Source organism: Oryctolagus cuniculus, chromosome 6 (genome assembly GCF_964237555.1).
Source record: "Oryctolagus cuniculus chromosome 6, mOryCun1.1, whole genome shotgun sequence".
Classification (NCBI taxonomy): domain Eukaryota; kingdom Metazoa; phylum Chordata; class Mammalia; order Lagomorpha; family Leporidae; genus Oryctolagus; species Oryctolagus cuniculus.
In genome coordinates this window covers 4,742,969-5,319,684 of record NC_091437.1, presented here as the reverse complement: position 1 = coordinate 5,319,684, position 576,716 = coordinate 4,742,969, and the positions used below count along the sequence as shown (strand labels likewise).

At 51.5% G+C, this 576,716-nt stretch overlaps 1 protein-coding gene and 1 long non-coding RNA gene across 7 annotated transcripts; one reads left to right on the top strand and one right to left on the bottom strand.

Annotated features, from left to right (window-relative positions):
• Positions 1-108,487: 108,487 nt before the first annotated feature.
• On the top strand, positions 108,488-281,789 carry LOC103346548 (uncharacterized). 2 transcript variants are annotated; one of them, XR_011389638.1, is made up of 6 exons: positions 108,489-110,510; positions 137,213-137,343; positions 259,211-275,917; positions 276,305-276,416; positions 277,348-277,781; positions 278,128-281,789. It is a non-coding gene; the product is annotated as an uncharacterized lncRNA (long non-coding RNA). The 2 variants fall into 2 exon arrangements; XR_011389637.1 differs by having other exon boundaries at positions 108,488-110,510; positions 259,211-276,416.
• KCNN2 (potassium calcium-activated channel subfamily N member 2) lies at positions 258,897-576,429 on the bottom strand. Of its 5 annotated transcripts, XM_051834540.2 has the most exons (15): positions 575,927-576,429; positions 550,766-550,834; positions 492,152-492,271; positions 491,069-491,181; positions 485,751-485,836; positions 434,948-435,050; positions 360,763-360,966; positions 358,867-360,098; positions 358,339-358,434; positions 329,649-330,067; positions 279,403-279,544; positions 272,233-272,343; positions 266,846-266,973; positions 260,936-261,005; positions 258,897-259,494 (listed from the first exon to the last, which is right to left on the bottom strand). In XM_051834540.2, exons 7-15 carry the CDS (start codon positions 360,782-360,784, stop codon positions 259,207-259,209), a joined length of 2,508 nt encoding a protein of 835 aa, XP_051690500.2. In that variant the 5' UTR covers positions 360,785-360,966; positions 434,948-435,050; positions 485,751-485,836; positions 491,069-491,181; positions 492,152-492,271; positions 550,766-550,834; positions 575,927-576,429; the 3' UTR covers positions 258,897-259,206. The 5 variants fall into 5 exon arrangements, with proteins under 5 accessions (XP_051690500.2, XP_051690499.2, XP_051690502.2 ...); XM_051834539.2 differs by lacking the exon at positions 434,948-435,050; XM_051834542.2 differs by lacking the exons at positions 360,763-360,966; positions 434,948-435,050; positions 485,751-485,836; ... (2 more) ...; positions 550,766-550,834; positions 575,927-576,429 and adding an exon at positions 360,221-360,343.
• Positions 576,430-576,716: the final 287 nt, after the last annotated feature.

The following is a 576,716-nucleotide window of genomic DNA, read 5'->3' as shown; positions in this document are numbered from 1 at the left end:
AGGTTCCTCCTGGCGCTGAAGCAGCCGCACCAGTCCTCCTGGGGCTGGGCTGCCGTGGTCACGACTAGGCTGTCGCCAACATTGGACGCCCCCCCCCATTTCCTGTTTCACTGTTAATGTCGGAATCACATTGTGGGGGTCACAGAATCACCAACACTGTCACCCAGAAGACATTTGCGCACCTCGAAGGAGAGCCCAGGAGTCCCTACAGTGCATTTTAGAATAGCTTGGGCCTCCTTTACTTTGTAGGTTTGGCTTCTAAGCTTTTTTTCTGAACACTATTAGAACATTTTAGAAAAAGAATAAAACAAAATAAGTTCAAAATGTACTTAATACTACCAGTATTAAGAATTTTAAAGAATTTTTAATCAGTGCATAAAATTATACATATAAAAACCATAGGCCCTTCCCATCCTTTATTTTTGAAAAATCTACTTTATGCTGCCTATTTTATTTCACTTTTTCAAAAAAAACCTAATGTGTAGGAAATCACTAATTACACTAATGCACTGTGTATTTGAGAAGAATCCGTGCCTAAGGGAACCACAGTGCCTCCGTAGGCAGTAGAGCCTCCAGTAACCGAGCGTTGCTGTAGAGCAGACTCGGCCGCTGACTCCGATGCACTCGCTTGGCCTCCACACGGTGAGTTCCCAGCGCGTGACAGCTGTACACAGCCTGGCACGCGGCGAGTCTTCTCGTGACGATGCTGCACGTAGGCAGCACAAAATGCCCACATTTGCTTCTTCAGGTGAAAGTCCTGGCTTCGCAGTCGGTGAAAGTCAGCCTTCTTCACTCGCTCTAAGCCAAAGGCTGGGAAGTGATGAACATTCAGAATTCATAAGCGGGGCACCCACCCCGTGCAGGTCAGTGCTGTTCTACCAGGTACTGGAACATCTGCAGGAAGGGTTAACTTGTAAACTCCAAGGCGAGCGACAGTGTACCTCCAAACTTTAACTTACGTAAGTCTGACCTATTGAACCAGAGTCATGGGGAAAGATATTATGAGACAGTTTTGTTTCTGAAAAGATGGTGTTTGACAATTCCTTAGAGAAGACATTTAAAAGAACTACAACCACATTATAACAGTTAGTAGAGGCCAGCGCCACGGCTCAATAGGCTAATCTTCCGCCTAGCCGCGCCGGCGCACAGGGTTCTAGTCCCGGTTGGGGTGCCGGATTCTGTCCCTGTTGCCCCTCTTCCAGGCCAGCCCTCTGCTGTGGCCCGGGAGTGCAGTGGAGGATGGCCCAAGTGCTTGGGCCCTGTACCCCATGGGAGACCAGGAGAAGCACCTGTTCTAACAGGTTCTAACAGGGCCTACCCTTGGACAACACCTGATGCTGAGACACAGAGGTGGAGGTGCCACTGGGCCCACCAAGAGCAAACGCACCGTGTATTTCAGTGCAAAGAACTGTTTGGTTTATGCTTTGTTTTCCCATGAGAAAACATGGATGTTTATATTCTTTAATAAAGCTAATCCTCACCAGCACGTAGCGATACTGTCAGCATCAGGGCCACGCACATGAACAAGAAGCACACTTAGAGTCATTCTGACTTCACACAGAATACCGTGTGTTGGATAAGAACATCTCAACAGCGTTACAATCCCACTTTTACAGTAGGAGGAGTCTAGTTTACAGTAGGAGGAGTCTAAAGCCGTGTGTGCGGTGCACAGCAGAGGTGTTTTGTGAGCAGTGCCTTCCAGCTGGGGAAAAGCTCAAGATGAAGGATCTGTGCGGGCGGCGTAAGGGCTCCTAGAGGGACAGGCTGTCAGAGGCCCTGAAGTAGCCACGGCTTCTCCTGCAGTCTGGGCGCCAGAGAATTCCAGAGATGAGCACAGCCTTGCTCAGCCCAGCCGCAGTTTCCCGGATGGCGGCTGCGGGACTGGGGCCCTCGCCCACCGAAAGGCCGGAACTCAAAGTCTCTCTTACCCACCTGCCCTGCAGTGTCGCTGCTGAATGTCTGCCCTGCCAGTAACCGTTCAGCCTGTGTGTCAGCCTGTCCGCTCTGCTGAGTCACACACGCGTGCTCGTGCACCCTCGCCTACACTTCGCAAACACATGGTCAACTTTTTTTTTTTTTTTTTTTTGACAGGCAGAGTGGACAGAGAGAAAGAGAGACAGAGAGAAAGGTCTTCCTTTACCGTTGGTTCACCCTCCAATGGCCACTGCGGCCGGCGCACTGTGCTGATCCGAAGCCAGGAGCCAGGTGCTTCTCCTGGTCTCCCATGGGGTGCAGGGCCCAAGCACCTGGGCCATCCTCCACTGCACTCCCGGGCCACAGCAGAGGGCTGGCCTGGAAGAGGGGCAACAGGGACAGAATCCGGCGCCCCGACCGGGACTAGACCCGGTGTGCCGGCGCCGCAAGGCGGAGGATTAGCCTAGTGAGCCGCAGCACCGGCCCTGAAAGACATCTTGATTGCGGCCAGCTTTTGGCAAGTAGAACAAAGGTGCTGTGGCCATCAGTGTGGAGGTTTTTGTGTGGAGCTAAGGTTTCCATGCATGTGGGTCGTTAACAGGGAGAGTTATTGCTGGATTGTACCCGTATGATAAGGGTATGTTTTTTGTGAGAAACTGACAAGCTGTCTTCCAACGTGGCTGTGTCGTTTGCCCTCTTTCCTGCAGTGAATGAGAGATCTTGCGGCTCCTCATCTCCCCAGGGTTTGTGTTGTAAGCATTGGACTTCATTCCCATCGGTGTGGAGTGGTCCCTCAGTCTTTAATTTGCAGCTCCCTAACGTGTAGCTGATGAGCGTCTTTCCGTGGGCTTCCTTGCCATCCGTGTCGTGGCTTGGTGAGGAGTGTGTTCGGGTGTTTCGCTCAGACTTTGTTCTTTGTTTACTGGTGAGTTCCTTGTCTGTTTTGCATTAACAGTCCTTTCTCACATGCAGCTCCTGCAAACATTTTCTCTCAGTCAGTGGCTGGTTTTCTCATTTTCACATTGGTGTTCTTAGAGTAGAAGTTTTGTATTTTAAGGAATTCCAATTTTTTAATCAATTATTTATTTTATCATTTTTTTAGAGGTTGAGTCTTTGATGTTATATCTAAAATTCTTCACAAAACTAAGGGTCATCTAGGTTTTTCTTGTGTATTCTGCATTTATAATTTTGCCTTTTACATCTAGCTCTGTGGTTCACTTTGGGTTCCTCTTGTGGAGAGTGTCCAGAGTCCTTTGTCTTTTTGCACTTAAATGTCCAGCTGTTCAAACTCCATTTGTGGAAAACATGATTTTCCTCCACTCTCACTGCCTTTTCTCCTTTGTCAGAGATCGGTTGACTTACATGTCTGTTTCTAGGCTCTCTATTCTGTTCCGTGGATCTATTGAACTCTTCTCTTGCCAATACCACACCATCGTGATTACTGTGGATTTGTAGTAATTCTTGAAGTTTGATATCGTCATTCCTCCAATTTTGTTCTTGAATATTTTGGGTCTTTTGATTCTCTGTAAACTTTAGAATCAGTTTGTTGGGATTCAGAAATAAAGTAGCTGAGATTTTGATTTGAATTGCATTCAGTCTGTAGATTATATTGGGGGAAACTGACAAACTGTCAACATTGAGTTCTCCTATATGAGCATAGAATATCTCTGCATTTATATAATTGATGTCTTTTAAACAGTTTTGTAGTTTTCCCCCTATAGATCTTACACATATTGAGTTTGATCTATACTGAAGTATTTCATTTTGGTGGGTGCTAATGTAAATGATACTGTGATTTTAATTTCAAAATCCACTTGTCTGTTGCTGCTGTATAGGAAAGCAATTGATTTTTGTATATTGGCTTGCATCCTACAAACTTCCTATAGTTTTTTAGTAGTTCAAGGGTTTTTTTTTTTTTTTTTGGTCATTTATTTTGGATTTTCTATATAAGATGATCATGTCATCTGTGAATAAAGTTATTTCTTCCTTTGCAATATGAATAATTTTTATTGTTGCATTAGCTGAGGATATTGAAAAGTAGTGGTGAGAAGAATAGCCTTGCTATTTTCAGTGGTAAAATTTTAGGTTTCTCACCTTTAAGTAAGATTTTCACTGCAAGATTCCGGGGAGGGTAGATGTGTTTATGAAATTCAGGAATTTTCCCTCCATTCCTGATTTGTTAAGAGTTTTTAAGAAGACTTATTTATTTACTTGAAAGGCAGGAACATATAGAGAAGGAGGGATGGAGGGAGGAGGGAAGGGAGCAGTAGAGAGATAGATCTTCCATCCATTAATTCACTCCCCAAATGGCCACAACAACTGGGAAATGGGCTGATCTGAAGTCAGGAGCATCTTCCTGGTCTCCCATGGGAGTACAGGGGACCAAACACTTGGGTCATGTTCTGCTGTTTTCCAGGTACATTAGCAGAGACCTGGATTAGAAGTGGAGCAGCCGGTTCTTGAACTGCTGCCCATATGGGATGCCAGCACTGTAGACAGAGGCTTAACTTTCTGTGCCACAGTGCCGGCCCAAAGTTTTTTTTTTTTTTTTTTTTTTTAAATCATGGATGATTGTTGGATTTTTTCAAATGCTCACTGCATCTTCCAATATTATCTTATGATTTTTCTTCTTTAGCCCGTCGATATGATGGCTTAGGTTAACTGACTTTGTTAATGTTGAGCTAGTCTTGCATACGTGGGATAAATCGTGGTTGGCTGTTGCCTTAGTCCAGCTGTGTGACACGGTATCACAGATCGGGTGGCTTGGGACAGCGGCAGTTTGTCTCTGGCAGCTCTGGAACTTAGAGGTCTGCAGGAAGGGGACCAGCGCCGTGGATTCCAGTGAGGTCTTCTGCCTTGCAGACTGCTAACTCCTTGACCCTCCCAAGGCAGAGATGGGGGGCGTGGATGGAGCCAGCGCTCCTATGACTCCTGTAAGGACACTGATCCTGGTCACGAGGCTCTACCCCATGGCCCTGCCCAGTCCTTCTTACCTTCCAGAGTTCCCCCTCCTCATACCATCACACTGGTGGGATAGCGTTTCAACACATACATTTTAGGGACAGAAACATTCAGCCCATAACAGTCATGGTGTATAATGCCTTTTACATATTGAAACTTGTGAAATTGGCTGGTATTTTATTAGAGGTTTTTGCACATCTGTTTTCAAGGTCTACTCACATATGTCTCTAGTTTTCTTTTTAAAGAATTATTTATTTGAAAGGCAAAGTTATAGAGAGAGAAAGAGAGAGACAGAGAGAGAGAGAGAAGTCTTCCATCTGCTGCTTCACTCCTCAGATGGCCACAACAGCTGAGGCTCAGCCAACCCAAAGCCAGGAGCCAGGAGCTGCTTCCAGGTCTCCCACGTGGGTAGCAGGGGATCAAGCACTTGGGTTATCCTCCGCTTCTTTCGCAGGAGCAGGGAGCTGGATCAGAAGTAGGGCAGCCAGGACTCAAACCCGTATCCATATGGGATGGCGGTGTCGCAGGCAGCAGCTTTACCCACTAAGCCACTCACCAGCCCCGGTAGTTGTCTTAGAAGGTCTTTCTCTAATTTTGGTGTCAAGGTAATGCTAGACTTATAAGAATGAGAAAGTGTTCCTTCTGCCTCTCGCTTCTAGAAGAGATTACGGTGAATGTTTCTTCATGTATTTGGTAGAATGTACCAGTGAACTCATATGGGTTTGGTACTTTCTGTTTTAAGATTATTATTTATTAATTAAATATTTTTAAAAATTTATTTGAAAGGCAGAGAGAGAGAGAGAGAGATCCTCTATCTGCTGGATCACTCCCAAATAGCCGCAGTGGCCAGAGCTAGGCCTAGGCCTGTCTGAAGCCAAGAGCCAGAAGCTTCTTCTAGGTCTCCCACATGGGTATGGAGGCCCAAGGACCTGGGTCATCTTCTGCTTTCTCAGGTGCATCCGCAGGGAGCTGGATCAAAAGTGGAGCAGCCGAGATTCGAACCAGCATCCATACGGGATGTCAGCACTGCAGGACCCCAGTTAACCCACCGCGCCACAACACTGCCCTGATTAAATTTCTTTAATAGGTCTATTCAATAATATCTTTCAAGGAATAGGTCCATTTCATCAAGGTTACCAAGTTTATGAGTATCTATAGGCATAGAATTGTTCAAAAATATTCCTTTATTATCATTTTAATGTCCATGATATTTAAAATGATGTCATTTTAAAAATTTCTGATAATAGTCATTATATTTTTTCTCTTATTAGATACTAGTTGATGTTATGTAGATCTTTTCAAAGAATCAGGTTTTGATTTTGTTCATTTTTAAAAAGCAATTTCTGGTTTTTAACAATTAATTTCTGCCTTAATTTTATTTTTTCCTCTGCTTACTTTGAATTTGATTTACTCTCTGTTTCCCTAGGTAGGCACTCAGTAGTGTTGATTTCGTATCTTTTCCTCTGATAGAGCCCTTCAGTGCTGTAGATTCCCTTATGCACCACTTCTGCATCCTACAGATTGTGATCAGTTGTAGCTTCATTTTCATATGATTCAAAATATTTTAAAATTTTTGTTGATATTTCTAATTTGACCTGTGTGTTATTTAGAAATTTGCTGTTTACTATCCAAGTGTTGGGGCCGATATGGTGGTGCGGCAGGTTAAGCTGCTGCCTGCAATGCTGGCATCTGACTTGGGGGCCAGTTCGAGTCTCGGGTGCCCCACTTTCTATCCAGCTCCCTAGTAATGGTTTGGGAAAGCAGCAGAAGATGGCCCAGGGGCTTGGGCTCTGCCACCCACATGGGAGACCTGGAAGAAACCCCTGGCTTCTGCCTGGCCCAGCCCCAGCCGTTGTAGCTTTTGGGGACCAGTGGATGGAATATCTCTGCTTCTGTCCCTGTATCTTTGCCTTTCAAATCAATAAATATATCTTTATGTTTTTTATTTTTTTTATTTTTTGACAGGCAGAGTGGACAGTGAGAGAGAGAGAGAAATACAGAGAGAAAGGTCTTCCTTTGCCGTTGGTTCACCCTCCACTGGCCGCCGCGGCCGGCGTGCTGAGGCCGGCGCACCGCGCTGATCCAAAGGCAGGAGCCAGGTGCTTCTCCTGGTCTCCCATGGGGTGCAGGGCCCAAGCACTTGGGCCATCCTCCACTGCACTCCCATGCCACAGCAGAGAGCTGGCCTGGAAGAGGGGCAACCGGGACAGAATCCGGCGCCCCGACCGGGACTAGAACCCGGTGTGTGGGCGCTACAAGGCGGAGGATTAGCCTAGTGAGCCGCGGTGCCAGCCCCAAATCAATAAATATATCTTAAAAGAAATCTAAGCATTTGGGGTTTCCCCAGTTATCTTTTGATTAGTTATTTAATTTCATTGTAGTCTGAGGGCATGCATTTTATGGTTTCTATTATTTTAAATTTGTTAAGGTCTGTCTTCATGAACGTTCCGTGGGGGTTTGAGAAGGATGTGTAATCTGCTGTTTTCAGGTGTGGTATCTTATATTATATATCTTCTATTCGATTAGCTGATACTTATTCAATTCAGTTTTGTCTTCACTGGTTTTTGTGCCTGCTAGATATGTCCACTTCTCATAGGGGAGTGTTTAGTCTCCAACTATTACGATGGTTTCATGTGTTTCTGTTCCCCTACAAAGTACGCCTTCCGGCTGCCAGACGGTTGCAGCAGCTCTGCTCTCTCCCCAGCACCTGCCTCCAGGCTGGTCCAGCCCTGGCTTCCCACGGGGTCTGCCCGAGCGATGTTAAGACGCTGGAATCCTTCTGACAGCGCCCTGCAGGCCCAGATGAAGCAGGAGCGTCCTGTTAGGGGTCCACGCCCGAGTCCTCCTGTCTGCGCACAGACATCTGGGGTGCCCAGACCCTGACCTCTGCACTAACTCCAGCCTTTCTTTAAGCCACTCCCCTTTTCCCTGACACCAACACTTAACCCATCCAATGGGTTTCCCCCTAAAACGCAAGCCCTGTGAGGCAGGGCCCATGCTGCTCCCCGAGCCTCCCGCATCAGTCAGCCCCTGGACCCTCACTGCTCACATGTGGGAGGCCTCTGTGCACCTCACACATCCTGTGGGCTGCTCCTACCTCAAGGTTTTACAGGGAACCAGAGAGACGAAGGCGCTGCCCCCATGGACTTTGTGTATGTCCTGCGGCAGTGCGAGCCGCAGTGTGTCCGTGTCAAGGTCGGCTTGGGGTGGGTTCTAGGAGGCCGGGGCTGGGGTGCTGGGGCGAATGGGGTGGGGAGGGATGTGGAGGAGCCGTCCGGGGCTGCCCAGTCCATCAGGAGGCTGTGTCAGCCCCGTGAGGGCCTGGGGGCTGGCTCTGAGTGAGGGGGACACGCGCAGGCGACACGTGGCCTGTGGCCCTCCCTGAAAGGGCTGAGAGTGGAGGTCGGGGGTGGTGGCAGTGAAAGAGGTGCTCAGTCGCGCTGGGGACCACGCAGAGGCGGGCTGGCCTCGTGGCCAGGAGGAGCACGTTACGGGGGCACAGGTGGGGAGCCGCAGGGCTTGGTCTGCGCAGTCGCTGTTCACTTGCCTGGAGCAAGGCTGTGGGAGTGCAGGTTTGGGGGAGACATCGGTATGACGTCATCCTCAGAACATCACTGCTAGACCTGCAGAGTTGCTGCAGTGGTTTTTCAACCGAGCATCTCCCTGTATTTGAAAATATTCTCAAATGTTAAATTTGTTAAAAATGCATTTGTGAGTGTGAGAGTATGTGTGTGAATATGTGTGTGTGTGACTGACTTGTGTGGCTGTGTCAGTGTGTGTGACTGTGCGCATGTGTGACAGTGTGCGTGTGTGATTGTACAGGCAGTTGGGGGGGTGAATCAGTCGTCCAGTGCCTGCGAAGTCATGCCTACTCTGAGCACCTATGTCCTGGTGATAGCAGGATGTGGCCCTCTAAAATATATATGAAACGTGGCCCCTTAAAGTTCCCCAAAAGTCCCATCTGGAGTGCCTTATGATATTGGAACTTGGGGTGTGCCATATGATATCACTATATGCTTATTAATAAATCCCCAATATTAATAAGCCCGAGTGGGTTCTTGCCTTATACTCAGAGAAGAATTCTGAATACTGGCATAAATGAATGAGGCAGCATGGTACATTTTAAGCTTCGATTTAGTGCGAAAGATGCATAGGAGAGTGAGGGCTTTCTCTGTAGGAGAGAAGTAGATCTGGGTTCATACCAAGTACCAGGGACCAGCGATGTAGAGGAGCATCCTGGCCAGGAAGCATAGGGCAGGTTGGCCCGGAGGCCACGCACCCTGAAGGCACAGGGCTACAGCCAGCCCCCTCCTGGCAAGAGGCCAGGGCCAGGAAAAAAAGATGCCTCAAGTTTTAATCCACTTTCAAAGGAGAATGGTTAATTAACCTGATTGACTGGTGGGCACTCAGGTGTGGCCAGGTAGGGCATGAGGTCAAACGGGCGTGGTGAAGGCATGGTCATCCAGCTCACAAACCTAATCAATTTTAACCTGTTTGCCTGTCTACTTCACTGGGACAGCACCCTTCTCTTCCCACCTAATTTTTTTTAAAAGATTTATTTATTTATTTATTTATTTATTTGAAAGGCAGAGTTACACACAGAGAGAAGGGGAGGCACAGAGAGAGAGAGCAAGAGAGGTTTTCCATCCACTGGTTCACTCCCAATTGGCCACAACATCCGGAGCTATACTGATCCGAAACCAGGAGCCAGGAGCTTCTTCCGGGTCTCCCACATGGGTGTAGAGGCCAAAGACCTGGGCCATCTTCTACTGCTTTCCCAGGCCATAGCAGAGAGCTGGATCAGAAGTGGAGCAGCTGGGACTCTAACCAGTGCCCATAGGGATGTGGGCACTGGAGGCAGTGGCTTTACCCCCTACCTCACAGCGCCAGCCCCTCATATTTTTTTAAGATTACCTTTTTTATTTATTTGAAAGGCAGAGTGACAGGAGAGAGAGATCGTCCATCCACTGGTTCACTCCCCAAATAGCCACAACTGATAGGCCAGGCCAGGCCAAGCCAGGAGCCAGGAGCTCCACTGGGGTTTCCCACACAGGACTGGAACTGTTAGTGGAGATGAGTAGTGGGGTTCTTGTCTTTGTGCGAGAAAGAATGCAGGTGTGAGACAGAGAACAGAGGTTTATTGGGGCAGGGCATCCATCAGAATGGAAGGGACAGCTCATCTGGCTTGTGAACAGCCTACTGCCTTGTACCAAGGGATTTGATATGGGTTAGGTCAGAGGTCACACTTTGGAGTTGATGGCCCCACTGTCCTGCCAGACATTAAAATGTTTGGATTTTCTTGTCAGCATTTAAAACTGAGAAGGTTTTTGTAATATCCTGTGTTTCAGACTTTCCTTGACAATTTGGAAGAGCTGACAATATTCGGCCTGTATGCACAGAGCAGTGGCCAGCAGGAGTGAAGCTGTGGGAGACCCAGCAGGCAGCGGGCCCTGGCGTGGCTCTGCAGGGTGAGCTCGGTAGGAGTGAAGCCGTGGGAGACCCGGCAGGCAGCGGGCCCTGGCGTGGCTCTGCAGGGTGAGCTCAGCAGGAGTGAAGCCGTGGGAGACCCGGCAGGCAGCGGGCCCTGGTGTGGCTCTGCAGGGTGAGCTCGGTAGGAGTGAAGCCGTGGGAGACCCGGCAGGCAGCGGGCCCTGGCGTGGCTCTGCAGGGTGAGCTCAGCAGGAGTGAAGCCGTGGGAGACCCGGCAGGCAGCGGGCCCTGGTGTGGCTCTGCAGGGTGAGCTCGGTAGGAGTGAAGCCGTGGGAGACCCGGCAGGCAGCGGGCCCTGGCGTGGCTCTGCAGGCTCAGCTCCAGAGCCTTGTACGGATGCATCCTGGGTGTCCCCCGTGGGTTGGGGTTGACAGGCCCCAGGATAGACACCATGCAGTGTCCCAAGTGTTACTTTGACTTGGAGTCTGGGGCTGGGTGTTGGGAAATTCTAGAATCAAACATGTGAGTGGCTGACTTTAGAAATGAAAGTGAGGTTTTGGAGTTGAGAGGGTAACGTGCGGCTGGCTGGAGTAGACCACAGGCAGGATGTTGTAGACCACGGGCAGAATGTCGTAGACCACGGGTAGAATGTTGTAGACCACGGGCAGAATGTCATAGACCACGGGTAGAATGTTGTAGACCACGGGTAGAATGTCGTAGACCACTGGTAGAATGCTGTAGACCACAGGCAGGATGTTGTAGACCACGGGTAGAATGTTGTAGACCATGGGCAGAATGTCGTAGACCACTGGTAGAATGCTGTAGACCACAGGCAGGATGTTGTAGACCACGGGTAGAATGTTGTAGACCATGGGCAGAATGTCGTAGACCACTGGTAGAATGCTGTAGACCACAGGCAGAATGTTGTAGACCACGGGTAGAATATTGTAGACCACAGGTAGAATGTTGTTATGGGGGCCGGCGTCTGTGAGGCGACACAGAAACAATGTTTTGAGGAAGCAGCTGCCAGGCTGAACTCGCGAGAAAAGAAAACCTGAGAACTTGACAGGTTCCGCTATGAGCAATGCAGGGAAGACCCCGAGCTTCCTGCTCAGCCTGGGAACATCCTAGAGAGCCCTGCCTGCGCCTGTGCACAGGCTGTGTCCGGGGTGCCGGCTGACTTCCTGCAGCACATGCTGTGTAGCGATTCCAGGGGAGAGAGAGTGGATGAAGTGGCTCGTTGGCTGCTCTGATTCATGTCCGGGTTCATAGCAGGTGCTACAGGGAACCGCAGGGTGGGCATTTGAATAACTGGCCCAGCTTGTCACTTCTCTTTTTCTTTTATTTATGTGTCTTTTAAAAACATTTTTGTTTTAATTATGTATATATATTATTTTTAAGGATTTATTTTATTTGAAAGTCAGATTTACACAGAGAGAAGGAGAGGCAGAGAGAGAGAGAAAGAGAGAGAGAGAGAGAGAGGTCTCCCATCTACTGGTTCACTCCCCTGCTGGCCACAATGGCTGGAGCCGAGCCAATCTGAAGCCAGGAGCCAGGAGCTTCTTCCAGGTCTCCCACACAGATTCAGGGGCCCAAGGAGTTGGGCCATCTTCTGCTTTCCCAGGCCACAGCAGAGAGCTGGATAGGAAGTGGAGCAGCTGGGACATGAACTGGTGCCCATATGGGTTGCCAGCGCTGCAGGCTGCTGCCCCATCAGCTACACCACAGCGCCGGCCCCAGCCAGTTAATATTAATATCTCACTCAGTGACCTTTCTTTTGGTGGTGAAAGCATCTAAAATCTATCCTCTTAGCAAACTTCCTGTATATGATACAGTTCTATGGACTGTAGCACCCACGCTGTCCGTTCAGTCTCTGGTCTGATGTACCCTACGTAATTGCAGCTTGGCGTCCTGTCACCTGGTTCTCCCCTGAGAACTCCCAGTGTCCTCAGGGGGACAGTCCTCGGCCTCCACGTGTCCTCACTCCGTCTGGTGCTCTGTCACATTCGCTGCAGGGCAGCATTAAGTGCAGGGCTCGCGTGAGTGTTTCTTTCTAAGACCACTTCTTTTCAACATGTGAGTTTCTGCCAGCTTCGATGAACTTAAGCATATCATGGTGTGGAACGCCTCCTATCGCTTGACTTTACCACCTTGTTCTCGTTTGTTTTCCACAACCAGAGGGGCTCACTGCGTGAGCAGGCCTTTTTAGCACCTGTCAAGGAAACCTCATTAGCATCTCAAGTGCAGAGTGAGACCTGAGTGTCTCGTGTACAGAGAAGGGGGTGTGAGCAGAGGAAGCAGTGGCCGACAGCTCTTTTCACGTCCAAATACAGTGAGATGCCAACTCCCTCTGCTGACTGGGAGTGGCCACACACACGTGGACCTGTCACGTCTGGAGTAGCCCCACTCTGTCTCCAGGAGGTGTCGGGAAGCTGCTGTTCTGGGTGGCGTTGGCCCTCCGTGCTGCACGGAATCAGGCACCTCTTTAAGAACCAGTGGATTCCGTTTGTGGGACATGACAGATGTTTATGTCGTTGTAGCCCAGGGCTCTGGAGGATCGGGGGGCATGGTGCTGGTGTTGCCGGAGGGGTCTGCGGCTGCAGGCGCTCACGTCTGCATCTCCTCCCCAGAGACCCGGCGGGTTCCGCTCTGCACTGGATCCTAGCGACGGCAGAGCTGTGAGCGTTGCCGCCTCTCCTCTCTGCCGGATCCCAGCTCCTCCTCTGCCGGATCCCAGCTCCTCCTCTCTGCCAGATCCCAGCTCCTCCTCTCTGCCGGGTCCCAGCTCCTCCTCTCTGCCGGATCCCAGCTCCTCCTCTCTGCCGGATCCCAGCTCCTCCTCTCTGCCGGGTCCCAGCTCCTCCTCTCTGCCGGGTCCCAGCTCCTCCTCTCTGCCGGATCCCAGCTTCTTCTCTCTGCCGGGTTCCTCGGGCGTTGAGTCTTCTGTGTTGCGACTTCTCTTCTTTCCTGGGTTCTTTGTCTCGTGACCCTGAAGGACGAGGCATGTAGACAAGGAAGGAGCGAGCAAAGTGTAGGAGGTTTGTTCAAAGAAGCAGAGAAAGCTCCTGGCAGCCGTGGTGGGGGTCTGCCCTGCGTGGTTTGGTGTCTTGGTGGCTCTGGTGAAACCCTGCTGTGGCCTAGGAAAGCAGTGGAGGATGGCCCAAGTGCTTGGGCCCCCGCACCTGTGGGAGACCCAGAAGAAGCTCCTGGCTTCAGATTGGTCCAGCTCTGTCCGTTGTGGCCATTTGGGGAGTGAACCAGCAGATGGAAGACTTCTTTCTCTCTCTCTGCTTCTCTATAACTCTGCCTTTCAAATAAATAAGTCTTAAAAAACATAATAAAGGGAGCCTGATGGCTGACGGTATCACAGGACGAGCGGGCGTGGGAGGGCTCATCCCTCGGTGAGAAAGGAAGCTGGGGCATAGAGGTGGCCAGGCTTGTCCATTCACAATAGCTCTCCCGCACACCAACCATCCAACTCTGTGACAGTGCTGCCAGTCCCTTCCAAGCGCAGTGTCCCCAGGGACTCCCACTAGGCCTCACCTCCTCCAGGCCTCCCCACCTCTTTACATCGCCACACTGGGGACCAAGATGCCAACTCACGAACCCTCAGCCAACAAAACAGCGTTAGAAACCACACCCAGACCACGGCGTTGTCCAAGGGCGGCAGTGACTGGAGGGCACTGCAGAGAAGGCCAGGCCTCTGACTGTCACAACAGCTCGGTCCTTGTCAGCCGCGCTGGATCAAAGCAGCAGGGACAAAGGGAAGAGAAGTTTAGTCCATGGATAGATGCCACGTGGCAGGAGAGCATGCCGGGAGCCACAGCCCTGCTCAGTGCGATGGCTGGGGCTTTGAGGAGTGCAGCAGGGCGGCTGGGCTGCTGCCAGGTGCTGATGCTGGGTGTGATAACGGGCGTGCTGGACGCCAGCGCAGCTCCCTGGGAACGTGCCTGTTGGCTTGGCTCTGCCTGAGCACGTGGAAGGACAACTGTACAATACAGCTACAGCTGTTATTTGCCTGGGATCTCAAAGAGGCACCGTGGTGTGCTGGGAGATTCCAGTTCTTCCTTGGTCAGGATGAAGGCCACTCAGCCTGGAGCCCACGCCCATCACGCCGTTTGTTCCTCCTTGCCCTCCGCATCCTGTTACAGCAAATCCAAACCTGGGGTCGTGCTGGCCAGGCAGGGCCAGATTACTCTGCAGCTGTTCTCTTAAAGCCAGTTTCTGGAAGGTACAGCAAGTGTCGTCTGTTGGAGCAGACCCAGTAGTTTGCTTTTGTTCATCAGAATCTGGAAAGGAAGAGAAAGAACCCTGCGTGGCTGCATGACCTTCACTGTGTCTCCCTGTCGGTGTGGTTTCCATGGGCAGTGCCTCACTGCGTCCTCTTCCTGGGACCAGGAGACAGCAGGTGCACCTGAGGAACAGGTGCACCGAGCCATTCCCTGAAGCCGCAGTGAGCCAACAGCCCACACTGTGCCCCACCTCTGCAAGGTCCCACGGCATCCCAGTGCTCCCACACCGAGGGCCCACAGCCCGCACCGCACACACCACGCAACTCTGCCCAGCACCCGTGTCTGTGTTCTTCCTGCAATGCAAAGTGCATTCGTTCCGGCCCCAGTAGTCCCAGCACCTTAACTCTTCCCAGCATCACTCACAAGGCCAAGTCCAAGGGCAGGTATTTAGCACATGGGTGGGAATTCAGTTCCCACATCTACGGGCCACCATGCAGAGTCGGGGTTTGAGGCTCGACTTTGGCTCCTTGCGCCAGCTTCCTGGGAGGCAGCAGTGACGGCTCACGTAATTGGAGACCTGGATTGTGCTCCTAGCTCCCGGCTTTGGCCCTGCACAGCCTCGGCCATCGCGGGTATTTGCGGGAGTGCAGCAGCTGGTGAGCTCTGGGTATTTCTTTCCCGTCTGCACACGGTCGCCTCCCCCTCCCCCGGCCCCGACCTGTGGTGGAAGAGGCGCCTCAGGTACTGCTGAGACACCCTCGAGGCCTCCCGTTGTCCCCACTGCAAAGCTGCGGCTGTTCTCATCCGTGCTGAGCTCTAGCGAGTGGTCACTCGGCTGCCCCCTTTGTCTTCAGTGGCTCCCTGGTCAGGTTGCAGGTTTTCAAATCCTTCCACGTGTTTCCTTTTGCTTCAGGTGCCACTGCAAATCTCACTGAACGTGGCCACAGCCTGGTGCTTTGCTGTGCAGCGAGTTCTCCCGCCAGGTGAACCCGGCTGTCGCTCCTGCACGTGGCCTCCCCCAGCCTGCTCCTGCAGCCCCTCCCAGCCTCCGCCTGCGGTCCAGCTCTGACGCTGCTTGCTGCTTCTCCCTTTCTAGTTCAGTTACAGCGACAGCCCCACCCCTTGGTGCCAGCTTTCTGTGTGAGTCCTTTCTGTGTCGTTTTAATAAAGTCCCTCGTGCTCAGTCAGTACCCGGACGCCTGCAGGGTGGGCTCTTTGTCTTCTGTCATCAGCTTAGTTATTCTGAGAATCTTCTGTGTCGTCGTGTGGGACACACATCGTTTATTTTATAGTCGGGCAGCATTGTCCTATATGCTTATACAGCAGTTTGCTTGTCCGTGCACTGGTTGGGTGTTAGGGTGTTGCAGGTTTTGGCTGTTATAAAACCGCTGCTCTGTGTTGATGTGCAAGCCTCCTGGTGGGCGTGTGCTTGCTTCATTTCTCTAGGGTCGTACCTAGTGTGGAATGAGGGGGTCGTAGGATAGCTGTGTGGTTAGCTCTTTTTTTTTTTTTTTTTTTTTTTTTTTTTTTGACAGGCAGAGTGGACAGTGAGAGAGAGAGACAGAGAGAAAGGTCTTCCTTTGCCGTTGGTTCACCCTCCAATGGCTGCCGCGGCCGGCGCACTGTGCTGATCCGATGGCAGGAGCCAGGTGCTTATCCTGGTCTCCCATGGGGTGCAGGGCCCAAATACTTGGGCCATCCTCCACTGCACTCCCTGGACACAGCAGAGAGCTGGCCTGGAAGAGGGGCAACCCGGACAGAATCCGGCGCCCCGACTGGGACTAGAACCCGGTGTGCCGGCGCCGCAGGGAGGAGGATTAGCCTAGTGAGCCACGGCACCGGCCCTGGGGTTAGCGCTTGAAGACACTGCCAAACTGCTTTTGACCATGTTTGCATCATCTACACTCACTGGCAGTGTGTGAGTCTGTATGTTCCACGTGGCATAGGCGTGTCTCACCACCACTTTGTAGTCAGTCTTTCTAACTGTAGAAACTCTCACAATGCTAGTCTTTATATAGTGCTGCCAAAGTATGTTTCCAGTTCATATTTTTAAATGATGTTAAGCATGTTTCATGTGGCTGTCACCTGTATGTCTTATCTGATGGTATGTCTGTTCAAATTCTTTACCTGTTTTTTTAATTGGGTTATATGTGTACTTATTGTTGAGTTCTGTGAGATTTGTAGGTGTTCCAAACACAAGGATTTTATCAGATATGTGACTTTTCCAGTATTTTCTCCCAGTCTCTGGCCTTTTTGTTGTCTTTATGGTGTCATTCAGAGAACCGAAGTTCAGAATTTGATCAGCCCAATTTATTGTTTTGGCTGTGATCCTGAGCCAGGATCACAAAGGTTTCCCCCTGCGTTTTCTTCTGTGAGTTTGATTGTTTTTCTGGTTTCCATTTAGGCTGTGGCCTACTTAGAGTTCCTTTTGGTGTACGGTGGAAATATGGAGCGGAGTCCCGTATTCTGTGTGTGGACTTCCCGTCGCCCGAGCAGCATTTGGTGAAGAGGCTGTCCCTCTCCCCGCTGAATTACCTGGTGCCTGTGAACTTTGTCTTAGTTTCTTTGAAGCTGAGCATTGCATTTCAGTAGCTGCCGATCGTATTTTATTTCGTGTTTCTGTGCCTTTAAATTTTGTATGATTTGCATTACTTTTCATGATATGCTGCATACCTCACATATTAATTGAAAACAAAGTCAGATTTTTTTTCCTGTTTAGGACTGAGACTGACATTAGAACACCCACCAGGCCTGTCTGCTAGTGTCAGGATGCCTTCCAGTCACCAGGAGCTGCAGGCGTGGGGCAGCGCCACTGTGGGGCGGCTGACAAAGGTACTGCGTTCATGGTGTTGATCACGGGGTATCGTGGAGAATACAGGTTGCGTGCATGAATTTATACTTGAGCTTAACCTCCACCGGAAGATGCAAGCATGCCTTCTGCAAAAAACCGTGACCTGAAACTCCATCGCTGACGTAAGCTCGTTGGAACAGCTGGAGAGCAGCCGGGGACTCTGCTCGCAGGGTGAGAGCCTCATCAGCTCCGCTTTTAGTCACTGTGGGAGGTTAGGTCACTTCCTGTTGTTTCTATTTTATTTTCTGCTGAGTGAGGCCTGAAGAAATGGCCAGGCCTCTGAGACTTTGCCACATGGCTTTTCCGTTTGCTTTCACGGGCAGTGGTGCACCTGGTCGTCCTGGGTTGGAATTCTGGCTCCGTGTCTCCCACCGTGGAGACCTTCCCCCATTCCTTTACCCCAGCGTGGCTGCTCTGACACCTACCTCCTAGGCTGCCCCAGGAAGGGACCGGTGTGTGCAGGGCGCCTGCCTGGGTGAGGGTGATGCGACGCTGCATGTCGAGGGGCTGCAGTCTAACCAGACCGGGACCGAGGGCGGCTCTGAGCCAGGTGACCTTCTCTAGAGGAGTGATGGGCAATCTGGAGTTTTTCTAGAGGGTGGTAGAAGGGAGAGGACCTTGGCCAGCGGGAAGATGTTGAGGAAGATTCTGGCCCCGTAGCATCAGGTGAACGTGAACTCTGTGCTACTCTGGTCTCACGTACTCCGTGGTTCAAGGTATTATGATGAACATACCATTGGCCAGCAAGCATGGAGGCCTAGTTTCTAGAAGGTGCCGTGAACTGGAGCCCAGTTGAACATCTCTAAACCTTTTTGAAAAGATGTAAACAAACATTTCAATGTACGTCTGGCACTTCAGCAAGGTGATGGCTTCTTATTCAGCGATTTTTTAAAAATGGCAAGTTATGCTAACATATACATGATATAAAATTTGCCACTGTCACCACTTTTTCTTAAAGATTCATGTATTTATTTGAAAGTCAGCGTTACAGAGTGAGATGGAAAGGAGAGAGAGAGAGAGAGAGAGAGAGAGAGAGAGAGAGAAGGAGAAGAGAAAGAATCTTCCATCCACTGGTTCACTCCCCAAATGGCTGCTACAGCCAGGGCTGGGCCAGGCTGAAGCCAGGAGCCTGGAGCTTCATCAGGGTCTCCCACGTGGGTTCAGGGGCCCGAGCACTTGGGCCGTCTTCTGCTGCTTTTCTAGGCACATTAGCAGGGAGCTGAATTGGAAGTGGAGCAGCCAGGACATGACCCGGTGCCCATATGAGAGGCTGGTGTTGCAGACAGTGGCTCTACCTGCTGCACCACAGCGCCGGCCCCAGCTGTCACCATTTTCAAGTGTGCAATTCAGTAGTCCACCACTGTGCAGCCGTCTCCGGAACTGCTCATCTTGTCAGAAGGGGGACCCTGCACTCATTCAGGAGTAGCTCATGCCCACTTGACCAACTCCTGGGGCCAGCACTCCGCTTTCTGGTCCTGTGATCTCCCTGCCAGTTCCTTAAACCTCACAGTGCCTGTGAGTAGACTCAGCGCCGGGGTGTTTGTTCTGAGTTTTGGACGCATTTGTTCTGCGGCCGTGTGGAATCATCCCATGGAACTTCTGGGTGTCCCCGAGGATCACAAGGTGGGGTGAGCATGTGCGTGCTCAAGCCGGAGGCAGGGCCTATGTCCTGCTTTTGGTTGAATGAGCTCGGTAGTGGAGCTGTTGGGAATGCGGGAATCCACCTGTTCCGTGTTTGGTCAGCCGAGGACTTTGCTGTTCAGGCGCCCACTCGAAGGCCTGGTGGTGACCGTGGCCAACACTCACGCCCTCACAGGAGGGCCTCCTTCGCTCCGGTGGGCACCACTGTGTGAGTCCTTCTCATCGCACAGCTGGGCGGTGTCACTTTTGGGGGACAGTGAGTGGCCACTGGGGCCCTCTAGGAGTCATCCAGGTCTTAGATTCTTCTGTCATATAATTTCAGGGTAACTTTATAAACATTCCAAGTTTTATAACTTCAGGGCCCAGTGAAGCTAGATTGCAGTGTCCCTTAGAGGGCCTGGTGCGTAGTGAGTGCTCTGTGGGAGGTTACTCTGAGGACCTGTGTGGCAACAGGCAGCTCTTTGAAATGACTCAGGTTTGCTGAATCAAAGCCTTTCACACAGTAGTCCAGACAGCCAGTGGAAGGGGATGATCATAGTGAGAAAGAATTGGTACTCGTCACTGGTTGGTTATTACAGTTACATTGTTGGATGCATTATCACCTTTAAATATATCATTGGCACAGAAATCCACGTAGATTTTAAATATTTAAACTTCATGGTCATTTAAATTTGTATGTAAATGTGAAATGAAGCGTTGGTGTTGGTACTAGTGGGACGGAGCCCAAATCCCAAACTCAGAAATAAGTAGAAGATTTGGCCTTGTTACCCCCAGAACATTGTAGTGTTCTGGGAGCGCCAGCACCCACAGTTTTCCTGCCTTCCTGACACTGCCCGTGGTGTGGGCGTGGGACCAACAGCCTCCTTCTCTGCTCCCACGACGTCTGTCCTGGGTGGGCCCTTGAGGAGACGGCGGGCGTTTCTTTCCAGCCTCAGGGTGAGGACCGAGTTCTCTGCCCCGCTGCTCGCCAGAATCCCGCGTGGCAGCTGAGTGGGCTCCTCTCCTCACCGTAGGACTGGCGCTGCTGCAGGTGTGCCAGGCCACGCTTGGGAGCATGTCCTATGCCACGGTCAGCATCTTTGGCTCTGCCTCTGCTTTCGGCCCCTTCAAGGTGAGCCTGGGCCCCCGTGTTCTCTTGTGGCCCCTTCAAGGTGAGCCTGGGCCCCTGTGTTCTCTTGTGGGCACTCCTGCGTCTTTGGACACCTCTCAAAGAGGGTGACGCTCACTGAAGCACACCCCATGCCCTTGGTCGCCCTTGGAGTGGTGCACGCGCAGCTGTCAGCTCCTCACACAGCTGGCTCCTTCTGCCTTGCCTTTCTTCAAAACAATCAATGACAGTCTTTGGTACAATAAAAAGGGGGACAAGAAGCAGGGGGATTTTAATCATGTAGGATTATCCTCAGAGCAAAACTGCACCCACAAACGCAAAGGAAAAGACTTAACAAGTCGGGTCACGTCGTGTTTCAGAATTTACCTGTCTGACCTGTTGTGATCAGTCGCTCTGCCTGTAGCCTCTGAGCGAATGGTGAGAGGCTTTGTGGGGGACAGGGGAGGAAAGACGTCCAGAACCTGCTTCCTAAAACAAAGAAGGAGTCTGCGTCTGACTTGGCAGCTAAGACACCCTTGAGGTTTGCATCCCCCATCGAGTGCCTGGGTCCGAGTCCTGGCTCCTGGCTTCAGCCTCGCCCAGCCCGGGCTGTTGGAGCAGTTAGGGGGCAAACCAGCAGATGGAAGATCTCTGTCTCTCTGCCTCTCAAGCGAAGTGCAAATAAAAAAAGACAGGGCTTCATTTTCCAGGACCCAGATCCTGGTCTCTAAAAGGCATGGTGGTGACAGCACCTTCCTCGTGGATTGGTTGAGGTTAACGTGGGGTGGTGACCACATGAGCTCCGTGGCTGTCACTTTGTTTTTCAAACAATTCTACTCTGTTTGACTCCAGCAGTTGTAGGCTTCGTCCCGTTCTCCCTCTCGCATGTGTGTTCTGTCTGCTCAGAGGCTGCCCAGCGACCTGGAGTCTGGAGCGTGTGGGTGACAGCGAGGGTGGTGTGGTTGTCAGGGCACCATCTCGGAAGGCACCTTTACGGTGACGACAGCCCCGGCCCAGCAGGTGAGGGGCAGGCAGGTGTTCAGCCTCCTTCTGCCCCCCTGTGGACATGTGGGGAAGCTCCAGGGACTGCGCCCACTTCAGTGGCACAGCGAGTGAGGCCTGGAAAGTCCAGTAGGGTGCTCAGTGCTGGCCGGAGGCAGGGGTGGAGCCGGCGGCCTGCCAGGCCCATGCAGCTCTGCACAGGGGAGAGGGAGTCTGCTCCTGAGACCCTGACCTGCAGCTGGGTCTGTCGGCCCCACGTCCTAGTTGCCAGCAGGGTGCCCGTGCTGGGAGCCTGTGTGCTCATCATGCCGTTGGGAGGAGGGACACCACTGCGGGCAGCGTCCCCAGAGGGTGCAGGGGGCACCTCCCCCAGTGCATCAGCCCACCCTGCGCCAGCCGTCACCAATGGACACACGTGCCTGCATGTGTGTGTGAGAGACAGAGCGAGTGAGCGGTCTCCTGCCTCGGACGCAGCGGTAAAAACAGACAGTTGAGCTTCCCTTGGTGATGGTGGCGGGGTTCAAGGTTCCGGCTACAGTGGCAGAGTGGCTGACCTTTGACCCACCAGTTGAGAGCCTGCCAGTGGTGACCAGAGCAGCTGTGATCACTGGGTGCCCTGGCTTTTGCAGCCACGGTGTCACACAGTCCTGTGAGGTGGGTGCTCTTACAGCTCTACTTGATGCATGCAGAGACCGGGCCCAGCCGAGCCTCGTCCCTGCCAGTATCGCATTACCCATTGCCATGAAGCCAGGAGCCCACTGTGGGCCTGTTGCTTGGGCACTGCCCCCGCGGCTGCTCAGGACTGGGGCAGCCTCCCTGGGGAGGCGCCCAGAGGTGGGAGTGGGTGTGTGAGGTGGAGGGTGAGTCCATGGGGCTTTGCTTTTACAAAAACTTCTGGTATTTTCTCTCCGTTTGATGTTTCTGCTGTTTCGATCACACGATAGCTCTTTAGGAGGCTGGAGGGGAAAGCCAGTGGTCTGGGCCTCAGGCACGCGGTCAGGGATGGGATGGAACTGTGGATCGGGGCTTCCTCAACTCTGATGTGCTGGAGGCTCACCTGGGAGGGGCCTGGTAAACGGGCAGGTCCTCATTCTCTTCCTCCAGGTTCTGGTGCAGCCTGGAGTCTGCAAGGTTCGGTCCTCCCGGGGAGTCTGATGCCTGAGGCCCTAACCAGAGCATCCATCACCTGTGGGCGGTGTCCTCTGACTGCAGGCTGGACACAGTGGCCTCCGGAGGGCCGAGCTGGCAGTCCCGGTCTCCAGGTGGACTGCTGAGTCGTGCCGAGCGTGGGGTCCTGCGTCTCTTCTCTGAGCCATCGGCTGGAGTCGTTTAGGCTCATTTCTCTCTTCCTTGCCCAGTGATAGATTTCCCATTCACTCTCAGCCAAACTCATGACACAAATCCCAGTCCTTGTAACGGCCCCGGGATTGCCCGGTGCAGTGTGATGAGAGCCAGCAGGTGCACCAATACTGCGCCTCCAGCTGTCTGCAGTCTGAATGAACTCGGACAGTTTCCCGTGGGCTACAGGGCGCCAGGCCTTCAGAGCCCGTGTGGCATCACACAAGGGATGCCAAAAATAGTCTCTGGCCTGAGGTGACATTTCTGGTCTCTGCTTTTGTAGTTTGCTTTACCACTAAAGCCTTCCTCCTGGGTGGGACGAACATGCTAGCAGCCAGTGGCCGACCTGGTTATTTATTCTCTTCAGCAAGAGGTGACCCTGGCTTAACAGTGCAGTCCTTTGGCAAGGAGCTGCCCAGGGCCCAAGAGAAGCCCCCCTCCGGTAGCTGCTGTGGCTGAGTTAGCTCTGTGTGCTGCATTGTACTCAAAGATCGGCCCTGCTTGGCCAAGGGCTGGGTGCTTTATCAAGCCCTCGGGAGCGGGGGAGCCTCCCACAGGGACCCCGCAACAGTGCCGCTGTCACCAGGACAGGAGCTGCCGCTCTGGCGTCCCCAGTGGGACGAGGTGTAGTTACATGCAGGTAACCAGGGCTTGCTGGGCAGGAGGAAGAACATAAAGTGATTGCTTTTAGACTTTTGTCCAGTGTGATTGCTCCACAGAGCAGTTTTCCCATCTCCAGGGGCTGGCAGAGAGCTGGAGCAGGAGCGCCGTGGAGGTGCACGCAGCGACTTCCGGGCGGGAATCACCTTTCAGGACAAAAAGAAAGTGATTCAGACAGTGGAGTGGAAACACCTTGGCAGGACGCGGCAGTTGCTAAACAGGAGTGAGTGTGTGGTTACCGCCCTTCCAGAACCCCTCGCCCTGCCTCTCCGGGCGAACTTCTCTCTGCCCACTGCAGAGGAAACCAAGGCATATCTGGAAGCGCATCACATGTTCTCTTCTGTGTTGGCCTCAGCTTGGTTCACGTTGTCTGTCGTTGGCCTGGGTGGGGAGCATTTCTGAAGACGACGGGACAGCAAGTAGTGGTAGAAGGCACTTCAGAGCGGGAGCCAGGGCACCCGGCTGGGGCTTGGCACTGCCTCCGGGCCACCGCTGTGGGCCTGAGCATCTCACCCAAGAGATGTGGCAGGTTTGGATTTAAAGGGATTCTGGATCCTCCCCCATTCTTTCTTTTATTTTTGAGGATTGATTTATGTACTTGTAAGGCAGAGTGACAGAGTGACAGTGTGACAGAGAGAGAGAGGGAGGAAGGGAGGGAGGGAGGGAGGGAGGGAGAAAGAGAGAGAGAGAGAGAGAGAGAGAGAGAGAAATCTTCCATTCGCTGATTCATTCCCCAAATGGCACTAACATCCAGGGCTGGGCCAGGCCAAAGGCAGGAACTCTGATCTCCCACGCGGGTGGCCAGCCCCACTTGAGCCATCATCTGCTGTCTTCCCAGGTGCAGTAGCAGGAACCTGGACTGGAAGCAGGGTAGTCTGGACTCAAACCCGCACCCTGATGTGAGATGCAGGTATCCCAAGCGACAGCTTTCTGCAAGCCATAGCACCCACCCCGTTATTCTTAAGAGCCTTTGCGCCGGCGCCGCGGCTCACTAGGCTAATCCTCCGCCTAGCGGCGCCGGCACACCGGGTTCTAGTCCCGCTCGGGGCGCCGGATTCTGTCCCGGTTGCCCCTCTTCCAGGCCAGCTCTCTGCTGTGGCCAGGGAGTGCAGTGGAGGATGGCCCAGGTGCTTGGGCCCTGCACCCCATGGGAGACCAGGAAAAGCACCTGGCTCCTGGCTCCTGCCATCGGATCAGTGCGGTGCGCCGGCCGCGGTGGCCATTGGAGGGTGAACCAACAGCAAAGGAAGACCTGTCTCTCTGTCTCTCTCTCTCACTGTCCACTCTGCCTGTCAAAAAAAAAAAAAAAAAAAAAAAGCCTTTGCATGGGTTGTAGAGCGTCTGCCCGTCTTCCTAATTTTTCCGACTTCTCTCTCCCTCTCCCTCTCTCCTTTTCCCTCCCTCTCTCTCTCCCTCTCCCTCCCTCCCTCCCTCCCTCCTTCCCTCTTTCTCCTCTCCCTTGTTTTCCTCCTTTCCCACAGACATCCATCGTTACCTTTGCTTTCACCACGTCTTCAGGTCCCTTGTTTTGGGGCAGAGGTGAAGGCTCAGCAGGGCTCAGCAGTGTTCCGAAGGCTGCAGGGTTGGTGGCTTTGTGAGGGCCGGTGGCTGTGTGCCTCGGCGTGTTCAGTCTCTCTCACAGACACTTGAAGCTCACCACGACTGGAGAGTGAGACTGGGCTTTGATTCCGGCGCACAGGCAGGGGCCCGGGAAGGGCGGGCGGGGAGAACCACGCTGCCCGCCTGTATTTCATCTCACCTCCAACTGCGGCAGGGTGACTGCCAGCAGGTGGCCTTACCAGCCTCCAGGGGCCTGAATTGCCTGTGGAATGATGATCAGTTAACTATCAATAGGAATACTCATCTCATAAGGTACGCTCTGTCTGAGGGCAAGGAGCCTGAGTCCTTGAGCCTCCTCTGGGCTCTGCGTTCTGAGATGTGATTTTGAAACTGAAAGATAGCCTTGGAGAGGGGTGTCAGAACCATGGAACCCCGAGCCCTGTAAGACTGAGGGTCAGCAGGACAGCTGGCTGCAGCCAGGGTTCCGCAGCTCTCAAAGAAACAAAGGCGCTGCAGCCGTGAGCCTAGGGGCACTCTCTCCTCCCCTCCTGCTCTGTGTGTCTGCGTGGTGTTCACACAGTCGTCTGCAGAAAGAGTTCACAGATAATGCATATTATGAAAAAATTGTATTCGTTTCAAATGTTTTGCACCAAAATGATCTTTTAATTCCATGGGTAATTAGAAGTGAATTAAACTAAATTAAAACAACAGCATTTTCCTGGTTCCTGCTTGAGCCTGCTGCTTCAGGGCCCGGCTCACCTCTCATCCCCGTCTCTGTCTCCTCCACAGCACGGGACCACGAGACGCCTCCCCATTTCGATTCCAAGACACCCCCTGCCCCCACTGGGGGTTTTCCTGCCATGCTCACTGTATCAAATTTAACAAGATGATTCTAAGTGGGGCCACTCGGGAGTTGGAACTAAACTGGAATGTTAGGGAGATTGATCGGTTTCTGTTTTGCACTTTATGCTCCGAGAAGGTAGCGTTGCCGGCTGTTCGTTGCCATGTATTTAATTCCAGTGGGCGCAGATGCGAGGGCAGCACCAGTGCTGAGCGTGGAGGGAGCCCAGAGGTCATGGATCCCTTTCCAGTTGAGAGGACGCCCCCACCTTTATGTGTCTCTCTCTCCGTGCCTCTTCCGTGGTCCCCAGGACCTGGGAAGGTGGCGGACCGTGCCACCTCATCGGCCTAGCAGCCTTGCCAAGGGGCCGCTTTGCTTCCATGGGAAGGTGACAGATGGACTGTTCTCGGGCGCTCAGAGCCCAGAGGCGCACGAGTGAGTTGCACCTGCACCTGCCAGGCCCAGTGCCCACACTGACCACTGTCGAGGTCGGCTGTCCCTCTAGTCTCATGTGTTAAGAACTGGAGATTCAGAAAGGGCCTTCAAAGCTGAAGGACAGAGCTGGCTTCCTTTGGGGACAAGACACCGAGGCTGGGGAGCTCACCTTGCTCCTTCTGGGAGAAACGGATGCTGAGAAGCTGGGCTGAGCCGGGGCCTGCAGCTGTAGGGGGTGACGCCGGGGCTGCCCTGGGCCTGCGACTCCTGCCCTCCGCTGCCCTGGACGTCTCACTTGGGGAACTCGGCCTGTGAGGCCCAGGCGGAGGCCTGCAGCCTCTCTGTCCTCTCAGACGCCGAGGGAGGGAGTGCTGGCGAGGTCAGGTCCCTCGTAAGTGCTCTGCTTCCATTCTGGGTTCCAGTCCCGGCACAGTGGCCACTCCCTGGCCAGGTGCGGAGCTGATGTGACCTCGGAAGCTGTGGACACCAGTGCCCACAGGAGGAGGCGCAGCCTGTGCAAGCAGATGGTCAGGAGATGTTTTTGCAAAGCTGGGTGGGAACCCAGTTCTGCCGGAGTCCAGTTTTGTCTGTGGATAACGCTTTGTTTGCTGGTGCCCCTCAAACTTCAGCCTAGGGACCCGGGCGGAGGTTGGCCCTTGGGTTCCTGGGCCTTCTGCACAGAGGCTGACTCAGGGACGGGGTCTGAGAATTCTCTTAAGCCCCCAGACAGTGCTGGTGAGGACACTACAGACCACAGCTCGGGGGCGGGTGCTGCATTGATGTGTAGTAGTCTCCATTGTCTGCAGCTTGGGGTTTTGTGGTTGCAATTACACAGACAACCATGGTCCAAAGACTCTTCGTGGAAAATTCTAGAAGTAATCAGCAAGTTTTACATAAGTTGTCTATAACTTATACAGCATTGTATCATTGTTCTGTTTATTGTTAAGCTCCTACTGTGCCTAAATAATGAATTCATCTTTATTGAGGGTATTGGTCAACTTTGGGTTCCTTTAGTGAAACACATGACACAGAACGAGTTTATTTAGCTCACGGTGTTGGGGACCCACCGACACCAGGACTGCATTGTTTCATTTTGGTGAGGGCCCGCCCCCTCAGCTGCATCACTCACAGTGGACTGCAATGGTGGGAGGGCAAGAGATGGTGCTCTCCCCCAGGGAGCAGCGGGTGGAGAGAGCCAGGGTACTCCTCTCGCAAGAATTCCGGGCTGTCACAGCAGCCCTGTGGAGAACAGGGCCTCCTAGTGTGCCCCTCCAGTCACAGAGTCCACAGCACCTCCCGGAACCGCCACGCCGGGACCCCGCTGTGAGCACACAGACCCCGGGGAAGCCCTGAGCCATATCCAGTCCATAGCAGGTGCAGGAACAGACGCAGCATTCACAGAACCTGGGGCCCTCTGCGGGCTCAGGCGTCCACTCGGGATCTTGGGATGCGTCCCCCAGGTCGAGGGGTGGGGAGGCTTCTGAGTCTGTAGTTCAAGAGCTTCCACCTGACCCCAACAAGCCTGGACAGTCAGACACGGCCGTGGCTTCTCAGGTCTCAGGTTCTGAGCAAAACAGCGTTCACGAACCGTGCCTTGAGGATTTCCGCCAGGGCGTCCGCCTGTTGCCCGCTTGTGTGCCGGGGTAACAGCAGAGGCAGGTCCCCAGCTCCGCCCTCAGGCGGGGTTGGTTACACGCGGGTGGCACCAAGTCTTCTGTGATGGCGCAGTCGCACCAGTGACGGGTGCATGGGGAAGGCGGCAGTTGTGTGACCTTGCCCCAGTAAGAGCCCATCTTACAAACCTCTCCTGATTTAAAATTAGGCCTCTGCAGGGCCAGGCGTGAGGAGCCACGGCCTTCTGTCTCTGTGCTCTGTGCTGCTTTGTCATGACTGTGTTTAGTGTCACCATATGCTCCCCTCCCTGGGAGACGGGCCTTCTGCCACATGTATAGCGCTCCGAGGCTATTAATTACCCTGTACGGAATGGTGTCTTCCGTGGGAATTCTCCGTGGATTCAAGGTGGCCACCAGAACTGAGTGCTGCTGGTTTGCCAGTGGGCTGCCACTTCTTCTGAGGTTTGTGTGTGGCGGGGCTGCAAGTGCCCGGCTCTGCCTCTCCGGGATCTGCAGTGTTTGGGGAAGACACTGTCACTGCTGACACGGCTGGAGGCTCTGCGTGGGGACGCACGTTTTTGTAGCCGATTCTAGTGGACTTGTAGGAGACGAGCCCTCTCTGTCTCTGCCTCTGAGCAGGACGGCAGCAGGTGGGCTTGCTCGATCATTTGTTCAGTCATTCATTAGTTCCCACACGAATCCAGCTCGTGTCTGATGAGAAGCCGCAGCGCTGGGCACCCCGCGAGGAGCTCTGGTTGAGGTTGCGTAGGGAAGGAAATGCGGCCGTCCTGTGCCAGCTCCTGCTGCTGCTCCTCTGTTGCCTGTCAGTCAGTCCTACGGGGAGCAGCGACCTTTCTCCAGCCAACTCATGCTGGCTAAGCCAGCACTCGCTGTACCCCACTCCCAGCTCACGCGAGCAGAGGGAACTGAAGAAAGATGTGGCTTTAGGGCGCAAACACAGCATAACCTATGATGCAGCAGACGTAGACTCAGAACGTGGGACAGAACGGGGACGGGCAACACGCTAACGCCAGCCAAATACCAGGTGCCTGCTGTTCCCGTGAGAATTTACACGAGAGCAGAGGTTGAGCCCCCGGTGATCCGACCTGCATTTTCGGGGGTCCTTGGTGTCTAGGTCGTAAACTGCAGGAGAACAAGAAGCAGCTGAGGCTGGTGGGGTGGTGGTGGCTCAGGGCAGGCTGCAGAGGGCAATGGGCAGAGCCCGTTGCGTTCCAGAAGCTGGTGTGCACGTGGCTGCTGAGTGGGCAGGTGGAGGAGAGGAACAGGGGAGCGCCTTGCCCGGCTTCTGGCTGACAGCAGACAGGGGCTGCCACCTGCAGAACCAGGTATGGGCAGGGTGGCGCTGTGCTGGGAGAGGAAGCTCCGAGTCTGTGGGCCGGGGGAGGAGGAAGTTGGGGGACCACTGCTGTGGGAAGTGTTGTCTGTGGGCGTCTCCTAACAAGCAGGAGGAAGTACACCGTTACTGAAAGGTGCACCGTCTTCTCCTGGCTGAAGAAGTAGTGGCTGCAGACGCCGTTTGCAGCGTCCTCCGGAGTTGGTGATGTGGGGGCAGGCGCGTCCTCCCGAGCATCGCCCGTCCTCATGGCTGCCACTGCCCCTAGGTGGCGCTGTTTCCCCTTGCACACTGCCTTAAGCCCACAGGACTCACACATCACAGCTCTCGGAGGTGAGTCGGCAGATTGTGCACAAACCTTCATGCAAGTGGGAGTGGGGATGGGGGGTGGGGTGGGGAGCCAAAAAGAGATTGTGTTGTGCAGACTGCAACTTAGTTGAGCATTGTCCAAGTCCTGACTCTGGCTTGCTGCCTGCTATCTATGACCCGTCGACACTTGTCCTTGTCCAGGTGCCCCCTGACAAAGGACAGTGGGACCTGGGAGCCGCTGAACTCGAAGTCACGGAGAAGCCAGAAGGAGTGGAGGAGTCGGGCATCCAGGGGGGGCACCCAGGGGGGTCAGGCTTAGAATGGTCCGTGGGGAACACAAAGGCAGTGCAGCAAACTCAATACACCGAGTGCTAGACCTCAGGGAATTCTGAAAGGGGAGTAGAAGACATGAGGAATGTCAGCTACAAATAAGGCAGTGGAGGTGGAAAGAAGAGAGAGATACTGGGATTCCAGGAGAATCCGGCTCACGGAACGTGGCTGTGCAACATGACTGTGCCATCTTGTTTCACGTCTGTGGGTAGAGAAGACAGGAGATGGGTGAAGGTGACTGTCTCCTGGCCGGATGCTTGCTCACGGAGAGGTTGCTGGCCCAGGGGGCTCAGAGGAGGGGCGGGGGCTGCGCAGCTCGGCCAGCAGCACATCTCGCCATCAGTGTCCGGGAAGCAGCCCTGCAGGAGCCAGGCTGTAAGTCAGTGAGTATCTGTGGTGCAGGCTGGAGCCAAGGCCGCACCTCCCCCACCCATTCGCTGCAGGAGGATGCCCCTGGAGAAACTGGGCTTCCTCTCACATCCTGGCATCAGCAGAGGGGCTGTCCCCTTAGTGCAGGCCAGGGGAGAGGAGCTGAGCACTGCGGGTGGAGACCGCTCTTTGATTGTAGAAGAGACGGGCGGAGACTTTGAGCCCCTCTGTGAGTGGGCCCCAGTGTGCCCGAGGTGCAGCTCCTGCAGTGGCCTCAAGGCCGACAGCTTCCCCGGGGCCTCCGTTGCTGCATGGCCAGGCTGAGGCCCATCCTGTCTTAGTCTAGAGGAGGGTCCATCACCCGTCTTCCCCACGTCTGTACAGCATTCAGGCTCCGAGCCCTCTCAGGACTGTCATGCCTGTTGGCTTTGGTTTTTTCAATTGGCACCTGAGCGAGGCACCTCCTTTGTGATGTCTTTCAGAATCGGCAGCCTCCCCACACCCTCGTCTTATTTATTTCTTGCAGGGACTCTGTGGGACAGAACTGTGCTCTCCAGGTTATGTGGATGGAGGCACTTCTGTGGTGCCGACTGGCTAGACCCGTACCTAACCCACTCTGGTCCTCCTAGACACACAGCCGATTTCCCAGCCTGCATTGCAGCATTGTTCCCTGTGTCCCACAGACAGCACAGGTGAGCACGGGAGAGAGGACTGTAGGGAGACCTTTGCAACAAGGCTGCTGGGAGAGGTGGGATGAGCAGCACGGGGAGCTTCGAAGCGCGGTCCCCACAGACCAGGAGCCCGTCAGGGACACGAGGCAGCCTGGCCAAGAGACAGCCTCCAGGACCAGGGATGCTCCCCACAGACCAGGAGCCCGTCAGGGACACGAGGCAGCTGGCCAAGAGACAGCCTCCAGACCAGGGATACTCCTGGGAGTCCTCTGGGATTGCTCGGAAGGCACCAGGGGTCTCGTGGTATGAGAGGTGTGGGGTCAGAGCAATGCAAGGTTCCAGAGAGGGGTGTCCTTGCTAGGGGTCGAGGGAGCAGACACAGACCTGGGCCAGGGCACCCGGAGCCTTCGAGCTGCAGCCTAGCCCCCTCCTGCCGCCCCCCTCACCACACAGTGGAGGGTTAGCAGCACCAAGAGTCTGGCCCACCACAGCACTGACTGCAACCTTTCAGACCACACGAGCGGTTCCAGTCCCAGAATCCTCTGAACGCAACCCACCCTGCATCTAAGTGAGACGGCACCAGAGGGGCTCAGGCAAGAGCGAGGGAGCCCTCGGTGTGGGGGTGGCAGGGAGGTCATGTGCAGGGAGACGGTGGAGCTGGGACACGTGGTCTGTGTGTGTGTGTGCACACTCACGTGTGGGGAGGGGTGGAGCTGGGACACGTGGTCTGTGTGTGCACACTCACGTGCAGGGAGAGGGTGGAGCTGGGACACGTGGTCTGTGTGCACACTCACCCAAGTGCAGGGAGAGGGTGGAGCTGGGACATGTGGTCTGTGTGTGCACACTCACCCACGTGCAGGGAGAGGGTGGAGCTGGGACACGTGGTCTGGTGTGCACACTCACCCACGTGCAGGGAGAGGGTAGAGCTGGGACACGTGGTCTGTGTGTGCACACTCATGTGTGGGGAGGGGGTGGAGCTGGGACACGTGGTCTGTGTGTACACACACACATGCAGGGAGAGGGTGGAGCTGGGACACGTGGTCTGTGTGCACACTCACCCATGTGCAGGGAGAGGGTGGAGCTGGGACACATGGTCTGTGTGCACACTCATCCCTGTGCAGGGAGAGGGTGGAGCTGGGACACGTGGTCTGGTGTGCACACTCACACATGTGCAGGGAGAGGGTGGAGATGGGACATGTGGTCTTTGTGTGTATGTGCACACTCACATGTGGGGAGGGGGTGGAGCTGGGGCACGTGGTCTGTGCATGCACACTCACACATGTGCAGGGAGAGGGTGGAGCTGGGACACGTGGTCTGGTGTGCACACACCCACGTGCAGGGAGAGGGTGGAGCTGGGACACGTGGTCTGTGTGTGTGTGCACACTCACGTGTGGGGAGGGGGTGGAGCTGGGACACGTGGTCTGTGTGCACACTCACCCACGTGCAGGGAGAGGGTGGAGCTGGGGCACGTGGTCTGTGTGCACACTCACCCATGTGCAGGGAGAGGGTGGAGCTGGGACACGTGGTCTGGTGTGCACACTCACCCACGTGCAGGGAGAGGGTGGAGCTGGGACACATGGTCTGTGTGCACACTCACACATGTGCAGGGAGAGGGTGGAGCTGGGACACATGGTCTGTGTGCACACTCACCCATGTGCAGGGAGAGGGTGGAGCTGGGGCACGTGGTCTGTGTGCACACTCACCCATGTGCAGGGAGAGGGTGGAGCTGGGACACATGGTCTGTGTGTGCACACTCACCCATGTGCAGGGAGAGGGTGGAGCTGGGGCACGTGGTCTGTGTGCACACTCACCCATGTGCAGGGAGAGGGTGGAGCTGGGGCACGTGGTCTGTGTGCACACTCACCCACGTGCAGGGAGAGGGTGGAGCTGGGACACGTGGTCTGTGTGCACACTCACCCACGTGCAGGGAGAGGGTGGAGCTGGGACACGTGGTCTGGTGTGCACACTCACACATGTGCAGGGAGAGGGTGGAGCTGGGACACGTGGTCTGTGTGCACACTCACATGTGGGGAGGGGGTGGAGCTGGGACACGTGGTCTGTGTGCACACTCACATGTGGGGAGGGGGTGGAGCTGGGACACGTGGTTTGGGTGTGCACACTCACCCACGTGCAGGGAGAGGGTGGATCTGGGACATGTGGTCTGTATGCACACTCACCCACGTGCAGGGAGAGGGTGGAGCTGGGACACGTGGTCTGTGTGCACACACACCCATGTGCAGGGAGAGGGTGGATCTGGGACACGTGGTCTGGGTGTGCACACTCACCCACGTGCAGGGAGAGGGTCTTGGTGTGCACACAGTCTGGAGTTGTCCGCAGCACAGATGGATCAGGGTCCTGAGTGGGTTTCCTTGTGCTTGCTTTATGCAGCACAGACCAGAGGTGACTGTGGATTCTAGGTGTGCTGCGATCCTCTCTGGTGTTAGCTCAGGGCTCGCCAGCGGGAGCAGGAGCTCGCTTGTTCACAGGGGGATCCGTGTCTTTTCCTTCTGGGCCCCACAGTGTAGGGACAGGTGGGTCCCAGTGGGGTCTGCACATGGCTGACCGGCTTGCAGTCCAGTGACATGGCCTCTGTTGCCAGCCTTTTCTCATCAGGAACTTAAATCCTCGGGTCACACCCTGCTCTTGCCGCACAAGCGCAGGGCAGAGCAAACCTGTCCTGTGTCTCTCACAGCTGTCCGAGTCCTTGCAGCTGTCCCGGGGGTCCAAGCGGCTTCTGCCCAGGGCCAGTCAGCTGCTCCTCAGGCAGTGCCTGTTGATGTGTTCAGAGCCAGCCACAGGGTGGGCGTCCCCTCGGGTGTATCCAGGCACCTGTCGGCTGTTACTTCTGGACTCTTGCCCTGACCTCTGTCCACGGAGGTGGCTGCCCTGGGGCAGTCACTGACCTCCCTGCGTCCCACCTCAGTGGGGTGAGGGGGCAGGGGGATGCAGGGAGTGTCAGACCCAGAGGAGTGGTGCCTGGAGCCAGAGCCCTCAGTGCCTGTCACACACTGCAGAACTGCCTGACTACACCCCACAGACAGGTGGCTCCAGTAACCACGCCAACTGATGTCAGTTCTCAATCTTTGCATACAGTTACATGTGGGGGGTGGGGCCTGCACATGGGGTGGTGGAGTCTGCACATGTGGAGTGGGACCTGCATGTGCAGGGTGGGGCCTGCATGTTGGGGGTGTGGCCTGCATGTGGGGGGTGGGGCCTGCACATGGGGGGCCTGCACATGGGGGTGGGGCCTGCACATGGGGGGGCATGGAGTCTGCACATGGGGAGTGGGACCTGCATGTGCAAGGTGGGGCCTGCATGTTGGGGGTGTGGCCTGCATGTGGGGGGTGGGGCCTGCATGTGGGGGACAGGGTCTGTATGTGGAAGTTGGGGCCTCCGTATAGAAGATGGGGCCTATACATGGTGGGGCCTGCACATGGTGGGTGGGGCCTGCACATGGGGGATGGGTACTACACATGGGGGGTGGGGCCTGCGTGTGGGGGGTGGGGTCTGAACACGGGGGGTGGGGCCTGCACAATGTGGGTGAGGCCTGCACATAGGGGGTGGGGCCTGCATGTTGTGGACAAGGTCTGTTTGTGGAGGTTGGGGGCCTCTATATAGAAGATGGGGCCTGCACACAGTGGGTGGCGTCTGCACATGGCGGGTAGGGTCTGCACATGGGGATTTGTTCTGCACATGGGGGTGGGGTCTGCACATGGACCGGGGGGCAGCTGTCTACATTGAGAACAGGTGAGGTCTGTGAGGAGCAAGTGGGGCTCCTGTGGGGCTGAGTCACCCTTCTGCCCCATGACCTGGGAACTTTTGAGTTCCAAGTGCCCTGTTGCCAGGGTGGTGCCCACACCAGGACAAACGGGAGTGGAGGCCCCTCCTGCTCCATGCAGGAGCGGCGCCGCCCTGCTCATGCGGGTGGGTGACGAGCAGGGGCAGAGGGCCGGCCTCCAGGGACCAGCACCTGTGTCTTGTCCCTTTCTGGTGCCTGCAGCAGCTCCCTGTGCCGGTTGCAGGTCGGGGAGGAGGGGGCTGTGCCAGCTTCCTGGTCCCCTGGACTCCGGAAAGCGGAGCCCTCCCTGGCCAGCATCTCGACCCGCTGCGCCCACTGACGCAATGGCTCGGGCACGGGCCCAGCTCTGCCTGGCCCTCCGCCTGGACACTTGAGCCAGCATGCAGGAGCCAGGAGGCCTCTTCCAGTCAGCCCAGGGCTTCCTCTCCGTGTGCAGAGCAAACTGGGGGAGCTGGTGCCGCGCTGCCCGCCCCGCTCTGCCTGAGCGCCTGGGTTCTGTGTGGGGATAGAGGTGGCCCTGAGTGGCCCCGACACTGGTGGTTCCCCCGGCCCAGGGCCGCAGAGGGGCTCTTGCGGAGCTGCAGCTTCGCCCCGGGTGTGTCCGCAGAGGACGGTCAGGACCTGGTCCTGAAGGCTTTCCAGAGCCCGCCCTCCTCCCAGCCCGGCTCGGCGCGCACAGGGCCGAGCATATGTTCCGCCCTGATCGGCGTTTGCTCACTTTCCTGCATCCATTATCTCACCTCATTAGGACTTGGAAGGGGAAGCGGAGCTGAGGGTGGTGGCAGCGGGCCTTTTCCTGAGCCCTGCAGAGAATTGTCCCGCACGGTAAATGAAACAGTTGCAGGGGCCGGCCAGGAGCCTGCGGTGGGCGGGCATCTCCGGGCCCAGGCCCAGCAGTGCCCGGCCAGCATCAAGGGGTCCGGCTGCAGCCAAGTCACGTGGCCCAGGCCAGGCGCATCCCAGGCCAGGCAGCTCTGCGATTGATGATCTTGCCTGAGCTTGAGGCCTGCAAGGCCCTGTGGGTCCCCATGCACCTGCTGTTCCCAGAAAAGCCGGCGAAGTCTCCTCTTCCTTCTCTAAGAGAGACAAGGCTCAGCTTGACCCTTTAGAGGGCGCGGGCAGAGAACTGTTGTTCTTACACAAAGAAAACCCCAAGGTCAGGGCTGATGGAGAAGTGGACAATGCGGCGTGATGATGGGGGATGGCGTCCAGCTCACCTGGGGCTTGTATAGAAACCAACCAGATCGCTGAGACACAGACACAGAAATGGCCCAGGCCTCACGGGAGCCCTGGCAGCCCTGCCCCGATCCATCCTCAAGTGTGTGTGTGTGTGTGTGTGTGTGTGTGTGGTCTCCGCCCCTGCCCCTCTGACACCTGTCCCTCCCTGCTTCCTGAAGCTGGCCCTGCCCTTCCTCAGCAGATCTTCTGGCTTCCCGGCTCTGTGTCCCCATCTGAAGGGTCGATGGCTGCCCAGGTGGGCTTGGTTGTGTTGTTGAGGTTTTGTGGCAGTCAGCTGGGGCATCAGCCGCTTGTATGGGGACCCAGTGCCGTGCCCAAGTACAGCAAGCTCTGGCGTGGGTGACTGCCCTTGAGCCTTTGTGCTGAAGGGTGTGGGCTTGCTCTGGGCCTGCCGCAGGCACAGCCGATGACGCCAAAATCTGGGCTTTGGAGCAAACCAGGAGCCCTGACAGGCACATTCACGGGGCGGGCCTTGAGCCAAGACCAGGCTCCCTGCAGAGGGCGTGGGGCTGTTAGGGGTCGGGCGGCTGTCCTTGTCCCACCCGGAATGGAAGCTGCATTTGCTGGTCTGCCTGACACCCCCGAGGAGAGCAGAGGGAAGACTCCGGGCCGTAGGTGTGCGCGGCAGATGCGTGGGGAACCTGTGGCCGGAGGCGAGGTCTGGCCTGCTGTGGCGCTGCGGCAGGACCCGGGCTCAGCGTGGGAGAATTTTGTTTTGTGAACTGATTTCCACTCCACGCGAGTTGTTGGGGCCTCCTTTTACCCTAAAGTCTCTGAAAAATGTGTCTCCGGTGTCTGTTTCATTAGCTGTCAATCAAGCAGTTCACGGTGCCATTTGCTTTAAGGTGACTTGGACGGAAGCCATCAGGCCCCAGAACACACGGTGGGGAGTGGGACGGGATTTGATCGTAGAATCAGGTGTGGGCATGACAGAAAGGACACGTTGCCAGCCTCTGCCCCAGACTTCATCCGCTCGTTACCAGCTCAGACCTGGGCTCACCCAGCTGCTCTCTGAAGGGCGTGTTAGCCCTGGTGTCGCCGCTCAGCGGCAGGCCTGCTGGGCCTTTGACGACTCAGAAGGGGGAGTACGCTGGGAAGAGGGGGGTGGAGGAGGGAGAGGGCGGCCCCTGCACCATCTGTGAGCTGCAGCCCCTCACGGATGAGTGCACAGGGTGCGTGGGAGGCAGGGAGGCCGTGGGAAGCGGTGCCTCACGTTTGCCAAGGCTGCTGCTCCCGGCTGCAGGATCACCCGGCCTCTTCTTGGAAAGGGTTCTGGGAGAGGGAACGGGGCAGAGCAGGGCCCCAGCTTAGGGACCGGACAGGGCAGTAGGCAGCCAGTGCCTGTGCCTGCCAGGCTCCAGGGGCTGAGGCAGAGCTGGGCTTGGGGCTGCACGGAACTTGCTGGTGAGGGAGCCGGGGGACCCACTTGCCAGGCCTGGCTGTCTCTGGGCTGGTCGCAGTAACTCTGACCCCCTCGGCTGGCCCTGCGTACTTGGTGATCGGATGGGGAGCTGGGGCCGCAGCTGAGTCCGGGGACAGCGGCTTCAGGAGATGCATCTGCCAGGACTTGGAGGGGACAGAAGCTGGGCTCCGGGGATGACACCGCCCCTTCAGTGTCGTTTGCGGCTGTGCGGGGACAGGTGCAGGGCAGAGGGAGCCCCCTCCTCGCCACGGCCGTCACTCCTGCAGTGCTGATTGGGTGTGCTTCCAGACCCCTCCCCTCTCTGCTGCCTCTGGCACGGTCCTCACACATTTGCAGGGCAGATGCCCGCCTGGCATCACAAGATGGCTTCCCACGGGCTGTGTGACCTTGGCCTCGCTACCCCTTAGGCTTTCATGGCTTGACCCAAAGTGTCTGCACCTGGGGAGGTGGTTGCTCGCAGCTGGGGAGGGCGCAGGGGTCTCTGGGGAACAGACAGGCTGCACGTTCGGGGCTGGCCATCAGTGAGGGTCGTGAAGAGGATGGGGCTCACCCCGGGGACTTCACCTGTGAATCTGTAAGGGACACCGGTCAGTGTTGCTGGAAGAGAACTGGCCCACCTGCCTGAGCCGAATCCAGCAGGCCTTGTCCCTGAGACCCACGTTAGGGCAGACAGGTGAGCACGTGCTGGCCAGCTCCCCAGCAGCTGGCCACCATCAGCATCCTGGTGCTGACCCGGGCTCCGATGTGTCTGCTGGACCTAAACTCACAGGCTGCTACCTTGCTTCCGGCTGGGGTGCCTGGCTCTTCTTTCTGCTGTGTTTCAGGCACGGTGTTCAGGGATTTGCAAGTGGTGGGTGGGTCCGATCTTTCTCTTGGGGCGTCGGAGGGGGATGCGCTGTGACTGAGCACAGACACTCAATCAGGTCTCAACGTTTGTGCAAAGTGAAGGGAACCCGAAATCTTCTCCAGAGATTGACATCAGCGAGGATGATAAGTACGCCACAGAATTCCAGCAGTCGGTCTTTCTACGCTGACACATGTTTGGGAAAACAGCAGCATCCTAGAGGTGGGTCAGGCACCTTGCATTTCCGGAGCCTTGTTCTAAAATAGGCTAAGGCGCCAATTAGAAGGCAGGCTGTGGTGTCAGAGTGGCAGCTTCTCGGCCTCACCCCGGTTTCATTTTGGAAGGGCTGCAGAGATGTTCTGGTTTCTCTCTGTAACAGGTCACTCATGGCCGTCCCTTCGAAGGGGGGCCTGCAGGCTTTCCCCAGACCAAAGGTCAAGGCTTTGATGGAAGCGTTGGGTGACTACCGCCACCTGTAGCCTTTCCCATGTGGAATTTGGCAAGAGGGGGAAGGGTGGGTAAAGCCACTTCCGTAAAGCACACCTGTGTGGGAGGCGCACGTGTGTGCGTGTATATTCTCGGGGAGCTGTGGAGCAGTGCACTTCCCGACTGCACGCGGCCCGGTGCCGGCTCCTCTCAGCGAGGCTGTGTGAAGTATGGAGTTGGCTGTCTCCTTCACGTGGGGCCCCTGACGCCTGGGCAGGGTGAGCATCACAGCTGCTCTCTGTTCTGGCCACGTGGTTCTTAGCTTTCTCAGTACCAAGGCTCCCTGAATTGCTTCTCTCCATAACCGTGTTCTGGAAGCTTCCATTTGCCAAACTGGTTTGTATGAAGTTGCGTTTGCCGTGCCTTCAGATTCCTTGTTACCTCACTGGCTTGGCGTTTTAGTCTAAAATAACAACAAGAAGAAAACAAGTTAGCTTGTGTGTCTTTATCATACTTGGGCATGTGGTTTCCGCTGGGCCTTCTGAAGCCATGGAAGAGACTTGATGGGCTTGCCTGGTTTCCGTGGCAGCGCTCAGACTGCCAGCAGCTGTCGTCCTAGGTGGGCTCTTCTCCGCGACGGCCGCTGTGGGATTCCCAGGGCCGCGTCGGCCATGCGTGGACACTTGAGTCTTGGAGCTCTGAGTTGTCGCTGGCTGCACTCTCACCTACTCAACCCTGTGGCCTTCCAAGTCCTCTCTGTTTTTCCTAAACCTGGGCTGCAGGGACAGTGACCTCAGCCAGGTGGTGGCTCAGGCATTGCCCACCCCCATGCCCTCACAGAAACATCATTTGAACCACTGCCCATGCTCAGAACACCATCGCGAGAGCTCAGCAGCCAGGGGAGAGAGTACAGCAGCCAGGGGGACGCACAGCAAGAAAGAGACGTTGAGCAGGGCGGGAAGGCCAGTTTCATCCCCGTCATCCTTGCCCTGCACCGTCCACCGTGGAAGGACGGTAATGTGAGCACCTGATTAGCCACAGACCCCAGCACCTGGCCTGCCCCAGTCAACCCTGCACTCAGCCACCCTGGCAGACCCAGGCTTCAGCCACCCCCGGCACCAAACAAGTCTTAGTAAATGTAAGAAGGTTGAAATCACATGAAGTATCTCTTCCAATTGCAGTGGCATGGAGCTAGAAGTCAATGGCAGGGCTGGTGCCGCAGCTCACTAGGCTAATCCTCTGCCTTGCGGCGCCGGCACACCAGGTTCTAGTCCCGGTCAGGGTGCCGGATTCTGTCCCGGTTGCCCCTCTTCCAGGCCAGCTCTCTGCTGTGGCCCGGGAGTGCAGTGGAGGATGGCCCAAGTACTTGGGCCCTGCACCCCATGGGAGACCAGGAGAAGTACCTGGCTCCTGCCATCGGATCAGCGCGGTGCGCCGGCCGCAGCGCACTGGCTGCAGCGGCCATTGGAGGGTGAACCAACGGCAAAGGAAGACCTTTCTCTCTGTCTCTCTCTCTCACTGTCCACTCTGCCTGTCAAAAACAACAACAACAACAACAACAACAACAAAAAAACAAAAAAACAAAAACAAAAAAGGAGTCAATGGCAGGAAGAAAATTGGACAACTCACACACATGTGGAAATTAAACAAAATACTTCTGAGTGGTCAGTGGATTGAAGAAGAATTCAAAAAAGATCTTGAGACAAATGCAAATGGAAGCACAGCACACCGAAACTTACGTGGTGGAGCAAAAGCAGTCCTAGAGGCGAAGTTCACAGCCGTAAACTCGTGCCCCAAGGAAAATGGAAGATATCAAATAAGCAACTTAATTTTTATGTCAAGGAGTTATAATAAGACCAACAAGCTCAGCTCAAAGTTAGAAGAACAGGGGAAACAATAAACAGCAGAGCTGAAGTAAATGAACTGGAGATTACAAAAACAATGGAAAAGGTTAACAACACTAAGAGTCATGAAATGGACAGAACTGCAGTTAGATAAAAACAGAAGATTAGAATTAAGAAAAGTATAAATGAAAGAGGAGACATTACAATGGACATGGTAGAAATAGGATCATAAGAGACAGCTATAAATAATTGTACACCAGCAAATTGAATAACCTCAAAGACATTAAGTCCTGAAAACATGCTGGTTACCAATGCTGAATTACGAAGAGGTGAAAAGCTGCACAGACTGATAACAAGTGAGGGTAGTGACTCATAATAATAATAATAAAAATGTTTCCAACAAGGAAAAGCCCAGAACCAGATGGATTCACTGATAAATTCCACTCAACACTGAAAGAATTAAGCCAATCCTTCTCAACCTTTTCTAAAAACATGAGGAGGACAGGACACTTCCAAACTCCTTTACAAGGTCTGCATCACACTGACACCAAAGCTAGATCAGGATATTACAAGAAAACAAAACTATCAGCAAATATCCCTGATGAATATAGTTACAAAAAAGCCCCAAGAAAATACTAGCAGGCTGGATTCAACAGCACATTAGTTGGATCATGTGTCATGGTCGAGTGGTTGCTTTACTAGGATGCAAAGATAGTTCAGCATTGCAAATCAGTCAGTGGGCTACACACAGTAAAGAAGGAAAGAGAAAACAACCTGATCATCTACATAAAGGCAGAAAAAAGCATTCGACCAAATGCAACCCTCCTATGTGAAACAAACAAACAAAATGGTAGGTAAACAAAGCCCTACAAGGAGCAAAGGCCATCCTTGTACCTGGTAAGCCCACAGCTAACACTGCACTAAATGATGAAAACATAAAAACTTTCCCTGTAGGGTCAGGTACTATCCACGATGGTACTGAGAACCAGCCGGAGCAATTAGGCATTGTGGGGAGCAACTGGGAGCAACTCGGACTAGACTAAGTTACTGGAATTGAGACTTATTCTATGCATCTGCTCTCCCACAATATGGCGCTGGGAGAGAAGAAAACAGCTTCTACACAGCTGCCTCCAGTTCAGCCAATAAACTGTAGGACTTGCTCCTGATTGGAGGAGAGCAGCGTACTCGGTGTGTGGGCAGCCGAGTTGGGATTGGCAGAGGAGGACTATAAAGGAGGAGAGAGACGGCATGCACCAGGGAACATCTAAGGGGAACATCTAAGGGGAACACCTGTGCAGCCCCCGAGAGAGCCGGCCGGTGGTGTGCCGCTCCCCTGCGGAAGTGGGGAAAGTGGCCAGGGGGAACCGCCCTTCCACGGAGGTGGAAGGGACAGTAGCCAACCCGGGAAGAACCAGCAGCAAACCCAGGGAGGGCCGAGCAGACCAAAGAACAGCGCAGGGTCCTGTGTCGTTCCTCCACGAAGAGGGGGAGCGACATAATGGTGCCGTGACTCGGATAGGAAACCTATGCAGGGCTTAGTGTCGTTCCTCCATGAAGAGGGGGAGCGACATAATGGTGCCGTGACTCGGATATGAAGCCTAGGCAGGGTTTAGTGTCGTTCCTCCACGAAGAGGGGGAGCGACAGGCATGAAAAGTAGCTGAAAGCATCTCAGCCAGAAAGCGGGGATCAAAATTGTCTGTCTGATCTTATGTGTAGAACATCCTAAAAATCCACCAAGAAAACCTGTTAGAACTAATCAATGAATTTAGTAAAGTTGTGGGATACAAAATCAACATACAAACTCCAGTTGCGATTCTATACATTAAAATAAGCTCTCTGAAAAATAAATTAAGAAAATTCCCATTTACCCAGCAACAACAAAAACAAATATTTAGGAATAAATATAACAAATGAGGTGAAAGATTTATATACTGAAAACTCTAACATATTGATGAAAGAAATGGAGAAATATACGAGTAAACAGAAAGACATCCTATGTTCATGGATTGGAGGAATTAGGAATGTTAAAGTGTCCATACTGCCCTATGCCATCTTTATCAAGAGTTCCATCGGCTGCCAGCACCTTGGCTCACTTGGTTAATCGTCCACCTGAGATGCTGGCATCCCATATGGGCACTGGGTTCTAGTCCCAGTTGCTCCTCTTCCAGTCCAGCTCTCTGGTGTGGCCCAGAAAGGCAGTGGAGGATGACCCAATGCTTGGGCTCCTGCACCTGCATGAGGGACCAGGAGGAAGCACCTGGCTCCTGGTTTCAGATCAGCATAGCTCTGGCCGTAGTGGCCATTTGAGGAGTGAACCAACAGAAGGAAGACCTTTCTGTCTGTCTCTCTCTCACTGTCTAACTCTATCTGTCCAATAAAAAAAAAAAAAGAGTCCCATGGCAGCTTTCACAGATATAATGAAAACAATCCTAAAACTTACGTGTAACCACAGAGATCCTGAATAACCAAGGAAATCCTGAACAAGAAGAGCAGAGCTGGAGGTACCACACTGCTGGATTTCCAACTACATGACGTAGGTATAGTAGTCAAGGCCACGTGGTTCAGGCATAAAAGCAGGCAAGACCAGTGGGGCAGAAGAATGAAATTAGACCCTTTGGTCTCAGAGTTTACAAAAATCAGCTCCAATAGATTAAAGACTTGAAGGGCAGATCTGAAAGTATAGAAGCCCTAGAAGAAAACAAAAGGAAAACACTCCTTGACGTTGCTTGGCTGCGAGTTATTGACTGTGATCTCAAAAGCACAAGCAGCAAAAGCAAAAACCGACAGATTGGTTTTACATTAAAGTAAAAAGCTCGTGTTCGGCAAAGGACACAGAAAGGTGAACAGGGCCGGTGCTGTGGCGGAGCAGGTAAAGCCACCACTTCCAGTGCTGGCATTCCATATGGACGCCAGTTCAAGTCCCAGCTGCTCCACTTCTGATCCAACTCTCTGCTGTAGCCTGGGAAAGCAGTAGAAGATGGCCCAAGTCCTTGGGCCCCTGCACCCACGTGGGAGACCCAGAAAAAGCTCCTGGCTCCTGGCTTCAGACTGGCGCAGCTCCGGCTGTTGTGGCCATTTGGAGGGTGAACCAGCAGATGGAAGACCTCTCTCTGCCTCTGCCTCTCTGTAACTCGGCCTTCCAAATGAATAAATCTTTAAAAAATTATGACTGTCTTTGTTTAAAAAAAGGAACAGTCTAGGGAATGGGAGGAAGTATTTGCAAATGATGCATCTGATGAGGGATTAATATCCAAAATGTATTAAAAAAACCTCAAGCTCTTAATAGCAAGAACATCCAATCATCTGATTAGAAAGTGAGCAGAGGACCTGAATAGACTTCTGGCAAAAGCTTACATACAAAGGGTTAACCAGTGTCTGAAAAAATGTTCAGTGTGTCACTCATCATCCAAGAAATCAACACTGAAACTGCCAAGAGAGAACACTCCCGTTTGTTAGAATGGCTGTCATTAAAAAGATGGTGGGGCTGGTGCCACGGCTCACTAGGCTAATCCTCCACCCGCGCTGCCGGCACCCCGGGTTCTAGTCCTGGTTGCCTCTCTTCCAGTCCAGGTCTCTGCTGTGGCCCGGGAAGGCAGTGGAGGATGGCCCAAGTGCTTGGGCCCTGCACCCGCATGGGAGACCCGGAGGAAGCACCTGGCTCCTGGCTTCGGATTGGCGCAGTGCGCTGGCCACAATGTTGGCCACTTGGTGGGTGAACCAATGGAAAAAGGAAGACCTTTCTCTCTGTCTCTCTCTCTCACTGTCTAACTCTGCCTGTCAAAAAAATAAAAATAAAAATAAAAATAAATAAAAAGATGGTGGATAACCTGTTCTGGTGAGTATGTGCCTGCCTATTCCCCCACGCACACTGAGTGGGAGCGTGAATTAGTACAGCCGCTATGGAGCGCCGTGGAGGCTTGTCAGGAAATTAACAAAGAGCTAGCACAGGGTGCAGCAGTCCACTTCTAGATGTGTATCTGAAAGAAATGGATCAGTGTATTCAAGAGATATCTGCACGACCTTGTTCAGTATCCTCAATAGCTGGAAGTGAAATCAAATTAATTATCCCTGCTTGTATGCACGGACAAAGAGAATGTGATGTGTGTGCGTGTGTGTATAATGCCACACGTATATCCCATTTATAACAAACTACTCTTCAACCTAAAACAGATGACATCCCTGCCATTTCTGAGTGCACAGAGGAACCCTGGGGACGTAATGCTGAGCGAGGTCAGCCAGGCACAGAGGGACAGCTGCCACCCGACTCACTCCTCCCTGGTCTCTTAGAGCCTGGGTCATGGAAACGGAGGTGTAACGGTGCCTGCGAGGGCCTGGTGGCCAGGGGAATCAAGGACGTGGCACAAACAGGGATACATCTCGGCGGTGACGAGTAAGTTCCGGCTGTCCAGCGTGCTGCGTGGCGACTGTCGTCAATAAGAGTGTGTCGCACACTGGAAATTTACTCAGCTTAAGTATTCTCACTCCCACTCACAAATGTGGCAGCCGTGCGAGGTGATGGATATGTTAATTAGCTTCATAGTGGTAATTATTCACAGTGTGTCTGTATATTAGAAATGTCATGTTGTACACTTTAAATATAAACAATTTTTGTCAATTTTACCTCAAAAAGCTTATACGGCTCCGTGGCTCAATAGGCTAATCCTCTGCCTGCGGCGCCGGCACACCAGGTTCTAGTCCCGGTTGGGGCACCAGATTCTGTCCCGGTTGCCCCTCTTCCAGGCCAGCTCTGTGCTGTGGCCCGGGAGTGCAGTGGAGGATGACCCAGGTGCTTGGGCCCTGCACCCCATGGGAGACCAGGAGAAGCACCTGGCTCCTGCCTTCAGATCAGTGCGGTGCGCCGGCCGCGGCGGCCACTGGGGGGTGAACCAACGGTAAAGGAAGACCTTTCTCTCTGTCTCTCTCTCTCACTGTCCACTCTGCCTGTCAAAAAAAAAAAAAAAAAAAAGCTTATGGGAGACAGAGAAACCATACAGGATGGTTGGCCCGGTGCCAGGGATGCTGTTACTGGGTCGTGGGGTTTTCGTGGGATCTTGGGTTTTCAATGTTTCTTGAGGTTCTTTGTGTGGACACGCTGAGGCCTTCAGAGGTCGTTTTCTTTGTAGTTATTTTTGTCAGCTTTGAGATCCCGGGGATCTTAGCCTTAAAGTTGTTGTTTGGGAAGTTTTGCACTGAGAATTGCAAACAAAGGACAGTTTCTCTCATGCGAGTTGATGGCCTGATGTTTCTTGTGCTGTCTTCACGGGTGTTGGCCCCATTGGTGTTCATGAAAAAGTTCGGGAGCCCAGGCTGGTGCAGCCAAATGGGTACCACTTCCTGTTTCAGTGTCGGCAGAGACACGGCTGCAGTAGCTTCTCACTCGTGCTACGCACATGCTTCTACCTTAACTCCAGCATTCCAGGAAAAGCCGCTTGTGTTAAAGGTGACATTGCTTTCTCTCTTGGAACATGCACTTCATGCACTTGGCAAGGAATTCATTAGCCAGACAGGTGTTTATGTCACTGTCAAATTGCAGTGCCACATTTTTTTCTTGTTTCTGCTTATGGGAATGACACAGGCTATTAGATGTTAATAAGCAGAACTAACCTTTGGTGACCTTTTCTAGGTTTAGGAGATCAGAGAGGAACAGCAGCCAGGCTCTCAAGGGTAGCACACCCGAGATGAGGATGATGGTTGAAAACTCTTCATCCAGAGTAAAACAGTCAACGCCAGAGGCAATGGGAGGCCTCAAGAAGTGTGCATGGAGGGGTGGGAAGGGCAAAAGGTAAGAGGGCTGCATTGGCAAGAAAACCAGAGGAACTGACGCACAGACGAAGGTGACGCGTGGAGGCCGAAACCAGGGAGTCCGAGGGAGGCACGTAGGTGCCGCCCATCAGCAGGACCTGGTTAGGTGCCCATCAGCAGAACCTCGTTATGTTGGTGAAACAAAACAGAACCAGAAACTCAAAGATGTCTCTAAGGTTGAGACAAACCAGAAATGCCAGCTGCTATGGGGCAGATAAGAGAATATGGCTAGGGGAGAAATATCCCTAACGTTAAATGGCAGTGTGACACTGGCGGGGAGTGAGAGCTGGAAGGAAGCTTCTGGGTCATTCCTACTGCTTGTCCCGGAGATGAAGAGGTGCAGCAGCACCGGGTTCATCGAGGGGCCCAGCGAGTGACACTGCCGGCTCCAAGCTCTCGGTTTCACACGGAGGTGCCTGGGCCGTACCCCAGAGCCATGAAGGAAAGAGCAGGGATCGTCAGCGTCTAGGGCACGGTCAGTGTCTGGGGCACCCATGGAGCAGGCCAAGCTGGACGTCAGGGTTGCGCCCGCCAGATGCAGACCAACAGCGTGAGGGTGAAGCAGGGCTCAGGAATCGCTCCTTTTACAAGCAGATGTGTGAGGATGGAAGATGCATGCAAAGGACGCTGGGAAAGACCGTTATCCAAAAACCCCAGCAGGAGCACCGTGCAGCAGTGGGCTCTGAGGTGTGGTGGGGGTCCTTGGGGAGCTGAGGGTGGAGGTGGAGCTCAGGGTTTGGGGCACAGGTTCTGGGGCTGATGATGAGGGTGCTATACCCTAGAGGGTGTCACCTTCCCAGTGTGTGCTGGGGTGGCCGGTGTGCTATAGTGTCGGCTCAGATGAGCCAGCTGTGGCATTGAGCTAGGGGGCATTGGGGACTGAACCCTCAAGGAGCACCAGAGGAGTCCCAGGGTGTGGGTTATTCGGTGAGCTTGCTGATCTGAGCGTTTGAGGGTCTCTCGGGAACGAGGGGGAGGGGCGGTTGTCAATCCGAGACAGCAGCTGCCAGGGTTTGTGCCCTGTCCTGAGAGCTGAGGCTGGGAGCAGGCTCCAGGTCTGCAGAGCAGCTCTCTGCCAGCTGCTGCGGGTGGGCGTCTCTTGTCAGAAGGGTGCTGCTGGAACTGGCTGCCAGGTGCCCAGCCCTGCTGGAGGCAGAGACCCTGGGGACCCCTGGGACTGGTGGGAGGCGGCTGGCTCGGGAGACGACTTGAGAGGCAGTGCGCCTGGTGTTTAAGGCACACAGACGAGACTGACACACCTGCTTGTTCTGTGATCTTGGACGAGTGTTCGTTTTGTGCTCTCATCTTCTTCATCCGTGAAATGGGTGTGATGGAAATGAGAGGAGGACATTACAAGACAGGGAAGCTTGACATTTGGAAGGTGAGGGTGTTAAAAATGGCATGGGGCCGGCGTTGCGGCTCACTAGGCTTATCCTCCGCCTTGTGGCGCCGGCACACCAGGTTCTAGTCCCGGTTGGGGTGCCGGATTCTGTCCCGGTTGCTCCTCTTCCAAGCCAGCTCTCTGCTGTGGCCCGGGAGTGCAGTGGAGGATGACCCAAGTACTTGGGCCCTGCACCCCATGGGAGACCAGGAGAAGTACCTGGCTCCTGCCATTGGATCAGTGCGGTGCGCCGGCCACAGTGCGCTGGCCGCGGCGGCCATTGGAGGGAGAACCAACAGCAAAGGAAGACCTTTCTCTCTGTCTCTCTCTCTCTCACTGTCCACTCTGCCTGGCAAAAAAACAAACAAAAAAAACAAACAAACAAACAAAAAAAAAACAAAACAGCATGGAAAGGGGGGTGCAGGGAGGAACTTGCTGGGGTTTGTGCAGCGAGGAAGCGGCAGCTGGAGCCCTGGGACTCACAGGCTGTTGCTGTGGATTCGTCTGAGAGGAGGAGCGTGGTGGGGGCAATAGGCGCGGAGTCACCACACAGACTCCGGGTTAAAGTGGGCCAGAGGCCAGCAGCTTGCAGACTTGTTTATTTCAGTGGGTGCAGCAGCTTATATAGCCAAGGCAGCCAATCTGGTCAAGGGCGGTCTATACCCTAACCAATCACAGCCTGTTGCCAGGCAGGCTCCATTGCCAGGGGGGTTCCGAAGCCATTCCTGAGTAACTGACCCTCGCTTGCCAGCGGCCATCTTGACATGGCCTTTTCATTCCACCACAACCAGGCCATGGTGTTTTGAGAGGACACGGTGGTTGTAGCTCTCCCTGGGTTCTCGCATTGCTAGGTGTGCCACGCTACCCAAGTGCATCTCTTTAAGGAGGTGCCGACACAATGACAAAACACTACAAGCAGGGACTTGCAGGAAGTGGCTCTCATATGCCCCTGGGAGCTCCCAGTCTCTGCCACAGACAGGAAGTCAGGGCAGAAGACCCTCGGCATTCGTCTTGACTCTGAGGACAGACAAGGACGGGGGTAGGTGTCGGAATCTAGGGGAGTGGGGCTCTCAGCAAAAGCACCAGCCCACACCTGGGCCCTGTCTACACCAGGAGGCTTCCTGGGTATGAGCTGTTGTGTGGACAGCTCTGCCGCCTCACCTCGCTCTGGCTGCTTCCTTCCCATAAAGAGCTGCCCCTTAGCCAGCCCAAGCAGGGCAGCCCGGGGCCAGCAGCCTGTGCACAGAGCAGGTGCCAGCCCCTGGGCTGCCTGTTGTCTGTGTCCAGGGACACCCTGGATGTGGTGCCTCGTTACCTCGTTACCTGGGCAGTGAGCTCCGTGCATGGGTTTTCCATCAACAGCTCCTCCTATGCATGGATTTCAGGTTTTTTTTTTCTTTCCACGAGAGAGACTTCTCTTTGATCCTATTTCAGTGAATATGTTGAAGCCATTCGTGGAGTTCCAAGCCAGGGGACGGAGGAACAGAGAGCCCAGGCGGTGCAAGCGCCTTGCATCCTCACGCTCCAGTTAGAAGCAGACTGTGCCAGCCAGCGTGGAAGCCAGGCCCTGCTTCTCATCCCCAGGAGGGGGCTTCCACCGGGCAAATGGAGCCACGGTTCCACCTGTTACGGATCCTTCAAGACGGAAACCATAGTGACAGCAAGTGTATGTTCCCATTGCTTCCGTAACTTTATTTTCATTTTATTTGAAAGGCAGAGAGAGAGAGAGAGAGATCTTTCATCTTTTGGTTTACTCCCCAAATGCCTGCAACCCCCAGGGCTGGTCTAGGCTGCAGCCAGGAGCCCAGAACTCCACCCAGGACTCCCATGTGGGTAGCAAGGACCCAAGTACATGAGCAGGAAGCTGGATGGGAATGGAGGCAGAACTCCATCCCAGGAGCTCAGATAAGGGACACAGGCATCCCACGCAGGGACTGAGCCCCCCGTGCCAAAGGCCCACCAGCAGCGTCCCGTGTTCACCCGTGTTTGTGTGTGTGTTGGCAGGCGCCAGCCCTGGACTACTTGAAGAGCAGAGCTGTGGGGCGTGGTGCCGCACTCGGTGACAGGCAGACGGGTTTCCGCCCTGGCCGCTGCCGCGGGCTGTGAGTCGGGGAGTGATTGTTCTCCTAGGGGGAGTCTGTCTGGCTGCCTCGGTCCACACCACATGCCCCCTCCGGCTGCCAGGTGTGTGCTCAGAGGAGTGGCAGCCATCGTCTGGTGACGGAGCTTGCTGTTGTCACTGTCACCGTCACCGGTCACCGAGGCAGTTGCTTCTCAAGCGGTCCTGAGGTTTTCCTTGGGAGAGGGATGGGGGTCTCTGTGTGGCCGTGTGGAGTAACCACAGAACACTCTACCAGAGGGAGCAGAGACCAAAGTAACGCTGAAAACAGGAGTGGGCTGCACGCACCCGGGCACGGAGCCGGTCCCTCGTGTGTCCCGTCTGCAGCCGCTGTGCCCCTAGCTCCTGGCCAGTGGCAGCCCCTTTGGGGTTGAGGCAGGGTCTGCCCGGCTGTGTGAGCTGTGGATGGCCACCGCCCTGTGCAATTCCTCTCTGCCGCCAGGTAGTCGGGGGGTTGCAGAAGGAACAGATTCCCCCGTGACGTCGGTGACGAGCGACTGGTTGACATCCAGAGAGGAGACGGCTTCCAAGCACACTTTCACGAGTTGTGAAGCAACACGAAGCTGGTGCTGATCTGTGGGTGCACGCGGGGTGCTGTCACGTCCAGGGCAGCTTTGCTGTCTGCTGCAGCACCGGGGTCTTCAGGAGGGAACACTCAGCGCCTTCAGGCTTTGTTGAGACATGCAGTACATGACCATGACGGATGGCCACCCTCCTGTGCCACAGGACAGATGGGACAGCTTCTGTCTACCTGTAACCTGGAACCCGCTGGCTAACCATCCACCCCCCTCCCCTACCCCTTCTTGGTCTCCGGGAACCCCTGTTCTACCCTTGACTCGAGTGAGAACTATGTCTTCACACTCCATGGGCGAGCAACACCACACGGTGCTCCTGCCTCTGACTTTACATAAGGAGCCCCGGCTTTTAAACACGGCCTCTGTCGCCTGGTGGCACCCGCCTTCCTCGGGTGAAAGTGCACACAGCACATCAGACATGATAAACGAGGTGTGAGTGGTGGCAGGTCCGTGTTCTGTGCCCCTCGGCCTGACTTTGGAGGGTGTTGCTTCTGCTTACCGTGGGGCCCTGTGTGTGTGCCAGGGGGGCAGCCTCAGACACCCTGTGTCTTTGAATCTCTCACTTGCGTCATCTCTCTTGTGTTTCATATAATCTCGTGTTGTCTGGTTCATCAGGGTGCCTACGAGTGGTAAGTGCACCAAATTATGTACATAAAATACATTATGTATCCTCAGAACCTAGTACTGTTAAGCAGTGCTTGGCTGTTCTAGCTAAGAATTTCACAAGTTGTGAAAATAACGCGTATTTACCATAGACTAGCAAAACAATAGGAATAAACAACTAGCACAAAATCCGTGACTGGATCACGTAGAAATAACCATCGTTACCAGTGTGTATTCTTTGGTCTTCACTCTGTTTATCTCTCTGGATATCACCAGCCTGCTGCTTACATTCTAAAAATAAAGCTGAGATCATGTTATACATATTCTATTTTAGCTTCTCTTCCTATAGAGAGAACCTCTATCTCTGTTCATGTGTATAGAAGTGTTATAGACTGTGTATTTTATTGTTAAATGTCCTGTTCTGGATAGGAAGGTTGGTTCTGGTGTTTCCACTCTAGACTGCTATAAATCAAATAGCCTTTTAGGTAACACCTGTGCACACCCATCGTTTACTTCGGGCAAAATCCCGAGTGAGGAATTTTGAAGGAAAGGGTATGTAAAGTCTTACAGCTTGCTGATCCTGGCTTTCCAGATGGGTTGCACCAATTATGCTTTTATAGGGAAACACACATGCTCACACACATGCACATGGACGCACACACAGACTTGCACACATGTGTGCACACACATGTGCTGTCGTGATGGCAGTGGTGGGGAGGGAGGCCCTTCCAGGCAGCAGGGGCTGTGAGCAGTGTGGTGAGGGGGCGGGAAGGTCCTCAGAGCGAGACCCCAGGGGCTTGGGTGCTGGAATTGGCTTTTTAAGACTTTGCCTCGGCAAGCTGTTGAGAGCCACTGAGGTGGAACAGGACAGCGATGGGACAGCCCTGGAGGTTTCAGGTCATCGTTCTTCACACATGGACAAAGTGCTTTGGCAGACCAGGCAGGAGCCTGGACTTCGGTGGTGGTGGAGAGTAGGACAGGAAATCCATGATGGGATGTGAGGGGTGCAGGGCAGGGAACAGGCTGTGTGACATCCCGGGTCCCTGCGGGATTTGGGGACTGTGAGTGCTTCCAACGTTGCGTGGGTGCGGGGGACGCTGGGCTGTGGAGGGGACCAGCAAGGGTCGTGAGAGGGACGGGCAGACGGTGCGGCGATCTGTGTTGTGGACACGAGGTCTTTAAGGAGCTGGGAGGCCCAGCAGGCCCCGGGAGACGCCGCACCTCCGCAGAGGCCAGGCCGGGCCGGTAGGATGGTTTAGTGGAATCGTGGGGCTCCGCTGTGCCAGAGGTGGCGGGGTTGCTGAGGTCTGCGGAGGCGTGGGTGTCAGTGTCTGGGTGCGTGGTGGATCTCATCCGTGAGAGCGATTGCCAGAGGGGCTTCGGAAAGCTCACGGGCAGCAGAATCAACAGACAGGTCTATGTTAGTGCAAAAACGGTCGACACACACGCATTTGTTTGGAGATAGCACTTTCGGGAGCCATTGGAAGATCCCTCCGGTTAGAAAGAGCAGCGCCTGTGTTCACACAGGGTGGAGAGGCTCCCTGGTCCCCCAGTCGTGCTGGAAAGCCCACGACCCCAGGGACCCCAGGGAAGGGCACAGAAGGCCTCAGTCACCACTCTGGTTCTGTCCGGCAAATCTTTTTGTTTTCCAGAATACCAGAGATTTTTGGCTTGTGCATTTTATTTTTTAAGTTTGTTTATTTGAAAGGCAAAGAAGCAGAGATTTTCCATTCACTGCTTCACTCCCCAAATGCCCACAACAGCCAAGGTTTGGCAAGACCGAAGTCAGGAGCCAGCAATTCCACTCAGGTTTCTCACGTGGCTGGCAGGCGTCCAAGCAGGGAAGCTGGATCACACGTGGAGGTGGGACTCCAGCCCAGGTGCTCTGCGAAGGGACGTAGATGTCCCAAGTGGCAGCTCAACCATGATCCCACAATGCCTGCCCTCTGCCTTGTGAATCTTAAAAGCAAAACCTAAAAGAACCGGGTTACATCCCTGCAGCCTAGCAAAGCTCACACAGGAATTTAGAAAATCCAGCACCTGCCGGGGAAAATGTACTAGCTAGAATCAAATCAATCAAACTAGTGCCTAAAATCCAATAGAATCCTGAGTGATACAAAGGAGCAGGAAAAGATCCCCCAGAATGAGGGAAACTAATCCGCTGAAATGGACTCAAAAGTGACACCTGTGTTAGAAGTAATAGACAAAGACATTAAGACTGTTACTGATGAAAACCTGGGAGACAGGAAAAGGCTCTGCCTGTACTTCTAAAGATGAAAGCTGCACTGTGGAATAAAACATGCTTGGCTGGAGCTTTGTTGGATGAGACACTGCAGAAGAAAAGATCAAAACTTGAAAACAGAAATAAAGCTACCTAGAAGGGAGTACGGAGGAGAATGAACAGCCCACGAGCACATTATGGAGTAAGGACTACTTAAGCTGATGCACGCATATTTGGAAGTGAAGTGTAAGGATGCAAATAGAGGAAAAGAACAGGATGGAAATAGATTTCCACGCTAACAGTAACCCGTCAACAGAGGGCTGGAGTGTCAGTGTTCCTATCAGACAAAATAGATTTTCCAAGCAAAGAGCATGACCAGGGTGAGAGAGGGTCATTACTTAAAGACCCAGATGTTGTGTGTTACTTAAATGAGAATACACAGGGGTAGGGTCAGGTCGAGGCTTGGAGATCAGTGTGTCGGTTCCTCAGGGGGAGGTAATTATCCTGGCTTGTCCGGCTTACGTCACAGGAAGGGCAGAGGGATGTGTGTCTCAGGTGGCCACTCCAGCCGTTCCGACAACACCAGTTACTTCCACACTCCTGTTCTGCCGTAGCCGGGATGTCAGGCCGGGCCCTGGGACCCCCAGGTGGCTGCTGCCACTCTAGCAGTCACATCCACAGTGTAGCAGAAGGCGGGCCCGGCGCTGTGGCTGCTCCGCTTCCACTCCAGCTCCCTGCTCATGCCCCTGGGAAGCAGTAGAAGACAGCTCACGTCCCTGGGCCCTGCACCCATGAGGGAGACCTGGAAGGCACTCCTAGTTCCGGCTTCAGCCTGGCCCAGCCCTGGCTGTTGCAGTCATTTGGGGAGTGAGCCAGTGGATGGAACATCCTTTTTTCTGTCACTCCCACTTTCTATAACTGCCCTTCAAATGAAGTAAATACATTTTTTAAAAATAATCTTCCCCAAGCAGGGAGTTTGCAGGAGTGGCTGTCGGACAGGCGGTCAGCAGAGCCGGCTACACACCGTCTTCCTGTGACCGCCGTGGTGGCTCTCAGTCACTCAGCACGCGGCAAACCCTGGCTGTACGAAGGGTGCAGGACAGATGCGGCGAGGACGAGGGTCCTGCTCCCTGGTAGCTGGAGGCTCAGGGAATTGTCTTCCCAGCTGTCCCCGCTTTGCCCTGGAGCTGTGCGAAGGCTAGAGCCGAATGCACTCTCCTCTGCGGTTCTTGCATGATATGACTTGAGTGAGCACGGGAGAAACCAGCGAGAGCGAGCGAGCGAGCGAGCGGGCGAGCGCGGGGCCCTGCGACAGCCTGCTTCCCTGGGAGGACAGCCTTGCCTCCCTCAGGTCCCTGACTTCAAAGCTTTCCTGCAGCAGGCGCAGCGCAAATAATAAATTAAAAGGGACGAGATCAAGCAGGGCTGGATCCGGTGTTGAGAGGGAGAGAAGTGGGGGGCGTTTGTAAACCTACACTTCAGTTCCTTCCTCCCTCGGTTAGGGAACCCAGCGCTGCTTTGCTGCGAATGCGTTCTCTGAATGGAATGTGTCCAGGCTGTGAAAGTGTGTGGGTGCACCTGCTAGGGTGACGCACAGGGCCCCTGCTGGGGGTGGGGCACGGCACTGCCACTGGAGGCAGGCTAGGGCCCCCTCTTGCAGTGAGCCTGCGGTCCTCACCACCGTGAGCCCTGGGGCGTTCGCCCAGTTAGGGTCCCGGTGACTCCCCAGGCAGGCAAGACAGATCAGTCCTCAGCTTTCCAATGATTTTACTGCTAGGACGAATGCTAGGAAAGGAAACCTCGGGTGGATTTTAGGAAGACAAGGGTGGCCTTACCACAAGATTACCTTTAATTTTGAAGAAGTTTCAAACCTGCCGAAGATGTGAGGCTGGCTCCAGGGGCACTTTAGTAAGATGCGCTTAACACACAGGAGACACCATAGCTTCTGGGCTCAGACTGTCTGGGTTCGTATCTTGGCTTTGTTATTGAGTGGCGTTATGATCTTGATCAAGTTCACTCAACTCCCCAAGCCTCTGGAGCTGGCCTCACAGAGTTGTGGAGGCAAAGCAGTGAGGCCCAGGTGTCGTGGTCAGCACAGGTGTTCCTGGCTGCAAGAGCAGGGCAGAGATGGGCGTGATGGGGGAGGGGGCGGGCGGTGGAGCTGGAGAAGGCGTTCTGGGGGTCTGCTCCCTCAGCTCCCGTTCTGCTCCCACCCCAGCCTGGCCCTTCCAGGGCTTCTGGGGCACCTGGGACTCCCTACATAGAGGACAACCTGCAGAAGTGTCCTGGAAGCCTGACCCGGAAGTAAACACTGGGCAATCACTGATGATGTGACCCAGACAACAGAATCCAGGGGAGGGGGCGTGGGCCACTCCAGAGCATCCCAGTGGAGCCTCCTGTGTTAGGCATTCGAAGATTTTGTTTATTTCCATTTTCTCTTCTCAAAATCAGGTGGCTCGGGGACAGTATGCATTCCTGAATCTGGTTTCAACTCGGTGTAAACACGGGTTTTCTCAGATGATACCGGGAGATGGAGTCCATGTGGGGGCATTCTGCACACGAAGCATTACTGTGAGATGTTTATAAAGGGTTATAACCTACGGAGATGTCAGTATTCATGTTCTACTCCAGAGACTGAATTTCAATGTTTTTTTATTTTTTAAAGCTTTTATTTAATGAATGAAAATTTCATAGGTACAGCTTTAGGAATATAGTGGTTCTGCCCCCCATACCTGCCCTCCTGCCCCCACTTTCCATCCCAACTCCTACTCCCTCTCCCATCCCATTTTTCATTAAGATTCATTTTTAATTATCTTTATATACAGAAGATCAACTCTATACTAAGTAAAGATTTCAACAGTTTGCACACACACACACACACACACACACACACACTGTTTGAGAACAAGTTTTGCAGTTAATTCCCCAATCCACTGTTGGTGGGAATGTAAACTGGTACAGCTACTGTGGAAGACAGCATGGCGATACCTCAGAAATCTGCATACAGACCTGTCATGTGACCCAGCCACCCCACTCCTGGGAATTTACCCAAGGGAAATGAAATTAGTAAACAAGAGCTAGGTGCACCTCCTGTCCACCCATCTTCTTGATGCTTATTTGCATAATTGTGCTTAGCTTCCGGGATGCCTGGTTTCTGCAGGCCAGGTGGGGTATTCTGTTCACTGCCCCCACGGTAGATTCATGTGTTTATCACAACCACGCCTACAGGACGCCATGTGTGACTGTCTTCCTGAGGACTGGTCCTCACAGGCCCTGGAGTGGCTGTAGCTTCAGCTTGGAGCAGCCAAGGTGGGCACTCTCAGAGGGCGGGGGTAGTCGGGATGCTGTTCCTGCAGCTGGAACCACATGCCGTGATCTGAGTGCCTCCTAGGCCGTAGGAATTTATTTCTGATTGTTCCAGAGGCTCAGGCGCCAGGAGCCAGTGGGCTCTGTGTGTGGGGAAGGCTCTGTCCTCGCTTCCAGTGGGGCTTGGTTGCTGGGTCCTCTTGTGGCAGAGACGGGAGGGCCAGAAGGGGCGAGGGTTCTCCCTCAGCAGCTTACAGGGGCACTGCTCTCAGCCGTGGGGGCAGAGAACTCCTGACTTGATCCCTTCCGGAAGGCCCCCCCATGCACGGCACAGTGAGGGTTGGGCTCCAGTGCACAGGTTCTGGGGGGACGCACGCACTCTGATCTGACCGTGGTGTTGTCCGGAGTCTTCCGTGCCACACTCCACACGTGGCCTTCCTGCCTTTTTTCTCCTGTTATTGTCGCCAGCTGAGCTGGAAGTAAAACTCACATGTGAATTTCTGTGACTCTGAACATGGCTTCGGAGGGAGAGACTGGATCCTCCGCAGGGCGCGGCTCACAGCCAGGGACCCCACTTACGAGGGCTGCGTGGCTGCTTCGTCGGCACCTTGGGAAGAATTCCAGCGTCACGCAGCGGTTAGTAAGAGGATGCCGGTGAGTCTTCACGGGAAGCTGCTGGTGAGGATTCGCCCCGCTCCGGGGCGCCTTGCAGCCTAGCGGCCTTCCCCAGTGGGCTCAAATAGGTGGGAAGCCAAGTCCATGCCCCCTCCCCCCAGGGAATGGCCTTTCTGCCCCCTGCGCTGTGGCCTGTGTCAATCTGTCACTGCTTAGCTCTTACGGAATTCTACTGGTTCAGCTGCTATCTGTCACCTCTCTTTTCTTTCCTGTCATTTTGCAAATGTGAATTTTTTTTTGCTTTCTTGTGACAACAAATTCAGTGTGATTTCTGCAATGTTATGAAACACCTGGATTAAATACCAGTGTCTCCTGGGCACGGCCCCTAGAACAGGAAGTGGCTCGGCACTGGTCTTTTCCTTGAGGGAATGTCCACGTGAGGCGCTGCCCAAACCCAGGACGGGGCTCCACGTGCCCGGTGTGCACATCGGCTTTGCTCCTGCTGAAGCACTGGCCTTGGGGTCTGTCGGGGGAGGGGCTGTGTCAGACAGGAAATTGCAAAGCCCACGAGTGCCTGACTATCTGCCTGCCACGAACGCGTGCGTGTGGGGTTCATTTCCTGGGCAGAGCGGGGAGGAAGTGATGGATGCTTCTCCAGTCTGCCATCCGTCATCGGCCGAATGTGCTGCCTCCTCCCCGAGGAGGCCTCCTCTCTCCTTCCTTTCTTCAGCTATCTGGGCTGCACCAGTCTCTGTCTGACACGAGCGTTCATTCAGGGCTGCATTTACCCACGCATTCACTTGGTCAGGAAAAGGCATGGAGGGCGTCCTCGGTGCTAGCCCCTTTATCGTGCTCCGGACATCGGAATGCAAATGTAATTCACCGCAGCCTGCAGGATTCCAGTCCTGGAAAGGCCGTGGATGGTCGGGCGGGCCAGGTGCTGGCCCAGGGCTGTGTGCTCCACTCTGCTGCTGTGGCAGGGCAGCGACAGCGGGTTGACCGCGAGGCAGACCCTGATTCTGCGCACGTGCAGTGCGTGAGCGCCTTAAATCCACACGGCGGCCCTGTGAGGCAGATACAGTTTGATCTGCTCTGACAGTTGAGAAAATTAGGCCCACAGGATTTCAGAAGCATGCCCAGGGCCACGGAGCTGGTGCCTTGTGCTTTGTGTTGAAGGGAGGTATGGGTCGGGTGTTCTGGCTGGGTCTCTCCCACCATTGGTGGTCTGGGTGCAGGCTGCCCTTTAAGGGAGTGGAGTGGGTGTTTGCCCTGGGGTGTGGTCGGGGCAGAGCTGCAGCCTGGGCTGGGAGTTGCTCCTGCCTCTCCATGGGCCTTGACTCTTAAGTGCTCCTGCGTGCTTGGTCTCCCGCATTCCCGTGTGTGTGTGTGTCAGGGCGGCAGCCGGAGCCTCTGGGCCAGGGCCCGTGCTGGGGGGAGGGGATGATGACATTGACGATCCTGTCTCCAGCTAAGGTGTACAGAGTGCTTCTCTCACAGGGCTCCATGCTTTGAGTGTGTGAGTGCCAGTTCCAACAGCTCAGTGAGATGTGTGTGGTTCGCATTGCATGCATCAGGATTCTGAAGAATGTGCCTGCACGCGTTGTGCAAGCAACTGCCGAAGTGGCCCCAGGAGGTTAAGGCAGAGGCTGTGGCCATGGTGGAGCAGAGCTGCGGAGTGGAGGGGAGCGCAGGGCCGCAGTGCAGGTGTGGCAGGTGCATCAGCAGCCCCAGCTGCCGTGGTGGCCAGGAACAAGCATGAAGGTGGGCAGCGGTGGCACAGGCGGGGTCCTTACTGTGGTGGTGAAGGTGGAGCTGGTGCAGAGCCACCAGAGCCACTGTGCCACGACAGAGGATGTTGGGGTACCTGCTGGGGCCGCTGGAGAGGACAGGAAACCTCATGCTGGGAGCGTAGGTCCTAGGAGAAAGCAGGAGGGAGCTATGCACACAGAGCCACACACGCATCAGTGTTCCTGCAGCTCAACAGATGTTTAGGAGGCACCTGCAGCGTGGCAGGTGCTGTGGTTCAGCCACGGAACAGAGCAGACAAAACCCCTGCCTTCAAAGAGCTACATCAGGGAACTCAAGTCAAATACAAGCCATGGCATGGGTGCCCAGGGGTGAACGCTGGGATCAGACAGGACAGGGAATGGGAAATGTGCGTGTAGGGCTGGAGACTAACTAGAGATGCATTTTAACTGAGAACGAGACATTTAGTGGAAATCCATCAGCAGGATCACGCTGGCCACGGCCTTGAAAACAGGCTCAGGGGAGGGAGCAGGAGGACGCAGGAGTGTCCACAGTCCAGGGAGAGGTGGGGGGCTTGGACCAGGCTGCTGGCAAGGAAGTGGTGGGCAGGACTGTCTCTCATCTGAAGGAAGATGGGGTGGGTGCAGGCGTGAGGGGAGGAACGAAGTCCCAGATGATTCCTGAGTCTGGGGCCTGAGCACCTCAGAGAATGGAACCGCCCTCCTCTGGGGAAGAGCAGGTGCCTGGAGCTGCTCAGACTCGATGTCAACTTGCAAAGCACGTTAGACGTGCGGGTGTTGGTGCTCATCTCGAGACTGGGGAGTACTCTCGGAATGGAAATGGACCATAAAAAGTACAAGAAAACTGTATTGAAGATTCCTAGAGGCAGCAGACAGTCCAAGTGGACTCTGTTGCTGACGTGGCTCACAGGCTCTGGGTGGGCAGGTGCATGGGGGGCAAGGCCCCTGGAACAGGAAGTGGCCCGGCAGGCACGTGTCCCTGCAGAGCAGGGGTCTGGGGCCCAGCCCTCGGGGGAAGTGTCCACGTGAAACACTCGGTAGGGGTCCTTCTTCCCCTGTCAGTCAGCTTTCACTGGAGGCAGCGAGTCACAAGAGAAGAGGGTTGCTTAGATCATCATTCCAGAAGCTCAAGTCCAAGGTGGAGTGGTCCCATTGGTTTGGCACCTGGTGGGAGGGTGACTGATGGCAGCGGTGGAGGGTGTGTGGAGGAGGGATCACATGGGATCTTAGAAGGAGGGAGGGATGGGGCGGGGTTGGGGGGGAGAGAGAGACAGACAGAAACAGAGGGGGGCGTGGAGGGAGGGAGGGAGGGAGAGAGGCTGGGTCTACACAGCTTTGAAGCAGCTGTCTGGGGAGAGGTCCCAACTGGGGGTTGCCCGCAGTGACCTCCCACAAGCTCCAGCTCCTACACATTCCATCTTCCAGAGCCTGTGACCCAGCCTGACACAGGGGACTGTGGGGGACACTTTGTGTCCAAACCAGTGTCGAAGCCACGGCACCTTCTGAAGCCTGCAGCCATCGAATGGACATTGGCAGCCACCCTGACGTCTGGGGCTCGCAAGTCCCGATTCAGGCATCTCCTCTTACTCACTGGCACAGCTGGAGAGATCTCAAGGTCAGGACTTCGGATAAATCAGGAGATGAGGTACACGGTGTCTCGAGGCCAACAATGAGCCTGACTAAGGGTGCGAAGAGACAGAGAAGGAAGCCTGGGAGGGGCTCTAGGAACCAGGCTTCTCTCTAGTGTTGATCGACTCTACCATGCGCTCAAAGCCTCCGGGTTCCTCTTTACTCCATAGCAGACTTGGACCAATTCTGTGGGTTTCTGAGGTAGTTAATGGTGATTTATTACTGATCTCGCTGTCCCAGAGAAAGTCCCTTTCTGTATGATTGAAGATTTCCAAAATGTCTGCAAGTTGAAAGTATTTCCTAGAGCTGATACGGAGCCCGGAATGTAAATCACACAACAAGCCAAGCTTTGCTTCTGGGAGGTCATCACACCTGCGTGCCTGCGTACTTTACTAGAGCCACACCTCAGGGGGTGCCGTTTTATTAGATTGTGTTATCTAGCAAGAGCCTAAAAGCTGCACCTGGAGGAGGCAATGCTGGGGACAAGGGGTTGGTCTAAATGGCAAGCCACCTGTTTATGGTGGGGTGTTGTGTCTAGGCGAGTTTCTCAGAATGAGGGCTCGGGCAGCAGGAAGTGACTGGGCACCGAAGACTGACATTTGCTGGATCTGGGGGTGCCAGCCGATGGGGGGGGGGGTGAGTGGAAGATGAGCCTCACGTGCCTTAATCAGCCCGGATCACACGCAGGGCTTGCAGAGGAGCACACCGTTCCTGGGGCAGTCGGGTTGGATCCCAGCTCCGTGACAACCCAGCGGGAGAAGAGCTGCTTGACAGGTGATGCTGTGCCCATGAGCCCGAGCGAAGTCGGGACACAGGCGCGCCTGGTCACCTTGGATGAGGGCTCCAGGTGTCCTTGTCATTTCTAAAAGCCACAGCAGAGCATTTGTCACCACTAAGATACCAAAGGGGAATCTTCCTGGCAAGCCCTGTGGGGGACTGTCTCCTCTGACCTCCCCTCCTGGGCGTGTGTGTGGCTCCCCAGTCCTCCAGCAGGGGAGAGGCACATAGGCAGGCAGAGTTCAGGATGTCCCGGGGTGTTCATCTCCTGAGCCAAGAGCCACAGAGAGGAAGGGGGCTGCTGGGGGCCAGAGGACGGACAAGTCCATCCCAGTGTGAGCTGCACCTTCTCACTGTAGAGCAAGCCGCAGGTGGGGCAGGGGTGAGTCTGCGATGGAACGAATTCGCATTCTAGGAAAACGACGTTTTCGGTGGCTAGGAGGGCAGAAGGTCTGTAGCAGGGGACCTCGAGAACCTTCAGTTTGGCCGAAATCGCCACTGTGGAGATGCGGCAGGTACGCTGGCTGGAATCTGGATCTGTTCCACTAGTTTATTTACGAGCAATGTCCTGAAGCTGCGGTGTGGCCATCACACTGGGCACATTGCAACTGATGGGCAGCACGTGAGGTCAGTGGCTACTGCACTGGGCAGTACCGGCCGGAACAATCTGTCATTGCCGGACATTCCGTTGGTCAGAGCTGATCTGGCCGTGAGCTTTGTGCCCCCACCAGGGACGCGCAGTGTGGAGATTTGGGGGCGTAATTAGGCAGGCAGAGGCCCCTCCTGGCTCGGATGCAACCTGAGTTGTGTGGGTTTTCTGGTTTGCTCCCCCCGCCCCCAGAAAACGTATGGCAGGGTCACTTTGGTTTCTCTTTTTGAGGTGTGGTTCTGTATGGATATTGTAGGATTTTACAAACACCATGAACAGAGATTTTTCAAACTTTGCTTGTTGTGCTTTGGATTGTAAAATAAGTTCCGTGGGTTTTACAGGCGTTAAAAGCAAGAGGATGAAAACGTCACTTCCTGTAGTTGGAATAAATATCATTGTGTAAAATTTTGTTTCATGTGTATGTGGGTGTAGTGGTTCACCGTGCAAATTATGCATTTCACCCTCCGTTATCTTTAAAATGTGGTCCAAAGCCAGGTGTGAACTTGCAAAACTGTTTTCAGCCCCGAAGCACAGAGCACGCAGCAAGTGCGGGCACAGGCACCCTCGTAGGAAGGCTGGATTGAATGCTGCCTGGGGCCTTTGCTTCCCTAAGAGGCGATGTTAAGGCAGTCGCCGAGGGATGGAGGAGGGGCGCGGTGGGGTGGGAGCCTCTGGGTTCCCTCCTTTCGTACCTGATGGCGAAGGCATCTGCAAAGAAGGCACTGTGCAGGTATGAGATGGGCGCGCGGCCTGCCTTACTCGCCAATCCTTGTTTCCCGCGCTGTTGAAGCGGTTTCAGCGCTGGAGTCCCCTGGCCCGTTTCCTTGGCTCCTGCGGAGTCAGGTGGTTTGAGTGCATGATCAGTGTTGATCACTCTCTTCTGTGGCTCAGGCTGCGCGCCTCCCGTAGCCCAGGTGAGACCTGGGTTTTCTGATACCCAAGGCCTTGCTTTCCCTGCTGGCTCTAGAGGGTGCACAGTGTGTTTCCCAGGGCTGCGCACGGGAGCAGCATTCTGCCTTCTGTTCTCCAAGTGCTGGGCCTCCTGCTGATGTCAGGCTGGCTGCTTTGCTGGGTGAGAAGGAACCGGCTAAACTGAACCTTGCACGTGCTTTGCTCTGCCTTGCTGGCTCCAGCCCCATCCTGGTGGGAGGTAAGCATACGTGCAGCACGGGTACCAGGACTCTGCCTGGCTGGGCGCCAGGCCCATAGCTGCACGTCTCCTGCACTAGAGAACTAACAAGAGGTTTTAACACTCATCACTCCCTGAAAATCCTGCTCACCGGGAGACTTGAGGGTCATGGGATGTCTGTTTATTGCAATCTGAGCTCTGGAGGGCAGGGAGCTTCCTTGTGTGCTTATGGCCACCTGGTGACGCTGGGATGCACTTGGGACCTATTAGGTGTCCAGGGTGTGCGCCCACAGTGGCAGCACCTGCCTTGACAGTATCACAGAGCCTCGTGGAGAACCCGACCCACTGGGCTGGAAACGGCAGGTGAGGCCAGGCTGTGAGCCAATCTGCCCCTGCTGATTCTGGTTCACAGTGATGTCTGAGAGCCACGGGTTCAGGGAGGCCTTAAGTCAGGAGAGCCCAGGGTGCTGCGGGAGATTGCTATGTGCTCTTTCCGCATGGGTTTTCTTATTTTGCTTTTCACGGGTTCATCGCGTGGGTTAGAAAAGAAGAGAATGAAATTTTAGGAGCCAGTGAGCTCGTCTCTGGAAACCTCGCCTGTCAGCCTTTGGAGATGTAATGAATGAGATCCAGTCTCTGGTCACTCCTGTGCGGAAGTCAGTCCCCAAGGTGAGCCTTGTACCTGACCATACCTGCTGAGGCTGAGCTGTGGAATCACTGGAACCGATGTTGGAATAAATATCCAGATACAAACTTCTCATTTGAACCGGTAATTCCAGTGTCGAAAATCTACCGGAAGGCAGTCGTCAGAGATGCCATTAGTGGTTTTTACAGGCTCTGCTTTAATTTCCTGCCATGGAAATCTGTAAATGCCCAACTTTAGAGAAATAAGTAAAGGAAATTATGATACCAGCATTTTTTGGATTATGACACAGCCAATAGTATGTTCTTGAAGAATTTTAGTGACAGGGAATGTGTTAGACCTGAAGCTAAACAAAAAACGCAGTTTGCAAGATGAGAGACTTCAGGAAGTTTGTGTGAATAGAATGTGGCGGTGGAGAGGTGGGAGGGAACACACGGACTCTTCCTGGGATGGGTCGTAGGCTGTCGGTTTCCTCAGCATTCCCTTGACTTTGATGGCTTACAGTGAATGACTCTTAGAACTGGGATGCCACGTTGGCCTTGGTTACCCAGTACTAACAAGTTAAAAGGGAACTTCCTGATGGTTGTCCTACTTTGCTAGTGTCACAACCATGTTCAGATTTCCTGCCAGTTTCAGTCTACCCCTCTGTTGGAATGGGGGGCTGATTTTATTCTTTTTTATTATTTATTTGACAGAGTTAGACAGTGAGAGAGAGAGAGACAGAGAGAAAGGTTTCCTTTCCATTGGTTCACCCCCCAAATGGCTGCCACGGCCGACTGATCTGAAGCCAGGAGCCAGATGCTTCCTCCTGGTTTCCCATGCGGGTGCAGGGCCCAAGCACTTGGGCCAACCTCCACTGCACTCCCGGGCCACAGCAGAGAGCTGGACTGGAAGAGGAGCAACCAGGACTAGAACCCGGGGTGCCGGCGCCATAGGCGGAGGATTAGCCTAGTGAGCTGCGGTGCTGGCCCCTTTTTTCTTTTTCTTTTCTTTTTTTATTTATTTGCGGGGCTGATTTTATAAAGACCCACACAAGGAGACTTTGTGTCCGTTCCTAATGTGGTCTTTCTCAAACGGAGGGTTTAGGATGGTGAATTTCTTGCTGTAGTTAGAAGAGCTTAGGGTCAGTTCAGAGGGGTGGCAGGTGTCTTGGGGAAACAGGGCTCGAGCCCTGAGGCCAACTTTTTCAAGAGAGGAAGAATGGCGCCCAGGGCAGGAAGACAGCGAGTGGATGTGTGGGCGACCCACCGAGGTCTGCGGGGCTCCTGGGCCGATGCGCCAGCCCCTCAGTGACCCTTGGGCAGTCTGGCAAGGCACTGCCTCTGCTTAGCGAAGTATCTCTTGTTCCCAGGAGTCCTCTTGTTTGCAGTGAAATCTAACTCAGCGAAAGAGAGCTGGCATTCACACCCCTGGTGCTGGGGGGTAGAAGCTGACCTCAACCATTCTAGGCAGCTGGGATCTGAGTGCACCAGGTGGAAGGCATGGCAGTGTTGGCCTGGTGCCTCGCAAGTGAGCACGGCTCTGGTGTCCATGGGCCTGAGTGGTGCAGTTTGCCTGCAGTTTTAGGGTGAAAACAGTTTTACAGCTTCGATCTTCGTAGAATTTCCCATGGTGTGGGGAGTGGAGTAATTGTTTCTCCTGGGCTGGTGGGTGGCGATGATGTCGCAGATGGATTTGAGATGTCCGTGTCGGGCAGGCTCAGTTCGTCGGGTGTTCGGGTGTCTGTACGCTGCTCTGTGCCCAGCACTCCTCCTCCTCTCTGTGACGCAGTTGGGAACGAATGCTCTGTGTGTGCTGGGGCCAGGCCCCTCTCTCAGTTCCGCCTTTTCCATGTTTGATTTTGTGAAGGCAGCTTGTGGTCATTTTATGTAGGATCCTAACAGTCAGACTGGGAGTTTGACAACTTTGAGTCTTCACAACCAAGAATAAGGCGCCTTCCTGTTTCTTCAAGAGTCTGCGTGTTTTTCTTGACTGTTTCAAAGTTGTCTACCTAGAACCAGGGCGTTCCCTGCCAATTTCACATCCGTCAATGTCATTCTGTCGATACTGCCACCTTTTCTCTCAAATTGTGTGGTTACTGTTTTTCTATGAGACACCCATTGATGCAATGTGTTCGTGTAACAATAAGACATGGCGCAGAGATCTCCTGTTTGTTAGTTTGCACCTGTTTGTCCTGCTGCCTGTGGGTGTGAAGTCCGATTCTGAGAGCCTGAGCAACTTGCTCTATTCCAAATTTTAGGTCTTTTTTGTTCCCAATCTCTCCGCTAATTGTAATTGGTGAGGAATACATTGAAGATGGGTGGTGGTAGTGTATACCCTTGAAAAGGTAACTGACACTCAGGAGATGTTTCTAATAGTGATTATGGTGACGGTAAACACCGCTGAACATGTGTGTGGTGCTAACCTTGTGCCAGGAAGTCCTCTGAGTGCTTCGTTCAAGCCACCATCAGGATGTCTGCATCTGGGGCCAGCCCTGTGGCTTAGTGGGTAAAGCCACTGCCTGCAGTGCCAGCATCTGTACAGGTACCGGTTCGAGTCCTGACTGCTCCACTTCCAATCCAGATCCCTGCTAATGTGCCTGAGAAAGCAGAGGAAGATGGCCCAGGTACTTGGGCCCCTGCAGCCACGTGGGAGTCCTGCAAGAGGCTCCTTGCTCCAGGTTTCAGATAGGCTCAGCTCTGGCCGTTGTGGCCATCTGAGAGTGAATCAGTAGATGGAAGACCTCTCTCTCTGTTTTCTCTTTGCCTCTGCTTTTGTAACTCTGCCTTTCAAATAAATAGCTAAATCTTTAGAAAGAATGTTTGCATTTGGCGTGAGATAGGTTTTCATCATGCCAGGGAGTTGTGTTCTTCATCCTTTGCATTTGATGTTCAAAGTCGAATACCACTTCAGCTTCTGTATAGGTGAGTGCATGCAAAGTTTTTCTTTTGACCTTGGGTTGAGTGGTTGAGTGAGGTCCATGATTTAATGTCTTGACGTTTAGTCCTCCTGGTGTGGTGAGTGATACATCATCCTTTTCGTTGGGTGCTAGGTCCTGTTTGCTTAGCTTTTTACACAACATGTTTGGGTTACTGTTCACGAGTGAGATAAAGCTACAGCTTCTCTTCTTGCTATGCTTGTCAGAGGTGCACATCACCATCGTGCAGGCGTTTGAGTAAATCGGCAGTGTGTTCCGCCTCTGTGCTGGCAAACGTTGCACAGTTGGGTTTGCTCCTTGAAGGTGGCGTGGCAGTCGCCTGCCGCAGCATCTGCATGTGAGCACTGGAGAGGAGACTCCAAGAATTTCTGCCTAATGCTTTGTACCTCCCGCTCTCTGCCATGCTTCTCACTTCGATTCCTTGGTGGTTTGTTTATTCTGTTGCCTTCCCCAATCTCAAACCCATTTTTATCCTCAGATTTAATCCCACATTCTTTTTTTCTTTAAGATTTATGTGTTAGTTATTTGAAAGGCAGAATGAGAGGGGGTGGGCTCATCCGATGGTTTACTCTCCAAATGGCTGCAACAGCTGGGGCTGTGCCATGCCAAAGCCAGGAGCCTGGAGATTGTTCAGGGTGTCCCATGTGGGTGCAGGAGCCAAGCACGTGGGCCGTCCTCTGCTGCTTTCCCAAGCGCATTATCAGGGAGCTGGGCTGGAAGTGGGGTAGCTGGGTCTCAAACCAGTGCCCATATGGGATGCCGGCGTCAGAGCGGCAGCTTATGCTGCTACAGCACAACGCCAGCCTCTTAATCTCCAGGGTCTACCTATTGTAAAACATCGCCATACTGCTTTTTGTTTATGTTGTTATAGCAGTTTTCTTTTTTTTCTGAAATAGTGACTATTCCAAAAACCCCCATGTTGTTCACGTCAAAGACACGGGATCTAGAGAACAGGCTTGCTGTCCAGATGAGGGGGAGGGAGGACAGGTGTGAGATCCTGAGGGAGCTGAGGCCCTGCGGCTGGCCTAGTGAGGGAGATTGACTTGGCCTTCAAGAGCCGGCTCGGTTCGCAGAAGCAGAGTTTGTGGGCGTCAGGGGTGAGTCTGTCCCACTGGGCCATCGGGCTGGACGGCTGGGAAAGGGCACGGAGCAGTCTTGAGGCCACATGCATTTCACGGTGAGCTCACAGACTATCTCTGCCGCCCCTCCTTGTTTCAGATGTAGACATGACCTTGCCTGCTGAATGTCTACCTTGGGTGGAGGATGTGTGCAGACACATGGGGCAGAGGCCGTGCTGGCTCTGTGGCCTGTGAGCACCAGGGACCCTGCCCCAGGGCTGAGCGTGTGTCCCACGGTGTTGTGTGCAGTTGGCTTTGCTAATTGAAGCCATGTAACGTCTCGGCTCTCGGTAGACGTGGAGGGAGGGACGGCGTCTTGCTCATCCCCTAGCATCTGTTGACTGGTTCCTGTGCAGGATTACATTGAGCAGGCTGACATGCAGTAGAAGGATGGCCAAGGGTGGGTTAGCACCCAGGGCACACAGCCCAGTGAGCGGAAGGGCCTAGGGGAGGCAGGTTGGCTGCAGGGCGGTGACGCTCTCGGGCCGTGTGGTGAAGTGCAGGGATGCGGGGAGCAGGGGGAGCTGCAAATGAATCAGGCGGGACAGAACTGAACACCTTCCAGGCAAACCTGTCCATCCATTTCCCCAGGGTCCTTCCCATCATGTAGCTTTCCAAGTAGGAGCAAGAGGGAATTCCAAGATGGCTCTTCCTCCCTGGCCTTCGTCTCCAGTTTGTCCTCAAATCCTATTGCCTTGTTAACTCCGTCTAGTATCTCCCTACCTGTCCCTCTACCCATAGCCCCTGCATTGTTCCAGGCTTTGATTCCGTGTGTAATTACTGCAGCAGCTGGGAGTCCGCTGCACCCTAAGCCTTGACCTCTCCTCCCCTTGGATCCACGTGATGTGTTAGGATCCTTCCAAGCCCTTAGCAGAGCTGGTGGGGTTCTTCATGGCTTTCTCTCCCTCCTCCTCCCAAGTCTGGCTGTCATTACACCAACCCTATGCCCAAACCTGTCAGCGTACACCCAGGGCCAGCCGCGGTGAACTGGCATGGTCTCTGAGCAGTTACTCTAGGACTCTAGGGAACAACACACGGTTGTTGCTGCCAGTTGCCCCTCTGCTTGGGATACCCACTTCCCTCCAGACGCTAAGATCAGACTCTTCCCTCACTCCTTCCTGGCTAGCCCAAACACTGCCTCTGCCATGAAATGGCTCAGACCATCCCCTGTGGGGCAGCACGTCCCTTCTGTTGTTGACTCATTGACAGCCCCCCGTCATCTGTTCCTTGTGAATCGGACCGACTCCCCAGACTCCAAGGGCAGAGATCCGTTCTCAGCCTCAAGTACTTGGCTTGCCCTTGTGTTGAGTGCTCTGAAATGCTGACTGAAGAGGTGGCTTCCTCTCTGTCCCTCTCTCTCTTCTCCAACTCTGCCTTTCAAGTGAATATATATATATATATGATTAAAAATATATATATATTTGATTAAAAAAGAATGAGACTTAGAATTTTGGCCGGAATGATCTGTGGAGATGAAAGTTTACACAAGAAACTGCGGCATTGAGTGTAATGTATCTCCTTAGGTCTGGATCCTATGCAGGAGCCCTGTAAACCCATCCACTGGTCCAAAGCCAGGGCTGAGACACTCACAAGACACAGGGGTGCTGGGAATCCTTTCGCTTTCTTGTCCCTGCAACTCTTCTCTCTGCCAGTCCTCTCAACACTGAATCTGAATTTGTGACAGCACTTGCCAAAGCACAATCCCACCTCTAAGCCCTGGAATATAGAAATCGACCCTAATCTGACATCCTGTAATCTTTTAAAAAAATATTTGAGAGGAAGAGTTACAGAGAAAGAGAGGGAGAAACAAAGGGAAAGGTCTTGGTTCACTTCCCAGATGGCTGCAGCAGCCGGAGCTGTGCTGATCCGAAGCCAGGAGCCAGGAGCTTCTTCAGGGTCTCCCACGTGGGTGCAGGGGCCCAAGGACTTGGGACGTCTTCTGTTGCTTTCCCAGGCCACAGCAGAGAGCTGGATTGGAAGTACAGCAGCAGGACTGAAACCAGTGCCCACAGGGGATGCTGGCGCTGTAGGTAGAGGCTTCACCTGCTATGCCGCAGTGCTGGCCCTGCCTTGTAATCTTCTCGGCTCATGACTGGTTCTTCAGTTTCTTACGTCCCTAGTCGGTCCTCGATTTCGTCCATCTCGGGAGGGGCCCTTTCCATCCCAAACCCAAACCCACCTGCCCAGTCTGTCCAGCTTTCCGGTGGAAATGGACATGGACAATATGTGTGAATGATTGTTTTCAGATTCTCACTCCATTGTAGTTGGCTACAGACAGACACAAAACACAACAGGGATAATGATCTTAAGGCTTTGAGGGAATAATTATTTTGGGGTATCTCAAAGATCATTTTTCTGTAGTAGGGTGGACAGTGACCTATTGTAGGCAGCTGGTGTGCTTCTAGAAGGTTCTGAGATACTGGTGATGGCCAACAGAACACTGATAGCTGTTTGTAGTCCTGGGAACCCTCTGGGGAGTGTTATGTGGACTGGGCTTGGAAGCAGCCGGGATTGGCTGCTTGGAGATGAGTCCTGGGAGGTGCCAGGGTTTGCCTGGTGTTTAATGGGGCATGAGTCATGCTGTTGGCCACAGTCAGCCGTGGCTCAACAGGGAAAACCAGGGGCCCCTGTGGTCAGCAAGGGGATGGCTCTACTTTGCTCAGCATCTGTCATGCGAGAGGGCAGGAGGGAGGCTAAATGACCCCAGAAAGCTCTGTGTGGAGAGGGAAAGAAATGGCTCCTGAGTTGGTTTTGCTGGATATGCCTGTGATGCGAGACCAAAGGACAGTCGCTTAGGGGAAGTTGTATGCTGACATTATCGAGGGTCTGTCACTGAATGGTACCATATGATTAATTGCGTTCCTCCACAGTTACCCAGTAGAGGGTGTTCTCTCCATTTTATACGCAGGTAAACAGGCTCAGGGAGCGTCAGAGAATCCTCTAAGATTCACAGTCAGCAGGTGGCAGAGCCCAGGGTGCCTGAAGCAGCCCAGCTTCTGAGCCTGGGCCTTCGGTTGTTCCAGCCGGAATGCATGTGTGAGGGCAGCCCCCGGGCCACCTGCTCGAGAGGTGAGGTGAACGGAAGCAAGGCCTGTGCTGCGCTTTGGCAGCAGGAGGACATGCAGCAGCACAGGGACAGGCACAGGTGATGGCGGTCTAGGCTGGGCTGCTCCATGAGTGAAAACCGGATGGCTGACGGCAGTTAACTGACTATTTCGGATGCTGGCAGAGAAGATTGAGAGTGTTCACAACACACAGAAGAAGTGTCTGAAGTGGCACACGGGCTAGTGAGATGGGAAGTCACACTCCTGTGCAATGACTGGGCATCAGTTCAAAACACGTGGATCTGCACGGTTCTTACCAAGGTGGTGGTGCAGAAAGTGGAAGCAGATGGGGTGGATGGGAGACTGGAATGGGTTTGTGCACTGCAGGGAAACCCTGGACCCATCCTCTTCCCCGGATCCCATGGCAGGGGGCCCACAGGAGGCCTGGGTACGGGTTGTGGCAAGGTTGGGGGAGGGATGAGAAAGCTGAGCCGTGGGGAGGGCGTGGCGCAGTCGGGAAAGGACGGGTTGCTGAGCCGAGGGGTGAGGACTGGGAGAGGGCTGTGCTGAGCCCAGGGAGGCAGTGCCCTGAGCACAGGAGACTGAATGGGACCCGCGGGACTAGAACCCAGGACAGAGCCCCCAGGAAAAGGGCGGAAACTGAGCAAAGTCCAATCCAGAGGGATTTCTAGCTGTTGCAGAGTGACCGTGCTTCTTTGGCTTCTGAAGTCGCCTCGTGCAGCGCGTGAGGTGGATCGTGGTCCCGCACTTCTCCCTGTGCCAGAAAATCCCGACATCACTCGCCGCCAGTCTCTGACTGCTTCTGATGCCGAGATCCAAGGTTTTACAACGCGAGATTGGCACTGGATACGCAGGGACTTATCTAGGTCAGGTTTCAGGATTAATGGATTCTACCCTCAGGAAATCAGCAGCTGCTTTTCACTTATAATCAGATTTTTTTTTTATTACTCTTAATGACCTTTTAACCTATTTTTGCGTAAAGTCAGTCTTCTCCTCTGGGAATGCCGATTCCTTAATAGACTTCGGCGTTACAGCTCTTTATGGAAAATAGTATTTCAGTGGGGGATGTAGGGACAGTATCCAACAACACTGCCTGTGTTTGGAAAAATGTGAGATTTGGCCCATTTTTAAATAATGAGAACTCTAAATAGGAAACATAACTTTTCAAAAACCTGCTGATCAAAAAATGTAGAAAGCTTGCTCAGATATTAAAAAAAAAAAAAAGATTTAGCCCAGACAACAGCCATTACTAATGCAGCTGCCCTCTGCTACCCTCTCCCCGCCTCCAAACTCCACAATGTATTTTTTTTATCTTTTATTTAATGAATATAAATTTCCAAAGTACGACTCATGGGTTACAATGGCTTCCCCCCCCATACCGTCCCTCCCACCCACAAACCTCCCCTTTCCCACTCCCTCTCCCCTTCCATTCACATCAAGATTCATTTTCGATTATCTTAATATACAGAAGATCAGCTTAGTATACCTTAAGTAAGGATTTCAACAGTTTGCTCCCACACAGAAACATAAAGTGAAAAATAATAGATGATTTTTTTTAAATGATGATGAAATCAGATCAGACCTCTTGTCATGTTTAATCCCAGTGAGAGTCAAGTTGGGAATTGATAATTTCTTTTTTTTTTTTTTTACAGAAGATCAGTTTAGTGTACATTAAGTAAAGATTTCAGTCGTTTGCACCCCCATAGAAACACAAAGTGAAATATACTGTTTGAGTACTCATTATAGCATTAAGCCTCAGTGTACAGCACATTAAGGACAGAGATCCTACATGAGGAGTAAGTGCACAGTGACTCCTGTTGTTGACTTTACAAATTGACACTCCTGTTTATGGCATCAGTAATCTCCCTATGCACCAGTCATGAGTTTCCAAGGCTATGGAAGCCCCTTGAGTTCTCCGACTCTTATCTTGTTTAGACACGATCATAGTCAAAGTGGAGGTTCTCTCCTCCCTTCAGAGAAAGGCACCTCCCTCTTTGAAGACCTGTTCTTTCCACTGGGATCTCACTCACAGAGATCTTTTTGCCAGAGTGTCTTGGCTTTCCATGCCTGAAATACTCTCATGGGCTTTTCAGCCAGATCCGAGTGCCTTTAGGGCTGATTCTGAGGCCAGAGTGCTATTTAGGACATCCGCCATTCTATGAGTCTGCTGAGTATCTCACTTCCCATGTTGGATCACTCTCCCCTTTATTTATTCTATCAATTAGTATTAGCAGGTACTAGACTTGTTTATGTGCTCCCTTTGACTCTTAGTCCTTTCGTTATGATCAATTGTGAACTGAAATTGATCACTTGGAATAGTGAGATGGCATTGGTACATGCCACCTTGATGGGATTGAATTAGAATCCCCTGGTATGTTTCCAACTCTACCAATTGGGGCAAGTCAGCCCGAGCATGCCCCAAATTATACATCTCTTCCCTCTCTTATTCCCACTCTTATGTTTAACAGGGATCACATTTCAGTTAATTTTCAACACTTAAGAATAACTGTGTGATAATTACAGAATTAAACCAGTCATATTAAGTAGAACAGACAAAAAAAATACTAAGAGGGATAATGTATTAAGTTGTCCATTAGCAGTCAGGGCTATGCTGATCAAGTCACCATTTCTCATAGTGTCCATTTCACTTCAGGAGGTTTCCTTTTTGGTGTTCAGTCAGTTGTCACCGATCAGGGAGATCATATGGTATTTGTCCCTTTGGGACTGGCTTACTTCACTCAGCATGATGTGTTCCAGATTCCTCCATTTTGTTGCAAATGACTGGATTTCGTTGTTTCTTACTGCGGTATAGTATTCTAAAGAATACATATCCCATAATTTCTTTATCCAGTCTACCATTGATGGGCATTTAGGTTGGTTCCAGGTCTTGGCTATTGTGAATTGTGCTGTAATAAACATTAGGGTGCAGACCGCTTTTTTGTTTATCAATTTAAACTCCTTTGGGTAAATTTCAAGGATTGGGATGGCTGGGTCGAATGGTAGGGTTATATTCAGGTTTCTGAGGAATCTCCAGACTGATTTCCATAGTGGCTTGACCAGTTTGCATTCCCACCAACAGTGGGTTAGTGTCCCTTTTTCCCCACATCCTCGCCAGCATCTGTTGTTGGTAGATTTCTGTATGTGAGCCATTCTAACCGGGGTGAGGTGAAACCTCATTGTGCTTTTGATTTGCATTTCCCTGATTGCTAGTGACCTTGAACATTTTTTCATGTGCCTGTTGGCCATTTGGATTTCCTCTTTTGAAAAATGTCTATTGAAGTCCTTGGCCCATCTCTTAAGTGGGTTGTTGGTTTTGTTTTTGTGGAGTTTCTTGATCTCTTTGTAGATTCTGGTTATTAACCCTTGATCTGTTGCATAGTGTGCAAATATTTTTTCCCATTCTGTCGGTTGTCTCTTCACTCTCCTGACTGTTTCTTTTGCAGTACAGAAACTTCTCAATTTGATGCAATCCCAATAGTTGATTTTGGCTTTGACTGTCTGTGCCTCCCGGGTCTTTTCCAGAAATTCTTTGCCTGTGCCAATATCTTGAAGGGTTTCTCCAATGTTCTCTAGTAACTTGATGGTGTCAGGTTGTAGATTTAGGTCTTTAATCCACGTTGAGTGGATTTTTGTGTAAGGTGTAAGGTAGGGGTCTTGCTTCATGCTTCTGCACGTGGAAATCCAGTTTTCCCAGCACCATTTATTGAATAGACTGTCCTTGCTCCAGGAATTAGTTTTAGATCCTTGATCAAATATAAGTTGGCTGTAGATGTTTGGGTTGATTTCTGGTGTTTCAATTCTGTTCCATTGGTCTATCCATCTGTTTCTGTACCAGTACCATGCTGTTTTGATTACAACTTCCCTGTAGTATGTCCTGAAGTCTGGTATTGTGATGCCTCCGGCTTTGTTTTTGTTGTACAAGATTGCTTTAGCTATTCGAGGTCTCTTGTGCCTCCATATGAATTTCAGCATCATTTTTTCTAGATCTGCAAAGAATGTCTTTGGTATCTTGATTGGGATTGCATTGAATCTATAAATTGCTTTTGGGAGAATGGACATTTTGATGATGTTGATTCTTCCAATCCATGAGCATGGAAGATTTTTCCATTTTTTGGTATCCTCTTCTATTTCTTTCTTTAAGGTTTTGTAATTTTCATCATAGAGATCTTTAACGTCCTTGGTTAAGTTTATTCCAAGGTATTTGATTGTTTTTGTAGCTATTGTGAATGGGATTGATCTTAGCAGTTCTTTCTCAGTCATGGCATTGCTTGTGTATACAAAGGCTGTTGATTTTTGTGCATTGATTTTATATCCTGCCACTTTGCCAAACTCCTCTATGAGTTCCAATAGTCTCTTAGTAGAGTTCTTTGGATCCTCTAAGTACAGAATCATATCGTCTGCAAAGAGGGATAGTTTGACTTCTTCCTTCTTGATTTGTATTCCTTTGATTTCTTTTTCTTGTCTGATGGCTCTGGCTAAAACTTCCAGAACTATGTTAAATAGCAGTGGTGAGAGTGGGCATCCCTGCCTGGTGCCAGATTTCAGTGGAAATGCTTCCAACTTTTCCCCATTCAATAGGATGCTGGCTGTGGGTTTTTTATAAATTGCTTTGATTATATTGAGGAATGTTCCTTCTATACCCAATTTGCTTAGAGTTTTCATCATGAAAGGGTGTTGAATTTTATCAAATGCTTTCTCTGCATCAATTGAGATAATCATATGGTTTTTCTTCTGCAGCCTGTTAATGTGGTGAATCACACTGATTGATTTGCGAATGTTGAACCATCCCTGCATACCAGGGATGAATCCCACTTGGTCTGGGTGGATGATTTTCCTGATGTGTTGTTGTATTCTATTGGCCAGAATTTTATTGAGGATTTTTGCGTCTATGTTCATCAGGGATATTGGTCTGTAATTTTCTTTCAGTGCTGCATCTTTCTCTGGCTTAGGGATTAAGGTGATGCTGGCTTCATAGAAAGAATTTGGGAGGATTCCCTCTTCTTCGATTGTTCTGAATAGTTTGAGAAGAAATGGGATTAGTTCTTCTTTAAATGTCTGGTAGAATTCAGCAGTGAATCCATCTGGTCCTGGGCTTTTCTTTGTTGGGAGGGCCTTTATTACTGTTTCAATTTCTGTTTCAGTTATGGGTCTATTTAGGTTTTCTATGTCTTCATGGTTCAATTTTGGTAGATTGCATGTGTCCATGAATCTATCCATTTCTGATAGGTTTCCCTGTTTGCTGGCATACAGGTCCTTGTAGTAATTTCTGATGATTCTTTTTATTTCTGTGGTGTCTGTTGTTACGTTTCCTTTTTCATCTCTGATTTTATTGATTTGGGTCTTTTCTCTTCTTTTTTTAGTTAGTTGGGCCAATGGGGTGTCAATTTTGTTTATTTTTTCAAAAAACCAGCTTCTCGCTTGGCTGATTTTTTGTAATGGTTTTTTGGATTCAATCCTGTTAATTTCTTCTCTGGTTTTAATTATTTCTCTTCTCCTACTAGATTTGGGTTTGGTTTGCTGCAGTTTTTCTAGGTCCTTGAGGTGCGCTGAAAGCTCATTTATTTGGTACCTTTCCAATTTCTTGATATAGGCACCTATTGCTATAAATTTGCCTCTCAATACTGCTTTTGATGTATCCCATAAGTTTTGATATGTTGTGTTGTTGTCTTCATTTACTTCCAGAAAGTTTTTGATTTCTCTTTTGATTTCTTGAATGACCCAGTGTTCATTCAGGAGCATGTTGTTCAGTCTCCATGTGTTTGCATACTTTCTGGGGTTTCCTGAGTTGCTAATTTCCAGCTTCATCCCGCTGTGGTCTGAGAAGCTGCATGGTATGATTCTAATTCTTTTAAATTTGCTGAGACTTGCTTTATGGCCTAGTATGTGATCAATCCTAGAGAAGGTTCCATGCGCTGCTGAGAAGAATGTGAAGTCTGTAGATGTAGGGTTGAAAGTTCTGTAGATATCTGTTAGATCCATTTGGGCAATAGTGTCAATTAAATCTGCTGTTTCCTTGTTGATCTTCTGTCCGGATGATCTGTCTATTTCTGAGAGTGGAGTGTTGACGTCCCCCAGTACTATTGTATTGGAATCTAAATCTCCCTTTAAGTCCCTTAACATATCTTTTAAATAGACCGGTGCCCTGTAATTAGGTGCATATACATTTATAATAGTTACATCTTCCTGTTGAATTGAACCCTTAATCATTATATAGTGTCCCTCTTTGTCTCTCTTAACAGTTTTTGTATTAAAGTTTATTTTGTCTGATATTAATATGGCTACACCTGCTTTTTTTTTTGGTTTCTGTTGGCATGGAATATCTTTTTCCAACCTTTCACTTTCAGTCTGCATGCCTCTTTGTTAGAGAGATGTGTTTCTTGTAGGCAACAAATAGTTGGGTTGTGTTCTGTGAGCCAGTCAGCCAAACGGTGTCTTTTAACTGAAGAATTCAGACCATTAATGTTCAATGTGACTATTGATATGTAGTAACTTTGCCCTGCCATTTTCCTGGAAATATTTTCTAGTATATGCTTTGAGCTTCCCATGCTCTTTTACTGGTAGGTGTTCTTCCTTTCCCTTCTTTCATATTGATGGCCGTGTTTCTGTGTTTCTGAGTGTAGCACATCTTTAAGTATCTTTTGCAGGGCCGGACGAGTGGCCACAAAGTCTTTCAATTTCTGTTTGCTATGAAAGGTCTTTATTTCACCTTCATTCACAAATGAGAGCTTGGCAGGATATAATATTCTGGGCTGGCAATTTTTCTCTCTTAGCACCTGTGCTATGTCTCGCCATTCCCTCCTAGCCTGTAGTGTTTCTGATGAGAAGTCAGCTGTGAGTCTGATTGGAGATCCTCTGAGAGTAATCTGACATTTCTCTCTTGCACATTTTAGGATCTTTTCTTTATGTTTCACTGTGGTAAGTTTAATTACCACGTGTCGTGGTGAGGATCTCTTTTGGTCATGTTTATTGGGGGTTCTATGAGCTTCCTGTACTAGGATATCTCTGTCCTTCTCCAAACCTGGAAAGTTCTCTGCTAGTATCTCACTAAAAAGGCCTTCCAATCCTTTCTCTCTCTCCATGCCTTCAGGAACTCCTAGAACTCGAATGTTGGTTTTTTTAATAGTATCCTGTATATTCCCAACAATATTTTTTAGATTTCTAATTTCCTCTTCTTTTCTTTGGTTTGACTGTATGTTTTCCTGTGCTCTATCTTCTAAGTCCGATATTCTCTCTTCTGCTTCACCCATTCTGTTTTTAAGGCTCTCTAATGTGTTTGTCATTTGATCTATTGAGCTCTTCATTTCATTTTGATTTCTCTTCACTATAACACTTTCCTGCTCTACTAGTTTCTGAGTTTCATTTTGACTCTTCCTTAAAATTTCATTTTCACGAGAGAGATTTTCAATCTTGTCCATTAAGGATTTCTGTAGTTCAAGGATTTGCTTTTGAAAACTTCTAAATGTTCTTATCATAAATTTTTTGAAATCCGTATCTTGCATTTCTTCTATCTCATCATCTTCATACTCTTGACTTGGGGTGCTTTGCTTATTTGGAGGCATCATAGTGTCATCCTTTATCTTGCTCCCTCTATTTCTTTGTTTGTTACTCGGCATAGTTAATTCTTCTTGCGTCACTGTGCGTTTTTTTTTCTTTTTTTTTTTTTTTATACTGTGTCCGTGTTAAGTGGACTGCCTGCTGTTGGAGGAGCCTTGGAGGCTTGAGATGGGTGCGGCCTGAGAGCTCTGCCTGGTTCTTCCTGGTTAAGGGTGTGCAAAGGTGACACCCTCAGGTTATGCGTGGTAAATCTCTCTCTTTTTATTTATTTATTTATTTTATTTATTCAGGGGGTAAGTAACACCGCAGGGCATGGCTGTGCAGAATTGATGGTATTTAGCTTCCAGTCTTTGGCTCCTCTGGACTCCTACTGGGTTGCCTAGGCTACTGAATTGTAGTGACTCAGTTCCTTAGCTCTCCCCCATTGATATGTAAATCCAGAGAGGAGGCCTGCTGTTTGTCTCTTGGGAATTCTTCAAGCCTTGCAGCCTTGTAACCTTTGCAAGGTTAGGGGGAAGAGAAACCCCGAAGCTTTTTTTTTCCTTCTTTCCGGTAGTGAGTTTGCTGCACTTTCCGGCCCCCCTCTAGATTCTGACCCCCGTTTCCCCACCAATGTCTCGGGTTATTGAGCTCACCTCCCCTTCCAGCACCGATGTGTGGACTCGGTGCCCTGAGCGTCCCAAGTCTCCCCGCTGTTGTCTGTGTGGCATGCACTCCCCTTCGAGCACTGGCGCGCAGACCCTGGGGCTTCCGCGGCTCGGTCCTGCGACTTGGCTTCCACGCGGTGGGCGACCTTGTTCTCCCAGTAGGTCCTCCGATTCACGGCTGCTCCATCCAGAAGGGTTTCCCCCTGCCGCTGCCCGCAGTCCGGCCCTCTCTCGCTGCGTCCGTCCGTCTGTTCCTCCACAATGTATTTTTAACAGGTAGGCATCGCTCTCCTTTGCAGCTGTAAATAACGTTGGCCAGCATGGCGTGTGCCACCTCCGTAGTGCATGGGGCTACATCCTCCTTCCTAAACTCACTCATTGCCCACGCTGTCCCCTCCCCAGGGCGGTGATGGCCTGTGTCAGACCATTCATCACCGCCTGTGACTGTTGCAGCTAGGCTGCCGGCCGGTGGATGCTCTGCCCCTGGCCTCGCTGCTCTGTCGGCACCTGTGCTATGCCTGCTTCCAGCTCCTTCCTTCCCAAGGTTTCCCCTTCTCTGGTGTGGACCTGGCTGCAGGAGCAAAGCCAGTGCCAGGTGGCAGTCTTGGCCGTTTGACCAGGGCAGGAAGGGATCTTTGACGGAGGGTCTGGGCAGGTGAGGTGAAGGTCGGGCAAGCCATGAGGTGGGCGTTGTAAATCTGTGTCTTTGGAAAAGCTGCAGTCCCTGGAGACCACCAGCTGGGGGCGTTCCCCCAGAGGGCTTGGGGCAGCTTAGGGGCCCTCAAGTCCCTGTGCAGATGCATTCCGGGGGGTTCATTCTTTTAAACTTTATTTAAGTTATGCAAGTTTCGTGTGTTTCCTATATACAGAGTTAGGAACATAGTGACACTCCCCCCCCCCAACCCTCCCTCCTGCCCACACTCCAACCCTTCTTCCTCCTCCATCTCCCATTTCCACTCTTAATTTTTTCAAAAGTCTACTTTCAGCTTCCTACACTAAGTAAGAGTTCAACAAATAAAATGAAGAAACATTGTTCCTCAGTGGAAGAGACAAGGGCTGCAAACAGTCATCCAATCTCAATGTTCATTTCATTCCAATAAATTACATTTTAGGTACTCAGTTACCTGGCATCAGGGAACACCTATGGTGTCTGTCTTTTTGGGACTGGCTTATTTCACTAACTAGAATCGTTTCCAGTTGCATTGACTTTTGTTGCAAAAAACAGGATTTCTTTTTTTTTTTTTTTTTTTTTTTACAGCTGAGTAATGTTCCGTGGTGTATATACCATAACTTCTTTATCCAGTCAACAGCTGATGGACATCTGGGTTGAATTGTTCTGCAGTGAACATGGGGGTACAGATAACTCTTTAACATGCTGATTGCTTTTGGCTTGGGTGTATTTTGGGGGTTTATTGATTTTGCTGAGTTCTCGGGTTATGAATTGTGTTTATGCAAAAGGATGAGTGAACACTTAGCAACCTGAGAGAAAGGGAGTGGGGCCATTCGCCGGCCATGGGAAAGCAAGCGAGCAGCTGGGGCTGAGTGGACAGGAAGTGAGCTCAGAGGGGGGGGCAAGCTGCTGCGTGGTCTCGGGTGCACAAAGGGAGAAGCCCACTGAGCCACAGCAGAGAATGGGCGTTGGGTCAGCAGGTGCATCTGCCTCCTTGTACAATCTCATCACACTCAGGGGACCCTGCCTGTCGCCCCACATCCATCCATCGAGCTGGAGCAAGCCTGCAAGACAATTAACGTCCCCAAAGAGAGTGCCAAGGACCGGAGCACAGTTTCAGTCTATCAAGAGCCCAAAATAAAAACTGAAGAGAACGTGTCAAAGAGGTAATGGGAGGTACTTATCTACAACTTAGGGTACATTAAATATTTATTTTATTTTATTTTTTTGACAGGCAGAGTGGACAGTGAGAGAGAGACAGAGAGAAAGGTCTTCCTTTGCCATTGGTTCACCCTCCAATGGCCACCGCGGCTGGTGTGTTGCAGCCCTTGCACCGTGCTGATCCGAAGGCAGGAGCCAGGTGCTTCTCCTGGTCTCCCATGGGGTGCAGGGCCCAAGCACTTGGGCCATCCTCCACTGCACTCCCTGGCCACAGCAGAGAGCAGGCCTGGAAGAGGGGCAACCGGGACAGAATCCAGTGCCCCGACCGGGACTAGAACCTGGTGTGCCGGCGCCGCAAGGCGGAGGATTAGCCTAGTGAGCCGCGGCGCCGGCTAACTTAGGGTACATTTAAAAAAGGTAAATTCTAGCACCACAACCCCATGTAAGAACACAGCCGTGTGTGTTCTAGCAAAGTGATAGGCATGCTGAGGTGTGCGTGTCTGGCACAGAGATGAAGCTGCTGCTCGGGTGCCTGCATCTCCCATCGGGGGCCGGGTTCAAGTTCCAGCTTCGTTCCCAATCCCAGCTTCCTGCCAGGGCACACTCTCTGGTGTGGCTCAAGTCCCTGTCATCCACAAGAGATCCAAATTGAGATCCTTACTTTGGCCTGGTCCAGCCTTAGTTGTGGCAAGTATCTGGGGGTGTAAACCTGTAGATCGAATACCAACCTCCTTCCCTCCCTCCCTCCTTCCCTCCCTCCCTCCCTCCTTCCCTCCCTCCTTCCCTCCATCCCTCCTTCCCTCCCTCCTTCCCTTCTTCTCTCCCTCCCTCCCTCCTTCTCTCCCTCCCTCCCTCCCTCCTTCTCTCCCTCCCTCCCTCCCTCCTTCTCTCCCTCCCTCCCTCCCTCCTTCTCTCCTTCCCTCCCTCCCTCCTTCTCTCCTTCCCTCCCTCCCTCCTTCTCTCCCTCCCTCCCTATCTGCCTTCCAAATAAAAATAAATAACAAGTACCTTTAAAAAGAAAAATATGCTTAATGAAACAGGCATGAATTATAAGAAAATAGCAAAGAAGAATCCAAGAAGATAATACTGTGGTTCTGTCTGAACATTTGTTCATTATTAGAAAAACTGCATGAGCCTCACATGGAATCAGACAGCAGTAAATGGACATGTGAGCTAACAGTTCATTCCTTCTCAATAAGATAATGGGATATGTAGGAACATACGTATAGGGAAGTAAGTTTAAATATTTGTCTACAATGGGGGTGTTTGGACTCTGGACCGTGAGAGTGAAAGGGGGAGAATCCGGAGTGGAGCTCTCCAACAGAAGACCGAAGAGGAGAACTAAGAAAACATCCTCAGTAGAAGAAAGAGGGGGGCTAGCGCCGCTCAGAAGTGAGGCTTGTCTCGACAAATGTGGGAGGATTAAACTGCCCAGTTCCACATAGAGATTCTGACATTGGGTTAAAGAAAGCAAGTGCTGTGCATCGGGAAGCGCTAACACGAAGTGAAGCTGAAGAGAGATCCTGGTACGTGCCTTTCAGCAGACAGGGGATGCAGACAGATACCGAGCAGCAGTGGAGATGAAGGTGAGCAGCGTTAGAGACGTACGAGACAGAAACCCCTTAAGAAAACATGGTGATGGATGCTTATACACCTAGTTACAAGGATTTGTGTTGGAGAAGGTACACTGTTCATAAGCTAAGAAATGGACAGATTGACGCATGTGGTGGGTGATGAGGAACGCGGTAGACACAGTGATGGAGAACACGGTGGTATCATGAATTTGGTCTCATGATGAGTGCACATACTATTACTACAGAACAGGACCTTCTCAGATACACCTATGCTGTATTTGCATGAAACTTTAAGGGGCTGGCACTGTGGCACAGTGGGTTAATGCCCTGGTCTGAAGCGCTGGCATCCCATATGGGTGCCGGTTCAAGACCTAGCTGCTCCACTTCCCATCCAGCTCTCTGCTATGGCCTGGGAAAGCAGTGAAAGATGGCCCAAGTCCTTGGGCCCCTGCGCCCACATGGGAGACCCGGAAGAAGCTCCTGGCTCCTGGCTCTTGGCTCCTGGCTTTGGATCAGCGCGGTTCCAGCCATTGCGGTCAGTTGGGGAGTGAACCAGTGGAAGGAAGACCTCTCTGCCTCTCTGCCTCTTTCTGCCTCTCTCTGACTTTAAGTAAAAATAAATAAATCTTAAAAAACAGGGGCCGGCACTGTGGCTCACTTGGTTAATCCTCTGCCTGCGGTGCCGGCATCCCATATGGGTGCCAGGTCCTAGTCCTGGTTGCTCCCCTTCCAGTCCAGCTCTCTGCTGTGGCCCAGGAGGGCAGTGGAGGATGGCCCAAGTGCTTGGGCTCCTGCACCTGCATGGGAGACCAGTAGGAAGCTCCTGGCTTTGGATCAGCACAGCGCCAGCCATAGCGGCCATTTGGGGAGTGAACCAACAGAAGGAAGACCTTTCTCTCTCTCTGTCTCTGTCTCTGTCTCACTGTCTATAACTCTGCCTGTCAAATAAAAAAAAAAAACTTTGTTTATAAAACCCTTCAGGTGAGCCATTATCAATGAAATCATATGAAAAAGTTCTGATGGAAATACATAATTTTAAATAAATTTATTAGACAACTAGAAAAAATTTAGAAAACATTGATTCTATTTAAAAGACGATAATATATAGATATATAAAGATAATGTATAAATCAACAGTTTATCAGTTAAATATTTTTTTTCTTTAAAAAACAGAAAAGTTTTGGATAAACATCATCAGAAACCCATCAAAGAGTCAAAACCTTTCAAGAACCTAAGAGAGCAGGCTGGGCCAGTGCTGTGGTGCAGTGGGTCAGGCTGCCACCTGCAGCACCAGCATCCAGTGTGGATGTTGGTTCACGTCGTGGCTGCTCCACCTTGAACTTGGCTTCCTGCGAAGGTGCCTGGGAAAAGCAGCAGCAGATGACTGCAGTGCTTGGGTCCCTGCCACCCATGTGGGAACCTGGAAGAAGCTCCTGGTGTCCTGTTCCATTGTGGCCAGGGAACCAGTGGATGGAAGATAACTTTCTCTCTGCCCTTCCTCGCCCTCCCCCTCTCCCCTCCCCCTCTACCCCCTTCCCTTCTCTCCCTCTCTTCCTCTCTAACTCTGCTTTTCAAATAAAGCTTTTTTAAAAAAGAGCATATTTACAAGTTTTAGAAAAATTTAAATACAAGAGCAAGAATAACAACATTTTACTAATAAACTAGAGAATTTGGAAGAAATGGGTGATTTTCTAAACACTGAAACTCTTGCAAAAAGCAAAATTAATTCAGCGACAGGAATCAAGATGAAAATGGCTGTATCCAGTGGTCTATATGATGTGATCTATGATATAGGGATATGTCATCTTTCACTGTTTTATGCGTCAGAAATGTAAGGCGAGACTAAAAGTGATGGACATCACGAATGTTTGGAAAAGGTATTTGAAATGTGCTGTTTGTGTGTGGCCTTGCTAGAAACTCCTGAGGAGAAGTGAAACAGTTCTGTTTATTTTTAGTTCTTTAAACTTTCTTCTTTTTTTTGAAGATTTATTTACTTATTTGAAAGGCTGAGTTACAGAGAGGCAGAGAGAGAGAGGTCTTCCATCCGCTGATTCACTCCCAAGTGACCACAACTACCAGAGCGGGGCTGATCCAAAGGCGGGAGCTTTTCCCAGATCTCCAACGTGGGTTCAAAACAAAGATGCTCATCCCATTAGCTCAGCATCGCTAGCGGGGCAGGAGTTGTCCAAGACCTCACAGCAGCAGCCGGTGGGCAGCAGTGGCAGATGTCAGCGGGCAGCCGTTGGGATCTGCATGAAGAGGGAAACAGGGAGCTGGTGCTGGGGAGAAAGAAAATGTCCGTGTGAAACTCAGAAGTGCGGAGCTTCGCCTGAGTCAGCGACGGGCAGGGACCCAGGAGTGTGAAGTGTGTGGGCGTGAGTAGCAGCCCATTGAGCAAAAAGCATCCCCAGGCAGAGAGGACTGGTGGGGCCTGGGAGGGGACGTGGTGAAGGGAAACGGAAGCAAGATGGTGGTGTAGACAGAGGAGAGTGAGAACATCAAAGGCCACACAGGACCCGCCCACCCTTTCCACTCTACCTTTAAACGTAATTTCTACAACTTGGAGATGAGTCCTTCCAGTGCTGCTAGAAGAGGATGCTCTGTGGTTGGAGGTCTGACCCCCAAACGTGGGCTCTGTCCACAGAAATGCAGCAACAGTTTCCATCAAAGCTATTTTTTTAGGCTTAGAGGAACGGGAAAAATGGAAGCAATGCAGACATTGAGCTGATGTGGAGTCGCCCTGCCCCAAAGCCGAGGGTGAGCAGAAGGCAAAGTGTGCAGGCACTGCAGGCTGAGGTGTGTCTCCTGGGACCACGCCCGGGATGCCGGAGCACGCCTGGGATGCAGCGCTCGGAAACTGGAAACCCAGCCAATGAAACAAACTTCACAAGAAGTGAAGCAGTTGAATGAGCTCAGGGAAGAAGAGGAAGAAAAGCTGAAGTCCTATTGGAATTGTAGACTGACTTAAAGCCAACCAAAGAAGGACAGAGTAAAAATGTAGGAAGAGATACGGGGGAGAACATAGGAAAACCACACAGAGAATGAAAATGATCTAAAGGAGAAGTGAAAAATGGCAGAAACAGCCACTGGCCCGGAAGACAGCAGGCAAAGACGAGCATTTATGCATTTATGCGATCGTATTTCCAAGGACAAAGATGCAAAGTGGAACAGAACTAATGCAAGAATTTGTAATGATAGAAAACATCTTTTCTATGTACGAGGGGACTTCAAAAAGTTGATGAAAAGCGGAATTCAAAGATGTTTACTTTCCTGAAAACACAGTTGAAGTCCACGTGGGTTTTCATAAGAGGCGTTTTCTGTGAACTTCCTGGAGGCTCCTGTTGGAAGCCTTGACTCTGTGTTGGGAAGCTTAATGGATGCCTTTGGAAACTGATCCTTAACGGTCTCCTCAGTGCCATATCCTCGCCAAGCTCCCAGACACACACAGTCCCTTGGGCCTTCAAGGAGAAAGTCGAAACAACCTGGAAGGAAAGATAACTAGATGGGCATGAGCCTTCTCAAAAAGTCGACCAATTAAGCCAACAATGGAGCAGTGGCTTAAATTCAAGAACAGAGTGGGCCCAAAATTTCCCATCCAACCAACCTGTCTTTCAACAGCCAAAGGTCCAGAGAAAGGATTTTGTGTATGGATATCATCAGGAAATTTTGTATCTGAGACCTTTTTGGAGAATTTACTAGAAACTGTACTCCAGTGAGCAGAAGGAGTGTTGATCCGTGTTGAGTAACTTACAGATCTGAGGCTAAAACAGGAGAGGAGAGAGGGCCTTAAGGGAATGCTGCGTGATGTGTGCTAGTGTTCTGTGTGCTGACAGCAAAAGTGGTGTGTGCAGAAAGGTGGAAGTACGATAAGTTCATTAATGGACAGGCCGTAGGCGGAGTTTAAAGGGTACCGTGGGAAACATGAGTGGTCAGATTTCACAACAGGAGTAGTGGTGTTGAAAACAATGGAACTGACAGAACAAAAACAGAAACCTTCTTAAACAGCAAAAACAAAACTGAAGCACAGTGTAAATCAAATATTACAAGGGGAAAAAAATCACCAGAATTCTGTAACATGATGGAGGTCAAGTGTAGAGTTCTTGCCGATAAACATTAATGAGCTTAATCCAGCTGTTTTAAGATTCCCTCGTTGGCCCAACCAAACAAGAATAATCCAGACAGGCTGAAATGAAAACATGAAGAAAGTGCTGAGCAGGCTGATACCATGCACACGACAGTTCAGTCCCAGGAACAGAGAGTGAAGGCTGCTTTCTCATGTTAAAAACCACCACTCAAAAGTGTAACAATCATAAATATCTATGTACCAAAGTAACATAGAAGGTGTCTTTATAAAGAAAAACACTAGAAATGCAAGGAGACCCGGAGAACACATGCTGATAGTAGATGAGTACAGGGCAAGTTGGCCAGAAAAAAAGCTATAGAAGAACTCAATCTCAAGACCAGCAAGGTTATATTATGAAGTTTAATAATGAATGTTGTGTCCTCATCTAGATGACAAATGTGGAAGCCTACAAAATCATTTTAGGTAAAAAGAATCATCAGTAAAATTATTAGAAGTAACACTTGGATTATAATGGAATAAAACTAGAAATCATTATTTAAAAATCCTAAATCCTTATACCTGGATACTATATAATTATTTCATTACCTTTTATTATCAACTCTTGATTGAAGGGAGAAATAGAATATGAAATTAGGTGGTTTCTGAAATGTGCTAGCAAAGTAATACCTATGACAATTTGTAGAATACTTTAAAGCAGTGATGAGAGTGAAATTTATAGCCCAAACACTGAGCTGTAAAAATGAGAGAATAAGACTTATGAAATCCTCAGCATAAAAAGGTAGAAAAAGCCTCAATGTAAATTTGAAGAAAGCAACAAAGAAATTAAAATGATGCAGTCAGAAATTAATCACCATAATAATAGCTAATGATTAAATGTATTAAATGTATTTAATCAATAAGCATCCTTTGAAAGCCTTAACAAAATAGGTAAGGCTGTAGATAACATGATTAAGAAACAACAGGAGAAATCACAAATGGATGACATTGATGACAAGGGGGAAGGACTGTTGAGTCGGATAAAATTTAAAATACCATGCGAGTGTTTCAGAGATTGTGAGAAAATTAACTTGAAACTGGATGAAGTGGATTATTTTCTGGTGATACATAATTTTCCAAGTTGGCCTAATTCAAAAAGAAATGGAGAAAGTTACCAAATAGAAAGTTAGAAACGTGCCAGAACCAGGTGGGGACTCACAGGGGAATCTGAGCCAGCTTCGAAGCCCAGATGGTCCCGTGCTTTATGAGTCTCTGGTGAGCTTTGGCGGTGAAGGAAGTTAGCTCATGGTTTGAGACTGCAAGTGCAATGCTGACTTACCGGCTGTATCGGGACAGTACCACTACGAGTACTGATGCCAAAGCTCTAAAGAAAAGTTAGTGCCGAGAATGTGGCTGTACTGTGAGAAAACAGTGCACAGTGTCTGGGTGAGATTTGTTGTAGGAATGTGAGGTGGTCTCAACATTTTGAACTACAGTACAGCCAAATAACATGTCTACAGAAAAATGATGAGATTGTCCCCACAACAACTGAAAAGCTTTCAACAAAGTTCAACTCCTTCCTAATAGAACACACTCAAGCACCCAGGAATTGATGCTAAAGGGTAAAGGTATAATATCAGGGAAGTTGTTTTTATTACCCTTATAAATTTCCTCAAACCAAATCAAAATAATAAAAAGAGAACGGAGGTCCCCGTGCTTGCCTTCTCCTTTATCAAGACCTGAACTTACCATCTTCATCGAGTATTCTTAGCTGTCTATGTGGTGTCTCTCTCCTTTTTCCTTCCAGTGTACTCTGGTTTTCTCAGGGAGTGGGGCAGTGAAATAGCCTTCTCGTAACCCAGTTCTGCCCTCTAAGATGGAGTGGGAGTTTCTGGGCATGGCTTCTGGGAAAACGTCACCAAGCACAGGGGAGGAAGCCTTAGGCTAAAGATGTGGGTGCAGAGATGTGGAATGAGCTTGGGTCCCCAGTGAAGGCACTGAGCCATTATGTCAGCCCCCGAGGCTAACTTCTGGACATTCTGTGTAATAAAAATAATAGCCTTATCCAGGCCATGGTTGGTTGGGTTTTAATTTTCAGAGAAATCGGAAAATTAAAGCAGTGGAGAACCGTAGCTCCAGACACAAAGACGCAGGGTTAAATTCCAGAGTGCATCTCGGTGACGTTTTCAGAGTTGACGTTATCTTAAGCTCCACGGCTGTGCCCTGGGAAAACAAGAGTGATGCAGTGAGCCTGGGTGATGCTGTATCCTCTGTTGTACCGGCTCAACACTATGTGCTCAGAAGTTTCTGTGCGAGAATCGGAGGGGAACGGACATGCAGCTCAGCAGTGTGGTTGACAAGGCCCTTCTGCCATGTGCAGAGATGTGTGTGAGATGTTTGTGCTTCTGGAGATAAAACCCACTCACAACTTGGTACTCCACGTGTGGTGGGTAGCCTCAATGGGGTTAGGCCCTCCGTCAGTTCAGTTACGCTGCCTTGAATGGAGGAGTTAGTACATGAGTGAGGCCTGTCGAAAGGGCAGGCTTGGGTCGCTGGATGTGATAGGTAGGGAGGCACAGTTGACAGAATAAATGGCCTCCGCCAGTGGGCAGAAGTTACAAAGTGACATGTAGGGACAGTGAAAGCTTCCAGTTCTGTTGAAATGCAGTTTCACGTTGTGAATGCTCAGCTGCTTTGTCACCTGTTGGAGCAGACGGCAGAAAATGATGGAACGTGGGATGCAATGGAGGAAGCCTAGGGAGACTCGGCAGGGTAAGTGTAGGAGAGCTGGACACAGGTGGAGCAGCTGGAGTGAGAGACGTGCAAGAGCTGTTTCTAAGGACTACAGGCTTTGGTGTCTCCCAGATCTGGAAATGAGTCGGACACTATGCAAGGTTTTTTTTTTTTTTAACTTTTATTTAATAATACAAATTTCCAAAGTACAGCTTATGGATTACAGTGGCTGCCCCCCATAACTTCCCTCCCACCCGCAACCCTCCCATCTCCCACTCCCTCTCCCTCTCCCATCCCATTCACATCAAGATTCATTTTTCAGTTATCTTTATATACAGAATATCAGTTTAGCATATATTAAGATTTCAACAGTTTGCACCCACACAGAAACACAAAGTGTAAAGTACTGTTTGAGTACTAGTTATAGCATTAATTCACATTGTACAACACAGTAAGGACAGAGATCCTACATGAGGAATAAGTGCACAGTGAATCCTGTTGTTGACTTAACAAATTGAATCTCGTTTATGGCATCAGTAAACACCCTAGGCTCTTGTCATGAGTTGCCAAGGCTATGGAAACCTTTTGAGTTTGCCAACTCTGATCTTATTTAGACAAGGTCATAGTCAAAGTGGAAGTTCTCCCTTCATAGAAGGGTACCTGCTTCTTCGATGGCCTGTTCTTTACACTGAGATCTCACTCGCAGAGATCTTTCATTTAGGTCTTTTTTGGTTTTCCTTTCCTTTTTTTTTTCCTTTGGTTTGTTTGTTTTTGCCAGAGTGTCTTGGCTTTCCATGCCTAAAATACTCTCCTGGGCTCTTCAGCCAGATCTGAATGCCTTAAGGGCTGATTCTGAGGCCAGAGTGCTGTTTAGGGCATCTGTCATTCTATGAGTCTCCTGTGTATCCTGATTCCCATGTTGGATTGTTCTCTTCCTTTTTCATTCTATCAGTTAGTATTAGCAGACACTAGTCTTGTTTATGTGATCCCTTTGACTCTTAGTCCTATCATTATGATCAATTGTGAACTGAAATTGATCACTTGGACTAGTGAGATGGCATTGGTACACACCACCTCGATGGGATTGAATTGGAATCCCCTGGCACATTTCTAACTCCACCATTTGGAGCAAGTCCGATTGAGCATGTCCCAAATTGTACATCTCCTCCCTCTCTTATTCCCACTCTTATATTTAACAGGGATCACATTTAACTTAAATTTCAACACCTAAGAATAATTGTGTGTTAATTACAGAGTTCAACCAGTAGTGTTAAGTAGAACAAAAAAATCCTAAAAGGGATAAATTATTAAGTTGTTCATCAACAGTCAGGACAAGGGCTGATCAAGTCACTGTTTCTCATAGTGTCCATTTTACTTCAACAGGTTTCCCCTTTGGTGCTCTGTTAGTTGTTGCCGATCAGGGAGAACATATGATATTTGTCCCTTTGGGACTGGCTTAATTCACTCAGCATGATGTTTCCAAATTCCTCCATCTTGAAGCAAATGACCGGGTTTCATTGTTTTTGACTGCTGTATAGTATTCTATAGAGTACATGTCCCATAATTTCTTTATCCAGTCTACTGTTGATGGGCATTTGGGTTGGTTCCAGGTCTTAGCTATTGTGAATTGAACTGCAATAAACATTAATGTGAAGACAGCTTTTTTGTTTGCCAATTTAATTTCCTTTGGGTAAATTCCAAGGAGTGGGATGGCTGGGTTGTATAGTAGGGTTATATTCAGGTTTCTGAGGAATCTCCAGACTGATTTCCATAGTGGCTTGACCAGTTTGCATTCCCACCAACAGTGGGTTAGTGTCCCTTTTCCCCCACATCCTTGCCAGCATCTGTTGTTGGTAGATTTCTGTATGTGAGCCATTCTAACCGGGGTGAGGTGAAACTTCATTGTGGTTTTGATTTGCATTTCCCTGATTGCTAGTGATCCTGAATATTTTTTCATGTGTCTGTTGGCCATTTGGATTTCCTCTTTTGAGAAATGTCTATTGAGGTCCCTGGTCCATCTCTTAAGTGGGTTGTTTGTTTTGATGTTGTGGAGTTTCTTGATCTCTTTGTAGATTCTGGTTATTAACCCTTTATCTGTTGCATAGTTTGCAAATATTTTTCCCATTCTGTTGGTTGCCTCTTCACTTTCCTGTTTCTTTTGCTGTATAGAAACTTCTCAATTTGATGCAATCCCAAATGTTAATTTTGGCGTTGACTGCCTGTGCTTCTGGGGTCTTTTCCAAGAAGTCTTTGCCAGTGCCAATATTTTGCAGGGTTTCTCCAATGTTCTCTAATAATTTGATGGTGTCGGGTCTTAGATTTAGATCTTTAATCCATGTTGAGTGTATTTTTGTGTAAGGTGTAAGGTAGGGGTCTTGCTTCATGCTTCTGCACATGGAAATCCAGTTTTCCCAGCACCATTTATTGAATAGACTGTCCTTACTCCAGGGATTGGTTTTAGATCCTTGATCAAATATAAGTTGGCTGTAGATGTTTGGACTGATTTCTGGTGTTTCAATTCTGTTCCATTGGTCTATCCATCTGTTTCTGTACCAGTACCATGCTGTTTGGATTACAACTGCCCTGCAGTATGTCCTGAAATCTGGTATTGTGATGTCTTTGGCTTTGTTTTTGTTGTACAAGATTTCTTTAGCTATTTGAGGTCTCCTGTGTCTCCATATGAATTTCAGCATCATTTTTTCCAGATCTGAGAAGAATGTCTTTGGTATCTTGATTGGGATTGCATTGAATCTATAAATTGCTTTTAGGAGAATGGACATTTTGATGATATTGATTCTTCCAATCCATGAGCATGGAAGATTTTCCATTTTTGGGTATCCTCTTCTATTTTTTTCTTTAAGATTTTATAATTCTCATTGTAGAGATCTTTAACGTCTTTGGTTAAGTTTATTCCAAGGTATTTGGTTGTTTTTGTGGCTTTGTGAATGGGATTGATCTTAGAAGTTTTTTCTCAGCTGTGGCATTGCCTGTGTATACAAAGGCTGTTGATTTTTGTGCATTGATTTTATATCCTGCTACTTTTCCAAACTCTTCTATGAGTTCCAATAGTCTTAGTAGAGTTCTTTGGATCCCCTAAATAAAGAACCATATCATCTGCAAAGAGGGATAGTTTGAGTTCTTCCTTCCCAATTTGTATCCCTTTAATTTTTTTTTTCATGCCTAATAGCTCTGGCTAAAGCTAAAGGTGATGCTGGCTTCATAGAAAGAATTTGGGAGGATTCCCTCTTTTTCGATTGTTCTGAATAGTTTGAGAAGAATTGGAGTTAGTTCCTCTTTAAATGTCTGGTAGAATTCAGCAGTGAATCCATCTGGTCCTGGGCTTTTCTTTGTTGGGAGGGCCTTTATTACTGTTTCAATTTCTGTCTCAGTTATGGGTCTGTTTGGGTTTTCTATGTCTTCATGGTTCAATTTAGGTAGGTTGCATGTGTCCAGGAATCTATCCATTTCTGATAGGTTTCCCTGTTTGCTGGCATACAAGTCCTTGTAGTAATTTCTGATGATTCTTTTTATTTCTGTGGTGTCTGTTGTTACATTGCCTTTTTCAGCTCTGATTTTATTGATTTGGGTCTTTACTGTTTTTAGTTAGTTGGGCACATGGGGTGTCAATTTTATTTATTTTTTCAAAAAACCAGCTCCTCGTTTGGCTGATTTTTTGTAATTTTTTTTGCATTCAATCCTGTTGATTTCTTCTCTGATTTTAATTATTTCTCTTTTCCTACTAGATTTGGGTCTGGTTTGCTGCAGTTTTTCTAGATCCTTGAGATGCGTTGAAAGCTCATTTATTTGGTGTATTTCCAATTTCTTGATGTAGGCACCTATTGATATAAACTTTCCTCTTAACACTGCTTTTGCCGTATCCCATAAGTTTTGGTATGTTGTGTTGTTATCCTCATTTACTTCCAGAAAGTTTTTGATTTCTCTTTTGATTTCTTCTATGAACCAGTGTTCATTCAGGAGCATGTTGTTCAATCTCCATGTGTTTGTGTATGCTCTAGGGATTCCTGAGTTGCTAATTTCCAACTTCATTCCTTTATGGTCTGAGAAGATGCATGGTTTGTTTCTAATTCTTTTGAATTTGCTGAAACTTGCTTTATGGCCTAGTATGTGGTCGATCCCAGAGAAGGTTCCATGCACTGCTGAGAAGAATGTAAATTCTTTATGTGTAGGATGAAAAGTTCTGTAGATATTTGTTAGATCCATTTGGGCTATAGTGTCGATTAAATCTGCTGTTTCCTTGTTGCTCTTATGTCCGGTTGATCTATTTCTGAGAGTGGAGTATTGAAGTCCCCCAGTATTATTGTATTGAAGTCTAAATCTCCCTTTAAGTCACTTAGCATATCTTTTTTTTAAAATATTTTTTTTTTGGACAGGCAGAGTGGACAGTGAGAGAGAGAGACAGAGAGAAAGGTCTTCCTTTGCTGTTGGTTCACCCTCCAATGGCCACCGCGGCCAGCGCGCTGTGGCCGGCGCACCGCACTGATCTGATGGCAGGAGCCAGGAGCCAGGTGCTTTTCCTGGTCTCCCATGGGGTGCAGAGCCCAAGCACCTGGGCCATCCTCCACTGCACTCCCTGGCCACAGCAAAGAGCTGGCCTGGAAGAGGGGCAGCCGGGACAGAATCCGGCGCCCTGACCGGGACTAGAACCCGGTGTGCTGGCACCGCAAGGCAGAGGATTAGCCTAGTGAGCCGCGGCGCCGGCCAGCATATCTTTTAAATGAACCGGTGCCCTGTAATTAGGTGCATATAATAGTTACATTTTCCTGTTGAACTGATCCATTAATCATTATATAGTGCCCCTCTTTGTCTCTCTTAACAGTTTTTATGTTAAAGTTTATTTTGTCTGATATTAAGATGGCTACGCCAGCTTTTCTTTGGTTTCTGTTGGCATGGAATATCTTTTTCCAACCTTTCACTTTCAGTCTGCATGCATCTTTGTTGGAAAGATGTGTATCTTATAAGCAGCAAATAGATGGGTTTTGTTCCTTAATCCATTCAGCCAGTATGTGTCTTTTAACTGGTGAGTTGAGGCCATTAACATTCAATGTTGCCCTCCCATTTTCTCCTAAGATATTTTGTAATATATGCTTTGAGCTTCCTGTGATGTTTTATTGGGAGGTTTTCTTCCTTTACCTTCTTTCATATTGATGGCCATGTCTCTGTGTTTCTGTGTGTAACACATCTTTAAGCATCTTTTGCAGGGCTGGATGAATGGTGGCAAATTCTTTCAATTTCTGTTTGCTATGAAAGGTCTTTATTTCACTTTCATTCACAAATGAGAGCTTTTCAGGGTATAATATTATGGGATGGCAGTTTTTCTCTCTTAGTACCTGGGCTATGTCTCGCCATTCCCTCCTAGCCTGTAGGGTTTCTGATGAGAAGTCTGCTGTGACTCTAATTGGAGATCCTCTGAGAGTAATCTGATGTTTCTCTCTTGCACATTTTAGGATCTTTATGTTTCACTGTGGTGAGTTTGATTACAACATGTCATGGTAAGGATCTCTTTTGGTCATGTTTATTAGGGGTTCTATGAGCTTCCTATACTAGGATGTCTCTGTCCTTCTCCAAACCCGGAAAGTTCTCTGCTAGTTTCTCACTAAAAAGGCCTTCTAATCCCTTCTCTCTCTCCATCACTTCAGGAACTCCTAGAACCTAAATGTTGGGTTTTTTAATAGTATCCTGTAGATTCCCGACAATATTTTTTAGATTTCTAATTTCCTCTTCTTTTCTTTGGTTTGACTGTATACTTTCCTGTGCTCTGTCTTCTAAGTCCAATATTCTCTCTTCTGTTTCACTGCTTCTGTTTTTAAGGCTCTCTAAGGTGTTTGTCATTTGATCTATTGAATTCTTCATTTCATTTTGATTTCTCTTCACTATCACAATTTCATGTTCTACTAGTTTCTTCATTTTGATTCCTCCTTAATATTTCATTTTCAAGAGAGATTTTCTACCCTGTTCTGTAAGGATTTCTGTAGTTCAAGAATTTGTTTTTGAGAACTTCTAAATGGTCTTATAAATTTTTTGAGATCCGCTTCTTGCATTTCTTCTATCTCATCATCTTCATAATCTTGAATTGGGGTGTCTTGTTCATTTGGGGCATCATAATCTTCCTTGTTCTTGTTTCATCGGTTTCTGCATTTGTTGCTTGGCATTGTGGAGATATTCTTTGTTTTTTTTTTTTTTTTTTTTTTTTTTTCCTCGCTGTGGTGGTTTTTCTTGTTATACTATGACTCTAGATTAAGTGGATGTCTGCTTCTGATGGATCCTTAGAGGTTTGTGATGGGTGTGGCCAGGGAGCTCTGTTCAGTTCTTCAGTGTTAAAGGTGTGCCAATGTTGACACACCCAGGTTAGCCATATTAAATCTTCTCTCCCTTGTGCTCTCTTTCTCTCTTTATCTTTTTTTTTTTTATTCAGAAGACATGTAATTCCACACAGCTGGGTTGAATTGAAGGTAGTCAATTTCTGAGCTCTGGCCCCTGTGGGTATAATATTCATCTGCTCTGTCCCAAGGACCACACAAAGGATCTGTTCAGTCCTCAGTGTAGGCTCAAATTCCCCTGCAGTCTCCCACTGGGTTGCCAAGATCAGTGAGTTTGTGTACTCTCCCAGGAGTACTCATGTCACGGCTCACTAGGCTAATCCTCCGCCTGTGGTGCCAGCACCCCGGGTTGGGGCACTGGTTCTGTCCCGGTTGCTCCTCTTCAGTCCAGCTCTCTGCAATGGCCCAGGAGTGCAGTGGGGGATGGCCCAATTTCTTGGGCCATGCACCCACATGGGAGACCTGGAGGAAGCACCTGGCTCCTGGCTTTGGATTGGCGCAGCACGCCTGCCATAGCGGCCACTTGGAGGGTAAACCAACAGAAAAAGGAAGACATTTCTGTCTGTCTCTCTCTCTCTCACTGTCTAACTCTGCCTGTCAAAAATAAATAAAATAAAATAAAAAAAAGAGTACTCATGTTTTGGGTACTCTGTGAGTTCTCTCACACAACCTCAGTCTTTTTTTTTTTTCTTTCACAGTCTCAATTCATTAGCTCCACACATGCACTAGGTCCAACCTACTGTTATTTCTCCCCATCTGAGTCAGGTTTTTCTGCTTGGCTGATGGTGGGCGCAGCTTTTACGTGTGTCCAAAGTGGCACCTGGTCTTTATCTTGCTTGCCTTCCTAAGGTGATTGGAGAGAGAGAATCATGTCTGTACTGGTCCTATTTATTTATTTGTTTGTTTGTTTATCTCTCCTCGAGTTAGGCTGATGAACTTTCCCTCACGGGGCTTCAAGCCTTGTTTCCTCTATGCTCTTCCTGTCAGTTTCCCGCCAGTGTCTCAGGCTACTGCGGTTTCGCCTCACCTCCCTTTCCAGCGCCGGTGCTTAGACTCGGTGGCTGGGGTCCCAAGCTGTGGGCGCCTGTGCCCTCCCTGTAGGTCCACCATGTCCCACTAGTTCTGGAAGAGTTTCCTCTGCAGTTTTTTCCCTAAGTCTTCCCTGAAATTACAGTATCTCCACTTTTATTCAACTATCTTTTCCCGGACTATCAGTGTGCTCCCTCCTTATTCTGCCATCTTGGAGTCCACCCTATACCGGGGTTTTAATCACTAGTGAATGGCATCATTAATAGAAATTGGTAATTCAGCCTCTCTTTGCCTTTCAAATAAAAGTAAAAATGACCATTAAAAAAAAACCTGGAAATGGAATTCTGTCTGGAAAAGACAGGATGGAAGTGAGGTGAATTATGGAGTGTTTACATTTTCAGTGTTTGTGACGATGCCCAGCCTCAACTTGGAAACACCTGGTCTGTGGCTCGGTGAGGTCAGAGCTGCAGGTGCAGACTAAGGGTCACTCGTGTGGCAGCAGTGGTTAGAGTGGTGTGGATGGTTGCAAGGTGAAGAGGTTGAGGGGTAGCCACGGGAGGTCTAAGGACCACGTGGAGGACAGCACTGTTACAAAGGAGTGAGAGATGCTGGTGGCCAGCACAGGTGTGGGAGGAACCCCATCTGGTCCCCTGGTACAACTTCCCCCAGGGTGGCGTGTGCCAGGACCACTGAGCAGATTGTTACATCACATCACCCGTATTACAAACTAAGTAGTGCAGAGATGAACTTCAAACTTGCTGAAAGATCAGTTCAGTCCTATGTGTGGATGTGGTTAGTATTGATTAAAACCAGCATACTCTTCCCAGTTGATTAGGATAAAGGGAGATTATACAAGTTATACACCAAGACATCTCTTTGGAATAACATACATGTTGTTGTCATATAAATGTTGCAGAATTATAGGTAAAACTTCAGAGTTCACATTACAGTTACACATGTAAGTATTTGACCTTTGCTTCTGTGATGGGCTGTTGGCCAACTGCATTTTGTGCTTGATTCCTGCTCGGGTATGCAGTACTGAAAACCTTACTCCCATATGAAAAATGCAAGAATGGCTTTGCTGTTAGGCACAGGGGATTGACCCAGGCTCAAGGAGGAAGAGATGAACTTGGAGTTGGTCAGTGCTGTGGACCCAGGCACATTCTCACACGTCTTAGGATCATTGACACATCCGACACCCTGAACAGAACTTTGAAACTTCCAGTGAAATAAATCTCTCTGTTTCAAACCCCAAGCCCAGTTTCTGTCCAGCAGTATGGATGATGATGATAAAATGTGGGAGCTGCCTTCCTTGTGACATTTTCTGTGTTTGCTGCTCGGCTGGGGGGTCCTCTTGAGTCTGCTATTCCCAGGGAGCAGGTTCTTTATGAGCAGGGTGGGAAGGGGGGCTCGACAGTGAGGCAGACCTCACTGAAAGGAATGGATTCCGAAGTCAGGCCCAGTGTGCTGGGTTGTTGATCACGTGTGACACTGGAAAACACATACAGCATCACTAAGCCATAGTATCTTCATTTATAAAATGGCGATGGCAAGGGTAAATAAAATAGGATTTAAAGCTGCTTTCTCATAGAGACGGATAAGCATTGCCGAAATGGATTCTGAGGTATGACTTCTGTGTGGCTCAGTGTGCTTGGTAAGCCACTGAGGTCTCAGTACCACATACACCGTCTTAGAGCTCCATCGGTAATTTGGTCATAATCGCAGAGCTTCAGAGCAAAGAAACATACTTTGTGTCTCTGCATGTCGTTCTGTGGCCAAGGGGACAAAAAAGGACGTCTAGAGAAACAGATGTTGGATTTTGTTTTTTGTTCGAAGTGTGAAGAACTGGCAGTTTTTCTTTAGTATTTTTACTACAGTTTTTAAAAAACGTTTATTTATTTTGAAAGAGTTACAGGGAAGACGTATGGGATGATGGTGCAAACCTGTGCTGCACCACTGGCCCCCAGGATTGTTGATTTTTAAAGGTAGAGGGGCAGGTAAGGAGGGAGGGAGAGATCGTCCATCTGCTAGTTCACGTCCCAAATGGCAGCCACGGCTGGATCTGGGCCAGGCTGAAGTCATCAGTCAGGAATCCATTCTGGTCTCCCACGAGGGTGTAGGGGCCCAAGGACTTGGGCATCCCTCCACTGCTTTCCCAGGTGCATTAGCAGGGAGCTGGGTTGGAAGTGGAACAGTGGGATGCAGCTGATGTGAGCAGCAGCTTAACCGCCACACCATAACGCCTGCTCCATCATTGACATTATTTTCTGAATTTCGTATTTGTTTCATTTCAAGCATTCTGTAGGTTAGTGTTTTTAACTTCCTAGGCTTTGTTTGTTTGTTTTAAGGTACCTTCCTGTGGGCTGGTGCTGTGATATAGTAGAGTAAGCCATGCCTGCAATGCTGGCATCCCATGTTGGTGCCAGTTTGAGTCCTGGCTGCTCCATTTCTGATCCAACTCCCTGCTAATGTACCTGAGAAAGCATCAGAAGATGGCCCAGCTCTTTGGGACCTTGCAGCTACATAGGAGACCTGAATGGAACTCCTGGCTCCTAGCTGCAGCCATTTGGGAAGTGAGCCAGCAGATGGAATATCTTCATTCCTCTCTCCTTGTCACACTGCCTTTTAAATAAGTAAATAAATAAATCATCAAGGAAAGATAAACTGAGATGGGTGACAGGGAAGTTATGGGGGGGAAAGCCATTGTAATCCATAAACTGTACTTTGTAAATTTATATTTATTAAATAAAAGTTAAAAAAAGATAAACTGAGAAGGCATTCTTTTTCAGGAAAAAAATAAAAATATTAAACTCTTCTTTGTGTATTTAAATTATGTATTTGGCCAGTGGGGTAATATATGTTTGTAATTCCTGTAAGTGTGTATTTCTGTCAATGTCTCTTATGCTTTTAATTAATCTTATTGAAGTATATTAGATGTATAGCAAACTGATTGATATAAGCAATGTGCTGAAGTAGACACCTGTAACCGCCTGTGGTGTGTACGGCTGGGAAAACAGTTATGATACAAGGTATTTGTGGTAACACCTGCCGCTGCCTTGTGCCCATCTGCAGTTCACCTCTCCTCCCTGGGCTGGGACAGCCACTGTCCTCTGTCCAGCGACTGTAGATTAGTTCCCATGATGAAGGAGATTGTGTAAATGACATCATATGCCTGGTGTTCTTTCTTGCTTAGCCTTCTTCAGTGAGATACGTTGAATTTGAGATTCAGCCATTGTTTTGCTTTTACCTGGAAAATTTTCCTGTTTATTGCTGAGAATTAATTGTTTGGATATGTAACAATGATTTCTTTCATTGAGCAATTAAAGGATTTCCCTTATTTAAAAAGATAATACAAGCAAAGCTGTTTCTGCAATTTGATTGGAACTATTTTAACTTTGTTTTACATCTTTGAGAAACTCAAAGTGAACTTAATGCAATATGAAAATATTCATCTTCTGATGATACTTTAAATTATTACACTCACTTTCAAGAGTAATTCTGGGTCTTACTTATGTGATCCTTTAAAAAAATTGTTAGTCTAGTATTCTGTTTTTCTTTTTAGAGATTTGAGAGCTATGACCTTATTCTGAAATCTTTGTTTTAAAACAGTACTGAAATTTAATGTCTCAATTCTTTCATGTCAAGAATGGAATACTAGCCATTAAAACTATGAAACTGTCTTCCATTTTATGGTAGGTTTAGACAACCTCTCTTCATTATGAAGTAACTCCTTTATTCTTACGATTTTTACTTTAAGACTTATTGTTTTCAAATTATTTCAAGGTAATTTAAAATATTTTTAATAAAGAGTTTATTTATTTGAAAGGCAGAGTTACAGAGGTAGGGAGAGAGAGAAGGAGGGAGGGGGAGAGAGAAAGAAGGAGTGAACAAGAATAAGCTGCCATCTGCTGATTTGCTCTCCAAATGGCTGCAAAGGCTAGGCTGGGGCAGGCTGAAGCCAGATGCTTGGAACTCCATCTAGAACTACCCTATGGGTGCAGAGGCCCAAGGTCTTGGGCCATCCTTCACTGCCTTCCAAAGCACATTAGCAGGGAGCTGGATTGGAAGCAGAGCAGCTGGGACTTGAGCCAGTACTCAACTGGGATGCCAGCATCATTAGCGGCAGGTTAATCCACTATGCCACGGTGCCAGTCCCCAGGAATTAGTTACTATTACTCATTATTAACCTAACCATAGAGTAATAACTATTTTTGTTAAATGTGGTTTATAACATGGCATTATAATATTTCTTCGTTACTTATTTATTTGAGAGCCAGAGAAATCAACTTGGAGACAGAGAAGTCTCTTTACTAGTTTATTCCCCAAAAGCTTGCAGTGGCCTAGGGCTGGGCCAGACTGAAGCTAGGAGCTCAGAGCTCAATCTGTGTCTCCCATGTGGAGACTTGATCCATCACCTGCTGCCTCCTGGGGTATAAATCAGAGGAAGCTAGAGTTGGGAGCAGAGCCAGGGCTTGAACTCAGGTGCCCCAATATGGAATGTGGGTACCCCAACTTGGTTAAACACCAGGCGAAATGTTCACCCCTAAGGTATTTTTTAAAAATTCTCATTTAATTTAACATATGTATGAGTGTGTATGTTTAAAGAAGTAAATATTAGTGTAATAGAATATTCGATTACTTGAAGGACTCTTTCTTGACCTGCATGCATTAAATGCAGCTCGCCTGTTCACAGAACTACTGGCTTTCAGACTTTAAATGTCTGTTGATGGTGTCTGTCACTTATTCTACTTAAAATGCTGATGATTTTTTCTATTGTAATTTTTCCATATTTCAATACATTTTGGTATAATATATACATTAATATATATATTAATGTGTTGACATATTCACTAATATCAAGAAACTCTACTGAATGGTATTGCTATGATACTTTGAAATGAGGGCTAATGGCTAGAACACTGTGAGATAACTGTTGAAGTCTGCCAACAGCAAGTGCTCAGCACGCCTGCTTTCTCACCTCTGACTGCTGACTGCTTCTCTTCCTCCTCCTCCCACCCCCCATCGCATCTACTCTGGGAAACAAATAGAAAAGTCCTCACATACTTGAAGCCAGAGCCGAGTTACTGTATTTGCCTTTTGTGTAATCTCGTTCTGATTTATTTTTGAGAAAGCAGAGCTGTTAGTATTATTGCCTAGGCACAACACAGATACCTCGTTCCCTCTCTTCAGTTGCCTCTGCTCTTTCTCCCCCAGTGTCACACTGTCACTTTGTCTGCACTGAGAACTGGGAAGTGTGTCCTCCGTATGTATCCTGACAATACCTGCCGCACTGGGAGATGCGCTTTTCACTGCTTTCACTGTCACTTCCAGTGTGGCACTTAGCCTTACAGTCACTTCTAGATTTACCAGCTTTGTTTTCATGCTACCTCTATCTTGTTTATAGTTAAACGTGAATTCTCTTGAAGTTCTATATTCCATATTGTCTTTTCAGATGAAAATCTGTATACAATTTTCAGTAGTGTATGTTTTCAGATTAACACTTGATTCTGTCTGTTGCGTGCTGTGTTGTTTTTCATGTTGCAGTGTGGGTCCTTTCTGAGAACGGATGGGCCTGTGGGCCAAGGTAAGGTGGTTGGTTTCATGCCGCCCCTTTTTCCTGCAGGACAGAGAGATGCGCACAGCCCCACGCCAGGTCCTGCTCATCTTCCTGATTCTGCTTGATGGAGAGGAGAAGGAATATTCTCTTGCTGCTCCCTGGCTGTTTGGTCCTTCCAGGAAACTCTTAAGAGACCTCAGCCTGCTGATTCCTCCTTATCATGTCAGCACATGCACACCTCCCAGAGAACAGTGAGCTCACACTTCGCTGGCTTTCTGTCCTTTCTTAGGACAAAGCTCTCGTTCCACATCTGTCTCACTTGCTTGCCCCACATTGGAGTGTGTCCCATTCCCAGAGGAAGCACGTGGGTGCAGTAAGAGAGTCAGCAGGGAGATGGCAGGCATGACACCTCCTTGGTCGCATTCAAAATCCCACTCTGCACAGGGATGTGTGACTCCGGTTTCAGCCAGAGGAGTCCTGTGCGCCTGCAGTGCTGTCGAGTGGAAGCGGTCCTTATTTTGGCTTTTCTAATTCAGGGACTTTTCTCCCTTTTCCTACTCACCAAGCTGCTGTTTGATATTACCCATGCTGTTCTACTCTGCCTTTTTCAGATGTGTAAGAATATTTTAGTAAGTAGAAGAAGGAAGGAGAAACAGGTTCCTATTGCTGTCTGTATCTTCAATCAAGAAGTCTGACAGTGTTTGGGAGTTACCGGTTCACCTGGTTTTGACCACCGTGGCTCAGGTCCGTGCTCTTGTCCAGAGTCCAGGGAATCCCTCAGAAGCATACAAAGGTAGTAGGTATCTAATTCAGGGCTTTGTTCCATAAAGCACCGTGACACATGGCACCTCAAACAAACATCTGAATCTGTGCATTAAGCAGTAGTTTAAAGTAGCAAAATTTGGAGACAAATGGGATCATTAGATGGAGAATTTTGTTTTCTTGTCTGGAGAAATGGATGTAAAAATTGTCTTCAGGTATCAGCAGTGAACTTGAATTGCATACAATATATGAGAATATGTCAAGTAAAAAGCTTTGACTAATGTAGTCCTAAGAAAGAAATGCTGATTTCTATTGTTAAACCACAGAAGTATGGGCCAGCACTATGGCAGATTGGGTAAAGCTGCCGCCTGTGGTGCCGACATCCCATATGAGCACTGGCTCAAGTCCTTGCTGCCCTACTTATGATCCAGCTCCTGCTAATGCACCTAGGAAAGCAGTGGAAGATGGCCAAAGTGCTTGGGCCCCTGCACCCACTTAGGAAGCCAGAAAGAAGCTCCTGGATTCAGACCAGCCCTGCCTTAGCCATTTGGGTAGTGAATCAGTGATGGAATATCTTGCTCACTCTCTGCCTTTCAAATAAATAAATAAATCTTTACAAAACAAACCCCATAAAAATATACTCTATAGGTCACAAAGAACAGAGACTGGACACTTGGAAAGCTGTGCATTACTAGATGCTATGTGATACCTTTCTAGAAGGTGTGATATCTTAGGCGACTCTTACTATCTTCTGTCCACCCTGAGAGTTTTCTATGTCCATGTGATGTGTGTGCTGCTTCTCTCATCTTCACTGGTCTGGAGTAAGAACCTACAGTAGTTGGTAGAAAAGAAGGCATAAAGATGAGAGAACACAGGAAGTGTTGACTTACTACTGCAGTGGTAACACTGAGACTGTTTCAGGATCAAGAGTGTCTTGGCTGGTATTGTGGTCATATATGCAAGTGATAGCTTAATTTGGGTAGTGGTTCTCAGTTGTTGTAGATCTCGGGATATTGACTAGATTTTGTTAGGTTCTCAGAAAAGAACAATGGCAGTGATTTGCATTAGTCTGAGGGCACTTCACAGAGTTCATGGGGGCGGGGGGGTGGAAAGGACATAAAAGGTAAGTTTATTCCAGCACAAATAACTTTGAGATCTTTGTATATTTTTTCCATGATGAGTATTTTCATTAATTTTTGAGGAACTCTTATATGATTATTTTCAACATTTTTCTGGGCCCAGATAAACTTACTTTTAATTCCTTTTTCCCCATGACCTTTTTGAAGTATGCTTGTAAACACTGAATGCTGGTGCTGTAGCAAGATTGGAGAGTTTGTCTGCTTATTTCCCTTTGTTTCACACATGTGAACAGTGGCCCTGGGCAGGTGAAGTGACTTCCCTGAGATATAATGTGATCTGAATCTGACTTTTTCTGGATTATGACCCATCTATTTTTTACCCTATATTCTCAACTGGCAAAGCCCCATCAGAGAAGGTAACCAAAAAACACCTTAACTACTAAAAGGTGTTTATTATGTGAATAAGTAGATAAGCAGATAGAAACAGGAAATACCACAACTTCCGTGGAGGTTTTAGGAGACAAAACCAGCAAGAGGCAAGAAGGGGGACTTGACTCTGATCGAGGTTTCTGGAGTTTTCTCCTTTTCTGTTGACACTACCTGTATCTATCTATGGGGTGCAGTGTGACATATGTATTTGCAAAGGGTAATGATCAAATCAGGGCAAGTAGCATTTCCATCTCCTCAGACATGAGTCATTGCTGTGTGTTGGAAAACTATAGATGGTTCTTTTCAAGTTATTTTGAAATATAATGTAGATGGCCGTAGACGCCATGCATTCACTGGGGCTACAGACACCGTGACAAATGCCTGCTGTCTAATGCACTTTGATGCCCCTTCCCTAACTTCTTTGCCTGCCCCTCACTCACCCACGACTTCCAGGCTGGCAGACATAATTTTAAGTGACATGAGCAGAAATGCTCATGAGTTAATACACTTCCTTGTGTCTCCTGTGAGGCCGGTCCAGTGGCGATGAATTCCCTCAGTTTTTGCTTATCTGAGAAAGTCTGTTTCTGTTTGATTTCTGAAGAATAGCCTTTCTCAATATAGTTGTCTTGGTTTACCTTTAGGATTTTGAATATATTAACTCACTGCTTTCTGCCCTGTCAAGTTTCTGCTGACAAATCTTTTGTTAATGTGTGACTTGATGATTTCCACTTGCAACTTTTAGATTTCCCTCTTCTTTGACTTCTGATGGCTTGACTGTCATGTGTCTTGGAGAAGGGATTTTTGGTTTGGTCTCCTTGGGATCTTTTTGAGTTTTTGGGTCTGCATTTCTGTATTTATTTTTAGGCTTAGGAACTTTAATGTTTTGTCAGATGGGTTTTCAACATTGTTGTCCTTCTTTTCTGAAATCCCCATAATGCAGACACTCATACATTTACTTAGCTCTGTCCCTGTGGCTTCTAGGCTTTCTTCTTTTTCATTCCTTTTAAAAAAAGATGTCTTTATTGATGTATTGATTTAATTGAAATGTGGAGTAACAGGAAGGGAGAGAGAGAGATAAATAGAAAATTATCTTCCCTTTGCTGGTTCACTCCTCAGGTGCCTGCAACAGGTTGGACTAGGCCAGGTCAAAGCTGGGAGCCAGGAACTCCATCCACGTCTACCATGTGAATGATAGGAAACCAAGCACCTGGGGCCCTTATCTGCTGTCCCCCAGGTATATTGGCAGAAATCTGAATTGGAAGTGGAGGCAGGACTCAGTCCCAGGATGTGAGTTGCTGGTGTTCCAAGCAGTGGCTTAACTTGTTGTGCCTCAGTGCTAACCCCACCTCCCCCTGTATTTTCTGGCCTAACTGTATTATTTTGAAAGATGTGCACTGAAGTTTATAAATTCTTTCTTTTGCTTGGTCTAGTCTGTTGTTGAAGCTCTCGGTTGTATTTTTTATTTCATTGATTATAGTTTATAGTTCTAAGATTTCTATTTGGTTATTTTTAAAAATTTATCTTTGAATCGTTTTCTGCATTTCATTGTGTTGCCTATCTGTATTCTCTTGCCTCTCAGTTTGTTTCCTTAGGGCCATTATTTTGATTTCTTTTTTAGGCATTTCATAAATGTCCTTCACATTGGGACCTATTTCTGGAGAATTAATGTGTTCCTTGAGAGTTATCGTGCTTCCTTGATTTTACATGTTTCTTATGTCTCAAGCTGATGTCTGTGCATCTGGTGTGGCAGTTGCCCCTTCCGTTTTTGTGGAGTAACTTTTACAGGAAAATCGTTTTTAATTTATACTGGATGGAGGATGTAGGTTGGATAGATGCTTTTGGGTTGCTTTTAAGTGCATGTGGACGTGCAGCCTCCATGTGATTTCTTTAGCTGTAGGCAGTGGCGGCAGTGTCTGTAAGGCCTCCAGAGTGTACATTGCATCTTGTCACGGAGATATTGCTGTGAGTTTACAGTGGGGGTGAGTTTCAAAAACCATGTGTACTCGCCTCTGTGAAGTTGAGTACTATGGTCCTGGGGCTGGTGGTGTGGAAAGCCACTCTTCCTGAGCCACAGGATGTGGACAGGATAGTTGTGAGTGTGAGTGATGCTGGAGTGATGATGGATGGTGGGAACAGTGGTCCTGGTGCCACAGGACACACAAGAAACAGCACCAGGTCCAGCAGCGAAAGCACAAGTAGTGTCAGGGCTGAGTGTCAGATCTGGAACTGCAGGTCATGGTGGGGCCTGTCCTCTGCCCATGAGACACACACTGGCCCTGGGTCTTCTGGTGGTGTCACTTGAGGTGCTGGAACTATGTGCTGACCCACAGGTCTACGAGGATTCCAACAGTGGCTCCTCTTGGATTCTGGCAGTTGTGGAGGCTTCGTGTGTGTTGTTTGGCACAAAGCAATTGTGCAATCCCCCAGGCTGTTCCCCAAGCTGGATTTAAGCTGGTGAGGACTGTGGAATTATCCTACAGTAAAACTGCTTGTCCATAGCCACGGTGGCCAGGGAGGTGGGTAGCTTGTTCCCATGCAGTTCTCTGGGCTGGGAAGCTGGGACTGCAGTTGCAGCAAGCTCTGTGATGTCTATGCTGAGTCCCCACATCATTCAGGGTTCCTGCCACTCCCTTGCTGAGTCCCAGGGTTCTCTGCCTCAGTCTTGTCAAAATGCAGCCCTTCCTCTGTTGCCCAGTTCTTCCCTGTGGCAGAGGTAAGTAAGAACCTTGCTGTTGGCCCTGTCAGGATCTTTCTCATTTCTCATGAGGTGTCCTGAGAATTTGTTAAGGCATAATTCAGCCTTAAGCCTCCTGTCCTGCCTTTATTTGTCAAAAGAGCAACTGTCTGGCATGGCCAGCACTGATTTCGGTTCTAAACAAGCTGGTAATTTCAGCTCTCGATTTCATCTGCCAACTCCTATTTTGGCCTGTTGTGTGCATTTTTTTTGACAGGCAGAGTGGACAGTGAGAGAGACAGAGAGAAAGGTGTTCCTTTGCCGTTGGTTCACCCTCCAATGGTCGCTGTGGCCGGTGCACTGCGCTAATCCGATGGCAGGAGCCAGGTACTTTGCCTGGTCTCCCATGGGGTGCAGAGCCCAAGCACTTGGGCCATCCTCCACTGCACTCCCGGGCCACAGCAGAGAGCTGGCCTGGAAGAGGGGCAACTGGGATAGAATCCGGCGCCCCGACCTGAACTAAAACCCGGTGTGCCAGCACCGCAAGGCAGAGGATTAGCCTAGTGAGCCGCGGCGCCGGCTGTGTGCATTTCTGTGATACCATTTAAACATTTTGGGAGATGGCAAGGAACAAATCAATGTACTAATCTAAAACTCTTGTTTGCTTATTTGGATTTCTTAAAAGTTATTGTTTTCATTTTGTTCCCTATTACTGTCATGAGTGGATTGAAATAATCCCTTGATTTTGTCAGTGTCTTGGCCAAAGCCTGAGAACCTGATAGAAATGTCTTACTCATTTCTTAATTTGAAAAAAAGCAGCCATTGGAGAGGGTGCAGAGTGGGTTTTGCCTTAGTTCATATGATGAAGAGAAAGGGAAATATTTGTTCTAACCATTTCTGGATGAAAAAGAACAAGAAAGTGACTTGTGGCCCATTAAAGTGTTTGGATTCATCACTTGTGTCCTTTGGAGGAGCAGAGGTTTGGGAAGAATCCCCCATAAAGACGACCCCACTCTTAGCTTTCTCTCCCACAAAGGGCTCTGGCCCCTCAGCTTTGGGCACCTAGGCCAAATGCCAGGTTTTTTTTTGGGAAGGGTCAAGCTTGTAAGTTGATACTGAGGTGAAATTGAGGCCGGGCATGGCAGTGCTCTTGTCTGTGGCTTTCCATGTCTGGTGGGAATTGAGAAGAGGGAGGTGTGAGGTTAGACTGAGAGGCCCTGCGGTCCAGTGTAGTTTCTGTGTGAGCTCTGACAGGTAAGTGAACCTCTCTGTACGGGGTCTTCCCTGACAGTGAGTGCACAGAGATGTTCTGTCTGCTTTGTGAGGAAATGTGAGGTATTTGTTAAAGTGTGCCCACTGAGTGTTATTAAGTCTCAGCCTTGGTGCCTTTCCTGTGTCGAGGTCGTGGATGCCTCATCGTGAGAGCCTGTCTCTTTCCTATGCTCTTCATTTCAGCTCCTTTGTTTTTTAATTTTTAGCTGCAGGATTTATAGTACTGGCTAATAAAATCCAGTGCGGCTCCTCCAAGCTTCCTACTGATGAGTTCTCCAAGTGCCCCAGCATTTGGAGGGAAAAGAACCCTGCAGAGCAAATCCTGGACTGAGCGTCAAAAACTGCAGGTGTCCCTCTGTCCCCAGGGGGAGCTGGCTCTGGGACGCCGGGGCTGCCCCAGACACGGGGCTGCTTAGTCCCCCTGACCACCCTGCCTTCTCGGTCCTGCCCGGTCACAAACGCAGCGTCAATCAATGCATCATGTGTAGTTGTGCTGTGCAATTTAGGGGACAGGGACAAAACACAAGGTCCCTACAGGATGCGGTGTCCACACCCCCCGCCCCAGCCTTTCTGGCTGCGGGAGGCTGCATCTCTTGTTCTCGAGGCTGGAGGGCGTGCAAAGCTGACTGCATTTCCAGTGATGGGAAGTGAGGTGTGAGCCCTTAGCCGAAAAACCGGCTGCGGATTCTAGAAGATTCCACCAAGTTCTGTGACGTGTTCTGCGCTCCTCAGCTCCCTTGACGCACGCGGGACCGGCAGAGTGCGGGGCTGGTGGCCAGGCCACGGGGTCAGCCGTGGGGGAGATGTGTCCTTCCTCGCAGAGGCGTTACCCGGAGCGGGGCTGAGCCCACACACGAGGCACGGAGGCAGCGGGGCTGGCGGCCAGGCCACGGGGTCAGCCGTGGGGGAGATGTCTCCTTCCTCGCAGAGGCGTTCCCGGGAGCGGGCTGAGCCCACACACGAGGCACGGAGGCAGCGGGCTGGCGGCCAGGCCACGGGGTCAGCCGTGGGGGAGATGTCTCCTTCCTCGCAGAGGGGTTCCCGGGAGCGAACTGAGCCCACACACGAGGCACGGAGGCAGCGGGCTGGCGACCAGGCCACGGGGTCAGCCGTGGGGGAGATGTCTCCTTCCTCGCAGAGGGGTTACCCGGAGCGGGGCTGAGCCCACACACGAGGCACGGAGGCAGCGGGCTGGCGGCCAGGCCACGGGGTCAGCCGTGGGGGAGATGTCTCCTTCCTCGCAGAGGGGTTCCCGGGAGCGAACTGAGCCCACACACGAGGCACGGAGGCAGCGGGCTGGCGACCAGGCCACGGGGTCAGCCGTGGGGGAGATGTCTCCTTCCTCGCAGAGGGGTTCCCGGGAGCGAACTGAGCCCACACACGAGGCACGGAGGCAGCGGGCTGGCGGCCAGGCCACGGGGTCAGCCGTGGGGGAGATGTCTCCTTCCTCGCAGAGGGGTTCCCGGGAGCGAACTGAGCCCACACACGAGGCACGGAGGCAGCGGGCTGGCGACCAGGCCACGGGGTCAGCCGTGGGGGAGATGTCTCCTTCCTCGCAGAGGGGTTCCCGGGAGCGAACTGAGCCCACACACGAGGCACGGAGGCAGCGGGCTGGCGGCCAGGCCACGGGGTCAGCCGTGGGGGAGATGTCTCCTTCCTCGCAGAGGGGTTCCCGGGAGCGGGCTGAGCCCACACACGAGGCACGGAGGCAGCGGGCTGGCGGCCAGGCCACGGGGTCAGCCGTGGGGGAGATGTCTCCTTCCTCGCAGAGGCGTTACGGGGAGCGAACTGAGCCCACACACGAGGCACGGAGGCAGCGGGCTGGCGGCGGGCTCCCGCAGCGGGAACGCCGGAAGCGACCTTTGGCTGCGGGGGAGGCCCGGATGTGCTTCTCCATGTTTCAGAGCTCTGGCTTTTCCTGTCGAACTTGACCTCTGAAAGCTGACCGAGGTGAGGGCTCCCCCAGCCCCCAGGAAGCAGTGAGAGCAGTGGGCGAGGTTTGTGTTGCCCTGTGGTCTCTGCTTGTGAGCCTCAGGAAGCCCCGGGACTCCACACGGGGCCCAGCGGCCTTGTGGAAATGCATGCCCAGACCGCCATGCTTCACGTCAGGGGCAGCTGCAGATAGCTCAGCAGCATCCATGCTTCACGACAGAGACAGCTGCGGTTCACGTCAGGGACAGCCGCGGTTTAGGTCAGTGGTATATGGTTTACGTCAGGGGCAGCTATGGTTTACGTCAGGGGCATCCATGCTTCACGACAGAGACACCAGCTGTGGTTTACGCCAAGGGCAGGCGGGGTTTACGTCAGGGACAGCTGTGGTTTCTGTCGGTGGCATCCGTGGTTTACGGCAGGGGAAGCCGCGGTGTATGTCAGGGGCAGCTGTGGTTTCCGTCGGTGGCATCCGTGGTTTACGGCAGGGGAAGCCGCGGGACGCGCCCGTGGCCTGGGGACGTACCGCAGCGGAGGCGGTGTGAGGGGCTCGGTAGGCTGGGACCCGGGTGTGTCCGGGGAAGCGGAGGCCTGGGTGGGGGCGTCACTCGAGACGGGAGGCAGGCCAGGCGACTTGTGGCTCCCAGGAAGGCGGCCTGACGTGGGGCCTGGCCTGGCCTCGCCCACCCGCCCTGTCCGGCAGCGCCGCGCCCCTCACCGGGGTCCCCCCGTGCCCGCAGTCTCCACGTCCACGTCTGCCCGGGTTTCCCGCTCGTTCTTAGGGTCTTCCGCCTGGCCACAGTCAGTTCTGGGGGTCGTCTGAAGGGGAACGTACGTTCCATTACCTGCGGTACCGGCTGTGTGAGTCACGCGTGTTCTCCCCAAAAAGAAAAGTGGGGCGTGCAGAGACAGGTATCCGCCGGCGGCAGTGCGCAGTGCAGTCCTGTCCTGGACATCGCGCTGTGCTGTGGGCGTGCGCAGTTATTTTGTGCGTTATCTGAAAGGCAGGGTTGGGAGGGGGAGAGCCTGCGCTTCCATCCTCTGATCGCTCCCCAAGTGGTCTCGACTGGGTCGGGCCGGGAGCTCCATCCCGGTGTCCCACAAGGGAGGCGAGAACCCCGGAACCTCCCACGTCCACACTGCTTCCGCGGCACACTGCAGGGAGCCGAGAGCGGGGCTGGACTGGACCGGATGCGGGGGGCATTCCAGGACACGTCGTGCTCGGGGTGCAAAGCCCGCCCTCCTGTGCGTGTCTATACGTCTGGTTAAAAAGTCTTAATGAAGAAAAAGAAAACAAAGGAAAGAAAAATTTTTGCAGCTTTTGGTTTCCAGGTTAGGTGGTGACTGATTTCATAGACATTGATTTGGTTGTTATTTGAATTCCTGCAAATTGCCAGTGTATTTTCTCTTCAGGAAATCTGAGCTCGCTCCCTCCCTCCCTCCCTCCCTCGCTCGCAGGAAGGTGGAATAGGAATCCAAGTTGAGACTCAAATTCACATGGTGGTACAGGATACGGGCATCCCCAGTGGTGGCTTAACTGCCTTGCCAAATGCTAGCCCTGAATTCATTGGGTTTTTCTGGTTAAACAACATTTGTGTGTACCACATTTTCTTTTTTTTTGACAGGCAGAGTGGACAGTGAGAGAGAGACAGAGAGAGAAAGGTCTTCCTTTGCCGTTGGTTCACCCTCCAATGGCCGCCGCTGCAGCCGGCGCACCGCGCTGATCCGATGGCAGGAGCCAGGATCCAGGTGCTTTTCCTGGTCTCCCAAGGGGTGCAGGGCCCAAGCACCTGGGCCATCCTCCACTGCACTCCCTGGCCATAGCAGAGAGCTGGCCTGGAAGAGGGGCAACCGGGACAGAATCCGGCGCCCCGACCGGGACTAGAACCCGGTGTGCCGGCGCCGCAAGGTGGAGGATTAGCCTATTGAGCCACGGCGCCGGCTACCACATTTTCTTTATACATGTACCTGTTGCATTCCATCCTAAAAAACTTGAGAAACTGCATGTCATGAAAGCATGATGCATGGACTCAAATTTTTTTTACCAAAATGTAAACCCGAAGATAATAAAACTTCTAGAAGAAATCTAGGAGAAAATCCTTGTGACTTCAAGTTAGACAAGTTTCTCAGATATAACATAAAAAGCATGACACATAAAAGAAAAAGTGGACAAACTGATCTTCCAAATAAAAATCTGTTTCATTAATGATGCTTTTAAGAGAAGGAAAAGAAAAGAACTTAAGAAAACATTCCCAATCACATTTTTGAGAACATTCAAACACAACTGTGCAAGAACAAACAACCAGTCAAGGGTGTATAGTAAACTAAGCAACCTTTGTCATTAGGAATGCAACTTAAAACCGTAATGAGATATTACTGCACTTCAGAATGCCTAAACTGAGAGGAATGATCAAGTTTTGGAGAGGATGTGGAGCCACTAGAACACACAGACACAACTGGTGAAAACATACAATGGTGCAACCTCTTTGGAAACAAGTTAGCACTTTAAGAGTTAAATATGAGCGTATCTCACAAATTTCATGGAAAATAGAATTTAAGACTAGAGGATAAAGAAAAAAAAAGTGTGCATGCGTGAGCACTTCCATCTGCTGGTTCACTTCCCAAATGGCTGCAACAGCTAGGGCTGGTCCAGGCCAAATCCAGGAGCCTGGTGCAAGGGCCCCAGACACTTGGGTCATCCTTTGCTGCTTTCCCGGGTGCATTAGCAGGGAGCTGGTTCAGAAGTGGAACAGCTGAGTCTTGAACTGGTGCCCATATGGTATGCCAGCGTCACAGGCAGAGCCCTAACCTGCTGCACCACAATGCTGTCCCCTGTAAATCTGTTTTCTCATCAACTTCAGGTCCCTTGGCCTTCCTGGTCGCCCAGCTCCATCCACTCAGGGAGCCTACTCTGCTGTGCCTGTCTTTACTCTTTGAGGTCTGAAACTTTGTCCAGACAGAAGGCCAATGCAGTCAAAGGACTTACCACAGTGGCTTCCTTGTCCAAGGGGTAGTAGTAGCACTTCTAAATTGAATCAAACCACATATCCTATGTGAGAATAATCTGCAAAGGAAACAGGCTTTTACGATGAAAGGTAAAAGTGTCAGAACCTCCTGAAAACTTGGGAGAATTGTTTTATCACCTGGGGTTGAGAGGGTCTTTCTAACATGACTCAGAATGCGGAAGGGTGAGCAAATCCAGTACTCCCATTGCGTTAAAACCCCACAAATTTCCTCAGGGGGAAAACAAAATCAGTCAGATATGAGGTGTGAGAAATTGGTAGGTGGAGGAAAGGAGTTGGCATTAGACTTTCAAAAATTAAGCATTTGTTTTCATTATATTAGAGATGATTGATTGATCAGTCACCCATCTGCTGGTTCAATTCCCAACTGCCTGTGACAGGCTGTGGTGCGCCAAGCTGACCCCATCCATCCCCCACAGGGGTGGCAGGGACCCACCTGCTGCCTCCCGGGTGTGATTGGCTGGAAGCTTGGTGGGAGGTAGAGGAGCTGGGACTAGAACCCAGGATGCAGGTGTCCCAAGTGGTGTCAACCTCTGAGCCAAATGCCCACCTCAAGATTTTTTTTACATCTTTAGATTTTGAATCCTGTGACTTCATTACCAATTCAAAATTAAGTATAACAAGCCTTGGATTGCTGGAATTATGCGCTGATAGGAAGCGGAGCCCCCGGTATGTCTCCTCTCTTAGTTGGGTTCTCTGTTACTCATAGAAGCAGTTTTCCCAGCCACAGGTCATTTCCTCTCCCTCATTATCACTTGGATGCAGGCTAATTTCAGGTTCATCGAGTTCTGTTTTCTACTTCCTCCCCAGAAATTGATGATGTTGACATCATCACCCATGTGTGGTGTACAGACCGAAGGTGATGGCGGTGGTCTACAGATCAGTGAACCAGAGAAACTTTAGGTCCTGCAGTCAGAAGCAAAGCAGTGGGAAGAGGGAGGCCAAAGCCAGCACCGCCTGTGACTTACTGGGAAGGAGGAGTGTCGACACCCTGGCTTCTTCCTGTCTTGAACCCCAAGGGAACGTGCCAGTGCTTATAGGTGTTGCTGACAGGAGTGGGCAGTGAGGTGGGACAGCAGCCGGGACAGTGTAGCCCATGGGCGTTCCAGGATGGCTGTCTGAGGACAGAGTGGGAAAGGGTGGAAGACTTGGGGTTTGAATGCACAAAGGACAGAGATGCGATGGTGGACTTGACAGCCTGGAAGCATCAGATGGTTTTGCAGAGTCTTAGGATCGCTGTCAAGGGTGGGGGCGGAACTGGAAGGCGTTGATGAGAGAATGAACAGGGAGTGGGGAGGGAAGCGGTGCCTCGCCCCCTGCAGGAGGGAGCAGACATGAAAGGAGGAGCAGTGCTGCAAGCGCTCCCACTGCTGCCTGCTCCTGGAACCTCGGGGGTGCTGGGGTCCAGGACAAGACCCTGTCCCAGAAAGTCCTGAGCTGCTGCACGTGGAGTCTCAGCAAGACAGTTTCTTACTCTGTCGCTTCCCTAGTGACTGACTGGGGACTTTTCCAGGGTTGTCAGTAAAAGCAGCCATTTTTCTCTGCCAGGAGACACCATGTCCACTGGGATGGACATAGTCACACATGAGGCTTGGTCACAGTTTGGTCCCAAACTAAAAACCCTTTGCTTGGAAGAAGAAAACATTTCAGGGCCAAATGGTAGAGTCGTTTGCACTGTCTTCCAGTGTCTTCCTTCAGCATTCTTTTTTTTTTTTTTTAATTTGACAGGTAGAGTTAGTGAGAGAAAGAGAAAGGTCTTCCTTCTGTTGGTTCACTCCCCAAATGGTTGCCACAGCTGGCGTGCTGCGCCAATCTGAAGCCAGGAGCCAGGTGCTTCCTCCTGGTCTCCCATGTGGGAGCAGGGCCCAAGCACGTTGGCCATCCTCCACTGCCTTCCCCGGGCCACAGCAGAGAGCTGCACTGGAAGAGGAGTACCTGGGACTAGAACCTTGCACCCATATGGGATGCCGGCGCCGCAGGCAGAGGCAGTGAACCATGGCGCCAGCCCCTCAGCATTCTTTTTCTCTTGTGGTTCTAATAGGGGTAAGATTCTGGTCAAATCTGTGCTGAGTCAGTTTCTGTGTCAGTTACTGAGGTTTTGCTTGAGAGCTTTTTGAGTATCGATCTTCCGCCTCTGAGAGGATGTGGAGCCAGTTTCTGACCCGAGAGCTGGACCATGGCGTGTGGGTAAGTTCTGGATACCAGCAGAGGGCCAGCAGGCAGGTGGCCCTGAGTCTGGAGAAGCCAGGCACCTTTGCTTGGATGAGTGCCAGCTTACATTATAGTTGTAAATTTCCATATAATGTAACGTGATTGACAGAGAAGTTTTTCTTTGGACTAAGTGTCTCCTTAGGATTTGCTGATTAGTTTCCCACGAAGTGATGTAGGCAGGGCCGTGCCCGTCTTTAGTTTGGTAGCTGCAGGGTGGCTGTGGCTCAGGGATTCCCGGGCGATCTCCCTGTTTCTGACGCAAACCCGAGGGGCTTGTAGCTTCTTTCTTCTACATTTGCCTCTGCTGATAATCATTTGGTTGACATTTGTTCTTTTGTTAACACTGCCTAGATAATTTCTACTGCATTTAGGTTTTCAAGATTCTAAGTGGTAAATTTTACCCTTCATTGTTAAATTTCTGTCAAATGCAGTCCTTTAATTTTTTTATATCACTTGTAAACAAGTGTCCCTACCTGAATTGAGTGATTGATCCCAGACTGAAATGACAACTAAAAATGTATGTGAAAAATAATTTTTGAAGTTAAATTTTCTTTTTGTTAAGAAAATTTTTAAGTTAAGAAATGTACTGTATCTCAGTTTTAAATCATTCTTCTATTGTTTATCTACCACTAAAGAGCTTCTTTTTTCTTGGTTAAAATTTCAAAATGGAACAGCTGCTATTCAGCGCAGTATCTTGTAACATTTGGCTCTCAAACATGTTATTAAGACATATTTCAAAGCCAGCTTCTCTTGTTTTCTCTTGACTTTTAAGTTTCTTAATTGCAGTATGGGTTTTGTCTCAGTGATTCTCAATAGTATGGTCATTAAATAAGAGATGCTTTTTCTTTGGAAACAGTAAAATTTTAAGAATGTATTGGAAATTCCAAATGTCCATGACATGGAAGGAATAGTATACCACACATCTCCATTTCCTGCTGGTCATTTCATCATTATCAGGATTTGGCCCCATTTGCAATTCTTACCCCTCCTTTGCTTTTCTTTGATACTATGTTTTTTGAAATTATTTGTTTTGTTTGAATGGCAGGGAGAATGGGGCAGAGCAAGCTCCCATCTGCTGGTTCACTCCCGAAATGCCTACAGCTTCTGGGCCTGGGCCTGGCTGAAGCTTTGAGCCAGGAACTCAGTCCAGGTGGCAGCATCTGACTGCCTGAGTCATCACCCTACGCTGTGTTTCAGCTGCTGCACCAAGTGCTTTGTCCTGAACGGATGTGCTTGGAGGATTCCCCATTTCACCCCTGCATGCATGTTCCCCATCTCAGAGACAACATGGGCTGCAGCGTGACACAGGCTTCAGTTTGCATATCATCTGTCTTGGTCTCATATGATACCCCTTCCACAGGCAGTTCTCTCCCATTCACTGGGTGGAGTCAGGACTAGGTTCCCATGCTCTCCCACTCTCTTGTTCTTGTCTCTCTGGGTTGGGAGCAGACCTCTTCCTCCCTGTTTTCTACCTTCTGCAGGTAACCTGTCGCAGAAATAGTCAGCTCTTGGCCACGTTGTCGTATTTAATGGGCCCCATTCCTCTCTCATCAAACAGGAGGAGCCTCAGGCTTGGTTAGCATTCACTTGATGAGCAGGGCAGTGTGCTTCGTGCTGCACCTGTCGTGAGGTGTGCAGGGTCTGTATTCTTGCTTTCAAGCGTTCTGAGGCTGATGGTTGTTCCCATGGTGACTCTGCGTTCCTCACTGTGACACTCCCTCCCTGCTTTTAACCATGCCTGTATCTTTCAGTGAATGCCATGTGGGATTGTAGAGTACTGATTTCCTGATCCTGACTTTCTTTTCCCATCCATTAGCTTGAATGCTTCCATAAAGACAGCTTTTCTGTTGTTTAATTAGACTACATGCACAGAAAATGTGCAGGATCTTTTATTTTTCCATGGACATTTTGAAGAACCTTTGCACCATTACCCTGAAATTCAGTCCTTCCGGGGGTGGTGGAGAAGTGAATTCCTCGCCTCGCTTGCCCACAGTCACTCCTGTGTGAGTTTGCTGCTCGGGTGGTCCCTGCAGAGCTCAAAGCTCTGCACTGTAGGGCCGAGACTCTGGCCCTTCTCCTGTGTCTGGGACCCGGCCAGGGAGGACTTCATCAGAGCCTTGCCCTGGGGTTCCTGGGACTCAAACACTGAGACCATCCTTCTCTGAAATTCTCTGTCAGCTCACCTCGTGAAACTGGGCCACTTTGCAGGTTGCTCACTGTGGACATCCAGTTTTTCCTGGGTTTCTCACAGCCATGCCACGTGACGTGTTGTCTGACGTGTCTCGCTCCTTCATGGCGCATCGCAGCTTAAACCCAGAGTCCTTTGTGCTTGTTGTCCTTCCTGATGCCGGGTAGTATGGGGGAGAAGACGGCTGGATCTGCTGGGCATCCCAGGTGAAGTGGCCAGCGTGTCTCTGATGTTGAGACAGGAGTTCATTAAAACTGAATGCAATGCACAGGGGCACTGTTTGAAGGCCCCAGGAGTGGCTTCCAGTGCTGAAGGGCAAGCGCAGAATGGTCAGCTGCTGCAGGGATCTCAGCTGGACATGAATGTCGTTGGTTCTCTCCGTGTATCTCGTTCTTGAACAGTGCTAGGTGGTAGTGGTCACAGCAGGAGCAGCTCAGGGACTCTGTCTGTTTAGCACCCAGGCCCTGACTGGCCTGACCTGAGACATGCGCTCATCACTAGAGCATTCACTGTCTCCTGGAGATTGGCTGTTCTGGCTGGCCTGCAGTGTGTCAGGGTCCTCCTGCAGATACGGTAGAAGGCCATCAATGGTCCCACTGTGCATAATTGCAGTGGGAGTGGCCAGTTACCCATGTAAATGTGGGCTGCTATTACCCTAAGAAGGGAAGATGTGTGCAGCACAGGTGTCTGCTGTGGACTTGTGGCTCCAGTACCCCAGAGAGTATTTGCATATAACAGGTGCTAAATGCAATTTTGTGGTCACATCCATGGTATCATTGACTACTTCTTGCTTGCCTGTCATGCATTTGGTTTATATGAAGAATCTGTTTTAACCAAAAATAATTCACGGTCACACTGACATTTACTTGCTGTGAGTTCTCCAGTCCTGGAAGCATTTTACTTATAATTGCTGTGCTTTTATTTTTCCTAAAACACAGAAAAAACCCATGAAGTCTGTTTCAGCCTTCATGCATTGTCAAAGGTAGTAGTTGAGTCTTCAGAATGATACAAACTGATGTCTTCTGTGCTCCAAGTGGTGGCTCTGGGGACCTGCACAGCTCTGGCTGCCTCGGCGTGTGTGCAGGTGCACACACCTTGCCTGCTGTATGAAATCACATGCCGCACGGGGCCCTGGGCCACTTCTCTGTGCCTCAGTGTAAGAGACAACCTCCACGAAGACTGAGCCAGCGCGGCTCCTTTCTGCTTTTCCCATAAAGTGGTTTGTAAACTTCAGACCCGTGGATGCTGCTTTTCTTCCCCGGAGCTGTGAGAAACAAGGTCTCCACCACTGTTGCTGTTTGGCCTTGTGTGGAGCTCGTGGTGGTTAGAACCCACTTGCTAACATGCTTCTGGCTTGGCCTACGTTTGGGTAGGAAGAAATCATGACCCTCAGTTCGTTGTTCTGTGTGAGTTCATAGAAATTAGGCATGGAACCCTCTAGAAGAAACAAGTTTGCCTCGGAGGCAGAAATGCATGCTGTTTCTGTTTTATTGCCCGGGCTCAGGTTTTAGCTGGATGTGAACTTCTTTTCTGATTATGAAAATATACCCCAAAATTTCATTTACAGTCCAGGGCCTGTTTACCTTGCATAATTGTTCTTCGGTTTTAAATTTCTACTTGGAATTCTTATCACTACCCTACCAGATTAAGTGAGCACTTGGACAGATTTTATTCCATTGTCTTAACTGTGTGAGCTGTATATTGTCCAAGGGAATTTCGCATCTGAAGGATGCAGAGGTGTTGAATGAATTGTCCCCTTCGCTCCTGTCGTGGAGAATGTTCATCAAGTCGGTAGCACAGTCTGCAGCAGCATCACGTTGTTTGGATGGCATCAGACACAGGATAAGTTGGACGCCAGTGTGCAGTTCATTTAGCTTGTGCCCGAGCCATCTGCTTATCTGCACTGCTCAGCCAGCCAGCCGGCTTCTTCCTTCTCAAGTCTGCAAAGATGATTAACCTGGATGGCGCTTCCTGGCAGCCTCAATTCACTTCCTGAATCTTCCCCACCATCCAGAATTCCCTGGTGGAACCTGGTAGGCCTTTTGGAAAGGCAAAGAGGCTCCTTGGCTTGGGAAAGAGTTGACATAAATGGCAGCTACTGAAGTGCCACTGGGAAGACTGAGCTCAGAGTCTGGGTTTTAAGTCCTAAGTCGCATATCAGCCGCTGACAGTAGGAGCGAGTAACTGAGGAGGAGACGTTTTGGTCTTAACCATCCCATCTCTTTATTCTGTAGCAGCAGAGCGTGGTTCGGTGAAGTTTAACGTGCCAACAAATTCTTAGTCATCAAGATTGCTTGGAGAGGCCATCTGGCACTGGAGGTCGGATTCTGCTGGAAGGTGGAGCTGTGCTCAGCGCCATGCCCAGGACACCACTGTAGTAAGATCTATTACATGTGGCCAGCCAGGGCAGCAGAGGGGTGTTGAGTCATCTTCAGTGAACCTCGTGTGGCCTCCAGTTTGCAGCATGCATTGGTTTTAGAGGTGTACGCTTGATCTTTGGCTGTGTACCTGCCGGGAGCTGTCGGGTTGATGGAGTGGGAAGCAGGGACCCGTGTGCTAACTGTTGATGGTGAGTGGGAGAGAAGAGCCCCTTTCTTTCTGCCCACAGCAGCCTTCAGGAGAGGAGATTTGCTCTCTGAGGCCGGGTGGAGCATTCTTGTACAGTGTACACCAGTGTATTCCTGGGGCTCTGGCTGATAACGCATGGCGTTTGCACGTTAACCTGGGGCATGATTCAGCCGCATTTTCAACATCAGACATTTTATTCCTTTATTGGCAATGGTAGAGAAAACATTTCTGTGATAAAAGGTCCCAGTATAAATAAGAAAGAAGGAAGAAGCAAAGGAAAATAAAATTGGAGTGGGGAGGTCTAGGGTGACCATGTGTGGCAACACAGGGCAGTGTGGGGAGGAAGCCCAGTGCTCAGCTTGGGGAGGTGTCCGTGTGTCTGCCTTTGACCCTGTGTCAGGACGTTTTGGGCACCACTGCCCCAAGCTGGCCCTTCTTATGAAGTCCACCGTGCTTGTTGTAGGCACCTCCTCAATGTTACTCCCTTAAGGTTCTCCATTTACACGGTGTCTTTGCAAACCTCACAGAAAATGTCTACTACGCAGGTGGCACATAGATTTCAGAATGCTTTAGCACCAAGATAAACTTGTCCTTTTAAAAAAGATTGATGTATTTGGAAGGCAGAGCTAGAGGGGAGGGAGAGAGACCTTTCATCTCCTGGCTCTCGCCTCACAGGGCCACAGTGGCTGGGACTTGGCTACTCTGAAGCCAGGAGCCTGGAGTTCCATCTCTGTGGGGAGCAACTGAGACTAGACTAAGTTACTGGAATTAAGACTTATTCTATGCATCTGCTCTCCCACAACATGGCGCTGGGGAGGAGCAAACAACTACGCAGCTGCCTCATCAGTTTGATAAGCTGCAGGAGCTGATCCTGCTCCTGATTGGAGGAGAGCAGCGTACTCGGCGTGTGGGTAGCAGAGTTGGGATTGGTGGAAGAAGACTATAAAGGAGGAGAGAGACAACATGCACCAGGAACATCTGAGGGAACATCTGAAGGAACACCTGAGCAGCCCCTGAGAGAGCCGGCCAGTGGTGTGCCGCTCCTCTGCGGAAGCGGGGAAAGTGGCAGGGGGTGCCGCCCCTCCACGGAGGTGGAGGGGTCAGCAGCAAACCTGAGAAGGGCCGAGCAGAGAAAAGAACAGCGCAGGGTCCTGTGTCGTTCCTCCGTGAATGGGGGGGCGACATAATGGTGCCATGACTCGGATAGGAAACCTAGAGGGAAGAAGCGGGAAAATACCGGAGAGAGAGACTAGCAAAGAGCCTAGGGAAAAGCCGGATGGAAAAAGTGCCGGAAGAAGTTAGGATTGAAAGCGAAAGTGAAAGCTAGAAAAAACAAACTCGGATATGGACTACGGGGAGAAGCTAGGAGAAATTTAAGATTGAAAGTGAAAGCTAGAAGAAACTTAGACTAGGATACAGACTATGGGGAGAAGCCAGGAGAAATGAGAAATATTGCAGGAAGAAAAGCTAAGAAAAGTACCAGGTAGAGAAAAATATAAGTTAGGGAAAATGAAGCCGTGGGGGTAGGCCGAAGCGGAGACATAAGCTAGGTTGGGATTTGTCAAGTCAGCCTGGGGAGCAAAAGACAGGAAGCCAAACCGAAAAGTGGAGACGTAAGCTAGGTTGGGATCCGTCAGATTAGCCCGGGGAGCAAAAGACGGGAAGCCAAACCGAAAAGCGGAGACGTAAGCTAGGTTTGAATTTGTCAGGTTAGCCCGGGAAACTTAGACTGAAAACTAAACCAGTAGCGGAAATGTGAGCTAGGCTATGATTAGCAGAAGCCGCTGAGTGCAGAGAGCACGCGGGGCGCGAGTAGATAGGAAGCACGGGGCTGGCGCGGAGGCTGTGGTGTGGGCGCGGAGACCGCGGAACGTGCGCGAAGCCGGGAAGCTGCGCAGATGAGAGAAGCACGGGCTGAAGCTGTGCAGAGCCGGGAAGCCGCTGCGGTGCGGGTGCTGAGAAGCCGCCTCGGGGCGAGTGCCAGGAAGCCGCGGAGATAAGAGAAACAGAAATATAGAAGTAAAATGAGAGAAATAGGAATGCTGGCAGATAGAAGTAAAATAAGAGAAATAGGAATGCCCGGAGATAGAGAAATAGAGAAAAATAAGGTCTCCCCACAACACGGCAATGAGAGGGCTCGGATTCGGTCTGCCTGATTAGTAAGGTGATAAGCACCTGCAGGCAGCTCCAGCAGAGTATGCGCCGCAGGTCACTGAAGACAGGCACGAATCAACATCAATAAGTCTCCCCACAATACGGCAATGAGAAGGCTCGGATTCGGTTTGCCTGATTGGTAGGCTTGTAAGCACCTGTGGGCAGGCAGAGCAGAGTGTGCCCTGCAGGGCACCGAACACAGGCACGCATCAGCGCCTAAAAACCTCCTCACAACATGGCGAAGAGAGGACCCGGGTTCGGTTTGCCTGATTGGTAGGGCTTGTAAGCACCTGTGGGCAACTCGAGCATCCAGAGTGTGTGCTGCGGGGCACCGAAGACAGGCGCGTATCAACGCCAAAAAATAAAAAGAAAGGGGGAACTGTGGGGAGCAAATGAGACTAGACTAAGTTACTGGAATTAAGACTTATTCTATGCATCTGCTCTCCCACAATATGGCGCTGAGAGAGAGAGCAAACAACTTCTACACAGCTGCCTCATCAGTCTGATAAGCTGCAGGAGCTGCTCCTGATTGGAGGAGAGCAGTGTGCTCGGCGTGTGGGTAGCAGAGTTGGGATTGGTGGAAGAGGACTATAAAGGAGGAGAGAGACAACATGCACCAGGAACATCTGAGGGAACATCTGAAGGAACACCTGAGCAGCCCCCGAGAGAACTGGCCGGCGGTGTGCCACTCCTCCGCAGAAGCGGGGAAAGTGGCAGGGGGTGCCGCCCCTCCACGGAGGTGGAGGGGTCGGCAGCAAACCCGGGAAGGGCCAAGCAGACAAAAGAACAGCGCAGGGTCCTGTGTCATTCCTCCGGGAATGGGGGAGCGACACATCTCATTCTTCCATGTGGGTACAGGGTCCCATGTACCCAGGCCATCTTGTGCTGCCTTCAAGCGCAGTAGCAGGAAGCTGGTGGGAAGTGGAATAGCTGGAACTTGAGCTTGCGCCCATATTGGGTGCTGCACCACAGTGCCGGCTCCTAGACTTCTTGAATTCTGTTCTCCGTGAGCGTGAAGCCCCCTCAGGTAAAGTACTGACCTCCCCTACCCATCTTTTGTCTAGGCTGTCTTCTAAAGCAGCCACTTGCTGACTGCTTCGTCCAGGACAAAGGTTTCTTGATTCGTTTGTCTCTTGATACCAGTAGTGCCAGCATGATGGAAGGGTGCCTCGGGGGTCGGACATCACCATGTCCGTGACCCCAGATAGTCAGCCTCAAACTCTGTGCTGGTTGAGGCTCTGGACCTGTTCTCCTGCTGTTTGAGGTGTGGTCCCTAGCAGCAGCAGTACCTGGGCACTGATTAGAAAGGGCAAGTCTCAGGCTCTGGCCCCTCCAGCTGAACTAGAATCTGCTTTTTGTGAGATCCTACAGTGTTGCTGTTTGTATTAAACTTTGAGAGGCAATGATCCATTCCATTCCAAGTTCCCATGGAAAACAAGCGCTTTAGTATATCAGGTATGGGGTGGAACTATTTAGAAAAAAGGACCCTGGTATATCTAAGGGCGTGAAATCCTCAAAGCTCTCAGAATTGAGAATCACCCAGGAGGCCTCTTAAAGCATCGTTGCTGCGTTGCACTGAGCGTTTCTGGTTGAATGGGTGTGGGTGGGTTGAGTGTCAGAATGCTGCTGAGAATCTGCCTTCTAACAAGCTCCCAGGTAGTGCCAGTCCTGCTGTCTGAAAGCGTGGAGGGCACTCGGAGAACGGTTGTCACGTGGGGATGCACACAACAGGAGCGGTCCAGGTGTGTCCAGGCCCCTCTGTGCCGGAGTCAGGTAGCGCCTTACACACCTGTCAGGAATATGTCACTGACAAGTCTCACACCAGGCTTTAAGGGCAGCCTGTACCACAGCATAACGTCGGTTTCTGCACCTTCATTTTCTGTTAAGGTGAAGAATGGGCTGGATGCTCTCTGTTATCATCGATGGTTCTAAACACCCAGACTTTGCCTTTTTAGTGATTTCTGTTTGGTGTGTGTGTGTGTGTGTGTGTTTTGGGGAGCAGTTTCTGCCAGTTTGGGGAACTGTTTCTGCCAGTTCACTCCCTGAGTGCTACAGTGGCCAAGGCTGGGCCAGGCAGAAGCTGGGAGCCAGAACTCAATCTAGGTCTCCCCGTGGGTGGCAGGAACCCAGCTCCCTGGGCCATCGCTACTGTCAGGTCTGCATTAGCAGGAGCCAGAGCTGGGGCTGAAGCCAGCTACTCCATTGTGGGATTTGGTGTTTCAAGAGGGTCTCATCCCTTGGGCCAAACACCCACCCCCTGGAAACGTCTGGAGACCTGCCTCAGCAGAGGGGCTCCAGCTGGGGACTCTGACCCAGGGGCGGGCAGGAGCAGGTGCTGGGAGGCAAGTTAGCTGGGAAATATTTGGGGCAACCAGGGAGTGACTTTCTTCTCTCCAGGATGGCTATACCAAGCCCTACCCTGTTCCCGATGGTCGGTTCCCTCTGAGATCCTTGGTTTCTTATAAGGCGGGAGGGTGGCAGTCTAACTTCTCAGCCACATGGAGCGTCTTGGAATCAAGTATACAGAGGGCCCGGTGTGTTTGAAGCATTTCCCTACAGTGTCATTCCTTGGGATTTCCGTGCACACAACACAACAAACAAGTGACAGTCCTGATTTCACAGGCGAGGTATTACTGTCAGGGGACAAATACACTCGCAAGCTAGGCCTCGCTGTCGCTGTGTTGGGCAGTGTGCAAAGCTGCGTCTGTGTCCTCGTGACACTGTCGTGTGAGTGGCGGGGTCGGCGGCAGACGCGAGGGTAGCAGCTGGTCTTTGGTGTCAGGGCTCATGCATGTTTGAGCACCCTCACCTCGTCAGCCTGAAATGACACCGGGCTCAAGTTAAGCAGATACCCCGAAGAGAAAGGAGAGCCGAAGGGTCAGGTTGAACCTGGCAGAGCAGGCAGTGTTACGATGGTGAAGACAGAGTTGGGAGTGAGGACTCCTCATGTCTGGGGAGCGATGAGAAACGGGGACCAGGAGTGCCCTGCGGGCTGAGGCTGTCTCCCAGCTGCTGGGGCTCCTTTCCCTGCGGTTTCTGTTACCCAGAGCCCAGGATGTGTGCTTGGAAACCCCTCCCTTTCCTGGGTCCTCTCCAGGCTGTTTCAGGCGGGAAAGAATTCCTCTGGCTGGTTTTGAAGGAAATACTGTATCAGTTGCCCTCTGGAGCATGAGATGGTTCTCCAGGTTTCCCTGATTTATTTTGCATTTTAAAACATAAATTTAAAAAGCTGTGAGGTCCTGATCTGTCTGCGAGGTGAGAGTTGGGGGCTGGCTGTTGCCACTTTGTCTAGCGGGAGGGTCCCCAGGGTGCCATGGAGCTGATGGTTCTGTGGGCTTCACCCTATTAAACCCAGCTGCCACCCCTCCTACTTGTTACTAATATTTCTCAGTTTATAAGGACTACTCTCACTTCAAGGCATTTTTTTTTTTTTTAGAGAGAGATCTTTTTTTTTTTTTTCAAAGACTTATTTATTTATTTTAAAGACAGAGTTACAGAGAGAGGTAGAGACACTCCCCAGATGGCTGCAATGGCTGGAGCTGCACCTATCGGAAGCTAGGAGCCAGGAGCTTCTTCTGGGTCTCCCACGCGGGTGCAGGGGCCTAGGGACTTGGGCCATCTTCCACTGCTTTCCCAGGCTATAGCAGAGAGCTGGATTGGAAGAGGAGCAGCTGGACTAGAACCAGCACCCATATGGGATGCCGGCGCTTTAGGTCAGGGCTTTAACCTGCTGTGCAACAGCATCAGCCCTGAGAGAGAGATCTGTCTGCTAGTTCACTCCCTAAATGGCTGCAACGGCCAGGACTGGGACTTGAACCTGCATCCATATATGATGCTGGTGCCCCAGGCAGCGGCTTTACCTCTGTGCCACAGTGCCTACTCCATTTCATGGCATCCTAGAAAAGCTTTATGATCCTGCTAATACGCAACTAAGTGAACTACAGTGAAACCTGCCTTATCCAATACCTGACAGGTTTTTATGCAGGTATCCAAATTTTTACCAAGTAAGCAATATTGCAAATGCATTAAGGTTTTCTACAAGCAATACAAGTACATTTTTGAAAACTTGGAACATACATAATATATAATTAATATATTGGATAATGTTAAAAAGGGAGAAAATAATCAACTTGATCCCACAGCTTGGAGGGTGCCCCTGTTACTGTCTGGCGTTGGTCTCTTTGAGAGTCTGTCTGTCGTGGCTTGCGTAGCCCAGTGTCACGTCTGTTTGACAAAGTGAAGCTGTGAGGCGAGAGCTGCCCCAGCAGCTACGTACGCCATACCTGTCACAGGTGGGGATTTACTCTCTGCAGTCTGTTATCAGGTAGGTAACCCACTGATTGCGATACACATTTTTGTTTTAAAAACATAATCTGTTCAATTTAAAGCATTTGAAATACGTTTAAACATTTGTCGCTCTGTTTGATTTTCCTCATGCATTTATTGAGCTGTAACATGGCGAAGGTGGAAATACATTTAAATGTCAGTCTCTGGTTTTCATCAAGCGTTTATTGCACTGTTACACAGTGAGGGTGGAGTTGAAGGGTGGCAGCCTGCCCCTGTGGCTGACATGGAGAAGCCCTGGGCTTTGTTTCAGGCAAAGACAGGAGGAGGCAAAGACAGGGGCCAGAGCAGGGCCTGCAACCAACAGACAGCTTCTAAGAGACCCACTTTGAGTTGTTAAAAGTAGCATCCTCTCCCCAACACCGCCCAGAGCTCGAGTACCAAGTCCATACCCTCAGGATGGGAGAGTGTGGTGGGGGCGGGTTAGAAATAGCCATATCCAGGCTATGTGAGGGCAGTATCTATGTGATCCATTTGGAGTTCTCTGTGAGAAAGACCGTCTCGTCTTCCTCCTTCCTTACCCAGTCATGTTGATGTCACTGTAGGCGCATGCATATTTATGCATCTGTTGGCTTATAATCCTCGGCCACAGTGTTAATTGTTTAAGTCAGATTGCTCAGCACTCCTGTGCCTCCTTGATTGCCCCCATCCTCTTGTTTGCCAAGTGCTTCTGGCTCCAGGCTCATCTTACATTTTCTCTGCCCTAGACTGAGACGCAGCCATTGCTTCTAGGAGCCTTGGTTCTGCGATTTCCAGGTCTTATCTAGAAACCAGGATCTTGCCACCAGCACTCTTCTGTCAGATGTTAACATAATGCCCAAGCTTAGTTCCCCACGTTGCTCCAGACAGGCTTTGAGCCAGCTCTTTGTACAGCTCTGTGCTTATTTCATGCTGTGAACGCCCAGAAGTGGAATTGGTAGGTTAAAGGGAATGCAGAACCCATGACTTTTTTTTTAAAAAAAGATTTATTTATTTGAAAGAGTTACACAGAGAGAGAAGGGGGGTGGAGAGAAAGGGAGGGAGGTCTTCCATCTGCTGGTTCACTCCCCGATTGGCCACAATGGCTAGAGCTGTGCAGATCTGAAGCCCAGAGCCAGGAGCTTCTTCCAGGTCTCCCACGTGGGTGCAGGGGCCTAAGGACCTGGGCAATCTTCTACTGCTTTCCCAGGCCATAGCAGAGAGCGGGATCAAAAGTGGAGCAGCCAGGACTTGAACTGATGCCCATATGGGATGCCAGCACTGCAGGCAGTGCCTTTACCAGCTATACCACAGCACTGGCCCTCCTAAGACTTTTAATGCCTCCACTCCCTGGCTTCCAGGAGCACGATGGCCATGTACTGGAATTTCAGTGGCACAACAATTGGTAGTGTTGGATTTGAGGGCCAGCAGCCTTCACTTCCCTGTGAGATAATTACCTGCAGCACTGGCCGGAACTGCACTTCCCTCTCACCTGGGTGATGACGTGGGCTTGTGATGTCTCCCCTTCTCCACCTCTGCCGTCTTTACCCTTAAGAGAGAAGTCAGAGGTGCTAAGCTGAGCACACAGATGCATGGAGTGTGCTCTGGTGTTAGAGCTGCCCGAGGGTGCTGGCTGTGCACTTCTCACCATGGAGGTGGTGGTGTCTGCGTCCCGTCCACGCCTGTGCTGTCCTCTTCCACCTTTGCTCCTCACTCAGCACATCTTCTGTGGGTCTGATATGCCACCCTGCTTCCTGCTTCACAGCTTTTACATGGATGCTCCTCCTGCCTGCAACATTTGCACCCCAAACAGTGAATTTCTAGAAATTCTCCAGGCTTCAGTTTGAGAATCAACTACTTGATCCCTCGGTCAGTTTTACCCAGAGAGCCTCTTGGAGTCTCCTGCACATAATTTTCTTTTTTTTTTTTAAATAGTTTTATCATTGTATTCAAATATTTACTGAGGATATCTTTTTTAAAAGATTTATTTATTTGAAAGGCAGAGTTAGAGAGGCAGAGAGAGAGAGAATGAGAGGTCTTCCATCTGCTGATTCACTCCCCAAATGGCTGCAATGGCTGGAACTGTGCTGATCCAAAGCCAGGAGCCAGGTGCTTCTTCCTGGTCTCCCATGTGGGTACAAGGGCCCACGAACTTGGGCCATCTTCTGCTTTCTCAGGCAGTACTGGAGAGCTGGATTGGAACAGGAGCATCTGGGACTCGGACAAGTTCCTATGTGGGATGCTGGCTCTGCAGGCAGAGGCTTAGCCCACTGTGCTACAGCACTGCCCACTCTGCACATAACTTTCAAAGGACTTTTCTCAAGTTTTGATTCTATGTATATAGTTGTTTAATATCTGTCTCTCTAGCGGATTTATTTTAAAGAAATGTTTATTTATTTGAAAGGTAGAAGTGTGGAGACAGAAATCTGTGATCTGCTGGTTCACTCCCTAAATGGCCACAATGACTGGGGCTGGACCAGGCTGAAGCCAGGAGTCTGAAACTCCATCCTGGTCTTCCAGTTGGATGATGGGTCCAAGTACTTGGGCCATCTGCTGCCATCCCATGTACATTAACAGCGAGCTGTATCAGAAGTGGAGCAGCCGACGGCCGGTCGGGCTTCTTCCCCCTCAGCTACGTGGAAGTGCTGGTGCCGCTGCCTCAGTGACGGCCGCAGGGCCCACACTAAGGTGCTCTCAAACACTATGGACTCCAGGGCAGACCCCGCCCCGGGGGTGAGCCCCCTCCCAGCCCGGTGCTGGCCATGGGCCTGCTGCCCTGGGAGGGGGAGGCGGGGGCTCTGGGGGCTCCTCCATTCCCCCCACCCCGGCAGGCTCCCAGACGCCGGCACCCAGGCCCACCCCCACCCCCGCTGAGCACCTGCTCAGCTTTTTAATCTCCCCTGCCCGGCCTGGCACACCAGGGTCCACCTCTGGCCCAGCTGCCCCCACCCCGGGACCACGCCCCACGGTGCCGCAGGCTCACGAGTGACTCCCCGACCAAGGCAGGCAGCTCTCTCCCAAGCCCGCCCGGACCAGCAGGGCCCAGCCCTGCACCCACTCCCCTCGCCCAGGACCTGGCTGAGGGGCCCTGGGACCTCCGCCCTGCCCAGGGCAGCAGGCTGGCGGACGGGGTTGTACTCCTGGCTCTTTTTAAAAAGTATTAAATGTCTCTTTCTAAAAAAAAAAAAAGAAAAAAAAAAAAAGAAGTGGAGCAGCCGGGACTTGAACTGGCACTCATATGGAATGCCAGCCTCATAGGCAGTGGCTTAACCCCAACCCCTCCAGCAGATTTTAAACCCTTGGGAACAGGGATGCTGTGCAGTTTGCTGAACTTCTAGGTCCCAGCACTTGATAAGAGCTCTTATTTGCTGAATGAATGTGTAAGTGGCAACTTGAATTAACTCCAGGAAAAAAAAGTACATTAAATTAGGCAGCATAAAACCCAAATTCTGTTTAGAATGTCAAGAGTGGATGCACTTGGGACATGAAATGGATAGATGCACTTGCCAACTGGAGTATGATTTGGAAGGAAACCAGTTTGCAAATAAGGGTTAAGCACGTCTGACACATCTGTGCTGCGCCTGCAGGTGAGGACCTGGAAGGCACTCATTTACAGCAGGCTGTCCGGAGTGGGCCTCTGTTCCTAGCGGTTTCCTGTGGCAGACTGTGTCTTCCTAGGTGGCTGCACAGTGTCTCTGTCCCACCCAGTCTTCACACAAGGGGGCTTGAACCGCCTCCTGTCAGGAGAGGGGTCTGTTCCTTCCCCCCTTGAATCTGGACAGGTTGTGACTCTGGCACACTAGATGTGACATCACTCCTGAGGACAGGCCACAAGAGGTGACACACTCTCCACTTGTTTGCCTTGGGACTCTCCCCTTTGGAAGCTGGGTACACTGTTGTGATAAGAGGGGGCTTCCCAGAACAGGTACGCAGAGACGCCACAGGAGGGAGGACCTGCTGGCCCTGAGTGCAGCGTGCCCCTGCCAGTGAGCCACCTCCAGCCTTTGTGTCCTGCCTGTGGAGACCAGATGTGGAACCACAGCACGCTGCAGCCTGTTCCTCTCAGAATCCTCGATGCACGGAGTCTGTGGGCAGAATAAATGGCAGATCCGGGCTGCCGAGTTTTGGGGTCATTAGTCATGCAGCAACAGGCGCTGAAGGCAGCCTTGACATTTGTGATTGCCCGTGTCTGATCACCTTTCTGCGTCTGGGACAGCACACCTGTCACTTTGAGGTACATTTTGTTCATCGCTAATGAGGTGGGCACCGTTTTGTGTGAATGTGAACGGTTGTATCTCTTTGCTTCATCTTTACCCTTTTCCAGTTATTTTACAGGTGGTTTTTCTTCTTGGCTTCCTGAGCGGTTTTTGTGTCTCTAGGGTTGTAAACTGGATGCACTTGTGTTTCCTCTCCAAAGTAAGAGCTTGGATGCTTTTTTGGTGGGCTGTCTGAGCCGTCGCCTCTCTCACCCCAAGGCGGTGACATTGCCCTCTGCTTGTGTGTCTGAGCTTCGTGATCCCTCAGCTAAGGGAATGTCCCCAGTAGCTTCTGATGTTTCTTAAAACTTTTTCGAGTTTTGATTTAATGTGTTTTTAAAGTTATATTTTATGAAATTTGTATTTATTGTTAACAGTAAGCATCTTAACAGAATACCAAGATTGAATCTAATCTTAAGATGTATAGTGTAGTGAGGAAGATTCAGCCATGGGCAGATAGAAGCTCCAGACCATAGGAATGTATTTTCCTAACTACTGCTTTTTAATGGTAAGGAAAGGATAAGGGCCGGATGATTCTACCAGAAGATGGGGAAGTTACCATTAAAAAGCAGTAGTTAGGAAAATACATTCTATCGAAAACCCAGATGAGACATAGCTCATCTGTTGCTTGTAAATGGTAAGAGAAGGGAAAACATAGATGAAAGGTGAAAAAATGAATTTGGAAAACAAGACAGGCCAGATGTTATATATAAATATAAACTATTTATCTATAAACTACCCACAGTTAACAATTCAAGAAAGCCATTGGCAGATAGGAAAATGGAGCTGCGTGTGGTACTGAGCTGTCCTGGAGGTCTGGATTGTCAGAAGTGCAGCCGTGAGTGGGGCTGGGCACTTAGCCCGTGAAGCATGAATGACGGGGAGCCTCGTCGTTGAGGGTTGCTGGGAGGACACAGGTAGCACAGTTCTGATTTCAGTGTTTGGGAGCGCAGGTATGCTCTGCAGCAGTGCTGCGGGTAAGCGTGAGCAGAGAATCCGCTCTAACACCCTGTGAGTCTGTGTCTTTAAATCCTGTTCCAGTGAGTCTTGTCAAGAATCAGTCTCTGGGCCTTGACTAACTTTCAGTGTTGCAGGAAGGCAGTTATAGTTGAGAAGAACAGGTGACATGACCCCTGCCCTCAGATACATGACAGGGGTCCTAGGTGGTTAGGATCTGGCCGTGATGGTGAAAGATGACCCTTTCACCTGCTGTCAGTTTGTTCTGCCTGCAAGTTCTCGGGGATTGGCTGTGCCGACCAGCCTGGCATCGCTGAGGCCCCTCCAGCCGCTGCAGCGAATGCTGTGCTGACAGCAGAAATCATCCCGAGTGAGGCGAAGTCAGGTCGCCGTCACGTTTTTTGTGTGTCTAGAAAGGATACTTAATTGGCAGTGAACTTTATATAACTTTAAAATCCCTTTACACATAATATGACATTCATTGATTTAGGTTATTTTTTAAGAACAAATTAGGCTAGTTTGTTACAGGTTAAGAACTTTGAACCTGTCATGTTCTGAGGAAGGGTGGCCAAAAAATTCTCAGTGCTTCCCTTTGAAGGCGGGGCTCATCTGTCAGGTGTACTTCCATTTAAGAATGTTTTCTCAGGCTTGCCCTTGCTCTCGGTAGTTGTGAGGAGCTGTTTCCTTCTGTCTCGCTTTGCATTTCCCAGGTGGGGAGTCATCTGAGTCCTGCTCCTCTGCTTATTGGCTATTTGTGTATTTTCTTCAGAAATCAGTGGCCCACTTAAAAGCTGTAGGTTATTTGTCCTTTTGCTGTTGAGTTAGGAGTATTCTTTATGTGACCTACATACAAGTCCTTTATCACATAGATGATCTGCAAATATTGTCTCCTGTTCTTTTCGTTTTCTTGATAGTATCTTTTGAAGGACAAACCTTTTTGTTTTTCATTTTGAGGAAGCCAGATTTCTGTTTTTTTTTTTTTTTTTTTTTTTGACAGCCAGAGTGGACAGTGAGAGAGAGAGAGACAGACAGACAGAGAGAAAGGTCTTCCTTTTCCGTTGGTCCACCCCCCAATGGCCACTGCGGCTGGCACACTGCACTAATCCGAAGCCAGGAGCCAGGTGCTTCTCCTGATCTCCATGCAGGTAGAGGGCCCAAGCACTTGGGCCATCCTCCACTGCACTTGTGGGCTACAGCGGAGAGCTGGACTGGAAGAGGAGCGACCGGGACAGAATCCAGTGCCCTGACTGGGACTAGAATCCGGTGTGCCGGCGCTGCTAGGTGGAGGATTAGCCTATTGAGCTGCAGCGCCGGCCTATCTTTTGTTCTTATTACTTGCATTTTTGGTTTCATATCTAAGAAGCCTTTGGCTAACTCAAGATCAAGGAGATTTAGTCCTGTATTTGCTGGTAACTTGGTCAGCGCCGCGGCTGAATATGCTAATCCGAGACCAGAATCTGTCCCAGTTGCTCCTCTTCCAGTCCAACTCTCTGCTGTGGCCTGGGAGTGCAGTGGAGGATGGCCCAAGTGCTTGGGCCCTGCACCCCCATGGGAGACCAGGAGAAGCACCTGGCTCCTGGCTTCAGAATAGTGCAGTGCGCTGACCGCAGCAGCCATTGGAGGGTGAACCAACGGTAAAGGAAGACCTTCCTCTCTGTCTCTCTCTCTCTCTCTGTCCACTCTGGCTGTCAGAAAAAAAAAAAAAAAGGAGCTAACCCTGATTCACCTAAATCTTTGAGGAGACGCCGTTACCGCCAGAAATAGCCTGAAAGGCAAGCTGTCTTCCCTTGCCTCAGTTGATAAAAACCTCTCCAAGCCACGGAATAGAGGCTTCATAAGTAAACCAGACCCCAGAATCCGATGAAATGAGCCAGATGGTGTTGGGAGGAAATGAAGACCCAGAGCTTGCAGCTCACTCCTCAGGTTGCCACCATGTCGCTGTGTACAGGGATTCCATGCAGCAGTTTGCTGTTACGCCCTGCACACATACCCAGAATGCCTTTCCTGAAGTGCAGATGAGCAAGACCGCAGCAAAGGCAAGATGCAGTGGGTGCTCAGGAGCCAGAGGGTTGCTTGAAATGCTAGGTAACTCAGCCCTGGTATTGCAGTGTTAATGCATTTTTAAAAGGAGGCTTGATTTATTTGAAAGGCAGAGAGACAGAGAGGGAGAAATAGATTTTTCATCTCCTTGTTCGCTCCCCAGATGGCCAAATCAGGAGTCGGTAGCTCCATCCAGGTCTCCCGTGTGGTGTGGGGGTTCCAGTCCTTGGGCCATCATCCACTGCTGGGAAAGCAGGGAGCTGGATCAGAAGTGGAGCATCTAGGACACAAATTGGCACTCTAATCTGGAATGCTGGTATTCCAGATGGCAACTTAAACTGCAGCACCAAAGCACCCACCCTTATTAATTGCGTTTTTATACACGGGCAATGAACAATCCAGCAGTTGAAGCGAAATGGACACTATGAGAAACAGTGACTTGATCAGCTCTTGTCCTGACGGTTGATGTACAATGTAATACTTTATCCATTTTAGTATTTTTTTTGTTCTCGTACCATTGGTTGAACTCTGTAATTAACACACAATTATTCTTAGGGGTTTAAATTTTAACTGAAAAGTGATCCCTGTTAGGAATTTGGAAAACATTATGCTGAGTGAAATAAGCCAATCCCAAAGGGACAAATACCATATGTTCTCCCTGATCGGTGACAACTAACTGAGCACCAAAAAGGAAACCTGTTAAAAGTGAAATGAACACTATCAGAAACGGTGACTTGATCAGCCCTCGCCCTATTGATGAACAACTTAATATGTTATCCCTCTTAGTATTTTTTTTTGTTTGTTTGTTCTTCTTAATACTTTTGGTTGAATACTGTAATCAACACACAATTATTCTTAAGTGCTGAAACTTAACTGAAAAGTGATCGCTGTTAAATATAAGAGTGGGAATAAGAGAGGGAAGAGATGTGCAATTTGGGACATGCTCAAGCTGACTTACCTCAAACGGTAGAGTTAGAAACATACCAGGGGATTCCAATTCAATCCCATCAAGGTGGCATGTACCAATGCCATCTCACTAGTCCCAGTGATCAATTTCTGTTCATAATTGATCATAATGATAGGACTAAGAACCAAAGGGATCACATAAACAAGAATAGTGTCTGCAAATACTAGCTGATAGAATAAAAAAGGGAGAGAACGATCCAACATGGGAAGTGAGATACACAGCAGACCCATAGAATGGCAGATGTCCTAAACAGCACTCTGGCCTCAGAATCAACCCTTAAGGCACGTGGATCCGGCTGAAAAGCCCATGAGACTATTTCAGGCATGGAAAGCCAAGACACTCTGTGTGTGGGGGGGGAATCTAAATGAAAGATCTCCGTGAGTGAGATCCCAGTGGAAAGAACGGGTCATCAAAGAAGGAGGTACCTTTCTCTGAAGGGAGGAGAAAACTTCCACTTTGACCATGGCCTTGTCTAAATATGATCAGAGTCGGTGAACTCAGGGGGCTTCCATAGCCTTGGCAGCTCATGACAAGAGCCTAGGGTGATTACTGATACCATAAACAAGAGTGTCAATTTGTTAAGTCAACAACAGGAGTCACTGTGCACTTACTCCTCATGTAGGATCTCTGTCCTTAGTGTGCTGTACATTGAGATTTAATGCTATAACTAGTACTCAAACAGTATTTTACACTTTGTGTTTCTGTGTGGGCGCAAACTGTTGAAATCTTTACTTAATGTATGCTAAACTGATCTTCTGTATATAAAGAGAATTGAAAATGAATCTTGATGTGAATGGAAGGGGAGAGGGAGTGGGAAAGGGGAGGGTTGCGGGTGGGAGGGACGTTATGGGGGGGAAGCCATTGTAATCCATAAGCTGTACTTTGGAAATTTATATTCATTAAATAAAAGTTAAAAAAATGTAAAAAAAATAATTCCACTGACAAAGGCATCAATAAATACACAGAAGGAAATTTAACCAAAGAAATGTAAAACTTACACTTTGAAAATCACGAAATACCACTGAAAGGTGTCAAAGTCTTCGTAAGAGGAAAGATATTTTGTGTTGACGCGTTGAGAGACTTGATGCTGTTACAGTTGCAGTCCTCTGCAGAGGGCTAATTATGGCTTGAGTGTAGTCCTTTTAACAGTCCTACTTGGGTTTTATTCGGAAGCTTACAAGCTAGACCTAAAATTCAAAGGACCTAGAATAGCCAAAATTTTAAAATGACAGACATGGAAGACTTGCTTGCCGATTTAAAAACCTCTCACATTGCTATAGCAATCAAGTCAGTGTGGCACTGACAGGCATGCAGACGGTGAGCTAGAATCGAGAGTCTAGAAGCAGATCATCACATTTATTACAGTCATTCAATTTCTGCCAAGGGTGCCAAGACAATTCACTGGGGGAAAATGGTCTTTTCCCAAGTGGAGCTGGGCAGTTGGTGTTGTCCTCCACCATCTGTGAAGGCTTCATGAAAGGAAAAAGTGATGGCAACGGAGACAGAAACCTGTTTCCTTCATATCCACTGCAAGAGAAACTTTCCTAAACACCAGTAGTTGGATACCAAATGATTTGGCATCAGAGTTTGGGTGCCACCTACTCCTAAGGGCACAGGCTGCAGATGTCACTAATTTCTCAATGCTCTTTTTGCACGGATAAGGAGCGTCTCTGCACTACTCAGCCATCCCACAAGGCTGAGTACCATTCCTTTCAGTAGTGTAAGTGCAGTTCTGGGGTTGTTACGCTAACCGGGAAACCTGGGAAGTGACCATGGTGTGGAAGGAGGGCTCTGAGAGCTCTCACGCTGCCAGAGGGACGTGGCCACGCTTGCTGGAGTGTGTGGTTGTGACGAGGACAGCTGTGTGTCCTTTGTAGCCATAATTCTTACCGTCTTATGTGTCACTACAGTCTATAAAGTGGGTTATAAGTAGCACACCCGGTGGCTTATGAGTAATGTGGTTGCATTCTTCCTTAGACAGCTTACGAAGGTGGGAGAAATTTGTTGAATTCTCATTTGTGAGATGCTTTTCCTTTAGACTGCGTTGGGCATTGGCCAAGCAGAGATGAATATCTTTAGGAAAGTACCTTCTTTTTCTGGGTGCCTTGAAGTCCATCCTGCCCAGGCTTGAGGACTGTTGAGATGGGGAGGATTCTGACCTAATGTCTGGGTTGCAGCTGCATTGTAATGTGCGTCTCCTGAAAACAGCATTTCAAAGAGAACAAGAGTAGTAGCATTGAGACTTGCAGGCTTTGGTCTGTGCAGAAGCAGGACGAGCAGGCCTCTCGAGGCTCTGCACCCAAACGTGGCTCCCACTAGCAGGCCGCATGTTCCAGCTTGTTACGGCAGACCCACAGCGTGCTACCTGGGCTGGACCTCCAGGCTGACTTAGCTCCTGGGGGATTTTGTGTCCTTTGGTAACATTATCTCTGTGCCCTACAAGAACCCTGCTCACACAGCCCTCTCTTCTTCCTGTGTTGCCTCAAATGGTGTGACCTTGAACCCTGCCTTCCCAGGGCGGATACTGCATGAGTCAGAGGAAAACTATCTGATCAGGTATCCCCTTGTCTGCCCCTCGTCCCGCTGCAGGGGGAGTGTTCAGCCAGCAGCAGGTTCCAGCCACAGAGAACGCACCTGCCGGCAGCTCCGAAATGGCTGTTTCTTTGAGAGTGAAGAGACGCTCGTGTCAACGCTCCCTGCAGGATTCATTGAAGAAAGAGGTAGGGAAGCTCCTGGATGCTTCTTTTGGATTTTGCTGCATTACCCCAGCTGCTTTCAGATGACAGACTTTGAAGCTAGAGAGTAAAAGAAGAGCTGTCAGGTTCTGTAACATACGCACAGAGACACACACGTGCACACATACGAACATGCACACACTGACAAGTGACATGCATGCCCACGCACACACACTGAAACACTGACACAGGCATACACACGTGCACACACTGACAAGTGACATGCCTGCCCACGCTCACACACTGAAACACACTGACACAGCATGTGCACATGCGCACACTCACTCCCGTTGTTGACTTCTGGCTGGGGAATCCTGCTGGTTGCCTAGGAATTGGCAGAAGAGATTTCCTTTGGGCTTTTCTTGATGAATTTCCTGGGCTCTTGCACTTATGAATGATGTGTTACCTGACACTGTGGCGTTGAAATTCAAATTCTTGGGGAGTAAAGGAGGGAGAGCAAGATTCACTGTGGAAGGGATGACAGTTGTAAATACAGTCCACAAACCAGCATTGGTGTGACCTGGCTACTTTACTGTTGTCAGTAAGTAACCATTTGTTTGTCACAATTGTTCCCAGCAGAATCCCTTTATCATCGTGAGATCTGGCCTGTACGGTAGTGTCAGAAACCAGAACAGTCCATGCAGAGCTGATGAACCGCCCGATCTGTGTCTGCCTGTCTACCCAGGTTTCTTCCTTGGGGAGAAGTCCAGGGGAGGTGATGAGTCCTGGAGCCGCAGAGTTGCCGAGTTAGGGAGAGGCTCTGACGTGCGACCCCAGGGCTGTGAGACCTTCTCTGAAAGGGAAGCCATTACAGAGGCTCCAGCAAAGGCTGGGTGTCATGGGGGCAGGAGCTGCTGCGGAGGCGTGGAGAAGGACATCTGAAGTCTTACGGTGTGGGATTAGTAAGTAGTGTTAGGGCATGTGCAAGGCAAGGGCAGCCGGCTGCCCTGGGGAGGAAGGCGTGCCCATCTCCAGGAGCTGGGGATGGAGGGTCAGATGCTGGGAGGGACTAGGTTCTAAGTGAGCTTGAAAGACAGAGTTGTCTCTTGGGGGATGGTGGTGTTCGGGAAGGTTAAGAGCAGAAAGTCGGCTGCATCAGCCCAGTGGAGACGAGCTTCGGCTTTTACACGTGGAGTGAGCTCTGTTGGTGTTGCTCAGTAACTTGGCTGACAGGTAAGCTGCTTGCAGCTTCTACAGCTGACGGACTCAGGACAGCCCCGCGTCTCTGTGATCCCTCCCCTACATCCTCTCTCTGCCCACTGTGGATCTCTTCCACGTGGAGTTTCTGGGTCACGGGCAGGCCCCGCTTGCACAGGAGGGCCGGGCATGCTGACGGTAGTGGGCTACCTCCAGGCTGCCTAGGGCACGTTCTGCCCGGAACTGGGACCAGAAGACTCCCTTTCAAAAGTAAAGAGTCCGGAATCCCCAGTATGAGAGCTGATGACTCAGGCCGGCAGCTTCGCTGACCTGGTCGACTTGCAGTTGGAGGGAGATTTTCCAAGCCCCAGAAGTTGTGCTGGATCCCAGTCCCACCTCAGGAGCGGAATGAGGGTCTGCAGTGTTCGTGTTTGAGATTTCCCTCCGTGCGTGGGGGGTGGGTAGGCTTTGGAGTGGAGCCTCCTCCTGACCCTTCCAGACGCACCCACTCTTCGTCCTGTGTCTATTCTCTGCTGTCACCGGGACTCAGGCAGGAAATGTGCATTTGGTTGCTTTAGCACTGACGTTTCAGCTGGGCGTGAAGGACCGCTTGTGTGCTGTGAAGGTTACTGGTCAGTTGAGCCCCTTCTCCGGGTGCCTGCCATAGTGCAAGCCTGGGATAGTCAGGCTGACACTTCTCTGTGCTGGCCCCAATGACCCATTCTTTAAAAATGTGCTGTATTTGGTGATTTTTCCTGTGCTACCAAGCAATGGCTCTTAACTTTGAATGCAGGTCTTGAGTTTCTGACCACGGGAAGATTCACGTGGCCTAGCTCATAGGGGTTCATCTGACTCAGGATTCATTTAGGAGGAATTTACTCAATTAGCAATCCTGGCAATTAATTGCTTATTTCTAGGAGTCTGAGAAAGCAAATGGAATCTCACCAGCAGTCTGAGTTCTTAGGAGGACAGAGAAATTATGTACAGTTAACTTTATGGCACCATTATTGCTGTGCTACATAATCTGCCTAGTGTGAGTGGTTGGAGAACCATGTGGAATACTGTACAGTAACAGCCGTGCTAGTTCTGTGGACATAAAGATCACTACTGCAAATGCAGCCGCCTCCTATTGCACTCCAGACAGTGGTAAGTGCACTGAGGGGGATGGCTCTGCTGATGCGAGTGCTCCTGAGTAGTTCTGTCTGGATTAAGGTGGCTCGGTGAGAAGCATCCCAGCGCATCGCGTATTTGCTCAGAGCGACGTGGTCGCCAGGCTGAACCCAAGTATTCTGTGTGGTTCAGTCTGTGAAGATGTCACTCAGACAGTGACGGAACGAAACTGGCCATGACGAGCATGTCTGCCTTGATGGCCTTGCCTAGCAAAGCTGTGAAGAGAGAGGTTCTGAGCTGGTGTCGGGAGGCATGGACTGCACAGTGGTCTGTGTGTGTGACCGGGGTGGGCCTTCGTGTGGATGGTCTTTCAAGTCCCACCTGGGTCGCCTGCGGAGTTCAGTCGTTGAGTGAGCTGGAATGTGTGTGCAGAAGGAAGCCAAGGTGTGTGTTCTCAGGACACGGTGTGGCTGGAGGGTGAGGCAGGTGTGTGTGGGAGCCAGGCGAGCTCCCGTGGGAGCAAGAGTGCCACACTGGATCATGAGGCAGGTGTGCACACGGATGGTTGGTGGGGCTCAGTGACACGCAGGGGCCAGCTGTGAAGAGCTGGGGGAGGTGTGAGGGAACAGCCAGCGAGGAGACCCTGCAGCCCGGCCAGAGTGGGCTCTTCGGGAACTGCAGGAGGGAGGGAGGGGGCATGTTGCAGGAGGACTCGGAAGGCAGAGGGCTGTGCCCAGGAGGGCAGAGTTTATAGTGAGGGCCGTGAACAGCCCCTGGAGGCTTCGAACCCGGGGGCTTTAGCAGTGATAGAGTGCCCTGCCTGCCCTGTGGGACGGTGGTCTGCAGACATCCCTCTTCTGGAGATGAGGCTCAGCCCCACGTGCACAGCCCTGGGACTCCCTGGGGTTCTCGCAGCTGTTGGCAGCTGTGCAGGTAGGAGCGGAGGCTCACTGCAGACGCTCTCACCCCAGCCCTCTGCCCACGTCTCCTAAAGGAAAGCCACTTAGACACCTGCACACGTGGCGATCACCGCACAAGCCCAAGGAAAACGACAGATAAAGGAAGACAGATTTGTTGCAGGTTCCTTCTGGTCTGGTACAGGGTTCTCCTGTTAACATGTAGACCATTACTTATTTTTATGTGTGTGATATTGCAGCTGTATGATTTTTTAGGGCTTAAAGCACTTTACCAACAATTGCATCATTTCTGAAATGCAAATATTTTATGATCTTTTTAGATAACTGCCCATTTTTGAAATAGAAAATACTCTGAAATGATGGGTAAAGAAGACCTCAGAGTTTTATGATAAAATAAAAGGTGTTTACTACTTTCCTGCTCATTTAAATACATTAGGTTATAAAAGGACTAACAAACAGAAAAATTATTATAAAAATGAATAACGGAATAGAGAAGAAGATTGGGGGTGGGCATTTGGCGTAGGGGTTGAGATGTATATTGGGATGGCCGTGTCCCTCACTGGGATGGCTGGGTTTGAGTCCCAACTCTTCTCTCAACTTCAGCTTCTGTTACTGTCACCATGGGAGGCAGCAGGTGCCCAGTGCTACGTGGGAGACCTGAATTGAGTTCCCAGCTCTTGGGTTCTGCCTGGCCCATCCCCAGCTGTTGTGGGCTTTTGGGGAGTGAACTAGTGGATGAGAGATCTCTTTCTCTCTAGCTGTCTCTCTAACTTCCAAGTAAATAAATGAATTTTTAAATAAAGAGGACAATCCACCTTGTAGAAAAAGAAAAAAGCAAATACAGCCCCAACCCCAAATTCGGATTGATCCACCCGGCAGAGTGAGAAGCGGACTCAGGGCAAGGTTGCTGGAGCAGCATCCTGTTGCTGCCTGGAGCAGGGCCAAGGCGTCCAGCATGCCCGGCAGTGGCTGGGTTTAGGGCAGCAGGCGTGGCAGCGACCAGAAAGCCCGTCAGAGAGGACAGTGGCCGCAGCTTGGGGCCAGGGGGTTTTGGCCATGCCAAAAATGGCCATTGTGGATCGTCAGGTCACCTGGTGGTTTAGGAAAAAGCTGAAGAGAGCTTCTGACATGGAGGGTTCTTGTCTTTCTAAAGCCACATGGGCAAATAGAACGCTGCTTGTTCACTGGATTCCGTCTGCGGGCCGCCAGCCGAGAGCCCAGACATCTGGGGTGACCAAAGTGTGTCCCAGTGCCCCCAGGCCACCTGTGAGGAAAGACCAGTTGCTTACATTTCTAATCCACTCCAGGTGGACATTTTGGTATGTGCAATAAAAATGACAGAGCAGAAAAATAACATGAATAGGAAGACGTAAAATCTAAATCTAAAATCTGTCTCGTGAGGTTCACGAGACAGGAAATTGCTCTGCAGGATCTAGGAGCTCACAGGCTCTCCACAGCCACTGTGGTGTTCCTGCCGCTGCACAGCCGTCTCGAATGGCCCAGTGCAGGCACCAGCTGAAGGTCCTGGCTCGGGTACAAGACCTGCCCCCTGCCTCCTTCTCCCACCACACTGCGGCTCCTCTGAGACGCAGAGTCCATTTCCCATACTGTTTATCCCCATGCACCTCCGCTGAGGACTCCTCACCACCCAAACATGCGTGAGAGTGGCATCCCCCAGTGTCTCCCCAGTGGCTTCCATGGTGGCAGGGTCTGGTTTCATCTTCTGCCGCTCTCGCTGGCATTCTCAGCCTCTAGTGCAGGGCTGGGGCACAGGGCTCTCAGCATTGCTTGCTCGTTTGGTGAAGATGACAGTGTGCACCAAGAGTTAGTTGAACACAGAGGTCACCAATAATTCTGACCAAAGATTTTGGGCAAAATGGCACTCAAAGGGTTTTTGGAGAGAATCAGGGGAAGCTATTATGGTCTGTCAGAGCACAGAAGCCCTGGGCATGGAAAGGATGAGTGTTTGGGGCTGCCACAGTGGAGTGAGGATGGAGATGAGAGGGATGCGTGGGAGGCTCTCCAACGCCGTTGGATGCCCAGCTAAGGGCATCCAAAAAGCCGCTTTCCATCCGTCAGGTGATCGCAGGTCATTAAACTCTGGCCGTAGTACAACAGACTGCTCTTGGCTGCAGACACATGGTGGCGATGGCAGTGTGGAGGTGACAGTGACGGGGTCTGTGTGTGAGGCTCCAGCCACAGACAGGAGCACAAGAGTGGCCATGGGGAGCAGGGGGCTGGGGGGAGGGGGTCTTGGGAAGGCAGTGGCTCTGGGTGAGGCTCCTGTCTTGGAGATCTGCTGTGAGGAGAGGCCGCATGCTCTGAGCTTCCGTTTGCTGTGTCGCTTCGCCTCGCTGACCGCGGCCATCTTTGTGTCACCAGAGCTTACAAGTAAGCTGCTGGCCCACGACTTTGAGAGGCAGTGAAGTGCTGACACGGGTGGAGTTAACCTTTCCCCGGTGACTGGAAATGTTGAGTCACAGGGATGCTGCACCCTCCAAAGGAGACTTCTGTGTCGAAGATTGTTTCTTCCAGACAACGGCAGGCAGTGGCGAGTCAGACCACTGCCTAGGGAGCGATTCGGCGGTTTTACGTTGCCCGTGAGCAGCCAACTGCCAGCATCAGAGTCCATGTGCCTCCCAGGTTTGGGGGAGCTGTCATTGCCCCCAGCCCCAACTCTGATTTGCGTTTGCTGAGTCACTCTGTGCGGCCAGGAGAGTTGAAGGTGACTCATCACCAGCCAGCAGTTCTCCTGAGCCGGGTGAGGAGACACAGAGCCCCACGGATGGGGCGGAGTGGCGGAAGCCAGAGCCGCGTGGGACCGGGAGCACCGAAGGCCATGTTCCTGATGTCCAGCGTGGGGTTGATCGCACCCACCTCCAGCCCGCCTGTGCGAGCTCGTGTGTCGGCCACCTTCGTCTGTGCGTGTCCTTTGTTAAAAGCGGAGTCGTGCTGCGTTCAGAGGTTGGTGGGGTGCACTGCACAAAGTTCTTCGCCATCCTCATCGTCAGAACGCTGTGTTGAGGAAGTCCTGCAGCCTGGTCTGCGGCATGGTGCTTTCAGTAAGGACCTGGTGTTGGCCACCTCCCACGTTTGACGTCTGTCATGTGAGTGGGAGGGACTGGGCAGACTCGGGCATCTGCAGCTCCAGAGGAGATCGCCATGGCACAGTTAGGCAGACACAGACGAGCTATTTGAGGCGTGGCTGCGGGACGTGGACTGGGCCTCCCCTACACACGCTTGCTTTCAGCCCGACTAGCAGCTCTTCCTGTGGAGCAGACCCGAGGGTGGCTCCCTGCACAGCTTGCAGAAGTAGCTGAAGGTGTAGCCGTGAAGGACGGGGCCTGGAATGGGTTAGCCCCTCACTGTTTGGTGTTGCCACCTGGGTGTCTGCCTGGGGAAGGGAACTCACAATCTTGAGTCTTCGCTTCTCGCTTCAGTTCACCCTTGAGTTCTTCAGCTTTCTTCTCAGCCAAAGGAAGCCTTGGCTTGGACTGGATTCTGCTTCCCTATTTGGGAAGCATCTCTGGCCCTGGGGGACAGTGGGCTTTCCTCTGTGACCACAGAGAGGAGAACCGGTGCTCAGCTGTGCACACTCATCACATCTTCTGGGGAAGTCAGTGGAGGGGCATGGCTGTGCCCCCCCCCCCATTCTCCCCTGGGCTTTGCTCAGAAACACCAGCTCCAGCGAGCAGTGGTGAGTCTGTGTCAGTGGGTGTAGGGGATTCTGGGAGCAGAGGCTCTGTGTCATCACGTGTGGTAGGAGGAGAGCCCTGTGAACATCAGGGACTTGTCAGGCATCCCCCAACTGCTCACTGCACTGAAGAGAATTTAGTCACCTGACTACTTACGCAGTGTTTCGTACTCAGATTTGCAGGAGCAGCATCACGGGGAATCCAGAACAAAGCAGACCTTTTGGTCTTGGCACAGTCTACCCAAGCTACAGCATGAAGTGCCTCTGTCAGGAAAGGCTGGAGGTCAAGGTCTCCACCCACAGTCACTCTCTTTCGTGAGAAGGGTTCCCTTGCTCGATGGTCGCGGGGGCTGCCATGTCCATGGGCACTTGCCACGTCACGTGGCTGTGCTCGCTTCTCCACTGGAACCCCTTGAGAACAGGAGCTGCTTCTTACTCATCATTAAGTACTTGGGCCATCACTAGGAGTAAGGGTCAGCATTTGCATTCTCGAGGTATTGGTGGGGTAGGTCGATGGGATGGATTGATCTTGGAGGTCACAGGAGGACCGCCAGCCCTCCTGTGCTGCTCCTAGCTCTGTGGCCTCTCTGTGGAGGCTGTCACTCAAGCTCTGTCCGGGAGTGGAGTCACTCATCCTGGCTGACTCCTCCTGAGTGAGCTGAGCCACATGGCAGTGCCCTGTGTGTTGTGAGAAATCTTGCGTGTCTCTTCCAGCCCCTCAGAGCACACATTGCCATCCCGAGTGAAGGGCGCACACATGCACGCTGGGGAAGAAATGGGTCCGTGGATGCTTCGTGGCTGCTCTACCCTGCTGATGATGGAACCCAGAATTTTCTGTCACAGATGAGTCTCCTCTGGTTGGGTGCTGCTGGCGTCTCAGGCTCAGGTGCCTGGCAGTTGTGGGTGATCGCACAGATCCTCACGCTTTGTCTTATCTGCGTGGTTATTTTATTTTCGTTAGTTTGCCCCAATAGGATGCATATTCCACGCGAGGGGAGGTTGTCGCACACGGTGCCTCCCGACAGTGTTCCTGTGGGAACATGGCAGAGAGAAAGGAAGCCAGAACAAGGCAGGGCTTCTTCCAGCTCAGATGTTTGTTTCTACTCCTCCCCTCCCTGTTGTCCAGATCGTCCCCTCGGTAACCTGTGTCCTGGGATTCCCAGAGCATTCCTTGGGCCTGCAGAGGTGTTTCTCCACCTGCAGGTACCCATACTCATATTACCTTCAGTTGCCTATGGCCTGAAAACATTAAATGGAAAATTCCAGAAATAAACAATTCATAAGTTTTAAAAAATGCTTATCAGAGTATGTAATTAAAATTATTCTGTTTTGTTATTCTTAATCTCTAGTATGCCTCATTTATAAATGACCCCTTACATGGATTTGTATGCATAGAAAAGAAATATGAGGAACCCTCAAGAAGTTCAAGGAGAAAGTACATTGTCTTTTAATTGCATTTTCCATTAACTTTTGCAGACCCTTTGTAGTGCATAAGGTCAGAGACATTGACAGTCCCGAGGCATCCACTTCAAGTGTTAGGGTGTACCCCCCTGGATAAGAGGGGACTATCGGAATCTGTTTAGCCCCTTTTAATATGACAGGGTATGGTTGAATTACTGCCTTTCCTCTAAATTAAAAAATGGGGAGGAGACCAGAACTTGTGGACAAAGAGACTTCTGGTCATTCCAGGTCTGTAGGCAGCAGGTAGGAGACTGGAGGCCTGAGAGACGGTACTGGGCTGTGTTGCCCATGGTGCAGAGAGCACGCTGTTGGTGCCATGCCTGTCAGGACAGCTCTGTGCAGGGCCCTCTCTGGCACTTGGCATCACCAGCTGCCTCTGCAGAAATAGTGCCTTTCAGAAGTGGTGACCATGAAGCACAGCTTCTCCTGTGTTTTCCATCACTGCTGGGAGGGGGAGTTTGGTCCATCAGCAGAGTAAGACCGGGGCGGGAGTGGGCCCTGGGGATGGGCAGAGGCTCCCGTTTCACCTGCACCATCAGCATTGACTTGGTTTTTTTTTTTTTTTTTGGTTGCCTTTTTTTTTTTTTTTTATTTAATGAGCATAAATTTCCAAAGTACAGCTTATGGACCACAATAGCCTCCTCCCCCCCGTATCTTCCCTCCCACCCACAACGCTCCCCTCTCCCACTCCCTCTCCCCTTCCCCTTCACATCACGATTAATTTTCAATTATCTTTATATACAGAAGATCAATTTAGTGTATGTTAAGTAAAGATTTCCACATTTTGCTCCCACACAGAAACACAAAGTGTAAAATACTATTTGAGTACTAGTTATAGCATTGATTAAACACCTAAGAGTAATTGTGTATTAATTACAGAGTTCAACCAATAGTTTTAAGTAGAATATAAAATGCATCTTTTGTATTGTTGTGGCTTACCCCTGACCTCCCTCCCTCCCGCGGCCCTCCCCTCACCCACTTCCTCTCCCATCCCGCCCTTCATCACGTTTCATTTTCAATTACCTTCATATACTGAAGATCAACTTAGTATATACTAAGCAGGGATTTCAACAGGTTGCACTCACACAACCGAACCAGGTATAGGGTATTGTTCGACTAGTAGTGTTGTTTTTGAGTTTCATAGATAAACATATTAAGGACAGAGATCCTGCGTGGGGAGCATGAACCCAGTGACTCCCGTTGTTGATTTAACAATTGGCACTCTTATTTATGACGTCAGCAATCACCTGAGACTCTTGCTATGAGCTGTCTAGGCTATGGAAGCCCCTTGAGTTCACCAACTCTGAATTTGTTTAGTCCAGGCCATATCACAGTGGAGGTTCCTTCCTCCCTTCAGAGAAAGGCACCTCTCTCCTTGATGGCCTGATCCTTCTGCTGGGGTGTTGTTCACCAGGATCCTTCATTTAGATTGTTTTTTGCCACCGTGTCATGGCTTTCCATGCCTGTGAGACTCTTATGGACCTTTTAGTCAGATCCGAATGTCCCAAGGGTTGATTCTGAGGCAGGAGTGCTGTTTTGGGCATTTGCCATTCTATGAGTCTGCTGTGTGTCCTGCTTCCCCCGCAGGATCATTCTCTCCCTTTTGATTCTATCCTTCATTATTTGCTTACACTGGTCTTATTTGTGTAATCTCTTCGACACTTACCCTATCTTTTTGATCAGTTGTGTATTTATATTTGTCACTTTACCAAGTGTGCTGGCATTGGTACCTGCCTCCTTGGTAAGATTGAGTTGAAATCCCCTGGCACATTTCCAGTTCCACCATTGGAGGTAGGTCTGAGTGAGTATGTGCCGTCCTATATATCTCCTCCCTCTCTTATTCCCACTCCCATGTTCCACAGAGATCAATTTTCTGTTAATTTTTAAACGCTTAAGAATGGTTGTGCATTGATTGCAGAGTTCAACCAGTGGTCTTGTGTAGAGCAAACCGAGCAACAACAACAACAACAAAAATACTAAAGGAACAAAATTGTCGCTCCCCCTCTTCGTGGAGGAACGACACAGGACCCTGCGCTGTTCTTTTGTCTGCTCGGCCCTCCCCGGGTTTGCTGCTGGTTTTTCCCGGGTTGGCTACTGTCCCTTCCACCTCCGTGGAAGGGCGGTTCCCCCTGGCCACTTTCCCCACTTCCGCAGGGGAGTGGTACACCGCCGGCCGGCTCTCTGGGGGCTGCACAGGTGTTCCCCTTAGATGTTCCCCTTAGATGTTCCTGGTGCATGCCGTCTCTCTCCTCCTTTATAGTCCTCCTCTGCCAATCCCAACTCGGCTGCCCACACGCTGAGTACGCTGCTCTCCTCCAATCAGGAGCAAGTCCTACAGTTTATTGGCTGAACTGGAGGCAGCTGTGTAGAAGCTGTTTTCTTCTCTCCCAGCGCCATATTGTGGGAGAGCAGATGCATAGAATAAGTCTTAATTCCAGTAACCTAGTCTAGTCCGAGTTGCTCCCCACAGATCCCCCTTTCTTTTTATTTTTTGGCGTTGATACGTGCCTGTCTTCGGTGTCCCACGGCACACACTCTGCTCTACTTGCTAGAGTTGCCACAGGTTCTTACAAGTCCTATCAATCAGGCAAACCGAATCCGGGTCCTCTCTTCGCCATGTTGTGAGGAGGTTTTTAGGCGCTGATGCGTGCCTGTGCTCGGTGCCCCGCAGCGCATGCTCTGCTCTGCCTGCAGGTGCTTACAAGTCCTATCAGGCAAACCGAACCCAAGCCTTCTCAGCGCCATATTGTGGGGAGGCTTATTGGTGTTGATTCGTGCCTATCTTCGGTGACCTGCAGCGCATACTCTGGTCGAGCCGCCTGCTGGTGCTTATCACCCTAGTCAGGCAGACCGAATCCAAGCTCTCTCATTGCCATGTTGTGGGGTGACTTATTGGTGTTGATAACGTGCCTGTCTTCGGTGACCTGCGGTGCATAAGCTGCTAGCCGCCCGCAGGTGCTCATCGCCTCACTAATCAGGCAGACCGAATCCAAGCCTTCTCATTGCAGTATTGTGGGGAGGCCTTTCTATTTCTCTATTTCTCTATCTCCGGGCATTCCTATTTCTCCCATTTTAATTCTGTCTGCCAACATTCCTATTTCTCTCATTTTACTTCTAAACTTCTGTTTCTCTTATCCCCGCGGCTTCCCGGCGCCCGCCCCGAGGCTGCTTCTCGGCGGCTTCCCGGCTGAGCCGCTTCAGCCCGCTTCTCTTATCTGCGCGGCTTCGCGGCTCTGCGCGGCTTGGCTTCGCGCGCACACTCCGCGGTCTCGCACTAGCCCAGCGTTCCCTATCTACTTGTGCCCCGCACGCTCTCTCTGCGCGCGGCGGCTTCTGCGAGTCACACAGCCCCAGCTCACGTCTCCGCCACTAGTATTCAATCTAAGTTCCCCGGGCTAATCTGGCGAATTCAACCCAGCTCACGTTTCCGCCCCACGATCTGGCTTCCCGTCCTTTGCTCCCCGGGCTAATCAGACGGATCCCAACCTGGCTTACGTTTCCGCTTCTGGTTTCAACTCTTCGCCCCCCATTCCCGGGCTAACTTGAGAATCCCAAAGTGGCTTTCGTCTCCGCCTCGGCCTGCCCCCCGCGGCTTCAACTTCCCTAACGTTTTTCTCTACCCGGTATGTTTCCCCAAGCTTTCTTCCAACAATATTCCTCCCTCATTTCTCCTGGCTTCTCCCCACAGTCCGTATCCAAGTCTGTTTGTTCTAGCTTTCACTTTCGCTTTCGACCTTAGAGATTTCTCCCAGCTTCCCCCTGTAGTCCGTATCTGAGTCTATGCCTAGGCTTTCAATAGCTTCTTCCGGCACCTTTTTCTTCCGGCCTTCCCCTAGGCTGTTTGCTAGTCTCTCTCTCTGGTATTTTCCACTTCTTCCCATTTCTTCCCTCCTAAGTTTCCTATCCGGCATTTTCCTGCTTCTTCCCGTTTCTTCCCTCCTAAGTTTCCTATCCGTCCTGGGTTTCCTATCCGAGTCACGGCACCATTATGTCGCTCCCCCTCTTCGTGGAGGAACGACACTAAACCCTGCCTAAGCTTCATATCCGAGTCACGGCACCATTATGTCGCTCCCCCTCTTCGTGGAGGAACGACACTAAGCCCTGCCTAGGCTTCATATCCGAGTCACGGCACCATTATGTCGCTCCCCCTCTTCGTGGAGGAACGACACTAAGCCCTGCCTAGGCTTCATATCCGAGTCACGGCACCATTATGTCGCTCCCCCTCTTTGTGGAGGAACGACACAGGACCCTGCACTGTTCTTTTGTCTGCTCGGCCCTCCCCGGGTTTGCTGCTGGTTTTTCCCGGGTTGGCTACTGTCCCTTCCACCTCCGTGGAAGGGCGGTTCCCCCTGGCCACTTTCCCCACTTCCGCAGGGGAGTGGCACACCGCCGGCCGGCTCTCTGGGGGCTGCACAGGTGTTCCCCTTAGATGTTCCCCTTAGATGTTCCTGGTGCATGCCGTCTCTCTCCTCCTTTATAGTCCTCCTCTGCCAATCCCAACTCGGCTGCCCACACGCCGAGTACGCTGCTCTCCTCCAATCAGGAGCAAGTCCTACAGTTTATTGGCTGAACTGGAGGCAGCTGTGTAGAAGCTGTTTTCTTCTCTCCCAGCGCCATATTGTGGGAGAGCAGATGCATAGAATAAGTCTTAATTCCAGTAACCTAGTCTAGTCCGAGTTGCTCCCCACACAAAATAGTAAGTTTTTCCTCAACAGTCTAGACAAGGGCTGCTCATGTCATTGTCTCTCATAGTGTCCATTTCACTTCAATGGGTATCATTTTAGGTGCTCGTTTAGTTGCCATCGATCAGGGAGAACATGTGATATTTATCCCTTTGGACTGGCTTATTTCACTCAGCATGATGTTTTCCAGCTTCCTCCATTTTGTTGTAAATGCCCGGATTTCATTGTTTTTTTACTGCTGTATAGTGTTCCATAGAGTACATATCCCATAGTTTCTTTATCCAGTCATCCGTTGATGGACATTTAGGTTGATTCCATGTCTTAGCTATTGTGAATTGAGCTGCAACAAATATTGAGGTGCAAATGGCTTTTTTCACCCCTTTAATTCCATTTGGGTATATTCCAAGGAGTGGGATGGCTGGGTCCTGTGGTAGTGCTATATTCAGGTTTCTGAGACTGTCTTCCATAGTGGCTTTACCAGTTTGCATTCCCACCAACAGTGGATTAGTGTCCCCTTTTCTCCACATCCTCGCCAGCATCTGTTGTTGGTTGATTTCTGTATGTAAGCCAATCTAAGCGGAGTGAGGTGAAACCTCATTGTGGTTTTGATCTGCATTTCCCTGATGGCTAGGGATCCTGAGCATTTTTTCATGTGCCTGTTGGCCATTTGGATTTCCTCTTTTGAAAAATGCCTGTTAAGGTCCTTGGCCCATTTTTTATTGGGTTGTTTGTTTTGATTCTGTGGTGTTTTTTGATCATTGTGTAGATTCTAGTTGTTAATCCTTTATCTGTTGTGTGGTTTGTAAATAACGTCTCCCATTCTGTTGGTTGCCTCTTCACTTTCCTGACTGTTTCCTTTGCTGTTAAGAAACTCTTCAATTTTAGGTAATCCCATTTGTTTATTTTATCTTTGATTACCCGTGCCTGTGGGGTCTTCTCCAGGAATTCTTCGCCTATTCCGATATCTTGAAGGGTTTCCCCTATGCTCTCAATTAGTTTCATGGTGTAGTGGCGCATCTCTAGTTCTTTGATCCATGTTGAGTGGATTTTTGTATAAGGTGTAAGGTAGGGGTCTTGCTTCATACTGCAGCATGTGGACATCCAGTTTTCCCAGCACCATTTGTTGAAGAGGCTGTCCTTGTTCCAGGGGTTGGTTTTAGGTCCTTTGTCGAATATGAGTTGGTTATAGATGTTTGGATTGATCTCCGGTGTTTCTATTCTGTTCCATTGGTCTATCCATCTGTTTTTGTACCAGTACCAGGCTGTTTTGATTATAACTGCCCTGTAGTATGCCTTGAAGTCTGGAATTGTGATGCCTCCGGCCTTGTTTTTATTGTAAAGGATTGCTTTAGCTCTTCTGGGTCTCCTATTTCTCCATATGAATTTCAGCATCGTTTTTTCTAGGTCTTTGAAGAATGACTTTGGTATTTTGACTGGTATTGCATTGAACTTGTAAATTGCTTTTGGGAGAATGGACATTTTGATGATATTGATTCTTCCAATCCATGAGCATGGCAGGTTTTTCCATTTTTTTTATGTCGTCTTCTATTTCTTTCTTTAGTGTTTTGTAATTTTCATCATAGAGGTCTTTGACCTCTTTGGTTAAATTTATTCCAAGGTACTTTATTGTTTTTGTGGCTATCGTGAATGGGATTGATCTTAGTAGTTCTTCCTCGGCCCTGGCATTGTCTGTGTATACAAAGGCTGTTGATTTCTGAGCATTGACTTCGTATCCTGCTACTTTACCAAACTCTTCTATGAGTTCCAGTAGTCTCTTATAGGAGTTTATCGGGTCCCCTATATATAGTATCATGTCATCTGCAAACAGGGATAGTTTAACTTCCTCCTTTCCCATTTGTATCCCTTTAATTTCTTTTTCTTGCCTGATGGCTCTGGCTAACACTTCTAGGACTATATTGAATAGCAATGGTGAGAGTGGGCATCCCTGTCTGGTGCCAGTTTTCAATGGAAATGCCTCCAACTTTTCCCCATTCAATATGATGCTGGCCTTTGGTTTATCATAGACTGCCTTAATTGTGTTGAGGAATGTTCCTTCTAACCCCAATTTGCTTAGGGTTTTCATCATGAAAGGGTGTTGTATTTTGTCAAATGCTTTCTCTGCATCTATTGAGATAACCATATGATTTTTGTTTCTCAATTTATTAATGTGATGTATTACGTTGATTGACTTTCGAATATTGAACCATCCCTGCATACCAGGGATAAATCCCACTTGGTCCGGGTGAATGATCTTTCTGATGTGTAGTTGGATTCGGTTTGCCAGAATTTTATTGAGTATTTTTGCATCTATGTTCATCAGGGAGATAGGTCTGTAGTTTTCTTTCTCTGCTGTGTCTTTTCCTGGCTTAGGAATTAAGGTGATATTGGCTTCGTAGAAGGAATTTGGAAGGATTCCCTCTCTTTCAATCGTTTGGAATAATTTGAGAAGAACTGGGGTTAGTTGTTCTCTAAATGTCTGGTAAAATTCGGCAGTGAAGCCATCCGGTCCTGGGCTCTTCTTTTTCGGTAGTGCGTTTATTACTGATTCAATTTCTTCCATGGTCATGGGTCTGTTTAGATTTTCTATATCTTCATGGCTCAGTTTAGGAAGGTTGTATGTGTCCAACAATCTATCCATTTCTTCCAGGTTCCCCAATTTGTTAGCATACATCTCTTTGTAGTAGTTTCTGATGATTCTTTTTATTTCTATTGTGTCTGTTGTTACATTTCCAGTACTATCTTTGATTTTACAGATTTGGGTCTTCTCTCTCCTTTTTTTGGTTAGTTGGGCCAATGGTGTGTCGATTTTGTTTATTTTTTCAAAGAACCAGCTCCTGGTTTTGTTGATCTTTTGTATTGGTTTTTTTTTTTTTTTGGTTTCAATTCTGTTTATTTCTTCTCTGATCTTTAGTATTTCTTTCCTCCTTTTGGATTTGGGCTTGATTTGCTGCTGTTTTTCTAGATCCTTGAGGTGCATGGAGAATTCATTTGTTTGGTTCCTTTCCAGCTTCTTGATGTAGGCATTAATTGCTATAAACTTTCCTCTTAGCACTGCTTTTGCTGTGTCCCACAGGTTTTGATAGGTTGTGTTATCATTTTCATTTGTTTCTAGAAATCTTTTGATTTCTCTTTTAATTTCTTCGATGACCCACTGTTCATTTAGGATCATGTTGTCCATTCTCCATATATTTGCATATGGTGTAGAGATTCTTGGGTTGTTGATTTCAAGTTTCACTGCTCTATGGTCTGAGAAGCTGCATGGTATAGTTTCAATTTTTTTGAATTTCTTGAGGCTCCCTTTATGGCCTAGTATATGGTCAATCCTAGAGAATGTTCCATGTACTGGGGAGAAATACGTGAACTCTGTGTCTGTGGGGTGGAAGGTTCTGAAGATATCTATTAGGTCTATTTGGTCTATGGCGTCAATTAGCTCAGTTGTTTCCTTGTTGAATTTCTGTCTGGTTGATCTGTCCATTGGTGAGAGTGGGGTGTTGAAGTCCCCTGTTACTATTGTATTTGAGTCTATATCTCCCTTTAAATCCTTTAGTAATTCTTTCAGGTAGCCAGGCGCCCTGTAATTAGGTGCATATACATTTATAATAGTAATGTCTTCCTGTTGGATAGATCCTTTAATCATTGTATAGTGCCCTTCTCTGTCTCTTTTAATAGTTTTTATGTTAAAGTCTATTTTGTCTGCTATTAGGATGGCCACACCAGCTCTTTTTTGATTTCCATTAGCTTGGAGTATCTTTCTCCATCCTTTCACTTTCAGTCTGCGTGCATCTTTGCTGATGAGGTGTGTCTCCTGAAGGCAGCATATAGTTGGATTCTCTTTCTTTATCCAATCAGCTAGTCTATGTCTCTTTGTTGTGGAATTAAGACCATTCACATTCAATGTGATTATTGTTAAGTACTGTCTTTTCCCCTTCATGTTTCCTGAAACGAGCTGCTTATGTATTTTGAACTTTGTTTGTGGGTTACTCTACATTTGCTTTTTTTTGCAGTGAAGTTCTTGTTTTTGTATTTCTGTGTGCAGCACGTCTTTGAGCAAGTGTTGTAGGGTTGGACGTGTGGATACAAACTCTTTCAGTTTCTGTTTGTCGTGGAAGATCTTTATTTCCCCTTCATTCATAAATGATAGCTTTGCAGGATATAGTATTCTAGGTTGGCATTGTTTGTCTTTTAAAACTTGAAATATATCATGCCATTGTCTCCTTGCCTGTAGTGTTTGCGATGAGAAGTCTGGGGTGAGTCTGATTGACTTACCCCTTAATGTGATTTGTCGCTTTTCTCTGGCACATTTTAGGATTTGTTCTTTGTGTGTCACTGAACTGAGTGTTGCCACAATGTGTCGTGGTGAATTTCTCTTCTGGTCTACTCTGTTCGGAGTCCTGGCTATCTGTTGTATTTGTGTGTTGTTATCCAGCTGCCTTTGTTTAAAGTTTTCTGATATTATTTCGTTGAAGACACCTTCTAATCCATTCTCTCTTTCAACCCCCTCAGGGACTCCTATTATCCGAACATTACACCGTTTGATTGAATCTTGTAGGTCTCCGACTGTATTTTTTAATTTTTTAATTTCTTCTTCCTGCGATTGACTGTATTATTTCTGGAAGTTTGTCTTCGAATTCTGATATTCGGTCTTCTATTTCATCTGTTCGATTTCCGAGGGATTCCACAGTGTTTTTTATATGGTCAATTGAGTTTTTCAGTTCTAGTATCTCATTCTGGCTTCTCTTTAAGATCTCTAATCCTTGGGCTTGTTTTTCATTCAGCTCTTGACACTGTTTCTCATTATTTCTAAGTATTCTGATTATTAATTTTCTGAATTCTTTTTCTGGCATGTTTTCAACTTCTTCTTCTTCTGCCTCTGTTATGGTTGGTTTAGCCTGCTCCATTGGCAAGTTTATATGTTCTATATTTTTGTGGGTTTTTGTTTTGTTTTTTGGCATACCTTCTGGGTGATTTTTCAGGTTGATTTCCCTCTACTGTAGGCTGTTGTGAGTCTCTACCAATATCCAGTGTAAGCAGGCTGCTCTACACAGCCCGCACGTAAACAGACAGGATGGCTGCTCTCTGCCCACTGCAGCTCTGGATCCTGCGCTTTTTCCCCACCAGCAGGCGCTATTCAGTTGTGTTTTTTTTTTTTTTCTTGTAACTTGAGTAGACGGGTCTCAGGGCTTTGAGCTGCCCTCCCTGGAGCAAGAAGTGTCCCGTCGCTCTGCTCCACCTTTGGGTTCTGCCTCCGAAGGTTAGTATGGAGGCAAAGACAGTTCTCCTTTAAGCCCGAATGTAAACAGACAAAATGGCTGCTTCCCGCCCGCTGGAGCTCCGGGGAGGCGCCAAGAGATACTGGCTTACTCAATCTCTCAATTAGTATCCCTGAATCGTGCACTCTCTCCGCAGGCGCCACTCACTCTGTTCCATTTTCTATTTCCTCCCCCACTCAGTCGTGCGTGTCTCAGTGTCCGTCCCAGGGTGTGTTGGGGGAGGGGCGGCGGCAGCTGTGCCTCGGTGCTGGGCGAGCGCCCCGTCTCACCTCGGCTTCCAGCGCTGGTGCGTACACACTCCTGCTGACACTCCTGCTGGTGTCCTGAGTCTCGGGCGTCCGCGTCCTCCTCGCGTGTCCACCCTATCTCCCCAGTTTCAGGAAGGGCTTAAAAACTACAAATTCTCATCCCTCTTTGAACCTTCCCTTAGTGGACCTTCGCTGTGCTCCCTCCCTCTCTATTCTGCCATCTTCGTAGGAGAGCCATCAGCATTGCCTTGTGCAAACTGCTGTTCTCCCAGTTGCTGGTCTCCTGACCACAGCGATCACACAGAGGGTCTCCCACTCTCAGTGGTGGCCTGGGTGGAGGAATGTTTGCAGGGAGTTTGTAGTTGTTGAGAGGAAGCCACTTCTGAGGTGGAGGCGGGAAGGCGGCTGCCTGAATTCCTGGTGCTTTCTCACTGCACCAAGCTTAAAAGGCAAAAGGAAGTCAGTGCAAGGAAGCTCTAGGAGCTGTGGGTCTGTGGCTACAGGCCTGTCACACAGAAGTCCTCCTGGGATTAAGTGACTCCTGTTATTTACCTTTGCAGTGATTTCGCATTGGTGAGAGAGGGCTGCTCCTGCAGCCTCCTGGGCACACTGGCAGCAAGCTGCGTTGGAAGCACAGGGTCACCCACACTTGAACTAGGCTCTTCAATGTGGGATGTGGGCGTCCCAAGCAGTAGCTTAGCCTGCTGCACCGCAGTGTCCATCCCTGGCGCCGTGGAACGTTTGCAAACGAAGCACTGTGGATGTGGAGGAAGCCCTTGGTACCCTTCTCCCTATCCATCTTTTCCTTGGTAGCCAGACTGTGGCGTTCTTCTTTCAGTGATGAGGGGAGGGCAGTAAACTTGTTCATCCAATTACCCACAGAGAAATAAGGAAATTGTGAGTGACATAGTATCTACACAATACATACAGTGATCAGATCCGTCTCAGTGGGATTTTACAAAGTGTATTTATGTGTGGAATTGTCACCGCGATCAGACTTTGAGAGTCTGGAAACTTCCCTTGGGCACCCAGACAGTCATTACCCCTCCAGAACAGATGCTGGGTCTCTCTTCTGTCCCCACTGGTTGGTTAGTAACGCCTGTTTTTGAACCTTACTCACACGTGTTTGTGAAACTGATACACGTTGGTCCTTACTAATTGATTCATCCTTTTCCCAGTTGTATGGCAATGTTGGAGATGTTACAGCTCCCATAGCTGTTCTCCACCTGGTGGATACTTGCATGTTTGGGCTGGAGGATGCAGTAGCCAGTGTCCCATGTTCCTGGAGCCTGCAGACCCAACCAAAAATCCATCGACAATACTGGGGAAACTTGTGTCTGTGCTAAACATGACAGATTTTTTTTCTTGCCATTGTTCCATAAGCAATATAGTACAGTCACTATTTACATAGAATTCACACTGCTAGCTGTTGTGAGATGATTTGAGATATGTTGTAGGATGTTGGTTTATGCAAATACATCACCAGTTTATGAGGGACTTGTACATCTCCATATTTTGCTATCTGTGAGATGTCCTGGTACCCATCTCCAGGGATATCGAGATAAAACCGTAGTGCTGCCGGGTTACCAGGGTGACTCACATGAGGTACCTGGGGTGCAAAATTGAAGGCAGCATTCACTGTCAGTGTGGTGCCCGCACATGCAGAACATTGAGAGTGGGTGCCTTCTTAATGAGCCCTGTGTGACTCTTCCAGCACCCTCATTGTGTGCACTGGCCAGGAGCAGCTGCCCGTGTCTGTGTATTTCTGCTAGTAGTACCCTGCTGTGGAAAGGGTAGATGCAGGCTCCGGGGATCGGTGACTTTGAAAGATCCTGCCAAACAGCTCTCTAGTGGCTAAGCCACTGTGCCTTCAGCAGTGCGTGGCAGTTCCTGGGCCTGCCTCTGCCACAGTGGTCAGGGATTTTTGTTATTTATTGATCATTTGGGCGTTACTTTTTGAAGTGCCTGTTTAAATATTTTCTCATAGTGTCATTTGGGCTCTCTGAAATATTTTTCCTTGTTAGCTTGTAGGAATTGTTTCTGCTTCTGTCCCTCTGAGGCTTGACTTTGCATTTCTTGGGGCCTTATTTAGATGAGTAGAAATTATGTATTTGTAGTGAGTCCAATTTATCAGGGTTTCACTTATTTTTAGTATCTTTTTCCTGTTTGAAATCTATGCCTAAGTCAAGGTCATGAAGATACTGTGCTGTTACTTTCTAAAAGCCCTGTTCTTTGATCTGTAATGTTTATATTTAGACTCCCTGTGAACTTGACTTTTGTGTATGACGAGAGGAAGGGGTCAAAGATAATTTTTTTTCGTTTGTTATCCAGTTGATTCCGTGTAATCTATTGCAGACATGCCCTTTTCCTCATTGTGGTTCGGTCACAACTTCATTATAAATCAGTTCTAGCAACTCTGTTCTGTTCATTGGATCTATTTGTATGTGTACCAGTTGGAGGAAATTTCACCTTTTCATGTCTGATTCCTATGCTTTTATTGCCTTTTCTCTTGCCTGATTGCATTGGCCGGGCCCTGCAGTACAACGTTGAATAAAAGTGGTCCGAGTGGGCTCTGTGTTACCTCTGTCACAGGGAAACAGCGCGCAGCACTTCACGGGGTTTCAGTCTCGCTGGTTCCAGTCCTGAGTACCTGCGACCGTTCTGCGGAACGTACCTCTTTGATTTTTGTGTTCTTAACCTTTTATTGATGCCAAGCATCTTTTAGTTTACTATGCAAAAGCAACATGGGTGTTAATTTTCCTCGTCCTGTAGATGATGTGTTGTCATTCAAACCAGCACAGTTCAGTTCCTGTTCCCGTTAAAATCTGGGTTTGTACCTTGCGGCGCCGGCACACCGGGTTCTAGTCCCGGTTGGGGCGCCGGATTCTGTCCCGGTTGCCCCTCTTCCAGGCCAGCTCTCTGCTATGGCCAGGGAGTGCAGTGGAGGATGGCCCAGGTGCTTGGGCCCTGCACCCCATGGGAGACCAGGAAAAGCACCTGGCTCCTGGCTCCTGCCAGGATCAGCGCGGTGCGCCGGCTGCAGCGGCGGCCATTGGAGGGTGAACCAACGGCAAAAGGAAGACCTTTCTCTCTCTGTCTCTCTCTCTCACTGTCCACTCTGCCTGTCAAAAAAAAAAAAAAAAAAAAAATCTGGGTTTGTGTGTGTGCGTGTTTCTCACTTTATTTTTAAATTCTTATTTTCAGCTGATACAAATTGAACATATTAATGGGGTAACATTAACATGATATTTCTATACATGTGTATGCTACTTAGTGTATTTTTAGGGTAAACATATCTATCTCTTAAAATTTCTTTATGGTAAAAACATTCAAAATCCTATGTATTTTTTGAGCAGTGTCATCTTTCATAATATTTTTTGAAAAATTATGTAAGACACACATGCACACACACATGTACACATGCATGCGTGCGCGCGCGCGCACACATACACACACACACACACACACACTGGCCATGGCTGGGCCAGAATGAAGCCAGAAACTCCATCCAGGTCTCCTGGGTGGCAGGAACTCGGTACTTGAGCCAGCGTCTGATACTTTCTGGGCATGATAGCAGAGCTGGGTTGGAAGGGAAGCACCCAGGACCTGAGCAAGCATGCCAGTGTGGTATATGGGCATTGCAGGCGGCAGCTTAACCCATTATGCCACAGTGACTGCACCTCATGATTTTTTTCTTTAATTTTTTTTTTTATTTGACAGATAGAGTTAGTGAGAGAGAAACAGAGAGAAAGGTCTTCCTTCCATTGGTTCACTCCCCAAATGGCTGCTACAGCCGGTGCGCTGCACCTATCCAAAGCCAGGAGCCAGGTGCTTCCTCCTGGTCTCCCACGCAGGTGCAGGCGCCCAAGCACTTGGGCCATCCTCCACTACCCTCCCGGGCCGCAGCAGAGAGCTGGACTGGAAGAGGTGCCCATATGGGATGCCGGCGCCACAGGCGGAGGATTAGCCAAGTGAGCCACGGTGCCGGCCTAAAAAGATTTTTAAGATATTTCCAATAATACAGGAATGCTTAAAGAATTCAATGAGTACAAAGAAATAAGAATTTTTAATATGTTTACATGGTACTTGTTGTACACATGCACATACACAGAGAATTAATTCATCTGTAGTCACCCTACTGTAGAACAGAACACCTACACTTGTTACTCTCATGGGCTTACTACTTTGTACCTGGTAGTCAGTCACCCTGTCCCTACTCCTCCATCCCCCCATCTCCCCAGCCTGTGGCAACTGCCATTATACTCTATGATACTTTATGGATTTTTAAAATTGAGAGAGGGGCTGGTGCTGTGGCGTAGCAGGTAAAGCTGCCACCTTCAGTGCTGGCATCCCATATGAGCGCCAGTTCGAGTCCCGGCTGCTCCACTTCCAATCCAGCTCTCTGCTGTAGCCTGGGGAAGCATTAGAAGGTGACCCAAGTCCATTGGGTCCTTGCACCTGCATGGGAGACCCAGAGGAGGCTCCTGGCTCCTGGCTTCAAATTGGCAAAGCTCCAGTCTTTGTGGCCAGTTGGGGAGTGAACCAGCAGATGGAAGACCTTTCTCTCTGTCTCTGCCTCTCTCTCTCTCTCTCTGCCTCTCCTCTCTCTGTGTAACTTTGAATGTCAAATAAATAAATAAATATTCTTTAAAAATTATTAAGATAATTCCTTTAAGGGGTATAAAGCTATTTACATTTTCTGATTCTTTTGGCAATTTTTGAATCATTCTTCTAGGACTGTCTAAATTTTGTATACCTTGATACCTTTATTGGCATGAAATTGTTGGTAGTACTTACATGGTTTCCTTCTAATATCTGCGGTATATGCAGCGTGTGTAGTTACATCTTTTATTACTGATCAGTATTTGTATTTTCTCTATTCATTTCTTTCCATCAGTCTTTTTTTTTTTAAGATTTATTTACTTATTTGAGAGGCAGAGTTACAGACAGAGCTTGAGACAGAGAGAAAGGTCTTCCATCTGCTGGTTCACTCCCCACATGGCCACAATGGCTGGGGCTGGGCCAATCTGAGGCCAGGAGCCAGGAGCCTCTTCTGGGTCTCCCATGTGGGTGCAGGGACCCAAGACTTGGGTCATCTTCTGCTTTCTGTGGCCATTAGCCACAGTAAAGAGAGCTGGATCATAAGAAGAGCAGCCAGGTCATGAACCAGTGCCCATGTGGGATGCTGGTGCCACAGGCAGAGGCTTAACCTATTATGCCACAGCGCCAACCCTCCTTCAGTTTTCAACTTAATAGTCTTTTTCAAAAAAATAAATCCGGTCGGCGCTGTGGCTCACTAGGCTAATCCTCCGCCATGCGGCGCTGGCACACCGGGTTCTAGTCCTGGTCAGGGCGCCGGATTCTGTCCCGGTTGCCCCTCTTCCAGTCCAGCTCTCTGCTGTGGCCCGGGAAGGCAGTGGAGGATGGCCCAAGTGTTTGGGCCCTGCACCCCATGGGAGACCAGGAGAAGCACCTGGCTCCGGCCTTCAGATCAGCGCGGTGCGCCGGCCGCAGCGCACCAGCCGTGGCGGCCATTGGAGGGTGAACCAACGGCAAAGGAAGACCTTTCTCTCTGTCTCTCTCTCTCACTGTCCACTCTGCCTGTCAAATAAATAAATAAATAAATAAATAAATAAATCCTTTTGACTCATTGGATTTTTTTTCCTATTTGTTTTCTGCTTCACTGTCATGTTATTTTCTTTTTTGTTTTTCTTCAGTGTGTTTCTTCTATTTGCTCTTTCTAAAGTTCCTTAAGATGGAAACTTTGATCATCAATTGCTCTTTCTTTATCATAGACCTTTAAGTTACAAATTTCATTACAAGTACCACTTTAGTTGCCAATTTTGACATCTTAAAAATACAATTTAGTTCAAACTATCTTATAAAGTTTTTCTTGGGGTATCCCCTTTAGCTCCTTAGTTTTTTATAAGTATTTTTGTTTAATTTGCAGATCTTTGGGGGCGTTTTCTAGGTCTCTCAGAGTTACTGGTTTGTACCTTGATACTGTTGTGAATGGATGACACCCTCACTGTGGCTATGATCCTTCCAGTTTACTGAGACTTGTTGTGTGGCCCTGGTGTCTGAGGAATGTCCCATGTGCACTTGGAAAGAAGGTGTTCTGAAGCAGTCATCTACAAATGCTATTTAGGTCAGTTTGGTGAATGGTGTTCACATTTTTGCAAAAAGCAGAGTCTTAAATTAAGCAGCTTTGATTGTTAATGTGTTTCCTTCATCAGTTGTTTTATTCATGTGTTGGGGTGTTTTCTTATTAGGTACATGCCTGTTCAATGTTAGTTCTCCTGGGTGAATTGTGCTGTTACTACTGTGACATCTTAGTATAGCCGTGTTGTCTTTCTTATGCTTAGTGTTTAAATGGCTTATCTCTTAGATCTGTTTTTTATTAATTGTGTATTCTTCTGTGTGTTTATTTAATCAACATGTAGTAGGTTTGGGGCTTGCTTTTTTTGATACAAGACAGAAACCTATGCTTTTTAATTAAAGCTTTAGTCCATAGTCTGCCATGTTGGTGGTAAATTTCTATTTGCTCCATTGCTCTTTTTTTTTTTCTCTACTTCTTTCCTGCCTTCTATCCTTTGGTGGAATATTTCTAGCATTCCATTTCATCTTGTTTATTGATTTTTAGCTTTGGTTTTTCTATGTTCTTTCAGTGGTCGTTCCACAGTTGCACTGTGAGATTGAAATACAAAGTGAGTCACAAATGTGAGCCAGGTGTGATCTGAATATTTTAGCTGCCACATTTTTGAAAAAAGAATTGGAATTAATCCTGTTCAATTGAATTCAGTATGTTCAAAATATTATTTAAATTGTAATGAATATGAGAATTTTATTTATATATATAACATATATTTTATATAGCAAGCAGGCATAGAATTTTGTTCAATTAGTTTAGACTTCATATTTTTAGAAGTTCTTTATACATCTAAAGAGACTAGTGTTAAATGCTATGGGAAAAGCGTGTTAAAATATTGAATGATTTTTAGAATTTTATGTTTTCCTTTTGGATTGATTCTTACAATTCAGAAGTCTCTTTCCCAGCACAAGTAAAACTTCTTGCCTTAAACTCTGCCTTGTCTGGTGTTTGTACACTTTCCCTGGCCATTTCCTGCTGCTATTTTCCTTACTCCTTACAGCATTTTTCATTCTTTTACATTTAACCTTTTTTTTTTGATTCTTGCATTTTGAATATCTCTTATAAGCAAAAATCTGTCCATTTTTATCTTGGAATTTGGAGTATTTGATTTGCCTAGATTTAAAGTAGTCATACATATTTGGGTTTAGTTAACACAGTATTTTTAATGTTTGTCCTATCAGTCTTTTTTGTTTTACTGTTAAATATTTTAGTGTCACTTACTGCTTTTGATGTTTCCATTATTATTCAAATTTAAATCTCATTTAAATTCTTTTGTATTTGATTGTCAAAATGAACATCTTGTAGAAACTTGAAGGAATTTTTCTAAAGAAAAATCTCAGTGAAACTTGAAGTTTTTGAAAATGTATTTCTGGGATTTGGATTGAATTTGCATCAAATCTAGGTAATTCTGGAAGCATTTTTTTTAAAGGTAGATAAATTTGAAAGGCAGACCATCAGAGAGGAGGAGGGAGGAGAGGGAGGTGTCTGTCCTTCATCTGCTGGCTCACTCCCCAAGTTCCTGCAGCAGCCAGGACTGGGCCAGGCTGAGGGCAGGAGCCTGGAGCTCCATCCAGGTCTCCCACGTGAGGGGCAGGGGCCCAGGCATCTGCTGTACTCAGGAGCATTAGGAGGAAGCTGAATCAGAAGCAGAGACTCCAGCTAGCACTCTGATACAGACGCAGGCACCGCAGCACCTGGCCCAGCGTTGGTATTTTAAGTATTTATCCTACAGCCCCTGGAGGTTTTGTTCTGTGTGATTCTATCGTGTGTTGCAGCGTTCTCCACAGTGGTCTCACGTACCCTTCGTTCCCATCCCCATGGTTTCTGGGTGTGCTTTGCCTTCTGTGCTTTACCCCATCTTTAGGTAGCACACCCTGATAGCATCTCAAGTCTGTGTTTGTGGGTCTGTGTGTGGAAGAGTGGCTGTGTGTGTGGGTCTGTGTGTGGAATAGTGGCTGTGTTTGTGGGTCTGTGTGTGGAATAGTGGCTGTGTTTGTGGGTCTGTGTGTGGAATAGTGGCTGTGTTTGTGGGTCTGTGTGTGGAATAAAGCCTCTGGAGGCCGTAAGCCCCACCTGTGTTGTCCTAAGTGTGCTTTTACCATAGGCTCTTGCCCACTCAGACCGTTAGCCTCAGAAGGCTCCATGTTGCAGGTCGTAGTGACAATCTACTTTTGGCTGTGGACCCAGCAACAAAGAAGCCGTAGCCCTTCCCAGTGAGATTCTGCAAGGAACTCCTTTGGCTTTCTAAGGGGGAAATCTGTCCTTTGTTCTTCTAGATGCACTGACCTTTCAGTCCACTCAGGGAGGCTTGGGTTCCACCGATGAGCAATAGCTGAGGTTCCCCAAGACCGGCTGTGTTGGGGGAGACGAAGCTTGTGCAGCCCTGGAAGCTGTGTAAGTGGTCTAAAGCATCATGTGGTTGGTTTCATTAAAGAGACAGAATAAAAGTTTTTAATTGTGCTTCATCATCTAATATATACTCTGTATTAGTGTTGTTGACTTTTTAAAAGAGACTTATTTATTTATTTGAAAGGCAGAGTTACAGAGAGGCAGAGGCAGAGAAAGAGAGAGAGAGGTCTTCAATCTGCTGGTTCGCTCTCCAGAGAGCCGAAATGGCTGAAACTGGGCTAATCCAAAGCCAGGAGCCAAGAACTTCTTCTAAGTCTCCCATGTGAGTGCAGTGACCCAAGGACTTGGGCCATCTCCTGCTTGCCCAGGCCACAGCAGGGAGCTGGATTGGAAGTAGAGCAGCCAGGACTTGAACCAGCATCCATATGAGATGCCGGCACTGAAGGCAGTAGTTTTTCCTCCTACGCCACAGCCCATGTTGTTGATTTTCCAGGAGGTTTTCTGTTGGAGCTGAGTGGGTAATTCTCTTGGACAAACATACCAGGAGTGGATGGTTTATATGCTAGCAAGAGGCCTGACTTATTTCTGACTTGCTTTAGGTGTGGTGAAGAACTGGCCTTTGTGAAGGGACCCACTGTGCAGTCCTTATTCTAAGACGCACACGTCAGCATTTTGGATGGTTTTCACATAGCGATTGTGTTGTCTTGACACAGCAGGTTGAGTTTGTATCTTCAGTATAAGAATTCATACTTTTTGGAATATAAAACGGACTAAAACTTTGCAGTAGGGACGAGACTCCCACTCTAATCTCATCTGTTTATTCAGGACAGTGTCAAGAGTGACAGATGAACCAGTGGAAAAGGCTTCATGGGTTGTGTCCAGCAGTGTATCGTCTCCTACTTGAATGTGAAGGAACACTTAGGAGCACTTCTGATACCTCTCGAAACAGAAGAGCTGCTTGCCCACCTTTGAAGTGTTCAGAGATGGGGGATGGTAGAACCAGATGCCTATGTTTTGCAAGGCAGAAGGGCCTGGAACTGCAACTCTGCGTCTTCCAGCTTCTCCACTGCTCTCTGGCATTCACTGGGGAAAGCACTGTCTTAGCAGCTTTCAGCTTTTTGATTTTTATTGTTGTTGTAGTCTTTTGTTGTGTCTCCCATCTGAACTATCGCAAATCCCATTGTGCTCCCAAAAGAGTGCTTGCTAAAACTTGGTCTTTTATGTGGCCTGGGTCATCACTTGAGCACAGTGGAGTCGTGGCAGATCGCCTGTGAAGTGGTGTCCAGGAAGAGGCCCGACAAGGTGCGTCTCAGGGAGATGAGCAGAGGCATTCGCTCTGGGACGTGGGAGAAGGTGGAGAACAGAGAGAGTGACGTGCAGGTGAGTCATCCAAGTGTGAGGTGTGCTTCAGAAATGATCAGGGTCCTTGAGGAAAGCAAGTGTCTACCGGGGCTTTGTTTAGAAGTTAGACTGATTTCTTGATTTTTGAGCTGGGTGAATCTGAGTATGTAAGTATCCCATATGGCTAGAAGAAATTAGGTTAATTGTCACTTAGGTACTTTTTGTTTGATTGTGTTTTGATAGAAGAGGACTTAATTCTTAGGGTAGAAATTGCGTACGTAAATTGGAAGTTTTACTTTGAATCTTCCTTTCTTCTACATTTTGATTCCTTGTTACACTTCATCTGATTGATCTTCAATTAACAGGGACTTCTAACACGGTTGCTTTAATGTCTGCTTGATGAGCACCCCCACCCCAGCCGCAGCACTCAACGTTAGTCTGCAGCCAAGCAGTATGGAGACTAGGAGACTTTCTATGTGTGTGGTGACACATGGGCTTTGTGTGTTCTGTTTTATTCAGTGGGCACATCTAGAGCTTGGTTTTCCAAAGCTGCTGGGCTAATTAATGAAACTAATAAGATGGAAATACACCATGGACACTTCTGTCCAGGAGTAATGTTATGATGTATTTGATGAGAGAGGACGCAAGGGAGAAACGGGTTTTCATCAGTTGGTGCAGGACTTTCCTCTCCCTCTCTGTTCAGTGACTAGAAGCCAGTGGAACATTTGAGGGCTTTTGACTTTCTGATCCTGTTCTTCGAGGAACCTGACTATGTCCCTCATCCTTCCCCTGGGTCTGAATATGGGTTTGGCACAGATGTGTTCACTCGGCTCATCAGGCTAACGTGAGAACTTCAAGGCACAGTGGGTGCAGGGTGGAATGAGTTTCCATCAGGACCAGAGGCAGAGGAAGCACTAGGGGCATGCTCCCACGGGCACTGGGCTTCCAGCCTGCCCTCAATTGGCTCTTCTCTGGGCTGTATTCTCTCTACCAAGGAATCAACGAACCAAACTACTGAGAGTTGACTGATGAGATATTAATGTCAAAAATACCTAGCTCTTTAGAACATTTGAAATTGTTGTTTAATACTTACAAATCCATTCCCACCAATAATAAAAAGATTGACTCCTTTTTTGTAGCCACTAAAACTTAATTCTGCAATCCTGGTTTTGATAAACTGTTGGAAACTGAAGTCTAAATCACTAGGGTGTTGTGCAGTCCAGTGACGATTTCTGTGTATTTTTGGTGCCGAGATATTCTTGGAGCACATTGAGGACACACACTGCTGAACTGGATGTGAGTCGTTGGCCATAAATCACCACACACAATAGACTCTAGAAGAACCAGATGTTCAGTGCGCTTTTTATTTTGGGCATTCTAAAAATGAATTTCTGGGCAAAATGATTACTAAGAGCAGTATGAAAAAGTGAATATCATGCCTTCATCATTAATTTATTTTTCAATTTTGTCAGTTAAACTCATTGAAATGTAAAATATTCCTCATAAATCATTTTTGCATTTTGGTTTTTAAGATTGATACGTATTTATTCTGATACTTAGTATTTCTGGCCAGCTCTTTCATGGTTTTGTATTCTGTTGCCTATGCTGATGGCTAATAGATTTCTACATTGTAACCCAATTACATGGGGAATTGATCACGACTTTTCATCTAAAAGTAATGTGCAAATGCAAACCACTGTCATTTTCCTCTGTCCTTCCTTCAGAGGAGGGGGTACCTCCTACAAAGCATGAGGGGCCTGGTCAGTGTGTGACCTGGGGAACCTTCAGGTTCAATTAGAAGTGTGTTCATGAGTCCCAGGTCCAGAGCTTTCGAGGCTCTGTAGCATGGACGTCTTAGACTGTCCGTGTAGGAATGTGTCACTGACAGGAAGAGTTCCAAGGAGTCCTGAGCTGTGTGTTGGTGTCATTCTGTCCCACTGCATTGTCAGCGTGATTGTGAATATCATGAAGTTTGCCCCGTCACTGGGCTGTTTTATATGACTTGGCTTAAGGGGTTTTGCAAATGCTTCTTAAAAAGAGCTTATTCCTGGGGTCACCTACATGGGTAGGCATGTTTTAACTCCATGTGAAGGAAAATCACTGGCAAAGCAGCGTCTTTAACTTGAAAACTGGAAAAGATCCTTCCAGGATATTACAGGGATCCCTGAGGAGCTGTATTAGATACCTGAATTTCTGAAATTAGAAGGAAGTGCTGTGGCAGGGAACCAGACTCAGATTAGAAGGTCTGAAAGAATTGATTCTTGAGTAGATCCAAAGGGAGGTAGATCTGGGACAAGAGGGCCTTAACCCAGCCCAGTGAGCCCTTGGAAGGCACAGGGCAATTTGAGAAGAGGGGAGACAGGAGGGGAGAGAGGAGTATGACTGTCAGAGTGAAGGCAGACAGTGTTGTGAACCCTCTACAGGGGCCACATGCCAAAGAGCTGTGGAGCCCCAGGAGGTGACAGCAGCTCCTGGCCCACAGCTGGCAAGCGTGGCAAACCTCAGACTCCTAAACCTGCAAGGATCTGAGTGCTGCCAACAACCTCAGTGAACTTGGAAGAGGACCCCAAGTCTCGGATGGAATTAACAGCTTTGGCCAACATCTCGGTGTTTGCTTGGTGAGCCCTTGCGAGAAAATCCAGCTAAGCTGTGGTTGCCCTTCCGACCTCCAGCCTCTGTGAGATGATAAACTGGGGTTGTTTCAGACCTCTTGTGTAGCTCTTCCACAGCCACAGACAGCTGATGCAGTACCTGACCCCAAACGTCTCCTCCCATGCCCCCGTGTATCAGGATGGGGTAGAGGGCCAGGCGTTTCTGACACTGCAGTGGGGGATAAATGTTAACAAGACAGGGTCTTCTCTGGGCAGGAGCACACAGTGCTTCTAGAGGGGATTGTTGTGCAGCTTAGAACAGGCAAGGGTGAGAGAAGAACAAGGGTAATGTAGGGGAAGGGGGGAATCTTGCTTCAGCAACTGGACCTCTGTCTATACTGCATGTAGCTGAGTGTGTGAAAAGCTGTTGAGCTCCTGCAGGCTCACTCACCAAACTCGATGTTCCTAGGAAAAGAAGTGGGTTAGCTCTGGGACCATACATGGTATTCGGTGTTTAGACCCTCAAGAAACACATGTTACCACAGTACTGATTTTGCCTTGCTAAGTCATTGCTGAATCAGGAATCCAGAGGTGGTCCACAAAGCCACAGAAATGCATTAAGAAGACCAGAAATATAAAACAAGCCAAAAAAATAGGATCTTATGGTAGGATCCTGTATATCCTGAGAAATTCTTCTCTAATTGAGACTTACTGGGGCTGGCATGGTAACGTAGTGAGTTAAGCCCATATGGGTGCTGGTTTGAGTCCCAGCTGCTCCACTTTCAATCCAGCTCCCTGCTAATGTACCTGGGGAAGCAGCAGAAGATGCACCAAGTGCTTGGGCCCCTGCACCCATGTGAGACATCTGGAAGAAACTCCTGGGTCCTGGCTTCAGCCTGGCCTAGCCCTGGCTGTTGCAACCATTTGGGAAGTAGACAAGTGGTTGAAGATCTCTTTTTCTATCCCCCACCACTCCCTGTAACTCTTTAAAATAAATAAATATTTTTTAAAAAAATTGGGACTTATTATTTGCAGAACTTTTGTAGCCAGCCTTGAAGTTGACCGAGTCATCTCACGTTCTCATCTTACTTTGGCAAGAGGGCGTTGATCTCACAAGGTCTTGGTTTACACCAGAGAGGAGATGCAGCTTCGGTGTTGGTAACCACAGCTCTGAGCTGTCCTTACTCTTGAGGGATCTCCTGTATCATCTCTAGGGTCTATCTGGGGCTCCTGATTCTGTGGCTTACAGACGCTAACAGCAGTCCCATGTGGTTTGTCATGCATCAGAGGCCACCGAAAAAAACCAAGCCTGTCTCTGCCATTTCTTAATAACTGTGCATTTTGAGCTGCCTGGCCTGAAATTGCATTTAATTACTGGCCTTATTTCAGCAGTTGCCAGTTGCCATGAGCTCGACATTGTTTTAAGCGCATTAAGTTCTGTCATATTGCACCACGACTCTGCGAGGGAGATCCTGTCGTGACACCCTCTGGATAGATCAAAACCCAGCTATGGGAGACGAGGACATTGGCTAAAAGGGACACAGCCAGAAAGAAGCGGGGCCAGGATTCTGAATGGGGTCTGACTCCATTGCCCTAGATCTCATCAACCAGACTCTCCTGATCTGCATTCTGGTAAAAGTTAGGTTTTCTCATCCTATGTCGTTTGTGAGCCCCTTTTATTAAAGAAATGAGAAATTCTTTTTAAACTCCCAAGGTGCATTTAGATGATTTTTAGAATACTCTTACTAAAGCCCATAAACATGAAACTAAGAAATTCTGACTTATAATATTTTTATAGCTATAAAATTGGATACAAATAAATTTCAAAATAACTGTAAAACCAATAAAATTCAAATGAGTAATATTAGTTTGACACCAGGGAGCATTGTTTAAGATGAAGCTGTCCATGAGAGGCACGAGAAACTATTTTTCCCCCATCTTATCTTTTAAGTGGTGGTCTTTGTGGTCAGTTACACCGCTTGTCATCTTGAATATGATGCATTTTTGTGATTTATTTGAAAGGCAGAATAGCAGAGAGAATGAGAGCTTTCAACCACTGGCTTACTCTTTACATGCCCTCCATAGTCAGGGCTGGGTTAGATTGAAGCCATCCGAGTCTCCCATGTAGATGGCAGGGCCCCCACACTTGAGCCATAATGTGCTCCCTCCCAGGAAGCAGAGAGTAGCCTGGACTTGAGCCTGGCACTCTGTTAAGGGATGCAGGTACCACAGTGCCCAGTTCTCGTGTATTATTGTTATTTTTCTTCTAAGTTACTGAACTTAGCTGTAGTCATTGCTAATGGCTTTGAATTGGCAGTCATTGCAGAGGACATTCCAAGCACACCCTGGCTGAATGGCTCCCATGCTGTCTTAGCCTCTGTGTTTTCTGATAACGAGCTCTGAGAAGCTACACAGACGAGGGCACTCAGGTGCTGTTTCTCCTTGGTGGTGTGCCGGCTACACTGCCTCCTAGAGCTGAGTTTCTTTAGTTCTGCATGCCCTTGCCTGTCTGGTACGGCTCCACCTCCTGGTGTCCACCTTCAGATCTGCCTGATCCCCGCTAGTTGACTCGCTGTAAGGTCACTGGTCTTCCCTGGAGCCACCTTGAGGGAGGTTGAGTGCAAATGTGGAAGCGGGAGCTGAGTATTCCTGTTCTGTTGCTTGAGTTCCATGAATTGTTCTGGGTCGTGGCTTCCAGGCGGGACACTGTGGGCCAGTGTCTGTGCTCCCCGGGGCGAGTCTGGGAAGGGCTCGAGAATCCCCCCTGAGCGGTGATAACACAGAACTGTGCTCTGGAGTACTGACTACACCCTCAGTGCAAAGGAAATTAACACCCACAGACACATCACATACACACACACACACACGCACACACATAGAACACACATAGGCATATATACACACACAACACACAGGTAGACATACATATACACAGAGACATGCACATATGTATACATACTCATATATAGACACACGCAAACATACAGACATACATGCATGCACAACACACATATCCACATACACACATCCACTATACACATGCATACATATATGCACATATATGCGCACACACATACATAGAACACATACAAACATGTGCGCGCGTATACACATGCACATATACATATGCTCGTACACACATATGCATACACACAGGACCAACTTTACCTTGGGGGCAGAGTCTGCAGGCTCCTTGTCCGTGTTGAAGACTGGACTGGTCCCTGTCCCGCGGGATCTTTTTCCCACCTCTGAACTGTTCCGTAAGCTCCCGGTGGACTCCTGTCGCGATGGAGCTGCTGGTGGGGTCCAGCGTGCCTGCCTAATTCCCGCCCAGCATGCCTGCCTAATTCCCGCCAGCGCCCTCCCTCCAAGGCTGGATTCAGCTTCTTCCTTCTCCGACACTGCCAAGCAGTGCACCGGCTCTTCACTTTGTGCCTGAGCTCCTCGATGGTTCTCGTGGCCAAGTGGACATCCCCCAGCCCTGTCCCTTCATCGCTTTGCTGCCCAGGCCAGAGCTGAACACGTGGGCCAACCAAGCCCCAGACGCTGTAGCACACAGGTGTCGCCTGCACATGGTCTTTGCCTCTGGGGTGCTAAGTCCTGCCTGAGCTCTGCCCCTTCTCAGTAGGGCTCACCTGTCTCACATGGGAGAGGGAGATGAGGAGGAGGGGGTGGGGTCTTTGTTAAGCTTCCTGTTCCCCAAAGCAGGGATGTGAGGGGACAGAAGCCTGCGGAGGCCAGGAAGCAGGGTAGGTGCAGAGGGGCTGGGGGCCTACTGGGAAGGTGCATCACCGCAAGCTCTGAGACTTGCTCAGCACTTGCCCTGGGCTGCTTGCCAAAAACCCCTCAGCCCGGCAGTGCCCGCGTTGCGTGATTTGGGAGTGAGGTTCGCCCTCAGCCCGGCAGTGCCCGCGTTGCGTGATTTGGGGAGTGAGGTTCGCCCTCAGCCCGGCAGTGCCCGCGTTGCGTGATTTGGGAGTGAGGTTTGCCCTCAGCCCGGCAGTGCCCGCGTTGCGTGATTTGGGAGTGAGGTTCGCTTCTCCTGCAGGAGTGCTTCTGTGAGAGTGGGCCTTGTGGATCTGGAGTGCATTCTTTCTGTGCGGGAAGCGGGTGACGGGGAGGCTGCGGGGAGACAGCCTGCTTGTGAGGAGTCCTCCCTTATCTCAAACCACATGTGGTCTCAGAGTTTTATTTTACTCATCTGCACACACCTCCCTACCCCCGGGCCAGCCACCAGTGTAGACCTTGGCCCCATGCCTTCTGGGCCCCAGGCTCCAACCTCCCTGTCTTCAAGCCCAGGCCCTCTGTGGACAGCAGCAGCCCTGCTCTGGTCGGCATTGAGCGTTGCCCCATGTCCTCGACCACAGTTGTCGGAGACCCAGGCAGCAGAGACCAGGGCTCAGAGGGGCAGCTTGCGGGAGCCTGGGGCATGTGGTGGAGCTCGGGTTCCCAGAGCAGCTGCAGGGTGGACCCGTGTGAGGTCCCTCTGCGGTGTGATCCTGAGTCCTGGGGGACCACGGAAGGGATGTCTGTGAGGGGCCCACGGTCCCAGCGCTGGTTTTCAGAAACGCACTCGTCCCAGTGATGAGGCCGGAAATGGCTGCACCCCGTCTTGCGGGAGAGGAAACAGACCCTTGATACAACATTAAGGCTTAAAAACTCCCTGAGAGGAGCATTTTGCATTTTGGGAGAGAGAGAAAGAAAGAATGGCCACTTGAAACTTCACTGCAGCTGCTTTACGCTCGGGAGAATGCTCTTCTGGAAGAGTAGAGGTGTGTGCTCATGGATGCAGTCCCAGGCGTGTTGTGCAGGCTTTGCAGGAAGCCAGACCCAGCCTCAGCCGGCGTGGAGAGCGGCTGGCTCGATGGTGTGCGTGTGCGAGCAGTGGGCACGCCAGCACTTCCGTGATCAGTGGGAAGGGCGTTGTCTGTGCAGGGCTGCGTTTCACCATCTGCTCCTGGCGGTGGCTGTGGGGAGCCTTTGCGGGCTCAGTGGACGTTTGCATGGGCTGTGGACTGCTCACGTGAATTTCCTGGCTTCCGCTTCTCCACACGTGAGAGCATTTGGCCTGTACATGAAGCGTTGTGAACAGACACTGCGTGTGTGTTGCCCACCCTGTGTCCCACTGACCCACATCCCAGCTGGCATCCCAGCACCCCCGCACCCTCTGGACTGGAGCCAGGAGGCCCAAGGGCAGCTTGTTTCTTGATTCCAAGTTTTGATTGGCAGACAACCCGAGTGCATCCTGGCAGAGCCTGCCCGTCCAGGTTCGTTCCCGTGCAGTGGAGGGACCATGTCAGGGCGTGTCTGGCCGGAGCTCCTGTCTCACAGGTTTTGCTACAGTTCCCAGCATGCTCTTGGATGTGGAATGTAGGTCAATACCTACCACGTCCATGAGCTGGGGGTCTCCTTAGGAATACCTGGTGGTGTTGCCCTTTTCTTGAAGATGAAGGGTTTGAGACCCATGGACGGAGCACAACATGCCCAAGGTCCCCGTGATAGCGAGGGTTAGAGCTGGAGCCTTGGGCTGGGTAGGAGAGGGGTTTTTCCCAGTTTGCCCTGTGTATTAAATCTTAAGCTCTTTTCATTCTGCTTTTCACTTGGGCTCTGAAATTGATTTGGAAAGTAAGTTTCTTTGTTACCAATCTGAAGAATAAGGCAAGGCTGGACTTCAAGGCTGTCCTGTTAAAGTGTTCGGCTGCCTTACTACTCATCTATGAAACATAAGAGCTCTCTCCCTGCTAATGATTTGGCCTGGGAAGAGCTGGAGCCAGTAGAATAGCGCCACTAACGTCATGGTGTGTGGTCATGCCTCGAAAGGCACTTTCCACAAAGTAGTTTTGAAGGGGCTTCCTTTTAGAGACCGCATTGTGAACAGAGCAGGAGCAGTGCCGTGTTCCTTTTATCCGAAGTCGTTCATGCTTATGGAGAAGGTAATTGCGTTAGCTTCGGAATGCATTGATGTCTTCCTCTGGAACTAGGACTGTCTGCTCCGCAGGTTTCTTCGGTCCGAGGTGCAGTCCCGCCTAACCCCGGCACACACAGCTGAAGGCATGCAGACGGCAGGGCACGCCCGTCTTCTGGTGTTGACCTCCCACTCCTCCGCTTCTCTGTGGATTGACTCGTCAGCCTTTTCGTGGGGGCTGAGTGGGTGCCTGTTGCGGTTCCACATCTTGATAGAATGGCTTCTGTGCCACAACTTTTGGGTGGATCAGGGAACAAAGACAAGTGAGGTTCCTGCCCTAAGGGCTTCATCTAATAAGGGAGCAAGCAGGCTGATAGACAGGATGGTTTTAGATGTTGGAAGATGGAAGGCATAAGCAAGGAGGCTCTGAGCGGGTGACATTGACCCTGAGTCCTGAAGACATAGAAGGAAGTGGCAGCACACGTCTGGGCCAGGGACCCTCGCCAGAGGAGGTGGCCAGTGGAGACCCCGGAGTGGGAAGTGCTTTTTAAGTTGCTGTCGCTGTAAGAGCCGCTGGGCACAGGGGACCGTGGAGGAGACGAGGCCGTGAAAGCCAGATGATGACAGTGTGCGTGAAGATTGCAGGCCGCAGTGAGGGTTGAAGACTTACGCTGCGCTGGCCAGAGGCTGTCAGGAAGCTCAGGGCAGTGGGCATTTTGGCACGATCGTGGATGGAGGCATCAATCCCTCATTGTCATCGGAGTGTTGGCCTAGCACCCTCTGCCCCCTCAGATTCCACCCTGATATGTGAGTCTGGCTTTGCTGATGCATGGTTTGTCTCATGAACAAGGTGAGCTCAGTGTCCATCCAAAGCACGTTCAGTAGAAACCAATAGGTGGCCCATGAGTTGAGCTGAGCCAGAGCAGTCGGAGAATGTCAGGTTCTGGCCCAGGAGCCCTGTGCGTATCGCCTCACTGGGCAAAAGGGTCTTTGTGGTAGGATGAAGTGAAGGCTCTTGAAAAGGAAGATTTTGCTGTGTTGCTTGGGTGAGGCCTGAATGCCTTCCCCAGAGTTGTTCTACACAAGAGGCACAGGGAGACATAATATGCCTGGAGAACAGGTGACGAAAGATGGGATGGAGAGAGATGACGGGGAGAATGCAGCTGCCAGAGGCTGGGAGAGGCAAGGGGAGATTTTCCCCTGGAGCCGGCAAGAGGGCTCAACCCTCAAAGCTCCATGCCTTTGGCCCTGCGGCCCTCACTGCACACTCTGGGCCTCGGGATGGTGAGAGAATCGGTTGCTGCTGTATTCAGCCATCTGCTTTGGGGCAGCTTATAACAGCAGCCACAGGGCACCATCTAGCCAGCCAGTCAGTCCAGGAGTGGCCACGGCAGGCCCAAGTATCAGTGATGCTTCGATACAGCACCCATGGCACCTGCACACGACTGGAGTCAGGGACCCTGGAGGCTGAGGGACATCAGTGCCAGTAGAGGGATATTTGTCCCTGCAGTCTGTGGACTCTTGAACCCCAATAGGATTCTGTGTCCCACTTCCCTGTGCCACACCAGGAACCCTTTCCTTGGTTTCAGGAGACATCTGATCTCTGCGTTAAAGAATGGCACTCTGCTGCTCGCAGAGGGTGGAGAGAGAACTGTAATAGAATGACTGACAGGTTGTGCTGTTTTATAAAACACGGCGGGAACTGAAGTCAGCTTGGAGCAAGGGTGTGGTACTGAACAGGGAGGGTTGGGTAGTTTTAGGGTGTGTTTTACAGACTGTGCATTAACAGAAGGTATTGAAGACAGAATGGGGGAAAAGCAGAGAGAAAGGTTCAAATTTGAATCTTTGGTATCACCGTTGGCTGAGGCCGAAAGGAACAGGAGAGAAACAAACGTGGGGAAGTCGGTTCTGTTGGTCATAGTGAGCTTGGGGGTCCTACGAGAGACACTCTTGCTCCCTTTCCTTTGAGCCGAGTGGGGCTGGCTGGCTCTGCATTCCTGGGCTGGCCCTCGTTCCCGAGTCTCTGCATACACACATTGCTTTCAGGAATTCAGGTGCACCACACCTCCATCGCGCAAAAAGCCACTGCTCTTAGAGAGATGATCAGTTCCTATGTCAGGCTGGGATCTGACCTGAAAGGATCACTTAGGTACAGGGAGACAAAATGAAGCCCTTAAGATGAGCAGTGAAAGAAACGTGACAGTCAGTCCTCAGGGGTTTGGGGAAGAGGCATTGTCTGGGTTGTGATGGCAGGAACGCCTCCCTGGAGAGAGGAGAGCTCGCTGTGATGAGACAGGCTTGGAAAGTGGCCGGTCCCTCAGAACCAGGTTAGCATGGTTATGGCCACGTCTAAGAGGGTTTTGGCTGTATCACCTGAATTAGAAACAAATCCCCCAAGTTCATGTTCAGAAAATTAATTTTGCCCTAAATGTTTCCAACTATAATAAACTTCTTTTGAGTGTCAAGTGTATGAAGAGATAATTAACCTATTTTTCCTGAGGCATCTTAAGATTTGGGTTTGAGTTACTTGCCTCGTTCAGGTTGAGGCGACCTGGAGAGTGTTGGAGCCACAAGGTACGATGGGAGTTTTGACAGTGCAGGAGGAGGTGTGTGGCTGAGACGCTCCTGCTGACTTGCGCCCCAGTGAGAGCGTGTCCTGGACAAGCGTATGCACAGGACATGCTGAGCAGTGGTCAGAATGTTAGCACTCAGCCTGTGTGCTTGCCACGGAACACAGTGTGGGATGAGTGCTTTCACAGTTGTATCCCGTGTGGATCCCATGAAGAAGCAAAGTAAAATGGATCAAATCAGGCTTTGAAGACCCCAGCCCAGGCAGGCACCAGAACCCTACAGGGAAGTTGGGGAAGTGAGGCAAGTGTTGCCTGCACAGTAAGTGCCTCCTGGGGTTGGCCCTCGGGGGGCTGAACCACTCCAAGTGCCCACGAGGGAGGGGTCTGTTCACATGTCAGGCATTTTCCCATTGGCCAGTATTGCAGGGCGGGCAGTGGTCATTGCTGTAAGACTGCCTGTACAAGGCTTGCATTCTCTCCTGCTCCGGGACAATGCTCAGACTCTGCATAGGCGACCTGCAGTGCTGTCTCAACTGTCCTACTTATATCCCCCTCCTGGGGGGAGCTTTGCAGTGGAGGATGCTGGGAGTTTTCTCTCCTGGCATGGAGTGGGGCAGCTGGGGTAGCTGTCCTGCTTTTTCTGGCTGTCAAACCCTAGGAGGATTTGCGATGGCCAGAGCGGGCTGCTGGTGTAGAACGGGACAAGAGAGCGCGAACAGTGCTCGTCCCAGTTCTGACAACATCAGCCTGTCGACGGCCAGACCTCAGTGGTGCACGCTTTTGCAGGCCACCCTCCTGATGCCGATGCTCCCGGGGTCATCGGTGCTAACAGCTCTGGGCAGAGACTCCTCAGCACCTTCCAGGAGAAGCCCAGCGGTGAAAGCTGGCTGCTTGCCACAGGCATCCTGTAGGTGAACAGGGTGTTGAACTGGTATCTTGTGTTTATTGCCAATTTTTTTCTGGAAGGAAAAAAATATAAGCAAGGGATTCCTAAATCTTGACCTAAATTTCGTGTTTCCACATAGTAGAGAAAAGCAGAGCAATCTAGCCTTCTCAGCGTCCAGTGCAGACCAGATTACTAGAGGAAGGAGCTCGGCTGAAGGCACCAGCTCCTGGGGATCTGTCGGAGTCAGAACAGTGGCCCAGCCTTCCTACCTGCATTCTTGGGGTCCTTTCGCTGTCTCTGCAGTGGGATGCGTAGAAAGTCAGATTGAGACTGAACAGATGGAAGAACATAACACAGGGCTGATTCCTGATGCAGCAGGCGTTCATTGAAATACATATCAGTACCACCCAGGAAACACGGGAACTTGGAGCAGCAGAGATACCCAGGAAAACGTAAGCTGGTGGGCAGCTCACCATGGCCCGAGACCCAAGACACAGCTGCCCAGCACCGCAGTCTGCAAAGTACAGCGGCAGACAGAATCTAGCCCTTCCCTGCTCCTGCGCATTCCCTGAGCTGAGAGTGGCTTTGTCCTACTAAGTGGCTGAAAAAATAGGAATAAGGTTACTATTTTATGCCACATTAAAAGAGGAAATTCAGACAGGTTTTCTGGAGCACACACACTCTGATTTTGCCTGTGTCTGGCTCGTCACACACTCCTGTGACAGACCCGGCTAGTTGTGATGGGCACCGTCTGACCCCCAGATCAAAGTGCGCACTGCCCAGGCCTGACGGAGGATCAGTCTACTCTGAGAGGACAGCAGCTGGAGGGCACAGCCTGAAGCCCAAATGTGGGAACATACAGAACTCAAATTTAAAATCACTGCAGTAAATGCACTTGAGATGTAAGAAAATCTATTAGTAGTATGAAAGTGATCAATGATTTATATTTTAAAACATTCAGACATGCTCATTATGGAATGCTCATTTGGAGTGAAGAGCGTAGTGTAGGGGATAATTTCTGGGGTGGACGGAGCTAAAGAATGAATCGTTAAATGATACTCGCCGTTGTTTGCTTAGCCGAGATAAATATCTGATTCTTGCCATTTATTTGCTGGTTTTCAAGATAATGAACTGGTCTCCTAAGATCACCAGTTTTACTTAATATCCTTTTCAACTCATGGCTCTGCACATATTTGGGGGATTTTAATTCATCACAATGACTGTCTTTGTTGAAACTCCGATTGTGCTACGTTTGACCAGGAGGAACTTCTTGCCTCTGTGAGAGCCCTTGCTTCCTGGGACGGCTACATGCTCCAGGGTCAGCCGGGCTGCTGCCTGCCCTAGGCTGGTGCCAGTCATTCTCCAGGAGGCCCTGGTTTCTCGCTGTGGGAACCAGGATGTCAAGACTGAAACAGGCACATTAGGGTTGCTCAGTGCTGCTCGGGCAAGTCGTGCCTCCTGGTTCATTACACAGCAGTCACAGGTGAACTGAAATGTTCACGGGAAAATGGGATTAAAAAGTAACGCGCGTTTCCTGTGCGCTTCTTGGCCATCCCCTGCTGTGTGTGCAAAAAGCTTGCAAAGTGATGGTGGTGCTCCGGATTCAAATTCAAGAGCACAGGATTTTTGCTGGGCACGTGTCTCTGTTCCACATGAGAAATCCCGGAGTGCTCGGTTGTTTGACCCAGATTTGCCGCAGCCATGCAGAGCAGTCTCAGTGCTAACACGAATACTGTGCTGGTCAGTGCAGTCACTGAGAGCATGCACACACTCGCCCTGTTTTCCTACTCTTTGCGGTAGTACTCAGTCTGCACTCTCAAAGAATATGGCTATTGCAGACTGTCAGATAGTTCAGGTTCTGTGATTTTTAGAGCAATCCTGGGTTCAGAACAAGAGTGAAAGGAAGGTGCAGAGATTTTCTGTGTGTTTACTCTCCTGCTTAGATAGCACCTCTCATGGTCAGTGTTCCCCCACAGGAGAGGTACATCTGTTACAACTGGAAAACCTACACCACACATCGTTATCATCCAGAGTTTACAGTAGGGGCCACTATTGGTGTTAGATCTCCTAGTGGTGTGGACAAGTGGAGAGTGACATGTCTATCATTATAGTGCCACACACACAGAATTTTCACAGCCCTAAAAATCCCCTGTGGGCTGGCGTCGAGGCTCAATAGGCTAATCCTCTGCCTAGCGGCGCCGGCACACCGGGTTCTAGTCCCGGTTGGGGCGCCAGATTCTGTCCCGGTTGCCCCTCTTCCAGCTCTCTGTTGTGTCCTGGAAGTGCAGTGGAGGATGGCCCAAGAGCTTGGGCCTCGCACCCCATGGGAGACCAGGAGAAGCACCTGGCTCATGCCTTTGGATCAGCGCGGTGAGCCGGCCTCAGCGCACCGGCCGTGGCAGCCATTGGAGGGTGAACCAACGGCAAAGGAAGACCTTTCTCTCTGTCTCTCTCTCTCTTTCACTGTCTACTCTGCCTGTAAAAAAAAAAAAAATCCCCTGTGATCTGCCTGTCGTCACTTTCTCCACCCCCTAGTAACCACTGATCATTTTACCATCCCAGTAGTTTTGCCTTTTCCATAATGTCACATGGTTGGAACCATGGATTGCTCAGCCTTCTAAGATTGGCTCCTTTCACTCAGCAATATGCATGTACATTGGTTCCATGTTTCTTTGTGTCTTAGTACTGTATTTGAGTGTTGGATGATACCTCACTGTCTGGGGGTGACACAGTCTGTGTATCAGGTTACCTGACGAAAAACAGGTACCTGATGGCTCCCAAATTTTGGCAGTCACAAACAAAGCTGCTATGACATCTGTGTGCATTTTTCTTTGTAGATGAAAGTTTCAACTCTTTTGAGTCAATGCTAAGAACTATGACTGCTAGATTATGTAGTACCCATGTGCATTGCCTTATAAAAACTCACCAAACGGTATCTAAGGTGACTGTCCATTCTACATCCACACCAGCAGTGAATGAGAACTGCTGTTGCTTTGCCAGCATTTGGTGTTGCGGTGCCACAGATGCTGGTTATTGTAATAGGTGTGTATTGATGTTGCATTGTTGTTTTAATTTGCACTTCCATAGTGATGATGTATTATACGGAACATCTTTTTGTGTGCTAACTTGCTGCCTAATATCTTCTCTGTTGAAGACTAGGTTAAGGACTTAAGTCCATTTTCAAACCATGTTTATTTTCTTGTTGAGTTTTAAGAGCCCTTGTTATATTCTGGATAATCGTTCTTCTCCCAGTCTGTGACTAGTCTTCTCATGTCCTTGACATTGTCTTTCACAGACCAGAACTCTTGAATTATCCATTTCTTTCATGCCTGTGGGACCTAGCCTCACCTGTCCACTCAGGAGCTGGACGTGGAAAGTGCAGTGAAAGCGAGGCTTTGTTACTGGTCTTGCCAGGTCTGCTGTCTGATGAGCAGGCACCCCCGGAGGGTTAGAGCAAGCGGGTTATATCCGAGCACGCGGGTCCCTCCCCGGTTCCTCACTGGGTGGGTTCTGTGGGCTGTGCAGGCTTCCTCATGCTGCCTGTCTTCTCTGTACTTCAGTTTCCACTGGTGAGTGGGGTCTCCCTAACATCCTGTTTGCCTGGGGAGTTCTGCCGCGTCTGCAGGTCAGTGACAGCAATTTCCCCTCTGTGTTGAAGATGGACGCCAGACGTTTCCTTACAGTGATCACACCGAAAGGGCTTTGTCATACCCTCGCTCATCTGGGTTTCCTCCTGTGTTATCTTATGGAGTGTTACAGCTTTGTTTTACATTTAGGTCTATAATCCCACTGGAGTTAGTTTTTCTGAAGGGTATAAAGTCTGTGTCCATATTCTTTTTTTCGTTTTTTAGTTTCTCATGTACAACCAGTTCTGGCAGCATTTGTTGAAGAGACTGCTCCGTTGTAGTGCCTTTGCTCTTTTGACCCTCTCTGTGCTTGCCTTTCGGGGAGCTCTGTTTTTTTCTGTTGATCTTTTTGATTATCCTTTCACCAGGACCATAGTACCTTGATCACTGTGGCTTTACAGGAAGTTTTGACACAGGAAGTTTTGACATTGGGTATTATCACTGCTCCAGCTTTCCTGTTCTCCAGTGTTATCTTGGTTCTTTGGGGTCTTTTGCCGCTCTGTGTAAACCTTAGAATTAGTTTGTTGATATCTGTAAAATAGTTTGCCAGGATTTTGATTGGGATTGCTTTGAATTTATAGATCAAGCTGGGAAGAAGCAACATCTTGGCACATTTGGTTGTTCAGATCCATGGGCACAACTGTGTCTGTTTCTTCAGAGTTTTGGGGTTTTCCTCATGTTGACCTGGTACATACTTTATTAGATTTTTAAGTTTACTTTTATCTTCCATTTAGAATTAGAAACATATGTCATGCTCTGCAGCAGCCTTGCTATTAGTATGGCCGTCTGAACCTCTTTCTTGGAAGTTAACTTCATGAGAGTAATATTGCCTAGGTTCATAATGTTGATAAAAGATTGCTATCTCATTATCTGATAATCAAAATTCCTTTTTTTCTTTATAAATCCCTTTTTCTTTTGTCCACTTATCAAAAGGATTTGAACTTGGTTTTTGTTCTTGAAATTTGAATAGTTTTTCCAGAGTAAACTGTTGTCATTGAGTGTACAGTTTCCACTGCATGTTATACTCTTGAATACAGCATGTGTGTGGTGGTGGCAGGGGTGAACACACGTGTGTGTGGTATTGTCAGTATCCTGTTCTTTTGCTTTGGTTTTGTTCTTCTCTAGAGATGACTTTTGTTCAGATGTTGGATGTTCTGTAGTTATTTTGATACTTTGAATTTTATTTCAGATTTTTTTATATTTTTAGTTGAGACTTAATTTTTTTTACCTTTGACCTGTTTCAAACTTACACTTTTTTAAAACTTTTATGTAGTAAATATAAATTTCCAAAGTACAGTTTATGGATTACAATGGCTTCCCCCCCATAACTTCCCTCCCACCCGCACCCCTCCCATCTCCCGCTCCCTCTCCCATTCCATTCACATCAAGATTCATTTTCAGTTATCTTTATATACAGAAGATCGATTTAATATCTATTAAGTAAAGATTTCATCAGTTTGCACCCACACAGATCATTAAGTGTAAAATACTGTTTCAGTACTAGTTATAGCATTAATTCACATTGGACAACACATTAAGGACAGATCCCACATGAGGATTAAGTACACAGTGACTCCTGTTGTTGACTTAACAAATTGACACTCTTGTTTATGGCATCAGTAATCACCCTAGGCTCTTGTCATGAGTTGCCAAGGCTATGGAAGCCTCTTGAGTTCGCCGACTCTGATATTTAGACAAGGTCGTAGTCAAAGTGGAAGTTCTCTCCTCCCTTCAGAGAAAGGTACCTCCTTCTTTGATGACCCGTTCTTTCCACTGGGATCTCACTCGCGGAGATCTTTCATTTTGGACATTTTTTTTTTTTTCCAGAGTGTCTTGGCTTTCCATGCCTAAAATACTCTCCTGGGCTCTTCAGCCAGATCTGAATGCTTTAAGGGCTGATTTTGAGGCCAGAGTGCTGTTTAGGACATCTGCCATTCTATGAGTCTGCTGTGTATCCCGCTTCCCATGTTGGATCGTTCTCTCCCTTTTTTATTCTATCAGTTAGTATTAGCAGACACTAGTCTTGTTTGTGTGATCCCTTTGACTCTTAGACCTATCAGTATGATCAATTGTGAACTGAAATTGATCACTTGGACTAGTGAGATGGCATTGGTACATGCCACCTTGATGGGATTGTATTGGAATCCCCTGGCATATTTCTAACTCCACCATTTGGGGCATGTCCCAAATTGTACATGTCCGATTGAGCATGTCCAAAATTGTACATCTTCTCCCTCTCTTATTCCCACTCTTACATTTAACAGAGATCACTTTTCAGTTAAATTTAAACACCTAAGAATAATTGTGTGTTAATTACAGAGTTCAACCAATAGTGTTAAGTAGAACAAAAATATTAAAAGGGATAAAGTATTAAGTTGTTCATCAACAGTCAGGACAAGGGCTGATCAAGTCACTGTTTCTCATAGTGTCCATTTCACTTCAACAGGTTTCCTTTTTTGTGCTTGGATAGTTGTCACCGATCAGGGAGAACATATGATATTTGTCCCTTTGGGACTGGCTTAATTCATTCAGCATGATGTTTTCCAGATTCCTCCCTTTTGTTGCAAATGACCGGATTTCATTGTTTTTGACTGCTGTATAGTATTCTATAGAGTACATGTCCCATAATTTCTTTATCCAGTCTACTGTTGATGGGCATTTAGGTGGATTCCAGGTCTTAGCTATTGTGAATTGAGCTGCAATAAACATTAATGTGCAGACAGCTTGTTTGTTTGCCAATTTAATTTCTTTTGGATAAATTCCAAGGAGTGGGATGGCTGGGTCGAACGGTAGGGTTATATTCAGGTTTCTGAGGAATCTCCGGACTGACTTCCATAGTGGCTTTACCAGTTTGCATTCCCACCAACAGTGGGTTAGTGTCCCTTTTTCCCCACATCCTCGTCAGCGTCTGTTGTTGGTAGATTTCTGAATGTCTAACTTACCCATTTTTAAGCTTACCTTTTTCTCTTGTAGTTTATGCTTCCTTTCTAGAATGAACTTGGCTGTTATTTAATATTTTTCCTATGTTTGATCATGTCTTACTGCTTAACTAACTCAGTTGTATGCTGTTTCCCATCTTGTACCATTTCCTTAGTGTGTTTTGACTAATTTCTAAATAGTGTGCTGCAATTCTGTTTTTGCAAATACGACTTTTAAGCATGCTTCGGTTGCAAAGCTGCTTTCTGCTCGTTACTCTGTAACCTACTCTGAACTTACCGAGCTTCTCTCCCTGTGTCTGCTCTCCATTTGTTTCCCCGACACGGGGACTCGCCTGGAAATTCTGTGGGCGGTTTGCCCTTAGCCATGTGCATTACAGGATCTCTGGGGGAGACCTCATTCCTTATGTTGTAGAAGTTGCTCCCTACATTCATGGTTTCAGCTTTATTTGAATGTGCTTTTTCACTGCAGAATACAGAAAGAGCAAAGTAAAACACTAAAGAAATAGATATTTTGTTTTCTCCTTATTGAATTTATATAAGTTGGTATATAAAACTGAGACCTTACTCCTTGAAAAGACTAATTATAAAGTAAACTTGACACAGGACTTTTTCTTTTTAATGAAACATTCCCAAAATTGGGAACAGTGACTAATTTGATGGGCATCAGTATATATTTAATTTGAAAGCCTAAGCAAAAGAGATTATTTTCTAAGTCTAACATGAAATATACAAAGCAGCCCTAAAGTAGAAAACTCCATCGCCCAGGGTGCAGAAATGAATTCCCGCAGCAGGCCGCGAGCTTCCGTCTGTATAACCTGTTGCATGTCGGCCTTTGGCTGGTGCCTGAGGCCGAAATCTTGGCACCTGGCCCAGTCCCTGCTTTATGCAGAACTTTCCCTAAATAATTGGGGGTGGTTTGCTGGGTTAAATGCATTCATTCTGATTTAGGCAGATTGCCTGCTTTCCCTCTGGGAAGCAGGGATCTTGGAATGTGCAGGAGAGAGCGCATCTCTGTGACCCGCCCAGTGACGCTCTGGCTGCTGAGCCTCTGGCTTCACTGGACTGCAGCGTTGCATTTTGCAGGGCTGCATTGGTACTGCATTTGTCACTGCAGAGGAAGGTGCGCGTGAAACTCCCGTGAGCATCCTCGCGGGAAGACGAGCACATTGGGGGAGCCTCGGGCGTTTTTCCCGTATCTGTAATTTTTGTGTCAGTTTAAAAAAATTAAATAGTCAAATTCCTAACTCCTGAAAAAGTGCCAGTTTCAGATCATTTCAGGGATCCACTGATCTAAATCTTTAACACCTCAGGCTTATAAATTCTCTTACTGAAATCCTCTGTTGTCTCATTCTGTTTTCTTGATTGATCTCTCAGCAGCAGGTATAAACTGATCACCCTCTGTAGTATTTTACAGTTTGTGTGTGTGTATTTCAAATCTATTGTTAGGCATAGAAGATTCCTGATAGTTGGAGTGCAGTATCTTTTAATATTTTTAACTCAGTCTCACTGCTCAGACTTTCTGCAGAAAATGTGGTCTGAAGTCAGATTTCCTAGACTTGTATTTTCACTCCTAAAACTTGCAAATCACTTAAAGTTTTTGAGCCCAAGATTCTTCATGTGCAGAGGACTAGAACAGTATAATACGTGAGTGGAGTTGCGTCACACAGAGTACTATGTGAATTTGATTGAGGATTAGATGGCGTAATGAGCTAGTGGAACAGGAGCACAATGACTGGTCTGTAGAGTCCACGTGAGCACACGGTTCTCGGGGATAGGTTTTAATCCAGTCTTTGAAGTAATTGTGACCTGTGAAGTGTTATTCAAAAACCAATCAATTCAACTGCTCGTTGACTGGCTCGTGTACTCACTCACTTGCTCATTCATTGAATCGACAGTGCTGCTATTCTTGAGAGCCATGATGATCTATAGAGAAGACGAGAAATGCGATTGTACTCTGAGCTGTATCTTCTGGTGCTAGAGCACAGCTCAACAAACGTAATTTTTCTAACACCAAGGATGTGCCTCTGCCCTTACCGAGCAGGACTGCCACCCTGTCTGAGGTCCCCACAGGACTGCCACCCTGTCTGAGGTCCCCAGTTCTCTCTTCCCCTCTCCACATCTCCTGTGTTAACCGCCTTGGGATTTGGGGCTCAGAGTGTGGCTTTCTTATTTACAATTAAATTCTATTCCTAAGCAGCAGACTAATCTAGAATGCTATCACTTTTTCAGCTAAGTTCTCCCTTGTAAATTGATTGTTTCTTCCCATCTAGTCATTGTACTCATGACTGGACCACTTGTAGAGTGTGTACGTGTGTTGTGTAAGTAAAATCTCCCTCAGATCCATGAGACGGAGATTGTATTTACTAGGCCTGGAGAGAATCTCTTAGTCATTCTTTGTTTTGCTTGTTTGTGTATCTGAAAGTCTTTATTATGCTGTCACGACTGGCGTGAAATCCGAGGATCAAAGCCATTATCCTTCAGAACTAGACAAATTCTTGCTTTAAAATGTAGCTTATAGCAATTCCATTATCTTCTTTAAAAACTTTTTGAACACACCTTCTCATTACTCTGAAAGCATTTAGGGTTTTCCCAGTAACTACTGGAACCACCAATCCATCACTGTCAGTCCTTTTAAGAATGTTTTAGGGCCGGCGCCGTGGCTCAATAGGCTAATCCTCCACCTTGCGGCGCCGGCACACCGGGTTCTAGTCCCGGTCGGGGCGCCGGATTCTGTCCCAGTTGCCCCTCTTCCAGGCCAGCTCTCTGCTATGGCCAGGGAGTGCAGTGGAGGATGGCCCAAGTGCTTGGGCCCTGCACCCCATGGGAGACCAGGAAAAGCACCTGGATCCTGGCTCCTGCCATCGGATCAGCACGGTGCGCCGGCTGCAGCGGCAGCCATTGGAGGGTGAACCAACGGCAAAGGAAGACCTTTCTCTCTGTCTCTCTCTCTCACTGTCCACTCTGCCTGTCAAAAATTAAAAAAAAAAAAAAAAAAAAAGAATGTTTTATAGAGGCTGGTGTCGTGACACGGTGGGATAAGCTGCCACTGGTGATGCTGGCATCCTGTATGGGCACCGCTTCAAATCCCAGCTGCTCCACTTCCTATCCAGCACACTGCTAATGGCCTGGGAAAGCAGTGAAGATGGCCCAAGTGATTGGGCCCCTGCCACCCACGTGGGAGACTGGGAAAAAGCTCTTGACTTCTGGCCCTGGCCTGGCCAGTTGGGTAGTGACTCAGCAGATGGAAGATATCTCTCTCTCTCCAACTCTGCCTTTCAAATAAATAATAAATATTGAAAATCTTTTATAAATGGAATTATATAGTTTGGAACTTTTAAAGATTGGCTTTTTCCACTAATTCAGCATGATTCTCTTGAGATAAATCTAAGTTATTTTACATATCAATAATTAATTCCTACTTATTTTAAAAGATTTATTTATTTATTTGAAAGTTAGAACACCAGAGAGATAGCGCTATCTTCTTCTTTTTTTTTTTTAATGTCAGGGATTTCTTTTCTTTTTTTTTAATTTTTATTTATTTATTTTTTGACAGGCAGAGTGGACAGTGAGAGAGAGACAGAGAGAAAGGTCTTCCTTTGCCGTTGGTTCACCCTCCAATGGCCGCCGCAGCTGGTGCGCTGCGGCCGGCGCACCGCACTGATCTGATGGCAGGAGCCAGGAGCCAGGTGCTTTTTCTGGTCTCCCATGGGGTGCAGGGCCCAAGCACCTGGACCATCCTCCACTGCACTCCCTGGCCACAGCAGAGAGCTTGCCTGGAAGAGGGGCAACCGGGACAGAATCCGGCACCCCAACCAGGACTAGAACCTGGTGTGCCGGCGCCGCTAGGCAGAGGATTAGCCTAGTGAGCCGCGGTGCCGGCCAATAGCGCTATCTTCTATTTGCTGATTCACTCCCCAAATGGCCACACTGTCCATGTCTGGACCAGGCTAAAGCCGGGAGCCAAGGACTCCATTCTAGTCTCCCACTTGGGTCTGGTGGCCCAGGCTCGGGTCTTCCTCCACTGCCTTCCCAGGTGCATGAAGCTGGCAAGGGAGGGAGAGTATCCAGGACTCAATTGGCACTTTGATATGGGGTGCCAGCGTTGCCCAGGGTATCTTAACCTGCATGCCACAATGCTGGCCCCTGCCCTGTTGGCTGAGTAGCAATCCCTGGCGTGGATGTCCAGCCATTTGTTTATCCATTCACCTGGTGAAAGTCATCAGAGTTCTTCGCAGTTTGGGGCTATGATGAATAAAGAGAATCACGAGCATTTGTGTGCATTACTTTCTGTGGACTTACGTTCTTAGGTTTCTGAAATCCCAGAGCTACAATGACGAGGGCTTGTGGAGGAGTATGCTTCCTTTGTGAGAAGCCCCTGTACTCTGAGGCTGCTCTTGCCCTTCTACATTCCCACCTGCAGTGTGGAGCACGGCTGTCTCTTCACCTCCTTGGGCATCTGCTGGTCCCCCGTGTTTGCTTCAGCCGCCCTGACAGGTGTGAAGCCCTCCGCTGAGGTGCCGTCTGCACTTGGCGGGTGGTGGCAGTGGGCAGTGCTTCGTGTGCCTGTTTGCCACCTGTTTCTGCTCTTCAATGAGGTGGTCATTGATTATTCTGTCCTTTTACAAGTCAGTTACTTGGTATTAACTGTGGAGTTCTGAGAATCCTTTCTCTGTTCCAGATACACATCTTCTGTGGATGTGGTTGGCACGTACTGTTCCTAGTTCTTTTCAGCCTCTTGACAGAGTCATTGGCAGAGCAAGTTTTAAATTCTGATGAGAGTCAACCCAGCAGTTTGTCCTTTTATGGCGTGTGGAGTATGCTTTTGGTCTGAAGTCTCAGAAGTCTTTTCATAGCCTCAGAGATCTTTCTTACATTGCTTTGTGGCAGTTAACAGTGGTATCTGTTGTATGTTTGTTTAGTATAGGGTGTGAAGGCTTGATCAGGGCTTATTTTTATTTTGCTCACTGTTTTCCAGTAATTAGCATCTTACACTTGTGAGTTTACAGAAAGGTGCCCACAAATTCTCAACCTAGTGAATTTTCATAAGCTGAGTTCACACAAGTAGCCAGTACCTGGACAAAGAGGAAGTCAGTTAAGCACCCCGCATGTCCCCTTCCGGTTCCACCCTCAGGGTAGTTTCTTGTTTAGGGACTTCACATGAGTGGAATCCTGTGGTAGGTACTTCATCTCTAGTTCCTTCCATACAACGTTAAGTTTGTCTGCCCGTGCCATTAAATGTGGCTCTAGATCATGTGTTGCATGACTGTTTTATGAGTGTACCTTGAATAATTCATCTGGTTCCATGTGGAGATGTGTTTGGACTGTTTCCAGCAGTGCTGATATGGTCATCCTTGTATGTGCTGTTTTGATGGGCAGATGTAGCAATTCTGTTGCTATCCAGAAGTAGAGTTAGGTCACAGAATGAGCATATGTGTTCATCTTGCACAGGCAGCTGTCTGGGAGTTTCCAGAGGGAGTTCCAGTGGTTTCACTTTCCTGGCTATGTTAGATATTTTCAAGCTTTTTTATTTTTTTTTATTTATTTTTTATTTTTATTTTTTTGACAGGCAGAGTGGACAGTGAGAGAGAGAGACAGAGAGAAAGGTCTTCCTTTGCCGTTGGTTCACCCTCCAATGGCCGCCGCAGCTGGTGCGCTGCGGCCGGCGCACCGCACTGATCTGATGGCAGGAGCCAGGAGCCAGGTGCTTTTCCTGGTCTCCCATGGGGTGCAGGGCCCAAGCACCTGGGCCATCCTCCACTGCACTCCCGGGCGACAGCAGAGGGCTGGCCTGGAAGAGGGGCAACCGGGACAGAATCCGGTGCCCCGACCGGGACTAGAACCCCGTGTGCCGGCGCCGCTAGGTGGAGGATTAGCCTAGTGAGCTGCGGCGCCGGCCCTTCAAGCTTTTTTTTTTGCTTTTAGCCAATCTGTGGATCTGCGTCCTATTGCCATGTTTTAAAATGTATTCTTAAACTTTTAATTTTAAAACAGTTTCAAAATTTGCAGGGAGGTTCTAAAGTTAGTTTTAAAAAAAGAATTTCCATGTCTTTCCCACACTGCTCAAATATTAACTCACATTCCACCTTACAGAACAGTGTTTTTCTGGGGTGAGTGTTGAGCTCAGAGTTAGGATGCAGGTTAAATGTCCGTGTCCCACATGTTAGTGCCCAGCTGGGCTTCCAGCTCTGGCTCTTGACGGCAGTGTCCTGGGAGGCAGCAGGTTACTGGGCTGCTACCACTCACGTGCCAGCGCTGGACTGAGCTCCCAGTTGCGGGTGTTTGGGGTGTGAACCAGCAGATGGGGTCTCATTTCCCCCAGGATCATTGTTCTGGATCTTTGTCAGTCAGAGCTACCCTGTGGGGATTCCGGTTCACGATGTCTGCAGCAACCCAGGGGATTTGTTTTCAAGTTTTTTAAATTACTTTCATTTATTTAAAAAGCAGAGAGAGAACACTTTGATCTGCTGGTTCATTCCTCAGATAGCTGCAAGAGTTGGAGCAGGGCCACGCCAGAGCTGGGACCAGGCACTCCGTCTGGGTCTCCCACAGAGGTGACAGGCCCTCACAGCTGGGCCATCTCCTGCTGCTTCCCCAGGTGTGCTAGAAGGAAGCTGGCTCAGAAACAGAAGCCGGGACTCCAGCTGGCACTCACATGGGATGCTGGCGTTGCAGGCTGCAGCTTACTCCACTGTGCCACAAAGCTGGCCGGGGGTTTGTACTGTCAGCTTATCCCTAGATCGTTCTTAACGATATTGAGAAATATCCAGGCCTTAGTCAGGATCGGGTTTCTGATCCACTGAGGGAAACAGAACCTGTGTCAGGAAAAGGGGTTCCTCTTGCACATGCTGGGTTCAGAACATTTTGGCTTCGGGTTGTTACCTTCTGTGTGCTAATTAGCTGGCTTTCCCGTCAGCTCTGTAATCCCAACCCTCTCCATACTTACTCAGTCCGCATTTGAAACAGTGACTGTTAGAGCCTGGGAGGTGACTGGGTGATCAACATTGAAACCCAGCAGGGTGCACATCCCAGGTCTGGTGTGTCGGCACCACAGCGGGTGGCTCTGGCGTCTGATGACAATGATGTGTTACTTCTCTGAACACCTGGAGCAGAGGAGCTGGTGGGCTCCAGACACGGAGGAAACCTGCAGAAACGGGAAGGGCATCTGCCGCCATGGTCAGTATGAGACGCACAGGGATCACACGTCAATCCAAGATTGGAAAGGAAAAGCTGTTCAAGATTCTGTTTACTTTCCCTGAGATCAAAATGAGCCACAGCCAATTAAAGGGTGTAACCAGTTACTAGATCACAGTTAGCATGGGAAAGAGCTACGAAATCAAGACCCTGAAATTAAACTCCTGGCCAGGACACAGCTCAGAAACAGGTGCTCGGGAGTCGCTTTGCGAACCGCAGTTTGTGCGAGGTGGGGCGGGAACGGAGACTCTCACGCTGGGGCTTTCCTGCTGATTCTTCCCGGCTCCACTTCGCTCTCCCAGGTCTGGTTCTCTGCTACCAGCAGTGTGGTGAGCGTTTGCCCTGGGAGCAGCCTCGCTCAGGCTGTGTGAGCGTGTGGGCCTCCAGAGGAAGTCCTGAGCCAGGCCCAGCTCTGTGGTAAGAAGGGGCATGCTGAGCTTCTCCAGGACATTGGCCCCTTGCAACGTGGGGGCTTGGCTCCGAGGAGCAGAGGACAACAGCCACTGTGCTCCTCCGTCCTGAGACCAGAGCTGCTCCCTAGAGCACGGCACAGCCTGGAGCCCCCGGAAAACGTTTGTGTGGAGTGAACTGCAGTTATGTGACACACAGTGCCAGCAAGAGGGCAGCCATGGGGTAAGAGCCCTGGTTCTAGCGCCTTGATCCTGAGCTGTCCTGTAGCGCCACTTGGTGTATCAGTGACCGTGACGGCAGTTGCTGGACCAAGGCAAGGCTGGACTCCAGCGGCCCACGGCCATGTTTCTCTCAGCTTGCACAGTGCTTCTCTCTCCCTCTGTGTTTTCCCCTCCGTTTCTTCCTATCTTGAATACCCAGTTTTGGAGATGATGTGTGTTTGGAACTTGATTGGAACCTGAGGACTCAGGCAGTGGGAAGAGAAGTCCTTAAGGAACAAGACAGAGGCCGTCTGGGGCAGAGGGCAGGTGCCGGTGAGCAGTCCCACTGGCCATGAGTCCAGGAGTGTGGGTCTGTGGGGGCTCAACTTGTCGTGTATACGATGGACACTGGACATGCAGTGAGAGGTCACTGGGACTGGGCTCCTGAGGTCCTCCTGTCTGCAGTCGGTCTTGGAGGACGAGGGCCCACACGGTGCTGAGTGGTTACCAGGGCCTCTGCAACTGCTGCTGCTGCTGCTGCAGGCATGGCTGTGGTCCCTTGGCTTCCAGGAGCAAGTCGAGTAAGTTCCAAAGGGCCCATTGCCCAAAGCTTCTCCCTGGAGTCCTGCTGCGATCTCTCAGCCTCTCAGAAGCCCTTTGACTGGGTTAGGAGGACCTGCCTCCTGGGATGCTCTGGCCCCAGGAACTCAAAGCAGCCACCCTGGCGAGTTTATCATCTGCTGTACCCCCGCAGTGAGGCCACGCTCGGTGCACCCCCGTTAGACCACAGCTAGTACACCCTCAGTGACACCACTCCATTGTACCCTCAGTGAGACCATGCCCAGTGCACCCCAGTGAGACCATGCCCAGTGCACCCCAGTGAGGCGACACCCAGTGCACCCCAGTGAGGCGACACCCAGTGCACCCATGAAGATCATTCCAGTGGAACCTAGTGAGTCCACAGCCAAGCTTTTCTGTTTTCTTGTAAGACCACAATTTCTGAAACTGTGAATAAGATACACATTGTCACTTTTTAAATTTGAGTCTCTGTGGTATTTGTTAGAAAATTGCTATTTGTTTATTCCTCGATATATCTGCAATGCTAGAATACTAGGCACTCCAAAAGAACATGTTGAATTAGTAAGTTTGCTAGAAGTGTACTTTCTAGAGAGTCCGCAGTGCTGTTAGAGGTGACTCCTGCGTGCTCTGCATGGTCTGATCTTTTCTCTGCGGGCTGCTTCCATCCCCCCTGCGCACATGCTGGGGTCTGTCCATCCTCAGGACAGGATGGCCCAGAGTGCTCACTCCTTTCCTCTGCCTGAGTCTGTCGATGATTTTGACCCTTCTGTTACTCATTCCTTACGCCCTGTGATCTTCCATATTAATGATGCCAGTTCTCATTAATCAGACTCCTTTTTATTGCTGAAGGCATTTGATGGCAGGAGCTCATTTTGCCTGGCTGTCCACCATGCCTTTCTTTCCATATTTATTTCCTTATGTTGGTGACGTACTTGTCTTCTAGCCCACCTCCCTCTCTGAAGCTCGCCTCACCCTTGTCCTGCTCTGTGCTCTGGTGGAATGTCCATCTTCCCCAGCCCTTGGCCATGGCCATCCCTTGTGTCCTCCCTACAGAAGGCAGATAGTCTGGGAAGGCCCTGGCCGGAGCCCACATCCCTCCCACATGGATTTACATGAGCTGTCCATGGCCTTGGATCATTGACCTTCTCTCGTTCCTGCCCCGAACTACTCTTTTCTCCTCTTTCTCTTCCTCCACCACCTTAAACTTCCCTCTCCCCGTTCCCACTTCTGCCGCACTGTAGCTGCCCTTTCTCCTCCTCATTTCCTTTGAAGCCCATTTCCTCCAGTGCCTGTGACTCACTTCACCGCTGGCCAGGTCACCCTCTCTGTCCCCTAAAGCCTCGGTTCCACTGAGACGCGAGAGCGTCGTCTAGGGGAGGTCAGGTTGACGTGTGGTGCGTTACTGTCGTTTCCTGTTTCCGTACTGATCCCTCAGACTGGAAGGAGATGGCAGCCCGCCCTCGCGGGACGCTCACGGTGCTCAGCCTGCCCTTCTGAGACAAGCGGCCCGTAGCAGCCACGGCAGCGTTACAGTCACGGACCCCTGATCTCGCGACTCCCTCAGAGCAGTGGTGCTCGCTGCGCTGCCGGGAAGCCCCCCTGTGGCAGCTGGAGTTCCTCTGAAAAGCTGTCCCCCCGGTGCTCACACAGGTGTGGACTCTAGGGACACATTTCCAGGCCCAGGACGGGAATCTGTAGTTGAGCCAAGCGAGGTCTGGTGCCTTTCTGATTTTCTTATGGTTGGTCCAGGCACCGGCCTGAGTCCGACCTTGGTTTCTCATCTGATTGGAAACTGCTGGGGACTTCTAGGAACTGGTTTTCTTGCTGACAGGATCAGACACAGAAAACATGCTGTTAGGATGCAATGTGTGGAGCTGCCGCAGCCACTATATTAGCATGAGGAGGGGGAACTGGAGGAAAAAGCCCATTTTCTGGAGGTGGCAGTGTCAAAAATAAGTAAAATGTCTTGTTCTGACATAACATTTTCAGTTGTTCTACTTCTGAAAATCTTCCACTGAGAGAAAAAATCTGTTATATAACTCAGTTCAGAGCTTTTTGCTGAAGCTGATAACCCAAAGACCCTTTGCCATGGTGGCATCTGTGTATGCTACAAGATCTCACTTCTCATCAGAGAGCTCTTCTCTCAGGGAATTGGAGAAAAATATGAAAGTCATACAGGCTGTAAAAGGTAAAAGCCAATTTAGAAATCTAACTTCTCTATTAAAAAAGATTTATTTATTGGAAAGAGTTAGAGAGATCCTCCGTCCACTGGTCACTACCCCAGATGGCTACAACAGCCAGGGCTGGACAGGCAGAAACCAGAAGCCAGGAGCTTGATCCAGGTTTCCCACCTGGGTGGCAGGGACCCAAACACTTGAGCCATCCTCTGCTACTTTTCCCAGGCCATTAGCAGGGAGCTGGATCAGAAATGGAGCAGCCAGGACAAAAACTCAGGCCCACATGGGATGCCCATGGCACAGATGGTGGCTTAACCCACTACGCCACAATGCCAGCCCCAAAGTCTTAAATTCTAATGATACCAATGTGCTAACTAAATCAGTGGTGATCATTCAACTTCTTCATTTTTATACATTAATAAAGAGGCCCAACGAAGTTCAGTGACTTGCTAAGGTTCTGACCACAGTCGCAAACCTGGGGCCAAAAGAATCCATGATTCTTCTTTGTTCTCTATCACTGCGTCCACCTTGCTCCATGCAGGGTTTTGAGTCTTCCCTCGAGGTCCGCTTGTTCCATCACTCAGGTGTTTCTGCCCCTTAGGTCCTGCATGAGAGTGTAGGCAGGTGCATGCGATTGACCCCAGCAGAGCCTTCGGGGTTTCGGCTGGGTGACAGCTGTCTCTGCGAACGAAGGTCAAGTCTTGGCACCTGAGTCCCAGAAGAGTGCTGGATGTGGCTGTGGCTCATCGCATCCAGCAGGTGAAGGAGCCAGCCCAGGCTGTCAGCCAGATATGCAAGCCAGGAAAACACGTGGCTTCACGTTTCTGATCGCGGTGACCTGGGGTCTTTGTCGCTTTGCCTTCAGGATGCTGTGTTGAGGGAGCCCGGGGTGCAGCTGTGTGAGTGTACCTCCCAGGAAGGGTGATTTTTGAGGGCCTCCTAAAATGGGCAGGGCAAAATTCCAATGCCTTGCTTCAGGGGTAGCTGGCTCCCACGTGTCATTCCTGAGCTGTGGCCCGAGTTCCTGAGTTTGAGCTGTTCCGTCTCTGCCTGATGGCTCCTGGTTCAAGGTTCAGAGTCCCAGCCAGAAGCGGCTGCTCTGCTGAAACAGCCAGGAGGCTTTGCTTCCGACCTGCTCTGAGCTCTCCCTCTGATACGCCGGCTCCCTGCTGCCTCTCAAGCCCAGGACCATTCCTTCCTTCCCTCATCGTTGGCGTGGGGTCCAGGGAGTGCGATGGTGGTGTGAGTTAATTGCATAGTGCCTGCGTATAACGTTGGGCCCTAGAGCCGCCTAATTGAAGCTTTCATCCACTCCTGTGGGAGAGATGCTCGCTAAGTTCACAGGGAGCTGGGGCTTCACCGGAGATTGCATTTCCTCGTCTCGGGGTGTCTGTGCAGGAAGCCGGCTTGCCAGCTGTTTTGACAGCTCCATGGCCAAAACCAACACGTGTGGAGGCCTGGAGGGGACTCCAGGAGTCTGATGGTGATTCTGGCCTCTGGGACGCTGCTGCCTTTGAAGTCTGTGGCATAGATTGCCACTTTCTGCCTAAATAGATAAATAAATAAGCAAGCAAGCAGTGTTTAATCTTTGTGGGGTTTTGGGTCAAAGGAGAACTCGGCAATTAAAGTTGATTTTGTCTTTTATTGTTGATAGCGCCTCCTTTTCTTTCCTTATCATGTGGGAGAGACGTTCTGAGGACAGAGGAAGATGAGAAGGTGGCGCGTGTTGGTTTCTTGCCTTTCTTTCTTTCTTTTCTTTTCTTTTTTTTTGACAGGCAGAGCGGATAGTGAGAGAGAGAAAGACAGAGAGACAGGTCTTCCTTTGCCATTGGTTCACCCTCCAATGGCCGCCACGGCTGGCGTGCTGCGGCCGGCACACCGCACTGGTCTGAAGGCAGGAGCCAGGTGCTTCTCCTGGTCTCCCGTGCGGGTGCAGGGCCCAAGCACTTGGGCCATCCTCCACTGCACTCCCGGGCCACAGCAGAGAGCTGGCCTGGAAGAGGGGCAACCGGGACAGAATCCAGCGCCCCGACCGGGACTAGAACCCGGTGTGCCGGCGCTGCAAGCGGAGGATTAGCCTAGTGAGCCACGGCGCCGGCCGGTTTCTTGCCTTTCTTCCACAGTGCCACCATCTGTGACAAGACATAAATCCAGGTAGAAATGCACCCTGTTACAAACTTAAGAAACAAATTAAAATGTTTTCCTTCTTGTTTTCTGTGCCTGGTAATATGCTGATTGTATAGAGTTAGGTTAACATTTATTTAGAGAGAAATAAACTAAAGCTTAAGATTTTCTGTTTTAGTTACGGTTTTCTCCTGCAGATTCTGATACTCGGGGTTGTGGTGGGGCTGGGGAGAGGGGTTCAGCTTTTAGCAAACCTGTCTTGTCCCGTTCTGCAAAACTCTACTTTCAAGTGGGAGCGAGGGTGCGAGGAAAGGATGGGAAGTGTTTATCCATGGAATTGCCGACTGGGTTCTGTGAGAGCACCAAGGCCTTTTGGGACCTTCCATGAACAGGTGTAGCTCAGCAAACACGTTCTGTTATCCTCTGATGGGCGCCTCATCTTGTCGTCCTGGCCACCCGAGGACCCCGCCGGGTGCGTTTTTCCTCAGTGGCCGCTACACTGTGGGGTCGTTAGTGCCTTTGCAGAGGTGCACGCCACCAGATACAGCAGCCCATGTGCACGTGGGTCTCCTGGCTCCCTTTCCCTTCTGGTTCATTCACTGCTCCATTCCTCGGGAGGAGCGGGCAGCTGGGAGGCGCCCGTGGCAGTGCTGAGGAAGACATTGTGTGCGTTCCTGTGTTGTGACGCACGGGGAGAGTGACCGGGCTGGGAGGGCGTATGGCCAACAGAGCCGGAAGCAAACAGAGGCTTCTTCCAGTACAAGGAGTCCCAGAAGGTTTCCTGCCTTGGCTTAGAAGTCAGAACAAAACCCCAAAGCTAGCTGGGATGAATTGAATTTGGAAGAGAATTTTTGAGTTTTTCTTCTATAGATGTGAGGGTTTGTTTCACTGTGCCTTTTCCATCGTAGATGTTTGCATGACTTCTGTCAAATCTGTTCTAGGAATTCTAGTAGAGAAACACCTTTTAAGAATTTTTTTTATATCTACTAAGATTTCTGAGAACTGGAACAAGGAATCTTGGAGCCCAGGGGACTTGAGAGGTCATTTCTTGGCAGCGTCTCCACTTCATAGATTGAAAAAACTGAGGCCCAAAGAGCTGAAATGAACAGGGTCTGTTGTAAATGGTGGGGTTTGTGGCAGAGCTGGGGTGAGAGCCAGGGCTCCCTGCACCCCCTTCCACCCCACTGGTTCCCTCTCAGTGCTAAGCTCAGCCAGTGGTGTCAGATGGGTATGGTGATGGGGAACCTGGGAGGAGCAGGCAGAATGGCAGTTGACCAGGGGCACACGGTGCTGTCCAGGGAGTGGCCCCGTTACTTCTTCCTTCCCGTGTCCTTCCACATCTCTGCCACACCCTGAGACGTGGGGCTGCATGTGGCATCTGAGTGGCATCCGACTCAGCAGTCCAGAGGTCGTCATGCATAGATCTACATGAGAAGTAGTTCTTATTTCTGTGGGTCTGGCTTGAGATCTGTGGGGTAATTGGATCACTCACATAGGCTGTGAAGCCTGGCCTGGCCAGTGTGTAGTATTTCTCTCGGGGAATTTGGTAGAATGAAATGGAATAAATTGACTCTGGAGCTCCGATGGCACCAGCTGCGTCTTGAGTGTGTGCGTGGAGCTGCTCGGAGGCACTGTGGTCGTCTTGCCCGCTAAAGGAGCAGAGCCTTCTCGAGGATGCCGATGATGCTACAGAGCGATGAGAAGACAGCAGCGCGGGCCGTGGCTCTTGGCAAGTGTCAGTGCGATACAGTGCTGCCTGGGACCTGGCGAGATCTCGGTAAGTCCTTCCAGGGCTTTTTAATTGACTGTAATCGACTCTGTCCTGGAGTACCTACAGTCGGCAGTGTGCACTCCAGCCCAAGCTTGGAGTCCAAGCACACATTTCTGTGGATTCGCAAGTCCTGACCTGTTCTTTTGTCTGTGAACTGTGGTAATTGCATGAGATGGAGTGCTTCCATTTATTGAACACTCCCTCTCTCTCTCACTCCCTCTTTCCCTCCCCTAGTCTCCAGTGTGGCTTGTCTGCTATTTCTGGCCTAATCTATAAACGCCATCTTTATTCACCCAGCCTGTTGGTCTTGCAGAGAAATCTGCTGTCCCCCTGACATAAAACACCCGCATATATGGGCTGCCAGGCCCTGTCTCCCTCTTCATTTATGAGCCGCCTTGGAGCCTCCTCCTTCTCCAAGGTTCCTTCTCGGAGTCTTCCTCTACTTGTTCCTGGCGCATGAAATGTGCCTGTAATGTAAAAGGAAAGCTCCTTTTCGCCATTTATTCTCATAGCTGATGGTCACTACCGCTGAACTTGATGTTTTTATGCACTTGCTTGTAGTAAAATGGGTAGGGACGAGATTTAATATTTGAAAAGTTTCGTTAGTGGTGAAGTGTGGGGTAGTGAATTATCAGCACAGCCATGAGCATGAATCAGAGCCGTTAGAAAGAATCCTGATACTCAGGACAGGCCCCTGTCTCCTACCAGATACCCTCAGCTGTCAGGCCTGGGTCACGGGCCATTCTGGGAAGGGTGCAGGTGCCTCTGAGGCCCACACCCACATAAGCCCAAGCTGAGTCAGAGGAGCCACCACGCCCCCAGCTGACTGTTCCCCCACCACCCACCTTTCTGCCGTGCGGTGACAAGTGTAGAGACAGCTGTGGGGTGGTACACACTTTCCATGTCGTTACTATTTCATTGACCTTTTCCAGTCAGAACCCAGAATGAAAGATCCTGCCAAATTTCACTATATTGAAATTGAACTTGATAAAGACTTTTTTGCAGAGACAAAATCCTGAGAGAATGAGAGAAAAAGCAATTCTCTTTGGACCACTTTATAGTTTGATACTCAGGCTCACATCCCCATTCTAAAAAAGAACTCAACCTGAAAGGCACGCCATCCTGGTGGGGAGCGTGGGACACATGGTGCTCTCCTTGTCCCTGAGCCACACTGATCACCAGGAGGGCTGCATGTTTGTCACTGGAGGAGTGGACGAGGAGGGGGAGAAGCCAGCTCATGGCCCAGGTGACCCTGACCACAACTTTGTCTCGAGCTCTCCAGATTTCCAGAAATTCCATCTGGCTGACATATCCCATCATTGATTCGATTTTCAAGTTTAATTCTTTGTCATCCCAAGTGCAAATTTTATTCCCATGATGCTTTTATTTTCCTTCATTATTTTTTTTAAGATTTATTTATTTGAAAGAGTCAAAGAGAGTAGAAGAGATGGATCTTCCATCCACTAGTTGACTCCCCAAATGCCTGCTATGGCTGGAGCTGGACCAGGCTGAAGCCAGGAGCCAGAAACTTCATCCATGTCCCCATCGTGGGTGGCAGGAGTCCAGGCACTAGGGCCATCTTCCATTGCCCTTCCCAGGCCATTAGCAGGTATTGCTGTGGATTCATTCTGAGAGGAAAAGTGCAGTGGGGGCAAGAGGCGTGGAGTCAAAACACAGACACTGGGAGTCGGGTGAAAGCAGGCCAGAGGCAAGCAGCCTGCAGACTTGTTTATTTCAGTTGGTACAGCAGCTTATATAGCCGAGGCAGTCAATCCAGTCAAGGGGTAGTTTATGCCCTAACTAATCACAGCCTGTTGCCAGGCTGGCTCCTTTGCCAGGTGGTTTCCAAAGCCATTCCTGAGTAAATGATGCTCTCTTGCCAGTGGCCATCTTGACATGGCCTTCTCATTCCACCACATTTTCCCCCTTCATTTATTTTTGAGCAACGGGGGGCATGATCCTTGGCCATACCATTGTTGACCCTGTTTCTATGTGGTCTCCTCATTCAGCTGTGCCTGTCTTAGATTGTCCCCCAGGGATCTTATCCATCATTAAATAACCAGCACTCAAAATGGGAGACCACAGGAGTGCTAGCTCAGATGGGGTAGGAATGAGGAACAATGGTAATCAGAAATGGCGTGACTGCACACAGGCTGTGGGCTGTTCGAGTGGCTGACTAGATCTGGTGGGGTGTAAAGCAGTAGTGGATGTGGCTATGAGCAGTTCCTCAGGGCAGGATGATTGGGCAGCAGCTTGACAATCGGTAACATGTGTGTTCACTAACAAGGCGGACTCTCAGTCTTGTTCAACTGGTTCTGGTTGACTGTCAGTTGCAGGCTTGATGTTTCTGGCTATTACGCAAATGGGCTGTCCTGCATTCTCGGGAAAGACACAAGCATATCCCCAGCCCTTGGTTAGCAGAAGCCTTTTTTTGTGGGCATTGGAATCCAGGGCCTGAATTCTGAGTCCACTCAGACATTAACGGCAAACATGCATGTGGGATGGGATGCTTAGGGACTGCTACAAATGTGGGTATCCTCACTGGTGCGGATGGGATGACCTAACATGGGTTATCACCTCGAGGTCGTCTAAGTTCATCCCACGGATATTTGGGGGATGAGTGTCTAGGCATTGCTGCGTTGTCTGTTGCCATGTCATTTTCACTGTTGGAGCTCTCTCTTCCCCAAGTTATCAACTGTTGTCTGTGAGACAGACGCCTGGAGTGACAGGCTCTTATCACTCACAGATTCATTATGTTTGGTAATCTGTGTGGGCTTCTGAGAGGGGGGTATGTTTCCCACGTTTGAGCACTTAAGAGCAGTGCACCACACCAACTCTAGCCAAAGGAAAGACAAGCACAGCACTGCTGCCATAACAAAAAAAATTCCTAGCACCTCAGCGGCTGATGGCATTATGCAAGAGGTTCCCCTACCTTAGACGAACAGACAGTGGTGTGTCAGATCATAAGTATGTCCTGTGCTTAGTGGGGGACTTCCTTGATTCGTTAGGTCAAGGCCATATGCCCACATGGTGTCCCCAGAGAGTCACCTCTTTCGAGGGAGGGAAGATGACTTGGTTCTGAATTCTGGGATGATCAGTCCCTTATGTGAATGTTCCGGGTGAACCGAAAGTAAAAAGAGGAGCCTAGAAGCAGTGTTATGCTTCTAGATAGTGTGTGCCTAACCTGGGGTCAGTTTGACCAAGGACAAGGACATGGGTGTAGGAAGGGGTTCTGTGCTCACCCTAACAGAACTAAATGGCACACAAAACACCGAGGGGCCTATTTGCTGAAATCAAAGGGGGACCTTGCCAAGCCGGACACGCTGTTTCTCTCTCAGCCACGTTGGGCACCAGATGTTGCTGTATGTTGCTATTGATTTGTTCTGAGAGGAGGAGCGTGGTGGGGGTAAGAGGCGTGGAGTCACCACACAGACCCCAGGAGTTGGTTGAAAGCAGGCCGGAGGCGAGCAGGTGCAGACTCGTTTATTTCAGTTGGTACAGCAGCTTATATAGCTGAGGCAACCAATCTAGTCAAGGGGTAGTTTATGCCCTAACCAATCATGGCCTGTTGCCAGGCTGGCTCCTTTGCCAGGTGGGTTCTGAAGCCATTTCCTGAGTAACTGACATTGCTTGATAGTGGCCATCTTGGCATGGCCTTCTCATTCCACCACAAGCAGGGAGCTGGGTTGTAAGTGGAGCAGCTGGGACACGAACTGGTGCCCATATAGGATGCTGGTGTCGCAGGTGGCAACATTACCCGCTATGCCCCAATGCTGTCTTCCTCAGTCTGTCTTCCTGTCTCCATCCACGCCTTGTTTGTTCTCATTCTCCTTTGCTTGTAGAGTTTGAGTCACTGAGTACCCAGGTGACCATGCCTCACTTCCAACTGTGTGTGAAGATTCTCCTCTCTCATTTGTGACAAGTTCCTCACAGCCAACATTTTTGAGTATTTTGTTTATGTCATTTCCTTATATAAAGCATTGTAAAATAGACCTTTTTTTTTTTTTTTTAATTTCTGGTGTGACAACTTAAGGCCCTGTCTGCTCTGCTTTTGTAATGCAGTCCTGAGTATTGTGATCCCTCTGTTTTTCCTCTAAGCTCTTTCAGGAAGCTGCTGGTGGTGGCTCACAGCGTCTCAGAATTCCTCCCCATAGTTTATCTGCCCATTCCCCAGTGACAAATACCTGCACAGCCAGCACCTCGCTCCCTAATTCCACAGAAATGCTGCAGTGAACTTCATAGGGTTGCCATGCGTCACAGCAAATGGTTGCTAGGAATCGCATTGCATTAAGAAAGACCTTTGTCTTAACACAAAATACAAGACCTTAACAGTAGTCACAAGACCTGGCTGAGACCCCATTCTCAGAAGGGAGTAGGTAATTCCAAGGTCAGAACTCCTGTGTGAAGTGTGTGTTCCCTGTGGTGCTCAGGGTCATGGTCAGTTAAGAACTGAATGGATCTAAGCCTTTGGGCCTTTGCTGAGGGCCTGAGAGTGAGAGGGGTGCACCTTCAACACCCAGGCAGCTGGCAACTTCACTTGGGCTTCCTGCCTGCTCCTGCAGGGTCTGTTAGCAGAGGATGGAGTGGGTGCTCCTTTGGGCCTGTTTGGCTTTGGGCGTGGCTTTGCGGTGTGTGTGTGGCCTTCTGGACCCCCAGGAAGATGCCAGTGGGCGTCCCATTCTCAGGTAGTGTTGTGTTCTCTAGGTGGTCCCTCTGAGTGTTTGTCCAGGGTCTTGTTTGCTTCAATCCATATCCTAGCCTTGGGCAGCTGTGCTATTAAATAAATCCAGCTGAATATTTTGGATAAACGTCTTGGGACCAAGGTCCAGTCATTTCGAATAGCCGCAGTGTCCTGCAGATGGCTTTTTCCAGGGCCCAGGGAGGCAGACAGAGCCGTGGGGACAACCTTGCAAGGGGGTGAGAGGCCCCGCCCTGGGCGCCTTTCAGGGCCGCTGGGCTGTAGGTGTGCACAGTGGCTGTGGCACTACTGCTAGTTTTCAGGGGCACACAGGCCTGCGAGGAGGGGGCAGGAGTAGGCCAAGTCTCAAGGCCATACACCTGGCCAATTTTACTGAAGTTTGGAAGTTTTTCCTGAAAAAATTGCTGCTTGGATCTTTGAAAGCCTTTGGTTAATTTCCAGAGTTCCAGCAAGGTTGATGTTGACAAATTAGCAAGTATTTTCATTGATCTTAGAGAACAGTAGATTTATGGAGGTCCTCTTTGTGCCGTGCCAGAAATCCTGGCTCTAGGACTTTAGTCTGAACTAAATAGATTGCCCATGAGACGTCTGTGGTTTCACTGAGTCTTGGTTTCTTAGGTTGGAGGGATTGTGAATCCACAGCAGTTGAAGGAGTGCTGGTGGGACCAAATATTGCCAGATTTTCCCATTTATCAAAAGAAGAAGAAAGGAGGTTGCTTTTAAAGGAAATGGCTGCCGTCTTCCTACATTGGTGACACCAAATCCTACGTCCCATGGCCCACACTCCACCAGCAGGCCTTTGGCTGCCTGAGTGTACCGCTTGTTACAGTGTATCCTGTCTGACCAAGCTTTGCAAGGTTTTGTCTATTTCCTGCAGAAAACAATATTAATTTGCATGGTTTTCTTCATGGTCATTGGTCATTGTCCTCTTACTGTGTGGAGTGTTTTTGTTTATTTGTTTGTTTTTAAATAATCCCCATACTACAGATGTTGTTTCTAGCTCATTTTGGATACGTAGCAGTCTATCTTTCTAGAGTTTTCTGACAGAGGCATGGCTTTTTCTAGATAACGTCCTTGGCCTGGATGTACATGCTGGGGAATTATCAAGAAAAGAGTTATGTGATGTGAGCCTGGACGGGGTCACCAGTGAAGGCTCTGGGTGACTCTGCACCATGACCCGGAAGCACTCTCTGTTTTGAAATAGTCAAGGCTCAACCTCCGTCCAGACTGAGGACCACACCTCTCACAAAGGAGCGGAGTTTGCAGGGAGGGCCGGCTTTCTTTGTCTTGGATCAGGACATCAGTTCAGCCATCTCACACCAACAGATACTTCCTGGCCCCTTGCTGACGGCAATGACAAACACCCATGTTGTGCCTGGCTCTGGAATAAGGCCGTTCACCCTGAGATCCTGGGGAATTGTGCAAAGACAAGCTGTTGGTTGTCCTTCTAGGCAGACGAGCACCCTGCCCATCCTAGACTCAGGCTCTGCTGAGTGCTAACCTGTGTATGTGAATTGTGTAGTGCCTTCCCGTGGTCACCACCGAGTGCTAACCTGTGTGTGTGAATTGTGTAGTGCCTTCCCGTGGTCACCACCGAGTGCTAACCTGTGTGTGTGAATTGTGTAGTGCCTTCCCGTGGTCACCACCGAGTGCTAACCTGTGTGTGTGAATTGTGTAGTGCCTTCCCGTGGTCACCACCGAGTGCTAACCTGTGTGTGTGAATTGTGTAGTGCCTTCCCGTGGTCACCACCGAGTGCTAACCTGTGTGTGTGAATTGTGTAGTGCCTCCCTATGGTCACCACCGAGTGCTAACCTGTGTGTGTGAATTGTGTAGTGCCTTCCCGTGGTCACCACCGAGTGCTAACCTGTGTGTATGAATTGTAGTGCCTTCCTGTGGTCACTGGCATGGCCCTTGTCCGACCTTCCCTGACTCCAGTGAGGTGATTCTCCCTTCCGTGTCAGGAATTTGGGCCTTCCCTGGGCGGGCCCAGCAGCAAACCCTACAGATGGATCTGTGTGCTGTTCAAGTACAGCATAGGCAGCCTGGGGTACATCGTAACCCTTCCGGGAAGCAAGTGGGGATTCCCTCTCCAGCTCAGCTCTCCTCCCCTAGTCTCCCTGGCAAAGATCAGCTGAATGTGAAAACCTGCTGAGTCTGAAATAGATGGAAAAGAAATGATTGTATAAGAGAAGTTTGAGGAACAAAAATTTCTGTTTAATTTATGAACGGGGTAGGTGGAGCTTGGACCAAATACTTGCCTTTCCACATGTGGGGGAGGCAGAAAACCTCTCTTCCTTCTAGAGTTAGTGGCTGCAGTATGCCTTGGGATGGAGAGTACCAGGGAAGTACCCAGTTCTCCCAGGCAAGCTCCTTTCCCTGAGAAATAAGACGGAGTACCACGACAGAGTGAAAAGACAAGCCATCAGCTGGGAGGAGATGCTTGCAATGGCGTATCCGGTAGAGAACTGTTAAGCCACATATGCAGAGGGCTCTTAAAACCCAACAATGAGAACAAGACAGAGAGCTGAACAGATCCCTCTTCAGAGAAAACATGCAGATGGTGACTGTGTATGCGAATCTGTGTGGCATCCTGAGTCTTCAGGGAACTGCAAGCGAAAACAGCAGTGATCTGTCACTGCGCACCTGGTGTAATGGCCAACATCGTGGACACTGGCATCACCCCGTTCTGGTGAGGACGTGGAGCAAAAGGAATTCTCTTACTGCTGGTGAGAATGAGACTGGTGCTTCCACAGAAAGACAATGCAGCAGTTTGTTTTTAATCTAAGTATTACCATACAATCCGGCAGTTGTGCTGCTTGGTGTTTACCCAAAGAAGCCCAAAACTTATGCGTACCCAAGAACCTGCATATGGGTGTTTATAGCCACTTTATTCATAACTGCCAAAGCTTGGAAGCAAGCGAGAGGTTCTTCAGTGTGGAACTGACAGACACGCTGTGGCGCACGCAGGCAGTGAGACACAAATCAGTGTTAGAAAGGAATGAGATACTAAGCTGTGAGAAGACGTAAGGATCCTTAAATGCATAGTACTAAGTGGAAGGAGTGGATCCTGAACGGCACCGAGTGATGGCATTTGTATGACTTGTGGAAAAGGCAGAATTGTGGCGACAGTAAAATGACCAGTGATCATGGGGCTGGGGGTGGAGCGCAGAGAATTTGTAGCGTGGTGAAATGACTCTTTATGGTATACAACACTAGATGCGTCTCTGTAGGTGTATCTAAACCCATAAAATACTCAACACCAAGAGGAACCTAAACGTGAGCCATGGGTTTTGAAGGAGAAGGATGTGTCGGCAGAGTTCATCAACTTTCACAAATTCCCCGGTCTGGCGGGGGTGCTCCGTGGTAGGAGTGAGCGGGGATATGTGGGAGCTCTCTCGTTTCTGCTCGATTTTGCAGTGAACCTAAAACTGCTGTAAAAAATCTATTTAAAAATCAGCCTCAGTGTGCAGCACTGTGCCATATTATTTAGTTATAGATCTTATTTTTATGGGAAAAGTAATTATTGGGATTGCAACAGTCATCAAAACACTTATTTGTCACTTTATCCAAAACTGATTTTCATTAAGGCTGTGTGAAAACTTAGCAAGCACAGTTGGGCCAATGGGAAGTAAGGAGGATGAGCACATGTCAAGTGGGAAAAGCTGTGTTCGCCCTGCTGTGGGCCTGGAAAAGTCCCTTTCTCCCCTCTGTCTGCATCTGTGAGTGCATCCATCATTCTTTTCAGTCTCCACATTTTCCACCCATGTATTTTTTATAAAGGTAATGGTGCCAAGAACAAATGCATTAATCTCTTGGTAGCCTGATACGGTACAATTAATTACAGCTTTTAAGTGAGGATCAATTTCTCAAAGCCCCACGCTCTGTGATGGGCTCTTCATTTCATGGACTCTCTCAAAGCCTGGATGTTTCCATGTAAAAGGAAAGAGAAAAGTCTGGTCACACTTTGGTGCCATTGCGGTGGGGAAAAGCAGCCCTGGGTGAGGGTGGGGCCACCTCTCCTTTGAGGAAGCCACGTTTCCTGCTTTCTGAAACCTTTCTTTTTCATGACTCTGAGGCAGCAGTACTGTGTGATGAGTCCCCAAGCCAGAATAACAGCAGTGTGCTGTGTTCTCACCCCAGGGTGAAGCGCACCTGCTGTCACTCTAGTGGCACTGGAGCCCTGTGGTGGGGAAGGACTCTCCTGGCCCCTTCGGATATAGCCAGACAGTGGCAAAGATGGCATCCGATCCAGGGACCTTGGGGAGGTCTCAGAGGCCTTGATACACTCCCTTGTTTGGCATAAAGAGGTAAGCTTCCAGCTGCCAGGGCTCTGTGCGCTCTGTTGGCCTAGGGAAGAGGTGATGGCCCCAGGACTGGAGGGTGCAAAGAGGGTGTGTTGTACATGGCTGCATCTGGATTGGCCATGTGTGCAGGGAAGCCTTCTGCTCAGCGCGTTCAGGGCCTGGCTGCATCTTTCTCCCGGGGGATGCTCCCTGTCTCTTCTCAGTGCAGAGTCAAGGACTCAGGTTCACCATGAGGGCCAGGCACATCCTGCTACTTTAGTGGCAGTCTGGCCAACTCCTGGGAGGGGTCTAAGCTTCACCATTAGTGAAGGTAGGGCTAGAAACAGCTCATCAAAGCATTTGCACAGAGAACCTCGAACAAACGGCTTCCTTGATGTGTGGGATGCCTCTGTGACGTGATGGTACCGTCGCTGATGAGCCCACGGAGACGTTCACTGCTCACCTGAGGGAGATGCGCTGCACACTCACTAGTTACAGAGTAGGCCAGGCCTCACATTTTCCCAGAGACTCAGTCCTGCTGCACACTCACTAGTTATGGAGTAGGCCAGGCCTCACATTTTCCCAGAGACTCAGTCCCATTGCACACTCACTAGTTATGGAGTAGGCCAGGCCTCACATTTTCCCAGAGACTCAGTCCTGTTGCACACTCACTAGTTATGGAGTAGGCCAGGCCTCACATTTTCCCAGAGACTCAGTCCTATTGCACACTCACTAGTTATGGAGTAGGCCAGGCCTCACATTTTCCCAGAGACTCAGTCCTGTTGTACACTCACTAGTTATGGAGTAGGCCAGGCCTCACATTTTCCCAGAGACTCAGTCCTATACCATCATTTTAAAAATGGTTAAAATAATAAAATTATTAGTGTCTGAATGAAACAGAAGGCTATTGCCTAGTGTCATGGGGAGCCCAGCCTGGGGGAGGTGGGGTGTGAGGATGACAGGAGGACGGAGACAGAGCCATGTCTTGCCTTTCTCTGGGTAAACCGCATACACTCCTCCCTAGAATTCCAGTCCCGGTGCCTGCTGGGTCCTGCCTTCTGTGGACTTCACCAAACCACCTGCGTTTTGAATCAAGAGGTGGGCAGCTTGGAGCCACATCCCGGTCTCCTCCCTGAACTCACAGTTTCTTTCTTGTTGTCAGTGAGATTTCTGAAGAGGGTGACTGAAATTAGGACACACCACACAGATTATGCCACCATGTGTTTGCCGTGGGCCAGTGCATATGTAGTGAGGTGTGAGCTGTGGGCCAGCATGTGCGCGGTGAGGTGTGAGCTGTGGGCCAGCGCGTGCGCAGTGAGGTGTGAGCCGTGGGCCAGTGCATATATGGTGAGGTGTGAGCCGTGGGCCAGCGCATGCACGGTGAGGTGTGAGCTGTGGGCCAGCGTGTGCGTGGTGAGGTGTGAGCTGTGGGCCAGCGTGTGCGTGGTGAGGTGTGAGCTGTGGGCCAGCGCATGCACGGTGAGGTGTGAGCCATGGGCCAGCGCGTGCGTGGTGAGGTGTGACTGTGGGCCAGCGTGCGCAGTGAGGTGTGACTGTGGGCCAGCGTGAGTGCAGTTAGGCACTTTCTCCCCTGTCTTCTTTTTGATGGTGTTGTGCTGCTGAACGGAAGAGATAAATGAATTATGCATTAGGGTGGAAACGACATTTTTCTTAATGCTCAGAAGTAGAAAGAAAAACTGTGGAAGACTTTTTGTTCAGTTTCTGAGGCGTAGACAGAGACTTGATGCTTTAAAACTGCACAATGGTAGGGAAATCACATCGTCCATTTCTTTTAATTCTCGTGTTTCCTTCGTGCTCACAGGAGAGCTCTGTGAACACAATGGTTTTCCTCCATCTCAGGCCACTTTCAGTAGAGATCCTTTAAATAATACTGAGAAATACGGTCACATTCTATAAAAATGTATTTATTTGAGAGCAAAAGCAGAGTTGGGGTAGAGGCTGTCATCTGGTTAAGCCCCTCAGCTGCCCTCCAGAGGCTGGGTGGTAGCTGATGCTCAGCTGAGGCTGGGAGCTGGGCTGGCAGTTCACACCTCCCATGCGGGTGCTGGAACCCAGTTGCTTGGTCCATCACTGCTGTCTTCCAGGGCCAGAAGCACTCCAGTGTAGGATGCAGGTACCTTAACTCACAGGCTAAATGTCTACCCTGCAGTGTGGCTACCTGCATTTCTACCTGGAGGTACATAGAATCCCCACCCCATGTGCTCTGCCATCCCATTTGCTCTTGACCTTCCCAAAGCGTATGATCTGCACATCTGTGTGTGTATGTGGTGGTGGTGGTGGGGTCAAAGATAGAAACTTGCTACAGAAGAGAACAGAGCGGGGGCATGGCTGGGCTTTCCTCTGTGGCCCTGCCCTGCCCTTTGCTACCTGCTGATAAACACATTTGAAAACTGCAGAAGTTGGCCCAAACCCTGCTCAGTTCTCTCTCCAAGGACACATATCCCCAACTTCAGACTCGGCTGTGGTTGGGCCTCCCAGCTCGGGCAGGTGCCTGTGCCTGGGCTCAGCAGTGCTGAGGTGATGGGACCTGGCTGTCTGTCTGTAGCCTGGACGCTGATGGCCCCTGTCGCTCCGGCACTGCACAGCTCCAGGGTAACTCTACATCTGCAGTCAGGGCTGGGGCTGGACTTGACGCGACCCCTTGTCAGTGCTGGCATGGAGCTCCTCAGTGGAATGGAAATTTCAGCAGAAAGCTTGGAGGACAAATAGATGAGTGATGGATAGGCTCTCTCTAAGTGCTTTCTAGCCAAATTACAATATCCCAGTTTTCACAGAATTCCAATCGTGTGTTCTCCTTCCAAATTCTTAGTCCTCCAGAACACCACCTGCACTCACACCGGCGTGCAGTGTGGTGTGCTCCTGAGCGTGGCTGAGTGGCATCCCAAGGCCCGCATGTGGCTCTCTTCCACCAAGTCCACTGACTCCCATTCCCAGACCAACCGCATCCACAGCCAAGCTGCAAGCTGAATCAGCTGCGTGGGCCCTTGAGAACCAAGCCAGTTTGGCTTGGAGTTTCCCTCCTAAAATGCTGGTTTGTCAGAAGAGCATCAGTTAAGGTCCCCAGGACCAGTTCTAGCTAGTGCTGCTCTGGTCGCCTTCAACGAACAGGACAGAGAGACGTCAGCAGCTCTGTATCTGCTGCTGTGCTAGGTGTGTTCCATCTGTTTCAGCGCTGTCTCTGGCAGGTGCTGTGAGGCAGCAGGTTAAGCTGTTGCCTGCCATCCTCCTGTCGCACAGGGCAGTGGTTCAAGTCCAGCTTCTGCACTTCCGGTCCAGCTGCCTGCTGATGGCCTGGGAAAGAGCAGATGTCTCAAGTGCCTGGGTCTCTGCCACCCACGAGGGATTCCCAATCACTGTGGCCATTTGGGGAGTGAACCAGTAGATAGAAGATCTCTCTCTCTCTGTAACTCTGCTTTCAAATAGAAAAATAAAATCTTTTTTTAAGAAAAATCTGTCCTTTCATTGTATACCTGTAAATTGTGGCTCTTAATAAAGACGATATGTGTTTTAAAAGCACATACTTCTTTTTTCCAAAAAGTTTGAAATTCTCATGCATATGATGGGTCTTGAAAAACTTTATGAAAAAATATATATATATTCTAAAAAAGCTACATGAATTTAAAATTTTATACCAACAAAAACTTACTGTTTTAATGTCTTTCATAAAACTATATAGTCATAAAATTTAACAGTTTAACATTTGCCAATTTTACTGCATATGTGGATATCATATACATTTTTCTTAAGCAGATAAACGTCACACAGTAAGGGGACTGAGACAGTGATTGCAGTGGAGTGATATAATGCAGTGAAGTAATACTGATGATTATATATTAAATGATGTGACACCAGCATAATTTTTATACCTCCTCTCTGTGTTAATTTCCACAAATAAGAGAAAACGTATCTGTCTTTCTGTGCCTGGCTTGTTTCACTGAGCACAGTGATCTCTACTTCCACCCATTTTGTTGCAAGGTGAGGATCTTGTTACGTTTTCAGTCATGTAGGTGAACCATGTTTCCGTGACCCAGTCACCAGGTGATGGGACAAACACCCTTTCTTGCCACCAATCGTGAACTTCTTGATGTGCCCTCATACAGTGGGGCTGGGGGTGCTACAGAACTGCTTTTCTGGTAAACACAGCCTCTGTTCCTGGTTGTCTCCAGCCCTGCTTTTGACTGCCATCTGTCTCAGGGGATGGAACCACCCCCACTCCTCTGCTTGTACACACTCGCCCTTGGCACTCACACCTCCACCTGAGTGGACACCCATTCCCCACCCCGCCCCGACCTGTGACTTGGCTCTGAAATGCCAGGGGTCCTCTTACGGGTGTTCTTAGCCTCAGCACCTTCTCTGTGCACATAGCTGCCCACTCCTCCCTCCATGTTGTAGGGACTGTCGTCCGTGTTTGCATCACACCACCGTGCCCACACACGGCAGCTCCTGCGATGTGTACAGGTGCATTTGTTCACTCAGTCCTCCTAATCCTCTGGGCTCAGTCTACTAGACTGGCCCATTTTAAATCCATGACTAGGTTGATACCTCCTTTTCCCATCCATGAACAGTCACCGCCGTGGGCAGTTCCAGCCTGGGGGAGGCAGGACACCTCAGCCCCTGGCACTTGGTCCTGCACCCACCTCCGTTACCCTGAATGTGGGCGTCATATTTAATGGCAAGTTGAAGACCTCGTTTCTATCCAGTCTGCCTGGCAAAGAGAGAAGCATGGAGCTGATGCTGCCTGATGCCACAGCGGATCACACACCAGGGAACCTGAATGCTGAACTTCTCAGCTGTGGTGTTCAAGTTGTTAATGCTGTCTGGTGGATACGATTCTGCCCTCTGGAAACCTGGGAGTCATTTGCTCACTCTTCATTGCTAAAGCTGGGAAAGTGCCTGCTTTTCATTTCCTCGCACGGTTCCCTGAGACAGACTCAGCAGGGACAACAGCACGTCCTCTCGTCAGCGTCCTTGCTCCCTGAGACCCTTCAAGGTTGAGAGAGTGTTCAGTGCAGTCTGGAGCATCGCGTGGTGCCCTAGCAGCAAGGTCCTGCACGGGCTCCCAGCTCGCTGGCCTTTGTCTTATGGGCCAGTCCTGGAGGATGCTCGGTGATTACTTCCCGTGTGCCCTGTGACACATGCTGTGAAGCTAAGTGTCCATGGCTCTGTGACGCTTCACCATCAGGAAGGCAGGTGATAGCTGTTAGTAAATTTCCACATAAAGCAGAAACCCCAGATTCTGGTAAGAGACCAGTGGAGGAAACACACACACACACACACACACACACACACCCATGAATGCAGCAGACTTGGGTGGTGTGCAGGAGATGATGAATGACTTGGACTTGGTTCAGCCTGGGCTTGGATCTCACTCTGCCCGTTGCTGGCTGTGTGATCCTAGACTCGCCAGTTAACCTGTGATCACTGCCTCTTCTCTTTTGGTGAGAAATCTACAAATTAAATGGAAACCGATGACCTAGATTGTGTTTGCCAGCGTGGATGGCATAAAATAAGCATTCATTGAAATTACTGAATAAATGTGTCATATTTCAAAGGTGTAATGTACTTTATGTGAAAGAAAAAAGGTTTAAAAATTGGGGGTAAGCAAAGTCTTTGTATTTGTAAATCATGCGCTATTCTCTGATTTAGAGAATCTTCCTCTTTTTCACTGATCGATGGATGCCTGGCTTTAGTCTAGCACATCCTAATTTTAGACATTTTCTGTCTGTTGTCTGATTAGTTACTACATATCAATTCTTCACTGAAGTCTTCAAGTTTTCATTTACAGTAGAGAATCTTGATTGTAATGCAAACCATCTTCATAGATCCATTAGATTTGTTTAAAGCAGATATACTACATGTTCCAAACTAATTTTTCCTTAACTGTAGGTTATCCTTAAAGCTGTAGCATCAAACATGAATATATTTAAAATATATCTTACCATTTTTCTTAGCAAGATATCATTCGTGTGAGGACAAAGTTTTTCTCTTAAAACATGATTTTTCTCATATTTTACAAGTCATTCTTAAAATGTGGAGTGGGAAGTAGAGAATATACACTATAACAGACTAAGTATATTTTTTTCTAGAATAAAAGATCAATAATCGGGTCCAGTGCTGTGGCACAGTAGGTTAATCCAAAACAAGTAACCCAATTAGCATTATTTTAAATTTCAGGTTGTCCTGTAGCACTTGGACAATTTTGAGGGGTGCAGGGCAACTTTGCAGCCGATCACAGCAGGCGACCAGCCTTCCCTCCTCCTCATTGTGTGTTGGGAAATGACCAGCCCCCAATTTTTTTTAATATTTATTCCTTTATTTGAAAGGCAGAGTTACAGAGAGGCAGAGACAGACAAAAAGGTCTTCCTGTTGTTGTTCTCTTTTTATTTTTTCCCACAGAAACCTTTTAGTTAAGGAATACAAACTTTATACATTTCATAATTACAACTTTAGGAACATGGAAATTCTTCCCACAGTACCCGCCCTCTCACCCAATCTCCCACCCCTCTTCCCATTCTTATCTTGTACTAAGATCTATTTTCAGTTAACTTTATATGCATACGATTAACTCTACATTAAAGAGTTCAACAAATAGTATGAAAAAAAAAACTTTTCCTCAAGAGTTGAGACAACGGCTGCTCAAAGTCATTGCTTCTCAAAGTGTCACTTTCACTTCTATAGATTACCTTTTTTAAGATCTGTTTATTTTTATTTGAAAGGTAGAGTTACAGAGCAGCAGAGGCAGAGAGAGGGGGGGGGGTGGGTCCTGCATCCGCTGGTTCACTCCCCAGATAGCCACAATGGCTGGAGCTAAGCTCATCTGAAGCCAGGAGCTTCTTCTAGGTCTCCTACACAGGTGCAGTGGCCCAAGGACTTGGGCTATCTTCTACTGATTTCCCAGGCCATAGCAGAGAGCTGGATTGTAAGAGGAGCAGCCAGAACTGGAACCAGCACCCATGTTGAATGCCGGCGCCGCAGGCAGAGGATTAACCTGTTATGCCACAGCACCAGCCCCCTCTATACATTACCTTTAGGTGCTCTGTAAGTTAACACAGGCCAGGGAGAACATACAGTCTTTGTCCTTTTTGGACTGGCTTATTTTGCTAAGTACGATGTTTTCCTGTTTTGTCCATTTTGTTGCAAACAACTGGATTTTTTTATCACTATACAGTATTCTGTGATACATGTCTCATAATTTCTTTATCTACTCTTCACTTGACAGGCAGTAGGGTTGATTTCTTATTAGCTGTTGTGAATTGGGCTGCAGTAAACATGGGGGGTACAGATAACTCTTATTTGCTGATTTCATTTCCCTTGGGTAAATGCCCAGGAGTGGGATGGCTGGATCGTATGGTATACGATCTATATTCAGATTTCTGAGGAATGTTTATACTGTCTTCCACAGTGACTGTACCAATTTACATTCCTACCAACAGTGGATTAGGGTATCTTTTCCCACATATCCTCACTGGTATTTGCTATTTGTTGATTTCTTTTTTTTTATTTTTTTTATTTTTTTTATTATTATTTTTTTTTTTTGACAGGCAGAGTGGACAGTGAGAGAGAGAGAGACAGAAAGGTCTTCCTTTTGCCGTTGATTCACCCTCCAATGGCCGCCGCGGCTGGCGCGCTGCGGCCGGCGCACCGCGCTGATCCGATGGCAGGAGCCAGGAGCCAGGAGCCAGGTGCTTTTCCTGGTCTCCCTTGGGGTGCAGGGCCCAAGCACCTGGGCCATCCTCCACTGCACTCCCTGGCCACAGCAGAGGGCTGGCCTGGAAGAGGGGCAACTGGGACAGAATCCGGTGCCCCGACCGGGACTAGAACCCGGTGTGCCGGCGCCGCTAGGCGGAGGATTAGCCTAGTGAGCCGCGGCGCCGGCCTATTTGTTGATTTCTGTATGAGAGCCATTCTAACTGGGGTGAGGTAAAACCTCATTGTAATTTTGATTTGGATTTTCCTGATAGCTAAGTAAACCTGAGCATTTTTTCATGTGTCTGTTGGCCATATGGAGTTCCTCTTTTGAAAAATGCCTGTTTAAGTCCTTTGCCCATTTCTTAACTGGGTGGGCTATTTTGTTGCTGTTGGGTTTCTTGATCTCTCTATATATTCTGGTTATTAATTTTTCATCAGGTGCATAGTTTGTAAATAATTTCTCCCATTCTGTCATTTGCCTCTTCACTTTCCTGTTTCTTTCACAGCTTCTCAATTTGGTATAATCCCATGTGTCAATTTTGACTTTTATTGCCTGTGCCTCTAGAGTCTTTTCTAAGAACTCTTTGCCTATGCCAATATCATGAGGGTTTCCCCAGTGTTCTCTGATAATGATGGTATATGTTGTAGATTTAGGTCTTTAATCCATTTTGAATGTATTTTTGTTCAGTACGTAAGGGATATTGCTTCATACTTCTACATATGGAAATCCAGTTTTCTCAGCTCCATTTGTTGAAGAAACTGTCTTTGCTCCAGGGATTGATTTTAGCTCCTGTGTCAAAGAAAAGTTGGTTGTAGATGCATGCATTGATTTCTGGGGGTTTCTGTTCTGTTTCATTGGTCTATCCACCTGTTTCTGTAGCAGTACCATTCTGTTTTGATTATAATTACCCTGTAGTATGTCTTGAAACCTGGTATTGTGGTGTATCCAGCTTTGTTTTTCTTGTGTAAGATTGTTTGAGCTATTCTGGATCTCCTGTGCTTCCATATGAATTTCAGCATTTTTTTCTATATCTGAGAAGAATGTCTTTGGTATTTTGATTGTTATTGCATTGAATCTGTAAATTACTCTTGGCAATATGGACATTTTGATGATACTGATTCTTCCAATCTATGAACATGGAAGATTTTCCCATTTTTTGTATCATTTTCTGTAATGTTCTGTAACTCTCATCATAGAGATCTTTGATATTCTTGGTTAAGTTTATTCCAAGGTATTTGATTGCTTTTGTAGCTATTGTGAATGGGGTTGATCTCAGAAGTTCTTTCTCATCTGTGGCATTGCCTGTGTATACAAAGGCTATTGATTTTTGTGCATTGATTTTATATCCTGCCACTTTACCAAACTCTTCTGTGAGTTCAATAGTCTCCTAGTAGAGTCTTTTGAATCCCCTGTGTATGGGATCATGTCATCTGCAAATAGGGATATTTGACTTCCTCCTTCCTAATTTGTATCCCTTTTATTATTTTTTCTTGCCTAATGGCTCTGGCAAAAACTTCCAGGACTATATTGAATAGTAATGGTGAGAATGGCCCTCCTTGTCTGGTTCCAGATCTCGGTGGGAATGCTTCCAACTTTTCTCCATTCAATAGGATGCTGGCTATGGATTTGTCATAGATTGCCTTGATTGTGTTGAGGACTGTTCCTTCTATACCCAATTTGCTTGAAGTTTTCATAATGAAAGGGTGTTGTATTTTATCAAATGCTTTCTCTGCATCTATTGAGATAATCATAAGGTTTTTGTTCTTCAGTTTGTTAATGTGATCTATCACATTGACTGATTGGTGAATGTTGAACCATCCCTGCATACCAGGGATAGATCCCACTTGGTCTGGGTGGATGATCTTTCTAATATGTTGTTGGATTCGATTGGCTAGAATTTTGTTGAGGATTTTTGCATCTATGTTCATCAGGGAAATTGGTCTGTGATTCTTTTTCTCTGTTGCATCTTTTTCAGGTTTAGGAATTAAGGTGATGGTGGCTTCCTAGAAAGAATTTGGGAGGATTCCCTCCCTTCTAGTTGTTTTGAACAGCTTGAGAGGAATTGGAGTTAGTTCTTCTTTAAATGTCTGGTAGAATTCAGCAGTGAAGCCATCTGGTCCTGAGTTTTTCTTTGTTGGAGGGTCTTTATTATTGATTCAATTTTTTTCTTGTTTATTGGTCTATTTAGGTTTACTGTGTCTTCATGGCTCAATTTAGATGGGTTGCATGAGTCCAGGAATCTATCCATTTCTTCTAGGTTTCCTGGTTTTCTGGCATACAGGTCCTTGTAGTAATTTCTGATTATTTTTTATTTCTGAGGTACCTGTTGTTACATTTCCTTTTTAATCTCTACTTTTATTGATTTTGGTCTTCTCTCTCCTTTTTTGGTTAGTTGGGCCAGTGGTGTGTCAATTTTGTTTACTTTTTCAAAAATCATGCTTTTCATTTTGCTGATGTTTTGTACAGTTTTTTGGTTTTAATTTTGCTTATTTCTTTAATTTTTTTCTTCTGATTGTTTTGGATTTGGTTTGCTGTTGTTTTTCTAGATCCTTGAGATGCATTGATAGCTCATTTATTTGGTGCCTTTCCAATTTCTTGATGTAGGCACCAATTGCTATAAACTTTCCTCTTAACACTGCTTTTGCTGTATCCCATAAGTTTTGATATGTTGTATTATTTTCTTCATTTGTTTCTTAGAAATTTTTTTATTCTTCAGTGACCCACTGTTCACTCAGGAGCATGTTGTTCATTCTCCAAGTGTTTGCATATGCTCTAGAGATTCTTATATTGATTTCCAGCTTCATTCCATTATGATCAGAAAAGATGCATGGTATTATTGCGATTTTTTAGAATTTGCTGAGTCTTGTTTTATGACCTAGCGTGTGGTCAGTGCTAGAGAAAGTTCCATGCACTGCTGAGAAGAATGTGTATTCTGCCACTATAAGATGAAAAGTTCTGTAGATATGTGTTAGGTCCATTTGGTCTATAGTGTCAGCTAACTCTGCTGTTACCTTGCTGATTTTCTGTCTGGCTGACCTGTCCATCGCTGAAAGTGGAGTATTGCAGTCCCATATTTCTATTCTATTGCAGTCTATATCTCCCTTTAGATCCATTAAAATTTCTTTTAAATATCCAGGTGACCTGTAATTAGGTGCGTATACATTTATAATAGTTACATCTTCCTGTTGAATTGACCCATAGATCATTATATAGTTCCCTTCTTTGTCTCTCTTAACAGTTGTTGTGTGAAAGGCTATTCTCTCTGATATTAGGATGGCTACTGCAACTCTTTTTTGGTTCCTGCTAGCATGAAATATCTTTTTCCATCCGTTCACTTTCTGTCTGTGTGCACCTTTGTTGTTGGTGAGATGTGTTTCTTGTAGGCAGCAAGTAGATGTGTTTTGTTTTTTAATCCATTCAGCCAGTCTGTGTCTTTTAGTTGGAGAGTTGAGGCCATTTACATTAAGTTGACTGTTGATAAGTAACAACTTGGCCCTGGCATTTTTCCATAAATATTTCTGTTGTTTACTTTGGATTTTGTTTGTACTTTTACTGGGATATTTTCTCCCTTTTCCTTCTTCTGCAGTGATGACCATGTTTCTGTGTGTAGCACATGCTTAATTAAGCATCTTTTGTAAGGCTGGATGTGTATTGACAAAGTGTTTCAATTTCTGTTTGTAATGGAAAGTCTTTATTTCACCTTCATTTATAAATGAGAGTTGTGCGCAGTACAGTATTCTGGGTTGATAGTTTTTTTCTCTTCAAAATTCCAGTATATCTCGCCATTCCCTCCTAGCCTGTAGGGTTTCTGATGAGAAGTCTGCTGAGTCTAATTGGAGATCCTCTGAAAGTAATCTGGCTTTCTCTCACGCACATTTTAGAATCTTTTCTTTATGTTTTACTGTGGAGAGTTTGGCTACAGTGTGTTGTGGTGAAGATCTTTCCTGGTCATGTCTGCTAGAAGTTTTATGTGCTTCCTGTACTTGGATGTCCCTTTATTTCTCCAGATTAGAGAAGTTTTCTGTTATTATTCACTAAAAAGGTGTTCTAATCCATTCTCTCTTTCCATGCCTCCACGAGCTCCTAGAAACCATGTGTTGGGCTTTTGATATTATCCCATAGATCTCCAACACTGTTTTTTTAATTTCCTAATTTCTTCTTTTTTTTTTTTTTTATCTATGTAACTCCCAGAGATTTGTCTTCTGACTTGGATATTTTTTCTTCTGTTTCACTGAGTCTATTTTTAAGGCTTTCCACCACATTCTTTATTTGTTTTGCTGAATTCTTAATTTCCAAGATTTCTCTTTAAGATCTCAATTTCATGGGAGAAATTTTCTTTCATGTCATGTACATATTTCATTAGTTCATGGATTTGCTCCTGAGTACTTCTAAGTAATCCTACAATAAATTTTTTTAATTCCAATTGTGGCCTTTCTTCAGTTTCTTCATCTTGACAGTCTAGTATTTCGGTGTTATGTTCCTTTTGAGGTGTCTTATTGTCTTCCTTACTCTTGTTTCTTGAATTGCTCTGTTTATCATTCAGCATTTGTACAGATACTTGTTGGTTAGTTTTTTTCCCCCTGTGATGGCTTTTGTCTTTGGACTATGCCTCTGTGGCTTAGTGGCATGTCTACTTTTTCAGTGAATACTCAGAGGCTTCAGGTGGGTGTGGCCACAGAGCTCTGTTCAGTGCTCCAGGTGAAGGGAGTGTACAAGGTGACACCCAGGTACCCATAGTAATCCCCCCCCTTTTTAATTAAAGGGGAGATTTTTTTCTGTTCTGTTGGCATTGTCTCCTGCTCACCTCCTCTCCCCAGAGGAGTCCAGTGCCTCAGTGCTAGCCCCAACAGGTATAGTGATCATCCACACTACCCCAAGAACCAAAGGATCTGTGAAGTCCTTGGTGTTAGCATGGATCCTACAGCAATGAATCTGACTAGGGAATCTGGGAGCCCCAAGTGTGTGGAGCCACCCACAGTGACTGCCAAAGTCCCAGCCACACCCTGCAGCATCCCACACAGCCACAGTGGTTTCACAGTCCTGGCACACAAGGCTCCCACAGTCACTAGCACCTGCCCCCTTCAGTTCTCCCAGCCAGAACAAGTATCTCCACTCTGCTGGTTGCTGGGGTGTGGGCACGAGCTGGCACAGCTTTTACTTACATCCCAAACAGTGGCCCCCCAGCTTGTTACAGGATGCCAGTGTGGGGTGGTGGGGAGAGAGAAACGTGCCCCCTTTTTCTCCTCTAGTTTGGCAGGCACACTGTCTCCCACAGGGCTCCAGGCTTGGCCCACACCAGGCTCTTTCTGCACCTCTATCGCCAGTGGCTGGGCTGCTGCCAGCTGGTCCCACCTTACTCCAAAGTGGTGCTGAGGCTCGTGGCTGCTGGGGTCCTGAGCTGTGGGCGTCCATACCCTCCATGTAGGTTCACAGTGTCCCTCTGATTTGTGTGAAGTTTCATCCGCCATTTTCTCCCTAACTCTTCCCTGAGACTGCACTCTCTCTACCTTTTTTTTTTTTTTTAACTGTCTTCCCTTAAACTAGAGCAGTAAGCTCCCTGCCTTTTCTGCCATCTTGGATCTCCTCTCACATGCAAGGTCTTCCATCCACTGGTTTACTACTGAAATGGCCACAAGGGCTGGAGCCGAGATGATCCAGGGCCAGGAGCTTCTTCTGGGTTTCCCACATGTGTGCAGGGGCCCAAGGACTTGGGCCATCTTTTTGCTTTCCCAGGCTGTAGTAGAGAGCTGGATCAGAAGTGGAACAGCCAGGACATGAACTGGCACCACTATGGGAAGCTGGCTCTGCAGGCAGTGGCTTTACCTGCTGTGCCACAGTGCCAGCTCCCAGCTCCATTTTTAAAACTCTAACTTTGGTCTCCATTTCATTTGTTTCTACTCCTGTATCTGTGACTTCCTGCCTTTTATTATCCTTAGTTTGATTTTTCATTTTCTTTGTGTACTTTCTTAGAGACTGGTAGTGTAGATTTTTTACGGACTCTTCACTTTTCTAATTAAGAGCTATTAAGATAGGAAAATGGGCCTGTGCTATGGCATAGTGAGTAAAGCCGCCGCCTGCAGTGCAGGCATTCCTATGGGTGCTAATTCAAGTCCCGGCTGCTCCACGTGTGATCCAGCTCCCTGATAATGCACCTAGGAAAGCAGTGGAAGATGGGTCAAGTGCTTGGGCCCCTGCACCCACGTGGGAGACCTGGAAGAAGCTCCTGGCTTCGGATCAGCGCAGCTCTGGCCGTTGCAGCCATTTCAGGGAGTGAACCAGAAGATGGAAGATCTCTCTCTCTGTGTTCCCCCCCCTCCCAATTCTGCCTTTCAAATATATAAATACACCTTTAAAATAAATATACAAAAACAATGCAAGACCTAAGCAATAAGCTGTGATTTCCTTTCTGGGATACCTTCATGTGCACCTACAGATTTTGCTGTTTTTAATCTTAAATCATTTCCTGTGTCTTACTTCCATTGTCATTCAGCACAGTCTCAATTATAATGAAAGCAGACTTTTTTTTTTTTTTTTTTTTTTGATTCCAAGGACTAGGAGGTTTCCAGTTACATCTTTAGCAGTTACTTCGAGCTTGGGTCCTCCTTGGGCAGGGTGCTGTATGCCACTCCCCCGGTCAGTGGACTGTCCTCTGCCAGTCCTCACGAGACAGATCCATGTTGGTCAGGGGTTCTGACATTCAGCTATCTCCAGCTTGCCCCTGGTGTGCTCCGCGTCTCCCAGAGCCCTGCCGAATTGTTTTTGCACCATCTCTGTGTGTTAGAGTCCCTAATTGTGCTGGTGGATTTGTTTCTTCTTCCTTTTAATTCTGTCATTAAAAAAGGAATTACCAGGTCTTCCAGGAGGTTTGATTGGTTCTGAAATGCTCTTTCCCTGCCTTGATATTTTTCCCCTTTCCTTGGGCTTTTCGTATCTACTAAGTTACGTTCATCCTGGTGGTGTTTTTAATTCTGATTATTTTTAGAAGAATGTTTACTTATTTAATTTACTTTAAAGAGGGAGAGAGAGACCGCCTATCCACTGGTTCACTCCCTAAATGTCTGCAACAGCCAGGGGTCAGCCAGGCCATACCCAGGAGCAAGGAATTCAATCCAAGTGGGTGTTTCGGATTTTTTGCTCTTTTCTTTTTTCTGGATTAATTTTTCATTTCACTGCTTTCTCTTAGCTTGTTGTTTATACATGGTCTTACTTCTCTCTTCATGGCTCTCTAATTATTGTATGTCCTTGACTTGTCGATGTTTATTGTAAGTTTGTTCTTTGTTCTCTTCTCTGAGACTGTAAATATCTTAAAAAATCTTTAACTCTATTACTTCTGACTTACAATGTTATTTAGATAATATAAACTAAGTATGTTTATTTAAATATCTCAATGCCTTATTGTTAGTATTTTCTGCTTGTCAACATTCATTTAAAGTTGCCATGCATTTTTCTTTTTGGTTGCTCTTCATTTCTTGTATTTCTGAACTTGTCTCCAGGAAAAATATTTTTTTCTGACCAAGGAAATCCTATTATTTCTGCCTTTGCTTCTTTTTAAAATTTCTATTCTGTTATTTATTTGAGTACAACTTTGTATGGGTTGAGTAGAGGTGATTAGGGTTTTTACAGGTTGCACCGTTAACTCTCTACTTTAAAAATTATTTTATTTTTAATTGACACATAGTAATTATGCATATTTGTGGGGTACAGTGTGACATTTCAGTGCATGCATATCATGTGAAATGATCACATCAAGATAACTGACATGTTTGTCACCATGGACCTACATTGTTTCTTTGTGTTGGGAAAATTTGAACTCCTCTCTGCTAGCTGTGTTGAGATAGTTGGTGGACTGCTGTGGTCCTGAGTGTCCTTCTGCATTGCAGGCTGTCAGAAGTTACACCCCCCATCTCGGCACACTCCCGTCTCAGTGCACCCCAATAAGTGCACCCCGTCTCAGTGCCCCCTAAGTGTCCCGCTGTCTAAGTACACCCCTGTTTAATGCACCCCCTTTTAAGTTCACCCCTAAGTGCACCCACACTGCTTCTTTGACAACCAGTGTTCTGCTTTTGTGTTTTTCAGAAAATGTTTTCTTGGGTTTATTTATTCTGAGGGAAGTTGATTGGCGGTTATGGGGCATTGGGTTAGTAGTTCTACTTCTTTGCTTCTGATGAGCTCAGTACTCAGTTCCACTTTGGCGTACCTAAACGTTACTTGTCTTTTTTTCTTCTGGCTTTCTTTTCTCTGTTTTTTTTTTTTTTTTTCCCTTTGGGCAGCTTTTTGCAATGTATTTTAGTGGTTTTTATTTGCAGTAATCATATTTGGAGTTCATACTTCTTGAATTTGTAGCTTTATGTGTTCTCTGGGTTTTGAAAGCTTTTCTTCCCTTATGTCTTAAAATACTGTCTCTGGTCCATTTTTCTTCTGTCTGTCTGTGGTTCTAATTACCTGTATCCTTTGCCTTGTGTCCCTTTGTCTACTCTACTTTTTCCTGTGTTTTGGCCTTTTTCCATCTTGACCCATTATGGATACTTTGTCTAACCTGGCTTCCAGGTCACTGAATCCGTGACATAATGTCTAATCTTTAATTTTGTTTCTTTACTTCTCCATTTCAGTTATTTTATTTTCTTGTTTCAGAATTTTAAGTGTTTTTTTCTTTTAATTTCCTATTTTCTGAGGAAAAAATCTTGATCCTGTATTTTTTGAACATGCATAGTTAATTAAGAATATATGGTGTTTTGAATTTATACTTAATTAAAAATCTGTGATGATTGTTTTGAAGGTCTCATGGGTTTATCTCTTCTTTCTGTTGCTTTTGTTTGCCTTGTAAAGTTTTCCTTGTTCTGCATAGTTGATGACTTTAAAAAGTGAGTTCAGCCTAAGATATGTGAAATGATTGAGACAGTGTGGAGTCTCTGTTTGCCTGGGTAACCATCCTTCACGGAACACTGCCTTTTATTCCTCACGGGCGGTTAGACGGGAAATGATCAGTCTGACTTCAGCTTCTGAAGCGGAGGTTCTTTCTCACTCACACCTTCTACTGGGGATTCTCCTTCCCGCTCCTCGTTTGCCTGCCTGCCGTGGACTCGGACTCAGGCTTCTCTCTCGGACGGAGGGCCTCCAGCTCTGCTCAGCTTCTCTGTTCCCAGCAGCCTCCTGCAGAACTGGCACAGAACTTGGGCAGGGGTGGGCTCTGTGATCTGCTTTTCTTTTGCCCCCCAGAGATGGATACACAATTCTTCACACTCTTTTTTTTTTTTTTTAAGATTTATTTATGTATTTGAAAGAGTAACGGGGAGAGTGGGAGAGGGAGAGCAAGCGAGTGAGTGAGCTTCCATCCACTGTTTGACTCTCCAGTTGGCTACTGGACCAGGCCGAAGCCAGGAACGGGAGCTTCTTCCAGGTCTCCCACATGAGTGCAAGGGGCCCAAGCACCTGGGCCATCCTTCACTGCTTTTCTCAAGCCATGAGTAGGGAGCTGAATCAGAAGTGGAGCAGCTGGGACTTGAACCAGCTCCCATATGGGCAGCAGCTTTACCTGCTGTGCCACGGTGCCAGCTCCCCACACTCTTTTTAGAAGTAGGTAACCCCTTCACTTGGGTGTCTTCCCTAGCCATAGTTTTGTAAGGAAGTGTGGCAGATTTCCCTCCCTGTCATTCCTGAAACCAGAGCTCTGTGGGAGCTGCGTTGTCAGTGAGGACAGTGGCCTGAGAGTGACAGGGCAGGAGTCAGATTTGGAGATGGTGACAGGACGTGGTGGCTGCTGGGGTTGAACGCTGAGCTGGGGGGCATCCCCTGGGGCTCCATCAACACAGACAGAAGCTTGGGCTTCTCTGGGTGTCCAGGGGAGCTTTTAGGCCTTTGAGGTAAGGAACAAAAGCTCTCAAGTGGCATTTTAGTAAGATGAGTGACAGAACACTGCACTGCTTGCTGGGGTGACACAGACTGCTATGTCCTGGGCTTCCCAGGAAGACAAGTGTATGTTTTGAGTACGACTGTTAGTTCTTAGATCTCTTCTTGACCAAACCTTATTTCCTACAGGCCTTGCTTCCTTGAGATTCGGAAATCAAGTGACTTTGGGTGGGGGAATATTGCTGATGCTTGTATTGCATTGAAAGTCCGATAGCCAGTGGGGAGAGAGCCCGGTGGCCTCCTTCTGTGCTGGACATGGAGGCAGTCCTGAGCAGGAGCATGCATCTCAGCTGTAGACCCTTCGCGGACACTGTGGATACCTGCAGAGTTGACTGTGAGAATCGTGTAAACAGTTGTCACATCCTGTGTTTCCTGCTTCCCCCTCACAGAGCATTGTGAAGTCAGTTTCTCCATTGCACGCTTGCTCCTTTCTTCATCAGGAAACTCTGATGCCCTGGACCTGAGCGTTTCAGAGTCAGACACTGCATAAGCCGGCAGGGTTCAGCTCCTCTAATGTACAGGACTGCAACCAAAGCCCACATCGATTATGGGATTTGTCCAGAGTCCTGTACTGGCCAGTGGCAGAGCTGCCAGTACAACCACTGTTGTTTGTAATGTAGTCGTCCAGCATGCTTTTTTCCCAAAGCAACTGTAGAAGTGTATGTGTGACTATACTAATTAGAAAGTTAAATAGCAGACTGTTGTGCACAGACAGAAAAATACTGATTCTTAAAATGTCTGCATTGCGTTATTAATACACAGACCAGAGATGGACTGCAAAGTGCACCTGCAATAGCGTCTAACACTGCACTGTGCATTTGCCTCTGCTAAAGCTGCGGCCTTTTCCCTCAGCTCTCCAAGGAGTCTCTGAATCAGGAGAGATGACTGTGTAGCTTCCTAGATGGCTGAATTACACACAGCGTTCATAAGTGCAGCCGTGATGGGACCATGCCAGCTCCTTGCCTGGTACTTCTTGGAAGCTGCACCTTCTGCCATGAAGGACGCACGTTTATGTTGGGGAGATAGAAGGGTGACGCACCAGCAGTGGAAATTCTGGTTAGACTTTGATTCCTACTTGAGTCGTGGGTTCAGTCAGTATCACTGGGAATGCCTGAACAGAGAGGTGACACAGCTATAGGACCAGCCCCACACGTGACTGTGTCCGACATTGTCCAGGTAACAATTCCCGTGAGCTCTGCGGAGCCCCTGGCCTGGTTCCTACTTGTGGGGCCATGCCTTAGTCATTCCTGAGTCAGAACCCAGTACAGTGGGAGACACAGGAGGTTCCTGATAAACAGTTGTTAACTTGAACCAGTACATGCTTCTTCAAAGCTTTATGAAAAATGTGTATTACAAAATAATAATTCATGGATTTTAGTTTTTTTTCATCAGAATACACTTATATTTTTAAAAGCTTTATTTATTTATTTGAAAAAGCTACAGAGAGAGAGGGAGAGACAGAGGAAGAGAGGGAGACATCTTCCATCTGCTGGTTCACTCCCCTGATGACTGCAACAGTCAGGGCTGAGCCAGGCTAAAGCCACGAGCCAGGGGCTTCATCATGGTCTCTCAAATGGGTGCAGGAGCCCAACCATTTGGGACATCTTCCTCTGCTTTTCCCAGGCCATTATCAGGGAGCTAGATGGGACAGAAACGAGTGCCGACATGGGATGTGACAGGCAGTGCCTTTACCTGCTACACCGTAACTCCTGCCCCATAATACACTCACTTTGTATCCTATTTTCCCACTGACTTTTCGAAGTCTGCTCCTGTTTTCTTAAATCATTCACCCACAGACTCATCTTACTGCCTTACATAGAAATTAACATGTCTGTTGAGTTTTCCATAGCGATAATTGCAGGATTTTTCTCTTTCCCTGGATAAACTACGGCAGTAAAGAAGCAAGGGCCCTGGGTTCAACAAAGAGGACTTGGACATTTTGTAGCTACTGAAGCACAGCGTTTCTTCAGGGACGTCCACAGCGCCAGGAGCTGTCAGCTTGTTTGGGTAGCCGAAGGTCCTAAATTGCTATCACAAAACTGACGTTAAACCCCAAGCACTTCAAAGGCACTTTACCGTGGCTGAGAAGTGCAGAGAAGGGCTGGACAGCCGGCAGGTGTGGGTTTAATAATCAGAGCCCGTGAAATTGAAAAGCATTTTCTCTGGATGCAAGTGGCATTTTCCTCTATCCTGAGGGGTAAAACGTTACGCAGCATAAAAATGAAATCGCCACTGATGCTTTTAGTGGAAACAGCGTCTCCAGGAATGGCGCCGGGCTCGTGACAGTGTTGCTCTGCCTGCGCAGGTGACCCATCAGAACGTGCATCATGTACGGAGGGCAGGGCTTGCACTGGCAGTCCCGGGCAGTTTGGAGCACTAAGTCCAGTGCCCTGGGTCCTTCTGATGTCCTTTTATGCCACAAAGGCACAGAGCAGCTGCCCTGGTCTGCCTCAGTTTGGAGTCCAGCCTGAGTCTGGCTTGTGACAGACATGCAGCAGGTCGCACTGACTGTGAAGTCGAGGGTGCCTCTGACACTGTCCACTCACTTTTTAGACTGAAAGTCCAGTGGGGAGAAGTTTATTTCCTTGGCCATGTCACTGGATTGAGAGGCAATGCTGTCCTCTTTTGTGTTTTTTAATTTGAAGGGTAGGGAGAACCAAGACAGATAGAGAATGAGGGTGCTCCCAACTGCTGGCTCACTCCCTAAATGCCCACAGTAGCCCCTGCTGGGCCAGACCAGAGCTAGGAGCCCAGAACTCTTTCTGGGTCTCTTATGTGGGTGGCAGGGACCCATCACCACCACCTACCACGGTCTGCATTAGTAGAAAGCTGGAATTGGGAGGCGCAGTTGGAGCCGAGAATGCAATGCAGGAACTCTGATGTGGGATGTGAGTGTCTTCGTCAGTTTCATAACCCCTAGGCTAGAACCCCACCCCTGCTGGTTATACTGTTGAACATTTTACAAGTTGATAAAGTACAATTTGTAAGCTGTAAAATAAGCCCGTGTGAAGTGTGTATTAATACTGTCATTGACACCTGTGTGTGCACGGGTAACCACCATCCCAGTCAAAATGCAGGCAGTCATGACCTGGAAGACCCCTTTGCACCCTTCCTCCCAGTCCCGGCATCCACCCATCTGATTGCATCGTGGGGGTTATTTCTTCCAAGCATAAATGCAGCCAAGGTACGGACTCTTCGGTAGCTGCTCTGTCAGTCTATCCCAAGGACTTGAGCTTCATCGTGACATGGTGTGTGGAGCTCAGCTCTTCCTCTTGCAGCGTAGCGTTCCCTTTATGGCTGTTAGTGTATCGTGGCGTCTGAGGATGGCGTGTCCCCCAGCCTGGGCTTCTGTGAACGCGGGCGTTCCTGTACCAGCGTGCTGGGCACCGTGCTTCCACTCTCCTGGGGAGGAACTTGCAGTGGTTTACTTGAGAAGTACCTGTTGCCCTGCATGAGAGAATACCAGCGTGTTTTCTGAAGTGCTGCTTGTGTGTGCGTGTAGCCCCTCCTGGTCTGTGACTTTTCATCTTAGTCACAGTGTCTTTTCTGTGCTGCAAAGTTTTGATAAAATTCAGCCAATCGATTTGTTTTTTTTATTTTACAGTTCCTTCCTGTCATGTCCTATCTGAAGTCTTTGGTTGCCTTTGTGGTAACCAAAAATTTTAGGTTTTAGACAAAAATTTTTTAATATAGAGAGTGGTTTTATACTAAGTTTTCTCCAGGCAGTTTTAGTTTTAGATCTTCTGTTTGCATGTGCTCCGTTTATAGCTGATTATTGCATCAGTGTGAAAGAAGGGTCAGTTGTACTTTTTTATTATGGGTCCCTAATTGTGGAGCTCTTTGTGTTAAAATGTATCCATTCCTCACTTAGTTCTTCACATGTACACATGTGTGTATAGTATTTATATTCTGATTATTTCTGTTATGTATATAGTATTTACTTATTCATGTACTATCTTCTGTTCCCTTGTATAGAATCAAGCTAGTAGCATTCTGATTTTGAGTAAGTCTTGAAATCTGGTCATTTGATTAATCCAGCTTTGATCACTTTCAGGGTCTTTTCAACTACATTAGTCTGCATTTCCTGGTAGATTTTTTAATGAATGTGTCAGTTTTACATAGGTGCTGGGATTGTGGTGGAGCAGCAGTCAATCTATGGACGAGCAAGCAGAACGAACACACTAGTAGGCAGTGCAGAGTCCCGTGGGAGTGAGTACAGTGCACTTGTGACCTCGGGCACTGGGCCAGATCACACACCCTCAGCACCCCCTCTGCTGGCTGATGGCACGGACAGGGATGCAGGGCCCAGATGCAGCTGAGCCACTGCTGAGCTGTCCAGCGTCACTTCCTGTGATGCACGCCTTCCCAGCTTGTCTGCAGCTGGCGCCAGTCTGCCTTGCACGTGTGGGCGTTGCCTGCCTTCCAGAGGTCACTGTCTTCTCCCCGTTCCTCCTCACACTGTGAATCACAGTGGAAAAGTGCTGCTGCTTCACACAGCCACACCGTGCTGCCTGCTGTCTGAATACACACACACGGCACACACACGGCACACATACATACACCATAGATCACACACACACGGCACACATACATACACCATAGATCACACACATGACACACATACACCATAGATTCATACACACACATGGCACATATACATACACCATAGATTCATGCACACACATGGCACACATACATACACCATAGATTCATGCACACACATGGCACACATACATACACCATAGATCACACACACACCACACATACATACACCATAGATTCACACACACAGTACACATACATACACCATAGATTCATGCACACACATGACACACATACATACACCATAGATCACACACACACCACACATACATACACCATAGATTCACACACACGGTACACATACATACACCATAGATTCATGCACACACATGACACACATACATACACCATAGATCGCACACACATGCCACACATACATACACCATAGATTCACACACGGCACACATAAATACACCATAGATTCATGCACACACATGGCACACATACATACACCATAGATTCACACACATGGCACACATAAATACACCATAGATTCATGCACACACATGGCACACATACATACACCATAGATTCACACACACATGCCACACATACATACACCATAGATCACACACACAGCACACATACATACACCATAGATTCATGCACACACACAGCACACATACATACACCATAGATTCATGCACACATGGCACACATACATACTCCATAGATCACACACACAGCACATATACCTACACCATAGATTCACACACACATGGCACACATACCTATCCCACATGTACAACACACACATTTGTACAGCACACCATACACACAGCACACATACATACACCACACATACCACCCATACCACACATACCCCACACATACATATGCCACACATACAACACGCACATTCATGCAGACACACCACACACACCTCACACCCTGTACCCCCACCATCCATACTACACACACTACACATACATATACCACACATACAACACACATTCACACACCACACACATACACTGCACATATACCTCACACAGTAATAGATACATCACACACACTACACACCGCATACCCACACTACCCATACAATACACACATCACACATACATATACCACACATACAACACACACATTTATACACAGCACACACATACATACACCACACACAACTCACACATTAACAGACACACCACACAAACATACACATACCCACACCACCCATACCACACACCCAATACCCATACCCACACATACACCATATGTACACCACAGAGAATACATACATTCACACAGACACACTACATACACACCCCACACCTCCCACACACTACCCATACCACATACACAGCACACATACATACACCCCACACACCCCACATACATTCACATGCCATGCAGAGCATACACACACCACCAATTCCACACACACAGCACACATGTATACACCATTCACACACCCCACACATTCACACAGACATGCCACACATCCCCCCCACACCACACCCACACACCCACACACCATCCACATAAAGCACACATACATACACCATTCATACACATTCCACACACACCCCACATTCATACACACCCCACACATAGATAGACCACACATGCAACACATACCCCCCACACACAGCACACATACACCATCCAGACCACACATACACAGCATATATACATAAACCATTCTCATACCCCATACATTCACATACACATGCTACACATATATACACCACACACACATTCACACATACAATACACACTCAAACACCATACACACTCAAACCACACATACCACCTATACCCCACGCACACCACACACACCACACACACAACACACATATAGCACACATACATACACCACACACAACACACTTAGACATACCACACACACATACAAATACCACACACACATATATACACCCCATACCCACACCCCATACCCACATCAACCATACCACATACACACTACACATACATATACCACATATACAACACACACGTAGCACACATAAATACACTACCTACAGTGCACATAGCACACATGCATACACCACACACATACCACTCACACCACACATATACTACACACAACACACATATACACAATACATATACCACATACACCCCACCCCATGAACAAACACACACGTACTGTACACACCATATACCCAACATACCACACACACATAGACGCACAACATACATTATCCTCAACACACCACGCATACCACGTAAATCCAGCTTCCACACAATACCACATATCATACATACATGCCCCATATACATAAACCACATACACACACCACACACCCCATACACACACCACAAACACCACAGTCACACACCCCACATACAGACCCCTACATATATATACACACAGCATATATACATAGCCCACACACCACACATATCACACACTGTGCATACATATACCATATACATATCACACACATATACCACAAAATGACATATATACACTATACACACCATATACATACACCACACACACAGCACATATACAATACACACACACACCATATACATGCCACCTGCACACACACACCACATATACAGCCTGCACATAAACCATACACCAGACACATACCACCAACACCACATACACATATCATACACCAAACATACAAACACCTCACATCACACACATACCATATACCACATACACAAACCCCACCCACACCACGTACACACACCCCATACCACACAGAAATACCCCACACCACAAACCACACACATCCCAAACCACACAAACCACCCACACCAATACACACATATACCTACCACACAGATAAACACACACACTTCCCATACCACGTACCCCATACACATAACACACACCACACATCACATACACACTACACATACCCCATGCACATAACATACACCACATATTACACGCATACACTGCATATACCACATATCCCCATGCATATAACATACCACACATTATATACACATACCACATATACATACCCCATACACATAACGCATCCCTTACCCCACACATACTACATATCACATACACACACCATACACACACCCCACATATACCACACATCACACATACACCACACACATTTTACACACCACATATACACACCCATACATGTAACACACCCCATCCCCCACACGTACCACATATGACACACACACTATACACACACCCCACACATACCACATATCACACACACACACCATACACACCACGCACACGCACACACATGAAAGATTTCAGCAGGTTGTGATGCGCGTCTCTGCTGGGCTCCTAGCCTGTTCCACAAAGCGCTGTGCTGGAGAGAGCACAGGATTCCAGGTCCCGTGTGGCTGAAGCCCCGTCCCTGCTCCCACTGGGGCGGCAGTGCAGGGTGGTGGTGGCTGGGTTACAGCTTCCATCCTACAGAACAGAGCTTTCTTCCAGTGCTTCTTGGGTGAAGTTTCGGGTTTTATGCACTTTGAGAAACTCACCTTGCTTATTTATTCCTGAGCACTTGGTGGACTCCACCTTTCCCTTTTGTCTCTGGGCAGCCTGAGCTTAGCACCTGAAGAACAGATGGGTAACTTCTCTGACTCCGGAAGTCACTGAAACAGTCAGTGTTTCTCCAGGCCTGTTTTACTAGCTGATAAGCTGGTCCTTAGGTTTGGTGCATGAAGTAGATGAACACAGGTCCACAGGTGGCGGTGAGCCCTCACATGATCACGTGTGTGACACAGCTGGGGACATGCTCCACGTGCATACACATCCCGAGGCATAGGTGGAGCTGCACACATGGCCACGCCCGCTTGGTTCAGGGAGCCAGGCTGCCCAGCGTCCCTCCTGCCCCAGGGGCCCCCTGTGTTCCCCTCTGGTCAGTGCGCTCCTCCCAGTCTTCCTCCTTTGGGCACCCCCATTCTCCAGGCACCTCTGTGCCTTCTCAGGGCTTCTTCCTGTCTCCATGCTACCCACCATGCGGCAGCAGCAGGCTGTCCTCTGCCTCCCAAGGAGGTGGCGGGATAGGAGAGCTGCACGTCCCTCAGTGGTCGTCTGCACCCCTAGGGTCATGTGCATGGGACTCCTGTTTGGCGGCGAAGGCAGGGCTTGTGACCCTCTTGTGGATGTGCTGTGGTCACAGGGAGTCCATGGAAAGTCGGCTCTTGCCGTGAGAAGCCCAGGGCTCAGCATGTGTGGCTCCAGACCTTTATCCGTTGGAAACCTGGTTTTGTCGCCTGCAAAACGGTGATCATTTACCCAGCTGGTCTCTGTCCATCCCAGCACACTGGTAGCCACTGGGCTGACATCTTGGGAAGGCTGGCAGTACAGTCACGGCCAAGGACATCCCCAGCATGAGTTATAATTGTTTCTCAGGCTCTGTTGCAGAGGCCTTTCCTGGGAGAGCTGGGATGGGTTTGGCTTGGCGGTGTTTGCTCTGGGTCCAGGGGCAGGCAGGCAGGGACGTGCTTTCTGACTCACAAGTTCACGGGCTGCGGGGGCAGATGAGTGATCTGAACCTGCAGAGTGAGGGGCTGCGGGGCATGGGATGCAGATACGTGAGGTTAGGGCCAAGCTGGCATGGGTGTATTCTTCAAGGTCCTTGTCTTGCACAGATAAGTCTATGAGGAGACAGTTACATCGGTGCACAAGTAAGCACAGGGCTTATTTAACAGTGAGGGAAAAAAGCATTCGTTCGTGCTCAAGTGTGGGCTGCCCACGTGGAGAAATACCCATTACGAGTGGGCTCGAGGAAGGCCTGACGTGAGAAGCGTGGGAAGGGAAGAGAGAGCAGCTCGTGGCACCTCCAGCCGTGGTCTGGGCCAAGGCAGAGGACTTCCCCAGCGTTGGCCTCGGTTATGAGATTGGGCTGGGGCCTCCACATGCATGAAGCTGCCTGGGAATTTTATGATACCTCCATGAATTCCCTGTGGACCCTGATTTCCATGTTTTCATGGTATCCGCCCTTCCCTGTCCCTGATGAAACAGGTGCATCCTGGGAATGAGGGCGTTTTGATTGACATGTTGGGGGCCTGCAGGCACCGCCAGCTCACTCCGAGTTACCCAGCTCCCTGGTCACACCCCATCAGAGGGGGCTGCGGGGTGTTAAAGGTGGATCAGCCATACAACGGCACCCTCTGGACGTGGCAGGGCAAGTGCCCGTTAAAAGCAGTTTGAACCAAACAGAAGATGATTGGGTAGGACAGGGGTAGTTCCAGGCGGGGTGAGATTGGGGAAAGGAGGGACTCCGGGAGGGGTGGCAGGGTGGTGTAGAGAAGAGACTTCCGGTGTCAAGGTGAGGGCCTCTGTGCTGCCACAGGGGGCTCGGGACTCATCCCCCTGAGAGATGGGAGATGACCAAGTTCTTCCTCTCAAGGAGACCTGGTGACATCGGCAGGGTGATTTGTAACCCTGGGGAGAGCAGGGAGAGTGAACCAGGTGCCAAGAGTTCGGAGATGCCCTGCACAGGAAGTCGGGTGGGCATGGGAAGGGGCTGCCTCCCAGGAATCCCTTCGGGAGGACAACAGGAGTGAGTGCAGCCAGGCAGCTGTGAGCTGGAAATGACCCCCACACGGTCCCCTGCTGGGGCAAGCTCGTGCGCCCTGCGGACGCCCCTGAGGCTGGCCTCTGTGCTGCCAGGACTGGACCTGACCCCCCACTAAGCTCAGGACTCCTGATGCCCAGGGATGGCTGAGAGCATTCGATTCCCTTCGCTAAGAGAAGAAACTGAAAAGAGCAGACACTTTGTCTGCAGAAATGTTACTCCGTGTAAAAAATAACAACACTAATGGATCCTACAACTTCTAGCCAGAATCTGTTAGGCTGCTGCTATGGCAACCCCTGAGAAAGCACCCAGCGAACCCCCTCGGGCCCCTCCCCCTCCACGTACCTGCCAGTCGCCCTCCCTCGAGGCTGTCTCTCTCGCACTCCACCCACCCAGTGAAGATCCAAAGCAAAGAGACAGAAAATAACATCTCCTAACAATCTGCTTGTCATTTAGAAAAAGCTCACTGTATAAATGTCATGGAAACAAGCTGTTCTCGCAGAAGGAAGAGGAGAAAGCGCTGCCTCACTTGCCTCCCTTTCAGTTTTAATCTTCCTAATAAAAGGGTAACACAAAGCAAATGTTAAGTGTTTGAAAGCAAATATCTGTGGAGCTTGCTGGCGGCTCCGGACAGCGGGAGCTGCGGGTCAGGCTCTCGGAGTGGCCGCCCGAGGTGACAACAGCAGATCGTGGGGACTTGTGACAGGGCCGGTAGGGGGTGCTGAGCAATGGGGACCGAGGATGCTGGCTGACTTGAAGGCCCACGAGTTTCTGTTCTCCTAATGAACGCCCCTGGGCCCCGGCTAGGGTGACTGTGGGCCCGCTCTCTGTGGGTGAGTAGGCTGGAGTGCTCTCAGCAGGAGCACAGGGGCTGTGGGAGCTGGCGAGGCCAAGAGGAAGGGGGCTTCGGGCTCAGCTGCCACAGCGGGGAGGTTGGGAGCCCCAGGGCAGAGGTGGGGCTCAGCAGCAGCATCCGGGGAAGAGAAGGAATTCTGGGAGCTGGTTCTGTGACATCGAGGAGAAGGACAGACAGCAGGCTGTCAGGGAGCCTTCATGCAAGGCCTGGACAATGTGTTGGCAAGGGCCTGTGGGGCAGAGTGGGGATTCCAGCACGTGAAAGTGGGTGTGGCGAGTCTGCACCCCCACTCCAGAATCTGCGCCTGCACCAGGACCCTAGAAGCTTCCCAGGAGGGGAGGAGACTTCAGCAGGACACGTGCTTAGAGTGAGCTGTGTACATGGCCGATGAAGGACTGAAAGACGCTATAGAGAAATAAATTTGGAGAGAACATGCGGAGTCTCTAAAGGGAAGTTTCAGAAAGTAAGACATCGGGCCGGATGAGTTAGACTGGGCCTAAGGAGGCCGAGGGTGGAGTGAGGTCTGAGGCCTCACAGCTCCCTGTCTGTGCAGGGGGTCGCCGGCGAGCACTTGTGGCTGTGACCCAAGAAAGCCAGCGGTGCCACCTGCACCAGAAGATCCCAGAGGCAGTGTCTGCTTCCTGCTCCCTGCAAGGGAGCTCGCGGGATCCTGGTGTGCTCCAGCCGGCCTGGCGCAGAGGCAGGCATGGAGGCAGAGACGGGGCAGGCCAGGCTGTGGGCAGGCAAGTGCAGGACAGCCAAGTAGCAGCCAGTTCCCTGGACTGGCGTCCGACGAGGGAGGGAGGCTCGATTGGTGGTTGGTTGAGTGCAAGCGAGGGAAGGAAGAACGAGGACAACTCTGTCGTGAAAGTTTATGAGTAGAAAAAATACTGCGTCACTGCTGAAAGAATGGACCTTAGCCTTGGGGCCTGCTCCTGCCCAGGTCGCTCATCCGCATGGGACTGTGGGGCTGCCTCGCCCTCCTCAGCTTGTTTAAAATCCATAAGAGGGGAAAAAAATAATGCCCGTATGTTAGGCTCGGCTCTTGAATCAAAGGATGTATTTTCTGTAACATAGTTAAAAGTGTGTTTGCCATGAAGAGAAAGCAATGATGGGTAAGACTGACGGATTGGCTTTAAATTATAAAAACAAATGACTTTTGCTGTTGCATTCACATCTCCGTAGTGCGAGAGAGGGGGAGGCTTCAGGCTCAGTCTGTGCGGTGCTGACGGTCTGCTGCGGTACTTCCCAACCTGCAATATGGACTGTGTTGTAAATTGTCAGAATTAAGATTCTCATTTTAATGGCATCTAAAGATGCACAAACAAAGCTGAACTCATCTTATCTAGGATTCCTTTGTAAATACAAATCTAATACAAGTTTTTTAAACATTTATTTATTTGAAAGGCAGAGTTATGGAGAGATAGAGGCAGAGAGAGAGGTCTTCCACCTGCTGGTCACTTCCCAAATAGCCATAATGGCTGGAGCTGGGCCAGTCTGAAGCCAGGAGCCAGGAGGTTCTTCCAGGTCTGTCTCACGGGTTCAGGGCCCCAAGCACTTGGGTCATCTGCTGCTGCTTTCCCAGGCCGTCAGCCGGGAGCTGGGTCAGAAGAGGAGCAGCAGGGACTTGAACCGGCGCCCATATGGGATGCCAGCACCCCAGGAGCTCATTTAATGTTCTGTGCCACAGCGCCGGCCCTAACATACAAATTTCTGAGGTAAATATAATTAAAACTATAAAGCCAGGAAAGTAAAATTAACCATGAAAGAGACTTAAACACTGCTGAAACTGCGCCACCCTGGTTAGACTTAATTGGCCATATATTTGTGTCTGTTTTCTGCTTCTCATTTTCACTCTGGACAAACCTATGAAGAGATACTGATTGGATTACACTTCGGGCTATTCATACAATTCTGTCCCATGGGTGGTCTGCAGCAGTCCTAAGGCGCTGGTAACAGCTCTGCCAGCAAGCAGACTTGAAGCCCCAGTGTGAGGAGTGACGTAGAGACTGGGTCTCACGCGGGCATTGCTAGAATGAGAAAGAGCAGGATTCCTGAGTTCTACTTTGCTGTTACGCGGTGGTGCTCAGGGCAGAATTTTCAGGGTACCTGCACTCACCCAGAGCTGCTTGTTCACAGGCGGCCTAGGCTGGTCGGAAGGTAGGGAGTTAGCTCAATTGATTGTTCACAGTCAGCCTTTTAAATAGTGTCGTCGCTGGTGGCTGCACCCCTGGCCACACCTAGTTGTGCGCAGCAGGCTGAGCTGGGGTTTACAACCGTGGATGAGAGTGTAGTCTCAAGCTCCCATAGAAACGTGGGCCCTGCAGTCACCCACAGTTCCCGTGTTTAGGGTTAACTCTGGAATGGGGCAGGTTTCAGTCTGTGGGACCAGAACTGCCATCACTGCGAGTCTGTGTTCTCTCGCCACGACAGAACACCGAGACTGGGTGGATTGTAAAGCAAGGAGCCGGGTGCTGGCTCCCAGTCCCAGGGCTGGAGAGCCACCCTTGTGCATTGCAGCCGATGGAGGCAGCGGGCTGCTTCCAGGGGCCAGGGAAGCTGACGGCCTGGTGAGCCTGGTGGGGAAGAGACCTTGTTCCTCCTGGTGACCTCATCACTCCTAAAGGCCAGGATGCTGGGAATCCAGTCCCAACCTGCGTTTCTGAGGGACACGCCGTGTCCAGACCACAGAGCTCAGTAATCAACCGGGGCTGTGTCTCGGGCTTCCGGCAGGTCTAAGCCATCACCATTCCCCTCTCTCTGCTCGTCCAGGCCGCACTGGCCACGCCCTGCTGTCCTCTCTGATTCGGGAACGGCTCGGCCGCCCTGCCCTCTGGCATTGGAAACGTCTGCCGGGGTCAGGCGTGGGTCACCATGCCACTCCGTTGCCCACATGAGGGGTGAAGAACCCTGTCAGCTTCCCTGGCCCATATGTCCTCTCTGCTTCTGCACGATGACGGATGTGGGGGTTTCTGGGGACTTGAGGCGCCCTCAGCTCCTCCTGGAGAGTGGACATAAGTCTGTCCTGTGCAAGCTCTGTTTATGTCCAGCCTCACTTTGTTCCATCTAACTTTGTTCCCAGAAGTCCTTCAGGGAACTTTCAAAAGAGTGTTATTTTAATTGGTTTAAGTACATACACGTATAGCATTGAGTTTCTCTTTTGAGGATGCAAGCCAGAGAGCAGTGTTTCTGTGCCTCGGCCCATAGCCCCTGGAGAAGGCTAGCTTATCTCTCTCACGGCTTCGTTTATTAGAAAGCTTTGATTCCCTGTTGTACGCAGTGCTGAGTGTGTTGTGAACCCAGTGTTGGTAAATTGTGTCTCCTTCTATCCTCTCTTCTGTTCTGGTGGCTGGTCTGCTCCTGCGTCAGTGCCATCCTGTCTGTGTTTTCTCTGTCTTTGCAGGAAGTCTTGGGGTCTGTCAGGGAAAGACCATACCATTTGTTCCTTTTATTCAAGATTTTATTTATTTGAGAGGCAAAGTTACAGAGAGAGGGAGAGACAGAGAAAGAGATCTTCCATCCACTGGTTACCTACCCAAATGGCTGCAGTGGCCAGAGCTGCACTGATCCGAAGTGGGAGCCAGGAGCTTCCTCCGGGTCTTCCACCAGGCCATAACAGAGAGCTGGATCAGAAGAGGAGCAGCCGGGACACTGGGATGCTGGTGCCGCAGGCAGAGGTTTAGCCTACTGAACACGTATAAACACACAGCGCCGGCCCAGTAGAGCGTCTTTTCTGGAACATTCTACTTCCTGATTTTCTAGGTGAAAGGATAACTGTATCATTTCTGCCAGAGCACTGCCCCCACCATTTGTTCTTTACGGTTGCCCCGCCATTCTTGGCTTGCTGCATTGCCTCCCTGGAAGGTCACCTGGGATGTCGAGTGGGACCGGGTTGTCTCTAGATAGTGGGGTCAGAAAAACCTCTTCATGTCCTGAAGCCTGTAGCCTATGAATACGATGGATCCTTCTTGTTTGGCCTTTTGTTGTTAAGCATGCATAGAAATTAGACACATCTATATAACTATAGATATTGTACGTATCTGTGTAAAGATGAGATTTTGATCCATGTGCATATTGTGCAGTGCTCAAATCAAGGTGAACATATCTATTTGAAACCCTTTCTTCTAGCTTCTATATTTTAAGAAAAATATACAGTATGTTATTGTTATCTGTAGTCACCCTACTGTGCAGTTGGGTAGCAGAACTTCTTTGTCCTCATTGTAACTTAGTGCCCGTATTTTTGAAAATCTTAATAATTTTCCATGAGAGTCTTTTATGAATTCCATTAAACTTACTTCTTCATATTTGATATTTTCTTTTTTTTGAAATTTTCAATTATCTTTATATACAGAAGATCAATTTAGCATATATTAAGTAAAGATTTCAATAGTTTGCACCCACACAGAAACACAAAGTGTAAAATACTCATATTTGATATTTTCACGCTATTGCAATATCATTGAAACCTTTTTGTTTATGATTACTTTTTGCTGATGTTAGAATACATTTGATTTTTCTACATTAGCCTTTACTCAGCAAACATAGACCTCTCATTGATTTTCTGAATGAAGTACAAATTGATTTGACAAATCTGTGTAGATAAACAAGAGTGTCAGGGTGTTACTGTAGTACGGCTGTGATGGCGTGGTTTATATGTAGTGCTTCTGATTGATGTGATGTTGCTTTACTGAACTGTGTAGGACATCTACAGAAATGCTGATTACAAGCGATACTTACAGGCATCCAGTGTTCCTCCAGATCTTAGGGGTGAAAATTTCACAGTTGACCTTTAAATAAAATGCCTATTACAGTTCGGACATCCTCAATTTAAAAATTAAGGAACTGTAATTACCCAAAATCTGAAACATTTTAGCATTGACATGACAGCACAAGGGGAAAATTCCACAACTGATCTCAAGGGTCAGAAACACTACAAATTATACATAAAACTGCCTTACAGCTGTGTGTATGAATCTAGCAACTCTGCTGCTAGGTAAATATTCTGAAATCATTATGTCAAAGGGAGGGTTGCATTCTGTGTCATTGCAGCACCATTCACAATAGCTGGGAGATGGACTCCGCCTAGATGTCCATGAACACGTGCAAATATGGTGTATGTGCACAGTGGAATACTGTTCAGCAGTTAAAAAGGGTAGAATCCTGTCATGACAGCAGCACAGGTGGAGCTGAAACACCTCAAGTGAAATCAGAAAGGCACAGAAAGACGAAAACTGCATGTTATTAGTTGTCCGTGAAACCTCACACAGCTGGCCTCGTGGAAAGAGAGAGCAGAAGAGCTGTCGCTAGACACAAGGAAGGGCAGTGGGAAGACTGATGAGGGAGATCGGATATGGGAGCCCAATCCTGTTAGCAGGGGACGTGAGCCCTCGTTCCACAGCGCAGTACAGGGAGTGCAGTTTGCAGTAATGCGTTCATTTTGTAAAGAACTGAGAGGAGTTTGAACACTCCTTGCACGAAGAAAGGATCAACATGTAAGCATATGGGCTGGCTAATTGTCCTGATTTTGTCATTACCCACTGTATGAGTATTGAATTATCACACTATGCCATTTAAACACAGATTCTGATTATATGTTAGTTAAAACACTTAGGAAATAAGGAGGAAGGGAGGAAATATGAATAGAAGAAAAAAATAGATACTTTAGAAAGCAGTAAATCCCAGGAAAGTTTGTGGAAGAAAAACTTGACGGCAGAGAGCAGCGTCTAAGAAAAGAGGAGGAGGTGATGAAGAAGATGAGCAGAAGGATGCGTCCTTGCAGAGGTAACAATACAGATAGTAAACCTTTGGGAAAATGTTGTGAGGGTAAACGAAAAGTTACAACTGAGTAAGTTAGGAATTTAAACATGGAATATAACAATCTGTGGTATATGAATAACATTATTCAGATAAAACTGAAGACAAAATAGACTTGTTCTTAGAAAATAAAATACTTTAACTGAGTCGGTAAGGAGATTTCTTCATTAGGCTCACAACCCCTTTCTACACAGTGAACCAGTGAGTGGTGAAGTGTCTTCCCACAGAACACTGGAGTCTAGATGATTTTTCCAGAAAAGTTCAAGCAAACCCTCAAGTTATAGTTCCTTCCAATTTTATAAACCCAGAAGGAGAAAATCTTGGAATAAGACAAGAAGGACCATCCAGCCCTCAACAGTCGCTTTACGATGCTAGTCAGGAAATTCAGATGATAGGCCGTTCCTGTCTAAGTACTCCAGGGCACAGCTTCTAAAGTAACTTTCATCGAATTGAAGTCAGGAACAAATACAGATTTTTAAATCTTAACCAATGTCATGTCGGGAGCATTTCAAAACCTGTGCAGACTGCCTACAGAGCAGTGCACAGAATGCCAGCCAGTGGGGAAAGTGGGCAAAGAAATGACTACATTATCAGTAGAAGGCGAGACCCAGATGTCCAGGGAACCTGAAAAGCTGTTCCAACTCAAGATAGAACCACAAGTAGGCCCTTTCCTACCTGTAGGATTGCAAAAGTGAAACACTGTGTCAGTACTAAGAGTTGGTAACTATATGGTAGGTTGTGAACAGTTTTCTCTAGTGGACAGCATACACACAGGCTCCATTATTTTGGAGCACAATTGGATCAAATTAATACATTAAAGTTGAGCCTGTTCCCTTGAGCAGTGATTGTGTTCCTCAGTGTGTCATCTTGGTGTATTTGAAGTGGTCCTCAGAAAGGGGTCATCCCATAACTGTTGGCACGTGCATGAGGAACTGAACACAGGGACAGAGTCTGCCTTTAGGGTCTTTGATAGGAATCTGACATTACCAGGCCATGTGTTTTGTATTTCACAAACATGTGAGCCTGTGGCCAATTAGAGAAGAAAATCTTCCTTCCCTTGATGTCTGTTGAGTCACTGCTGTAGAGCAGTGTGACGTGGGAGAGAGAGGCAGTGCTCGCAGTGTGGCCTGCCGGAGTCAGTGGACAGTGCTCTTGGGTGTCGTGGGTAAGGACATGAACTCCCCTGTCCCAGGACCACTTGGACAACTTCAAGTTTAGGATGGTGTCACCACCTCAACTCACTAGTGGACTGGTCACAGCAAGGAGAGGACATGCGTGACATTGATTATCAGTCTTTGCTCTGCCATGCCTCACACACACACACACACACACACACAAACACATACATGCACAGGAAGAAATGTGTGAGAAATTTCACATCAGCATCATATATGATAAAGAAAATATTGAAACTGACTTTGTACATTAGCAAGAATATTAACCCAACTGCACACACACATACACACACAAATACTTAGAAGGCTCACAATTTTGAGCCAAAAAAGGGAACTGACAATGTACATGTAGTAAAATATTATATTAAAATTTAGAGATACACAAAAATAGAGGATCCACATTATAGAGGTATAAGGGAAAGTATGAGGAAGTTACATACTGAAGTTGATGATGGTGAAGAGAGAGAGATCTCCCATCTGCTCATTAACTTCGCCAGTAGCCTCAGCAGCCAGGGCTGTTCCAGGCCAAAGCCAAGAGCCTGGATCTTCATCCAGGTCTCCCATGAGGGGTGGCAGAGGCCCTAGCACTTAGGCCATCCTCTGCTGCTTTCCCAGGTGTATCAACAGGGAGCTGGGTGGGGAGTGGAGAGGCTGAGACTTGAACTGGCACAGATATGGGATGCCAGTGTCACAGGCAGCAGCTTACCCTGTTGTGCCACAACACCAGCCCCAGGTCTAAGAGTTTTTCCAAGAGATCCAGAGTCAGACGGTGTGTTCTCTGGGAGCCCTGTTGGAGAGCACCGCCACTTTCGTTAGGGAATCATCCAGGTCGTCTGGAGCATGGCAAGAGGCGGCAGTTGACACAGCAGATACATGCAGAGTGTGATTGTTAATATCCTAATCCTCTGCTTAAATAGTCCTAACGCCAGTGGGCTCACCACCTGTGCAAGTGGCCCACTCCATTGTGGCTTTCAAGACACACATCCCTCTTTCTAGGTCTTGGCCCCAGTGTTGGAATGAACCCATTCCCCCTCGCTAAGAACCTTTCTGGTGTCTGAAGTAGGGTGCCCACTGGTGCTCTCTTGTCAGGGAGCAGTTACTCTGGAAACCTCCTCTTCAGCTTATTTAGTGCTGACCTCAGGCCCTGCTTTCCTGACAGCGGCTGTCACGTCGGAGGTCCCCTCCCCTGTGCCTGCAGGCTTGTCTGCACCTGCGCCCAGCTTCACTACCAACCTTTCTGGGTGCTAGGATGAGTGATTGCTCTCCCAAAGGCTGCGCCTTTCCTTAGTACTTTGGCGTTCATCCTTCCCATTTTCTCCTGTTTCACTGGTTATTTTCTTCCTTGTTTGTCAAAAATTTCCTTTTCATTTCACTTTGCTCTCATAATACAAGTAACACAGGAACACATTTTTCCCTAAAACATAAAACGGTGACGTTTCTCTGGCCACTCTGCATTCTCACCTCTTCCCACAGGTAGCCAACCTGACATTTTTCATATATTCTGCCATTTTTGTGCATTTACACTTTATGAAGGCAGGGAAATGTACAGCTTTGTGGGTTACATAAGTGGGCTAATAATGCCTTTATGTTCCAACCTTTTTAAAAAGAGAACTATAATGGTATACCTTGGAGAACTTTCCATGACTGTACATACTTGAAACCTCTCTCGGTCTTTGACTTTTAGTACAGAACTATTCATTAAATCTGTCCTGTATTAATAGTGTTTTACGGTTTTTTTAAAATCACTTTTTGCTTTGATTTAATTTCAAACTTAGAAAAACATTGGAGGAATGACATGAAGAACTTCTGAGTACCTTCTCCTTAAGTTCGCTGATGCTTAGTGATTTCCCCTATTACCCAATCAGTTTCTCTCTGTCCTACCCGTTGTGCACTTGACTTTTTTCTGCACCACTCGATAAATTGAAGACGTTAAGCTCCTTTAAGACAGAGTCTCAGATGTGTGTGTCTGGGGATACAGACCTGCAGGTAGGAGAATAAGATAAGCTGAGTCCTCCCAGCTGTCCCTGTTCTGACCTTCAGAGCCATGTCCTCTTAGCCAGGGTCTGTGGCAGAGAGAGGACGTGGTTGGCTGTCACGTCTGCCTGTCCACTGTAGCACCCGGCACATCCTTGGGCATCCTGTATCTTTGCCCAGTCACCGTTCCTGAAGAGCACAGGCCGGGTTTTGGGGGAAAATCGGTTCGCAGTTTTGGTCTGTCAGGTAGCTGTTCCTCGTGATTAGGACTGGGCTGTGGTCCCCAGGAACCTCACCTACGTGGCTGATCCTCCGCACTGCCCACATCGGCCGGCAGGGCCTGTCGGTCTGCAGCATCCCGGGGTGAGACTCGTTTCCTCTGGTTAGGTTGTGTTCACTCAGTGTTTCTTCCCTCTAAAAAGAAAGCCAGTGAAGTTACCATGGCCCTTTTCTGTCAGTGAGAAACGTGGTACAGGATCTTCGTAGCCTAATGACTGTCCACTCCGTTACCCACGATCGTCCACACGCTGTAAGAGTGTCCGTCCCTGTGTCTACGTGGACGTGAGGATTCCTGCTGTGTTCAGTTTTATGTTGTGCTGAGATTGCCTCCGATGTGCTGGGTGAGAGCCCTGGTGGCAGGAGTTTGCTGTCCGTTTGCTGCGTCCTCATGGCTTTTCAGCGTGACCTGTTTCCTGAACTCCCTGTTCTGCTCTCAGACTCAGTCATTTTTCCAGGAATCACGTTCTGAGGAGCCGTGGTCTGAGCACTGGCTCTGGGATTGTACTCTCCCAGGGCTTTTGGCAGGCAGAGTTAGGGAAGGAAAATGCAAACTCGTTCCCGTGAGCATCTTCCTGGAGCCACTTCTCTGTCCAGATGGGTGCGGTCCCTACAAGATTGCACGGTTCTCACTGCCTGCTCCCACCTGTTCATCTGCCCAGCCCTCCTGTGCACAAGGTCATTTCAGAGCTGCTGGCCCACACTACGCCCAGTCACTGTCTTTAGACTGTGGTTGTTTAAAGTGAGGCCTGTTAGTACTGCTGTTAATGTCTTATTCTTGATAATCAGACTGTGCTTATATAAGACACAGACATTGGGGAACGTGGAGAAGGAGGTATAAGAAGACCCTTTGCATTGTCTTTTCTTCCAAAACTTTTCTGAAAATCAGTACTAGTTTTAAAAAGTTTCCCCTCCAACTCACAAGCTCTGGTCTGGTTATACTTTCCTTTTGAAAAACAGCAAAGCTCATCTAATGTTGGTTGTTTTGTGTCTTAGCACTTCTGCATTTTCTCAATGATACAGTAATTTTTTGAGCCTATGAAACATGTGCTTCAAAAAGGAAAAAGTATTAAAAATGTACTTTAACTTTAATAATGAACACACAATTATTCTTAGGTGTTTAAAATTAACTGAAAAGTGATCCATGTTAAATATAAGAGTGGGAAAAAGAGAGGGAGGAGATGTACAGTTCAGCACATGCTCACTTGGACTTGCCCCTAATGGTAGAGTTCGAAACGTGCCAGAAGATTCCAATTCAATCCCATCAAGGTGACATGTACCAATGCCATCTCACTAGTCAAAGTGATCAGTTTCAGTTCATAATTGATCAAAAAGATAGGATCAAGAGTCAAAGGGACCACATAAACAAGACTAGTGTCTGCTAATACTAACTGAAAGAATTAAAAAGGAGAGAACGGTCCAACATGGGAAGCAGGATACACAGCAGACTCTCATAATGGCAGATATCCTGAACAACACTCTGGCCTCAGAATCAGCCCTTAAGGCATTTAAATCTGGCTAAAAAGCCCATGAGAGTTTCTCAGGCATGGAAAGCCAAGACATTGTGGCAAAAAATGACCTAAATGAAAGATCTCTGTGAGTGAGATCCCAGTGGAAAGAACAGGCCATCACAGAAGGAGGTACCTTTCTCTGAAGGGAGGAGAGAACTTCCACTTTGACTATGACCTTGTCTAAATAAGATCGGAGTTGGCGAACTCAAGAGGCTTCCATAGCCTTGGCAGCTGATGACAAGAGCCTCGGGTGATTACTGACGTCATAAATAAGAGTGTCAATTGTTAAATCAACAACAGGAGTCACTGTGCACTTACTCCCCATGTGGGACCTCTGTCCTTAATGTGTTGTACTATGCGAATTAATGGTAAAACTACTACTAAAACAGTACTCTATACTTTGTGTGTCTGTGTGGGTGCAAACTGTTGAAATCTTTACTTAGATGTTCTGTATATAAAGATAATTGAAAATGAATCTTGATGAAGAATGCGATGGGAGAGGGAGTGGGAGATGGGATGGTTGTGGGTGGGAGGGAGGTTATTGAGGGGAAAAAGCTGCTATAATCTTAAAGTTCTACTTTGGAAATTTATATTTATCAAATAAAAGTTTAAAAAAAGTACTTTAAAAAATGCCCATTGTTCTCTTCTCTCTTCTACTTTATTTCCACCCACCTCTGTAGATAAAATTTCATCAGCTCTGGCTCACCCTTCCAGGTTGTTTTCTTAATAAGGTATATATTTATACATTTACAATACATTGTTTCTTCTTATTCCTTCTTTTTATATAGATATACATATATACATGTTTGGATTTCTTTGTGCTTTGGCTTTTTCACATTTATCAGTAAATCCTGGAATTTTCTGCCTATCTGTTTTCAGAGATCTTCCTTGTTTATTAGTGCATGGTGTAATATTCCATTTTGAATAAAGTTTTAAGAATATATCCATGTGTGCTGTATCTGATATTTTGTGATTGCAAGTAATAGTGTAATTAATACTCCTGAGTGTAAAAAATTCTATGATGTTGAAGTCATATGGGAGGGGCAGAAAAGCTAGAGGAGAGATTTTTAAGTCAAAATTAAGTTGTGAAGAAAAAATTCTAAAGTTTTCATGATTAAGAATTATAAGAATTATTAATGTTTGAGGAGATATATTTTTACCCTGATTTGGGTGTTAAACAATATAAGTACATATCAAAACATCACGTGTCATTTCTACTATCTATGTTTATTTTTATGTGTTAATTCAAAAAATAATCTGATACCATTTTATGGGTATTGTCAAATTTACTCTGAGTTTTGCCCTTTATTTTTCCCATAAACTCCTGTTGGTTCACTTCATAACAAAGGATACTGGCAACCTTTCAGTTTTTGCAAAGCTAGCAGGAGCAAAATGGTCATGTACCTTTAATAGCCATTCCTATGTTACAAATAAACATCTTTTTTATGTTGAGCATTTTATACTCAAATATATTTTTAAATTCTCTGGCATGCATTTGTATTTTCTGCTGGGGTTTTAGAATGTTTCACTCAACTTAAGAATTCTTTCAGTATTACAGATTTTGACTGCGATGTGTTGCAGGTGTCTTTGCCTGACTGATCGGTTGCTTTTGACTTTGCTTATTATGTACTCTCGTGCTGCTTTTCAGAAGTCATGGTGTTGTATGTAGTTGAACTTACCCGTCTTGTCTTGCCCCTGCATTCCATGAAGCCTTCCACTGTGTGTGGGGGTCAAGTTACCTTCTGTTCCTGGTGAGGTTTCAGTTTTTATGTCGGGGTCTTGGATCCATTTAGAATATAATTTTTTGTTTGGTGTGAAGTATGGGTGTGGCTTTATCTCTTGAAATTGGTACCCAGTTTCCCAGTCCATGTACAGAAAAGTGTATCTCTGTTTCAGATAAGCACAATGCCACTTCTGTTACATAATAACTTACTAAGTGTCCTTGGCTCTAATTCTGTTCCCTTGGTCTTTCTCTCTGTTACTCTTCTGGTGTCACATGTACTAATTATATGCACTTTATGCCATGTTTTAAATTTTTTTTCTGGCCAAAGACCATCACCCGCATCTTTTCTTTTAAAGATTTATTTATCTGAAAGGCAGAGAAAGAATATCTTCCACCCACTGGTTCACTCCCAGAATGGCTACAAAGGCTGAGATTCAGCCAGGCCAAACCAGGAGCTGTGAACTCCATCTTGGTCTTCCACCTGGGTGGCAGGGACCCAGGTACTTGGGATGTCCTCCAGTGCTTTTCCAGGCCCGTTAGCATGGAGCTGGACTGGAGGTGGAGAAGTCAGGACTCCAGCTGGTGCTGGGAGGTGGATCCTGCTGTTGTAAGCAGCGATTCTATGGGGTGGTCTGAGTATTAGATCACAGTATGTAAAAATTTAGAATTTGTAGTTTCACTCTTTTTGCAAGCATTTATCATTTATGTTGAAAACATTGAAGAATCCTTTCTTCTAGCTTTCTCTCTCTCTCTCTCTCTCTCTCTCTCTCTATATATATATATATATATACATATATATATATACATATATATATATATGTGATGTCAATGCAGTGCGGTGCACCAGGACTCCGGTCACTTCTCTCCCCTGTCTGACTCTAACTTAGGCCCTGTCAGTCAGCCTGCGCCCTCCCTGCCCCTCCCTGCTGCTCCCAGCCCCGGAGGCCGCCATTGTCCCCTCAGCTTCCGGGAGATCAACTTCGTCTGAGGCCACAGTGAGGTCTCAAGCTACCCGCATTCTGTGCCTGGCTTCCGCCACTCAGCATAAGGACGTGTTTTACCAAAAACGCCCCTTTTCATCCCTTTGGCAACTGAGCAGTCTTGTGCGGCATTCTGTTGACCCACTGCTCCCCGGGCACCGAGGCCGCTATGAGGAGTGCCGCGGGAAGCGCAGGCCAGCCAGCCGCTAATGGCTTTATTTCCTTTCTGGATTCCAGGTGGGGTTGCTGCATCCTCCGGGAGTTCTGTTTCTGACCGTCTGAGGAACGGTGCCGTTTTCCACAGTGGCCGTGCTAGCTCCACTCCCCCCGCCGTGTGCAAGGGTTTGCTTTTCCCCACGCCTCGCCAGCACTTGCTGTGTTTTGTCTTGTCAGAGAACAGCCATTGTGACTGGGGTGAGGAGTGTCTCTGTTCTGATGTGCATCGCCCTGGTGATGAGTGCTGGAGAGTGCTTTTTCAGATGCCTGTTGGCCGTCTCTCTTCCTCTGGGAGATACCTGTATCTGCTTATTTTTGGTTGGATTGGTTAGGGTCTTTTGCTATTGAATTCCTTCCAAAGTCTGCATATTGGTCTTGGTAGGTGAGTGGTTTGCAAGTGTTTTTTTCCTGCCGTGTTCTTTGTCTTTTCACTCTGATGATTGATTTGTTTGCTGTGCAGAGATGTCTTAGTTGCTGTAACTCGTTTGTCTATTTTTGCTTTTGCTTATTAAGCTTTTGGGGATCTCATCCAGAAAGTCCATGCCCATTTCCTTGTATGGGAAGGTTTTCCCTCTGTTTTGTTATAACAGTTTCATAGTTTTAGGCCTTAATTTTAGGTCTTTGATGCATTTTGAGTTGATTTCTTTTTAAAAAAATATGTATTTTGTTTGAACAGCAATGTTAGAGAGAGAGAGAGAGAGAGAGAACCCATTCACTGGTTCACTCCCCAAATGGCCATGATGACAATGGCTGGGCCAGGCCAAAGCCAGGAGCCAAGGACTTTCTGCAGGTCTTCCATGTAGTGCCAGGGGCCTAAGCACATGGGCCATCCTCTGCTGCTTCGCAGTCCATCAGCAGGGAGCTGGGTCAGAAGCAGAGCAGCCAGGACAGGAACTGGTGCCCGTATGGGATGCTGGCGTCACAGGCTGGGCTTTACCAGCTGTGCCACATGCTGGCCCCCCTGAGTTTTTTTTTTTTTTATGATGAGGGATAGGGGGTGTCTGGCTTCATTTTTCTGCTTGTGGATCCCCTTTTATCAGCACCATTTATTGAAAACACCGTCTGTGCTCCAAGGTGTGTTCATGGCACCTTGGCTGAAGACGAGTTGTCTGTAAACGCCTGCGTTCCCTTGCAGGCTCTCCCCTCTGTCCAGCAGTCTCATGTTCCCAGTTAGGCACAACTGTGCCATGACAGTGTAATCCCATCATCTGAGGGCCTCTGTGCACATCGGGGCGGGGGGGGGGCTCAGGCCTGCTTCCTCATCTAGGGGTCTGGGGGACCTTGCTGGGTGAGAGCTGTAGGTCTTCCTGATACTTCACACTGCAGATCAGCTGGTGTGCTTCTGCCGGGACATTCAGCAGTCCCCTACTTCTCAGCCTTTCTGTTACTGTCTTAGGTTTCAAAGTATGGCCGCTCAAGAGCTCCCGGGGGTTTCAGTGGGGGCCGTGGGAGCCAGTGCTGCCCCGAGGGGGAGGCCACTTGGTCGCTTGATGCTGATGTTTCCCCAGGAAAACCTCCACCCCCACCCCCAGCTCAAAGTTGTTCCTCACGCTCTCGGCTCCGCGTACTCTGGCCTTGGGTCTCAGGGACAGCACGGCCCTATACTTTCTCTTCTGAATTCCTGGTTGCTGGCTTCGTAACCGCCCTTTATGGCAAGTTTCCCGGTGTGTGATACTTGGGGACTTCACCAGCCCCAGGCTGACAGCACAGGTCCTCGTGTATGGAGGGGCTGCCGGAAGGACCCCCTAGAGACCTGAAGGGCTTGTGGGAAACAGTAGGACGTTGTTTAGTGTCTGGGATGTGGGGTGAGGCAGCAGCACAGGAACACTCGGAGTCCACCCACCATGTCCACGTCCAGGGTTCTGCTCTTACATAGTCACTTACTTCGTCTCTGTCCACGTCTGTCTGTATCCACCCACCCACCCATCCACCCATCCGTGCAAGTGCCCCAGCAGAGGCTTGCTGATAGACTTCTCCCATACCGAGGGCCCCGGCAGCCCCTGTCATGGATGTGCAGAGGCTGAACTCCCGGGAACACTTGGCCCAGGCCTTGGTTCACTTGCTAACGGAGTCATGATTTTTCTCTGTCTCGAGAGAAGGAAATAATCAGTTTTTATTTTTTCCAGCCTTAGTAGGAACTTTGAGAGTTTTTCAGAGCAGGTATATGCTTTTTACCTTGTAATAGGTGGCTCATGTAAATTGCTCCAGCCAGGTTACTTTCCCACAAGTGGTCTGCGAGAGGCTCTAGACCAGCATGTCATTCCCTAGTGTTCGTTCATCTCCTGGGAGAACTGCTGTTGCTGGCTTGTGCCACACGCAAACACCCGTCACAGAGTTTTGGTTGCTTTCATCACCTCTGTTATGAGTTGCTTGTGGAAATCCTTTGCTATTTTACCAGACTTTTAAGTGATACACAGAAACACATATCTACATAAAATGATTGATCTTTGTAGCTGTAGCTATAGAGTATCTGTGCACAACCCTCTGTGCATGTATGATGACTAGAAGTTATATATGTATTTATATCTGTGCATGTATTATGAATAGATGTATTTCTACGTATTTATATCTCTCTGTAGATGTTATGAATGAATAAGCCTTTGTCTGCCATATGTTGTTATAGGTATTTTCCTGTCACTTTTACTTTGTACTTTTGTGCCATGATTTTCTAATTTTACCAGAAGCAAATGTTTACATCTTTTCCTTTCTGGTTCAGGCTTTGTCTGTCTTGAATAAGGACTGGCGTACTCCCCAGTTCCAGAAAATCCTCCTAAACTCTGCACGTGTGTGTGGGCATGTGTGTATGTGTGGGTATATATGTGTAGGTGTGCATGCACAGGTGTGAGCATGTACCTGTGTGAATGCGCATGTGTGTGCACGTGCATGTGTGTGCGTGTACATGTGTGTATGTCCCTGTGTGAGTGTGCATGTGTGTGGGTGTGTGTGCGAGTACGTGAGTGACAGGGGGGGTGGTGGTGAGGAGAGTGGGAGAGCAGGCACGAGCTGAGCCGAGCCATGCTTGCATGGTGACCTCGTGGGGTAGGAGAGTGCAGTGAAGCTGTCCAGCCCCTGGGGGTCTCTGGAGAGTGCTGACCCATAGTGGTGAAGCCGGTGGCCTTGTTCCTGCTCTGGGTTCACTGCTGCTGGTGTCCCCAGGACAGGCTTCGTCCAGTTCAGCTCCTTCCTGTTACTTACTAGTTTATGTACATTTTGTCATGAGTGTGTTTTGAGTGTTATCAGGCATATCTGTTTTGTTCACCAAGGTCGCTAGCACCATGGTTTGTCTTTGCTGTGAGTATTAATTGCGCTGCTAGGGTTCATGAGTCGTGTGATCCTGAACCTTCTTGTGCCATGAATGTTTACCCTACAGATCCACTCGTATGCTCTAAAACCAGAGGGAGTGAAGGGGAGAGAGGGTGGACAGGTTCCTGTACCACTGAGCATCGTCCCCAGTCCTGTCCAGGTGACGCCTTGGGAGGCAGGGTGAGGCACCTCTGGCCCAGGCTGCAGGGCTGCTGCTGGTGGCACAGTGGGAATTCGGGTCCTGTAGGTGGGCTCAGAATAGCGTGCAAGTCAATGCAGTGGCCAAAGAGCTTTGGTGTTCACAGCCGAGTGTCTTGTTCCTAATCCACCTTCAATTCCTGCTCCACAGTGTGCGTAGTCTCCACACCTTTGTGTCCTTGTCTCTTCTCACCTGTCCCCCAGCGCTGGAGGAGGGCCTGGGGGTACAGCGCAGGTGATGGGCAGCACCAGGTCTGCTCTGGGAGGTTTGTTTCTCTTGGACTTGGGCCCACCAGCATCCTCCACCCAACCTGTGAGCCTTACTGGGCCTTACCGGGCCGGGCCCTCAGAGTCTGACTGCTTGCCCTCAGCAGGACCGACCCACCCGCTGCCCACCCCCACCAGGACAGACCCACCTCCCAGCACCCCACAGGATAGATCTGCTCCCCATCCCCCCACCAAGACAGATCCACCTCCCCCCATCCCCCACCACAGGATGGATCCACCTCTCCCCCCGCCTCTGACAAGACGGATCCACCCCCTGCCCCGAGCACAGGACAGATCTACCCCCCCTCCCACCCCCACCAAGATGGATCAACCACCCCGCCCCTCCTCCAACTAGAAGGATCCACCCCCGCCCTCCAGCACAGGACAGATCAACCCCCACCCCCCTGCACAGGACAGATCCACCCACCCCCCAGCACAGGACAGATCCACCCCCTACCCACCAGCACAGGACAGATCCACTCACCTGTCCCCCAGCACAGGACAGATCCACCCCCTACCCCCCAGCACAGGACAGATCCACTCACCTGTCCCCCAGCACAGGACAGATCCACCCCCTACCCCCCTGCACAGGACAGATCCACCCTCTACCACCCAGCACAGGACAGATCCACTCACCTGTCCCCCAGCACAGGACAGATCTACCCCACCCCCAGCACAGGACAGATCAACCCCCACCCCCCTGCACAGGACAGATCCACCCACCCCCCAGCACAGGACAGATCCACCCCCACCCCCCAGCACAGGACAGATCCACTCACCTGTCCCCCAGCACAGGACAGATCCACTCACCTGTCCCCCAGCACAGGACAGATCTACCCCCCACCCCCCAGCACAGGACAGATCCACTCACCTGTCCCCCAGCACAGGACAGATCCACCCACCTGCCCCCCAGCACAGGACAGATCCACCCTCTACCCCCCAGCACAGGACAGATCCACTCACCTGTCCCCCAGCACAGGACAGATCCACCCACCTGCCCCCCAAATGGATGGATCCTTGCAGCATTTATGAAAATTGAAACGGAAAATTTCTGTGCCGTTCCAGTCTGTGTTCTCTGTGTTGGGGTTCCCTGACTCAGGCGTGTTTGGGAGCAGTGGGAAGCAGCCTCTTCCCTTCCCCTCCCCACAGACTGAACAAGGGCAGGACCAGAAGCCCCCAGGAGGAGCAGGTCCTCCGGGCGGACGCCCCCTCGCGGGTATGCAGGTTTCCATCTACAAGGATCTCACTCGTCACTCGGAGATTCCCTGATGATCCAGGAAGAACACAAACGGTGCCAGCGCCTGTTCACAGGACCTGCGGGATGAGACCTGGAAGGGGCACGGAGCGCTGGCGTCTGAGTGTCCACTGCCATCCGGGCGTGCTCCTCCCCCAGCACGCCCCTCGGGCACGCCCCTCGTTTCCCAGTCGTGTTCATGCGTGGGTCTGTAGCATGGCAGGAAGCAGGAAGGGAGGCGTCAGAATCCGAGACGGCACAGATGCACCTGCTGATGTTCTGGGGGCTGCCCAGAGCCCTGTCCCTTTCTGGCCAGGAGTCGGAGAGCTGGAAATCCGAACCTCCAGCTGTTAAGGGCTGCGTGCAGACAGGCAGACGAGGCAGTGGCTCGTGACCACTGCTGTTTGTTGAGATGGAGGCCAGGCCTTGCAGGGCCCTGCATGGGGGTGGTTTCACAGGTGAAGAGGAGGCCCAAGTCCCAGAGCCAGTGAGTGGCACAGCCGAGGCCCCAGCCCCAGCCGGACCCTCCCACGCTGCTGAGCTGCGTCCATGGGCTGGGCGAGGCTAACAGTATGAGGGCTGTCGAGTCTGTATCCTTCCATTCGGGTTCACATGGATGCTCGTCAGCAGCTTGCACGCCCGACTCCCGTGTTCTGGCCGTGGCATCATTCCGGTCAGGCACACTGGGCGACCGCCGCAAGGCCGGCACCAGTGATACGGGCCCCTATGATGACGCGGTGGAGCTGAGCGTCCCTGACCCCCCGGCACTGTCGCCGTCAGAGTGCAGCACAAATCAGCATGTCTCAGGGCGACCGACGTGAGCACCTTTCCCAGGTGTGGAGCAGGCGGCCCCACTGAGCCGTGTGAGGACACTGAAGTCCCTGTGACAGCCAGGACACACAGCCACACTCCTCAGAACGCCTCCCCGCGGCTGTGTCTTGATCACAGATCATTTGGTGGAAGGCTCGTTACCCAAAACCAGGCAAGTGTGGGGAGAGGAACCCAAAACGTCCACCATGTACCACCTGGTATGTATTTGGTTCTAAAATCACTGGGCTCAGCTTTGGGGGCCTGACCTTGACACTGTATACATAGGCTGATGAAGATGGCCGAGGACGGTGATGCCGCTGCAGTTTAACTTGATTTGGGGAAGCCAGCTGGCTTTACTGCCTGCAGAGAAATAGACAAGGGTGTGGCAGGCTGAGATGAGGCCCAGAGAGCTCAACTGTTGCTAGAAATTTGGGACAACAGCGTTCACATGAGAGAAAGGCCCAGATAGCTACAATCCTGCAGCCCAGGAGACGTCACAGAGCCGCTGGAGGCAGGGCCTTCTCAGCCAGTAGTGGCCAGCTTGCCTGCGTCACAGGGGCTACCCACCTCCTCTTCCTTTCTTCCCTTCTTTCCCTTCATCCCCCCCCCCCCATCCAAGATTTATTTATTTGCAAGGCAGAGGATTCAGACAGAGAGAGAGAGAGAGAGAGATCTGTCCACTGTTCACTCCCCAAGTGGCTGCAATGGCCAGGGCTCAGCTAGGCCAAAGCCAGGAGCTTCATTTGGGTCTCCCATGTGGGTGGCAGGGGTCCAAGCACTTGGGTGATCCTCTGCTGTTTCCCAGGCCGTTAGCAGGGAGCAGTAAGGGCTTGACCTGGTGCTCATATGGGATGCTGGCACTGCAGGCAGCACTTAATCCCCAGTAATACAATGCCAGCCGCCTCCCCCCCCCCCCGCCTTCCTCTTTAAAACCTTGGTTATTTCGTATTACTTAAAAATACAGTAAAAAGTATTTGCCAGTCTCCCCACACTTTGCTTAAAGGAGCAGGAAAGGGAAAGGAGTGTTGAGGGGCAGGGGAGTGAGCCAGCCAAGGTGAGTGACAGTTCAGAAGACAACGAGGGGCTGGCACTGTGGCGCAGTAGGTTAATCCTCCGCCTGCGGTGCCGGCATCCAATTTGGGCGCCGGTTCTAGTCCCGGCTGCTGCTCTCCCCATCCAGCTCTCTGCTATGGCCTGGGAAAGCAGTGGAAGATGGCCCAAGTCCTTGGGCCCCTGCACCCGCTGGAAGACCTGGAGGGAGCTCCTGGCTTTGGATCTGCACAAGCTCCAGCCATTGTGGCCATCTGGGGAGTGAACCAGCAGAAGGAAGACCTTTCTCTCTTTCTCCCTCTCACTGTAACTCTACCACTTAAATAAATAAAATCTTAAAAAAAAGAGAGAGAGCATGAACACAAGGCGAGATGGAAATCGGCGTGGAAACTCTGCTGCTTCTCTCTGTAGAGAGGCATTGTTCTTTGCTGTCTTGCAGAGTTCTGGGGTGGTAGTGCTAATTGATCATTACGATGATAATTAGGCCTCGTTATCTCTGCCTTCCAGTCACAACAGAGGGCCCCTGTACAATAATTAGCTGTATCAGGGGCGGGAAGGAATCAACCATCTTCACAGCGTCCCAGCTCGTTACCTCCGCTGTTGACCCCAAAAGCTTGATAACCAAAGACATGGAAGGGCATTTGTTTTCCTCCGTGAAGGATCTGGGCTTCCTTCGAACTCGGCATCCACAGCAGCGTTCCGAGTCTTTCACCGACCTGATCCGAGGCGTCCCAGGCTCTGTGGTAACAGAGCAGACGCAGGGCGTGCATGAGTGGGATTTAGTCCCTGCCACTTGGGTAAGCCCTCCTCGTGTATCCTAGAGCAACCATACACTTGCATCTTTGAGCTTGAAAAGATATGTCAGTGGTTTTCTTTTTTCTTTTTTTGAGAACGGTTGTAAAATTTGCTTTATTCACTGAACTAGGCAAGGTGAAGAACCAAATATGTCACTCTGGTTCATGCTAAAGTAAGAAAAATATTTGGGGTGGGCATTTACCTAGCAGTGGAAATGCCTGTGTGCCGAATCGGAGTGCCTGAGGTCAGCACTTGGCTGCAGCTCCTGACTTCAGCTTCCTGCTCCTGCAAAACCTGGGAGGAAGGTGATGGCTCAGATAATGGGGTCCTGTCTCTTGTGAAGGTGACGTCGCCTGAGTGCCCAGCCTCCAGGTTTGGAGCCCTGCTCAGGGCCGTTGTGGCTTGCTCTCCCTGTCCCTGACTCTTAAATTTAAAAAAAAAAGGGGGGAAGAAAATTCCTGATACACTAGCTGCCTGCAGTGTTGCAATGGTGGCACCGAAGGGTGTGGTATAAAATAAGGAGACGGGCATGTGCCTCTGGGATGGATTTTTAGATGAGGCCAATGGAATCAGGTTGCCTTAAGAGCCTCATTTTAAGTCTTACTTAGGATGCGCTCCCCCTGCAGGCTCCTGGGGCAGCACCCCGGGAGGGAGTTCCCCATGGTTACCCCCTCAGCACAGGTCCCCCAAACCCAGGGCATTCCTACAGGTTTGCAGCCCTAACAACCCCGTCCCTTTCACACAAACTGAACTCCAGCAGCTTTGCAATAGGTGTAAGGAGCTTGTAAGGGCACCGGTGCCACTCACTCACTCCCAGGTATGAAGTGTGGACGAGGAGATCATTTGCTGGGTGATGTGCTGAGTTCATCCCTGGTCACTGTATGCAGAGATGTACGTGTGGCAGGAGTAGACACAGCTGGGCCCTAACCTCCAGTGAGTACGTGGGCAGCCGTGAGAACACCAGGTCGGACCTACCGTTCTGCAGGTCGGTCCACGGGCAGTGGTGTGCCGGATGCTGTCTTCACGTAAGAGTGCTGGTAGACAGGGGATGAGACAGGCACCGGGACCCTGAGGGTTTGCTCGGAAGTGGCAGCGCAACTCTGAATACACGTGGGGCACTGTAAACCCCACGCGAGCAAACAGTGATGGCAAAATTTCATAATGGGGCAGAATGTTCCTGGACACAGCAGGTGGAGGAGCGGAAAGTCTTTGGTTCAAATGGCCAGGGCTTGGGAATCGAGAGGGCCGGTATACACAGATGATAAGTGGGCGTCTTCCCTTCAGAAGAGCGCGAGAAAGGAAGCCTCAGCATGGTCAAGCCACCAAACGAGAGTGTGCAGAAATTAACTTTTTTTAATTATATATCATATAATGTAGTAGTAAAGTTTGTTTGAAGTGCATGAATAAAAAGTTAGTGAAATTACAGGAGGAACAATCTAGACAGCAGTAATAAGTGCATTCCCTGTGCATCGGAAAGAAAAAAGAGTTTTCACTCATTTTGGCCTAAAACTTAGTGTTCAGGTTCCCAGGATTCTGACATCAGAACCAGGATAACGCTGATTAGAACCATAGGGCTTTACAATAAAAGCTAAAATATTGACCATATGATGGCAAAAAGTCTTATTTGTGGGTAACTGATTCTCTTCTAGCTGCTCTCGGAGGAAGTGGGCGGCGCCGTGGAGGAGGACCGCCGCCTCCTGGAGGAGGAGCGGGACCGTGCGGCCTCGTAGGGCCCGTGTTTGTCGCGGGCCTCCAGCTGCGCCTCCAGGAAGTCCCTCTGCTGCTGCCGCAGGGTCTGGCTGAGGAGCCCCGGCAAGGCCTGGATGCTGCCGATCAGAGTCTCGAGTTTGGTCTCCAGGGTCACGATCCGCTTCTCGAAGTCCTCGCTCCTCTCGTTGAGGTCGGAGATCATGTCGTACATGATGTTCTGGGTCTGCAAGACGTGGGGGCACACAGGTGAGGTGGGGGCGCACTCGGCGGCCCTCTAACAAAGCAGACGCTTAGCGACCGGAAGACTGGGGACCGACAGCAGTGCTGGCCTGGACGTCTTGCTGGCCTGGGTCCCACGTTCAGGCCCCTCTCCATGGTCACGTGGCCTCTGTACACACCACCACGGAGAGGACAGAAACCCAGGGGGAAACACCGCACTTGCTGGCTGTGGTGTCCCTGTGCACCGGGATCACAGGAATACTGCTGACTGCCCTGTGGCCGGAGGCTGCAGGGCCGTCCATGCCAAGCCCAAGGGGAAGACAGGTCCCGGGAAGGACACAGGCAGGCCAGCCCTTGCCACGTCTAAGGCACCCCCGCCTGCATCACCACCTCATCTTGTGTCCAGCTTCTCAGCCCGACAGGGCCATGGCAGTGGTGAGTGAGGGTGTGATTTGGCACGCGGCCCTCTGTGTTGGTCCCGGGGACAAGAGCCTTGACAGTACACAAACGTCACCCTCCCTTTCGGGAACGGAGCCCTGGGGCCGCTCCAGGCCTGTGGTCAGAGCACACATGCTGCTGAAGCAGTGGCGGGGCGACAGCCGAGGGCCCCTCGTTGCCCTCTGGAGGTGGAGTTCCTCACCTGAAGCACACCTGTGAGTGCTCTGCTTCTTCCTGTAGAACGTCCCCCTGCTCTTCTGATCTAACCCAGGTCGGGAGCAGGGGCCTGCCCCGCACGTGGGCTGGGCTGAGGGCGCCTCCTGGCCCAGCCCCCACGCTGAGGCCGCACACACTCCCTGGCCCTCAGTGACACGCAGTGTTACAGACGGGGAGAGGCCACGTGCGTCGTTCGTACAGACACCAGAGGCTTTAGCGGGGTCTCACTGGGAGTGGCCGCCTCCAGGGCAGCCGAAGGGAAAGCCTGGACGCTTCGGTCCACGTGCCTGTGAGCCGCCTGGAGAACTGCTCAGGCGAATGCGGTGTTCTCCCGGCTGACAGAGAGAGTGGATTTTACTTGGCGGCGGGGGGAGGGGGGGGCACAGGGGAGATCAATCTTGCCCGTGTGCTAGGAGAAACTGGGGATCCTTAATATGCTCTTTGAAAGAGGGTGTGATTATTAAATAATGAAATGGAAAAGAACATAAAAAATGATGGCTTTGGAAGACAATTTTCATTTTAGGATGTCATTTCTGGTACCTTTTTACTGAATTTCAACTTGACTTTCCTCTGAGTTTCCTTGTCATACATAGAAAGCAGTGTTACCATGATGAGCGACAGCTGCCGCGCCCCAGTGACATCCGTCCTGGAACTCTGCTCTCCCCAGGCTGAGACGAGGACCCCAGCAGTACTGCCTCACGCAGTACTGCTGTTGTTGTGAGGTGTGCCCTGTCACTTATGGGGGTCTCCTACCAGAGCGTTCCTGGGGACACCCCCACCACGAGGCTCACCTTCGCCAGGTCCACCAAGGTGTTGGCTTGGTCGTTCAGTTTCCTCTGCTCCATTTTTACACTCCTTAATCTAAAAGACAGAATCTGCAGTCAGCAAGGCTCCTCCTCTCCCAGCCACACCTTACGCCTTCCAAAAAGCATGCACAGATCCACAAGAGCAAGTAACTGCATGGTAATGCCTGGCTCCCCAAGGTCGAGTCCATACTGGTTAGGTGTCTGCTACGATGACAGGCATGCTTCCCCACCAACACGGCAAAAAGGAAGGGAGAGCGCAGAGGCGAGGTGTCCGTGGACGACCCGTCCCCGGGGAAGTGGAGCTCGGAGGCTCACGAGGATTTAACCATATGAGAGAAGCCACAGCATTCCTGCAAGCTCCTGGGTCATGACCAATAGACATAGGAAGCCATGTGCGAAGCAACTGGATTATCGTCAGAGTTGAGCCATGAGCGCCTTCCTATGCCTACGTGACTAGATACAGGAGTTAGCCCTGTGTAGTCGGAGATGGATCGGGTTAGGATTCAGTCTGATGAGAACACAGTGATAAGTGAGATTCTTATTAGCAAAAACAGCACTTTGGGTCAACAGCAGCACGACCACTGGAAACAGTCTCTTATTCTTCATTGTCATTTCTGCCCTTCGGTCTGAAACTGCCACTGAATTGGAAGGAGGGCTACGCCGCTTCCTTGGGAACTTCCCTTCGAATTCATTTTGGATACAAGTCAGAAGACCGAAGAGCCGATGGATGGAATGTCTATTTGTGAGGTCACTTTGACCTGCTTTGTCACTTTATTTCTGACAGTCAAAAGGCCACTTTGTAAAAACAAAACTGAATGGCAGCTCTTACTATTCCTAACTTAGTATTTCAACAAGTATATAGTCATCGCTTACTGTGCACCAAGCAATTGAGATTGTCCAACAAGAGAACGGGGGTTTGTTTATTAAGTCAACAGTTCACAGCCTCGCTCCAAAAGAGCAGTAGTTCCATCTGCACTATTCACGAAAAGGAAAAAAGTCCATGCTAATCTTACTGTGATGAGAAGTCATTTCACAGAGCGGAGTTTAATGCTAAAGGGAGAATTTTATACTCTTTAAGTTTAAATTAAGGTACTTATAGAGAAGGAATGAAAACTCACAAGGCAGGATTTTCCTGGCAGGGAGATTTTGTCACACATGCTCAGCACGCGTGGGGATTCTGTGCTGAACGGGGAGAGGCAGTATGTCCCCGAATCTGCTCTCCCCCGGAGCAGCAGTGCTGCTGCCAGGGGGATGTAACTGACGGGACCTTCAGCAAGCTGAAGCAGTCGAAGGTTGTACCTTGTCACTGCGACTGTGTTTAAGAGGACGCTTGGGATGACGTGAACTATATAGAGATGGAGTGTGTTCTAGTCTAAAGAAATGTACAAACATTTATTTCAACCCTTGTATTGCTGAGAAAGCTTTCTCTGAGTACTTGCACGAGTTGCAGTTCTTAACAAGTGGCTTTTAGAAAACAGAAAAAGACCTTAAACACCTGTGGCTCGGCACACAGACAAAGCACGCATGGCAGGCGTGGCTCCAGCCACACAGGCCAACTCCACCTCCTTGTGTGAAAGAAAGTGGGCTGGACTTGGGCGTGTCCTGGCCCCATTGACCTCAGCGGCACAGGCGTGTGGACAGCACTACGCTAGGAAGAGAGAGAAGCATTGCTCCCTTTAATTCTCTTCCAGTTGTTCATTACTGAAAAAGCCAAGGGGTCATGGGGCAGATCCTGCCCCTGCTCTTGACCTACCACCTGCTCTTTCCTCTTCTGCAGGGAGAGCGGAAGAGGGAGCAGGCTTGCAGCTATGTGGAGACAGCAGCCTTGGGCTGGAATTCAGTGCCAGATTTCAGCTGTCACTTGACATGATGACCTGTCACTGTGTTTTGGGATGAGCAGGGTGTTGCTTTTATCCATTTACAACAGGGATTCATATCAAAGTTTGTTTCACAATTTAAGTCAGAGTTCGGGTGGCACAGGAGTGACCGCCATCTGGGGCTCCAGCCCTGATGCCTGGCACTGATGGCGAGCGCAGCTGGGGCTGGGCAGGGCTGAGCCCGCGGGTGCCTCGCCCACTGACTGCGCTGTGTCTCCCTCACTGGGAGAGCCCTGGGTCTCGAGCCCCTTCCTCTGCCTGTGGCACAGTGGAGCTGGCGGAAGCAGCCAGGATCGGGGGCCACCCTGGTGTGTGTTACACTGTTGCCCCCCGAAAGAAGAATAAGAAACATGCTGATTTCTTCCTGGTGAACTTCACTTATCACAGGAAAGTATCATGGTTTTGGATCACATTTGCATAGCAGCAGTCAACTACTGAAATCCACAAATCAGGGGTCCGCCGGGCGCATGCAGCCGGTAGAGAACTCTGCAGGTGCAGGTGTGGAAGGGAGCGGCTCACACAACTTACTTCCGAGCTCTAGTTTCATTGTGTTGAAAAAAAAAAAAAAGACAAAACAAAAGAAAAGAAACTGTAAAATATTCTGGAACCGAGTAGCACAGCGGGGCGTTCAGCGGCGCACAGGGGCTCGAGTCGGCCGGTGCTGCGGGAACAACACCCCCACCCGCAGGTGCACCTGGGCCAGATGGAGCGGCACTGGCCTCAGGACACCCGATGTTCACCTGGATGGCAGGAAATGCCCTTGCCTGATGTGGACGTGACTCAGCTGGGAGGACAGTGCTCCAAATAGTGGCCTCATCGTGGGTGTGTGTGTGGGGGGGGTCACATCTTTCCCCTGGAGTCTGGCTTTGTGACGGGCAGGCATGTAGCACTGCACCTTAAACAGCCAAGTGCATTGGGTTTCTGGGCTCTGATAAAAGTGTGGGTTGACTGATGGGACCATAGTTGAGAGAGGAGAATTAGAAGTTTCAAAATGAAAGCTGCTACCAGATACAGGGTGAACAGGCAAAGAGAACACTAAGTGGCCTGGAGTGACAATCAAAAAGGCAGACGCATCACTGACCCGAGGACACAAGCCAGGAGAGGCCAGTGGTTACGCAGAGGGGCCAGGCAGCTTAGAAAAGGGAGAGCTGAGATGGAGGGGACTGCAGAAGGGGTGAGGACAAACCAGAGACGGGAGCCTGGGGTGCGCTCACACAGGAACTGGGAGTCTGACTTGGCCCAGTGCTCACGGATGGAGCTGAGGCTCCGCTGGGCTTCGGCACAGGCAGGAAGGCATGGCCTTAGGAATCCAGCCCTGGGTGCTTTCCTTTACCTCTCCCAGCATCCCACGCGGCACACACAAGAGGTGCACAGCACCCAACTGCACACGTGACACACCCCGCATCCCACATTGCACACCTGTCACAGCCCGAGTCCTACACTGTACACTCCCCACACCCACAGTCCCTCACGGCACACCCAGCACACCATAGTCCCTCACTGCACACTCCCCAAACCCACGTCCCTCACGGCACCATCTGCACACCCACAGTCCCTCATGGCACATCTGCACACCCAGCACACCCATAGTCCTCACTGCACACTCCCCAAACCCACAGTCCCTCATGGCACACTCACCACACCCACAGTCCCTCACGGCACCATCTGCACACTCACCACACCCACGATCCCTCACGGCACACCATAGTCCCTCACTGCACACTCCCCAAACCCACAGTCCCTCATGGCACACTCACCACACCCACAGTCCCTCACGGCACCATCTGCACACCCAGCACACCCACAGTCCCTCATGGCACACTCCCCACACCCACAGTCCCTCATGGCACACTCACCACACCCATAGTCCCTCATGGTACCATTTGCACACCCACAGTCCCTCATGGTACCATCACCACACTCACCACACCCACAGCCCCTCGTGGCACCATCTGCACACCCAGCGCACCCACAGTCCCTCATGGTACACTCACCACACCCACAGTCCCTCATGGTACCATCTGCACACTCACCACACCCACAGTCCCTCATGGCACCATCTGCACACCCAGCACACCCACAGTCCCTCACGGCACCATCTGCACACCCAGCACACCCACCCCACATAAATAAGCTCATTCAGTCCCAGGAACTGCAGTGATCTTTGGAGAAATCCGACCACTTTGCAGTTGCACGCTGCCACCCATCGACTTGAGGTACGCGTTGCTCAGACGACGCAGAGAGAGGGATGTCTGACAGACTCGTGCAGCAGGGGCGCAGTGCCCCACCCCCACAGCACCTTGAAGGGCAGGCCGCCTGCCGCCTTGGACGGTGCCTGTGCACCTGCTTAGGGAGTTTGTGACTCAGCACGATCAGGTGTCGTGAAGATACCATTTACATACGGCTAGAGAACTGTCACCAGGCTCGGCGCTCCGGGGACTTGGTGTTACATGACAGTGGACAGAGGCAGACACAGGTCATCATACCATGGGTTACTCTGCTGGAAATGAGCACACACGTGGTCCTGGGGACAGGGGAAGAGGGGGCTCGGGCCAGGTGACCCTGCCTCCGTCCTGGACACAGCTCCTACACTGCCGGGGGCAGCTTTCACTCAGGGTGCTGAGGGGGCCCAGGACTGATTTCTCTGTGCTGGGGGCAGTGGCCGCCTCTGAATGCCAGGTCACAGTGTCACAGGGTTCAGGAGAGGTGGTCACGCTCCCACGACAGCCGTGCTGGGTGGGAAGATTCCCTGGGAGGCACAGGCGAGCGGTCCGCACTTGCTCCAGTCTGGGCTCGGCTGCCGGGGGTGGCATTCGGTGACCAGCGAGCACACGCCTTCCTGTGAGCTCCGGATTCTCAGGCTCTTGCTCCCTCCACTCTCCCTGGCGCTAAAGACAGGGTGCAAGCCTCACCTCCTTACTGGAGAAAAGCAGAGCGTGTGTCCGGTCATGGCAGAGGTGGGCGCGGGGCCTGCTGCCCGTCCACTAAGAAGGGTGGCAGTTTCCACAGCCATGAGCTGCGTCCCTAATGACACAGCACACGCTCTGATGGTTCTGTGTCCAAGCGGGGCAGCTGCACAGACGGGTGGGAGGGTGGAAAATGTGTGGCCCCTGCTCCCTTGTGTATCTGAGTCTCCCGGATACATAACACGAGAGCTCCAGTCTCAGACTGTGCCGTCTGCTGTGCTACCTGGCTCCAAGGACAGCGGCCTCATCGCGCGGTCCGCAGACACGATGCTCACCCACCTGTCCGTGATCACCCCGGGGGCTCGTGACAGAGCCACTGTGCTGAGTCACAGATGTGACCGTGTCTGCTCCTCCCCGAACGGAAGAGCAGTTGAGAGCAGCTGTGCCTGGTGTCATGAGGGAGAGCCACCCAGCGCTGCTGATGGTCAGGATGCAGCAGCCCATGGGACCTGGGCCCTGAGCCCCCACCTCCTCCTGCACCTCGCTGGGGACAGCCCTCTGTCCTGCGTGTCTGTGACAGTTACACAGCAGTGAAATGGCTGCAGGCTCACACAGCTGCATAACCGTGGCACGGATAAAGTCAGACCTTAGGAGTGGCAGAAGCTGCAGATTCTATGGAACACGCAGGTAGCACGTAGGCAGTTCTCAAAATTCCCATCAGAATAATTTAAAATTCAAGCCAGACCGATTATATGCACGACTTCAGGTAAAGACACTATGCATTATATTAAAAATGCACAGAGATCTTGTTCTTTTTTTAAAAAATTCTGTAGTTAAAAGCTAAGCATATTAGAGCAAACCTTGTATGAATAATAAGTGAGCGGATTCAAGGTTCCTAGAACTGACTGAAGAGGGAGCCGTCGAGGGCTTAGGGGATGAGTGTTCTAACCCCTGTTTCTTAATTACCAGGGAAACGGACTTCTTGGGAGCTAAGGCACGGAGGGATCGCTGGAGGTACGGCCTTCTGGGGACAAACCCAGCACCCCTGTGTCGTCCTCCACGAGGGCAGAGGCCAGGGACACACGACAGGTGGACACGGAGGAGGTACTTACTGGTGAATAGCTTGCAGGAATTTTCGTTGATGCTTCCTTACTTTCGCGTGATCGATCTTTTTGACGAGCTTTGTGTTTTTGTAAATTAGCCACGTTTCCCTGAGTACATTGGCAGCTGCGTTTTTTACCTGTTAAGAAACAGACAAGCACTGATAGGTTGCACATCAGAGCAGACTCCTCGGCAGCACGGGCAGGTGGGGTCCGGGGCGGTCTTCACCTCCGAGACCTCAGGCGCCTGCGACTCTAATGGTGACTGCATGGCCACAGCACCTGATGCGCCCGGGAGGTCCCGATCCGCTTCCAGGCCTTCTACTCTGCTCCGTAAAGACTGTCACAGGGACAGTGGGGGCAGGCTCCTGGTGGCAGTGGAGGGAACCAGCTTTTAGGAGAGGCTGTCTGGTTGGGAGGAGGACGGGACAGTGAGCTGAGCCCAATGCTGGGTTCCGGTCCTGACTGTGCCTGGGTCAGGTCCAGCTGGCGCCCAAGCCTGAAACCCCCGAGTAGCTCGGCCTTCTCCACTGTGGACGAGACCGTTGTTCCCATGGTCCAGCAGCAGGTTCTGCCCTCTGCGTGGAAACGGCTGGGGCAGGGACACTGCATTGCCCAGGCCGACTGCGAGGCCAGGGGACTCCCAGGGCTGTCAGCCTGTCAACAGCTGACCGCTGCTTACTCTGGCTGCCCGCTCAGCGACTCTGTCTCTGGGATGGTGCCCAAGGGGCGGGTGGAGAAGCCACCCTGAGCGCAGGCTCTGCTGGCCTGGGGCCACGGGTTTCTTCCCGATGTGTGCACCTGCGCTCACGGCTTCCTTGGCAGTAATTCCTCACGACAATGAAATCTGGGCAGCTGTTTGTGAAAACTGTGAAAGGTTAGAATACGAGAATTTTCAGTTCCCCTTGCCGACTCCCTATCAGGTTTTCAAGCAGGAACGAAGCTCTTAGTGGATGCGTGTTAGCAGCTGCTCTTCCACAGGGCGGCCAGCAGGAAAGCCAGGGCCACGTGTCCCTCAGTGCTGCTGGAACGACAGAGGCTCCTGGGTGCTCTCAGGTGAGGGCGGTGAGAACACAGGTTGCAGCGGGGAGCCTGCCGCACGCACATGATGTGCAGACTGCGGACCAATGGGAGAGAAGCAGGGGCCTGCGTTCTCGACCACTCAGGAGCCACCTGCAGCTCCTCAGCTAAGGACCCTGCCGTCCACTCCCCCAGCCTCGTCAGCTCCAGTTCCCAGGGCTCAGCCCACTCAGGAAGGGCCAGGGCTCCATTGCCAATCTCTGCGTCTCCCTCCGTCTCTTGGTGCCTTGGCCATGGAGGGACCACAGAGAAGGCTACATTGCTGATGGCAGTGGACAGGCGCTGGACATCACCGCCAACCACAGGTGAGTGCTTGACAGAGACAAGACCTGGGCTGCAGTGCCTGTGCTGCACCTGTGCAGATGCTGGGAGAAGCTGCCCCTCCCACCCCAGCAGCCACAAGGATCCTGGAGCCAGCGGAGGGCCCCAGCCCTGATGACAGAGGCCTGACATCCCGTGTCTCCAATAGCAGGGCAGGGAGGGTAGGCCCCTGCCGACGAAGCTCTCCGCACATCCCAGCAAGCGGCAACCGACACGGGTGGGCAGTCAGCTCTGCCTGTCCCGCGGCTGCCACACTGGAAGGAGCACACAGGCTCCAGCACCTGCCCAGAGGGAGAAGTGGGGGGCCACAGCGAGGAGAGCCTGCAGGAAACAGCAGCCGCATGACGCAGAGAGGTCTGAGCCGGAAGCAGCCCCCCGCACCTTGGCGTGTAGTAGCCAGTGGGAGGCATGCAGCAACCAAAAACACTACTACGTCTGAGCTCTCGTGCTAAGCTTCCTTCCAAAATGAAAGCATTCCGAGGTGCAGTCCCGAATCCTGCTCTTGGTTCGGCCCTGAATGAGCAGCAGTAGGCGACAGCGTGGCGAGACTTCACCTGTGTCAGGTGTCAAACTGCAAATCTGAATGACTGGCCCTGTCTTACTAAGGTAGCTGACACATGAGGCTTTTATTTTGAAATCACTAGATTATTTTGGGTACCTGGACTTCTTGGCCATGTTTGCATTGTAGACTCTGTTGTAAATTTTTTAGAATGACACACAACAGTCTCCCTCAATGCTGTGCACGATAAGTGGTGTGCTGTGCTTTTCACATATTTCAAATTTTATGTGGTTAATGGGGTCGTATGGAGAAATGGTTTCTGTATAAAGTCGTTCCCCTGAAAATACGTACGTGGTGAACAATGTTTCATTGAAAATGTTCAGTTCCCTAAAGGTATGCACTGGAAGGGTTGGCAGGTTCCATTTCTTTCCTGGGAGCGTGACGTTCACATTTCAGAATGGCTTTGACCACTATCTCTATTGGTCATCATCAGAAATTATTTCTCCTATGGAGTATTTTAGGGGATAGCTGCATTTTTCTCTAATACTCCCTATTCTCCTTCAAGTTGTGTCTTTAATCTCTCCTCTTCCTAACTCTGTGTAGATTTTTGGTCCTTGTTTACTCTTGATGTTTGCACAGAAATCATTCATAAATGATCACTCAGTAGTTGAGAATTTTTATTTTAAAAACTGTGATTACTAATGGGTCTCCACAAATAACCAAATAGAACCAAGTTTCAAACATGGTATTCACTAAGTGGATGCTTTGTTTAAAACAATGCAGAGTGAACTGTGAGCGCGTAGCCCAAGTGCTTTCCTGGAGACGGCTGAGTGTGACAGCAATGCAGAGCATTGCCAGGAGCCGCACCTGCTCACACGTTCGCTTGGTGACAGCCCTGGGGAGGCGGGTTTGTCGCCAGACCACCTGAGGAGTGAGTCCCCAGGCATCCTGCACAGCAGCCCCCTTTGAAGAAGCAGTCGTGAAAGAACAGGATTTTAAACAGCATGACGAGCCTGGAGCAGAATGTGACTTTGAGACCAGAATAGTACCTCTGACTGTAAACGCTTTCTACAAATACTCTTCACGCAACAGGATGTGTGGGAAAGCAAGAGCTCCTAGCAAGAAAAGCTGTGGCGCCAGAGGCCTGGTCGGCTGGGGAAACAAGTCCTCTTCATGAGGATGAGGATGAGGAAGGTCTCTGGACCCACAGCCTCCGGTGGCGGGGGGGGGGGGGGGGGTGTGTGACAAGGCTTCAGGGGGCCTGTAAGCTCTTGCCACACAAGTGGCTTTTTCTGCCAAAGCAGGAAACAGTTGAGAGCTGTCATCTGATTTGCAGCATTCTAGAATATGCCATTTCAGCTCCTTACCTGGAAGGAAGTTAACCCTGGACCCCAAGCACGTAAGTCTGGTGAACAGAAATCATCCCAAGGCAGAGAGAAATCGCTGGAAACTGAGCAGACCCTTAGAGCACCTTGCAGAGAGCACCCCCCCACACACTTCAGGTGACAAAGCCTCAGGGGACAAGCCAGCAGGCCAAGCGGCAGCCCCCAGCTGCAGGGAGCCTGTCCCTGTGAGGAACAGCTGGCCGCGGCCGCTCTAGGTAAAGTCCTGCTGTCCCAGGGGAGGGGCCGCACTCGAGGATGCAGGGACATCCCCCGTGTGGGAGAGGTCATTGGTGCTGAGGCACAGAGGCCCCAGGCCGGCTGCCCTGCGTCCCCAGAGACTGTCCCCCGCGACTCTGCCAGCTCTCTGACAGTCACCATGGGGGATAGCAGTTAAAGAAATGCACTCCTCGCAGAGTCGCTCAGGAAGCAAAGGGAATCCGCCCAGACGCGCTCACTTGGCTTTCGTGTTCTGTCACTTTTTCTTTTTTTTTACTACATAGAGGATTTACAGGCAAACATATGGGCCACATGGTATTTTTAAGCCTAATGTTAAGTATGGCATTAACTTAATTCCTGAGGATGTGTAATCTTCACAAAAGATGGAGGATAGAGGGGCCCGCATGGAAATGTTCTTCCGATGTTGCACGATGTGCCTACAGAGCCGTCCGTGAAGGCCAGGCACGCCCAGGCCGCAGCTGCTGGTCACAGGACACATGAAGAGTCTCATACTGCTGGGAGCTTCAGTCATGCAAAATGGGATTTCAAAGGCAAGTGTCTAGTTGCCAAAAAGAAAACAAATACAGCCCACGCCAACAAAGGGGCCCTGTAGAAGTCAGGGACGACGTGTTTCGTGAGAAGCCCATGCTTGGATTTCTACAACTCTGCATCCTCTCTTCTCACGTTCCATGAATTTTGTAATTTCCATCCCTACTAGATATGTGAAAGAAAACCAACCAGCACTCTCCATGTCCCTCCCCTCCCCTCTCCTCTGTCCATGCTTTCTTGTGGAAACGTACCCTAACTGGGCAGTTGGAAGAAAAGGAGATGACCCTGTGGACAGCAGAGGACACCCCAAAGCCATACACCCCGGCCACGGTCGTGGCACCTGCAACCGTGAGGCTGTGCTAGGCAGCGCACACGTGGAGCTGTCACCGTGGGGCCTGACAGGTCAGACCAGAGGGCTCCTGCTCTACTCCTCAGCACCAGCTGTACCGAGAAATGCTTCTGTGTCCAGGGTGGGTCCCTTAGCACGTGCTCACATTCGCTCTGAACACCTGCCACTGTGCTGAACTCCCTCTGCACCAAGCGGCGGTGGCACAGCCGGCGATTCTAATGCCAGCCTGGTGCCACGGGGGCAGTGGCTGTCCAGCGGGTGAGTGCCGCCTTTCAGGGGTTTCAGACTCTGGTATCTGGAGTCTCACAGGACTGCCAGGCAGGCTCACGCCTCTTTATGCTCTGACACGGCCGTCTGCCTTGACACCACAGCTGCGAGCAGAACTGCCTGACCCCGGCGTCCCGGGGCCCACGTGAGTAACTCCACGTGGTGGATAGCAGCCTTTCCTGCTGCTGCGCCGAGCCTGAGGTGCAGCCCCATGGGCGCGGGTCTCTGCTGCCCTGCACAGGCTGGGCCATCTCCAGCCTTCTCCACCAACCCTGCCGCCACGGGAGGGGCCCAGCTCTGCCCCTGCCACGGGCTTCTCAACGCTGTGGCTTATCTGTCTTTGAGCTTCTGTCCTCACAGCAGTGACTCCTCACTGAAGCTTCGGACAGGCCTGCTCAGGTATCTTCCCGTAAAATCCCCACTTCCCGTGGACAGAGGTTCCTTCCTAGCCACCTCAGCACCGCTGTCTCCGCACCTGCGCTCCGGCAGTAAGTGCCTGTTGTTTTGGATTTCGGGCATCTATTTTTACCAGGGAGCAAATACCAAGGTTGCCCAATCATTTCCTAACCTAAAATTAGGCGTAACCTCGTCTCAAAAACGTGAAGACATGAAACTGAGTCCACGAGTGCCTCAGCCTTCAAACCCTGGCATTTCCGCTCCCACGGGAGCATAGCAGCCAGGCTTCCTGACGGGGGAGGCGCCGGCGCTCCGGGGAGAGGGGGTGGAAACTTACCCTCTTGGTCAGCTGCGTGTCCATCATGAAGTTGTGCACGTGCTTCTCCGCTTTGGTAAGTTCTAGCTTCCTTGCCACCACGGCCACCACCAGGGCCGTGCAGCCAGCACCCTGAAACCAGGCAGAGAAGAGAACCCAGCGTCACCGCTTTGTGTGGCGGCCGGTGCGTGGAGCATTTCGGCACCCACTGCTTGCCTGTCTCACCATAGCAAGTGGTGCTCTTCCGTGTCTGCCGTGAGTGTCCCAGAAAACATGATGGACACACACAAGCAGCGCACCCTCACCCTGGCCTCAGAAAGCCAGCGTCTCTCCCGGTAAGGGCTGAAGCGTTCTATGTGGATAAAGCCCGCTGGGAATGCAGGAGATACATAGCACATAGCAGCTCGCAGAGTTCATGGAGACTTGGGAAGAACAGCAGTACACCTGCCATCATGGCAGGAACGGTGAACAAGGCAGCATGAAGGCGTAGTGAGGAAACCAGGGGCTCTCTAAGGAGCAGCACTCTGGGTTCTGCCCAGGTGGGGACACAGCCTGCCCGCCACTCTACTGCCATGGGCTGGGAGGGGCAGCGGTGAGCGTGCCCAGCACACGGGGACTGCACTCTGCTCCGCCCGCCCTGCAGCTGGGGTCACAGAGACATGGCTGAGCCCTGAGCCCGCACGGCAGGCACGGCCTGGTGCTCCTGCCCTCTGCCAGCCTGGGTCACCTTCATGCTGCAGCGAACTTTGCAGTCATAGGCTGCCATGGAGATCTCTTCAGAATGAGCAGTGGCCTCCGGTGAGGCTCCCCTTCTGTGAGCAGGGCGTGCCTGCTCCCGGCTCTGAGGGTCTTGGCTGGGGGACCAGTGAAGACATCCAGGGGCACGAGTCCTGCTATGGCCACCAACCCCTGGCCCAGGACAGAGCAGGCCAGCTGAGCTCCCACAGGGCCTGGGCAGGGAGGTGGCGGCTGCACACAGACGCTCACCCTGAGAGGGTGTCAGGGAGCTAAGGGTGGGCACAGGCAGGAGCTCCTGCAGAGGAGCCCAGACATGAGCCTGAGGCTTCCTTCCGGAGCCCTAAGCACCCCGGGTCAGCCCCAGGGGAGGAGGCTCACGGGCGACAGCCACAGAGTAACCTGGTTTTTGTCATCACCAGCAGCCCTCAAAGCCACAAAAGAGCAACTTGGTGGTAGCCACCATCTCAAGTATCTGTTAATGAGAAATGGTCACAGAGCTTGCAGCATTGCTGTTAGCCCAAGTTCTCCAGCCTGCAGTGTGTGGTCTCAGAAACACACACACACACACACACACACACACACAGTTTATATGATGTCTATTAGTATATGTTTACATCCACCTTAAAAATATTCACCCCACCGGGTGGGGACTGCACCTAAATCTTGTAAATCTCTTCTAAAGAGATCTTCGTGGTGGCCTGACTGATAAAGGGACTCTGGCTAAGATGCAGTAGGCTTCATACTGGAGCGTCTCCATTAGAGCCTCAGCCCGGCTCCCACTTCCAGCTTCCTGCTCACACACACCCTGGGCGGCAGCACCCACGTGGAAGACCTGGACTGAGTTCCCAACTCCAGACGACACTTGGCCCAGCCCTGGCTGCCGCAGGCACCTGGGGAGTGGACTGGCATAGCTGGGCGATTTTCATCTCCAACTCTCGAAAATCCTACCTAGGAAAATGATCTTTCCTCATGAGTCAGGGTGGGCCTGGTTCGCTCGCGCTGTACTGTACAATTATCTACGTCGTCATGTTTTCATTTGAATTAGAAGTGAATTATTCAGTTGTGGGCTGGAGGAGGACGTTTTGGGCTCACTGAATGAGCTGCTGGCAGGAAGGGTGACAGAGGCACGGCTGAGCGAGGGGCTGGTACCGCGAGAGACAGTTCCCCTCCCATCTGGCTCTGAGAAGAAATCTGTACCCACAGAAACGCGGCGCTGGGAGTGCCCCAGCAGAGGCGGCCACGAGGCCGCGGGACCTCGCGTGATGAACCAGCTGGAGCACAGGTCCGTGGCAGCGAGGGCCCTCGAGTGCTGACCGCCCCCGGGGATGCCTGTGTCTCCTCGCGTGTTCCTGTCTCGACCAGGTCCGTAGCTGCGGTGCCTGATGAAGCACAGGGACTCGAAGACCAGAAGTCCAAAGCCTCCTGTGGTTCACGGTGTTTTATCTGAGAAGCTCTGGACATGCAGATGTTTGAGAACTGAACAACGTGGTTATTTCAGTAAAACCAGCCGACACCATGGCCGTGTTGTGGTCCATAGCTCTTGGCCTGCAGTGTGAACTACAGTCTCTTGGGGCTCCACTTCCAGGCGCCCCAGTGCTGACACTGTGCACCTGGCCGTGTGCAGTGACTCTCCAGGGCAGTCAGTGACTTAGATGGCGGAGGGAACACAGCAAGCACCACACAGAGCCTTCTACCCGAAGAGGGTCCAGTCCCAGCAGGAGCCATTTCCCTGTGAAGGCCTCCTGGAAGTAATGCAGACGGCACAGTGGGTGCCCCGGTCCTCTGTGCCGTGTGCACACATGGAAGCTGGGTGTTGGTGGGGAGAAGACGGGTCCTGGGAAGCATCTGTACCCAGCATGACAGTTCCGGCAGGTCAGGGAGGGGCGGACGGCATGTGGGCCAGCCTGAGTGCCCTGTGCACCGCCACCTCACCTGTCACAGCTGTGCTCCTCCAACCGCGCATCCTGTGAGGTGCGGGGAGCAGAGGGTGTGGAAACCCGAGGGGCCCCTGCTGCTCACGAGAGGCTGTGAGCAGGCAGTCGGCGCACAGGTTGAGCACCGGTCTCCCCTGGCAGGCGGCCACTGCTGAGATCCTCCTGGAGAGAAATCAGACTCCCAACAGGAGTGGAAAATCACTGGCATCCAGAGCTTCTGGAAGTCGATTCTCATTTGTGTTGATTCCTGGGCTCTGTTCTTTCCTGCTGCTGGCCCCCTGCTTACCGAGTGTTCTCTCGTGCGCTGACAAGGCTGCAGCTGCTGGAGCTGAGTGCTGGGACCTGGACCTCACTCCATCATGCCAGCTGTGCCCCTTGGGGTGGGCACACGGTGTCCAGAGACACTCAGACCCTCTCTCTGGTCAGACACCAAGCCCTTTCTTCTTTAGGTCATTAATTTAAGGAAGCCATAAGCTTGTGCCTCCCCCAGTTCTTAATAAACCATGAGATGATTTGATATATACAGAATCACGTTTTAGAAAAGTAACCTTGACTTTCAAGTTTTCCGAGTTGCCCACCATGTGGCCGGCTCTCCTGCAAAGCTGTCTAGCTTCCAGTGAATTCCTGCCTGCACTTCAGTGCTCCTGGCCATCGTGGGGATGGGTGATGTCCTCGCCCACTCAGGACACGGTCCCAGGACCATTCTGTTTCACACAGTGGATCAGGGGGCTCCTACGTGAGCTCTGCCAGCACTCCTGCAAAGCCCCCCGATGGGTGGAGAGCAGGTGGGACCGCCGTGCCAGGCTGTGGAGGCCCCAGTGTGGGTCACGTCCTGGTCACCAGCACCAGCACTAGCCAGGGTGTCCCTACTGCCTGTGCTTCCCGTTTGCGGTATTGGGGACACCTGTGTGAATCACCAACCTGCCTCCAAGACGCCTGGGTGTCCAGCACCGATGACTGTTGATGAAGCCAGGATGTTAAAAGCAAAGGCTTAGATTTTCTGTGGGTGCTTTGTCGTCTCTCCTTCTAACAAGGTCAATCTCTTTGGGGAGGGAGAAAGGGAGGGGTACGGGAGGAGAGGCCTCCTCGTCCTAGAGGAGAGAGTGACGGGCACCATGGATGTCCTTATCCTGAGCTGGATCCAGCTGAGCGGACGGTGGGCAGCAGACAGCACCCGAGAGCCCTGGACCCTGCCCGGGGCCCCTGGATTCTCTGTGACAGCTCAGAGGCTGTGTCTAGACTGTGCAGAAGTTCAGGTCACCCCTTTACCCGGCGGCCCTACAGCTGCTCCCGGGAGTCACTGTGAAACACTTGGGATCAGGCGCCGAAAACTCAGGGCCATGAGTCAATGAGGGGACACTGCTTCAGCGGCGCGTTCCAGACGCTGCAATAACACGTATGTGTTACAATTTTCATTCCAGAATCCTCACCATCACGGAGCACGGCTGATGAAAATCAGCGTCTGCCTTCAAAACACTGAAGTCTAAAAGCTCCCAAAACTTCAAATTGCAGTTTGATAGCCAGTTTATTACAGTAAGTAGACTAATTAATTACCCTATAATTAAAATGACAAAAATCCTACTTTTTCCATAAAAGTGAACAAAACAGCCGTGCGATGGTTACTCTAATATGTGAGTGCGTCCTCGGGAGGGCAGGCACGGGCACGTGACTATCTGGCCGCAGCTCCTACTTGGCTGTGCTGGCTGTGCTGGGGGTCACGGCTCAGAGCCCTCGAACCCTGAGTGCCTTTGTCACTGCACTCACCTGACAGAAGTAATTGTCCCACAACTCTGGCAAATGCAGTTCCAGCAGACTCTCGGCTTTAATACCCTGTCCCTGCGCCTTCCGGGGGTCCTCGGGTCGGGAAGCTGGAGCGCACGCTAGGGAGCTGTGTGGACGACTCCCTGACTGCTGCTGGAGGGCAGTCCCTGGCGTCCTCGCCCAGGAAGGGCGGGCAGGGCCTGCATCCCCTCAGTCACCAGACTTCGGGGCTGCGTGCTGTCCTTGGAGACAGCCGCTGTCACGCACTCCTCACGGGACCTTCTTGGGAAGATGTGGGGTGTGGCTGTGGTGCATGTGGGGAGAAGACCCTCCCCGTGCCGGGCCTGCCTCGGAGGGAAAGAACACACAGCAGACATACACGATGTTCAGCGCTCAGGGGCAGGCGATGTCGGATGCAAGGCTGGACGCTTCCCTTGTTCTGCACGGGAAGGCTTCCAGCCTGGCTCTCGGGGTGGCTGCGTCCAGTGGGGGAGGGGGATGCCCCACTCGGGGAGAAAGTGGGGCCCAGGGACAGGTGGGGCGAGGTCCCGCCGTGGGTGATCCTAGCTGCCCCTGGTGGGAGCCCGGCCCCAGCCCGGCTCCAGTCTGGGAATGCCCTCCTCTGCGTCCTCCCTGGATTTTAAGCCAGGGCAGGGCAGGTCTGAGGCTGACGGGATTATGATCAAATATTTTTATCTCGCAGATAAAAGGGTCAGTGAGGTGTCAAGGCTGCTGCTCTGGTTCCGCCTTTCCAGTTTGCTCGCTGAGTGAGATTTTAAAAGCTTCTCGCCGTGGGGCTTCCAGCTGTCATGGAGGCGGGGGCACTGCCCTGGAGTGCACTGCGTGACCGGTGTGCCGGGTGGCTCCCCGCTCCACACACAGGAATCGGTGCACAGTCCCGGGCTCCCTAGAGCGGTGTTAGAGATGCACTTAGCGGGTAACCCGCGTCCCCACGAATGAACAGGTAACACCCCGTGTCTAAAGGTAATGGTGCCCACAGCTCAGCCACCTACACTCTGTGTCCACGGGCCGAGAATAGTTGTCCGAGGTGCACAGGGACAGCGGAGCCAAGGGGACAAATGGAAGACCTGCGGTGTGCTTGAAGAGGAGAGAGACCCTCACCCCACGCCTTCCCAGGTACGACAAGTCCGAGCTGTCAGGATGTGTAGTGTCTGTGGAGGCATCACATGCCAGATAGGATAAGGCTGACACACTCAGTGACACACTCACTCTCTCTGTGTGTCAGCGGCGGTGCGGAGAAGCTAGCTGATGCTGCCCCGGCCCTGGCACTAGGCCGCAGCAGTGTTGGCCTGCCACCAGTGCCCACGAGAAGCAAGCGCCCACGAGGTCTCCTTGCTCGTCACGACACCCCAAACAGAGTTCTCAGGTCCCAGAGGGAGGGCAGAGGATGAGACGCACATGCGTGACTGGCTCAGATGGTTTTCTCTGAAAGTGTCCTGAATGACTCTTCTATGTCTACCAGGCACCTCGTGACCTTGTGCTTGAAAACGACGTCCCCGAGCGAGCATGGGGCCCTTCTCAACCTTGGGGACGGGGCATCACTGCCTGCTAGCTTGAGCCTCCCCACGGAATCCTTGGAACAAGGCTGCTCCTCTGCGACGCCCCCGCGGCACGAGAGCGCTCCGCAGGACAGCGTGGCCTGGGCTCTGGTTCCCGGCAGAGGTGATTTCTTGGTGCTGCCGTTTGTCTCCGCCTTGGCAGTACGAGCGAGCACCTTCCTCTAACAGCGTGTTTCTGCTCAGAGCCCTGCAGAGCGGTCTTAGTCTCTGTCCCTGGCTCCCAGAGAGATGACTCACGACACACATGGAGCTATTGAAATTTTTAAAATTACAGCATACTTCTGAATTTTAATGAATTGAAATGCGAACATTTAAGATGAGGGCACACAGTAATTTCTCCGTTTCAGCTAGCTTCCGGAAGCAGACGGGCAAGGCTGATGACCCGAGGCGGGCCTTTGTGAAACTCTGCATCTGCCGGGCTTAGCATTGAGGTGAACTGTCGCCTTCAGAATGAAAGCCGAGCACGTGAACGCGAGACCACGTGCCACCAAAATGGGAGAGACCCACCTGCAGGAGCCCCCAGAAACAGAGCCCCCGAGAGGATTCTGGGTGACCCTGTGCTCTCAGGAGTGCCGGAGATTGCACTTCCTCTGCACAGTTTGTTAAAGCCTGAGTTGCAAAGGGAAAGATGGAGACGGGAGACTCCGAGCATGCATGGTACTTGAGCACATCTTGCCTCAGTTCCCGGGAGGCAGGGGAACTTGCTGCCTTCCTGTCCAGGGTCCTCAGACAGAAGGGGCACAGCTGTCTGGGCGTCTCACAGATGGCTCTGCAGTTTCCCAAGGCCTGGCCTGACCCACCAGCTCCCCCTCCCCCCAGCCCCAAAGCTCATCCAGCGTCCTGGTCACCAGGGCAGGAGCCCTCACTTGTTCGCTGTGAGTTAAACGTTAAACTCCACGCACCCGGAAGGCAGGGCGGGGCAGCTGGGGGCTGCTCTGCCCGCGTTCCTGGGAGGGCGGCCCACTCCGGGCACTTAGCAAACACTTGCTACAAGACTAAACACTACTGTACGCCACGGAAGCCGTCTACGCCCTTCCACGTGCTTCTCGATGCCTCAAACGAGGAAAGCCCCCGAGAAACGCAGGCCAGTGCATGCCAGGAGGGGACACGGAGCCCGGCGGAAGCTCGGGAGGAGCAGCAGCAAGGGCCCGAGGCTGGCTGGGGGCCCGGCCGCCTACCATGATCCCTGTGAGCAGACACACGCCTTTCCCGCAGTACGTGTTGGGCACCATGTCGCCGTAGCCGATGGACAGGAACGTGATGGAGATCAGCCACATGGCTCCCAGGAAGTTGCTCGTGACGTCCTGTTGGTCGTGGTACCTGGAAAAGAGCAGAGAAAGCCACTCCTTTACCATGGGATTCGCTTTCCCCGGCTCCCGGGTTCCTGGCAGGTGTTGGATCCGCAGGTGTCGGATCCGCCCCAGGGCAGAGAAGCCTCAGGAGGCGCCCAGACGCTCACAGCAACTGGAAGGCAGCTGCAAGGTACGAAAGTGCTCCTGTCACTGGCCTGAGGGGCAACACGCGGCCCTCTGTGCCCACGCGCCTGGCTCCCCGGGGACCTCGCACAGGCACCACCTCTGCAGCTTGGGCGGGAGCATGGACCCTGAGCTGGGTCTGCCCCTGGCATCGGGCCCCACTGCTCCTTGGCCTTCAGCAAACACCAGCTGGGAGCCTCTTCTGCCCGCCCTCCCCCCGGGAGCCCCCGCACCCACTGCCCGTCCTTGGCCCCTCTGCGCAGCGTCCTGCCAGAGGACAGAAACTGGCCACAGAGGCCCTGCCGGGCCAGGAGCTGCCGTCCTGTCATGCACAAGGAACTCGTGGGTGCGGGTGGTCCCTGCTGTTCCGTGAGGTGTCTGAGAAGGTTTTAGATCAGAAACAGATGTCCTGTCTCAGTTTCACTAAGCCACGACCTCACGCCCCAGACAGCAGCAAGGCCAGGAACCGCTGCTCCCGGTGCACGTCCTGGGTGCGCACGGCCACGGCCACCTCTGGTCTCTGCGGCAAAGCAGGCCCAGCCCCCACTACTCTACAGAGGAGTCCTCGCCACCCCATCTCGGGTGCCACGGGGCTGGACCGCCCTTGCTCGCCCTTTCCCACCCCCTCCAAGATCTGAAAGAGCTACAGAGAAAGGGAGAGATCCATCTTCCATCTGTGGGTTCACTCCCCACGTGGCCCGGGGGCTGGCGCTGGGCCAGGCTGAAGCCATCCATCCTGGTCTCAGGACTTGGGCTGTCACCTGCTGGCTGGGAAGTGGAGCAGCCGGGACTTGAACCGGCGTCCACGGGGGATCTGGCACTGCGGGTGGCGGCTTCACCCGCAGCACCTGGTGCCTCACAGCAAGGTAAGAAGGGGTGACCACGGCAGGAGAGGCCTCCCAAAGTGCACGGGCCACGGGATGAAACAATGCTTGCATCTGGTATAAAAAATTTGAAATCCCACACCTGGGTTCCTCACATTCTCATTTTCTAGGCTGCCCTGTGGCCCTTAGAGGGCCTGGAAGGAAAGGGCTGGGGAGCGGGCAGCAGCCTGGCGGTGCCCTGGACCTTCTGTAGGCAGGAGGGGGCTCCCACGTGGCTGCAAGCTCAGGGCAGCCGCTGTGACCAAGCCAGGATGTCTGGGGGGGAGACTGTCCTTGCTGGGGGCCTGGGGTGGCTCCCAGCATCCCTGAGTATCCCTGTCACACGTGCATGCGGGAGGGGCTGGGGTGCTAGTGCTGTGCTCCGTGCACAGTGGAGCTTCAGCGGGTGCCTGGGTTCTGGTTCAGGAGTCCTGGAGCGTGCGCTGGAACCCATGCCTGGCACCCGAGCACTGGTTCCTCACCAGACAGATGCATAACCCGGGCTCAGAAGCCTCAGCAACAGCAACGCCAACAAATTCTGATCGGTAGCTGTGGGGCGATGCAAACCCAGAGGTGTCGCCTCAACCCAGTTACCATGGCTGATAGCAAAAAGGGACGAAGTAGCAAATGCTGGAGAAGCTGTAGAGGGGACCTCCACACTGCAGGTAGCTCCCCAACGAGTACGGTCATCGGGGGAGCAGCACGGAGACCCCCGCAGACCTCAGTGTGGGGCCCAGGGTCCCCGGAAAGGAAGGCAGCACAGCGGCGACACCTGCACTCCATGTCCCGACAGCCGGGAGCCCCTTGATGACATGTGGCTAAGGAAAGCGAGGCACATGTACACCATGCCACACCGTGCAGCCACAAAACGGACGTATCTCACCGCAGTGGACGCAGGGCCCTGGAGGACTGGGTTCTCACACGTGAAAGTGTAAAACCGGGCAGTGGTGGGGCCAGCGCTGTGGTGCAGCAGGTTAATCCTCTGCTTGCACCAATTCTAGTCTCGGCTGCTCCTCTTCCCATCCAGCTCTCTGCTACGGCCTTAGAAAGCAGTTGAAGTTGGCCCAAATCCTTGGGCCCCTGTACCCACGTGGAAGACCTGGAGGAAACTCCTGGCTTTGGATCAGCTCAACTCCAGCCACTACAGCCATCTGGGGAATGAACCAGCAGATGGAAGACCTTTCTCTGTCTCTCCCTCTACCTCTCAAATAAATAGATACAAACTGGGCATTGTATCTGAAGGCAGAATGGTGATTTCTAGAGGCGGGGGGAGGGGGAGGAGGCTGGGGGGTGTCTGCAGCTCATAGTGCGCATCACATCAGCCTGAGACAGTGGAGGGAAGGGGCCCGGCGGCTACACAGGGACAAAGAAAGGGCAGCGACCCGGTCTGGTAGCTGGAGCTGCACCCGTGGAAACACAGGGTCACCCATCAGTTAATGACTGCACCATCTTTACTGAGCACACTCTGGGCGCCCAGTCCTGTTCTGGCACTTTCTCGTCTCCTGCACAGCCCTGCCACACACAGAGAGCTGTGGCCCCTACAGTCATGCTCTGTCCTCAGCGTGCCGTGTCTCAGTGGAATCTCCCCATCACTTTACACCACCACAGCGAGTGGCCGGACCCGCCCCCATCCACTAGGCACCCAGTTTTCGTGGGGGCACAGAAGCTCACCCAGGAGGGTTTGCAATGTCTTCTTAACAAACTTGGTGGCCACCTGGGAGCCGCAGCGCTGGCCTGGGCGTGGATGCCTTTCTCACCTGCTCTGCCCGCACCACATTTTATTTAGTTTTCCATTGCGGGTAGTAAGTGAGCGAGAACCGCGTGGAGGATTACTCTCTGGGAAACCGAGGCAAGCTCACCTTGAATAAATACACAAGTCTGAAATACAGTTCTGAGTAAGTGTCGCCATCATCACTGGACTCTGCCGTGACAGCCTTCCAGCCACGTCCACAGCGGGCCAGTGCACCGAGGCCTGTGCTCCTGCCTAGAAGAAAGCGGTGTCTCTAGGAGCTGGTAGTTTATGACTTGGGAGTCAATGGAGAGTTGTCCTTTTTACTTAGCAAATAAAACCGAGAAATGGCTCAGAAGAGAGAGCGGCTCACAGGAACATCCACATCACAGCCACAAAGTGACGCCTGATCAGGAGGACGAGTGACCTCTCACGTGGATGTTCCTGTGGCAAGCAGACGTTAAGTTGGGAATGACTGGGCCGGCGCTGTCGCGTAGCGGGAAAAGCCATGGCCTGCAGTGCCGGCCCATATAGGTGCTGGTTTGAGTCTTGCTGCTTCACTTCCGAGCCCTTGGACCCCTGCACTCATGGAGACCTGGAAGAAGCTCCTGGCTCCTAGCTTCAGCTCATCCCAGCTCTGGCCATTGTGGCTTTTTTTTTTTTTTTTTTTTTTTTTTTTTTTTTTGAGAGCAAGCGAGCGAGCACGAGAGAGCGCCAGCGTGCTTCCATGCGATGGCTCACTCCCCAGATGGCTGCAGTGGCTGAAGCTGAGCTGATCTGAAGCCAGGGGCTTCTTCCAGGTCTCCCACGTGGGTGCAGGGCCCAGGGACTTGGGCCATCTTCCACTCTTTCCCAGACTATAGCAGAGAGCTGGATCGGAAGTGGAGCAGCTGCGACTTGAACGGCACCCATATGGGATGCGGCCATTTGGGGAGTGAACCAGCAGATGGAAGACTCTGACTCCGACTCTCTCTGTAACTCTGCCTTTCAACTAAATAATCTTTTTTTTTTTAAAGTCAGGAATGTCAGCAGGGGGTCGTTAAGAACCAAGTTAGGTTCTCTAAGAGCCCCCGACTTCCTCCTGGGCTGCTCTGATAGCAACGTGAGACACCTCAGGGTGGCATGGTGCTCGCAACACTGAGGTTCCCAATCTGTCCCAGAGTCACAGCATCTGAACGACCAAGCTGCACCGTCAGGCCTCATCCTGCAGCTCATGTCCCTTCCTCACGGGGGCGCTGTTCTGAGCCACGGTGAGGCTGTGACTCCGGCTGACTTCAGCTTCTGACCACAGAGGCGCTGAAGGTTAAGTCACAGCAAGGGACCTCACCATCTCCAGTTTGGAAAGAAGGGCCTTGGGGTGTGGGCAGACAACCTGCAGGACGGTAACAGCACCGCAGGGGGCGCAGACTGCAAGACAGAGATATGAGTGAGGTTTAAAAGGAAACGTTCTTTCTCATACTGTCCAGTTCTTTTCTGTTCATTGACTGCTGACTGTGGGTCTAGCATTTATTCTTAGATCCCAGAACCGATGGCTCCCTACAGCACCTGCTGGGGTTCAGTGGGTCGTTTCTCCAAGGGACTCATGGAATTCTTCCCGGATTGAAGCGACCTAGGGCCAGGGCTGGGGCAGGGTCAGGCTGTCCTCTCTTGTGGCTCTCTTCCTCCTACCCAGGTGTAGCCCCACCCATCTTCCTGGCCCTGATTTGTCCCCGTCTGCAGGGAGCGCACCCAGGAGCGTCTTGCCGTGCTCCCTGCACCCCCCAGAGCCTGCTAGCCTGACACAAACGGTCGCTGGCTCCCTGGATTGTCTTCTCTGGGAGCTGCAGCCACAGCCTGCAGCAGCCTCGTGGTTCTCACCGCACGGGGCCTGGGGTCACCCAGCAGGGACTGGGTGTCTGCAGGACTGCATGTTCTCAACCTGTCCGGCCCCATGAGGCCTGCGGGGTCACAAAAGGAGACACAAAAATTGTTCTTGCCACTCGGCTGCCAGGAACCCGACTTGCCACCTCACGTTCCAGGGTTTGTGTGCAACCAATAAGGGGTTTTTATCCCTGCAAAAATGATTCAACAGTGGTGGCACACAGCTGGCAAGCCGTGTTCGTTAATCCTCCCCTGTCACACTCACTGCCAATCCTGCAACTGGCAAAAATACCTCACACGTCAGCCTTGGCTTTGCAGAGTACCAGGAGGATTTAAGTGCAAGTGATCAGCTCACCAAATCTCCACCCGTCTCTGCCGAAATGCCGCGTACATGGCAGCAAAGCCACCATCACGACAAACAGCCAACATGATAAACCCACAGGAGCAAAGGGCAAGGCGAGCAGATGCAGAGAGTGAGCAATGTGGCTTTCCATGGGCCTGAAAGTGCGTCTCGTCTCCAGCCCAGACGGGGCAACGGGACTCAGATGCTCCTGAAGCATCTAAGAAAATATCTGAGCCCATGGACCACAAGACACTGGTCAGCTAGCAGCAGAGGGCAGGGGCTCCTGAGAGCCGGCATCCAACCCCAGGGAGCCATAACACTGCCCTGCTGAGTACCTAATGAGGACTCTGCAGGGCACAGCTCAGGAGAGACATGGAGCAGAGCCCAAGGTCTCCCTCCCAGTGCTGAAGTGTGGAGCTGGGGTCTAGGGCGGCCAGGAACTAAAGACTCAAAAACCAGGCAGGGGAGGTCTTCAGAGAGACACCCAGGGCTGCAGCATGGTCTCTCCCAGTATTCAGCTGAGCACGGATCAGCCCTGGGGCGGCAGAAGTGCAGGTAGTCTGTTTAGAGCAATAGGATGTCAGCCGAATATGCACTCACTTAGGGACAGGGTGCCTGAGGCTGTGGCATGCTACATCCCTTACAGGAACCACTACAGAAACATACTGAAGACTGATCATTGACAACCCAATAAAAGATGTATGACAGCTTAATAAAGATCAGCCCAAAAGGAGGCAAAAATAGAACCAAGAAACAGAACAAGTAGGATAAGGAACATGGAGCCAGAGGTCTGATTTATGGAAGTATATATGTAGCCACATTAAACATAAATGGCCTAAATACCCCCCGTGAAAAGGCACAGACCATCATAAAACCCATGGAAGTTTTACAGCTCAGAGCAAACTGCTGTCACACAATGGATTAGGTTCAAAGCTGAAGGGACAAGGGGTGAAGCACACCGAGGGGCCTTCCCTGCCTGGCCCTGACAGGACAGACTGGAGACTCAGGACCCAGGGCTGACCCAGGGACAGCACACGACATGAAGACCGAGTTCCACTTTCTAAATTAACCTGAGCACTCCCAGTTTTCTTCCGCACTCCCTGGGCCTGCTATTAGAGCTCATGGACACAGAGGACAGAGTGCTTCCTCTGGAGAAGCAGCCACTTCGGAGCAAAGATGTCCGCGTCCTAGCATCAAGACTCCCAGAGGAGCAACTTGGCTTTCATCCTACCTGAGTTTCACCGGACAATAAGCCCCTCTCCCCATACCAAGCTCCCAGTTGTCACCCGGTCCCCACTCCTGAATACGAATGAACAACAGATGAGCACAGATGTGAAGCCTTTTTGAAAAAAGAGATGGAAAAAATGGGGGAAGAAAGGGAGGGAGGAAGAAACGACATAATGCAGACTGTAGGCTCTCTGCACTCCATAAGGCACATCATACAAGAGCTACAGGAAAACACTGCATGCATAAAAAGAAAAAAAGGGACAAAAATTAGTGAAAAATGACTAATATAATCAGAATGACAATCTTCCAGAAAGCAGGAAAAGAGAGGACAAGACGTGCTCTCCAAGAACTGCACACAGAGGGGCCAGCAGCTGTGTTTTCCAGAGGTGGCCAAGAGAAGTTGGAGGAAAGAAACGAGGATGTTTGATCTCCATACCGGGGAGCAGAAGGCAGGCATCCTGTGCAAAGGGTGGATTCCACAGACTGCACGCACAGTGAGAAATGCCGGATGGCGAGGGACACCCTGCGAAGTACAACACCAGGGATGCAGGGGATGTTAGATGCTGCGAAGAAGGGAAGTCGCCCAGAGCTGTAACATGGCTGCCTCCAACAGCACTTGCTCTACATGTGTGTACTAGGGGCCTATCCGGTTCTCCGGGTTTCACACACACGAGCAATGGAGGATGCTGGAGAACGCGAGCAGGTGCAGCTGAGGCCCTCCTCCGCGTGGCCTGCCCACAGAACAGCTGTATGAAGTTTTCCATGTGGTCAGGGGCTGACTCTCCGGCTATGAGGGTGCACCCATGGCGAGCTCAGTGGTGAGTCATCAGACAGCCCAGCCGGCCCAGGTCAAGTTGTGGTGTCCAAATCCGCTTTGGGTCAGAAATGATGCTGATACTGCCAGGTGCACCTGTTGCACTCCCCAGGAAGTGGGAAGTGTACACCAAGTGATATTTTGAACCACAAGAGGCAAGCAGCTTTGATTCAAAGTAGTCAGTAAAACAACTGACTCAAGTAATTAACACATATAAACACAAAAGACATCCAGAGAGGCATGGATCTAGCTGAGGAGGAGAAAGGAGAAGTATACCAGGTGTCTCCATTTGCCAGTGCTCACTCCACCAGGGGTGTTCACCACAGCCAGAGCCTCTAGCGGTGGGTGATGGCAGGAAGTGGACTCTCCTGACCCCCAGGGCCTGGCAGCCCACATTCCGTATCGAGAGTTTGACTCCAGGCCTGGCTCCCCTGCTTCTAATCCAGCGTCCTGCTAATGCAGCAGATGACAACTCAAGTTCTTGGGCCCCTGCCACCCGTGTGGAACCCCAGATGGAGTCTGGACCCCTAGCTTGGCCTAGCCCTGGCTGTTGTGGTCATCCAGGGAGCGACCCTGACAATGGAAGATCCCTGTGTCTCTGCTTTTCAAACAGAATGCAAAGCAAGTTACATATCTGTGTATCATCTATACTCACACGGGAGAGTGTGAGCGAGCCCCCGAGTGGTGTTTCCCCTGCTGTCAGGTCTGAGCGCCAGCAGAAGCCCTCAGTCCACGTCAAGCCGAGAACCCACAGGGAGAGAGAGGACTGGCGGCATGGAGACCGGCTGACTGACAGAACCGGTGTTCCGAGGTGTTTAACGCCCAGTGAGGGAGACTGCTAAGGTAACCAGCAAGCTGTAACACATGCAGCGGCAGGTGCACAAAGTCACGGCAGGAAGGTCGGCCGCAATGCTGATGCCCAACATTGGCATTTTGCTTTCCAATGTGAAACCCAGGGAGCCCAGCCATCTAAGCAAAGTCTCTGTGAGGGCGGGTGTGCAAACACGCGGACGCCCTGGCCCTGAGCCTGTGTGCGAGTGTTCAGCTGGCAGCTAGGGGGTACAGGGCCTCCCGCTCCCCCGAGCCACCCAGATGCATCCGGCTCAGAGAAACACAATCCCAAGTCAGCAGAGCAAAGCCACAGTGGCACCCTCGGCAGGCCTGGGGGCCCACACGTGGCCAGGCCTAGAGGTGCTCTGACTCAGTGGATTTCTCAAATCTCAAGTCCCATCTGCCATGCGCCAGGCTCAGCTGGGCCACGCTGATTTCAGAAGCCCAGGCCTGACCTGCACCCTGGAGACCTGGCCCCGATGGCCTCCAGCCCTGCTGGGATGTGCAGCAGCCGTGTGGTGGGCGGTCACTAGGTGGCAGTGCCACACCAGGTTACCCCACCGGCCAAAGCCAGCGGGCAGGGAAAGCAGGCCCAGGCCCCTGGCGTGGGGGACACAGGCTCCCGGGGGCTAGGGCAGGAGGCAGGCTTCTGCACGTTCACCCCTCAGGGCCTCTAGAGTGAGGGGCGGATAAATCCCTGAGGAAGAAACCACCCCTCCTGGACATGCTTCTGACAGGGCAGGTGCAAGACACAGAGCTGGGCCTGGCTGCTCCCTCCAGCAGGGCGCCAGGCATCCAGCCCTGGAGGTGCTGTCCCCTCAGTGTGGCTGGGGCATTCGGCACCTGAGACCTCCCCACCGGCCCCAGGTCACACAGTGCTGTCCAGGGCCACCCCATGAAGGCACCTGCCTGCTCTGCTCCTGCTCCTGCGACCCCGCTCTGCCATCAGTGAGGCCAAATGCAGACACCTACAGTTAGAAAGCAGCCCAGGGACCAGGGACCGGAGGAAGCGGGCGAGCGGAGGCAGGGCAGGGCGGCCTAGAGAGAGCCTGGGAGGGAGGGGTGTGCATTCCTGCCACACCCTTCCGCCCTCCTCCTCCTCCTCCCACTGCAGCCCTGCAGCACCAGGCAGATGCACAGGCAGGGCAACACGTGTCTGGCTGGGGTGGATCGCCCGTTCCCAAGGAGCGTGACAGCCAGGAGTGTCGGCTTCGGCCCTTTCCTGTCAAGGCTGGGCTTCGAGGCAGGCAGTGTTCCCGGCCCCACTGCTGACTCCTCAGACAGCCACGGCCGAGAGCAGGGAGCCAGGCCGAGCTGAGAGCCGAGTGCTCGGTGACTCCCACGAGGCTCTGGGGGAGGCGCCCAGCGTTCTGAGGTCATTTTCAAGGTTTCCCGGTTAAATTCTCCATCTGCAAATTCTAAAACTCAGTCTCAGGGCGCCTGCTAATGGCCCCTTGCTCGATTCAGCACAGGCAGCTAAACCACAGAGTGCAGCACGGAGATGTCACCAAGCAAATGGAACAGGACCAGGTGCACGGAGCAGGTGCGGGCAACGGGCTCCCTTGGACTCCACCTGCACCACGAAGGAGCCGTCGTCCCGACCCTGTGACGTCAGCACAGCCCTGCCTGGACCCACAACCAAGACTGTTCTGACTGTTCTGTGAAACCCAGAAAGCCTGTTTTTCAAAAAGATTTAGTTCGTTATTTGAAAGGCAGAGTTGCAGAGAGAGAGGGACAGCCAAAGAGAAAGAGATTCACTCCCCAGATGGCTGCAATGGCCAGGGCTGGGCCAGGCTGACGCTAAGGAACCTGGACCTTCATCCAGGTCTCCCACGTGGGTGCAGAGGCCTGAGTTTCCCCAGGCGCATCAGCAGGGAGCTGGATCGGAAGTGGAGCAGCTGGGACTCAAATCAGCACTCACTGGGGGCAGCGGCTTCCCCAGCTGTGCCGCAAGGCGGATCCCAGAAAGGTATTTTTACACAAACATAAGATAAGAGGAGGGGGTTAAGGGGAGAGAAGGAATTGCGAGCACAAGAAAGTGAATAAGGAGACTGTGGCGCTAACTGCAAGCTAATTTGGTAAAAATCCAAATTGCCTGGAGAAAGGCTGCTTGGTACACCATGGAAACAGCGCGCCCCGCACTAGCCCCGCACACAGAGGTCACGCGACTCACCAACCCCTGCCAACCCCTCCAGGAGAACGGAGATGAGAAAAACCAATCAAAACCCTCTCACTCTTTTCCAACTTACAGTATTTTATGAATGCAAAACGGTGACCAAAATGCTTCCTGGCTGAAGTTTTTCGCGAGGGTACACAGTGAGGGACGCGAGCTGCACCCATAGCTCAGCCAAACACAGCGGCCGCCAGACACTCTGCAGGCGTCCCGGACAGAATCCCAGCTCCAGCTTGCAAGCTTGGTGAGGTTCACCACCTTGTTCGGGAGTCCAGCAATCCCCACGAGGGGGCACAGTCAAAGGGAGCCTGTACCGAGGCTGGCCCCCACGCTCTGCTTTGTGGGAAACCCAAGCAAACGTCAAACAACCTCGGGGACTTGAGCACAGGTGTGCAACGCTGTCAGTCCCCCGTCAGTGAAACCCATGGCTGTGAGGTCATCTTCCATGCCAAGCCCAGGGACAAAATCAAGCTGATGGCCGTCGGACCCCTACCCGAGGGAGGAGGGCCAAGGTACACAGACTCCTCCGTCGCCACGCCAGCTTATAACCTTGGGGTCTCGGGGGGGTGTGCATGAGTGTCTGTGCACTCTCTGCACAGGTGGTGAGGCAGCCCACAGGCCACAGTGCAGCGGGGCACACAGAGGTCAGCACAGGAAGCAGGAGCTACATGGCAGCCTTCTGCAAAAGAACTTTCTGGAAAACCACTCAAAATTCCACATCTGTGCTGCCTGATGCAGTCACCAAGAGCCACGTGAGCCACGTGTGCCCCCGCCCCCAGCACCTGAACGGCCAGTGCAAAGGAGGGACCCATCCTCTACTCTCCCTTCCTTTCAGTCAGTTGGAAGTTACACTTTAGTAGTTACACGGGGTCCGGAGGTCTGCAGAGACCGAGCGGCGGCACCAGACCCTCGGAACGCCAGTGCCCGTGCCCTCGGGTTCAGCTGGAAGACGCGCTCTCGGCTTCTCGCCATCAGTGTGAAATGACACTGGTGCTGGGGGCGGGGCCCAGGACCTTGACCCTCACCAGGGGGTGAGGGGGTGGGGGAGGGTGCCCTGACCTGCCTCTGGATCCCCTGGGTCCCTTCCTGTGACCTCACCCATACTGAGGGGCCCGGCTGGTGCCCGCAGTGGGGTCCACAGATGACCACAGGGCAGGGGCCCTGGGCTGACTGCTGCCAAACCACAGAACCAGAACTCCAGAGCGAGTCCCTCCTGAGCTCCCACAGACCCTCCCTTGGCAGGAGTCATTCCCAGGGGGCGGGACAAAGCAGGGCTTTCACTCCCAGGGGGCGGGACAACGCAGAGCTGTCACTCCCAGGGGCAGGACCACTTGCTATTCAGCCTGGTGGTGTGCACTTGTGACTGAGCTGGGGCAGCGCGTCCAGCAGTGGGTGGAGAGGTGATCTCCTTAGGATGTCGCCATCTCTGTCACACATGAGGACGACTTGGGAGCGGATGTGCCTGCCGTGTGAGGGCTGCATGTGTGCCACTACCCCACAAACCCAGCCCGTTTACCTATCGCCAAGGACTCCCGCGGGGTCACTGCTGCACACACATCTCCCATCGAGCACAGTGCGAGGGCCGGCAGACACCAGGCAGCCTCCGTATGGTGGCTTAGAAACCAGCACAACGCATGGGTAACGAGTCCCCATGCTGCCGAAGTCACCGGCTCGGCGCCGTGGGGTGCAAGGCGGGAACTCCTTCGGGGCAAGTTTAGAGCGGCCAGGAAGAGCAGCGGCCTTGGCCCTGCTGTGTCCAGCCCCGACTCACTGGACGCACAGGGGAAGCCTCAGGGCCATGGTGCCCCAGCTCTCAGCGCGCAGTGGGCTCACCGCCGGACTCCAGGCCAGCCACGCTGGACCCGTCTGCACCTCCACCTCAGCCCTGAAATCCGGGAGCTGTGGTGTCCTGGAGAGCAGGCAGCTCCAGACCAGGTCCCGGGAGCCACTCCTCCCGGCCCGGCCTCTGCATCTCGATTCCCGCCTGCCCTGAGCTTGCACGCCGAGCCCTGGCAGCACGGCGTTCCACCATGGGGTGCACGCTGCTCTCTAACCCCCCCGACATACACACACAGGCTGCCCCTTCCCCTCACATCTACGTCCCTGGCTGCTGGCCCTTCGTGTCCCGCCCTCATAGCACCTCAGTGCGCGCTCACCCCTGCTCCTCCCCAAGTGGGTAGGGATCCTGCACCATCTGACCCCAGGGCACCTGGCACGTGTGGACGCCTCGTCCTGGGACTGTCCAGCGCAATCAGCACTTGGCGCGAGGAGCTGGGACAACAGGGTTACTAAGTGAGGTCCCGGTTCCCTCTGCCCGATTCCCAGGGATCCCACCTGTCCCTTCCTCCCCCGCCCCTCTCTGCTGCCTCCTCCCCGTTCCCGAGTGGTCTTTTCTATGCCACTTCCTATCCTGACCCTGCGTGGCTTGTCGCGGCTGGAGAAGTCCAACCTCCTCGGCAGAACATCCCAGGCCTTTCACTGCTTGGTCCCAGCACGCCTTTCCCAAGAAGCCACCACCACACAACCTCTACGCATGCTCCCCTCTCTGTGTTCTACCTCAGCCCCTGCAAGAGGCACTCCCGGCTCCCCTGGCCCAGGGCTGCACGCACATCAGGACCCTGTGCAGAATGGGGAGACTGCAGTCTCTAAACCCTGCTAAGTCAATACCCTGCTCCCAGCAGGAGCTGTGTGTACGGTGAGTCACAGGAAGTCGAGATCCCGTGAACCTAATCACAAAGGAACCCCAATTTTGGAAGGGAACTGCTTTACACAGAAACATGAAGGCAGGAACATCAAACGTGGCACAGCTGTGTGGTCTCGTGACCAAGTGGAACGATAAATGCGCGACCCTGAACACCCACGCCTGTGCCGTCACCACACTGGCCCTCTGTGGATGACCTGCGTGAGCCTCAGCTTGAACAGATCAATAAAGCTGGGCAAGTCCAAGGGCAATGTACGTTTTATACTGATTTTGGTTCAGTGAATCTAAGCCTAGCAAACTGATTTAAACTTAGGGTGGAGCCCCTCTCGCAGGGCGCAGGTCACTAGATGTTTTGGCACCTGCCCTCTGTGATCCTTGGGTTTTGTTCTGTTTATTTCTCTTTTCTAAGTTCTTCAGTTTGATTCTGACTCCAGAGGAAGCTGCCCCTGGTGTGACCCCAGGGCGGCGGCACAGCCGGACACAAGTTCTGTGCAGGACGGGCAATGGAGAAGGCGCGACAGGAGCTGGACAGCGCCTCCAGACACACTGGAACAGCCGACGCGGGAGGGAACAGCATGGGCTGGAGCCAAGCACAGGTCCCAGAACAGGAGCCTGCCCCAGCCACAGGGGTGACAGCCGGCAACACGGGCTCTGCAGGAGTGGAGGCGACAGGCCGGTGCCGGCACGTGTCTGCTTTCAGTGGCAGTCAGAGAAGTGACTCATTCAATGACACAAGATACACCCACGAGGTGGGCGGGGAAGACAGCAGCAACCCAGGACCCCAACTCCCCAGCATCCCCGCCAGCTCACAAGGCACAGGGTGTGCGTTTCCCCGCCCAGACTTCCCTCCTGCAGGTGCATCTCCTGCAGAGGCGTGCACCTCACAAGCCGTCACTTGGACCCTCCAGTTCCACTGCTGAAGACCCCAGACCCAGGAGCCTGACCTGACCTCGCCAAGTCACCAGGCTCCCGGCCGGCCAGCAGGGGCGGAACCCGGGCCTCGCCCCCAACGTGCCTCAGGCCCCGCTGCCATCGTGGTGGCACTGGCCGCCCGTGTCCAATTCTTGTGCCTTTGCTGATGATTTCTACTATAAAAAATGCAAAAGCTTCTAAAATCGGCACTCTTCATTAAACTGCTTTCCTGAGAGCCCTGGAGGGCAGAAAAATAATTTTAGTAAAATCCACTTATTCATGGGAAATTAAATATTTCATGCAACGGGTAATTTGGGATCCTTGTGTTCCTGTTCTCTGTTAACTCTTCAATCTACTTTAGGCTCAGGAGGCAACACTTTCCTTACCTAAGCCGCCCCAGGCAGTGGCTGTGGAAGCTCAGGTTCCCCCTGCGTGAGAACCAGGGACCCCCGTGACCGGGACCCACGTGGCAGGGCCCACGCCCACGTGGATGCGGCTGAAACCAGCGGTCGCCGCAGCATCGAAGGCCTCGGTGCTCAGCACAGATGCACCGGCCACCCCCTGTGGAGCAGGACGATGGACGGGGGAGCCTCCTCGGCCGCCGGCACGCCGCTCCCAAGCTGCGCACGCGCTTCCTGTGCACACACACGAGTTCAGGTTTCTGTGCCACCAACACAAACCGATCTTTTATCCCCAGTTCTCCGCGACGTCTCCGAGGCCACGCCGTATGAGCAGGGCCCTGTTGCCTCACACTGGTGGCGTCACGGCAGAGCAGCTCTGTCCCTCTCCTGGGCACGTGTCCACATGTGGCAGTGACCACGGCTCTCGGCCGTGCCTGGAGACCGCCTGGGTTTTTGTCATCTGCCGTTAACAAGCACAAACAGCCTGTGGCAGGGCTCGGTCCAGACAGCGGGAGCCACGGTGACTTAAGAGGGAGGGCAGGGGACACAGCGTCCCAGTGCAGGCACGCGGGGGACACCGAGGCCCACACAGATGCGGGATTTGCTGGGGCTGGGTCCACGCAGGAAATCCCCCATCAAGCTCCTGGCTTCCGCCCAGCCCAGCCCCAGCCGTTGCTGTCATCTCGGGAGTAAACCAGTGGCCGGAAGACCTCCCTCTCTCCCCATTTCTCTCTTTAACTCTCAAATAAATACGTAAATATTTTTTAAAAAGAAATGACTCCTTTTTTCTAATGACGAGCACTGTCCATCCATGCACTCCTCATGTGTCCAGCAGTGTGCAGGGTGCCCCGTAGAAGCAGATCTCGACTGTGGTTTCCAGGGGGGCCCCTCTTCCACTGCGCTGCCAACCCCTGCAGTCAGGTGGTCCCTTAGGGCTGCCGTCCTCATGCCAGCAGCTGCTTTCCCTGCTCAGCTTGCAGCTACCTGAGAAATGGATTCCGACCTGCACTAAAATACGACCCGGTGCAAGGCAGACCCATCTCCTCCATGAACACAGCAGGTCTGCCTCACACCTGTGTTTCTGGCTCGTCCCCGACGGCCTTGATGCTGAGGGACAGACTACTGGACAGGGGCTCACTGCAGCCGTGCGGGGCGACCCCCCGTCAAGTGGCCTGGCTCAGTTCTTTGGTTACATCCGTGACCCTGGAGAGAGGGGCGCCCCACACACTGCCGTCTGCCAGCTGGCCCGGGGAAGAACACGCAGCATGACGGGACCACAGGAAAGTTCTAGTGCTGTCTCGGAAAGAGACAGCCGAACTGATGGACAGCGCAGGAGCGGATGTCAGGTTCCCAGGGTGGCCGCTGCTGGGGACGTGGGGGCTGGCTACGGCTGAAACCCAGTTTACGCAGGGGCTGGACCTCTGCCGTCTGCAGTGTTGAGAACGCGGACGCCGCCCGGGCACGGACGCTGCCCGATGTGCAGACCCGTGGCTTTCACAGCACCACGTTTGCTCGATCGCTGAAAAAGCTCGCGTGTGCCACGGACGCTGTGTGCTCACCGCCTCCTGGCTGTGCCCACCGCCTCCTGGCTGCAGGGTGCAGCGCTAGGTCGTGAGGCCGTGCTACTCCAGTTGTCGTGACCTGGCCCTACGATCACTGCTGCGTGACCGACCGGGGAAACTGGGCTGTCCTCAACTCTCACCACAGTAACGGTGCCCGTTTCTCTAATTTCCTGACTGCCCTGGACATTGAGGTTACATAGTTAGCTAAGCACCAACGAGCTGAGGATATTATCTTTCTGGTGAATCCCATCACTGCATTGTATCACGATCCTGTCTGTTCCCACTGGAGTTCTCTCTTTAAATACCGTCTCGTCCGACAGGAACGTAGGGACGGCAGCCTTCTTTTGGTAGGCGGTGGCCTGTTGCATCTTTCCCCACCCTTTAGCCTTTGGCCAGCCCATGTGTTTATGTTTTAGAGAATCTGTCATCCATGGGGCACAGGAAGAACTTCAGGGAGCATCAGTACCAGGTGTCGCGACGGCGGTATCTGTGGGTCCCTTTCCAAGCGCCCTGTCTGGGGGATGCTCCCTCCACACCACACATTGTCCCAGCCTCTACCAGCTCAAATGTTACAAAGCTTAGCTCTCAGGCCAGTGCAGCAGCTCAATAGGCTAATCCTCCGCCTGCAGCACTGGCACCACAGGTTCTAGTCCTGTTCAGGGTGCTGGATTCTGTCCCGGTTGTTCCTCTTCCAGGCCAGCTCTCTGCTGTGGCCCGGGAAGGCAGTGGAGTATGGACCAAGTGCTTGGGCCCTGCACCCGCATGGGAGACCAGGAGAAGCACCTGGCTCCTGGCTTCAGATTGGCACAGCACATTGGCTGTAACACGCCGGCCGTAGCGGCCACTTGGGGGGTGAACCAATGGAAAAAGGAAAACCTTTCTCTCTGTCTCTCTAACTCTGCCTGTCAAAAACAAAACAAAAGCTCAGCTCAGCTCTCACTATTTTACTGGTTGTCTTCATTACTTCAGTAGCACACACCTGGCTGCAGGCTCACGACTCCCTCTCCTTGCCCTGACGGTGCATAGTCCTGGGCCTCAAACCCAGCCACGCCGCACCTGCTGTGAGCCCAGCACCCACCCTGCCAAGCACCCCTCACACAGCCACTCCTCCAGGTCAGCTGTGTTTCCGCCCCCAAGGCGTGTGAGCCTGTCCCATTCCCTCTGGGACCACCCCCATCTTTCCGTTCCGAAGGACACCCTCAGAAGACTCCTCTCCGGTACTTTGCATTTCTCCTGTCTTCACCACACATCCTTCAGTCGGAGCAGAGGGTCACCTGGCTCCTGCGCTGCGTTCCTCAAGCGGGAGACAGGGCCTCAGTCCCTCAGCCCAGGACCAAGGAGGTGGGGCACGGGCGCCCAGGTTACAGCTCCCGGCGACCTGCGGGGCAGCGCGGTGCAGAGCCACCCCTGGAGAGCGAGCTGCAGAGACCTGGAGCACACACCACAGGCCCACAGAAGCCGTGTCCAGTGTGTGTGTGTGTGTGTGTGTGTGTGTGTGTGTGTGTGTGTGTCACACACCACGGGCAGTCACACGGCTGCACAGCCTGTGTTCAGCATATATGTGTATGTGTGTGTGTGCATGTGTCACACACCACGGGCAGTCACACGGCTGCACAGCCTGTGTTCAGTGTGTGTCACGCACCCTGGGCCGTCACACGGCTGCACAGCCGTGTTCAGTGTGTGTGTGTGTGTGTGAGTGCTGCTACATCGTGTTCTAATGGAAATCCTAGTCCATACTCGGAGCTTATATTCTAAAGAAACGAAACGAAAGCAAACCCGTCCCGGGGGGAGCAGAGGGGAAGCCTCCGGGAGGAGCGGCCACGGGCCGGCTGCCCTGCTGCTGTTGCCCGCTGGCGTGCTCTGCGCCGCAGGTGGAGACGCCTCCCTCGCTCTGCCGTCGGCGGCCATGTGTTTCCGTCGCCCAGCTCCTCGGTGCTTCGTGCAAGGTCATCAGGGCACGGGGCCGGCCACACTGCTGAACGGGGCGTCTCGATTTCTTCACTCACTCCGTTTTCCTTGAATTTGATGTGAAGACATGCACTGTAGCGTCTCAGGTTTACATTCAAGGTGTGTTGTAATTACACGCTTGACATGAGCGTGGTCCGCACGGCCAGTGCCGCCAGGGAAAGCCGTCGAGGGTGTCCTCTCAACACCCCCACGGCGGCACCGGGGTCCCTGGCCACATTCACTTCTGCAGAGGCCGAGGTGGCAGCGAGAAGCTCTTGTCTCCACGGCGGGGGCTGCCAGTCTGCAGACAAGGGCGCAGCCAGGGCTTGAAATCCGGCACCAGGCAGCACCTGTTTCTGCCCCCGTGCTAAGGCCGGATGGCAGGTGGGTGTGGGGACAACACGCCAGGGTGACATGAGGAGGCACAGGGCCCGTGTTTGTTGTTGCCATTCCTGGCACGGCCAGGCCGGCCCGAGGGAACACGAGGGCAGCTCCGGCCAACCTGCTGGACGGAGATGGTCTTTCTCAGGAGAGAAGTGCCAGGAGGGAGCCGAGCTGCTAAGCCCTTCGCTACCCGGCCCCAGCACAACAAAGGACGCGCAGAGGTACTTTCTCCACGTCTGCCACGTCCCACCTCTGGAATTCTACACTTTCTCCCATCGTAATCCTTCCAAATGCCACCAACCCGGCCAAAATGCCAGCCAGCCAGCCCGCCCTGGGGAATGCTGGGAGCTCGTGCCCAGGGCGAGGCGTTCAGATTCGGCCTCCCAAGCGCCTGTGGGTGTGAGACCCTCAGCTGGGAGCTGCTGCTGCTAGTGTGGCCGGCAGGCTCCAGCCCAAACCCAGGGGGCGGTTTCACTGCAGCGGTCGCGCCCCCACCCGGGCACAGCACCGTGGTGGGTGGGGGGCGGGTGGACAGCACCAGCCTGGTTCCCCGCCAGGAGTCACCAGCTGTGCGGCTGCTCCACAAAGACCAGGAAGGAGGAGGAGGTGACAGGAAAGTCGGGCTTGTGGAAGAGGTCACAGAACCCGGCAGGAGAGCAGTCTGCCAGGTGATGTCTACGCGACTGTGGCTCCTGAGCCTGGGCCCCAGGAAGCACAGATGGTGGGCGCGCAGGCAGGCAGGCAGGCAGACAGACAGACAGAATCTCTGGCTGCTTCTGGATTTGGCACTGTCAGCGAGGTGAGCAGACACGGGGCAGCCACCACAGACTGGCCTCCAGCCGGGCTTCAGCCGAAACGCCATGCAGCCATGCCCCAAAGCTGGAAATGAGTCCTTTAGGTTAGATTTTTTTAGAGAAAGAAGAAATATAGTAAGAGAAAAAGGAACAGTGGTAAGAGAGACAAAGTTTAGTTGAGCCACTACTGCCGAACCCAGAACAAGTCAGCTTGGGCTGTCCTGGCCCCGGGCCCAGATGGGCCAGCCGGGGCACCCACGCCTGCGTGTTTGACCCCTCCTACTTCAGTCGGCTTCTGTCTCCATCTCTGCTCTGAAAGATTAGCTACTTGTTTCTTTTTTAAAGATTTATTTATTTGAAAGTCAGAGTTATACAAAGAGAGAAGGAAAGTAGAGAGAGAGAGAGAGGTCTTCCATCCGCTGGTTCACTCCCCTATTGGCCCCAACAGCAGGAGCTGTGCCAGGAGCCGGGAGCTTCTTCTGGGTCTCCCATATGGGTGCAGGGGCCCGAGGACTTGGGCCATCCTCTACTGCTTTCCCAGGCCATAGCAGAGAGCCAGATCGGAAGTGGAGCAGCTGGGACTCAAACTGGTGCCCGTATGGGAAGCCGGCACTGCAGGTGGCGCCTTTACCCACTACGCCACAGCACCAGCCCCAAGGCCAGCTACTTTTGCAGGCATAAGCGGAGCACTGCCGGCCTGTAGCTCACGCGCCCCTCTCCCTCCTGCGAGGCAGTATTTACTGTAATTTCAATACAGGACTCCTACACTCACTCACACCTCGGCTCCCTCCCTCTCTCCACACCGCGCTCTCTCCCCATCTTTCTCTAGCAGAGGCTAGAAGGGTGCTTCCCAAAGTGTGTGGAAAATGTGTATTATGGGAGAAACCATGCGTGGATGTCCATTTTTTTGCCCTAAAATAAACTTTTCTATCATTTCTCTACAAACTGGTTGGGGTAGTGTAGTGTTTTCCATTCCTGATCTTCTCCCCACAGGGGAGAAGTCCATTTCACTGCTTGTACCAGACTTCCTGCGCTGGAAATTGCTCACGGATTCTCTGCACCTCCACGTGTATGATGTTCGTGCCAGGTTCTCTCCCGGAGAGCTTTCCTGGGCCTGCTTCTTGGTGCAACACAAGTGCGGTGAAGACACGCCCATTGGCTAGGCAATACAGAAGTCAACAGGCAATCAACAAAATCCTCAACAGGTGCTGTCTAATGTAGCAGCCACTAGCTCAAAGTGCCCACATACGTCAATTAAAATGAAATACACTGAAAAGACTCATTCTCCGTACCCGACAGTGGCTGTGGCTATGGCTGCACAAACCCTGCCACCACGCGGGAGGCTCTGCCGGGCAGCTCCCTGTGCAAACACCCACAGGTTTTGGGGAAACCGTGCATAGCTGGGCTTTCTTCCCCTTCCTACTTACAGGCCCTCACAGCTGCCTTCCTTGAACCAAAGTGAGAAATGGACAGGTGCGCGGTTCAGTAAATTTCCATACGAGATACAGTACGCAAGATGGGGAGACCAAGTAGCACAGAACAGAGCGCAAGCTGGCCTCGGGCACGCAGGTCCAGGCAGGATCTCAGAATGTGTGGCCACCTCACAGCTGGGGCTTCTGACGCCGGCCAGCTGGCCTGGGCGGGGCTGACTCCAAGGCCTCGCCCCCTTGAACACATCGCCTCCATGCATGGCTCAGTCTGTCCCCCCGGGGAAGTGGTCCCACAACGGGTGCGAAGAGAAGCACTGACCTGCCCATCGTCACACGTGCACACACTGACATCCACAGGTGTCTGGCAGCCATGCCAGGGATGCACAAGGATAAAAATCACTCCGAGGCCCACTACACTCAGTCTGCAATGTCCACACCCTAATAGGCAGAAAGTGCTCCAGCCGCTGTGACGCCAGTCCCCAAGGGTGGCACCGTGCTTCCAGGGACAGGTAAGTGGCAGGTGTCACTTCGATGTGGGACAGGGAGGCAGCCAGATTGGTGTGTTGAGCTGCAAGGACCTGTAAGCCACCACCTCCCCATCACCCCTTATAATCCCACCTTCCCACTTGTCAATCAAACTGTCCCCTTTCCCAGGATGCATCTGCTTCATCTGGGAACCAAGGGGACAGGAAGTGTGGCTTTCTGCACAAAGTGTCAGGGTGCCAAAGGCAGCAGAGAGAGCAGGCACCCACCCGGCTCACGCCAGGACCGGCTGCTGGGGTCCGTGTCAGACCGAGAGTCAACTCCTCAGGGACCGGACACCGGGCAGCACCCGTAACAGGAAGAGCAGCCAGAGACCGGAAGCCGTAAGAAGGAAGCAGAGAGGGGGAAGCCTGGATCAGGAGCAGAGAGGCCTCTGCTGAGCTCACAGGCGGCCGACCGGCGGCGGCAGAACTCCGGCACTCCGAGACACGGCGACAGGAGCCTCCGAAATCAGGACCCTGAGGACGGGGGGCGACCACGAGTGACACGGCACACATGCCACGGCTATGTCAGGAGAGACAGGAACAGAAGAAACACGCGATGAATAAGGAACAAACTCCCCCAGAACTGCTGTGAGAAACCTAACCACAGAGAGCACCGTCGGCATAAATGGCGAACAGTCAGCGGCCAGTGCTGCGGTACGGTGGGTTAAACCGCTGCCTGCTGCGCCAGCACTCCATACGGGCACTGGTTCGAGTCCTGGCTGCTCCACTTCCAATCCGGCTCCCTGGGAAAAGCAGCGAAAGACAACACAAGTGCTTGGGCCCCTGCACCCTCATGGGAGACCCAGAAGAGGCTCCTGGCTCATGGGTTTGGCCTGGTCCAGCCCATTTGGGGACTGAACCAGTGGATAGATTTCTCTGTCTCTGCCTCTCTCTCCTTCTCTATAAAACTTACTCTGTGTTTCAAATAAATAAAATCTTCTTTAAAAAATCTATTTTTAAGACACTTGCACTACCCAGAGAAGCAGTATACTGCTATTTGAAACTGGACTTGGGTTGGTTACAAATGTCTATTTCAAATTCTAGGGCAGCCACTGAACAAAAAGTAGAAGTGATACGCTAAAAAGGAAGGAAAATGAAATTACACCGAAGCCTCATTTAAAATCACTAAAGGCAGAAAAGACATGGCAGGAAAACAGAAAAAACCACACATGAGAAATCAGAACAAAAACAGCATGTATGAATCCAACAGTGTGAATGACCAGTTTAAATACCAATGCTCTAACCTCACCCGGGAAGGACAGGTTGTGGGGCCTGGCTGTGGCACAGGGGCCACGCTGCTGCTAGGCACACGGGCAGCCCACACCGAGTGCCAGCTGCGGTACAGGCTGCTCCCCTGCTGCCCAACCTCCAGCTAATGCACCGGAGAAGGCAGCAGCTGATGGCCAGGGTGCCGGGGCCCTGCCGCCTATGTCGGAGACAGGATGGTGCTTCCGGCTCAGGGCTTTGGCCTGGCCCAGCCCTGGCTGCTGCGGCCATTTGAGGAGTGAATTTGCAGACAGAAAATCTCTCTCCCACTATTTCTCTCCCTCTGTTTCTGTTGCTACGCTTTTTAAATAAATAAACAGATATCTTCCAACAAAGGTTGTCAAGTAAGTAAAAAGCAAGACCATGGCGTGTGACCCACAGAAGCCTCCTTTACAAGGAAAAATCTGTACAGATTAAAAGTAGGAGGATGCAGAAAGCTGTACCGTGGCAGCTCCACTCAACAGAGCTGGAGGGCTCACTGCTCCCAGACGGAGCAGACTCGGAGCAGAGACAATGACCAGGGTGTGAGTAAGGGCGTATGCAGCGGGCAAGGGCCCCAGCCCCAGAGGCCACAGAATCCTTCCTGTGGACGGGCCTACCAGTGGACCTCGCACCATCACACGTGCAGCAAAACCCGAGGCAGTGGCAAGGAGAGGACAAACGGCCCCTCTGTTAGTAACAGGCAGGCCGAGCAGGTGGACGCCCAGGAAGCACAGGCTGGCCGGAGCAGCACGCCCACCAGCAGGACCTAATCGCACTGAGAGTGCTTTATGCAACAACAGGACGTCCACCAGGGCAGAGCGTGCTGAGCGCCACCGAACACAAGGGCAGCTGGAAACCCCAAATCCCTCCACGAGGGGATTAAGTGATGGGCTCCATCACAGCACACATCCTGGATGAGGTCCTAAGAGATATTACAAAATACTCAGAACTAAATGGAAACACGACTTACCCCAAATCCGTGAAATACAGTGAGAGCCAGGCTTAGGGGAAACTGTTAGCAATAATGGCATTAGGTTAGAAAATGCAAAAGCTCTCAAGTCAACCATCTAAGCTCTCATGTTAGGAAGCTGTGTGTGTGTGTGTGTGTGTGTGTGTGTGTGAGAGAGAGAGAGAGAGAGAGAGAGAGAGAGAGAGATTAAATCTAAAGCAAGCAGGAGGAAAGAAACAACAATTTTAAAAATTTGAGTAGAAATCAGTGAGATGGAAGACAGAAAATCAACAAAATCAAAAGCTGCTGTTTTGAAAACATCACTACAACTGATAAACCCAATGCCAGACAAGAGAAGGGAAAAACAGAAAAGACCAAAAATTACAAACATCAGCAATGAGAGGAACCCTCACTGCTGATTTCACAGACACTGAGGGCATGAGAGGTGGAGTTGCCCACAACACTAAGGGCCAATTCCTTGGTAGGATCTCAATCTTTAGCAGAAACAAAAACAAGTAATGTGAATAAGCCGCATCTCTATAAGGGAATCAGTAAATAACTAACGGCCCTCGCAAACAGGAAGCACCAGGCTCCAGCAGGCTCAGGAGTCAGTTTCTCAATCACTTAAGGCAGTTCCCTCCAGTGCCTTCCAGAGACAGAAGCAAAAGGGATAATCCCTGACTCATTCTATGAGGTCAGGGGCACCCTAAAATAACATCAAAATTGTTACAGGAGAGTGGAACTACAGGAATGTAGACATGAAAATCCTCAGAAAATGAACCTGACGATGTATAGAAAGAATTCCACTTCACAAGTAAATGGGATTTATTCTCAGTTTATAAGACTGTGCAACACTTGCACATAATGTAATCTAACACATCAGTGGGCTGAAAAAGAAAAACCACACGATCATTCCAGTAGCTACAGGAAAGGCACCCGACTCAACCCAACACGCTCATTCCTCCCCGAAACACCAGGCAAACACGCAATCCACTCCGTGTGGCAACGGCCAAAGGACAGACAGATCCGTGTGACAGAACAGAGACGGGGGAGCAGAGCCAGGTCAACAGAGGAGAAAGGGCTGCCGTCCACGCGAACGGCGCGAGCAACCAGACATCCGCTCCCACAGACTGAGTCCAGGAGCGCATCCTACACCTGCACAGAAACAACTGGAACTGGGCCGCAGCTCTGAACGCGAAACCTGAGACTATACAACTCTCGAAAGCACCGCTGGGGAGACCGAGGCGACCTTGACGGTGGCAGGGACTTTCCAGATACAATGTCAAAGGTGCAAAAGGTGACTTGGACTACAGTGAAATTAAGCATAACTATTTTGTCAAAGGCATTGTAGAGAGAAGGAAAACACAAGCAACAAACTTGGGGAAACTATTTGAAAAACTTACCTGACAACATACAAATAACTCTTAGAACTCATCAGCTGAACACAGACAGCTCCCCATAAAAGACAGATACAGAGAAGGAGGCCGGTGCTGTGGCGTAGCTGGTGAAGCCTCCACCCTCAGTGCCAGGCCGGCATCCCATATGGGCACTGGCTGCTCCACCTCTGATCCAGCTCTCTGCTATGGCCTGGGAAAGCAGTGGAAGATGGCCCAAGTGCTTGGCCCCTGCACCTGTGTGGGAGACCTGGAAGAAGCTCCTGGCTCCTGACTTTGGATAGGTGTAGCTCCAGCTGTTGCGTCCATCTGGGGGAGTGAACCAGCAGATGGAAGACCTCTCTCTCTCTCTCTCTCTCTCTGCCTCTCTTTCTCTCTCTGTGTAACTCTATCAAACAAAGAAACCAATCCTTTTTTTAAAATAAAACATATGCAGAAAGCAAATGGTCACATGTAAAGATGTGCAGCATCCTATGTCATTAAGGAACCACAGACTAATGAAACAATGAGACGCCACTGCATACCTCCCAGGATGGCCAGAAACCAGACCCCTGCCACAGCCAAGTGCTGGTGAGCACGCGGAGTGAGGAATTCTTATTCATTTGTGGTGGGAACGCAGAGTGGCACAGCCACTGGACCTGCAAAACTGAACACACCCTTCCAACCCTCAGTCACCTTCCTCAGCATTTACCCGAGCGAGTTGAAAACATGTCACACAAAGCCTGTAGGAGAAACATTCAAGCATCTTTATTTGGAATTTTTTCAACTTGCCATCGAGACATCTTTTGTGCCTGAATGGAGAAACTGGTGCCCCCTGATGCTGGAATGCTATTTGTCACCAAAAACAAATGATCTGCAAAGCCAGAGAAAGATGCAAAAGAACCCTAAACATGCTTTTATTTTACTTATTTCAGAGAGATTTGCCATCCACTGGTTCTCTCCCTAGATGCAGTAACAGCCAGGGTTGGGCCAGGCTGAAACCAGGAGCCAAAAACTCAATCCTTTTCTCCCACATGCGCAGCAGGGACCCAAGTAGTTGAACCTCACTTGCTGCACCGGGGTGTGCATTAACAAGAAGCCGGAGCGGGAGGAGGAGCCGGACCCTGAACCAGGCACTGTGATGCGGCATGAGGGCAACTCAAGCAGCGTCCCAACCACAGCACCAGAATCCACCCCATTAAATGTGTCTTTCTAAGTGGAGAAAGCCCATCTGAAAAGGCTATACATCCCAACCATAGAACATTCCAGAATAACCAAATTACAGAGCCAATGGAACAACTCCTGGCTGCCCGGGGCTTGGGGCAGGAGGGAGGAGCAGGCAGATCGCACTGGAGTTTTAGGGAAGGCAAGCCACTCCGTAGGATGCTGGGATGGTCGCTAGGAGACGGCTTCGATGAGCTCATGGAAACGGCCCAGGGTCTTCTGATTCCACTGTAATGCTGTCAAGACGCAGAGAACGCACAACACCGAGAGCGGGTCCGAGTGTAACCGAGGCCGACCGCGATGCCACTTGCAACAGCACCGATGCCACGGCTTCCCGTGCTTCCGAGACAGACGTGGCCCACAGCACAGGAGCCACGGGGCTCGGGGAGAGTGGGGGCGGATGTGAAGAGCAATTCAGTGCCGTAACGCCACGGCAGGGTCATCGAGATGCTGTGAGCTCAGCTCTGCAACTGAGATGCCAAAAGCCCACATACAAAGCAGGACACCGGCCGGCGACACCTCTGAGGGCATGGACACAAGGGCACGTCCCAGGGCACCTGGACGGCAGAGCTGGGGGCACCTGGGCGGCCATGGTGTGGGGCGGCGCAGGCCGGACTGTGAGTGCTCTGAGTGCGTTCTTGCAATGTGAGAAACCAACAAACACATTCTTGAAAAAATTTCAGAAAGGCCGTAGTGTTAGCACTAATTCTATCTGGGTGAAATTATTTTATAAACATTTTACCTGTGTCTCAGGACTAACAATGAATGTGTAGTATTTTTATATACAGAAAATTAAGTTAGCTGCAACGCTGTTTTTCAACGGTGTCTGGCATTTTCTAGGAGGAGGAGAATCAGCCGTAGGGAGATGCACATTCGGGCCGGGCGACAGCGCACGGCCAGCACGCCTGGAGGAACCGGAAGCTCTCTGACAACATGGAGGGGCTCGTTGCAGGCTCAGCCCGGGAAAGCATCAATTGCGTCCTCTGTTCGTTACCGAGACAATCATGTTCATTATTCTAATGCGGAAGCCCTCATAGAACCGAGAGCGCAAAATGAAAAACCACACTCTAACAACATTACCCTGTAACATGCAGACCAAAAGCAGGATAAAGAGCTATCATCTTTTCACTGAATGCATATGGAAGCGGCAAGGATCCAGGAGGAGAGAATAACCACTGGCCGGCCCCTAGAGGACCTGGACAGAGCCAGGCCTGCAGGGCATTGCCGCCCTGCCAGCCCTCGCCGACAGGCAAGCACCGGTTATGATCGATTCCCAGTTCACGAGAGACAGAGGCACACGGAATTCAGATCGGAACCTGCACTGTGACGCAGATCCTCTGACTCATCTGTGCATTGCCGGCCTGCTGGACTCGGGGCCAAGGAGGCCACAGGGTCACAGAACACCCGGGGCCCCCGAGGGGCGTGTAGACCACGCCCACCTCGTTAATAAGGCTATTCTTAGCATCTGATCCATTCCCAAAGATTTTCCAAGAAACATCTCCTTCCTAAAGAAGCATTCCAGGCGAAACACACACAAACACACACATACACACACGCACGCACACACACACACATGCACACACATGAGGGGCATCGGTTCGCAGTGTTTTCACCACCCACTAGGTGAACAACTTCAGGGCACAGACGCCTTAGAGCCAAGTCCAACACCGATCTTGCACAGACTTTAAACACAACGATGGAGTGGGTTTCGTGGCAACCTGGAGCCAGGGAAACACCCAACACCCAGCAGGGCTGCCACCCTTTCTGCAATCCACCAGCCCACCCGTGAGGTCACCCTCACACTGGCCAGTTCCGCTCTCCTTCCATCAGACCCACTGAGTGCCTCCCCCGTCTTCGCCCTCCCTTACAGTCCAAGCACATGTACCGCACACACACCGCATTTTCCTTGTCATTGTTAATTGGAAAATATCTCCAAGAAACATCAAGATTCCCAAGGCACCTGCTGAGCGGAGAACAGAATTTGGTGAGCTGGCGGTCAGGGACGTCCCTGGCCAAGTTTGCTCTCGGCAAGGGCAAAGCACAGGGTGAGGGGAAGGGGAAGACGAGGTGGGGACAGGGTGTGTGCAGGGGCAGGACACGCTGACTCCAGGCCACGTGCCGCCAGGTGCCTCTAGAAGAACTGTCAGGGTCTCCGGTCTCACAGGAGCCAGGCTGCCTCCTCCCACGGAGACTGAGCACGCTACCTTCCCAGGCTGCCCCTGGAGAACCTGCTAAGACTGAGGGCCATCACTGGAGCGCTGACTACAACCTCACGGAGAACAGTGACTCGGCCACTTCCGATCAGCACCGTGTCACATGCGATAGTTGTGGCAGTGCGTCACGAATAAAAAATCGAAAAGAAAAGGCATTTATGTTAGAAAAGCAGTAAAACATCCCTATTTGCAAATGGCATGGATCTGTAAAACAAAACCCTAAGAAATCCACTAAAAAATTATAAACAAGGTCAGCAAGATGGCAGGACTTGAGACTGCTATATAAAACAATCAACGGTTTACTCTGAATAATCTGACCAAAAAAATTACAGCAATTCCATCTACAATGGCAACAAAAACATTCAGCAATAGATCTCAGAAGTGCAGAAGGTATGTTATAAAATGTAGACAACCACTGTTTAAAGAAATAAAGATGGCTCTCAATAAATGAAAGACACACATGTTCATCAGGCAGGAGGCTCACTACTGTCAAAATGGCAACATGCCCAAACCGAATCGAGAGCCGGTGAGCTAGCTCCCGGTGAGAATCAGCCCACACAAGCCGGTGCGCAGGTGCAGAGGCCTGAATGGCTGGCAGGGTCTGAAAAGGAGGCACGGAGGTGTGGACTCGCACTTCCCAGCTGCAGAACCCAGGACAGGGCAGCCACGCACACCGTGCTCAGCCCTGGCAGGACGCCAGGAGCCCAGGGACCACGACTGAGAGCCACAAAGCCAGGGACTTGGAACAATCCAGTGTACAAGAAAGGAGCCAGACCCTTCAAGGAGAAAGCAAGCCTTCAGGGCGCGGTGCTGGGACAATCAGACACTCAACTGTCAGAGTCGACAGGCCTTTGCGAAAGGATCCGTGCGGATTCTTATCTCATACCTATAGGAAAAATGCTCAAAACAGATGAAAGACCCAAGGGGAATAATTACAACAAACAACTCCCAGGAAATCCAGGCGTAAACCTGCACGACCTTGAATTTCAACGACTCTTATCTATGACACCAAAAGCACAAGCAAAAGAAAAAAACGTAACAATTGGACTTTATTAGAATCAAACCTTTTATGCTCCAAAGGATATCATCAAGAACATGGAGAGAAAACCCACGGCATGCGACAGAATCATTTACCAATTATATAACTAATGAGGGGTTTATATCTAGAATCGATAAAGAATTTGACTCAATTTTAAAAACCTCAATTAAAATAGGGATCAAACAATGGAATTGGATATTTTGAAAAATACATGAAAATGTAGTAAAAGGACATGGAAGAATGCCTACTGTCACTGGCCACTCGGGAAATGCAAATCAAAACCACAAGGAGATCCCGCCTCACACTTCTGGGGCCTGGCTGGAATCAAAACACAGGTAATAGGGCGGGCACTGTGGCGCAGCAGGTTAATGCCCTGGCCTGCAGGGCCGGCATCCCAGATGGGCACGGTTCTAGTCCCGGCTGTTTCCTCTTCTGATCCAGCTCTTGGCTGTGGCCTGGGAAAGCAGTAGAGGATGGCCCACATCCTTGGACCTCTACACTCACGTGGGAGACCCAGAAGAAGCTCCTGGCTCCTGGCTTTGGGTCAGCGCAGCTCTGGCCATTGTGGCCATCTGGAGAGTGAACCAGCAGATGGAAGACCTCTCTCTCTGTCTCTACCTCTCTCTATAACTCTTTCAAATAAATAAATCTTTAAAAAACACAGGTAACACCCACTGCTGGGGAGCATAGGCAGGACCGAGACAGACACAGCCACCCGGGGAAAGCACCCAGCGGGGCCTCGGGTGACTAAAGGCAGCACTGCCATGCGGCCTGGCGGTGGCCCTCCCAGGAATCCACCCCTGAGAGGTGTCCGGACACACCCCCGCAGAACACACTGCGCGACAGGACTGGCTACAGCAGCACCACTCAGGTCAACTCACACAGGGGCCAACAAGCTACTGCCCAGGAAGGAAACAGCCTGACTGATCCACGCTACGCCTTCCATGACTCCACGTGAGACACAGAACACGCAGAGCCATGCACCCAGAAGTCAGACTGTGGTCTGCAGGGACCAGGGGGGAGCGGTCACGGGTGGTGGGGAATGCAGACGAGAGCACCCTGAGAGTGTGGTGCCAGCCGCACACGTCTGACTCCACTGGGAACACACTTTAAATGGCACAAAGCGTGGTGATGGGAGTCACGCTCCCTGACGCCACCGTCCACAAGACCAAGGGACTGAAACGCACCCTGTCCCACACGTAAACGGTCATCAGCATGACGCAAGGCCGAGAGCCAGACCACCGGGAAGGGACGGGGAATTCCACTTGGTCATCGTGGAAGGGAGAAGGGGAATGCAGATGAGACCCGCGGCTGACTCAACACCGCCGAGAACGGTGGCCCGAGGGTCCTGGTATCAGAGCAAGCAGAGGATAAGGCCGGGCCCTGCAGGTCCATCCATGGCCAGGCCCTGGCACGCCATCCTCAGGCTGCCTGCAAGGGTTCAGCTCGCCTGGTCTGGCTAACTGTCCCAACACTAACTGGGCTCGAAACCTCGGGAAAAACACAGCATGCGTGCCAATCCTAGTGCCAGCTGGCTTATCAGCTCAGGATCCATCTATTACTGACACCAGAACCGTGATTTTTAAGCTAAGAGATGTGACGTACATTAAGTGTGCAGAGCAGTGTCACAATGCGTAAGTGGGTTTGAATTGCTGTAAGCTTAGTTTATTAGATTAATAAGAGAAATTTAGGTGCTCGAGATGTTGGGCTTGTCTGTGTGACGGATGTCTCTTAGCAGGCACTTGAAATGCTCAAAAAGGAACATGCGTATTTAGCCATTACATTGTAACAGAACCTGCACATCGAAGGCAACTGAACAAAGTTCGTAAATAAGACTGTGCAAGAATTTCATCTAACTTCAATTCATCAGCCATTAATAAAAGAAACAGTCACTTATTTTTGATTTTGCTATATATTTTTAAAGATATATTTGTTTATTTGAATGGCAGTTACAGATATAGAGGGAAAGACACAGAGAACAAGATTGATCTTCCATCTACTGGTTCACTCCTCAAACAATTGCAAAAGCCAGGGCTGGTCCAGGCCCAAGACAGGAGCCTGGAGTACCATCTGGGTCTCCCATGTGGGTGCATTAGCAGGGAGCTGGATTAGAAGTGGGGCAGCTGGGAGTTGACCTGGCACCCACGTGGGATGCCGGCATCACAGGCATCATGGGCGGTGCCACGGCGCTGGCCGTCTCAATGCCACTCTCACAAGTCGGCTCCAGCACGCTGGGAACCAGCAGGGCAAGGACCCGCGGAGGGGAGAGTAAGCCAAGGACAGGAGCTCTGAGTTCCCGCGTCCGGGTGCACACCATGTCTCAGGTGTGGACAGCGGAGGAATTCCCAGCAGACCGTGAACGGGCTCTGTGATCCGCCCTGGACTCAGCCTGCACCAGCGTCACAGGACAGAAGCGTGCAGGCTGTGAGGTTTACAGGCACAGTGAAATTCCTCTAACGGCCTTTGTGGGGTCCACCGCGGCTGTGACAGAAACAAGCACAATCAGTTTAGCACTGGACGCCCAGCAGCGCAACGCTGGCTGCTCAGAGACACCCGAGCACAGCCCCGACCTCCCGGATGTGGGAACCCGGAACACGGCACACGGGCAGAGTGCCCAGTGCCCGCACTGCTCACCTCCCTCAGGCCCGCCGGCGGCCCGGCTCCATCTGGCCAGGGTCCGAGGCCCAGCCCCGGGTGTCCCGGTGCGGACTCCCCCGCTGAAATGCTGGAAGAACTGGCATTCCTCAACTCTGTTTTCCCCAATCACTGCCCTCCTCAAGAGCCGTTTCAGACACCTGTGTTCCCTGTCCACTCTGTCCAGGACCAGCCCTGGGCACCGCGGCGGGGATGGGGATACACAGACAGGGCGCCTGCCCGTCAGGGTCTCTGAGCAATGTCTCCGAGTGCCCCCAGGAACCCACGAGGGGCTGGCGTGGGAGGGGTTGATGGACAAACGCACACACACCTGACAACACTGGAACTCTGCGCCCCCACTGGGACACATCACTGCACTACAGGTGACTCAACCGTGCAGGAAACGCACAGGGAGCAGCAAACCTGGCTGTGTGGGATGGGCGTGTGTCTCACTGAGACCCGGGCAGCTCAGAGCCAGGCCAGGGCCACCAGGAGGCCACATGGAGACATGAGCCAGGAGGGACCGATTGGCAGGGTCACCTCAGTCGTCTTGAAAAGGAGTAAAACAGGCCCATTTTCAACTATTTCTCTTCTCTCTCTCATAAAGATTTATTTTATTTATTTGAAAGGGTGACAGAGAGACAGAGAGAAGTCTTCCATCCACTGATTCACTCCTCAAATGGCTGCATTGGCCGGGGCTGGGCCAGGTGGAAGCCAGGAGCCTCATAAGAGTCTCCCCCATGGGCACAGGGCCCAGGTACATTAGCATCCTCTGCTGCTTTCCCAGGTGCATAAACAGGGCACTAGCCCCTTGGGGCTGGCATTGTGGCACAGCAGGTCAAGTCACCCCATGACACTGGCATCCCCTATGGGCACTGGTTCCTGTCCCCGCTGCTCCACTTCTCATCCAGTTCCCCACTAATATACCTGGGAAAGCAGCGGCGGATGGCCCAACTGCTTAGGCCCCTGTACCCACGGCGGAGACCCGAAGGAGCGCCTGGCTCCTGGCTCACCCTGGCCCAGCCCTCGTCCATTTGGGGAGAGAACCCGCAGATGGTTGAACTCCTGACTTGAAGCGGTGCTGACGGGGGTTGCCGGCATCGCAGGCACAGCTTAACTGGCTGTGCCACAGTGCCGGCCCCACCGCTGTTCTTGGTTAAACCTCAGTCGCCAGGAAGGCGGCCCTCCCTGGGGCTTCACACAGACGTAGGAAACGGAGGGGAGCGGCGGCGCCTGCCGCGGATCTCCTCGTCCCAGGGTTTGCATCTCTTTTCACTCCTGGAAAGGACAGACAAGATCACCCTTTAAAAGCTCCTGCACGTCCTGTGCTGCACCAGAGACCTCACAGCTACGCGCGTCCCAACAGCCCAACTCGCTTCCACATGCTTCTCAATTTCTGAACTTCTCAGTGACGCTGAAGACTTGCAGATGCCAAGGACAAGGACATCGACAGAGTCAGACGCGCATCCCACAGACATCCTTACAGGAAATGCTACCTGCTCATTCCCTCCCTGCACAACGTTCAAGGTTACTTCCTGACTGGCGATCACAATCAAGTCCTGGTTTCCCAGGTGTTTTTAAGAAAAACAAACAAACAAAACACAGTCTCCTGATTTTCACCAAGATAAACTCAAAGAATGACGAAAGCTCATTTTCAGAGCATTCCCTGCCAGCCCTCGCTTCCCGACACGAATCACGTCCAAACGGTGCCCACCGGAGCCAACGGCAGAACCACGCAGAGAGCAGGCGCGGAGCAGGGCAGGGACCCAAGGGCAGGGCTAGGGCAGGTGGGACACTCGGCCCCTAGCATCTCTGAGCTGCCAGGGACAGGGGAGCAGCGGGCAGTAAAGCAGGCTGGCGTCCAGGGGGCTTGGCAGGCCACCTGGTGACAAACACGTGTCAGTCTCCCCACCCTTGCACCCGGGAGCGAGGCCGCAGGGGAGAGGGCTCTGCCTCCGTGCACCTTCATCGCACGTCCCCACTGCAGCTGTCCCCGCAGGAACCTCCCGAGACGAACGCTGGCCGCTGGGTTGTCGTGGCAGCCTCCCCTGCGCTGCCAGCTGGGGCCACCTCAAGTGGAAGCCACGAGCTGGCCAGGCAGACGAGAGGCCACACCGAGGAGAGCTGGCTGGCCATGGGTAGGATGAGGAGGCGAGCACCCGCACCTGGCCATTACCTGGCTCCTTGCACACGCCTCTCTGTGGCGTTCAGATCTCCCCGGGGCCAGGTGCACAGCACCCAGCTTCGTTATCTGTTTGTGTCAAGTGTGCAGCAAAACCCCCAGCCCCATGGGTGTGAGCCTTCCCCCAGCTGTGGGCCTCACCCTCAGAGCCTCTGCCCACCCAGGCCATGCCTGTCTCAGCTGACCATGGAGGGGGCTAGGCCCTCTCATTCCTGTCACCAGGGACCAGGAGACTCCATGTTTCTTGGTCTCACTCTCTCCCAGGACCCAGGAGACAGCCAGGCATGGACCCGGAGCAGGCGCTCAGTCCACTGTGGACGGCTGGGCAGTGCAAACTCACGCTGGTGAACATTGCACTGGGCCCAGGACACATGTGTTCCAGGCCCCACAGTGAGGACCCTGGCACTATGGTCCCAGCCAGGCAGTGAGGGGAGACACACAAGACAACGGATGAGTGTTTCTGAAGCTCTGAGAAGCACAGTGCATTATAAGATTTATTCATTTATTTAAAAGGCAGAGAAAGGAGAGACATCTTCCACACGCTGGTTCACTCCTCAAATGGCCACAATGGCCAGGACTAGGCCAAACCAAAGCCAGGAGCTTCATCCAGGTCTCCCACATGGGTGCCAGGGGCCCAGGGACCTGGGCCATCTTCCACTGCTTTCCCAAGTGCATTAGCAGGGAGCTGGATTCGAAGTGGAGCAGCTGGGACTCAAACCAGTCGCCAAATGGGATAATAGCACTGCAGGCCACAGCTTAACCCACTACACCACAGAGCTGGCCTCCAAAGCACAGTACATTTAAAACCTGGATTCAAGGTTAGCGCCATGGCTCACTAGGCTAATCCTCCACCTGCAGCGCCGGCACACCGGGTTCTAGTCCTGGTTGGGGCGCCGGATTCTGTCCCAGTGGCCCCTCTTCCAGTCCAGCTCTCTGCTGTGGCCTGGGAATGCAGTGGAGGATGGCCCAAGTGCTTGGGCCCTGCACCCACATGGGAGACCAGGAGAAGCACCTAGCTCCTGGCTTCGGATCAGCGCGGTGCGCCAGCCATAGCAGCCATTTGGGGGGTGAACCAACGGAAAAGGAAGACCTTTCTCTCTCTCTCTCTCACTGTCCACTCTGCCTGTCAAACAAACAAACAAAAAAACCTGGATTCAAACATCCGCACTGTAAACATAGACTCTAATGACTCCAAACACCATCAGACGGCGGACGGCACACAGTCCCACCAAGCAAACCCCGGAACCAGGGGCCGCCGTGTCAGCGCCGATCTCTCTCCTGAGACTCGGGTGCAGGCAGAGGCAGCCAGGCAGGCCCCTGAGCTCTTTCATGCCTCCAGAGAGAATGAGCATATTGAAGTAGGGGCCAGGCTAGAACAGGTTTCAGAGGCTGCTGGGGCATCCCCGTCCCAAGCCTGCTGGAGTGACGGCTGCCACGATTGACAGGATCCAAGAGCCCAAGGTAACCCTGGCCAGCCCTCCCCATTCCTAAACGTCCCCACGTGGGAGGAGACTCTGAGGCCGGGACAGACAGCTGTGACCCACACAGCCAGGGCTGGGCCCCTGGGACTGCCACAGGAGCCACAGTGCAGTAGTGCCCAGCTGAGCCTGGCCAGTGTGAAACCACAGCATTCCGAGGGCCCGCAGAACCTGCTCTGCTTACAAGGGGGCACTCAGCCCCTAGCTCCCCCCATGGCCCTGGGTGGGGCAGGCTGCAGGGCCGCTCACTGCTGATGAGGGAACGCTCCACTTCCTCACCATGCTTTCTCCACGCATGGCTTCACCTCATACCGCACGCCCAACGGCCATCCGGGGCGGATCCTCTTACCCCACAGGTCCCTGAGGACTGACAGAGGCGGTCCATCCTAACTGGACGCCACCAGGGCCGGGCCTCGCCCAGCTCCCACCGAAGGCAGCCACCGCACTCAGGGACCTGAGACTCTCCGGCCCTTCCCTGCATCTCTGACAGCAGTTTCCACGCACAGGACGCAGGGCCAGGGGCCATCGGAGGGGGCAGCACAGGGACTTGAGACCTACACTGCTCTCTCATGGTCAGGGGCTCGTTGTAAGCCCTCTGCTGTGTAAGAACAGGTGTCAGCGTGGCCACGCCCTGGTGCCTGCCGCTCTCCCGGGGCCTGCAGTGCCTGTGCAGGGACAGAGTCAAGCTCAGAGGTGAGCAGTGCTCACAGGCAGGGGGAGGAGCTGTTTTGCAAGGAAGGGACACCAAGGTTCCAGGTGTCCATGTGGCCATGCCCTGGTGCCTGCTGCTCTCCTGGGGCCTGCGGCACCCGTGAAGGGACAGCAAGGTTCCAAGCACAGGGAAGCAAGCAGAGGTTGGTGCTGACAGCCCCGAGAGACCACCACACACCACCCACACGCCGAGAAGTACCTCAGCATCCCGCAGAAACGGGCAAGCACAAGGAGGAGAACAGAAAGGAGTCAGGCAGAACAAGGATCAGTACTCAGCACCGTTACAATGTGTCCTTCTCATGTAAAGTTGTTTAAGAAAAATGAGTGACAACGTAGCAAATGTGGTAATGAACCATGATGCACCAGCAATGCAAGGAGGGACTGGGCACTGACCCTGGACCAAAACCCAAGCTCCCATTTCCCCAGGCACCTGCCCCAGTTCACTGCCCACTGCAACGCTCTGCAGGCCCTGCTGGTCTGTGCCCTTGAACCTGACCTGTGCCTGTATTCACACTGTCACCTCCGTCTGGGCTATTCCCTCATTCTCTGATCTTCTGAAATTCTATCAATTTTGAAATTTCAAAGCAAATGTTTCCTTCTCTCAGAAGTCTTTCCCTGCATTTTAAAATTAAAATGGAATGATCCGGCGCTTGCTTCGGCCAGGGTGCTTCTCTTATTCTCTCCTGCAGCAAAGCTGCTGGCACATTCACCCATTTTTTGCTGTAAACTTCCGGAGGGCAAAGACCGTGTCGTTTTTACGTTTATCCCCACAAAGTGTGAAAGCCACAACTGCAAATGAGGTAGCAGGTGCAGAGGGAGAATGGGATTCTAATATACTTAAATCTGAGGACATGGCATAGAAAGGACCTGAAAGATCAGTGAAGTATGCAGAATTAGCCAAGGACCCCCTCAGCCAATAGAAACCACCGACCACTGGCTCTAGTCCAGGGACTCAGCTTGGCGCTGGGCACAGAGGAAGCAGGGGTCCCTGCGGCCATGCTGTGAATCAGCAGACAGCAGGGACGCCGTGAAAATTCGTTTCTGGTGATGAAGTACTTCCTGCATACCAGCGGTGTGCCGGCACAGGAGCTGGGTACCGGCACGGGTCTGCTTCTCTGTTCCACTGGGCCACAGAGCACCACTTGTGACCTCTACCTGCTACAGCAGCATCCAGCCAACAGCCCCAGGCTCAAAAACCCGAGGCTCTGACCACGTAACAGTGCCGGTCAAGTGACCCTAAGATGTCCACCGATGTGCCTTCAGGGCAATTCCAGTTAGAGCTGCACCAGTCACCGACGACGGGACGCTGGCCTGGTGAGGCTTGGCCCACGTCCACTCTGCAGAAACCCCTATGGCTGCACACCAAGAAGCTCCGGGAGCCACCACAGCCTGACTTAGCCACGGGTACCTGAGAGATGGTGCTCTGCGAAGCCCCAGCCCTTCGTGGTCCTGGACGCACGGCACACACACGGTCTGCTTCTCTGGTTTTCAGGAGGGGAGAGTGGCCCAGTCGGTTCTGTCTGCTTCCTAGACCAAGCGACTCACACACATTTACTTCTTAGGGCCAACGTTGTGGCGTAGCAAGTTAAGTCACTGCCCGTGATGCCTGCATCCCACAGGAGTTGAGGTTCAAGTCCCAGCTGCTCCACCTCCGATCCAGCTCCCTGCTATGGCCTGGGAGAGCAGTGGAAGTTGGCCCAAGTGCTTGGGCCCCTGCTCCCACATGGGAGACCTGAAGAAGCTCCTGGCTCTTGGCTTTGGCATAACTCAACTCCTGCTGTTGCAGCTATTTGGGGAGTGAACCAGTGGATCAAAGACTTCTCTGTCTCCCTCTCACTGTCTGTAATTCTGACTTTCAAAGAACTATATCTTTAAGAAACCGAGACATAGGTTTCTCACAGTTCCAGGGGCCGAAAGACTGACTCAGTGTGCAGTGAGCACCCCCACCCCACACCAGGGCACAGACTCCAGGGGAACTCTCTGGGATTTCCTTCATGGAGGCGCTGGTGCCACAGACCCGGGCTCCATCCTCAGGACCCAACCCTGCCCCGAGGCCCAGATCCAGGGATGGTTGCGCTGGGGCCTCCCACCTGTGAGCCTCAGGGCAGGGAGCCACGCGTGCCCCCCGCAGGGCAGGGAGTCGAGTCCACAAGGACACCTGCATGTGCAAAGGCCCCACGAGCAGCTCAGGTTCTCCCGCTGACACTCAGCGATTTCACAAGAGAGGAATTCACAGCCTTTTCAATAAAATACCAGTGGACCGAACGCTGATGGCGGCACTGCGGGAGGGCTAAGGTGGTTCCAATCCTGCGCCTCCCTTCACACCGGGGCAGGAAGGCCACAATCACGTGGGACCGAGGCGGGCAAGTGACAGAGCCTGTCTTTTTCATTTAAATCTACTTCCAGAACACTGAGCCCACGTGTTGGCTTCCCTGGCAGCTTTATAATTTCACCTAAATATGTAGGCTCACAAAAAAGCATTCTTGTTTGACAGGCAGAGTTGGAGTGACAGAGACAAAGGTCTTCTTTTTCCATTGGTCACTCCCCAAATGGCCTCTGTGGCCGGCACACCGCGCTGATCCGATGGCAGGAGCCAGGTGCTTCTCCTGGTCTTCCATGGGGTGCAGGGCCCAAGCACCTGGGCCATCCTCCACTGCACTCCCGGGCCACAGCAGAGAGCTGGCCTGGAAGAGGGGCAACCGGGACAGAATCCGATGCCCCGACCGGGACTAGAACCCGGTGTGCCGGCGCCGCAGGCGGAGGATTAGCCTAGTGAGCCGCGGCGCTGGCCATAAGCATTCTTTAGGATCTCTTCCTTTGCAACAAAGATAATCTATAAAAAGAAAACACGAGAGATGCCGAAGTCCAGAATATCCAGGGCCATGCACAAAACCTGCTGAAAAGAGAGGAACAGAAATCTGAAGTGACTGCAGACGCCCGCTCGTTCAGGAAAGCAGCGCCACTGTGCTGACGGACCCCTCCTGAGCACAGAAACCAGGGGACAGGGAGGCAGACCCCTGCCCCGCCCCACCCGGCAGGGGCCACGGAATCTCAGCCCTTTGGACCACAGAGGCCCTGGCCAGATGCACAGATCGTCTGGAGGGCCTGCGGGGTGACTGCAGGCATGATCCACGCTCTCACCGGGCCAACATGCACTTCCCGCTCTGCGTCTGCTATCGCCGTGTGACGTCGGGAAGCCCTCCTGATGGTGAACCTGCACCAGACAGGTGCTACCTCGGCCGGATCACAGCCACTGCTTCCTTTCTACCCTTCCAAGGAATGAATGAGCTCACAGGAGAGCTCAGCAGAGATCCTCACAAGGAAGCCAGACGGGACGCATTTTCATCTCTGGTGCATCTGTCCCACGTTAAGTGACACGGGATACACTGGGTAGAGGCAGCGCAGGGGTTGGAAAGACAGCCCCGGGGCCAAGGCGAGCGTGGTGTTTTGTTACCATGCAAGAATCCACTATACAAGGCAGCGAAGGTCCCTGGCCCTTTGATGTGCCCCAAGAACACCCAGAGGGAGCCCCGCCTCGCACTTGTGCAGTTACCTGCTGCAGACAGCAGGGCTGTGGGAAAACTCGAGGTCACGTGTCCAGGCTAAGGAGAGGCGCTCTGCCAGCGTGCAGTGACCCTGTCGTGCTACGGCCAGCCCTGCCTGCTGCTCCACAGCCTCCGGGCCACAGTCCGGGACCGCGCCTCACAGCATGATCTCCGAGGGGCTCTGAGAGCTGGGAGGCGTCTCGCTGGTGCCCCTTACGGTGGCTTCAGTTCCAATGGAGTTCTGATGGGGCTGCTGGTCATTTCAGCCAATGTCAGCACTCGACCTGGTTACCAATGGCACAAGCTGTTTAAACTTAATCCTAAAGATGTCATAGCGACTATAGGGGAGGCATCACTTGATTGAAGCGGTGACACCATTGTGAAACCAGAAAAACTCTGTAATGTGTACTGAGCGGCTGGCGCTGGGGCGTAGATTAAGCCCCTACCTGCAGTGCTGGCATTCCATACGGGTGCTGGTTCAAGCCCTGGCTGCTCCTCTTCCAACACAGCTCCCTGCTAGTGTGCCTGGGAAGGCAGCAGAAGATGGCCCAAGGTTCCTGGTACCCTGCACGCATGTGGGAGATCCGGAAGAAGCTCCTGGCTTCGGATCAGCCCAGCTCTGGCCGTTGCAGCCATTTGGGGTGGAAGACCTCCGGTTCTTGCTTTCACTCTCTCCTTCTCTCCCTGTATCTCTGCCTTTCAAATAAATAAAAATAAACCTTTTTGAAAAATATGTATTCTGATGCTACTGTAGACCAGGGGTTCACACACTTGTTCCCCACAAGGCCAGGTTGCGTTTGTTTTAGGTTTTTTAAGACCAAACATGGTCTCCGTCACACATGCCCCCCCCCCCCCCCAATTTAAAAATGTAAAAACTGTTTGCAGCCTGTGGGCTCCACAGACACAAGCAGTGGGCTGGCTCCGGCTGCCGGGCTCGGCTGCCCACCGCCCACCCTGGCCGGTTCACGCACTGAAAGGAAGGCTTTTGTTCCCCCAATCCTCGCCACCCTTTGACCCCACAAAAAGTGACCAGTAAGAATCACAAGACAGAAAGTAAACCAGATAAACATCTCTAACCAAAAGTCAAACTGGACAGAGTCATGAAACAAAATAATACCTTCCAAAAGGCCCACTTGGAGCTGATGGTGACTAGTTACCTCAAGGCCTGCCTGGAGGAGGAGGCAGTGAACCTGGGCATTAAACCTCGTGGTGTCTGCTCCCAGCAGCCACTGCGGGCATTCTCAGACTCTGCTGACCACAGGGACAGGGCTGGCAGGTGTGTGTGTAACAGGAGCGGGGCTAGGCTGCCTACTGCTACCAGCCAGGCTTCTGGGAGGTGCCCAAACAATTCAGAGCCCACAGGACCAGAGCTGAGTGGTAGAGATGAGGCCAGCTGTGCCCTCGGAACACAGGCAGCCCAGGGTGAGGCAGGACAGGCCCTGGCTTCTGTCTGCAGCTCCTCTGCAGGACGGAGCCTCAGAACAGCGCCCCCATGTCCCCCCTTTGCAAAAGCCCACCATGAGCACAGACACAGGGGTGCCAAGGGTGGTGAGCTAACACCTAAGGTCAAAGACAGGAGATCCCCACAGGTCTGTGCTCCAGCAGGGCATGGCAACACTTGCAGCAACACACGGCGGAGCGTGTGGGGCAGGCTGTGCCAGGCCCGGGATGCTTCTGGGAGGCCACCCTGACCATGCAGCAGAGGCAGCCGTCGGCAGGTGTCCAGCACGGGCTATGCTGCCCTGGCCGCCTCGCCGAAATGCTGATGAACACAGGAGTTCCCCGGGAACCTCCATTAGCTTCCTAAATCATAAACCTCCAGCTCCCGGCGAGCGAATCGATCTGCATGAGGATCTTTCTCATACTGGAGGTGCCGCCTTCCCATCAGCTACGCAGCAGCAGCCGCGTCAGGTCTTCAGTAAGTGCTACCCTGTCTTCTGTAGCCCGGCGGTGGGCACAGGTCCCAGGGAGGTGAGGGATTGATGCTGCTCCAGGCCTGACAGACACAGATGACCTGTGAGGGTCTCAGCTGACCCAGAGATTAAAGGCTGCCGGGCTCCATGCATATGTGATGGTGCAGACACGGCTGCTGGCACCTAGGAACTGGTTCAGGGGGGCTTTTCCTAGCTCCAGCAGCACAGGGTGGGAGTCCAAGAGTGCCCTAAACTGGAGGGAGAACCCATGTCCTAGCCTAACTGGGGTCAGCGTGGGCTCTGGGTGGACCACGTGCTCACTGCTGACCACTGCCGTCCTGGCTCTTCCTCAGAGCTCACCACACTTGCCTTCAGCAGGCACCTGCCCATCAAGCTGAATGGCAGCGGCCTGGGTGGGGCTGAGCATGGAGCAGCCAGCCGGCACAGCAGCTAACAGCTAACAGCTAACAGCAATGGGGCAGGGCCACGGCCAGCAGTGCCAGATGGCAGAAGTGGAGAGTTCTTAGCCAGCATCGGAAACCTCTCTTAACATGCATATCCCTGGGGGTCCCAGAACCTGTTTTAAAAGCCAAGCCAAACCCAAACACCTTACAAGATGGAGGAAGGCACGGCGGGCACACTGCCAGAGTAACCGTAGGAAGATTCACCTCTTCCAGACGCAGAGCCCACAGAAATTCTGGGCTGGGCACCACGAGCCACTGAGCGTGCTCACCTTCCTGTACTGGGTGCTCCCCCGCAAGATGCCACGAGACAGGTGCACAAAACTGCCCCAAAGTAACACCAAGTGACGTCCAGCACGGCCCTGGTCTCGTTCAGAAAGACAAGGCTTGGGATCACCGCTAGCTTCCATCACTCAAAATACTGGGCATGAGCTCTTCAAAGCAGGGCCGCTAAACTTCACTTTTTACCACGATCACTGGCACAAACGGTGTTTGAACTGACTCTGAAGACTGGCTTTCCTGCTTTCAACCCATGATTCGGACAGGGGTGTGTGGGACTCCAAGGCCACCCCGAGAGGCCAGAAGCCTGCAGAAACTGTCTATCAGGTGACTTCTGTGGTGGACTCCGAGGCATGGTTCAATAAAGCAAAGCAGCACTAACACCTCCGCCTGCTGAGTCGCCGCGGCATCTAGAATATTCCACGGCAAGGTCAACCGCCATGCCCGTGAGCTGGGCTCTGAAGCCCTGCCGCTGTCAGACAGCAAAGGACGCCACAGTGGTCATCTGGCCGGCAGCCTGCGGCGAGCCCGGCCGGGTCACAGCAAGGACGGGGAGGGGTTGCTTTTCCTCCGTGTCCAGCTCCTTCCCTCTCTGCCTGGCCGGACACGCTGCAGATGTGTGACCTTGGTCATGAGGAACAAAGGACTGCCCCCACCCGGGGAGACACCAACAAGAGCCTCAAATACCCCTGTGGGAGACGAGTCCAGACGCCCTCCCTGTGAGCAGCACAATGACTAGGAAAGCCAGGCCAGACTGGGGAGACCGCTCTCCGAGTAGGGGTGGAACATCAGTCTCCTTTGCCCCTTCCTCTCCTGTTGCTACAAGACAGTGACCTGGGAGACTTCAGGGTAGCAGGAGGGCAGCAGGGAGGAGGAGCCGGGCACAGAGCCAGCAAGCGGCAGCTTCCTCCAGAAGCAGGTCTGCTGAGGGAGGCCAGCTGGCCGCTCTCCCCCGTGGATCCAGGAGACGCAGCAGGAAAACCGAGTCGGCACAGCAATGCGTCTACAGCTGCGACGGCATGAGAACCAAACACCAGCCCCAGAAAATACATGCACGCCACGTGTTGGCGAATGACTCGTAACCAAAACACACAGGTACCGACTCTCCAACATGGCAATCGACCCACGTTCCACATTGGAGAGCAACGTGAATGCCACACACGGGAGCCAGTGAGCACGGGAGGAGGTGCTCCCCACCACTGGTCCTCAGAGGACTTCAGATCAGAGCCACAAGATCATATCAGTACACACCTGCAAAGTCCACGTGTGCACATGCACGCAGGTACGTGCATATCAAGATATGTATGTGCATCCACAACTGAGTATACACACGTCCACACACAAGCACACCGCTGACGATGGCGCATAGCCACATCCGGACACACACAACTGATGATGGCCCATACCCACATCTGGACACACACAACTGATGATGGCGCATAGCCACATCCGGACACACACAACTGACGATGGCGCATAGCCACATCCGGACACACACAACTGACGATGGCCCATACCCACATCTGGACACACACAACTGATGATGGCGCATAGCCACATCCGGACACACACAACTGACGATGGCGCATAGCCACATCCGGACACACACAACTGACGATGGCGCATAGCCACATCCGGACACACACAACTGACGATGGCGCATAGCCACATCCGGACACACACAACTGATGATGGCGCATAGCCACATCCGGACACACACAACTGACGGCACATAGCCACATCTGGACCCACACGTGACTGATTTTCCAGCGAGGAGCAGGGTCGAGTGCTCACCAGAGGCTGGTGTGCAGATACTCCCAGCAGCCCTGCACACAGCCCCCAAACAGCAGGGAAGCAGAGTGTGCATCAGCAGGTGGGTGGGTGCAGATCACAGCATGCACTTTGGGGTTTGCACACCAGGCACCGTGGAAAGCCTGCACATGGATTTCAAAGACACTCTTGGTAACGAAGCAAGCTTCCCTTTCAATTCAACTTTCTCACAATCTTCTTCAAGCCCCTCACGTTAGTGGTCACTGAGACAGGAGTGGGAAGCAGGAGTGTCCCGGGCAGAGGGGTCTCCGGGGGGTGATGGCGCTGTGTTAACTGGACTGCACGACCCCACGAGTTACTGACGTGTGTGCCTCAGATAGGCGGCTTTGGTGCCATGTAAACCATACCTCAATAAAGCTATTTAAAAAACAACAGTGACAAGAATAATCTTCTACTCCCTAGATAAAAATTATGGCGAACTTGTATGTGAAGTGCTTGTATCCCTGCATTTATTCACCGAACATTCGCTGGGTAATGACATGAACTCTAAGTGGCTTTGACTTCACCGCTGTGCTATGTTTAAACGTCTAAGCCTGGGTCTTCCCCAGGACCCCTGGCGATCTGGCACAGGGACGCTCTAAGGCTGCGGCTCGTGGCGATGCTCCCTTCACAGGTCTGAGCCGGATCTGGATGTGTTCATGATGCAGTCGTGCTACAAACAGCCAACACACGGCTGACTTAGCAACAGGTGGAACCTGAAGTGGCAACAAACGCGCTCCTTATCAGGACACACTAACCAACCAGGATGCCAGCCAGGTGCATCTCCACAGCCCCACAGCACCGGTGTTACGACTCCTGCTACTGTGAAAGACACTTGACCATGAGTAACGCCTTTCAGATTTCAAGACTTCATCAGGAAACACGCATCATGAATGGTCTCCTGAGGATGGAAACTGAAACCACAGCTGGCCGACCAGGAACAGGAGCTTCCACTCCAGAACACAGCTCCCCGTGTCACGTGCTCCGACCTCTGACCCCACATAAATAATCAAATCTGCAAACGGAACAAGTGGAACGTCCAGCGGCCACCCATCCCTTCCTCCTGGTAAAGGGGCAGGGCCTACGCGCGCTCCCAGGGGAAACCTGTGTCGAGGGCAGCTTTGCTACGGCCACGGTGTGGTGCGAGACTCTCCAGTGACCCATTAGACAGCAGGGGTGTATCCCACCTGACGACCCTGCCACTGCTTTTTAAAATCATCTTCCAGGCAGTGAAAACCAGAAACGTGACACAGGAGGGTCTCAGTGACAGTCATGAGAAACGGAAGTTTTGCTGGACCTGATGCGCCAATGGCACCACTGTTAGACAGTAAACAGACTCTGAACACAGTGGAACTGAAGTGGAGGTCTCCGGCTGTCTTTGATCATCTGAAAAATAAATACCAAGTGTATATTCACACGGTAGTTATTAGTATGGGAAGAACCTATCCATCTGCAACGGGAGTTCCAACGTCAGGAGCTGCTCAAGGCCAGGTCCATTATCGGCTTCTTCAACTTTTCCACTTGGACAAGCAGAAACCGTTCGTTCCCGAGTCGTGTTCAGCAAACTCTCCCTCTCACCTCACACGTACCAGTGCATGCACACGGAAATGCTAGAGAGACCACAGGAGAAAGACGCACAGTGGTTTATTTCACTGTGGCTGTGCCCAGTGTGGGGGGCAGCGCTGCAGGGTCTGGACAGCGCTGCCTCGCCCTGGCCTCCCCTCCTCCTGCCCCAGCTCCGCCCTTTCCCTACAGGATCAAACTTCCGGAAGAAAGGTGACACTGATGAAGAAGCATTTTGTTTCAATACCAAACTGCAGGCAGTTGCAGTCCTCTCCCTCTCTGAGACTTCCTAGTGACCCAGGCCAGGTGTGCACGCCAGGGGAGGGGGCCCAAGCCCACGGTCCCCCTGGATGTCCCTAAACGCTCTGAGGGCCCTCGTGGTGGGAACCCCCAGACAGAACGGCTTTGCTTGCGGAACGCAGCGCTGCCTGCCAGCCTGCTCACGGCTTCGCAGCCCCCTTAGCAACAGCGTGCAGAGGAACACGCGGTGAGCAGCGTCTGCGCCAGCTCCCCAGGCATCACCACGCGGCAGCTTCCAGCCTCTGCGGTCCCAATGTCATCTCAGACACAGATGTTCCGGAAGTTTCTCCCACTTCATCCATCGCCAGTGAACGCCCTGGCCTGGGACCTTGTGAAAGCAAGCGCACACACAGCCTGGGCCACCCTGCCTGGCTGCTCCAGGAGTGAGGCTCTTCCTAGACCTGAGACCCCCTTAATGCAGGGCCAAACTAAAGCCACAGAGGGTGGATTGCTACAGTCTGGTCTCCAGAGATGCAGGCCACAGAAACACCACCACACTCCAGATGGTCATCTTCCCATCACACACACACACACACACACAGGCACATGGGTATACACACACACATATGCACATACACACAGGCACATGGGTACACATACGTACACACACAGGCACACGGGCATACACACATGCACACACATACATATGCACACACACGCACAGGCAGAATTTTTATCACATACAGGGAGATAAATCAGAGGTGCATGATGTGTTGCGGAGTCTGCCAGCACCAGGAACAGGTGTCCACAGGGTGCCCTCAGCAGTGGGGAACACTTTCCAGCAACCTTCAGAAACACTCAGGGAAAAGACGTGAAGAGGTGTGCAACACATTCTTCTAGAAAACTCTATGCCCCAACCCCGTCTAAGTTCTCTCCTTTAAAGACACTCTCAGAAGGGAGTAAAGGAGGGAGGGAGGGAGAAGTACGAAGATAAAAACCCACGTGTCAGATGCCAGTGACATCAAGGTCAACAGTTCAGCTTTGCAGACAAACGATTTTGTGTGTGTTTACATCTCTGTGTCTTAGAGCTCACAACCTCGAGATCATGTGCCCCAAAGCACCAAGTTCAATGAGAATGCAAACGTGGGGACCGTGCCGTCACAATCCTGGTTGATGATAACTTTCTTTGACACGTTTGTGCAATTATAAAACGTCTCTTCCTCAAGGAGGAAGCTTATCCAGCCATCCAATTTGCAAATGAAGAACTGGCCTGCAGTCACTCAGCCCCCAACCCTGCACCGATGGGACAGAATCCCAGTGTCCCCACCAGAGTCCAGCCCTGAGCAGGCCTCCTTCCCATAGCTGCTAGCTTCAGACTCCTACCCCTGCATGAGATGGGTGTCTTCACCCTCCATGGCCTCTCTGCAGGGGGGCCTCCCTCTGACACCCTGAGCAAGTTCAAAACACAAGACCCGCCCCGGCCTGCCTCAGGTGTCTTGTGATGATTGGCCAACCTAGCTCAGGTGACCTGTTTGGGAATAGGGAAATCGTGGCAGCTGCAGGACACTGGGGCTATTTTATAGGTGCATGGGAAACAGGTGCACAGAGACCCCACCCCCACCCCCACCCCCTGCCACGCAGGCCTGCCACAGGTAAACCAGGGCTTTACCCCCGCCCCCCCCACCACTGTGATGTGTGGTTTTTAAACCACAGCTGATCTTTATAAACGAAGTAGGTCAATCTAGGTTTTCCATTTTTATTCTTCAAACTTTATAGACACACCTATTACAGAAAATACCACAGACCTCTAAATACCAAGACTGCTAGGAAACAACACAGCACCATAAGAGGTCTATTCTTTAAAAAGCAAACTTCAGTCCCTCAAATGCCATATTCATGTATAGAAAAAAGCAGTCACTCAGAAGTTTTGGTAAAAACAGGTGAAATTAATGAACCTGCTGCTGGCCTTAGACCCCTTAAAACACCATAAATAATTTTAAAACATACAATAGCAGCACAAACCCATACAGGCAACAAGAGATGAGGCCCTGGTGATGGAAGCCAGAGAAGCAATCAACCGGTGGTCGCTGACTTACCTGAGCCCAGACAGCGGCTGAGCCGGGAGACCAGGAAGCGAGTGCGCATTTCAGGCAGAGCAGCCGGTGAGGCCACATCGGCACACAGAAGCCAGAAAAACCAACTTTGCACACATCCAAAATACATACGGAAAAAAAGATGTCAAAAAGTACCCCTGACTTCCCCAGAGAATAATGCTATTTAGAAGGAAAAGCATTAATGGTCAAAAATCAGGTGCATCCGTTAGGGTGCAGAGCTGAAGCCCAGTCCCAGCAGAAAGTGTGGGAGATAAAACCGAGGCTACCTGTCCATACTCAGAAAAGGCGGGGACAGAAAACAACAAAACCAGTAAGAAAACTACAAACTAGTGTGGCTGGGCCGTTACTCGGCCAACAGAAAACAGGACCAATGCAAAACAAAGACCCCAGAACTGAAGGACGGAACTCCAGGGCTGAATGGGCTGCATGCCCACTACCATGCATGAAAGCAGGTCCATGCACAATTCTAGAATACCAATCCTGGGAGCACCCAGAGGTCAAAAAAGGTCCAAAAACAAGAGAGGCACCCGACTGCACCGTGAGACCACAGGACACGAAGCTTCCAGTATTCCAGAGGATGGTGATTTCCACTCTGCAGCTGCTTGTTTCTTATTTTTGAAAATTTATTTATTTGAGAGGGAGTCAGAGATAGAGACAGAGATCTTCCAACCACCAATTCACTTTCCATGCCCACAGTAAGTAGGGCGGGGCCAGGACAGAGTCAGGAGCCCAGGACTCAATCCAGCTCTCCCATGTGGACACAGGGACCCCAGCACTTGGCTGACACTGCTGCTTCCAAGGGTCTGAAGAGGCAAGAAGCTGGAACCATGCAGAGTGGGGAACTGAACCCAGGCACACCCATTTGGGACAAGGACATCTTAACAGCTTAGCTAAATGCCCACCCGCGAGCTGGAGTTTTATACCCAGCTGGATTATCCAGTAAGCACAGGGAAGAGTAAAGATGACCATATGCACGTGAGGTCTCAAAAACTCTCTCACATACAACTGCGTGTCAGGAACCCTCGGAAGTTAGATTCTGCCTGACACAGGAGTGAATGAAGGAGAGGGAGAAACAGGGTCCAGGGAAGGGGGGCACAACACACGAGCAGAGCCAGGAAACCCCCCGCACGACAGAGCAGCAGGCATGGGGTCCGGGGGTGCTTCTGCAAGGTGAAGCTGATAGGGTCCCAGTGAGCAGAGAAGGGAATAGAGCCCACACAGTGAGGGAGAAAGAACTTAGACTGTTCATGGGTAAGTGTGCAGAAAGCTCAAAGGAGGTAACAATTCTCGAGGAAACAGACCCCCAGGGAAGGAATAACCACCATCATGTATGGAACTCCCACTACAAACGCACTCCATGTGCTCACAACAACCCAAGGGCAGACTGCAGATTCCCAGGGCCGTGGCAAAGACGTGTGCAGTGTAAGAGGAAGTAAACCAAAACCTCAATTTCCAAACACGACGCCAATGGCGGAGCCCCAGGCAGAGAAACCCAGGCACAGTTACATGAACCATTTTACTTAGGAACATAAAAAACAAAGTTCATGCAGCAGCCCAGAGAGGCTTCAGGACCGCTCCTGGGAGGCTGGAACGGGCTGGCAGCACGGCCGCTCTGCCTCTGCTCTCAGCAGCCCATGACCAGGTTCCTTTATTCTTTACAGCACACGAGTTCGACCTTGACTTTGGCAAACTACATTTAGAAAAGGATGCTACAAAGACCAGCATCCGCACATTCCAGCGTCCCAGAAACGTGCACGCTGGCGCTGTTTCTCCACTGCTCTCTTGCCCTTGGATTTCCTCAGCCAGGTCCCGCGAGTGCACGCCCCGTCCCACTCTGACGCAGCACCTGCGTTTGTCATCAGTCCCTTTTTGTCTGTCAGACGGCATGGCGGCCAGCACTGGTGCTGCCACTGGTCAGTTTCCACTCGCTGAGCACCTCCTGAAACGTGAGAGCATGCGTCTCACTTCACACCACCGACAGCACAACCCACACCCTCCTCTCACGTCCGACTGCTCAAAGCTTGGGAGACGCTAGCACACACCCACCTCCTCAGGGGAGGGCTCGACCATCAAGCAACCATGCTCAAGAGTCTGCAGATCCCAGACACCGGGAGCCAACACTTCCCTACCAGGTTTCGGCATCAACAACCATCGACACCTGGACCAGCCAGGCACAGAAACAACGCCTGTGACCCCCTAACTGGTGTTTCAGGTAGAAACATTGTGCACAACCACCAGCTCTACACACAGTGCACAGAGGAAGCCTCTGCTGAAGACGGATCCAATGAGAGAGAGAAAACACACACGAGCGCAATGGCACCTGCTCCACGCCAACACCTGCAGCCAAGCTGGTCACAGCCACTGCCAGGGATCCCAGCAGAGAATGCAAAGTCTTCCAGTGCAAGACGCCGTGCACCCCCAGCCTACCACGCCTTCTCTCCCCAGCTCCGGAAGACAAGAAAAGAAACGGACTTACCTCTCACAAGCACGGACCGTCCACGCGGCAATTATCCACAGCGAGATACTAAAGACCAGGAGCACAGTTCCTGGGCATATCGTCATCAACGTCTTCATAACAAAGCGAGTATTGAAGTTTATCTTATTGAGGGCCCCGATGCTTCTGGACGACGCGTCGGTGAACAGTTTGCTATGCAGGAGCATGACTCTGGCAATCAGGTAGAGTCTCAAAAACATCGGGATGGACAGAATGATATCCACGTCGGCGGTGGTGGTGGAGGGGGCGTAGGAGAAGGCGAGCCGGGCCGTCCACGTGAACGTGTAGTTCCCAGGGATGGGGTGGATAGCACAAACCAGTATTTCCAAGCAGATGAAGAAAATGCGCTCGTAGGTCATCGCTATTCTCCAGTCATCTGCTCCGTTGTCCACCATGAACAACTGCAAAAGCAAAGCAGGAAGTCAACCTCAGTGCGGCAGGCACGGTCCACGCGCGCCATGCAGGGTCTCGGACACACACGGGGCATGTGCACCAGCACGCAAGCACGAGGCCACCCTTTCAGACACTGGCCGCTCTTAGTGGGGAGTCTTTGGTAAAAACTAAAGTTGGAAACTGGCTACCAAGGAGCTCAAGTGGATTTTGGAGGCTACATTCCTAGACAAGCCTGCAGGTGACACCACCAAGTCCATGTGTGGCATTACCAGGCCTGCTGGTGACATCACCAAGTTTATGTGTGACATCATTGGGCCTGCAGGTGACATCACCAGGCCTGCCGGTGACATCACCGAGTCTATGTGTGACATCATCGGGCCTGCAGGTGACATCACCGAGTCCATGTGTGACATCATTGGGCCTGCCGGTGACATCACCAGGCCTGCCAGTGACATCACCAGGCCTGCATGTGACATCACCAAGTCCATGTGTAACATCAGCAGGCCTGCAGGTGACATCACCAGGCCTGCAGGTGACATCACCAAGTCCATGTGTGACATCAGCAGGCCTGCAGGTGACATCACCGAGTCTATGTGTGACATCACCAGGCCTGCAGGTGACATCACTGAGTCTATGTGTGACGTCATCGGGCCTGCAGGTGACATCACATTCACACAGAACGGGCTCGGGGCTGCCAGTAATGACACCTGCCTCTGAGAAGTCAGGCTGCACTTGTTGCAAACACCGCTCTAACCCTGTGTGAGTCTGCATTTGAAGCTGCCCCCTGCTCTGTGCACATTCTCAGCCCGGTCTCCCGCAGTCACTCATTCCCTGGAGGACAGCAGCTCGCAAGCGGTGCCCCTGGGAACCTACTCTTGGTTTCAGAGGAAACCCCCAGGGGCCACAGGCGAGCGTGGCGGTGAGGCTCCGTGCAGCTTCCCCACTGCTGCGCTGCTGTCTCTTTTCTTCCATTCTCCTACAGCCTTCCCTTCAATTATTAATTTGTTTTCAAACTTACTTTCTTTAATCAAGGCTCCTTTTTCCTATTCCTGTCATTCCTCACAGCACAGTCAAGGAAAAACAAACCAGAGAGACAGAGTGAGAGAAAGCAAACAAAAAACAGTGAAAGGGGCAGAAATGCGTGTCTCTGCTTCTCCCTGGCTTCCAGCGCCTGGAGACCGGCAGTGGCTTTTCTCAGACGCCCAGCCGGCTGCCAGACTGGGCGTCCCACGCATCAGGAGACCCGTGTGCCCAGAAAGCCCCCAGGCTGCCTACTGAGACAGGAGTCACGGCGCTGCTTCTGCTTGGCAGCCCCCGTGGGAGAAGGCGCGGGATAAAAGCCACCGGCTGAGAACCACACCTTCTCAGGCCGGGATCCCAGTCAGACAGAGGCAGGGCGGGTTTCCCTCTGCCTGGGTCTTTGTCTTCCAGAGTCCAGAAAGGAATTCTGCACCACTCAGAGGGTTAAAATGCCCCTTCTTAATTAGCCTGCAATTCGCAGGCGGGACATTATTCAAACTAGGAGCTGCCATCAGTGTCCCTGTGCCCAGAGAGGAATCTCAGGACGGGAAATGGCCTCCTCTTTCTGCTATCAAAAAGACATCTAAATGCTGAGAAATTAGGCGCGACAATGTCCTGGTTTAGCTGTGCCTTTATCATAACCTTTCATCTGGGCTCCTGGCATGAGTAGGCTGACAACAAAACTCCTTGTCCAGTTTCAGGAGTGGCTCATGGGCACAGCAGGCCGGGGCTGTGGAAATCCCACTGGCCCTCTTCGCCTGCGATGACCCCCAGCACAGAGGACTTCAGGGGAGACACAGGAAACATGCTGGAGGCCTAAGGATGGACACCTTTGAACCTCTGCACTGGGCTGCTCACTGGGGAGAGGCTCCAGTTCTTAAGAAGGGGACATCGGAACGGCCACATCCCTCTGGCCAGGGAAGGTTCTCTGTCGGGACAAACTCGATGCTCTCTTTGGAAACTGCCGCCACGAGTCACGAAAGCAAGACAGGGCTGCTCCTTCAACTCCCATTCCCACTTCTGCCCCAGCTGGTGTCACCCAGCTCAGTCACTACTGTCTTCACCAGGCTGGGCTCCGACGGACCCTTCAGTTTGCAGAAACCGAGTCTGGGTGCACAGGGTGAGCGCAGCCAGGCCTCCGAGCTGCCTGGGCCGCACAGGGAACCTGAGCAGGGTTCTGCTCCCCACGCCCTGCTGGGCGGCAGCGGTGTGGGTGCAAGCTGCTGCCACCCCTCCAGTCCTTGAAGTGCAGTGGGGCCCACAGAGGCGCCACACACCCCAGCAGCGCAGGCCTCCCCCGCGCTCCGCAGGAGCCACAGACGCAGCTGCACCGCGCCCTCCCTCCTCACCTGCCCCCGTGCCCGCCTCGCTTGTCTGCAGCAGTCCATCCCCACGTGAGAGCCGTGGGCCTGGGCACAGCTCCCAAGCGAGGTCCAATCCCTGCCGCTACGCAGCACAAGGAAAGTGTGCGAGCCCTGAGCGCACTGGGGCTACCCTAGGCTGCCTTCGCTCTCCTCTCCATCACCACTCGCGCAGAGACCCCAAAGACAAGACGTCGCAGTCCAGAGATCCGTCCCTCCGCTCCTTTTCTTGCCAGCCAGCCGTCCTTTCCAAGATGCAGTGTGGCTGCTCCTAGGAGTCGCCTCCTCCACCCTCCCTTGGAGGAGCCCCCACTCTGGACCTCTCCTGCCATCCTCTAATGACTTCCCTAAAATCTCAATTGCGCCAGGCCACAATCACCAACACAGAGACCATCCAAAGGCTCCCCTTGAAGGGCGCCCTCCCCCTACGCCCGCAGCAGGCGGGCTCTGTGCAGCCTGGCTTAGGCCGCCTCCCCACCCTCACGCCCTCTGCCTCTCCCTGTCATCCCCCATGGTCATGGTCGCAGGTTCCCGAGCACCCAGCCCTCCTTGGGCTTCTGCGTCCTGGAACGTCCCGTTCCCCGGCCTGGGAGTCCATCCAGATCCCACATCATCTCTTGAGGGGGCGTGCAGGGCCACACAGATCTGACCTCTCCCCCACCCCAGCCCCACACTCTGCCTCATGCCTGGGTGCACCTCTCACTGCCACAGCCCTGGAGACTTCTCCGCCAGACCCTCAGCCCACCTGTCTGTGGGCTCCTGCCCACCGGAAACCACGTCTACCGCGCCAGGACAATCGACGCTTGTTTATGGAACTTCCAGGTGACTTCTCACCTGACAGCAACCACCCAATCACCGCCTGAGTCCCAGTGACACTGAGGAGGACCCTGGAGGGCGCAAACACCGAAAGCCAATGCAAGTTAAATCCGTGAGATTTTCTAAACATGTAAAGGACATATTCTACTAAGTCACAAGTTATCATAGCAAGACTTTGCAATTCCATAGGAAAATCAGATGATTTTCCCTCAGAAACACACTGAAATAATTTCTGGTTTCATTTTGTTTTGCCACAGCTCATAACTCAATGTCAAGGTTGATGAAGAAATACTTTCTTTTACTCTCCACATAATCCCCACCTCTGATGCTACTTCCTCACTCACTCCTCCACGCAATACCCAAGGTACTGAACACTCAGGGTGGGGCCAGCACGCACAGCAGGAGGCACAGCAGATGTAGGGTCTGTCCACTGAAACCAGCTTTCACTGGGAAAGACAGACCAAGGCAGATTTAAAGCAATTTAATTGAGTAATTTTGTCTGTGGACATAGCTATGCAGGAAACAGAGACAAAACAGAGAAGAATAAATGAGAGATGACAGCCAGATGTGGCCATTGGGCAGACAGCAGAGAAGCATCATTTAAGCAAGACCTGGACCCAGAGACGAGCTGGTCTTATCAAGAGCCAGGGGAGAACAGCCCAGGCAGGGGAAGGAGCTCACGCACAGGCCCTGAGCTTTCTAAAGGGCTAGCAGGTGTCGAAATGAAGGGATGCCAGAGTGGCTGAACCTTAACCATCCAGGCGCAGACAGAAGAACAAACTGCCATCAGACGGCAGGACATGGCTAGTCACGGTCTCTAGACTGGATTCCATTGCCAGCCAGAGGAAAGATGGGAGCTGATTTAGACCCTGGGGGGCCCACCCTTGCTGGTGGGAGAGAGGATGGTGTTGGGGGAGGACCCGCGGCAGGAAGACCCACAGCCCTTCACCGATGGGAGCAGCCCCGTGACCTGGCAGGTGTCTGGGACACGAAGTTTGGAGCCCTTGTCAGAACCTCTCGATGGATGCAGGTGGGAGGGGCAGAAGAAAGAGAAGACCCTGGAGGCCACGGCATTTCCGCCCTGGAAAGTGGGGTGGGGCATGGGTGTGTGTGTGTGCCATCGCCTGAGCATTCAGGCCTGGGGCACAGGGCCGGGCCACCACGTGAGTACGGATGCCAATCTCAGAGAAGTGGGGCAGTCGAGATAGATCTGCAAGCCATCAGTCCAAGAGCACTTCAAAGGGTTCACAGGAAAGAGAAATAAAAACACCTCCGAAAGCCACGCACAGCTTTGTCCTGAAGCTCGTTTTCCATGAACGTATCGAGGAGACTGCCTGAGACTAAAGAAGAAACAGGAGAAGCAGCAGCATGGTGCGCAGGCCGTACCTGGAGGGCAGCAGTCCAGGAGCCTGGGAGCTGCAGCAGCGCCATGGGCTGGCCTGGGCACTGCGGGGAGCTCGCCAGGTACAAAGCAGAGGGCTGCGCTGAGCAGGCTGAGAGGTACGGTGTCGCCCCGCGTTCTGCACAGCAGAGAGCACTGACCATCGCCAGTGTTCAACAGCCCTCTGCACGCCAAGTGCTGAAAGCCAGCGGCAGAACTGTCCCCATGGCCTTCTGCGGAGTCACCGTAACCCGCATCAACGTGATCTGTGTCAAGCTCTATCTAAGGGAGTAGTCAGAGGCCCGATATTAATCCATCTGCCCAATGTCAGAAAGACTAACATTGGGAAGAGAAGGAAGACTGCAGGGCAAAGTCCCACGGCTTCCTCCAGCAGGCACTCTCAGCCCAAAACCAGGGCTTAGGGGCCGGCACCATGGTACAGGGGATAAACCCACCGCCTGCAGTGCCAGCATCCCATATGGACGCCAGTTCAAGTCCCAGCTGCTCCACTTCCAATCCAGCTCTTTGCTAAGGCCTGGGAAAGCAGTAGAGGATGGCCCAAGGCCTCGGGCCCCTGCACCTGCTTGGGAGACCTGGAGGAAGCTCCTGGCTCCTGCTTTCAGATTGATGCAGCTCCAGCCACTGCGGCCAACTGGGGAGTGAATCAGTAGGTGGAAGATCTCTCTCTCTCTCTCTGCCTCTCCTTCTCTGTGTAACTCTTTCAAATAACCAAATAAATCTAAAAAAAAAAAAAAAAAAAAAAAAAACAAACAAAAAAAAAAAACCCAGAAAGCAAGTACTACACAATGGGCATTTGGCACAGTGGTCAGGCTGCTGCTTGGGCTGCCTGCAGTCTACCCTGGAGTGGCTGGATTTGCGTCCCGGCTCTGCACCTGGTTCCAGCCTCCTGCTAATGTGCACCCTGCAAGGTGGCAGGCAATGGCTCAAGTCTGAGTGTTCCACCCACATGGGAGACCAGGACTGACTTCCAGGCTCCTGGCTTCTGCCTGGCAATGGCCCTGGCTCTTGTGGGCGTTTGAATGCAAACCAGTGAACAGAAGACATCTCCATTTGTTTGTTTTTCTTTGTGTATTTCTCCCTTTCACTCTACTTTTCATAAATGAAAATAATTTAAAAATAATACTGCCAACGTTAGGTCATGGACAAGGAAATAAAAGTGGCTCCCAAACCTATAGAAAACCTGGTGGCCGGCATTGTCTCACAGTGGATTCAACTACTGCCTGGGATGCTGACCTCCCCTGTGAGAGTTCTGGTTCGAGTCCTGGCTGCTCCACTTCCAATCCAGCTTCCTGCTAATGCACTTGGGAAAGCAGTGAAAGATGCTCCAAATACTTGGGCCCCTACCACCCACGTGGAAGACCCAACGGAGCTCCTGACTCCAGCCTGGCAGCCGGTCATTGCAGGTGGCTGGAGGGCAAACCAGCGATGGAAGCATTTTTTCTCCCTCTCTCTCTGTTTCTGTTACTCTGCTGGTCAAACAGATAAATCTATTTTTTTTCTTAAGAAAACAAGGGCATCCAAGAAGTCCTGGATTTTAATAAAGCCAAGTATGGGTGCCCGTCCATAGCATCACATGACAAAACGGCACAGCTGGGTGCAGCCCCGTCAAAGGGGAGCACTCACACTTGTGCTCGGTGTGCAGGAAGGACCTCTGCAACAGCACCCCAGAAGTGAAGGGGCGTGGCTGAGGGTGGAGCCATAAACCAAGAGGAACTTTCAATTGCACATCATTAATCCTCTCTGCTCTGGAACCGTGTGAATACATACAGCTAGCTGAAGACAAGGACCAGGGCAAATGGTTGCTCAAAGAGACAGAGAGGTAGGATGAGAATAGATGAGGTCCTTAAGCATCCAAGTGCTTCCTAACAAATGCTCCACGTGTGCAAAACCGTAGAGTGCCAACTAGAATCAAACCCACGAGTCCAATTTATACCGAAAATGTTCTGCTGACTAAAGCAAACTCTTGAGCCATTACATAACGTAAGTGTTTTGAACAGCAAAGGACAAGAGTCAATAAGATATCCTTGTTAACTTTTAAACCCAGTATTCAATAAGCCCAAGCTGCTTTCCCCCACTCACTCATGGGAAGCTTCTGGTGGTAAGGGTGTCTGATACACAGATGAACGAGCCAAGACGGACGTGGAGTTAAGTTTTTATCTAAGCACGTGGCTGGGGGAGGCAGGTGCCGAGGCGATGCAGAGCTGGGAGCAGGAGTCCCGCCTGGAAGAGTGGCCCAGACAGACGACTGCACATGTTCAGCCGAGAGGCACTCCCCTCCGCAGAAACCAGCTTGTGAAGGGAATCAAGCAGAGAAAGCCGCTGCTGACGACAGCCAGGTGAGGAGGGCCAGACCTCCCTCCCACCGCAGCCCGGCCCGGGCAGCCAGGCAGGGCGGGGGAAGCCTGCCCAATGCCCTCACCTGGGTTTCCTTCACCACCCTTGGCCCAGAACCACAGGAGGAAGCAAACGGGAAAACTTCGGGCACAAGCCCTGAGGTCTGAGCAAAACGTGCAGAAACCAGCCAGGTGGACACTGGCCATCCCTCACCGCCCGGCCTGGGCCTTTCCTCCGCTGGGAGCCTCATGCCCATCCTGGCAGCCCTGCATGCTCACACCGCCCTGAAACTCCCCTGCTTCCAAGATGAAGGCTTGAAAAGCAAGGCAGTGATGAGTTCATCAACGAACCGCCAACTCCTCTCTGGGAGAAGAGGGTGGAGAAAAAAACCTGCTGGGGCCCAGGAAACCAAGGCCCAGCTCCGAGATGACCCAGTTACATATTGGCACATACTATTGCATACCGCTACATACTGTGCTCATATTATTATATGTTGCTAATGTATATGGTTACACATTGTTAACACGGCACTTACGTATTGTTACATACTGTTAATATATTTTGTTAATATAGATTGTTACACATTGTTATATGACCTCAGGAAACTTTTAGAGTTGCTGACCTTATCTACAATCTACAAATGGAAACAATGTTACCAGCTGCCTCTTAAGGTGGCTGTCATGATAAAGTCATATGTTTCTTTAATAATACTAGTAAAATAATAATAATAAAAAGACCTGCTGTGTTGCAAAGGCAAATTCCACTTGGCCAGAAGTGCATGCCCTCCTCTGGTAGGCCGAGCTTCCGTGAAAATGCTCCTTATCCATGTTTCCAGTCTGTCACAGGCAGTATGACACAGGGTCTAACCGGGCACCATGCCCACCCTTCTCTTTCACCCTCCCCCACTTCCCAGTCCCCTATGTCGCCATGTGGGGCCATGTGAACTGACACAGGTACGACCTCAAGTGAGAGGTGGAGGTGGAGGAGGGGGGCAGAGCGACCCCACAAATAAAGGACAGAATCTCACGGACCCTCAAGAGGGGCAGGTGCCTCAGTGAAATGATGACTTGTGGTCAGAAAATGAGAACACAGGACAGCTGTCACATCAGAGCAGAGCCAGCACAGAGCAGGTCACTATGACTCCTGCTGCACCTTCTCCAGAAGGAACTCTTGCTTTGGCTACAACAGGGAGAGGCTGAGAGTGTCCTCTCCTGCTTAGACAAGAGCTTTATCTACAGACCAGAACCCTGAAATTGCCCACTGGGATCCACACCAGGCAAGGTTACGAGTCCACGCTCTGCCTGATGGGAATCTTAACCCTGTTTCCCGTGGCTTCTGGCACCTGGGCCTGGCCTTCCGTGGCCATGTGGACTATACTCTGACAGCTGCACCCTGACAGCTGTACTCTGACAGCTGTGCTCCCGGCCCTGTACTCTGACAGCTGTACTCTGACAGCTGTGCTCCCAGCTCTGTGCTCTGACAGCTGTACCCTGACAGTTGTACTCTGACAGCTGTACTCCCGGCCCTGTGCTCTGACAGCTGTGCTCCCGGCTCTGTGCTCTGACAGCTGTACTCCCAGCCCTGTGCTCTGACAGCTGTACTCCCAGCCCTGTGCTCTGACAGCTGTGCTCCCGACCCTGTGCTCTGACAGGTGTACTCCCGGCTCTGTGATCTGACAGCTGTGCTCCCGGCTCTGTGCTCTGACAGCTGTACCCTGACAGCTGTACTCTGACAGCTGTACCCTGACAGCTGTGCTCCCGGCTCTGTACCCTGACAGCTGTGCTCCTGGCTCTGTACTCTGACAGCTGTACTCCTGGCCCTGTGCTCTGACAGCTGTACTCCCGGCTCTGTGCTCTGACAGCTGTACTCCCGGCTCTGTGCTCTGACAGCTGTGCTCCCGGCTCTGTGCTCTGACAGCTGTGCTCAGGTAGAAGAGGAAGGGCAGGGCATGAAGGCCCATTGCCGCCAAGGCCACTGGAAAGGACAAGAACCAAGACAAGAGGCAACGAGGAGTCAGGCTTCCTCCATGGCAGCTTGTTACTACTTTTTGATCGACGTACTTATTTTAACTGTCTACAAACGCTGGTTAGGATCCTCGCATCATTTCTGGAAGTTGATGAGGAACCAGTCATAACTACAATTAACGTGATGAATCTCAAATAGTTAAGTAAAAGCCAACAACTCATTTGACTCCAGAAACTTGGTATGAAATGGTCAGAACTGTGCTTTCACTGGAAGCATTATATTATGGCCCCATAGCTGGAATGCACTCCCATCTCCTTACTTTAAGCACTGACAAAGCTAGATCCATGCCAGTGCACCCCTCGTGTATTATCTGCCTTTATTAGAGTCCAATTAAAGCACAAGAAATTCAAAGATTTTGTCATGGTCACAGCAGGAGTAACAGAAAATCCTGAAGCTGAAGTTCAAGTCCACAGCACTCACCTTTGATGGGGGCACTGGGCAGCACTGGAAAGCTGCAAGCAAACCAAATACTTAGCAAAGCAAATCAACGCTTACCCGCCAAGGGTCACTCCGATTTCTACGTCACAGCTTCACCCCCCAACCTCAGCTCAGCACCTGCATCTCCAGCGGAAGCAAATGTTTAAATAGACCTGCACATGACACTCAACGCCTTCTAGCAGAAATAGATGCCATCCTATTTTAGGCTTCCTCCAAGTCCCGTATTCCTCACCCTGGAACTTTAACCTGCTTTCCGCATGCATTTGAGACAACAGAAGCTGTGTTAGAGTGCACTTCCCTCACTGCCAGTCAACAGGGCTGGGCGCGGCTCCAGCTTGTTCCATGTGCTAACGCACGTGAAACTCACAGGAGCTCCTGGAGCTCTGAGTTCTTCCTGCTCCATCTCAGGGAGAGGGAAGGAGGCTCAGCAGCGAAGGAGCCAACCAGGGCAGCACGGGGCCGAGATATGGGCTAGGAATCCAACCCAAGCAAGCCGGCCTCAGGACCTGCGCTCACGTAAGGTGTTCTGCTACTTACCACATACGAGCCAGCCACAGCTGGGATGAACCCAGAGATGATGTGGATGACATCAACTGCCACCAAGTATTCCTGACCAGCTGGGGTGCACAGAATGCAGCATTCAGCAGACACACAATGCGGAGACAACCATGGGTGGAAGGGGAAAGGAACTACACTTAGTTATAGCACGTACTGGCAAAGGGACAAGCACGCACAAACACACACACTGAAAAGCAGGTGCCAGGTCTCCAAAAAATCCAATGGTGGTCTGAACTCATTTAATTCAAGACTAAACAATTTTACCTCCCTCACGCACCAAAGGATCTCACTGGGTCACAATACAGCCTCTAGTGTGGGTCCCTACTGGATCACAGGCCCCAGTGTGGGTCCCCACTGGATCACAGCCTCCAGTATGGGTCCTCACTGGATCACAGCCTCCAGTGTGGGTCCTCACTGGATCATAGCACAGCCCCCAGGGTGGGATCCCTGTGGATCACAGCACCCAGTGGGATCCTCACTGGATCACAGCAGCCAGTGTCGGTCCCTACCGGATCTCAGCCCCCAGTGTAGAATCCCAGTGGATCATGGCACAGCACCCAGTGTGCTGTGTTTCCAACAATAGTGCTGACCTCTACTAAGGTGGGGGAGAGGTAACCCACCCTCTTTTTGAAAGCATGTGTGTATACGATCTAGTATACCTATACTTAAATTATAGCTTCAGACTATTAACATAAAAACAGATACAGAATACCTGATTGTAATCTGCAAAGTACTGCAAGAACACAAGGGTCAGCTGAGGTCACACGAGGTGAACACTTTTCAGGAGGACAAAGTGAAGACGGGACAGCACAGCCTGCTAAGGGGCATCCTGCAGCGAAGGAGAGAGCAGCCAGGAGGAGGGAGCCGGGAGCAGAGCGGACAGTGCGCTGGCAGGTCCACGTAGGAGCTGCTCAGCTGAGTGTCAGTGATGAAATCAGCAGCAGGAGGAGACCAAACAAGGGAGGAGGAGGTCCTGGACATGCGAGTCAGGGGGCACAGGAAGTGGCCCGAGTGGCAGCCCCGCCCCCGAAGGCGGCTGCCTTAGGTAGCGGAAGGGAAGATGCTTATCAACACGAAACCTCGCACACGCACATACGCGCCAAAGGCTAAGGCTACAGACTGTATGCCCTCCGCACCACAGGGAAAGAGCGGAATTAAGTTTTCACACCACCTAAAATAAGAAAGGAAAAAGAGGCACTGGAACAATGTAACGGTTGTCATCGACAATGGACACTGGCAAACTCCACGCAAAGTACAGCGCGGAGTAATAAAAAGAAAGTTGTGAGCAGGTGCAGCAGGGAGTCTGTGAGGAATGGAAGCTGCATGTTGTTTACAAATACAACAGTAACTACTGTGCAGCTAACGGCTCAGCTAGAAGGACACACACAAACTTCTGAAGGGCAGGTGCTTCCGCAGACGGAAGGCATTTGGCTGTGACATCTTCTCCTCTGATCCAAGAGACACAGGCGCACAGCATGAGAGCCTCTAGGACCACTGGGCCTGAAAGGCCAGGGAGTCCGGCTGCTGAGGTCCCCCCTGCCACGCGCTGGCTGCTGTGCCATGGCTGAAACCAGCAAGGAAGTTGTCAAGAGAACAAAGTCACCTGAATGACGCTCAGTCTTGGCAATGGGGACTCATCCCAGAAATCTGTGATGCAAGAGCCAGAAGCCTAGGAACAAACCACAAGGAAGACGCTTTAATTGGTTTAAAAAAAAAATTCTTGGAGCTGCCACCGTAGCACAGGTTAAGCCACCGCCTGCAATGCTGGCATCCCATGAGGGTGCCAGCTTCAGTCCAGGGGCTCCACTTCCCATCTAGTGTTCCCAGGAAAGCAGCAGAAGATGGCCCAAGTCCTTGGGTCCCTGTATCCATGCGGGAGACCCGGATGGAGTTCCAAGCTCCTGGCTTTGGCCTGGCCCAGCCCTGGCCATTGCAGCCACTTGTGGGAGTGAGCTAGTGGATGGAAGACCTCTGTTTCTCTCCCTTTAGCTCTGCCTTCCAGATAAATAAAATAAATCTTGTTTTAAAAAATAAGAGTCCCCCTCAACACTATGCTCCAGACAGGCAGGGTCAGTGAGCCCTGTGCAACACCCGCCCCACACCTCGGACTGACGCAGGGAGTGCGAGAGCTCCGTGCCTGCTCCGTGACACTTGCCCTGGCGACTGCACAGCCGCACCAGAGACGTGCCTCAATGACGCGGTCGGACCTGAACTGCAGTTGCGACAGGCATCCCAGGAGCGCACAGCTCCAGCCCAGACTCCCGGCACCGCGGCCTCCGCACAGTCACCAGCTCTCGTCCCCCCCGACTCCACTCTCGTGGAGGACTGAGCACTGGCCCGCATCCCAGCCCTGTGGTCTCAGACGCAGAAGCCGAAAGGGAACGTAGTTTATGGAACAATTAATTATGGATAAGATGGTTCAGCCACAGTCCCCTGGAAATGCTGCACTGAACGGGAGGAAGCCCACCGAGAAACCCAAGGGAACTGCTTCTCTCACACGCCGTACAGTAAGCCCAACGTGTGCACACCCCGAGTTCTCCAAGAGCGGGTGCTTCACTTCCTAACATGGGGTGCCACTTCTCTGGTCCACCCCAGATGACATCACACCTGACAGCAAAGGATCTGTGACTTCACAGACGGGGATGTGACATGGCCTTGCGGCTCACAGGCTGAGGAAGAAGCACACGCAGACGAGAGGAGACCAAGTGTGCACAAGACCCCGCGCACAGGGCTTTCTCCCAGGGGCTGTCCATACCTGCAGGTTATTTGCATACATAAAATTATTTCCTCCTCTCAAAGAACAGCCAGGCAGCCTGCAGCTAAGCTATTGTGACTTTAATTTATACTGCACAGTAAGTTCCCTCTTGAGTCCTGTCTGTGGTCTTCCGTCCAGAGCTGTGTCCACTCCCAAGCACTAAGGGGCACAGCCAGTGCTGTGCGCTTCCCCCTAAGACCGTGTGCACCCTCAGGCAGGCCGCCTTGCAGCACAGGGCTTGAGCGGGATTGCTTTCCCATCTTCACCACCGCTCTGAGAACCACAGAAAACTGCAGGAATGAGAGGAGGGTAAGAACACAGCATCCACACAGGGGAGCCCACGGGAGGCAGCAAAGGTGAACTCAAGCACAGGGGACACAAACTCGTTGCACAAAATCCAAGTACACACCTCTTCCACTAAGATCCCACATGGCTGAGTGCAGCTGCAGGCCTGGGAAAGCTGGAAAACACCTTTCTGAGGCTCGCATTCACTCTCTAACCTCATCTACGACTCAAGGAGATTCAAGCATCGACAGAAAACTTCCCTGGACAAGTTTACAAGCCATGACCTCAAACACCCACAGCCGAGAGAGAAATTCTGACCGTGGCAGGTGCAATCGCATGGGTTTGGAGAGCCCCCCCCACCCCGAGGTGCTCACCCTGGGCAAGATCAGTTTCTAGGAATGGACAGTCACTGGAACAGAGGCCCCTGCCCACGTCTCATGGCAGACGGTCCAGGGGTGTAAATGTCGCTCACAGAACATGAGAACTGCTGGATTCACAGAGGAAGACCAATCCTGCCCAGTGACTGCGTCCCAGTAATCAGTATTCCACCCTAGCATCCGGAGAAAGAGGCATCAGGGTCAGGTGCTCCCGAGCGGAGCAACCTGAGCTTCCCCAGACTGGACACAGCAACACACACATAAACACAGCCAGGAGACACTGATGTGGTCAGCAGGCACACAGACACCAACATGTGCACACACACAGCATGGAGATCCTAATGCAATCACACACTGACACGTGCAGACACAGCATGGAGATCCTAATGCAATCACACACCAACACGTGCACACACAGCATGGAGATCCTAATGCAATCACACACTGACATGTGCACACACGCATGGAGATCTAATGCAATCACACACACACCAACATGTGCAGACACAGCATGGAGATCCTAACTCAACCACACAGGCACACACCAACACGTGCACACACAGCATGGAGATCTAATGCGATCACCAGGCACACACCAACACACGTGCACACACAGCATGGAGATCTAATGCGATCACCAGGCACACACCAACACATGTGCACACACAGCATGGAGATCCTAATGTAATCACATACACACCAACACGTGCACACACAACATGGAGATCTAATGCAATCACACACACACACAACACACAACACGTGCACACACAGCATGGAGATCCTAACTCTATCACACACACACATCAACACGTGCACACACAACCACAACATGGAGATCCTAATGCAATCACACACACACACACACACACACACCACACAACACGTGCACGCAGCATGGAGACTGCCCTCTGCAGCAGAGCAGTCCTCACACAGAGGCCTGCTCGCTGATCCCTGCTGACTTGGGTTCAGGTTGGGGAGTATCAACCACAGACAGAAAGGCAGTGCATGCAGTAAACCTGTCTGTTGGTGCTGTGTCATGGCAAAGATCAGAGGCCGCCGCTTCCTCAGGTGTTCCCGAGTGTGGATGTCCCATTTAAGACATAACTGGGGAGCTGCAGAACACAGGCTAGCAGCCCCAGAAGGCACGGAAAACAGCAAGCAAGCATGTGCCGGGACTCCCGAGTGGCTGCCCACCACGCACTCGTTCTCAAAGCGGATTTCTGAACCAACATGAAAATACAGGAAACATACCTAAGAGAGAACTTCCTCCTCACGGCCCACCTGCAACCACGGGGCAGCCTGCCATTCTCGGCAAGTTCAACTGTCCAGGTCCAAGAACATGACCTCATGTGTCCGTGTTCAAAGGACTCTGCACCATGGGCAGAGAGCTCCTAGCCCAGCACCCAGCAAGGCCCCAGCCAGCACCATCGGGAAAGAGAGACAGGCGACAGGTGGGCATGGGCTCCTGCCCTGCCCCTCCCAGACTGGTTCCACAAATGCACCACACGGCAGACGGTGAGGAGACAGCTTGTGTTGCAGCCTGGGAGGCAAAAAGATGTGAAACCGCCTCTAATAAGGAAAAGCCGGCGCAGGAAACACTCGGGGAGGCCCGGGCACTCGGGGCTGCAGCACCAGGGGCACAGGAGGGAGGGCAGAGTGTGTGACGTCATCGGGGAGGATCCACTGCAGACATGCAGGGCTCTGCCTTGATAAACCTGCCCAGAAAGCCTTCACAGGAGGACCGGGCCCGGGAAAGAAGAGAGGCCACAGCGGGCTTGGGCACTGTGGTGCGGACTCCACCACACACGAGAGCCCCGGTTCCAGGTCCTGCTCCGCTCGTGATCCAGCTCCCGGTAATGCGCACCCGGGGAGGCAGCCGGTGACGGCTCAGGTGCTTGGGCCCCTGTTGCCCACGTGGGAGGACCAGACTGAGCCCCAGGCCCTGACTTCAGCCTGGCCCGGTCCCAGCTGTGGTGGGTATTTGGATGGAAGCTCTCTCTCTCTCAAGAAAGAAAGAAAGTAAATAAATAAATAGGGAAACAGACCAAGGAGCAGGGCAGGAGAGGGCAGTCACAGTGGAAGATGTGGGATCATTTCGGGGGAAGGCGGATGTCCCCAGGATGAGGGTCCTGTCCCTTGTTCCAGCAGCAGACACACCTCACGCTGGCCTGCACCCCGCTAGTGCCCCTGGATTCTCATGGCCCCCCAGAATCTCCTGTGCCTCCCAGACTCAGCACCACGGAAGCTGCGCAGACGCACCAATGTTTTCACCAAACTTTAGATCCAATCCCCAAGAGAAGTTTCTGTTGATACAATCACAAACAGACCTAAGGCTCTGCTATAATTTCAACCAACACCTGAGGATACTGCTGCTCATTTCACATCTAACTTTAACACTTAAAGTCATCCTGAAATACAAGTAATTTCAAAAGAAACTTCTTTAGTAACATAGGACATTATAGCAGAAATAAACACAAGTTTATTTAGTTTATTTACCCTAGACTAAGAAAACACATGGCAATTAAAGCATTATTGTGTATCTGGTTGTCAGAGAGCCTCCCTCAAGTAACTTACTCTACACACGTCTGCCACTGGCCTTGGGTAAACCGAGCCAGGAGCAGCGATGGCAAACACTGTCCTCACCTTGCCTGGCCTCACCCTGGTCCTTCACAGACCTGCTCTGGCTGCATCTGCAGAACCACCGCACGGCTTCGGTTTGCCGTCAGCTCCATTTCACAGAGGAAGGGAACAGGGCTGAGGCGTCAAAACACTGTCCTCACGGCAGCACAGGGCGGAGCCGAGATCTGGGGCCGGAGCTCTCCACGCGGCCCGGGCCACATCCCAGAAGCACACGAGGCCTCTCCTCTGACACCACCCTCTGGGGTCTAACCTGTGCTGTCCCCAAACCCTGTGGATAGCGACAGGCCCAGGAGATGGCACCCTGCTGCCTTCCCCACGGTGCCACCCATAACAGGGACCAGCCCCCACGGCTGCAAGAGGCCAGGACGATGCCTGTGTGCGATGCGCCCCAGGGCACTGGAGAGCACCCGGCAGCCGGGGCGCGTCCCCTGGGGTGAGGAGCAGGTGGGGAAATCCTGACGCAGGGCCTGGGAGTCCCAGAACACAGTGTGCGCTCCGGGAGTATTCCCAAAGGAGCCCAGGCTGGGGAGGCTGGAGGGGCGAGTTTTCTGAGTGCACCCGGCAACACCCAGGAGAGTACCATGGAGGGAGGAGGGAGCCCCCAGGGTCACCCTAGAAACTCTTTCTCAAGGTCATATCTTGCTGTGTGTAAGAAAAAGGGAGAAATTCATTGATGCTCGGACCCCAAGGGGAAGGTCCCGGCCCTTCACGGCACTGGGAGAGGTGGACGCGTGGAGGAGGAGACAAGTTCACGGTGAGCTCGCAGTTGGAGCACGCCCCACCGGGACCCAGCCCTGCCCTCCCACCCCGCCGCCTCCCAGTCCTGCTCCCCACTGGCTGAGTTTCGTCCCCACACAGCAGTGCATCCTTACGGGGTCCTGGCGAGGGGTCTGGCCCTGCTCCCACATCTGCACTGCAGAGAAGACCCCCTGCTGCCCAGGGTAGCCCCCCCCAGCAGCTCTGCCCGTGGTCTCTGGAGGGCAGAGTCCTGACTGCATGCCCCTTTTCCCCGGGGGCTGGTCACACAGCCCTGCAAGGAGATGCTCCTGGGTGGTACACTGTTGATGGGATCTCTGCCCAGCATGACAAAGCCCCAGAGGGGCTCCTCCCAGGCGAAGCACAGACCAGGGCCAAAACTCAACAGTGGAAAACCAGGCAGAATTGTCTGGAAGGACAGAGCGTGTCAGACACGTACATGGTCGGGAGACAGAAGCTGTCAGGAGGAGGAGCTTCGTACATGAGCAAATCCACACCAGCCCACGCTTCCCAAGCAAGGCGACAGAAAAACTAGCTTTCATCCCCAGATACGGGCTTCCCTTTGCCCCAAAAAGCATATCAGCAGTTTCTGCTTCTATCACTACTGCTTGAATTTTAAATGCCTGTCCTAACACAATGTCATTAAATATCCTCTTTGATGTTGACATCTGAAAACAAATAGTGAGGTTCCTGATTAAAATACTAGTGGGGAGGAAGTAAATTCTAATTTCCATGCTTTTCAACAACAGCAGTAACACTTGTAACATTATCAGCTGGGGGGGGGGGGGGGTTGAGAAGTAACCACTGCCCTAAGTAACTAAACTGATGCATCTTCAGCTACTGTCACCCCCAAGGACAGATTCCTGCTCTCTGACAGAGAACTGGCCCCAAGGTTGGGATGACTGACCTATGTGGAACATGACCCACAGCAGGTTTCCAGAAATCCGCACTTCTAGTCTGGAAATCCTTCAGCTAATCCCACACAAATGAAGTTCTCCCCGCTGGTTCTGCTCGATGGTGTCTAGCAGCACTGGATCCATCTTTGGCAAAGCATCAGACAGCCAGCATGAACGCCACAGCCATCGCTCCGGCCTCCTCTCTGCTTTTAATATCTCCGTGACCTCCGACTTAGAAATAAACCCAACGCTAGGATATAATTTCTCTTGGCCTCTCTGTAACAAACAGTTTGGGGACCAGCCCCTGAGTGGATTTTGGCCCTCATGGCAGTCAATGCTATTCCAGGAAAAACAGTCCCCCAAAGCCACAACACACACACTGCAGTACTTGGTGCTGCTCCCCCAAATTCAGTGTGTCTGTGCCAAAGCGACCTCAAGTGCTGCACACGTGTCCCCGGAAAGCAAGGGGCTTCCTGACTACCTCGGTGACCAAACCTTAGAGGCTAGACACTCATACTGCAATAGTCAAATCACTGGGAAGCACTCCCATCAACAGATGACCATTGCCAATCAATACAAGCCTGGGCAAAAACACTCAGAACATTCAAGAAAGCAAAGACCCCGTTCCTGACGTAGTGTGCAGGCTGCTAGCGCCTGTCCACACGACTCGGCATTGGCCTGCATCCCGACGTGCCCTGCGGTACAAAAGGCAAGGTCCGAAGCTCACGGGGCAGTGGCTCACGGTTCAAGGCTGGAGGCCGGCACAAGCACAGCTCGGCCCACGAGCATTTTAAGAGAAGCAGGAGAGCACATGCAAGCTCCCAGACACAAAGCCAACCAACCACCAAGGCCGTCTCAAGATGGCAGGTGTCAGGCTTACGCAGGCAAGTCTTGACTGCTTCTCTCCGACCACCACCAGCCTTGTGCTCGGGGTGGCGGCACACCGCGCCAACTCCCACTGGAGGGAGTCCAGCCCAGGAAAGTCACAACTTGAGGAGAAAAGGCGCCTCCTCCACCCACCGCAGAGAGCTACAGTGGACAGTGAACGGCCCAGGCAGCAGAGCCAACCACACGGCCCACACCCGCCCTCCAGAACTTTCCATCATCCAATTACTGCTTCTGCTCACTCCAGAGCTTCTCCTGTAACCGCTCAGTCACCAGGGCCCTAATTAGCGGGCGAGCTGCCGTCACCTGCGACGCCTGCAGGAATGAGCCGGGCCCTCTCGGAGCCACGCTTCCAGCCTCAACGCCTAAGGTGGTTTCGGGAGGAAACGGCCGTTTTGGTGAAAAGCGCAGCCGTAACATCTGTAATGTCATCGGGAGGATCTCAACATTCACTCCGGGATCCCGGATGGCAAACCTGTCGGCCACGGCCACCACCTCGCCCTGCGACAGACAACTCGCTCCCAGCGGGCTCGGGCTGCTTCCGGGGCTGCTCCGCCTGCTTGTTTTGAAGGCTGTCCTTCCCAGAGATCAAAAGGTTTTATTTAAAAATACGTAGGCTGCGCACATGCACACACCCTAGATTAACAGATAACGAGCAGCCTTCAGATGCCCACCTTTTTTTTCTGATTCCTAAGTTTGCTAAGAAAAGGAAAAAAAAAAAGAAAAAACAAAAAAAAACTGAGTGATCCCCCAGGCCAGAGGGGCTGGGTTCTAATTCCTTCGCTTCCACACCAGCAAACGGCAAAGGAGCAAAGCACGGTGAGCAGCCGGCAGGTCCAGCCTCCGCGAGCTCTCGGCGCTCTGCGTGTGGTAATTCACGTAATCCTCATCTCCAGCTGAAGTCTCTCTGCTCCCCAAACACAGACAAGGCACCTCGAGTTCAGAGACAAGGCCACCTGGCCAAGGTCGCACAGCTAATTAGTAGCAGAGCTGGGACTCGGCCCAGACGGCCTGGCTCCAGGGGCACCGCGAGCAGCCACGAGACTGTGTCGCAAAACAGTACACAGTCCAGAGGAGTCCGAACGTTCTGCTGAGAATGGTCTACGGGAAGAATCCAGAAATCAGGCTTTGTACAGCTTCCCGGGATACAAAAGAGGCCCGGGGATCTGCAGACAGAGGTCTCTTCCGAAACTGTGCTCATCTTGTTCCTATAAAACCTGCAGTTACTAAATAGGGACACCCTTTTACAAACCTGGTGAGCCCAAATGAGAAACCCAGGACAATGGAGAAACAGCAGGTGCAGGAGACGACAGAGAGGCCAGTGCCCAGACCAACGCCACTCAGCACCGGGATCCCAGGTGCCACGCTGGGCCCGGGCACCGCAGACCACAGCAAGGGCTTGGTTTAAGGAAGGGCTTCTAAAAGCAGAACGAGTGATACAAACTTTACAAACCAAGATGCGCAGGAACAGAACGAGCTCCCCCTCAGCAGAGCTCATCCTCGGGAATCATCAGTGACCGTCGCTCAAGCTCACCAGCAACAGTGTTCATGAGGCAAGTCACACTAAATACATCATTCCAAAGTGTCCGAGGATTAAATTGGTAACATTTACTTGTCGGAAAAAACTTTCAGATATTAAGAATATTTCATTGGTGGGCTGGCGCCACGGCTCACTAGGCTAATTCTCCTTCTGTGGCGCCAGCACCCCGGGTTCTAGTCCCAGTCGGGGCGACGGATTCTGTCCCGGTTGCCCCTCTTCCAGTCCAGCTCTCTGCTGTGGCCAGGGAGTGCAGTGGAGGATGGCCCAAGTGCTTGGGCCCTGCACCTGCATGGGAGACCAGGAGGAAGCACCTGGCTCCTGGCTTCGGATCCGTGCAGCACACCGGCCGTGACGCACCAGCCGTAGCAGCCACATGGGGGGTAAACCAACGGAAAAAAGAAGACCTTTCTCTCTTTCTCTCTCTCTCTTTCTCACTGTCTAACTCAGCCTGTCAAAAAAAAAAAAAAAAAAAGAAAAGAAAATTTCATTGGGGGCACAGCAGGTTAAAGCCCTAACCTGCAGGGCTATCCCATATGGGTGCCAGTTTGAGTCCTGGCTGCTCCACTCCCAATCCAGCTCTCTGCTATGGCCTGGAAAGCAGTCGAAGACGGCCCAAGTCCTTGGCCCCTGCACCCACGTGGGAGACCTGGAAAAAGCTCCTGGCTCCTGACTTCAGACCAGCTCAGTTCTGGCTGTTGCGGTCATTTGGGGAAGATGGAAGATCGATGTCTCTCTCTGTTTCTCTCTACCTCCCTCTTTAACTCTGTCTTTCAAATAAAGGAGAATAATATTTAAAATTATTGGAAAAGCAACAGGAGTTTACACGGGCAGAATATAAAATTTCCTTATATAGTTACACAGCAAGCACCATGTCTATTACACGTAAGAACGCTATGAATAACATTAGCATCACATGAATCATAAGCTTCTTCAGGCAAAATTAGACGATTCCTAGCCCTCTGCATGCTTTCCCATGTTTCCAACATGAATAGCTATTAACTGTGTAATCCAGATGGGAAAAAACAGAAATCTTTAGAGAAACCTCATTTGATCAGGAAGCCCCCAAGAGAACTCCTTAAAGTGGTCAGATCGATGCCACGTCCTGGGGCCGTGAACGGACTGGGAGATGGCACCGCTGTCCACGGAGAAGGCGTGGACTGCAGAGGGCGTCAGGCTGTCCACCTGGCTGTCAGGGTGGTATGGGGTACTTTTTTTCTTCCAAGGGCCACCTGGTATTTATAACCTCATTTGCAGGCCCATGCAAAGTTTTCAGCTCATACATTAGCCTGCAATAGAGTCATTGGATTCCAAGAGCCGCTTGTGGTTATGCGGCAGGGCCAGGCCTGATTTTCCAGGCTTTATACGGCCCCCATAGGCCCGAGTGCCCCCATCCCTGTGAAACCAGGGAAACACGGGCTGGGGCAGCTGCGGTTTGTGGAGGCAAAGTCACTTCAGAAGCCAAACCGAACAGTGTGGACGGGCGGACAGCTAACACCTCGCTCACCGGTGTTGTGGGTGTGGGCTCCTTAGGCACACGGATCAAGCTCCCAGCCACGGAGCTAGGCAACAGTTCCACCGCCCAGGCCAGGTACACTCACGGGGCGCCCACCGCTAACGGGGATGGCATTTCAGAAGCAGAACCCAGCACCTGCTGGAAACCACAGATCTGCACATCCCAGAGACCGTCCACACATAGAGCTTCCTAAACCTTCCAAGGACTTGCCAAAGGAACCTCAGAGTGATGATCTAAGCAATGGTGACGGCTGGCCGACACCAAGATGCTACCGAGCGGGGTTGGTAGATGGAGAAGTAAACACTCAGTTTCCCGAGTGTCACTTGGCGACAGCTCCCGCGAGGCCGCCAGGGGAAAGCCACGCTTCCATGGAAGGAGGCGGCAGGCCCGCTGGGAGGTCCCGACTCCTCTGAGCACGAGGCATGCCTCACTTCCTCCCTCAGAGTTCCAGCACACGCAGCAGACCCAGGAGGAGGACGGGGCACGGACGCCCAGGGACTGCGCACTGTCTAAGCAGGAGAGCGTCGAGGCAGACTGGACCCACGCTGGAACGGCTGCTGTGTGATCCTGCGAGGGGGGACCCCGTTCATCCTACAACACGGGAAACGACAGCACAGCTCTGCCTCTGCCACAGCCCCCCCCAGCAGCTCCCCCAGATCAGAGGGGACCTCCGACTTGACAGATCCGCCATAGGCCGGCAGCAGCCACCTCGGCCCCAGGCACTGTGCCGGCCGTCGGCCCCTCGGGCTGAGGCCACCCCAGGAGCTGCCCGTCTCCTTGACTCCCTCTCTGGAGCTGTGGGATGAGCGATTCTCTCTGCTAGCTCTCGGTGATGCCATCCATTCCCGCGGGCTTAAACACAGTTTCTGTGCCGAGAACCCCAGTGTCCACTTCCAGCAGACCTGTCCTCAGTGCCCACGTCCTCACCTGCATCAACAGCAGTGGGAGACACACTCCCGACTCCTTGCCCTCGCAGCTCCACACCGCATGCACGCCTCGTGCCCAGCCCTGGCCTGTCACCCCAGCAAGCCCACCTTGCCTCTACCTGAGCACGCACTGTCTACCCATGTCACAGCTGCTGAACCCTCTCCCCAGAGCTGTCAGATGTGCTGTGGGACCCCAAGGGCCCTGCGCCCCTGCCCTGCTGGGCGCCACTCTGGCCCTGTGCAGGCCACGCTGGCTCGCTCTCTTCGTGTAAGGACAGCAAAGTCCCAGCCCCACGGCCAGGGCACGGGTGGCCCCTGCAGAGCCTGCAGACCCCAGTTGCTTCTCTTCCTCTGCATCCGAGTGTGTCACCGCCTTGTGACCTCCCGCCTGGTGCATAAACCTCCACCCCCAGCTTCCTGTCTCAGCCCTGGGTGTCCCTCTTCGCAGCACCGTACATCCAAGAACTGTTTCCTTTCCCCTTTCCTTAACCCCCTTGGAATGCAGGCTCCTAGGGGTGAAGACCTTGGCTGTCTTCGTCCCTACTCTATTAGCAGAGCTCAAAATGCTGACAAGCCAGACTCCCTCTCAGCACAAGGAAATTCTTCCTACAAGTAAGAGCTGGTGAGCAGTGGGACACAGAGCTGGCCATACACAGGAGTGGTCAGCCCCAGGAGGCGGTTCCAGCAGACACCGTGCCCAGGGTGATGCACAGGCTGGTGCCATGCAGGGTGGGTCCCCTCCAACCTCTCCAGTTTCATACACAGAATTCTGAGAGAACTTTGGCTTGGAATACGCTCTCCAATGCTGTGTGAGTTCCTAAGGAGCAGAAACTCCCTCAAAAAAGCCCAACACCACCGCATTCCCTCCGCTACACCAGGGCAGGCTCTGGCCACCTCACCAGATGAGGCTGGGGAAGATACCAGCTCATGGTGCCCATCAGCCAGGTGCACAAAACATGGCCCGGAGCTGGGCAGGGGGCTGCAGGAAACCATGAGTGGGAGCCCCAGGGTCCCCTCCCCGCTGGTCTGCTGGGTACCTGTGGCGCCATCACTTATTTAGTGCTGCACCCATCAATAATGCACGGCCAGTGCAGGGAGGCCATGCACAGAGACTTTGCGTCCTCAGCCAGAGGCCAAGGTCACCCTCCAGGCAGCGCCATGTGGGCGCCCCAGGCCCACTCCCACCTCGCTGCCTGCAGGGTTCTCACAGTCGCCCTCAGAGACCTCAACTCCAGTCCAAGTTTTCAGCTTCCTCCAGTTTCACTGACCTCCTCCAGATTCTGCAAACTCAGACCGTAAAAATGTGGCAAGCAAGTACCAGCAGATCAGATCGGATCACGCGCCGCGGAGACACCGCAGAATCCAGGCAGGGAGCCTGCGCGGCCCTAAGCTCTGTCCTCACGCAGCCCTTCTCCGAATAAACACCTCGGACTTTAGAAAGCCAGAGATAAGTTCCTTTTCTGTGACAGCCACACACTATGGAGGAACAACACGTAGGGGAGCAGGAATCGAAACTCTGCAGCATTCCTGAAGGGCCGGTGAGTAGCACCCTTCCCTGAACACACAACCCCTCTCGGCCTCGGCAACCCCACTGCTGGGAGTTTGCCCTCTGTACATCCCCTGATGGGTGGATCGCAATTAACACACAGCATTAACGATAAGCAAAACCAACAGGAACATCTTAGCATCGTTTGCAACAGCTCCCAGCTGCCGGGCAGCTCGCAGCACAGGGCTGGCACGGGAACCCACAGAGCATCCCTGGACAGGATGAAGTGCACCTGCTGAGAAAGAATGCGACAGGTCTCCCTGCCTCCAGGGGTGCAGACCTCCGAAATCTAAGAAGGAATAAAAGCAGAGTAAGTGCGTATATAAACATCTAAATAATCACTCTCGAGATTCTGGAAGGATACGTAAGAAAGGCCAGAGTGGGGACATCTGAGAGGCAGGCAAGAAACTTCTCGGGGCTGTCAGACTGACTGTTACTGTATTTGTTGTTTCACTGGCAAGAGTAACAACTATAGACGGCATTTTCTGTGGGGTCTGGAAGTACCCACTTGTTCTCTATAGGAAGCAGGCAGCCAGGGGGTTGGAGAGGCACTCCTCTCCAACCAGGAGCCTCTCCAGCCATAGCTCTGTAGAGTCCATCTCTGGAAAGCTAACTGGAGAAGGCAGGAGCACTTATCCCATTGTAAAAGTTATCGAAGAAAAATCAGAATGTTCTCCCCAGAGCTGGTTACTCTGTGATCATGTTCTTAGCCACAGAACAGAGAGAAGCTAAAATGTTTCCCATTTCAAAGTACGGCACCTGCCATTCTCCCAGGAGAAGCACAGAGGGTGGCTGCCCCAAGGGCTCCTTTGCCAGCTTCGCACCTGTGCCTGTCAATCTCAGAATACCCAGCAACTCTTCCCACTAAAACCCCCTCGAGAAAAAGAGGTTTTCGATGTTGAAGATCTTGAACTCTGGTACTTATTCCATCAGAAAACTACCTCCCACACCACTGCGGGTATAGGAACGAAGAAAGGAAATCCGGCAATCCTACCTTGGTTCTACTGACAGTGAGTCCATGACCTTGAAACTGGTCGAGGAGAAGGGACTCACTTGTTATCAAGCAACCCTTCCATGTTGAATAAGAACTACTCTGATGGCATCTTCACTGTCGACGGTCACAACCCCTATGTATTTATTAGAGCTTGTGGACTGAATGTGCCCATTCACCTATCTACCTGGTGGCTTTACCGATGACTCTGGAAAGCACGGCCACCTGTCGGAAAAGATGGGGTATCTACTTCCTGAAACCTGCTACCATGAAATCTAATTTTATGTAAGCGTTCTAACAGAAAAAGTGATTACACCTTCGGTTGTGAAGAGCAAAAGTAATTAGTGAAATGAGCACGCGATACGGCCGTGTGCACTGAGCTGTCTCTGGTACTGAAAAATGACACCAAAGCTGAAATTTCCTCAACTGTGCTCACCACGGCCCCCGGTGACTCACCTGAACCGAGTACAGACATTTTATGAAAGGTCACCCTGACTCCCCTTCCGAGCCCCCCACAAAAACGCCAGCACCTCCCCAAGCTTCGATAACAGCGCCAGAGAGAGGACAGAGGGCCAGGGAGCCAGCGGAACGCCTGACATTCCCTGAGAGCAGGGGCAACCACATGACGCACCAGAAACCGCTAGAAGCTGGCATGAGCCGAGCACCACACTCACACGCTAAGAAAGAGCTTAGAGGCTGTGGCTTTAGGGGACGTGCTGCACCCAAGGACAGGCTCTGCGTGCCAGCCGTAACCCCTGCCGAGCTCCCCGAGCCAAGGGCAGCCACTATATTTGGGACGCTTTAAACTAAAACACGCCCGGGAGCCTGACACTTTTCAAGGAAGAACAGCACCTCCGACAGTGATGCTGGGGTGACATCCAAGGGGGGCACGACTCAGCGCATGCCAGGCCCGCCCCCAGGACTCCCCGAGAGAGGGGCAGGCTGCAGCCTCCCTGCTGTCTCCCGGCTCAGGGTCTTCACAGCCCCCTTTCCATGTCACTTTCCTGCTTGGGAGGGCAGCCAGGATAAGAACGCAGGGAGAAACCCCACTGCATAAGACCCCGAGAGGAAGAAGCTGTGCCCAAGAGAACCAGAGAGACCTGAGACTCCATCTTGGAATTACCCTTCACTGTGGCGGGTTCAACAGAAACCAAAAACCATGGAAAATGGCCTGAATTTTTACAAAACCCAAGATTTTGCAGTGTTTGCACTAGTCAACAGGCAAGGAGGCCCCTGCACTCATTCCCCAATGGTCCACTCTCTTCTCTCTCTCTCTCGAGGTCTGCAGAGACCCTCATCACACCCACGCGTCTGCAGACCTCCCCACCCCAGTCTCCAGGAAGAACCAAGGGACAGAACGCTGCCCACCATGAGATTTCCCGGGTCCTAATTGGTTTCAGGTTCTCACACAGGGTCGATTTCTCTAGAAGGAGACAGGCACCCACAGCCCCTCTGCGGATCCCATGTACAACCTGCCACGCTCTCTCAGTACTCTCAGAAGTCAGTGTTTTCAAGACACCTTGTTCTTGAGATCCACACCAACACACACCCTCCTCCAGAAACACTGGCTTCCTCACGGGCAACACTAGGAAAGCTGACGCTTAACGCACAAGACCACTCTAACAGCAGGACGCATCTTCAGTGACTTGATTTGGTCAAACACATAAGAACACATCAGAACACACAGGTCACAAACCAGACTTTCGGATCTACAGGGACACCACAGACAGAGCCATGTCTGTCTGTGTTTTGGGCTCTGCCAGACAGTAGCAGAGCAGTGCGGGGGGGGGGGGGGGCAGCCTGGGGCACAGGCTTAGAGCTGGCTTTGCCCCTGACTGGCGCTCACCTCTCTGGCTCCAGCTTCCTCACCTGCGGACTGAGCCCACGGCCCCGGACCCCCAACTTCTTCCTTCCTGCTTGGCCCTCGGTACCGGCAGCCGTGTTTGTCCTGTCAAAGTCCCACTTCAGAACCCTGGAAATGGGCTCCAGAGCCCCAGATCACCAGCACTGAACTAAAAATGGGTCTGCTTAAACAATCCCAATTTTTAAAAGATCTAAATAACGTGTGCCTTGTTTTGCAACTGCGGCTTTATTCCTTTATATCTCCCTAATCCTCATCCCCTCACCTCTCCCCTGGAAAACACACTCTGCAAACCTTGTGTCAACACAAGAGCAAGGTAATGGAATGTCCCCCTCCTCACCTGGGGTCATCCGTGCCCCTGTTTTCTTTGAGGAATCCTTAATGCTAGCTTCTTCCCTACATAGTATGTATTTCCTAATCGCTAACTTAAAGTAGCGTAACTTAAATGAATACTCAATTACTTAAGTGGTGAGCCCTCCACACCGTTTTAAATCCAAGCATAGCCTAAAAAAAAAAAAAAAAAAGAGAGAGAGAGAGAAAGAGAGAGAAAGCAAGCAAGCAAGATCCATCATTGCAAATCCTAAGCTGCAAAATCTCAATCTAATTTTTGAGAACTAGTTATTAATTTAAGAACTTATTCCTTTGCCTATGGTGCAAAGCCTACAGTGCAGCAAACAAGTAACAAAATGACCTGTCAATTTTGTGGCCAGTATTCTGACGCTGCGATTCACCGCCAAACCCAAGAATAGAGCTCCGTCCGCATTTAACCTAAACAAGCATTCCCTGGGAACGCAGCTCATGGGGGCTGGGGCTGCAACTCTCAGATGACACCTGGGGAAAAAACATGTAATGTTTTTGCTGAGAATCAGACTACTAGGCAACGCATAAGGAACCTGTATTCTTCACTTAGAACAGGTTATTTTTTCCTAAGAGAACATCGGGGTCTAGGTGTATGAAAGGGCCAGAACGCTCCTCATACCTTATTTATAGAAATTATTAGCTACCTCTTCCCTAAGCAAAGTTACAGCAGAATGTGGAGGGACAACACCTCCCGTGAGGGTCACCGGCCATGGTCAGGTTTGTCAAGCAGGGACACACAACCCTTGCCCCTAAGGTGAAGGGGCGGATCCACCTAAGGCAGCCAGGGCTAAAACACATTCCAGAAACCATTGCGTGTGTCCAGGCGGCACTGCCTCGTGTTGTTTTCCACTTCTTGGAAGGGCCGGTCAGGTGCTCACCCAGGAACACAGCCCCGCGTGTCCTGCAGCCTTGGGCAAGGACACGAGTGCCCGGGGAGGAAGCCGGGCCGCCCTGCGCTCCTGCAGGCTGCGCGGCCGGCAGAGCCTGTTACCTGGATTTCCCTGGCGTGGTACACGATGATCAGACCGAGCAGGATGACGGTGGAGAGACTGATAAGGCATTTCAGAGCTAAGGAGTACAGCGACGCCTGCAACACAGTCAGACACAAGCACTTTTAAGAACCCACCCTCCGGGCCCCTGGAGATGGGGTGGTCCCCGCAGGTGGACCCGCGCTCGCAGCAGGGCAAGCGGGTGTGTGTGAGTGCGGGGAATGGAGGGGGGCACCCCTTGTCCGCGGAGCTAAGCGAGGGGCGCGCAAGGCTGGGCGGCCGGGTCCGCGCCCGGAGCGCCGCGCCCGGCCAGTGAACCCCGCGAGGAAGTTCCTCGGAGTCCAGCGCTGCTCCTGGTCAGCGGCGCCCCCCACCCCCACCCGGCATCCGACACGACCGCAGCCTGTGGTCCCCACCGACTCCCAGCGCACCGCTCGGGGAACTTTGGCGTCCTCGCCGAGCTGCCCAGCAGCGCCCCTGGGCGTTCCCGGCGCTCCCGCCGGGGTCCCCGCAGCGGCCGGCGCGTGTACCTTGTCGTAGGCGCCCCAGGACAGCTCGGTCTCGATGACCATGACCACGATGCCAAACATGCCGAAGATGAGCGCGTAGTCGCTGAGCCGCTTGCGCTTCTCGAACAGGGCGCGCCGATGGCCCAGCTTGTAGCCGATGTTCTGGTTCTTCTTCTTGCTGGGCTTGGGGCCGCCGCCGCCGCCCGCCCCGTACAGCGCCAGGTTGTTGGAGTTGTTGTGCTCGGGCTTGGACACCACGATCTCGGGCGCCGGCGACGAGGCGGCGGCCGCGGCGCACGGGGAGGACGCGCCGCCGGCGCCGGGAGCGGGGGGCTGCAGGGGCTGCGCCTCCGAGTCCATCTCGTGCAGGTTCCGGCGGGACGCGCTCAAGTTGCTGAGCGGCCGCATGACGCCCCCGTTGTACCTGCAGCTGCTCATGGCTATTTCGGTGAAGGGGTTGCTCTCGCGGCGCGCCTGGGGCGCGGGGTGCTGGTGGGGCGCGGGGTGCTGGTGGTGGTGGTGGTGGTGGTGGTGCGCGAGCGGCGGCCCGGAGCCCAGGCTGCCCAGGCTGCCCGTGGGGCTGGCGGCGAGCTGCAGGCGGAGGCACAGAGGGGACTGCGCGGCGGGCGCGGGCTGCGGCGCGGGCTGCTGCCGGCGCGCACTGGCATGGCTGGACGGCGTCAGCTCGCTCACGCTGAGCTGGCTGCCCCGGCGCGACGAGCAGCAGCAGCAGCACGACGAGCCCGACAGCGGCGAGGAGGTGCGGGTCCGCAGGGCGCCGCCGGGCGAGGAGCCGCGGAGCAGCAGGGACAGGTTATCCCCCGCCCCCGCCGCCGCCGCCGCCGCGGGCCCGGAGGAGGCGCAGCTGTTGCGCCGGAGGCATGGGCTGCTGCCGCCGCTGCCGGGCGGCGGGTGCGCCAGGTGCGGGTGGTGGTGCGGGTGCGGGAGCGGCGCGAAGGGCGCGCACGGCTTGTCCTGGCTCGGCGGCGGCTGCTGGCAGTGCAGGTGCGCGGAGCGCGGCGGCGGCGGCTGCTGCTCCGGGAAGAAGCCGCGCTGGAACTGCAATGGGGTTTCCATGTCAGGGCTGTTAAAGCTGCAGGGAGACCAGGCGGTGGTGCACCCTGCGCAATGCGTTATGGTCGGGAGCGGGGACTCCTGCCGCTGGTGCGAGGAAGGGCCCATGCCGGCTCCGGTAGAATCCAGGCGGCGAGTCCGATTGGCTGGGCGCACCAAAACAATGGGCATGACATCACCTGCGGGGACCGAGACCGAGCTGGCGGCGGCGGGCGGCGGGGGGCCGGGGAGGGGGTCTAACGGGGGAAGCCTCGGGGCGCACGCCCGGCCCGTACCAGGCCGCCCGCTCGCCGGGACCCACCTGCTGCTCCGGAGCGCCCCGGGCCCTGTCGGGCGCCGGGAGCCCCCGTGCGCTGCGGCCGTGCTGCGGGGGCGACCGAGACGGGAGGCGCGCCCTGGCCGCCGCCCCCTGCCCGGGGCCGGGCGCGCTGCCCTGGCCACCTGCGCCCTGCACTGCAGCGCGTCGGGCCACCCCGGCCATGGGCACGCGCGGCGGAGCCCGTGCGGAGCCCGGCCCGCTCCCGCTTCCTTACGCCCCTGAGCGGCGATGCAGCCGCCCCCTCGCCCCACGCACGCCCCCTCCGAGAGGGGACAGCGGCTGGGTCCGCGTGGCGGCGTCTAGGCTCGGCCGCTACGGGCGCAGCCTCTGGGATCCGCGGGCGGGCGGGCGGCAGCGGCCGCGCTGCGCTCTGGCCCGGCGAGCCGAGGCGAGGGAAGGGTTAACCGTGCGCGCCCGGGCGGGGCCGGGGGAGGGGATCCCCGGCGTCCGCGGGCGGGGCCGGCGCGGGCTTCCCGGGTCCCCCCGGCGGGGGCGGAGGGCTTTCCCCGCCACCGCCCGCTCACATGCGCGCCTGCTGCGGAACATGAGGGGCTGGCGCCCCCAGCCGCCAGCTCCCGACGTCGGCGTTCAGGGTCACCGGCGGCCGCAGGGGCTGGGTCCGCGGGCTGCTCCGGCCGTGGGCAGGCGGCTCGCTTGCGGGTCTGGGGCTGCTCGGGCCGCGGGCCGCCAGCTCCTCGTGGGCTCCTCGTCCTCGTCCTCCTCCTCACCTGTAGCGGACACACAGCAAAGGCGGGTCACCGGCGCGCCACGCGAGCGCCCTGCTGCCCGGCTCGGGGATGACTGAGCGGCAGCGCAGCGGGCAGGCCGCGGGTTTGCTGGACACAGGGAGGATGGTGCTTTCTGTGTGCATCCCCCGAAAACACCAAGTGGTGCGCGCTGAGGTCGGGCGCCATGACACACAGCGGCGGGGGTCCCCACGTTCGCATTTCTTTGTGAACTGGAATCCCCGTCTCCCCCAGAACTAGCGATTGGCCAGCCATTCGTTTGCGTGGTAAACTGCGGGTCTGCAGTGCCATTTTTTCGTGTGTGATAGCAATGAAGATAATTAGACCCAGACGTTAGTGTGAAAGCGGATCGCCCTCATTAGGTAAGTGGAGTTCGCAGCGGGATCCAATTTCTTGATATTCTGCTAGGCGCTGCCCCAGGTTGCTGCCCTGGAAAGGGCCTGGGGGAGAGGGGGGAGGGAGCCGGCGTGGGAGTTCTCGGTGCCATTGAGTGAATAATTCATTTTAGGACGCGAAGGCAACAGACCCAGAAGAGAAGGGCAGGGAGTGGCGTTGGTGCCTGGGGGGAGCAGTGCGGGCAGGACTGGAATCGCCGTGGTCTCTGCCAGAATAGGATCCTAGGGCATCTTGTTTACCGGCTATTATAAAGGGGCAGGGGTGGTTGTAGTCCCCAAATCGTCAATAAAACTTGCTCTGAATCATGACTCTTGGTGAATTTGGGAAGCAGCTATTCAGTTCCTGGTCAGAAAGGAAATTCAAGTCCGGGATGGTGGTGCGAGGCAGATTAAGCCACCTCCTGAGACCCAGCTTCCCAGCACTGGTTCTAGTCCCAGCTGCTCCACTTCCAGTCCAGCTTCCTGCCAATGCCCCCGGGAAGGCACTGACGCTGGCCCAAATGCTGCCCACGTGGGAGTCCCAGATGGAGTCTGGGGCCTTGAGGTTCAGACTGGCCCAGACCAGGCTGGTGCAGCCATTTGAGAAGCGAACCAGCAGATTCAAGATCGATCGATCTCTCTCTCTCTCTCTCTCTCTCTCTCATATGCCTTTCAAATTTAATACATCAAAAAAAAAAAAAAAAAAGGAAAGAAAAGAAATTCACCAAGCAGAAAATCCATCAAACCTTTGTTAGCCCATCCAGACAAATGTTACAACCTCCTTCCAGCTGCTCTATCTACCCGCTTGGGAGAAAATGACCCACCCTTACAAATCTAAACCCTTAAAAGCAGGTAGATACGTTTCCCTGGAAGATGACACAGACCTCCCTCTCCAGTATCAACGCAGTTACCAGCACTCAATGAGACATACATTTCTAGAGTTAATAAAATGTCTTAAGAAAAACAGCAGATGCACGCTCTGTGCCCAACTGCCTCTGCCAGACAGCGAATGGAAGCCGGAGACTGCGGTCCACAGCGTTCAGGCTTCCTGAGGTCCCCCAGGGAGGAAGCAACACACAAGACACGCAGGACCGAGCCCACAGCACGTGGAACTGCCAACCCCAAACCCGCACAGCAGCACTCAGCCCGGCCGGCACTGCGGGAAAAGCTCCCAAGACATGATTTTTGCAGAGGGAAAACAGCAGGCCAATCAGACCCCACCCCTTTTCCCTAAAGGAATCTGATCACACATGCACTCAGAAATCCATCTGGCCAACACGCGTCTGCACTCGGAGAGCGGGATGACCGTCAGCATGACGAGGGAAACCCAAAATACGAAGCCGGCAACTCCGTGTTTCCCTCCGAGTCTGGCGCACCCTACACGACCAGGTTTTGATGGGGTCCACTGCAGAAGTTCCTGTGTGGACCTTAAGAACAGGCATGCCGTATTCTGCTTGTTTTTTCCTGGGTGGGACTGTGGGGTCACACGAACATGCAAGGTTGACAGTTACAGCCACAGCCACAGTCTTGCACGTGGCCACGGCTTTGCACGTGGGAGCTCTCCAGTTACATTGTGAGCGTGAGGAGGGGAGGAGGGAGGGAGGAAATGCGGGAAGCTTTACAGAAAGGACGCAAATCAAGGGCCTGCAGCGACCAGCGGTGAGCGTGCAGAGCGTGCAGAAAACGGCGTCTGAGCTGTTCCCTCCACAAAGCGCGGCAAGTGCTGGAATTCCCTGGATTAACACCAGAGGTCATCCTCGCCCACACAAAGCTTCCCACCTCCCATCAGTTAAGTCTCTGGATTTCCAGCACCGTGGTTTTGGTAGAAATTACATCTTTTCTTTATGGCCTACAACAGTCACTGTCCTACACACATAAACCCTTATACACACCCTCACACACACGTACCCTCACACAACCACATACTTTCATACACATATCCTCACACACACATCCTCACACACACACCTTCACACACCTATATCCTCACACAACCACATACTGTCATACACACAGCCTCACACACATCCTCACACACACACCCTCACACACCCATATATCATACACACACACACACCCTCACACACCCATATATCATACACACACACATCCTCACACACACACCTTCACACACCTATATCCTCACACAACCACATACTGTCATACACACAGCCTCACACACACATCCTCACACACACACCCTCACACACCCATATATCCTCATACATACACACATCTTCACACACCTATACCCTCATACAACCACATACTGTCATGCACACACATCCTTACACAACTACACACACACCCTCCTCCTCACTTGCTCGCTTCTCCCCCTTACTTGCACAGCCCCTCCACCCTCACACATACACACACACCTTCACACACCTAGATCCTCATACACCCACACACCATCAAACACACACATCCTCCTCCTCACATGCTCCCACTTTCTCTCACTCCCACAGACCCTGCACCCTCACACCCACCCACACCCACATACATATACCCTCATACACATACACCATCCCCACACACAGCCTCACATACATCCAAACCCTTACACACACACACACATATGCCTTCACCACACATATACCCTCACACAACCACACACCCTCATACACACATAACCTCATTCCCTCACACACACATAAGCCATTACACATACTCCACACACATACACCCTCACACAAACACCCTCATTCACATCACTGACACATCCTCACTCACACACACACATAAACCCTTGCACACACCCCAGACACACCTTCACACAATGTTCACACATGCTCACACACACACTCACACACATATCCTTATAGACATACCCTCACACATACCTCACACACATCCTCACACTTACCTCAACACACACACTTGCTCACACCCACACCTCCACCTTCACATCCTCACACACATATCCTCACATATACCCCTCACACACATACATATTCTCATACAACCACACAGACCCTCACACTCAAATCCTCACACACGCTACTCTCACAAACATATCTTCACACAACCACACACACCCTCACACACATGTTCACACACACATATCCTCACAGACACACCATCACTCACACACACATATTCTCATACAACCAGACACACCCTAGCACATATTTTCACACACACATATCTTCACACACACACACATATCCTCACACACAGATATATCTTCACACCCTCCACTCACACACATACATATCCTCATACAACCGCACACGCCCTCACACCCACACGCTTTCCTGGCACAGCGACTCCTAAACTGCAGGCGTGGGGAACACTGCACAGTGTCTGCAGTGCCCCCTGCATCTGCCTCAGTTTCTGTTACGCCACGCGGTGCGTTTCCTTCCCTCATGGGGAGCGCCTGTCTGCACCACAGCAGCAGCCTCTCTGGGACTAGGAGTCCCTGCTCCACGTCCAGCGGCATCCCAGCACAGATCCAGGTGGCTCTTGCGCACGCGCGAGGTCTGGGAGAGCCTGGCCTACAGCATCGGTGTGTGTCTGAGCTTGACCTCCTCCTCTGCTGGGCTGAGTCCAAAGGCACAGCGGGGTCTCCCGTCCTCTCTGCACTCACCTCCCCTAGCACGCAGTCCCAGGGGGAATCAGCAGGTCATCAGTCATGCTCTCAGCACAACCTCGCTGCTTCCTGAACCCTAAAACACCACTGTTCCGCAGGCGCACACTGTCCTAAGCACACAGGAGATACACCACATTCACAGAAACCATGGAAAGAATCATCATCATGCGCATTCTTCACTGTCACTCCCTTCTGTAGTCCTCCCGTGTATCCTACCATTCCTGAGCCGATTAGCATATCCAGGAGGGTTTCTGTGGTGCTGCACCTGCACGCACACACGCACACACAGTCAACACCCCGCTGCACGTGGATACCGAGGGTACTGCCGGCTGCGTGAGTCACAGCTCGTCCGTGGCACAGCACTGCTGGGAGGCGGGAGACGCCCTCGGAGCTGTGACGCAATGCCAGGCCCCCAGGCCCTGGGGGTGTGCTCTCAGACACAGGTCTCCAGGAAGCTCCTGAGCTCCTGTGAGAAGGCTGTTAGGAAAGCCCGAGTCTGTCCCCAGCCCCTCTCTCTGCTCGTGGCGTGAGATGTGGCCGCTCACTCGGATGCCACTCCGGCCACCGCCATGCCCTCCACCGCCGGCTCCTCCCCAGGCCCCAGCTGTGCACCTCCGAAGCCGGAGCTCCACTAGCCTCTCCTGTCAGCTGCCTCGGGGGCTTCCTTGCAGTCATGCGAAGCTGACTCACACTCACTGGCATCTTGTCAGGAGAAGTGCACTTGCAGCCATTAAATGGGTGAACAGTTGAAACTGCTGACCCTAAGCTCTCTCTTTAAATTCTCCTGTGGATTGTAGGAACAAATATCCCTTGGCAGCTAAAAACACATGCCCAAATCTTAACAGGGAGAAACCACAAGTGGACAGCTGAGACGTGGTTTCCGAAGCCGTCTCTCACGTGTTGTCTGAGGTCCATCTCCCAACAGCTCATACGGGAGGTGGCAAACGTTTTGTTGTCATCTCCACCTTACAGGTGAGGATAATCCATGAGCTACGGAGCCCTGCACATGCAAGGCGACAGAGCCAGCAGGCAGCCAGGAGAAGCAGAGGCCACGCAGTCCCCAGCCTGCAGGTGCATCTGATTCGCACGATGCCCGCGTCTCCCCTCAGCAGAGGAACCGCCTGTGGACTCCATCAGCTCGTGCGGGAGCAGACAAAGGGCCAGTCGTCGCCAGGACGCTGTCTCGTTTGGGTTTCTGTGGTCTTTACCTGTCGTCCTCTCATCGGCTTTGGTGAGCAGAGCTGCAAACCAGGTGTGGATGAACCAGCACCGCTGTGCACCTGCCTGCAGGTCCAGGGTGTCGAATTGCAAAATGTCCATTTAAAACCAGCAACAGATTTCCAGGATGCTCAGCCTTGTTCTTCTACCCCCTCTGCTGCCAGCCTGAGCCTTCCTCATTTTTGGCCACATCCACAATGGACACTGGGAGACAACCAAGGGTGCTGGGAAAAGCCCTCCTGTGTTATTATACAACAAGGGCAAAGGCTGGTGGGACTTCCAGTGCCCCGCTCCGGGGGCCCAGCCTGGCTCCTCAGCCGCCCTCTTGCTGCTTCTCGCTTCACACCCAGCAGCAAGGGGACCAGATGGAGGAGGCCAGGCTGCCCGTGTCCCACAGCTGGAGCAAAGAGGGAGCAGAGGAGACACCAAGACAGAAAGAGCAGCTCTGAATCCTGAGGTCGCAGCGTCCACCTGGTGGTCCCAAAAGCACCAGGCTGCTCGGTGCAGAGACACAGGAGGCCTCCTGAGGGCTTACCCTCCCCTCCCAGGTCCCATGTAACGGTGTTTTCTCCTCCCTCGCGGGGTTAGGGCACAGGACGGGTCACCTCCTTTTCCTCTTTGCCCATCACAGCCCTGCAGGTTTCTGGTTTTTTTAACCCCTTGCCAAACAGGCTCAGCCCATCTATGACCGTTTGTGGATGTATTCCTCCCTTCCTTTCCAGGACTGTTTCCATTCCCCACCTCCTAATCATCGCCTTAGCGCAAGCGCCGAGCGGATGCTGACGTGAAAGGGAGAGCCCAGGACCTGCTAAGTGAGGCAAAGTGCAGCGGCCTCAGTGAGGAGACGCGGAGGAGCGCTAAGCCAGCGTTGTCACAGAAGGTGGGTGCGTCCTTACCCAGCCGGTCGGGTCTTTCAAAAAGACGACTGAGTCAGTGTTACTGCCGTTTCACTGTGCGGCTGTACATCCATTGGCGCTCTCGCTCCAGTGTTTTCATTATTCATGTGCAATAACTCCACGTGATACAACATGATATACACTGGACAGTATGGTGGGAAAAACAGCCACAACAGAGCCGTGCTAGGCCAGGACGGCGAGGGAGCCTGCGACCTGGTACAGTGCGTTCTGCCCGCCAGGAGGAAGCCCTCCCACACGTGCTTCAAGTGAACTATTGAGCGCCTTCTTTCACAACACAAAGTCTCTCAGCAAGAGTACTTCTGAAGGTGGGCAGCCTCGCGTGCTATGGGGTTCAGAGGACGGACATCCACACATGCTTCCTCCTGTCCTCCTCCACCTCCGTCAGCCTCACCCTCCATCACTGGCCCACGGCAGCAAGGATGGCCACAGTGGCTCCCGGCCACCATCCACACCTGCAGCCCAGCACTGCAACCCGTGTCTTAACCTAAGTCCCAGCCCAGCCCTGACCGGTCCTGCGAGACTGGCCAGAGGGAAGGTTTGGAGGTGACCCATCCAGCAGACAATGTCGATAAACACATAGAAAGCATAAAAAGAACCAAATCGAAAATCCAGAGCTCAACAGCACAATACCCCCAGTGAAGAGTTCACTAGAGGGGCCCCCTCATGGATCTGAGCTGGGAGAACAGGGCTCAGTGAACTTGGAGGCAGACCATGGAGAGTGTCAGGAGAGAAGAAAGTTCAAAGATAAGTAGACAGAGCCCCGAGGAACGCGGGACACTGTTAGGCACACAACGTACGAGAACAGAAGATGAAAAGAGGAAAGAGAAATAAAAGTAGAAAAAAGATGCAAAGAGATAATGGCTGAAACGTTCCACAGTTGGTGGAAAACACTCGTCTACACCTCTGTGAAGTTCAATCAACTCCCAGCAGGATAAACAGAGCACCCACATCCAGTCACGTCCCAGTCACAACAATGAGAACCAGAGCAAAGCGAGAAGTCTTGCACTTGGCAAGACAAACACCACGTGTCCAGTGCACGGGGACCACCGTAAGATGAGCAGCTGGCGTCTTCTCAGCAGCGGTGGTCGGGAGGCGGCGGGACGAGACGGCCGAGGCGCTGGAGGAGAGTCCGTCGTGGTGGAATGTCACACCCAGGAACAGCATCCAACGTGAAGACAGTGCCCACCCCATATCAGAGTGCCCAAGGTCAAGTCCCACCTCATGCCAGCTTCCTGGTGATGCCACCCTGGGAGGTGGCAGGTGATGGCCCAAGGACCTGGGTCCCTGTCACTCAGGTGGGAAACCTGAGTGGCTCCTGGCTTCAGGTTGGCCCAGCCCCTGTCGCTGTGAGCGTTTGGGGAGGGAACCAACTCACTGAGGGGCTCTCTTCTCTATCTTATTACCTCTCATTTGCTTTAAAGAAACCATGAATATGGGCCCGGCACTGTGGCGCAGCGGGTTAATGCCCTGGCCTGAGGTGCCGACATCCCATATGGGCACCGGTTTAAGATCTGGCTGCTCCACTTCCGATCCAGCTCTCTGCTATGGCCTGGAAAAGCAGTAGAAGATGGCCCAAGTCTTTGGGTCCCTGCAACCCATGTGGGAGACCCTGAAGAAGCTCCTGGCTTTGGATCGGTGCAGCTCCAGCCGTTGCGGCCAATTGGGGAATGAACTATCAGATGGAAGACCTCTCTTTCTCTCTCTCTCTCTCTCTCTCTCTCTCTCTCTGCCTTTCCTCTCTCTGTATAACTGACTTTCAAATAAAAATAAATAAATCTTTAAAAAACATGAAGACAAAATAAACTTCCAGATAAATAAAAACTGAGAGAATCTGTACTAACAGATCTTCCGTCTAAGACATACTTCAGATTTCCAGGCTGAGTGCGTTAGCGCCAGATGGCACGCTGAATGCAGACAACAAACAAGAATGCCAGAAAGGTAATTGTGTGACTATTGTTTAAAAGTATAATTTCATAATTTTCTCCAAAATTATTTATAAATAAATTTCATTAAATAATGTACTCCCATGATACTGTTTGGTCTATAATATAGAAACATCACAAAAGATAAAAGTGGAAGCAGATTTGTGTTGGATTGTAGGAATGACACCAGAAATGGCAAATAAGGTTACTATAGGAGACTTCATGGAAACATACTCGCTATCTTCTATTCTTGCTTCTTTATAAAAATTAGGTTATTTAAAGTAGCTGTGATAGGGGCCAGTGCTGTGGCGCAGTGGGTTAAAGCGCTGGCTTTAAGTGCTGGCATTCCATATGAGCACTGGTTCAAGTCCTGGCTGCTCCAGGGCTGCTCCACTTCCAATCCCGCTCTGCTGTGGCCTGGGAAAGCAGTGGAAGACGGCCCAAGTCCTTGGGCCCTGCACCCACGTGGGAGACCTGGAAGAAGCTCCTGGCTCCTGGCTTCAGATCAGCACAGCTGCGGATGTTACAGCCAATTGGGGAGTGAATCATCAGATGAAAGACCTCTCTCTCTGCACCTCTCCTTCTCTCCCTGTGTAACTCTGACTTTCAAATAAATAAATAAATCTTAAAAAAAAAAAATAAAGTAGCTGTGATAATGTGTGGAGGAATGAGAAGGCCATGCCAAGATGGGCGTCAGTTACTCAGGAATGGCTTCGGAACCCACCTGGCAAAGGAGCCTGCCTGATACCAGGCTGTGATTGGTTAGGGCATAGACCACCCCTTGACCGGATTGGCTGCCTTGACTATATAAGTTGCTGTACTGAAATAAATGAGTCTGCAAGCTGTGTGCCTCTGGCCCGCTTTCACCCGACTCCCGGGGTCTGTGTGGTGACTCCGCACCTCTCGCCCCCACCACGCTCCTCCTCTCAGAACGAATCCACAGCAACAATAATGTATTACAGGAACTGCAATACTTGAGGGCACATCACAGTTTGTGGATGTGGAATTAAAAAGTACTTATTTTGGTGCCAAAAAGCATTTTGAAATCCATGCATATTTTTTCTTAATATGCATTTTCCACAAACTTTTAGAATCTGCCTCATATAATATATACCACAATAACAGCACCAAGAGGAGAGATGAGACTATGTATATTTAGAAATAAGATTTCCATATTTCACTGAAATCAAGTAGGCTATATCAGAAGCAGTTTCCAATAACTTAAATGTATATTGTAGGCCCCAGAGAAACCACACAGAACAGAACCCACATAGACATGCAAACAGTGAAAAATCAGTAAGCAAATTAAAAACGCTAGGCTTAAATTTTAATGCAAGGAAATGGTAAAGAATGAAGACAGGAACACAGCACATATCAAAAAAACAAAAAGTAAAATCACAGACACAAATCCAACCACAGCAGTAACAGTAATGAACATGAACAGAGTAAACAAAGAACAAGCAGACTGTCAGAGAGAATTGTTTAAAATCCAACTTTTTGCGGTCTTCAAGATATACACTGTAGATAAAAAGATTCCAAGTAAGTTAAAATATGGAAAAATATATACCATGCAAACCACAATTGTAACAAAGCGGCACTGGCTTCAACGATGTTAGAGGAGAAAATGCGACTGGAGAGAGAGGGCAGTTTCTCAATGACAGCGTCAAGCTGTCAGGAAAGCAAGACAACTACAAATGCACAGAGAACCACAATGAATGAGGTGAACCTGACAGGGCAGGGACCATCAGGCAATTCGGCAGCATCAGCTGGAGACGTCCCACTCCACCTTCCACAGAACGGCCACAGGGAAGGTCAGCAAAGGCTCAGCTGCTGCGCCCTCAGCCAAGGGACCGGCTCGCTCTCGCGGCACCCCTGACCGACAGCAGAGCATGGACGTCCTTCCAGAGCACACCAGGGACGTGCTCCAGGGTAAGCCATGTGCCACCCCATGAAATAAGCCTCAATAAAATTAAAACGGTCAGAATTATTTGAAGTGTGCTGCCTGACCATAATGGAATGAAATTAGAACTCAAAACCAAAATGGCAGTTAGCAAGAAATAAAACATGCTCCTAAATAATTAAGAGTCATAAGTGACTACAGCAGGAACTAGAAAAAAAAAAAAGATGCAGAGACAAGTGAATACAAAAATGTAAGATGCCAAAATTTATAATATGCCTTAAAGGCAGAGCTTAGAGGGAAATTTATGGCTATGAATGCCTAATGTGAGAAAAAAAAGAACTATCTCAAAACAGCAAGTCAACCTCTCACCTTAGAGAACTGAAAAAGAAGAGCAAAACAAAGCAAGACGGAATCCTCACAACCAGGCTGGGGCCCCCGCTGTGGGCCGTGGAGGAAGCCACAGTTTGCAGTGCCTGCGTCCCACAAGGGCGCCCCTTGTGTCCCCGCGGCTCCACTTCTGATCTGGATCTGCCCTCCTGCTGATGGCCTGGGAAAGGCTAAGTGCGTAGTGGGCCCCTGCTGCCCACATAGGAGACCTGGATGAAGCGCCTGGCTCCTGGCTTCAGCCTGGCCCAGCCCTGGCTGATGTGGCCAACTGGGGAGTGAACCAGCAGATGCAAGATCTCCCTCTCTTTCCCTCCCTCCCTACCTCCCTCCCTCTCTCTCTCTCTCTCTCTCTTCCTCTTCTCTCCCTCTCAGCAACTCTGCCTTTCAAAGAATTTTTTTAAAAAGAAAAGAAACTAGGCTAGACATTGATTAAATAAAGAACAGAAAAACAGAGAATACCAATGAAAACTAAAGTTAGTTCTTTGAAAAGAGTTAACCAAGTTGACAAATATTCAGCTAACTTACCAAAAAGAAAAAGAACCTGCTAGAATCAGGAGGAAGTAGAGGGCTCACTACTGACCTCACAGACATGAAAATCAATCTGTAAGAGAATGGTAGTGCCAACTCTATGCAAACAGATTGACTTAGCTGGAATAAGCAACCTCCTAGAAAGATACAAATAAGCAAAACGGACTCAAATAGAACATCTGAATAAGAATATAAAATAATTAGATCAGCAATTTAAAAACTTCCTGTAATGAAATGAGCACACCCAAATCGCTTGACTAGAGTCCACAGTGTATTTAATCAATAAAAATTTAATCATAAAAATGACTTTTCATAAACTCTTCCAAAAAATTCAGGAGGAGGACATTTCCCAACTGCGTTTAAATGCCTAAATGGAAGAGTTTACAAGAAAACATATGGATATCATTTATTAATATAGATCCAAAAATCTTCAACAAGTCAGTCTGAATACCATAATAAAAATATTATGTACATGTCCAAGCAGGGTTGATTATACGAGTGCAAGGTTAGTTCAACATCAGAAAATCGATTACTATAATACAACACCACAGAACACACCATCTCAACAGACACAGGAAAAACACTTGACAAATCCAAAACTCTGGGATAAACTCGCCCAACAAGGAATAGGAGTTAAGGTGAGGCCAGAACTGTTCCAACCTGTAAGGTATCTATAAAAAATCCACTGCTAACATCAGACTTCCTGATGAAAGACTAAACGCTTTCCCCTTAAATCAGAAGTAAGACGATATCTGTTTTCCCATTTCCATTAAATATTGTATTGGAAGTTCCAGTCAGTGCAATTAGGCAAGAAAATTAGGGTACACAGATGGGAAGGAAGAAATCAAACTACACACATTCACACATGACACGACCAGAGAATCCACTAAAACATTCTCTGATCTAACACACACTCCCTCAGACTGTTAGACCGTAAGGCAATAAAAACGCTGCATTTCTGTACACTAGAAATGAACAATCTAAAAATGAAATTTACAAAACTCCATGTGTGATACCACCAAAAAATACAATAACTAGAAGTACAATAACAGTGCAAAACATATTCTCTGAAATGAAAAAAGCATTGTGAAAGAAATTAAAGACATGAATACGTGCAGAAGTAGCCCATGTTCACAAAGCAGACTTAATAAGGTTAAAATGACAATACTCTATAAATCTAGCCAAATGCCTAACATCCTAGTTGAATATTTGGCAGAAAACTGATAAAAGGATCCTAAAATTCATGTGGATATGCAAGTAGCCCAGTATAGACAAAATAATTTAAAAAAGAACAAAAACTGCAGGACTCACTCTTACTGCTACTGTAATCAACATAGTGTGGTACTGGCATGAGGACAGAGACACAGATCAATGAACAGGATCGAGAGTCCAGAAATAAACGGTTTACATTATGGTCCGCAGACTTTGCATAAGGATGTCAACATAATTCAGTCTGGAAGTCCATTTGCAAGAATGAACTTGGATACCTGCCTTACACCATGCACAAAAATTAACTCAAAAGTGATCAAAAGTGATCAAAGCCCTAAATGTCAGAACAAATCTGTAAGCCTCTTAAAAGCAAGCATACGAGTGAGTAATTGTGACGCTGCGTTAGGTACATCTCTTAGATAACGTACTAAAAGTCAAAGCTACAAAAGAACAAATACTTCCTCACCAGTACAAACTTTAAAACTTCAGAACTCCACCCAGGGGCCGACGCGGTGGCACAGAGGGCTGTGAGGCCCACACGCCATATGAGAGCTGACTGGAGTCCCAGCTGCTCCACTTGTGATCCAGATCCCTGCTAACGCTTCTGAGAAAGAAGGCACCAGAAGATGTCCCCAGGTGCTTCGGCCCCGATGCCCATGTGAGAGAGCTGCAAGGAGCCCAGCTCCTGGCGTCAGATGGCCTGGCCCAGGCCACTGTGGCCATCTGAGGAGTGAGCCAGCGACGGAAGCTCTCTCCCCCTGCTCCCTCGCCCCCATCTCTCTCTGACTCTGTCCTTCAAATAAACATGTATGTTTAAACAAACAAACAAAAACCAGAAAGAATTCCATCAGGCACAGAGAGAAGTATTTGCAAGTCACAGATGTGAACAGCGTCCTGTATCCAGTGACATAAAGAACTCTCATGGCCGGCGCCGCGGCTCACTAGGCTAATCCTCCACCTGCAGCGCCAGCACCCAGGTTCTAGTCCCAGTCAGGGCGCCAGATCCTGTCCCGGTTGCCCCTCTTCCAGGCCAGCTCTCTGCTGTGGCCTGGAGGTGCAGTGGAGGATGGCCCAAGCGCTTGGGGCCTGCACCCGCATGGGAGACCAGGAGAAGCACCTGGCTCCTGGCTTCGGATCGGCACAGTGTGCCGGCCACAGTGCGCAGGCTGTAGCGGCCATTGAGGGGTGAACCAACGGAAAAGGAAGACCTTTCTCTCTGTCTCTCTCTCTCACTGTCCACTCTGCCTGTCAAAAAAAAAAAAAAAAATCTCATAACGAAAGAAGCAACAGCACAAAGACAAAGTCTTTGAATAGACATTTGTTCAAAGAACATATGAAAAAGGCAGGGAGTTCACGAAAACACATGCACAAACTGTACCAGACACACAGAAACGCAAATCAAATGCATAATTAGATACCACCTCACTACTTCTAGGAGGCATATATTAACAATAATAATAAAATAACAAACAGGAAATAGCAAGTGTTGGCAAAGATGTGAAGTCTGAACTCTCAGGCCGTGCTCGAGGCAATGGAACATGGTACAGCTGCTTCAAAAACATACTCCACACAGAGTTACCGTGTCACCCAGCAACTCCTGTTCACAGTCTGCGCTTGGGTGAAGCGAAAGCCTGTCACTACACAGATACACATCCACATACAACACCTGGATCTGAGTGTTCTCTGGCAGCATCTTACTGAAAAGGACATAGAAAAAGAAACAACTCACCTGTCATCAGCTGATGCATGAAAGCATAACACACAAGACAGCCTGACCGAGGGCTATCACTTGTTAGCAAAAGACAAGGAACTACTGAGGCACAGCACAGCACGATGAAGCTTGAGAGCACAGGAGAGAAGGCAGTCAGGAGAGCCCACGCTGCAGGGAAGTCCAGGACAGAGCCCACCGTGACCCCCTGGCTGGGGTGCGGGGAAGTCCAGGACAGAGCCCACCGTGACCCTCCTGGCTGGGGTGCGGGGAAGTCCAGGACAGAGCCCACCGTGACCCCCTGGCTGGGGTGCGGGGAAGTCCAGGACAGAGCCCACCATGACCCTCCTGGCTGGGGTGCAGGGAAGTCCAGGACAGAGCCCACCGTGACCCCCTGGCTGGGGTGCGGGGAAGTCCAGGACAGAGCCCACCGTGACCCCCTGGCTGGGGTGCAGGGAAGTCCAGGACAGAGCCCACCGTGACCCTCTTGGCTGGGGTGCAGGGAAGCAGCCAGGAGCCCTGGTGATAGGTGCAGTGTTTCTTTGTGATGCGATGGAAACATTTTATAACTGCTTTGTGGTGATGGTTATACAACTCTGCAAATAATACTAAAAGCCATTGATATGTGTAGCTTAAATGGGTGGATTTATGGCATGTGAATCACATCTCAAGACAGTTAAAAACTGATAGAAATTCCCCTAAATAAAATGAGTGTTGAAATGAAATTATCAATTTAAAATGAATTCATTGGTGAGACCACCTTTGATTTATCAGATTAGGGAGGAGGGAGAAGTTTTCCTACATGTCATGGGCAGCTCCCATCTATGCATTTTAGGGCATTTGGGGAGTCAAGATTTTTCTCCTGAGACTCCAGACAAATGGCTTGTAAATCTTAACAGTAGCATGGCTCAATGATTGTCTTAAGAAGCATTTCAATGTATGGCTGAGCTGTGGCTTTTTTTGTTTTTGAAAATAGATCTCTCTTAATTACATGCGAGTGTACTTCACCAACTCCATGGAAAATAGAATTCAATGGTAAGTATATTTTGGTGCAAAACATCTCTGAAACTCACGCATAGAAGCATTTTTGAAAAGATCATGGAAAATGTGTGTTACGAAAAACTATGCATGGGTTTAAAAATTTTTTACACTAAAATAAGCTTATATTTTCATTCTACCTTTCCATGAACTTCAAAATATTTTTGTTTCTTTTGAGAGGGAGGGAGGAAGGGAGAGAGAGGACATTCCCACGCTGGGGTTCACTCCCCAAATGCCTGCAAAGGCCAGGGGATGTCCAGGCCGAAGCTGTGAGGCAGGAGCTCAATCCGGGGCCTCCACGTGGGTGGTAGGGACCCAGCGTCTCAGCCGTCACCTGCTGTGTTAGCAGGAAGCTGCAGTCAGGATCCAGCGCCAGGAATCCAACCCGAGCGTCTTGACTGCTAGGCCAATGCCAGCCCCGTCTGTAAACTCGTCGAGGTACCCTTGTCTCGGAAGCAGATCAGGCATTTTTGTCCCAAGTGGACAGTTAAAATCGCTCTCATTCAACAGTGCTGAGCGACCCTGTGATGAAACAGGAAGCCTCTCTCGGGCCGACTGGGACTGACCATGCCGCAGAGGCGAGCCCGCTCGCTGTCCCAGTGCACTGTGCAAGCTCGGACGGGCACTCAGCGTCCTCAGGCCCCCGGGCATTTATCCATGGCAGTGGAGGGAGCACAGGTTTTCCCTCTTTTTTTTTTTTTTTTTTTTTTTTTTTTTTTTTTTTTTTTTTTTGACAGGCAGAGTGGACAGTGAGAGAGAGAGACAGAGAGAGAAAGGTCTTCCTTTTGCCGCTGGTTCACCCTCCAATGGCCGCCGCTGCAGCCGGCGCACCGCGCTGATCCTGGCAGGAGCCAGGAGCCAGGTGCTTTTCCTGGTCTCCCATGGGGTGCAGGGCCCAAGCACCTGGGCCATCCTCCACTGCACTCCCTGGCCATAGCAGAGAGCTGGCCTGGAAGAGGGGCAACCGGGACAGAATCCGGCGCCCCAACCGGGACTAGAACCCGGTTTGCCGGCGCCGCAAGGTGGAGGATTAGCCTATTGAGCCACGGCGCCGGCTCGGTTTTCCCTCTTGAGGAAGGCAGTAGACCCGCCCTCCGCACCCAGCCTGCTCGGAAGCACACACCTTAAAGGAGGTGTGTCTCTGCAGGCAGGGAGACACCCCCCAGGCAGCACCAGGAGGGTGGCAGGGGGCTGGGCTCAGGCTCACAAGGGGAGCCCCAAGGGAGGGGGGCCCCCACGAGGAGCTGAGCCCGCAGGTCAGCCCCTTCTCCCCAGGCGCTGCACACAGTTCTCCCAGCAGGGACAGCACGGAAGCAGTACAGACACACCCCCCCCACCCCCCCGGCCATTCCCACAGCTGCATGGAGGCTCCTGGACTTCCTGTGTGTCTCTTTAGCTAAGGAAAATGTCATGCTTTATTGAGCGCTATGAAGCACTTTGTTAAGAGTAAAATCCCTTTATCTTACTGGTCCCATGGAGAGTGGAAGATGATGATCTCAAAGGTAAGTTCTAGGAGGCGTCCCAGCCACTGCGGTCAGACTGAGAGAAGAGGCTGTGGCCCTCGGACGCCTTCCTCAGGGGAGGGCGACCCCTGTGCGTGCTCACAGCTGACCATCTACAGCGACCAGCATCCCTTGCAGACGCCTCCACGTGCATCCACGGAGATGCTGACGCTTCGGATGGCTGCACAGCACTGCGTCGTGTGGATGGACCACTGTGTATTCACAGATTCTCCTACTGGGGGGCGTTTAACTGGTCCCAGCATTTTGCAGAGCAAAAACAAAAGCTGGCACGAATGCCTGTGCCTGTGTGTTTCCACAGTGCAGCATGCATGTCTTCGGGGCCGAGGCGGGGAAGTCTCAGTGTGTGTGCACATGTACAGTCCCTCGCTTAGTTCCGCCTAAGCAAGCAGTCCCGGTCTCCTAGATTACACTGCCCTTCTCTCTGCGATTAGCCACGGCCCTGCAGGGGCTGTGAGTTTTCTGTGGCAATTCGCAGTCTGGTTCCTTCACATGCAGCAAAGCTTGGCCGAAGCAAGCCCTGGTCTGCATCCCCGGGCTCCTGAGAGGCAACGTAAAACCGGAGACTGCTCTGTGACTGTCTGCCATCCACAGTGGACTCTGACTACACGTGATAGGTTAGCCGCAGAGGTGGCTCGTGACGGGCCTCTTGTTCCGACATCAGCTGCTCTCCTTGGAGGCGGTGGCTGGAGGCAGAGTTCAGCCACGAGGACCATCAGTCAGTCACGTCTGGGAGCGGACACGAGACCCAGCAGAGGATGCTCGTATCCCATAGGGGAGTCCTTGGGCCTGGCTCCTGGCTCCAGCCTCCTGCTAGTGCAGACCCTGGGTGGGAGGCAGCAGAGATCACTTAAAGTGATCAGGTCCCTGCTACTCACATGGGAGACCTGGACTGAGCTCCCAGTTCCTGTCTCCAGCCCCAGCCCAGGCCCAGACCCAGGCCCAGACCCAGGCCCAGACACTGTGGGCACTTGGGCAGTGAACAAGCTCCAGCTGGCTCCCTACCTGTCTGTCTGTCTCTCCGAATCTGCTTCTCAAATACGTATAGAAAATGAAACAGAGTCATGTCTATTAAATGAATGTCCAATACAACCGAGGACACTGCAGTGGGGGAGCTTGCCAGGTGAGGTGGGCAAAGCTCAGACAGCGCCACCACACGCCCACACCGGGAAAGGCCACATCCCCAGGACACGGAAGTTTGGCCTGCACCCTGCCAGCCCTGCCCGATGCTCCTCTCTCCACACGTGGCCAGTGTGCTGTGACGCTGTTCTCTCCGGCGGTGACCACACCTCCGGGTGGTGCTGTGGTCCATCACGCTCACAGGCGGCGTCAGGAACGAGGGCCCCACCTCTGCAGTGAGACTAACTCCTTGCTGTTCCACCAGAGCTGTGGGCCAGCTGGCACCTGCAGGACCGTGCCCTCAGCCCTGCTGTGTGGCCAGCTCTGGTCACTGGAGCACTTGTGCAGGCCAAGATGGGACCACAGAGCAGGAACCGGGAGGTGGGGCAAGCTTTAGTTCCAGTGGAAGGAACCAAAGCTGAGAGGTCGAACGGAAGCTGACTACAGGGTGAGAGGGAAGCTGCTCTGTTCTCAGGGGTGGGGAGAAGACTCCTCCCGAGGATCAGGCAACTAGGCTGGGGGGGGGGCGGGGACCGGAGAGGGCTGGGGAGCCTCTCAGAGCACCTGTGCCAGAGCAGGTGGATACAGACGTCACACACAGACACACACACGCATACACGCACCAAGACACACATCGTCACACAGACACATACCCGTACACACACCCTCACACACACACCCTCACACACACACATACATGCACCAATACACACTGTCACACAGACACCCTCACACATACACACATGCATACACATGGATACATGCACCTATATACACATCATCACATACATACAACTGCGCACACACACACCCTCATACACACATCTACATACATACACCCTCATACACACACCCACACACACATGCACACACACATACATGTACCAATACACACTGTCACACACAGACACCCTCACACATGCACACATGCATACACATGGATACATGCACCTATATACACATCATCACATACATACAACCGTGAACACACACACCCTCATACACACCCATACACACACCATCACACATACATATTCTCACACATACACAAACTCACAGGCATACATTTACACACCATCATACACTCAAATACATGCACATACCCTCAAACACACATCCATACACACACCACACTTTCACACATACACACACTATCACACACAAAATTACAACACACCCTCACACCTCACACATACACACACTGTTACACATACATCCTCATATACATGCACACAGCCTCACACACACATCCATACACACACCACACTTTCACACATACATACACTATCACACACATACACACACAAAATTACAACACACTCTCACACCTCACACTTACACACACTGTTACACATACATCCTCATATATATGCACATAGCCTCACACATGCACGCACACACACCCATATATACACCATACTCCCTCACACACACACACCCTCACACACATACCCTCACATACATACACACACACTCAAAAACACATATACACACCCATACACACACTGTCACACACAGATACCCTCATCCATATATGCATACCCATACCATCCTACATACACGCTCACACACACACATGCATACACACCCCCATACACATACCTATTACATACACACCTTCACACATACAAACAGTATCACACACTTATACATAGATTTACAACACACTTTCACACGTCACACACATACAAACACCCTCTAACACAAATATACACATCCATATACACACCATCACACAAACACCCTCACACACATATACACTCAGACATACACACACTGACACACACCCTCACACATATATGCATACTCACCCATATACACACCGTCACACACATAGACACCCCCACACACACACCCAGTATTTCTCCCCAGAGCCAGGATGTGGGTCTTCACGCGTTTGTCCTGGCTGCACCTGGAGAGAGGAGCAGTCTCTCTTCTCTGCCTCTCTGACTTCACTCCTTGGCTCCTTTCCCTGTCTACCTCCAACCCCTGGTAAAACCATGAACCTCTCCAGCTGTCATCTTCTCTGGTCTCCAGGGGGCTCCCTCCACATCCTGCCAGTCTTGTCTCAGTTGAGTCACAGTTGGAAGACACATTCAGGCCACAAGCTACCTTGAGTTCATTTCTACCTAAGCACATTTTATGATTTAATATTTATTAGAACGGGGTAATATTAATTATTCTATCTCAGTAACGAAGTACACAGAGGAATTCAATTACACAGCACAGTCTGACCCAGCAACCACGCTTCCAGAATTTTGCCAAAGGCTAAGAACAAGCTGCAGTCCACGGGAGTCAGAATCCACGCCAGTGCTGGCTAACTCAGCACGTTCACAGACCGTCGGGGCACAGCAGAACCTTAAAATAAGACGAAGGAGAAACACTCTCTACCTTAACAGTAGAAATGGAGACCTGAAAACCAACCGCCTTGTAAACTAATGCAGAATACACAAACAAGAAACTCATTTTTAGATTCAAGAAATTTATAAACAAAACAATGCATATTCAGAATCACACAACCTAAGAACTCAAAAAACACAAGTGAGTGGGCCGGCACTGTGGCTCACTAGGCTAATCCTCCACCTTGCGGCGCCGGCACACCGGGTTCTAGTCCTGGTCAGGGTGCCGGATTCTGTCCCGGTTGCCCCTCTTCCAGGCCAGCTCTCTGCTGTGGCCCGGGAGTGCAGTGGAGAATGGCCCAAGTGCTTGGGCCCTGCACTCCATGGGAGACCAGGATAAGTACCTGGCTCCTGCCTTCAGATCAGCGTGGTGCGCTGGCTGCAGCGGCCATTGGAGGGTGAACCAACAGCAAAGGAAGACCTTTCTCTCTGTCTCTCTCTCTCACTGTCCACTCTGCCTTTCAAAAAAAAAATAAAAAAAAAAAATAAAAAAAAAAAAAACCACAAGTGAGGACAGCGTCTTTAGACCCGAATGAGCCCTGGTGCCACCCTTCAGTTGAGCTTGAGGATGACATGACGTTGCACGGCAATCCTGGGTGACCAGGCCAGCTTTGGTGATCTGTGCCACAGTCCAGTCCAGAAGCAGGGAGGCGCACGAGGAGTCTTCCCAAGTTCAGGGTACGTGCGTGTAACTGGGGAAAAAACTCCACACAGATACCAAAAATGTCTGCACCACAACAAACTCACCTTTCTATTTCCAAGAACTTTTTGAAGCACCCTCACACAATGCATTTGTAAAAGAAGGACCTCAAAAATTACTAAAACAAGAATCCCAGTGCCAAAACCTCTATCTTAGAATTTTGTTATTCTAAGAACGCTTTTAGATTCCAAGAATCTGCTTAACTGAGCATGCTAAGCCAGTGATCAGACATCCATGTTTGGTGGTCACACGTGTTGGTGACCTGACATCCATGAAGGGTGGTCACATGTGTTGGTGGTCTGAGGTCCATGGTGGGTGGTCACATGTGTTGGTGGCCTGATATCCATGGTGGGTGGTCACACGTGTCAGTGGCCTGATGCCCATGGTGGGTGATCACACATGTCGGTGACCTGACGTCCATGGTGGGCGGTCACACATGTTGGTGGCCTAACATCTTTCAGAGGGACTCTGTCCTCCAGGCCCCACAGTCACCCCCACCTCTGACACATTCGCCATGTGGCTTGTAAGAGTTGGGCTACGGCCGGCGCTGCGGCTCAATAGGCTAATCCTCCGCCTTGCGGCACTGGCACACCGGGTTCTAGTCCCGGTCAGGGCACCGGATTCTGTCCCGGTTGCCCCTCTTCCAGGCCAGCTCTCTGCTGTGGCCCGGGAGTGCAGTGGAGGATGGCCCAAGTGCTTGGGCCCTGCACCCCATGGGAGACCAGGAGGAAGCACCTGGCTCCTAGCTTCAGTTCAGCGCGGTGCGCTGGCCATGGCGGCCATTGGAGGGTGAACCAACGGCAAAGGAAGACCTTTCTCTCTGTCTCTCTCTCTCTCACTGTCTACTCTGCCTGTCAAAAAAAAAAAAAAAAAAAGTTGGGCTACTTGGTGGGCCCTCCATGTATCTGCATCGGCTCACGGATGCCCTCGGATGCAGTACTCCTGCTGATTCTACCCAGTGTACCTGGCCTAGGCAGGCACCTTAAAATACCATTGGTTCACATGTTTAAGAGAACTGGAAAAGCACAATTCCAGTGATGTCATTTTCTTAAATGTCATGAAAACTTCTTAGTGTCTATTTTGTACCCTAAAATATTTTAGCTTCTATTTGAGCCAACAGCTGGTTTGTGGCACCATCAGGTAAAGCTGAAAGGAATAAAAGTTCGTTACTTCTGTAATGCAGCTACAAACCAAGCCCAAGAAAAGATAATCATAAACCTCTATCATGAGGACTTTACGAGTAAAACCTGCCTAGTGATATATTTTATAGAAATTCAGTTTCCGCTGCATTTTATTTTGTAGACGGGCATATTTTCTTTTCCAATTGCTCTGACTTTGGGACCAGACCCAGATTTTTTGGTTTTCAAGTGGATCTCTGAGTCCCAGGAGTCGCCTACCTGGATTCCATGACACCAGCACAGCAATGAGTGGACACAGGGTGTCCTGTTGCCGAGCAAGCAGTCCAGGGCCTGGGAATCGCGATGTCCCCTTTGGCTAGTGCAACCTCCAGCCCCGTTTCCCACGTTCCTCTCACTCCCCATCATCCCCTGCCCACAGCATCCTCTACGGCTGCCCCTTGACCTTCAGAACTCAACAGGAGGTCCGTAGCCATCTCCCCCCACCTCAAGAATCAGGCACGTGTGCCGGTGTTCCCTCCCGACAGCACACGGAACACGCGTTTGGTGTAGACGGTACCCATGCCTCTGAATACACCAGCATACAGCATCTTTGTTTCTTTTTATTGTCAGCTTTTTTCCAGCTTTAGAGGCATTGTTCACCATGCCCATGACACAGAAACAACTTGTCTGTCACCAGACGAAGGGAGACTACAGGTGCAGAATGTACGCAGCACCACAAAATATTACCCGTCCTAAAACAGAGGGCAACCCCACCATTAGCAATAACACGGCTGAGGCCGGAGGACATTGTGCCAAGTGAAATCAGCAGACACAGAAAACACACACTGATGGCACTTGTATGTGCAATGTAAAAGCACTGCACACGCACAGCACACGGCCAGCAGCCGGGACGCGTCGGGGAGACAGGTCAAAGGGTACCAGGGTGCAGTCACGCAGAATCAGTCCTGGAGACTGAAGGCGCAGCACGGTGACCACGGTTAACAAGCCTGTGTGGTGGTCTCGAAACCGGCTGCGAGTCGACCTTAAGGGATCTCACTGTGGATACACACGCACGCACAGACACACACTCACTCAAAACACACACACTAGTACACACTCACACATACATACACAGACTCAACACATTCACACACACACTCAGACATATGCAAGAATACATGTGTGTGCACAGACACATGCACACAGACATGCATAAATGCACACACACACATACACTCAGACACACACACATACAGACACACACAGACAAATCATAACCATGTCAGGTGATGAATGCATATCTTAGTGTTAACTATCCCGAAATGTATACTTTTATCAAAATATCACATTTTGTATCTTAAAGATATATAATTTCTGTTTTTAGAAATGCGTATTATATCCTGGCTATTAACTATTTTAGTGGAAGATGGTTGCTTAAGAAAGCAAATTAGCCACAGGAAATGTGTGTGTGCATGTGTAGGTATAATACTCACATGCACATACATGCATATGTACATATACACGTTATAATGGAAGTCGTAAGAGCCCCACACCTAATGGCCACAAATCAGTAAAATCGGTGCGATGGCTGAGTTTGGCTGTCACTGGGAGGCCGGGGCGACCTAACCACGGCAATGAAGCAGTGACACTGCTTGGGCTTTCAGCACATGACTTTTTGAATTTTTACTTTCATAAAAGACACTGGGATGAAATCGACAAAACCTTTTCCAGAAAGCACGTTGAGCTGCACTGTATTTCATAATACTCTCGCTCTCACCGTGTGCTGGGAAGCACTTGGACTTGAATTCCCATCGTGAGTCACAGGTCCTGGGTGAGGTTTTGCCTTTCCCACACTCGGGTTCCGTGGTCGGTGGCAGGGGAGGAGTGAGCAACCAGGCAGCACATGCTGTTCTCCAGCTTCCGCTCTCGCTTCCGGGAGGAATCCGGTCTCTGGTCCCAAACAGGGGCTGGCGAATTGAGCTGCAGGTAGGGGTTGGGCAGGCTGGGCACAGGTGCAAACTCAACACCGGGGGCCCTGGACGCAGCTAAGGAGACAAGTCCTGCAGTGAAAAACAGGGCCTGCAGGAGGTTGGGAGCCTGGAAGCGTCAGTAGACCCAGAGGAAGCCGCCCCAGGTCGGCTCCATCCAGCCACCGCCACAGTCCCTGAGCCCAACACTGCCAGATTGCCAGCGTTTAAAAGACAAGTCCAGGACTCAACATTTTATGTTAACTCTCCTAATTATTAAATCTTCGCGGCTTTTTGTTCACGAAGACACAAGGTGGTGAGTGGGACACAAGTGCGTCTCAGAACTGGCCCAACGCACCCCCAAGCAGCTTCTGGCCAGGGCCATGGGGACATGAGCCTGCATCATGTGGCATGGGTCAGGAGGGGGTCTCACCCTAAATGGAACCTGAGACAGGGGCCGGGGTTTGCTGTGTGGACAAGACCGCAGCCTCGGCACACATGGCAGCAGCACGGATGCTGTGGAGGTACCACCAGAAACCGCACCACGTACTGCTGCTCCAGGAGCTTTGGGATGGTTCCCCAGGCCGGGGTCTGCCGGAGCCGAAGAGCCACCAGTGCTGCTGCCCACATCCTGAGAGACGAAGGGGATCAGGGACTGACATAGCTGCTACCAAGGGACAGACACAGCTGTCACCATGGGGCTGACACAGCTGTCACCAAGGGACAGACACAGCTGTCACCATGGGACAGACACAGCTGTCACCAAGGGACAGACACAGCTGTCACCATGGGGCTGACACAGCTGTCACCATGGGACTGACACAGCTGTCACCATGGGGCTGACACAGCTGTCACCATGGGGCTGACACAGCTGTCACCATAGGACTGACACAGCTGTCACCATGGGGCTGACACAGCTGTCACCATGGGGCTGACAGCTGTCACCATGGGGCTGACACAGCTGTCACCACGGCCTGAGCACTCCAGCCTCAGGTTCTTCAATGGCCTATAGCCAAGAGGTCCTCCTTTTCCCTGGAATGTGTGTCTCCTTGTTTCTGGGTGTTCTCTCTCATTCTGCTGGAACATATCTTGCAGCAATTTCAAAGAAAGGGGCACCAGACATCAGCAGGTGTCCCTCCGGCCCCTTAGCAACCCCATACTCAACCCTGACATCAGCAGGTGTCCCTCCGGCCCCTTAGCAACCCCATCCTCACCCCAGACATCAGCAGGTGTCCCTCCGGCCCCTTAGCAACCCCATCCTCACGCCAGAGGAGGCGCTGGCCCAGGCTGCTGTGGCCACGGCAGGGCCCAGGGTCAGGGGAATCCTGAGCAGGGATGCTGGAGGTTTTTCCAGGCTGTAACTGAGGGGTGCTCCGTGCCCTCCCCGTGCCTCGTACCCCTTTCAGGGAGCTGATTCTGACGCCTCCCAGCAGGATGCAGTCACAGAAAAAGCTTCCGAGCTGGAAGCCCTGGGGTCAAATCCTGCTGAGCTGGAAGCCCTGGGGTCAAATCCTGCTGGACTCATCTTCTTGGGGATTACTGAGTCCTGCACGCCAGTCCTTCCCTCCACAGCGTGAGAGCAGTGCCTGCCTCTCTGGAGTCACCAGGGTGAGCCGTGTTCAGTCCTCTCTCTGGAGACACCAGGGTGAGCCCTGCTCAGTCCTCTCTCTGGAGTCACCAGGGTGAGCCGTGCTCAGTCCTCTCTCTGGAGTCACCAGGGTGAGCCCTGCTCAGTCCTCTCTCTGGAGTCACCAGGGTGAGCCCTGCTCAGTCCTCTCTCTGGAGTCACCAGGGTGAGCGGTGCTCAGTCCTCTCTGGAGTCACCAGGGTGAGCGGTGCTCAGTCCTCTCTCTGGAGTCACCAGTGTGAGCGGTGCTCAGTCCTCTCTCTGGAGTCACCAGGGTGAGCCGTGCTCAATCCTCTCTCTGGAGTCACCAGGGTGAGCCCTGCTCAGTCCTCTCTCTGGAGTCTTCAGGGTGAGCCGTGCTCAGTCCTCTCTCTGGAGTCACCAGGGTGAGCCGTGCTCAGTCCTCTCTCTGGAGTCATCAGGGTGAGCCGTGCTCAGTCCTCTCTCTGGAGTCACCAGGGTGAGCGGTGCTCAGTCCTCTCTCTGGAGTCACCAGGGTGAGCCGTGCTCAATCCTCTCTCTGGAGTCACCAGGGTGAGCGGTGCTCAGTCCTCTCTCTGGAGTCACCAGGGTGAGCCCTGCTCAGTCCTCTCTCTGGAGTCACCAGGGTTAGCCGTGCTCAGTCCTCTCTCTGGAGTCACCAGGGTGAGCCCTGCTCAGTCCTCTCTCTGGAGTCACCAGGGTGAGCGGTGCTCAGTCCTCTCTCTGGAGTCACCAGGGTGAGCCATGCTCAGTCCTCTCTCTGGAGTCACCAGGGTGAGCCGTGCTCAGTCCTCTCTGGAGTCACCAGGGTGAGCCGTGTTCAGTCCTCTCTCTGGAGACACCAGGGTGAGCCCTGCTCAGTCCTCTCTCTGGAGTCACCAGGGTGAGCCATGCTCAGTCCTCTCTCTGGAGTCACCAGGGTGAGCCGTGCTCAGTCCTCTCTGGAGTCACCAGGGTGAGCCGTGCTCAGTCCTCTCTGGAGTCACCAGGGTGAGCCGTGCTCAGTCCTCTCTCTGGAGACACCAGGGTGAGCCGTGTTCAGTCCTCTCTCTGGAGACACCAGGGTGAGCCCTGCTCAGTCCTCTCTCTGGAGACACCAGGGTGAGCCCTGCTCAGTCCTCTCTCTGGAGTCACCAGGGTGAGCCCTGCTCAGTCCTCTCTCTGGAGTCACCAGGGTGAGCCGTGCTCAGTCCTCTCTCTGGAGTCACCAGGGTGAGCCGTGCTCAGTCCTCTCTCTGGAGACACCAGGGTGAGCAGTGCTCAGTCCTCTCTCTGGAGACACCAGGGTGAGGGGTGTTCAGTCCTCTCTCTGGAGTCACCAGGGTGAGCGGTGCTCAGTCCTTCTGCAGGTACTGAGCTGGACAGGACTGGCACACTCGTGCTCCGCTACGTGTCCACAGAACAGCCTGTTTCACGCCGCAGACACATGCACACTGTTAGCAGAGATCAGTGGCAGCTTAGACTCTCGCATTCTCTCCCTGCGCCTGTTACTAATTCATGAAGGCTCTCTGAGCTCTACCCAGTTTTCAGTATCAGGATTTAGGATGGAAATAACGTGTGAATAATTTGTGTTCACCTACCCAATTGTGCACGAGAAATAACAAGGAAAGCACGTCCTCAAATACAAATGTGAAACTACCAGGTTGGCTTCACGGGCCTTTCAAACACCCTACTCAGAGAAGGGCCTGCAAAAGCTTCGCAAAGTGTGGAGCTGGTTGACTTCGTTCAAGGAAACGACTGTAGGGGTTTTTTCTTTCTCTTTTTTTTTTTTTTTCCTGAGAAAAATGAAAACATCACCAGCCCCTCTTCCTGGAACAAATGTAATGCATTTATTTGATCTTTTACTCTCAGAGAGTGGCTTTATCAAAACTACACAGCCTTAATTTTCAGTCCAGTGACTGAAGGCAAGCTGAAGGTTAGAAACACTTTAAATACGAGAGCTTATTTGTCCAGGAAGGAAAAATCTACTTGGACTGAAGATATTAATGCATGCTGGGCCCTGCATGTTAAAATTCAACATACGCCATGAGTGGAAATTAGTTTTTTCTTGGCTGGAAACCCCTGGAGACTGAAAGGTCACCAAGAGTGGCCGGAAAGCCTCACAGAGCAGCCAGCCCGTGGCACGAGGGGCTGGGGCCACACTGGAGCCTTGCGTTCAATCCTGGGAGCCATGGGGACACAGGGGACGCTTCCCTGATGATTCCGGGAGAGGCTCACTCTGCACACTGCAGATCCCGACACTGGGTTTTTCACATGTCAGCGGGTTGTCCACAGATACCGCCCCGGCTCCCTCACTCAGTGCCAGTGCCTGCGGCACGGCCAGGATGGCACTGCTGGAACGTCTCCTCCACACCTGCCACCCAGGGCTTCAAACGCTCAGTTACTCTCCCACCCCCAGTCCTGATCCACCCCCTGCACCTCCTCTCTGCTTATGACACCCAGCTGCCCGCGCCGTCCATCTCTCCTCATCCACCAGTCTCAGCAGAGCTTCTCGGCCAGTCTGCTCAATCCTGAATTCCCCTCTGTCCAGGCGCAGTTCCCTCCGGCCTTGACCACCACACCAGCCTCGTGGGCCCACTCTTGTCCTTCTTGAATCCAGTCACTACACAGCCAAAAATCAAATCTTACCACCACGCTGCTGAAATCCTTCCCACGGCTGCCTGCGGAACCTGGATGAAGTCCAAATGCATTGCCACTGTCCAGTAAGTGCTCCTCGGTCGGTCTGTACCCTGGACACTCCCACACAGACTCCTTTCAGTGTCAGAATCGGCGTACAAGCTGTTGCCTTCCCATGGCAGCGGCTTCCGATCGTTCTTTGAATTAGTCCATCCTCCTGCACACCTTGTTCTGACATCACGCGTTCAAAGCCATTCTCAAAGAGCTTTCCAGGAGAGGGCATCTGGCACAGTGGTTAGGTCACCTCCTGGGCACCCAGGTTCCACCTGGCCCAGCCGCTCCACTTCTGATCTGCGTTCCTGCCAATGCACCCCTGGGAGGCAGCAGATGATGCCTCAATTCCTGGGTCCCTGCCATCCATGTGGGAGACCCGGATTGAGTTCTGGGATCATGGATTTGGCCTGGCCTAGCCCTGGCTGTTGGGGCATTTGAAGAGTAAACCAGCAGATGGTTCTCTCTGCCTTTCAAATAAAACAATAAGAAGTGAAAAAGGACTTTTTAGAAAGATCTATCTTTAGTAAGCATCGCCAGAACCCAGTCAGCTTTTCTGCAGTGGAGCCCTGATTGGCTTCCGGGGAACAACTAAGAAATTGCAATTATTTTATTCAAAGTGTGTCTTTCCGTCTGCCCCCTCCACGAGAAGGGAAGGTTCCTGAGTGCTGATCACGTGACCTGTTCAGTGATCTGTCCCTAGCATGCAGGGCACTGGAGGCACACAGACTTCAGAATGGATGCACCCCTAGGGCCAGGAGCCAGTGATGAAATGCCTGGAATCACCTGGACGCTCCAGGAATTCCGGTTGGCCTTGCACTTGCATTACTCAGTTCCTTTACAAGGGGGAATTCATAGCAAGACTTTTGAAGAACCTGGTTATTGCACTTTTCTGCTTTCCTAAACGGATCCTGCATACATAAGAAGGCAATTCAAAAAGCTCATGGAAATGGAATGAAAAGATGAATTTATTTTCATACAAAAAGCTTTTGAAATCATATATTCAAGGGGTCTTCAAAAAACCCAACGAAAAATGCATATTGTGAACAAACTATGCATGCATCGGTTTCACCACTATTTTGCAGCAAAATAAATGTGTCTTTTGATTCCATTTTCCATGAACAATTTGAAGTATCGCTGATACACACATATTTATAATTATTTCCCATGCTCTGTTTGAAGATGGCCAATGCTGACCCTCCAGCAGACCCAAGATGTCCGTCTCTGTGTTTCATGGCTGCTTCTTATGAGCCCTGCTCTAAGCGCCTGCGCCTCCACGAGGCACCTGTAAACTGTGGGAAACACACGGACGACTCTCACCATCATTTAAAGCCGGTGGTGCCAACACCCGGCCTTGCCTAATCCTGATCAACTACTCTAGAATGTCCTTGCGGGGTCACATTGCAATCATTCTCATCGGTTTTGTTGTTTTTGTTTGTTTGTTTGTTTTTAATATTTTATTTATTTATTTGAAAGGCAGAATTACAGAGACAGGGGGAGACAAAGAGAGAGATCCATCTTCCATCCTCCAGTTCACTCCTCAAATGGCTGCAACGGCCAGAGCTGTACCGATCCAAAACCAGGAGCCAGGAGCTTTTTCTGGGTCTCCCACGGGTGTGTGTGCAGGTGCTCAAGCACTTGGGCCATCTTCCACTGCTTTCCCAGGCCACAGCAGAGAGCTGGATCTGAAGAGGAGCAGCTGGAACTGGAACTGGTGTCCATATGGGATGCCGGCGCCGCAGGCAGAGGCCCAACCCAGCAGGCCACAGCGCCGGCCCATTTGGTGTTTGGGGCAGCAGCATTAGGACCCTGAATCGACACTAGGGCTCCACTGGGTCCTTTCCTGCGGATTCTGAAGACGCTCTGCACGCCCAGGCTCCCGTGGCCTCTGGGTTTTCGGAAGCTGTCCGTCACCCTCCAAGCCTTGAGCTCTGTCATTCTTAGTCCTCACGGCTTCATGTGCTCTGGGACACCTTGACACTTCTAACCTCTCTTCCCATGGCTTCTGTCCCCGCCCCGTTTCTCCTGACCCCTAAACTCTGGCAGCACTCGACACCCCCTGTTCTCTGCTTGTTTCTGCTCGCGCTCCCTTCTATGAGTGATGGCGGCAGCTGCACTGCATGAATTTCAGCCCCCATCTCGCTGTCAACTTGTCGGTCCAAGGACAACATCCACGCTCAGCTTTGTCACAATTCTCCTCTGTGTGAGCTTTTCCAGGACCCCTCATGTGCATGAACTTCAAAGTTTCTTGCACCAAAATAAGCTTATTTTTTAAACTTCTATTTTCCAGGAATTCTTTGAAGTGCCTCTGTGTCTTCGAGAGAGCTGAGTCAGGCACGTGCAGCAGGCACAACCCAATGGGTGATGCTGGTAGACGTGAGGCCTGGCAGGATGAAAAGACGCGGAAGGCAAGCACGGAGGGTTCAGAAGCTGCGAGCAATCAGCCGTGTCACTGTGCACGGAGCGCTGGCTTCCCTGGACAAAGCAGTGTGAGAAGTGGCCTCAGAGCTGAACACAGGCAGGACCCAGGCTGGCTGGGGAAGGCATCTCCTCCCAGCTCCGCAGGCCACAGTCGTACCTGAGGGGCTCTGGGACCCAGGGGAAGCAGGATTCACTGAAGGGGGGATTGAAGTCCCATGAAAAGGACACAGCAGGCCACTTGTGACACTAGAATAGCTCCCTGGGGACACACGAGTTTCAGGACAGCTGTTCTGGTCACACACCCCTGGCTAACACCCAGCCTATGCCGCTCACATGCACTGAATTATTTGCTTAATGGATACGTGGTCTTTTTAACCAATGGGGAGGCTTAGAGTGGAATACAGAAATGAAATCAACTGATGCATATTAGTAGTTCAGTGTGAAGGTCAAGGTCATGTTTGGATTTTAGTTTTTTTACATGCTTGTGATACACGAAAAAAATCAGCAATGCTATAAAACCGGATGGATCATCCATGAAGTCCAGCTTAAAATGCAAAAATTATACACACATGGGCCCTCAAGGCTGTGGAGCAGACCGCACACAGGGGGACCCCTGTGGTCTGGAGAAGCCCTCAGGAGGTGAGCATCGGGATGGCAGTAGGGAACTGGTAGTGACCACTAACCTCAGGTCAGAACCCACAGACTCTGCTATCACAGGGAGAAGCCGAAGGGCCTGACACTGGCAGGAGCTCGGGGACTGGGAAGAAAAGACGAGTCCACGAAACACACAGAGCAAAACCCATCCGCGAGAGTAAGAAGCGCAGTGTCTGTCAGTGTAGCACCAAGTTTCTGACCCTGACCGCCGGTAAAGGAGCCTCATTTATAGGGAGTGAGGAGGGAGCCAGTCTCTGGGCAGTGTCGAGCGGTTCAATCCAGGGGGCCGCAGTGGCAGCAGGCCGAACTTGTGCACGACATGATGACATTTTTATGAGTAAAGGAATTTTTTGCACGAAAAAACATTTCTTGATGTTGAAGTTAATACTGAATATATTAAATGACAAATTTCCAAATGATAATTCTCTTGACTTCTTACAGTTGCAAATATTACTTTTATTTATAAATCTAGAGACTCATAAAAAAGAATAACACTTTTAAGAGAATCCTTTAATTTCTGGTAGATTAAAAATTTTTTCTAAAACACCTCAACAAAAATCCTAAACGTCATCCACAGAAATCTAGAACTACATCTCCTAGTGACTGTTTATGAAATCACCTTCTCAGAAAATACTGGAAGCCAGCACCTGACACCCAGGCCCCCTCGCCCTGGGGCAAATTCGCTTTGTCAATGCCTAACAGATTGGCCCAAAAAGCCACACCTGGCTGTGTTTGTCACTTCTACAGGAAACATCATTTGAAAAGTAAATGCGGCTCTGAAGACAACCTTCAACACAGAGCACAAGGAGACAGAGCAGCCCAGGACGAGGGGGCGTCACCCGTGCCCCTCGCCCATGCCCACTTTCCCCGCACATTTCCCGCCTGGCTCCACTCCCACCCCACTTCCCCTGCTCCTTCTCCCTCCTCCTGCTGAGATAAGCAGTGATCTCATGTCTTCCCTATGGTGCTCTCTGGATTCTCGATCCGGTGGGCAGCCGGCGAAGCGCCACATGCTGGAGAATAAACAAAGCCCATGGGCAGAACAGCCTCTCCCAGGTCGCCAAGGCCCATGTGACGGTGGGGAGGAACAGGGGACTCCCCAGGGAGGAGCCGGGGCTCTGACAGGAGGCCTCCTGCCCAGTCCACAGCTCGGGAGGGACGCCAGTGAAAGCAGGCAGAGGACGCTGACTTCTGGGTGAGCCGAGGGAAAGGAAGCAGAAAGCGTCCTCTGGACTCGGCGCCTTTAGTCCCACGTCTCAGAGCAGGTGCGAGCTGCCCCTGCAGCACTTCAGCCGATGCGACGCGCAAGCCCCAGCCAGCAGCAGATGTGGCAGCAGCTACCCCGGCACGCGCTGCGGAACAAACCACCTGTGCCGTGGCCGGCTGGGCACAGACGGCCCTGGACCCGCGGGCACCGCCTCTTTTGGCTGGATGACAGCCCACGACAAACCGCATGGCCCTTTCCCTGCCAAGTCACACCGCACACATTTCCCCATCCTCTAGCCTGAGCGCCCCGAAAACGCTGCCAGCCCTGCTGGGCTCCGTGCTCCCACTGGGCTCTCGTTCCCTGCAGGGTGGGGCAGAGGGGAGAGGCCCCCACCCGTGCCCCCACACTGCAGATTCTGTGGAAGACACCTGCAGTGACTCATCCTGCCTGTCCTGACACACAGTCCCGGAAGGCAGAGAACGTCTTCCATTTTAATCTGCTTCCAAATTAAATCCTCGCATTAACATGAACCACTGAAATGAAGTAGCTCAGCTTGCCCGTCTCTGAACCCCCCAGTAACTAAGCACGTGGTCTCCTGCTGAAACTTTGATTTTCCCACTCACGTCACAGATACTTTGCATACATGAAAACCCCCAGCGAAATCTCAGCAACCGGAGGGAAGGTCTGACTGGTTCTCTCGCAGCCCCAGCGGGCAGACAAGTCCTGGTATCCTGGGTAAAGCCACCACCTGTGATGCCGGCATTCCATATGCCGGTCCAAGTTCCGGCTCTTCCACTTGCGATCCAGCTCCCTACTAATGTGCCTGGGAAAGCAGCAGAAGATGGCCCAAGTACGGGGGCGCTGCGCCATGTGGGAGACCCTGAGGAAGCTCCTTGCCCTTGCTTCAGCCTGGCCCAGCCCCAACCATTGCAGCCATTTGGGGGAGTGACCAGCAGGTGGAAGATCTGTCTGAGTCTCTGTCTCCATCTCTCTGGATCTCTGCCTTTCAAATAAGTAAAAATAAATCTTTAAAATAAGTTAGGCAGCCAGACTGAGAGACATTCATAGAGAACCTCCTCGGTCACTCGTTAAAGAGGAGAAATTTACCACTGTTTCCACCAACCAGAGCTCCAAAGCTACTGGAGGGCACTCGGAAGCAGTTGATTTCCTTTTGTTGATTAATTATTTATGCTATAAATTTGCAGAGTAAATTCTGCCTAGAGTGTAGGTCTACATTTTATCACAGCCTCTTAACACTGCAAATTCTACAGGAGTAGAATCCCAACTAATGTGGCTTGTTTCCTGTTACTAGTAAAACACTGCCATGTCCCGGGGTCTTCCTGGGGCTGGCTCAGCACTCTGTGGCCTCCTCCCAGGCGAGGGCCAGTGCGGGACGCCCTGCACCCGGCACCTGCTCACAGTCATCGACGGCTCTCTCTCCCCGCACCCCCAAGCCGTGGGCTCTCTGGCTGTGTTTCCTCTCACGCTTCTCATTCTCTCCCCTCCACAGTCGCCTTTGCCTGTTACCCAGCATGGTTTGTGACCTGCTCAGACGCAGAACCCAGGCTGTGTCTTCACCTGCTGCGGCAGAGTCACCATGCTGCCTGCCAGCTCCACGCTGGGGAGGAAGCAGCCCAAGGGGCATCAGGGAACGGAGGGGCTACACCAGGACGGCAAGTGGGGTCTGCCTTTCCAACGCGGGGCGCGTGCACCGTTCTCACTCCATCCCTGGAATCCACACTGACCCCCCCTCCTCCTTTTCTCTGCTTTCAGGTGAGACACAAGACTGAGGCAGTCCCGGTCACCCACCTCGCAGGGAGCTGTGGTTAGGAAGGAAGTGGCCTGGACCAGCCAGCCAGCTGGAGACCAGGGGCCGCGCGGAGGCCCCAGGGGAGAGAGGCACACGTCAGACTGTAACCTGTGGGGTGCAGTGTTGAAGGGTGGCAGGAGAGGAGGCCCAAAGGAGGTCCCTCCTAAGAGCTCTGACTGCAGGGCTGTGCATGACTCAAGGTCGTCCCAGCAGGACGGGGACACACCCCGACTGCTCACAGTGTCCTCAGCGTCAAAGTCAAGCCTGGGCACTGCTGGAAGGTCAGGAATGCTGGGGGCAAAAATGGGAGAGTGTGTGAGAGAGTCCATGAGGAGTGTGTGTATGCGTGTGCCTGAAGTGTGTGCAAGCATGATGTCTGTGTGTACACGAAGTGTGTGCATGAAGTGTGTGTGTGTGAAGTGTGTATGTGTGTTCATGAAGTGTGGGTGCGCATGAAGAGTGTGCATGAAGTGTATGTGCAAGCATGATGCATGTGTGTACACGAAGTGTGTGCGTGAAGTGTGTGTGTGTGAAGTGTGTATGTGTGTTCATGAAGCGTGGGTGCGCATGAAGAGTGTGCATGAAGTGTGTGTGTGTGCATGTGGAAGAGTGCATGAGAAGTGTGTGTATGTGTGTGCCTGAAGTGTGTGCAAGCATGATGTATGTGTGTACACGAAGTGTGTGCATGAAGTGTGTGTGTTCATGAAGTGTGTGTGTGCATGAAGTGTGTGTGCGTGCATGTGGAGGAGACCATGAGACGTGTGTGTGCATGTGTATTAAGTGTACATGCATGTGTGTGCATGGAACATGTGTGGATGAAGCGTGTGTGTGGAGGAGACCATGAGAAGTGTGTGTGCATGTGTATTAAGTGTACATGCATGTGTGTGTATGGAACATGTGTGGATGAAGCGTGTGTGTGGGAGAGTCCATGTGGAGTGTGTGTGCCTGTGTATTAAGTGTACATGCATGTGTGTGCATGGAACATGTGTGGATGAAGCGTGTGTGTGGAGGAGACCATGAGAAGTGTGTGCATGTGTATTAAGTGTACATGCATGTGTGTGCATGGAACATGTGTGGATGAAGTGTGGGGGGGGGAGAGTCCATGCGGAGTGTGTGTCATGTGTATTAAGTGTACATGCATGTGTGTGCATGGAACATGTGTGGGTGAAGTGTTGTGTGTGTGTGTGGGAGAGTCCATGCGGAGTCTGTGTGCATGTGGATGTGGGTTACAGGGAAGGAGCTCCACAGGACAGCTTTGTTCCAGGGAACCGGCTTGAGCAGGCACAGAAGCTGCGGCAGCGGCCACTCCCTAGCTGCAGAGGAGCAGAGCGGTAGGGTCAGCTCCTGTCACAAGCTGCGTCTCTTCCAGGCACCTTGATGAAGGCCGAGAAGCTACAGGGAGGCCCAGAGACACAAAGCCCGGGGTGGGCCAGTGCCTCTCTGGAACCCCTGGGGGCCCAGCTGGGACGGCTTCTGCTTCCCTGCTGCACACCTCCACAAGGTGCCCCAGAGGGTGTGCTCCCAGGAGCACGGGGCTGTGGCTGTCAGACTGAGGAGGGTGCCCCAGAGGGTGTGCTCCCGGGAGCACGGGGCTGTGGCTGTCAGACTGAGGAGGGTGCCCAGAGGGTGTGCTCCCGGGAGCACGGGGCTGTGGCTGTCAGACTGAGGAGGGTGCCCCAGAGGGTGTGCTCCCGGGAGCACGGGGCTGTGGCTGTCAGACTGAGGAGGGTGCCCCAGAGGGTGTGCTCCCGGGAGCACGGGGCTGTGGCTGTCAGACTGAGGAGGGTGCCCCAGAGGGTGTGCTCCCGGGAGCACGGGGCTGTGGCTGTCAGACTGAGGAGGGTGCCCAGAGGGTGTGCTCCCGGGAGCACGGGGCTGTGGCTGTCAGACTGAGGAGGGTGCCCCAGAGGGTGTGCTCCCGGGAGCACGGGGCTGTGGCTGTCAGACTGAGGAGGGTGCCCCAGAGGGTGTGCTCCCGGGAGCACGGGGCTGTGGCTGTCAGACTGAGGAGGGTGCCCCAGAGGGTGTGCTCCCGGGAGCACGGGGCTGTGGCTGTCAGACTGAGGAGGGTGCCCCAGAGGGTGTGCTCCCGGGAGCACGGGGCTGTGGCTGTCAGACTGAGGAGGGTGCCCCAGAGGGTGTGCTCCCGGGAGCACGGGGCTGTGGCTGTCAGACTGAGGGTGCCCAGAGGGTGTGTTCCCAGGAGCACGGGGCTGTGGCTGTCAGACTGAGGAGGGTGCCCCAGAGGGTGTGCTCCCGGGAGCACGGGGCTGTGGCTGTCAGACTGAGGAGGGTGCCCAGAGGGTGTGCTCCCGGGAGCACGGGGCTGTGGCTGTCAGACTGAGGAGGGTGCCCCAGAGGGTGTGCTCCCGGGAGCACGGGGCTGTGGCTGTCAGACTGAGGAGGGTGCCCCAGAGGGTGTGCTCCCGGGAGCACGGGGCTGTGGCTGTCAGACTGAGGAGGGTGCCCAGAGCGTGTGCTCCCAGGGGCGTGGGGCACAGGGCTGTGGCTGTCAGAGAGACTAAAGACTGTGCCCGCAGAGCTGCAGGACAAGCCATGGTCCCTCAGGACCCGGCCATGCCAGGCCCAGGCACGGCCAGCAGAGAGAGAAGAGCACGTGGAACAGGACTCGGAAGGCCCCGTTCCTGGCAGCTGACCCACAAGCACACACAAGGGTGTGGCCGGCTGCATCCACGAAGCGGGCAGTCGGGTAGCAGGGGAAGCTCATTGCTGCAGGCGCAGGAGGGGGCACCCCGAGTCGGGGCAGCTGGGACTGTCAGGGCGGCTGGGACTGTGGGAGCTGGTGACGGGCTGTTAGGGCAGACAGACAGACCGACAATTTCTGGATGGACATCTTTGCCGGCACTGGGAGAAGCAATGAACGGAAGTATCTGAAAGCGAGCCCTGGTCCTACCCGGGGTCCCCTGCACAGTGACCAGCAGGGGTGGGCTGCTGGGGAGGGGCTTCTCCAGGCACAAGGGAGCTGCAGAGCTCAACCTCCCACAGGCCTCCTGGTGACCACGTGCTGGGTAGCTGTGAACAGACCCCTCACCCTCACCGACAAGGCTGTACCTGCACCTGTGCTGTCACAAGGGCGAGTGCGTGTGGGGAAGGGTGGTGGACAGGGCGGGCCTACGCCTCCTCTTCTCCCTCCTTCCTGGCCCCATCAGCTTCTTTGCTCCCAGTGAAGCCAGTCCCTGCACCTGGGCTGTTCTGTGCAGTGTGATGGCTCATGGTCCTAAGGGATCCACCTAGGACCCACGGGACAGCCTTGGGAACAATCCAGGGGCAGCTGGCACAGGTTGGAGTCACATGTTGGGACACGTGATTAGGACGTGAGGACAGGGGGAGGCCAGGCACTGATGCAGACACCAACAGGCGCCCACAACGTGGCCATTACAGGGACAGCAATGGAGAGCAGCAGGTGCTGCGACTCCCAGCACGCGGGCTGAGCCCTGCTGAGGTGCACCGCGTTCACCGGCGTACCCACAGCCAGTCTGCTCTTCAGGTGCTGGCGGCCGCCGGGCCGGGGAAGGCGGAATCAGAGGTCAGGCAGACAGAGCGGCTGACTCAGGCAGTACCCGCAGGAGGCAGTCTGAAAAGGAGTGCTAAGGCCCGTCCCACCCGCATTTCCTCATATTTCCTACCTACTACACTGACCAGCTGAGTAGCAGACATCTGCGACCTGGTCTGCCTCATCTTTGGTCCAAAAGAGGCAACGGCACAGAGAGAACGCACAGACAGCACCGGGAGAGGCAAAGGCCGACTCTCTGCCGCTATCAGAAAACTGCCACTGGCTCCACAAATGCGCTTTGATCCAGACTTTAACAATCTATCTCATCAAAGCTTCCACGGCCAGGCTGCTTTTTCCGGCCAGTTGTTCTTCAGCTCTTACGATACAGTTACAGCCCGAGTTCTTTTCAGTGTAGACTTGTGACTTGCATGTGTGCTTTGAAGCAGCGTAATTATGACATCTGTGTTAACAGATCAAAAAGAACTGCACCCGAATCGCCCCTCCACAGCCCACCGTGCAAGGAGGCTGGGACTCTGCCTTCAAAGAAAGGTCTTGATAGGAGCAAGTCTTAAACATCTATGTCAAATGAGGCCAGAACAGGCAAATCGGGCGCCTTCACCCCCACGCCGTCTCTCAGGGGCTGTTGACAAAGCTCCCTTCCAGGGAAGCCGGGGTTCTCCACAGCTGAGCACTGCTGTCCTCTGGGCTCGGGGAGCATGCCACACCTTCCCGACAGTGACACACTTCCTGTCCTTTCCTTTCCTGTGTGTGCGTGTGTGTGTGACTGCACAGGCATATGTTGTGTGACTGACTGTGGATGTGAGTGTTGTGTGGCCATATGTGTGGGCATATGCACATGTGAATGTGTGTGACTGTGCAGTTGTGTGAGTGTGAATCTGTGTGAAAGTATGCGCGTGTATGTGAAAGTGTGTGAGTGACTATATGTACATGAGTGTGGGAGAGCATGAGACTGTGTAACTGCTTGTGTGTATGTATGAACGTGAGTATGTATGTAACTGTGTGAGTGTATACATCCGTGTGTGAGAGCATGTGACTACCTAACTGCATGACTGCTTCTCTGTATGTGTGAATATGTGAGTATGTATGTAACTGTGTATGACTGTGGAAATATGTGTGTGTAACTGTGTGACTGCATGTGTGTGAATATGTTTATAGCTGTTGGTGTGACTGTGACTGTGTGAATATGAGTATGTGTGCAACTGCATGTAAGACTGAGTGTGTGTGAGTGTATAAGTATGATTGTGTGTGTATAAGAGTGCATGACGGCCAGCGCCGCAGCTCACTAGGCTAATCCTCTGCCTGCAGTGCTGGCACACCGGGTTCTAGTCCCGGTCGAGGCGCTGGATTCTGTCCTGGTTGCCCCTCTTCCAGGCCAGCTCTCTACTGTGGCCCAGGATGCAGTGGAGGATGGCCCAAGTGCTTGGGCCCTGCACCCGCATGGGAGACCAGGAGAAGTACCTGGCTCCTGGCTTCGGATCAGCGCAGTGCACCAGCCGCAGTGCGCTGGCTGCAGCGGCCATTGGAGGGTGAACCAACGGTAAAGGAAGACCTTCCTCTCAGTCTCTCTCACTGTCCACTCTGCCTGTCAAAAATAAAAAATAAAAAAAATAAAAAAGAGTGCATGACTATGAGTGTGTGGTTGTGTGATTATATGTATGTGAGTATAAATGCATGAGTATATATGTGTGTGAGCATTGTGCATATGTGGCTGTGAGTCTATACATGTATGTCAGTGTGAGTTTGAGAGTGTGTATGAGTCTGAGTGTATGTATGAGTGTGAGTGTATGACTGTGTGTATATATGTGAGTGTACTTGTATGAGTATATATGTGTGAGTATGTGAGTGTGTGTATATATGTGAGTGTACCTGTATGAGTATATATGTGTGAGTATGTGAGTGTGTGTATACATGTGAGTGTACCTGTATGAGTATATATGTGTGAGTATGTGAGTGTGTGTATACATGTGAGTGTACCTATATGAGTATATATGTGTGAGTATGTGAGTGTGTGTATATATGTGAGTGTACCTGTATGAGTATATATGTGTGAGTGTGTGTATATATGTGAGTGTACCTGTATGAGTATATATGTGTGAGTGTGTGAGTGTGTGTATATATGTGAGTGTACCTGTATGAGTATATATGTGTGAGTATGTGAGTGTGTGTATATATGTGAGTGTACCTGTATGAGTATATATGTGTGAGTGTGTGAGTGTGTGTATATATGTGAGTGTACCTGTATGAGTTTATATGTGTGAGTATGTGAGTGTGTGTATATATGTGAGTGTACCTGTATGAGTATATATGTGTGAGTGTGTGAGTGTGTGTATATATGTGAGTGTACCTGTATGAGTATATATGTGTGAGTGTGTGAGTGTGTGTATACATGTGAGTGTACCTGTATGAGTATATATGTGTGAGTATGTGAGTGTGTGTATATATGTGAGTGTACCTGTATGAGTATATATGTGTGAGTGTGTGAGTGTGTGTATATATGTGAGTGTACCTGTATGAGTATATATGTGTGAGTGTGTGAGTGTGTGTATTTATGTGAGTGTACCTGTATGAGTATATATGTGTGAGTGTGTGAGTGTGTGTATACATGTGAGTGTACCTGTATGAGTATATATGTGTGAGTGTGTATTTATGTGAGTGTACCTGTATGAGTATATATGTGTGAGTATGTGAGTGTGTGTATTTATGTGAGTGTACCTGTATGAGTATATATGTGTGAGTATGTGAGTGTGTGTATACATGTGAGTGTACCTGTATGAGTATATATGTGTGAGTGTGTGAGTGTGTGTATATATGTGAGTGTACCTGTATGAGTATATATGTGTGAGTGTGTGTATACATGTGAGTGTACCTGTATGAGTATATATGTGTGAGTGTGTGAGTGTGTGTATACATGTGAGTGTACCTGTATGAGTATATATGTGTGAGTATGTGAGTGTGTGTATATATGTGAGTGTACCTGTATGAGTATATATGTGTGAGTGTGTGTATACATGTGAGCGTACCTGTATGAGTATATATGTGTGAGTGTGTGTATATATGTGAGTGTACCTGTATGAGTATATATGTGTGAGTGTGTGAGTGTGTGTATATATGTGAGTGTACCTGTATGAGTATATATGTGTGAGTGTGTGTATACATGTGAGTGTACCTGTATGAGTATATATGTGTGAGTGTGTGAGTGTGTGTATACATGTGAGTGTACCTGTATGAGTATATATGTGTGAGTGTGTGAGTGTGTGTATACATGTGAGTGTACCTGTATGAGTATATATGTGTGAGTGTGTGAGTGTGTGTATATATGTGAGTGTACCTGTATGAGTATATATGTGTGAGTGTGTGTATATATGTGAGTGTACCTGTATGAGTATATATGTGTGAGTGTGTGAGTGTGTGTATATATGTGAGTGTACCTGTATGAGTATATATGTGTGAGTATGTGAGTGTGTGTATACATGTGAGTGTACCTGTATGAGTATATATGTGTGAGTGTGTGAGTGTGTGTATATATGTGAGTGTACCTGTATGAGTATATATGTGTGAGTGTGTGTATATATGTGAGTGTACCTGTATGAGTATATATGTGTGAGTGTGTGAGTGTGTGTATATATGTGAGTGTACCTGTATGAGTATATATGTGTGAGTATGTGAGTGTGTGTATATATGTGAGTGTACCTGTATGAGTATATATGTGTGAGTGTGTGAGTGTGTGTATACATGTGAGTGTACCTGTATGAGTATATATGTGTGAGTATGTGAGTGTGTGTATATATGTGAGTGTACCTGTATGAGTATATATGTGTGAGTGTGTGAGTGTGTGTATACATGTGAGTGTACCTGTATGAGTATATATGTGTGAGTATGTGAGTGTGTGTATACATGTGAGTGTACCTGTATGAGTATATATGTGTGAGTGTGTGACTGTGTGTATATATGTGAGTGTACCTGTATGAGTATATATGTGTGAGTGTGTGAGTGTGTGTATATATGTGAGTGTACCTGTATGAGTATATATGTGTGAGTGTGTGAGTGTGTGGCTGTGTGTATGTGTGTGTATGACTGCATCTATATTAGTGTTAAGTGGGTGAGAATGTGTGTGTGGCTGTGGCTGAGTATATTGTGTATCTGAGTGTGTGTGGTTGTATGAGCATATATTTGAGAATGTGTGTACAAGTGTGTGTATGAGTGTGTGGCTGGCTGTGTGCGAGTGTATATGTGGCAGTGTGAGTGTGTGTGTGTAGCTGTGAGTGTATATTGTGTCTGGGTGTGTGTGAGTGATTTGCTCTTGGCCTTTGTAACTTCTTTTTGACTACTGGGTGGTGGGAAAAGCGGGGCGGCAGAGGAGGGCGGGTGCCTCCTTCCTGCTGAGGTTCCAAGTTCCATGTCAGCAGAGACCTTGGCACACTCCAGGAAACCGGGTGCTACGGCCCGTGTCCACACAGCAAGTGGAAAGGCATGAGCAGAACCACGGCTCAGAACACACAGAGGCTGGGGACAGGGTGATTTCCCGCACACTGGAGCCTCCTCGCAACACATCTGCCCAGGACGCCCAGTGTGGCCAGAGGTGGGGAGAGCTGGGCTCCTGCCGGGCACAGGGGATTCTCACCACAGCCTTGGCTGGGTCTCCCCTGGCCTCAGGGAAACGGGGGGAAGCACAGCTCTCTGCAGGTGCCCACCCTGGAAGGTGGGGCCAGAGGCAGGACTGGCAGACAACCCCTGGCGGAGGCCTGGGAGGCCCAGGGCACACACAAGGCCCCATCCTTTGTCTCCGGTCCAGCAGAGGCCACTTCTCATCCACCTCCCCCGAGCTCTGGGGGCCCAGTCCCGGGCTCCTCCCCAGGGCCTCAGACTGCAGGTCCCTCTGCTCATCTCCAGCCACTGCCCTTGCTGTTCCTCTGTCGGGAGTGCTCCCTCGCCGCCATGGCTTCTGGGAAAAACGCTGGGCCCTGCTCAGACCAGGGCTGGCTGAGTCACAGAACACCCGCCCCCGGCCTGCCCCAACACCTTTGCTGGTCTGTCTCCATCTCCCACTGCTCTCAAACCTTTCTTCACACACACACACACACACACCCCTGTAATCCTAAAATGCTAAGATCTTCCAAATTCTGAAAACCGAAAGTTATTTTCACAATTCATTTGGTAGCAAAACTTGAGCTGAAGATACTTATTGTCATAATTTACATCACTGGTATGGAAACTCGTGCATTTAACTGCAAAAAATAAAATAAGTGCCCACAAGAAGCATTAGACATAATCTGCTGGGCCCCACATGGACTCCAGGAGCCAGAGGTGCACCTGCAGAGTCTCTGCATGCCTCCTCGCTTGGGGGCCTGGAAGCCGCGGGGGTGGCACTGCCGGTGGGAATTCCAGCCCCCGTGAGCCTGGGCACAGACCCAGCCTCCCAGGAGCTGGGGCCCCGGTTTATCTCCTGTGAAGGACCCCGCCACACTGAGTCCTCCCGGAGCCTCTGTGAGGGGGATGCTCTCGGGATGTCTTCTGGAGCACACTGCAGGCTGCACACTTCACACACGCGCGCCTCACAGCAACTCTCTTGATGTGAGCGTCTTGCAGTCTGGATAGGCTGAGGATCTCCCAACTCATCACACCCTGGCTCTGTTTATCCCCTCAATTTGTGTTTCTCACCCTGCATTTTAGTGCAGGCAGTGCTAAGAACCCAGGCTGCACCTTGGACACCGAGACTTCCCCAGACTGCCTCATCCTGGCTCCCTTCCCTCTCCCTGTCCATTTCTTACTATCAGTGGAAGAAGAAGCCAGGCGGCACCTTCAACACTTCACTTGGAAATCTCCTCAGCTAAATCCGCAGCTTCATTGGGGGCACACTCTGCTTGTCCCGTGACAAGGCCACAGCTCTGCCACGCTTTCTGCTGCTGTGTGGGAAGCCCCGTGCCTTCAGCTCATAGCAGCAACCTTCCCAGTTCCTTCAACGCCATTGCCAACGGTGCCTTTGACAACCACGAAGCACGAATTGTCTGCTCGTGATGACCAAGTTACTCAAGGCCATGGGTGTCTTCTCTCCCTGCACCTCTTATTCCGAGTCCCCACCAGCAGAGCTGCTGACAGCCACGTTCCACTCACAGCCGCCACAGGAAAGCCTCACTACTGTCCCAGCTTCCACCTGCTGCCCGACCCCAGTGCCGATTCTGACAGCAGCATCCTAACTCGGGTACCAAAACCTGTGTTCCTGTCGCCGCCGTGACAAGTAATCTCGAGCCCCGGGATGTAATGCCAGTCTATCTTCCGAGAGCACAGATCCATAGGCCAGGTGGTCCTGGGCCAACACATACACATACAACCTATATACACATATGCATATAATGTACACAGTCACACACACACACACACACATAAAGTACCCAGTTACACACATACACGCATTCACACATGTCTGCTTGTGATGACTGAGCTGGAGTCCTTCTGGAACCTTCTGGGGGAGAACCTGTCTGCGACATTTCTTGGCTCTGAAGGTCATCTTTCCTCTTCAAGTCAGCAACTTCATGTCTTCCCCTCCCCCACAGCCACTTTTACGGATTCCTGTGGTGCGACCGCCACACCTCAGGGTTCCAGGCCTTCATCCCACCCTCAAAGACCCTTTATCCATCTCAGGTCCCCACGAGGGCAGTGGGGGCTCTTATTCTGCCTAGCACAGAACCACTAGATTTACATTTCACAGCACTGGGGGCTAAGTACGAAGACTGCAACACAATAAACGCAATTTTTAACGAGGTGACAGACTGACAGTCAGTGGATGATCTGCACACACGCCATTTTTGAGCTTTGCATTCGGCTAATTAATCTGATAATGTGATCTAGCAAACTAGGTTTATGACAGCAACGGGAACACGCCCCATTTTACAGGGCTCGAGAGAACAGAGACCTCACTGCTCTCTGAGCCAAGTCTCTGGACAAGTTCACACCACGCCCCTTATTCTCTATGCCCAATGTGTTTTTCAAAGAGGGAGAACGAGGCACACCACATCTTACACTACTGTCACACGCATGATAATTGAGTTAATGCAACTTTTCACCAATGACAAAATAAGTATTTGTTATTAAGTTGTTTTAGTTCAGTTATCTTATAAAATTTAAGGTGACATGGCTGTGTGTTCCATGTTGGCTCAAGGCAGTGCAATGCTGCCTTTGTGCTTATCATACTCCCCAGATGGAACTGTGCTCTTGCTATTTCTACTTCATTGGTGAGAAAACTCTGGCAGGGAGACGTCCAGCAACTTTGCTGAGGTTTCACAGGTGGTTCATTAACAAAGACAGGTCAACCTCAGGGCGCGTGACTCCGGAGCCCACTCTTAACCACTGTGCAGCAGCGCTCCCACGAGGCAGCCCAGCCTGAGCCAGGACTGCTGGTGGTCAGTGCCCCCCCAAGAAGAGGCCAGGGGACGGCGGGGATGCCAGACCCGCCTCACCGCCCACACCCTGTCACACATTCCACTTCAGCATCTGTAAAGACACTCTCCATTCTGCTCCCTGGGCCCAGATCTGATGAGGTGTGTGAGTGTGTGTGTGAATGTGTGTGTGTGTGCATATATGTGTATGTGTGTGTATGTGCATGAGTGCATGTATGTGTATGTGTGTATGTGCATGAGTGTATGTGAAAGTGCGTGCACTGTATACATAAATGTGTGTGTACATATGTGTGAATGTGCGTATGTGTATAACTGTGTACTTTATGTGTATATGTGACTGTGTGCATTATATGCATATGTGTGTATGGGTTTATGTATGTGTATGTGAGTGTGTATGTGAGTGAAAGTGTGTATGGGTGTATGTGTGTGAATGTGTGTGAGAGAGTGCATATGTGTGTATGTGTGTACTATAGGTATATGTGTGTATGGGTGTGTGTGTATGTGAGCATGTGTGTGAAAGTGTGAATGGGGTGATGTGTGCATGTGTGAATGTGTGTATGTGTGGGTGTATGCATATGTGAGAATATGTGTGAATGCGTGTGTATGAGTATGTATGTGAGTCTGTGTATGTGTACACATGTGTGAGTATATATGTGTGTGAATGTGTGTCTGAGGGTGTGAATGTGTGTGTCTGTGTGTATGTGTGAGTGCATGTATGTGTATGAGTGTGGGTATGTGTGTGTATGTGAGAATATGCCTGTATATGCACACATGCATGCTATACACCCCAAGGCTCAAAGAAAAGAGCACTAGGAAGTAAAACAGCTTTTACAGTCTTTGCAGGGTAACCAGTTAGCATCCTTATTTATGACATAAATAGACCTGCTATACAGACAGGTCTCTACCAGGCTCTGAAAAGTCAACTTTACACAAAATTTAAAGAATATATGAAGAACAGTACAAAAGCCTGGCTTTGAGCTGCAAGGGCATTAAAATAAATTCTAAGCTTTTTGGGGCCGGCGCTGTGGCACAGGTTAATCTTCCGCCTGCGGCACCAGCATCCCATATGAGCACCGGTTCTAGTCCCGGCTGCTCCACCTCCTATCCACCTCTCTGCTATGGCCTGGAAAAGCAGTAGAAGATGGCCCAAGTCCTTGGGCCCTGCACCCACATGGGAGACAGGGAGGAAGCACCTGGCTCCCGGCTTTGGATTGGCACAGCTCCAGCCATTGCAGCCATCTGGGGAGTGAACCAGCGGAAGGAAGACCTTTCTCTCTGTCTCTCCCTCTCACTGTCTGTAACTCTACCTCTCAAATAAATAAAATCTTAAAAAAATAAATTCCAAGCTCTTTAACAACCAACTCAAGCATGCTCTGCACATCTGTGGATTTCAGGCTCAGAACCTGCGCACGAGCGCATGGGCTCCAAGCCACTCCAGCGCTCTGCTCACCCTCTGGCCGAGCCATTCTCCCCGCAGCGCGCTCCAGGTAAACCAAATTTTAAACAGAGCCAAGAAACATCAAGTTCTGACTGAAGCCTGCGTGTGACTGCAGCTTGGTCGTGCTTGCCCTGTAACAGGCTGTGGAAGGGGACTTCCAGGCACTAAGCATTACTGAAGACTTCTAACCCGAGCAAACGCGTGATTCTGCCACATTTGGAAGACAGCAACAATACGCACCTCTCCCAGGCTCTGTGAAAGGCCCAGCGCAGCCCTCCCTGGGAGCTGACAGCCAGAGGGGAAGGAGTACCCCACAGAGGCACCTCACCCGGGTGCCCAACACCGAGAACTCTGTGTGTTCCCCGCCGGCCACGTGTCTGGGTGGAGGGGCAGGAGAGCTGCCCGGAGCCCACGCGCCCCAGCCTGCAGCCCCGTTCCGAGCTCTGGGCACCTGCAGCCCTGCCCAGGCTGTTGGCCAAGGTGAAGAGCACACTCAGATTCTCCGCAGGGCTCGGGAGTCTTGGCATTCAGGAGCAAACAGCAGCACGGGACTGTTCACTGGAGAAGGCGAAGGTGAGAACTGGTGGGAGGTAGCCCTCCACGAGCGGCAAGCAGGGGGCAGGACAGGTGCAAACCACTTCTACCGTGCGGACCAGAAGGAGCTCCGCGGCCAGACTCGGCGCTGGAGCCGGCACCCAGGGTCCAGGCAACCCCAAGGACCTTTCACCGCAGGAACGCGGGGCACCGGGAGGGCTCCACGGGGACAGGGGCTGGAGCAGGGCTGGAGCAGGGCTGGTCAGGGCTCAGTGGGAGCCTGTCTCACCCCATCAGCAACCTGGCGATGTGGGGGACCCGGTGGACGAGGAGGCTCCTCTGTGAGCCTCATGGACAAGCTAGCTCAGTGTTTTCCCCGATGGAGGACACGTGACAGCTCAGAGCTGACAGACAGCACACAGCTAAAATAAAAAGTAGCTCTTCTCCCCTCTCTCTGCCTCCACCCAACCTCGTGCTGTCCTTTGAACGAGGGCAGAAGCGGACCAGGCCCCCGCACCACCCCCAAGCCTGTCTGTCCAGACATGGTGGACAGACTCACTCGGGACTGGATGAATGAACATTTTACATAACTCCCTACTGAAATTGGGCTGCTTTATTTTAAGCCTCCCTGGTCCAGCACCCTGTGGCACTGAGCAAAATCTGGGATCTGCCCGAGATGATATCCAGACCCAAGGAAGGGCGAGGAGTGTTTAAATTACTCGGTCGGCAAGGAGAGCGGTGTGGCTGGCCGTTCAGCCCGTCAATCACCCCGGGCTCTCTGCTCCACTCCGCGCTGCTTGCTCATTCACGCCCGGGCTCTGGGTGAGGGCGGGGCTGCTCTCTCTTTAGGCACCCACACTTCCAAGTAGGGAGAAGACAATGCAGTGTCCATGGCTGAAATGTGCTCCACAGTTCTCATGAGCTTCAGGAAAGGGGAACAGGCAGCCCCGGAAATGGAGGAGTCCGACCCCGACTTCCTCCTCCCACCAGTAACCGAGAGGACGCCGGAGTGCCTCTGTAGCCAGCACAGATGCCAGCGTCAGTGGGTGGACAGAAGGACTTCCAGAATGAGGCCGAGCACGGCATGGCACAAACCAGCTTTGCTTGAAACGCATCCTAATAAGAGGAGACGACGGTGGCCCCCTGGTACTAATCTGGGACCCTGCAAGACTCGGTACTGCAGAGTGCCTGAACTGGGAGTGGGGAGACACTGTGTTATCCTACATTCTGCTTGCCCTCAATGCAACTGCAATCAGACGTGTGCCTCAATGAATGGAGACCTATTTATAATGAACAAGGCATATACCAACCAAGGCAAAAGAGGAGAGATTTCCATACAGAGCAAAGACTCTCTACCTAGCAGCCCAGCTCAGCTCGGAGTGGACTGGCAGCTGGACGACCACTCTCCTGTCTTTCTCTGAGCTCCAGGCTGCTTTCTGCATTGCAGGGCAGAAGGGTTTTCACTGTGCTTAGGCAAATGGGTGGCTGATGACAGATGGACAGTGCTGGGGGCTGGGGCTGGGCAGCAGGGACCAGGCCCTGCAGGAACGCACCCCAGCCCCTTAAAAATCCTTCCTGTTCGGGCACCAGGAAAGGGTGGGGCACTGGAGAGGGTGGGAACCCCGGTCATGAGACGGACACAGTGGACACGGCTGCTCTCCTGCTGGGACCTCGTCTTGCCTGTGAAGGCCGCCCTCATCCCGCGTCGGCCTCTCTCCACTCTGGGAGGGAACAGGTGCATGCCTGGGTGCCTCCCCAGGCCTCAGGCCTCCACCGCTAGGTCTGCACCTGTTGGACTGCACGGGAGAACGCAGAGCAGCAGGGCGGGAGCCCCACTTCGGTTCACCCACTGCGAAGTCAGCGTCTCCCCCATGTCTCCCCACTCTTGCACTTCAGCTGTGCAGGCAGAACGGCTGAGAGGAACCCAGTGGGCGCCAAGGCTGCGCGCTCGTCCGCAGGAGACGACGTTCTCCAAGGGCGGAGCGGTGGGGCCTTGGTGCAGGAAGAGACCTGAAGCTGGGGCTGGACTTAACGCCCACAGAATGCAAAATCACTAAATCCCAGGGTGATTCAGTGGCAGAAGTAATGTAAGAATCAGGAGAACAATCCTGGCACAGGAACTTACAGATAACAACATGCATGACTTATCACACATGATTATGGAAACAATCAGATCAATAAGCTTCCAAATGTCCACAGTCCACACAAACTTCTATTTTCCAAGATCTCAAGGGGGCCAGAGCTCAAAAGCAGAGAGTTAGGGTAGCAGCAAAAGGCCCAGGCAGGTGCACCAGGAAGAGAGGAGGAAGTGGGAAAAGTCCGGGAAGAAGGTACGAGGACAGCCATGCGTCGAGAAGCCCCTTTGGGAAGGCATGTGCTGGTTTCACAGGCTGTGAGAGAATCCGGGGTTTACTGCGTAAACATTCTCTGAACGGCTGCACAGAGCACCCTGCCCCGCTTCCCCTCAGTGCCTTCCGTGTGTGCGTGTGCGTGTGCGTGGGCTCAGGTGTGACCACCTGCACTCAGGTATGATTAGAAAGGGGGCTTCATGGTGCCGGTGCTGTGGCATAGCAAGTGGGGCCACTGCCTGCAGTGCCGGCATCCCACATGGGCACCGGTTCCAGACCCGGCTGCTCCTCTTCTGATCCAGCTCTCCGCTATGGCCTGGGAAAGCAGTAGAAGATGCCCAAGTCCTTGGACCCCTGCACCTGCGTGGGAGACCTGGAAGAAGCTCCTGGCTCCTGGCTTCGGATCAGCGCAGCCCCAGCCATTGCGGCCAATTGGGGAGTGAACCAGCTGATGGAAGACCTCTCCCCCTCCTCTGGCTCTCCTTTTCTTTCTGTGTAACTCTAACTTTCAAATAAATAAATCTTCAAAAAAAAAAAGGTTGGGGGGGGGGGCTTCAACATGTGCATGGAAATCAGAATCGCATGGAGGGGCCAGCACTGTGGCTCACTTGGTTAATCCTCTGCCTGCGGCACTGGCATCCCATATGGGCACCGGGTTCTAGTCCCGGTTGCTCCTCTTCCAGTCCAGCTCTCTGCTGTGGCCCAGGGAGGGCAGTGCAGGATGGCCCAAGTGCTTGGGCCCTGCACCCCATGGGAGACCAGGAGAAGTACCTGGCTTCTGGCTTCAGATCGTTGTAGCTCTGGCCATTGTGGCCATTTGGGGAGTGAACCAATGGAAGGAAGACCTTTCTCTCTGTCTCTCTCTCTCTCTCACTGTCTATACCTCTACCTGTCAAATAAATAAATATCTTTTAAAAAAAGACTTGCATGAAAATGAATGAATTTCACAATGTTTGCAGCGCAATGAGTGTATCTTTTAACTCCAACATGCTGATGTCCCCTTGCGTTTCTGCCTGAGTGCAGGCTGTCTCACTGCGCGCACACACACACACACACACACACACACAGTGCTCTAGCGTTTCTCTAGCCCCCTGCAGCCTGGTTACACTGCTGGAGGCTCTAGCGTTTCTCTAACCCCCTGCAGCCTGGTTACACTGCTGGAGGCTCTAGCGTTTCTCTAACCCCCTGCAGCCTGGTTACACTGCTGGACCAGGTAGCAATAGACTCCCACTCTTTCAGCAGTCCTGAAGTAGCTGCATTGGTTTGCAACATTAAGTCGCTGCCTGTGGTACCGCATCCTATGTGAGCCCAGCTGCAGCCCCACGTGCTCTGTTTCTCATCCAGCCTCCTGCTAACGCACCTGCGAAGGCAGGAGATGATGGCCCAAGTCCTCGAGTCCCTGCCACCACACGGGAGACCCAGAGGGAGCTGAAGCCTCCTGGCTTTGGCCTGGCCCGGCCCTGGCTGTTGCAGCCATGTGGGGAGTGAGCCAGTGGATGGAAGATCTCTCTCTTCTCTCTGTCTCCGCCCCCTCTCTGTTGCTCTGCCTTTCAAATAAAGAAACACATCTTTTTAAACAATGACAAGCTGAATGAGAGAGGTGATGGACATTTGAGCCCGCTTCTTTCGGCCACACAAGGAAACAAACCACTGACAGCCGGCCTCTCAGTCCAAGGTCCTTGGTGAACACAGTCCTAGGTGGTCTGGTTCTCTCGTCTCGCCTGGACACCTGTCCTCAGGATCCAACCTGGCTCCTGCCGGCAGCTTGTCCACGTGTCTGTGTGTCTCGGTGTCGGATAAAGTCACTCCCCAGAGAAGCTGCTCCATCCAGGGCCTGTGACGCTGCTGTGTTGTTCTGTGAGCATCGGCCCAGTGGGGTGTGCTGACAGCGTACCTCTAATCAATACACACCCCGTTTCACAGTGTACAAATGTGAACAGCTTCCTGGATTTCCAGCACTAGGAGTACATATTTAACCTAGGTTGTGCATTTCATCAAAGGCGAACATGCAGTAAAATATTTCATTTTAAAACCTCCTAAGCACTAGAAGGAATGATATAATACAAACATAAATCACAGATAATGAAAACAGCCCCTTCCTAAACATGGCCGTAAGAAACAAAACGGAGGCTTCCTTCCACCTCCCTGGGTGGCACGGGACAAAGATGTTTATTTCAGGAGCATTCCATGGAATGCATTAAACTGTCTTTCTGATACTTCTGTAAAATAAATGTGTGTCCTATATTTGACCAGATATGCAAGAAACACAAGTTACTGGGTGACTTTTACCAGTGAGAATGACGCTTGAATTAACTGCACTCAGCGGTTCTAGAAGTTGAAGGCCCACAACACAACTCGCAAGGCCACAGGAGACCAGAAGGCACTGCACTGGTCTTCCTGATGCAGGGGCGCGTGGGGTCAGTGCAGCGCCGGCTGGAGAAACCCCAGGCCCCCACGCGCTCTCACGGCCAGAGGCCGGGTGGGGTCTTTTCATTCCACTGACTTGGTGGCCCATGCCAGGCAAGGCTGTGGGGAACCAGGATGGTGATGGATGTGTGACGCTACTGGAGAGAGCAGCGCCAGTGACACACCCAGTGCAAGCCTGGTGCTGTGGACTAAACCCTCCTGGTTTGGGGGCTCTCAGAGCATCAGGTCCGTGTGGTGTGGAACCTGACCACCTTGGAAAGGAGTGCGGTCGAGTGAGGCGCCAGAGGATCCTCCAGCCCCGAGCGGGCCCCGCCTGTCTGCCAGCACCCATGCCGCAGCTGCTGCACTACGCACACTGGCGCTGCCTTTACACGGGAGCTCTTTGGAGGAGAAATTCATATTCTGGAGAGTCAATCTTGGGCGAGGAAAGAAACCCAAGCCAGAGGTGTGATTCTCGGACAGAAAGGAAAGCGACGTAGAGAGAGAGAACTACACGCGGAAGGGTAGAACCACAGAAGGTGGCTCATCCCCGCCCTCCCCCTCCCAATCTCACGGAGAAACCTGAGGGCGCTCCTGCTGCTCGGAGGGAGGATCCGTGCCTTCCCCAGGCTCTGGGTCAGCCAACAGTGGGCGCTGCTGGAGGGAAGTTCCCCTCCAGTTCCGTCCCCTCCAGCTCCGTCCTCTCCACACCTGCTGCTCCCCGTTCTGCTTCCCGCCATGCGTGAGACCCTCACCAGCACTGTGATCTTGGACTTCCCTGGGACCACAAGCCAAATGAGCATCTCACCTGTTCTCCAGCATTCTGTCCAAGCGACAGAGAACCCTGTTTGCCAGAGGTTCAGGGGTAGGAGTGGGGCAGGGGGAATAAGAAGGCGATGCAGGGGGCACTATCAGGACAGGCAGACAAGGCAACTCCACACCAGCTGCTGTGGGAAGCACTCTGTGTATTTGTCAAAAGCCACAGGGCTGCATAATGGGAAGAGGGAACCCTAACACACATAGGACTTCAGTTAGCAACCATGTATCAACATCAGTCCATCATTTGAAACAAGTGTTCCACTTCAGTGCCAGATATGAACAGGGAAGCTAGGTGCAGGGGAAGCTGTACTTGCTGCTCCATTTCTCTGTAGACATGAAACTGCTGTAAAAACTGCTGTAAAGGGGTCAGTGCTGTGGCGCAGCGGGTAAAGCCGCCACCTGCAGCGCCAGCATCCCAGGTGGGCACTGGTTTCAGTCCCAACTGCTCCTCTTCCGATCCAGCTCTCTGCTATGGCCTGGGAACGCAGCAGAAGATGGCCCCAGTCCTTGGGCCCCTGCACCCATGTGGGAGATCTGGAAGAGGCTCCTGGCTTCGGATCAGCCCAGCTCTGGCCATTGCAGCCATTTGGGGAGTGAACCAGCGGATGGAAGACCTTTCTCTCTTTCCCCCGCCCTCTCTCTGCCTCTCTGTTAACTCTCCCTTTCAAATAAACAAACAAATCTTTGAAATAATAAATAAAAATCTACTTTTAGAAAACTTGTAAAAACAGTCTATTAAGTGTTAAAATAAAGGTTGCAAAAAAATAAAATAAAGGTTGTATGAAGAGGAGGCTCCTACCTCATGCTGTTCATGAGTAAGTCAAATTATGCACGTATCTCACGAACTCTGTGGAAATGCAAGCTACAAGATAAGTCTATTCAGGTGCAGAAAGTCTGAAATTCATGCACATGAGTTCACAGAAAACATGCATTAGGAAAACTCTGCAGCGGCTTCTGAGTGTGAAATCATCCCACTGTCCTCGCCTGCTGTGCCGCCTGTCCTTTCTGGGTGCTGCCTATGCCAGAGTCTTGAATAGTGGAGATACGGAACTGACCGAAGTGCCCGTGGGCAGATGAATGGATAAAGAAGCGTTGAAAGGGTCGGTGCTGTGGCATACCAGGTAAAGCCACCACCATCAATACGGATGCCTGTTTGGGTACTGGCTGCTCCTTTTCTGACCCAGCTCCCTGCTGATGGCCTGGGAAAGCAGCAGAGGATGGCCCAAGTGCTTGGGCCCCTGCACCCATGTGGGAAACCTGGAAGAAGCTCCTGGCTCCTGGCTTTGGACCAGCCCAGCTCTGGCTGTTGCCGCCATTTGGGGAGTGAACCAGCACATCAGATATATCTCTCCGGCAGAACCCAGACTCAGACAAGAAAAAGCAGTGGAACAGGTGACTGGCTGGTATGTCCAATTCATGTTGGACACGTGTGTGGGAAGACTGCACTGGACTCCTTACAAATGTGCAAGTATCACATTAACCCAACAGTCAAGAATAAATTTTTAAAAACTATGTATGGATTTCATGGATTTCATAAATTCTTTTGCACCAAAACGAACTTCTCTTGCTATTCCGTTTCCCACGAACTCTGTGCAGTCGCCTCACACAGCTACACAAACACTGCAGAAAGCAGCAAAGGACCTGCAAGCCAGGTGCAGGGACTACACTCCCTGGGCAAAGACTGCTTAATTAAGAAGTGAGGGGTTCATCAAGGCTGAACAGGTAGTTGCGTGGGTAGGTGAAAAAATAAAATAAAAACCAGATCGCACAAGAAGCCAAGAGCCTGGACCGATGTTCCTGGGAAGCAACTAGTGAGCTCCTCAGGCTGTCTCCCATGAGTGAATTCAGCAAGTGTTTTCCCACGTGCCCTGTGCTGTGTGAAATTAACAGGAGCGAGAGGTCCTTCACGGTGGAGAAAGGAGGCAGACGCGGACCGCAGCAAGCCCCCTCTGCGAAGGCAGCTTCGGAGGGCGAGGAAGGTGGGGCAGGCCAGCCCCTCTGCTGCCCTGCAGAAAGCTCGGGGGAGCTCAGGCCCCCACGCACTGTGCTGCAGCCCCATCCCACCCACACGCCGGCCCCGCAGCCGTCCTGCTGATCTCCGTCACCGGCAACATTGCTAGGGCTCCTGTCCGTGGTGGCTTTCTTCTCTGAGTTTTCTACGTGCACAGCGATGGCTGAAGCTCCCACCCCCAGAATTCCTCCCATCTGGAGGGCTGACTTAGAGCAGGGAGCTCTAATGAACTGCTTTGTCAAGAGCGGGAATTAAATAGTCCTTGAAATCTATCAGCTGAAGACTCACAGAGGCGGCCTCGGAGGGCAAGCAGGTTTGCCTCAATTTGAACAAGGGGACGGCATTCAATGCCCCAGCAGAAGGGAAGTGAAAATCCATCTGTGGTCAGAATTTCTGAATGACGCTGCCTAAATATGCAGGAACAGGAAATGGAAAGCCAAATGCACAAAAACAAAGGAAAACAGGCAGCGACGCAGATTCCCGCTTTTCTGTAGGCATCAAAGCAAGATTCTACAGCAGCAGGGCAGCTCATAAACATAACAGCAGTGCCGCAAACGAGGAAAAACACGTTTGCAGCCGAGAATGTGATTAACCAGGCCTGGGGAGACGGCTGACAATGTGCGTTTTCCAGACTTATCATAGATCTTCCGTGGGCTCCCTATGTCATGCTGCTGAGCACATTAACCATGTTACACAGCAATAACATTCAAGGCATCGGTTTGAAAAGCACCGCATAAAATAAATATTGCCTTGAAAACTAGAAGGTTGCTAGGAAATTATGTCAAGTGCAATCCTCTCCAGTTATATCTGATTTTTCCATTTTATATCTTCCTCAATCACCAGGGCTTAACTACTACAGGAATTTACATGAGGACAGCTTACATACCTCTGCAAATATAAATTTTCCAGGGGTTCCGCTCGGTCCTTAGAAGGTCTCGGGCATTAGTGCAAAGGATGTGGGGCAGGGTCAGCCGCTCTGCAAAAGGGCAGCACTTGTGATCTTGACCATATGGGGGCTTGTGCAGGACAAGGGAACACGGAATGAGGCTGGGCCCCTGGGGACGCGGGCATTGTCCCCTTCTGCGTCTCCGGGCTGAGACAAGGCAGCAGAGTCACAGGGGTGAGCCACATCAAGCGACTGGAGTTATTTTAAGAAGCAGCAATTCATTGCACCGGGTGCCAAACTGGGAATGCCTGGACAGCCTGTTCAGAGGGCCAGCAGCAGGAAGCGGGGAGAAGCTACCAGAAGCCCAAGCCAGGGAGCTGAGAGCCAGGGCGGCTCCCTCCTGGGAACAAGCATTTCAGATGCCCCTCACCAGGGGCTGCGGCAGCCAGAGGGGTCCTCTCCTCGGGGCTCCTTGCACCAGTCTTTGCACTCGCTCCACGCACCTGCCTGCTATGGGTCCCTGACTCACTGACACCAAGAGGAGTGGGCACCACGGTAAAGACCCTGTGGCCAGGTCTGGCTGTTCCCCTCTCTGGATCTGAGCGGCTGCTGTGCAGACCGCATCGTCCAGAATCCGGAGCTTTCTCACATCCATCTTCTTGTTAAACTTCCTGGCACCTGTTTATAAATGAGGGGCAGAGGCTCAGAGACATGGTCAACCAGCCCAGCACTGCAGATGAGGTAAGTGGCATGAACTTGAAGATCAAGGGCACTGGAAGGGAAAGCAGAGGTCCAGCCCCAGCCCCTGCAAAAGGCCTTGTCAGTCCCCACAACCTCCAGGCCGTCCCCGAGGCAGCAGCCTGGTGCTGGGCATTCCACCCAGGAAGCACAGAACACAAGGAAGCCCAAGGAAGAATCCTGCAGGCCGGTGCGAGGTGCACTGTGCGGACAGATGACATGAGGACCATCTACCAAGAGAGCGGCCTGCCCTAAACAGGCAGGGTCAACTTCTTGAGATGACAATTTTGATTCCATCCAACTACAGAGGAAAGACTTTGCCAATAGGCAGGAGCCAAAGGCAGCGCTCACTGGGCGGGATCCGCGTTCACGGTCACGGCTGCCCCGCAGCCGCGGTTCTTACTCTGAAGATCAGTCGTGGCTAATAGCATCACCTCAATTTCTGGAATCCCCAGGGTACTTCCATCAGCCACGAGGGAGACGGTCAATCAGGGGGTGGGATTTACATTTTTACCTCCTGCTCCAGGCACTGAAAGAAGGTTTGGATTAAGTCATCTCAAGCCAACGCCATTATGTTTTTAGGAGGAAACTTACCAATGCCCAGCACTTAAACCAAACAACTACTTGGTGCAGAGACTCTAGGCCACATTAAATAAAGCCCACGTGGGCTGGCTGCTAACAGTGCTCCCTGAGCTGTCACCATCCAGGCATGCAGGAGGCAGGCTCTCCCACCAGGCTTCCCGGCTTCCAGGCCTGTGGGAGGCAGGGAAGGCCCAGGGCAGCCAGAGGGAAGAGCTTTGAGTGACGGGTCTGATACGCTGATGGGCTACGCTGTGCGTTTCCGGGCCGGCTTGCCTTCAGAGAAGGGAAATGTCTTTGCTTTGAAAACATCACGACTCCACAGCTCACGCGACGGACGGGCTCGTTTTCACAGAGGTCCACTGCACGCAGCCGCCCGCTCCCAGGTGTGTCTCGCAAACAGGGAGCTGCACGCTGTGATTCAAGAGAGACCTCAGGCGAACAGAGCCACGGCTGCTCCCTCTCTGGTCGTCATTTCCCAGTTTTCTCCGAATGTGGTCATTTCAAATGAAATGTAATCTTTGAAATATTTTAGTGGGGATCCTGCCCGGTTCCCCTGGAAACTGGGTTTCTAAGAAAACGACACGTTCTAGCAAAGGCTGAGCTGTCCTATGTTTATTGTTAAAGTTACAAACACTGAGTGCATTATCTGATCCCCACTTGCAAGAAAATGACTTGAAATACATCATTTCCGCACTGCAGGGCTGTTCTTGCCCAAAGCAGTCTGGGAAAGGCAGCCTCGGGTTTGGGCTCAGCCCCACGGGGAGTGCTGGCGGGGTGGGGTGGGGGGGACGACACCATGGACTCTGTATTAGAGCAGTTCCCCCTCTCCTTCTCCCTACTCTTCCCCCTCTCCCTGTCCTCTCACCCCGGCCTTGTACAAACACAGGAGAGCACAGAGCCCAAGGCCAGGAAGGAGGTGAGAAAACCAGGACTCACACAATAAGCCCCGTACAAGCCCTGCAAGCTTTGCTCTGCGTTCACTGCCTTCCTCGCGCAGGCCCTGGTTCTGTCCAGCGCCCGTTCCCGTGGGGGATCTAGCCTCTGCTGCCCTGGCTCCCACAGGGCACTGTGCCACGCAGGCCACGGGAATCTGAGACTGTCCAAGGCAAGTGCTGGCGAGGTGGGCAGGAGGCCGGAAGGGGGTGGCGCCTGCAGCCTGAGTTCTGGGTGGAGCCAGGGAGGACAGCAGACACCGTCACCTCCGGAGGCCAGCTCTCCCTGCCACGTTCAGAGTGGGCTCCGCCTAACCACAAGGCCGTGCTCAACGCCGCACCTGCACCTGCTCCCACTGATTCTCCCTCCGTTCGCTGCACCAGGAGCCACCTGCCCCTCTCTGGTGACTGCTCGAGCCCGGCCCAGCACTCTGCAGGCTGGCTTCTGACGGGCTTCCGTGTGACTCAGAGCAGAACCTTCCCTGAAATCCAGGATGTCGTGTTCCTGCCCTGCTGCCGTGAGCGCTAACGCTGACAGCGGGACGTGGCCCAGGTGACTGAGCCTCATTATTACGGGCCTTGATTTGAACTTCAAATTGTCATTCACTCTGACACCAACTGTCCCAACGTTGTCTGCATTCGATAAAACTGCTGGACCACAGGAAGCATTTTAAAACTAATACCCAGGCCCTCAATGGACATAAGCGACTGAACACCTGCCTGGGCATCCTCCACGTTAAAGGTATTTTCATTTTACTACTGGTCTGATTGTCAATCAGATGGTAAGATTAACTGATTTACTAATTAATTCGGGCGTTAATCAAGCGCTGGAGTTAAACACTGTGGTTTAAGAAGTTTTGAGTCCTAGATTAAGTCAAGCTACAAATGTCCACATCCTTCAGCAGAGCTGAGAGCACACAGCCAGCTCTCCGTGCATCAGTTACTCGGAAAACTTGACTTTCCCTGCAGGCAAGGAGCATCGCGGCATCCAGTGTGGGTTCTACGAATCAGGACTTGAAACTGAGAAGCTGGGATCTGTCTATTTCTCCACGGAGTCCTCATGCGTCTGCTTGTCCGTGTGTCCGTCCATAAGCCCCAGCGTGAGCTGGAGGCTGTGTGCTCCGTCATTGAGGGTGAACCCCTCTCGGGCATCACAGCGCTGCAGCCCCAGCCCGCACACAGCCACTGCCTCCCACCCCACTCTCTCTTTGGCTGCTTCCCACGCTGTGACGGGGCCGCCACTGCATGCCCCTGCCCCTGTTGTGGGTTCTCCCACACCAGGCTGTGCGGTCACGTTTGCTGTACATGTGTAACCTACATGTCCAGGGCTCTTAATGGCCACGAGGAACTCTGGACACACGCAGGATCAAGCGTCGGCCACGGCAGTGCAGCTGGCGGCCAGCACAGCCCCGGCGCCTGCCCTCCTCTGCTTCACTCCCCAAGTCCATGATCTCAGTCTCCTTTCCTTCTCCTCCAAACCTACATCCACACCTCCCCTCCGCTGGGCTTCCAGGGGCACAGGGATTGGCTGTACCAAGACGTTGCCATGGATTCTGGAGATGGATCCCTTACCAGCCAAGCAGCAATGATATTTAAGGCTCATGGTGAACGAGGTGTGGGAACCCCAGCACGCAGCAGCTTTGCAACATTCTCAGCTGGGATGAACTGAAGAGCGGCAGGCTCTGGGTAAAGCTTGATGGGGGACAGGGTTCCCTCCCTGGGAGGAAACAGCTGCACAACAAATGGTCTGCTCTATCTACATCTGTCTGTCTGTCTATCTATCTGTCATCTATCTACCTACCTATCGTCTACCTATCTACACATCCACGCACCTACTCACCCATTCATCCGTCTATTTATCATGTAGCTATCATCCACCCATCTACCTTTCATCTATCTATACCTATGTACCTATCATCTGTCAATCTGTTATCTGTCATCTATCTCTCTATCATCTACCTACCTACCTACACATCTACGCACCTACTCACCCATTCATCCGTCTATTTATCATGTAGCTATCATCCATCCACCTTTCATCTATCTATACCTATGTACCTATCATCTATCATCTATCTGCTGTCATCTCTCTCTCTATCATCTACCTACCTACCTACACATCTATCCACCTACTTACCCATTCATCCAACCATCTATCTATCATGTAGCTAACTATCATCCATCATCCACCTATCATCCATCTATCTACCTAAACACTATCTACCTACCTACCCATCCACTCATCTATCCATCCACCTGCCTATCATCTATGCATGTATCTAATTATCATCTACCTACTACCCACCTATCTCTCTACCTGCCTATCAACCTGTCATCTGTCCATCTGCCTGTCCATCTGCCCATGGAGATGTGCATTTTATCAGGAGTTGGTAGGATGGATTTACAAAGAGTTAGGGCTGGAGCAGGGGGAGGAAGAGAGGGGAGCACAAAGGGGCACAGAGTCGATGTCGCCGTGGGGATCCGGTCCTGAAGCGCTGGTGGGATGGCCGCTTGAAACCGCGCCTCCACAGGCCAGAGCTAAACGAGGCGCAGATGCTGAAAGTGCCTGGGCAGGGCCCTGGGGCTGGACGGCTTCAGGAGGCAGGAGCACCAGGACTCACTCCCCGGCTGTGCTTCCACAGGTCCTAGACAATGAGCCTTCCATTTCCACCAGCAGGCTGCACTGGTCCTGGGAACTGAGGGGGCACTACTTCCCACAGGGCAGAATTCCCGCTCCGAGAGACTGGGCTTCACGGTGTCAACAATGATGTTCTTCCAGAACGGCACCTGCCGTGGGGACGCAAGGCGGACGTGACTATCATACAGGGCACTGAGTCCAGACCACACGGCCATCAGAGCCACAGGACCCGGCATTATCAGGAGACACGGAAAGAAACAGAGTTTCAGAATCTGACAGCCAGTCCCGGTCACAGCAGGGGAGAGGGGTGTGGAGCACTTCAGCAGCTGCCCTGCAGTGAGCAGGTGGCTATTCCCCACCCACACGTGGCACTGGCAGGGGCACCACAGGACACGGGGCTCTGGTGCCCCGAGAGTACAGGATCTCTTGAGGACTTGGCCCACCGATAACCTCATGAAGCCCTTCGCATGCGGACACCAAGACCAGAGCCTTCCACTGCCCGGTGGGTGACAAGCTCCTGGGCCCTGGCTCTGGCCAGTCCACCCACCGCCCAAGCCACCGGAAGCCTGCACAGCAGATCCCTGCCATTCTCTCCACACTGGTCCCGCACAGCCCAGGGCCCACTCACGATGCTAACCAGGCCCGAGAGTGACGCCGTCTGTGAGCTCACCCACCGGCACCCAGCGAGGCATCTCCTGTGTGTACGGAGGTCGTGCACACTCTGATTTCCCAGGGCTGAGTCTGAGTCCCAGCCGTGGGGAGGGCACGGCCCCAGGGCCCTAACAGACTTGTCCCTTCCTCGCAGGCTCCCAGGGTGCCCCTCAGAGTTCTACACAGTCTTCCCAGGCACTCCCCCTACAGGGGAATCCCTGATGTGTATCTTCCCCTGGGTAACGACTGTGGGTGCCATCCCACAACTAGCCCCTGACACCAGCTCATGGAAATTCCAGGTTCTGCTACTTCGGTGACTTCTTTAGGGCTGCAGTGGCCAAATGGTTGGGACGTCTGCCCCAGGCAAAGACCGAGTGCTGGGCCTCACAAGTTCTCCACTGAAAAGCACACACTGGCTCTCCTGGGATCTGAGGGTAGCCACACACTGCTTGGGAAAGCTCTCTGACGTCTCCATCCAGAGACTTGAAAAGCCGTCATCTGCGGAGAGGCCCACAGGACAAAGGGTTTTGCCTCAGGCCCAGGACGTGAAGAAGTTGCCTGCTCTCCGGGGTGGAGCTCCCAGCTGACATACGGGTGTGATGAGGAATCCCGGACCCCCCAGAGACTCCAGCATTCCCTGGGACTCCAGGCAAGGCTGTGAATTCCAAGGCAGAGGACCACTTGGCCACCTGAGAAACACCTTCAGCCATGCTGTGTGGCCCTAGCTAAGACGAAGGACTTGGCTACGGGCCACAAAGAGAGAGTATGGCCAAGGTTCCCACCAGGAGCTGGGTGTGGAAAGACTCACCAATCCCAAGAACGGAGGAGGAGCTCGGCAGCCATCTCCTCTACTGCAGAAATGCTAATTTCAAGGTTAAGTCTGAGCGGGTCCCATAGGCCTAAAGCATTGCTTGGAAGGACGGCACAGACCCCACGGCACCCAGCTCTGTTGCCTGGGCTCCCCTCCAACACCTTCCACCCTGGCCTCTGCAGCAGCTCCCTACAACCAGTCGCTGCAGGAGGAGCCACGCACAGGGCTGTGATCAGCACACCTGGCTGTCCATCTTTCAAGTGAAACACACGGCCGCCCTGCGTGTGGTTATGCACGGTCTCCTAGGCAACGGAGGATGGTTTTTCAGCTGCTCGGGGGCCCAACACAGACACTACTGGAGAACTGGAGACAAATTCCGGGGAGGACATGGATGTGGATGGACCTACAGTCATGGAAACAGTGATGGATTCCCCTTCCTGTGGACATCCAGCACAGAGCCCTCCATGGAGGAGTGGCACTCCACCAGGGAGAGTCCAGGATGGCCTGCACAGCTCTCCTCTGACTCCCCAGTGCCGGAGTGAAACAATCATGGTGGGCACAGCTGGAGGCTACTCCCGGGCCAACCTCGGGCTTCCCGTCCCCAGGACTTCTCCTGGCATGCCCACGTGTCGGCAGCCCAGGGCAGGAACCAAGTCTGACACCATGCCTTTCCTCAGAGACTCACCTGGCACCCGGTGATGCACCCGGTGCATCAGACGCCTCTACCTTGGGTGCCCCTCCTCTCTAGCACCAGTCCTGGCGCCTGCTCCAGGTAACAGCCTGCCGCCCCTGCCCCCACGTTGACACTGGTGCTACCAACTGAGACTCACAAGGCCCTCTGGTCCAACACGGGGGATCCCACCCAGCACTGCCTGGACCAGGAAAACCGCTTCCGAGTCGTGCTGGGCTGACAGGGTGTGACCAGGATCCACTGGCCTCGGAATTCCCCTCGCCGCCCAGGAGGAGCCGGCCCGCTGAAGACGCAGCGCCGAGAGCTCGGGAAGTGCACCCGGCGGGGCGGGGCACACCCTCTGGGGGGCTCCATAAGCTCAGGGAGACGGGATTAAAGCAAAGATTCCTAATCTGAGTAAGATTCCTTTACTCAGGCACACGACGAATTTGAAGCACAGGCTTAGTTTCTTAGAGGCCATGTTTTCCTGAATTTCTGACATCCCCCTGCATATGTTCCGTCAGTGGATAAGTGGAGCCAGGACCCCAGTGTCCACAATGCACAAACCCACAACCCAAGGGCTTGCCCTCCCCACTGTCATGGGTGTGGCCTGGCGTCCCAGTCCCCAGGAAGGTAAGGGGAGTGAGCTCCCCAGTGGCCATGGTGAGGACGCACTGAACTCCAGGTTACCATGGACACCTTGCCACTGTAGGTCCCTAGCACCAGTGGGCCGGTGGCCAGGAAAGGAGGTCCTTGCACGGGGGTAACGCTCCCTGCTCACCCTTGGACATGGGGTCGCTGCCGCACAGGGAGGGCAGCGGGGGACACGTGGGACCGACAACAGTCAGCGGGGGTCCTGCGAACCGCCAACAGCAGCAGCCACAGCCTGGCCGCGAGGAGCCCATCAGCGGCTGAGAGACCGTGGAAGCACGGGTTCATGCCATGCAGCCAGAAACTGAGCTGAGACTTCTGGTCGACTCCAGGTTCTGACCCTCTTTTGCTATCCCTTTACAACCCACCTGCTGGGAAGAGAGTTCACAGAGAGCTGGCCCCTCCTTCCCCGCTCCCCACCTCCAGGGGCAAAGCCTTGCTGGCCGTGGCCATACACGACCTTGCGACTTCTCCCCCTGAACATCACAGGGCGCTCCATCCTCGCCGCTCTGACCTCTTCAGGACACTGGCTGTCCTCACAGCTCCCGCTCACTGCTCCTTGCAATGGTCTCCAAACCCTCCCAGCAGCCACGTTTTCGCCATGATGTCGCCTCCTTCTCTAGGGCCCTACATGGAATCAATCCCCTGTTTCTGCTGGATTGCCAATCTCCCTCTCTAAAATGTTTGGTCCTGCCAACTTACACTGCAATCCTAGCTAGGTTAGTTTTTAAGGATTTGTTTATTTGAAATGCAGAGTTACACAGGGCAGCAGTGGGGCAGGGGTGAGCAATGATCTTCCATCGTCAGTTCACTCCCCAAATGGTCACAAGAGCTGGGGCTGGGCTAGGCTAGGCCAGGCCAGGCCAGAGCCAGGAGCTCCATCCATTTTCCCCACGTAGGTGGCAGGGGCCTAAGTACCCAGGCCATCTTCCACTGCCCTCCTTGGTGCACTGGCAGGGAGCTGATCAGAAGTGGAGCAAGTGGGCATGGACTTGTGCCCACAAGTGGTGCCTGTGTCGCTGGTGGTGGCTTAACCAGAACGCAGGCCCCTTGGTTAGATTATTACAGTCTTCAAAAATTCATGGAAAATTCGTAGTACAAAAAAACCTATGGATGGACTTCAATTTTTTTAAACCAAATAAATTTGTCTTTTATTTGCTTTTTTTCCAAAAACTTTTGAAGTACCTCATATTTCTTATTGAATCTATTCCAATGGATTTTTAGGGGCCTTCCTGACACTGGAAACAGGATTATAAAATTGATCTTTTTAAAGCACAATCCAAAAATGCTGTTGTCATTCTTTCTTCCAATGGCCAGTGGCTCCCAGTGGTCAGGGTCAAGCTCTTGGGACAGCTCTCAAGCTATGGCTCCTGCCTGCCTCTGTCAGCCTGTTCTACCCGCGTCCCCTCATCAACTGACTGCAACACAGCTGTAGGCTGTGTGTCAGCGTGGAAAGCACAGGGCACGGAAGCCCAGCCAATCTGCGCTCCGCCAAGGGCAGTGAGGGCCAAATCCTTACCTTCTACGGGACACTCACTCTTTCTCAACTGAAAAACAGCACAGTTAATGCAACCCCAGAACCCCTGGGTGGGCCAGTGTTGTGGTGCAGTGGGTTAAGCCTCCTCCCGGGGTGCTGGCTCCCATATCAGAGCACCGGTTCTGGTCCAGGCTACTCCCCTTCCAACACAACTCCCTACTAATGTGCCTGGGAAGGCAGTAGAAGGTGGTTCAAATACTTGGGCAGCTGCCACCAATGTGGGGTTCTAGGTTAGACCTGGCTGTTGATACCATTGGGGGGTGAGCCAGCAGACGGAAGATCTCTCTCTCTCCCCCTGACTTTTAAATAAATAAATAAATCTTCTTTTAAAGCCTTCCTAAAAGGGTGAATAAGATATGCCAGAGGTCTGGCACTGTGGTGTAGCAGGCTAAGCCTCCATCTGCAGTGCTGGCAACCCATGTGGACGCTGCTCCCCTTCCAATCCAGCCCGCTGCTGACGGCCTGGGAAAGCAGTAGAAGGTGACCCAAGTGCTTGGGTCCCTGACCCTCATGAGGGACCTGGAAGAATCTCCTGGCCCCTGGCTTTGGATCAGCCCAGCTCCGGCCACATTAGGGGAGTGAACCAGCAGATAGAAGACGTTTCTCTCTGTTTCTTCCTCTCTCTGTAACTCTACCTCTCAAATAAATAAATAAATCTTAAAAAAAAAAAAAAAAACAACAAAAAACCAGATACGCCAAGTCCCCTGCCGAGTATCAATGCCCAGCAGGAGAGAGACAAATGCTGCTTTGTCCATCTTCTCCCTCTATATACATGGAAACTTCATGGAGTTCACAGACAACTATCACCAACATGTGTTCTCATTACTTTTAGTGTTTTCTAATATTCATTGTATTTAAGTGTTTTTAGTGAAAAAACTTTCAAAGACTCCTTGAACACATGAATTTCAAAGTTTCTGCACCAAGTGTTTGTCCCAAGATATCCAGGAAACAGGCCAATTCTCCCAGAGTCCCCTTGCCCACAGGCCAGTGTGCCCAACTGAACTGGATTTGGGTGAACGGGTTTCCGGAACCGGCAGAACCCAAGCTATGGCTCTGCTTTCCAGGGCTGTCCCCCTGCTGGGCGGCCTCTCCCTGCGGCCTCGCCCGCCCTCCGTCCAGAAGTCTCCTCTCTCACAGGGCAGCGTCCGCAGGATTCACTGAGCACCCTCTCCCTCTGCGGGCAGCCAGGGTCGCCCCTCAAGTGCAGGGCAGCGCACCCTGGAGCTTCGCCTTCCCGTGCCCCCTGGGATTCCTGAGAGCCTCAGAGACCCCTCCTGTAAGTCCAGGCTTGGTGGGGACCAACGTGTCTGCAGCGCCCTCACCAGAGTGCTTTGCTGCACACGGAACTCTGGGACACAGGTGTGCAAGCATGGCGCCCGGGGAACGCCTCTGTTATCTGCCCCTCTCTCAGAGGCAAAGCAGAAAATTCTGCCCACGTCCTGTCACTGATTTTGTCTCCCCTCCCTGTGTCTTTGTGAGTGTCTCCTAAGCACTGACACCCGTCAGCGTCACCCTGCAATGCTGCAGCTATGAGCCCAGCTCCCTCCCGCAGGGAGACTCCTGAGATTCTAGCCCCGTTTTCTCATCGGCCCATCCCAGCCTGTGTCTCTGAGTGCCATGAGCGCAAAGGGTTACAAATAACATTTCTGGAACGAACAAATGTTCATTGTGTTCTGCTAGATACAACAGGTGTTAAAGAATTATACACAGACCTCACTCAAGTGATTCACCTGCTCAGTGGAGACCTCAGTTACTTAGGAAGGAACTGTCAGTAACTAAGCGAGGTTGCAAGGTCAGGCACCAGTGCAAGTTCAAGGCACAGAAGGGAGGCGCAGGGAGAGGTCAGCTCCCCCGCTCAGGGTGCAGTCACAGGCTGCCGTCCACCCAAAGCACTCAGAGCAGACACGCCAGCACTTGGTGGGAACGTGGAATGTTGTGGGGAAGGAGACTCTGAGCTGTGGCAGGTAGGGCCTGCAAGAAGGTTTGGTGCCACTCAATGCTGGGCATCAGTGTTAAACTCTAGAAAGCACTGATGATTCACACCACACAGGACATTCTTGAAGGAGTACGAAAGACAACGGACGCAAGGCAACTCACTTGTACATCCCATAAGGATGCCAGTTCAAGTCCTGGCTACTCCTCTTCCCATCCAGCTCTCTGCTAATGCTCCTGCAAAAGCAGTGAAAGATGCCCTAAGTGCTAGGACCCCTGCACCCATTTGGGAGACCCAGAAGAAGCTCCTGGTTCCTGTTGGCCCCCAGCTCCAGCTACTGCGGCTATCTGGGGAGTGAACCAGGAGAGGGAAGACTCTTCTCTCTGTCTGTAACTCTACCTCTTAAATAAATCTTTAAAAACAACACCAGAGCCTTGCTTCCCCACGGGTGAAATCTCCCCAGTGCTTCGGCAAGAGCCTGGCCATTTCCCATGGGTCACTGCTGGGTAGCTCCTCAGCCCAGGGGCACGACAGGACTTGCTCCCGGCAGGCTGCCTGATGCTGGGTCAGTTTGGTCCTCACGCTGTCCTGTGGGGAGCTGTGTCTGGGGAGAAGGCTGGGGGAAGGGTGAGCCCACGTTCAGGCACCAGCAAGCTGCAGTGGAGGTGGATCTCACAAGAGAGCTTTCTGAACATGTAGAAGAGGCCCAAGGGCCCGGCACTGTGGAGTAGCCGGTAAAGCTGCTGCCCACAGTGCTGGCATACCATTTGAGTCCGAGCTGCTCCACTTCCAACCCAGCTCTCTGCTATGGCCTGGGAAAGCAGTGGAAGATGGCCCAAGTCCTTGGGCCCCTGCACGTGTGTGGGAGAACCAGAGGAAGCTCCTGTTTCCTGGCTCCAGATCAGCCCAGCTCTGGCTGTTTACAGACATTTGGAGAGTGAACCAGCAGATGGAAGATCGATCCCTCTCTCTGCCTGTGCCTCTCTGTAACTCTGCCTTTCAAAATAAATAAATAATTCTTTAAAAAAGAAGAAGAAGAAGAGGCCCAAGAGATGCGCCCTCAACAGCCTGGGGTGGGGAGAGGGCAACATGGACACCCCTCCCGCGGCTGCGTGAATCATGACACAGGCTAGCAGGCCTGACCTAACTGTCTCACCTGGCCCCCCTGAGAAGCATCGGGGCGAAGGCTGCCATTCCCACTTCACAGAAGGAGATGAAGCCAGAGGCTAGATCCATCCTCACAGCCACAGAACCAACAGACAGTGAGGGTGCAGTGTGTGCAGGCCAGCGAGGGCAGCCCTGGAGGGTCAGCCCTGGGTCCTCACCTGCTGGCCGTGGAGGGAGGGGCGCTCAGAACCTCCCCTGCTCAGTGATGGGGGGGCTCAGAACCTCCCCTGCTCAGTGATGGGGGGGCTCAGAACCTCCCCTGCTCAGTCATGGGGGGGGGGCTCAGAACCTCCCCTGCTCAGTCATGTGGGGCTCAGAACTTCACTGCTCAGCCGTGTGGGGGTTCAGAACTTCACTGCTCAGTGCTCGGCTCTCAGGAAAGCCACAGCTCCCAGCCGTGGAAGGAGTCAGCCCTGGGATCTCACCAGCACCACAGCGTGGGGTGCTCAGGGCAGTCACAGATCCAGTTCCGAGACGAAGAAGATAAACCAGATTTAAGAAACTGCAGTTTACTTTCCGAAGATTTTTCTGTTGTGAGTCATCGCTAAAAAGACATTTGCCTTTCACTCGGATTGCTTTATGTATTATTGTCTAAAGGACACTGGAGGCACCGTGAGACCCACTTCGGGAGGCAGCGGTGCAGCCCAGTGCGGACCCACGAGCAGTGCTGGGCGAGAAGAGGAGGCGGGACGAGGAAGAGGACACCCACTGACAGGAGAGCAGAGCGGTACCAAGGCTCTCTGCAGCGCATGCGCACCATGGGGGCCGCGTACTCCGGATCCGCAACCACGCCTACAGAGCACGTGGCTCCGCACCGCCACCCGGAGCTCTGTTTCTGTCTGCTTTTTACTGAACTCGTACTTCTTCTTCAGAAATTAGTTCAAGTCCTGCAGCTTTCACGAATGCATCTGATTTCCGCCACTACAAGCTAATTTCCTGGGACTCCTCTGGTGCCTGATGCCTGCAACATGCTTAGCATTCATTGTGACGGCAAGACAAGCTGTGGAAATATCCCCCAGTGTGATTGTTTGAACTCTGTCTCTAAGCCTGAAGCCCTTCGGCAATCAGAACTCGGCTTAGGGACATGGTCCAGTTGCCCCAGGAAGCAAAAGCAGCAGAGGAGAGGGGCCGGCACTGGGGTGTAGTGGGTAAAGCCAACACCCGGGACACCAGCATCCCAAATGGGCATGGATTCCAGTCCTGGCTGCTCCACTTCCCATCCAGCTCCCTGCTGTGGCCTGGGAAAGCAGTGGAAGATGCCCAAGTGCTTGGGCCCCTGCACCCATGTGGGAGACCTGGAAGCTCCAGCTTTGGACCAGCCCAGCCCCAGCCCCAGCCCCAGCCATTGCAGCCATTTGGAAAGGGAACCAGCAGGTAGAAGGTCCCTCCCTCCCTCTCTCTCTCTCTCTGTAACTACGCCTTTCAAATAACTAAATAAATCTTTTTCTTAAAAAAAGGGAGCAACAGCACAGGAAGCGTTGACTCCCAAGCTTTCCAACTCCACTGGAAACTGTAAAAGCCCCCAGTAGGGACAACCGTCTTGAAAGTCACTTTTAGGCAAGAGTAAGAGCAAGGCAAGGCACAGTTTGGGAGAATTTTCAACACTTGGCTTGAAAACCAAGAGCCAGGCCTGTAGGAAGCGGCCACAATGTTTGGGCAGAAACAAAACATCAGGAAGAGTTCACTGTGACATCAGAGGGGGAAGACCCCCTGACTGCGCAGATGGTGGAGGGTGGAGTCCCAGGGCGGGGAGGACAAGGAGCCCGAGCTCTGGACGAGCAGGCCCAGGCTTTCCAGGAGACAGCGGAGGGTGGCCTCCCCCGGGGCCTGCGTATCGACCACCTTGGGTGGGGGGGGCAGCTGGCTGAGAACAGACCCCCGAAGACGAGCTGAGGCAGAAACAGGACACGGGGCCTCCCTACGGCAGCTCTGGGTGGGCGGGGCACAGGGTCAGCTGTGCATGAGGAAAGAGGACTTCCTGTGCCCCCAGATTTAACTGAAACCCAGCAGGAGGGGCAGAGGAGCCAGGGAAGGGAGGGGCGTCCAGGACCGGGCCCACGGAAACAGGGAGTGTCGGACTCAGAGACCGCATGTGTCCTCTGCACCAGCCAGCACCAGCACCAGGCCGCCTCCCTCAGCTCAGGAGGGGCGTCCAGGACTGGGCCCACGGAAACGGGAGTGTAGGACGCAGACCGCGCGTGTCCTCTGCACCAGGACCAGGACCAGGACCAGGCCGCCTCCCTCAGCTCAGGAGTGGATGCAGGAGGCAGCGGAAGCCAGCACCCAAGTGTAGTCCTGAAGGGCGCTCTCCCGGCCACGCTGGATTGGCCCGGGGAGGATCATGTGACCCATGCAGGGGTCTCCAGTGCCAGAGTCCCAGCCTAGGGTTACACGGATCAGATGCGCTTGGCTGCCTACACCAGCAACTCCCCAAGAAACACCGGGTGAGCCTGACTGAAGTCCATGCCGACACGGGTCTTCCAGGAGCAACAGAGAACTACAGACTATGACAGAAACTCTGCGTGGACTTCAAGCTCTGCCGGCACTGGGGTGAACGCACCTTTTCATCCTGTGTTCCATTATCTTTCAACAATTCTCACGTATTGCTGTATTTTAATGCTGAAATATGAAACGGTCCCCCGAAATTTCAGAGCAGTGCTCCCGCGTGCTCCCGAGCCTCCAGTGGCCAGCTTTGCGGCAGCCGCCCAGGCTATTAATAGTCTGGCCCCTTCTGCTCCGGCTCCTGCCTCCTCCCCTCACCGCTTCATGGTCCCCTCAGGAATGGGCCTGGGCCAGATGGCCTTCAGCCCAATTTCCTGTAAATATCCATTTTTAATGAAAATAATTAAAAATACTAATTTGCTGTAACCAAGGCCATTTCTACAGAGACCTCTTGGTGCTTCACAAATACTAATTAAGCCTAAGACATGTAAGTTGCTTTTTTGACCAAATGCTTCAGGGTTTGTCCCCAAAGCTGTTTGCAACGGTTCGTGGACATCAGCATCAGAGGCAGGAGTGGCAGCCTCTGGCTTCCATCAGGACGGTCCCGGACCCTGGATGAAGGCAGCCTGTGTGACCGCACTCAGGGCCATGGTGCCATCGGGAGGGGTTGCCGCTTGCTGAGCCTCTTTTCCAGCTGAGATGGCTTGTGGCGGGGGCCACGCAGGCTGGCCCGTTCTCCCGCCTTTGGCTCCAGAGAAAATGATGGGCCCAGCAGCTGAGAGCAGAGTTTTGCAAATGGAAGGGCAAACTCATTAACGAGGTTTTTAACCCAGGGTCCCCAGAGGGTCTGGACAGAGGATTCAGTATGAATCCTCTGTGAGCTTGGAAGGCAGAAACCGGCATCTTTATTTTCACCAAATTTGGCATTTCCGCTAACTACAAATGCCACAGTGGTAGCAGCAGTGCTTATGACCACTGCCAACAGCAATCAGAGATTTTCCTGGCACCTCAGGACCCACTGCTATCCTGAAATACTGTCCATGCATGCTGCCGCTCTGTGGTTTTGGGGGCTTTTTCCTGATTTCATCAACTGGCCCACAAGATTAATCTCTCATACATTAAAATATTCTATAACTATTTCAGTGTTTTCCCTCACAGTCCTTTATGAAGGAAAATGGAACATTTTCCCAGGATAGACCATCACATGAGAAACAAAGTGTCCACAAATTTAAAGAGACTTCAACCAAACAAAGTGTCTTCTTCAATGGCAACAGGGCGAAGCTTAATCAGTAACAGGACAACTAGAACATTCACAAGCATCTGGGAATTAAGCCACATGTTCTCAATCAGAAAAGCAGTCACAACGGAAACGAGAAGATGCTCAGAGAAAAATGAAAGTGAGGCTGCAGCACTGGCAGACCCGCCGGGATGCAGCAAACGCAGCTGTAACTGCCAATATTAACAAGACAGGCATCGCACGTTACTAACTCAAAGTCATCCCGCACGGAACTATAAAAGAGCAAACTAGGGCCAACAGGAGCAGGAGCAAAGAAGCAATAGAGATCTGAATGGAGACAGAACAATGAATGGAAACACAATCCCTGCCACCACAAGTTAGTCTCTGAAAAGATCAACAAACTGAGAAACCTAAGAAAAATTGGGAAAAGATGCAGACAACTAAGATCACAGGAAGGCGGGGCATCGCCTTCCAGAAATAAACCACCCGTAAACAACTGTGCGCCAACAAATTATGTAACCTGGGAAGCACAGAATTCCTACAACGCACACTTGGCAAAACTGATTCAAGAAGAAAAAAAAAAAATGGGAACACGCCTATAATAAGAAATCTAATCAAAGATTGAATTAAAAAACTCACATGGAAAAGTCCGGCACCAGACTTCACTGGTGAATTCTGCCAACCACACGAACACAGAACAGCGTCAGCCTTCCTCAAACTGCCCCAAAGGAACGGGCTGGGAAGGGGCGTCTTCCGCCTCATTTCTGAGGCCGTTGTTACCCTGATGCCACAGCCAGACAGGGATACCACGAGTGAACAACCACAAGCCAAATCCCTTCCAAATCACAAGCAAATTCGGCAAAGTTGCAGGATATAAGGTCAGCACACTATGCAGTTATATTTTATACACCTGCCACAAATAATCCAAAAAGTAAACCAGGAAAATAACTCATCCATAGTAGCATACAAAAGAATCAAATAATCAGAATAAATTTAACTAAGGACCAACACTTATACACTGAAAACTCTAAGACGATGCTGAAGGAAATTTTAAAAGACCCAACCAAACAAATGGGCAGACACTCTGTGTTTACGGTTTTGCCAGGATGGGAATTCTCCCCAGGGCGACCAGCAGAGCCAGTGCAATCTTCTCACACTCCGCCTGATTCGTACGCTCCTATGGAATCGCAAGCCTAACCAACAGCACTGGAGAACCCCCACTCATGACGACAAGACTTACGACGAAAGTACGGGAATCAAAACAGCATGGTACTGGCATGAGGATAAACACACAGACGAGTGAAACAGAACTGAGGCCAGAAGTTAGCCCACGCCTCCACGGCTACCTGATTTCCGACAAAGCTGCCGAGTCTGTGCCAAGGGGAAGAGCAGTCTTTACAAAGCACAGTGCTCAGACACCACATGTCCACGTGCAAGGGGCCAAGCCTGACCCTTCCCTCTGCACACGCAAATTCGAAGTCAAAGGAACCTAGGTAAGGAGCTAGAGCCACAAACGTTTATGAAAGCGTTTGTAGCATCAAAAAACACTATATATTGCCAAGAAATTGAGAGACAATGCACAGGATGGGAACAAATATTTGCAAGTCACTTATCTGACAAGGTTTGGCCACTAGAAAATAAAACGTACTTACAACTTGGTAACAAAAAGAAAAACAACCCAATTAAACAATGAACACAGGTCTCAAGCAGATATTTCTTCAAAGAAAATATCAAAACGGGGGCTGGCGTTTGGCTCGGCAGTTGCGGCACCCTTGGGACGGCCATACCCCGGTATCAGAGCCCTTGGCTGAGTCCTCCCTTGACCCGCAATTCAGCTGCCTACTATGAGCACCCTGCCAGGCAGCAGTGACGGCTCAGGCATTCGGGTCCCTGCCACCCACGTGGACAACTCAGATTAAGTTCCTAGCTATGGCCTGAGTCAACTGATGGAAGATGTCTCTCTGTCTCTCTCTCTCTGCCTTTCATATAAAAAGTAAACTTTAAAAAAGAAAATATACAAGTAACCAGCAGACACATGAAAAGATGTTCGGTATCATTAGATGACCAGGAAATGCAAATCAAAGCCACAGTTAGACACCTCTTACACAGTGACTATGGCTATTAAAATATTTTTAAGATACAAGAAGTATTGGCAAAAACGTGAAGAATTTTGAGCCCTCATACATTACTGATAGAGATGGAAAAGTTTGGTGAATGCTCAGAAAGTTAAACACAGACTTGCCACGTGTCTCAGCCACTGCACTCCCGATGCACGGCCAAGCCAACTGCAAAGATGCGTGTGCACACGTGGTCACGGTGGCACCACCCACAACACCCAACAGGCAGAAACACCCCAGTGACCAGTGCATGGTGGCACCTACACATGGAGGAATGTTATCCAGCCATGAAAGGACTGAGTACTGAATAGTGAAGGCAAAAGTAACAGAAGCCAGGCACGAAAGGCCCTGTGTTGTGCGACATCTTTTGTGTGAAACACCCAAATCCACAGAGAAAGAAAACAGACTGGGGGCCGGGCGGGGCAGGGCCGTGGGGAGCAGGGGCATTCACGGTGGCTTCCCCCCTCCGCCTGTGGCTCTCCCAGCTTCCCGCCCTGTGCACCTTCTGCACGTGCCGTGGCTGTGCCCATTCCTGACGCCGAGAACACCTCTGATTGGCTGCTCACCAACTGCTGGACCAGGGAACATTCCAGAACTTCTTGCTCCTTCAGAAAACAGAGACAAAGAGAGCACCACTCAGCATCAGCCTTGTTCTCCTATTCCCAACCGCTTGGCAGACACTCCAACTAACCATTTCTTCCTGAATCACCTTCTATCACTGCGTGGCAGGTTTATCTACGCACGTTTCATCCAATTTCATCTAAGCACCAGAAATCCACTTCATCAACACACTAAAATCTTACTTTCATCTTTATCTCACTCTTTTTTTTCCATTTAAATTTTTTTTTTTACTTTTGAATACTTTAAAATCTCAAAACTGTGAGGTACTGAATCAGGATAACTTCCTACCACCCTCACAAGGATCAGCTCGTGGATCTGCTGCTGAATTCCCATCTCCCAGGGTGGGGGAGCCAGGCCCCGTGGCATGCATGCACAGAGATGACATCGCCTGGTCGTCAGTGCATCTCGTCACTGTCACTCTCCCCCACTGGTCACCGCCCTGATTTTAGGTTTGAGCAACACCAAGCCCCAGCACACCCCCTGCAGACGACTCTCGTTCTTTGCTCGGTGCCTCTGGTCACGTTTTCTCCCCGGCTGGGATAACGCAGGTCTTCCTGCTGACAACCTCATCTTCCCTGGCTGCCGTAGAGAAACCCCACACGCTGGGCGGCTCCGACAGCAGAAACCCATTTTCTCGGTGTCCTGGAGGTCACAGGCTCAGACCGTGGCGCTGCCAGTATGGCTCCTGGTGAAGGCTCTCTTCCCACCCTGTAGAAAGCCACCTCTGCCTGCGTCCTCATACAGCCTCTCCCCTGTGCAGCCACTCAGGACACAGAGAGACAGAGGGCCAGCGCGCTGTGGAGTCTCCTCTTACAGAGACATAAATCCTATTGGGTCAGGGACCCCATCCTTAGAACCTCACTTAATCCCAATTACTTCCTTAATGGCCCTATCTCCAAATAGAGTCACACTGGCAATAAGTCTTCAACACATGAATTCTGGGGACAACTCATTCCCCAACCTCCCTCCAACCAGCTCCTGCATCCTGTTCCTGTGGCAAACAGCCTACGCAGTGACGCTCTGTCGTGTACATGACAGTGGTCACGAAGGATGAGAAAGGAGCCAAACATTCCCATGGCCTAGAGATACCAGGTCCATCAGAAGACCATGGGGTGAGGCATCACTCGTGGGTTGTGGTGCACTTATGTAGGTGCACAGCACACACAACTGTGTAAAGAACATAACACTTGGTGATAAACACCCATTACTAGACTACGTATTTACCACAACGTATTTTATCATTATTGTAGGAATATTCCTATTTATTAAAAAAGCTTACTTGGGGTCAGTGTTGTGACCCAGGGCACTTAACTGAGGCCTGTGACCCTGGCATCTCCTTTGGGAGTCCTGGTTTGAGTCCCGGCTGCTCCGCTCCTGACCCAGCTCCCTGCCAATGTGCCTCGGAAGGCAGCAGAAGATGGTCCAAGTGCTTGGGGCCCTGCACCCACATAGGAGACCTGGACAGAGTTCTGGGCCCCCAGCTTCAGAATAGCCCAACCCCAGCCACTGTGGCCATCTGGGGAGTAAACCAGTGGATGGAAGCTAGCTCACTCACTCTCACAACTCCAGTAACACAGCAACTTCCTGCATAATAATCTGTTTTTTTATTTCACCAACGTCAGCCCCAGCATCTATTCCAGTCTCTTGCATGTAATAGGTCCTAATTAAGTGAGTCTTGATTTTTTTAAAGGAACAACTGAGCAGACATCCCAAGATGTTATATTTTGACACTGTTTTTTTTGTTTGTTTTTAAGCTTTGGGGAGAGATCACTGACATGAATGAAGAGCGAAATTCGACAGAGTTTGCAGTTTCAATGTCGTCACCATGCATCAACATAACTGAAATCAGCGGACAGAGAGAGTTTGGGGCCAGGCAGATCCCCCAAGGACCTGAAGGGACGTCAACAGGGTGTTAAATGGTTTTCCAACTTGATCTCAATGACCTGTTTACTCTCTACTTTTCACATGCACACAACAATAGAAACAAGAACTCAGCACAGGGGTATAACACCACTGAAGAGAAAGTCGACCGGGCAGGAGATCAGGAGAAGCCATCGAGGAGGAGGCGTGGAGAGACAGACTAGGAGATGCTGACGGAGGGGCCGAGCTGCGGGGAAAGGCCCCGTGTAGCCTCCGTCCACGCTGAGTCCCCAGGGCGGAGGAGGCGCCTGAGGCAGGAGCAATGCTTGAAGAGAACGGACACTTGAACTCAGGTTGGTGAAATAAAACAGTGCCAGTGAGCGGGCTTTACAGAGCTGCTGTAGGCGGAGCGACAGCAAATTCACACCCAGATGCATCACAGACGAGATAGCAAGAGAAACGCAACCCCAGCTGAGACGCAGATTAACGTACAGCAGCAGACGAGAGCGGACTTATCAACGGCTATCTTAGCAGCCAGGAGCGATGATACATAGTTCTTCAAGAAAGCACACTTGGGAATTAAATTGAATTCATTTGCCAAATGCCATAAAAGCCTTTCCACAAAGAAACCTGCATGATCCTATGTCTTTTCTACTAACTCTGGCAAAAGCATTTTTAAAGTCAAATGCTATACAAAATTTCCAGAGAGCAGAAGAAGGGTGATGTACTTCTTTATTTATGAGACCAGCATAACCATATCAGAACCCAACAAAGGGGCCGGTGCTGTGGTTCAGGGGGCTAAAGCCCCAGCCTGCAGCACCAGCATCCCATATGGGCGCCGGTTCAAGTCCTGGCTGCCTGACTTTTCATTCAGCTCACTGCCAATGTGCCTGGGAAAGCAGCAGAAGATGGCCCAAGTCCTTGGGCCCCTGCAGACCCGGTAGAAGCTTCTAGCTCCTGGCTGTGGATGGCTCAGCTCCGGCTATTGTGGCCATTTGGGGAATGAACCAGTGGATGGAAGACCTCTCTTTCTGTCTCTACCTCTCTCTGAAACTCTGTCTTTCAAATAAAGAAAATAAATCTTTTTTTTTTTTTAAAGAACGCAACAGAAGCAGGACAAAAAGACACAAATACAGGCCAGACTCAGCCATGATCACAGATGCAGGCAAGCTTCACAAAGTTAATGTAACATTTGTAAATCTTTATACTTTAGTTCAACTGGCATAAGGGTGCATAAATCAAAAATTGTTAGAAATAAAAGAACAGCCCTGTCTACACTCCCGTGGAACAGTGTTCTTTCTACCTTCCACTGTTGAATTCTTTCTTCAATGGAAGATGGGGCCTGTGACTATAAAGCACATTGAAAACGTGTTACTGTAAAAATGAAAAGAAAAAGACGAGGGAAGGAAGGAGGAGGGAGGGCGGAAGTAACACAGTGTGCTTACACTTGTATATATGAAATCTCTTCTCTATATAATCAAGAAGTGAATCTCAGGGAAACCACTTAGACTGCAAACAAAAATATATGATTGCTTTAATCATTGGAAATACCCGTCATAAAGAAGACACTGATAATACAAATTATCTGGCTTGATTACAAAGAGAAATAAAATGTGCTGTACACATTCTTGAAGCCTTAAGATTTATTTATTTATTTATTGGAAAGGCAGAGTTAGAGAGGAGAGAAAGAGAGAGAGTGATCTTCCATTCACTGGTTCACTCCCCAAATGGCTCCAACAGCCAGGGCTGGACAGGTAAAAGTCAGGGGCCTGGCACTCTATTGAAGTCTCCCAGGTGGGTGGCAGGGGCACAAGGACTTGGGTCATCTTTCAGTGCTTTCCCAGGTGCATTAGCAGGAAAATGGATTGGAAGTGGTGCAGCCAGGACTTGAACCAGCACCTATATGGGATGCCACCATCTCAGACTGGGGCTTAACCCACTGCAATATAATGCCAGTCTCTCTGAAACATTTACACAATAAAAACCTACAGAACAGAGTGTGCTCCATCACATGGGAACTTCAACACATTCTGAGACACACACTCCTAGATCCTTTTATTCTTTGATAAAACTCAACCAAAGTAAAATGAAATCCCCTGCCCCAGCCTACAGGGCTTGGTTAGGATTTGTGAAAGAAGAAAGAAGGGAATTAGAAGCAAATCTCCCTATCACCTACAGGAACAAAGAGCTGAGTTTTCAAATGATACTGGGTGATAGACTGACACAGCAAAGGAACGCCGAGCAAGTGTGTCAAAGCACTGTCACACAGGTGTGCAACTGGCAACACAGACATGCAGACATGGTGGGGGGGGGGGGCTCTCGTAAAAGCATCTATACAGAAAGTTCTCTTCAAGTGAGTGTGAGGGGCAGGCATTCCGCCTAGTGGTCACCACATCCCAGCCCCTGTTTGAGCCCTGACCACTCCATTCCAGCTTCCTCTTCATGTGCACCCTGGGAGGTGGTGGTGATGACCGAGGTGGCTGTGTCCCTGCCACCAACGTGAGAGATTGGGTTGTGTTTCCAGCTCTTGGATCAGCCTGACCCAGCCCCACTGCTGCAGGCATTTGGGGAGTGAATCAGTAGATGGGAATACACTTGCTATCTCTCTCTCTCTCTTTCTATGTATCTTTCTTTCTCTGTCTCTCTCTCAAATAAATAAAATAAATTTTTTAAAGTAAAAATGAGTAGCATGTTAAAATTGTGCCACTGAAATTAAGTAAAGCATATCAGTAGGAAGTTTTCCCAAAAAATCATACTTAGTCATTTATGAAGCAGTATAAAACCTTAATTGACAACAGAAAAAGAAAAGAAAATGAAGACACTCAGAACCCTGATCACAGACTGGTGATTTAAACTTCACTCCAGTCTTCAAGGAAATGCTTCATTATTTAACTGTTTTATAACAAGCATAAACTTAAAAGTTACTTACTTTTAAATCTAGAAGAACCCTCATTCCCAAATCCTACAAGGATATGGGGGGAGGAGGGGCATGATGGGAGAGAGAGAGAGGGAGAAGGAGAGAAGAGAGGGAGAGAGGGTCCCAAGGTTAGGTTCAACAGGACAATATGCGACAATATTCTACAAGGTCTTATTAGATAAGAGTCTGCAGCGGGGAGGGGGGTGGCGGGAGTGGGCACAGTTCACTTTCCTCAAATGATGCGAAACACAAAGGCATTTAGAAAGTGAAACAGAATTCCCAGACTTCTCGGAACCTTCAAGGATGCCAACTGCACCCTGGTTCTCCACGAGGGGTGTGTGGAAAATATTACAGCCATTTTGTATTCCCTCTGAAATAGCACAGAGTACTGCGTCCTGACACTGTCATCGGGAACAGGGCAACAAGAACACGGAAACCGGCTCCCGAGAGCCTGTATCCTCAAGGCGGCAACACCAACAAATAAGTGACGTAAGACTGAGTGCGTCCCAGGGAGCGTCAGCCGTGACGTAACACTGCGAGCACTCGGGCCCGGGGGGACAGACGGAATGGATGCGGTGCTCTCTGTGGCTGGACGATGCCTCCCTAAGGAAGTGTCCGAGCAGAGGCCCGAGCCCGGGAGGGAGGGCGGCCCTGGGTGCAGGAGCATCCGGGCGCGGCCTGAGACAGGGACGGAGCAAGCGCTGAATGGGGACCTGGAGGCAGAGGGCAGTCTGGTGTGGCTGAGGAGCGGGGGCAGGGCAGGGCTGGCGGGGGGGGGGGGGGGGGGCTGAGTGCTGCAGGGAGGAGGCCGGGGCGGGTCAGGAGCCAGGGCTCGCGGGTCAGGTCTACAAGGGCAGCGAGGGCTTGGGCGGAAAGGGGAAGACAGGCCCTGCCCCAAACTGCGGAGGCGCCAGGCTGGACCCAGCAGAGACGGTGCAGGAGCTGCAGTGTGACCTCAGGCTGGACCCAGCAGGGACGGTGCAGGGGCTGCAGTGTGACCTCAGGCTGGACCCAGCAGGGACGGTGCAGGGGCTGCAGTGTGACCTCAGGCTGGACCCAGCAGGGACGGTGCAGGGGCTGCAGTGTGACCTCAGGCTGGACCCAGCAGGGACGGTGCAGGGGCTGCAGTGTGACCTCAGGCTGGACCCAGCAGGGACGGTGCAGGGGCTGCAGTGTGACCCCAGGCTGGACCCAGCAGGGATGGTGCAGGGGCTGCAGTGTGACCTCAGGCTGGACCCAGCAGGGATGTGCAGGGGCTGCAGTGTGACCTCAGGCTGGACCCAGCAGGGATGGTGCAGGGGCTGCAGTGTGACCTCAGGCTGGACCCAGCAGGGATGGTGCAGGGGCTGCAGTGTGACCTCAGGCTGGACCCAGCAGGGACGGTGCAGGGGCTGCAGTGTGACCTCAGGCTGGACCCAGCAGGGACGGTGCAGGGGCTGCAGTGTGACCTCAGGATGGACCCAGCAGGGACGGTGCAGGGGCTGCAGTGTGACCTTGCACCCTGAGGGCATTCCCTAGCGGACTGGCCAATGGACTGGCCAAGAATTATGGACGAAAAAGAAACCAAGGCTGACTCCAAGGTATTAGCAAACAAATGTATCCTTTCAATGTGTGCATCTTTGTTAAAGTCAGAAACAGGCCATGGATGATAGTATTTTAAGTGTTCAATATCCTAAGGAGGTTTGGGCCTACCCAACAAGAAAGAAATGAGAACCACAAATATTGCAAAGGATGAGACTAACTTCTTGCACTTGATAAGATACCCACCTAGAAAATACAAAAAAAAAGTGCTGAACTAAGAAAACCCATTGAAAAATTCAATATGAGACTGAATAAGATCCATGGTAACAGATAGCCTTTACCAATACTAAAAGAATGAAACATGAAGAAAATATCTACTCACATTGACACAGAACGACCTCTAACATTTGTTTAAAAAAGCTGAAAGTTATAGAGAATTTAGTAAGATCACTTTAACGCTCACCTATAGAAATCCTGTAGATCTGCGTGTGTCACAAGCATACAAGGAAGCATCCATACACGCATAGAGTGACAGCTATAACAGAACTTTCATCCGTGTAAACTACTAGCGGAAGACAGAATGAAAGGGGGGAGGCGCTTTTCTTCCTACTCTGTGTACTTTTGCTTATATTACGCATTACATAATCTATATTCAGAAAAAAAGAAAAATCCATTTTATTCAAAACATAAGCAGTATCCCAAGTAATAGCTGGCATCATAGCTAACATTCATCAAACGCCTGATGCTGCAGAAAGAGCCACACAGGTGTTCATTGGTGAACATCCCACTGGCCTCAAAATTCTCCCCTCTGCCATTAGCACAGTAGCTGTCCCCGTCGAACAGGTGACCCAGCTGGGACAGGCGGGAAAAGCAGCTTTTCCAAGTTCACAGAGCATGGGAGATGAGTACCGGGATCCAGAAACCCAGGCCCTGGGCCAGCCCTGTGCACTGGCTAGGAGACGTGGCACTGTCACAGGTCACGCGCACTGTGCAGGCAGCCCACAGGAGGAAAGCAGTAAAACAAAGACCACGGCACACGACAGATGACCAAGATTAAAACCCTGCTACCATGGCAGCCGTTAAACTTCCGAAAGAGAGAACATCCCAGGGACGGACGACTCCACGTTTCTACCCTTTTGTGTTTGCGTTTCTCAAGTTTTTACACTCTCTGTGCAATTTATTTACTTAATAAGTTGTTACAAAGTCCTCTGATGATGGAATCAGCTGGTATGTCAAACATAAATCACCAAATTTCAAATAAAGGAAGCACAACAATTTACGATGACAATGTAATCCTTTCTGAGTCTCACTGTGCTTGTTTGATCCGTATCAACTTCTTTCTCTCATTGGTTTCAAAAGCATTAATAAGGAGCAAGAACCCTAAGAAGATGCCAGACAAAGCAGATGTTGCAGGGAGCTAGCATGCTCTCACCCTAATCTGGTGTCGCTGTCGCACTGCGATCCACGCTCTCAGGACGTCCCAGGGCTAAGCCAACCGCGCTACCCAGGCTGGCTGGCTTCGAGTGCCCACAGCGCCTCCCCGTTCACACACGAGCTCACGTGACCGTCACTGCTCCTCACAGAAGCAGCAGTCACTATGAAATGCTTCCTGTCCCAGCAGAAATTAACCATCTGGAGCAGGCACTTTCCCAGACAACAGAAACTGCAAATATTAGGACAAGGACGTGCCATCTAATTCCTGGTAGACGGCCGTGCTTCATCAACAGCCTACAGCTGGCTACGCGGGCAACGGGGACTGTGATGAGACAACACCTTTCACATGCGCTGTTCTGATTCCGTGCAGTGGTCCTCAATGTCGCTGACTTGTCCTTCCTTAAGTTGACGTGGGGCATTTTTCTGAATCTTGACTCTACATTGGTTAAATATTAAGAACCGTCACTTTGACCATGACTAAAGGAAGACCTGAAACAGTCAAGATTTTCCCACTCCTACTCTCCCGTCTGAGGGGCAGAACTTACTGGGAGGTAAGAGCCAGACCCTGCAGCTTCGGGACAGACACGGTGGGCTCCTGACAGGACCTGTGATGGTGCGGCCATGGCAGCACAGGCGTCCGCGGGGGTGGTCAGACAGTACCCGGCAGAGCCAGAGGTGGTCTGTAGCCTCCTCCCCTTGGAAACAGGAGTTGGGGCTTCCGAGGGAAAACCTGGGACTCTGTCGATCACCAGGGAGGTGAGGTCCGAGCTCAGGGCTTCAGAGTCCTCCTGTGCAGTGTTTACTTCAGGAAAGCCCACGCATTGGGCTGGGGGCACAGGGTTAGTTCAGACATTAAGAAAGGCGACTATAGGGGCCGATGCAGTGGCGCAGTAGGTTAATCCTCCGCCTGCAGAGCCGCCATCCCATATGGACGCTGGTTCTAGTCTTGGCTGCTCCTCTTCCAACCCACCTCTCTCCTATGGCCTGGGAAAGCAGTAGAAGATGGTCCAAGTCCTTGAGTCCCTGCACCCACGTGGGAGACCTGGAAGAAGCTCCTGGCTCCTGGCTTTGGATCGGCTCAGCTCTGGCCATTGCAGCCCACTGGGGAGTGAACCAGTGGAAGGAAGACCTTTCTCTCTGTCTCTCCCTTTCACTGTCTATAACTCTACCTCTCAAATAAATAAATATTTTTTTAAAAAACAGCTGCAACAATTTTTAAAAAGCAGTCTTTTGTCTCACCTTGGTTAATCCCACGGGGCCCAGATCACCTGCAGAGAAACAGAGACCTGTGCCCCAGCTCCTGGAGGGGGCTTCTTGTCTGCTAAGTCCCAGCTCCCCAGGCGGCACCAGGGGTCATCACCTGCTTCTTCTGCATGCTGGTTCTAAATCAGCTGCACAAGCTCTGACGCCTCCTTTGGGAAGGTGACAGGAGGGGGTCTCTGCCCACAGCAGCCTGCACAGTAATTGTGCAAGTACCAGCTGTAGAAACCGAAGCCCAGCCACAGCCGTGCCCACTGAGAGCCCGGCACCTTTGCAGGCTGGGTTTCCTGCTCCCATTTAAAACAAAGATAAACTTAGAAACACAGAACTTGAACTGGTTGTAGAAATTGTTGAAACGATGATAACGAGAAAAATGTGCATTGGTAAAGAGAGGTATGAGGGCAGAGAGGACGCTCACAGCACTGGACTGGCCGCCGTTTGCCCATCACCCTTGGGTTTGCCTCTGCTTTGATTTAGAGGGCAGTCATGATCGGTGAACTCCTGGTGTTCCCTGGGTGCATTTCAGGACAAGCCCGGGGACCTGGGCTGCCTAGGGGAGGAAGGATGTGATAGGGTCCGAGGCAGTGGCATCTGCCGTGTTTTGGCAAAGCCAGGAGGCAGGCAGCTCCCTGCAAACCGCGTCCCACCTGCTGGACATAAATGAAGGTCACAAAAGATTCTGGAGAACAAAGAAGCACCCTTCCCACACCAAGAGGAAGTTACTATTGGCCTGGCTCAAAACCTCTACCTCTAGACCCAAGCGCCTGAACTGTCTACAATCACCCAATTTAATTAAGTCCAACTTTAATGCAAATTATTAACAGGATATGAAATTATTTTTCCCTTCAAAGGAAAAATACTCTCTAATCACTCTTCAGGGGATATCATTACCTTGGAGAAAATAAAATAATTTTTATCTAAGAAGACAAAGGGGATTCCAAAACAACACAAACTAAGACTTGCACTCTGCTTCACGAAGCAAAATTGTTTTCTCCAGAAAGCATAAGGGCTGGGTTCTAAATCCAGCCCCTGTCGGCCCTCAGGGCCCTGCCCCCCCACCACCCCGAGAACTCCGATGCATCTTCCTCTGATTTGTATCACCTGGGATGTTGTCCGTCCTCAAACCAAAATGGAAAATTCCTGACCGAGGACAGTTCCCGAGCTGGAGGAGACTTGCAGGCAGGGGCCAGCAGACCCCAGGTGCTGCCCTGGCAGGCGGCGGCTACAGCGAGATGGCGGGAAAGGCTGTCCAAGGACGCCCGGGGGGACAGCAGAGAGGCTGGTGACAAGTAACACTCTTGAATCCAGTGTCGGGGTGGGGGTGTGTGGGCATCTCTGCTCCTGAAAGGGGCAGTGCAGGTGAGACTCACCGACCTCGCGAGGCCCTGGCAGGCTGCAGTGTGCACGGCCTGCACTGGGCGGCACCACAGCCCTGGGTCCGGTGAGCAAGGCTCACTTCTGCGCACCAGCCCACAGGCTCCCGGACCGTATGCCCTTCACTTGGGCCTCACGGGACGCTGCCCTGCAGAGACGCAAGATGCCTGTGGCGCACCTGAAGCTTTCCACTTGTAAAACCCAGCGTCATGCAAGGGAAAGCTACCGGGACTAGAGACCACGAGAGGATGGTACCAACTCACCCGGGAAAGGTCACGGTATTGTAAATAATCACGTCTCCAGTGAGACAAAAACGCAGAGAGCTGCAGGAATGGTGAGTGGGTCGGGAACGCTGAAGCTCTGGGGGAACGAAGGGCTATTTCCACCCAGAAAGATGGAACGGATCATTACAGCGTCTTCGGCTGGGAGCTTAAAATAATCACCTAATTGGAGGCGTCCTCAGCACTTCCTCATTAAACAGCAGCGCAGCTGGGGGCGGGGCGTGCTCTTGCCGTGCCCTTGAGCGAGCAGAAGCGCAGAGCACCCTGCTGGCCCCTGGGAGGGCTCAGAATGAACGAGGGAGCTTCGTGCCCCCACCCTGGAGCTCTGCACCTCACACCCTGTTGGGAGGCACCCCTTGGGGCTGCCAGCTTCTGCGAGGCAAAGCAAAATGCTTTGTGTGTAAGGGCTAGCCACAGCAATACCAGAACCAGGGCACTTCAAAAACTTCATGGAAAATGGAATTGAAAGCTAACATTTATTAGGGTACAAAAGGTTTTCAAATCCATGCATACAAACGGGCTTCAAAAAGTTCGTGAAAAAATGTGTATTATGAAAAAAAATGCTTATGGATTTCAAAATCCCCTTTCTCCAAAAACTTCCTGAAGCACCCGCATGTTGTAGGTCACCTGGTGCACATTCTAGCAAATGAACGCTTCTTCAGAAAAGGGAGGATTTGCCGTAGGACACCACACTTGGTCACTGGAATTTCCGACCCCTGCAAACAGAGTTTAGGAGCCAGAAGCAGAGTTGTCTTGCTGGGAGGTCCATGGTGGAGAGCGAGGCTGGACGCCACCCTGGTTCCCTTCCTCCTGCCTTTCCCCCTCACCCTACAGAAGACCCGGACCACAGACTGGGGAGGACTGGCCACTCCCCTTTGCAGACAGAACCCAGGCAGCCCGGACAGGGCCGCTGAGCCTGAGGGGAGGCAGACCAAGCACAGGGACAAGGGACCCCTACACTGTCCTCAGGAAAGCTGAGGCCGGGGCATGGGGACAGGGCTCTGCTCTTCCCTCCCATGCAATCATTCCCATTCTAAGAATCACTCATTCATAGAGTCCTACGCTGCAGGGACTGTGCTGGGTGCATCGTCAGCGCAGGACAAGGCGGTCCAGGTCTCTGCTCTCCAGGCTGTCACAGCAGGGCGAGGAAAGCCAGCAATAACTGCAGTGTCGCGAGCTTCCCGTGTTCCGCCTCCTTCGGTCACGCTTCCCTGTCACTGCACCATGCTGCCGTTCCGGGCAGCTCCGCGCCAGTGCTGAGCTGGGCTGGCAAGGTCCGTCCACGTGGCTTTCTCCTCTGTGGACCCTCAGCTGCTCCGGGGAAGAACCCAACACTGCCTTTCGCCAGTGACTGATGGACACGCACCAGATGGGCAATAAATGAATAGAACGGCAGGGGACGGGGGGGGGCAGTGCACCTGCTGCAGGGTTCCCGTCCAGGCCTCCACCTCGAAACTCCTCAGCCACGCCCATTTTCGGGTGCACCTCCTTTCAACCCTGCTCCCAGGGCCTCCTTCTCTGTTGTTTCGCATAGGAAGGAGTGAGTGACCTGGGAGGGACGTACGTCACAGCCGGCCTATTCCAGTGTGATGGAGGGATGATCAGTGAGTCGGAAAATGAGCCTGACACGGACAGTGACACAGGCCGAGTGGCCCACAGCAGTGGAGGGGCCACACCACGTGATCAGGGAACATGTCTTTGAGGAGGTAACAGGTAAGGGGACATCTGAGTGACAGCTAAAAAGGGGCCCCGTCTTGGCAGAAAGGCTGGCTGCTTCCAGGGCACTGAAACAGCAGCAGGCCTCTGGGAGACGTGGAGGAGCAGTCCTGGGTGGGCGGGTGTGGGCAGGGCCACGCAGAGTGCCCAGGGCTTGGCACGGGGCCAACACCAAGTAACAAGGCTGCAATGAGGGCGGTGAAGAGACTGCGATCCAGGAAGGCAGAGAGAAGCTGATGCAGAGGGAACGGGGTGACCTCTGACCTCCCCTGGAGAGCTTCCAGGCCTGGGGGAGCCTGCTGCACCAGCACTGGGCCAGCTCCAGCTTAGGGGCACGCCGGGGCCTCTTGCGGGCCCCACACCCTTCCTCAGCCGGGCCTCCAGGGCCAACTCTGCCTCAGCCTGCACGAGGTTCTGCCGGGCAGTGGGGACCTCATTAGCTCCTCGGAAACGCACAGACCCCGTGAGCTCGGGACGCTCGCTCACCACAGAGACTCTCCTACGTGTACACCACGAGTTTACTGAAGAGCAGGACGCGCTTCTGTGTTCAGCCCTAAACTCAGCGTCTCTCCCAGGAGCTTCCCGGCTCCCCCGCCCTCTCACCTTGCCTTTCTCCTTCCATCCCACACCCCAGGCGTCCACTTTACCACTGCCCAGACTGGCCTTGCATCTAGTAGGGTCACCACGGGCACAAGCCAGGGCTCTGTGTTCTCAAGAAGGAAAAAGGGGCCGCGTAGATTTTTAACTTTATACACAGAAAAGATCCACCTTGATCTTGCCTCTGATGAATGAGAGTATTTTGTATTTTATACCAAAGTCTCTTTCATCTGGGGATTTAAACAGGAAACAATGGAGGAGGCACAGCCAGTCTAAGTGAGAGAGTGAACCGGAGCAGCACCTGCCACCGCTAGAGCAGCCCGATGGCGACCGTTTCTAATGAGCGGCCAAACTCCTTGCACCAGCAGTCTGCGGCATGGGCCACGGCCCCAGCGTCCCCAACACGACCTGGTGTCCAGAGCCCAGCCCCAGGGGGATGGCAGACACCACTCCATCTGCCTCCCTCCACCCTGTACCACACCTCTCCTGCCAAGCAGTGGGAGAGGCCCAGAGCAAGCAGGAGGCACAGCCCCTGCTGTGGAGCTTGGCCACATGAGCCTCGCTCCCAGACAGGCCATGCTGTCAGAGTGGCCGGCCACAGGCTCTGTCACCAGAAACCCACCTGCACAGTAGGCCAAGGCCACGGACAGTGGCTGGACAGCGAGAGCAGATGCTGCGTGAACGGCTTTCCCGGTGTTAACTGAAAGTATTACCAGTGCATTATTCCTGAAGTTAAAAATACAGATTTCATTTTTAAAAAAAAAATGGAAGTTACAATTTCAGGAGATTGGGGGTACAAAGGAAAGCACAGGCAACATCCTCAGAGGGCAGAGGAAAATAGCTTCCGGCATGAGCATGGCCAACGTCATAATCCGAGTGCTGCATTAAAGATACAGAAAACCTCACTCTGCAGCGTGAGAAAGATCTAATGCTTCCTCGGATAACCTGCTTCTTCCTGAAACACTTGCTGTGACAGCACCCGTGAGCCCTCTCGGGGGGCGGCTCGGGCTCCCTCCACCACCGCTCCTGGTCTTTCTGCAGAAAGTAGATAAGTGTGCTGTGGCACATTCTGATGCATCTGCCCGAGTATCAGTTACACAGAAATGACAACGACGCGTCCCTTCACAGAAGCTGGTATCTGTCCCTACGATCTCCTCATCAGGAAAATAAACACTCCTGACCTGCGCGCGTACAGGGTCCAACACTGCACCCTGTGAGATCTGTTTCCCTTTATGTAGGAACGTTTAAAGGTCGTTTATAATAATTTGCTTATTTAAAAGCTTAAAGAACACAGAGAAATAGCATATTTTTACACTTTATATCTTTTCTGTGTTGCTTTCCATTAGGACATAGGGTCTTCTAAACAGTTTATGGCAAAACCCTGAATTATATTTTCATATTTTTTCCCAGAAACATGTTCATCAGATGAGAACACGGTCTTCCTTCACTCGTGGGATGAAAGGCACTCGCACTGCGCTGGGCAAAACCAGGGAGCTGTCGGGCTCCTCTTGCCAAACTTCCTCAGCCCGTCCTCAGCGGCCACACCGACAGGTGCACGTGGCCACACGCGTGGGAGAAACCACGTCCACAGAAGGATGTGAACACAACGCAGGCATCAAGGCCGGTGCTGTGGCGTAGAGAGTAAAGCTGCCACCTGCAGTGCCGGCATCCGTATGGGTGCCGGCTTAAGACCCGGCTGCTCCACTTCCAATCCAGCTCTCTGCTGTGGCCTGGGAAAGCACTAGAGGATGTCCCAAGTCCTTGGGCCTCAGCACCCGTGTGGGAGACCTGGAAGAAGTTCCTGGCTCCTGGCTTCGGATTGATGCAGCTCCATCCATCGCAGCCGTCTGGGGAGTGAACCAGCAGATGGAAGACCTCTCTCTCTCTCTGCCTCTCTTTCTCTCTGTGTGTATCGCTTTCAAACAAAGAAATCTTAAAAAAAAAAAAAAAAAAACTATGCAATTCAGAAAAAAAAGGAATGGCTTCTTCACTTTAATGAAAGAAAACCACCATCAATCTAGAATTCTATATACAGCAAAAATATCTTCCAAAAATAAAAATGGACTTTTTAGAGAAAAGCTTGAAGAACTCACTAGAAGAAATATTAAAAGAAAGTCTTTCAGGGGCCGGTGCTGTGGCACAGTGGGTAAAGCCACTGCCTTCCACACCTGAAGGGCTGAAGACTCCTTCTGCGGTCACTCCATGCCCTGACTCTCTAAGTGCTTTGTGGCTGGCAGGTTAATGGACGCAATTTAAGTGAATCTGTCCCGCCTATGCGCGTTACAACCAAACAGAGCCAGCAAAGCCGCGGAAACGCTTGCCTTGGGTACGCACAACGGCTCTCACTATGGTTGGACGTTCACGTGATAATTTCAGCGAGCATGTCTCCTCTCTGTGCTTAAACTGGTTACTCTCTATTATTAACTGATACTACAAAACTGTGCACACTCAGCTTTGCTTCAGTGCCAGGAAACAATGCCTAGCGTTTCTAAAGCAATGCAATCTTTAAAAAGAACTTGAAGGGTCAGTGCTATGGCTTAGTAGGCTAAGCCTCTGCCTGCAACGCCAGCATCCCATATGGGCGCTGGTTCAGGTCCAGGCTGCTCCACTTCTCACCAAGCTCTCTGCTATGGCCTGGGAAAGCAGTAGAAGGTGGCCCAGGTGCTTGGGCACCTGCACGCACGTGGGAGCCCTGGAAGAAGCTCCTGGCTTCAAATCGGCTCAGCTCTGGCCGTTTCGGCCATCTGGGGAGTGAACCAGCAGATGGAAGAACACTCTCTCTCGCCCTCTCTCTGTCAGTAACTCTGCCTTTCAAATAAATAAATAAAATCTTCAAGAAAAAGTACTTGAGAACTCCTCCCACCTGCTTCCTTCTGACTCCGTGCTCTCTGGACCCTGGAACCTCCCCTTCCATTGTCATGGTCCTCACACACAGCAGGCGAAGTGCCGCCCAGCGCTAAGCTTCCCGGTAGCCTTGTCAGTGCTGAGCGAGATAAACTGGACCATGCTAAGCCCACACTGCTCAATGCTCTGCCCAGGACCACCAGTCTCCTTCAACCACGGAGGTAACACAACCGCGGCCAAACTATGCCTGATGCGATCAGACCCATCCCAAGCTCCTAGCACTCATCTCACCTCCCCAATCCTGGAAGAATCAGGAGGAAACCAGGCGGTGTGGACAGATAGACAGCTGCCCGGCGAGCACCACGGCCCATCCAGAAGGTGAGGGAGTCCTGGACAGCCTGGACGTGGAGGGGGGCAGGGAGCACAGCTCTGCTGAGTCAGTAGTGTTGAGTCACAGCTGCTGAGTCAGGACTCTTGAGTCAGCGCTGCTGAGTCAGGACAGAAAGCAGCAGGGGAGGCCCGGCGTCCCCGCGGACAGCATTAACAGGATTCACATCTACTTCTGAGAACAACTGTACTGAGATGCACCAGGGGACCTTCCAGTTAAGCTGGGAAGTGGTAAAATGAGCACATCCAGAGATGCGCCCGGAACACAATCCCACCCCTGAGAAAAAAACTGAAACCAAGGTAGCCACCCTCTGCATGCATGCCACATGTCCCACTGTGTTAGTGATTTCTGTGCATTAAAAATAAATTACTGGCCGGCGTTGTGGCTCACTAGGCTAATCCTCCGCCTTGCGGCGCCAGCACACCAGGTTCTAGTCCCGGTCGGGGCGCCGGATTCTGTCCCGGTTGCCCCTCTTCCAGGCCAGCTCTCTGCTGTGGCCCGGGAGTGCAGTGGAGGATGGCCCAAGTGCTTGGGCCCTGCACCCCATAGGAGACCAGGATAAGTACCTGGCTCCTGCCTTCGGATCAGCGTGGTGCGCTGGCCGCGGCGGCCATTGGAGGGTGAACCAACAGCAAAGGAAGACCTTTCTCTCTGTCTCTCTCTCTCACTGTCCACTCTGCCTATCAAAAATAAATAAATAAATAAATTACTGTGACCAGTGAATGTCAGCTAGCCTTGATTGTAAGAAGCCTTACCGTTTTTTTAAAGATTTATTTATTTGAAAGGCACAGTTACACACACACACAGAGAGAGAGAGAGAGAGAGAGAGAGAGAGAAAGGGAGAGAGAGTGAGCACACTTCCATCTGCTGATTCATTCGCCAGATGGCCTCAATAGCCAGGACTGGGCCAGGCTGGAGCCAGGAGCTTCTTCTGGGTCTCCCACGTGGGTGCAGGGGCCCAAGGACTTGGGCCATCTTCCACTGCTTTCCCAGACCCATTAGTAGGGAGCTGGATTGGAAGTGGAGCAGCCAGGACTTGAAACAGGCCCTGGCTTTAACCTGCTGCACCACAGTGGTGGCCCTAAGAAGCATTATTATACTTCTATGGGGAAAACGCACCATGGGTTATACCATGAAATGTCCGCGGTTCTATATTCTGATTCCAGAGATGCTGAAATACCTTGCTAAATGTTCACACGTGAGAAACAGCAACTCGGAACACTGTCACAGAAGTCGGTGCTGTTTGCTACCTCTGACTTGCAGACGAGGGGAGTGAGTCACCATCAGCTGTCCAGAGCCTGATCATGAATGGCACAGCCAGTATCCTAACGGAACCACAGCCAGCTCCCAGGACCGAGCTGGGTGCCCTGAGCCCTCCCAGCTTGCACGAGGCTGCTGTCACTGCCGTCAGGGGAGCCAGCTACACTTTGCAGACAGTTCCTGAGACTGGACTATCCTTTGTTGACTGGAAATACAGGCAGCATCAACAACGGCATCGGAGCTGCCATTCTTATACCAGCTGGGCCACGAGGGGCTTCCCTGGCCTCCAGCATCAATCCCCAGCTCCTGGCCAAGTGACCCAGGGTGCGCAAATTCGCAAGGGTCCCTCGCAATCCCTGTGAAAAATAAAGTCTGCTTCCAATTCCGCAGGTGTAGTGCAGGGCCCAGAAATCGGGTATTTGTGGAGGAACTTACAGAAAACATGGTTCTATCATTACAGAGACGGATCTCCCCACTGGATCACAGTCCGCTGACCCCAGCACGCTTTTCCGCTCCAAAGACCAAGCGCTACGATTTCAAAACACGCAAATTAGCACCGTGGCCAGCAGGAAGCATGGAACCCCACAGAGGGAAGACTGTGTTTTAGGCTCTGCCTCTGAGCCTTTTGCTGCCATGAGGGTGGAGGACAGACGCACAGGTGTTTTGGCAGCTGCTGTGCCAATACTGGGACGTGAACCATGACCCGAGACAGAGTCTGGGTGCGGGGCTGCATGGCGCGCAGGCTGGGGTGGTGGCACTAAGGCACCCTGACACTGAGCACCTGCCTGCAGGCATCCGGGACTTTTCCCCCCGGGCTGAGTTACCACTGTGCCCTGAGGCAGCCTTCCCCAGCCCCCGCCCTGCTGGGAATGGCTCGCACAACGGCTGGAGCGAAGCCTGATTGGCACCAGGCACCTGCAGGCTGCTTTCTCTCCCCTGGGCTTTCCCCAGCTGCCTCCTGCTTAGCTCAGCTGCCCCACCACAGCAGACGCAGCCAGCCTCACCCACTAGCCTTGCCGGAACTCTCCGAGCACCCTCCGCCCCGCCAGAAGCAAAGCTCAGAGCCCGCGCTGTCCCTGTTCCCTTTGGCCCAGCCTAAAAGGACACAGAGAATCCAGCCTGGCCAGGCTTGCTCCTGGGCAAAAGGACTAATCTACCTCGACATGGGCCAGCGCTGTGGCGTAGTGGGTAAGGCCACCGCGTGCCGGCATCCCATGTGGTCGCGGGATCGAGTCCCGGCAGTTCCACTTCCGATCCAGCTCTCTGCTATAACCTGGGAGGGCAGTGGAGGACGGCTCAAATCCTTGGACCCCTGTACGTGTGTGGGAGACCCGGAGGAGGCTCCTGGCTCCTGACTTCGGATCAGCGGCGCTCCAGCCTTTGCGGCCAACTGGGGAGTGAACCAGCAGATGGAAGACCTCTCTCTCTCTCTCTGCCTCTCCTCTCTGTGTATCTCTGACTTTCAAATAAATAAATAAATCTTTTTTAAAAAAAAGGTGTATAAATGTTAGTACTAGAAGGGAAGGTTTAGGAAAGATAAGGAACTTCAAAAGGTTCCTGGGGAAATGGAATGAAAAGATAAGTTAGCCTTGGTGTGAAGATTTGAAATCCATGCATGGTTTCTTCCTAGTAGGCAAAATTTTTCATGTACTTTTTAAAGGCCTCTCATATGCATGTATTTCATAACTTAACACCTACCTTTTAATTCCGTTTTCCATGGACTCTGTAAGTCCCCGGACAGCTTAGAACCAGAGACACGGCAGCCACAGCTACACAAGGGCCTGTGTTACTTCACAAAACCTCTCACTACCCACGCGTGAATATTGCACACTACCAATACTTCAACCACTGTGTGAAGACTCAAAGGCGCTTAGTTCCAATCCCACTGTAGAATAATGAATGCATGGAGGCAGGTCTCTGCAGACAGCCACGGGCAAAACCGCTTCCCCAAATCTCTCTCCAGCTGCCGGCACAGCCTGCTTGTTTCTGGCTTACTCTGATACTGGATACCTCAACAGGTCACCTACGCTCCGAGTCACAAAGTCTCACTGGAGGTGAAGGCCTCGGGGCTCTCTAGAGATCATTCCAAGGGGCACACTTCCACCAGACACCATCTGCCCTCCTCACACTCTGACAGCAAGAGACCCAGGGATCACATTTCTTGGGCTAGGCCTGCAGACATGCAAACTTGGATCACAATTCCTGAAGCCAGTTTTCTCTGGCCTCAGCCCCAGCTGCCGCTGTGGGGTCTTACTTTCAAGTCACAAGGGACCACCACCCACTTACTATTTTAGGATCTGCTGGGGGAGCAACTCACCAGTGCCTACGAATGCTACCCTCCCAGGGGATGCTGGGGTGTGCAACTGTCTGCGCGTCCTCTCCAGGCTCCCTGCTGACCCTGTGCCCTGCCCCGAAGCAGTGTCACCTCCCTGCTTCTTCTGCAGGTCACATGGGGGTCCACTCTGCGCCCTGCTGCGCTATGATTCTTTGCTTCCTGGCGTCCTGCTCCATCCCGGAGTATTTTATCATCATGGGAGGGTAACACCAGCAGGCTCCTCCTCCATGAATTTCAGTGATCGGGACTCAGCTAACACACACCAGCCCCAAACACAAGCCGAGATTTCAGATACCCGGGGAAAGTTCTGGTAAAGGCTGCAGTGAGAGCCGAGCGTGCTGCTGGCTCTGCTGTCCACGTTCAGACGTCCTCTCCCAGAGTCTGTCACTGCACAGCTGCCGCTCAGGTCACAAACAGCAAAACCTGGGGCCGTGCTGCCTGCGCGTCTCCAGGGGAAAACCCGTGTGACACTTCTCCAGGGCAAAACCCGTGTGACACTTCTCCAGGGAAAACCCGTGTGACACTTCTCCAGGGGAAAACCCGTGTGACACTCCTCCAGGGAAAACCTGTGTGACACTTCTCCAGGGAAAACCTGTGTGACACTTCTCCAGGGCAAAACCAGTGTGACACTTCTCCGGGGAAAACCTGTGTGACACTTCTCCAGGGCAAAACCCATGTGACACTTCTCCAGGGGAAAACCCGTGTGACACTTCTCCAGGGGAAAACCCGTGTGACACTCCTCCAGGGGAAAACCCGTGTGACACTTCTCCAGGGCAAAACCAGTGTGACACTTCTCCGGGGAAAACCTGTGTGACACTTCTCCAGGGGAAAACCTGTGTGACACTTCTCCGGGGAAAACCTGTGTGACACTTCGCACAAGCGCTCATCCCAGAGGGAAACACTCGGCAGAAGGCAATGCACCCAACACACCAAAGTGACAACACTGGAAGCTAAATGGGAACGGAGTGGCAGAACAGGGCACTGCGGGCTGACGACAGCGTCCAGGCTCGCGGGCACCTGGTGAGGGTGGCTGTACGCGGGAGGAGGTGAAGATGCCCTGGCAGCCACCAGCCCGAGCAGTGTCACAGGGAGGAAGGTTCAGAGTGACCCCGTGACACTGAGAGCGCTGGAAGCTGCTGTGTGCTGGTGAGGAGCAGGGGCTTCTCCGGGCGGGGAAAAGATGCTCACGGCCCAGTGCGAGGCGCGGGGTGCGACGGAGGCAGGTGCCGTCGCCCTGTTCCCTGAGTCTTTATGAAGGAAATGAAGGGCTTTAATTTGCAAGGTTGCCACTGTTTTACTATCTTCCAACTTCCCGTACGGTTATGTCTGACAGCAAAATATAAGTAAGCTTTAATAAATTTATTCCAAAGTCACAGGCCAGTGGTAGTTTTTCTCGACGGCTATCCCGACCACTTTGCTGTGCAAACTGCGGCCTGCTGGGATTGCGTCTGCTGAGATGCAGAGCCCCTCCTTTCTTAGACCGGAGGAAAACCCACACGACACGCACAGCGCCATCCCCTTCCACCTGTGCTTTCCAAATCGGAACACTGCCCTTGACGGAGCCCGTAGGACCAGCGGCACCCTCTCCACCTGGCCACAGGACGCTGAGATTCCATCTGCCTGCTCCCCAGCCACCAAGTCTCCCCCCTTGCTCCGCACTCCCCTTCACCCAGGGCTGTGGGCGTCCCCGGACACTCCCTAAAGACAAGAGCACAGGAGCTGCGTCAAAAGCCCCGCGAGGGTGCGAGGAGTCACCCGGATCCCCTCCCAGAGGGGGTGCCCCAGCACGCTCGTGGCCAGTTCAGGCCACTAAAATGTAGGAAAGATAACTACTGTTTGTAGTTGCTCTCACGGTTTCATATGATTTAAAAAGGAGTCCTACATCTTTTTTCAATCCTAGGCTATTCACTACAAAATCTCCAGAAATTACTAAACAAGACACTTCGGCTACCTTTTTAGCATTTTGCTGTCTTTTGCTTGCCAATCATGGAGCAAAGATGCAACTCTAACAATTTTATGGTGATTTCTTAACCCAGATGGAACTGTAGGGCTGTTTATGGGCAAATGGTGATCACGGTCCCCCCGGAGGTAACAGGAAGGTGCCGGCAGTCCTGGACACTGCACACGACAGGATCACCGCACAGCCCTGCCCGCGCTCACTGAGCCCGGCTGCTCATCCATCCTGCTCATCAGTGGGCAGAATAACCTCACCATGGCCAGAGCTTATGTTCCCCAAAGAAGAGTCTTCTTCTACCTTCCTGGTTTAAAGCACTCCAATAATTCAGACTTCAGAAATCACTCTTAAATTATGGAAGGTATTTAAATCATTAGTTTTTGAAGCCTAGGCGTGGAATCGGAGTAACACTGTTATTCGTATGAACGTGTAAAAATCAACCGGCCTTGGAAATTTCCTTAGGATTATGACAACCACAACTACTTGTTTAATCACCCTCAGAGTAAGTGTGCAGTAAGACTCAGTGGTGTGGGCCAGCTCCATGGCTCAATAGACTAATCCTCTGCCTGTGGCACCGGTATTCCAGGTTCTAGTCCTGGTTTGGGCACCAGTTCTGTCCCTGTTGCTCCTCTTCCAGTCCAGCTGTGGCCTGGGAAGGCAGTGGAAGATGGCCCAAGTGCTTGGGCCCTGCACCCCATGGGAGACCAGGAGAAGCACCTGGCTCCTGGCTTCGGATCAGCGTGGTACCCTGGCCGCAGTGGCCATTGGAGGGTGAACCAATGGAAAAGGAAGACCTTTCTCTCTGTCTCTCTCTCTCACTGTCTAACTCTGCCTGTTAAAAAAAAAAAAAAAAAAAAAAAAAAAAGACTCAATGGTATGACGCAATATTACATTTTTACTTTTATATGTTCATTGAACTTGGCACAACTACTGATGACATGGCTTCCCAGGTTTCACGATGGATTAATCACTGTATTCTGTAAGCAATTCGGTTCACAGGCCAAAACACAACATCATGATAGAAGAGCAGCAATCTCTGGATTATGCTTCTTTTCTAAAATTCCAAAGACACAAGATTTTTCTCCCTAAAAGTTTACACTATTCTTGCTTCCTGGCACAGTCACAAATAATTTTGCCAAATAAAACATGATGACCTCAAATTACATGTATCTGGTATGCCTGTGGTCACAAAGGAATGAAACACTCAGGATAAGATGCACTTTTATCTCAAAACAGCACCTGCCTGCTCACTGAGTGCCACGCTTTGCCTGAGGTCTGTGCCCCAAGGGCTCACGCTGGAGGCTTGGGAGGTGGGACCCTTAGGAGGTGGGGCCTGGGGGGAGGCCCCGAGTTCTCATGGACCCCGTGGGTTCTCACAAAAGGAGCGAGAGTGGCCCCTGCTCTGCCCTGGCTTCCTGTCCTGCCACGCGATTGCTTTCACTCCCACTCAGCCCCGACCGCTGTACACCATGCCTGGTGCTAGGCACCCAGCTCCACACAAATGCGAGAGAAACAAACCTCTTTCCTCAGCGCTAAATACCAGCCCCAGCCATTCGCTACAGGGACGGAGAACGGGCTGAGAAACCAAGGCAACACTATAGACACAGTCACTCAGCAGTCCTCAAGGAAGAATCCAGGCCAGAAGCAACCCGACTTAGATCAGAGGAAAACAGAGCCCCACTCGCTGACGCTGGGCTGCACCTGAACACCCGAGAATTAAATTCCACCCTGGAGACTCTGCCTCTGGCCCAACTGCCCTGAAGAGCTGAGGCCTGGTGACTGAGCTGACCCTGAGCGTGCACCCCTGTGAGTCCTGGCAGAGGTGCCTGGTGACTGAGCTGACCCTGAGTGTGCACCGCTGTGAGTCCTGGCAGAGGTGCCCAGAGCAGGCAGGCTGATGCACGAGGCAGAGGCGGCGCAGCCAAGCTGGCTTGTACCCGAGGCAGCGCCAGTGACTGCCCACTGCTGCCCACTTGGCTCACGGCCCTGGGGACGTTGCTCAGCCTTCCCGAACCTTGCTCCCCTCATCTTGTGAAACAGTGAGGGCCGGACCAGATCACCGCAGGCAGCTGTCTCTGCTTCTCCTTACTTCCCTATTTGAGGAACAACAATGGAATCTGTCTAGGGGACTGATTCTATTTCGCTTCGCAGGCAGGCAAGCGGCTCACAGACCCCACCCCCACCCCAAGAAGCAGTTAGCCGCGGTGGAGGCATGCTGTGCAGGAAATCAGAAATCGACGTCTGACAGCGCTGCGGTGTAACCTGGGCAACCCGGCTTCCTGCTCGGAACTTTAGCATCACCATCTTGAAAAGATCAAGCGAAGAACGTGTGTGACGGCAACTGGCCAAGTGTGAACAGCTGCACAAACGCAAGGTGTCTCTCACGTGCCCAGTCCGCCGGCAGTCCACAGGTCTGCAGACACGTGGGCCATCCCGGGACGGAGCAGACACCCCCTTCCTGCCACCACGCCACCTGCACAGCACCAGGCCACAGCACCCTCAGCATTGGAGTTGATGATGAAGGAAGACAATTTTCCTGCTTTGGCTACGAGACATTTGTTTTCATCAACTTTGACACCTTAATCTTCTTTCATTATTCTAAGGATTTAAATATTTCATCAGTATCGGCTTTTGTCTGACGAATTTGTTTGCAAATGGCTGAGCACTTTAATTGGCAATTCTTTTTTTAATGGTTAATGCATTATAAACCCATTATTTCTTGGCTTTTATGCTCAGTAGTCTGACATCCATTAACATTTTTCTTTGCTTTATTTTCTAGAAGGTTCCACCTGCATAGTTATCACTGAGTTAGAGAATAATTCAGCAATTCTGGGAGCTCCAAAACAAAAGCCCCATTTTAAAGCAAAACCAACAAGAAAATGAACTTAAATGTATGACTCTGGAGACCCATAACCTGCACACTGGGCTCCACGGGGGAAGCCTCGGACAGCACCATGAATCAAAGACAGGAACACAAAGGCAACAGGCTGCCGCCGTCGTCACCAACGTCAGCAGGAACCACAGCTGGACTGGTGTCAAGAGAAGTTCAGGCGCCCTCCTCTCTCTCTCTCGAAAAAGCAAACACAGCAAGGAAAACAATCTGTCTTGCTGTTAGGCCCACAAATTCTGCTGCTGCCACGCTTGGGAGTCTGGTTACCACCTGCAGCCATCACTTTACCTTCCCCGTCTTGTTCTCAGGAAATTCAGGAATCTGTAACCGTAACCGGACAGGACTGGAGCTCCTTTAACACCTGCCTTTTCCTCGTGGAGCGGAGGGGCCCTGTCACTCAGGAGCACCGCCATGTGCCTCTGTGTGTCGGTGGCCATCAGGAGGTTAGGTTGACCAGGGGTCCCTTACGGACAACATCTGCGCTAGCTACTCTCCTGCAGTTACCACGGCTGAGTCCTTCCTCCAGCGGTCCTGTACCTTGGGGACTCTGCACTGTGATGTGCACTGGTGGAAGACAGAGGTTGCAGAGTGCTTTCCACCAACACAGGACGCCCGGTGGCCAACAACATGTTCACTCGGCGGCTCATCACACACGATGTGTTGGTCAGCTGTGGACCAATACCGAGTGGCAGTGCCCGACGTCTGCAGTGACACCACCGCCGCCGTAGCGTGCAGGTACACTGCAGGATGTCTACACGGTGCAGCTGCCTGCAGGATGTCTACACGGTGCAGCTGCCTGCTCGCACGGTTCGCCGTGCATCCCCTTGTCAAGGATGCATTACCACACACGCATAGCACGTTCAGTCCATCACGGGTGTGCGAAGATTTGGAGGATGTTCACTATCTTGCCTTTGACTTGGGGCTGCTGCTGGAGGCAGCCCTGCACGGCTCTCCGGACTTCACCTCTCCTGAGCAGCTTCACGTGCCTACAGTCCACTACAAAAATTCAGGTTCCCTAAGCGCAGGCGCCCCTTCTGCACCCCACTGTATTCACTCACATATGTGACCTAACGCTCTCTACTTCATCACCTGGGGATTGGGCCTCAGGCAACAGCAGGAGAAAACACGGGCACCCTCTCCCAGGGGTGGACAGCACCCGCTACCAGCCATAGGAGGCCCACAAAATGAATGGGGCTGGCCCTGCCAGGCAACTGCAGGTGAAACCTGAAATTCCTCATTCTCACACACTTCATGGCTCTAAACAGCTCCGTGTGCCTTAAAGATTAATAGTCCAACGCGGGCATCTGTTAGTCTCCCGGGAGCCGTGTCTAACTGTGGCAGTGTCCTATACTCCCAAGATAAGCGAATACTGTGGTCAGTCCTCTCCTCACACTCGCACTGTCTACCCTTGAATACTGGATACAGAGTACACTGTGCAAGACAAGGTCCTTAAGCTTCTTCTCTTCCACAAGACAACGTGGACTAAACGAGGCGCACCACAGCCACTGAAGTAAAAGTTCACCCTGTTGTCTACCAACTCATTGTGCTTATTTGAGTCTCTTTGGGAATATTTTAGGTTACACAAGTCTACTTATTTGTGAAAGTAAAAACTATGCTTTGATTATCCTCACTTTGTTGTTTTTTAATTTTTGTTAAGGCTTGGCCATCTTCGTTATTTATTCAAGATGTTCTAACTGTTATCAAACATGTATCCTACTATATGAATTATCTAAAATAATGTTTTACCTATTCAAAAAGAAATCTATGGAAACTGAGTCCAACTCCACTCAGTTCCACAACACACTGAGACAACTGCAATTTTTATATTATATTTTTTATCTAGACAGTCACTATTCATTCAAGTTTTACCCAAGTATTTTTATAAATATTTCCAAATTGACTTAAAATATTTACTGAAATAATCAATTATCTTCTATACCCAGGTGTCTTATGGTTTGCTTTCTGTGGATTAAGATACGTACAGATAAATTCACAATTCCCTCTCACTACAAGCGCTCCTCCTAGCTAAACAGCGATCGCTTGTACAAAAGCTATTAACTTTTGCCCTTGTTATTCAGGCATTTTACCCATTACCTTAATCAGCCTAACAATTATTAATAAGGCCTCTTGAGATTACAGGCATAATTACATTAGCAGCAGGCAGCTATTTTTTATTCTTTCCAAATATTTATACTGAGTTTTCAGGAACTCATAAAAATATTTGTCTAATTACATTAGCTAAAATCTTCAAAATACTGTTGAATAATAGCAGTCACAATTACAAGCATTTGTATTATTACTTAATTTACTTTATTTAAAATGATTTTAGTTTTCTTTCTAGAGTACAACATTAGCTATTCATACAGGTTTTTAAAAAAGACTTATTTGTTTATTTGAGAAGCAGAGTTACAGAAAAAGGGAGAGACGCAGAGAGACGTCTTTCATCTGCTGGTTCACTCCCCAAATGGCCACAATGGCTGGAGCTGAGCTGATCCGAAGCCAAGAGCCAGGAGCTTCTTCTGGGTCTCCCATGCAGGTGCAGGGGCCCAAGCACTTGAGCCATCTTCTACTGCTTTCCCAGGCCACAGCAGAGAGCTGAATCAGAAGTGGGGCAGCCGGGACTCGAACCAGCGTCCATATGGTAGGCAGAGGCTTAACCTACTATGCCACAGTGCTGGCCCATATTCATATAGTCTTAACATGTCTAAGAAATTCCTTGTATTGATATTGTGTAAATTTTACGAGGAATGACCAATGAATTTCATCAGTGCCTGTCTGACATCTTACCACGTAATTAAATCTCTGTAATTCTCAGTTCTGACGCAACATACTTGTGTAGAATTTCTTAAACTGAATGATGCGTGCATTTCTGAGTAAGTTCCACCCCCTCACAGGTTCTCATTCTTTTTCCGTCTGGCTACGCTGGATTAGCTGACATTTTCTTTTGCATTTTCCTATCACTATTCATAAATGAAGGACAGGCATTTGGCGTAGCAGCCGAGGCACAGCTCGGGAGCCGGCAGCCGGTATCGGTGTGCTTGGTGCGAGTCCGACTCCCCCGCTTCCAGCCCAGCTTCCTAATGCACGCCCGGGAGGCACAGCACCTGACCCGCCGCCCACATGGGAGACTGCACAGAGTTCCTGTCGCCTGGCTTCAGCGCTGGCGGTTGTGGGCATCTGGAGATTAAACAGCAGCTGGAAGATCTCTCTCTTTCTCTCTGTATCTCTGCTTTTCAAGTGAAAATTTCAAAAATGCTTCAAAAACATTCATTAATGAAAAAGGTCCTCAGTTTTCTCAAGGAGTATTATTCCTATAAGGTTTTTACACTAAAGTTATGCTGATTTTTTAAAATGAATTAAACAGGTTTTGATTTTTTTCTAATCCTCGGATTGTATCAGTAATATAGATAATGTTTTTTAGTGCTTAGGATTCAAGCATAAAACCATCTCAGTTTAATACTTCAAAGATTTTAGATTCTCATTAGCTCTCCAGTACCTCCTGTGTTTGCTGGGGTTTGGTGTGTGCAGCTGATGGTTCAAGGACCCCCGTGATATCAGATGAAGTTCTCGGGGACTCCCTCTGGAAAACCAGGAATGTAAACGGGAGACACTGAAGCCTCGCAGGAGAACCTGCAGAGGCACTTCGCTGATGGAGCTCTAGGGCCCCGGTTCACAAAGCAACGCGAGCAACCAGGGCCCAGGTGCCCAGCGCCAAAGCAACCCAGGCTGCTCCTTTCCCAAGGCAACGCCTAGCAGGAGGAAGCCACACAGCCTCGTCCCAGATCCGCTCTGCCCCACTAAAACAAGGTCCAGAAACAAAATCTCATCCAGGTAGCTTAGCCTCTCCTGCTTCTGGAAGACCTGGGTGGCTCTGTTAGCTGGCAGCTGACACGTGGCCCCCACCATAGACATTTCCTACATCACTGGGTTTCTTATTTTCTCTGCTGCTCTCACAGAGCCAAGTTCCCAACGCGCCTGTCAGCTGCACGCCCACACCAGGAAGGGGCTCCTTCCAAGAGGCGCTGGCGCCGACTGAGTCACCAGGATCACACCCCGCAGAGCGTGCCTGCTCAGCCCTGGCCTCTTCCCTGCGCGATGGCACTGCTCTGGAGGCAATCTGTAGACCTGTCCCGACCACAATCACCGCGCACATTAAATCTGCTGCTGTTTCGGAAAGGGAGCCACACTGGGCACGCCACACCACCAGGAGCGAGGGGCAGAATAGAAAGGAGATGACAGAGACCTGAGCATCCGGCCCAAACCACAAGTACAGCGCAGACAAGGCTGCAGGGAGCGCGGTGGGTACTTGGTGTGCCCAGGCGTCGCAGCCCGGCACTGCGAGCAGACAGTGGCCCCTAAACAAGGCCGTCTGCCCCTGGACCTCACGCCCCCAGGCCTGGGGTGGTGGAACTCTGCCTACACAGCAGGCCCCTGGGGGACAGCCTGAGTCCCTGCTCTTTGAAAACTGCATCTGAGTGCAACAGAGACCACCGATCCAATTTCTGCATCTTATCTCTCAGCTCGCCAAGGAACTGATTCCGTGGTCCCCAGGGAAAGGTCGCACACTGGATATTTTCCAGGAAATAACAAATAAAGACTCCACTGGAGCTCTCTCTAAAGGTTAACCTGCGCGACAACAGAAAAGCAGCTTTTTGGAAATCTCTGCCGTTAGCTGCCTCTCACTTTCATTCAGAGAGCTCTGTCCTCTGCATCTGACTTAGACTTCCTGTGCTCACACCTGGGCTAGGGAGAACTCTGTGTACCCATGGTCCTTGTATACTCACACCTGGGCTAGGGAGACCTCTGTGTACCCAGGATCTAACATGGTCCTTGTGTACTCACACCTGGGCTAGGGAGACTGCTGTGTACCCAGGATCTAACATGGTCCTTGTGTACTCACACCTGGACTAGGGAGACCTCTGTGTACCCATGGTCCTTGTGTACTCACACCTGGGCTAGGGAGACTGCTGTGCACCCAGGATCTAACATGGTCCTTGTGTACTCACTCACACCTGGGCTAGGGAGACTGCTGTGTACCCAGGATCTAACATGGTCCTTGTGTACTCACTCACACCTGGGCTAGGGAGACCTCTGTGTACCCAGGATCTAACATGGTCCTTGTGTACTCACTCACACCTGGGCTAGGGAGACCTCTGTGTACCCAGGATCTAACATGGTCCTTGTGCACTCACACTTGGGCTAGGGAGACCTCTGTGTACCCAGGATCTAACATGGTCCTTGTGTACTCACACCTGGACTAGGGAGACTGCTGTGTACCCAGGATCTAACATGGTCCTTGTGCACTCACACCTGGGCTAGGGAGACTCACTGTGTACCCAGGATCTAACATGGTCCTTGTGCACTCACACTTGGGCTAGGGAGACCTCTGTGTACCCAGGATCTAACATGGTCCTTGTGCACTCACACCTGGGCTAGGGAGACCTCTGTGTACCCAGGATCTAACATGGTCCTTGTGTACTCACTCACACCTGGGCTAGGAAGACCTCTGTGTACCCAGGATCTAACATGGTCCTTGTGTACTCACACTTGGGCTAGGGAGACCTCTGTGTACCCAGGATCTAACATGGTCCTTGTGCACTCACACTTGGGCTAGGGAGACCTCTGTGTACCCAGGATCTAACATGGTCCTTGTGTACTCACTCACACCTGGGCTAGGAAGACCTCTGTGTACCCAGGATCTAACATGGTCCTTGTGTACTCACTCACACCTGGGCTAGGGAGACCTCTGTGTACCCAGGATCTAACATGGTCCTTGTGCACTCACACTTGGGCTAGGGAGACCTCTGTGTACCCAGGATCTAACATGGTCCTTGTGTACTCACACATGGGCTAGGGAGACTGCTGTGTACCCAGGATCTAACATGGTCCTTGTGTACTCACACCTGGGCTAGGGAGACTGCTGTGTACCCAGGATCTAACATGGTCCTTGTGTACTCACTCACACTTGGGCTAGGGAGACCTCTGTGTACCCAGGATCTAACATGGTCCTTGTGCACTCACACCTGGGCTAGGGAGACTGCTGTGTACCCAGGATCTAAAATGGTCCTTGTGCACTCACACCTGGGCTAGGGAGACTTCTGTGTACCCAGGAACTATCATGGTCCTTGTGCACTCACACCTGGGCTAGGGAGACCTCTGTGCACCCAGGATCTAACATGGTCCTTGTGCACTCACACCTGGGCTAGGGAGACCTCTGTGCACCCATGGTCCTTGTGTACTCACACCTGGACTAGGGAGACCTCTGTGTACCCATGGTCCTTGTGTACTCACACCTGGGCTAGGGAGACTGCTGTGCACCCAGGATCTAACATGGTCCTTGTGTACTCACACCTGGGCTAGGGAGACTGCTGTGTACCCAGGATCTAACATGGTCCTTGTGTACTCACTCACACCTGGGCTAGGGAGACCTCTGTGTACCCAGGATCTAACATGGTCCTTGTGCACTCATACCTGGGCTAGGGAGACTGCTGTGTACCCAGGATCTAACATGGTCCTTGTGTACTCACACCTGGGCTAGAGAGACCTCTGTGTTCTCAGGATCTAACATGGTCCTTGTGTACTCACTCACACCTGGGCTAGGGAGACCTCTGTGTACCCAGGATCTAACATGGTCCTTGTGTACTCACACCTGGGCTAGGGAGATCTCTGTGTACCCAGGATCTAACATGGTCCTTGTGCACTCACACCTGGGCTATGGAGACTCACTGTGTACCCAGGAACTAACATGGTCCTTGTGTACTCACACCTGGGCTAGGGAGACCTCTGTGTACCCAGGATCTAACATGGTCCTTGTGCACTCACACCTGGGCTAGGGAGACCTCTGTGTACCCAGGATCTAACATGGTCCTTGTGTACTCACACCTGGGCTAGAGAGACCTCTGTGTACCCAGGATCTAACATGGTCCTTGTGCACTCATACCTGGGCTAGGGAGACTGCTGTGTACCCAGGATCTAACATGGTCCTTGTGTACTCACTCACACCTGGGCTAGGGAGACCTCTGTGTTCTCAGGATCTAACATGGTCCTTGTGTACTCACTCACACCTGGGCTAGGGAGACCTCTGTGTACCCAGGATCTAACATGGTCCTTGTGTACTCACTCACACCTGGGCTAGGGAGACTGCTGTGTACCCAGGATCTAACATGGTCCTTGTGTACTCACACCTGGGCTAGAGAGACCTCTGTGTTCTCAGGATCTAACATGGTCCTTGTGCACTCACACCTGGGCTAGGGAGACCTCTGTGTACCCAGGATCTAACATGGTCCTTGTGTACTCACACCTGGGCTAGGGAGACCTCTGTGTACCCAGGATCTAACATGGTCCTTGTGCACTCACACCTGGGCTATGGAGACTCACTGTGTACCCAGGAACTAACATGGTCCTTGTGTACTCACACCTGGGCTAGGGAGACCTCTGTGTACCCAGGATCTAACATGGTCCTGCTTGTGTCCAGACTGCTTTGCAGATGAGGCCGTGGGACCTGGTCTCATGAGCAGTCTGTGACCTCAAGTGCCACCTCCAAGCGAAGCCCAGCAATGGCTCTCTGCTTCCCCCCTCCTCTGCCCGAGCGGCTGCAGTGTTGTAGGACACAGGCTTAGGCTCTGCCCACAGGCACTCTGTGACAGTGGACTCTCTGTCGGCCTAGCCGCTGAGATCTGGGGCTTCCTCAGCCGTAGCAGTCTGCATCCACTTCCCCACATGGTGCAGTGTGCACTCACAGCCTGGGGCCGGAGGAGCCTGCAGGTCCCCAGGCTCGGGCTTCACGCCTTAGACTCGACTTCTCACACGGACACTCACCAGTGAGATGCAAGAGACGCTGCTCTGTGGCTCCTGAGCTGGACCCCTGGTGTCCCAGCCGTGTCTTCTCTCCCCTCCCCCATCTCCGCCTGTAGGTACAAAGTGATCTCCTTGTCCACACCTCAATGCAGCAGAGTGAGGCCACCCCAGCACACTGCTGAAAGGACCCCAATCTTGTCCAACACCCTCTCCTTGTAGATGCTCTAGGAACTCACGGTGTAGCCCAGGTGCTTCAGACAGAAGAACCAGGGCTGTGTGTGTGTGTGTGTGTGTGTGTGTGGTGTATGTGTCAGAGAGAGAAAGACAGACACACAGACAGACAGAGACATTCTCAATCCCTATCTTGAGAGGCTGGTCTGAACCTCCCTGATGCGACACTGACGTGACTGGCTGATTGACCCACCAGCTGATTCACAGTGACTATTCACCAATGGAGAGTGACCAAAAGACATGCCAGCACCATTTATTGAATAGACTGTCCTTACTCCAGGGATTGGTTTTAGATCCTTGATCAAATATAAGTTGGCTGTAGATGTTTGGGTTGATTTCTGGTGTTTCAATTCTGTTCCATTGGTCTATCCATCTGTTTCTGTAAAAAAAAGTACCATGCTGTTTTGATTACAACTGCCCTGTAGTATGTCCTGAAATCTGGTGTTGTGATGCCTCTGGCTTTGTTTTTGTTGTACAAGATTGCTTTAGCTATTCGAGGTCTCTTGTGCCTCCATATAAATTTCAGCACCATTTTTTCCAGATCTGAGAAGAATGTCTTCGGTATCTTGATTGGTATTGCATTGAATCTATAAATTGCTTTTGGGAGAATGGACATTTTGATGATATTGATTCTTCCAATCCATGAGCATGGAAGATTTTTCCATTTTTTGGTATCCTCTTCTCTTTCTTTCTTTAAGGTTTTGTAATTTTCATCGTAGAGATCTTGAACGTCCTTGGTTAAGTTTATTCCAAGGTATCTGATTGTTTTTGTAGCTATTGTGAGTGGGATTGATCTTAGAAGTTCTTCCTCAGCCGTGGCATTGCCTGTGTATACAAAGGCTGTTGATTTTTGTACATTGATTTTATAACCTGCTACTTTGCCAAACTCTTCTATGAGTTCCAATAGTCTCTTAGTAGAGTTCTTTGGATCCCCTAAATAAAGAATCATATCATCTGCAAAGAGGGATAGTTTGAGTTCTTCCTTCCCAATTTGCATCCCTTTAATTTTTTTTTCTTGCGTAATAGCTAGCTCTGGCTAAAACTTCGAGAACTATATTGAATAGCAGTGGTGAGAGTGGGCATCCCTGTCTGGTACCAGATCTCAGTGGAAATGCTTCCAACTTTTCCCCATTCAACAGGATGTTGGCCATGGGTTTTTCATAAATTGCTTTGATTGTATTGAGGAATGTTCATTCCATACCAAGTTTGCTTAGAGTTTTCATCATGAAAGGGTGCTGGGAAAATTGGATTTCCACGTGCAGAATCATGAAGCAAGACCCCTACCTTTCACCTTACACAAAAATCCACTCAACATGGATTAAAGACTTAAATCTATGAACCGACACTATCAAATTATTAGGGAGCATTGGAGAAACCCTGCAAGATATAGGTACTGGCAAAGACTTCTTGGAAAATACCCCAGAAGCACAGGCAGTCAAAGCCAAAATTAACATTTGGGATTGCATCAAATTGAGAAGTTTCTGTACTTCAAAAGAAACAGTCAGGAAAATGAAGAGGCAACCAACAGAATGGGAAAAAATATTTGTAAACTATGCAACAGATAAAGGGTTGATAACCAGAATCTACAAAGAAATCAAGAATCTCCACAACATCAAAACAAACAACCCACTTAAGAGATGGGCCAAGGACCTCAACAGACATTTCTCAAAAGAGGAAATCCAAATGGCCAACAGGCACATGAAAAAATGTTCAAGATCATTAGCAATCAGGGAAATGCAAATCAAAACCACAATGAGGTTTCACCTCACCCCGGTTAGAATGGCTCACATTCAGAAATCTACCAACAATAGATGCTGGCGAGGATGTGGGGAAAAAGGGACACTAACCCACTGTTGGTGGGAATGCAAACTGGTTAAGCCACTATGGAAGTCAGTCTGGAGATTCCTCAGAAACCTGAAAATAACCCTACCATACAACCCAGCCATACCACTCCTTGGAATTTACCCAAAGGAAATTAAATTGGCAAACAAAAAAGCTGTCTGCACATTAATGTTTATTGCAGCTCAATTCACAATAGCTAAGACCTGGAACCAACCCAAATGCCCATCAACAGTAGACTGGATAAAGAAATTATGGGACATGTACTCTATAGAATACTATACAGCAGTCAAAAACAATGAAACCCGGTCATTTGCAACAACATGGAGGAATCTGGAAAACATCATGCTGAGTGAATTAAGCCAGTCCCAAAGGGACAAATATCATATGTTCTCCCTGATCGGCAACAACTAACTGAGCACCAAAGGGGAAACCTGTTGAAGTGAAATGGACACTATGAGAAACAGTGACTTGATCAGCTCTTGTCCTGACTATTGATGTACAATGTAATACTTTATCCATTTTAGTATTTTTTTTTGTTCTAGTACTATTGGTTGAACTCTGTAATTAACACATAATTATTCTTATGTGTTTAAATTTTAACTGAAAAGTGATCCCTGTTAGGAATTTGGAAAACATTATGCTGAGTGAAATAAACCAGTCCCAAAGGGACAAATATCATATGTTCTCCCTGATCTGTGACAACTAACCGAGCACCAAAAAGGAAACCTGTTAAAGTGAAATGAACACTATGAGAAATGGTGACTTTATCAACCCTTGCCCTGACTGTTGATGAACAACTTAATACGTTATCCCTCTTAGTATTTTTTTGTTTGTTCTACTTAATACTTTTGGTTGAATACTGTAATCAATACACAGTTATTCTTAAGTGTTGAAACTTAACTGAAAAGTGATTGCTGTCAAATATAAGAGTGGGAATAAGACAGGGAAGAGATGTGCAATTTGGGACATGCTCAATCTGACTTGTCCCAAATGGTAGAGTTAGAAACATACCAGGGGATTCCACTTCAATCCCATCAAGGTGGCATGTACCAATGCCATCTCACTAGTCCAAGTGATCAATTTCTGTTCACAGTTGATCATAATGATAGGACTAAGAGCCAAAGGGATCACATAAACAAGAATAGTGTCTGCAAATACTAGCTGATAGAATAGAAAAGGGAGAGAACAATCCAACATGGGAAGCAAGATACACAGTAGACTCATAGAATGGCAGATGTCCTAAACAGCACTCTGGCCTCAAAATAAGCCCTTAAGGCATGCGGATCCGGCTGAAAAGCCCATGAGAGTATTTCAGGCATGGAAAGCCAAAACACTCTGGCAAAAAAATAAAATTAAATAAAAAAAATGACCTAAATGAAAGATCTCCGCGAGTGAGATCCCAGTGGAAAGAACAGGTCATCAAAGAAGGAGGTACCTTTCTCTGAAGGGACGAGAGAACTTCCACTCTGACTACGACCTTGTCTAAATATGATCAGAGTCGGTGAACTCAAAAGGCTTCCATAGCCTTGGCAACTCATGACAAGAGCCTAGGGTGATTACTGATGCCATAAACAAGAGTGTCAATTTGTTAAGTCAACAACAGGAGTCACTTTGCACTTACTCCTCATGTAGGATTTCTGTACTTAATGTGCTGTACATTCTGATTTAATGCTATAACTAGTACTCAAACAGTATTTTTCACTTTGTGTTTCTATGTGGGTGCAAACTGTTGAAATCTTTACTTAATATATGCTAAACTGATCTTCTGTATATAAAGAGAATTGAAAATGAATCTTGATGTGAATGGAAGGGGAGAGGGAGCGGGAAAGGGGAGGGTTGCGGGTGGGAGGGAAGCCATTGTAATCCATAAGCTGTACTTTGGAAATTTATATTCATTAAATAAAAGTTCTAAAAAAAAAAAGACATGCCAATGTTTCCAACCATCCCAGGACATCATGAACAATGGAAATCATCAGTGTCATGCCACAGAGCTCAGGGCTCAGGACCCCGCCCCTCCTGTGACCCACTTGTCTGCTGTGCTGCGTGTCCCCCACAGGAAACATGAGCACTCACACGGCAGGACTCACACCCAGGAGCATCCTTGGCAGCACTGGTCAGTACAGAAACAGCCCACTGGGGACACTTCCAGAAGTTACTATGGACCAACTGCAGCCACAACGAGAAACATGGCTGCTCTTGGCTGAGTAACTTGAGAAATTAATTTCCAAAAGATTATGCAAAACACATTTTCTATAAAGTTAAATACACATGTACATATGTTGTACAAACATGTATTTGTAATATGCATTTATACACATGTGTATACACACATATAAGTGATGAACACCTATGTCATACACAGCCAGGAAAACAAGTCGGTGATAAACACGTGACTCTGTAGCCACTCAGCCTACGTGAAGAGTGGTAGGAGGACGGCGTGACAGGTGTGTGGCTGTCAGCCATGGTCGCAGGACATTAGCTTCTACCCTAAGTGCCAGGTTCACAGGTGCTCATTATTTTTAGATAGATGTATGGATGGTAGGTGAGCACATTAGATGGATGGATGTGTGGATGGGTGGATGGATGAAGGATGGATGTATGGCTGGATGGGTGGATGGATGGATGAATGGATGACTAATAGATAGGTAGATAGATAGGTAGGTAGGTGGGTAGACAGCTAGGATAGGTAGATGTGGATCAAGACCAAGCACACGATTTGAAGCTAGTATGAGATTAATTAAATTCTAGACCTTGGATAGATTATATTAAAGAATGCAAACAGATTTTAGGACAGAAAATGGAGGCAAATTTGTTCCCCTCCTCCTCCACAAGCACTGTGGGTACACATTTAGCTACTTTTGATCTCCATATTAAAGGAGAAACTAGTCTGACAGCATCATTAGCATAGGAAAGCTGGGTGGAAGAACTTTCTAGGAAAACTAAGGAACGCAAATGATAAACGATGGCCAGTTTAAGAGTTACACTGGGCTACCACCACGTTCCAAGGAGAAAAATCCAAATGATACTCTCAGCTATGAGTGTTTACACACTCATATGCTGACATATTCCTCGTGCAAAGAGGAAGATAAAAAGAAACCGGGAGAGTTCCCACTGAAGCAGCCATCAAACGCATCCTGCTTCTCACTTCTCCTCCCAGCACCACACTGGGCCCTTTTACCCATCAGTCTTCTCCCATGACCACTGCGGTGATCCTGAGAAAATCACCCAGCTGGTGGTTATATAGACACAGTGAGAGAGAGAGATAGGGGGGGAGAGGGAGAAGGGGGCAGAGAGAGAGAGAGATGGAGAGAGAGAGAGAGATGGAGAAGGAGAGAGAGATGAGAGGGAGAGATGGAGAGAGGGAGAAGGAGGCAGAGGGGGAGGGAGGGGGAGAGGGAGAGGGGGACAGAGAGAGAGAAATGGCGAGAGAGAGAGATGGAGAAGGAGAGAGAGATGGAGAAGGAGGGAGAGATGGAGAGAGGGAGAGGGAGGGGGAGGGGGAGGGAGGGGGAGAGGGAGAGGGAGAGGGGGGCAGAGAGAGAGAAATGGCGAGAGAGAGAGATGGAGAGGGAGAGAGAGATGGAGAGGGAGAGAGAGGCAAAGGGGGAAGGAGGGGGAGAGAGGGAGAGGGAGGTCTTCCTTCCACTGGCTCACTCCTCAAAAGCCTGCAACAGCCAGGCCCTGGGCTAAAGCCGGGGACTCCGCCTATCACGGCCTCCCGAGCGCACGCCTGTAGAAGCTGCAACCGGAGTGGAGCTGGAGTCAGCCCCAGGCACTCAGACAGGCCTGCGGGGGACTGGAGCCTTAACTGTCGGGCCTAACGCCCAACCCGCTGGTGAGCGTCAGGATGCAAAAGAGAACATCACACTGGCCTTCCACTCAGCAGGTCTCTAGAACGTGTCCACTGAATTTTAATCTCAACTAGATAATAAGGAAAATAAGATTGTTGACATGCCAATTTTGTGACGTTTCAAGCAATCTACATTATGTTAACATAGACTTAAGCCCTTTAATGAAGAATGGGATGGGAGAGGGAGTAGGAGGTGGGATGGTTTGGGGGTGGGAGGGCGGGTATGGGGGGATAATCCAAATTATGAAATTTATATTTATTATATAAAAGCTTTCTATAAAAAATAAAAATGAATAGCACGGCTTCTCTCCTATCCTTTTCCCTAGTCTGTTTATTCAAAGCACACACCAGGGGTAAACATGGAAGTCTGCACATGGAGCTGAGGCCACACAGTGGTGTTTGTTTAGAACTATAGATTACTAACGTATAGGTCTTCTATTACACACCCCTGCTCCCTTACATAATATTTGGGATTTTCAGAGTAATTCTCTTGTTCTATTTGGCACTGTTAGGATGAAAATAATGAATTCCATGTTCATCTTCTGTGCTAGCGCTCCATTAAAACATTTACTAAAATTGGGGAATTTTTAAACCATGGAAACTTAATTGCATTAATTATCCTTTCTCGCCCTCGAATGTTTCATAATGAAACTAAATAATGGATGCAATAATGAAGGAGAGGACAGCCGGATCTGCATCTCTTCCAAACACGCCCCAGAGAATCACCGCTCCACGGCGTGAAATGCTGCTGAGGCGCACGGCGTCTCTGAGAGAGCCCAATTTCCTCCGGCCAGAGGGGCCAAGGGGTGACGGGGAACACTGCCCTGGGGTCCTCCTCTGCTGCCACAGGGGAGAGCCAGGAGACAGAGCCGCCCTATGCACAGAGAAGCCACTGGGAAACTGTCACAGCTGTTTTCCCAAAGCCCCCGGGACAGAACATAAATATGTTTACTGAGTGCTAATGGAGACAGATTTAGAACATCCTCTCCAAGCCTCAGCTCATGCAACATCCTAAAGTCCCTTTAGGAAACAAAAACTGTCTCTAGAGAGAGTGGAAAAGGTCACTGACTTTGCCCAGTCTCTGCTCCCTGATGCAACCCACAGGGACCCAGGACGCAGAAGGTCGCAGCCCCCTGCTGGGCTTCCCAGGTACCCTCCCCAGGGCAGGCAGAACGCCTGGAGACCTTCTTAGTTCCCCATCCTCCATCCACCTCCTCCCCCGCCCACACACGCACACAGATCTCCAACAACCATGAACTAAGTGACGTGGGCGACTGTGGATCGTGTCCTACCAACAGCACCCTGCTGGGTGAAGGAGAAGCGTATGGATGAAGAATTCCCTGGGTCTGGAACCCAGTTTGTCCAATACCCTGCATGAGTTCGGCGTGCCAGGGGTGACGAAGCCCTGGACACAGGTGAGCAACAGAGTGCACTCTGGGAGATGCCGGGTGGTCTCCAAGCCCAACATGGGCCCCTGGAGGGAAAGCTTCCTGTCACACACGGGGACCCGGAGCACCACCAGGTTGGTCTTTGCTTTCTGTTTATTCAAATGGTAGATCTTACATGGAGGGTGGGAGCCGAAAAACTTGTATATGACCTATAAACAATGTTGTGAAATAAGGGAAAGATTCACAGGATAAAACTGTGAAAACTGAAAACCCAGAGTACGAACCAGAGAACTCGCAGAGACTGCTGGACATCCTCAATATAGTCCAAGAGACAGGGGGGATGCGAGGGGACAGGAATGGATGGTGTGTTGAGGAAGAGTCACACGGATAAGGACAGACAGGCAGGAAACACAACGCACCAGTCAAGTTCAAATTCACACTGGAGGCTAGGCAACGAGGTGCCCGTTCTACGGAGAAGGAAATCCGCGGTGTGTGGGAAGGACTCCAGCGCCGTCCTGGAGGAACGGGACAAAACTAAAATGACGCCAGAGTGGACAGCGATGAAGAGGCCATGAGACGGAAGAGACGTGCCAACAGCTGCCTCCTTCAAGGTGGGGAGACGGGGATCAGCGGAAAACGAAGGTCAAGCACACCCGACACAGACTGCGCAGTGAAAGGCCCCGCTGGTGCTGGCGGCGATTAGTCAGGACTGATCAGAACACTCCTGTTGCTAAACGTCTGAGCCACAGGGACAGAGAGGATGCTGGTATTTTTGGAACTATAAGAATAATGAGAAAACCAATTATGTATACATCTGTTCAGGAAGGGCAGTCTCCCCTCCCACAGCACCTTCCTGCTCCGCGAACAGCACTGTCCCGCGATCGCGGAACTGTTTCCTGCTGAGCTCTTACTCATAGGAGAATCGTCCCGAACGCAGCGTACTGGCTAGCATGAGCGACTGATGGGACAGGCCCTGGAGATAAAGCTACCTGATACCACAAGATGACAGACTACTGTTGAAGCTCGAGGTCCTTATTAAAAACTTTGAAATGAAGTCATCTGGAGATGGGCACAGGGCAAATTAAGACAGCCTTTGGCCTGGGAACAGTCTTTGATTCCTTGTGCGGCACTGCTCACTGTGAGTGCAGGTGCAGGCTCCCTGGACGCACCAAAGGCTCATAGCAAACAGGAATTGCAGGGCTGCCATGGCTGGACACGGCTGGGCAGACTGGCCGGCTGCACGCACCATGGAGATTTCTGGTGCTGGCCACTTCTTCACGCTTGCATAATTTACAGAAGAAAAGACTGTATGATCTCAGATATTTCTGTTTTTATGTATTCTTTAATACTCATTTAGAATTAAATAATGTGATAACTTGCAAAATGAACAGGGTTGATGACATGCTCCGGTCTGGTTTCCAATCTGGACTGGACCATTGATTCTCTGTGCAGTAGAGCCTCCCGCCGTAACCGCTCACTTCTGCACACCACGCTCGGTTTCAGCACAAAACAATAAGAAGCATGGCTCAAATACAGAGTTTTAGACCCAAATAGCAGAGTCCAGTGATACTGAGAGTCCCACGATTTTTTGCAAAAGTACTTATGTTTAGAATATCAGTACAAGCCTGAAAAGGTAAAAGCAACTGAAATTGGTAAAATTAGAACTGTTTTGAGGCTGGCACTGTGGTGTAGTAGGATAAGCCTCCATCTGTGGAGCCAGCATCCCATATGGATGATGGGTTCGCGTCCTGGCTGCCCCACTTCCAATCCAGCTCCCTGCTAATGTGCCTGGGAAAGCAGAAGATGGCCCAAATGCTTGGGCACCTGCATCCGCATGGGAGACCCAGAAGAAGCTCCGGGCTCCTGGTTTCAGATCGGCTCAGCTCCAGCTGTTGTGGCTATTTGGGGAGTGAACCAGCGGATGGAAAACCTCTCTCTCTCTCTCTGTACCTCTGGCTCTCAAATAAATAAATAAATCTTTAAAAAAAAAAAAATAAGTGTTTTACTGAATTCAGTTCTTAAAACTCCATTCATTTCAAGTGATTTTTGCTAACTGCCAGGGCCCAGTGACCCGCATCCCTTCACCCTGCAAATACCCAACACCAAGGAGCAAGTCTTACCAGAAAGCCCGGGACTATCACGGAGAGAGAGAAGGTGGCGGAGGGGATGGAGTGACCAAGTCAGCGGGGCCTGGGCATGGTCCTGGCCAGTCCCCTGTCCTCACTACACAACATGGGGCCAGCCAGCTCCACCTGAACGTCCCCTTCATCGGCCGTCACAGTTTGAAATGCAAACCTGCAAACTTAATCTACACTTGGGTTAGAAAGACCTTAGAGGCAGCAGGCGAATGAGCAAGTCCATGGTGGTCACTCTCAACACTGCTGACCACAAGGCCGTCACCATCAACCAGCCGGGTTCCCGGGTGGCCGTAAGCCTGTCACCGAGACACCACTCAGAAATGAGGACTCCTAATCGAGCCCCAGACTTGCCCTTCAGAATCCTGTTTCATAAGCAGTATACGTAGAGGACAAAGGGTCACTGCCTCAACAGGAAGCAAGCCACCTGGTGGTGGGACTTCCCCTGTGCGTGCTCAGGGCCTGCCTGGCAGCCGTCACAGCACCGGTCCCCCGGGAGGAAGGATCTGCCTGTGTCTGTCCCAGCGGGGAGGCAGTGCCCAGCGCAGGCTCGGGACACACCCTAGGCTCAGTCCTCTCTCTGCCTCTCCCCCAAACCTCCTTTCTGGCTCCAGCACGGGGACTCCCTCTCCCATCCTAACAGACTGCACACTTCCAAAGGCCCACTCATCTCCATCTTTCTTCCTGTAGTAATTAAACTTGAACAAAGGGCTGTTTGTGCTTTATTAAACACACACCTGCACACACAGGTACTCTCACATCTTCATTTAAATGAAATAATCACCAGTAGCATTTTTAAGAAAAAAAAACCTTCATTTTTTTTAAGCTTTCGTAATTTTAAAACCCATGAAAGAGAAGAGCCCTGAGGACAGTGAACATAAAGATAAAAGCGGGGACTACTAGGTAAGAAGGGTGATGACCCTGCCCGTGGGGTCGGAGCCGCGCAGGAGCAAGGCAGAGCTGCACTCACAGCCCCTGAGCAGTGACAGCAGCAGGCGAACAGGAGCCAGGAGAGCAGAGGTCCTGCAGGTCCCAGAGAACAAGCGGGAAGCCCAGGAGACAGAAACACCCTCCAAAGCTGATGTCCCTGGAACCATCGCCCTCGCCACGTGACTCCCAGGAACTAAGTACTGAAAAACGCAACGGAAAACACCTGCCCTGAGTCCTGGAAAAAGACCCAACGCGGCTTCCTTTCCAGGACAATCAAACTGTTGGAAGCTTCGTCTTCCCGTCATTTAACTTAATCTAATTCATTAATCAATATAATCATCCAAATAACTAAGGAAAGCAAGTTAATTTGAGCTCTTTTCTTCTGTTATATAAAATCTATCCTGGTGATTTAAAAACATCAGGGGAGGCCGGCGCCGCGGCTCACTAGGCTAATCCTCCGCCTAGCGGCGCCGGCACACCAGGTTCTAGTCCCGGTCGGGGTGCCGGATTCTGTCCCAGTTGCCCCTCTTCCAGGCCAGCTCTCTGCTGTGGCCAGGGAGTGCAGTGGAGGATGGCCCAGGTGCTTGGGCCCTGCACCCCATGGGAGACCAGGAAAAGCACCTGGCTCCTGGCTCCTGCCATCCGATCAGCGCGGTGCGCCGGCCGCAGCGCGCCGGCCGCGGCGGCCATTGGAGGGTGAACCAACGGCAAAGGAAGACCTTTCTCTCTGTCTCTCTCTCTCTCACTGTCCACTCTGCCTGTCAAAAAATTAAAAAAACAAACAAACAAACAAACAAAAAAACATCAGGGGCATTAGATAATATGCCATGAAATCGGTAACTTGTTGCAGTTACTGTCTTTTATTTTTATAAGTAAAAAATCAGGACACTGGTGCAGAGAGAAATAAATGACAAATTTTACGTACAAAACCACGAAAACTGTATTACAAAGCTGAAGTCATATACACCCGACCATCACTTACAAAACTCTCCTATGTGATGGCAAACACTCTGAACTGCCTGAAACCCTAATAAAACAAGGAAGGGGCAGCCGCCTGGAAACCACACACCCAAACCTCCCAAGCCAGGGCCGAGCGAGGAGGCCAGAGCCACACACCAGACCCGACGCCAGAAAGGAGCGACCCGGGCCCACCTCGGGGTCTGTGCTGATTCCACCAACCGTTCCAGCCATGTCCACGGACTGACACTTACTGCCCTCTCTCCCAGAGGCGGAACTGCACAGCTGTATTTGAAAAAACGAGGTGGACGGTTAAAAGGCATGCATTTTTAGCTGAGTGCTTTTTTACGTCTGTTTGGTCAAGAACACCTTACAAACTGAAATGCAGTTGACACTAACAAGTTTCATATAAATCCCCGGTCTTCACCTCCCCTGGCAGAACCTCAGGAGCCTTGGGACACTCCTCCTCCTCCCGGAGGCCCTCCAGGGTTACGCATTTGCAGCTGCAGTGAGATTGGACTCAGTACGCTCCAAGATGTCACAGAAGCTGAGTGCTACTGCTCCCACACAGTCGGCACCACAACTGCAAACCGTGGGAAAGTGCTTCCCAGTGGGAATTCTCCCAAACTCTGAGTTCTGCTTCACCATCACCATCACCATCACCATCACCATCACCATCGTTGCTGTTGTCATTGTTGCCTGGCACACAGGCGGCATTCCAGTGCCTGCTGAGTCACCACACACGCACCTGCCACGTCCGAGGCTACTCATCACGGATCCCCTGCTTCCTCTGCCCCACAGCCCGGCACGCCAGAGATGACCCAGCCTTCGGCACAGATGAGCAAGCCGGGCAGTGGAGACTGAGGCCCAGGCCAGGAGCACACAGCTAAGGGTGAGAGAACGAGGCTTCACACTGCCTGCTCTGCTGCCGAACCCCATTATTCTGTTCCAGGGAAACTTGCAAAGCACAGCGCCAGGCGGGAGTTTAAGATGTGCTGAGCAGACGCTGTGTGACAGCTGAGGAGGCTGTGACGGCACAGGCCAGAGGCTGCCAGGGGCAGGGCCAGGAAGGAGGCCACTCGGGAGGGCCCCGGGGCCAGGCTGCGCCCCAGGACGAAAGGATCCAGCCTCGGCACAGGTCCTGCAGGGCGGAGCCCCAGAGGTCGGGGGCTGAAGGAGTCCTGGGCTGCTCACTCCCACCTGCTCCCATCCGTTCTCTTGTGGCTTAATGACGACTCTGAGTACAATACAAACACGCGAATGACCCCACGCTCCCAGAGCAGAATCGGCAGAGAACTGAAACAGTGCTTTGGGTTGAAGGTCCAGGGGAATGGATACCCTAACGGGAAAAGAATCTCACAGTGTCCCCTGAAATCAGACACTCACATACGACTCCGCCAATCCACCTTTCTTCAAGAACTTTTATGACAACAGCGGCAGCAAACTGAGCGAACTTTGGAACACGTCGGCTGCAGTGCAACCTGCCTGCACTCCTCTGTGCGAGCAGCAGGGAGTTCTCCAGGACCTCCAGGAGAGCTGTGAGGCCCTTTCAAATCGACAGCCAGAGGCGTGCGGTTAGACAGGAGAAGACCGCTGAGGACACCAAGGGCTAGGGAGGTGCGGGAGACGGGCACATGGGGGCGGGCTGGGGGCTCCCCCGCAGGCCCGCAGGCTCTATCCCAGGAAGAAGGCACGCATCCCCGCATCCAGCATTTTTTAAAAATAAAACCCTCCGAAGGAGTCTGAGGCTCATATGCTCTGCATTTTAAGAGTGTCTAATTTATGAGTCCCCTTATGTTAGGATGCATATTTTTTAAGATGAATGTATCTGCACGCTCGCCTACTGAAGGGAGGAACGCGTTCCCTCCTTCCTGCCTGGAATTCCCTGCCTGCCCCACGCTGCCTCCAGCCAGGCTGACCGCTCTCTGCTGAGATCCTTGGGGACTGAAACTCCAGGCTGATCTTATTCAAATAAATCCTAACTGCACGACCTCACTGCACGCCTTGTTGTCTGTTTTTCCAACAGTGTACATCTTCATTCGTTTGGGTTTTGCTGGAATACATGCTTAAATATGGATTATACAGAGTCTACAGGGGACTGTATGTCCAGAGTTTACCAAGTGATTTAATTTGTACCTGAAAGATAACGTGGCCAGTTCTAAGGTAACATGGCCAGTTCTAAGGTAATGTGGCCAGTTCTAAGGTAACGTGGCCAGTTCTAAGGTAATGTGGCCAGTTCTAACTTAACGTGGCCAGTTCTAAGGTAACATGGTCAGTTCTAAGTAAACGTGGCCAGTTCTAAGTTAACGTGGCCAGTTCTAAGGTAATATGGCCAGTTCTAAGGTAACGTGGCCAGTTCTAAGGTAATGTGGCCAGTTCTAAGTTAACATGGCCAGTTCTAAGGTAATATGGCCAGTTCTAAGGTAACGTGGCCAGTTCTAAGGTAACGTGGCCAGTTCTAAGTAAACGTGGCCAGTTCTAAGGTAACATGGCCAGTTCTAAGATAACGTGGCCAGTTCTAAGGTAACGTGGCCAGTTCTAAGGTAACGTGGCCAGTTCTAAGTAAATGTGGCCAGTTCTAAGTAAACGTGGCCAGTTCTAAGGTAACGTGGCCAGTTCTAAGGTAACGCGGCCAGTTCTAAGGTAACGTGGCCAGTTCTAAGGTAACGCGGCCAGTTCTAAGGTAACGTGGCCAGTTCTAAGATAACGTGGCCAGTTCTAAGGTAACATGGCCAGTTCTAAGTAAACGTGGCCAGTTCTAAGGTAACGTGGCCAGTTCTAAGATAACATGGCCAGTTCTAAGGTAACGTGGCCAGTTCTAAGGTAACGTGGCCAGTTCTAAGGTAACGTGGCCAGTTCTAAGACCGTGGGCTCCAACAACTTCCTCCCACATCTGACATGTTCCCCCGGTGGCTGCTGCTGGTTCAGTCTTAGAGATTCTGGTGACCACTTCTGCTTTCTCTATTGTTGCTCTTCATTACAGACACTCCCAGTTTTCTCTTCATCTTTGGTGTTCTCAAAATTCGCCTTTCTGTGTCTCCACTGATCCACTCAAGAAATATTTACTGAACACCTACTACGTGTCAAATACCATTTTGTGTGATAAGGATACATCAGCGAGCACAAGAGACAAAGACACGTGTCTTTCACTGTTTTATCCACTGGCCACTTACACCTTGTACTGTAGTTCACTCTGGGAATACTTTATAAATAATTTCTGGGACAGTCTCAGCTACTCTGTCTTTTCTGTTCTGGGTGCTTTGCATTGCCAGGAGACAGACCCTCGTATTCTGCACGTCCCTGACGGCTCGTCCACGTAACATTGATTTCCTGTCACCTGCCATCTCCCAGCCTCGTTGTCTACCCCGGAGGAAACCCTGACTTGCGCCCTGCCAGCAGCTCCTGTTCTAACTCTCGCTATCTTTAAATGTTTCCCATCATATTTTAATTGCAAAGACATTTACTTTCTCCCCCGACCGGCTTTCTTTTTCATAAGTACTCTATCCTCTCTTCAGTGTCAAAGCCTTTTCTGTTGTGTTGAACAAACAGAAACTGTGACACCTTTTTGCTTTCTCAGATGACTTAGGAGTGGCGTCTTCTCACCGCGGCGTTTGCGAATCTCTCTGAGGACAGCTTCTCTTAGGCCATTGCTGCTGTGTCCCAGAACCACGGCGTGACCCTGGGCAGCCCCTTCCTTTCTTGATCACCACCCCAGGTGTGGGGGAGGGGAGGAGCACAGGGCAGGTGCATGGCAGGTGAGTCTGCAGCTGGCCCCTACTCCTTGGTTCCCTGCTGCTCCAGGGCCCCCCTCTCCCACCTCACAGCCCCCACTCGGTCCCGAGAGCAAACCGTGACCGCCCACTGCTAGGTCCCTGTGGAGAGGGAAGGGGGAACCCACTGACTCCCAGTCACTTCACAGCCACCATCAGGGCCCCAGCCTCACTCCCGCCTTGGTTCACTCCAGGTGGGCAGGGGCCTCCTCCCGCTGTCTTCCAGGCTCTGCCTCTTCCAGGGGTTTGCTCTGCAAGGACCAAACCCACGCGCTCTTCCCCTCCTAGTGCTGTCCTCCCGTCATGAGTCAGGATTTTGTTTCATCACTAACACTTGGGATTTTAAAATGCCTCTTAGGCTACTTAGGGAATTGTGGAAGTTGGTGCACGTGTTTGAGTGACCATTTGAGTGCAAGCACCCTCTATTCACACCCTATCAACTGATTCAGCAAGAAAAACAGTTTCTGAAGAAATGGCTAGTTTTACCTAGAGCACAGGAAGCCATAAGCACCAGACCCATGCCTCAGGAAATAACCACCCGGCAGGCAGGAAAAACCGGAGCGTGGGGCTGCTCACTCTTCCTGTGCTCACGGTCAACCTCTGTCTTTCCTATTCCACTTGGCAGGACCGAGGGTACCGGGGAGACGGCACCGGAGCAGACAGGCAGTGCAGGAGGAGGCCCAGAGCACACAGGCAGTGCAGGAGGAGGCCCAGGGCACACAGGCAGTGCAGGACGAGGCCCGGCGCGGCACTCCCAGGCCACTTCCTGCTCTCAGCGTCACTCACTCTGCCTCCCCCGAGGTGGGCCCCCAGCACACCGAGTGCAGTCTGCCCTGTCTCACACAAGCCCAGGACCAACACCACTGCGCCCCAGCAGACCCCAGCTGCAGCTGCACAGGCGACCCCTCCTCAAAGATTTGGGCTCCAGGCCCCCGCATCCCCTCACAGGGCGGGGTCCCGGCTCTCTGAGTGCCTCAGTCAGGCGTCTATATTTTCACAGTCTTAACCACCTCGTTCCTCCATTCAGAACCAGTGTCTCCTGTGGGTGGCAGAGGCCTGGTGACCTGAGCCATCACTGTTGGTAAGTAGCTGTGCCCTTCGGGGGTGATGAGAAAACTGGCTCAGAGCCTGGGACCCTGCTGGCGACCAGCGGCTGGGTGCGGGGCAAGCGTGTGGGAGCACGGCCCTTCCTCCTGGGTGGCACTGCAGGCCACCTCTGAGGCTACTCGGAACCAACAGGGGGTCAGGAGCACCCAAGTACAGAAAGCACGTCCAGGCCCTGGGAGGGAAGGTGTGCGTCCGTCCAGCGCACGCACGCAACGAGGTGACGCATTCCAGGCCCCGGGAGGGGAGGTGTGCGTCCGTCCAGCGTACGCACGCAGCGAGGGGACGCGTCCCAGGCCCCGGGAGGGGAGGTGTGCGTCCGTCCAGCACACGCACGCAGCGAGGGGACGCGTCCCAGGCCCCGGGAGGGGAGGTGTGCGTCCGTCCAGCGTACGCACGCAGCGAGGGAACGCGTCCCAGGCCCCGGGAGGGGAGGTGTGCGTCCGCCCAGCGTCCGCACGCAGCGAGGTGACGCATCCCAGGCCCCGGGAGGGAAGGTGTGCGTCCGTCCAGTGTACGTACACAACGAGGGGACGCGTTCCAGGCCCCGGGAGGGAAGGTGTGCGTCCGTCCAGCGTACGCACGCAGCGAGGTGACGCGTCCCAGGCCCCGGGAGGGAAGGTGTGCGACGCATTCCAGGCCCCGGGAGGGAAGGTGTGCGTCCGTCCAGCGCCCAGGCCCCGGGAGGGGAGGTGTGCGTCCGTCCAGCGCCCAGGCCCCGGGAGGGAAGGTGTGCGTCCGCCCAGCGTCCGCACGCAGCGAGGTGACGCGTCCCAGGCCCCGGGAGGGGAGGTGTGCGTCCGTCCAGCGCACGCACGCAGCGAGGGAACGCGTCCCAGGCCCCGGGAGGGGAGGTGTGCGTCCGTCCAGCGCACGCACGCAGCGAGTTGACGCATTCCCATTTCAACCAAGGCGCTGCTTCCCGTTGTGCAGAGGAACTTTAACCCGAGAGTCCAGTGTCCGACGGCCCAGCAGGGAACCCCGGTGCCACTCAAGGCTCACCCCGAGTTCTCAGAGAGGCAGATGCTGACGAGGGTCCTCGAAACAGCTTGTTTCAAACCTCTGCTTCCTCCTACAGACCGACCAAGGACCTGGCTCTCTGCACTGGAACTGTGCTGAGCCCACTCATCAATTCGGAAGACCCACCCTCCCCCTGGAGAGTGCAGCGTCCCCCGGGCTGCTCCCCGTGCGCTGAGTGCATTTCATTGCACACTGAGATGGAGGAAAATCAGCGCCCTCATCCCCTGGTCATTCGCGCTCAGGGTGCCAGACTCCCCTGCAGCCGCATGGCATTCTGGGAGAGGCCTTCCAGTACCTTTTCCCTTTGAGGCCCACCGTCTGTCCACGCAGCCCTCCCGCGGCTGGCAGCTCCGAGGCTCAGCAGGCCCTGGAAGTGTTTCAAGGCCGCCCAGAGAGCCCTGCCTGGGTCTCTGACATTCTCGGGTCTCTGTCCTCTACTCCCCATTTTTTTATCCCTGCTAACTTTCTGCACGGAGATCCAGGCGGTTCACGAGCTACTTCAGCCTTGCACAGGAGCACCAAGCACTGCCCTGGCTCCTGGACAGGGAGACACGGGAGGAGGGCCAGCAGACACTCACACACAGCATCCTGTGTTAACCTCAGCCACACAGCGGTCGCGGGCACCACCTGGCCTCAGATGAGAAAACTGGGGGTAACACACGGAAGTCGTTTGTCCCAGAACACAGCTGGCTAAAGGTATGGCTAAAACCACAACGTGTCTTCTGATACCTAAGCCACCAAGCTCCTCTCTCTCCTCAGAATCTATTATTAAACTTTAAATGAGTACTCTTGCTCACCCCAGAAAATACTTTTAGAGCAGCGTTTATTTTTGGAGTGTCACGGTGGTTGGCAGCAGAGAAACAGGCACTAAGATGCTTTTTCAAAGCACAAGTCACTGAACCTGAAGACAGCTGACCTCACAGGGACAGCCAGCTGAAGCGAATCCAGCTGACCTGACTTGGGTTTTGTAAAACAAACCGCTGTTTGCATTTTGAATGAAACGTAGATTTCACGGTTCAGTTTACTCACCACTGTTGCTCACATCCTGCTCCATCCCTTGTGTTCGCTCTTCTTCTCGCTGGAGCCCATCCTTTCACGGCTCTCCCAGACAGAATCTGCAGGAGGACAGTCTGTTAGTGCTCGTACAACACTTTCTTTATGTCGTCCTCACGCTCGGATGACAAGTCAGTGTTGCATGGAAGCTCAGGTCAGGGTTACGCCTCAGCATTTTGAGATACTCTCCTGTTACCTTCTTTGACGTAGGAGGATATGAGGGACTTTTTATTAAAGTTTGTGGAAAACGGAGTTAGAAGACAAGCTGATTTCAGTGCAAAATTGTGAAAGTCAATGCACAGTTTCTTCAAAATATGCATTTCCAGGACCTTTTGGAAGGACCCTCATATGCACGGATTTCAAGCTTTCTGTGCACCAAAAATCACTATCTTTAAATTCCATTTTCTACAAACTTTCTGAAGCATGTTGTATCACTAATTATTAAGCCCACAGTCAGCAGCTTAATTTCTGCTACTTCACAAGAAACATATAAAACAATTCCCAGTTAGATTCTCTCATTCTGTCCTGCCACACAAGGTACAGTTACACAATTCTCACCCTGAGCAAACAAACACAGCAAGAAAGCCAGCGCTCACTGGACACCCGGCCAGGGTCCTGGGCCACCCAGCTAAGCCATGCGGTCAAGGGCAGTGTGCACCACTGTTGCTTCAGTGGAAGAGCCACACTAGGCTCAGGAGGACACTGCCAGACACTGCACAGCACTGAGCTTCTCCCTTCTCGGGTCACCACTGGGCCGCCATCTGAGGACCCATGTCTTCCTTCAACTCTGAAAAGCCACAAGCTCTCGAGTCCTGCCTCACTGTTTATTGCCGGTACAGGAAAGTAACAGACTTTGTACATTAACCTTGCATCCAGTGATTTTGTCATAATTGCCTATTAGTGCCCAAAGCTTTGACTTTCCTGATTCTTTCGGGTTTTCTGCATAGACAAACATGCAGTCTGTGAACAAAGCCAGGTTTCTTTCTTCCTTCTCAGCCCGTACACCTTAGATTTCCTTTTCTGGTCCTGCTGCATTAGCCAGGACCTGCAGGGCAAAGCTGCAGCACGGTGGGCAGGGCAGGGGGCACTCGGGCCCGCAGTGGAGACAGCTGCACCCCTCCTCAAGGGTCTGAGTCACGTCCTGGCTCCACTCTGGATCCCACTCGGGGAGGCAGCCGGCCATGACTGAGACGGGGCTGTGTCCCGCCTCCTGGCTACGACCTCATCCAGAGACACTGTGGCATCTGAGAGGTGAGCCGGCAGATGGGAGCGCTCTCCTGCGTGTGTGCTCTCTCCCTACTTCTCTCTCAAACAAATAACGTTGTTCAAAAAAAGAGCAAAAACCTCCAAACTGCTCTGGAGCCTTCTGCTCTGTCCACGCAGGCAGAGGGACCCCCTGAGCTCAGCCGGCCGTGAGGGGCAGAGTGCGCCTCCGAGGCGAGGCCGGAGCCGTGAGCCTGGGGCCGGGGTGGGTTTCAGGGCTGTCCTTTCTGTCCCCAGCTTCCTGAGGCCTGGTGCTGGGCTTTGTCAGCTGCTTCTCCTGCATCTGCTGAGATCACCACCATGATTTTATTATAAAACAGAACCCAGGCTTCGGCCTGGGAATTTGCCTGCTGCCTGAGAACCGGGGATGATCCGGAGGCCCCTGCCCCAGGCCAGTGGTGAGACGCTCTTTCCTGGGATCTTACGATGGCCTCTGGGACGACACTGAGACTCCCAGAGCACAGCCACTGCCTCCTGTCACCTGGGCGTCCACAGCTGGGCTGACTGCAGGGCCCTGGGCCCTCGCCCCGACCAAAGGCCCAGGAAGAGTCACCCCTCCTCACCTCCCTCGGGCTGTTCAAGCTCCAAACCGTTCCCCTTGCTTGGGGGAGGCAAGACTGCACTGACGGGTGCCGGCTGTGGCACAGCAGGTTAACACCCTGGCCTGAAGCGCCAGCATCCCATATGGGCGTCAGTTCTAGTCCCAGCTCCCCCACTTCCGATTCAGCTCTCTGCTATGGCCTGGGAAAGCAGTGGAGGATGGCCCAAGTCCTTGGGCCCTGCACCCACATGGGAGACCTGGAAGAAACTCCTGGCTCCTGGCTTTGGATCGGCACAGCTCCGGCTGTTGCAGCCATCTGGGGAGTGAACCAGCGGATGGAAGACCGCTCTCTCTATCTCTACCTCTCTCTGCAACTCTTTCAATCAAAAAAAATAATAATAATAATAAAAAAAAAGGCTGCACTGATGGAGACAGAGTCCCTGCAGGAAAGTTGTGTGGCCCCCAGTGGGGGCCCCAGCTAAGACCAGTGTCCTGGCCAATCCCACGATGTTTCCAGTAAAGTGAGTGAGTGGTGTGAGAGCCTCAGATGCCCAAGCTGGATTCCTCCCAGGGCAGTGGAGAACAGGCCAGCTAACAAGGCCGCTCCCAGTGCTGGCCAGGGGAGCCCTGGCGGGGGCTTATTTCTCTGTCGTAGTCCAGCTACTGAAAAGCGCTGAAGACCTGGAGCCCAAATGGGACGTTCGCGGACAAACTCGCACACGCTCCCTATCCTGAAGGTACAAAGTCATTCAAGAGCTAGTTCTCAAGTCACGAGGCTGCAGACGGCTGCAGACGACTGGGGGCAGCATCTGCTCCATGCTGGCCCCCCCCGGGCGTCTCCCTACAGAGGCGGGGGTCAGGGACGGGGGTGCAGGGAGCACGGTGTGGAGGGAACACCAAGGCAGGGAGGTCTGGCTCCCGCAGGCTGAGTCTCGGGTTCTAAACCGACTCGCTGATGCTGCTGCGGCGACGCACCGGGACTGTCCCCCAGTGCCGGGTCCCTCCCGCCTTGCAGGCGAGTCAGTCCACAGCCGGGCTCACAGAGGAATGCAGCTCTCAAAAGAACTAACTCTCCTGCTGCTCCCTATCCAGCCCTCGCCTGCTTTCTCCCTGCTGACCATAAAGCACATCTTCCACTGTAAAATCATCCTTTGGAAATTTCGCTCCTATTCACTGTGACAGAGAAGACAAAAAGTTGTTGTGGTTTTATGCTGAGCCTCGGATGCCGGCCACACTCCGCAGCCCTGTGTTCTAACCGGCATTCAGCCTGCAGCGGCTGCGATCTCGCTGGCTCCCTGCGCAACACAAAGACGAACCGTGAACCAAGTCTTTCTGAGCAGTGCAAACATTTCCCAAGCCTACCCCAGTCCCCGCCTGGCAAGGCACAGCCTCCCCGTCACGCACCGGTGCCGTCCTCCGCCCTCTCCAGCCCCCGATTGTGCGGAGGTGACAAGTAACCGTCTCTTCTGGTCTTGGATCCAAGCGCATAATACGAGACCATATTGTACGTTTGGAACTGATGGTGCCATCTGCTTCCTGTTACCCAAATCACGAGGCTGTAACATGAAAGTCGCCGATGGCGCCACTGAATCACTGCTTTTGGTGAGCACTGAAGTCGCTCTGAGGTTTTTCCCTCGGAGAAACAGGGTGTTTGGGGGGAAGGGCTGAGCACCGGAGGACTGAAAAGTGCTCAGGACTCTGGGGGTATTTCACACCGTCCAAGTCCCTGACAGCGGTGCCACGAATCCATCTTCACGATTTCATCTTTGAAAGCAGGCATGGCTGGGGAGGCGGGGCTGCAGGAGCCGGGGGACGGGGCAGGGGGCGGCCGCCGGCACAGGGATCTGCCCCCACCTCTGCCCCTTCACCCACTGGAGGCTGAGAAGCGCCCGACCTCAGCTGTGGCTACAGCCAGTTTCACCACCAGGCGTCAATCACTCCGCTCTTTGAACAAGGTTATTATTGTCCAAGGCAGTAAGCAGTATACAGACTAAGGCCGCAGGCTGCACCTGGCCCACCGCCTCCTTTTGCAAATAAAGTTTTATTGGAGCACAGCCACGTTCATTCTGCACATAGTGTCTGTGCGTGTCTTCATGCTACAGAGGCAAACACAGATTATAAAGCACACAAAGCTTAAAATATTTTTAGACTTTGAACACTTTGATTTACTTACTTCAGAAGCAGAGAGACAGAGAGAGACCCTACCACCAGTTTAATCCCCAAATACCCATGACAGCTGGGGGGGCGAGGGGGTGGCAAAGTCAGGTGCCAGGAACTCAACCCACGTCTCTCAGGTGGGGGGCAGGGACCCAGCAGCCTGAGCCATCACCGCTGCCTCCCAGGGATCAGGAGTCCTAGCCAGGGATGAGGCCAGTGCTCCTACATGGGCCTCCTAACTGGCGTCTTTACCGCCAGGCTGGAAGTCCCGCCAGAACACGGACTAACAGGAGCCGTTGGCTGCCCTGACCCAGGGCCCCGGCACTGTCCGTACGGGGCTCTGCCTTGCCGGCGACCCAGCCGTTCATCTATACACTGAGCACAGACAGACACAGAGCTGGTCTCACAGGTTCTCCCGAGGGTGAAATGAGAGGACCCGCGAGGAATGCCTCACGCAGGGCTGCCTGCCCCTCGGGAATCCCTCGTTCCTGTGGCTGGCACCTGAGGTCTTGTTTGGAGCCATCACGGGGAACTCTTCCCAAGAGCAGGCCTCAGCGTCTCCCATATTAGAAGTGTAAGTGGGGCCGGCGCCGCGGCTCACCAGGCTAATCCTCCGCCTGCGGGGCTGGCACCCCGGGTTCTAGTCCCGGTCGGGGCGCCCGATTCTGTCCCGGTTGCCCCTCTTCCAGGCCAGCTCTCTGCTGTGGCCAGGGAGTGCAGTGGAGGATGGCCCAAGTGCTTGGGCCCTGCACCCCATGGGAGAACAGGAGAAGCACCTGGCTCCTGCCATCGGATCAGCGCGGTGCGCCGGCCGCGGCGGCCATTGGAGGGTGAACCAACGGCAAAGGAAGACCTTTCTCTCTGTATTTCTCTCTCTCTCTCACTGTCCACTCTGCCTGTCAAAAAAAAAAAAAAAAAAAAAAAAAAAAAAAAAAGAAGTGTAACTGGAGCTCCTGGGCCCCATTCTTGGCTCTGGCTCCTCACCCTAGGCTCCCACTAATGGCTGAACTAAGCTGCCTCCCGCTGCAGACATGGGAGACCTGCGTGGAGTTCCTGCCCCGCCCTCAGCTTCAGCCTCCCCACCCCTGTGGGCATTTACGGGGTGAACCAGCAAACAGGAGTTCTCCCTTGAGTACCTCCTCCCTCTCTCTCTTCCTCTCTCTCTCTCCTCCTCTCAAATGAATATTTTTAAAAATATATGCATAAAAAATAAACCTTAAGCTTTGAAACCCGCTCAGCCACTGCAGAAACTATGAACTGAGAGAAGAAGGATTTGAACTTGAGTCCCATCGTACAGTACAGGTCAGTGCTGTGCTGCTGTAGCTAGTCGTACCTTTATCTTCTCTCTACCGTGGAAGGAGTGAGAGCTGCCATGAAGGGGGCCGCAGCCGTGAGCTTCTGCGTAAGTAGACGGAACGCCGCCCCTCGCTGTCTCCCAAGGTACAACTGGAGAAAAACAAGCGAAAAGTACAAACTCTAAAACCGAAGAGCACAGCAGAGGGGAGGGAGCATAAGAGAAGTGGCAGCAGACATGGGAACCAGAAGGCAGATGGTGAAGAGGTAACTGGCGATGGAAATCAGAAAGACAAATCCTGGAAACTGAGAGTGATAGAAGCAAGCTGGCCCACACTGCACAAAGCAGACGGGGCAGGCAGAGGAGAGGGAGGCAGGCCTCAGCAGAGGGTGAGGTCTGCCCAGAAGCCTCCGTCAGGAGCTCTGGCAACGCGGTGCCCGAGGGACTCTGGGCTGGGTGTGAATCGGGCACAGGTGCAGGCAGGGGCTGGCAGGCCACACGGGCGCCCAAGTGCGGGTCTCCGTGTGAGAGCCCCCTCCTCCATGCCCAGCTGGCTGCTTGAAGGCTGCCAGTCTTCTGTGTGCTGGGAACTCACAGACTCAGGAAGCAGCCCTGACTCTGGGGTCCAGGGAGGACCTGCTCCACCCACGCACAGCCCTGCAGCTCTGCCTGCGGCAGCTCCCAGGGCTGCTGAAGGCCTCGCCCCTAAGCCAGGACCAACACTGAGGACCCAAAGACACTGAAACAACGCACCTGGCATGAGATGGAGACACCAAGACAAGCGGACCACAGGGAGAATGTGGTCGTAACAAAATTCCAAGGAACACAGAGAAGACGCCAAGGATGCCCCGATTAATGCATGTGGCAAGCTAACAGCCAGGTTTCCACCCACCAGGCTTCCCCATAACGCAGGAAGTAAAAGAACATGGAGTGAAGAAATGGATCTGAGGAAGTGTTGGGAGAAAAGGCCAATCTTTATAGGACAGAACCAACCCCCAAAGTTAGAAAAAATGGGAAAAACAAAACAAAATTAGAAGATTAGCCTAGAACGCCAACACCTGAATATAGATAACAACAGACGTCACCGCAAGGAAGAAAAACGGCTCCCAGAGAAGCCCATACCTGGACACGAGGCGGGAGCTCCCTGGACGCTGGAGACAGAGCCGGCAGCCTGCAGAGCGGCCAGGGCGGCAGCCGCGGCACAGGTCACACACAGGACGGGGGACCCTCAGCAGCAGGGAGCTGGAAGAGAGGAAGACACGCTCTCAGCATGCGGTACCCAGAATTCTCCTCTCGGCCGCCGAGCTACCCATCAAAGGTGAGGTTAAAGGAAAGGTGTCCCAGCAACGTGAATTATAAATCACAGAAACAAACCAAACAGACACTCGCAGGGCCTCTTCCTTGGAGGACCGGACGGCTAAGGGCAACAGAAACGGGGGGACGGGCCGACGGGAGGGATTCTAGGAGGCAGGTGGGGGCTGCGGGAAGATTTTAAACTTCTGTCATTTCCGCACAGAAAAACCACGCAAGACGCATTGTGCAAAGAGAAAGGAGTCGTTCAGAGTCTCCAAGGAGCCTGGTGCCACCTCCCCGACATCGCGTGGGGAAGGGCCACAGCAGCAGCGACGCCTGCACGCCACTGGCGGTGGGGCCGGGCCTGGAGAGCTGCAGGGCCCGTCGCTCCTGGACCCCCGAGAAGCCCGCTTCTTCTCTCCTTCCTGCCCCCAGCACCCAGGGTGAGGGCTGGCCCGTCACTCCCAGCCGCGGTCACCAGTCCTCCCCCGTGTCGCATGGGACTCGCTGCATTTGCACTGTCCGAGCAGCCGAAGCATCATCTATCACCCAAAGCAGACAAGCTCTGCAGGTGAGGGGCTGCCGTTGAGCTGGGTGAGGACTCGAGGGCTGGCCGCACTCCACAGGCTCGGTGGCCACGTGACCATGACAGCCACTGGGTCTTCCTACTGAAGGTGAGCGCGTATTCCATGCTACCCAGTGTCCCCGCTCAGATGTCCCTCCAGTCATTTTGGTTTCTGAATTCCACTGCCAAGGTGGTTTTGTAGAGGCTCCAAAGGGCAGCTGGCCTGAGTTCCCACGGCCATGGCAGCTCTGGTCACAGTCTGTATACGTGAAATTCAGGTGGGTGTGGATACACTGTGATTCATATTTCCTGTTTTAAATTAAGAGCATTTTATAACACCTGTACTGGGACATTCACATCCAATACAACTCACCCATTTAAAATATATAATTAACGGACATGGGTTAAGCTGCTATCTGCAATGCCAACATCCCATGAGTCCCGGCTGCTCTACGTCCTATCCAGCTCCCTGCTAATGCACCTGGGAAAGCAGCAGAGGATGGCCCAAGTGCTTGGGCAGCTGCTGCACCCGTGTGAGAGACCAGGTGGAGTTCGGCTCCTGGCTTCAGTCTGGCCCAGCCCTGGTTTCTGCAGCCTTTTGGGGAGGGAACCAGTAGATGGAAGATCTCTCTGCCTCTCTCTCTCCTTCAGATAAAGACATCTTCATTATATATAGAGATAGATACAAACTATTCTTCAGTATATTCCAAAGGTCGTTCACTCACAATTCACCTGAGAGCACCTTCATTCCCCCCAAAAGAAAACGCCGGCCCCGCCAGCACCACCACCGATTTCCTCCCCAGCCCTGCAGCCCCAGGCGATCACTACCTTTCTTCCTGTCTTGATAAATGTACCAATTATGGGCATCTCACATAAAAGTGCTTATGTCCCAAGAGGTCTTTTGTAACTAATTTTCCTCACTTAACACAGAGTCTTCAAGGTTTAGCAGTGTTTTAGCACAGTATTGGTACTTCATTCCTTTTTATGACCAAGTAACTGTCCAAGATATATTTTCAATAAAAGAAGATTAACATTTAAATGAAAATAACTCACCAAAAGTTACTTTTAATAGTTTCGCTGCCATGTTTCTTCACCAGCAATTTAACCGACAGGGTTATCACTCCAAGTACAACCGACTTCAAAACCTCTGTAGGAGAGGTACTCAGCTCCGTGCTGAGACGCCCCCTGCCCACACCATCGCACCTGGGTCTCTCCTGGCCCCTGCTTGTTGCTAACGTGCAGTGGGTCCCTGTCAACCACACAGGACACCTGGACTGCATTCCCAGCCCAGGACACTAGCTCTAGCTCATCCCTAGCCAACTGGGGTGTCTGGAGAGTGAATCAGCAGATAACCGCTGTCTGTCTGTGCATCTCCCAAATAAACACGGTTCATGGGATTTTCTCCCACCTATGAGAAGACAACACTCGCCGTCAGTCACCTCGCCACATGCCAGCTCTGTAACACCCGGGACCTCCCTGGTGCTCCAGAGAGAGCGAATGGAACCCGAAGCCGGGGGGCCACGAGGGGAGACCTTGCTGCAGCTCCTGGGGGGCAGGCATCCTGGAGATTCTCATCACTGGGCGCCGGCCACAGGTACTCACAGGGCACCCGCTCCCAAGCCCCCAGGGGATGGCTGAACCCAGACACACTCTGTGAAGGCTGCTTTTTTATAAACATACACCTAAGATAAAGTTTACCTTGCACCACAGGCGCAGTAAGAGATAAACAACTTGAGGAACCATAGCGAAAATGAACAATTACGTGACTACGCCGTGCTGAGAGTTATGGAACAAGCTACAAAGCTGCCACCCTTCGCCTACAGGAAGCACCTGGCGGCTGGTCTTTGGCTTGGCCAAGTTACCAGCACCACGGCTCTCACATGCTGGGGCAACCGTTAAGTAAGACAAGGGCACGCCCAACACAACACTGCGTCACCACGACAGTTCCGGGGTAACTGAGGCGGCCACCAAGGGACTAATGGGGGAGCGTGAACAGCACGGACGCACTGAGCCCAGGGATCATCCGCTTCTGGGCAGCATGGAGCAGGATGGTGAGAGGCTGCCTCACGCTGCTCAGAAGGGCACGCTTGTAAACATGGGAATTTTTTCTAGAATTTTCCAACTGAGGTTGACCACAGGTAACTGAAGCTGCTTCTCACCATGACCAATGTGCGCGATTTGGCTCCTGGGTCCTGGGATGCTTCTCTGGGCTTCACATTTAAAATCACTGTAGCATGTCTAGATCTATTTTGTTATATGAGTAGGAAAATCCACTCAAAATCAGATACAGTAGTAACAGTGTGTGTACATGAGGAAAAGCATGGCACCTTGACTATTGCTGACGTAAAGGCCAGCGAGCTATAAAAAATAGTTTGGGGGCCAGTGCTGTGGCATAGCAGGTAAAGCTGCCACCTACAGTGCCAGCATCCCATATGGGCACCCGTTCAAGTCCCGGCTGCTTCACTTCTGATCCAGCTCTCTGCTATGGCCTGGGAAAGCAGTGGAAGATGGTCCACGTCCTTGGGCCCCTGCACCTGCGTGGGAAACCTGGAAGAGGATCTTGGCTCCTGGCTTTGGACTGACCCAGCTCTGGCCATTGCAGCCATTTGGGGAGTGAACCAGTAGATGAAAGATATCTCTCTCTCTCTCTCTGATTCTCTCTAACTCTGCCTTTCAAATAAACAAACTTTTAAAAAAAAAAAAAAAAAGACTAATCTGACAGTCTTCATGTACAGTTGGTTCTATCAAGTCACCAGCAACACTGAACTAAGGAAACACTGAGGCACTGGGGAAACGCACAGGGTTAGGTCCTTGCCGGCCTCTGGTCACCCATGGGAGCTCCTGTTAACAGACGCCTTCTTTAACAAGCACTGGACCTCCTGGGCCTCTCTCTCTGCACAAGCCAGCGCCGCCCTGGAGCTGCCCACAGAGGCACGCGCAGCCTCCTGTGCCTCAGAACTGGAGACGGCAATGCAATTCAGCACTGGTGTGGTGGTGGTGGGGGGGGGGCATTTTGGACAACAGAATCTCTGACTGAACCCACAAAATGCAAAGTTGGGACTGAACACGCCGAGCACGGATCCCAGGGTCTGCAGAAAGGAGGGAGGGCGCCCCCTGTGTGGCCCCCCTGGGCCCACGAGCATCACAGCACAGCCCCTTTGCTGCTCTTGCCTGTGAACGACAGCAGAAGCAGGGAAGGGAAACAGACATGTGAGTAGGCGGACCAGCAGGTGCGACACCTGTCAATAACCCAGACTGAACGTGGCGAGATGGGAAAATGGGCCCACCCACGGCCAGATGTGTGTGGCACCGTGGGGCTCAGCAGTAAGCAGCTGGGATTCACAGGGAAGTCTGGTCGTGTCTGGGGACAGATGACTGGACAGAGATTTTAGAAGTAAGCTGGGTTGGGGCCAACACGGGGATACAGCAGGTAAAGCCACGGTCTGTGACACCAGCATCCCATGTGGGCATCAGTTTGTGTCCCGGCCGTTCCACTTCCAATCCAGCGCCCTGTTACTGTGCCTGGGAAAGCAGCAGAGGATGTCTCAAGTGCTTGGGCCCCTGCACCCACATGGGAGACCCAGATGAAGCTCCTGTCCTTGGCCTGGCCCAGCCCTGGCCACTTAGGCCATCTGGGGAGTGAACCAATGGATGGAAGATCTCTCTGTCTCTCCCTCTATGTGACTCTGGCTTTCTAGATAAATTTTAAAATTAATATTTTTCTTAAAAAGCAGTTAGTTACTTTGAAATCTTGGATACAAAGTTTCTAAGCCTGACTCAACAAACACAGTATCTCCCTACAATGATGGCTCTAAGCACACCCCATTCCACAGGAAGGTGTGTCGGGAATCTTGGAACTTCCTGCTGGCTCCTTGGCTTAAGGATGTACGGGTCCCATCCTCATCCCCTGAACGTGCGGACCCACTTTTGAGTTGAACTCCCGGGGCAAAGAGTTTAAGGATTTATCTTGTTTTCAAAGGTCTACAACTCGTGGCAACACTTCAGAGAGGAAGGGAAGAGCAGGAAGGAAAGGGACCGGTGACAAATACGGAGCAGGCAGAGGACGGGGAGGCAGTGAGGGAGAGAGAACAGGAAGCCAAGGAGGTTGCCACCTGGGGGCAGGGACTCGCAATGGAGGAGGGACTGACACGGGCCCAGGTGCAGGAAGAGGACAGGGAGGATGGAGACAGGCCGGGTGGCTCAGGAGCCGGCGGTCTCAGCGGCGCGGTCAGAGCAGAAGCCAGTCTTCAAAAATCAAAGCACAACTGGAAGGGACCAGAAGGAGGTAGGGCGAGATGAGGTGTGGGGAGAGCTGATGAGCTCCCAAGGACAAAGCCAGGAGACACGGAGCCGGTGACAGGCACCTCCCGAGGCGGGGGCACAGCAGGGTTCAAGTGTCAAGGCTTAGAAACCACACACAAGGGGAAGCCTAGGCTCATGACAGGCCTGCAAGCGCTAGCTGGAATTCCCATCACCAGTCCTTCCTTCACTGGCTGGAGCGAGCCGGGCACTGCTTTGCAAAAGCACCCCATGTCGCCCTGGCGACAGGCTCAGGAGCTGGTGCAGACCTGGCCGCACACACCGGCAGGGCAGCGCTGTCCCCAGGACCAGAGGACACCTTCCAGGAGAGACCCCACCATGGCCCAAGGACAGCCTGGGCCTGAGGGCAGCGGCCAGTCCCCTCCCCCACCCCCGGCCACCCAGCATGGCTGCAGACTCAGGGCCATCACAGACGCCCGCAGGACCACTGAGTGACAAGACCAGTGTGGCGAACGCAGGGTCCCATGCATCTGAGTGGGCTGAGCGCAGGGATTCTGCGGGTGAGAAACATGGCGCGGGGGTGGAGGGGTGGGGCTGGAATCAGGAGGAGCCAGAGCAGAGGGGCCGGGCCTGTGGGAATCTGAGAGGGAGGCAAGTCCCGGACGTCAGCCCCGTGAGAGCCAGGACCAGGGAGTCCTGTGGAGGGCAGCTGTGGCCCTGTGGACCATGAAAGGAGGCAGGAGGGAGGAGACCCCTCCCCAGAGTGAGCACAGGGTCTGCAGAGGAGAAAGGGCGTGTCCGAGAAACACTAAGGCGGGAGAAGCAAGGCTGGGATTGGGCACTGACAAATTATGGGCAGGGAGGGAGACAGGGGCCGGCTGCAGACCCTGGGGGAGGCCGGCTCACTGTGGGAATGCATGCCTTCCAGGGCAGCATCTGAGCCCAGGACACTCAGAGGGGGTGTGGCCAGGAGCCAGCGCTAACCCCAGAGGAAGAAGGCGCGGCCGAGGCTTTGCACCCGGCATCTCCGGTGCTTGGAGCCTGCGGCTGATGGCGCAGAAACGGCTTCGTGGCAAAACATGCTCAGAACACTCCTCCTTCAGACTGGATGCAGGGGCCCTTCAAGGTTGTTTTACTCTATAAACTGAAGACAAAAACAAGTGGACGAGAAGACCACGACCGAAGAAGCAGACGCTGGCTAACTCACACTTAGGAGACTCCACTGGTTTTTATAAAACTTCACTCTTGAAAGTTAACCTCGAATGCAAAAATAAAGCAGATACATCGTGAAATTATGGTGCAGTACTATGTGTCGTAAGAACTCTCCTACTTTTAAAAACTAGCAGAATAAATCTGTGCTTTTCACACTCTCTCCTAATCATAGCGGGAAGCAGATATACGTACTTGAAAGGGAGGGACTTAGGTGAGTTTTAAAGACTACGAGGATTGTTACTTATGGTTTTAAACATGCTGTCGAGAGCAATCAGGATTTGGATGTTCCAAATCCAGTATACAATGTGGAGGAAGAATACTTATAAGCAAAATAGAGGCTGTTCTTTCTAAACCTCAGTGGAAACGTACTTATTCATTGCACTGTATTTAAGTTGCTCCCAGGGGCCTTTCTTGAGGTCTCCGGGATGGTGGTGGTGTGACCAGGGCCTCTGCTGTGATGTCACTGGCATTGTCACAACCCCACTGTTTTGCTCCCCTACACCACCTATGGTGAACAAGCCTCATTGTTTTCAATTCACACTGCTGCTATTTTTAATCTTATTTATTTATTTGAGAGGAAGAGTTATAATCAGAGAGGGAGAGAGAGAGATCTTCCATCTGCTGGTTCACTCCCCAATCGGCCACAACAGCTGGAGCTGAGCCGATCTGAAGCCAGGAGCTTCTTCCAGGTCTCCCAAGCAGGTTCAAGGGCCCAAGCACTTGGGCCGTCCTCTTCTGCTTTCCCAGGCCATAGCAGGAAGCTGGATCGGAAGAAGAGCAGCTGGGACTAGAACCGGCGCCCATATGGGATGCCAGCACAGTACGAGGAGGCCTCACCTGCTACGCCACAGTGCAGGCCCCTTGGAGCCTATTTGCAAACACTCTCAATTTTCTTTTTTTCAAAAAAGGAACCTCAAGTTGAGGTGCAAATCCTTCATCCTCTGTTACACATCCATTAGATTGGCGTCAGTCTCACCCGTCCACAATGATGGACAGCATTCGAGCAGATGCAGCAGTGGCCGAACGAGAAGGGAAAAGACAGAGGAACCCTCCCGCTGATTTGCCCTCCCACTCTCCGGCTTCTTCCTGCTGTCTGTCAGCTGGCGGGGGGGCCGTGCCCTGCCTCGCTCGCTCTATGGCTTCCCTTCCTGTTAGCCTAGAACGAGAACCAGGGCTAGACTCAGAGCCCTCTGAAAGCGAGTAGGGGAGGGGCACATGGCCTCCACCTTCCTTGACATGCGACGTGTGACACTTAGGTACACCTGAGTGCCACAGGAAGCCCCAGGATGGTTCAGAAACGGTTAGGGGTTGAAACAGCGTCGTAAAGTGCCAGGAGCCCACAGTGACAAGCTGAGCTTCTAGAACTTTCAGAAGAGAAGGGAGAGGGTCTCCATGACACCACTGACCTTGGTTAGGGTCCTGTCCCCAGCATGGTGTGGAATCAGCAGTGAGTGGAATCAAAAGGACGCAGGGGCCTGTCCTCATACGTGTGCTCCTCAAATACGTGGGAACGTCTCCTTCTCAGAGGACAATCAGCCGGATCACAGCTGGATTCGCATGATCGGGGAAACCCTCCCACCAGTGAGTGGTTCTGTCTTGCTGACTTGAATTCTGTCCGGACCACAGAGGCCACAGCTACCAGAGGGAAAGGCCACGGGCTGACCGGCACAGTTACACAACTGAGCACCCTGTGCGCGCTGAGAGGCGGCTGCTCAGCACCAGTGTTAACTCAGGTGTGAATAACGAGGGCAGAACACAGTGAACAGCCTTCCAGAGGACGCGACAGTCGGCCTGCACGAAGTGCCGAGATCTTCAGTGTTACAATCTCAGGGCCAGCGCTGCGGCAAGTGGGCTAAGCCTCCACCTGCAGCACCGGCAGCCCACGTGGGCCCCTGTTGGTTTCCCGGCTGCTCCTCTTCTGATCCAGCTCTCTGCCGTGGCCTGGGAAAGCAGCAGAAGATGGCCCCAGTGCTTGTGCCCCTGCACCTGCGTGGGAGACCAGGAAGAAGCTCCTGGCTCCTGGCTTCAGATCAATTGAGCTCTGTCTATTGCCTCATTTGGGGAGTGAACCAGTGGATGGAAGACCTCTCTGTCTCCCCCTCTCTCTGTCTGTAATTCTGCTTCTCATATAAATAAATAAAATCTTCTAAATTTTTTAAAACATTGCAGTCTGAGATTTTTGTTATTGAATGTAAATTCTATAATTCAATGACATGTTACTAGTGCACTGAAATAACCTCCTTATAAATATAAATGATCAAAGTAAACCAAAAACGGGGGAGGAAACAGAAGCAAGCAAAAGCAGTGATTGTATTCCAGAATTTTCTCTTCAAATCAGGAGGGGAACAGGATGTTGGGAATGAAGGGACTTGGCAGCCTGTAACTCAGCACAACAATTTTATAAAAAACGATCACGCGTCATTCACCTTCTCTGGAAACCGTCCTCACTGTGCAAACAGAGAAACACTCATTCAAGAAAATGGACAAACTCTCGGTGCGGAGTCCATGGCATTTGCGCAGTGACCCAGCCGGTCGGCCACACCCACTTCCTGTGCCCGGGGAAGCTCCACCCAAGGCGTATGCTTTCAGGACGGCGCCCCCCACCCACCCCCTCTGAAGCTTCAGTTTCACCCAGCACGGGCAGGCTGCTGCATCCCTCATCCCCGGCCCCTGACTCCCGGCCACATGATACAGATCTGCTCTGGCAGGCAACCCTGTCGTCCCCACCCAGCTGCCACTGGAGGGAGGAGGCCGTGGCCGGGGTGTGGGCCGAGCACATGTGGGCTCTGGCCGCCCCTGTGTCCACTCCTGCACAGGGGGAAGGTCCAACCTGAGGCAGCCAAGGCGAAAATAAGCGAAACTGACAGCACGGAAGGCCGAAGCAGGAGAAGGACGCCAGCTGGAGACTCCAGTACGCACTGCCAGCAACGGCGAGAACAACCTGCAGACGGCCAACAAGCAAGCTGGCACTCCGACAACGTGGCCAACCAAGCAGGAGCCCAGACACCTCCAGGACAATCAAGTAAGGTCCCCTCCTCACTCTCGGCACAAAGCTAACCCAAAACGCAACACAGACCTAGTAGAGCTAAAAGTGTGAAACTCTTAGAGGAAAAGGCACGTGATCGGGTCAGACCATGGTTTCTCAACGACATTCAGATGGTTTCTAGAGACATTCAAAGCACAAGTGGCAACCAGAAAAAACTAGATAACTCAGTGTACATCAAAAGCAAAAACGTATGTGCTACCAAGAATGTCATCAAGAAGGAGAAGACAAGCCACTGCATAGGTGACATTTCCCAAGTCTGCATCAGATACAGGACTTCACTCAGAGCGAGTGAAGAAACAGAACTCAGCAATAAAAAGGCACATACAATCTAGAAGCTTTTGTGAGCATCGGGGGAGAGACGGAGAGAGGGGGAGGGGGGGAGGGGAGAGAGGGGGAGGGGGGAGAGAGGGGGAGGGGGGGAGAGAGTGTGCATCTGCGGGTTCACTCCCCAAATGGCCACAACGGCCAAATCCCGGCCAAGCAGAAGCCAGGAGCCAGGAACTCCATCCAGGTCTCCCACATGGTGGCAGGCGCCCTAGTACTTGGGCTGCTTCCACAGGCTCACGAGCAGGGAGCTGGATCAGAAGCGGAGCAGCCAGGACTGGAACTGGCAGCCATGTGGGATGCCAGCACTACAGCACTGGCATAACTGGTTGCACCACACCACCGGCCCCAGCAGGCAAGTTTTACGAGAGGAGTGTGCAGAGCACTTGCTAAAAGAATCAAGTGGCTGTGTTGGCACACAGCTGGTGATCTGGCTGAGCACATGGGCTCCCCCTGGGCAGCGGCTGCACGGAGTGTGTGAGGGTCTCAGCACTCAGCTGTGTCCCTGATGACCTGGCCACGCTCTGAGCCAAACCATAGACACTCAGGGCACACAGCCAGGCCTGGGGGAGGAAGGGGAAGGGTCCCAGAGGCACCTGCCAGGTCAAAGGGCATCCAGTTAAATCCAGATTTCAGATGAACAACGTTTTGCTTTAGTATGGATCCCAGATACATCATGGGACATATTTGCTAAATTTGTATCTTCCTCTTTTTTTAAAAAAAATTATTTATTTGAGAGGTAGAGTTACAAACAATGAAAAGGAGAGACAGAGAGAAAGGTCTTCCATCTGCTGGTTCACTCCCCAGATGGCTGCAACGGCTGGAGCTGTGTTGATCCGAAGCCAGGAGCTTCATCCGGGTCTCCCACGCGGGTGCAGGGACTCAAGCATCTGGGCCATCTTCTGTTGCTTTCACAGGCCATAGCAGAGAGCTGGATCAGAAGAGGAGCAGCCAGGACTCGAACCAGCACCCATATGGGATGCCAGCCCTGCAGGCAGAGGCTTAACCTACCACGCCAGAGCACCAGCCCCTCCTCTGTTTTTACATCCTTTAATTACAGCAACTCTAATCCAACGGACAGAGTGAGTGAGTGAAAAATCTCGACAATCACCTGGCGAACTGTGGCGTGTGATAAAGGATACGGAAGGCTCACTCACTTCCTGGCGTGACTCGCTCGCGCTGCGCATGCGTGCTAAAATGCTGCGCTGTACCCCACAGGAATGTACAGATTTTCCATGTGAATACAAGATTCACAAAATGAATTTTTAGAGAGTTGAAAGTGAAGCGCCCACAGCAGCAGCCTCGGAGGAGCCTGCAGCTTGGCTGTATGGCATTGGATGAAGGCATCGTGAGAGATGCACACCTGTGCAGGGAAGAACACGGACTGATGCGCGTCCTTTGCACGTCACATCTTGTGATGGAAACACGTAAGGAGTGTTCTGCCCCAGGTGCAGGTTATCCCCAGGCTAACGCAGGCCCACATGTAGCAGCCGCAAGTGCCTGCTCCGTCAGAGCCCCAGCGACGACGCTTGCTGGTGGGCCTCCCAAAGCCTACGTACATCCTACAGGGGCCACCCCGATGAGCCTGCAGCAGCCCACGGAACCTTCCTCAGAGAAACCAGCGAGACGGCACTGCCCTGCCCACAGGGAGCTCTCCACAATGAGAGGAGGAGCAAGTGAGAAGCTGAAGACCCTGTCCACGCACTCATGGAGAAGGAGCAGCCCCAGGGCTAAGCCGGCAGAACCTGTCCTACCTCCGTGTGATCTGTCACCTGCAGGAGTAAAATGAGACGTGGCGTGTAACATGCCACTGACAGCACGCGTGAGGGGCCCTCCAGGCGGCGGCCAGGACGTGACTGCGGCTCAGTAACGCAAACACTGGGCAGTGCCTTTCATCAAACACGACGGCCGGGGTACTCGAGCTCAGGAGCAAGAGCTGGCCGTGTCCGTCAGAGCAACTTCCCCAAAAGGCACCTGGAGGGGAAGCGGACAGGGGCTTCTCTCCAGGAGCCGGCGACAAAGTGGCTGCTCAACCCACAGCCCTCTCTCTGGCTTGTGTGCGTCAGCCTCAAAGAACCTGGCTGCCGTGCGTCCAGCCCCGAGAGGCAGGGACCCTCTCCCCACATTCCCAGACAGCCGGCTCTCGCAGTCTGCAGCTGGGCCGCGGTCAGCAGCTCCATAGAAGCCTCCCGGGCCCTGGCCTCGCCCAGGCAATGTGTGTGGGTTCCCCGCCCTCCTCCTTCGAATGGAGACGCAGAATCCCTGGGCCAACTCACCCCTCAGATTCCTGTAACGCGGACTTTCCGACCTGACGCCACCAGCAACTTCACTCCACTGCCACCGTGTCTGGTAACCTCCACGAGGGCAGAGGCGCAGCTCACTGTAAGCACTTTTTTTAAATATTTTATTTATTTAATTATTTGACAGGAAGAATTATAGACAGTGAGAGAGAGAGAGAGATACAGAAAGGTCTTCCTTCTGTTGGTTCACTCCCCAAATGGCTGCAACGGCCAGAGCTGTGCTGATCCGAAGCCAGGAGCCAGGTGCCTCCTCCTGGTCTCCCATGCAGGTGCAGGGCCCAAACACTTGGGCCATCCTCCACTGCACTCCCAGGCTACAGCAGAGAGCTGGACTGGAAGAGGAGCAACTGGGACTAGAACTGGCGCCCATACAGGATGCTGGCACCACAGGCGGAGGATTAACCTAGTGCACCATGGTGCTGGCCCACTGTAAGCATTTCTTAGGTGGAGGCACCAACACTGTATTCAGGATCTGTTCACCAATACTGTGCGGAGACTGCCTTGTGATTTGACTTCTGTATTCTACCAAGCCTGCCACTAAGGTGACACTGGCCTTACTAATGGCTGGGAAGCTGTGGCCTCCCTCTCGGTAGCAGCTGACACCATGGAGACCATGGAAACCCTCAGCATGAAGGGCTGTCTTGTGCCTTCTCTAACCCCCGCTGAGCCTGCCACCTCCATTGGGGAGGTCAAAATCTCACAGCTTACAGTTTGTTTCTTCTCGATTTTTATGGTTCACGATTTCCAAATACATGGTCCCTCTCACCGCTGCTTTCCGAGAAGTGGACGTGAAGTCACAGCGTGGGCGGGAAGACCACCACGGACACCCTGGGACTTCCTGTCCGGCACAGTCCCCATCCTCACGACACTCTGCTCTTTCTGGGTGGGACCCTCCTCCTTTTCCTTTCATCCCCAGCTCTGTGGATTAGTGAACTGTTTGTCAGTGTTGTACCCAGTTTCTGAAATGCCTGAGACAGGAGAGACGTTTCTTACATCAGCTCACTCTCCCATGTTGACTTAAAAACGGCACCTCACTTCTCCATCTTCACTTTTACTGTCTTTCCTCGTCTTCTTATCCTGACCTCGGATGAGCTGGCATGGCAAAGGCCTTTCTAGATAGAATGGAGCACAATCCAGCGATCTCACCTCTGGATTTGCTGGGTTGCCACTCTGTGCCCAAATTACCAGAACTATCTGATGACACCAGATTGTTGGCAAAAAAATGTCTGCAGATGTGAACTTATTTACCATAATTGATCATAGAACCCATGGTAATCTTCCACTAAGAAACGGCTTATAAACCTACAGACATTGCACAGTTCAGCAGTTAAAGGAAGGAGGTAGGAAGTGCACCTTTGCTAAGATCTGACGAATCAACACCACACAAGATGCAAATGAACAACATGGAGCTGATGGCACTCACTCTAGTTAGAAACTTAGGCCTCCTTTTTGGACTCCATCCACTCGCAAGTCACAACTTCCCAGCACCTCCCTGATCGTCACATTCCAGAATGTTCCCTGAACAGAAGCATTGGAAAAGGGCAGACCAGACGCTCCGCCCAGACCCAGAGGGGCACTGCCACTGCCTCTGGTCAGCTTCCTGGAGTTCTGAGCAATCATCCAAACTCTGCTGATGGATAAAATGCAAGTCTCTTTTCCCTACTGAATCAACTGTTATCGTTTAAGATTGTCTTAAGCCTCTAGTGGTATTCACAGACCAGGACAGAATCTTTGATTTGATAATTATACTTAAAAAAAATTGGGAAGGGGAGTGGGGTAGGGACAGAAAATAGGCCAAGAAATGCTAAGCAACTTTGACCAGGACAGGCACATCCAGGCACGTTCAAGGCGCAGCAGGCCTTGAAGGAGCTCGACTTTCCACTGTTGCGTGCTTCCTCCTCTTTCCTTCCACCTTGGTGAACCCCCGACAAAATATCACAACTTCTACTCACCAACAGGCACCAGGCCCTCCACAAACTGGAATTAAGGCTTATATTGCAGCATTTCATCAAAGCGCTGAAAATGACCTTGCTGGAACTGAGTGGATTTATGGTTCCTTATAATTAAAAATATCCGTTGTATAACAGAAAGTTAAGCCATTTCTGCTAAGTCATGCACAGACATGTTACAAAAACAATAAATTTATTCTGAGGGAATAGTGCATCTATCATAAAATCACACAGAAAAGGAGTTTCATTAGGGATAAAGTCAAAAGCTCAGAAATATGGTTACCCTGGTGAGGACAAAGGGGCCTACCCTGAGCCAGGGCAGTGGGAAGCATTGCGCATCATTTGTCTCAGTTAATCCTAAAATAAGAGAATTCCTGGCTTGTTATTACGACTCAGCCTTTAAAACATCAACATATATTCTTACATATGAGCCTAGCGTTCTGATTACGGGCATGGCAAACTTCCCAACAGTTATTAAGAAGCAGGGAAGAGTTTGCTCATGAGTATAGGAATTGCAATCAATGTATCTTGTAATTCCATCTTTTTTTCTATACACCTTTTTATGATATTTTGATCCTGGCTAAGTTGCTTTACTTGCTCAAGACTTCCAAGTATTTATTAACACTGCTGCCAATCTGAAAACATTTTTGAGTTTTTAATTATGGAATCATTTTTTAATCCCTCACCAAGAAAAGCAAGGCTCTAGTCCTAACCACTTACAGCAATTACTGATCAGTGAGGTATTTTTTTTTTAATACACCATCTTTATTCTTTTGTAACAGGTAACATGAGGTCTCTGCTTTTGACCATCCCTAGGAAAAACAAGGAGACATTAAAGTCATTAGAATGCAGAACCAGCCATCAGAATGCAGTAGAACCAGCCATCAGAATGCAGTAGAACCAGCCATCAGAATGCGGTAGAAGCAGCCACTAGAATGCAGTAGAACCAGCCAGAGAAGTGGAACTGAGCCCCAGAGCCCTGTCCAAGCCCCAGCTCTCTCCCTGTCCAGGGTACACCCTCCAGCAGGCTCCTTTTCTAGAACTTAATCCTTAAAATCACTGGCTACATTTTCTTGACAGGCAGAGTTAGACAGTGAGAGAGAGACAGAGAGAAAGGTCTTCCTTCCATTGGCTCACCCCCCAAATGGCTGCTATGGCCGGCGCGCTGTGCTGATCCAAAGCCAGGAGCCAGGTGCTTCTTCCTGGTCTCCCATGAGAGTGAGCGCCCAAGGACCTGGGCCATCCTCCACTGCCCTCCCAGGCCACAGCAGAGAGCTGGACTAGAAGAGGAGCAACCGGGACAGAATCTGGTGCCCCAACAGGGACTAGAGCCCGGTGTGCCGGCGCCACAGGCAGAGGATTAGCCAAGTGAGCCATGGTGCCGGTCACTGGCTAGATTTTCTAACATTTACCATCTACATAAAGAATAAAAAATCAATTTCACTGTAAATAAAAGGGAGAAAAAAACAAACAAAAATACTGAAATTAGGGAAAACCAGGAAAAGTACAAAAATCCAAAAAAGTGGATTCTCTGAAAATATCTACAAGACTTGTAAATCTCAAGCTAGTCTTGTCGATTTTTTAAAAGAGACAGACCACACAGATTACCAATATCAGTAATGAAAGAGGGCTTATAACTAAGACCCTACAAAAGACTGCTACAAAAGATTACATTATGAACAATTTTATACAACAAATTCAACACTTATGTAAAATTGATAGATTCTTTAAAAATACAACTACTAAAATTGGCAAAAGATGAAGGAGAAAATCTGCATAATTTTATATCAAAAATTAGAATTCAGAGTTTAAAACTTTTCCACAGAGTGAACTGCATGCCAAGAGAGTTCTACTGAATAATTTTTCAAATATTTAAGGAAGGAGCAACAATAATCTTACATAAACTTTCTCAAAACAGGGACGGAGGGAACACTTCCAAACTTAGTTTATGAGCAAGCATAATCCTGACACTAAAAGTGACAAGTATATTCCAGAAGGAAAACCATAGGCCAATGAACACTCATGAACTCAGGAAGAGAAGTTCTTAGCATTGGCATGCATAAAAATTCCAAGATATCGTGATCCATTCAGGTTTATTCCAGAAATGCCAGGCTAATGCAACACTTAAAAGTAAGTATGACTCACTCTTTGCAGCTGATAATGGATAAAGAGCTTATGATTCCTTCAGTAGATATGGAAAAAATACTTTCCCAAATTCAGCATCCCTTCAGGATCAAAAATAAAATGTTCTCAACGAACCAGGAATAGAAAGGATGCCCCTTGTTCTGATGGAGGCACCTTTGAGAAACCTGCAGCTGGCATTATATTTAAAGGTAGTGTTTTAATTCATTTCCCCTAAGTGACAGAACAAGCCAATACTATCCACTCTCCAAGCTTGTACTCAACATCACACCGAAAAGTTGTGACCACTGCAGTAAAGTAAGAAAACCTAATAAAAGGGATAAGCATCAGAAACAAGTAAGTAAGACTATCACTACTTGCAGATAACGCAAAGATTATTTATAAAGAAAATCCTATAGGGATTACAAACTACTAGACAAGTATAAATGAAAGTAGCAAGAATGAGAGATTTAAGGTTAATATATAAAAATAAGACATATCATTATATAATAGCAGCTAACAGTTTGAAAATGAAATTAGAAAAATGATTCTACTGACAGTTGTGCAAGAACACATACAATTTTTAGGAACAAGCTTCATAGCATTAAGATCCTCTATACTGAAAAGTACAAAGAATTCATGAAAGAAATTAATGTAAACATAAATGAAGAAACACATAAAGTTAATGGATTGGAAGGCGCCAGACTGCTGGGACACAACCCTCCATCTAAGGAGTCAATGCAGTCTCCACTCCAATGCTACATTGTCGGGGAAACTGAAGCCATGACGCTGAAATCTACTTGAAACAGGAAGAACCAGGGATAACAGCAGCACTTTAAGAGAATAAAGTTCAGAGGTTTTCCACTACCAGCTTTTCACTCTCACTATGAAGCTGGGGTTGCAGACGATCAACAGGCAGGTCAACAGCTGGATTCATGGAGCAAAACAGAGAAATCGGCAGCAGAGCCTCGCTGCCAGCTTCCAAGACTCTGCCACCTTTCAGCAATGACGCCGAAGGAACTTGGTGGGAAAAGCATGTCTTTCCAACAAAGGGTCACGGACAACATGAACATCTGCATTAAAGAAATACACACCCACATCACACACACACACACACACACACTAATTTCAAGCAGATTATGCACCTTAACATAGAGCCTGTAACTAAAAAGATTTAGAAGCAAATTTAATACAAAAGAGTATCTTTGCAACTTAGACTTCAGAAATAACTGCAAACTTAAAGTTCTGCAAAGATTTCTCTCAGAGGCCGGCGCCGCGGCTCAATAGGCTAATCCTCCGCCTGCGGCGCCGGCACCCCGGGGTTCTAGTCCCGGTTGGGACGCTGGATTCTGTCCCGGTTGCTCCTCTTCCAGTCCAGCTCTCTGCTGTGGCCCAGGAGTACAGTGGAGGATGGCCCAAGTGCTTGGGCCCTGCACCCCATGGGAGACCAGGAGAAGCACCTGGCTCCTGGCTTTGGATCAGCACGGTGCGCTGGCCGCAGCGGCCATTGCAGGGTGAACCAACGGCAAAGGAAGACCTTTCTCTCTGTCTCTCTCTCTCAGTGTCCACTCTACCTGTCAAGAAAAAAAAATATTTCTCTCAGAGAGAGCACAACATGATACTTGTAAAAGAAAAACGATAAATCAGACCTCACCAAGATTAAAGAACTTGGTTTAAGGAAAGCTACCAGCAGGGAAACGACACACAAAGTAGCTACCCAGCATGTAAGGGAACCCTCAGCAATGAAAAGACAAACAACGTAACAAAAAAGGAGCCAATTATTTGGAAAGACTTCACAACCAATAGACACATTAAGAAGCACTCAGCGTCTCCATCCATCGGAGAGAGGGAAGCCAGCACCCACACAGGGCTGTCAGAACCTCCAAGCAGAACAGCTCAAAGTAAAGGCCCCCAAGACCCAGCGAAGGCAGGGAAGTGAAGCACTCACTCACACAAACGGCCAGCCTCTTAGAGGAAGGGCTCGGCCAAGCGACTGCAGAAGGAGCTCTCCAGCCAGGAGGACAGGAGACCCATGTCCACAGAGACTGCCAGCGAAGCACTCCCAGGAACTGCGTTCACAGAATCTAAACTGGACACGGCCAAGCTTCACTAAGAAGAGAACCGACCACCTGCGATACTCACACAGTGGACTACTGCTCAGGAATAACAACGAACCAGCCACGGATACAAGTGAATCGGAAGCGCGTTATACTGAGCAACAGGAGCGGTCAACAGCAGAAATCACTGCCCGCCATGGGAGACCAGGAGAAGCACCTGGCTCCTGCCATTGGATCAGCGCTGTGGGCCAGCCGCAGCGCCAGCCGCGGCGGCCATTGGAGGGTGAACCAACAGCAAAGGAAGACCTTTCTCTCTGTCTCTCTCTCTCACTGTCCACTCTGCCTGTCAAAAGAAGAAGAGAAGAGAAGAGAAGAGAAGAGAAGAGAAGAGAAGAGAAGAGAAGAGAAGAGAAGAGAAGAGAAGAGAAGAGAAGAGAAGAGAAGAGAAGAGAAGAGAAGAGAAGAGAAATCACTGCCCGAGACGAAGCTCTCAAGCTCTCCGGCAGGCAAAGCTAGTGGGGCCACCTCATCTGTGCTGCTCTGAGGGGGCCTGTGGGAGCCCCACCTGGGGAGGCCCTGGGGAGCAGCTCGGGTGATGACAGTGACACGATGTATGAGAGCCTCCCCCGTTAGGTACTGAAGTGTGTATTAGTCTAACCTTCAAGGGGAGCAAAAGGGGACCACAGCAAGACTTCGAGATTCCTGTACTGATGTCTGCGATGTACTTAATTTGAATGAAAGCTACAGATCTCTAGAGATACGAGTGATACTGTGTAACTAAGCAGCTAAAGTTGAAGCACCTGGAATTCTTGTAACCCTGCAATGCAACCGTATCTCGTGACCTTGACACACTCACCTTCCCAGCATGCACCGGTCTTATCTGCACATACAAGACCCCCACTCCACTAGTACGTCCAGTTAAGATACCAGTCCCTGCCTCATGAAAGACGCTGAGAATGAGCGAGAGGTCTCTCCATTGCAAACCAGGCTTGGAGGTATCGTTCTTTTCCTCTCGTTCATGGGCATCCTCTGGTCCAGTCATAACGGGTATTTTTCCATGTGGGGCGGCCCACGCTCACGCGTGAATGTATGGTTATTCCCTCGCTGTTAATACATCCCGCCCCTACTGGTCTCTGCTTACAGTGCTTAGCGCTGTGTGAGAGATCCCTGCAAGATCCTGGAATACAAACGGATAGTCATGTGACATCATATAACGCCACTTTTACAATGTGTGCACTGCATGGAAGTCTTTCCTGTGCTGTCTCTCTCTACACGTTTTGAACTCCCTGATGACAAAAACCTGACCTTCTATCACTTTGCACAGTTGCTATCATGGTGTGAAAATATGTTAAATGCTTTTTTTAAAAAATGTGTTTAATTAAGATGAAACTTTTAAAAACCACGACCTGACTATCCTCCGGTTAAGGTTTCAAATGTTCTCCTGCGAGAACACGGGAGGCCATGGCCACTGTGGGAGCGATGATCGGCCTGGCTGAGAACAACACGTGGCACTTGCTGCCCAGAGTCCCAACCCTGCCTGGAGCAGACACAGCAGATTCCCACGGCAAGGAAAGAACGCAGAGGATCGGGGAAAGCAGCTGGGTCTTGACCTCCTTGCTCTGTGAGCACAGGCTGGAGACTGATGACAACCTCGGCCTGAAAGCATCGTGGGAGGAAAGAAGGGGGGGCCCCAGTGAAACAGTCGGTGGGCATCCAGAAACGAGAGCTCCAACAGTGCTGGCGCCAAGTCGGAGAGGGCGCGGCTGGTCCCCGGCCACACCGCGCCATGGGCGGCACCCTCTCCTTCCCTGCTCCTCTTGTGTGTCTCTGGGGGACGCAAGTTCCCAAGCTGTGCTCTGCTCAGGAGATGCACATGTGGGAAGGGACCAAAGCTCTCAGCCAAAAGCCAGCATGGTAAACTACAGAGTCGGGCCAACAGCCACTCACGTGAGCTTACAGACAGACCCTCCAGCCCCTGCCGCTACCTGATCCAGAACCATCCAGAACCACCCAGCAAAGCCAGGCTCAGACGTCAGACCCTCCACACTTGGGAGATAAGAAATGCTTGTTGCTTTTCTTTTTTTTTCTTTCCCTTTTTTTTTTTTTTTTTTTGACAGGCAGAGTTAGAGAGAGAGAGAGAAAGGTCTTCCTTTTTTCCATTGGTTCACCCCCCAAATGGCTGCTATGGCCGGTGCGCTACATTGATCCAAAGCCAGGAGCCAGGTGCTTCCTCCTGGTCTCCTATGCAGGCGCAGGGCCCAAGCACTTGGGCCATCCTCCACTGCCTTCGCAGGCCACACCAGAGAGCTGGACTGGAAAAGGAGCAGCCGGGACTAGAACCCGGCGCCCCAACAGGGACTAGAACCCGGGGTACCGGCACCGCAGGCGGAGGATTAGCCAAGTGAGCTGTGGCACCAGCCATGCTTGTTACTTCTAAACTGCTCCATCGGGAGCCAATGTGTTCCAAGGCCAGGGTGACTGAGAGAGTTCCCCAGGTCTGTCGCCATCAGACAGCGTCTCTCCAGAAGAAGCAGAGGCGCTCGGCTGACATCTCTGCACGCCAAGTCTCCAGGGGCCAGCCTGTGCCCGTGGTCTCTCTGAAGCCTTGACAACACTTTGTGAAGACAGAAGGGCACAGAAAAGGAGTTCTAGTCTTAACAGAGAAAATGGGTCTGCTCAGACATCAGTCCACACTCTGCCCCGAATGCAGTCCCATGCAGCAGCCTCCTGAGCCCGAGCCGATGCAGCACCGACTCCACAACCAGCCCAAACCCTAGAAGAGGAAGTGCTGGGAAGTGGACGCGGTCGTCTCAGAACTGTCCACAAGAGCATTCAGGAACACCAGGACCGTGCGCCGTCAAACCAAGAGGAGCCCCACCGAAGGCTAACGGAACTCGCGTGGAAGACAGTGCGCTGCAGGTTAGGCCTGGCAGGGGAAATAGAGAGACAAAGCTGGGAGGAAAGAGAGACTGTGTCCGGAATTCTTTACCTACAGTGTCTGATGGTCTCTCAACAGCTCTGAGTACTTTCATACTTCCATAGAAACTGGGCATTCTCAACAAGCATGACCGCAGTGAGCGTCTCCTGAAATGCAACATGGTTCCATAGCTGGGATGTGCACGACTTCGTCAGACAGTCGCACTGACCGCCACATGCGACAGATCAGACCGGGGGAAGGCAGCCGCCAGATGGGAACTAGTTATGCAGCTGTCACGTGGTCTCCTGCCCTCTGTCATGTCCAAGATATGGGGGAATTTGGGCTTCTGCAGAAACCGGAAGCAGCACCAAGAAGCCGACAGTTTCTTATTTGAATGATGGGCAAATGTCAAAAATATTTTACTGACTTATTTGCACCTCTATTAGTTTTACTTTCTTCCTTGATGGAAGGACATGATTGATAACAAAAAGGAAAAACATCAAAGAGTCGCACTGGAGACTGATTATCTTTCCCGCCCGAATGCAAAACACTGTCAGAGTGGGTACTGGGCCCCGTGGCCCCGTGGCCCCATGGCGGCGCCTGTGCCCATAGTGCACGGCTTCAGTCCTGGCCTGCTCCTGACGCCAGCTTCCTGCCGATGCAGACACTGGAATGCCCTGGTGACAGCTGAAGGAGTCGGGTTCCTGCCACCCACATGGGAGTCCTGGACTGAGTTCTTGGTTTCCTGGTTCCAAGCTTTGGCCCCAGCTCAGCACTGGCCATGGTGGCATCTGGGGGGGAACCAACACCTACCCCTTCCATGCCTCTCAAACAACTGCTCAACGTCATGCAAGAGAAGCGCAGAGGCGATCTGAGACGGGGGTGCCGCACACGGACGCCTGGCACATTTGGGTCGTAAATGATGACGCTTTCCAAATACCCCAACCCTCTTTCTAGTTGTATTTTATTTACTCTCTCACATCTAACCGATCAGAATTGTTCCATTTCTTGTCTTTTTCTCTTTTCCTTATTTTATGAAAGAATATATTAAGTAAAACACCAAAACAGAACACTAGGATTGCTGTCTTGATTAGCCACCTGATAGTTTAACTTGGAAAGTAATCCTGGGTTTTCACAGTTAGCACAATTTTAACTAAAACACTATGAAAAAAGCATAGTTATTGTTGATATCTTCTACATAACAAATGTCTATGTTTCAGGAATTGCATGAATACTTTATCTGGAATAGGCCATACAACCCAGTTAACTCACCAAGTTTTGCCTTAGGTCATCAATGACAGTATGCCATTATTTCTCAAGCGTTGCTAAGGCTGATGAAAAATACACGATGCATGCTAATGCACTTGTGTGATGTGTGACATGAAAGAGCATGGCCGCAGTGCTGTGTTGTTCAAGACCTGGCATCTTGTATTGAACAGTGGAGAGGTGCCGGGTGCCCAGTTTCAGGGTGCGGAGAATGGATGCAGTAACCGTGGACCATTAACTCACAGAATTTTTCCAAGATGGGTAGACAGTCTCGGTTTAAAAAATAAAACATCTGCTCCTCTTGAGGGGAGGAGAAAGAGGAACTGGAGAGGAGGCCACACACCGGGAAGAGAGCGAGAGAGCTGATCTGGAGGCAAGAGACCTGTCTGCCCACGATGAACACCTCTTGCTCTGTGCAGACGTTTAGACTCTGAGAAGAATATTTCCTAGTGATCCAAGACACCGGAGTTCTCTGTTCACCCACAGGTTTTCATCTCTTACAGATGCACATAATTTAGTGGAAAATAAATCCCCTCAATTTACTCTTCATTGTCTTCATAAAAAGTAACCATTTCTGTGTCTAATACTCCTTGATTGAATTGCCCACAAATATGCAGGTTCTCAAAGGTGCGTTGGATCAGCTTACCCCCTTCCTGGTCCCCTCGTTAATGAGTATGCAGAATAAAATCTTCGACATGTGGTCAAGTTTGTATCTGACAACCACAATCAGTGTCTAGTGGCTTCTAGTAATAATAATAATTCCTTACTGCATCACTGGAAGCAATTTCATTTTCACTCATTCTTGAGATAACTCTCTATGATATTTAGAATGCAATGTATTTGACGAACTCTCGCCCAAAGTAAAATATTTTATAAACTTAAGATGTTAAACCTTACAAGGTTTTCTGAGTCCTGGGAAAGCACTCTCAATGTATATTTTGTAATTGTAATTAGCATGAATGAATAACAAATTATTTCTCATGAGCAAGAATTAAGGATGCAATAAAAGGAAGTTAGGGATGGGGCCGGTGCTGTGGTGTAATGGATAAAAGCCTCTGCCTGCAGTGCCAGCATCCCACATGGGCGCCGGTTCAAGTCCCAGCTGCTGCACTTATGATCCAGCTCTCTGCTATGGCCTGGGGAAGCAGTAGAAGACGGCCCATGTGCTTGGGCCCCTGCACCCACACAGGAGACCTGGAAGAAGCTCCTGGCTTCAGATCAGTGCAGCTCTGGCCATTGTGGCCATCTGGGGAGTGAACCCACAGATGGGAGACCTCCCTCCCTCCCTCCCTCTCTCTCTCTCTATCTCTGTAACTCTGCCTTTCAAATAAATAAATAAATCTTAAAAAGAGAGAGAGAGAGAGAGACAGAAAGGGTGTTGGCGTTCAGCTTAGCAGGTGAGATGCCCACACACCATGTGAGGGTGCCCGGGTTCGGGTCCCGGCTCCGGCTCCTCACTCCAGCTCCCTGCTAACGCAGGCCTTGGGAGGCAGCAGTGATGGCTCCTGCACCCATCTGGGAGCCTCAGCTGCATTTCTGGCTCTTCCGTCAGCCAAACCCAGTCTCAGCTAAGTGGACGTCTGAGGAGGGAACTAGCAGACGAGAGCTGTCTGTCTCTCTCTCTCCGCTTCTTAGATAAAAATAAATAAATAAAAATAGGGACTATTAGGATTAAAAATGGCAATACAACTTTATCTGTAGGTGGTTCTCGACCAAAGCCCATTTCTTCCTCCAGATACATCCAGTTAGCAACATCTGAAGACACTCTGGACGGACGCAGCCGGCGGGGCGCAGTAGGGGAAGGGATAACAGTGCTCCTGGCACATCTTTTAGTAAGAGGTCAGGGTGCTGACGAGGGCCCGTGTCACCAGGACAGGCCCAGCCACAGAGACGTACCCATCGTCAAGTCTAAGAAGCGCTGCGTCAGCAAAGCGAACTGAGGAATTAGCAGGCAAAAACAAAGAGGAAGACAATTACAGAGGAAATTTAATTCCCTCCAATAAAAATATGTATGAGAACACCATATTAGCCTAAGAAATAGTATTGCAATTACCTTTGAAACCGACTCTGTTTTCAGATAATATAACTTGTGATTCATTTCAGAATTGATGTAGAACATGAAGAATATCAAGCTCTTTTCATTTTTCACAATAACTTTGGCAAAGTGGCACATTATGAAGCAATTCAACTAAAGTGCAACTGTCACCAGTTTTATGGGCTATGTTAACTCTCAAAAGAAATGAAATATTTCACAGATTTAATTTCATCTCTGGCCATTTATTACCTGAATTTTGGTGCAAAGTATCTATTTTCCTCCTGCAAAATACAAGTCCTTGAGCACGCCTATCCATTATGTCTCCCTTGGTATTTTCATCATAAAACAAATCCTCTGGGGGCGGTGTTGTGGTGTAGCAGGTGAAGCCGCCACCTACAGTGCTGGCATCCCATGCAGGCGCTGGTTCCAGTCCTGGCTGCCCCACTTCCAATCCAGCTCTCTGCTATAGCCTGGGAAACCAGCTGAAGATGGCCCAAGTCCTTGGGCCCCTGCACCCGTGTGAGAGACCTGGAAGATGCTCCTGGCTTCAGATCTATACAGTGCCAGCTGTTGCGGCCAAATGGGGAATAAACTAGCGGATGGAAGACCTCTCTCTCTCTCTCTCTCTCTCTGCCATTCCTTCTCTCTCTGTGTAACTCTAACTTTCAAATTAATAAATAAATCTTAAAAAAAATAAAAGTAAATCCTCACCCTGCGACACTGCAGACATCACCGTATCCGAGTACAGATGTTACCCCGCTTCAATACGACACTCACACATCTACTCAGGGACTTATGAGCACATCGCTTTAAGGTCACACGACAAAAGTCTGTCTGTCTGTCTGCCTGGAAACACTCAAGGATGCTGCCCAGACTACAAGGAGCCACGACCGCAGTCACTGCAGGACCTGCCGGCCCCAGGGAGGAAGTCTGTAACCCAGGTGGCAGGTGCTAAGATTCGATCTGCACCCTAGGATACCGCTCAGTGGAGGAATTCCTCATACTCCTAGCCTAAGGAGAGAATGACGCTCAGACTATGGCGCTGATCGTTCCAGCCCCGTCAGAAAAGCACTTCCCAAAGCCGCAGCATGAAACCGCCTCTCGCAGGTCTTGAGGGAGGACAGGGAAGGGGCCTCGGCAAGCTAACAGCACTGGGGTCAAACGTGAAGCGGTGTTCCGGGAGCTGAGGGCACAGCGGGACTCACACAGGCGGCCCAGCTTCTGCAGACGCTGCCGAGGGCTGACATGGCCACCCCCGCGCCCTGCCATGCCTGGGACGCAGAATCCGGGCCACTTTCTCAGATTTGGTAGCTGCACGGGCATCCGAAATCAAGCCAAGGAGAGGCATTATATTTGAATCTCTAACCTGAGGAAGCAGGCCTCCTGGAATTAGTCAGAGATCAAATTTCATGAAATGCTGATTCCTTGTGAAGGGCACACAGATGCAGGGCGTCTCCAGCACACCTGCACAAGCACGGGGCGGGGGGGGGGGGGGAGCCGCAGGTGCAGCAGGGCTCTGAAATACACATCACAGCAGACGCAAGGCCGAGCGACTTCCACCAGCGCCGTGGATGGCCGACAAGGGAGGCGTGCAAGCCTGGAGACCCGGGGCTTCCCACGCTGAGGCTAGGGCACGGCAGCTCGGCTCTGTGATCCTCCCCAGGTCTGGACTCATCCTGACCTCTTGGAGCGGCCACGGCGGACCCAGGAAGCCCGGTCGGCAGGAGGCAAGCCTTCAGAAGCGTGGTGTGTGTTGTGTTCTACGGCAGCCACCCGTGGACAGCCACTAATGCTGGCTAGTCTTGGGTTTTCTAACTGTGTTTTCCTTTTAACCGTTTTAGGATATCAAGTGTCCTTAATTCCGAGCCACCTGAAAAGATTAAGGCTCCTGTGTGCTCACTGACGGGCAGTGTGGGCAAAGCGCTCCACCTGCAAAGCTTGTTGGTGGACACCAGGTCCCTAAGGCACTTCCCTGCTCCTCTTTCGTCATGGAGTCCTTCCGGGAGAGTAAGGGACGTTGTGTCACAAGGAGTGTCTGCTGAACGTGCTGTTCCACTCTGCACTCTGACGGATCTCAGACGCGCGTGCTTCGGTCACGGAGGAAAGAGCCAGGCTAATTTAACAGAATATTCTATGACTCTCCGAGCGCTCGGCAGTCTGTACATGGTGACATGGTGATATTCGAAGGCAACAAAAAGAAAATGACCAAATTGCTCTTCTGTGGAAGAGGCCACGTTTTCATGGTAATTCCTCAGAGGTTCTCTGTTGAGCGAGCTGCAGCATATTAGATTCCAACCTCTGAAGATCAACTTGCTGACATCTCAGAGTGTGGCCAGGGCACAGTCTGAAGAAGTTCGTACGGAAGCAGGTGTGTGTAGACAGGTCCTCCATCTTGATTCTACCTGTGGGTCCTAAAGGTGTTCTCGTACCTCTCACTAAGACAATGTCTACCTTGTTAGCTTCAGCACTGCCTGTAACAGAAGAAAATGGAAATAATCCAAGTGATATTAGGGAAACACTGAACTAGACGACCCACGGATTAGAACAGTCACTGGAACAGCCATGTACAGGACCAGATGAACTAGTACAGGAAAAACTTGGTCTGTAGTAATGTGAACTTAGGTATAAGTGGAAAGTCACACACACACAATTGCACATACATGCACACATGCATGCACACGCACACACATGCATACATACACACATGCACACACATGTGTACATGCACACACACCACACAGATATAACACAGGTGCAGCGAGGCGTGAGCCACCCAGGAGAAAGCATCCAGGATACAGCCCAGCTTCCCCACACACTGTGTCTTTCCGGATCCTCCATAGGCCACGACCAGTCTTTAACTGTTAAGAACTCGTAGGTATCCCAGAGACAGAGAATGAAAGTGGAGGGAGCACAAGACTCGTCTCCCCCTTCCACACAAACCTGGATGACTTACAACACGGGTCGTGGAACAGATGGAGGGGGTAAGGAGAGGCTGCAGGAGCTGAAGACAGTGATACGCTAAGCCCTCGCGTTTGAAAGAACCCTGGGAATGGAAGCAACCTTCCCTCCTCTCCTGTGAGTACCTGTTAAGTGCTGTGCATGATGCCTTGCCTCTGACTGGCACTAAACAAACATGCTGAGTCAGCCACCAGTGCTGGCTGTGACTGTACTGTGAGGTGTCAATTGTTACAGTGGGATCAACGTGAGAACAGACTGGGGAAGCCATCGGGTCACCCCCAAGGCTTATCTGCGATGTCTGTGTCCCTTGCATGGGAAAGCACCGTACGATGAAGAAAACAGCCTAAGTCCTAAGATTCATATCTTTATCGCATTACCACAACTAAAGGTCCTACACGACACTCCCTGCACATCGGGACAACTACACTCATTCTGGTAAGTTCTCACCTCCTCCCCTCACACACGCGTTAGCTCAGCTTCAGGCCACCTGAGTCCCAAGAACTCACCAGGACTTAGTGGGCCAGCTACGAAATGACCTTCTGCAGGCCAGAGAACAGCTCTAAGCACCATGCAAAGTCGCACAGTGAGCACACAGCAGGGTATCAGTTCACATTCTGGGTGGAGCACCAGAGAGGTAAAATGCAAAGGTGGAGAGCCAGGGCTGCCAGAAGGAGGCTCACAGCAAGGCTTTGGAACTCCAGAACCTTCCGTGAGCTTACAATGAAGGAGGTCAGTAGGAGGTGACAGTGCACGCCCATGCATGCAGGCAGACTTAGGTAAAGACTTCTGCTACCAAGGAGCAAGAGGTGTGAGTGGGGGAAGTAAGGCTTTGGATCTCCAGAACCTTCCGTGAGCTTACAATGGTTGTCGGTAGGAGGTGACAGTGCATGCCCATGTATGCAAGCAGAGGTAGATAAAGACCTCTGCTACCACGGAGCAAGAGATGTGAGTGGGGAAATGTGGTGCCTTTGAGGGAACTTAATTGACTACGTAGTGAGTCTCACTGAACTCCACTGCTTCTCCAAAACACTGTTGTCCAAGGAATAGCAACATTATTGTGTGACGTGCTAACTGTCTGGGTGCCTCTGCTCCGGGACGGCAGTGCCCTGTGAAGGGAACTGAGAACAGCTTCCAAAGTTTTTTTGCTGTTGACGCTATCTCCTACAATCCTGTGTGGACTCTCAGTTGAAGAAAGAGCTACTAGAATGCCTACCTCCTTCCTAGCAACAGACGTAGCTTTGGCCCCTTTAGACATGGTCATTGGGGCGTTTAATTTAAAAACATTAAACTTTGAAAATGAAAAGTCAGAGACCAGAATGGAAACGTAGAATCAGGATCAGAATCTGCACGTCAGAACGAAGCCTTACTCAGTGGTTAAAGCTACAAACACGACACTGAACTCCCCAGACTGAAGGAGAAACAACATGCTCACAGCACCCACGCCATGGGAAGGAGTCCAAGCACGGCTTGAGACCGTTGAGACCACGGAGTACTTGCGTGGACGTTCGGAAGGGCAACAGTGACACAGTTCATAAGGGCTGGCTTCCACAGATCCGAAAGAGTTTCAGAATACTTTTTAAAATAAAAGTACGTGAGTGGCTTCTTGGAAAAACAACTGGGAGACAGGTTCTAAGTTTGCCTCCTCTAGTAGGACAGCAGGTATGAATGTTGTCTATCAACTGAGAGACGCCTGGGGTTCAACTCCCAGCACACAGGAACCTGGACGCTGTTGGACATATAGGCAAACACGGCCACCTCAACTCCAGGGGCAGAGGCAGCACACGGGATCTGCAGAGGGCCGAAGGGTGCCCATGGAAGGAGACACAGAGGTTGAGGCTGTGCGTGACACCCACAGAGCCCAGCCAAAGTGATTTTATCAGGGCAGTTTTTCATATGGCCATTACCATTATCTCACTATTGCCCTACCACATTTTCAACAAAATCCATTTGAGATCTCATTGTGTGCAGAGTATCATCTTGGTGAGTCCTTCAAGTTCAGTTAGCTAGAACTGTGCCGCCAGGTGATCTGAATGACTTGGCCTGCTCTCTGAGAGGGCTACATGCAAGTTAATTAAAAGAAAAAGTGCCAACAAATGATGCTTCTGGATTAGGATACTTGAGCACCAGCCAAAGCTTCTGACAATTATTAAATTACATAATCAATGTTCTATTGAGGCTGCTCTCAGTAAACGACAAAAGAACACAGTAAGCAGGGAGAACGATCACCTTTCTGCTCCCAACAGCAGCAAAGTACACACCCGAGCAGTCAAGACACTACGCGGTCCTGCACCGAGGTGCTGGGTGCCTGTTCTACACTGACCGAGAATAGTGTCTGAACCGGTTTCACCCACCCTTTCCATTCGACATAGTCACTAGTGAACCCTGCAGTCACACCGGCAAGCTGGGACCTACATACAGCACCCGTAGGTTAGCCCAGCTGTCCCCAGGATAAGGGAAAGGAGAACACCTACTTCCCTGTCTGAGTCTCTTTCCACCCTGCTTCTCGCCAAGAGGGGTGGACATGAAGTTGACGCTAAGACTGCAAGCACAGGGGTCACAGTGCATTAAAAATGAGGCATACTCATGGCTCCCTGCTCTTCCTATCTCGTACCCAAGCTACGGATGAGGTTGGACTTCCGGCATCATGTCCAGGGCACACCCATCCATTCCGCACCCCCTGGTTTCTGCTTTGTCCATGGTACCCACTCCAGCTCTTACTTCCATGCAGGCTTAGAGTGTTATCTTACAGAAGGGCAGTCCCCACTCCTGGCTCTTTCGTTACCCTTACCTTCTATCCCAAGAGGCCTGAGTTCCAACAAGAAGGCCCATTTGACACTGACATGGCTCTAGGGGTGCGTGTGTGTGTGTGTGTGTGTCTGTGTGGTGCGTGCATGCTTGTGTATGTCAACATCCCTCAGGAAGGGAGGGGAGACAGCGCTGACACACAAGGCCAGAACTCTTGGATCCGCTGGCCCTAGAGCATCAGTACTACTAAAAGCTGACTCTACTTACAAATATTCAGCGTGAACAGGGAAAGTTGTAGAACAGGGGCTGGTCTTAGCTACACACTTCTCATCACTGTGCCAACCCCCTGCAGCTAAGAGCAGAGAGCTTAGCTAGCAAAACATTCCCACTCAAAGAAGAGCACACAAGGAAAATATCAAACAAGCTACACATACTTTTAGGTTGCCCGCAACAATGCTTACTGCAAGGGAATCTATCACAGGCTGTTAGCCAATACCTAGACTTTACGAGAAATACTGATTTGTGTCTGTCCAGGATGGAGCTGGCTCAGTCACTGGGAGAAATACTTAACCAACCGTAAGCTTCTGATTTTTGCTGAGGTAGAGCAGTGTCTTTTAGGTAAAAACAGCCTAGACCATTTTGAAGCAGAGAATTAAGAGTGGGGGGAGGGGCAGTGCTGTAGCGCAGCGGGTAAAACCGCCACCCGCAGTGCTGGCAACCCACATGGGCGCTGGTTTGAGGCCCAGCTGCTCCACTTCTGATCCAGCTCTCTGCAATGACCTAGGAATACAGTAGAAGATGGCCCAAGTCCTTGGGCCCCTGCACCCTCATGGGAGACCCCAAAGAATCTTCTGGCTCCTGGCTTTGGATCAGTGCAGCTCCGGCTCTTGCGGCCATCTGGGGAGTGAACCAGTGAACTTCTTTCTCTCTGCCTCTCCTCTCTCTGTGCAACTCTGAATTTCAAATAAATAAATCTTTAAAAAAAAAAAAAGAGTAAGGGGCCTGCCTTGTTAAAGTAAAACACAGTGTTTAGCACATTCAAAGATAAAGCATCTTTAATCAGTCACAGATATGCGAAAGCTCTAGTGTGTGAGCATTCACCACTCGACCTAGTTGTTACATATCTAATCATATATGTGTAATTACATATTCAGATATATTTATCTAAAATCAGAAACCAAAGGCCCTTCACAAGTGACTATAAATCCTGGAACAGCTCTCCTATGGCATTCTACACAGCAGGAAAAAGTAAAAGCCAACTGATGTTTGTAATGACACGAATAAATCTCAAAAGCAACATGCTAGCTCAAACAGCCCAGGCAAAAGAATACAAATTGTATGACTCCATTTCTATGAAATTCTGAAACATGCAAAGCAATCCATAATGACAGCAAGAAGGCCTGTGGGTGCTTGGGAACTGGGCTGGAGCATGGATGGACTGTAAACAGGCCAGGCCCTTGGACACACTGGGGGTTAAATGACACAGATCCGAACTAACTTGCACAGGTCTAGTTCACAGGGAGGAAGCTCAAAAATGTAACAGGAGGAATTGGCACTGTGGTGCAGTGGGTTAATCCTCTGCCTGCGGCGCCGGCATCCCAAATGGGTGCCAGTTCTAATCCCGGCTGCTCCTCTTCCAATCCAGCTCTCTGCTGTGGCCTGGGAAAGCAGTAGAAGATGGTCCAAGTCCTTGGGCCCCTGCACCCACATGGCAGACCAGGAAGAAGATCCTGGCTCCTGGCTTCGAATTGGCACAGCTCCAGCTGTTGTAGCCATCTGGGAAGTGAACCAATGGAATGAAGACTTTTCTCTCTGTCTCTCCCTCTCACTATCTGTAACTCTACCTCTCAAATAAATAAAATCTTTAAATATATATATATATACATATATATATATATATAATAGGAAAGAGAATATGACAACTAACTGATGAGCAAGCTGGAATGGATCACAAAGAACAAGCAGAGGTTATCAGCCTCAAGGAGCAGGAGGGCTGATGACACAGTTGCCTGGCTGCAGCAGGGATGGGAAGAGGAGTTTACAAAACCATAGAGAAGGCACTGTAGTGACTACAGATGCACAGCAAACCAGACCCCAGGGCCATGGGATGCAAACCGTCTCCCTCTGCTCAAGAATCCTGCATGTCAGGAGTCACACTGTGGGGCCACCAAGCCACTGCAGGGATGGCTTGCTGTGTCCAGGAACTTCCTGGAGAAGACCAGATGGCCACAGGCAACTGAATGGCCCCAAATCCTCGGAAGGTGCACCTGCTAACGCAACTGGAGACGGGCCGTGGTCAGAGACACGGCCATCACAGCATCCAAGGGCCAAGAGGCTGACGCCCCAGACCTTCAGGAAGCCAGCAAGCCCAGGGCGACCCTGGCAGAGCCTGTGTCCCGTGAGGACCCTGCTTCTGGTTTACAGCCCTTTGTCCTCTAGTCCCGTCGCCTCTCAGTCAAGGAGAGAAAGAGAGAGATGAAGGAGATCTCTGGGCTCTTCTTATCCAGGCACCGAGCGGTCCCCCCGACAACCCAGGCCCCACTGCCTCACTCTGCCCTTTACTGAGGGCTGGGATTTCAACATGGACTTGGGGGACAAGCCTTCAGGTCACCACAAGCACCCACATGTGTCCTCGAGGCTTCCAGGAGGCATCTCGGGCCCCCTCCCAACCTGGTGCCCGGGTTCCAGAAGCAGAGCCTCCCCCGGGAGCTAGGTGGGCAGTGGAGCACCTGTTTCGGCCTCCTTGAAACCCACTTCTCTAGCAATACGCCCACCAAGATCAGGACCCCACCCCCAATGGAAGGAACAGCAGAGTCACACTGTGGGGCCACCAATGGGATACTGTTGTGGACATCTTTGAAAACATCTAACTGGCCAAAGAGGGAAAAGTCACTACACAGAGGAATGAGTGGATCAGAGACACCCTGGCAGGCAGTGCAGGAGAAACGCCAGGAGAACTGGGCACAGCAAGCCTCCGTCAGATGCCTTGTTGAATTGCATACTAGCTGTTCGGCACGTGCTTAATCAAAGAAGCAGCTCAATTACTCTACCATCCGTAGAGTCCTTGCATTGCTAAATTTAAATATGCACATCTGCAATTTCAGATGCCTGATTCCAGCCGCAGAAATGAGCGACGGACATCTTCTGCTGCTTCCTTGTTAGGACTCGGGCTCGATTCTTCTGAAAAGCAATCATACTACTGTCAGACAACTTGAACTTGTAAATTTCCAAGACTGCTCCTTCCTAACTCCATTCCTGTCTGCAGTCGGTGGGGTCCCAAGAGTCCTGGTGTTGGCAGCAGCAGCTGGGCTACTGAGGATTTTTTCATGGGAATGACGGCAGCACTTAGCCTTAGGGTTACAATAGGAAAACACCCATTGTAATGGGAATGGCCGAGATGAAAACAAATAAACTACACTCTGGTGAAAGCCTGCATTGGTCCTCCCCTTAGACAGCACAGTACAAGGGCCTCTTACCGTAACTGCTAGGTCATCCTGGTTCCTAGGGTGCACATGAAGCACCGACTTCCTGACCAGCGGAGAGGCTGGAGCCACTACGGTGTCCTCAGTCAGCTTCCCTGTCAGCTGGACCAACTGTAGTCCACCCTGCAGGCGACCGATGCCCTAGCATTCCTCTGAATATTTCACTACCCTTGTAAGACACACAGTACTCTGTGGAAGTCAGCAATGCAACCATCCTGAAAATCGGGTTCATTCCAGTTTCAAAAAAAGGACAGATGCTCCCACCATGAATAATTAAAACAGGGCAACATTCTTTGCCCAAGACTAAGGCCCAGCACATTTTTTAAAAGGCAGGAAACACACTTGGAGTTAACGTCTCAGCGGCAGATGATATCATGTCTGCTAACAGTTTCATTAACAACACTGGGAGCAACCACTTACTTACTTGAGAGGCACTCCCCCTGCCTCTTCACCTGCAACCCTCGCGCAGGTTATCCGTCAGGCTTGCAAAACGTAAGGTGTGGGAGGGCACACCCTGCCTCCCACACCACCAGAAAATGCACCCCAGGACCACCAGGCAGGGCAAGGGAACACAAACACCCTCTCACCCACCCTGGCTGAAGGTTGAGAACAGCCAAAGGCTAACGTGGTGTCCACACCAGACAAAAGGGCCTCGCCCAAGAGCAGAACTTTGGCCACGTGCAGGCAGTTAGAAGACAGCTGTGCCGTGAGTGCCCACAGCAGGACTCTGGAGTCCGCCACCATCAGGAGCGGTTCACAGGGACTCCGTGTGAGGGCAGCCAGGCGAGCAGCTCAGAGCAGCCTCTTAGTGGGCACCCTGCTTCACAAGCGACCGATGCACACGGCACAACAGGAAGGCTTTTGCTGGTCCACGCTGGCCGGTACACGGTGCTGCCTCCGCGCTCCCGAGATACCCCACTTCTCACCACCAGGAAGGCGGCACTCACGGCACTGCTGGAGGCGGAGGCACTTGTCTCCAGAGCAGAATCCCACTCCTGAGCCTGCAGGGCCGGTCACATCGGGCCAGGGCCCAGGCTTCCAGCCTGACGGGGCTCTGCTGCCACCGCACTTCCCCTTCTCACACAGAGCCCCCCTCGGCCAGCATCCGTGTGAAATCCTCAGGATGGACGGCCACATGCAGGGATCGCTGAGCTCTGCTTCCCTGCCGGCAGGGACTACGCTGTCCCTCAGCCCCCTGCGCTCTCTCCTTCCCACCCTCCCCTGTCTCCCACAGCCCATCAGGACCCCAACAAGAAACCAACAGCACGCTCAGATCGGGAGATGCTCAAAAAAGCCACTGACCAAGAAGCGGCAGGATGTGAGGGCTGTCACGTGACAGTGCCATCGCCCCAGGAGGAGCGTCACCACCCTCGCTGCAGGAGACCAGCAGAGAGGACGGCAGTGACACTCGGGAGACAGCTGTCACCCACGAGAAGCAGCCACCTACTGGAGCCGCAGCCAGAGCCAGGCCCCCTCCACGGGAGGGGAATAAACAGGGACCACACCGTCCTCAGCCTCCAGGGAGTCCCGCCCTGCATTTTGCTCTGCTGCACTCCCTGAGAGCGGAGGCCACGCTGCAGGCATTTCCGTCTTTTCAAAGGGGTCAGTGCAGCAAGGGGCCTGGGAAGACAAAGACGGCAGACGAAGGGGCCTCCAGAGCCAAGGACGGCACACGTGCCACCCACAAGACGTGGGTCCCCTGAACTCAAGGGTCTTCTCACAAATCCCCCTGGCCCTCTGCACAGCACCCCCTGGACACCAGGGTTTGGGGAGCACACCCCCAGGAAATGCTATAGGTGCTAACACTCCTTTGTCTCTGACCAGGGTCTCATGTTGGCTGCAGAATTCGTGACACTGTGTGTCGCTCCCCCTCTTCGTGGAGGAACGACACAGAACCCTGCGCTGTTCTTTCGTCTGCTCGGCCCTCCCCGGGTTTGCTGCTGGTTCTTCCCGGGTTGGCTACCGACCCTTCCACCTCCGTGGAAGGGCGGTTCCCCCTGCCACATTCCCCACTTCCGCGGGGGAGCAGCACACCGCCGGCCGGCTCTCTCGGGGGCTGCACAGGTGTTCCCCTTAGATGTTCCTGGTGCATGCCGTCTCTCTCCTCCTATATAGTCCTCCTCCACCAATCCCAACTCGGCTGCCCACACGCTGAGTACGCTGCTCTCCTCCAATCAGGAGCAGGATCAGCTCCTGGAGGTCATCACTCAGGTTGGCAAGAGGCAGCTGCGTAGAAGCTGTTTTCTCCTCTCCCAGCGCCATATTGTGGGAGAGCAGATGCATAGAATAAGTCTTAATTCCAGTAACTCTGTCCAGTCCGGGTTGCTCCCCACACTGTGGGGTCAGCTCCCTTGTTGCTACAATCACCAGCCCTGCTCAGGCCAACCTCAGCCCCTTCTGGGTCCCCCAGCAGCCTTCCCAGGTGAGTCCGCATCCCAATTCCCCCGCCATCTGATCTCCCAGCATACACCGTGCCCATGGCGGGTGCCCGGGGCTCTCTCCTTGGGGAGGGGGCTCCTGCTCATTCCTCAGTGCCCTGACCAGTAGAGACAACCCGCCACGTTCAAGCTGGCCCAACAGAGCTCTACGGCTGAGACCAGGCTGCCCAGGAGGGCAGAGCCAGTTTGGTGGTGCTCCCTAGGACAGCCCGGCCCTGAGTGGAATGTCTACTGCAGAACAAGCTCCATTCACGATGCAGCACAGAGACGAGCACAGCGACACCGAGTGGCCAAGCCACGCTCAAAGCTCCCTTCTGATGCACTCTGCTGCTTGCCTCATGGGCAGTAAGTAACTGCGGTGCTGGGGGAGACGACCATTCCTCCAGCTGCCTGGGGACTTCTGACCACCCTGGAAGGCCAGGTCTGAGGCACCTGGTGCAGCCAGAGTAGCCCTGTTAGAACAGTGAGGTTTTTTTGGAATGACTGCTACACACGGACTTACGTCAAAACCTGTGCCTCCACAGTTGCTGTATGCTTTTGTGATGCACAGACACATATGTGGGGACTTCAAAAATTCATGGACAATGGAATTAAAAGGAGTTTTTTGGGCACAAAAATTTTGGAAACCCATGTATAGCTTTGTCACAGTATGCATTTTTCCAGGAACTGTTTGAAGATTCCTCATATACATAGATGTCAAAAGTTTTGCACCCACACAAACTTACTTTTTCTGTTTCCCACATCTTTCTGAAGTCCCCCAGTTCATGCCTTGAGGCTCTCTGCATTTATCCTTGGCTGTGCACCCACAAGGTCTGTGTTAGCTGTGGGCCCTGCAGAGAATAACAGGTTCTTATGCAGCCTTGAGAGATGGGGACATGCCAAGCTGTGCAGCTGGGCCTATGACAGACGCTGTCCACAGCTGAGTCTGCAGGTAAGAGATGGCAGCAACTGGTGAAACCGCTAGGCCCAACAGCCAGGCAAGCACCCCAAAAAGCTGAATTACAGAACCGAAACCCGCACGAGCTGGCATCAGGCCCGAGTTTTAGTGGACAAGAGGAAGCTGGATCCTACCTGAGTAGCTCCAACAGGAACAACCAAAGCCCCCATCTCCCCCACCTTCCTCAGCTGCCTAAAGAAATGGAACGGCGGCGTGAGCCACCGTTTCTGCTTAAGTCCTGCCAGTGCCGAGGCAATCAGCAAAGCAAGCCAAGGCGAGAGTACAGGTCTGCAGACGTGAGAAAGTACAGGCATGCGTGCCATGCACTCTTGAATGACAGCAGGAGCTGGCACACCAGGGAGTGAGGTGAGCATAACTGGACGGATGAAGCGCGTGTCTCCAGTCAATAGCCAGTGTTCGGTGCTGTCTCGTCCACGGCCAACACAAACGGTATTGGAAATCAGTAGAGGCGAGTGGTTCCCATAAGAACTACGCCCAGTTCCTCTACTCAGGAGCCTGGGGCTTGAAGTGTTTGGGGACTGCGGGTTCACAGAAGAGCAGTGTCACCAGGAAGCTCATTTATGTGAAGGAAAATGTGCCCAGACCATTCTGGGCTCCTCCAGAAACCAAGCCAACAGTCTGAGAAGCAGGTCTCCATACTGACCAAGATTCCTGACCTGACAGGGAGAGAAGTGGCTCCCGGACACACAGCGGAGGGCCAGGCCTGAACGCCAGGCTTCCCTGGGTGACCTCTGAGACCAGGGCAGAGGTCAAGGGCAAACTGCAGGGACTTAACAAAATCAGGACCACCAGGGAGTCAGACCCTGCAGGAATGAAGCCTGGGTCACCAAATGAGCAAGGACCCCACCCACCGAAGCTGCAGAAAGTCGAGGGGTACGTGCCAAGGGTGGAAGAACAACACCGCTCTGGTTAGGAGGGAAGAGGGCCACACAGCCAGCTACAGTCAGGGGCTGTCGTAGCTGGCTTATGTCAGGAACTGTTTCCCTACACCTCTTCCCTCTTTGTTCCTTGCTACCCTATACAAAGAATATCATCTTTAGGCAACCCTACTGGCAGCTGAAGGAATGTCTTCCATCCCATCTTTTCAGTTTCAACCGGAAGAAAAAACAGCAGATCCTGAGGAGCCTACGGGACTGGCTCTGCTGGGACGTTCCGGTGCGTTCTACCCTGCTCTCTCCACCTTTCTCCATGCTGTCTCAGGGGGCTCTCTCGTCTCTGCATTCGGACAGCCACAGCAGGAGACGGGCCAGCACCAGGACAGCCACAGCAGGAGACAGGCAGCCAGCACCAGGACAGCCACAGCAGGAGACAGGCGGCCAGCACCAGGACAGCCACAGCAGGAGACAGGCGGCCAGCACCAGGACAGCCACAGCAGGAGACGGGCCAGCACCAGGACAGCCACAGCAGGAGACAGGCGGCCAGCACCAGGACAGCCACAGCAGGAGACGGGCGGCCAGCACCAGGACAGCCACAGCAGGAGACGGGCCAGCACCAGGACAGCCACAGCAGGAGACAGGCGGCCAGCACCAGGACAGCCACAGCAGGAGACGGGCCAGCACCAGGACAGCCATAGCAGGAGACAGGCGGCCAGCACCAGGACAGCCACAGCAGGAGACGGGCCAGCACCAGGACAGCCACAGCAGGAGACAGGCGGCCAGCACCAGGACAGCCACAGCAGGAGACGGGCCAGCACCAGGACAGCCACAGCAGGAGACAGGCGGCCAGCACCAGGACAGCCACAGCAGGAGACGGGCCAGCACCAGGACAGCCATAGCAGGAGACAGGCGGCCAGCACCAGGACAGCCACAGCAGGAGACGGGCGGCCAGCACCAGGACAGCCACAGCAGGAGACGGGCCAGCACCAGGACAGCCACAGCAGGAGACAGGCAGCCAGCACCAGGACAGCCACAGCAGGAGACGGGCCAGCACCAGGACAGCCACAGCAGGAGACAGGCGGCCAGCACCAGGACAGCCGGCTGGGGCTGTGTTCCTCATCTCTTCCTGTGTCCCACAATCAAGGATCATGGCCACTCTCTTCTGACTCCTGTATCTGCTTCATCTCCTTCCTGAATATCCAGCGGTGCTAACAGCTCCACTGTTGCTGGACCAGGACACCAAACCCAGGACTTTGTAAATTAGCCTTGAATGATCTTCACGGCCCTGTGCCATCTGGTTTCAGCAAGGAATGTGACCAGCACAAGCAGCACAACACAACCAAAGATGCCTTCTCTTTATCTAAAATAGCATCTGGTTTCTTTTTACCAGAGAAGGAAATTAAACATCCATCTGAATGTGGAACTGGCTTGGGTGAATTAATGAACGTAACAAAGTTCAAAAACCATTCACAGTTATTGCAATTGTCTTTGGGATTTTCACACGATTCTCTGATTTTAACTATCAGTTAGCTTGGAATTCAAACTCATTCACATTGCAGATGGGAAAGCAGGCAGGCCCTAACCAACCATTGAGCTTAACAAGTCCCAGAAAGAACACGGTTCAACAGAATCCCCGTTACAGGCTGAATCGTGAAGTCTTAACACCCAGCACTGCAGAACACAACCATATTTGGAAACGGGGTCTTCAAGAGATAACTGAATTAAAGTGGCATGAGCTCTAGTCCACTCTGACTGTTGTCCTTACAAAAAGGGAAACCTGAACACACACACACACAGTCACAGGGCAGACATGTTGGGAAAAGGCAGGGAGGGTGCACATGACGTGGGGGGCTGCAGTGACCTCGGGGACACTGGGGAGCACCAGAGGTCATCGGGGAGCAGGTAGGGTCTCAGGAGAAGGCCCTGTCGGGGCTGTTTCCTGTCCCTCAGAACTCACGTGTTGGTTCCTAACCACAGTGACCCAGCACACGGCTGCATCTGCAAACAGGGCCTTGGAGAGGGGATCAGGCCGGAGCGGGGTGTTGGAGGGACAGGACCTTGGAGAGGGGATCAGGCTGGAGCAGGGCGTTAGAGGGACAGGACCTTGGAGAGGGGATCAGACAGGAGTGGGGCGTTAGAGGGACAGGGCCTTGGAGAGGGGATCAGACAGGAGCAGGGCGTTAGAGGGACAGGGCCTTGGAGAGGGGATCAGGCCGGAGCGGGGTGTTGGAAGGACAGGACCTTGGAGAGGTCATCGGGCCAGAGTGGGGCGTTAGAGGGACAGGGCCTTGGAGAGGGGATCAGGCCGGAGCGGGGCGTTGGAGGGCCAGGGCCTTGGAGAGGGGATCAGGCCGGAGCGGGGCGTTGGAGGGACAGGACCTTGGAGAGGGGATTGGGCGGGAGCGGGGCGTTGGAGGGACAGGGCCTTGGAGAGGGGATCAGGCCGGAGCGGGGCGTTACAGGGACAGGGCCTTGGAGAGGGGATCAGGCCGGAGCGGGGTGTTGGAGGGAGCCCTAATCCGACACAGAAAGCAGAGACTTGGGCACAGAGGGAAGACAGTGTGATGTGCAGACATGGAGGAGACGCCACTGGCAAGACCAGGAGAAGCCTCGGCAGACACCGACTCTGGCCCCCAGGCTTCCAGCTCCAGAACTGTAAGAGAGAAACGTGTGTGGGTCAAGCCCCCCAGTCTGGTACTTTGTGACGGTGTCCCTGGCAGGTTCCCAGGGAGCCTGACCTTGCCAACACCTGGTCTGTGGGAAGATAGCTTTGTTGTTTTAGAACACCTGGCTTGGGGTACTCTGTGATGGCAGCCTGGGAAACTAATACAACCACAGTTTTTTGGTTTTTTTTTTTTTTTTTTTTTTGGTTTTTTCTTTTTGACAGGCAGAGTGGACAGTGAGAGAGAGAGACAGAGAGAAAGGTCTTCCTTTGCCGTTGGTTCACCCTCCAATGGCCGGTGCACCGCGCTGATCCGATGGCAGGAGCCAGGAGCCAGGTGCTTCTCCTGGTCTCCCATGGGGTGCAGGGCCCAAGCACTTGGGCCATCCTCCACTGCACTCCCTGGCCACAGCAGAGAGCTGGCCTGGAAGAGGGGCTACCGGGACAGAATCCGGCGCCCCAACCGGGACTAGAACCCGGTGTGCCGGCGCTGCTAGGCAGAGGATTAGCCTAGTGAGCCGCGGCGCCGGCCCACAGTTTTGTTTTCTGTAGGAGGAGTCCTGGGGGAAAAGTCTTGAACTTAAACTGGTGAACCACGAAGACCCCGTCTGTACAATCCAGTCTATGTGCTGACACTTCTAAACTTCCACCGTGTGCTAAACACACCGAGGCCTCACCTTTAGTCCAACTCTCATGGGCAGGAAAGTGACGTCCAGGGAAGACACAAACCTGTGCTCACATTCGGGGCTAAGACGGGGCAGGACCTGCAGACGCCCTGCTCAGACGCGGCTCCTCCTCCACTGGTGCCCGCGTCTGCCTCGGCTCAGCCACTCCCCCCGTGACGCTGGGGCTTGAACGAGGGGGCTTTCTGACCCTCACAATCTTATCTGCAGGACAAGGTGATAGTTCCTAACTTTCAGGATTCTCCTAATGCTTTCCTGCTGATCCCACACAGAGTGGCAGGACCCGGACTGGGAGGCGATCTTTACAGCACACGGGCAAACCAGTGCTCCCTCCCCGCCCGTTCTCATCGCCCTGTGGATTCACAGAAGAGTAGCAAAACCATCACGTGAGTGAGCTCTCCCCAGCCTGGGAAACTCGAGGAGATGGCACAGGTGAACGGAGATGAATATCCTTGCTGCTTGTGTTGCAATCTATTTGGGTGGTGCGTCTCGTACCATTTCACTTTCACCCTCTCTTCAGCTCAGTAACAGTGAGGCCAGCAAGAACACACTGCTGAAAGATGTCAGTGCTAATGTGCTGGGATATAAAATGGAATTATCTATCTCACTTTCAGCTGAGACCCAAAAACCCAGGGTGGGCAGGAGTCCTACTCTCCCAACACAGTGACACATCATTTGAGCAAGACTTTTAAAAAGGACAGCTAAGGGGCCAGCACTGTGGCGCCGCGGGTAAAACCACCACCTACAGTGCCAGTATCCCATATGGGCACCGGTTCGAGTCCAGGCTGCTCCACGTCTGATCCAGCTCCCCGCTATGTCCTGGGAAAGCAGTAGAGGATGGCCCAAGTGCTGGGGCCCCTGAACCCACGTGGGAGACCTGGAAGAAGCTCCTGGCTCCTGGCTTCAGATATGCACAGCTCCGGCCATTGTGGTTATCTGAGGAGTGAACCAGCATATGGAAGTTCTCTCTCTCCCTCTCTGCCTCTCCGTAACTCTGCCTTTCAAATAAATATATAAATAAATCTTTAAAAATAATAAAATGAAATAAAAAGGCTAAAAGCTGGGCAGGCTGCTTCACTTCTATCCTAACATGTACCATAAAGGTACAAAAAGCCGATTTTTCAGTAACAAATCCCCGTACTACTTCCCCAATATGCAGAGAGCAAACCCAAATCCTGAGGAATTAACACCCCTTTTAGTTTTAACTCCTTTAGAGTCACTCAGCAGGCACCTGTTCAAGGCCCACCTCGTCCCAGGTCCCAGGCTAGTGCTAGGGATGCGGTAGGGGTCGGAAGAGGAGCCATCTTTGCCCTGCATGGCTCACGTCTGGGGAAGGAGGAGACAAATGATCACAAAAGCCAATAAAAACTTGGACTGCCAGGCATGACTGTACAGGAAATGACAGAAAGCTCCTTTGCTGGGGGCGTGAGGGCACGTCAAGGGGTTCTTGGCAAATGAAACGGAGTTTATCTTGGTAAAAATAAAGTTGAAATCCTTGCATATGAGGGTCTTCAAAATGTTCAGGGAAGATGTACATGATGAAAAAAGATGCATGGATTTCCCATTGTTTTCCACCAAAATGAATACATCTTTTAATTCAATTTTCCACACACTTTTGCAAGTACCCTCTAATGAAGTGATTTTGTACAACGCAGCCAGGGGAGCAAGGCCACTTCCAACTGCAGGGACTGACAGAAGACAGACGTGAGGAGGCCGTCTCCACAGTACTGGAAGAATGCAGCTGCCGCAAGGGTGCAATTCTGAGACCACAGCATGTCCAGACTCCAGGGCGGGGGCCCGGACTGTGCAGAGCGACAAAGGGACGGTGAGGGGAGAAGGACCGGACATGTGACTGCAGCTGCAGACAGCATGACCAGAAGGAGCCGTTCCCACCTGCCCTAATTCTGACTCTCCAAAGGCACACAAGTGACCCGTGCTCCAGTCCCCAGTTAATCCCAGGCGGAGATCATGGTTTTGAGGCTGTTCGTTCCCGCGTGTAAACAGCTGGAATTCCGGGCTGGCACTGCGGCCACTTGCGACGCCAGATCCTACATCACACTGCCAGCTCCAGTCCCGACTGCTCCGCTTCTGATCCAGCTCCCTACTAATATGCCTAGGAAAGTGTCCGGGTCCCTGCCACCCACATGGGAGACCCTGATAGAGTTCCTGGATCCTGGCTTCAGCCTGGCCCCACCCCAGCCATTGTGGCCATGAGAGGAGTAAACCTGCAGATGGAAGATTGACCTCGTTCTCTCTCTCCTCTGTCAAATAAGCCCACAATTTTTTTTTAAATAAATTAGATTCTCGGCCAGTGCCGTGGCTCAATAAGCTAATCCTCCGCCTAGCGGCGCCGGCACACCAGGTTCTAGTCCCAGTCGGGGTGCCGGATTCTGTCCCGGTTGCCCCTCTTCCAGGCCAGCTCTCTGCGTGGCCAGGGAGTGCAGTGGAGGATGGCCCAAGTGCTTGGGCCCTGCACCCCATGGGAGACCAGGATAAGTACCTGGCTCCTGCCATCGGATCAGCGTGGTGCACGGGCCGCAGCACGCCGGCCGCAGCGGCCATTGGAGGGTGAACCAACGGCAAAGGAAGACCTTTCTCTCTCTCTCTCTCACTGTCCACTCTGCCTGTCAAAAAAAATTTAAAAATAAATAAATAAATAAACTAGATTCTCCAAAGCTATACAGAGTCCTTCTCCTGACTGCCTAAGTGGATTCCAGCTCTGTAGAAGTCTCATGTGCTTTGAGAACTGTTGAAGAACTATCTGGCACCAGTGCAGACCCCGGGAGCTGTGGTGATGGCTCAAGTAACTGGGTTCCCGTCACCCACAGGGCAGACTGGACTGGGTTCTGAGCCCCCGACTCCAGCGCAGCCCAGCCTGGGCTGCTGCCGGCATTTGGGGAGAAGCAGCACATGAGAGTTCACTCTATCGACCTCTCAAGTAAATAAAATATTTAAAAATGATACTAACCCTGATTATTGTAAACAAAGAACAGGGTATCAGGAAGCCAGAGTGACTGCACAGAGAGTCCCTGGGAAACAACACTCCACCGGAGTCCATTTTACAAAGGAGGCGGGAGCAAGCAGTGGAGGATCAGACAGAGACGCATGAAGCCTTAAGAGCATCCAGAAGATCAGAGCCAAAATCGGGCCGAGGCTTCAGAGAAGGGCTGAAGCCACAGATGGCCTTGCCATCGGTTCCGACAAAAGGCAGTAAGAAAATGGACCTCAGAGAGGGCTGGGTCTCAGAGTGGACGGGCCAGCCCAAGGATGCACCTGCCTGCTCGGAATAAATGCAAAATTCCAATCACAGGGGAAAAGGGACCCAACCGCACGGCAAATGGGCTTTCAAAATCCACCGATAATTACCTGGAGACGGCAGTGAACTGGAGACCAGACACGTGGGCGGGGAGAACACCGGCCCTGTAAGAGTGGGGCCCGGACCACTTGTAAGACAGACTTCTCTGTGTGGCGCTGTCCACCTCTGCTGCCCCCGTCCTTGTCCTGCACTGTTTTTGTCGCACAAACGCCGGCTCTAGGATGCATGGGCACGTCCTGCTCGGAGGCTTAGCTGCAGGCTGCAGAGTGCTGAGTGACCACGTCCCAGCTGCCTACCTGCGCGGACCACACGCAGTCTCCACCCTCCACCTGTCACTCTCCACCAGCCACATCCCACCCGCAGGGCGACTTCCCTGCCAGGGTCTTTCCCTCTCCCGCCGCCCACCCCACCCCCGGCACGTCCTCTCTCTGAGAAGCAGGCTGCTCCCTATTCCTCTCCCACTTGACTCAGGAGAGTGAATTCCAGCTTTGAGTCTGAGTTCAGAAAATAAAAGTGTTCGTGGAGACGCAGACAGCGCCAGGCGTCCTCATGCCCTGACAAACAGTCTCCCCCAGCCGGGGCGTGGGGCTTCCAGCGAGTCCTGCAGGGCCTTGTCCAGCACCCCAGCACCCAGCTCTGTGCCAGGCTCCTACGCGGTGCGGTGACAGCGTCCCGGGTGGGGAAGACAGAAGGAGCAGTTTATTTTCCAGTGGGGCATGGGAAGATTCTTCCTCCTGTCCTCATCCAGGAATCATCCACTTAGGCCTCAGGCATCGATCCAGCCCATTCCACATCACCCACCAGAAGAGGGGCAGCAGTACCGTGGCTCGCAACGCCAAGAACCTCTCTGCGTATAAACACCATCCTGGGTGGCCTGCACACACGTGCCTTCCCCAGTGGACGGCACACAGGCCTCACCGCCCCTTCAGTTCCCAGCGTCGTCACCCGTGCGGCTGTGTCATCCATCCTGCAGCCCCCGATGCACACTGCCGTCCAACAACTGCCACAGAAGCTGCGACTGTGCCTTTCTCCTGGTGTCCACAAACACAAGCGGCACTCAGAAGATGAACAGAATTGTAAATGACCATTTGTTGCCTGGTCATGTGAAGTTCACTGTTCGGAACAGGTGAGAAAGTAAAACTCCTCCCCAACTGCAAGGCTTCCTTTGCTGGGATTTCACTCAAAAGAACGTCCCCCATACGGGATCCTCTCTGGCACTGGGCAGCCGCGGCTTCCACAGCTGCCTCTGGTGGAGGGCTGCAGCAGCACTGCCGCTGGCACAGGGAGAATGCCCTCTCACCCAGCACTCCTTAACACTGAGCTGGGAGAGCACGCAGTCAGAGGCAAGAGTGGACTTGGGCTGGAAGGGCTCGTCGGTGTGGAGTGACATCGGGGGATGCTGGCACGGTGAGCACACACACTCCGGGGGTGGCCCAGCATGTGGTAGGGAGCCTGGGGAGGGCACTGGCAGCTGGGAGCCCCATGGGCAAACACCTGCCTCCATCCTCCTGCCCCAGGGTCGTACACTGGAGGTGTCCCTCGTAACCACTCAATGGTAAGCAAGAGCCAATCCTACGTCCATGCAGACAGCGCAAGGTCACAGGCCCTGACCTTGTCCTGCATACAATATGATGAAAATGACACAAAACGATCAGGGGAGCCTCCCTGTGGGAGCCCACGACCAGCTTACCAGGATCCCCTTCCAGAAGCCACTACAGCCGTGCAGCCACAGAGCCCCAACATGTTCCCAGAACAAACTCCAGTGTTTCTCATGACGTCTGCTCACCCTGTGATGTGGGATGGAGAGCGCCAGACACTCCTTCCAAGAGAGACTACATCCCCGCATGTCCGAATGCAGCCTCAGAGCACCTGCTGGGGGCCACCACCAGCCCTGGTTAGCTCTGGGCATCAGAGGGGGACTGAGAAATTTTCAAGGAAGGCACAGGGAACCCAAACTCATGACGCCTGGGAAAGAGGCCCCAGTCTCCCAGGGCTACAGGTACTCCTGGGCCAGTGGCTCCTACTGCTACAAGCACCCTGCACGGCCTCCTGCAGCACACAGAGAGAACCTCTCTCTGCTTAGAGGGCAGAAATTATGGACTGCCAATATGAACATCTAAAGTGGCAAGGTGTTCTACATCCTTAGCAAACGTGGCAACTCCCATTTCTCCTACGCATTTGCTTTATTACTGATGCTACTGAAGCCGAGGAGGGTATCCGGCACCGCCAGTTTGCCTCCACCTCCCCTGCCGCCCCTTCCCGATGGCTCTCCTCTGTCCCCGATCAGGTCCTCACAGTATAAACCAGACCCCCCACTGCATCAAGCGCAAAGGCCCTGGTCTTCCTAGCACAGCGAGAGAGACTGCTCTGCAGCGGTGCTCAACCAATACTCCATGAACCAACAACCCAAATGCGCACAACAGGCCTGGTTCTGAGAGTCCACAGAGTTCGGCTCCAGCCCCCGGAGCCATGATGCAGCAAAAGTTCAATGCATCAGGAACGGGACACACTGGGCTTCGAGACAGCAGACGCCAGGACTGGGGGCCTGGGTGCTGAGCCCAGGGATGGGACAAACAGGCAGCTGTAAGCACTCCAGTATAATCCTATTAATCACAACAGCCCCAGCAGACAGCAGCAGACAGCCAGGGCTGTGCCGCAGCACTCTTAGCCTCCTCCACCACCGTCACTCGGGAGGAAATGATTCATCACGGGAGGCCTGAAGCTCATTTTCTACATGAAAAATGAACTCAAGTGTAATTTAATAAAACCTCAGAAAACAGATCCATTTCCATAATGTTCAGGGCTTTATTTGAAAAAAAAAAAAAAAAAGAAAGAAAGAAACTCAAGAGCCTCCTGACTAAACGATGATCCGACACTGCAGCCCTCGCCTGCAGGAAGTTCACTGTACAAGAGTTATTCTTGCCCTTCACGGCGGCCCTGAACGAGGAAATAAACCATTCTGCACACGTGTGTCTGTGCCTGACCTCATCTCCCAGGGGCACCCTGCTCATGTTCCCAGCACCTCGGGGGTCCCCAAACCTACACCACACACCACGCCCCAGGCCAAGTTCATGGAAAGTGTGCACGACCTACACATGGGATTTGGAAGTTTTTGCATCAAAAGATACTTGTATTTTAATCCCATTTTCCTGTAACTTTCTGAAGTCCCCGTGCAAAGCTGCCCCAGTCTTGCGTGATCAGCACAGCCAGCTAAGGGAGTCATCGTGCAGCGTAAGGAGGCTCTGGGAGGCTGGAGAACACAAGCTACTCTCAAAGCCCCGGGCAAGCAGGGCGGGTGAAGGCCCACAACGAGGCCTGTAGAACACGCAGACCTTACACAGAGCCTTGAAGAAAGGGGAGGGCAGAGTCAGAGAGAGAGGGAGAATTCCACCATGCAGGGCAGAGCCAAGAGCTGCACGGGAAGTGGAGGAGGCTGGGGAGGGCAGGCCGCCTGCAGGAACGCTGTAGGGAACGCGGGCTGGGCTGCAGTGCGGACAGGGGAGGAAGTGGCCAGCATGCACTCACGTGCCGACTCCTGTGTGTCTCTGGCAGGTGGGCAGGGCTCAGGCCCTTATGGGAACACAACGAGGAGGAAGCGGCATTTGCCCTCTCTCTTGCAGCTGCCTCAGGGACTGAGCTGGGACAACATGTCCAACAGTCCCCTGCCAGTGGGATGGGGTTCCCACCACCCACTCTGCTCCACTGAGTCACAGCACCACCAGGGTGCTGACAGTGCCATGTGTGTGTTACTGGAAGTGTGCTGATACTGCTGTGTGTTACTGTCAACCTGCTGATAGTGCTGTGTTTGTGTTACTGTCACCATACTGATACTGCTGTGTGTGTGTTACTGGAAGTATGCTGAAAGTGCTGTGTGTGTTACTGTCACCATACTGATGGTGCTGTGTGTGTCACTGTCAGTGTGCTGATATTGCTGTGTGTGTATTACTGTCAACCTGCTGATACTACCGTGTGTTACCATGCTGATAATGCTGCTTGTGTCACTGTCACCATGCTGATACTGCTGTGTGTTACTGTCAACCTGCTGATAGTGCTGTGTTACTGTCACCATGCTGATACTGCTGTGTGTGTTACTGTCAACCTGCTGATTCTGCTGTGTGTGTGTTACTGTCAATGTGCTGATACTGCTGTTTGTGTTACTGTCAGTGTGCTGATACTGCTGTGTGTGTTACTGTCAGTGTGCTGATACTGCCGTGTGTTACCATGCTGATAGTGCTGTGTGTGTCACTGTCACCATGCTGATACTGCTGTGTATGTGTTACTGGAAGTATGCTGATAGTGCTGTGTGTGTTACTGTCAACCTGCTGATAGTGCTGTGTGTGTGTTACTGTCAACCTGATGATACTGCTGTGTGTATGTTACTGTCAGTGTGCTAATACTGCTGTGTGTGTTACTGTCAACTTGCTGATAGTGCTGTGTGTGTCACTGTGTGTGTCACTGTCACCATGCTGATACTGCTGTGTGTGTTACTGTCAACCTGCTGATAGTGCTGTGTGTGTCACTGTCACCGTGCTGATACTGCTGTGTGTGTTACTGTCAACCTGCTGATAGTGCTGTGTGTGTGTTACTGTCACCATGCTGACAGTCCCGTGTGTGTTACTTTCAGTGTGTTGATAGTGCTGTGTGCATTACTGTCACTGTGCTGACACTGCTGTGTGTGTTACTGTCAAAATGCTGATACTGCTGTGTGTGTGTTACTGTCAATGTGCTGATACTGCTGTGCGTGTTACTATTAACCTGCTGATAGTGCTGTGTGTGTGTTACTGTCAGTGTGCTGATACTGCCATGTGTTACCATGCTGATAGTGCTATGTGTGTCACTGTCACCATGCTGATACTGCTGTGTGTTACTGTCAACCTGCTGATAGTGCTGTGTTACTGTCACCATGCTAATACTGTTGTGTGTGTTACTGTTATCATGCTAATACTGCTGTGTGTGTTACTGTCACCATGCTGATACTGCTATGTGTGTGTTACTGTCAGTGTGCTGATACTGCTGTGTGTTACTCTCAACCTGATGATACTGCTGTGTGTTACTCTCAACCTGCTGATACTGCTGTGTGTTACTGTCAGTGTGCTGATAGTGCCGTGTGTTACTGTCAGTGTGCTTATTCAACTGTGTGTGTGTTACTGTCAACCTGCTGATAGTGCTGTGTGTGTATATTACTATCAATGTGTTGACACTGTTGAGGTACTGTCACTGTGCTGACACTGTGTGTATTACTGTCAATGTGCTAACACTGTTGTGGTACTGTCAACGTGTTAATACTGCTGTGTGTGTCACTGTCACTGTGCTGATACTGCTGTGTGTGTGTTACTCTCACCGTGCTGATACTGCTGTGTGTGTGTTACTCTCACCGTGCTGATACTGCTGTGTGTGTGTTACTGTCACCATGCTGATACTGCTGTGTGTGTGTTACTGTCACCATGCTGATACTGCTGTGTGTTACTGTCACTGTGCTGATACTGCTGTGTGTGTGTTACTGTCACCATGCTGATAGTGCTGTGTGTATTACTGTCAATGTGCTGACACTACTGTGTGTGTTACTCTCACCGTGCTGATACTGCTGTGTCACCATCACCGTGCTGATACTGCTGTGTGTGTGTTACTGTCAGTGTATTGCTGTCACTGTGCTGACACTGCTGTGTGTGTGTCACCGTCACCATGCTGATACTGCTGTGTGTGTGTTACTCTCACCATGCTGATACTGCTGTGTGTGAGTTGTTACTGATGTGCTGATACTGTTCTCTATGTGTGTGTGTGTGTGTGTTGTTGCTGATGTGCTGGTATCTCTGTGTTTTTAAGGGATGAGTGTGTTGAATGAATTCCAATGGCCCACACAGCTCTACAACTCTACACCAGAGCCCCTGTTGGGCCTGTGTCCGCACTGGGCAATGCTGTCAGCAGTAAAGCAGCCGCTCTGCTGCAGCTCTGTGGTGGACAGACGTACAGCTGTGCTGAGTACAGGCTTTCCATGCATGGCAGCTCCTCGGGACACAGGCTCAGCCACAGCAAGGCCAGCTGCTTCTCCTCTTTGTAGACCATCTGTGGGCACACCCCGAGGCCCCCTCCTCGGCGTGGAATGGGGTGCAGCAGCTCCTTGCTGCTGGGGTAAGTGAAGTGCAGTGCCGTGGTGTGGTTCCCCGGGTGGCACCTGGTAGGAGGGCCTCAGGTCACTGGGGTGCTATGTGTGGGGGGGACACGGCATCCTGGAGAGTGCTGTGTGGGGGGTACACGGCATCCTGGAGAGTGCTGTGGGGAGAGCCAGCAGCTGGAAGACTGAGCCTGACCCGGTGCTGGTGACGCCCTGCCTGGCACTGTGACTGCTGCTACCAGTGTGCTCCCCCCAGTGTGACGCCACCCGTTAGGCCCTCCCCAGAGGTCAAACCAGCGCAGCCACCAAGCTTGGACTTCGAATCTCAAAGCTGTGAGCCGAGCAAACCTCCCTGTAAAGTTACAGTCACGACAGACTGACAGACGTGTCCAACGCGTGACTTGTGATACAGTGCCTTCTTGACACGAAGACAGGAGAAGCTGTGAGAGTCACCATTCCCAGTCCAGCACGGCACCAGGACGTACTCACTCAGGAGCTCCTGGCCTCTCCCCAGCGCCCCCGCCACCCCGGCACCCCTGCCGCTTGCACAGCAAGTGCACAGGTGCCTCCCCAGGTCCCTCCAGACGTCTGGGTCCATGGGCTCAACCACTCGCTGTTCTCTGGCCGTTGGGTAGATGGCCACCGCCCACGTGATTCTGCCACTGCTGGGGAAACAGCACCCTAGGCACAGGTGCTGGGCACCCCCAGGTTCGCAGAGAGCCCCCCTCAGGAACTAAGCTGTGGCAGCCACCACATCCGCCACGCAAAGAAGGCTGAGGAACTCAGACGGCCAGCACGGCAGCCAGAGGTAAGGCAGGAGAACGGCTGGTGCAGGCCGTCGTCCTCACGCTGGGTGCAGACAGCCACGGAGGTTCTCAAAGCAGCTGCACCTACAGCAGGCCCAGGAGTGACCAGGCTCACAGACCGTCCGCGGGACGCGAGGTCTGCAGCTCTCTGGCTGCCTACCAACAAACTGCCAATATGCTTAGTCATGTTCTGATCTCCCCGGCAAAAAGGAAGCCAGTAATTAAATTCCCCTCTCGGCTCTGCGTGCTTATGCCTTCTACGCCCATTGCTCCTCGAGCTGAAGGTCGCAGAGTCTCTGACCCTCTTGCAGCCAGAGAAAGCAACACAGCCAAGATCAGCGAGAGCTGTCCACGCCTCTCGCCGCATGACGCTCACCCTCCTGGGACCAGAGGGCAGCAGCACGATGAATCACAGCCGTGAGTAATCGTCCAGGGAATGAAGACGAGGACAGGTCCTCAGTCCTAAAATGCAAGAATACTCCTCTCCGTGGCATGAGGCAGTGACCTCAGCTCTTCCAAGGCAAAGTCTCCGACAACTTGCTAGAGAATCAGACATGGATGCAGGCCAAGTGGAACTGCACTAAATCAGAACACCTGGGGAGATGGCACCTGTAGGCTTGAATCACTAACCAGTGTTTAAAGGTTCACCCTCGGCCGGCGCCGCGGCTCACTAGGCTAATCCTCCACCTTGCGGCGCCAGCACACTGGGTTCTAGTCCCGGTCGGGGTGCTGGATTCTGTCCCGGTTGCCCCCCTTCCAGGCCAGCTCTCTGCTGTGACCAGGGAGTGCAGTGGAGGATGGCCCAAGTACTTGGGCCCTGAACCCCATGGGAGACCAGGAGAAGCACCTGGCTCCTGCCATCGGATCAGCGCAGTGCGCCAGCTGCAGCGTGCCGGCCGTGGCGGCCATTAAAGGGTGAACCAACGGCAAAGGAAGACCTTTCTCTCTGTCTCTCTCTCTCACTGTCCACTCTGCCTGTCAAAAAAAAAAAAAAAAAAAAAAGTTCAGCCTCAAGGCCACATCTGGAATCGTTAACAGCCTGCGCAGGAAGCAGAGGGCACTGTGGGAATGCTTCCCAAAGCAGCTGTGCCAGTGGAGACAAAGCCACCGTCGCACGATGAGTGAGCTCTCAGTGAACCTTTCTTTGTGAACTACCGGACACAGAGCCAAGGAGCACAAATAGCCATGGAGTTCCTCCAATGGCTGCCATATACCCTCCTGCCTCGGGAAATCAGCACCAGGATAAACCTGCACCAACGGCCTCACAGCCCTTCCCTTGTGCTCCTCCACCCCTGCCGCCACCCGCCCACCACCCGCCACCCTGGGAAGCCCAAAGTGCTGTCCATGGTCTCAACACATCTCCACAACTTATCACACTTTGTTCCACCTGGCTCATCGGGCTGGGTGTTCGGCACAGTGGCTAAGATGCTGCTCAGAACGCCCACATCTCATATTGGAGGGCCCGAGTTTGAATCCTGGCTCCACGTCCCATTCCAGCTTCCTGCTCACGTGCACCTTGGAAAGCAGCAGGGATGACACAAACCCTTGGGTCCTGCCACACTTCTGGGAGACCCGGATTGGGTTCGGGGATCCTGCTTCAGCCCGGCACAGCCCTGGCTGCTCTAGGCTGTCGGAGAATGCACCATCCTTGGAAGATGGGTAGCTTTCTCTGTTACAAATAAACAAACAAATGTAAAAAACTCAAAAATGAATGGCATGTACATTCTCAGGTGTTTTCCTTTACTTTGTCTTCTCCGCTTTACCTATGAAACTCAGACTGCTCCTTCACTTGGTGACTTGGATAACGAGGCTGCCAGCTGACTTCATTAATCTCCCCTACCTGAGTAGGAAGAATTACCACATAAAGGAGTCCAGGCAGCTGCCATATATTCTGCATAAGAAGAAGCGGCTTTGAGTGTAGCAAGAGGCCTACGCAGACCTGAGAAAGGACTTCAGGCTGACCAGCAAAGTGGCCCTCTAGGGAGATGGAACCTGAACTGCTTCAGAGGTGCCCATCTGCCCTGAGGCTGGAGCACTCTCACTGCAGCGAGAGCACGCCTGGGTGTCCACCCCAGCGAGAGCGCGCCTGGGTGTCCACCCCAGCGAGAGCACACCTGGGTGTCCACCCCAGCGAGAGCACACCTGGGTGCCCACCCCAGCGAGAGCGCGCCTGGGTGTCCACCCCAGCGAGAGCGCGCCTGGGTGTCCACCCCAGCGAGAGCGTGCCTGGGTGTCCACCCCAGCGATAGCTCGCCTGGGTGTCCACCCCAGCGATAGCTCGCCTGGGTCTCCACATGAAGGCAAACCCCAAGGCAACTCCCACTCCAGGTTTCTGAGTTTATTAACCTCTGCCCATCAAGTTCCCAGGGAAAATGTTCCCCCATAGCAGCAATTCTTTTCCCTGAACTAAGCGGATAGGAGACCCACCTCCACCCCAGACAGATTTAACGCGTTCTGAGGGAACACACCCACCCGTGCATGCACACGACTGATGCTACTCGTCCTTCCATTCTGTCTAGAAAACAACACACAGTTTGCTAGATACCTCCTGGTTCTCCACCCACACACTTACTTGTATGTGCAACTCTTAATCAGGTTTGTAATATAAAAAAAGAAAAAGGGTCTTTACGTTTACAGTTCTTCGAGGTGAAGAGTGTGAATCAGTTGACACACTAGACCAGTGCCAGAGAAAAGTTCAGGTTCCAAGTTACCACCAATAAGTGGTGAAAAATACTACACTGGACCAATGAGTAAGAACGCGTTCAGGAGGGTCAGAAGCCGGGTATTGCAGTACAAGGTGTGGCAGCCTGCACCGGGATGGTGCCGCTGGCAGTAGAGAGATGGACAGATCTGAATGGAGTTCCAGGGGGTAAAACCGGCTGGCCTTGGGGGATGGCACTTGCACAGCTGAGTGGATGGTGGTCCCGGCCCCTGAGACAGATGGCACTGGAGGAGGCCCATGTATTCTGCGGGAAGAAACTTTTGCAGCAGATTCTGAGGTTAGATTCAGGTCTGTGGATTCTGAGGGGTGTTTCAGATGTCTGGGGTTGGGGGAAAGGTCAGGAGGGCAGCTATGGGTGGGTCTAGAACCAGAACAAAGGTCTGGGTTACAGGCGATTCTGACAAGAGTTCGGACATGGATGATGATCCCTAGGGAAAGGTAGAATGAGAGAGACAGGGAAATAACAAAGAGAAATAAAGGACCGGATTGCCAGTGTACACTTCAGAACAGGCTGGGTCACAGGAACCCGACTGCCAGTGTACACTTCAGAACACGCCGGGTCACAGGAACCAGATTGCCAGTGTACACTTCAGAACAGGCTCCTGGGTCACAGGAACCAGATTGCCAGTGTACACTTCAGAACAGGCTGGGTCACAGGAACCCGGATTGCCAGTGTACACTTCAGAACAGGCTCCTGGGTCACAGGGACTTTGGCCTGACGCCCACAAGACTAGCAGAAATTATTCCAGCACTAAGACAGTTCAGCCATAACAGGAACTGCTCAACAAATACGAGGATTTCAAATGTTTGTGGAGGTCAACAGCAGAGGTGAGCAGACGATACAGGAGCGTAAGACAAGACGCTCAACAGCACTCACCAAAGCAAATTCAAACCTCTACGAGCTACAGCCGCATGCCTGTTAAAATGCTCCAACCCCAGTGCACTGACACTAGCAACTGCTGGGGACTATGTAGAACTTGGGCAGGACATGAACACGGAGGCTACAGCCCTGTGTCAGCGCACAAGCAGTGCCACACCATCAGCCAGGAACCTGTCGCCCACATCCTGGTCCCAACACCGTTCTGCAGCATGAGGAGCCAGGGCTCCCGGAGGAAACGGCGAAGTCTAGGAGTGGGGCAGGAAACCCAGAGGAGCACATCATAGTGCAGAAAGCACGACTGTCAGGACAAAGCAGAGCCCCGCCACAATGAAGGGACCACAGCAAAGGCACACGGGGCACCTGAGGCGGCTCCTGGTGTCCACGGCTGCACTAATCCGAACACACAAATAGAGTAGCCTTGGATAATAACCCAAAGGAAAAACAGAGCAGGCCATATCAATATAAATGATTGGATAACATAAATAAAGGACAATCAACAAACCAGGGAATTCCCAGTGACTTATGTAAATACCCGGCCTACTAAGTCGACCAGAAGTGTACGTCCCTTCAGTGTGGGCTGTACTGGCTCACCTTAACCCAGTGCATGTGACATGGAAGAGGGAAACAGTAACTTCACATGGAGCACCCGACAGACGTGTCCTCCAACCAGCTGAGTAAGTCAACCATAACCAAGAACAGCCATGGTGCCGCTCTGTGCCCTGACAGGGAGTGACCACAGGGCACCTGACCTCTGTGGTCTAAAGGCCATAACCACAGTCTAATCATGGAGCTTGTTTTCATCAGACCAGGGCATTCTAGAAAATACCTGACCAATACTCCTCCAAGTTGCTTCAGGCATCAAAACAAGGAAAGATCTGAGTGACACTCAGAACCAAGAGAAGCCTAAGGAGACAGGACAGCTAAATGTCGCATGATGTCCTTGATGGAGTCCGGGACGGAGAGAGGACAATGAGTAAAAGCCTAGGGAAGTGAGTAGAATGCAGACTGTGATTAATAAGAATGCATCACTACCACTTCATTAGTTGTGACAAATGAATCGTCCCAACATCGCATTAACAACTGGGACAGCTGAGCATGAGCTGGATGGGAACTCCCTACTATCTTTGTATAAATCTAAATCTGTTTCCTGATTTTAAAAAAAAGGCAAGCCAGAAATTGAAAAAAAATACAATATATATTTATAATGCGTATGGAAGTGTGTACACATACCATAAACAAGTGTACAGATACAGAAACAGACGTGACAATAAGTTATCTATGCGAATCAGCCATGGGAATCTGAGACTTCCAGGACATCGCGGTTTTACTTCTAGTGAGGCTACCAACTGTATAGCGGTGCTTGTGGTATGCGTTCCACGGAGAATCAGAACAATCAGCCCGGCTCTGCCGAGGGAGGACCACGCAGCCATTACTCAATTCCACTCTTTCTTTCCCTAATAGGATTGCTGTTGTGGGTGTATCAATATCAACGTGTGCCTAAGAACTACGGAGCTCGGAGAATAACAGAACGGCTTAGAGCAGCAGAAAAAAACAGCAACTCCAAAACAAAACAACAATGTGGATTCTGATCAAACCATGGGCCTCAGACCACTGCCCCAGAACTGCCGGTGATGTGCGTGTTAAAAATTCAAACTGGGCTCCTCCTAGTCCACTGACCCGGAATCCCAGGAGGGCAGCCCAAGGAGCCTGAACCGCAGTGTGCCAGGCGGCTCTTCCGATTCTCACGATAACCTGAGCATCACGGGTTTGGGTCTCACGAAAACCTTGCCAACGTGCACCTGGGAAGCTAGAAGAACAGCCCTTCAGCAAGGTGCAGCCAACCCACCCCCTGGCTTCACGCAGAGCTCAGCACTGAGCTTCAGGCTGGCTTCTAGACCACCGGCACCAACACCATGGGAACTCAGAGGGCTTCGCCAGGGACTGACTACACCACGACCCCAGGGATGGTGGCAGGGAGGGACAGAAGCGTGTGCTTAACGGGCTCTGCGGGTGACTTCCACGCCTGACGAAGCTTGAAAGCCACTGCCCTGGTCATCCTCCACCCCCGCCTACTACTGAGCTACACTGCCTTACGTTCCTGATCACTCCCTGCAGACAGCATCGGGGTGCAGGGAGGAGCGCTGGTGAGGACAGCAAGTGAGGCCAGAAGGGACCAAAGGCTCACGGTCCTAGCTGGACATTCGGACATTCTGACCCCAGCACTGCGGGGACCAATGGGGAGCTGTGCTTCAACCTTGAATTGCCTGTTTGTACCTTAGTACAAAGGAAGTGCACTTGGGGTCTCAACACTCCAGTCTTCTCCAAGAGATATCACCCCCGAGACTCAAGTCTACCGCAGATCTTCAGACGCTGAGCCAACAGCCCCTCTGCACCCCGCCCGTGTGTCAGGAGGGACGGATAGACAAGGAAATGATTTCATTAGGCCCCAAACCCCTGCAACTGATTCCTTGCCAGTGGGGAGAAGAACCCCTTGAACCACACATGTGATGTCCTCTGCGTCCTTGGCCCACAAGGAACACGGGACAGAGAAGGAAACACTGACCAGTGTGGGGCCACCTGCCAGCCACAGCCCCAGTCTGACCTTTTCCCCTTCGGACCTTGAGGAGAAATCAGCGTAATTTTTTAAATATTACATCTTAAAATGAAACATCTCAAAATGATTACACACAGAAAAACATTTAAAAAAAACTATGGCCCACAATCATTAATAATTATCACCCAGTTATTCAGAGAATGCCTGTTCATGCTTCCAATTATAAAGCAGCAACGCAACAAATGCTCACAGTAAGGGTATTAAAGCATAAGGGACAAAAGTAAAGTATAGAGAAGTGTGGAATTAAAACACCTCCCAGTCTCCTCTCATTTCTATATAAAGTTATCCAGTGTGACAGGCTCCAATATATTGTTTCAGAAAAAAAAGTATATCCTTTAAAAAATCTATTTATTTATTTATTTTCATTTTAGTTGAAAATCAGAGAGACAGAGAGAGATCTCTCAGCTGCTGCTTCACTCCCCCAGTACCCACAACATCCAGGCTGGACCAGGCCAAACACAGGAGCCAGGACTCACAGGGTCTCCGACGTGGGGGGCAGGGACAGAAGGACTGGAGCCAGCACTGCCGCCTCCCGGGGTGCACATCAGAAAAAGACTGATGCCAAAGCATCTCGAGCACCATGCTGAACAATGAATTATTGGACATAATCTTCTTATTCATGGAAACAAGCCAACAATGGCCACTATTTAAAAAGCATTTCTTTAATTAGGACAAGGATCAAGCAACGTAATATTGATGAGAAAAACTATTATTTACATAGTACTTACTGGTTTGTCTAGAAAACCCAATAGAATTTTTTTAAAAATCAACTGAAAAGAATTAGGAAAGAACAAATGCTACAAAACAGAGGTTGGACACATGTTTGCTGCAAACTTTTCAAAACATTGGAGAGTTTCCATAGTAAATGTGTGGGGAAAAGATTAGAACCAATAACATGACAATCTTCAACAACATGGAGAGTTCAAAAGAAAAATGTAACATGAGTACCTGCTCTAAAATCTCTGCAAAAGTACGAATTGCATAAATGATACTGTGATAGAAGTAATATCAAATATCTCAAAATAGCCATGACAAGAAATGATGGTAGACGGAAAACTACCAATCCTGCTAGTAACCCACCCAGCGGAAGGAACTTGGGCTCTGCTGCCGAGCACGACGGCCTGGGGACCGGGGACTTACCTCGGTCCGGCATCAGACACTCAGGAACTCCCCTCAGCACCGACTTCCATTCTGGAAAACATGAAGAACCTAATAAAATAAGAAAACAATAACGACGACCCATTAGCAATGAAGCACCTGCTATTATGACAGCAAAGGTAACGTGGAATCTAACTTGATTCCACAAATGAAGTATTAAGCACTGTTTTATATATATGTATTTATATATCTATCTTACATATATATATCTTAAGACAATTTAAACCTTGGCCGGCGCCACGGCTCACTAGGCTAATCCTCTGCCTGCGGCGCCGGCACTCGGGATTCTAGTCCTGGTTGGGGCGCTGGATTCTGTCCCAGTTGCTCCTCTTCCAGTCCAGCTCTCTGCTGTGGCCTGGGAAGGCAGTGGAGGATGGCCCAAGTCCTTGGGACCTCCCGCATGGAGACCAGGAGGAAGCACCTGGCTGCCGGCTTGGGATCAGCGCAGCGCGCCAGCCGTAGCAGCCATTTGGGGGGTGAAGGGTGAACCAATGGAAGGAAGACCTTTCTCTCTGTCTCTCTCTCACTAACTCTGTCAAAAAAAAAAAAATATATATATATATATATATATTTAAGCCTCTCAAGATTGACTCATGTCATTTTATCAATTTATCGATTCAGTTTGGTTTGACCTTGCATTGACCTCTAATGAGACGAATACCAGAAGCAAATGGAACCCGCAGACCCAACGTTGTCCAAGGAGCTGGTGTGCTTTCACTCTGAGCTTTGCTACCTGCTTCGTTTCAGAATCAAACACCTTCCTATAGCAATTACTTATTTTAAATTATTTATATTGAGGAGGACCCTGGAAACCCAACCAGCAAAATGCCCCTGGAGAAGAACTGTGTGCAAGGCAGCAGACGGGTTTTGTGGGGTCCATGAGGACACGTCTGCACTATGTTATGGATGGAACCTCCCCAGGGAATTTAAACAGACTTGTGAGGAACCAGCCTGTTGCACAGGGCATGTTCACGATGAATCAGGAGAGACGGGCTAGGGGACACTGGGCCCACAACCTAGCCTCCTGGGGCCCCAGCTTTCCACAGCAGGTCTCTGTGCCTGCACCAGGACTACGTCTACTCCCCGAGTACCACTCTTTGCCTTCAGCTTCACCAGCTCATCATGAACTCTGCCTGAACATTCTTTAAAAAAAAAAAAAAAAAGATTTATTTATTTATGTGAAAGGCAGGGTGACAGAGAGGCAGAGGCAGAGAGGAAGAGAGAGAGGTCCTTCATCTGCTGGTTCACTCCCCAAATGGCCACAAAAGCCTGAGCTGGGCTGACCCGGAGCCAGAAGCCAAGAGCTTCTTCTGAGTCTCCCGTGCGGGTGCAGGGGCCCAAAGACTTGGGCCATCTTCTGCTGCTTTCCCAGGCCACAGCAGAGAGCTGGATCAGAAGTGGAATAGCTGGGACTTGAACTGGCGCCCATATGGGATGCCAGCACCGCAGGCCGTGGTTTTACCCTCTATGCCACGGCGCCGGCCCCTAGACATTCTTCCGCTGTCTCTCTTCCCCTCCCTTCCTGGCAGCACCCCACCTTTTGCGTTTATGCTTCGACAGCTACAGCTAATTTTCTCGGGAAATCTTCCCCAGTGCTAGCATGGCAGCCACTGGGTCCACTGTAGCCCTGTGCTGGATGAGACGCCCGACACGCGACAGTCAGACGAGCACTTGTGCTTGTGAGATGAGGGACTGCGAAGCTAAATACCCCAAAGCCCCTCCCTAAATTCGAATTCTATGACTACTCATAAAATGTTTAAAATAGATCACAGTTGGGTATAAATAATAACCTACATCCAGAAAGTTTATACACGGACCAACAAAATACAGTTCATAATTTATAGACATACCCTACTTTAATATCCAGCCATATAAAATACAAGTTATATAATAGTGAAAGATATTCACTTAAGAACTTAATATAGGTAAAAACGAGGGATCTTCAAAAAGACCGTAGAAAATGCATATTACACACACACACACACAAACTATGCATGGGTTCCAGTTTTTTTGCACCAAAATAAACTTCCTTTTAATTTCATGATCTTTTTGAAGTGCCTTCATACCTGAGGTCTGCAATGCATACCCAAATAAATAATAAACAAATATTCTGAAAACAGATCGGGAAGGCTGATGGGTTTATAGCCACAGCATTTCCTGTCACTGTGGATCACATTCCTCCTTATCACACATACTGTGATTCATGCTGTCACTCTTCTCCCACGCTCAAATGCTCTAACTTCGGCCAGTGTGGGTTTCCTGCTGTCGATTTTGACAGCTCCATGTAAGTTTTTGAGCACTTCTTACTTTCTGGCTAATAATAACCTCAGGTTAGCATCCGCACCCCTAGACTCAGGATCCGTAATTTCTACGAGGAGCCTTAGTGCCTCCACTTAGAAACTGGGGCTGGGCCATGGGTACCCACTGCCATGGGGGACAGGAAGGAAGAAGCTGCCCATGTCACCCTGTCCCAACTCCCAGCATCCCAGCACACATGGGGGAGGAGGGGGAATTCAGTCCAGCCCCAGATCCACCATGGTGAAACCGTGTGCCAGGCACAGCCCCACCGCCCTGCTGCCAAACCAGTACCCATGGATGAAGCCCCTGAAACAGCCTCAGCCAAGCAGCCAACACACTGCTTCCACTCTTATTTCCCCAGCGTGGTGCACAGGAAGACGCCGCCCACTGGGGAGGAGGACAGGAACACCAGCACAGGAAAGAAACGTGGCAGTCCCATGCATGCACCTGACCCCGGGGCATTTGTGGCTGGGAAACCCGGGGACCATCATGGGCCCTGAGCCCAGTCTGGGGAGCTGCGGGGTTTCCACTCTGTTGAGCTGCTCTGCACAGAGCCCAGCCAAGCTGTGCAATCCTCTACCCCAGCTCTGGGTGCTGACGGCCCCCTTGAGGCCCTGCCCATCCAGACTCCTGTGAAGGGTCTGTTCCCAGAAGCTCCAGAGGGCACAGCTCCACTCCCGCTTCCACCGCCCTGGAAGCAGATGGCTGCCCCTGCCTACACACCCTCAGCCCCAGGAAGCAACCAGACCGTCAGCCCTGAGGAGCCTGGCCCACAGAGGCCCAGGGAAGCAGCTAAGTGGTCCCACTTACCCACGCACAATCCCCCCAGAAAGTAGCCAGACACTGCACAGTCATCACACACCAACAGGCACCTCACCCAGCTCCCAACACACTCCACTGCATCCACTTGGGTCCACAAGGCAGCTCCACATTACCTACAGACACCACTGAAGGTCACACACCCACAGCAGTGAGTGTGGCCCACCTAAGGGTGGGGCATCCCACCTGGCAGTGCAACCCACAACCCCCAAGTCTCTGGAATGCCTGAGCATGAAAAGAGGTAACGTGTGTCAAGCCTTTAGCACAAAGCCTGGCAAATCTGCCTCTCGGCCTACAGTGAGGTTTTCATGGGATAATGCTGAGTGCCAAAACCTCGCTCATGGTCAGCAAATGGCGGCTATTCTTTCTCAGCAGGTTATTTGGGCAAGTTCTGCTTCCTGTCTCCCTGGGATCCACAATGCCCGAGTCTGGGCCCGCCCGGCGACAGCAGGGAGCAGTCAGCGTGGCCAGAGGGAAGAAGCTGCCGCCTCCGTGCCATGAAGCTGGGCACAAGGCTGAGGTCACAGCAGAGAACCCGCTGACAGCCTCAGAGCGAGCAGTTGATGGAGTGCAGAAACGCAGGCATTATAAAAAGCGGCTGGAGCCGCACACCACGATCAGCACGTGACCTCCAGAAACGGCCAGTCAGGCCGCAAAGCCACTGAAGGAAGAGGGTACGCCAGGGGCGCTCTGAACTCTACTTCAAGGAGCAAGACAGCGTAGTGAGCAATAGATCCGGGGAAGATTCCCATCTCAGCACTGTCCAGACTTCACAGACAGAGCCTTCGAAATTCACATGTGGAGCTGCTGTTTCCCAACAAACCTGGCCCAGCTCCAGGTGTTGCAGGCTTTTGGGGAGCAAACTAGTGGATGGGATCCCTCTCTCTTCCTCTCTCCAGTGAAATAAAAATTGAAAATCCCAAAATATAATTAATTAAAACAGCAATTTAAAAAGCTGACATTTTGTACTGAAAAGGCAAACCTGCTATGAAAAACACCTGCGGACCCTCGGGGAGCCTGAGGTGCAGGCTCCTGCAGACACCAGCTGCCAGTGCTTTCAATCCTGAAAGCAAAGTGGACACGACTGAAGGACAAACAGATACATCAGGAGCTGCTGCTAGAGGTCTCCACAGTTCTCCTTCAGTTACTGACGGAGTAAAACACAAAAACGAGTAAAGATGAAGACTTTTTAAAACTATACAAATAAAGAATTTCATAGAAAGAAATTTCAGGAACCTATGATCCAAACAATAGCGTTGATCATTTGTAAACAATAACAGCAAGGTAATTCTCCACTGCACTTGGAACCTGTGCCAGGTCAGAAAACATGTCTCAACAAATTTAAAAAGATTGAAATTTTATAGTGTGTTCCCTCACATGACAGAATTTTACTGGAAATTAATTTCTCAAATCCTGAATTATAGTAAGATTGCAGAATACAAGGTTAAGATACAAAAATCAGTTGCTTTCCTATATGTCAACAATGAGTCCCTGGAACCTAACATTTATAAAAAAACACAATACCATTTATGATAGTGCCCAAAAATAAAACAACTGTATGTCTAAGAAAATATGTATGTGGTCCCTATGGAGAAACCTAGAGAACTCTGGAGAAAGCAATGAAGTATCTAAATTACTGGCTCAAGTGTGAGTTCTTCCCGACCTCTCCCACAGACTCAGTGTAACCCACAGCACAACGTCAGCAAGCTATTGGAGGAAATCAAGAACAGATGCTGAAGTTTCCACAGAAAGGCCAAGGACCCAGAACAGCCAACAGAGCACTGCGGAAGGAGAAGGCCGGAGGAATCGCATACCTGACCTCAGGACTGCTGCAAAGCCATGGTCATCAGACAGCACCACACGACCAATGAGCAGTCACAGACGTCAGTGTGTGGAGCACAAGGACGGGACACGGATGCACACAAGCAGACAGCAGCAAAGCCAAGTCCACGGACAGAGACAGCCTTCTCAACAAATGGTCAAGGATAGCTGGACACTCACGTGCCCACAAATACAAATCTAGACGACTTCATATCTCTCGTAAAAATTAATCCAGAATGGGTCAGAGCCCTAAATTAATCCAGAATGGGTCAGAGCCCTAAATTAATCCAGAATGGGTCAGAGCCCTGAATGTCAAACGAGAAGAAAATAGAAAATTCAGGTGACCTTGGATTTGGTGATGACTTTAGATAAACATCAAAAACATAATCATAATAGGAAAACTGGTAAGTAGTGCTTTATTAAAATGAAAATGTCTGCTCTGTGAATGACACTGCAGAGAGAACTAAAAAGTCCCTGTAGAAAAAAATATTTACAAATCACATACTTGATATAAAGGATCTGAATATGAAGAGAACACTTAAATTTAAAAATGGGCAACAGATCTGGACAAACAGAAAGTCAACATCACTTCATTAGGGAATTCCATGTTAAAACAACAATGAGATACCACTGCATACCTATTAGAAGACTTCGTCATCACCAAATGCTGGTGAGGATGTGGGGCTACAGGAACTCCCATTAATCACTGGTGCCCTCCTCTGTGGAGGACAATTTGGCAGGTTTTCGGCAAAGCTGAACACAGTCTTACTATTACCATCCAGAAAATTTTCTCCTACATATTCACCCAATATATGAAAACATAGGTTCACGTGAAAACCTTCACACAGACGTCACAGAAGTTGTGTTCATGTTGGCCCCAAGGACGCAGCCGCCAGGAAGTTCTTCAACAGGAGAATGGCTAAGCAGCAGGCCGTGGGGCGGCTGTGAGAGAAGTCCCACTTAGCAATGAGCAGAAACGCGCCATCGAGCCACGAAGACATGCAGGAATTTTAAATACAGATCGCTACGTGAAAGAACCAAGTCTGCAAAGAATTAGGACATGGCCAGGCATTTTTCAAAGATGAAACACGAGTGACCAGCAGACGCATCAAAAGACGCCCAGGATCACCAGCTATCAGGGAGACGCGCGTGAAAACCACAGGGAGGTTTTACCTCACCCCAGTTAGAACGGCTATTATCCAAAATTCAAAAAATAATAAATGCTGGCGTGGATGTGGGCGAAAAGGTACCCTAATACACTTCTGGTGGGAATGTAAACTGGTACAGCCACTGTGGAAGAGCCATGTGGAAGTCACTGCAGAGATCCCTCAGAAATCTGCAAACAGGGCTACCACGTGACGAGCCATCCCACTCCTGGGAATTTACCCAGATGAAATGAAACCAGCAGAGGAAAGAGTTATCTGTACCCTCAGGTTTATGGAAGCTAAACCCACAATAGCTAAGAGACAGAATCAATCCAGATGTCCCTCAACTGATGACTGGGTAAAGAAACCGTGGTATGCATATGCTATGGAATACTATTCAGCCATAAAAATTAATGAAATTCTTTCACAACAAAATGAATGCAATTGGAGACCCTATACTTACTGAAATAAGCCAGGCCCCCAGACAAATACTGGGTCTTCTCTTATTTGTGGTAACTAACAGAGAGTACCAAAAAATGCAATGTATATGAGCAAAGCTGACATTCTGAGGTTTGATTATTGTTTACAGTCCTTGCCTGAACCCTTGAGGGACAATGGTTTCTCTGCTTACTACTTGTTGAATTCTTTATTTAGTGGAGGGCTGAGCTTGTTATTAGAAAATAAATTGAAAACATTCATTGCAAAAATTAAAAGAAAAATAACAAAGGAAGGAGGATGGAGGGCCGGGGCATGGGAAAGAGGGAGGGTGGGAAGTACCATCGCGCTCTTAAAGCCGTATCTATGAAATACATGAAATCTGCTCCCCTTTTATAAATAAAAAACTATGAAAAAGAAAATGCTACACTTTCTATGATTTGAATATTCAAAAAAGGCAAAACAACAGAGATGGTAGAACGCTAAGTGGTCATACAGAGTTTGGGCTGGGGCGTGTGTAGTAAACAGGTACAGTACAGGAGAACGGTACAGCATTGAAACTACACTGTGTAGCACGGTGATGGTAGATAATCCCTAATTTAAACTTCATACTTCAGTTAACAGCAGCATTCCCCTATTGGCTCATCTGTTGTTTCAAATGCACCACCCCCACCAGGTCACTAACAGGCAGAGTGTAGGTATATGGCAACTCTGTGTGCTCTGCTCAGCTTTCCATAAACTTAAAACTGGTCTAACACTAAATTTTTTACAAACTCACTTTCAAAAATCAGGTCAAGAAAATGACAAGGAAAAAATCTGAAATGAATTAAAATAAAAACAATTTTAAAACTCCAGAGAGTCAATTAAAAGTGATTAAATTACAAGTTTACAGCTTCCAGTCCTTAAGAAAGAAACAGATGTCTAAAACTAAAATTGTAGATTCTATCTTAAAAAGCTATAAAGGCAACTTAAATAAGTAACTAAAACGGGGATCTAATAAAGATACAAAAAAATCAGTGAAATAAAAAACAAGCAACGCAGACAAAATCAATGAAGCTGAAAGTTGTCTCCTCAAAAGCTAAACTTCGGGATGAGCTGATCGAGAATAAAAAAGCAGACATCATAGCAGATCCTTCAGCATCAAATGGACAACAGGAGACAATACAAGTGATCGCTTGCCAGTTGTTTAGTGAGGCACAACACACATAACAAAGCGTGCCTCCTTAACCACACTTCAGTGTCCCGGTCATCAGGTCTGGGAAGGCACGTGCTGTAGTGTCTTACCCCACTTGGGATTCCTGCCCCCCTATCAAAGTGCCTGATCTGAGCGTCAGCTGCTCCCCTTCCAGTCCAGGTCCCTGCCTACGTGCACCTCGAAGCAAAGTCTCAAGTACTGGCATCCCTCTCACCACACGACAGACCAGGATGGAGTTGTGGGCTCCTGGCTTTTACCTGGCCCAGGCCTGGGTGTTGTGGGCATTTGCAGAGTGAACCAGTGGATGGAAGATCTCTCTCTGGCCTTGAAATGACATGAAAAATAAATAGGCATAAAGTTTCACACCCACCACCACTGTCTCTATAACTCTTTAGCCTGCAAAACTGGAAACTTGACATCCATTAAACAATGATTTCACATTTTCACCTTCACCCAAGCCCTGCTAACCACCGATGTCCTCACTGTGATTGTGACAAATTCCATGTAAATACAATCAGAGGATCTTTTTCTGATTGGCTCATTTCCCTTAGCCTGACATCTTCAAGTTCCACCCATTTGTTCCATCTATCAGAATTCCACTGCCTTTTAAGGCTGGATAATGGCCCATTGCATGTATATGCCATATTTTGCTTATCCACTCATCATTGGTGGATATTCAGGTACTTTCTTTGGGTATTATAAATGAAGGTTTTATAAACATGGTTGTACTATCCGTTTTTCAATTCCACTTTCCATTCTTTGGCATATGTATCCAGAGACAGAATTATTGGATCAAACAATAATTCTATTTTTGATTTGCTGGAAAACTGCCATAGTGTTTTCCATAGCAGCTGTACCATTTACATTCCCACTAGACTGTACAACAGTTCCAACCCCTCCACACCCTTGCCAATTCTAGTTTTCTATTTTGTTTGATTTACATTAGCCATCCTAATCATTGCTTTGATCTCCATTTCACAACTCACAGTGATTTTCAGTATCACTGGCCATTTGAACATGCTCTCTGGTGAAATGCCCAGTCAAGTCCATTGCCCATTTCCAAGTCAGGGTGCTTGTTTTCTTTTTTTTTTTTTTTTTTTTTTTTTTTTTTGACAGGCAGAGTGGACAGTGAGAGAGAGAGACAGAGAGAGAAAGGTCTTCCTTTGCCGTTGGTTCACCCTCCAATGGCCGCCGCTGCAGCCGGCGCACCGCGCTGATCCTGGCAGGAGCCAGGAGCCAGGTGCTTTTCCTGGTCTCCCATGGGGTGCAGGGCCCAAGCACCTGGGCCATCCTCCACTGCACTCCCTGGCCATAGCAGAGAGCTGGCCTGGAAGAGGGGCAACCGGGACAGAATCCGGCGCCCCAACCGGGACTAGAACCCGGTGTGCCGGCGCCGCAAGGTGGAGGATTAGCCTATTGAGCCACGGCGCCGGCTCGGTGCTTGTTTTCTTATTGCTGAGTTTCAGCAGTACTCTCCTAAAAGTTATCAATCTCTTATCAGATACATGATTTGCAAATATCTTCCCTCCTGAGAGTTGTCTTGTTACTCTGTTCATACTATATTTTGATGTACAAACTTTCAAATTTTTCAGGAAATTCAATTTCCCTTTTTGTTGCCTGTGCCTTTGGTATCATACCCAGGCAATCTGCTAAATTCATTGTTGTCGAGTTTTGTCCCATTTTCCTCTAAGGGTTTAATTATGTTGGGTCTCATATTTAGTTGACTGATCCATTTTGGGTTAATTTAAGTAGAGATCCAATTCCATTTTTTTTCATATGGATACCCAATTTTCCTAGCAACCAATGAAAAGACTGTCTTCCCCCTCCCCACCACCAACTGAGTGGCTTGGTGGCCTTGTCAAAAATCACTTAACCAACTCTGAGAGTGTTTATTTCTGGGCTCTCTATTCCACTATTCTGAGTCTGTCTTTTGGCCAGCATCCTATTCTTAGGATTACTATACCTTTGTAATAAATCTTAAAATCAAGATATGAGTCTTTCAGTTTTATATTTTTTAAGATTGTTTTGGTTTAAAGGGGGGGTCTCGAAATTCTATATGAACTTTAGTTTATATGAACTTTAGTTTGAGCTTTTCTATTTTTGTGCCCCCCCCCCCAAATGGGATTTTGGCAGGGATTGTACTGAATGTGTAGACTGCTTTGGGTAGAACTGGCATCTTCACAGTACTAGGTCTTCCAGTCCACGTTCGTGGGACGTGTTTCCATTTATTTACATCTTCAATGCTCTCAGCCATTATTTGTAACTTACATTATATGGTGCTTCCTTCTGGATGCTACTGGAAATGGAGTTGTCTTCTGTAACTTCCTTTCAGACAGTTCACTGGCAGAATACAGGAATGCAACTGGTTCTGTGTGCTGACTTCGTATCCTGCTACTCTACTGAATTTCTTAGTTTGAACAGCTTTTACGTGTGTGGACTCTTGATGGTTTCCTATGTGTACAGTATCACTGTAAACAGAGGTAATCTTCGTTCTTCCCTACCAACATGCATGCTTTTAATTGCCTGACCGCTCTGGCTAGAGCGCCCAATTCCATGTGGAACGGAAGTGGCCAGAGTGGTTTCTTACTTCGCTCCTAAGCACAGGAAAATCCTCAGTCTTGCCACCGAGTGCGATGTTCACAATAGGTTTCTCACTATCGCCACTCACTACGTTGAGTTTTCTACCCTCCCTGTGCAGTGAGTGCTTTATTATCAAAGATTTTGAATGGTCACATGTTGTACTTTATCAACTGAGGAGATATTAGAAACAATTTTGCAGCAATAGATTTGTGAAAATAAAAGGGGCTCCAAAAAGTTCGCTGAAAAATGAGACTTGAAAATACATTTATATTCTATAAACTTTTTGGAGCCATCTTCTAGTCAAAATGAGAAAATTCCTTTAAATACTCAAAACTTAACGAAAAACACAGATATCCTGGACAGCCACGTGTCTATAGAACAAACCAAACACATAAATAAAACACCAGTATCCCCAGGTCAGGAAGGCTTCAGTGCTAAGTCCTATCAAATATATATAGAGGATCTTAAACAAAGTCTCTCAAAAAATAGATGAAGAGGAAAAACTTCTCCAGGCAGTTCCCATGGTAGTAAATACAAGACAGGAACATGCAGCAAGTTCTACTGCCAGCTCAAGGCCGGCCGGCCACGGGCAGGCTGCTCGCTCCATCCAGCTCCCACACGTCTCACCCTGGCGCCTCAGTAGAATCTTCTTGCTTGGATGTTGGCATGTGGAGAGCCAGGACCGCTGTCTGGGTCACATCCTGCCAGGACGGAAGCAGAGACGCCCCAGTGGCTGACCCTCCCCCGTCCCACTCCCCAGCCCTGGCAGGGGAAGTGCCTCCACTGGAGGGCCACCCTGCAGCCTCCGAGATGCCTGATGGGTCAGCCCTGAGTTAGGCACACACGGGACATCCATCCTCCTGGAATTCTGTGTCCTACGGCGTCACAGGCTAGCCTGAAAAGAAGGACAACTCTTTCCAACGGCCCTGGACACGTGCTATCATTCCTTCTATCTTAGCGTGGAGGAAGTAGAGACAGACGGGGTAAACTGCGGAAGTTCACGGAGGCAGCTGGAAAACCGACATGTGAGCTGAGGTTCGTCTTACCCAAAGCTCAAGCTGTTTTCACTCTGCTGCCCTGCTTCATTAAGAAACAGCTCAACTTGGCCGGCGCCGCGGCTCACTAGGCTAATCCTCCGCCTTGCGGCGCCAGCACACCAGGTTCTAGTCCCAGTCGGGGCGCCGGATTCTGTCCCAGTTGCCCCTCTTCCAGGCCAGCTCTCTGCTGTGGCCCAGGAGTGCAGTGGAGGATGGCCCAAGTGCTTGGGCCCTGCACCCCATGGGAGACCAGGAGAAGCACCTGGCTCCTGCCATTGGATCAGCGTGGTGCGCCGGCCGCAGCGGCCATTGGAGGGTGAACCAACGGCAAAGGAAGACCTTTCTCTCTCTCTCTCTCTCTCTCACTGTCCACTCTGCCTGTCAAAAAAATTTTAAAAAAAGAAAGAAACAGCTCAACTCGGATCCTGATGATATTTTATATTTCATCAGTAAAATAACTGATTCATATTTTATCCTAAGAGCTGCATTATAGTCACAGCTTGCCTATGTAAGTTTTTGAACGACTGATTTTAAAGTCTTTATCAGAATACATTTAAAATTCTAGATTTTCTGAATTTCAAAAAACCTCAAAACTCTTTGCCCATCACTTGATGAGTGGAAATAACTTCATTCTCAGTAGGGTGAGTTGCTGATGTCTCCCAGAGACATGTTGACCAACAGGGACTGTTTGGGGCTAGGTTTACTGAGCCTGGGCAACGCAGACAGGATGTACACACTTGGGCTATAAAAATCAAGTCTTGCCAGCGCCGCGGCTCACTAGGCTAATCCTCGCCTGCAGTGCCAGCACCCCGGGTTCTAGTCCCAGTCGGGGAGCCGGATTCTGTCCCAGTTGCCCCTCTTCCTGTCCAGCTCTCTGCTGTGGCCCGGGAGGGCAGTGGAGGATGGCCCAGGTCCTTGGGCCCTACACCTGCATGGAAGACCAGGAGAAGCACCTGGCTCCTGGCTTCGGATCAGCGTGGTGCACCGGTCGTGGCGGCCATTGCGGGGTGAACCAACGGAAAAGGAAGACCTTTCTCTCTGTCCCTCTCTCACTGTCCACTCTGCCTGTCAAAAAAAAAAAAATCAAGTCTTAACTCAGATCTGCACACTGCAAAGGAACTCCAGCTGACGGTGCGGCGTCAGGTCACAAGACTGACAGGCGTGTTAAAAAAAAAAAAAAAAAGACACATTCTTTCTGGTGAAGGAGCCATAATAACAACCCCCAGTAAATGCCCCCTCCCCGTGCACAAGGTGTCAGCAGGTGCTCCACAGGCAGAGGTAATGGGGTGTGATGGGTCAAGTCCCATACTTGATATGGAGCTGGCAAGACAGCCTCGCTTCCTGCCGCTGGCCGCTTCCTCTACACGCCTCTGCCTGAGCAGTAACGAAAGCAAAGCGGTCTCCAGGTCGTCCTCCAAGCCTCCGAATACTCTCCAGGCTCTTCTGGTGGGACCTCCATGCATCCCCGCTGCTCAGCCGGCACCAACAGCACAACCACCGTCTCCCCCAGGGAACCCCACCTGCAGCATCCTACGCCTCACTGTCCCCATCAGGGCTCTGGGCACACGGAGGCCGTCTGCGTGGTCCCCCCCTCTCTCCGTGATGACAGAAGACAGGCACTGAACACAGATCACATCCACGAGTCAATGTCTACAGACAAGAAAGCCAGCTCCGCCCTGTGTGTCTCCACGACGGGAGGAGGCAGCCCCCATTCTCGGCTTCCAATCAAGGCCACGGCTTTGTGGGTCACATGTGTTTTGTATGTGAATTTACCTTAAATCAGTGATTCTCAATTTGGGTTTCCTAATGGAAAGCAACACCCTCAAGAGACTTTTCCATTATTTTTAAATCCCCTTTAATCACGTTTTAATACCCATCAGAAGCTCGGAACTGGAAGGGCCTGGCTGCCCTGCTTCTCCACGCTGCATCTGCTCGTGGGGCAGAGCTGTACTTGGCCACTGCTTTCCTCAGCTGGCATCGTTCGGCCAGTAACAGATGAAAGAACACGCCCATGAAGAAAAGCTCAGGACTAGCTTTTCAGATGTACCTGAGACATGCATCTAACTTCACAACGTCTGACTGGTCAAGGGACCTGTGCCCTTCCCTGAGCCTCTGTCCCAGGACACTGCCCCCAGCTGGACCAGGAAACTTCTGCAGTTCTTCCAGCCTGCTTAGCCCCACCTCCAAGTGACCGCCTGCGCACCGGAGCGCCCCAGCAAGGGAAGAGCCCGCGCCTCTGCAGAACAGTCCCACGAGCCTCACTCAGGAGTTCCTGTCCCGACCGCTCTGCAGTTCCCCAGGCCTGCAAAGGAGAGGCAGTGCACAAAGCACACAGCGGGGCAGCTGCAGGGGGTGGCTCAGCCAAGGCTGCCCACTGCCTGAGGGAGCCTGCGGACCAGAGAGAAGGACCCCAGCCCGCATCACTGGGGCCACACCCTGCGTGCCCTTCTGCCCCTCCAGGAACGTGGGGCCCGATGGTATAGGATCCCAGGTAGCAGCTGTGGCGTAAGTGGAATAAGCCCTGGATGTGCCGTGAGGATCCGTGAGCCTGAACAGTGACACAGGCTCTCTGCAAGGACCTCTTCTGGAAGAGGGTTGGAACCAAGGACCTCTCGGCTCCTGCAGGTTTCAGCACACAACTGCTCTTTCCGTGTTAGTGTCCCCCCGCCCCCCCCACACACACACACCTCTGCCTGGGCCCTATGTGCAACGCAAGTCCCCAGTGCCGGCATCTCTGCTGATGCCAGGAAGTCTCCTGGCCACCCGCCCCTGAGCTGCCCTGTGATATCCACAGACCCCCAAGTCAACGTAGCAGAGGGATCAGCGACTAGGAGCTGCCCACACAGAGGTCTCCGATACATACCACATGCCCTGCACATGGGTCTCACATGACATACCACACTGCACACACAAGCTCTCACATGACACACCACACACTGCACACACAACTCTCACATGACACACCACACACTGCACATACAAAGCTCTCACATGACACACCACACACTGCACACACAAGCTCTCACATGACACACCACACACTGCACATACAAAGCTCTCACATGACACACCACACACTGCACATACAAAGCTCTCACGTGACACACCACACACTGCACATACAAAGCTCTCACATGACACACCACACACTGCACAAAGCTCTCACATGACACACCACACACTGCACACACAACTCTCACATGACACACCACACTGCACATACAAAGCTCTCACATGACATACCACACACTGCACATACAAAGCTCTCGCGTGACATACCACACACTGCACATACAAAGCTCTCGCGTGACACACCACACACTGCACATACAAAGGTCTCACGTGACATACCACACACTGCACATACAAAGCTCTCGCGTGACACACCACACACTGCACAAAGCTCTCACGTGACACACCACACACTGCACACACAACTCTCATGGACACACCACACACTGCACAAAGCTCTCACATGACACACCACACACTGCACATACAAAGCTCTCACGTGACACACACACTGCACACACAAAGCTCTCACATGACACACCACACACTGCACAAAGCTCTCACATGACACACCACACACTGCACACACAACTCTCACATGACACACCACACTGCACATACAAAGCTCTCACATGACATACCACACACTGCACATACAAAGCTCTCGCGTGACATACCACACACTGCACATACAAAGCTCTCGCGTGACACACCACACACTGCACATACAAAGGTCTCACGTGACATACCACACACTGCACATACAAAGCTCTCGCGTGACACACCACACACTGCACACACAACTCTCATGGACACACCACACACTGCACAAAGCTCTCACATGACACACCACACACTGCACATACAAAGCTCTCACGTGACACACACACTGCACACACAAAGCTCTCACATGACACACCACACACTGCACATACAAAGCTCTCACATGACACACCACACACTGCACACACAAAGCTCTCACATGACACACCACACACTGCACACACAAAGCTCTCACGTGACATACCACACACTGCACAAAGCTCTCACATGACACGTAACAAGCTCTGCACACACACAGGTCATGGGTCACACTTATCTTCTAACTCCAGCTTCCCCTGAACGTTTTCTCTTGTCCCCGCTTTTTCTGAGCCCTCCTCATGGATCAGATTTATCCGACTGACCTTGCTCGTGGTCTGTTTGAGGGGAGAAGACGCACTGCTCCGTCAGCACCGGCAGCTACGTTGCTCGTGTGCCCCACCGTGAAATAGTAAACTGAGTTTCTCTGCACTCGGCTGGTGTGAGCGTATCCCCTGAACTTGTGTCCATTCTCCGACAGGCATCCGAGCGGTCAAAGCCAGAGCCCCTGAGCCAGGAAGCAGTGATCCCCTTCCCACTGCAGTGTGGACCCACTCACCGCCTGCCAGCCTGTTCCACTGTTCTCATACAACGTCTTGAACCTCCCTTGGGGAACCACGCTCAGTTTCCTCTCAAATCTGAAAGCAGCCACCTGCGCCAGGCCTGTCCCTGCACACACAACCTTTGGATTTAGGTCAAAGCAGAAGTAACCCACGAGGTCAAGCTTAGATCTGTTGGGATGTACCACAGAGCCACAAGAGAAAAACATGTCTGAGAATAAAGCCGAAAGAACAACAGAGCCACCAGGAACAAGCACACTCAGAGACTGTATGGCCTGACTACCTGAACCCTGGACACAGCTAGTCCCACCTGTGGCCTCCGCGCTACGTGAGCCAGCTAGCTCCCTTCACGCCTGAGCCACTGGCAATCAGCTCTGACTGGCGAGAACGACTCCAGTCAAGCCAACCTTCTGCTCCTCCAGAGAGGACGCTTTCCAACCCAAGCGCAACACCCAGGCCCAGGGATCTGCTACTCGCTCAGGAGGAGGGAGCGGGAACATGCTGGACGCCAGCCATGTGCCTCCTCCAGCTGAGAGTGAGGTGAACCCAGCAACCACGGCTGGAAAACGCTGACACACAAGCACGCCAAGACCAGGCGCCGGCTGCCACTCGGGGAGGGAACAGGAAACACGAGAGGTCGTGGACATCTTTTAGTCGTGCCCTGCATGGTTCTTTGCAGGTTTACTAATGAGAACATGTGTACAAACATCCACAGTGTATAAAAGTGCCCCACACAGCCAGAAAAACTGACAAGCAGGTATCGTCAGGATCAGTCACTTCAGCTGTTAAATAAAAGGGGCGGTCGTCCAGTCCACAGGGAAAAAACAACACCGCAAAATCATTCAGACTTCACTCGTGACAAAATCCTGTCTGCTTGCCTTTTCCAAATCAGCTAAGCAATCTTCCCGCTCACACAAGAGACAATTAAACAGGATAAAAATGTCAACTGTAGATTCCTGAGTTACTGATGCAAACAGCCTTTTCCCAGGAAAAAAAAAGGCACTAACCAAGGAACTTTCCATTGCTGAATATATATTTTTTGTTATTCTTTTATATTATGACTTCTGCAGGCGGGTTGGGACTGGGTTGCAAAGCAGAAGTTACAAAAGCCATTGCTAGGCCCAGCGCTGTGGTATAGTGGGTTAAGCCGCCATCTGCAGTGTGGGTATCCCATATGGGCGCTGGTTCAAATCCCGGCTGCTCCACTTCCGATCACAGCGGAGGATGGCCCACGCGTTTGGGTCCCTGCACTGATGCAGGAAACCTGGATAAAGCTCCTGGCTCCTGGCTTCGGCCTTGCCCAGCCCTGGCTATTGTGGCCTTTGGGGGAGTGAACCGGCAGATGGAAGATCTCGCTCTGTCTCCTCCTCTAATTCTGATTTTCAAATAAATAATTTTTTTTACAAAAAGCCACTGCTGCTTAAGAATCAGCCAGCTTCCTGAAATAACATAGCATCATGTTTACACTCAAAACCATCTTCCTGTTGCAAAAGACAGACTTGCCTAAGAGAAGAGTTAAGGGCTCATCAAAGAGGATGGGTGTTTCAGAGTGACAGCTCACTGGGGCCTTGCTTCTCTGAGGGCTAGAAAGCCAGCACGCGCAATACCAGAACAAACCCGGCCTGCCAACCAGTAAACAAGAACCAAGCCCTGAGGGCAGGGGCTCAAAGCAGAGGTGCGGCACTGCTTTCCCTTTCCCAAGTGCTCAGGCAGTGTTGATTGCGGCCATCGTGGGTCATGGGAAGGTAAGAGACCGGTCAAGACTACACTGCGTCTATGATGGAACTCGGTCTGAGTATACGGCTCAGAACAACACAGGAACCCACACTGAGGACCCCTCCACCTAAAAATGGTGCTTGGACTCGCCAAAGCAGAACAGGGCAGGCATGCTGCTGGTGTGTGTTTTGGTAAATGACAATAAGTAACCAGATAAGTGAACATTCAGAAGTCAAGCACCTTGTGAGTCCGCAGCTCAGTCTCTCGCTCCTTTGTCTCCCTCGGTCACCACCTCAGCCACACGCAGGTGTCCCTTCACGTCCGGATGTGGCCAAAACAATACAGTGGGCGGCACCATGCCTGGATACCTGAGCTGTCCCCAGAGAGTCAGGAATACGGAGTCAGCCTCCCACGGGTTTCATCAAGGAGAAACAGAGGAAGAGCAGGCTGGGAGGGAAGCTCTTTCTGGCTCCTACAAACCACCCCAAGATACGCTTCCTCCTTGCAACCTTCTGCAAAAGTCCCAAATGCCACGTCGCAGGCTTGTGGAGTGGCGCCGCGTGCCTCGTCTCCACATGCCGTCGGCAGCGGGTGACACCAGGCACAGCAGTGCGTGGCGTCACATCACATCTTAGGCTGCCTCAGTGTTACGCTCCAGGCTGCTCGGCCCTAATAAACCGACAGCACCCCAAGCACTGCCTTCGGCTCTGCTCTCTAGAGGTCCAGGGAAGGGCTCCGCTGAGCCTGCTGTGCCCTAGCCCGCCGCTGCTAGTGAGTGCAGTAACACACCTAGCGGTACTGTTTGCCCTGGCACTGCGCAACAATATGGGGTAGATTATACTGCACACTTTGAGCTGGGCATGACAAAGCAGTCCTCACTTACCCGGGGTCATTCAAACCATACCCCTTATATTGTTTCTAGTAAGTGCAAAGAACCCACTTGCGCTTCTGCCGTCCATGGTTCGGTAAGAAATTGCACCCCCACTGCACAATGCCAGTGACCACGGGCGCTTCCGGCACAGCGCTGCTCCTGGTGGCTGCGGCTGGAATCCTTGGCTCGGACAAGGTCAGCCCCTCTTCCAGGCCAGCTCTCTGCTGTGGCCCGGGAGGGCAGTGGAGGATGGCCCAAGTCCCTCAGTGCAGTGAGGGGCTCTATCCCAAATTAGTTCCCTAAGACTTTAGCTGTCTTGAGGAAAAGTACTTTTTAAGGACTCACCTGCTGGTATTCAATGGATGCTAACAACTACAGGGTCACCTCACCAGTGCGTGGCACACATGCTCCAGGCAGAACACTTGCAAAAGGAAGCCCAAAGCTCGTCTTCACACTCAGGGAACTCGGACTTTTCACTCACTCAGACCGGCCTCTGGCACAGGCAGCAATGCTAAAAGTCAGATTTCTTCCCATCAATGAACACATGACTCAAACCTTTCAAAACTCACCTTTGCTAAATCATGGTTCTTCTTTCTCGTGTTTCACAAGCCGTGTATTTGAAGTTCAAGGAAATGAGGAGTTAACCAACCCCACAACGCAAGACAGCAGTCACCATGGTGAAGGCTAAAGCTTTGAAAATGGAGGCTGCCGGTGTAGACCCCTGATGGCGCCACAGGTCTGCGGGAGCCAGCTAAGCTCCCCAACCTAACACCATGCACAGCAAAATACCTGTAATGATAAGACCTCCAACAAGCACAAGAATGCAGAAACGGACCTGAAAAATTCACATTGTAGCAAGGAACGCATTTCCCTTGGCATACTCACATGACAAGTAGGAGAGGATTCGGCAAGTTCATAGACGGGGCAGGTGGTAAAGACACCCACGCCTCCTGCCCTGTCGCAGGGCCTAGTCCAAGCCCTGGCTCTGCTTCTGATCCAGCGTCCTGCCAATGTGCACCTGTGGGGTAGCAGGTAATGGCTCAGGTACTTGGGTCCCTGCCACCCATGTAGGAGACCAGATTGAATTCAGGGCTCTTGGCTTTGGACTGGCCCAGCGCCTGCTATTGCCAGCATTTGGGGAATAAACCAATGGACTGAAGATCGATCTCTCTCCCCCTCCCCTTTACATTTCAAATAAATTTTTATAAATCTTAAAGAACAAAGACTGACTTTAAACCAAGTTCACAGAAAATGAAATTAAAATGTTTAGTGTAAAAGTTTTGGAATTCATTCATAGTTTCTTTGTATCACACACATTTTCCATGAACTTTCTGAAGGTCCCTCATAAGTCTGTGGTATTTACCTCCCCATACTAAATTTTAAGATATGAACCCATGTTCCGCATGTCAGTAACCACAAGCAGATTTTGATCATGGCCTTCTCTGCATCCGAAGCCTTGTAAGCATTGCCTAAGAGTGAGGACAGCTCTGAGAAAGTGCAAGACGGATATTCCATCTTGAAGATGAGACTCCATCTTTTCTCCTGGTCTGGAGAACACCCAGTGGGCGGGACGGGATTCGTAGACAAAGCCATTCTACGTGCTTCTGCGCTTCCTCCGCTGGCCCCGCTGCCTGCAGACCCACGATCCACCCAACCGCTGAGAAGATCCCTCTTCTGGTGGAACCAGCAGTATCCTAATGGGGCTCTGACACCCGGCTCACATCAGGACGGGGGCCAGAGACACAGCCCTCGGAGAGGGAGGGGTTGTCACCGTGAGTCTACACGCACAGCCAAAGCCCAAGCTGGCCGTGGCTATCGCATGTAAGGGGTGAGCTCCGATTCAGAAGCGAGTCACACCTGCCTAAGGGACAGACCCCTGACTGGAACAATGTGTAATGGGACTGGAAGGACACATCACGGTGATCCCTGCAGGAGACGCCTTTGCCTCCTTGACAGGCACTTGCTCCCTGGAGTCAATTTCATTTATAAAAGGGAGCTGTCATCTATAGCTCACAGGGCTGCTGTGAAAATCAAATGAAATAGTTCCAAATGAACATGACTCCTAAGCTGCAGTGTGCAGACCCCAGGTACAGCACCACGACTACATTCACATCACTCTTCCCAGTAGTGGAGGGGAGGGCTTGGGGTTGGGCCACACCGGAAGTGACCCTGTGAACAGTCTGCAGTCACTTTGCCAGCCAGACTGTTTCCCTTGAAAGCAGAGCCTGTGCCACAGTCGCCGTGCCAGCCCCCCAGCTCCACAGCAAGGCGTTCTATCACGGTCGATGGCACGTTGAATGGAGGCATTTTGCACCCTCACTATTATCCAGACTCCCAGCCAGCCGGGAATCATGTGCAGTGCAATACTGTGTGACGCGATGTGAGAAACAGAACAGCACAGGCCTGTGTGCCCAGGAATGCGCTCCATCTGCCAGAGCTGGCTCCTCCCGCCGCCAGGTGCCGACTCCCAGGAGAAGCAGCCCCACTCTCAGAATCAGAAGCGTTCCTTGAAGCTGGCCAATGGAGATGGCACTGGCAATTAGATGCTCTGAGAAATTAAAAGGGCTAAAGCTCACAGGGCCCTTCTGATATGCCATTGACACCACTATTCGGGAGGTTTTATTTAGCCACACGTCACAGTGGAGAAACTGAGTCTCTGTGAGATAAGGGGCCGCTCCATACTGTCTATGGTAGAGCCAGAGCGGAACTGCAAGCCTAACACACTCACACCCTACATTCTCAGTGGTCTGAGGAAACAGGGGCCTTGTGCCTTTGTCATCCGTGAGAACAGGGTGGTCTCATGCGGTCCACTGACAACCAAAGGAAAAAGAAAAATCCTTCCTTCTCCCTCCCTCTCCCAGTCTCTGCCCACAGACCACGTGCCAGGCACAGTGCTGGGTGCTTGGAAATGCCCCAGGGTGAAGGAGACAAAGTGCCATTGGAGGAGAGGAGAGGGAGGAGTCGAGAGCTGGGGACTGCTGTGAGAGGGCAGAGGCTAGGACACCAGGAGTCCCAGGAGTGAGGGGAGACGGCGGCATTGGGGAGCGTCGGCCCCTCGGTCCCAGCACCGGGAGGGGATGGCAAAGGCCATGAAAATGCACACACAAGCCACGTGCTGCCTACCAGGCCTGGAAGGGTGATCGGTGGGTTGTGGGTATGCAAAGGCCTGGGCCGCCATTCAGTAAATGTGATGTCACAGAGGTCCCGTGAGGCTAGGACAACGTCGCAGCCAGTCCCAAGCTAATTACGTGGTGTCTTTCACGACTGCCTGTGATACCCTGGCTTTGGGGTGAAGCTCATGGCTCCATTCATACCGACATCCTTGAACCTCTTCGTGCACCCCCTCAGCCCTGTCTTCTCTTGTGGACTTCGCTGTCTCCTGCCGCGGCCTTGGCTGAGTTCCTGTGCAGGCTCCCGGCTCTCTCCTCCTCCTTACTGGACCTCAAAACTCTCCTGGGCCCACGTCCTCACTGGTGAGTCCCTGCTGCTTCTGGCTGCCCTGAATAGTTCCCGGGACTCAGCTGTGACCCCTGGCTCACGCCCTCCTAATCGCCTGGCCTCGCCCCGCCATCAGATTTGACCCAGCCTTCGGATGCTTCCCCCACCTCCCCTGGCTCACGTGTCCTTCTTACCTACTCAACCAATATTCATGGATAACCATGCTCCTCTGTGCTTTGCTAGGGAGGAAAGACACAGACATCTCTGCCCTAAAGGAATTCACAAGGACGGTGACAATGACCCAAGTACAGGAACTGGGCTGTGACTCCGCCCCCGAAACCTCCGAGTGTCAGACTCTTGTCCAGCCCCCTCCCTGACATTCACAGTGCCTACGAGCATTGCAAATTAGGATATTCAAAATGTGACTTTCTTCCCAAAACATGAACCTTCCCTGGCTCTTCCTTCTCCACACACAGCACAATACCCTCACAGATGAAATCGCCAGGCGTCACACGGCTCACAGCCCCCTTACTACCCCCCTGTCTGTTCATCAGAAGTCTTGTCCAGCCCATCAGGAAAACGCGTCCTGTGTCCAGGCACTTGCCCTCACGCCCATTCTCGCCACCCCCACCACCATGGGGCTCCTGAGGCCTACAGAGCCCACCCTGCTCTTTGAACACTGCCCTGCCTCCAGGCTGCACAGCCACACCCGGACGTGGGCTGGCAAGAAGAGTAAGCACAGGACTTCAGAGGCCTGACCCCCAGGCTGGGCACACCCTGTGTAGCCAAGAACCTGCAGGACAATGGCAGTCTTTCCCCACCTGCTCCCCTCTGCTGCTCAGGGGCCTCCGACTGCCCCGACACACACGCGCACACACACACACACACACCCCCGAGTCTGTTCCCCACATAGCTTCCAGCACAGTCTTTTAAAATCTTAACCCCATCATGAGGCCTCTCAGCTCAAAACCCTTCCATTCTTGACCTCACCCTACAGCTCTACGGGATCCAGGCTCACCCTCACTCTAGCTACTGTGTCTCTCCCAAAAAATATCAAGCCACAGTGCCCACCTTCTGCCCACAGGACACAGCACTGGGCTCAGCTTAGCAACTGGCTCGTCACTTCCTCTGACCGTTAGTCCACACGTGGCCTGCTATGTTGATTATTTACAACAGTGTAATAAGCACACCTGGGACCTAGCATCGACTTGACCCTAACTAACCCTGTGGTCTCCACTCCTCATGCATGAAAAATGTAACCACAAGTCCCATGCTCATCACCCTCTGGCTTTCCTATTTAGCTAATATTATACAAATACATGATATATATTCCTAAATAGCTGGACTTTTTAATTTTTGTTGTTTCACATTCTCATGGCATATGCAATCTTTTAGACCTAACTTTTCACCTAATATCATAATGCTAAGGTCCAATCCATTCATTTTTGACTGCTATATGATATTCCTCTATGTGGCAATACTGCACCATCCCATCTACTCCCTAGGGGTAGGCACTAGCAGTCCTTCAAGGTTTTCATTGGTGGGAACCAGGCTTATGCATCTTCATATACACAGAAGGTACCTCAAAAAGTCCATGGAAATGGCATTAAGAGATAAGTCTCTATTAAGAGATAAGTCTATTTTGGTGCAAAAAGTTTCGAAGCCCATGCATACTTTATTCATAACATGCATTTTCATCAATTCTTTAATAAGGTTTATTTCATTTATCTGAAAGGCAGAGTTACAGAGAGAGGAGGGGAGTGACAGAGAGAGAGACAGAGAGACTGAGGGAGAGAGGGATATCTTCCATCCACTAGTTCACTCACCAAATGGCCACCACAGCAAGGGCTGGGCCAGGCCAAAGCCAGGAGTCTCTTCCTGGTCTCCCACATGGGCCATCTTTCACTGCTTTCCCAGGTGCATTAGCAGGGAGCTGGATTGGAAGTGGAGCAGCTAGGACTTGAACTGGTGCCCATATGAGATGGCAGGGTCACAGGTGACAGCTGTACCTGCTACACCAGACAGCCAGCCCCAATTTTCATGAACTTTTCGGATGCAAGGATATCAATTTCTTTGCACCAAAATAGACTTATCTTTTAATCTCATTTTCCATGAATTTTCTGAAGTACCCTCAGGTCTCCTGTTGAAAATGCGCAGGATTTTCTCACAGGTAGAATCCTGGAAGTGAGAACTGCTGACTCCCAGGTTTACACATGCTCCAATTAGGACAGAACGCCCACCAGCTCACCAAAGCCACTGTCACCCGTCCTGCCACCACCAGCCCCACTGTCACCCGTCCTGCCACCACCAGCCCCACTGTCACCCATCCTACCACCACCAGCCCCACTGTCACCCGTCCTACCACCACCAGCCTTCCCTCCACAACCTTTGCAACTACCTGATACTGTCCAACGTTTTACTGTGGAGTCAACCAAATGGGCATTAGAGAGTTCACCGCGGGCTTGACTTGCAGCAGGTTGACTGGCCACTTGTATTTCTTCTCCTCGGCCTCAGAGCCCACCAGGACAGATGTCCTGCCCGCTCCCCTTATGAGGATGAAACTGTCCAGCCGTTACGCTGTTCTCTTTTCTCAATGGGCCCTATCATGTATCACCACCCAAAAGGATCTGCTTCCTCGGCCACCGTCCCCTAGCCAGTGCCCAAAACAGGGCCCAGACCACGGTGGACAGGTCAGCAGCAGCGACAGGGATGCTAATGGACCAGGTGCTATGTTTTAAAGTCGGGTGCCCTGATCACGAACAAATTACTCAAATCACCTGCTCCTAGGCGGCCCCACCTGTAAAACAGACCATGGGGTAGCTACACTGGTTAAGTGACTTAATGCTTGCAAGATCCCCGAACAACACCCATGGTCTAGCAGGTGCTCGATAACTGTCAGCGATCTGTACTCCAGGCCTTGGGGGCATGAGGAATCAAGCCAGCCTGCACCTAGGGGCCTCCTGCTCCCGCCCCGGTCTGTCTGCTGGCCTGGAGAACCCAGTGGAAAATCCTCAGGCAGAACAGGGCCTGGACACTGGGGCCTGGACGCTGGGGCCTGGCGGGGTCAACAGGAGACTGGGGGGGGGGGGTCGCCTGAGAGCAAAGGAAGTTAGGAAAGGCAGGCGGGGAGGGGTGGCCGAGAGGAGAAATAAAAACAGGTTGGATGAGGCAGGAGAGAGGGAATGGAAGGTGGCCCAGGCGGAGGGAAGGCGAGGACCGGCCGCGGCGTGGGCAGAGCCCCAGCCACGGGGGCATTTTCCTCCTGGAGGCGGCGGGGCGGGGGCGGGGGCGGGGCGCCCAGGGCAAACTTCCCCGCGCGATGGCAGCCCCGTCAATGTCACCTCGGGCGCCAGCTTACCTTGCTCCACTCGCGGGCGTCCTTGCCTCCAGCCTGGAGATGCGGCCTTGTTGCAGCGCGCGGGAGCGGGGGCCGCGAATTCCCGCAGCTTTACCGGGAGACCCAGCCGAAGCCCTGGCCCGCACCAGCCGCCCCTCGGGAGCCAGTGTCGGCGACAGCGCGTGGCCGCCAAAGCGCCGCGCGCCTCATCCTCCCGGGGAGCCCGGGGCGCGGGGCGCGGCCGGCCGGGTCCACCCCGGGGGAACCCCGCTCCCGCCTGGTCGTCCCCGCCGCGGCACCCACGGAAACCAAGCACAGGGCGCCCGCTGGAGCTGGGAACTCCCTCCTGCCTGCCCGGGCGCGGGGCCGGCGGCAGCGAGGCGGGCGGCGGGGGCCGGGACGCTCCGGGTGTTGGCGACCTTGAGGCTACCAAGGGGTGTGCGCGCGCGCCCACGCGCGCGCACCCACGCGTGCCCGCGCGCTTGCACACTCAGACACGCACACGTGCACACGCGCCCGGGCCCCACTCCGCAGTCCCCACCCCGGGGAGAGTGGCTGTCCCCGCGCTGCGCAAAGCCGCGGGGACGGGGGAGCCCCGCGCCGAAACGCCAACGCCACGGTTATGCCCAGATCCGCATCTGGGGGAGGTTTTGGGGCCGAAGGAGAACCGAATGGACGCAATGGCAGCGGGCGCGCGTGTGTGTGTGTGTATGTGCGTGGGTTAGGGCCGAATTTCAGGCGCGCGCCAAGGCTCCGCGGGGAGAGGCCGCAGATTCCCGAGGGCGCGGGGCACGCAGGGGTTAACGCCGCC

What these genes read in the sequence shown, in the direction of transcription:
- KCNN2 (XM_051834540.2), bottom strand. Translation starts at nt 360,784, where the DNA reads ATGTTCCGCAGCAGGCGCGCAT. An exon ending in ACGGTCCGTGCTTGTGAGAG is followed by an intron (nt 279,545 to 329,648) that starts GTAAGTCCGTTT and finishes GCTCTTTTCCAG; the next exon opens with GTACCACGACCAACAGGACG. An exon ending in TTCCTGCAAGCTATTCACCA is followed by an intron (nt 261,006 to 266,845) that starts GTAAGTACCTCC and finishes TCTGTCTTTTAG; the next exon opens with ATTAAGGAGTGTAAAAATGG.